We start from the raw sequence: 576,716 nt of genomic DNA on the forward strand, positions 1-576,716 counted from the left end.
GCCACCAGATCTCACATGAACTGAGAGAGCTCACTTATCACCAAGGGCATGGCCCAAGCCATTCATTGAGGGATCTGCCCCCATGATCTAAACACCTCCCACCAGGCATCATCTTCAACATTGGGAATTACAATTCACCATGAGATTTGGCAGGGATATACATTCCAACTATATCAACCGTTTTTGCTGTATCTCATAGGTTTTGGTATGTTGTGTTTCCATTGTCACTAGTTTCTAGAAATTTTTTGATTTCGTTCTTAATTTCTTTATTGACCCACTGGTCATTCAGGAGCATATTGTTTAATTTCCATGTGTTTAGATAGTTTCCAAAGTTCCTCAAGTTATTGATTTCTAATTTTATTTCACTGTGGTCAAAGAAGATACTTCATATGATTTCAGTTTTTTTGAATTTTTAAAGCCTTGTTTTGTGGCCTAACATATGGTCTATCCTTGAGAATGATCCATGTGCTGAGGAGAATAACCACTTTGCAGTCATTGGATGAAATGTTCTATGAATTTCTATTAGGTCCATTTGGTGTTGTGCAGATTAAGTCTTACGTTTCTTTGTTGATTTTCTGTTTGGATGATCTGTCCAATGCTGAAAGTGAGGTGTTAAAGTCTCCTGCTATTATTTTATCAGGGTCTATCTTTCTCTTTAGCTCTAATGCTATTTGCTTCATATATCTGGGTGTTTCAGTGTTTGGTGCATATGTATTTACAATTTTTATATCCTATTGCTTAATTGACCCCCTTATCATTATGTAATGACTTGCTTTGTCTCTTTTGATAGTTTTTGTCTTGATTTTATAGTTTTTATATTATTTTATCTGATAAAACCATAGCTACTGCTCTTTTTTGGTTTCCATTTATATGGAATATATATTTTTCATTCCTTTGTTTTCAGTCTATTTGTGTCTTTATAGGTAAAGTGTGTTTCTTGTAGGCAACAGATTGTTGGGTCTTGTTTCCTTATTCCTTCAGTCATTCTGTGTCTTTTGATTGAAAGTTTAGCCAATTTACATTCAACGTTATTATTGATAAGTACTATTGCCATTTTATTATGTGTTTTCTGGTTGTTTTATGCTTTCTTCCCTCCCTTCCTCCTTCCCTCTCTCCCTCCCTCTCTCCCTCCCTTTGAAAGTGGTTTCCTCTTATGGCATGTTTTAATTTCTTTTTTTTAATTTTTTCAGTATCTGTTTTATTTGATGTTACCATGAGGCTTGCAAATAACTTCTTATAACTCATTATTTTAAACCGATGATACCTTAACTCTGATTGCAAAAATGAACAAGCAAACAGAAAACTAAGAACTCTAAACTTTAACTTTATCTCACCTGCTTTTTAACTTTTTGTTGTTTCTATTTATATCTTATTATACTGTCTATGTCTTAAAAAGTTGTTGTACTTACTATTTTTGATAGGTTAGTCTTTTAGTCTTTCTACTTATTATATGAGTAGGTTATACACCACAAATACAATTATAACATGCTGTATTTGTGTGTGTACTTACTGTTACCAGTGAGTTTTATATCTTCAGATGATTTCTTATTCATTAACGTTCTTTTCTTTCAGATTGAAGAATTCCCTTTAGCATTTCTTGTAGAACAGGTGTGGTATTGATGAAATCCTTCAGCTGTTGTTTGTCTAGGAAAGACTTTATTTATCCTTCATGTTTCAAGGATATGTTCACTGAATATATTAAAGTATAAGAGTTTTTTTTTCTTCAGCACTTTAAATATGTCATGCCACTCTCTCGTGGCCTTTAAGGTTTCCACTGAGAAGTCTCCTGCCAGATGTATTTGAGCTCCTTTATATGCTACTTGTTTCTTTTCTCTTGCTGCTTTTTAGGATCTTTTCTTCATCCTTGACTTTCGGGTGTTTGATCATTAAATGTCTTGAGGTAGTTTCGTTTGGGTTAAATCTGATTTGTGTTCTATAAACTTATTGTACTTAAATATTGATACCTCTCTCTAGGTTTGGAAAGTTCTCTGTTATGATCTCTTTGCTTTTTTTTCCTCTGCCTAATCACTACAAGTTCCTCTTATTCTACATTTATCAGTTATTTTTTGTAGATGACTTAGACTTTTATATCTCCTCTGGGCTCCAAACTTGTGTATACTTACTGCATCCTTGAGGTCTCTTGGATGTTTCAAAGTTACCTAAAAAAGAACATGTCTAAAATTAATTTAGCATCTACCCCCACTCCTCCAACTGATCTTCTTCCAGACTTCCCTGCCTCAGGGAATGGGAGCATTATTCACTTTTGTGCACAGGAAAGTGAATCAGCTGTGATCTCTTGTGCTCAAATCTTTTATGTTCAAGTCCTGTTAAGGATAGCTCTTTAATATTTGTTTTCTCCATTTCCAGGACCACTACTGAGTTTATCTACTCCCATCTCCTACCTGTACCACTTTCTATGTCTGTCTTCTTGGCTCCATGACCTTGTAAACCAAAATGTATGTGAGACAAGTCTCAATCAATTTAGAGGTTTATTTTGCCAAGTTTAGGAACATGCCTGTGACACAGACTTAGGAGGTCCTGACAACATGTGCCCAAGGTGATGTGGCTACAACTGGGCTTTATACATTTTAGAGAGACCTAAGACATCAATCCATACATGTAACATTTATACTGGTTCCATGTGGAAAGGCAGGACAACTGAAAGCAGGAGCTTCCAGTTCACAGGCAGATTCAAATATTTTCTGATTGGTAATTGGTTGAGTTATTATCTAAACACCTGGAATCAGTAGAAAGGAATGTCTGGGTTATGATAAGGGGTTGTGGAGACCAAGGTTATTCATGCAGGTGAAGCTTCCAGGTAGCAGGCTTCAGAGAGAGTAGATTGTAAATGTTTCTTATCAGACTTAAAGAGTCTATTCTATCAGTCTTCAGGTCTGTGCTGATGTTAATGGTAATGAGGCATGTCTGACTCCTCCTTCCCATCATGGTCTGAGCTAGTTTTCCAAGTTAACTTTGGAACGCTCTTGGAAGAGAGGATGGCTCCTTTCAGATTGTTGTGGGGCTTATAATTTTATTTTTGGTCTATACCCTTAACTCTCCAGACTGCAGCCAGCATGATGTTTTTGAAATGAATATCTGATCACATCACCATCTCTACCTCCTGCTTAAAACCTAACAGTGATGTAGGGACCAGGACGCTTGGCCCCCTGAAGGTTTGCTGAAATTCACCAACATGAGACAGGTTGATTAATAGGAGAAAAAGCATACAGATTTATTTAATGTGCATACACAGGAGCCTTCAGAATGAAGACCCGGCCCCCCACTGGGATGCAGAGACTTATATACCATCTTGAGATTACAGAAAGAAGGTGAGCTCAGAGCATAACCAAAAACAGGTTATGGTGGTAAATCATGTAGTGGCAAGGCTGGTTATGGGAGGGGGCGAAGAGGAGGCTTGGCTAGAAAAGGTGGTCTTGTTATGCAGATGAAACCTCACAGGTAGCAGCTCTCAGAGGGAATATATGGTAAATGTTTCTTTTGGATCTTTAGAAGTGTCAGACTCAGTTAATCTGTCCTAGATCTGGACAAGGGAAGGCCTGGCTGCGTTAATGGAGATTCTCTACAGATGCAAATTTCCCCCACAATAGATGGTTTTGAAGGGCCACTTCAGATTATTCTCCCTGTGGCAGCCATCTCAAAATATGTACAAAAATTATATTATGGGGTATAGTTTGATTTCCTTCAGTAACTTCTGATTACTTAAGGGATAAAGGTAAACCACTGCTCAGCCTGTGAGGCCGACCTAGCCTGCCTTCCTCTAGGGTTTCCCACACCATGCTTTCTCCACACTGGCCGGATGTCAGTCCCTTGCGCTGGCCCCACTCCCTTTCACCACCAAAGCTTTGCACAAGTTGTCCCCCAGATACTCTTTTCTTTCTTCTTTGTCTAGTTAACTCCTACTCATCCTTCTAATCTCAGCTCAAGGCTCACCTCGTCTTAGAAGACTTTCCTGAGCTCCCTATCTCCACTAAATTTCCATCACACCCTCTCGTAGTACCCTTATTTCTCCTTTTTAATACTTCTCATAGCTGAACTTTTATTTGTGCCCTTATTTGATTAATGTTTATCTACCTCTAGATTACAAACTTCAGAAGGTAGGAGGATTTATTTGATTCTCTGTTGCGTACTCAGCCCATAGCAAGATGCTTGGCGCATTGTGGGTGTTTCATATTTGTTGAATGAATGAATGAACAAATGCCATACTAAGATGTTTGCAATTTATCCCTTGGGCTTCATTGAAAGAATGTAAGCAGAAAATAGATTATTTAAGTTTAAACAAGAAAGCTCAGTGAACTGTTTTGAGACAAGATGGGCACAGGTTGGAAACAGACCCGTTTGACACCTGTCACAATAGCGCAGTTGAGAAAGAATGAGCACCCAGCCAAAGTAGTCCCAGTGAGGCTGAAGCGTAGAGTGGAAGTGATCATGATTAGAAGGTAGGACAGATAGAACTTAGTGACTCTGTGAGGTGGTGAAACTGCCTTTGCCAAGATTATAACACCCTTTCCCCAAATAAACCCCCTTCTTGGCTGGGAACTAGACTGCTTTTGTAGGACTAACAAATTTGCCACAAGATTAGAAATTATGGTTTAGGAGTCATGCAGCTAGAGGCCACAAAGTTCTAAACCTCCCCAGTTGTTCCTAGGGATAACATCACTATTGGAAAACCTAAGATTGGGGCTTGAGTTATTTTTTCAGGCCTTGCACTCAATAGATCAGCTAGTGTCACCCAGATCAATAAACCGACTCATCTGATCTTCTGGTCCCCACCCAGGAACTGACTCAGCTCAAGAGGGCAGCTTCGACTCCCTATGGTTTCGTCTCCAACCCGACCAATCAGCACTCCCCACTTCTCAAACCCCTACCCACCAAATTATCCTTAAAAACCCAAATCCCAGAATTTTCAAGGAGACTGGTTTGAGTAATAACAAAACTCCAGTTTCTGGTACAGCTGGGTCTGACTGAATTAAACTCTATTGTAATTGCCCTACCTTGATATCTTGATAAATCAGTTTGGTCTATGCAGCAGGCAAAAAGAACCTGTTGGGAGGTTTACAGTGGCTGCTGGGATGGAGGGAAGTACACCAATGAATCCAGGGTACGTAGAGACAGAACAGCTTTGTGGCAAGAGAGACTGCGCTCAGTTTGAGACTCGATGAATTTGAGGCTCCTAGGAGACACCCTGCGGAAGATGTCTAATGGGTAGTCTTACATTTTCAGCCTTTTTCACAGGTTTTTTCTCTGCCTAGTAATAAAGGCTAGGTTTATTCTTCTTTTAACCCTTTTTGCATTTAGAAAAAAAAGTGCAACTCGCTGCCAGCACTCATTTAATTTTATAATAAACATGCCCTTTGAGGCTGAAGCAAATTGGACTGATTTTTAAGGTGAAAACAAAACATAAAAATTGTTCTTGGAGTTATTGCTACACAGAACTGACATGAGAACTGCCTGAATCATCAGAAACACGTATTTCAGAAAAATCAGATTCGTCAAATGAATCTTTGGCCAACAACTGTTCGAGAATGATGTGAACAGCATGTGTAGATATGCTATGTTTTCTAGGATTTGACATTTTCAGTGATCGAGAATTACTATATTTTGTAAATGGAAATACCACTACTGGAAACAGAATGCTATAGATAGGATGATGTCTTTTGTTTCCAAAGTTGATATACCAGAGAGATGCAAAAATAATAATAAAGTGAGATTTCATGGCAAAGTTATCTCGTGGTAAATGCTGCAGCCACAAGTGCTGCCCGTGAATATTCTCAGGGAAAATGGGAAAAGGGCTAAAAGCAAAACATTTCTTGGAACCTTATTCCTTTACTCCTCTTCTTAACAAACTGTCTTTGAAAGGGCAGACAGCACATGCTCTGTCTGCATCTGTTTAACTCCTGTTCACTCCTCTACTCCCCATTCTCTTGGCATCGCTGAAACTGCCTTCAATAATGAGCCCAGAAGCCAAATCTAGTGCACCCCCAGAGACTGAATATACAAAAGGACAATATCCAGACCATATATAAAAATAGAACTTTGATCCACAACCTGCAGCAACATGCCCAGGAAATCAACCCCTTATTTACAAAAAAACAGTCTAGGAAGCCAGCTTGCTATATAAGTCAGACTTGCAGGAAGCCAGATAGCTATCTTTAGTGACAATCCAGTGAAATAACTTTTATACCTACTGGCCACAAATGGCCAGGACTTAATTAATGACTGAAATAATTGGCAATTGGCATCTTCCCAATTTTTTTCTCCTGCTCTCAACTTAGAGCCAACCAGAGAAAGCCAAACATGCTCCAACCAATCATACAGGATGCCCCACTTCTGATTAGCCTGCCTACAGCTTCCTCATGCCAAAAGTCACCAATCAGGGTGCACCCAAGCCTTCCATTTTTTCTACTCTAAGGCGTTTCCCATCCTCTGCCTGTCTCTGAGTCTCTGCCAAAACGCAAGTGATGGTGGCTGACTCCCTTACTACAGCAAACTCGGAAGAAATAGCCTTTGCCTTTCTCATTTAGTTGGTCTTCATTTATTCCCACAACCCTCCACTTCTTATCAAAATCACTCAGCTGCACTTAACACTACTAATCATGCCCTCCTTGAAATTGTCTCTTCCCTCAGCTCCTGAGACCCCAATTCTGATTCACTGTCATTTGTGTGTATGACATCTTCGTATCCTTCAGGGTCTCTTTCTCTGCCAGGGGCATCCAGGGTTCCTTCCTCAGCCTCCTTCTCTACTCACGTTCATGTCTCCTTGGGTAATGGCATCCACTCTTTCTCAACCACCACTGTTGCACTTATTCCCTAAATCACTGTGTCCAGCCCAGACTTGTTCCTACCGACTCTCTCCTCCCTGAGGCTCCACAAGCACCTAAACTCAACATACTCAAAGCCAATTCCCCCTACCCCAACACATACACACATATAAACATGGTGCACCCTTCCCTTCCCACCTCTGCTGGTCATACCATACCCACCATATCACCCAAGTAAAATTATTAATTTGTACTGATTGATTTGGCCTCTTAAATATTTCCTTGGTGCATTTCCTCTTCTTCATCTCTATTTCCACTGTCCACTTTAGGATGTCACTATCTCTTCCCAAAATATTACAAAAGTCTCCTAACTGGTTTTCAACTTGCCAGGCTTGTCTCCTTTCGAACAGCCTTCCATTTTCTTCACAGAGTCATCTTTTCAAAATATCCATCTGAGCATGTCATGCCTTGCCTACAACCCTCTTCATTATTTAGTATAACATACAAGTCCCCACGATGTTCTCCTCCGCCATGTTTCCTGTCATACAAGACTTTGAACTTGATGCTCTAAGCAGATACATCACACTGTTTAGACTCCTGAGGCTGTGCAAATTGTGAGCATGTCCCTTGGTGGTATCAAAGCACCAATGATATTCTCACTTGTATCCTCATTGGTGACCTGCGGTCTTAGCTTGGCGTCCCTAGAGAATGTTTATGGCCAGCCGCTTGATCTCTGTGAGGAGGTCTCTGCTCAGGTGGCTAGCTGCAAGGAGGACCACGTTGGACTGAATTAGTTATGATTTGCGAGCTTCCAAATTCTCTTTGTCAGAAGCCCTAGTTTATACTTGGCTTGCAGGTGTGGCTGAAACCAAATGAAGGACTATCTAGGGCTTCCCAAAAGAAGGGGAATTTCAAACTCTTGCCCTCAGAATTTTTCATCTTCTGCACAAATGGAGTCTCTGCTTATACTTACAGATGTGGTCCTTTCGCTCCCATGACCCCATTGATGTATCCATATCAACGGATAAGGGGTGCAGCAGGGTCTCTGCTCTCCAGAGGCGGGCGAAAGCCTTCCCAGCAGGCATTTACTGTCAGCCAAACCAGCAGGAAGAAAGAAAGTCAATATCAGAGGGCAACTGGCTGATTGTTAAAGCTGGGCCTCGTGTGGGAGAAAGATAATGGTCTGGTGATTTCACACGTAAACATTTTTAAGATGCCGATAGCCAGCAGGCAGCCTTTCACATCAGATATCTCTGAATGGCATCAGCATTTGGGGGAAGGCTGGGAGACAAGAAACTCCCCGCTTCAACTAGAAAATATCGTAACTTTTATTGAAGAAAGGAACGCCTCATTCTCCAAGTGCCAGACCGTGCCTTCCTGATTTACAGCAGGACTTTGGAGGCTGACTACTCAAATATAAAGTTACCGCAGCTGCCTCCCTGTTTGTGTGGAATGATGAAGTGGAAGGCAATAGAGGAGAGTAAATAGAGCTCTAGGAGGCCAGTGCTGGCCGGGAAGGAGGTCCCAAGTTACAGCCAACCATTAAGACTGACACTGTGGGATAGGGTGATGGTTATGAGGACAGAAGATGGCAGACGCCGAGGAACGGGGAGGCTGCCCACACTGGCGGGCTGGCTGCGGGGTGTGATGATGCTGGCTTACACCAACACACATATGCGCGCACACACACACCTGTGCACAGCACACACACATACATACACACCTACACACACAGACATACACACCTACACTCACCCACACCTACACACACACCTACACACACATACATACACACCTACACACACTCCTACTCATACACACCTATACACATACACACCTACATACATTCACACCTACACTTATACCCACAGCTACACACACACATACATACACACCCACACACACACCACATATACACACCTACACTCATACACACACTACACACACATACACACCTACACTCATACACACCTACATTCATACACACCTACACTCATACACACAGCTACACACACCTACACATACACCTACACACATACACACCTACTCGTACACACCTACACACACTACACGCCTACACACCTACACCAATACACACCTACACACACCCACACACATACACACCTACACTCATACACACCTATACACACCTGCACACCACACACATACACACCTATACACACTCCCTACATACTAGACATCTACACACACCTACACTCATACACACCTATACACACACTCCCTACACACATACACACCTACACACATACCCACACTCACACATACCTATACACATACACCCCTACACACACACATACACACATACCTACACCTACACTCATACATACCTACACACACTGCACACCTACACACACATATCTACACACACCTACACACATGCACACCTACACCCATACACACCTATACACACCTACACACACCTACACATACACACATACACACACCTACACATACACATCTATACACACCTACATACAACTCATACCTATACACATACACACACACCTACACACATACACACCTATAACACACATACATATCTACACACATACAAACCTGCACACATATATGCATACACACCTATATATACACACCTACACACCTACACATACACACCTACACACATACATACCTACACTCATACACACATACAACCCTACACACATAGACACCTATACCTACACACACACCTACACTCATACACACCTACACACACACATACACACCTACAGTCACCCACAACTACACATACACACCTACACTCACCCACAACTACACACACATACACACCTACACTCACCCATACCTACACACACATACATACACAACTACACTCATACACACCTATACACACATACACACCTACATACATTCACACCTACACTCATACCCACAGCTACACACACACATACATACACACCCACACACACACCACATATACACACCTACACTCATACACACACCTACACACACATACATACACACCTACATTCATACATACACACACCTACATTCATTCACACCTACACTCATACACAGCTACACACACCTACACACACTCTACACACCTACACACCTACACTAATACACACCTACACACACCCACACTCATACACACCTACACTCATACACACCTATACATACCCCCTACACACCTACACACCTATACACATACACATCACACACATACACACCTATACACAATCCTTACCTACACACCTACACACACCTACACTCATACGCACCCATACACACACCCCTACACACATACCTACACACACATACCTACACTCACACATACCTATGCACACATACACCCCTACACACACACATACCTATACCTGCACTCATACATACCTACACACCTACACACACACCTACACATGCACACCTACACCCATACACACCTATACACACATACACACCTACACACACCTACACATACACACCTATACACACCTACACACACCTACGCATACACACCTATACACACATAAACACCTACACACACCTACACATACACACCTATACACACATACACACCTACACACACTTACACATACACACCTATACACACATACACACCTACACATACACACCTATACACACCTACATGACTCACATACCTATACACAAACACACCTACACATACACACCTATACACACCTACATGACTCACATACCTATACACAAACACACCTACACACATACACACCTATAACATACATACCTACACACAAACCTGCACACATATATGCATACACACCTATATACACACCTACACACATACACACCTACACACATACATACACACCTACACTCATACACACCTATATACACATACTTTTACACACCTACACATGCACACATACACACTTACACACATACATACCTAGACTCATACATACACCCCTACACACCTATACACACGCCTACACACATACACACCTACACCTACACACACATACACTCATACACACCTATACACACACTCCTACACACCTGCACTCATACACACCTACTCATACATACACACCTACACTCATACACACCTATACGCACATATACCCCTACACGCCTACACACACACACATACACACACACATACATACACGTGTACTTTCAGGATAACAAGGTAGTGACTTTACTGGAAACTCTAGCAATGGCACCGTGAGCTGCTGCTGTGCGGTGGGAAATTTGGAAACACAGGAGTAGCTGCGGTGCAGGGTCTGAGCTCCAAAGCTTCTCCCAGGCATCCTTGGGAACTGCAGGACAGTGAACAGCAAATAGCCCGCCTGCCAGCTGTGCTCTGACTTCCTCCAGATGGTGTCTGGTCCTCTCATAGGGGCCTGTGGTCCCTCCTGCGAAAGTTCACTTTGAGGATCATCCCCAAATTCCAGACTTGAAGAGGCACAGAGGTGGCCGAGGCACAGAGGTGGCCAAGGCCAGAGTTTGCCCAGAGGCCAGTTTGGATTTAGGGCCACATTAAGGGGAGGTGAGACCATGAGTGCTTATGGTGGAGAAGCCACATGGATTTCAAGCAGTGGATGTGCCTCTGGGGAGGACAGCAGGTTAAGGCCAGGGACTGAACTTGGACTGCCAGTGGTTTACCTGGCTGTTTTTGCTAAAACACAACTGAGTGGAACTATGCGCTGGGAGGAGGCAGGTGCCAGCAGTTAGAGCCTGGCTTGGCCCCGTGAGACCCTGGCCTCTCTTTTGCCTGGAAAGTTCCTATCCATTAGAGCAAGCCCTGCTGACAGATTGGGGACAGAGCTGAGTTGGACAATCCTGAGTGTGACTAATGGGAGTGATCACTTAGGTGCAAGGGCAGCCACTGTCCCTGGACTCTGGTTTTAGGAGGGGCCATAGAAGCTCTGATCCACCGATCCTGAAGACAGCTAAAGCCCAACAGTGAACAGACATCTCTCTGGCAGCTGGATCATCCAGGGCCAGAGTTCTCGGCTGTCCCCACCCTTCTGAAGCCATCTGTGGGCATTGGGGAGACTCAGGTTACATAGGTGCTCCTTGTTTCTCTCCCCTTGCTGGGTTTTCATCAGGTTTTCTTCTGATGAAACATATTGAGAGAGGAATGCTCTGTTGTAAGAAGACTCTGAGAGGCGACAGGATTAAGCCACACAATACCTCTCAGCAAGATTTTTGCAGAAAAGCATATTGAAGTGTGGGCATTTCAGGAGAAGCCACAAAACCACAAGGCAGAAGTCCTTTGAGCAAATCAGCAGACAAATATGTTAGGATGAGGCTTCCCTTCCATCCTGAGCAGAACATTTTCAGTTTTCCAATTTAAGAAACCAAAGTGAACTGTTACCTTCCTCTATAAAGAAGAAACAATAGGAGCTTCTCATGAAGCAAAAAAAAAAAAAAAAAAAAAAAAAAAAGGCTTGCTCAGAAAGATAGCAGAGAACTTAGAAAATGTTATTTAAAAATGGAACACCTGAGACAGTAGGAAGAGAGGACACCATGTCAAGAGAAGAAATTGCAAACGTCTGGGTTGGTTTGGACTTGGATTTACTTGTTGAAAATGAAAGGATATTTCATATTCTGAACGATGAGCCAGCCACGCTGACAAGTTCACTGCTTAATCAGAGGAATCCAGCAAATTAATAGGTAATTCTGATGGAATAACAAAACCTGTCTCGGGTGGACCATAAATTATCGCCCTGCTGTAAGGGAAAGGTGACAATGTGGATTTGTCCAGGAAGAAGGAGGGAGAGAAATATTTTCAGGGTCAGTGGATTTCTCTCTCCTCTCTGTCTCTCTCGTCTCAGAACAACATAGGAGAGAACAAGGTTTTCCCCGTGAGTGGCGAGCTAATAAGCTTTGTGAGCAGGAGGTTCTATGCATTAGGAAAGGATTAACCCATGGCTAGCTCCTCTGTTTGCACAAGGAGGTGGCCCTCTGCTATTGCTGTGAAGGAGCAATTGGAATCCACAGTATTTCAGAAGGGCCTGAGGTCTCTAATGCTCCCTCAAGAGCCATCCTCCCAGCCCTGCTTCCTCCTTAGCTAGCTCTGGGACCTGGCATTCGGCACCGTTTCATTTTTACAGCTGCCTACCCCATCCTGAGCACATTTGCACAGCAAGGAGACGGGCCAGTTCCCTGGGCTCTACCCTGGCCTCGTTAGGGCTGACTTGAAGCCTCCATCTCGCCGATTCTGAGCGCCTCTGTGTTCTCTGTGTTTGCACCGATTGTTCCCATGGCTTGGAATATCTTCCTCCTCTTTCTCTTGGCTAATTCCTGCTAATCTCTCAGGCCCTCTCTTAGGGACACTTTCTTCAGAAAGCCTCTGATTGCCCATGGCAGTTAGATGACTTTTCAAAGTGATCCCACGTGTCTGTCTTGGGCGTTCCTCCTTCACGACCCTGGTCATGCTGGACGGCAACTCTCTACTTCTTTCTCACACAGGCCTGTGAGTGTGGGAGCGGCAGTGGTTAGGACTTTTGTTGTGTGGCCCCAGATCCAGCAGAGGGATCGGGGCATATGATAGGAACTTGCTGGAGGTGGGAGCAGAAGACTCGCCTACGTGACAGATGGTGGGGAGGGCGTTGCGGGGTGTGTCGGAGAGGGCTTCCCCAGGCTAAAATTCCTTTTAGTAGTACAGGTTCAGGGTATGTCCTTCCAGGTGGTGGAGAATAGGTTCTCCAAGAGGATTTTGAAAGTCCAGGAAAGAATGGACAATGATGTGTGAAAATTAGAAGATTCTTGGGAAAGGCTCCACCTCCTGCTTCCAACAAGAATGCACGGATGGAGCCATTGATGACATCTTATGATAATAATACACTTACCCTGTCACAGGGGGACTGTGCTCCTGGATGGAAAATGTGGAGGAGACCAAGACCCATGTCAAACTCATACCAAAATGTGTTCCACGATTCCCACATAGCATCTCCCAGGACCAGTTTTGAGGAACACACTTTGGGAGACATTGATATTTCCTTTCCTTTTAAACTTTACAAATGATACCTCAGTTTTAAGACTGTGGAAACTTCGGTCTCTTCAGCCTTTATTTCTTCCTTTCCTCCTTTGCTCTCTTCCTCCCTCCCTCCTTGGCTTCTCGCTCTTTCTTTCTCTTTCCTTCCTCCCTCTTTCTTTTTTTCTTCCTTTCCTTCCTTCTTTCTTTCTTTTTCTTTCTTTCTCTTTATTTCTCTTTTTCTTTCTCTTTCTTTCTTCTTTTTCTTTTCTTTCTTTCTTTTTATTTCTTCTTTCTTTTTCTTTCTTCTTTCTTTCTTTTTCTCTCCTTCCTTCCTTCCTTCCTTCCTTCCCCCTTCCTTCTTTCTCTTTCTTTCTTTTTCTTTCCTCTCTCTCTTTCTTTTTCCTTCTAGGGGTTTACTAAGGGTGACATTTGAATTGTTGTAATAGAGTGGGCCACAAGTGTATTTGCATGTGACTGATGGCTGGCTTGCAAGCAGCCTGCACGGTCTCCACATGCTGAGAGCCAGTCTCAGGCTGGTAGTGATGCTGTGCCCCTGACAAACTGGTGTTCTGTCATCTGTGAGTGATAAATCAGTCACCCCACCCTGTGAACATCCAGGGTAAAAGATTTCTCACTAGATGGAAGTTCTTAAGAACAGGAATTGTGCTAGTTTATCTCAGCCTCCACAGTACATCACCCGTCGTAGGTCCTTTTAACGCTTGCTGGGTTAATGGACATCGTGCAATATTAGTGCATGACAAGAGGTAAAATCTCACAGTAATTAAAGATGGCAGAGAGGACTCAGGAAAGCCTTCCAGCTCAGATCCCAGGAGTCAAGCCAAGAGTACCATGGGGTGCATGTACCATTGAACAGGCAGATGGTAGACACACATCCTCAAGTTAGAGACTGGAAGATGCCATACATGCAATGTCTTGCTACATGTGGGTGTGTACATCAGCTGAACCCTGGACTAAGAGTCTCAGAATAAATGGCAAACTTTCCAGCTTGAGATGTATTTTCTTGTCTTTAAAGTCTTCTGATCCATAGTGAAAATAAACATAGAGAATGAAGTTTCTCTTTTCTAGGCTCAAATGAAGGGCCTTCCATGTTGTTGGCACTCACTCAAGAAACATTTAAATGAATGATTTGGAAGTGCAGGCAAGCTGGCTGGGACATCTGTCACTGTGCTGATGGCCAGCATGGATTTGGTCGGTCCAGCTGGCTGGGTGTGGCTTCTTGTCTTCCCCTGGTGCTCCTCCTGGAGCTTGGTGGGGGGCGTGGGGGGTGGGGGGCAGGCTACCTTCTAAGGAAGAGCACAGCTTTTCTTCCATTTAGGAGATGTTATAAGAACATTTCCAGGATGCTCCTACACCTGTTTTGTATTTGTTACCCAGTTACTTCCATTTCCAGGTCTGCCTTCCCTGTACATGAGTGCCACCTTGCCCACTACCCATCCAAATGGCCAGGAGTTGTGGAAGGTCCTTCTTTCCCAATTCCCATATGTGGCAGTTTTATCATTTCCAATCCCAGACTTGTGCTTGAGGCTTTCACGCCAAGGCCCAGGTTTTCGATGGCAGGTTTTTGGCAGAGCTGCCAGCCTCGTAAAACAAGGTAATGGTCTTTAGGAAGTAATCACTTTAGCTATTGTTTCCCAGCAGTTGCCAGAGAGTCTAGAAAGGACCCAGTGACTTCACGACAGTACAGTACAGCAAAAGGGAGAACAGCAGCTGCAGCAGCAGCCTGTGGATGGCAGGGAAGGTGACTGCTAATTTTACAGGCACTTGGAGATATTCTGGCACCTTCATAGGACACCAGGGAACCTGCAGTCACTTTTGCTGGCTGACTTTTCAATCTCCTAGCATTGAAAAGCTCGACAGGAAAGAACTTAAATCCATTGTACAGTTTTGCAATTTTCTCTAAGGCCAATATTACACATGGAATGCCTAATGGGAAATTGCTACAAAAGTGGCAGCTAATTACAGGTTAGTGGATAAAACAACACCCTTCTCTGGAGAGCCTGTGCACGTAGGTTGAAGGATAAAATAGGGCTGAATGGTATTTGGTTTATTTGTATTTATCCAAGTCAGTGGCCCAGGCAGGAACGTAATATATGACAAGGGACATTTTTGAAATAGCTGTTTTTGAATTATGCTCATGAAATACACACTGTGCTATGGAGGACATGTGGGAAAGCTACACTCTGACCGCATGACTAATTTTTAAAGCCTTGCATAGAGAGAATTCCCCCTAAGAACACAGCTGGGCTATTCCTTCGTGAACTGAATGTGTCAATTGTGAATTGAACTAAGGTGAAATTTTACTCCAATATGGCAAATGAACTGAGGAGCGTACCCTTCAGCTAAGGTATTATGTAGTAGTTCATACACCAAGTACTATTATTTTATTAACTTTAAGAACATGTTTTACATAAAAACAGGCAACATCAAAAAAGCTCAGTTGATAAATGAACATAATATATCACAGATGATTTCATTCCACATTAACCTACATGTATCAGCTTAAACTGAAGGATTAGGGGGAAAAATTGGATCTCATTCCACCTTTAATTAAGGACACAAATTGTTTGAAAGTTATTTCATTAGGATTCTGAAAATCAAAGATTAACCTATGCCATCTGATCCATGCAGCAAGTGATAAATTCAGTATTTTCAAAAGAAATATTGAATTTTTTTCTTGAGTCAAATTGAAACCTTTCAGAAACTTGTTTAAATGCGCCAAGTCCCTACGCACCTTTTTAGTATGTATGAGCAAAATACTGTTGAATTTCACACTCAACTAATCCTTTAATAATTTTCTTTCAGCCAGAATGAAAAAGGCTAGTATTAATTTCCTAATAAAATTTTTTTTCAAAAGTTATCGAGGATATGACTATAACCTTGGACCAGTTTCAATTTCTTTTTATTTTTTCTGAGAATACACCAAAGATTAATGTCAATGGCAAGTGAGAAATTGTCCCTAGAGAACTATTCAAGGACTTTTTCTTACTACATTTGATTGGACTGGAGTGAACTGACATTATAGCATCTTTATCATCACCTTTAAAATTCTATTTTCTCTTAGTAGCAACAGTGAAGACTTTAGAACTATTACTTACTTTAAATTATTAAAGTATATCACAGACAAAATATTCAATTTTACATTAAAGCAACATTAAGGGTCTCAATTTCATTGAACAGAAACAAATGCTGAAGAAATTTACAGGTATGATTTAATTTTAGAGAGTGTTCTTTCTTTAGGGAACAAAATGAAACTAGATCTCTCATTTGTCTGTATGGGCAAGATATGGTAAACCTCATGATCAAAACACATGCCAGTTAGAAACTTGATCACAGAAATGATGCTCAGTGTTGAAACCCAACAATAAACAAACAAACAAAAACCCCCACTCTAACCAGAGGCATTTAAGCCTCTCCACTGAAGTTCCTGTTTCCCACCAGTTTACGACCCTTAATGTTACTGCATGTATGGTTGCATATTTGAGATGATTAAAAATAAAAGACTGGCTTAAAAGCACCTCCTCCTCTAGTGTGTAATTACATACAAACTAAAGATTCCTTCTGACGTCCTAGGAACCCCATTTGTTACCGTTTCATGTGTAAGCACCATTGAACCAATTTTTAAAGCACATTTGCAGTTATCAAATGTTTAGTGTGTCCTCAAGTTTCATTGATTTGTTTGCCTTTAAGCAAGAAAAGAGTAAAGTGTATTATTTTCCCCTGCTTCTTTTCATATCTGAATTGTCAAAAAATGTTAATTTTGGAAGTGCTTTTAATCACTATTTTCCCCAACAGACTAGAATGGCTCCATGAAATTTGACAATTAAGTAAGGAAATCTTTATCCCCAAAAGAAGCACGTATCTTACCCTCTAAACTGCATGCAAAGTAAGGGTCTGTGTGAGAGTATTTTCCCCAAACTCCTAATGGACATGGCAGACAATGTGTAGAAAAATCTGAGTTTTGAACTGACCAACTTCAAGTCTTTTAAAATCTTTGGGCAAAAAAAAATATCATGTAGCAGTTAAAAAAATTATTGACTTACAAATTATAGAAAAGATATGTTATCTACAATATATGCCAGGTGACCCATTAAATTTAAAAAATGTGTGCGAATGAGTAACTACATTAAAACTACCATCTTGGATCTTGGTGCTTTCCAAAATTCTGAAATCACTATTAAGGAGGGACCATACCAGATTTTTTTGTTGTTCTTTTCCTTGGAGAATGGGGAAGAAGTTGGAAAGAGAAGGAAGTAAACCTTCACTCTTTGGTACAGCCCTGTATAGCAAACTTCAGCCTGGGGCACATTTTTATGGTCAAATTAAAAACCTTTGAGAATAGGAGTTTATCATAGAAATGCTGACAGATCCTAACCCAGAGAAGGGCTAAGAGCAACACAGTAATATTAAGAAAGCTCTCCCTCAGCACGATTGAGCTTCAGCGCAAGGGATAGAGTTGTCTAGTGGACGCCCTTGGCCAGTAAACAACCATGATTTAATGTGCTTGAGACTTGGTCATATGGGAGCTCTGTGACCCTCTAAGCCAAATTTTCTTTTCTTTTTGTTTTCAACTGAAATATGCCTCAAAGGGTAAAGGATTGCAATTTTAGCCTTCATTCATGGATATATTGCTTTCTTTCAACAATATCTGATGGGCCTGTTAACTGCCACCCATGGGGAGCAGGTTGCAGGAAGGTCTCATTGAACACAAAACACCAAGTGTTTTCAGTAGTTTATTCACATTTTTTTTTCTCTGCTTATTTTAATATGCACCACGTGTAAGTTAGATGAGGGCTACGGTAAAAACATTTTTGATGACTGAAATCTTACTTTTCCTTCTAACGATCTGGAGCAAATCACATATTCATTGATCATGACGAATAAAATGATTTCTGCTACAATGTTGAGAAAAAATGTGTTCATTAATATGAACACATGTCTACAGAGATGATTTACACGATGCAAGTAATGAAAGAGTTCTTCCTTAACTAGTCTACTATCAAACTGAAAAGATGAATCTTAAAATTCCCTTGAAAATACCATATGATTGGTCATGTGTCAGTAAAAGAAAGACGGTCCCCATCACCAGGCCACCACCATAAGAGAGCTATATTAAATACTTGGGAAAAAATATGGAAACACCGGTGGTGATGATTAAATTGATAATTACATAGATACACTGCCATAATGATACATATTTGTTCTATGATAAGTGAAATCAAAAATAAGATCAATTTGGTTATAGAAATTCCTTAAAGAACACCACCACTTAATTATTTCAAACTTGAACTATCCCAAGAATGTCGAGAAAAAAATTAGAAAGCACTGGCTAAAAGCAAAGCAATCTGGATACACCAATGTAGTCAGCATGCCTTGTGCTTGTCTGTTAACCCTCTGAGTACATCTCTGACATTCAGGATCTTGGTAGCTTAATGTTAGAAAGATTGCATTCCATCTGATTACTCAAGATTTCTACTTGACTGGTCACATTCCACTGTTTATTCAGCATAGATCACTCAAATTCTACAGTGATGTGCTGGGATCCCCATGCTGAATGGGCCCTGCATTCTTCTGAGCTGCCCTTCTGCAGTGTGCTGAGAAACACCCCCTAGCTTCACACGGTCCAGAGTCCCCCTAGACGTCGATGGGAAAAGGCCTGAGCCATGCACCGCAGGCTCAGTACACTAGATGCTGTAGCAATATAGTTAATGCCCACAGAAAAAGCAGTAATTCAGAGAAAGAAAGGAAAATGACAGTCCACTGCAGGTAGGTCTCTGCCCATTGCATTCTTCACACTTTTAGAGTTGAGGCCAGGCTGTAGAGCTACTCCATAGCCTTGGAATAGTGCTTTGCTTTATATTTCTAGAGAAAGCAGTAATTTCCAACTAGTTCAGTGTTCCTCATTAATATGGAATCTACCTACACACCAACACTCTTTCTGGTGTTCTGTGCCCCCTACCCCCACCTCCCCCCCAAAAACAACTCAACTAATTTACTGATTTATGCTACTTTGTGATTTTGCGTGTTATCACTTCCGGATGCTCTAAAAGGGGGGGAAAAAAACCTCAATAAACGATATGCTTTTTACATGTCAGGACAACACAGACCACAGAGATGAACCTAAATGTAAAAGAGCAAAAAATTTTGGTGATGGTGTTGCAAAAGTAATGACATGTGATTTAAAAATCCATATTAATGTAGACCATAGTTTCAGGGTTGAAGAGTAAAAATGCAGCAAGTGAAGATCAATGTGCATTTGAAAATAAAGGACTATAGAAACGTTGTTCACAAATTTTAAGACTCTCAGGTATTAAAGTATATTCAAAACAGAGAACATAGGTACTGTTCAGCCACCAGATGCAAATTTCATGAGATATCCCTCTCTGGTTGTCTCGTGGATCCCAGAGCCCAGCAAACCTTGGGAATACATTTGAGTTGGGCACCTGCCTCTAAGACACCCCAGGAGAATCCTCTCTGAGCACTGTGGTGATGCACAGAACCTGTGAATCCCCATTCTAAAATGGAATCTGTTCCAGAAGAAACTCAGGCCTGGAGACACTGCACTAGGGAGATAGATTTGGTAACAAGAGTGAAAATACAGGTCTCAGACAGGACTTGGCCCAAAGACAGAAAAAACACTCTGACCTCCTGGACAGCTAAAGACAGTGGTATTTAAAAAAAATCATTTTAGGGGATGGAGGTTTTATCCTCAGGGGTATCATCTAGGTCTTTCATCCTGATCTTCCTAGGAGACTATATAGGTAACCTAAAGGTGCACATGGAATTGTCTTGCCAGTGGTTTATTCACTGAAAACTTATTGTTAGAACATTCTGGATTGTGTTCCCAGTGTGCTTTCTCCTCAGCCATCTTGCAAAGCAACTGCCTCCAGTCCCCTTGTGCCCCAGCTCTCCTATGTGTGGATTTCATACTAGATGTAGATTGCACAGTGATGACCACAGTGCGTGGAAAAGCAGGTGAGAAAAATCACAGGATCTTATTCCCTCTTTCTGTTTGAAATTCCAGCCCTGCAGAGCACCGGGCAATTTATTGCTCTTTTCCACCAGTTGTTTCTTTCCTGTAGATGTCTGACACTGAGTAGAGAGACCCTCACTCACCAAGCACAAGACAAGCTGTGGTGACTCCCTGAGAGTCTGCGCTGGCGCTAGCAGCAGCTGATATGGAAGCAGCATTTCTGGGGCGTCATCAGTACATCTTCATGTGGAGACAATTTGGGGGGCACCATCTATTTCCTGGGTCAAGCTCTTTGCCACAAACCCAATTCCCTCCACTTGGGATGCAGAACTCACTGCAACTGACAGTCATATCTCTAATGAAAAAAAAAATCTGTTTCTGAATAGGATTGTGAAGAAGAAAGAACCGTGCGTGTGTCGAAGTTATAAACCTGCCACGTTCTAAACCCACAGAAAAGGACAAACAAGATATCATTCTAAATGTCCTTCTTTTCTGGACATTTCAGCATCTAACAACACCCCTTGATCTGCAGTAAAATCAAGAAACATGTGTGTATACATCCAAAGGCCTGAAAAATTCCCAAACAAGAATTCTCAATAAAATTCTATGCACTCAGAGGGTTAACAAGTGCTATATTACATACTGCAGATCCTAGCTTGACTGATGAAAACATTCATTGCTTCTAAGTTTAAAAAAAAATTGCAAATTGGCCTTAACCCTTTGAGGACTCTATTAGCAGCAAATTACCATCTTCACAATCACCACGTGTCATCTTATTCAGTAAAGGGAAACCGCTACAAAGATACCTGAAAACACTTTCAGTTCTGCCATTCAAGCATTGAGCGCTAGATAGATCAGATGAAACTGTTTTACACAAATTTGGGGGAAAAAAATCTCAGAGTCTCAAAGGGTTAAGCTAGGACTTTGAGTAAAAGGGTCTTATTAAAAGGGCGAGTTAGGGGAGCGAACAGTCTCGGAGGAGCTTGGGGAGTAGTCTTCCGATTCCGAGTTGAGTTCGGGAGGAGCTGGCTGCGCCTTGTACCGGCTCCTCACATCCTGGTTGCGTCTTCGTCGGAAAACCTGCCTCTCCTTATCAAGAGCGGTGGTCTAGCAGGGGCATAAAATGAGAAAGAGGACAATTAGGGCGAGGGAAATGGCAAAACAAACTCTTTCTAGAACTTTCTGAGGTCAGAAAAAATACACTGGCCAAGTTCACCTGTCCATCATGGCACACTTTTTGTTGACAGTCACCACTCTCAGGGAGCCCTCTGCTCCCCACAAATCCAGGTCTTTAAGGGACCTGGTCATGACATCTGCAGGCACAGGCAGGATGGATGGTGTACTGGGTTTGACCCTTCCCCACTCCTCCCCAGACTTTTGCTAGCTGCACATTTATTTACCCTTGGTGGCTCCTAGGCTAGCCAGAGGACACTCCCACCTTCTCTGAAAAGGGGTGCCTGAGTCCTGTGTGTAAAAATGCTCCCTGGGCAACTTCAATTAACATGCAGCTCAGGGTAGCTGCATAATACAGATGAAAGGTGATGAAGTTGTCAGTCAGACATGGAAACGGAGCCACGGCTCATCCTGTTCTTTTAGCACCTCCTCACTCTAAATGATCTTATTATCTGTTGATGAGGGAGTGTGGCTGAATTTCTGGGAAGGATTGGTTTAATTTTAATGAAACCAATGCCTGAAATTGAACACTGCTTTGAATGCAATTAAACCAAGTGGAAACCTTCCCACGGATTTCACTTTACAAAGTTCATTTTCATCATAGTATTTGGTAATTTATGAAACTGAGATTCAATTTTGTAGGTATTCCAACTCCCAGTCTCTATGCCTCAATTTCCTGAGGAGACCTCCGATGATTCCCCGGATGTGTTATCTGCCTGTAGCTCTGGATGTTATCATGACATCAGAATGGGGGACAGCATGACTTCATCACAGATTTAATGGGTGTGGGGGAAAAATGGGGTCATTACAGAGAAACCTTACACAGAAAGCAGAAGAGTAGGTATGAGGTCTGAAGAAAAATATAGAACACATATAAAAGTTGAAGGCGTTCTTATTTGAAAATCCCCCTTAAAAAGGATGTAGCCTGGAGGTTATTCTGCTTTTAAGAGATTACTTTTCTTCTACAGGGATATATGCCACCATTTTTCCTCTTGAAAATTTACTGTTAGCTCCTTCAAAGAACAGAGATAAATTTACAGCCAGCCTGGTTCTGAGAACAAAGTGAAAACTAAGCCCCTCATACAATTGCAGTATAGCATTAGGGCAATCTTAGATCTAAAATAGGCCAATCAAAGTTCCAAAATGAAGTAATAAAGAGATAAAGAGAGGCAGTGTGTAGAACCAGTACAGTAAATGGCTTCGTTAGGCTGAACTGCTCTACTTCAGAAACTATCCACACACTGAATGAACAGGGTTACAAACCAATGAGGAAGATAAACTTCAATAATTCACTTCTTGTCTCACTAGATTGTTAATACAATGATTCAGTAACTGGTCTGTTGAAACGTCTACCTTTGATTCTTGTTGAATTTTTAAGGATCCTCATATAGTTCTTAGTCTTAAACCTATTGATTTTATGATATTTTCAGTATCATAAACCCAAATTCCTAACTTTATTTAAAACATTGTAAAGTTACGACACATGGTATTTTGCTTTCAAAGCAAACTGAAATGTTCTGTTTGTGTAGAGTTGAATGTTTGTAAAAAAAACAGACGTCTATTTAGTCTGTCTTACATAAAAAGCATTTTGTAGTTAATCCAAAAGTAATATAAACACCTCTTGGCCATAAAAAATCTTTCTATTTCTACCTCCTTGAGAAAGAAAAAAGTCATTGGCATTGGAATGAATTCTGACTTGTGAACAGAGGCAGTCAGATGTGGGGAAGAAAAGCACATCAGGTTTGTGGTCAGGGATTTTGCGTCCCACTCTGTCCATTGCTGACCATCCACCCAGGTTTCTCATCTTTTAAATAAGAAGCACCTTTCCACTCTCACAGAGTTGCTGTAGGTAGAAATGGATGTGCAAATGCTTTCTAAACAGCCAAGACTCCCAGAAATGTAAGGTGTTCTTTTGTTTACAATTTGATGTAAGACACTGTTTTAAAATCAAGTAACTGCAGGTCATAGAAAAGCAATGTGCACAAAGCTCACATTAGAATTTAACTCAGTACTTTCCCTCTTTCCTTCAGTTTCACTGGCACCTTCTTGATATTTACTTCATTTCCCCATTATCCACTCAATACTTCACACTCTTGGCTGCAGCCACTGAAATACACCATTCTCCACAAATACTGTAATTCAGTTTATGCAGAAGCTGGTGGCACTTAATATTGAGCCCATGCTTGGATGGTCCCCTCACGCTCACTTTCACCTTCATTTCTGCAAATCCTTGTAAGAACAATTATATTCTCTTCCTTACTTGTCCTGCCTAGAAAGCCCTTCCCCTGTCCCTGTTGAAGTAGTCAGTTCTGGCCACTCCTACAGATTTCCCTACTCAGCAGCTTTCTAAATGTTCACCTTTGTAGATAAGACCTCATGCACAAATGCTCCTGAGCTTTCAGGTGCATGGATCCCCAGGATCCTCATGACACGTATTCTTGGAAATATATCACGGTCATGGGCATGTGTCATGAGTGGTTCAAGGTTGTCTCTATTGGATTTGCAGACTCTTAAAGTTGAATGAGGGTTTATAAAGCATTTTTGTCCAATGTTCTGTCTTTACAGGCAGGGAAACTGAGACCTAGGCATGTGGAGAGACTTGCCCATGTGCATTGCTAACTAGGAACAGAACTCAGTCTTCTCCTGTGCAAAGCCCAAGCAGTTTCTTCCCATTTACTCTGAAGTTTATTGAAATGATAAATTAAAGTCACTGCACTCCCAGCAGCTCAACCCTTCTCTGTTCCCAGCCAGCATGAGCTAGGGAAAGACATTGGCCACAGGTAGTATCAAAGACCAAAAGACAGTGGCTTCTCCACATTGATGATCAGAGAAACTTCTCTTTGTAGAGCAGATAGGATCCACCATGTACACAATCCCGTGTACACATTCTGAATTTTGATGCTCATAAATTCCTAAGGAGACCTGAGTCTGATGACAGAGGTGCAGTTTTCCACCCCTCAGGTCCTCATAATATTCTCAAACCAGCATTGAGGATTCCCAACTGACCTGCTCTCAGAGATGTTCCAGAGGGTGTCTCTGACTACAGGTCTCTCCTTCTGGGCCCCCGCCCACTCTGCTTAGAGAAAGTATTTTAGGAACTTCTTCCTTCTCTGTTTCCATGACAGTCTAGTACCATTATCGTTGTTCATCCTGCCTGCACCATAATTGATCCTAATTAACTGTTTTCCCTACCACTTTGTAGACTCTTTGGAGGACCAAGGTCAAGCGTTGGACATCGTCTCTGTGTTTTCCACAGTTCACAGCACACAGTAGATATTCTACGAACTTTGTGGCATTTGAAAGATGGGAAAGTATAATGGAAGTGATCTGTTTCTCTCTCTTCAAAAACTTTGTGGCTTTTGAGATATGAGAAAGTACAATAGAGGTGATCTGCTTCTCTCTGGAGCACCCACCTTCCGGTCCATTCTGCACACAGCTGTCAGGTCAATTTCTACAAGGTCCAATTTATTTACAGCTCCTCATAAAGCCCAATTCCTTGTCCCAGCCTTTGCAATGTGCTTCCAATAAAAACTTCCAGGGTGTATACCTATTATTACTCAAAATGATCCTATGGCATCAGTAGACTCATTGTCTTCCTTTACTGGACACTTGATTTTCAAGCACAGCATCTGTTTACTCTGCCTATGGTTAACTATACCTTAATTTCCCTTTGCATACCTCCTCACTCCCACATTCCATGATCCTGATGAAGTTGACCCTACTCCTATCTCTGGGAGTAGGGTTGGGGTGGGCTTGTGACTCAGGAGTAAGCCTGAGTTTACTGCATTCCCCAATACCCATGAATGGCCCAAGATGGGCACCCGACCCCATCAATAGGACATGGTAAGACTTTTGCTGGAACTTCACATTTATAATGAATCCCAATTTTGAGAGACTGGCAGGCCTGGAGCTGCTTCTCCCATCCTGGGAACCATGTGAAGTCCAACACTAAAGCCAACACAGGGAGGCAGGGTTGGAGGATGTCAAGAAACCAAGCATTAACTGAGTGCTGGATCCATCCATCACTGAACTCAGACTCAACCTGTGAATCTTTCAGGCTATGTAAAAGAATACATTTCCTTTTTCACTTAAGCCAGTTTGGTTTTGGTTTTCTTCACTTGCCATAAAAACAGTCCAAACTGATGTATCTCTGAATGTACTTTAATCATTCTCACATCTACCTCTTGGTTCAAGGTACTCGCCAACATGAAATTACCTCTCTTTCTCTCTCTGCCCACTCAAATTTATTTATTTATTTATTTTTATTTTCTCGGAGTCTCACTCTTGTTGCCCAGGCTGGAGTGCAGTGGCACAATCTTGGCTCACTGCAACCGCCACCTCCCGGGTTCACAGGCACCCACCACCACACCTGGCTAATTTTTGTATTTTCAGTATAGACAGGGGTTCACCATGTTGGCCTGGCTGGTCTCGAACTCCTGACCTCAGGTGATCCACCTGCCTCGGCCTCCCAAAGTGCTGGGATTACAGGTGTGAGCCACTGCGCCCGGCCAATTTATTTATTCTTGAAGACTTGATCAAATTTTACCACCTGTACCATATATTTTCTTCCTAAACTCCTTAGGCAAGAATTGTTTTGACCAAACTTTTGGGAATTAATTGCACACTGACCTTCTATTATTTTTCTTTGCATATTCCCCAAATACCTTGCCAACTACTCTATGGTAGAATTTGAAACTTCTTTGCATTTTCCAGATGATTAGTAGACTGTGGCACACATATTAAGTGTGTATTAAACATTTCTTAGTGAATACGGCATTATTTTAGGGGACTATATACTTTCTGAATAATAACAATAGCAAAAAATAGAATTCAAAGCAACTCCAACACAAAAAAGAAGTAAAAAGTATTAAGAGTCAATATTTAAGACTATAACTTATGCTTCAAATATGACCAAATTCTTATGTCAGATAAAGTTAAAATTCTCTTATGAATTCACTCATCCTACAAGCATTTATTGTGGTCTAATTTCTTATCATACTAAACACTGTCATGTATGATGTTTAGAAGTTTGTGGCTACAAAATTAACTTGACTCTAAAATATATGCAGTTCATCTTTTCCAATTGAATTCTGTAGCCCATATATGCAGTTTGGGACAGATGAAGTTACCAAGGAAATAGCACTGTAGGCTAATATATAATTTTTACAAGGTATACTCATAAAACATGTAATCCAATTGAAAATTTCTTCCCCGCCCCTGAAAAAAAAAAAAGCATTTGAAACATAATTTGTTCCTCTGAAATCCTGCATCACAACTTCAGAGTGTGAGCCCTTTCAACCATTTCTAAAAGGCAGCTTTACTATTTTTTTAGGCAGGGGAGTCCTCAAGAGTCAACTTGATTTTGTGTGTGTGTGTATGGCTAGCTTTACTCTTTATCAATCACAAAAAAATCCCCAGACATCAAGCAAATAGGGTCTCTTCAGAACGCCTATTTTTGTAAATTAAGTATGTCCTCAGGTATAGGCTTGAGGCTCCATGAACACTTAAGAGTTCCTAACAGATTTATTATTTTATTAGTTATTTTGTTCACAGTTTGTAGCTTTGTTGGAACCTACATGAATAGGCTTGCAGTAGAATTCCCAAGTGTTTCCTTAGTAAGTTACCACTTCACTAAGAGATCCTAAGAGACTCTGAAGAGTGCATTATCACATTTTGGTGCTAATTATCACAGGTTAGAGGTAAGCAAGAAATCTCTTGAGATTCTGGAGTTGACCAGTGGTAACCAAGGATGCAGCTCTAACCTAGTTACTTCAGATATGTGCACAATAGTGACTGCCATGCTGGGTACTGGGTGAGAGCTGAGTAATGATGGCTTGGGGGAAGCTGGTAAAGAGAGAACACATGGTTGATTAAATAAAATGGTATAGAGAAATGGACTAATATAAACCTGCCCTATCCAGAAGAAACACCGCATATTCCTACCACAATCTGTAAGCCCTGGCTTATCACAAAGCCCTTAGCAGATGCTAGATCAAGTGTGAAAGCAGAGGAACGGTAAAATAATGCCAGCTATCTCAGCAACTCAGGTGGCTGCACATGTGGTAGCTGAAAATCTTAGGGAAATCCATCCCCATCGTGTTGGTGCCTGCCGTAACACCAGGCATACATAAATAAAAGACAGTGCTTGCCTATTATCAGATTTATTCCCATAAAGGATACATCTACTGAATTTGGCCTGTGGCCTCTTCTGTTACAATGAAATGACAGTATCCTCCACATGTGCTCAGATAGTTTAAATCCTTCGTTCTGACATTAAATTGGGAAAATCAGTATAAAGACATATGAACTACCCATCTGGTATGTCTAACGTTAAAGGAAAAACATAGCATAGAGGAGGAAGGTCAGGAATAATCAAGAACATGAATTGAAGCATTAGCTTAGGTTTTGCCGGTCTGAGTCACCCCACGTCTCTATGCTTGTCTTGTCTGGTAGCTTAAGTTTAATCCCCTTGGAAGCAGCAGTAGGTGGAAGTCAGGAGAATTAGCTTTTTGTCCTAGTTCAGCTAATTATGTGACCTTGGACATGTTTTCTAACCACATCGAGCCCCAATTTCCAGGTCCATAGACTGAAAGGGGGTTATTGTGCATAATCCCTAGGGAAACTTTCACCTATGAAATTCTATGAATATTCTTAATATCACCATCAATCTACTTAATGGGTTATGTTTTTCTCTTAGCAAACAATAGGCCTTACAGTCTATGGACCAAACATGTTTCTGTTCCGCAATGCTTGCAGGATTCACAAGAGATGTACTCACTTTCATTGTGAGGCAATGGTTTCTGTCATGGCAGTAATTATTGGATTTAAGTAACTGCATTTTTCAGAGGCAAACATTGACTGCTTTTCCTTTTTTGCTTTTCTTAATTTATTGCTAGCCATCACATATAGTCTTCATTTCATTAATAAAAGAACATTATTGTGCATTTTGCCTTTTAGCCCATCCATTATTCATGCTACCTAGGAGACTGAACTGGGGATGCAGCTGCTGGGACATTAATCTCAGGAACCCTTTCTTTTGCTTACCCTTACTCTGTGGGGACTACATTACGATTTGCTTGTCAGTTTGGAAATGTTTTGCTTGCTAGTAAAATTAAACTGACAAATCGATTGAAATATCCACCCTCCTCATTTTATTGGGCTTACTCTCAGGCTTATTGCAGTTCTGTTTTGTTTTGCTTTCATATCCTTTTGAGGTCTTGCCAGAAATGACACAGTATCTGAAGACAGGGCATGGCTTTTCTTAAAGATGACCATCAAAATGGCAAAAGGAGGCCTTCTTGGGATGCAACTGAGTAGCCTTCCAAGCTGCTTACTTTCTTGGCAAGACTATCTTAAATATTATTCCCCATTTTCCTGGGAGAGCTGACCTTATGCTTCTGCACTACTAATCTTAAACATAGGCTTCTCCTGCTGACCTGGTTCTTAATAGAGTCTTAAATTGGCCTAGCTCTGCAGTGGGTTTCTGATGGCCTCCCATCAGACAGTTAAAATTACAGCCAATTGGTGGCGGTTGAGCTCAGGACAAAATTTGTGTGCTTCCTCTGCCCGACAGCCCCTGATTTTCTTATAGGAGCCCAACCTCAGCGGAATTGCCATGTTTGTTCTCCATCATATCAGTAAACTAAACATGAACCAAAAGCACAGTCTGCCTTAAGAAAATCTATGAAAATTTAGTGCCTACAAAGCAAGTAAGTCAGGGATAGTTCCTTTAATTGCAGAAACCATTTTAACCTTGCCAAAAAGCTTAGTCCTGGATTGCTAAAAGTGGGATGTTATTTTAGAGCATCTCATATGTGATTTGATTGCCCAAACTTTGATGTATCCCAAATTCTTCAAAAACATGTCTATCCTGAAAAAATCAGTGAAAAAATGGTCCCTTCTTCGGAGAGTTCAATCATTTATTTGTTAACTTAACAAATATTTATTGAAGGCCTCTTCTACTAGGCAGTGGAGACATAGTTTTTAACAAGCCCTAATCCTGTTCTTGTGGAATTTGCATTTGTACAGATGGTGCCTTTTAATTTAGACATATTTTCCCCCTAGAAAGGGTGTTGGAAAACTCTTCTGGAGAGGGCCAGATAGTTAATACTTTAAGTTGTGCAAGCCACATGTTTCTCTGACTCAACTACTCAACTCTGCTGCTGTAGGGCAAAGGCAGCCATAGACAGTTTGTAAATGAATGTGTGTGACTGTGTTCCAATAAAACTTTATTTACAAAAAAAGGAAGTGGGCTAGATTTGGCCCATTGGCCATAGTTTGCCAAGCCCTGTCCTAGAGGATCACATTTTAAACTTATACTTCATCAGAATTTTTGGCTATAGCTACTTCAGGTAAAACATAATGCCGCAAATGCTCACAAGAAATATAAACATATACATTACTGAGCGGTTTACTCTAATCAGAGCATTAAAACAGTTTATGATTCTACTTTAGTAACAAATGCCTCTCTCTGGAGAGACATCAGTTTTCTCAGGAAAATCTGTGGAGTGGGTGATTTGCTCTTGGAAGTGAGGGAAACAGAAAGCAAATTTTTTTTTTTTTAGTTTCTTCTTTGGGCTGGGGTGTGTGAAAGCACTTTTGCACAAGCAGCTAATTTAATTCTCACCACAAATTTGGAAGGTGGATAACACTCTTCACCTTTTCGTAGGTGTGGAAAATCAGACAGAGAATGTAACTCGCCCAAGGTTACTGCAGGAAATGGGGCGGACTAGATCCAAACCCAGGGCTTCTTGACTCCAAAGCCACACTCTCTCTGTACACTGGGCTGCCAATCTTTAATTAAGTTAATTGAATCTCAATCTCCATGACTTTTTTTTGAGACGGAGATTCGCTCTTGCTGCCCAGGCTGGAGTGCAGTGGTGTGATCTCGGCTCATTGCATTTCCGCCTCCCGGGCCCAAATGATTCTCCTGCCTCAGCCTCCTGAGTTGCTGGGATTACAGGTGCCCACCACCATGCCCAGCTAATTTTTTGTATTTTTAGTAGAGACGGGGTTTCACCATGTTGGCCAGGCTAGTCTTGAACTCCTGACCTTAGGTGATCCACCCAACTCGGCCTCCCAAAGTGTTGGGATTACAGGTGTGAGCCACCGCGCCCAGCCTCCAAGACTGTTTAATTTCTAAAAGTGTCATGTGTCTGACATATATTTGAGAATTGTTTATTTCAGCCTATGAATACTTACACCCTTTCTTAGCAAAAGGTGTGTTGATACTTATAATTACGTTCTTTATGTATGATTTCCTGTGCATTTATACCTCATAAAGCCTCTATCCTCTCAATGAACCTCACTAAGGAGCATTCACAAAGTATGGCAGGAATGAATATGTAGAAAAGAGCATAGATGTTTACTTTTAAGTCAAAATGAGGGAAAGAGATTCTGAGGCAAGGGCAGAATAAATATGATACTACACAATTTTCAGTCAATCTAGAATCATCAGGAATCTTAGGAAAATGTTAAAATCTCTCTTCAGTTTACACTCAATGATTAAGACTTGGAATGCCATGACATTTTCTCATTTTTAGTAATAAGTAAGCTAAATTTTAAAAAGACTTATATGTCATTGGAATCCTCTCTTAAGGGGCCTCTGAAAACAAAATAAAAGAAAATAAAACCTCAGTGAGCAACCTGTTTGAGTTGGGAAATGTAATGCAGATGTTTCACCATTCCCATGTTCTTTCCAATGACCCTTGGTGACCTTCACGCCACAACAGGCATAGTATCACTCATCTTTTGAGCCTATGGCCTAATAGCTCATGCTTGGGTACAAGGTACAACTGCAAGACCAATCCTAACTACTTTCCTGAGACTTCTCTCTAATCACAGTTTGAGTGGTTTTGAAGTTTAAATCTATGACTTTTCGATGTGTTAAACTGAATCCCCCAAATTCTGTGTTACAGAGGGAGCCTCTGGAGTGGGTGGAGCATCTGCCCTGGCTGCCAACCATGCTCTGGCTGTCCCCGGGGACAGCGTTCTCACTCTGCAGAGCAAAGCCAGGACAACTAGCCACCGAGCAACCTGCAATGCATTGCAACTTGCTGTGTACATTTGGCTGCTTCTGGCCGAGGCGGGCCCTACATCCCTTCTCACACCACACGGAGGTTCCTCCCTGGCTTCCAGGGGAACAGTTTTCTCAAACCTGCACGGAGCAAGATGCGTTTAACTGACCCCATTCCTTTTAACAACCGAGCATGACAGCGCGGCCATCACCGCTCTGCCTCATTACTCACTGTTTCAGGACGGTGCTTGAATCCAATATGCACATTTTAGTCACATCTTGCCTGAGAACTCAACCACCCTTTTGTCCTAGCTCACCTCCCCATTTTATCTTATTTCTCATGTTTAGCTTATGTCTTGTTTTGATATTTGTTTTATTTAATCGGGTTACCCAGTTCTAGCTGTTGCCCTGTTCTGTGTGCTGAAGGTGCAGGATTCTTCTCCATGTGTTACAGGGCATAGCACTTGCCATGGTGACAGCTTCACTTGGGAAGGTAGAAATGTGTGTGACAGCGTCCCCTTTGAATAAGGATGCATTTCCAGGAAGGGGAAAATATAACGGGATGCAAATGTTCTCCAGTGGCTTGCAGCAGGGGGAAATGGTGGCTTCTTAGGTCAGGAGAGTGTGCAATAGCCCAGTGAGCTCACACCTGGGGCAGCGTCCTCCCTGGACTCTGGGTGACAGGAGCAAAGTCTCCTGGATGCGTGGGTCAAGTGAAGGATGCTGCTCCCTTGGAAGCAGCTCTCTGGTATGAGGCTGGAGAATGGAGAGAAAGGGGAAAACAAATCCCCACTATTTGTCTACAATCACCAAAAAGCCAGTTAAGAGAGACAGACCAATTCTGGGCACCCTGAGGAGATGGTTTTCCCAGCCTGTGCCCTCATGTGATCTGCTTTACAAAAAGCAAGCGCGACTCCCAAGTGTTCGGCTTACAGCAGTAAAAACAGCCATGAGCGCTTTAAACACAACAATTGGGAGCAGGGATGCTCGCCTGTAATGATTGTTTGTGTTAGAAAGTTGGCTGCCACCATGGTTAGACAAATGCTCCCACTTCTGCGGAGATAAAAGGCAAGCACTCGCAATCAGTAAGGAGAGCGTGTACGTTCTGGGGCTAAATGGCATTATAAAACTTCCTAATTAAGCATATATGCCGATGAGTTTTTAGCATCATTTCTCCAATTTAGCTTTACATACTGGGTGCACTGTTCAGTACAGCACTAACTATAAACATTGTTGTTACTGCCCCAGCTGGAAAACAGAGCACTTTATGTGCGCAAGAAAAAAGAGATTATCTCCCATCTGCTCCTGCCCATTATTCAGGGATGTGTCATTTTGTCTGCTGATGGGAACCATCACTAGGATTTTAGTTAAATGGCCTTTTTATAGTTGGCTACGTTTATTAATTATTGTGTTTACTTGGGGTTTAGTTCCCATCCTTAATCCTACAAATTTAGTAATTTAATTTTCCAGAGGTTTTTGAAATTAGATGACTTTATATGTGTAATTTTTATAACACAAATATGCACAACTATAATTAGATATACTTGATGCCTATTTTTAATTGTATATTAACTTTACACATATATATCTGGTTAATATTCCTGACATTAGGAGACATATAATTTAAAAAGGATGGAGCATGGTGTGATTCGATTTCTATAGAGTACAAAACCAGCCAAAGCTAATTAATGTGGCTGGACTCTAGGGTCAGTGTTTACCCTCGAGGTGAAGTGACCCCTCCTGGAAGGGAGCCCCTGGGGTGCTAGGAATGTTCTGTGCCTGATCTGGGTGCTGCCTACAGGGGCATGTTCAGTTTGTGAAAATTTATAGAGATGTGCATTCCTGATAGGTGCACTCTTCTGGAAGTATATATTCTTTCAGGTAAAAGTAAAAGATGGATGAATCCTCTTCTGTGTTACAAAGTCAAAAAAGAAGGGTCTGCACAAAGGCAGATTATGATTAACTCACCCTTCTCCCTCCAAAATAAGGTCAAAAATTAAGTTCTTTCTACATCCATAAGGCCAATTATGTAGGTAAATTAAATAAATGAATGTGCAACTCCTACATGCATTATAAATGGAGAAGACACAAATAGCCTTCTATGTCAAAATGACCTTAGAAAATTTTATTGAGCTTTGGGTGTTTTCTTGCTTTAAACAGATTTGGAAATGATCATGATTTTAGTATATCTGAATCATTTGTCAAGGTATGCCCCTTTCTGCTTTCCTATGTACTATGTTTTGAGTGTCTGATTATAGAAAAATAACCAGGAGTAACAATTGGGGCTAAAATCATATATATATATTATATATATATATACACACACATACACATTATGTATAACATATATACTTTATATGTGCATATATACACACATACATATATATTTTAATTTTTTGGTAAAACTTTGCAGTCTAACCATGAAACAACATCAGGCAGCTACTGTCTTACTACAGATAGGCTCCACAGTTTGGAAAAAACAAATGCCAAAACCAGTGGAATTTTTTTTTTTTCAAATACTAAGATGTGGAGTGTTACCTGGAGATCACTTCAGAAACATTAAGATGGCGAAAACAGCCTCCCTAGAATTTCTCAGAGTTCATTTCTCAAACCATCAAAAACCATCCTGCTTGTGGATAACTTAAAGAGACACAAACAATGCCCCTTGAAGGAAATGCCAGGGCAGTTGACTGGAATAGAAAACGATTGGATAGAATTCTTAACCCAGTTTTAAAAAAATCGATACCTCCCATAATCCCTTTTGCTTGAGCAGATAAGCCAGCTAAATAATCTGACAGTTACAAGATATTGAAAAATAAATTCATGCAATAGCTAATACATAGAGGGATTTCCAGGGGGAAGAGGGAACAATAAAACAAAAACAAAACAAAAAGGTGGAGAATTTGAAAACACAAGCTTACCAACACACACAATGCATTCTATAGCCCATTGTACTTTGAGGCGCTTCTACTACTAAGGTGTAAATGCATTGTTATCCATCTAATCAGGTCAAGGTTGGGCTTGATGACTTTAAAATGACAGTATATACTTCTATAGAACACACACTAGCGTGCTATTGTTCTTCCATTTGTTAAGGGACAGAAGAGCACTGGAAATCATTGTTTTAATTAGCAACGTCAGGAAAATGCTTTGGCATTAGCACTAAATATACTGTCCTTTTAACCATAAGGAAAATTGATACTGAGCATGTGCAATGGAAAGAAAGCTGGCAAATGTCAGTGTGAATAATGGGTGAAAAAAAGGAATGAGGGGGTGTGGCATCTCAATCAAGATTAAAATGAAACTGATAAAGCAGCATATGGACTGGATAACAAATCAAAAGCATGTTTATCCACCGAAGGAACTGGTTAATGGAGACTGCCAGCACGTTGCCATGGAAACACTGACTGTTGAGCTGCACCATCTCATACCTTATCCAATACATTCCTGGTTGCTGGTAGTAGTCCAAAGACCCTGATCTCTTGATGGTAAACCCGTGGTCCAGCTGAGCAGAGAGAAATGGGGCAACTCAGTGGATCAGCATTGTGCTAAAGAATTAAGACTCCAGACCAAGCTGTTCTTCATTGATTCTATATGTATATATAGTTACGATGCCTCTTCTGCAGGGTAACTAGCTAATATCCTAAGTCTGCATACTGACAACAAAAAGGCAGGAAGTGACACCTCATGACTATTTTGGAGGCCAATTTGCTCAAATAGATCTAGTTCTTCAAACAAGTTTTTGAATGACCATTTTAATCATGTCCTCTCAATTTCAAAAGATATAAACACCTCTTCATATGCCATAGAATAGAAAATGCTTCACAATTCAATAAAGTACTGAAATGAGCATTAGCCACTTAAGAGAAAGCAGATTGGACCCCATAGAGTATTACCGCATAAGGCTTAAATTTGAGGGCTTCATAACTATGAAATGAAAGAGGAAAAGAATCAGGTTTTGAAACCTCATCAATTACAGCATTTAAATTTCTGAGTTAATCTTCAAAAGCAGAGCTACTCTTAAAGGTGAATCTTTTCTTTTCTTTTCCTTTTTATAAAAGGTATATGATCTAATTAAAGGTGAATCTTAATTACATTTCTAAACTAAGAAGATAGAGTATAAAACAGTCAATAAATTTTCTCTATGAAAATATGGAAAGTGAAATAAAACAAAAAATAGTTTTCTTTGTATAATAAAAATGCATATGAACAGTTAAGTGCTTTTGATTAACACAAAGTACAATAAATAGAAGACAGGAGAAGTTCTCAAAGTTGTTCATCCTGGAATAAGATGTTAGCTTTTGGGTACCTGGGGATAAAAGATTCAATCCCCCAAACCTGAAGGACACTAATCATGCTGTGTACCCGCTTCCCCATTCTGCCCACGAGAGGATGCGACTTGGACACCTTTCTTCAGAGGGGCTCATGTGTTCTTTCAAGTGCGTTACTGGTATGATGCTGATGACAGTTTCTGCTTCTAAATTCACAAAGGCATTTCAAAAACATGCCAGGGCACCAGGCATTTAAACTAAAAACTGCTTGGAGGATTTTGTGCTCTGATTATAAACTAGGCTATCCAAGTGTGCATAAAATGCAATGTGAAGTTTTAATCTTTTTAAAAATGTGTGTTTCATTTTATTGAGAAAAAAATCAAAGTATACTGGCTCTCAGGAAGATGAAGGTGTATGCTTGGCCACAAAGACAGCTACTTAGTAATTAGCTTTCTATTGCCATCTACAGGCAAAGTGTCATATAACAGGTCTCATTTTAGAACTAAGCTTCCCAGTGTCACAATTATATGCATGCTGATTAGTATGGATTTGTTCAATTAGACTGAAACGCTCTATTTGCATGAGCAAAATGCAAAAGAAGAACTTTAAAGCATTAGGAAAATTATTGGTTAAAATAATAAACAGTGTTAAATGAGGAAAAATAAATTGGAACTGACATCTTAGTCATCGGTTCTTCATCAAGCTGAGCAAATCTAATAATGCCTCTCTCTCTTCCCTCAGCTCTCAAAAAGTTCACCGTTAAAATGTCATCTCTAATTCATTTCATGTCTATAAATTGCATTTTAATAACCTTTTGTTTCCCTTTCTCTCTCTCTTTTTTTTTTCAAATCCCCCAACTACTGAGAAAGGCAGCAGAGGGACAATGGCGTCTCTCTGAGAGGCACAGAATGCTGCAATTCTAAGGAATGCAATGCCTTCCACCTAATCCCATGGCTTGACCTAATGTCAGAGCACCTTTCCTCCTTCAGGAGGGTGTGTGATCCCTGTGAACCTCCAGCTGGTAATTACTGTCCTAGCCAACTCGAGGCCCTCTTGCGACCTTAATATAAAGTTGTCATTTGTCCTTTCTTTGGTCCTAATAATGTACAGACTGTGAAGCAGAAGAAAAAAATGACAACATGAACAAAAAACACTACAATTCAGAACATGAGTACATGTTAAACTACTCTCATATCATAAATTACACCTGTGAGAGAGGCTGCCGGTTATGACAGTATGCTTTTTTCTTTTGTCATTCTAAGAAAGAAAGAGTGTCACAGATTCTCTGATGAGCATTGGTGATCTCCAGCAGGTAGTTAGGTTTCTAACTAAGGAATGAGAAGTACTAGTTAAAAATTAATTATTTAATTGTTGATTCCCCAACTGCCACCAAACCACAAACTAACACTATGTCCTAAATAATAATTTTTAAAACATTCTAAAGGGTGTATGTAATTCTAAAAAATTAGTCCCATGGTAAAGGCGGTTTAAAATACATTATTTTATAGCCTCTGGGGAGAGCGTATATACCTAGGAAAATTCTGTTTGAATGAAATTTATGCTGAAACCAGTTTTTGTAAATCTATCAAAGAGAAGTCATCACTGTATTATATCAATTCCTGAACTTTTAATGATGTGAGCAAATTAATCATTATATTAAATTATTAAATTATCAAATAGTCTTTATAGAATATACCATTTATAAAAAATTTTTCTTCTACCTCCCACTTATTTTGCTTCATAGCAGAATAATCTTTCTTGGCAGTCATACTTTGGAATATTATTTAATGCCAGGGTTTCTTTTTCTTGTGATAGTCCCCTGATAGTCAGCCTTTGCATTTTAAGAATGAAAAAATGGTTATGCAATATAATTGGATGTATCCAGTGCTATTCTGAAAGTATCACAATGAAGGTGGCCAAAATAGCCAGTTTCTAATTCCCAGCCCCACCCTTTGGTTACTGACCTCAGCCAGGTTCTTCTAGAAGGTAGAGATATTTATGAGGGAAAAGCATTCTGGAGAAGGTGCCTCATGTACATAGTATGGTAGACCAGTTTCTCTTAAAACAATCTCTGAAATCTACATTGATATTCTCTTTTATGCTTGAAATATTAATGCTGATAGTTAACATATGAATTGTGCTATAGATCTGACAGGCATTTTTTAAGATACAGTTTTCTGAAACCAGCCAATTATTTTGAATCTGAATTAAGTTGATAATTATTAAAAAAAAAAAAACCTCTGCAGCAGTAAAGATTAAACAAGCATGCAACCAATGCATAACTCAGCATTACACAGCCCACTTTACAATTTGTAAGTATATTACCAGTTTGTGCAGTTTCCATGGAAACCGTGTTAGTGATGAATTGAGAAACTTGCATTCAAAATTGCATTCAAAGTGGTCCAATCATGACATTTAGGAAAAAAAAAAGTGGATCTTTGATCTTCAAATACTAATGAGTGTTTTAAGATCCAGCTAGATGAGGTTTTAATGAATTCATATGGATAACGCTTCAGAATTTATCCAACTTTGATTAAAATAGGATTTCCCCTCAAATATGTGGTGTTTGTCAATTGGAAAATTGCCCTGACGTTCCTGCCCTTAGTCATTGTAAGACTCCTAGAATACTGTGAACAAACAAATATTGAGCAACCAAGGCAAACTTAACCAAAGACTGATTAAAATAAAAGACCAGGAAAAAAAAAGAAAACAAAAGCAAAATGACAGAGGTGGAAAGGCACTCTCTCTAGCAGCTGTAAGCCCTTAGCAGGAGAAAAACAGTCCCTTTCATGGACAAGCATGCTGGCAGTCCATTCCAAAAGAAAACTGTGGAATCAAATGTTTGGAATAGACATATATCTTGAACGAACAATGGAAACAGAGTATAGAATGTCTGGTTTAGTAGAGAATCACTATGATATTGTTGCTTTCAAAACTTACTGACTGAATATCAGCTCAGAACAAAGAACACTGACCATCTATGGAAGATGTAAAGGTTAATTTACTTCTACATTGAATTTTCTCAGAAAGAATTAAAGATAGAGGGCAAGAACAACTTGAAATTTTAAAACTTCAGCGGCACTGAGGAACATCTGGAAGAGTAGGCATTCCCTTTCACTTTACACATGTGCCAGTTGCTCACACGCATGTAAATCACTATTGAAAGGGTTCAATCGAGAAACACGAAATGCAAACAGTACGAGGGTGTGTATGCATGCATTCGTACCATTTGCAAATTCTGGAACCTCATATCAAATACTCAGTAACCCAGATCTGGGATTGGTGGCATCAAACAGATCACTTGTTTATCTTCAGTTTTTTTTTAGAGCTCTCGCGCAACCAAAAAAGAAAAAAAGGAAAGAAACTAAAAACACCCAGAGAAGTGGTTAAATATTCAGTACTGCTCATGAGTGAGAGGTGCTGTTTAATAGCATAAATACTTTTGAAAAAGTCCACATCATAGTGTCTTAAATTCTTTGTTTGGAGAAGAAAAACAGCTCAAGTGATTTTCAGATTGAATATGCTATTAAAATTTACACACTCTGAAAAAAAGAGGAATTTATTAAAAACTCAAGTAATTGGAACTTGAATATATTTACTCCAGAATATGACACCAGGAAGTATGAGGTTTCATTATTCCTCGGCCCAATTTAATCTTTGCCTAGAGCTGCGATCAAATTGCATGTAGTGTATGTCTGCATGTATAGAACAGAAAAGAAAGGCCTTGTGCAGACGCATCAATAAAATAGTAAATGTTAAAAGACTTTCAACTTTAAGAACAGAAATTTCTAAGGAGCAAGACATCGTGACTTCGTTGGGTGTTCACAGTAATTCAATTTCACTGAAAATCTCACTGCGTAGCTTTCTGCTATGCTTTGACTTTAATTTAGGTCTAGTATCAAGATCTATAGTGTTCCAAGCTCTCCCTGCAATGTCGTCTCTCTCAGCTTGCCTTTCCTTTCTAGGTCCTAGCAAAAGGACACTATGAACTCTTTTTCTTAGAGCCAAGAAGTTTGCATTGGCACAGAGTCCAGCATGGGGGAGGTTTTCGGTTTTAAATAAATAAATCATAAAATTAATATATACTGCAAGACACCCTGGAGGTGTTGGATAATGATGTGATGCCCAGGGAAATGATCTGCAGAAACACATAATATATATAAGTCCCATACCTCCTCTAGTGCATTAAGTGGCTGAGCTGTCTAAAGAAATGACCCATTCTGCTGTCTCTGACTGGAGAATCTCCTGAGTAATGCCTGTCTCTTAGGTGGGTTGCTTTAAAAAAAGTTATAGGTGGATATTTCAGATGCTTACTGCTATGACAGAAACTCCAGCTGCTGTGCTATTCGGCTTGGGGCCTGTGTTGAAATGCTTCTTTATCTTTCCAGCTACTGACAGCTGATGTTCATTTTCTGGGAGGCCATCATCCTGGAGAAAAAGAAATAAAGAGAAGAGAAAAAGAAAGAAAATGAGATAAATGAAAAATGAAGGCTAAATCTTCTAGTCACAGGCAGTGATCTTAGAATTCATAAGATGTCAGAAATAAACCAACCAATGTCTACTCATTAAACACTATTGTTGGAAGTACTGCTCCAAGGTCTCATTCATTTCCACATCTGCTCTAAAATTAATTTGCTTTGTGTCATCTGACCCTCAGAGATTTGTCTCTAAATTAAAAAAAAAAATTTCTGTTTTTGGTTTCTAATAAAATCTATTCCAACCACGGCTCTAGGAACATGTCAAAAAGCAAGTTAATCTAGATGACCAGAAAAAAAATTCAATGTGAACATCTTCTTTTTAATTTTTTTTTCCTCTTAACCCATCATTTAGACCCAAAGCCAAGGGTCTTGGATGGCAAGCTTGGGCTTCTGCATGGCCCATAAATAAACTCAGGCTGTTCCACAGTTACTCATTTGGCCATTCTAAAATTCCAGGCAGCCTTCCAGGCAGAAAGATCTTCCTTAAATTTTAAGTCTTTCTTGCTGCCTTCAAATCATCTGTTATTATGACATAGTTTATATTGGAGCTTATTTTAACCAAGGTCTCTATTCTCTGCTGGAGCCATCTATGACTGAGGCTGGACACATGGTTCTCTTGTACTAAATACTGTTAGAATCACAATAACCAGGGTCATAAGTATGTGCCACCACTTACTAGAGTTCATGATGAAAAGGCTGCAGGATCCTTCAAGGCAGAGACTGTGTTTTGCTCACTATAGAATCTCCAGGTCTTAGCATAGTGCCTTGGCACATATTAGATGCTCAATTGTGGAATAAATGAATGAACAGATAATAGAGTGTTTGTAACTCACTGCTAAAAAGAAACTCCTGGCAATCACTTCGATGCCATTCATTATTTTTCTTTTCTTCTTCCTCTCCATCATTTTGCAGGTAATTTCTTGGTTCCACCCAGGAAAATAAGTCTGCTGTTTCTCAAGCATAATGTGCTGGCTCCTTTTGCACGAGCTGGTCCCTCCACATGGCATTTGCTTTTTCTTTCAGCATTTGGGCATTCACTTATTCAATGGACATTAACTGCATGCCTACATGGACCAGGTACTACAGTACGTGGGGGAGAAACGATGGCGAGCAAAGACAGGCATGGGCCCTGCTCTCCTAGACCCTCTGCTCCATTTCTTTTCTTCGTAACTTGGGTCTAACGGGCCTGTTCCAAGGCATTTATCCCCAAGTTAAGCACAGTCCATTCTAATGGCTTTACTGGAAACCCCCAGTGCTTTTTCATTATATCAATTTGCACTATTTCTATTTTTTTGGTGTTAGAAACAAAGTGAAATTCCAGTAGAGTGGGGATGCTACTTGGGGAGGGAACAGAAGCAGGGCCACATGAAGTGCCGACCTTGTCAAGGGCTATGTTAGGAATAGCAGAGTGTGGGAGGAAGATGTGATCTCTGTCCACCAGAACCTTGCAGGCTAATTGGGAGACAAAACATGCACACACTATGTAAAATCATGAAACAGGCCAACAAGATTAAAAGGAGCTGTTACAAGGCTGCATGGCTGGATGGCTCAGCTAGATTCACCAAAGAAGTTCAGAGGAGAAAGGGCATATTTTCTGGTGTGAACAGTTACAGCTGACGTCATGAGGGATATGGGACTTGACCTGGCCCTTAATGATGGAGAGTGTGTTGACAGGCAGAGAGGAGGTGTGGTGATATTTGGTGTGCGGTGTGTGCAAGTGGGAAGCCACAAAGTCATCTCTGCCAAACAAGAAGTCAAACAGTTTGTCTCTAGTTAAGAGTTTATGTGCCATGGTAATGGCAGAGAAAGCTGAAAAAACAGAAGACTGGCCATAAATGAATACCCAAAAGATCCCAGAATTGAAGCCTTCATCTCCATTAGGAATAGAGCTTTTTAATAAGAGGACTGTAAGTTTAAGAAATGTGAAGGACTACCTTCCCTTTACTGTGGTATTTTTATAGTACATTATCCAGCTCTTGGTTCACTCTACAAGTGAAAGAGAAATCAGATGATAATTACAAAGAATTAGGATTATGCGTCCAGAGTTCTAAACACAAGGGTGAATTGAATGGTGTATATAAAAAATGTTTTTATTAATATGGTGAATGAGGCCAAATGCGGTGGCTCACATCTGTAATCTCAGCACTTTGGGAGGCCGAGGCAGGTGGATCACCTGAGGTCGGGAGTACGAGACCAGCCTGACCAACATGGAGAAACCCTGACTCTACTAAAAATACAAAATTAGCTGGGCATGGTGGCGCATGCCTGTAGTCCCAGCTCCAGCTACTCAGGAGGCTGAGACGGGAGAATAGCTTGAGCCCGGAGGCGGAATTTGCAGTGAGCTGAGACTGCGCCATTGCACTCCAGCCTGGGCAACAAAAGCAAAACTCCATCTCAAAAAAAAAAAAAAAAAAACCAACAACAAAAAACCAACAACAACTGGTGAATGAAACAAAAGGCCCCTGGAATTTAAGTTGGACAATAGCGTTTGGGAACTAAGTTAGAATTTTTGACAGTTTTTCCACATTTGACAAGGGATAAAATGATACTGAAAGTCTTCTGAATATTAGTATCATGTCTTGGCAGAGTGTCGGGTTCTGCCAGAATGAAAGGGGCCACCTTGGGTGCTCTACTGGCCTCACCAACAAGATTACACAAGTACTTCTTACCATCTCTTTGTAGAGTTCCAGGCTACCTCGGGCAAAATGATCAAATGAGCTTTCAATGATGAGATACTTTGAAAAACATGATTGTGGAGAAGGTTGAGGAAAGGTTTTTCTTTTTAGGATGAAAGAAACTTGAGCATAATTGTGGTCTTAGGATAAGAAGCTAGTGAAAAGGGAGAGTTGAAAGATACGAGAAAGGGCAGGGTAGGGACGGAGGGTAGAAGTGAAGTGGTTTGCCTTGGGGAGGTATAGGTTTACCTCTTTCTCTGAGGCAAAGATGAAACAAAGAGGGAACGAGCAGAGGTGCGGGGGAGGGAAGTTAGAAGAGCACGGCAGGGCGAGGAAGGTGACACAAGTGTTAACTGCTGTTTACATGTATGATCTCTTTCCTCCTCAAACTTCAGTCCATTTATTAGTCCCATTTTGAACATGGGCAAAATGAGGCTCAGCAAGGTGAATTCATTTGCTCCACGTCACATAGCTAGAAAGTGGTTGAGTCAGCATTGAACCAGGCCTGAAACTCTGTTCTTTTTCCCACACCAGGTTGCATCAATTGAGGATGCTCACTAGCATGGCATCAGCTACAAAAGGGCTGCTTAACTGATAAATGGAAATACTCAGTGAATCATCTTTTCCATGATGAAAGTGGCACAGTGGTGAGGCGGAAGGAGAATTGAATTAGGGGCTGAACAAACCAGAGAATATTTGGACACGACTTAATGGAGCCTGGGAATCATCTGGTGGTCAATAAAAGAGACGCTGAGCATTTCAGGGACCCAGTGGAACACAGTTAGAAATTCTCTGTCAAGTGGAGACTGGGTGTCCACTAATCTGGGATGTGTCAACGTGACCTATTAGGGCCGGGACTCTAGGATCCTATGTGCAGCAAGCAGTGCAGCAAGGCCTGGCTGACACTGGGCAGCATAGAGTTGCACGGAGCCAACAGGGTTGCCGTATGATCGGCACAGGCTGTGTTTACCAGCCTAGGTGTAAATATGGGGAAAGATAGCTGGGTTTTCGTAAGAGCAGCCCCTAATTAACTTACTGAGAAAGATTCAGCTCTTGCTGAATAACCCCACCTTCTTTTCACTCCCCACCATTGGCATCTTTTCAGAAACTTGCCTTCACCTGGCTTTCCCTCCACTGCCAGTTCTTGAGCTAGGAGTTTGCTCTCCAGCCACCTCACAATGGATTTCCTTATCATTTCCCAGCCCTGTCCTGGTCCTAATCTCCTGTCAAGGTTCCTAGCAACTCTTTCAGATACTGGGGCCTGGAGGTGAAGGCCTCCAGCTTTAAATTCCAGTGAAGGTTTGAGCTTCCCTTGGGTTATTAGTTCACATTGAAGCAATGCAAGTAGCGAAACAAGTTGTCAGAGAGGCTTTTGACTTCATAAATCTTAAAACGTTCTAGGATTTTTTTCCAATGAAATAAGGTGTCTCAGCTGGAGTAGGTAAAACACATACATGTAAACACACACACACACACACCCCATGACAATGAAAAAGTCTGCAGTGTTTTTATATAAATTTTGAAGGTTTTCAGCATAATTGGATAAAAAGACTTAAACAATTGGCTTTGCAGGGCTCTAATCTGTACCTGCGCCATACAGATGGATGATAGAGATTTAGCTAACTTACTGTCATGCATCAATAAAATAAATAGGGACGTTAAAAACATAAATTTATATATATACATCTTTATCACCATTATTCAGAATAGATTATGTGCCAAAAATGTGCTACGAATTTTCTAAACGTGACAAATCTGGCAGTATTTTACAAATAGTTACGGTATTATTACCATACGTTCTGGTTTGGTGGTAGTTTCTGAAGTTCGACACAGGCTGGTTGTGGTTTGAGGTTAGTAGTTTTTGATTTAGAAATTCCCATCCACCACTTGGCAGAGCATTGCAACTGACACGAACAAAATTAGTTTGCAAAATGGAAAATGAACTCTCACCACTGTCCATAGGAGACCTGGCCTCCTGGTCTCCATTTCTCTAGGGGTTACTGGGGAAGAGCTGTGGGGAGGCTTGTGGGGGAACGGATGTGAAGTCACTCTGTAGTGTAGAATTCCTCGCTTTCCTCTGGGAAACCATTTCAGGCGTCATGCTTTAAAAAATTCTCATCCCCTTGCGGATTTTTGGTTTTGAATCATGGATCTGGTTTGCAGTCTATTCATTGCCAGACTCCATTATTAATATCTGTAAACTCAGGAGAAGCATGGCAGTCTTGAGCAGTTTACTGCTAAAATATTCCCACGTAGTTTAAAACCATTCCAAGGTTATTAAAGGACTCTTCAATAGCAGTTCCGCTGCACCTCCCAGTGTGCTTGACTCCTGTTAACCATCCCCACCTGCACGGCACCCCCAGTCCCCTTGACTCTCTTCAGCATGGCCCTATGATTCTCTGTCTACAATTCACACTGCACTTTGGGAGAAAATGTAAGGCAAGTTGAGATTTATCTTAGAGCAAGGACAGGATAAAATGCCCATATGGAAACTGCAATTCCATGTCATCGTTTAAAATTTGTGAATATCAATAAGTGGTTTTATATATTATTGCAGTGTCATTGGGCTTCACTTAATTGCTAACAAATTCTACCAGCACAATAAGATGAATGTTTACATTTTTGTGTGTGTGGGTAGGGCTGAGTTTTATTAGTCAACATGGAATATCTTGGGAGATTATCCAGGCTTCTATTTTTTCTTCTTTCCCTTGTTCTTTTTTTCTTTTTGGATATCTGGACTTAGCAGAATCTTTTCAAAAGAGTATGTAGGTGGGATATAGGAGGTAAACTAAAGTGTAAAGGCCAGGAAGGTGATAGAAAGTCTTGAATTGGCTAAATAACTGTATTTGATTTATTTAAACCAGTCTGTTCTGCTAGTACCAAAGTTCTTGAACTTCATTTCATGTTATAATCATCTGTGAGCTTTTAAAAGTCCTGATGCCAGGAAGCCAGTGCAAACCAATTAAATCAGAATGTCTGGGGGCAAAACCCAGGCATCAGACCTGTATTAGAGGCTCCAGTGGGCTTCAGGCTTGAGCCTCAGTTGTTTTTTTTTTGTTTTCTTGAGACAGAGTTTTGCTCTTGTTGCCCAGGTTAGAGTGCAATGGCACGATCTTGGCTCACCGCAACCTCTGCCTCCCGGGTTCAAGCGATTCTCCTGCCTCAGCCTCCCAAGTAGCTGGGATTACAGGCATGTGCCACCATGCGTGGCTAATTTTATATTTCTAGTGGAGACAAGGTTTCTCCATGTTGGCCAGGCTGGTCTTGAACTCCCGACCTCAGGTTATCTGCCCGCCTCGGCCTCCCAAAGTGCTGGGATTACAGGCATGAACCACTGCACCTGGCCCTCAGTTTTTTTTTAATCTATTAAATTGGCAAAATAATTTGATGTAAAACATAGATTCATAAAATTATAGCATCCTAGAGTATCAGAAGAATAACTCGGGATAAGGTAGATGAGCATTTTGAAAATAAAAATGGAATGACAGCAATATATTTAAAATATCACAATGATGATAATTTGATCCTAATTATATATAAGAATTTTTTTCTGGAAATGTCAATTCTGTTTATGAACTTATCATGAACCTACATTTTCTATCAATAAACCGTCATTTGTGGGGAAAGTGACTCAACCCCCTTTCTAATTCCTGGAAAGGTCAAGATATATTATTGCCTATTTTATTCTTATATTATAATAAATGTGCCTAAATCATATTGTTCTCCACTAGATGGGTAATAGGGTAAGGAAACATAGTTGGGATAATTTTGTTGGTATTTTGTAACTACATTAAACAAAGTAGCTGTGATGCTGGAGAAAGTAACAGAGCTGGTGATACACATATTATCTATCTGGATCTGTGACACACAAACAGGATCATGTTGGGGGATGACAGTCTTTCTTCCTTAATCAAGCTTCTCATTCACCAACATTAATCACAATTTGCATTTCATGAGCACATAGCAATGGATGAAACAGTTGTCATCTGGCTCAGACTCAAATTCACCAAATATTTGCTAAGTACCTACAAGGTGCTAGGACTTAAGATTGCCCTCTCAGACTCTTCAACTATATGATCCTTTTCCCATCCTTATAGCAAGTGGAGAGGAGAATCCTATTTTCTCCATTTCACAGATAGGAAAACAGGTTTAAAGGAGAGAAAAGACTTGCCCAAGGTCACACAGGTGAGTAAGCTGATGCTCCTCCCATGGGTCTACATTCCTCTTCCAGACGTGGCTGCTTACTGACGATGGCTTTGTTCATGTGGCTCATTGGAACCATCCATAGAGAGGCCTCGCTCATGACTCTTTCAACAACAGAGCAAAGGGCAAGAATACGGCAGAGCATGGTGGGATTTGGACCCAGGACGTGTGAAAAATAAAGGTGAACTTAGAGGAAGCTCCTGGATGAGGTTAAAACAAGTGACTTTTGCGGAGTAGGTTTTCCTTTCTGCTGCCCTATGCTTTACTGTCTATTTTATATAAGTCTACCTTTCCTTTTTCTTTCTTTCTTTTTGTTTGTTTGTTTTTTGAGACAGAGTCTCCCTCCATCACCCAGGCTGGAGTGCAGTGGCTCAAACTTGGCTCACAGCAACCTCTGCCCCCAGGTTCGAGCCATCCTCATTCCTCAGCCTCCCCAGTAGCTGGGATTACAGGCACCCACCACCATGCTGGGCTAATTTTTTTTTTTTTTTTTTTAAGTAGAGGTGTGGCTTCACTACGTTGGCCAGGCTGGTCTTGAACTCCTGGCCTCAAATGATCCACCTGCCACGGCCTCCCAGAGTGCTGGGGTTACAGGCATGAACCACTGCACCCGGCCAAGACTGCCTTTTCAATTCCAAGTATGCCAAGTAAAAAAGTCATGGTATAAGCAATAGAGAAAATTAGAACTAATGAGAGCAGAGAAAGTGCTTTTTGACAACGTCCTTACGGTTCACATAATTATTAGTACTTTTCTTCCCCCTTCTCTCCTTTGTGGTAATCAGATATAATTTGATTGCCAAATGCAAAATGTCTTACTAAATGGATATTCTTTGAAATCCCTAATTTATTTATTTCATTTGCTTGGCCATTCATTTGTTGTACTTGGAGACATCAACAAATGCTAAATGCTGATTGTGAAAGCTTACTTTTAACAATTGATTATTTTCAGATGAAGAAAAAATCCGTTTTCTGATTTAGTTACTTCATAAAGATAATTTCAAAAGTTAAGCACTCACTTAATCGAGTCTTTAAAAAGCTTTTATTAAAACCATTTTTTTTTTCTAGGATGGTAAGTCTGTTTGAATTACAGAAAGGGTATTTTTTTTTTAGTTTTCGATCTCCTAGATGATTACTTAAATTCTCTCCCTGCTTTTAGAAAATGCCTGTAGGAAATCAGAGAGGAAAAACTGAAATGGACAGCAGAAGTCTAAGGTCCAGAGGGAGCAATGGAACATAATTATCAGCAAAGTGGGACCATGTGTAAAACTGTGCACAAAACCAGGTAGAAGAGGCAGAAAGTTACTGCTGAGACACGTATATATTGCCATAATGAGCAACCTGTTTTTTCACTGGTAACAGCCAGAAGCCTTCTTAATTTTGTTTCTTTACCACAGTTGAGTTGGGATATTATTAATATAGGGCCATTTGGTCTGGAATCAGGGGAAGATTCATGTCGTTCCCAACAGCATTCCAGACCCCTCATGTATATAAACAAATTTGCTCACATTTACAAAGTTATCTTCTAGCAAACATGCACATTCTGCTGGAACTGACTGTCAGATATCTTCTTCCCAGTCTTCTCCAGGATTGAGCTCTGGCACCTCCTTCTCTGGGCTCTGGGAAGTCTCCCCACAGAGCAGACTGGGGAAGCTGTTCTCACTACCCTGGAACTGTCTGGTTGTATCAGACTTTGTTCCTAGAAGGCAGGGCTGGCACACAGTGTCTCTCTGATAAAAATGTATTTAGAAATCTCTACATATAATTTTTCAAAAAAATTGCTCAGTTGTGGTGGTGCACACCTGGGGTCCCAGCTACTTGGGAGGCTGAGGCGGGAGGATTGCCTGAGCCCAGGAGGTCGAGGCTGCAGTGAGCCATGATTGAGCCACTGCATTCCAGCCTGGGTGACAGAGTGAGACCCTGTCTCAAAAAAAAAAAAAAAAAGTAAAATGATTATTTGTCACCTATGAATATCTTTCCTCTATGGCTCTTCAGGAGCCTTTTAAGGCCACATGTCAAATTCAGATTGTCTAGTTTCTTCTGTGTGGTCACCCTGTCTCAGTTTCTCCAGAGCTAATATGCAATTTGACAATTTATGGATGGTAAGCTTTTATTTTTTTTCTTTGAAATTTAAAGAAAAAATTTATTGAAGATCTGAAAAACAATTCCTAAAAGATCAACTTTTCCAGAAAACTAGCTACACAACGCATTACGTCTATCATGTTAAAACATGCATTAGACACAAATACAAAAACCATGAAAAAAGCCACCATTCTTCAACAATTTGAGCAAAGATAAAATGCCTAAATAACAACAAGGATGACTTGCAAAGGATGAGCTCTTTAAGCATCATTAAAAAAAAGTAGCACAAATGGATGAGTGTGTTCAGTTATATACACTGAATTGAACCTTTGGCACTAGGAATCAGAGCATTTTGTCATACAGCATTAACATGTGGATCAGTCAGAACCAACCACTGCCACCCAGAGAGCCTGCAGCTGGCTTGTGCCTCTTCCTCCCCGCACAGCTAAGAAAAAGGTACCATGACCTGGGTAAGTGAGTTTGGAAAGGTTGCTGACTTGTATTAGCAATCATTACAGTGATGACAATGTCCATATTGTACCTGCCTGTTTACAACATTACCATGTTTTCATGTGTAACAAAGGGTGGGGTAGATGTAATGTGATGCATGGGACTTTAAAACACCTGGGGTGAAAGTGAGGATATCTGGCTGCAAATTCTGGCTCAACTGCAAGCTTGGCTACTTTGAGAAAATCACCCTGCATAGCCTTAGTCTCCTCATCTGTAAAATGGGTACAATAATACCCATCCTGCTTATCTTGTAGGCTTGTTATGAGGCTCAAGTAAGATGCTTCCTAATCTTTTCAGCTTCATAGAAAAGGATAACTTTTGCTTAGCACCCTGGGGTGAATGCAGATGTTGTTGAGGCTGGAAGTGACCACTCCTGGATACTGGCTGTACAGCCCCCTGTCCCTAGGGCCATGGGGATTACTATTTTTGCATGTCTGTACACCAGTTAGAAAACTCTGCTATATGAGAAGCCTTAAAACAAACCTCAGTGCATAGCTCTACATGCTCATTTTCAAGTCTATTCTCCTGTTATTTGTATATAACCTCCCAGTGGAGTGTGAAGAATCACATTCAGACATGTAGAATGCTGGAATCTAGACCTATGGCCATCTAGTGGCACAACATGAATGAGATCCCAAGTTCTTGTCCCCCCATATGTAGTCACCTGACACATTGACTGTGCTTTCAATCATGCCTTGACCTCAAGCTTTTGTTGTTTTGGAAAACAAAACAAAACAAATCACTCGACTACTCACCAAGGTGGCAATTCAGAGAAATGGAACATTTTGTGGCCTTCAATGTACAGCCAGATGATTCAGTGCAGTAGGGAGGCTGGTAAAATTTATATCAATGAGCTGACAATTTTATGATTCTCCACCTCTATGACCACGTCCATATATATATTCAAGCCTATATCTGTCTTCTATTCTGGCAGTAGGAACTATTAGACTTAGTGATGGAGCTTCCCCATCTGTCAGTGGGGATTACCATAGAAACTAGATTACAAAGTTACAATGTTGTTGGGAAGAACACAATAAGTACAAACACAACACAGTTAAGGTATATAAGATGCTTAAAATACTTCTGGCAGACTCTAGAAGTTAAGCATTCTATCAGTATTAACTACAAGCATTATTATTATTACTATTATTTGAGACAGAGTCTTGCTCTGTCACCCAGGCTGGAGTGCAGTGGTGCAATCTCCACTCATTGCAGCCTCCGCCTCCTGGGTTCAAGTGATTCTACTGCCTCAGCCTCCCGAGTAGCTGGGATTACAGGCGCATACCACCATGCCTAGCTATTTTTTTTTTTTTTTTTAATAGAGACGGGGTTTAGCCATGTTGGCCAGGCTGGTCTCAAACTCCTAACCTCAAGTAATCTGCCCACCTTGGGCTCCCAAAGTACTGGGATTACAGGCATGAGTCACTGTGCCCAGCCTACTATTATTATTTTTTGAGATGGAGTCTCAATCTTTTGTCCAGATTGGAGTACAGTGGCACAATCTCAGCTCACTGCAGCCTCTGCCTCCCGGGTTCAAGTTATTCTCGTGCCTCAGCCTCCTGAGTAGCTGGGATTACAGGTGCGCACCACCACACCCAGCTAATTTTTGTATTTTTAGTAGAGATGGCGTTTCACCATGTTGACCAGGCTGGTCTCAAACTCCTGGCTTCAAGCGATCTGCCGGCCTCAGCCTCCCAAAGTGCTGGGATTACAGGCGTGAGGCACTGCGCCCAGCCAACTATGAGTATTATTAATCAAAACAAATTTCACCCATCGGTTGTAGAGAAACACAGAATTAAAAAATAATGACTCTGCTCTGGAGAATTCCTTCATAGTTAATGAAATATCATTAGACCCGTGTACTCAAAGAACAGCCACAGAGGCAGCATCGGGGAGATTTTAGAAATGCAGAGCCTCCAATCTACTGTGTTAGAATCTGCGTTTTAACAGGCTCTCCAGGTGATTTGTGAGCACATTCAAGTTTGAGAAGTGCTGAAATGGAGTAGCCCAAGGTTTATGTCGAAACCCTTAGGTCACTTGCACTTTGGGTAGGAATCATGCAAAAAGCAGGACTGACTCAGAAAGTCTGTTATGCCTTCTTGATGATTATTCAGCTCTAATCTGGACCGCAGAAAGCAGGTTGCGGGGTAGAAGATTGAGACCACTGGCACCTCACCAGTTAGAAGGCAGTCTCATCAGAATAAAATGTAATGGATACATCAGATGCCCTCGTGGAACAAGTATAAGATCCTGTAACTGTCCTGGCACATATGAGGGGGAGGAACAAAATGGAACACAACACTTTTTTCTTTTTTTTTTAGATGATGTCTCACTCTGTCATTCAGGTTGGAGTGCAGTGGCACGATCTTGGCTTACTACCACCTCTGGTTTCCAGGGTCAAGCAATCCTACCACCTCAGCCTCCTGAGTAGCTGGGACCACAGGCTTGTGCCACTATGCCCAGCTAATTTTTTGTATTTTTTGGTAGAGATGGGGTTTTGCCATGTTGCCCAAGCTGTCCTCGAACTCCTGAGCTCAGGCAATCCACCCACCTCGGCCTCCCAAAGGGCTGAGATTACAGGCGTGAGACACTGCGCCTGGCCCACAACACTTTCAAAAGGAGGCAATAACATTAGAAAATCTGCAACTGATTTTTAAAAGGAATGTTAGGAGAGAACAAAGGAAATGGTGCGAGTCACTTACATTAACCCAGGGATGCTCAAGTACTTGAACAGCAGAAAATCGCTGATCTACATCGACCAACAGCATCATGGTAATGAGCTCCTGTGAAGGGGAACGTTAGAGTCCATTTATCTGAATTTAAGGTGAAAAGCTGTATGTGTGCAAATGCAAGAGTTCTCTTTTAGTTTCGAAAAGCATTTGTAAAAGCTCTAAATCTTAAATACATCAACTCCACTTACCTGTGGCTATTTATCACCTTCAAAAGTTAAAAATGGTAAGCACTTGGAATTGTAAATACATAGCTTGTGGTTGAATAAAAATTAAATTAATATCAGAATCATTTTCATAAAAATGTTTGTAATAGAAAAGAAATTATACAAGTTAAGGAATTAATATTCCTTTCTTTGTCTAGCATTTTGCATGTTAAAGACAGATTTATTAATTAGTTTAATATAGAAGTCACATTTAAAAAAACACTTTACTTAAAATTTCACTTTAGCAGCTGAAAGGAAAAATGAAAATTTCCCCCTAATTTCAAGACGGCATACTTAGGTTTGAAAGAAAGGTATGAGGAAAGACATAGAATTGGGTCTTTCCCCAATTCTGGGTGGCAAGATAGAATTGATCCTTTAGTAGCTAAAGAATTCTAAAGAAACATGTTACAATTGCTTGAAAAATTTCCAGACAAATCAATACAAAGAAAAATAGAACTATTGAGAGGTAAACAATTTCATCATCCTGAAATTAATGGAACTTCCTCATGAGCTCAAATGGACTTGGACCAGGAATGCTCTACCTGGGTCTTAACGATGAGTATGCTATACAATTGTCCACTCTGGATTAGAAGTTCCCATGTCACAAAATGGTTAGATATGCATTATCCAGTTCCTTACATACACAGGCTTTATAGTACCACTCGGGAAGGGGGTGATTTAATTTCATTGAGGGAGAGAGTTCACTCAGCCTTCTTCATTCAGTTTCTAACTTGGATCAGAACTCGTGAAAGTATCTGCTGTGTGTGATGCCCTTTGCAGGTGCTATGGAGGTGTAGGAGATGGTCCTATTTGTCAGTAACTGTGAGCCCTCAGATCCTGCAGTGATGGCATGGGGAGCTGGACAGGTTCCTGAAGAGCCCCCGGCCCTGCAGCTGTATCGTCCCATCTCCTTTAGCCTGCGCCTTTCTCTGACACTCCCTTTCTGGCAGCTTCCTGGACAGTTGAAGAAAATGAGAGACTTGCACTCAATATGCATCATTTTCTACACAAAGTGGTCATGTCTGAGGGGTTGGCTTTTAAAGGGAACTCACATTCAGGACATGACAAAAGCAAAGGCATAAACATTGAGCAATCAAAAGATAATTATTTCTCAAGATAATTATTGAGAACATTTTTCTCAAATTTTTAAACATTTAAGTCAGCACTCGGAGACATAAATTTTAAAAAGAGCAATGAAAAGGTTTTCCTTTTTCTCCTCAAGGTCTACAAACATCTCAATGTAAGATTTTTATAGCCTTCTTAGAAGTTGATTTATCATAAATATTATTTAATGTGGTAAAATATACATAAAATTTACCACTTCAACCATTTTCAAGTGCACAGTTCACTGACATTCAGTGCATTCACATTGTTGTGCAACCATCACCTTCATCCATGTTAAGGACTGATCTTTTAGTTTCATGGGATAAAAACAATGAACCTTGTGTTTTCCTCCCCCTCTGCCTCTAAATCCTGGCTATTATTCAAGGTTCAACTTAAATCATAGCTTCCCCATAAAGTCTTTCTTGATGATTTCAACCTACGTTGAGGTTGAGTTTTCTTCCTTCTGATTAATTGATGGATTCATTCATATACTTGTTCATTTATTCAGTATACATTGAGCACCAGTATGCTGGTCATACTTTAGGCAGGGATAGTACAGCAATGGACAAAATAGATAAAAATCCCTGCCTTCGCAGAATTTGCATTCTAGTGGAGAGAGTCTGGAAATGAACTATATAAAGAAGACATGCCTACTTATTTATATCTATCTTTTTTTGGGTAGAGAGATAGGTAGTTAGATAGCACACCAGATGGACACACAGGTGTTAAGTGTTCTGGAGAAAAATAAAACAGACAAGTAGGATACAGCAAGCCAGGTAAGGTTTAAGAGATGCAATTGGAACCAGGATGGTCTGGGAAGGCTTCACTGGGAAATTAAGTCATTAAGTCAAGAGCTGAGAGAGGTGAAACCACAGGCCATATAGAAATCTGAGCTGGGCTCAAGCCTGGCGAGGGTGGGGCACAGCAAGAGGCTATAGCAATGTCACTGGAATGGCACCTGAGAGAGATGAAGGCAGCAGATGGAGACACTTGATAAGTACTTGTTGGGATGTCTGGGAACAGATGACTTGATGACTGTGAAATCTTGGAAAACCTAGCAATTACAACTAAAATGTGTACAGAAATCATACTTATGATGTCATTAGTTTCTTTGCACACAATGATTTGGAAAAATAATTCCGTTAAGACACACAGAATATAGGGAAGAGGAAGGCACTGGACACCTACCTTTGCAGAATCGGAAACATTATCCCAGTATGGAGAAGGAAAGTCCACCTGCCCCATCAAAATCTGATCAAAAAGCACCTCCTGGTCATCACCACTTCTGTTTAGGTGAACGACAACAAGGAAAAACAGCACTAAGATATCAACTCAGTGTACATCTTTTCAGTCTTAGGCACTGGAGCCCTTCCTTTCCCCCCATAAATGTGTAAAAATGTGTATTTTTAATCGATTGAAAAATGTCAATGTGGATCTGTTTTGGTAAATTAAGAAAGAGTTTTTGGGCCGGGTGCGGCGGCTCACACCTGTATTCCCAGCATTTCAGGAGACTGAGGCAGGTAGATCACTTGAAGTCAGGAGTTCAATACCAGCTTGGCCAACATGGTGAAACCCCCATCTCTACTAAAAATACAAAAAGTAACTGGTGTGGCGGCGCACGCCTGTGATCCCAGCTATTCAGGAAGCTGAGGCAGGAGAACTGCTTGAACTTGGGAGGCAGAGGTTGCAGTGAGCTGAGACTGTGCCACTGCACTCCAGACTGAGCAAAAGAGAGACTCTGTCTCAAAACCAGAAAGAAAAAAAAAAAAAGAAAGAATGAGTTTTTAATGATATGGGGAAGAAATATGGAAGGCATATAAATTAGCATGCATGACATAACAGGGAAAAAATAACAGGGATTGCAAGTAAAGTTCTTGTGCTCTTTTCCTGCTGCAGGCTCCTTTGTGCAAGAAGGGCTAATGGATCACTCAGAGAGTAGAGAAATGCTTTGTCGGCGCTGAATAAAAGATTGTTGCCCATACCCACGGAATGGAGGGAAACCACACAGCAGGATATAAGTGATTACACCTGCTGCCCAGATGTCCACCTTGAGGCCGTATCTGGAAAAATAAGGGATGTTAGAGTTAGGAGGGTCAGGCTCGGACAAATTATGCAGCTTGGTAAAATCAATGACTTTCCTCCTCCAAGCCAAAAATAAAACCAAACAAAATAACAATCCCAACAACAAACGCTAAACTAAAACCCACCACCTAAACAGAGTTCAAAGAAAAAGTTTAAAAAATAATAATTTTAAAAAAGACCAAGGTGCAGGAATAAAAATCAAAGGAATGCATTGCTGGACTTATTTGTAAATATCAGTAAATGAAGGTTTTCAGCAAAAAGGTTTATTATAGTAATAACAATTCTGAGATAAGGATGGACCCTTGAGATAAACTCCCTCACTTTAGGAATAATAATTATTTCTAGAACGTTTTCCAATTTATAGAGCACTGACATACATGATCGTACTTTGTTTTCCTAGCAACTCTGTAGGTTGGACAAGACAAGTATTGCTTATTGTACAGAAGAGAGAAAACAGGTTCAGATGGGTGAGTAATTTTGCTTAAGATCACACAGTTAGTGTCAGAGCTGGTCCCCAATATGGTCTTCAAGACCCACCACTTCCTCCCAGCAGCAAGCAGAGCATGTCCCAGTAGAAAGTGTGTCTGTGCCCCAGGCAGCCCCACCTGAGGGAGGTCAGACAAGGCTATGGATGTGGGCTCCCACCTCATTCAAATTTGCCAAGTAGCAAAGTCCTCATTCCCTCACATCTCGCCTCAGGAATTTCCCTATTGGGATTCCCTTCTCATCTATTTGGTTTTTCTGCCCTTGTGGTCTATGGTACAAGCAAAAAACAAAACAAAACAAAACCTCGAAAAACTATCTCCAACTGGTCACAGGGGAGAGTGCCACCTAGATTCCCAGCTGTGGACTGAAACTGCTAATGAGAAGAAAAAGTAGGGCTGCCTCCCCTCAGTGCCCCACCCTGTTATTCCTTCTGCTTAAGGATGGCACCTCAGAGCCTGCCTATGGCCCTTGGTAAGAAATAGGGCTTCTTACCAAAGGAGTCTTTGACTCAGGCTGACCTGAGTTCAAATCCTGACTCAACCACTAAAACTAATCATGAGCTTGCATGGTATCTAACCCATTAGAGTTTCAATTTATTGAAGTGCAAAATGGGAATCAAACCATCGACTGGAAGAGTAAGAAGTAAAGGAGTTTCAGGCCTAGCATATTGTGGGGTCTTAGTAAGGAATAGGCTACCCCACCCTTCTCCCCACATTCATCTGATTCTGCACACAGAAACCAGGAAATTCCCAATGGTCCCTGATGCCTAAGGGTGTTTGTACTCCACGGAAAATCAATGGATCCCCAAGAGGTCCCAAATGGGACCTGGACTGGAGGATAAGGGCAGCAGAGAGAAATAACTGCAGGAGACTGTAATCACCGCACACGGCAGTGTCTGTTTCTTTTATCTCCAAATGAGAGTTAATTACCATCGCTGTGTGTTTCTGTTAGTCTGAACATTTTTTACTCTGGGGTTAATAACTTCTGTTCTACCTTTAACAAAGACCAAATGGAAGCCTTAAGATTGCAGTAATTGACAAAACAGATTGGGAAAACAGAGAAAATGGCTCCCACTGTAAATGTTAAAGAATAAAATACAATTTTAAAAAGAGTGGAAGAAACCTGATAGCTAATTATGTCTGGATAGGGCACAGCAGTACTATTTTTCCTATTCTCGAAGCGGGCTAGTTCTTTTGCAAGCATAGCACTTAAACATAAGAGAAGCATTTACCCAGTCTCTGCAATGATTTCTGGAGCCACGTATGTTGGGGTGCCACAGACTGTGTACAGGGGGCCGTCTACAATGGTGGCCAGTCCAAAGTCACCCAGCTTCAGTGATTTGCTGCCATCTTGGTGCTCATACACCTAAAACAAAGGTAAAAATCACAATTGTCTGAAAACCAAGAGCTCAAAAGCCCTTTCTTGAAGAAATGAGGAACACTGTGTTTAAATTTAATGTATAGGAGGTAAAAAATAAATTAGGCAATTATGCAAGAATGGATATACATACAAAATAGCTTACTTCCTTTAGATTACTGCAAAACTGGAATCATGGTGAACACCTAACAAATGGAAATTGATTAAATAAATTATAGTACATTCATACAACGAGAGGTTACATGACCTTAAAATGGCGATACAGGTTTATAGTTATTGAATTATGTTTGGGAAATGAGCAGAGCAATTTTCAGATTGGTTTTTATAAAATGTCCATTAAAGAAAAAAAGTACATACAAAAAAAAAAGAAAAAGTCTGAAAGAACACAGTGCCGATGTATCTGTCTCTTGGTGGTAGGATTACAGGTTTTCTTAATCCTTTTGTTTATCTGTCTTTGATGTTGTCTATAATTAAAACTGATTTGCATAATAAAATGAAGTATAGAAAGTCCCTAGTGCAGTGTCTCCGATTTATGAAAATAATCTCTTTGTTTCAATATATTAAGAAAACTTGCCGGGAGCTGTGGCTCACGCCTGTAATCCCAGCACTTTGGGAGGCCAAGGCAGGTGGATCACCTGAGGTCAGGGGTTCAAGACCAGCCTGGCCAATATGGTGAAACCCTGTCTCTACTAAAAATACAAAAAGTAGCTGGGCGTGGTGGCGGGCACCTGTAATCTCAGCTACTCAGGAGGCTGAGGCAAGAGAATCACTTGAACCCGGGAGGTGGAGGTTGCAGTGAGCTGAGATCAAGCCATTGCACTCCAGCCTGGGCAACAAGAGCGAAAATCTGTCTGAAAAAAAAAAAGAAAGAAACTTTAAAAATGCAATTCTTTAGTAACTAAATACAAAAAAACTATACTTATAGTAAAATACTTTATTTTCAGTGCCTCGTATTTTCAACATGATCTATTTACATTTCTTAATAATTGAAAGAGATATTAACATTTCATTTCACCTGTGGCAATTTGGAAAGATTTATCAGGTGCAGAGTCAGCATCCTGTCCAGGTTTCCCTTATTAAGGCAGTAAAAATCTTCTCTCTTTCACCCAACAAATCAAGAAAAGGATGCATGTGACTGTAGGCAAGTATTTATACTCCTTTAATTCCAGCCACGATCAAAACAAATGGAGCTGCTCTAAAAAGTATCCCAAATAACTTATTTTATTTCAAAGAAAAGATGAAAGGGCGTTCAGAATCCTAATTGAGTCCCCTCTGTTGGAATGAATAAGATTAAGAAAAGAAAACCACAGTAAAAGGCTAGTAATTCCAGCAAGGGCAATCTTCACGAATGCCTCAAGGAAGCAGCTAAGTTTTCCATGTACATCAAAATACTTGATCCAGCAAGCCGAGGCTTGCATATTCTCCTGTTCTCACTCTGTGATCATCTGTTACTTGCTGCAGTAGTTTGAATCTTTTGCACAGCAAGGCACATCTCCACACATCAGGGGCACCGCTACTGTTCACACGTCACGTCTGCCTTCCTTTGGAAAAAGTAGATTAACTTTGCGTTTCACTGCAACACAAAATGCAGATGTTTGGCCAGCTAAGCTGCAATATCAGCAATGATCACCTGGATCCAACAGTTTTGGCAGAAGCAGGCAGTCAGATCCACCTATCTGAAAGACTGCATCTTTTCTGAGCAGAAAATATTCTTTTACGTTTTCTCCACACTCATAGCATGGAGTCTTATTCCCAGGAGCTGTTGATCAGGATCAAGTTTGGGCTGCCCTCTGGCAGGTATCCGAAGATTTGTGAGGTCACCTGTGATTGGGTTGTTAGGGCAAAAACAGCCATATGTCCCTCACAGATGTGGCTTTGCCCAGCTGTCATCTGGGACGGACATTTTCTTCCTAACTTAATGAAGCAGCTGTCCAGCCTTGGTCACTTAGAGTTAAGTTAAAAACTTTGAGGCATCACAGCTGCAAAACACAACATCGGCCCCAGCCTAACTGTTCTTAGGCAAAAGAAAACCCTAAGTTGTAGTCTTACCACGTCAGCCATTCTGGTCATCCAAATGACAAGCAAATGTTTTTCATGAAAAGAAATCTGAGATGGAAACATCTAGTAGATGGTCTCGTTGATTTCCGAGGCAGAGCAGAATTGTTTACTTCCTTAATTCCATTTTGTTAACAATAACCTTTCTAAAATGCAAAATAATCTCCTGCTTTGATGTTCTGCTAGGTCCAAACATTCATTCTGTGTGCTTTGTGAGGTGATGCAGATTGTAATTTATTCAACCCACTTGATGCAGGAATTTTGTAGCTTTTTTCTTAAACACAGTATCTACACCACCTAACTGTACTCAAAAGTTTGACAAAAGCAGATGTTGGTGGATTCAGTCATAAGTCCCATTTTAGTTCTAAATATGACCTTGTAATTCTCCTATATGTAGGAAAAGTTTTCTTTTCGAACATCTACATTTTAATAGAAATTCCATCTAACATATAGCCATAGACCAATTATATTTAATATGAATGAAAAATATAGTTCAAAGTTTCAATAACTAAGAAAAAATCACTAAAAATCTTCCTTAAAATAAAGAAAATGAGTACTAATACAAAATGATTATTAAAAGTAATAATAAGTCTACGAAAATGAAAACCATTGAAATACATAGAACCATAATTGTGATGTTCTTTTTATTCCCTGTACAATGGTCTTTTAATCACTTGCACAGTGCCCCGCCCCGCTTTTTTTTTTTTTTTTTTTGCTTTAAAAACCACACAGTAGGATTTTTGTGAACATAAAGAGGTTCAAGGGACACTCAGGAGAGAAAATAAGAGCTTAAAGACAAAGGCCAATTCCATGTAATTGAAACCATATCTAGACACAAGTACATTTGAAATGCTGCAAAAAAAAAATGTTTTTGCAGGTGAATAAATGTCCAGTCCTCTAGTTTGGAATTCTGTTTAACTCACTGTCAGGCAGGGCAGGAAACAAGGTCACTCTGTTTTTTTTCTCTGTCAACACTTTGGGAGGAGGATGGAGAAGAATATACTTCAGTGTTTCTTCTCCAGTGGGAGAGCCCTTCCCTCAGTGGTTTAAGAAGCCCTCTCTCAACGGGGACTCTTCATTAGCACCTGCTACGGCCTGAGCTACGTGCACCCTTATCTCTTACTGAGCCAGTTACACAGGGGCATGACTGAGGCCATGTGAAAATATAATTAAACGTTTGTTAAAAATTCACAGATTGCTAAATACACCCATTTAAAGCCTGCACGCGCGCACACACGCACACACACACAGCCTCACAAAACCATCTCCAGAAAGTATTATTCCAAATGGCAGCCATAAATCCACTTTGAACTAAATTTTTAATTAAAAGTTAGAAATCAGAAAGGCTTCTAACAAGTTCACATTGAAAATGCCAAATCCTTGGCTTAGACTGCTCTCTGGATTGACTTGTTACTTGGCGTTCCTCCTTATTCTGACCATCTTTCAGAAAGGGCATGAGCAGGCTGCAAGCGCAGGCTTGGACAGGCTGGTCCAGCTAGTGGAGCTGTGGTGTAAGAACTTTTTGCCATAACTGTATTTTAAAGCCTCTATAAAATGTGACCCACACGTGAAGTGGGAGTACATTAATTGTCAGTCAAGGAGTATTCACAACATGAGGTATGATTTAATGTTCATCCCTGGTCCTTTAAGTACTATAGATGTTCCCCCACATTTTAAACACTGAGGGGCTATTAAAGGGACAGGGATTAGTGCAAATTACCCAGTATGTAGTGCTTTCACTGTTTTAACTAAGCAATAAAACTGTGTAATTGTACAACACTAATTGAATGCAGCTACACATAATTGTGGGCTGCCATATGTATCATATTACCATAAAGACTGTCAGTATTTTGTAAGCTACTCTTGGGATCATTGCAGATGGCTACAGTCGGAGAAGTTGTTCTCTAGGGTTTATTATATGGCTATAAAGACATCCTATGATTTGACAGACTAAATGTGTTAAATGGCAACAATTATGAAAAAGGTTCCAATTAAAACCTGAAGGCATATCCAACCAAGAACAGATATAACGAAAGGTCAGGTATGTAGATTTTGGGGCACACTGGTATTTTGCACAGGATTGTTTTTGAAAGGAGGGTTTTATTTTTGTTTCTTTTTTGTTTATTTGGGGTTTTGCATTAGCTACAACTTACTGAACAGTAGATCTTTAGGCATATGCTTGATTTCCCTTGGATGGGAAACTGAGACCATTTGGAAAAATTATTTGAAAAAATAAAACATTTAATATATAGTCATAAAATGCAGCTGGTGGCCATAAAATAATATGAAAATTCACAGATAACCTGAACCCAGTCAAAAGGTTTCTGAGATTCCCATAATATGGCACTAAAAGCTGACTAATGTAACAGATGTGTTGGAACAAACGTAATTCTCAGTGTTTCTACGAATCCAAGGGTAACCCTGATGAAACGTTGGCTAATGAATTATTAGTAACCACTGAAAACTATTTCACAGAGGAGCTCAGTAGGAACTAAAAATTATTTCACCAAATAGAATTGAACAAAAGTGGCATGAAATTGACAAAGCCATGAAAAAACGTCAATTTACTTTTTAACATATACGGTATCCCTTTAAAAAGACATTGATTTTCCTCTTGCTACGGTATATGGCCTTTATGATGCTTTCTGAGGAAAATGGCTTAAATTTAAATCTTTAATCTTTAAGAAATGAAATATAACAACATTTAAGCAGGGAGTTATTTTATAGAATGCATTTTATGGCCCATGTACTTTTGAATTAAATCTCCTGGAAAAACATAATAAAAAAATTTATACCTACATGTAAAATATTTATGAAATCAAAAATTAAATGAAATAATAAAAATAATGAATGTTGTGCAGATGTTAGAAAGGAGTAAGTCAGAAGAGAGGTAATTAAACGAAAAAGTAAAATTGCTCTTCAATATTACACTGGAGATATCTGGGAAGATGGAGAAGTGAACGGAAACTCCAGGAAACCTGATTCTCACCCTCAATTTAAAATAGTCATGAAACTATCTTAAAAGGAGTTCTATGCAGCTGCAGCGAGATACACAAAACATGCACATTCCGGATTCTGTTAGGAATTATACATCCCAGGATTTTGCCAAAACTGTGGGAACTCAATGCCACTGCAATTTTAAAAAACGTTATTACATTTCTGTCACACAATTATTATCCAATATGTCATAGTAGGAAAATGATCACTATAGACGAAAAGGAACTAAACTCACCCATAATCTTGACACTCAGAAATAAACACTGTTCATATTTTGGGACATGGACTTCCAGAGCTTTCTTTCTCTCCTTCCTATCCTTCTTTTTCCATTGAACAACATATCCTGAATGTTTTTCCGAAGTGAATCGCATATATCTATACAATTACTCTCAGTGGCTGCAGGATATTCCATATGGCACCATATTAGTAATCCCAACAGTTACTATTACCACTGTCATTTATTGTACACACAGGACATACCAGGCATTGTGATGAAGACTTCATGTGCATTTTGGCCCATTTGATCTTCATACCAGCCCTATTAATTTAGCACTCTTACTCATATTTTGCAGATGAGAAAATTGAGATTCGAAGATGTAAAGTAATTTACCCAGTGTTACACAGCAAATAAGTGGCAGGGCCAGAACTTAAACTCAGATATGTCTGAGTCCAAGAGTCTAACCAGGATGTCCTGCCACTACTGGTGGTCTAACCACCATTGTGCCACTATTTAATTCATCAGTGCCCTGAGATAACTTATCTCCATATATACCGTTTGGGTTTTTTTTCCTCATACTGCAAAACCCTGATGTGAACATCCCTCTGGATAGCTACATATCCAGTTTCTTCCTCTTAGGTTACATTTCTAGAAGTAGAATTACTTGGTCACAAGGCACACATGTTATTGAAGGTTTTGGTTATATATTACCAAATTGCCTCTCTGACAGGTTCCACCAAGTGACTCTCCCACCAACACATATGAGATAACTGTTATCCTCTTAACTTTGCCATCATTGTATGTTATTTTTAATTTTTGCTAGTCTGATAAGGCTGTGCCATTTTAGAAAGAAATGAGTGTCATCTCTTAATGACAGCAGAAAGGAGCAGTGAATTAGACAAACACAGACCCACCAAGGTGACACAAGGTGAAAATCAATGTCTTCTTAAAGGGATACCTTTTCCTTCCTGTCCTCATCTCCCTGATGAAATCACAGGTCTTTGAACAAGAGGCCCAGTAAACACTTAGTACAGTAACTGGCCAATTACGGTACTAAATAATGCTTTGGGAAAATGTTGCGTCTTCTATTTTCCCTCAACTTCCATGCAAATTCAGAGAGTAGAATTTTTTTTCTAAACACCCCCAAAAAAAGGATCGTTCAGTTTCTGCCCGGACACTCACAATGACTACAAGCTACCAGTAATAAAGGACATTTAAATTTCAAAGAAATTAGATTATTAAAAAGTTTTTCTAAAGTTAACCCTAAATCTCTTGCCCACTAATATCTTCTCTTTAATTTTAGTTCCATGCTGTCATATACAGTACAAGAAAGTTATCCCGTCCTCCATGTGGCAGCCTTTCCTATATTTGATGAGAATCACCATGCCCCAAGTGGTACATCCCTTCTCTGGGTCAACCCCAGGCCCAGACAGAATGTGTTCAGAGTATTACCATAAGGGGTACCATGGTAAGCCACACCAAGGACTCTCCTGACTCTTTCAGGGAAAGAAGTCTAAGGGCATATGAATATTTTTAGCAGGCTTGTCATACTGAGACTCACACTGAACGAACAGCCTTCTCCAGGTCAACTAATAGCCTTTTGACCTGCAGTCAGGCCAAGTATTCCATTACTGTTTCTGAAATTGACAATAACACAACTACACCAAAACTAACTTAGTCTCTAGGGATTTATGTTTATCTCTTGTTTAATTTCTTCTTACCAGTTTTGGACCTTTATAGAGCCAAAAATATTTTTGGATTTCACTTCTGTCATTGGTATAATTCATCTTCATTTGAAGTCACTGGTAATGATGAATAGGGCAGGATTGGGGCCAGACTCACAGAAGATCACTGGCTCCCTTCCTTTGGGTAACCTCCAATCCATTAGTCAATACACTCTGAGGGCTCAAGTTCTGTGTTTTTGTCCATGACCTCTAGACCCATTCTCTCTGTGGCACTCATCTTGTCCACCAGTGCAGTTAGCTATCCTATCACCAAATGGATTTATTTGGAGAATTAAGAGTCATGGGATTAAGGTGAAGGAAATATGTTATCTTGTGAGCATGGAATTGAAAACTAGGAAGAGCTGGAGCACAACCTGTCATCGTCATTTGGGTGGAACAGGACTAGCTTATTGCTAGATATAATCCACTGCGTGAAAACAAGGACCATGAGTTGCACGTGTCATTTTGATGGGCAGCTGGGAGCAGGCACAAACACTTGAACACAGAGTTTCTAGCCAAGGAGAGGCAGTTTTTCTCCTGCAGGGTCTTGGGGACTTTGGGAGGGAAAAGATTTTTGAATGTTTATATTTGAAGAAAACGACTATGTTTGTTTCTGGAATCTAATAAAAACTAGTGATGTGAGTTATAGTTTGGTTAGTAAAGATTTACTTTTCATAAGGAGGAGGCATCTGTGTACACATTTTTGAAAGACCTGCCCAGGTCCTTGAAAGAAACACAAGCTGCTACTGATGGTTTTTATTGCTAAGGGTACAAGCTTGCCATCTAGTGGTGACTTGTGTAAACTGAAGGTATTAATTTTTTTTTTTTTAATTAAGCAAAAAGTTCCTTTAGTCATGAACCATCATGGCATGCATACACACATACATATACACATACACACATACACGCATACATACACAGTGGTCCCATGCCTAAGCCCATCTGGAGAAGCATCATACTTTCTCCCACTGCTCAGTGAAGTTTACACTGAGGCCAGTGTGAGAACTCCGTCTAACAGGCCAGTTGGGAATGTTTTGGGCTTGCCAGGCGGCTCTGTCCTCTGTTCATAGAAGTATCACTCATTCACTCACTCACTCCACTCATCCACTCTGACGTCCACCTGTCCATACAATTATTAAGTACCAGGCATGACAACCAGTAAAGCAACAAGAACCATGTAAAATCATGGGCATGATCAATTTGGGGGGAAAAACTTTAGTTAAATACAACAATAAATTTATAAGGGGTATTTTTTATTGGGTCAATGCCCAGTTTTCACCTAAAATGTGGCTGAAAACATCCCTGTAAGTCAAATCATATTTTCTCATCAAAATACTTTAACCCAACCAAACACTAGAGTTAAATAAATCATTCATACAATCAATATAGATCCTTAAGACCAGGCTACATTTTTATGCTGTTCTATAAGAATTAAAAATAAAAAACGCTAAAAGTTCTACATACACAATTATACTGTGTACAATGAAATCTATAGCTGAATTAGATATGTATTAAAAATACTTTGCTAGTTATAACAAATATTAATCTAACACTTAGCTAACAAAAATCTTGTTGTCAGTCTTACAATTTAGAAGGGTTTTATAAGCCTTTTAATAACGTAGTAAAACAAAGTATGCTGTGAGGTCTTTTTATGTATTTGATAAGTTTCCCTATAATAAGTAAATGGATTCCAAATCTTTATATTAACTTTATTATAACATTTTCAAAAAATAGTCTATAGCTTTACATTTTGCCATGAGGTGGCAAATCCATGCACAGGTGAATAGTAAAATTTCTAAAGCAATATAAAAAAAAAAGGGTTAAAAAGTGATTTTCACTACATATATTATCGTTAGGCAGTTTTATTTTAAGGAATACTTTAATTTCATTTTTAATTACAAAGAAAGGGGAAATTTTCAAAAGAAAATTAATAGTTATGTTATCTTCATCAAATCCCCTTAAAGATAAAGGCTTGAAGGAGGTACCTTCCTCAAGGTCATAAGACCAGGCAGTGGAAGAGTGAACCGCTTGGTTTTGAACTTTTGTCCATCTGACTATAAATCCTGGGTGTGTGAGGGTCTACCTTCTGTGATGGTTCTCTTATTTCCACAACTCTCAATAGAATGTGAAATCAACAGTGGTCTCATGTGCAATTAGTGACATCATCCTAGTTTTGTTAAACCAGGACAGAATAAGTTGTGTTAAGTTTTGCTAAACTTATTTGAACTATTTTATCCTATAATAGACTTATCCCTGCAAAATTCACCAACCCCTAATCCCTACCATCAGAAATCACTGTAAAGGAGAATAAAATCTCGTTAGTTTTTCATATAGATATTTTAAAACCACATTATAAATGACTGCAATTGTTTCTCCATATAGTTCAGCTTCTTAAATTAGAAGAGAAGGGAAAAAGAAAGGAGAGAACATTTTTTTTCTTTTGTGGTAATTTAAAGTAAAATATATTTGAATGAGCATAATACATTAGAAGTATCACGTAAACTGTAATTTTAGTAAAAGTGCACTCCAATGTAATCACTTATGGCATTTACAGAAAGAGATAACACTTCAGCGAGGAGTAAGTGAACAATGGGTACACAAAACTGAGCAGCAAAAGCAAAAAGGAAAGAAAATGAAACTTTAATTTTCAGTCGCTGAAGTTTGGGAGCTTAGAGAAGTTTTTAAACAAAGGCCCAGTTGTAAGTCTGTTCCCATGAGACAATCCTACATAATTCAAGACACAGGAAAAATGAGTGCAGATGAGAGAAAATTGCTGCAGTTGATGGAGGTAACTATGCAGAAGAATATGTTTAGGCTACTGTGAAGATGAGGAATTTAAGGTGCAATTAAGTCAGGGCTCAGTCACTTGACCTCAGCTGCCTTTTATTAGCCAGTAGCTACAAGATTACCAGCATAATTGCAATTAACTAATTGTGTGCATATTTGTTTCTTGAATGCTTATCTTTTCTGCTTCAGCGTCAACTTCATGAAGACATGTGTCTCTCTTGTTCCCTGGCACAGTACCTGACACATAGCAAGTACTCAGTTAACCTCTCCTTAATGCAGAGCTTACTGTAGTGTAGTAGTATGAGCTAAGGCTCTGGAAGTCAGAATTAGGTTGAGACCTTGGCTCTTCTACTTAAGAGCTGTGACAACCGTGGGCAGGTCATTTAACTTCTAGGTACCCATGTTCCTTACCTATGAAATGAAACAGTAATAGAACTTACCCAATGTGGTTGCTGTGAGGATGAAACGAGATAATGACTGTAAAGACGTTAGCACAGGGCCAAGTACATAGATGGTTCTCCATCATGGCGGATCTTACTAGCTTTTATTTGTGTCATGGGAGTTGGGTGGCTCATCTGCTTTTAGACTTGAGTGTGTATGCGGGTTACCTGGGGGAGGTGGCTGCCTTGTGGATTTCTGCAAGCTGTCATCAGTCACTGGATTCTGATTTGGTAGGGCTGCATCTAGGCCCAGAAATTTGCATTTTTAACAGGCATCTGGGAATAATTTTGATTCAGGGAGTCTTTAGACCACCCTGCAGAAACACTACTTTAGAAAGAGAATCCTCTTTTCCCAGATTTCTGAAGAGACGGGCAAAGTAACAGAACTCATATATTTATACATAATGCTCAGGGGTGGATAATGAAAGGAAGAACTAGCATCTTTGGGAAAAGATATATATATAAATATATGTATATATATATATATATATGCACAGTATATAGAAATGAAATATATTTCATTAAATTCCAGCCTGAAGAGCCAGCAACATTTATATTACTCCCATATTTCCCAGTGAAGCACCCCATACTTAGTCTCTACCTCCTCTTTTTTTCCTATGTATTCCCCTTAATAACTGGGTGAGGAAGGACCCCCATTTGCTTTTGTGGAGATCTCTCAAGGTTTCCCCAGAGATGTGGAGTAAATGAAAAGCAAACCAAATAGTGTAAAGTTGGGGGAAGGATGTCTCCGTTTTTAAAAATTAGTCTTTTTCAAAATTGTTTTTATGCTAAGGGGCTAGAGTCTTAAAAACCAATTATAATTTTTTTTTCTTTTAGGTTTTGGATCATATTATTGAGCTGTAAAGTTGGGAGACTCCAAAAAAGTCTAAAAGGGCTTCCTTTTTTTTTCCCCAAGTAAAAACTTCTTTTTACTTTTCTTTTCTTTCTTTTCTCTCTCTCTTTCTTTCAAGACAGGGTCTCACTCTGTCACCCAGACTGGAGTGCAGTAGTGTGATCACAGCTCACTGCAGCCTTGACCTCCTGGGCTCAAGAGATCCTCCAGCAACCTCAGCCTCCTGAGTAGCTGGGACTACAGGCACACACTACGATGTCCGGCTAATTAAAAAAAATTTTTTTTGTGTAGAGATGGGGGTCTCACTATGTTGCCCCAACTGGCAAGTAAAAACTTTCTAACATAAAAGTGCCTAAGATAAATGACATTTGTGTCTGTGTAACTTGTCGCTATCTTGTCCTAGCCCAAGGTGTTCAATACAGCCCTACCCTTCGCGAGTTCAATTCCCATTCTTGTGCCTGGTTTTTGTTTGCTAATAAATCAGGTGTTCTTAAGGGCGCATTAACTCATCTAGATCAACCTAAAAGGCTAGTTTCCAACTAGCTCCTGAAGGCTAACTGGAAATTAACCTTTCAGGTAAATTTTTAAAAAAAGAAAGAAAAGAAAAAAGAAATATTCATATTCCTTCATGAGTGCTTGGAACTCAGGATGCCCTGTAGGTGGAATTCCTCTTACCAGCAGGTTCTCTGGCTTGATATCACGGTGGACGATGTTCAGGCTATGCAGGTATTTGATGGCGCTGGCTAGGTTGTACAGCATCCCACTGGCGTCTCTCTCGGTGTATTTGTTAGTGGAAGTAATGGCATCAAAAAGGTCTCCCCCCTGAGAAGAGAACAGAAGCTGAAGCAGCACATTAACAGACGGGCCAGTGGGGCCACCTGCAGAGGCCATTGACAAACCCCAAAGGACAGGAAGAATGGATGTGGAATCTTTGGGTTCCTAAAGGCTTTTCCTGCTACTTTCCTTTCAAAGGCTCGAAGGCTGAATGGTGATTTCTCCACCCACTACAAAAACCAGTGGCATCTCCCCCAGAGCTCAAAGAAAGGGGCAGCGTGAGGATTCTCCACCACCAGACACATGGCCATTTCCACAGATCCCAGCTAGGGGACGAGGAGATGCAGCTAGATCTCCAGGGCAGAGGACTGTGACACGTGAAGATCCCAGTGGCATGTGCTACCTGCCTCACATTGACTGCCAGCCAGAGTTCAAATTTGTAATCCTTCACCTCCTCCAGTGAGGAACAGGTAATACTGCAAACTGCACACTGAAAATGTTCTACTGCCTAGTGAAATTATTAGGATGCACACACACACACACACACACACACACAATCCCCTTCATACACTAGATTTAGCTCTCTGAGAGTGGGCATAGTGTTTTCTTTTTCAATATTGTGCTCCTTTGTAAGGAACAGAGAAAAAGACCAGAAACTTCATTTCAAAGTTGAGTGAGAGAAGGAGGGAGGAAGGGGGGGAAATCTCAAAGAAAGTTTTCTAGGACTGTCATTCATCTGAACTTTTGTTTCCTTTGCTCCTTTTTAAATATATTGCTTTTTGGTAAAATGGAATGATTTTTAAGTTCCAACCTAAGTTCCATTTATTCAAAAATCCTTTCAGAGAATTGGGGTCTGATTTACTATCAATATGTGCATCATGCTTGCCTACAGTGTACCAAACCGCTATGCACAGTAACCAACTGTGATCATCTGTTACCTAATGCGCTAAGGAACTCAGTTTTCTTTTTAAAATAGCTAAAGCAAAAGATAGCCCCTGTAGGCTGATGATTTTCAAATCTGCCTCTCGGGCCTGGGCCCTCTGTGCCCCTGTACAGTCTCCACTCTGGAGACTTCTCTCACTGTCCCCCAAGCTGCAACGGTTCTCAAGCTAACCACACAAATTTTTTTTTTCAAAGCAAATAGTTTTTTCAACTTTCTGCTTCTCTCAAAGGTAAGGCTGCTACACACAGGTTTTCAGGTTGTCTCTGTGCCACTTGAGGAGGTGGGACAGTCACCGTGGTCTATGTGAACAGCACCCCTGGAGTTCCACCACAGGGCATGTGTGGCTGTATATGGAGACCCTGCAAAGATTCCACCAGTCCCAGTTATCTGGGCTCCTGGCATCTTGTAATGTCCTTTTTAATAAGAGATAAGGTCTTGCTTTGTCACCCAGGCTGGAGTGCAGTAGCACAATCATGGCTCACTGCAGCCTCAGACTCCTGGGCTCAAGTGATCCTCCTGTCTCAGCCTCCAGAGTAGCGGGAACCACAGGAGCAGGCCATCATGCTTGGCTAATTATTATTATTTTTTTTGTAGAGATGAGGCTTCGCTTTGTTGCCCAGGCTGGTCTCCAACTCCTGGCCTCAAGTGATCTTCCTGCCTTGGCCTCCCAAAATGCTGGGATTACATGCGTGAGCCACTGCGTCTGGCTCCTTTCTTCTTTGTCCTCAACAATGCAGTCAACAGGTCTTATCGGTCCTTTCTTGGACACGTTTTTCCTTCGCAGCCATCTGGGCCTTCCTACTCCGCCAAACGCTCCTGTTGCCTCATCCCTGGGTTGTTGTCATGTGGTCTCACAATCCGTTCTGCTTCCCTCCGTGAGCTCCTTATCCAAAGCATCCTGCACACCGACTGCTACCTTCCCACACATTATGTCGCTATTTTCTTTCTCTCTTCAAGAAATCACCATTCTTTTCCCACAGCCGAAAGGAGGAGGCTTTCTATATTCTGCCCCAACCTTCATTCCACCCTGTTTAATTTCCTGTCTTGCCACTACTTAACATAGTGACCCTCACACTCCAGGATATTTCTTCCCTAGCCATCCAAACAGGCCAAGATCTCTGTCCTCAAGCCTGTCCTCATGACAGCGCCCTTCCTGAAGTGTCCCATCCCCTCCCCTTCAGTTTTCTAACTCCCGTTGCTCTCTCAGGGCCCAGCTGCAGGCCCAGCTCCTCCACGAGGCCTGCCTTCCTCTGAACACATAGGCAGCCTGCGTGTGCACCGCCTCTGGAGGCAGAAGGCTAAAGTCCTGTGCCTGATGAGCATGGAATTTCATTCTCATTAACTGCCGATCCACTGCCGTCCGGAACATGAGCCTTGTTTGTCTGAGAGCTTCAGGCATTCTTTGGGACATCCCTGGGCCCTGAGGGTTTGAGAAGCATACCCCACCCACATGTCTCAGTGGAAAAGTCCTGGGAGTCTTTCAAGTCAAGCCTGGGGCTGGCCTTCACTTCCCTGGGAAGCTTCTCGAGCTGTCCTCAGGGCGTTCTGGGTGAGATTAAATCGAAGGGTATGGTCTTGCAGCACAATTGAGGGTCCCAGCGCTGGGCTACAGAGACCTTCTATGGCCTTTCTAGGGTATCTTGGTGATGTAGAGAGAATTCACAAAGGCAGTTAAGTGCAACGAGGACCTTACCATAGTCTCCTAACCAAGCACACGATTGACAGACTAAGATTTCTCACCAAATGCGTTCAGAGTGCCTAAGCCTTTGCCATCTTGAAATTTCATTTAGTCTCAGCACTCCAAAAATCAGCCAACAGTGGGGGTAAGTCAATAATAACGGGGGGTAATCAAATTCTAACAGCACATAGAAGGGCAACAGAATGGCTTGAAGTTGTTAGTTTAAAAATTAACATTGTTGTAAAAAGACTCCTTGGTACTGGGGAAAGTATAATTTACAATGTTGGTAAAAAGATAATTTAATAATAAAGCACCAACGGGAAAATCTTCATATTTTTTCTTTATTCAAATGAAATCGACTTTTCTTTTTTATTTTTTTTTGAGACAGAGTTTCGCTCTTTTTGCCCAGGCTAGAGTGCAATGGCGCGATCTTGGCTCACTGCAACCACCACCTCCCGGGTTCAAGCGATTCTCCTGCCTCAGCCTCCCAAGTAGCTGGGATTACAGGCGCCTGCCACCATGCCCGGCTAATTTTTTGTATTTTTAGTAGAGACGGGGTTTCACCATGTTGGCCAGGATGGTCTCAATCTCTTGACCTTGTGATCTGCTTTCCTCGGCCTCCCAAAATGGTGGGATTACAGGTGTGAGTCACTGCGCCTGGCCCATGAGACACTGCCCAGCCGACTTTTCTTTATTGGATTTTCAGTTTAACATTTTTACCTCCCTCAGCCTCAAACATGACAATACCCTTGTTACTAAAAAAAGGCTCCCATTCTTTGAAAGAAACAAGTCTGGCCGGGCACGGTGGCTCATGCCTGTAATCCCAGCACTTTGGGAGGCCGAGGTGGGCGGATCACCTGAGGTTGGGAGTTCGAGACCAGCCTGACCAACATGGAGAAATCCCATCTCTACTAAAAATACAAAATTAGCCGGGCGTGGTGGCACATGCCTGTAATCCCAGCTACTAGGGAGGCTGAGGCAGGAGAATTGCTTGAACCCAGGAGGCAGAGGTTGCCGTGAGCCGAGATCGTGCCATTGCATTCCAGCCTGGGCAGCAAGAGCAAAACTCCATCTCAAAAAAAAAAAAAAAAAAAGAAAGAAAGAAAGAAAGAAACAAGTCCTAATTTGAAGTAGACTAAAAATAAATTTCACCTATAAATACAAATAACCACTAAGTTAAAAAAAATGCCAATATGTCTAAGGTGAAGCAATTCTAAATAACAAAAACTTAAAGACCCTAGAATGAACATTTTTCATATCATCGCAGATTAGCTTACTAAATGCTTTCCTCGTCTTGAATTTTTAAAAGAGAAAACCTCACATTCAAGTCAGCAGTGTAGGGATTCCAAACATGCCCTGGGAGCCTGAGGCGCCCCCTGGCGGTGCTCACAGCTGATGCAGAAGGCGGTGCAACCAATTACAACATTCTCCAACTAAGGTAGACATTACTTACACGTTCAGTTTGATGAATATACTAGAAAAGACTTGAGAACACAACAGCTTCATGAAAATGAAGCATGCCATTTTTTAAAACTTCTACTTCCCGAAAATGTCAAATGTATGGAAGGAGAGAGAACAGGTAAGAGACCTTTCATCTCCATTCAACCGTCATCAACAATTGGCTATCCCGATAGTTTGTTTTCATAGAATAAGAAGGTAATATTATGTGACAGGATGAGATTACGACATTCACTGAAAGTCAGTACACTATTCACATCATTATTAGGACAGTGCTATTTTCCCATTATGTTGGTGACTAAAAGTTTAAAGCTTGTTTTTACAAGATGGCTGGTACCTTTGGATATAGTTCATGGAAAAGTGAATGATTTTCCATTACAACAACGACAATTGTATTGGTACCTAATGCTTTGTGTGTCACACAAACTGGTGGAAGCCATCTCTTCATCCCCACAATAACACCATTAAGCAGATATTATTAATATTCTCACTTTACATATGTTGAAAGTGAGACATAAAGAGGTAGACCCAAAGTCATGGGCCTCTTTGTGCCAAGGCTGGGACTTGAGCCCTTGTGTACCATTCTCCTGTGAACATTCCTAATCACTGGGCCAATGTACAGAAATGAGAACCTGAATACTGATGGGAGAAAATAAGGGAAAGAGCTCTAGAATATAGGCAAGTGCGGTGCCATCAATAAAGACTTACTTTCTTTCCAAAATACACACCTTTACTAATTCCATGACAAGATACAGTTCAGTTGGCACATCCATCTCCTCAATCAGAAGAACGATATTGGGATGCTTCACTCTTCTTAAAATAGACACTTCATTCTGGATCATGTGCTCCTGTCCAAAGGAAAAGTTATCTTCATCAGCTTCCATAAAACATGTGGAGGGCTAACTCAAATGAGTACAACTATACTATGTAAGGGTCAAGAGAGATGCATTTTGGTAAAATGTAATAAGCCTGTCTTATATTCTGATATTCAGATATAGCCTAGAATTGCCAATAGATATGGAGATCCTTACATAATGCTTGCAAATTCAGAACCAATCATGATAACTACAGTTTCATAGCAAAGAATGGGATGAAACTTAGATCACATTAAGAAGGGAAGAGAGTAAGCAAACAAAAAGATAAGGAAGTGAAGTCATATCTAATCATTCCAAATAACTTTTATCCCAGGGATATACATAAAGTTATATTCTAGTAAGTGTATAACATTCTATTCCACCAAAATTCAACCCTTAGGGTGAACTTGTATTTGTTTGGGAGTGATCTTTGTGTTTCTTTTGACCTCTTGAACACTCTTATCTCATAAGAACAAATTTTATACATACTTTGCCTCGACATTTGCTTTTCTTGATAATTTTCAGAGCATACTCTCTAGCAGTCGATCTGCGAAGAGAAAGTTCATGTTTTTAAAATGAAACTTAACTTCAAATCTATTGAATTATTTTGTCAGGGATCAATTTCCTACCCCATAGATCTTGCATCATGTTGTAAATATTTTGTGAAAGGATTTCCTTTCCTTTTTTAAAAAAAAACAAATAAATATGTAAACGTTGATGGACTGACCAAGTGTAAGGACAGTAAGTCTGCTGGCATAGAGAAATCTTGGGCTATTTATGTTGCCGTACTTGTAATAAAAACACTAGCACTGGCACTTTGTTCCTCGAATTGCCCACTTGTCCCTCTTCCAAGTGTACTTTCCTTCCTTTTCTTACTGTTGGAAAACTTTCTAATAAACTTCCACTCCTGCTCTCAAAACAAAACACTAGCATTGCTAGTGTGTCTTAGCTTCTCCTGCTGCCAGGTTACTCTTCCCTCCCCTTCCCTCCGAAGTGATGTAGCAGCAGCCTAAAGCAGAGATGAGTTTCCGCCCTTCCCCTTTCCTCAAGTCTCTCCTGAGGTTCTCTATCCACCCAGGGCACCTATGACAGTTTTCTGAATGTTCATGCAATTACACTGAAGACTCTAGAGAAAGCACTCCACGCTCTTTAGACCTCAGTTCAGTGTGAGAGCCTGTGTGAGTTCCGCTGGAGAACTCATAGATGATATGGTCAAGGTGTAAAGAAAGGGATAAAATCTATTTCAGAGCTCCCTGGGGACCCCTGGGCCCTTTTATGGGCTGTCTCATTTCTTTGAAAGAAAATGAAGGTGACAGTGGAAATCCACTCACTTCCCAAAGCCACATGGCAGCTTTAAAATTGGACTCTGAGTTCTCCAGGCCCCTGCTCCCTGCATAGCACAGTGAACGCCGCCCCTCCTCTGTGATAGGTGTAGGAGGAAGGATTTAGTCGTATCGCTACCTTTAAACAGCTTCCTGATTTGTGCTAACATTGCTAAGAAACTGTAGTGACAAACACAAGAACACGTCTATTATTAAAGGGCACAATGCATACTTCATAATCATAGTAAACCACGATTTCACAAGCATTGCTGTTTTATTTCTGGTGTGAAATCGGGAGAGCCTAGCTTTTTACCTATAGATAAAAGCCAATTTTGTGGATCCAATGGACACAAATAGTAATGAGGTTAATTAAGAACATGCTTTTAAAATAGGACTTTAAAATCTTCAGTATGGTGAATTAAGTGGGATTTCCTGGTTATATGGTTACAGCAAGAAAATGATTTGCCTCTAAGCGAATCAAGAGACCAGGCGTTAATGTGTTTTGAGGGCATTCTAGAAATTTTTCATGTCATTTACTCCTAAAAATGCTTCTTCCATGACACTTCCAGGCTTTTTCATGGTGCCGGCCTCAAAAAACAGTGAACACTGAATTATGATTCTATCTGCTGAATAAAATCACAAGATGATGACTTCGAAGCCTCTTTTCCTCACTAGAGGGCTTTGGGGTTCAGGTGGTAGAAGGTAAACCCTTTGCTTCGGGGCTCCCCTCCTGCAGATATGCGGCTGTCCAGAGGAATTCCCATAGCTGTCACTCAGGAAGGGAATGCACTAGAAGCCCAAGGATGCCCCTGCCACTGTCTCTGTTGATCTTTCAACAAAGACTCTGCCATGGCTGGGCAGAGAGGCCATGATGGGATGTGAGCCAGGCTGTGGCTAAATGCAGGGCTTGGTGTGCTAGATGTTCCCACATAAACACTAGACCACCAGCAAGACTGTGGGGTAGAGGAGGAGAAGGCACTGGAGTGTAAACCAAATATTTAACATTAGAAATTTAAAACGTGGGTTGGGGCAGTGGCTCATGCCTATAATCCCAGCACTTTGGGAGGCCAAGGTGGGCGGATCACTTGAGGTCAGGAGTTCGAGACCAGCCTGGTAAACATGGTGAAACCCTGACTCTACTAAAAAAAAAATACAAAAATTAGCCAGGCATGGTGTTGCGTGCCTGTAATCCCAGCTACTTGGGAGGCTGAGGCAGGAAGATTGCTTGAGCCCAGGAGGTAAAGGCTGCAGTGAGCCGAGATCATGCCACTGCACTCCAGCCTGGGCGACAGAGAAATTTAAAATGTAAGAGCAAACATAAATGAGAAAATGAGAAAGTGAAATGATTCACGTGTGAAGAGATTCTTCATTGTAGAAGCTCTATATCCTATAAGACCACAGGGTCCCTCTAAGTAGCTTCTTCTTAAGAGGCTCCTGTAGAGTTTGTCTACAAACTTGAAAATACTTAATCGAGGAAAACTAAAAGCTCAAGTGTTTCTGGATTCTGCTTTTCATAAATTACTAAAAAATTATGATAAAGCAAATCTCAGGTTGGAATACATGAGCAATTTCCTATCTGGCTTAACATGTCCCATTGGATGGCAGGGAATCTAGACCATTGCACTGCCTGCCTGGGTAACCATCAGCAATCCCAGGCAAGGCCAGAGAGCAAGAAGGGATGTTTGTGAGACTGAAAAATAAAAGCTGCCGTTCCCTTCACCACCTCCACAAAGGGGATGGATGGACAGGACCGTGCTGGTCAGAAGAGAAAGTGGTTTCTTAGCTTGGTGATTTCCCCATGTTTGCCATTTGATGCTCTTTTCCCTTGAAGGAGTAATTTTAAAGCACTCAATCCTCAGGGCTGGTGTAGAGCACAGGAGGGCTGAACCCCCTTTACAGCCAGCCAGACAAGAAGCAGGATCCCCAGTGAGCCAGAGGGTGTGTTGGCTCCCAGCAGGCCAAGGAAGCAGGTTCTGTCCTGAGCCTACAGCTGAGGGGAAGAGGGCAGCAAACCTAGGGCTTACTAGGAACAAAGACCTTGTGGATTTCCACTATACAACCTTTCGTAATAGGATTAAACCTTCCATTACATCTACTCATATTTCATAGTGGACAATGAGCTCCACAGAGGACCACCAAATTAATGTTGCATCTTTTCTTTTTTGATTCCCTGAGGGCCGAACTACAAAGCCACATAATAAAATCCATAATAAAAGCCACATAATAAAAATTAATTCCTAGAATCACAGGTTTATAGGAAAGTAGCTAGTCTAGAAAGTGTGCCTGAAAACAGGTGTTAGGAGACTAAATGTGTGTCATAAGAATAAGAATATAAGTGTCTGCTTTAAGTGAAAACACTTGGCAAGAAATCGAATCTTATATAATGAATTCGCCTTCCTGCATACCTCGAACTCTGAGGACTGCTGTGCCTGTGTAATTATTCAGCAGTGGGACGCAGGGCTCTTTGGTGGATTCAGAGGGGAACGAGACCTGATCCTTGTCTTTAAGGTGTCTATGTTTGAGTGTACTCAGAAGAATACTAGATGACCTGACTGATTACTGGTGAGGTGAATACAGGCCGTTTGCTTGCTTGTTTTTGAAATTATGTTCTTGACCTTTTACAGAACCCTCTTTACCACAACAAAACCAGCAGCAACAGAAAACTTTGTCTTCCTCCTTGACTAAGGGAAATCAATTTGTAAGGCTGCCTTCTTATTAAGTGTGACCCAAGGTTAGAACCCAAACTACTAGAGGGAAATTTTCAAATTTTACAAACTTTAATTAAATCCAACTTTTGGTGTTTGTGCTAAAAATGGTTTGGAGACAGCTGTCTTGTTCAACTGAGTGATTCCCAACTCAGGCCAGTCTTCTGCCCACTGCACCCCTCACCCAGGGAGTGTAGCAGAATGCTTGTCAAAAAAAGAAATGGGCCAGGCATGGTGGTTCACACCTGTCGTCCCAGCATTTTGAGAGGCCGAGGCAGGAGGATCACTTGAGATCAAGAGTTTGAGACCAGCCTGGGCCACATAGTGAGACCCATCTACAAAAAATAAAAACAAAAAAATTAGCAAGGCATGGTGGTGTGCACCTATACTCCTAGCTATTCAGGAGGCCAAGGCAGGAGAATGGATCACTTGAGCCCAGAACTTTGAGACTGCAATGAGCTATGATCTTGCCACTGCACTCCAGCCTGGGTGACACAGCAAGACCCTGTGTCAAAAAAAGGTGGTGGTGTGGAAATGGCTAGCAAAGATTGGGATGCTCTAAGCTAACATGGTTTCTCTTGTTGCTGTTGTTTGCTATGTTTTGAAGGATTTAGAAAAAGAGTATATGGAGAAGGAAAAGCAGCTCCCAAGCATTCCTCTCCCATAGCATTCATTGAATTTCATGGCAATCCTTGTTTGTGGGTAAAGTTCTCTGTATGGGGCTGTGTCTTGTCTCTCTCTGTAACCCCAGAAGTGCCCAGCATAAGCCTGAACTAGGAGGTGCTCTGCATATATTGTGGAAACTCCAGAGGATGGTGGCAGTTAGCACAATGACAGGAATACCACCCTCAACACTAGCAAAAAGGAGTTAGTAACACACCGTTTGTTTACCAAGTAATCCTAACAAAGCCCAATCTCAGCCTCCTCCATAAAGAGATAACTGCCAAGAGCAGAGAGCAGAGAACTGAGGCATTCCACAGTGTCTTGTCAGACAGCTCCCAAGTGGAATTTGATTTTGAATTTGACAAGGGCCCCATGGCTCTCAGGAGCCAGAGGCTCCTCAGGAAGGAAAGAAGGAAGAACAGTAATCCACTAGCCAAGAGCAGTGATCTAAGCTTTCAGCACAAGGCATCCTCCAAATTCCAGTTCTGATGGAAATGCTTTCAAACTATAGACACATGGTCGCTTTGTTGAGGTTATTGAGAATTTTGAAGATTTTCTAGGTGGAAGCAATGCATTTTGGTGACCCTAAGATCTCTGCTTGTTCTGCTGGATTTGAGCCTGCTTGTGTTCATTGCTAGAGCCAGCAGCTTGGGGCACACATCCTCAGGCTTATAGGTGCCGGTGGGAGAGACAGAAGCATCCGCAGCAAGGATTTTAATTCATCTCTGGTGCCTATATCACTAAGCAATGCCAGCAGTGCAGGTGGGGAAGACGACCAAGAGCCACCGGGGGCACCATCCCTGCTCATGACTATATCACCCCAACCCTTGGCTCGTGTAGTTATTAGTCCACACGGAGCCAGGAAAGTTAGGGATGAAAGGCATCTCACATCACGCCCTCTACTTATGCTCTGACCGCTCATTAGAGCTTTTCTGCTCTTTGAGTTTGCTATGGGGCCTCAAAATGCTCCACGAAACAGCTTCAAAGTAGAGCATGTCTCTTCCAGCTGGAGTCACAGTCCACTAACTTCCTTTAGTATGTCCCAGGTACCCCAGAGGCCACTCAAGAAGTTACTCCTGGAGCATGGGCAGAAATCTAAATGGACCTAGCTGCCAAAGACTATGCCGGAACAGGACCACAGAAAGACATCGTTATTGTGTCCATTGTTGTAGACAAATCTTGCCTGTGACAGGATATGATTAGCAGAGGAGAGGCATATTCACCCTTGGTAATACATATTCATCCTTCCAAACACAGCAGAATGTACCCGCAAGCAATGTGTGCCATTCACAACATTCTTAGCTCGCTTTTTATTTTCTTGGACCTCTGGAAAATATTAGAAGAATGTTTTCTGATACCTCTGGGGACAGAGGGCACATGCCATATGTCCTCGTTCAGCAGGAGCCGAATACTAACTTCATGGAGCAATCTGGTGTTTAGGTTCTGAAGTTTCATACAGTGAGACCCAAGATGTGAACTCACGCAAAACAAACACAATCCAAGTTAGAAAGAAACAAATTGATTCTGGATGGAGAAATGGGAAATTTCTATTGTGAGAAGGCCAGTCCTGTTGGACCAAGACACCAGCCCAATCCAAGAACTAGCTAGGAGAAACAGCACATGCCACCATGTCAGACTTAACAGATGATAGATGCTGGCAAATCACCAGACACCCCACAGCTCAGGGGCATGGCAATCTGCTAGAAATGGGGTTTTCTGCTACAGTAGAAATAAAGCCAAAAAAAGCCAGATTTACTATCAGTAAAAGCATCAATGAAATATAAAATTATATAAGCACACATTTATTTGCATGCACGCTTCTATCCATTACCATAGGAATGGCTTTCCCAAATTAATTAGTCTTATTTGTACAGGGCCAAAGGGAACGTGTGTGATTTTGGCTCAGCTAAGCCAGAGTCTTATGGGAGGCTCCTTATTAGTGGAGTAAAGTGGTTAAAAGTGTGGTTTTTGGAGCTGGGCTCGGACCTATGTCTTGCTAAGTACTTCTTACCTGACTGACCTTGGGCGCTTAACATGTCCATGTTTTCTATCTATAACGTGGAGACAACAATACTGATATTATGAAAGTATTGTGTTAATTAAATGAAATGTCATAAATTAAGGACTTTGTAGATAGTTTATGCTCAGCAAAATGAGGTTGCTCCTGCTTTGGGAGGTGTGAGGCCCAGGAATGCAATGGACATTTTCCATGTTTGGCACAAATGTGCCAAATGGCCAAGCTTCGTGGAGAGGTGGGGGAATGAGAGGGAGAGAGGAGAACGGTGGCCTGGCAGCATCAACTCACAGATTTTTCAAGCTCCCTATGACTCGTGCCCCTCCTGGATGCACAGTGGCTGCTCAGCTGGGTCTCTGTCCCTGTTGGGAATATCCTAGCCTTGCTGAAGTGTTGGAGTAGAACAAGGTTTGAGATCCTCTGCACAAAGGTCCATAAGGAGGACTCTGCTACCTGAGCTGGGGAAGCAGCTTCCAAAGAGCCGCAAGGGGTGCCAGGAGCACATAAGTGACTATTGGCCAAATGAAGAACCCTCATGAGATGTGGGGCCCTGTAGAGACTACCAGCTCTGATATGGCAGGAACCTGTGCTTCTAAATCAAAGCCTGTAGAGGAGGCAAGGTCTAGATCTTCCAGGCCAAAGCCTTCTCATCTGTCTTCTCTCCTCAGTCGTCCTCTCTGAGTGGAGCTTAGGAGTGTGATTCTCGGAGGATTAAGAATGGGCAGGGTGTCCAGCCCCACTGCGGGCAGAGAAAGGTGACAGGGAAGTGTGTACCCCCCAGTCCAGCCCCCAGAAAGCCAGAGGACACAGTCCCTCAAGGAATGAGGCAAGTTCCCCCAACTTTGCAGTATTCTGCCCACCAGCCCTGAGGAGAAGCTGCTGGCTGACCAGCTCCCCTAAAGCAAGCAGCTGCTCAGGAAAAGAAACCCAAATCTGATACCGAGTGGAGGGCTTGAGGCCCCCGTAGCTGGGTTGTAACTTTATCAGTTGTCACTTTTCCGTCTAGTAGCCACCAGCTAACGTCCTCCATTAGGTATCTAGAACCTCAGGATAAACCCTTCCCTTTGGGCCACAGAGTACCGGGTTCATTCATTTTAATACGTCTTAATGTGTTAAATACCACTTCTGTTGGGGTCAATACATATGCATTTTAAAGCTTTTCAAGATGATCGTGTATGTATTTCATCCTATGCTAGTATGCATTACAGACATATACTCTCACAAGAACTTTCTGACCTCTACAAAATGTCATAAAAAGTGTGTGAGAAAAACTATTCAATATGGTTTTTAACAACAATAAAAAGGCTTACCTGAAAGAGCTGGCAACGTCTCTCTGAGTACATTTAAAAAAATCAAAGTCTTTAATTTATAGATTGTCCCCAGGTATCACTACATTTTTCAAATCTGTTGTTAGATGGGTCTTTCTTTTGCAAAAAATTCTTTTGCATTTGGGGTTGAGACATTAACTTATTCCATATGTGCCACAGACTGGAAATAGAGACACAATCTTGGAAAACATAACGCCAAATGTAACCTTTAAGGTTTGATGCAAATGATATCCTTCTCACCTTTCTACACATTCCTTGACAACAGCAAAATTTCCATCTCCTATTGTTCTTCCGACTTTATATCGTTCTGTTATTGTAGCTGGAATCTGGAAGCCTTCCTCCGACACTTCTGAAAGAATCATTAATACTTTTTTATTGGTTGAAAAGGGAACACAGATGTTGCACAAGGAAACATTTAAAAGTATCATCTAATTGACTGGAATGGATTCAGAATCAATATGTCATTCTCTGTACAGTGAGGCAACTGCCTCCCCACCCTTGCTGACATTGTATATACTCAACAGTTTTTACTAAGACAAATGATAAAATAAAAAGAAACGTAAGGGGTCCACTCCCACCTATATAAGAGAAACTTGAGTTTTCTGATGCCGTAGGGATTCTCAGGAGGAAGCTTTGCTCCTTTTACTTCACGCCAATTTGATCAATAGTGTTTACTGAATACCCACTGTGTACAGAAAAATAGCATTCCCATGTATGGCGCAGGAGGCAACCGCAGTTCGCAAGGGACTCTGGGCTGCTTGACACTGTACAAGCATGAAAATTGCCTGCTGTTTGGACACTTAGTTTTACTACATCCTGAAATGGAAATCTCCGTAAAATTCCTCATGAACTAAGCACTGATGGCCACCCGTCCTCGGTATCAACGAGCAGACTTTAGACAAATGTTCTCACCAGCAATCTGCATAGCAGATGTTGAGTTAAAACTACACTATCTATTATGTCTGTGAATGGAACAGTTTTGTAGTTTCAATTATGTTAGTGCCACTAACACAACACATTTTCCCCCTGAAAATGCATTTTGAAATATTTTACAAATGCCTAATAATGCTTTAAATATCTAAGGCCATAAAACTAAATAAGCCACAGTTAGGTCACGTAAATATACTGAATAACCTTTAACATCTTAAGGGTGTAAAAAGTCTTTTATAGCTGGGCTCTAAAATGTACATGTTTTAAAGTGATAAATCCCAGCTCTCCCTCAGGCAACCTGAATGCAAAATGTGATGGAACCCCGGTGTGTTTTCTAAATGCACTCCTCTTCCGACCTTTCGTCATAAACTGAGACTAAACATCTCTCCTCAAAATAAAACTTTAGGTGGTGAATGGGCTTTCTTAGTAGTTTTTGTATTCATGCTTGCTCTGTATTGTTGGAGACTCATAATCATCAGATATCTGCATGAGGGCCTTTCTTCTCGATTTATGATGATGCTCAGTTGGCATCAATCTGAATTCTAGAGGGGATGAAATTTCTGGAAAGCGTTGAACAAATGTAGGACATTTGCTGCTGCTACTTTTGTCCTTGGCATTGGTACAGCCTCTTCACCCCTTTATAGGTGACATTTCCCTCTTACCCTGCTAGAAGCCATCTAGGTGGTCTCTAGAATAAAGTGAGGGCTGCAGCCAATCCCCCTAACCCCATCTCACCCCTCTAAAGAAGCCACAATTTTGCCTCTGTTTGAAGGACTCAGCCAGGGGAGTTTTGTCTACTGCAAAGCACCCAAATTTACAAAACAGCTCCCAGATGACACAATCTTAAGGCTCTTTACTATGTGGCTAAGAAAGGAACCCTCCTTGGCTGTTGGGTACAAGTGTGACCCTGCAGGTGGGAAATGGAAGAAGGTACTTCCATTCTGCCTTCTGGTGGGAGCATTCACTGAGACACCCATTCAAAGCACGTGGCTTGGGATTTTTTTTCCTTGACTATTCATAAAAGGTACCTTTCCTCACTTTTGGTTAAGAAGGCTAAGCCAGGCTGGGTGTGGTGGCTCATGCCTGTAATCCTAGCACTTTGGGAGGCCGAGGCAGTTGGATCACTTGAGACCAGGAGTTTGAGACCAGCCTGCCCAAGATGGAAAAATCCCATTTCTACTAAAAATACAAAAATTAGCTGGGCATGGTGGCAGACGCCTGTAATCCCAGCTACTCAGGAGGCTGAGGCAGGAGAATTGCTTGAACCTGGGAGGTGGAGGTTGCAGTGAGCTGAGATAGTGTCATTGCACTCTAGCCTGAGAGACAGAGCGAGACTCCATCTCAAAAAAAAAAAGAAAAGAAAAGAAAAGAAAAAAAAGGCTTAGCCAAAGGCTTAAATCAAGAACCATTTCATTTCATTCAAAGGATACAAAACACTTTGGAACAAATGAGACTTCTATGTGGCTGAATTTCATATTTCTGGAAATACAAAAAATTCTGAAGTTGCATTGTAGTCAGAAAATAATTATACTGTAAATCACATATTTCACTGAATATAATAAAAGCACTTCCCAAAGGGTACTTTTTTCGGAAAAAAAATTAAATCATATCATTTAAAACAAGTAAGAGAAGCAGATTCCTTAACAGTGGCTTGATGGTATCACTTTTATCTTTTCCAAATACTTCCCCACAGTTGATTTGAACCTGGTAACAGCCTTCAGGAAGGAAATAGGTGTGATTCACAATCTCCATTTCATAGGAGAGGAAGTAAGACGCAGAGAGTTGAAAATGCTTGTCCAAAACAATCCAGTGAGTTAGTGAAAAAGTCATTTCTGGAATCCTGATCATTTGACCACATCACAGAGACATTCTGCAGTGAATTACCTCAAGAATATTTTTGCAATTTCCACCAATTCTTTTTGTAAAACCATATTTCATGTATTGAGTTCACTTAATTTAGAGTACATCTGTGAGACTACAACAGTCAAAAGAATAAATTGTCTTTAAATTTGGCCTTTGTTCACTTAAAGTAACACTAAAAGTGAACAGAGTTTGGGAAAACAAAAGCAGCCACGATCCCAGCGATCCCCTCTTATTTCCAAAGCAGGCAATAGCTGGCCTTCTTAGGATACATATGCCCTCAGAGGATGGGAAATGTCTCCGAAATGGGCCAACTTCCCCTTCCCATTCTCACAGAGCAGATACCAATCCCTGGTGGGCACCATATTCAACCCTATCCCCTTGTGATTGACCCTCAGGAGCTGCTCAGCCTTGTCCATGTCATTCCGCTTGAGAAGCCACAGTTTCTTGGAGTAAATTTAGCCAACCCATCCTCTGCCTCCTCAGATACCAAGTCCCAAGCTCATCACCTTCTCCAGGGCCATCGTTCTCATCCATCGAGCTGCAGACTTTGGTGGACGCAAGTGACGTAGAGGAGCCGCCATGCTGAGAGCTCTGTAGGGGAACAGAAACCGGTAATTCAAAAACTGGGTCAGAATGCCTGAGTTTCCAGGGACCATGCCCAGCCCGGAATCTCAGGAGAAAACTTTGCCCATGCTAGGGAGGATTTGATCTTAACACTTGGAAAAAGACGCCTTCAGCATATTCAACTGGGGCCACATCTCCCTCTCTCCCTATTAACCAAGAATAGACTGTGATAACAGGATCAAGCTGGTTATTGTGAACTTGAATGTTCCGTGACTTCTTATTCCTTTTGCTCAAAATCGGGGTCCTTTAGCTCGCTGTTTGGGTTTGGCAGAGTTCAGGCATCTCACCTCACTCTTCCACAGACTATCGGCAAATGGCCCTCAAATGTGGCACTATACTGATCCCATCCACTATTTTTTCTATTTTTCTGACAGAAAACATTTCTCTTCAGTTTGTTTTTATAAAATATCCTTAAAAAAATTAAATGCTCCACCTTACCACAACTTTAGGAGAAAGGTTAAAGAGTGGGGTTGTCATTTCCATCTTGAGATCAAAACATAAGCACTGAGTAGGTTATTGGTTTGTTAAACGTTACATAATAAGTCTGAAGTAAAGACAACAATAAAAGCCTAGGCCTTGTAATTTTGTTTGATTTTTGACCCAAGATCCATGAAAGCAAACAGGGTAACAACTGTATGAGAGAGCTCAGAGGAAAAAACAGTACCAAATATTTAATATTATGATTGGCTATGGGGCAGTACTTTAACAATGAATGTTTCCATCTCTGCATCTATTTCCTGAGAAAACAATTTGCACATTTCAATGCTATTTCTAAATAGTGAACACAGCTTGTCCTAAAAGATCTTCCTTCTGTTTCCCTGGGTTTATCCACTTGGTTGGCCTGATGGGAGCAGGAGGCGGTGAGGGGGCGGGCGGCATTGGCTCATGGTGCCGGCTGTCTGTGGAGCAGAGAGAAGGGAAAGAGCATCTGTAGTTGAATTAATAATGAAGAGGTGGCGAGAAGCAAAGCTGACCTATTTTTCCTCTGCTTACCTGTTTCCCTTCAACCTCCTCCCCAACCCATTCAGCCTTAAAGTATGTACAAAGTAGGAGGAAAGAGGTTTGATGTAATTTCATTATGGTCTACAGTATCCTGCATAGGAGATTCAAAGATTTTAGTTTTCATTAAAAAGATTAATAGAGTTGGGGAAATGCTGCCTAAGTCACTGCAGAGCCATCTAAGTCAAACATCACAGAACGTTTTCCTGGGTGTGACTAAGATGAGCATGTCCCATTGGTCAGGTTCATCAAAGCTCACAGTTGACACCATTGGGATGAAAGTTAAAGTAATAGCAATAGTACACCTGCTTTTCTACAGAACAGGCTAAAAGTTGAGAGATGACCCTTGTATACCCCTGAATACTACACAGTTTGTGTAATGTGCCCATTATTTTCCAATACTATAAAAATCCCCCCTCAGTAAGCCTGGTGACTTGAGCTGTTTTTCTATCTTTTGTAACCAGCAGCACACATTTGTCATATGTCAGGCTACAAAAACGGATTGAGATTGTCACCTTGACACAGAGTTTTTCTTAGTGTGACACTATGTACCCATAACCCACACTGTGGAAGGGACTATAAATGTAGGAGCTTCTAAGCCACCCTCTGCTGACTTTTATGGATGGACATCTTTTTGTGAAAACCTTGTGTTTATAATATTGCAGTATGAGGCTGACACAAGGCAGATTTATTATGTCAATAACCGAAGAAAATAAACATAACCACATTTGAGGGGAAGGTGTGTGTTTTCCAGAACAGTGAGATCCTTCATCCTCTGGGTCATTGTTTTTGCTGCAGACATAATGGTGTTCCAAACAGAAAAGCACTAAGTAAATGTCTACAATGTAGACCTTCTCTTCTGGGCTTTCTGGACCTTGAATTTCTTCCAGCAGCAGCACAAATGGTATTTCATAATGGAGACACATGGTGTGGTTTAGGCTAGCAGGTGCTGCCTTGTCACGTGGCGTTTTAAATTTAGAATACAAAGACACATTCTTTCACCAAATTAATAGAGCAGTAGCATGTTTCCTAGCAAAGATGTTCACAATTTAGACACTCAGTCCCAAAAGCTTGTTCTTTTAGTAAGAACATCAGGTACTCGATACAGAGCTCTGACCCATAGTACATGAAAACATCTTTTAAACTGTAACATTCTATAAACTTGTGGGCTTTCACTCAACCGCCTTATCAACTAATGAATTGGATTTAACAGTGCCACCAAATGGCTGATCCCTGAATGCTTGTCACAATGCCAGCTGGGTTTTCTCTGCTTTCTGAACAAAAATCTCTCAAGGATTTTAGGCTCTGGTGGAAAAAAAAAAAGGAAAAAAAAGTAGGGTTAAGACAAGTTTGCTTATGTTTATAACTGCTTATTTTCAATGTTACAACTGTATTTTTGTGTTTCTGAAAATGTATCCCAAGTCATTTCAAATTTTCTGCTGCTTGAGAGTAACAGATGATGGGCAGTCAAGAGAAAAACGTACTTACGGTCATACAGAGTTCTCTGAAAATGGAAAGCTTTCATTTTATTTATTATGCTCAAAGACAGTAAAATAAATGTATTAAACTTCTAATAGTATTATCTCTTTTTTCCCAAAGAAGTAAGATAGTTAATACTAAATACTTTTCCAAGATGGTGACCATCCGCTGATTCAAAGAGTTTGGGGGACTGGGATGGACCTTAAATATTACCTATTCTGCCCCACTTCCATTCAGAGACCAAATGCCCCCTACAGAAATCCCAGTGGGTGGTCAGATGGCCTCTGTCCAAATACTTCTAGTACTGAACATACTACTTCCTGAGGCAGCCCTTCATCATTAATGGGAGGCAAAATAAAGGAAGTTCTCCTGCTAAAAATACAAAAAAAAAATTAGCCAGGCATGGTGGCGGGTGTCTGTAGTCCCAGCTAATCGGGAGGCTGAGGCAGGAGAATGGCGTGAATCCAGGAGGCGGAGCTTGCAGTGAGCCGAGATCGCGCCACTGCACTCCAGCCTGGGCGACTGAGTGAGACTCCATCTCAAAAAAAAAAAAAAAAAAAAAAAAAAAGAAGTTCTTCTGTAAGTTATGTTGAAATTATGTCCCTCCATGTTTGCCATTTATTGGTCCTATCTCTGATTTCTAGAGTTGCCCAGTACAGGTCTAATCCACTTTTCACATGACAGTGCTTTTAGGTGTTTGAAAATAGCTACTGGTCTCCGTCTGTGTCTTCCAAGCACTTTGGGAGGCTGAGGCAGGAGGCTTGCTTGAGCCCACAAATTCAAGACCACCCTGGGCAACATAGTGAAACCCTGTCTCTCCAAAAACAAAAAAAAAACCTGGTGCTTGAAAGTGAATGCAATATTCTGGGTGTGCTCTGACTAGCACAAAGCAGAGAAGGATAGGGTTTTCTTTCTCATGAATAGAATATTAATTCACTTCAAGATCTTACTGGCTTATGTGGATGAGGCCATAGCATTTCACCTTTACAATGAGCCCACAGCTATGTCATGTCTCCCTGGTGTGTGTTTGAAAGGTTGTCCTGGGCCAAGTCCAGGACTTCACACTTCCTCACGTTAAATGTCATCTTTATTACATTAATATCCTTCCAGTCTGTTATCTTTTAGATTCTGATCTGGTCTCCTAATGTTTTTGCTCTGTCTACCAGTTGAAGCCATTTCAGTAATCAGGATGGCTCTTTGGGTAATCCACCAATTCTTCACTAAACCACCTAAATAGACTAACTTAGACCCTGCTGGAACATTTCTATTATTATCCTTAAGTCCAACGAAAGGATTTCGAACATAGTAAAGGCAAAATGTGTAAGTGCTTGCTCTTTAGAATTAACTTAATGAGATTAACCAGCCTTTGTTTACAACCAACGGATGCTGAAAAGCCCACCTATATTTTTTCATTGCTTGTAAATGGAATCAATTTACCTTTTTGGTTTTTCTGAGCAGATAAACCATTTTATAGTCCACATGCCAACAAGATTTTATGTTTGCTTCAATTCGCTAATTCCAAGGCATCTGGGTGTACAGTACAAAACGTACAGTTATTTTAGAATTTAGGGCAATTAGCTGCTCTGAGAGATATTGTGACATTTGAAATGTTATCACCCCCAAGCAGATTTAATGGGAACCATTTGGGCAGGTTGCTGGCACCTGGATGCTTTTATGGCACACCTTCATAAAAGCACTGCCCTAAGTAAGAACACATCCTAAGTGTAGCTATTGAGCTTGGGATCATATAACAGATGGAGAACATATCACACTTTTTGAAGTAAGTGAGAAAGCTGACATAACAACCCTAACCACATTTTATCAAGATGTATCTGATGACTGTGTAGTGGAAAAGAGTTCACTTTAAATGGTGTGAGTTACTCTTGCCATTTGTATTAATGTTGTCACTCAGCTGGGGTCCATGCTGCATAAAGGTTTTGAAAATATCCAATTAAGAGAATTGATCTAATCAAGGTAGAAAAATCTCACCACACAACTTTAGCTTTGGCTGGATAATTGCACCATTTCCACTTCACATTTTATCTTGGCATACAATTATTACCTTACTGAGTTGATATTGATTTGAAAAATGGTTAAAAATAATTTAGAAATCAAGTTATCACTGTCATATGATTTCTGAATCAATCTTATAAAGGAAACACAAGCAATACATTTTTAACAAACTCAAACAGTTGTCTTGGTGATCTTGACTTTAGATCCACAGAAGCTCTAAAGATAATCTCTAACAAAATTAAATAATAATCTTGGTGTAGAGAGCTTGAAACCCACAGAATTCTATATGATACAGAAAAGCCAGACATTTATTTATTTCCCAACTGGGTATAGAACAATAAGTTGAAGGCATCACTCTGCAATTACTAATAAGGCTCCACTATTTGAAACAAGGCACAAAGGAACTGCTTTTTCCAAATTCCTTTGTCTGCAATCTTCATAGTAGTACATTCAGCCTAAATAAAGTTTATGGCACAGATAAGCATGAGCATAAGTAAGAATGAATACTGAAAAATGTAAAATGTTATCATAAAGATTTGGATAATTTTTTCAAAAGACTAGAAAACTGTTACTCATGAAGTTGGTTTACTGAAAGGAGGAGAAAACGCGAATGGAAACAGTGGTGTTATGGCTATGTTAGTGAAACCACGAGAGCCAAGATTTCAAAGACAAATGCACTTAGTTACAACTAGATCTGTACTGTTTGTTGTATTGGGTAGTTTTTCTGGCCTCAATTGTCCAATCACTATACTCATGCAAGCCAAGATCTATAAATTGATAATCTGAACCATTTGTCCCAAGGAGACTTGTGTCATTGGGTAGTCACAAGCCTCCTCTCATGAGTTACACCCTTCATGAAATCGTAGTTTGGAAGCAGCCCAGGAAGTCATCCACTGTATTTCCTCTGGATAGAATAATTCCCTCCATGATTTACTCCTCAAATGGGATTCCCAACCTGTAATGAAGGGAGCTCACTAGTCTTCTAGGCACCTGCTACATTTTATGTTAAACTCTGGTTATATTAAGAAACTGCAACTACAATTTGAAATTTTTATAAATTTGGAAACATTCCTTCCAATGATTATTGCTATGGACTTGGATTATATTTTGCTGTGATCATTGCTGTGGACATTTATCATGGAAATAATAAAGAGAACCAATTAAAGTTAATGTAATTCGAAGATTAAAGTAAAACTAGTAAAAATGTTAGATTTAAAACCAGAATTTGGAACTTAAATGGTAATTGCAATATAAAATATTTTTTCGTCTGGGTACAGTGGCTCACACCTATAATCCCAGCACTTTGGGAGGCTGAGGTGGGTGGATCACTTGAGGTCAGGAGTTCGAGAACAGCCTGGCCAACATGGCGAAACCCTGTCTCTACTAAAAATACAAAAATTAGCTGCATGAGGTGGTACACACCTGTAATTCTAGCTACTCAGGAGGCTGGGGCACAAGAACCGCTTGAACCCAGAAGGCGGAGGTTGCAGTGAGCCAAGATCGCACCACTGCACTCCAGCCTCGGCAACAGAGCAAGACTCTGTCTCAGAAAAATATGTATATATTTTTTCTAGCTTGGTCAGCAGAATTTCCTATCCTCTTTAACATCCTTTTCTATCCTTTTGGAAATGAAATATATTATGATTTTTGTTCTGAGTTAGAGTCAAGTATTTTATTATCATTATTTTAATTAACTTTATTTTTAAAACTATATATTTATCCAGTGATTTTAAAAGAAATAGCTTGTATAAATACACACACAGACATGCTCACATACACATGCACATTTTTTCCCCTGCAAATTAGATCACCTTGGGAAAAATGCCTTCAAGCCTAGGACACCATTAGTGGTTTTAAAACTGCATGTTAATTTCTTCTCCTCAATGAGTTATCGATATGTCTGACAAATTCCTCCTTTAAGGCAACCCTGAAAGGAAGGTAGAGTCCTGATTTTAACGCAACTACCTGAAACAGAATTTTTCATCAAATAATCTTATTTTGTTATTACTGTCAGCATTTTATACTTTAGACGTTATGTGGTACCATTCTGCAGTCTCTCAAATATCACTCATTGATGCTAATTACAACAGAAGAATGCCATACACGTGATTGTGAAGGTCACCCTTATCCCACATGTGGTCATTTCAATTTCAGTGTCTACTTATCAAATTTTCTGAAAGAAACTCACTGAACAACATAGGCAGTTTTTCCTGTTTATTATATAGTTATTCTAAGGTGGTAAGTGTCACAAAGTTAACTTCAAGAGGAATAACATGGTCCAGTGTGAAACACAAGGTACAACATTTTACAATGAAACCACAGCACAAAGTAACTGAACTTTCAAAATTGGGTAGTTCAATGAAACATTTTGTCAACCCTTAGCTCTATAAAGCTCTGCTGATGGACTTAGTTGATGGATTTAAAAAATATATTGCTGTGTCAAATGTTTTAACACAAAATGTTTTTTTTTAAAGAGAATACACATCCAATCAACTGAAACTGTGAGCAGAAAGTATGTAACCTCTTTATAAAAACGTTATCCAAATTTACAACATTCATAATATATTTCAAAGTAAAGAGTTCTTAGAAAAAATAAACTCAATTCCTTGCTTACTGATGAGTATCAACTCCTCAAAAACACATCACAGAAAGTTAACTTTCATACTTCTTTGCCTATAACTTTTAGATATCTACTACCCTGGCTTCAAAAACATTTTGTGGCCATATATAATACAAACACTCAGGTATTACATGCATCATTTATACTATCTTGGAATTTATCCATAATCTACTAAAATGAACCACATTTTAAAGACATCATATGTCATGCACCCTTAAAAATTATAGTGAGGGCCTCTGATTTCCTCTTTTTTCCACATGCATAACAGGCACAAAATTACAAATATTTTTCAACTGACAGTACAACACGCTATATCAGGCAATTGGTATATTGAATTCAGTGTATCTCTATTTTTCACACTATGCCTCTGTGCAATATTTCAATCAAAGACAGTTGTCACTAACATGCACAAATAGAGATGCTAGCAAGGTTAATGCAAATATGCATAAATGAGCAAATGTATGCATATATAGTAAATTCATTCGATTAACATTTTCAAGTGTGTATATATTTATGTAGATATATACACACATACAGCAAGTATATTCAAAATTTGTCAACAGTTTAGAGTTTTGAAAGAACATACAGAATCGCCTTACAGGTTATCTGGCTTTGTTATTAAACTTACTTCATATCAAATATACTCTGGATTTTCTTCTATTTATGTTCCAACATTATACTTGACAATCTGCAACTGTATCAATGTTTCATTTTTTTAGAGTATAGTGATTGGCAACCACTACAAGCCATCCATACACACACAATAGAAAAAAATCATAGTATTCGATCTTGTTAATAATTGAAAACAAAGATATATCAATATAAACATTAATGTTACTTATATTTAATAGTTAACACAATATTGGATTTAGCTGAATTTCAATTTTTTTATAAATCAGTATATCTGAATATTTTGAACCATTTGCCATACCAGTTGAGCAAACTGCTTTTTAATTTAAACATGCCCCAACTAATATGTCACAGAGTAACACTTTATTACATGAAGATTTTATGTATAATTCCACAAGAGCCAGTAACTTATAAGGCTGTATCACAAATACTATACTTTACTGTTGATGGTTTATACACATACACAGATACTTACAGAAGCATACCCACATACACACCAAGCCTGGCAAATTTACATAAACACCCAAACACCTGTATAGATATATGGCCACATATGAAAAATTTAGCAGTCCAAGAATTAAAATATGTGGAATTTTCAGGAATATTATTCTATATATTCATTCACTTTCATTAAGAAATCTGACTTGCACACTTCATTGTTTTTAAGCAAAAAAAAGAAAGAAAGAAAGAAAGAAAGAAAGAAAGAAAAAGAGCCCAATCATGTATAGATCTTCAGGGCATGTGTTGGAAATTCCCCGGCTGGTTATGTAGGGTATATATATATATAGTACATCAGCGCTGGTTCAAATGGTTTTAGAAAATGTTTTTTGGGTTCTTAATATTTAGATGAGCCAATATATGCGCACAGGGATGTATACAGATGAGAGAACCTGACACTTCTTAAAATTCTATGGCAGTACAGAAACTGTCTAGATTTTTCCCCCTGCCTAGTTGATTAAACAAGACAAAAACACACCATGTGGCTTTCAGCACTATAGTCTTTTGAGTTCACACTGAACTTCATACTTTATATATTTTTAACTTTTGCACTTCTAAAATGCTGAAAGCAGGGAAATATTCCTAATATCTTTTTCTACAATGTCTACATCTAAGAAAAAAGTGAGTGCAAGTGAAAAAGTATCGAACTTTGAACTACAGCACGATGTCTTCAGAGCGCATTTAAGGATTATCATTAGGACAAAACTGCGTGGCTTTTGCTGAAGCATTCCCCGCTCAGTAGAACAATTTAAAAATTCATTGCCGAATTTTTTTTATAAAGAATTCTATAAGTAACTCAATCATAAGTGCCTATAAATCACCAATTCTGTTCCACCAATGAACTGAAAACTTCTGTGTTTGTTGCTAAGAAATTTTTATTTCTGCTTTAGTTTAATAGAATTATGTTTTGCATAAAAAGAGATCTCAAAGACTATAAATGGTGTGCTGTTTCAATCTCTGAGGGACTTTACTTTCAAAAAGTAAATGATATATATAGCCCCTGAACAGTCCTTTAATAGAAGTCATATGTTCAAGAGATTAAATGCTGTGGAAAGCACTTCCCTTGGAACTGCTTGAATGGAAAGTTGGCCATGATATCTATCGGCAATTAGTACAAGTCCAGTTTCTTTTTGCCCTGTCTAAACAAAGCCATGGGCTCTATATCAATTGGCAATATCTACCACTTAGAACAAATAGCATTTATTGGACCTTTCTAGCAGTAGTTGTCCATAAGATTGACAGTGCAGGGAAGTTAAAATTATTGGAATTTATTTTTGTTCTGGACCATCTGACCCCACCAGTTTTAAAGTAACTGTTCCACTGCTTTCTTTGTATTTTTGGCAGTTTAGTCAAATACATACTAATCTTTTATGGACCCAACTGTATTAAGTAATGCATTTTACAAAGACATAACTAAAACAGACACCAGCATAGGCAACCTCACAGATGTTTACTGTTTCAGCTAAAATAAAGCAGCCTTTTGATCTCAGCAGGAGTCTCTGGTCATTTCTATTGGAAACAGTTTTAAAACCTGAAGTCTGGAACAGGTATTATTATGAACTGTTCTTTCAAGATGGAATGTTTCAGTTTGCAGCTCTTGAATAACCTGCCAGAGAAGTGTCTTTCTCTCCAACAGACAGCATAATGAGGCACTAATTATTATAGGGCTAAGTTTTCAAATGCTGTTAGATTGCCTGGACGTTTTTTCTTCTTCCTCTTCTTTTGGTTGGAATATTTTATTCACTTGTAAAGTGAGATGGTAACATACGTAACTATAAACCAGATGGTAAAATTTGCTAGTTGAACAATTTATCAGGGAGATAAATCAATAACATTTAAAACAGCGTGTGACAACTGAATTTCTCTCCATCTTGAATAAAACATTTAAAAATTGTTTTCAAGTAAAATTTGAAAAAAAAAATCATGTAAAAGCCTCCAAATGGCATCAAACATTTTTAATTTATCACCTACTGAGATATGTCAAGCCTGGAGAATATCAAAACCATGCTTCACAAGTCTTAAACTGTTAGTGTTTGAACTAGTAAAAGTAAATGACCACTAGGATATGGCTTAAATACAATAGACCATACACATTAAATTAATTTTTAACATTCAGACTTTAAAATCATTATTTTATGTTTAAGCAAAGACGACTATAATTTTTAAAATAGAGGACTAGAAGAGCAGAATTAGTAGGTTAATGTTTAACAATGGGTTATAATCATAGACTTAATTGGTTTAACACAAAAGGAGTTTTGCATATGAAAATTTCCAAAACACCAGCAAGATTGAGAATTTTTCAGAGTGGAGATTTGGATACTCTGGGCCTGATTTATACAGCACCATTTAAGTGAATTTTGCTTTTCAAATGGATTTCTTGGAAAAAGTCCAGACACAATTTTTTTTAGGTCTGTATGGAAAAAAAAAAAATTCCCAGCTTTAGTTTTTACACATTTAAAAAATTATGTATATGATTGTAAGAAAAAATTATACAATCTATAGCAATGCCATTGGCCAAGTTCTTCATATTGGCATATAGCTTAAGCTAAATTTATACTGTTTCTAATAAAATAACTTTAAAAAATAAAATTTACTTGACAACAAAAACAAGGCAAGTTCCTAAAGCCTAACTTCAGAGTCTTTATGAGATGTGTCGTTGTCATAATTTTTCTTTTTCTCTCGGATGTACTAACCCACAAAACAGTAAGTAGCTTTTTCTACTGTCTAGGGAGAAAAAAAATCTACCCAAGTATTTTTATTATTTTGTAATAAAAGTACCTCTAAAAACCAAGCAATTCAAATTTTAAAAACAATATAACCTTTAGAAAAAATATGCCTGCTAGTGCCGTTTTAATATGCTTTACAGAAAGTACAGAAAAATTATATCTCTATGTCTACTTATAATTAAGAAGAAAACTCCATCTGCAGAAATTCTGGCTCTATATTGCCACATGGTTAGTGTGTTCTTGTACTCAATATTGGGTCCGTGTATGAAATTCATCTAGAGCCAGGCCCTGTACAAAAATCTCAGCATTTTGTGTTCAAACTCTCCCCAATCAAATCCATGTGGGAGATATTTTTAAAAATCTCTCAATTTCAAGGTTGAACATCACGAAAACAAAATGCATACATATTTACTTTTGGATGATTTGGTCTTTTATCATTTCAAGGTATGCAAAACTCTTTTGTGTATTTTGCTGTAAGACTTTTGCTTCAGAAATGTGAAACCTTCACCCAATCACAAACCATATACATTGCTCCATTGTTTCTTTTACACTGAGTCTCCTACTGAATCCAAGTCATCCGAAGAGAGGGGGCGGTACAGGTCCTGCAAGATGAAGGGCAGTATAGATTTGTTTACTCGGCTTTCTTGGGTGCCCTGTGGCTCTCGTGAGAGCAGCACTGAATGGGCATCCCCAGTTTCTACTATTATTAGACCTTTTCAAGTCACCAACTTGGATTAGGAGGAAAGATAATAATAGAGAAACCATCTAAATAAACAAAATGGTGCTGGTTTCGCCTTATTGGCAAGAAAATGCCTCTTGGTCTACTCATAATCTTTTGCCTTCCTTGATGCCCGTTGAGTTGCATGGCCCCTGAGGTCTGTAAAGGTCAACTCCACTACTATGTGACTAGGCAATTCTTCCTTGACCATTTCCTTCCCATTCTTGGTAGAAAAGGAACGTGCTTACCTCACAATAAAATAATTTATCAGGAGGCCCAAATGGCGTTCAGCAAATTCTGGTCCCAGAGCAGCAACTCAAATGTTGTAGTTGCATGTGGCATAAAACCCAAGAAAGCATTGCTTTCTCAAAATATTATGTTTGGATGACAGAAAGCGTGTAAAATTAACCCACCTCACCCCAAATCCCTTCCCAATGTTCTTTCCCTGTTCTCCAACCGACCACTCACTCATCACCTCCTCTCTCCTTTCCTACCTCCCCTTCCTGCTACTAGATCTCGGTTGGTAGCCAGGCAACCAGCTCAGATCTGCAGAGAGCGTCTAGAGTTGGCTTTTCTCCGGTTTTGTACCACCCACTCCTCACATCATCTGACTGATCAGATAATCTACAAAAGTCAGTGATGTGGGAGTATAATGGGGAGCTTCATTCAGCCTACATAACACAACACATTTCTTCCTGATGGATTAAGAAATGGGACCAAAAAAAGTTCATGAGTGGGAAAAGAGTCTCCAGGCTCTGCTTCTGTGACCAGTCAAATGCCTGTAGACAGCAACTTAAATAACTCTGCTTCGGAAAAATAGGTTACTTGGTACATTGCCACGAATATGCTTATGAAGAGAAATGTCTGGCATGCAGGTTTTCATTGTATAAGAGTATTCCAAAATGTCAAAAGAGGTAACATAAAAATGTGATTTTAACAGAAGAAAGAAAGCTGATCAAATTTTGTAATTAATATAAGTAAAAACTAGATTTTCCTATTTGTAAAGAAACCAGTCAAATGTCTCAACCTTCCTTTTGAGAAAACAGCTCATGTTCCTGTATTTTAAAATGGGGGCAAGGCGCGCGTGTGTGCATGTGTGTGTATGTGTGTGTGTGTGTGTGTGTGTGTGTGTGTTGGGGTGGGGGCAGTCAACTCATTTTCTTGGCCATGTTGCTAGGCAACACAGAAGGAAAAAATAGAAGTAGCTACTGTTTTCCAATCTGCAGTAAAAAGAGTTAATTTATTCTTTGAAGTGTCTTCTTTTAGCACATGCCATCTTTCACTTATTTCAGTATTTCCTGCATAGGAGTATAGCCAATCATTTGAGAAGACCATTAACCAAATTTGAAACAGGATCAGTTTTTAGGGATCTTCTAGGCCCATTTTAACTGGGAGGGATTATTTGATGCAGTTGCCTATATGCCAAGATGAAAGCTCCTCTGGCTAAAGCATCTGGGAATGCCTTCATGCACTGACACAGCACATGGATGGGGAGGTTCATTTATGGCCTAAATTCAAAAGCTTGGAAATGGAACCATCTTAGAATATACCCAGTGCCCTGCCTCACAACATGTGCTCAATAAATGTTTTCAGATGGTATAAACCCTTTGTCCTCCTAAAACAAATGGGATTGTTTTTTTCTCTCAAGTATGGTGTTTGCACTGATCGTTTAAATGGTAAAATGAAGAATCTATAAGAAAGCCATATCTTATAATCATTCCCCAAGTGCTGGAAATGTTAATTATATAAGCCAATAGCCACAGAGCTGAATGGAAATTTTCTGCCTCAGTTGGACAAAATCATACTGAAGTGGAAATACAGAAAGCAGAAGAAGCGAATTCTAGCCCCATTCTGCCAAGAAAGGGACATCTGAGCACAGCTTTACATCCCTAAGCTGGAGGTCTCCTCAATAAATAAGCAAGGAGAGGAGCTCCCATTTGCAGCGGGAATTCCCAATCACTCTTAATGTCAACAACTAAGCATAAACGACACCAATAAATCTTTAATCTGAGTTTAATTAGCTCAAAGAATAAAGACAGATTTCTATGCTAGGTGTACTCTCCAAAGCATACACTCTAAGAGACAGAATGTTCTCAGAAAGAGGGCCCTTCCTGCTCTGTATCCAATGGCGGTCCCTATAGATTGACGCCTCACTGGGTGATGTTCACAAGAAAAGAATGACCGACCAGCTCTTCCTTCACTCAAGGACAGGCCTTTAGGAGAGTAAATAAATTTGGCCAATTCTTGGAGTTGTTCACAAATGATTCCAACACCTTAAAATTCCAAATTAGACTGTGGCCAAGAAGAAACCATAGTGAAAACACTCAAATGGAGGTAGAATGGAATTATTGGGCTTTCTATCTGGAAAGAGGCTCCTTGTTTTGTTTTGTGTTTCCAATGGAGACCCAGAAAAGATAATAGGCTTATCTAAGATACCACGGCCATTTAGTGGACAAGCTGGCGTCAAATCCCAGGCTTCATCAAACGCTCAAAACAAGTTCCACCTGATGCCAGGTGAATCAGTGAAGAAAGATAACCAAACTTGATATTTGGTGCAACAGGCTCCAAAGGAGATGGGAACCAACTGAATCTCCCCGCCCCGCACTCTTAGACGTCTGGCAGCCTAAAGACACAACCTGTGCAGAAATCTTGAAGAGAGGGCCTTCCATCCTGGATGACACGTAATTTTGTGGAACTCAGAAGTTTTGTTTTAAAACACATAATAAAAGAAACTAAACTCAAGAATCTTGTGTTTGAGTGCAGTAGACTGCAAGGAGTTCTCGCTTATTAAAGTGTTCAGTGAGCACCATCATGAAACCTCCTAGGAGCGTACATTCCCCCCACCTTGCGTCTGAAATCAGGACCATAAAGGGCCTTCCGTTTTTGGCATTGTACCTCCCCCTTTGCCCCCTTCCCACTACTTTTATTTTTGCCTTGGTATTACTGGAAAAGACAAACAGTACAGGTTGTGACAGGATAAGAACAGTAGTCTCTCCATCCTGAAAGAAGCACTAACCCTCACCCTCTTCCTTAGGGTGGAGAAGCTAACAGTTTCCAGTAACTTTTTCACTGTGGTCTCCAAGCTCAGCCAAATTCTCCATAAATGCAAGTAGTGATGAAAAGGTGCTCAATGTGGGTTTCATCCACAAAAGCACGTGTCATAGGTTCCCATCCCCTACCTCATGGACCCTCTGCTGCTCTGGGGCCCCATCCATACCATAAGCAATTTTCCACCAGGGCCCTCCCCTCCATTCACAGCACTTCTTCTTTCCCTTAATGGTGATATCTAATCAAACTCATCACAACTAAGAAGGCTTACAAACTAGTGCTAATAAAGCCTGTGCATTCAGAACAGAAAGAGGAGAGTATGTAAAAGTGAAGTAGCAAAGGTGCATTCTTCTCAGAGTTAAGATTTGGACAAGGTTACAGAGAAGCTAAAAGCCCTGAGTTCTAGCTAAACCAAAGCAATAAGCAACCCCTCATTGGTCACCTCCTGTTCTAGCTTAGATATCGCCTAGAGACGAGCAGCACGATTTGCTGGCACCTGTACCTGTCTGCACCAAGGCTGAGACAGGTCTGAAACAAGCAGCTTGCTTATTTCCTTACCCTCTGCTTCCGCAGGCTTCCTGGGCTGGTGGGTGATGGGCTTGGCGACTTGCCTGAGCGCGGAGTAGAGAGCTGACTACCAGGGGTTCCATTAACTAGAAATACAAAGAATCACACACAGAGAAAAATGGCACGTTAAATAATTTTCATGACAAATCATCTTCTGCAAGAAATAAACAATTATATAGAGAGCCATCTACTAGAACTCTAGACACCCTTCCATATGTACACTGAGGAACAGCTTTGGGGAAGTAACCTTCAGAGAGTCACAGTTTTGTAAATCCTGTGTTTCATAGAGCAGCAGGTTACAGAATTATTTTTTAAGATGTACCTTTCACAACTTTCCTGATGAATGTATTAATGATGTCTTTAACTGTGCCAGCAGGGACTTTAGGAATGTATGGTCCTGAGACATTTTCAATGAGATTAATCCTTAACTCTTCAGTTTAGCTACCTAGTACTACCCAGCAGGAATAAATATAAGCACAGATCACCAGTGACATTCCAGTGACCTGATAAATAGATCACTGTATTTGTATAATTAATAACTCACTTCTAGAAAAATGTCCTGCATCCACCTGTGTCTTGTCCATCCCCCTAGGCTGATTGTGATGGACCTGCCTTGAACAGGACAGTCATTGGCCACAGACGCTGAGAAACTCCTCACAGTTTCTCTTTGCTGCCTTTGAAAAGAAAAACTGCTAACAAGTTCAAATCACTGGAATTCTACCCAGTTCTCAAGAGTTTTATGCACATTTTCACTAAACTGAACTAAAGCCACAGAACTCAAGTAAGCCATTCTTTTCTCTAAGTAACATCATCTCTAACAACAGATGAAACACTTAAAGACATGGTTTTATAAAGATGTATCAGGTCACCTCTATTTTACCTGTAAAAATGGCATTACAGCCCCACAGTCAGTGAAGTAGAATTAACCAGGAGACACATAGATTCTTGAGGGTGCAAAATAAATGCTTTCCACAAGGGAGAGCAGCAATGCATTTCACTTACCTTCTATGAGTTCTAACATGGACACAGTCTTAGTGTTGGACCTGAATACCAACGGCGGAATCCCGTCTCAGCACTAAGCCAAGCACCCGCGGAAATGGGAATCGGTTGGATGAGTTTAAGGATGGCTAAGGCTGCTCCCAGAGCAGGCTGAATGAGATGCAGGATTCATCAGCAGATGCCTTTTCTGCGTAAAGCTGACGTCTCCCAAGCAGCAGTGGGAGGTGCAGGTTCTGTCTTAGGCTACATCAAAGGTGTCAATTAAGCCTCTTGCCAACAGCAACCCCCATCCCGACACCACTCCCTTCCGGAAGCCCCAGTGCTGTCAGTACTTTGCACTGAATCATAATGAAGTGGCCCTGGGGGCAAGAGATCCAGTGACTCATCTGAAAATCGAAATGACAATAACTCTTCTAAAGCCTGGTGACTACCAGGTAATCAGGAAACCCTCACACAATTCAGTGGCAAGGTAGGATGTTTATTGATTTTTCGCACTTGATGTTTTCCCAAAAACTTACAACCCTGGAAAGTGGGAAGCTCCTTGTTTTGTCATCTCCTCCAAAGACCTTAAAAAATGTCACATACCCCATGCTGCATTAATTTGTAGTTTTGCTTTTGAAATGTATTTGGCAACTCCTAAAAATAGAAACCTAAAAAGCTATGAATTTTTGTTTGTTTGTTTGCAGAGAGAGTGAACTGGAAAGCTGAGAATGCTTTAATTTGCTTGCATGCCACCATCCTGTCTTTGCTGAGTGAACTTCACGCTCGGACCTCATCACATTAGACTTCCTCAGCCAGTAGCCTCTAAGGAAGGGGCTCAGAAATAGAAAAGGATTAAAGACAAGGGCAGAAGCAGAGCCTATAACTAGTAAGAAAGGGATGCCTTACTGGTTGGCTGGAGAACACATTTTGTGAATATAATATTTTCTTTACCCACCCGCATTCTACTGCACATCTTTATGTCATACGTAAAGGCTACATAGATTGGAGGGAAAAAATGAGCAAATAGGGAAGCAAACACAGTGTTAACACTTTTCACTTTGAGACTCTGATCTTATCCAGCTAATGGAAAATGAAGAAAAAGAGACAAAGGGCTCACAAGAAAACAGTCTCAGGAATACCTTGCTTTAAAAAGCAAAACAAAACAATAAAAGCCTGTAAGTATTTAGTAAGTATCCATTGTATGTGTATTTTTAAGGCATTTTTTGAAAGACATTTATTTTTATTGAAGGCATTTTTATGCACCAGTCAATGCACTTAGACCTTTTATATATGAACATATATGCATCTGTGTGCATCAGTATGTATATATATTACATCATTTAACTCACAGAATAACTCTATAAGATTGGCAGCATCATTTCCACCCATTTTACAGGTGAGGAAATTGAGGCTTACAGATGATGAGTCATTTCACAAGCAAATATGGAGCAGAGCCTAAAATCTAACCTAGGCAGTTCAAAACCTGCAGTCTTACTACTACCTTGCCTTACTGTGCCAGCCCTTTAACCTACAGGTAAACCAGAGAACTAAGCTAGAATTACAATAAAGTATTTTGAGAGGGGAAGTGAGGCAGGATAGTTAGTCAAGGAAGTGACCATGTTCTCGGGATGCAGCATTGGTGGTGACCTCACAGCCAACACAATAAGCCTTGGCATTCACATCATAAATGAGCTCATTTAAGCAAAGCTATCTTCAGGAGGGACTGTCCCTTCTCTAGGGCATGTGCATTTTGATTTTAATTGTCATCAAACTGACCCTTTGCTCATTTATAGTAAAAAACACACCCCTGGGTGGAGATTTAAGATGCTAATGAGACATGTGATATATGAACACAAACATACAGCTACAGTGCATGTGCACCCAGAGGACCACCCAGAACATGCTTACTAGCAACACCTCTTCCCAACTCCTTATGAATTATCATGTAAGACTCCCACAAAGGGGGTTTCTCTAGCAATAATCAACACTGCCTCACCCTTGCAAGCAGCCCACCCTGAACTCTCTCTCTCAGGGTATACTGTCTATTCTGCATCTAACTTTCAAAATACTCTTTTCCTTTTGCAGTGAATGACTCTCTGCCGCATCTCCTTTGCTGTGTGTCTTTTGTTTAAATTCTTTTAAACTAAGAAGACAAGAACCGAGGTATCACAACAGCCATTAACAGAAGTATTGGGTGTTGCAATTGGAATCCTAATAACCAACAGTGAGAGTTGGCCTACGCCCTTCACAGAGGGCAGTGGATACAGAAGTTAGCCTGGTGAAGCAAGGGGGGCACAATGAAGGAAAAGTGTCCTCAGCCCAGGGATCTCCTGTTTCAGGGCTGGATACGAGAAAGGAGGCCAGTGTGGTACACTGAAGAGACTTAAATAACTAAGTAAAGCAAGTATGTGGGGTTGGAGGCGGAGGAATGTCAGGAATGAGATGGAGGCAGGGGCCGCATAGTGAGTAGTGCTTTAAAATTCATGTTAGGGAGTTTGGTTTTTATCCAAAGGGCAATGAGAAGAAAAACAAAAACAAAAACAAAGATTTTAAGCAGGCGCCACAGGATCAGGCTTGCATTTGAAAATGCTCTCCAGCTCTTGCCCTGTCAAGAATGGATTAGAGGGAAACAATACTGGGTGCAAGGAGAATGTCAAGGTAGGAGAGAGTGGGGCACATTTAAGGGTCCTATGGTAGAGATGCTGACGTGGCTGATCTAGGGTAGTGTCATGGGGTGGAGGTAAACGGAAACGTTCCAGAGAAATGTAAGAGGTAAAAACTATAGAACCTGGTAATTGATTGGCTGTAGAAGATTAAGGCCAAAAGGGAGCATGTTTGCAAGGACAGAGAGTTTGGACACTTTGAACGGAAGCACCTTAGGTAACATCAGTTCTGCCATGTAAGTTGGTGCAATGTTTTCTGTTTTAGATGAAGAAACATGTTTAGTCAGGTAACTTGTCCAAAGACAAACAGCTGGAAGATGGCAGAGTTAAAGCTGGATTTCATTTAGGTCTTACTCAAAAAACTTTGCACTTTTCCCATGAGTGGCTGGTCCTGGCACCTCAGGGCATGTCCAGAACCCTCCTAGCATCTGCAGGGCTGAGGATGCCTAGGCTTCTCTCTCTACCACCGGGACACTCGGATCTGCCTCCTTTAGGCAAGGTTATTGCAATGGTAATTGTGGTTTTTGCCATTAAAAGTAAAGCAAAAACTGCAATTACTTTTGCACCAACCTAATAAAACCACTGGGCTCAGTGCTTCTATTTGCATCGCCATCTCTAGAAAAATGAAACTCAAGTGCCAGACAAGTCATTTACAATCAAATGCTTTTGGAACACAACTTGTCTGAACATTGGGAACAGCATGTACTCTTAGGGTCAGAGCTCTGTTCAGACTCTTCCTCTTGGCCATACAGAAGAGCATTAGCAACTTCTTAAAATGGTTCTTGACATCCAGAAAGCATTACACACCTTCTTGTTGAATCACTGCTGGGATAAATAATTTTCTTTCATAAATAAGTTTGACACATGTACTGAGTACACTTGGTTTTTACTCTGTAATGCCAGAAGTTTCTAAGTGCCATAACAAGGCTTTGTGACTTATTTAATAGAACTTATTAAAATTCAACTTAAAATGGCATTATTTTTTCAGAGGCCCTTATTACACAATTCTTTATCTTGAATGGGAACAATTAAACTAACACGGTTGTTGTTAAACAGCCAAGCAGGGCTGAACAATTAATTATTTCAATCTGAATCCACTAAACTCTGAATTAGTAAAGAACTCATTAGAACCGCTGCCTTTACCCAGTTCTGGTCTCCTTTGCTTTTATCTGTATAGGTACATTTTCTTATTTTAAAAAATAGGAAATGTCATCCTTTGCTGTGCTTGTTACCCTTGAATGAGAAGTGCTCAACTTCAAAATGGATCATTCACTGATACCATGATGACCAATTAACATCACTGGCCACCAAAGAGCTGTGGAAGAAATCTCACTGCAGAGCTGACTTCTATCCCTCCCGACGGTACATGACCCTCCTTTATTTCGACTCAGCTGTCACCTAAGCCTGTCAGGGATCCAACAGCATATACCGGTCACAGCGCATTGTTGAATAATACTCCTCAGGAAGTGTGCAGATCCACCTTTTCCTTCATCATTTCAGACAGGTGAACCAACTCTTCTTCACTAACTGGAGCCACGAGTCCAGGGCCCTAGATATCAACCTATCAGCACACGTAGTGTACACTTAGTACATGCTAGATTCTTATTGCTCCCTGTCCCCAAGATGCTTATGATTAAACATCAAAGTTACTTTAAAAAATCTAGAATTTGGAAATACTTGGCTTAATTTACAAATTCATTGCCCTTTTAAATGACTTTCCACGCATATGTAGGTTAACACTTCTTTTTGCAGTCGCGTTCCTAAAAGTCTCAGACACCAAGTGAAAGCTGAATGTTAGTAAGTGTCTCAAATTGGTTCTGAAGTTAGAGAAATCTCCAAGCGAGACTATCTAATTAAAAGATGTGCAACTTTTTGGACGTGAAATCCACCTTACTGTTTCCCTGTCTTCTTTTAGCACTTAAGGAGGCTCATTTATTTCTGGTGCTGCACTTGTCAAGATTTGGGGAGAGAATGTGTTTGCATATATGTGTGTGTCCTTGGGTTTGGGGGTGGCGATTCAGGCACGCTGCCAGGGAGATCTGGCTTCCTGCCTTAGACTCTCCTTTACTCCCTAATCATGGTGTAGGCTGTTCATTCCCTAAAATCTCTTTCTCAGCTTTTGTTCCTTGCTTGCCACATTATTGAGAAGGAAAAAAAATGCAGGGGGTGGGGGGTGCATAGGGAATCAGTTGAGACCAAGAGAAAAGAGACAACTACCTAACAGAGGGAAGAAGACGTACTTTTTCCCTAATTTTAGCTTCTTGGGTGCTCACCTCATAGGTGAGGTGGAGCTCTGATTTTCTCCATGTCTGTTTCCTCTTCTTGAACTGAGACAATGGGTCCAATTCAAAGAAACCATCTACTGAGAATAATGGGAAGGAGGGGCCCCAGGAACAGAGGAGAGGGAGACAGGGACACAGCTCTGTGAATTAATTTTTTAAATAAATACTTACAAAGGCTCCAAACCTCAGGAAATTTAGGCAACAGCTCCTAGTGTTTCTCAATTCATTCATGTGGTCAACATTTACCCAGTAGTTACCATGAACTCACAGTCACTGTAGAATGCACAAAGAACCCCTGCTCTCAGACTTTACAACTGAGCAAGGTGGTGCAACGTGTCATCTGTGAATCAGCTGCTGCAGTACTGCAGGGCTGGGGAAGACCCTGGACAGCGAGGTGATCCGGGAAAGTGGCAGAGGTCTGCAGGGCCAAATTGGGTGAGTGGGCTTTAGACAGCTGAAGAGACAGAGGAAGACATTCTAGCTAGGCCAAGTGAGAGGAATAAAGGGATGAGGTGGAAAAGCCCAAGCTGGGGACAATTTAAATTTGTTTCTAGGATGGAGCATGGGTCCAGAGAAGAAATGGGGGACATGAGTGGAAAGGAAGATGTCCTTCACTTGAGAACAAGTTCAGACTTTATTTGGCACACAACAGGTGATGGCAGCAGGTTGGACATTGGTGCCCAGGGCAGATGTAAGATAAAGTGGGAGGACACCAGCCAGCAATGGCATCACCATAGGGAGAATGGTGACCCACTGAGTGTGGACAGGGTGGAGAGAAAAGAGTTGGTGATGATTTGGGGTACAAGAAAAAAAATTTAATTAAACAATAAAAAAAGACCAACTAGAGTCCTGTGATGTAAAATTAGGAAATTTTTGGATCTGATCCCTATCAGCTGGGATCCAAGAACAGGCTATGGTCATGATAGGGGAATTGGGGACCACAAGCACCAAGGGTCAGGGTGGATGAGGGTCCTGGGGTTGATCCCTACCAACCAATCGCTGCAGGACAGCTCCCGCTAGAGTAAAGCCTGGAGCCAGCCTGGGAAAGGACCCACGGTGACCACCAAAAATCACACTCCCAGACCAGGTCCCCCTGCCATCTGGTATTGCCCATTCCTTCATAGGCCACAGTGGTGTCCTCACTGCTGAATCCTACGATCCCCATTCAGTTCTCATGCTACCTGACATCTCAACATCAAGCATTTCTGCCCCGTCCTTCATCTCAAAACTTTCTGCCCCTTTGACTTCTGTCCCTGTACTCTTACTGTTCTTCCCTGCTTCTGCTGATTGCTCTTAGAAATGCAGACTTCTGGCCAGGCACAGTGGCTCACGCCTGAAATCCCAGCACTTTGGGAGGCCGAGGCAGGTAGATCACGAGGTCAGAAGATCGAGACCACCCTGGATAACATAGTGAAACCCCGTCTCTACTAAAAAAAAAAAATACAAAAAATTAGCCAGGCGTGGTGGCGGGCACCTGTAGTCCCAGCTACTCGAAGGCTGAGGCGGGAGAATGGCATGAACCCAGGAGGCGGAGCTAGCAGTGAGCGGAGATTGCGCCCACCGCACTCCAGCCTGGGTGACAGAGCGAGACTCCGTCTCAAAAAAAAAAAAAAAAAAAAAAAAGAAATGCAGACTTCCCTCCCCCATGCATGGTTCCATTTTCATCTTTACAAATCTCTTGTTGAGGCAGCGGGGAGGTACCTTATGTTTCTATTATTCAAATCACTACAATATACCAGGGTCTCCCAAATATATATTGTTAGCGCAGATCTCCTGACTTAGAACAGTTATTTATTTCCAATTGCTTACAGACATTTCCAAATCGCCTCACACTCCACATGTCTAAAACGAAACTCATTCCTTACCTCTCCTCATCCAACAAACCTGCTTCCTATCTCTGATCCCTCTCTCTTCTTCTAGCCTCACATCCAGTTAAATTTCTGGTTTCATTTCCCTTTGAGGTCTCCCCCAGCTCTTTCGGTTCTGTCTTGACAATTTCATTCCAGGATGACTACAATGGCCTCATAGAGCCTTCCTGGCCCTTGGCCTTTCATGTGTAGCAATTTTTTCCACCGCCATGCCACTGTTTCCAAAACTCAACTGCGATCTTTCATGGCACTGTGAAAAATCCCCTTTCACTTCATAATACCTACAATCTACAGCACAAACATACTTCCACGACCCTGTGCAATTTGACCACAACCAACGGGGCTACCACCATCTTTCCAACTCTTTCTTAGAATTCTATCCTGCATTTTTATTGAACAAGCAACTATTCCCTAACTATGCCATATAGTTTAATGTCTTTGTGCCTTAGCTCACACTGGGAGGGAATGTCCTCCTGGCCCTTTTTTACATCCAAATTTATAAATCCTTTTCTCTTGGAAGAGCTTTCTGACCCTATTAATGAGATCTAACCTGTTTCCTCTAGGTCATCACAGCACTTATTACACTATTATAGTTACATGCATACAGTCAAGTACCACAAAACAATGTTTTGGTCAACAAGGGACCATATATCCGATGGTGGTCCCACAAGATTACAATTCTGTATTTTCACTGCACCTTTTCTATGTTTACACCTGTTGAGATGTGCAAATGCTTATCATTGCTTACAATTGCTAGGATATTCAGTACAATAACATACTGTATAGGTTTATAGCCTAGGAGCAATAGGCCATACCACATAGCCATGTGTGTAGCAGGCTATACCATCTAGGTTTGTGTATGTACACTCTAGGATGTTCACACAATGGCAAAATTGCCTAATAACACATTTCTTGGAACACATCCCCATCATCAAGCAACACATGGCTGTATATGTTTCTCTCCCTACTATAATATAAGCAACTTGAAGGCAAGGACTGTGGTTTAATCATCTTTGCACCCTTGGGACCTAATGCATGTCTGGAACACAGTAGATACTCAGGAAATATTTAATTAACCTGGGGCATTAACTGTGAGAAATTTATACAAGCAGTTGATGTAGGTTGCTGCCCCCAAGTAGACAGTAAGTCAAGATAATGGTTAAAGGCTTTGAAGAGTATCTTTGGAGGTTCTGCTGGGGTGAACACTAGGAAGAATTGGTGGGTGCAGAGAAAGGAGAAATGGAAGGAGGGATGAGCCTTACATGCAGCCAGAAATTCCAAAGACACAAGGGATGAATCACCAACCTCTCGATTTTCTTGATGCATTTTGTTCTCAACAATTTCCTTGGAGCTCCAAAGCAAAAAAGATTCTCCATAGACTGTATAAGGCTGAATTCTCTACACTAAAGGAAAAGACTGAACTCAAAATTAATAGCTGGCAATCTGCCTTTGAAGGTGTTTGATATAAATCAAAAGAATTTGACAAACTGGACTAGTAGTGAGCTGATTAGAATTCTCTTCACTTCCTCAGCTTTGATTCTTATCTGCATATGTTGCATAAAATATTTTTATAGAACTGTAAAAAAGTAAAATTTAAATAGCATGAATAAAAAGACTTCAGGATTTCTGGAGTAACATAGAAGTAAGTTTTAAGGCTGGGTGTTCAGAATGGTGCTTCGTCATGGTAGATGCTCATTAACTGAGCCATTTGGGTTTTCCTTCTTTCAAATGTTTGCCCTTGCATCTCCAGCACCCAACGTTGCCGGTCCACTATAGATTCTCAATGCATACTGAATGAATGAATGGTTGTTGCCATGAATGTTTCTACTCTATAAGCTTCTGAAGGGCAGGAAAGTACATTATCTCATATTGGAATTGAAAGGTGTGAGGCACTCATTGGGCCTCAGTTATGTCTGCTAAGGGTTCCACAGACAGAGATTCTAAATACAGGGTATCATTCTATGATAAAAAGTTGGCTATCTGGCCGGGCGCGGTGGCTCACGCCTGTAATCCCAGCACTTTGGGAGGCCGAGGCGGGCGGATCACGAGGTCAGGAGATCGAGACCATCCCGGCTAAAACGGTGAAACCCCGTCTCTACTAAAAATACAAAAAATTAGCCGGGCGTAGTGGCGGGCGCCTGTAGTCCCAGCTACTTGGGAGGCTGAGGCAGGAGAATGGCGTGAACCCGGGAGGCGGAGCTTGCAGTGAGCCGAGATCCCGCCACTGCACTCCAGCCTGGGCGACAGAGCGAGACTCCGTCTCAAAAAAAAAAAAAAAAAAAAAAAAAAGTTGGCTATCTAAATGGAAATAAAAACTGTAAAACAAACAAAAAAACTCCATTTTTCTTCTCTCTTTTTTTTTTTTTTTTGGAATGGGGTCTCACTCTGGCATCCAAGCTGGAGTGCAGTGGTGTGATCATGGCTGACTTTAGCCTCAAACTCCTAGGCTCAAGACTTCATGTCACCTCAGCCTCCCAAGTAGCTGGGACCACAGGTGTGCACCATTACACCCAGCTAGTTTTTAAATTTCTTGTAGACACAGGTCTTGGTATGTTGCCTAGGTTGGTCTCAAACTCCTGAGCTCAACCAGTCCTCCTGCCTAGGCCTCCCAAAGTGTTGGGATTAAAGGTATAAGCCACCATGCCTGGCCCCAGAGCTTTCCCAAATCCAAGAAAAGATCAAAATTTTGAAGTTTGTAAGTTTTAAGGAGGACTGCAGCTGTGAAACTTCAAGATAAACACAGTTTTCTTGTAAGATTAAGAAAACAATATAAAGCCAACTGAAATTTTATCAGTCTTTATTAAAACCAAAGTGATGCATATTTTATTCCTATTTTTAGAGTTATTTTATTATAATTTCCCTGTGTAGATAAAAAAAATTGCTTAAAAGAATTTTACTTTTGCCACTGCACTCCAACTTGGGTGACAGAGTGAGACCCTGTCTCAAAAATAAAATTAATGAATTTTACTTTTAACTTATACATTTTACTAGATCTGTGTTCCAAATATATACACATGTATGAAGAATCAAACCCATATGAAACTCCTTATTCCTTATGATGCTCTTACAGATTCTCATTTCTTTAAGAAGCAGCTAGAAGTCATTTTCCAATTTCTTAGTGATTCATCCTCCAGTGTCTCAGCACGCAATTTGTCTGGAGGCTCTTTACTCTTTTCATGTGTTATTAAGGCTTCTGGTTTCTCTTTGCTAGCTCTGTTTGCCTTCTTTCAGCCTTTTCTGTTATGGAGACTAATCATAATTCAACAGGTATGTGAATCATGTTATCTGTGAGGCCTTGACTCCTATGCTTCTTGAGAATAGGGGCTTTCTTTCATCTCTGCATCATTAGTGCCTAGCAAATGCCTGACACTAGTTGGTCTGTAACTGATAGTTCTGAAAGTGTAAATGAACACCTAACATTAATAAATCACTTTGAACCTCTTTTAGTGCTATGAAGAGAAATGGGTAAGGGACAAAGGGAAGACTTACAGAGGATTCCCATTCTTGTTCTAATGCTGACTTACAAGGGAGGTTTCTGTCCAGCAATACTATACATCAGGAAGTTGGGGTAAATCATTCACCTCCTGGAACGCTGGTGCCAAGGGACTAATACTTAGGCTTATGTTGCAAGGTGCTGTGATGCTGTGAATTGCAATCTCAAATTAGGCACTAGATTAATTGTTTCCTGGAGATCAAAACTCTAGTAAGTGGAGGTGAAGAAATAGGTATCAAGGACTGCCAGCCTTGTGTGTCTAGAGTACCAGAAGTCCCCGGTGCCAGCCCCGAGTTGCCATTCTGAACTCTGGGACTCAGAGCAAAGCAGTTATCCCAGCCCTGCCTCTGTGTCCTTATTTCTACAAACAGAGATAATAATAACTTGCCTTACTTGCCTGCTGTTAGGAAATTAATAGGAGGATCAAAAAAGATTGAAGAAATAAAAGCCGTATGTAAACTATAATGTTTCAGGTAAATATAAGTTAACCATGTTATATTCATAGCAGCATAGCCCGAAAATTGTGCAGATCTTAACTTTATAATACGCTCCAATTTCTGTATAATATAGGAAACTGAATACTGGAAGTAGAAATTTAAACACTGAAGTAGAAATCATTATAAACTTTGGGTTAATGTTTTGGGGGAAAACAAAGACTCTTTTTTTTTTTTTTTTTGAGACAGGGTCTCACTCAGTCATCCAGGCTGGAGTGCAGTTGTGCAATCTCGACTCACTGCAACCTCTGCCTCCCAGTGTCAAGCCATCCTGTATAGCTGGGACCACAGGAAACAAAGCAACCATCATTCCAGGCTAATTTTTGTATTTTTTTTTTTTTTTTTAGAGACCAGGTTTCACCAGCCTGCCTTGGCCTCCCAAAGTGCTGGGATTACAGGCATGAGCCACCACACCCAGTCTAAAGATGCTTTAACATTAAAAAATCAGGTGGTAGTTGGGTTTGGGGCAATACCAATGTTTATGGAGTATTTAAGTAAAATTCATGTTTGAGTCCATATGATTAATGAAAAACACTAAACAGGCTATTTTAAGAAAATGTGATGTAATCCATATAGAGACAATTCAACGTGCCTTTCCACTAGTTCCAAGAGCTATAGTTGAGTAGGGACAGGAGACCTGGGCCAGAGCAGTGGAGGGGCCCTGAGAGAGGGGTTTCCCTGACATCCAGCAGCTACACTTGCCTCTAGGAGAACTGGCAACACTGCCGAATTCCTTAACCTCTGGGCCCGGTTCCAGGGAAAGGAGGTGGTCCTGAGGTCACTGGCACAATCCACACATTTGTGACTGGGAGTTGACTGCCCTGTGAAACTCTCTAAATTGGTACCATCCAAAGGAAAGTGGTAACAAGTCACTTTTGGTAGCAAGTCAGAATCAAGAGATAGTCAGTGCATATAGTAATCTCTTATATAATCAGAAAATGATTGCATGTTATCTCTTCCAGGTCAAAATGCAGCAAGTTGAAAATTTTATATACACAAAAAGCTCACATTAAACAAAATATGATCAGTGTTATATAATTAACTTTGACCTAGAAGTTAAAGTGCTAATTTTTCAAGAACATATTAATTTTAGAATGAATTTGGACTCTACTTTCTTTATGAAAATGATACTACTTGGTATGACTTACCTATCACAAATTCCAAGTTAGTGCTGGTCAATTCAACCAGGTTTCAACTAGAGTTGAAAAGGACTTCAAGGAAAAAATAGAATGTGGAAATGCTTGTTTGGAGCAACCTGTTGATTTTGAGGCAATGTGTCCTACCCATTTTAAACTTCTAAAAGGAATAATTACAAATGTTGGCAGTGACATACAAGTACATTTAATATATTCGCCTATCTTCTTGAGTTTCCAAAATTACTTTTCAGAAATGAATATAAATTCTTACAATGCTGAATAGTGATTACATTACCAGTTAATTATAAAATGAAATTATTGCCTATATGCATAATTATATTTTTAAGATTAGACTCATCAGTCCATTCTTTAACATGTACGCAAGAATCTGATCCATTCCCCATCTTTATTGACTTAAAGGGAGAAGAAAGAAAGAAAGAAAGAAAGAGAGAGGGAGAGAGAGAGAGAAAGAGAGAAAGAAAGAAAAAGAAAGAAAGAAAGAAAGAAAGAAAGAAAGAAAGAAAGAAAGAAAGAAAGAAAGAGAAAAAGAAAGACCCTAAACCCTGGAGTATCTAGAGTATCTAACAACCTACAGCTCTTTTTTTTTTTTTTTTTTGAGATGGAGTCTTGCTCTGTTGCCCAGGCTGGAGTGCAGTGGCACCATCTCCGCTCACTGCAAGCTCCACCTCCCGGGTTCACGCCATTCTCCTGCCTCAGCCTCCCGAGTAGCTGGGACTACAGGCGCCTGCCACCACGCCCGGCTAATTTTTTGTATTTTTAGTAGAGACAGGTTTCACTGTGTTAGCCAGGATGGTCTCGATCTCCTGACCTCATGATCCGCCTGCCTCAGCCTCCCAAAGTGCTGGGATTACAGGCGTGAGCCACCGCACCTGGCCCAACCTACAGCTCTTAACAACAAAACTGCTAAAAACAATGACAATAAAAAGTTAAAAGCTGCAGTGCATATTGATTTTCTTGGAATATCTGTAATATAAAACACATAAGAATTTGGCTAATTACCCATTATTAGATGCATCTGCCCCACACTTGTTTTTTTATTCATCTTATATACTGAGAGGAAGAAGATAGGAAAGGTTAAGTAAAATTTAAGTCAAAGTTGGTTTGGATGGAGAACTAATTTTGTTTTTTAATATTGATGATTTTTAATAGTATTGATACTATTCATTAATTCATTAATATACTAATTGATACGGTTTCATTAATATAGGCTCTCATTCTCTTTCACATCCTTCTGTGATTGCATTAAGTAGCCAAAATTTTAGGGGCAATAAGCTGGCTAGGCTTATGACTTTGTTCTCCTTTATTGCTCCATGGGAGTTCACCCTATAGCCCAGATTTATTTATTTCTTTATTATTTGTTTTGAGACAGTGTCTTGCTCTGTCATCCAGGCTGGAGTGCAGTGGCGTGATTTCTGCTCACTGCAACCTCTGCCCCTCAAGGTTCAAGCGATTCTCCTGCCTCAGCCTCCTGAGTAGCTAGGATTACAGGCACCCACCACCATGCCTGGCTAATTTTTGTATTTTTAGTAGAGATGGGGTTTCACTACATTGGCCAGGCTGGTCTCAAACTCCTGACCTCAAGTGATCCACCCCCATCAACCTCCCAAAGTTCTGGGATTACAGGTATGAGCCACCAGGCCCGGGCCTATAGCCCAGATTTAATCAGAGAAAGTGAGAAATGTTTTTTAGTTAAGACTGAACATCCTCCACAGAGCTCAATATTAACCTGTCAGCTGGACAAGCTCAGTTCTTCCAGGGGAGTTTTCCATGCAGCAATTCCAGGATCACTCTGTCATTCTGTGGAGGTCCTCTTCTCTGTGTGTGGGTGGTATCTCCCTTGAAGGGAGAGACTTTCCCTGACATCCTGGGGAAGGGATCATCTTCAGAAAGAAATTCTCTTTTCTCCCAGGTGACTGACTCTCTGAGGCCAGGTCATTGCAAGGAGGGAGAAAAGGAAGTTGGCATCTGGTACTCTCCTTTGTTCATTGCTCTTTTGGTCTACACATCAAGGTATCTAAAAGGTCTGCTCTTGGATTGCAAGGACACTGATGGACATTGCTACTTGGAGGCAAACAGGGAGGTAGAAAGGAAGTCATCTCTGTCATGCCAGTAAATGAAGATGAACAAGTCATATCTTTCCCTCCAGATTATCCAGAGTCAAATGTTTTCTGCATTTACTTCCTTTCTGTTTTCCAAAACCCCCTGCTTCTCAAAGTGTGCATTGGAATCAGCTGGAGGGCTTGGGAAATTCCAATTTGCTGGGCTCTAGCTCCAGAGTTTCTGATTCAGTGGTTCTGGAGAGGGAGCTCAGGGCTTTGTAGTTCTAACAAGTGCTCAGGTGATGGTGATGCTGCTAGTTTGAGAACCACTGCCCTCACCTACTGTTTCTCAAAATGTGGACCACAGACTACCCGATCCTAATCACCTGGAGTACTTGCTGAAACACAGGTTTAGGTCCTTAGTCAGAATCTCAGGGTGTGGGGGTTCAGGATGACAAACTTTGCCAAGTTCCCAAGTGACTCTCATGAGCTCTAAGCTTTGAGTCTACTGTCTCATCCTTTAGCAATGCCTCATTTTAGGGCTCTATCCTATCTACATGAGCAGTGTCATACTAAGGGAGGAGTTCTCAGCTCACCTTTAAACTACAGAGGCAAACAAGATGCATCTCAAGTGCCAGCGATGCTCTGAAACGTATTTCCTGACTGGCTATGATGCAGGCCATGCTGTGGGAAGGAGGCATTGGCAGCCCATTGATGCCACCCTAGGTTGAGAGTCAGAGGGGAAGGTGGTCTTTGGAGATCTGTCTAGAGAATAGCAGTAATTGGTAAAACTCCAAGGGGAAGGAGACTCTTAGAGAATCAAGGAGGGCTGGGTGGTCTAGCTGGCCCCTGACCTATAATGATCCACCCTATTGAGAGTTCCTTCTTAGGCAGCCTCAGCCGAGAGCTCTTTTCACACTCCCCCTAGCCCATGCTGTTGAGTAAAAGAAGGCCCCCAAGTAGGCCCCAGAGGTCTTTATTCTTATTTATAAGAGCTTCTTGTCTTCATGAAATCAGGTAACAATCACTTTGACATTTGCATCGTTTAATAATTCCCAATACAATTTGTGTCATTTAATAAATAATTCCCTTTAATAACAATAGAGACCCTTCACCTGAGACAAACAAAGAAGACACTTTCTAACTGACTTCATGTCAGTTTTAAGACCAAAAAGGAGAAGGTAGGGTTGAGGTGCTCATCTTGTGCATACACAGCCTCTCCAACACCAGCACTAGAATCCACTGAGAGACAGGCTCAGGCCAAGGTCACTGCAGCAATCCCTGCTCCACCCTCTCAATCTCACTACCTTTAGCTCCAGAGCCATGAAAGGAAACTGAGGCCAGAGCCAAAAGTGTGTTTAATAAAGGTTCAGCGAATACAAATGGGAAACTCTTCATAGGCCAGTCTCAGGTAGAATAAATGCTTTAACAGAGACTTCCAGAATCTGAAAGATTAACTTTGGTGGTAGAAAGGATACAAGATGATAACGTTCTTCTATTTGTGGGCAAATCTGGGTTTCCTGAGTCCTCACTAAGTACATTTTTTGAAGCTCAATGCTTTTTCTTGCAGCCAATATGCTAGACTCCAGCAAATCTGTTCAACCGCTCTAAGATGTTCTAAAATTATAAACCGGAACCTACACTCGCTTAAAAACCTCACACTCTAGGCTTCACACACCCTCTGCTCATCCTGTGTCAGGAACAAGGCAATTTCTTCAAAATCCCCTCTGCTGCTTTACCTGAGCTGGTGGAGGCAGGGGACTTGCTACGCCTGGACGGTCCTGGGCTCTTGGTGGTGCTCCTGCGGGATGATGAAGCTATTTTGGTGTAAGAAGTGGACTTTACCACTCGACATTCTGGGGAAAGAACAAAAACCACACATCATTATGGGGTAATGGCACACACACACCAACTCAAAATGCACAATAAACCTGGAAGTAGAAATATATGACCATCCTCAGTCACATCTACTTCCCACCAGCTGGGTTCTTGTCTATGTCAATGAAACCAAGAAAACAAAGAGGAAGGACAGGGTGGGCTTCTTAGACATGGAAGTAAATAATACTTCAATCCCCCTAGGTTACACTCCTTACAATAATATTTTGGCTAGATTGGGAGTGATATAGGCTAATAAAGAGGTGTTTTGTTGGGTTTCTCTCTACTCACTCCTTGAGTTATCTGTATATGTGGGTCTCTTGGGATAAACTGTTGTTGCTTCCAAGGAAAATGTTAGAAGAAAGGTCAACCTCATAAACCAAGAAATGTGGTGGTGGAAGATTCCGCCCACCACAACAGGACCAAGTTTATTGCCATGGGTCCTCACGGAGATAGTTGTGGGTCTTTATGATATGTGGGAGATGACAGCATTTGCTTGGAAGAGGTAAAACTGGTGAAGAGGTGGTATTTCCCTGCTGCAAGGGCATCCTGCCAGCCTGTGCCACCACATGAAGCTGCCACAGATTTTATACTGTGTCTGTGAAATGGTTTGTGGCTTGAGGATAAGAAACAACTTCACTTTCATTAGATTTAAATTCTCAGTGTTCATGTCCATTATATTCAATGCTGAACATCTTAAATGGCAGAGAGTTTTCTATTTCTCTCTTAGTGAGCTCCCTTGACCAATTATGATGCTGTACAAACCCACATATCTTGTTCTTAAGAAACTGCTTCTAATAATTAACAAAAAAATATATGCTTGTAAGGATAATCAATGTTCACTGTAGATGGAAAAATATAAGGCATATTTTAAAACACCCCCAATAACCCATGATCAAATGATACTTTATTTTTGGAGGGGGGTATAGAAACTTCTAGAATTTTTGTCTATGCATTTATATATTTCAGCATTAGGATTTGTTCATATGTGTTGATCTGTTACCAACCCTTTTCACAATACAGTATCTTGTGAGCATTTTCACTCTGTTATTTAATGGCTGTTGAGCATCTGACTGCATGGAATACCATAATTTACTTAACCGAATTCCAACTATTGAATATCTAACTTGCTTTCAGTATTTCACTGTTATAAATAATTACTCAATGACACCTTTGTAAATGAGTGTGCAGTTATCCTATCACTCCCTTAGGACAGATTTAGTCCCTGGCACTTGACATTTAGTTTCTAGTAGCCAGAAACCAAGGGCACACTGTGGGTGCTCAAAAATATTTACCGACCCTTTTCTTTTTAAAAAATTATAAATTCAAAATTTAAAAAATAGCAATAGCTATTTGTTCTTTCCCCTTCAATATCACTACCTTTGTGATATTGTTCTTTCCCCTTCAATATCACTAACATTTTTAATAGTGTAAGGACCTTACCATAGCTTTTCTAAGCTTATATAAACACATATATACATAGCCAGGTTTTTGTTTGCTTTTTATAAAAATGGCAAGATAGCGACATATTTTATACATTTTCCATACTTATATATTATAATCATCTTTCTTGGTCAACCCATAGCAATCAAAACTGTTTTTCTAAACCCTGCATCATATTTTGTAATATGTTTATATCACAACTTATTCAATCATTCCCCTATTGATAGAAAGTCAGGTCACTCCTTATATTCTAATTTCTTCTTTATATTTTCCAACTTAAATAAAAAATTTTAGAGACAAGCCGGGCCAACATGGTGAAACCCTGCCTCTACTAAAAATACAAAAATTAGCCGGGTATGGTGGTGGGCGCCAGTAATCCCAGCTACTCGGGAGGCTAAGGCAGGAGAATCACTTGAATCTGGAAGGCAGAGGCTGCAGTGAGCCAAGATCCCAAAAACATAAATAAATAAAAATAAAAAAATTAAAATTAAAAAATTTGCTGAACAAAGTGGATTTGGTGAGTTCAAAGAGAACTTCTTAAAAGCTCTGAATGATGCCCTCCAGAAAGTCCAACAAATTGTACTTTTTTTTTTCCCCTCAAGACAGAGTCTCGCTCTTGTTGCCCAGGCTGGAGTGCAGTGGCGTGATCTCGGGTCACTGCAACCTCCACCTCCCGAGTTCAAGAGATTCTCCTGCCTCAGCCTCCCAAGTAGCTGGGACTACAGGGTGCCCACCACCATGCCTGGCTAATTTTTGTATTTTTAGTAGAGGTGGGGTTTCATCATGTTGGCCAGGCTGGTTTCAAACTCCTGACCTCAAATGATCCACCCACCTCAGCCTCCCAAAGTGCTGGGATTACAGGTGTGAGCCACCATGCCCGGCCTCAAATTGTACTTTTATAGACAATGAGTGGTCATTTGCTGGGTCCCTCACTGAGGTTAGGTATTACATTTTCAAAAAATCTTTGCCAATTTCTAAACAAATATTGGATTTCCTTTCTTGAAATCTGAATTGGTTTGATTGCCAGTAAAGTTGTACATTTTTCCCACACGCATATTAGCCATTTGGATTTCTTCTTTTGCAATTACTTATTTATGTCCTACTTTCTCTTATTGGTTTGTAAGAGTGCATTCTATATGAAAGTTTAACACTTAGTCTATCATGTTATAAATATTTATCATTGTAGGTAGTTGTTGAAATATGTTAGCTTTTCAAATGTGGTGAACCTTTTTAGTATAGTAGTTTTAAATTAAACTACTTTAACTTTTCCATTATATATTTTAAATCCCATTTTACGCTTTAGTAACAAAGAACTCATAATCATTCCAGATCTCATTCTGATGCCTGACTTCAAAATTTTTCTTCCCTATCCACGCAATTTCTAATTTTCTAAATTCAAAACATGTTTCTCTCTCTTATATATTCTGAATTGCTTTATATAAACATCGTTTCCTATTTTTTTCTAACATCTAAACTAACAAAGTAGTTTAAATTGTTTAGTAAGAAAAGATGTGAGTTTATATGAAATACAGATGTTATAAGACTACAAACAGGAGATAAGTCATGGAGGAGAGTGTGTCCTAGAGAGTCTCATGAATTGAAATGGGGGAAAAGAAGAGGGAATATTAAAAAAGAAGAGGAAGCAAATTCTGCCTTGTGATATTTCTTCTTCCTCCACTTGTTTTCATAGCCCAAAGCAAAGAGAAATGAATCAAGGCATTACAGAGCCTGCCCAGTCTTCCCCAACAGTTACTTGGGCCACTGTCACTGTTCTGGCCTGCCCAGTGACCCTGCAAGATATTTCTGTTTTTTAAAAAAAAGAAAAAAATCTATACATACAGGAATATTGACAAAAATTAAAAGATAGGAGTAACCAAGAAACAACATTAACAACGTCAGAAAATACAATAGGAAAACCAGGACCGTTCCCATGGGACAATAACGCCCAAGGTGTCCGTGGAGATTTTGATTCGCAAAACAGAGCTTTGGAACGTGCCAAGGAGATCTCAGATTAGCTCATGGCTCTGACCATGCAACTGACAACACATCCTGGAGTTTGTCCTAGCTTTGGCCTCTGCCTAGCCTTTTGGAAGTACACTAGCAACCAAACTGGAATGCCACAATGTCGCCGGCCCATTGGCATGCTTCCTCGTACATTTTTATCACGTGGCCACTACGTGCCAAGCATCGAGAGCTGCAGGCATGATGGAGAACAATACAAAGTTTTGGAACTCAAAACCTTTACCATCTGGTAATGGTGCATAGAGTCTTTTCACCAGTGAGGCCTCTTTTTGCTAATTTTTATTTCATGGACCTCATGTTTGAAAAATGTTAGTTTATGCAACACATTGTTGTTAAGTAACATTCAATTTTCTCATTTTAAATAAAAATCAAGATGATCATGAGGGCAGATGACCAGAACTTTTTGTCCCAGGTTATGAACATTCAGAGGTCACATAAATTTAAAACAATGATTTTAAAAGCTCAGCATCTAGTTAGCAAGAATGAATAGTTAAGATAGAAAGCTAACAGATGGTACACATTGTTCATAATATCCATCTGTGATCCACAATGTGAATTTAAAAGTTGGTTTTAGGGTTCATGGCATGCTGTTTGGCACAGGTGCCAGAGTTGCTAGCTGTGGCTATAACTACCAACCAGCAATCCAGGACACCATAATAGAACCAATCTTACCACACTCAGTTGACACTTTTCCAAGTACCAAAAAGAAACTTGGTATTTCTGTGAGGCAGCTCTTCTTATCAGAAGAAATGTAGGTATTTCATTAAGTTTTTGAAATATTGGAAAAACTTGTGGCCTCTTATCATGCTTCCAAAGCTTCCCTTGCTTCTCCTGAACTGAGTTCTCACCATATTATTAATCAGTCAGAATTATTCATTTATTAGTCCGTCTCCCCACTCCCATACTCCATTGGATACTAACTAGTCCCTGCCATATTAAAAAGCATGAAGTAGCTGCTCGATAAATATCGGCCCAAATTGCTGCTGATCCTGTTACTACTTGTGTGAACTCTTGGTATTCACTGAACTAACCCAAACTCTCATTGTACACCCAAGAAAACTGAGTCTCAGAGAGATGAAATGACTTGCATCAGAACCCAACTCTCTTGGGTTGGTGGCTTCCTCACTACCCCCAGTATCTGATGCTGTGGCCTAAGCAAGCTGTTCCATGGTGACGAAAGCCTGGGAAATGTCTATCGGTGTCCATGGTCAGGGGCAGACAAATGGGTGATGGTGCATCAGGGGAAGAACTGCAAGCAACTGTTCTCATATCAACATTAAATAAGAAATTCAAGATATGAAAGCTACCTGTCTATCAAATGTTTAGTATATCAGAAAAAAAGAGAAACAAACTGTCTTTCAGAAATGGAGTTATAATGAAGTAATAGCTTGGAGGATCATGGAGTCTGAAAGATAATTACAAATATTTCAACTCTTGGACCACTTGCCTTAAGGATAAGAGTGATACTTCATGAGTCATATTGTGGATTAGAATAATTCCAAAGGCTTGGGTTGAATAACAAAAACAGAAACAACAACAACAGATTTATAGTAACTACGTTTTCTAAAATGGGTCAACATAAATCCAGCTGAAGAATATTGCAGTGCCAAGCCGTAAATTATAAAAAACAAAAACAAAAACTCCAACCATCTTTCCAAATAAAGTTTAGATTTTCCATGTTTTAATTAATTTAAATAGGAATTGTATTTTATAATGGTGAAAATGCAGTGAGGAACAAATGCTGCATGGCTTCAGAGAGAATGCCAAAATCTACATCAGCTGATAACCACAATTTTGAAACATTGTGAATAATATGACCTAAATGGCCAGTAATGTAGAAAACCTTTTTGTTGACACAAAGGACATTTTCATAGCCTCAGGCAAGGAAGAAAGCAGTGCCTTCCATTCCCCCTCTCACATGGGGGCATTTGCCTTTGGGGGCCATCACTTCTTTACTCTGATGTTTCTTGGCACCCCTATATTTCACTGACCAATTCTCTAAGAGGACTGTATTTCCTTTGGTGGTGGAGAAACTGGATGACCCAGACTCTCCTTAAGAAAGATGACACCGAAGGACTGTAGGTAAGCCACTTGAAGGAAGCTAACAGATGGTAATTTCTCTTGCTCCTAAAGATTGCAGCCTACCCAAAGGACAGGAAATCAGACCAAACTCATGAACTGGTTCTCTGATGACTGAACCTCCCACAGCAGGCAAGCAAGTAAGCAACATTGAATTAAATCTCTGCTCTATTTAGTCCCTACATTCATCTGAGGTGAAAAGTATCATTCCCCACACGATCTATACAAATGTTTTGGGGATTTATAGAAGTTAAATGTTTCTCACCTTCACCCAGGACATGAACTCCTGAAATGGGCATTCTTTGATGGACAGATTTAGAGAGACAGCCCAGATGGTGATGTATAAGGAGGAGGTGGAACATATTCTTTGGCCACATTCCCGGTGGCAGGAGAACCTCCACTTAGAAAGATCCTCCCCCCACTCAGAAACAGTTGGTAGGTAGGCTGAAGTGTTATAGAAGGTGCTGAAGAATAGAAACGGTTGCAGAATTCCACCAAAGACACCAGTGGCTCACCTGAGCTCACATAGTGATCATGCATTCAAAGGGGCCTACTTAGACCTTCTGGAGAATCTTGAACAAGGCATAGGTGAAGTCCCTTGAGTGTCTAGACAGCCTTGGTGACATGCTGCATGTTGGCTAGGGAATACTCTTTGAACAAGAAATGGTTTTACTTTTCTAGTCTCTTTTTTGAAACCAACCAGCATAAAAGCACTCTTAGGCAGAGGCCTCTTAATATATCTCAACTCTAAATTCAGTTTTCTGAATTGTTCAGGAAATGGACAAGTTCATCTAGAAGAAACCATCATAAGCAGTAGATGCTTTGTGCTTTCTACCATACCCTGATTACAAAGGCAAGCTTCCTCTTAATTTGGCAAAGGTACAAAGCCTGTAAATGGAATAATATTCCTCTCTGTTGCTATATGCAAAAGAGAGTGAGGAAGCACATTCAGTTCCAGAGGCATTTTATAAAAATGGCACAAAGTCAATGACAAAAAGAACTTGCAATTCTGATTCTCCAATTCTCCAATAAGTTGCCCCTACATGTTCACTTCCCTCCCCTTGGGAGGCGCCCTCCTAGAATATCAAGGCTGTCAATGGTTAATGAGTCAACTCTCTCCTTAACTCAGGAATATTCTCTCCTCCTGTCTCCATTCCAACTAAGTGGTGGTCCAGCTTCCTTCTGAGCACCCCCAGTGCCTGGGAGATTCACCACCTCCTGCCTCATGGTTTTGAATCTCAGTCTCCATCCTCAGTCTCCAGCTTGTCTGCCTGGTTGAGCTGAACAAAGCCATCCTGGTATAATGGACAACTAAAATTTACTTTCTATAGAAATGTTATGATTTTCATACTTCGCAGCAGCATTACAGGAAAATCCACATGTAGGCTTCTTGAGGAAAGGATGGGCCTGCATCTAGTAAGAACTGAGGCCCATCTGGTTTCTTCTACTCCACCCGTTTTCTGAGTGAACCCTGACACCATGGTAAGACTCCCATCCTACTGCCTGTGGGGTTTGAAATAACTGCTGCTTCCCCAAGCTCCACACGCAGCACGTCTGGAATAAAAGCAATCAAGATCAAAACACTCTAAAATACAGCTTTTAAAAACAAAGCATTGCAGTGGGGGGGAAATGGGGATGGTTAATGGGTACAAAAAATAATTAGAAAAAATGAATAAGATCTAGTATTTGATAGCACAACAGGGTGACTACAATGAAGAATAATTTAATTGTATACTTAAAAATAACTAAAAGAGTATAATTGGAATAAATGTTTGAGGTGATGGATACCCCATTTACCCTGATGTGATTATTATGCATTATATGCCTGTATCAAAATATCTCATGTACTCCATAAATACATACACTTACTATGTAACCATAAAAATTACATTTTTTTTTTTTGAGATAGTCTTGTTCTGTCGCCCAGGCCAGAGTACAGTGGCACAATCTTGGCTCACTGCAACCTCTGCCTCCCAGGTTCAGGTGATTCTCCTGCCTCAGCCTCCTGAGCCACTGGGATTACAGGCACACACTGCCATGCCCAGCTGATTTTTGTATTATTAGTAGAGATGGGGTTTCACCATGTTGGCCAGGCTGGGCTCGAACTCCTGACCTTAGGTGATCTGCCCACCTTGGCCTCCCAAAGTGCTGGGATTATAGGCATGGCCACCACACCGGGCCAAAAATTAAAAAATATATAAAACACAAAAGTGAAAAAGAAGGCATGGGACAGACTGAATTGGAGACAAAGGCATCAGCTGGAGTAACTTAACTGGAGAGTAAAGTCCCGGAAACTAAGATTTTAAAAGTACCTTCTAAAAATACAGGGAGGTATGTTTAAACCAGCACTTCCACTGGTCCACCACAACTTCCAGAACACCCAGCTCAGTGCTCCAGATGGCGCCCACGTGTTCCTCCACCTGCACGGGGCTCTAGAGGCACTGCTGGGAGCAGAAACCTTATGTAACATCTGCAGAAGGCTTTATGGCACTGGGATTTTCTGTATTAACATCTCAAGAGTCACAGCTCAGATCTACTGTTCTGATAGTATGAATGATTCTCCTTTCCAAACCCTTTCCTTTTCCCTAACAGTCACATAAGAGAAAAGTTCATCTTTTCCTACATAACAGTGCAGAGGTCTGCAGGTGTCCTGAGGGATAGGCGGTTTAGCTCCGGGAGATTGCTTGGTAACCCAAGTTCCTACTATCTTATCTCTGTCAAACCTGAGTGTTCTCATCCACAAGGGTCCCAGTTGGTTTATGTTGCCTTGTCTGAGTTTCAACCCCGGGGGAAAGCAGAAAAAGAGGAAGGTTTGCAGACACCGGGCATGAAAAGCTGATCTGTTCCTTGTTCTACCAGAACTTAATTTCCTGAAATGAATACTGATCTTTCCTTTTTCCCACATGTCATTTGCACTTTTTTGTGCCAGTTGCTAGTGGTGTCCTTGGCCTCACCCACTAGATGCCAGTGCCACTAGATGCCAGTAGCTTCCCTAGTTATGTGACCAAAAACGTCCCCACACATTCCCAAATGTCCTCTGAGGGCATATTACCCCTGGTAGAGAACCACTGCCAATGTCTTCATTAGGCAATGTTTCCCAGAGGGGCCCTCAATTAACTCTTACATTCTTCCTCCACGCTGTTAATGAAACCGTCACCAACCACCTGCTTGAGTCTCTAAACAATGCATTCGTATACTCTTTCTGCAGGTCTGGCAGACATAAACTGAGTTTCGGGCTTTACACTGTAGTGTAGTTGATGCAACTGACAATGCTGAAGGTCTTCCAATAGTCTGTTAAAATTGGATTAGTACCCATTGCTTAACCATCCTGAGAATATGGGAACATGGGGTCTTGGTTTCTTAGCTGAGAGTCTGGAGGATAAAGAATGTCATGGGGCAGAGGTTAGAGAAAGAGACTTCCACATTGCTGTGTGCGAACCCGAGTGTTGCAGAAGGGCCACAAGCATGGCCCGTGATCAGGCTGCCCTCTAGGTAAGGTTCTTTCCCTTCCAGGTACCACTTGACCCCTACAATGACCCTTTGGAAACAACTCCAAAATGGTGTTCCTCACTATTTTGGATTGAATGCAAGTACGATGCAAGAGATTATGCTTTTCTTACCTATTGAGATGTGGGGATTTTCAACCTTAGTCATTAAGCCTGGCAGTATTGCCTCAAAAACACAAACATGTACCCCTTTTGCTGATTTGCAGTTGGGGTCTTATCTTTCTGAATCCTAAATGCAAGTGTAGTTGGTACATTTGCTTTCCCCATAAGAACCCAACCTCATTGGCATTAAAACGTGTCCCAGAAGGCATCTGTTTTTTCTCTGCCATGGGTTCCCAGCTGGGCTTTGCTCAGGGTCTGCTGCCTTTTCATTGGCCAGTGAAGCTTCACCAAATCTTGACCTTTTTGAAAGTAAAGCAGTTATTAAAATTGAGAAGCTCCACTTTGGCTGGCTCTGAGCTTCTTCTCATAAAAAACCCATGTGTCTTCAGTGAGAGATTTGAATAAATCAAAGATGCCAAGGGCCTGTTCTCCCACATGTCATATGTTCCACATTGTTCAGCCGAAATACAATGCCCTCTTAGTCTTTACTGATGTCTGATCACCTTGAGAGACTGAATATACAGATGAACAATGGCCAGACCATATAACAAAACACAACTCTGGCTCACGACCTGCAGCAACATGCCGGGGAAAAACCCCCTTTCTATGACAGCCTACCAGAAGGTAGCACACTCTAAGTCAGACTTGCAGAAAAATCAATAACAAATTACAATGGTCTAGCTCTAGTAACATTCCAGGAAGCCAAACAATAACCCTTGTAACAATTGACCTTAAATTAGCCAGGACTTAATAAGTGACAGCATCCCTAATTTTTGTTTGCACTTCCAACTTAGCACCAACTAGAAAGGGTGAAATGTGCGCCTCTAACCAATCCCGTAGAGTGCCCCACTTCTGGTTAGCTTGCCTACATCTTCCCCATACCAACTGCTTCCATCAGGGTGCAGGGAAAGCCTTCCCTTTTTTTCTTCTCTAAAGCACTCCTACTCCTCTGCCTGCCTTTGAGTCCCTGCCAAAATGCAGATGATGTTGGCTGACTCCTTGCTATAGCAAGCTCTGAATAAATAGCCTTAGTTTGTTCTCATTTGGTTGGTCTTCACTGATTTGCACAGCACACATGGCTCTCCCTTAGCTGACTGCAGCACTTGGCACTATGGCTCGGTACATTTCTCTTTCTGTTACTCATACATCCAGTTCCTTGTGGCCACATTTATTCCTTGTGACACCTTGGAGAGTGCCACCCTGTCTCCCTGCCAGTCTGTCCTCTGGCACTTGGATAGACACCATTTCTTGAGCTGACCATAAAACAAAGCAGCTAACTTCAGTTGAGGGGCATGTCGTGTGAAATAGGCCCACCTTTATCTTCTAGAATCATGATAACAGTTCACAAGGGAAAGAAGGTTGACTGTGGAAACAGCAGGTGAACATCTCCAATCTCATGCTAACGCTGGGCCTACACTCATTGGATGGACTCATGCGCATAATGGTGCACATCTGAATTTTGATTTCTCTTTATCTTTTTTCCAAAGTGTATGCTTTAGTTGCCATAACAAATTACAACAAACTTCATGGCTTAAAATGACCAAAATATATTTGCTCACAATTCTAGAGGCCAGAAGTCTGAAATCAAGGTGTTGGCAGGTCTGGAGTCTCTCCAAAAGCTCTAGAATGGAATCCGTTCCTTGTCGCTTATAGTTTCTGGTGACTCCAGGCATTCCTTAGCTTGTGGCCACATTACTCAAATCTCTGCCTCCATCTTTACATGGACTTCTCTGTGTGTCTGTGTTATTTCCTTGACCTCTTTCTTAGGTGGACATTTGTGATAGGATTTTGGTTCCCACCAGAATAACCCAAGATAATCCCCTCATCTCAAGACCCTTAACTTAATTAAACCTGTAGAGACCTTTTTCCAAATAAGGTCACATTTACACATTGAAACCTTTCAGTGACTACTATTTAGCCTGCTACAATATGTATGACATCACTTTGATACCAGCCTCTCTTGAGCATTTTTATCAGGAAATCTATTGTTGCTCCACTGCTTAGAACCCTTCTAGGACTCTTTGTTGCTCTTCGAGAATATCCTTAGAGTAGCCTGTAAGGCCCCTCCCTACTTCAGCTTTCTGTCTCCCTTTTCTTTGGGTGCATTATTTTAGTTTCTTAACTGCACTAAGTAACCTCCTGCCTCTGGGCATTGGAATATTTATTTCCCTGCAAAAGGAACAATTCCCCAATACTGCCACCTTGCCTGGTTAACGTTCTGTTCATACCTCCACACTCAACTTAAATTCATACATTTTGCAAATATTTACTGAGTCTCTGCTGTTTTACGTGCCGGGATACTGTAGTGTATCAGTTGACAGGGTCTCTGCTTTTGTGGAATTTATACTCCAGCGGAGGAAATGAGCCTTAAACAAACAAAAACAAGAACAAGAGCTGAGTTTATAAGAACTTTGCCAAGAATTAAAAGGGTGATGTGACAGCGAGTGGCTGAGTGAGTGGTTTCTCTATATTGGTGGTCAGAGAAGGTCTCTTGGTGTTGATGACGTTGAAGCTGAGCTCTGAACACAGGAAGAAGTCAGCCGTGGATACACTGAAGGAAACAGAGGAAAGCAGGCACCAGATTAAGTCAAGATTGAAACAACCAAGTGAGGGGCTTGGGTTTTACTCTAAGCAAGATGAGAAGTTAGGAGGGGTTTAAGCAAGGGCAGTTGTTGTAGTTTAGATATTTGACCTCCAAACCTCATGTTGAAATCTGATCCCCCATGTGGGAGGCGGGGCCTAATGGGAGGTGACTGGGTCATGGGAATGGATCCCTCGAGAATGTCTTGGTGCCATCCATGAGGTAATGAGTGTGTTCTCGCTCTGTTAGTTCCAGCAAGAGTTCTCCCAACATCTAGTTGTTAAAAAGAGCCTGGCACCTTCCCTTCTCCCTTGCCTCCTCTCTCCATGTGATCTCTGCACATACCAGCTCCCCTTCCCCTTCCACCATGAGTGGAAGTAGCTTGAGGCCCTCAGCAGATGCAAATGCTGGTGTCATGCTTCTTGTGTAGTCTGCAGAACTGTGATCCAAGTAAACTTTTTTCTTTATAAATTACCCAGCCTCAAGTATTCCTTTATAGCAACACAAATGGACTAAGACAGCAGTGGTATGGTCTGATTTGTGAGTCTAAAAGGGAACTCTGGCTGGCGTGTAGAGGAAACATTGCAAAGTGGTTATTCTGGGTGAGAAAGGATGGTGGCATGGCCTAGGATGGAGGTGATAGAAACGGATAGAAAACAATGACTTGGAGATGATGAGGAGATAGAGTTCGCAAAGCTTGAGGATGGATTGCATAGGGGCAGGTAGACATGCAATCCCAGCTCATATGCTCCTTGTGTATGTACTGACGAGTGAGTCCTGCTGACAGCCTTGCACAGTGCAGTGGCTTCATGTGCCAAAGTGCAGGAGAGACCAAGAGTCTAGAAAGGCCTACAGTCTTCCTCTAGGATAAAGGACAGACTTCCCAGCTCTTTAAAAATGCAGATTCCCTGCCCTTCCCTGAACCTACTATATTAGACTCATTGGAGGTAGAACCTGGGGCACTTAAAAAAATTAAAAACCCATGTGATCCCAATGGTGTGGATCCACAGACCAGACAGCTCTTGCCATTCTCCTGTGGATTGATAAGAAAATTACCAAGGGAAATCCAGAGGTTCAGGGTTTGAAGTAATTGTGCAATGTGCCACTTGGAAAAAAAAAAGACTAAACTAAAAGCATGAGGAGATAAATTAGCAAGACAAACTGGTCTTGAAAAAAACAGCAAATATCTGTCCTCCTTCAGTTTTTATCCCAACTCAAATTTGCAAAAACAACCAACTATTATCCTGAGACCCAGTTGAAAGCAGACTTTGAAAGTGGAACAAGAGTTCATATATATTGTCAGCTCATGACCACCTGGCTTTAATTAGCTACAAGACGGGGAGGATCTGAAAGCTAGATAAGAAACAAGAAATAGATAAATTACTCAAGAATGGAGAGCTAGAAAATGAATAAGAATTCCTCCAAGAGAAAAGAAAAGGGAACAAAAGGAACTAACAACAATAAAAAGAGCATAACAATGTGAACTGAAATAAAATTTGATCACTGTCTCCTTGGGTACGGCTCCTTTAAGCCTGACTTTATCCCAGTCATGCAGAAAAGCAAGGATAAGCATGCATTTCGGTTTGGTGGTCCAATACTCAACCTACTCTAGCACATGCCCCAGTGGGTTGAGGTCAAGTGGTCTGGAGGCGGCTCCCTGAGAAAGTGGAAATGGTTGGAGTTTCTGGGGACCACACAGAGATGATAGTCAAGAACTCCAGGTGTGTCATTCACAGAAGGTAAGGGTACTGTTTTGGATGATGATTCGTCATAGTTTAGATTATAATAGGGTCCATTCTTATTCCATTAAAACAAAGCCACAGCCTCTGTGCTGCCCAATACCTTGGGTCACTTTGGCTAGGGACATTCTCTAGCACCTTGCAAGATGAGCCTGCCTTGTTCAGGTCATCACCAGGTCAGCGAAAACAGGACCAGGCTCTTGGTAGAAGGAGGGGCTCCTATATAAAGGAAGCTTCCAGAAAGGCACATACCCTTGTCCAGGTGTTCTGTGAGGTGGGCATCAAGCTTGATCGGGAACAGAGATTGTCCACCAGGAATGAGGTATCTGTGTTTGGCTAGAAGTCAGCCAAGCCTTTTCCTGAGAAAGACCTCCAACCTGAATCCACTTTGGGTAAATGAGGTAAGACAAGACTTGGGAAGATTATTTCTCCAATCAAAATCATCTCAGAGCCTGCACTGTCATCTTAGGGACAACAAAAAAAAAATTCTCCCTTCAGACTATACTAGAACAAAAATAAATAAATAAACAAATAAAAATTCAAGTGGGAAACCAAGAACAAAAACTCTAACTGTAAGGCCGGGAACAAAACATTCAGATTGTTGTGTAAACAAAGTAATCAGAATGTCATAATAAATGACAGGCTGAAGCTCTGTGCTTATTTGAAAGGGGATCAAGTAATACTGAAGAAGAGTGATGTAAACATACTCCTGAGCAAAGTCTCACTGGGATAGAATTTAATCAAGAGGTTTTACTTTCAAGAAATAAGCACAATCACAGAGGCCAGGAAACTTAGCTGTTTCAGGGAATTGATGGGTAGCACAAATGTGTGTTTGGCAGAACACACACAAAAATCAGGCATTAAATTAGGCATACCCTAAAACCTTCAAATTCATATTTTTATATATAACTCAGGTTGCTGATTTGTCATCTAAAAATGAAAATGATCAGGGCCTTACCATGCAAAAGTAATGATAAAATAATGATTGTGTGGTCTGAAGAAATAAAACTTTGGGAATACTTTTGATTGCTTTTCAATAATAAATGATTACTATAGTGATGGTGATGTTCTGTACCTAAAATAATAGTACTGCCTAGAGGAGAGATGTAAAATTATAGTAGCAGAAGTTCTCTTAGACAGCAGGGAAAGCTGCTAGATAAAGGCTGAATAGGTTCCTTTTTTTTTTTTTTTTTTTTTTGAGACGGAGTCTCGCTCTGTCACCCAGGCTGGAGTGCAGTGGTGCAATCTCGGCTCACTGCAACCTCTGCCTCCCGGGTTCAAGCGATTCTCCTGCCTCAGCCTCCTGAGTAGCTGGGACTACAGGCACATGCCACCATGCCTGGCTAATTTTTTGTATTTTTAGTAGAGACGGGGTTTCACTGTGTTAGCCAGAATGGTCTTGATCTCCTGACCTCGTGATCTGCCCGCCTCAGCCTCCCAAAGTGCTGGGATTATAAGAGTAAGACACCATGCCCGGCGAATAGGTTCTTAAGAAAACTTTCATTTCTTTCCAAGGGGCTACTTAAAAATACGGCAGCCAATCGTGTTTCTGGGCAATGGTTTAGATACTGCTCTAAATATTGGCAGGCTTTAGAATTAATGACTTCTTGGGAGATTGCAGAAATATCTACCCTAAAGAAGCAAAGGATGTTAGAAAAAGCTCCCCCCGATGTTGCACAAGCAATGCCACTTTTCTAAAAGTGTTCGGAAGAGTGCCACATGTGAGATCCACCGGAGAAATTCAATTAAGTGCTGCATATGAATTAGTTTCTGGTGACTCAGTTATGCCTATGGGTTTCTAGGCTGCTCGTTGAAGAAAGCAGCATGAGAGAACTCAGGAAACAGGGATAAAATAAATTCTTTCCTTTTTATCATAACTCAGTACATGAACCAGACAACACCCACATGTTAGGACAGCTTTTGTGGAGTCTGTCAGTCGTTTTCCTGACATTTTCACTGCTCCAGAGAAAACAGAAAGTTAGGTTATTTCACTTAAAGATTAAATAGGATAAAACATTTAGAAAACCTGGAGACAAAAATCTCACAGGTTCAATATGACTAAAAGGTAAATTTCTAGAAACTACACTTGCTAGGAGCTTCAGTAGATTCTAAGCTTCCCCATGGCCACTCCTCTTTCAGTCATTCTCTACTCTGCTGAGAAAGCAACTGTGTTTTTAGCTGAATCCCAACTGCCCTAAATGTTAGCTTGGAATCCAACTGGAAAGACGAAATAGTTCTGCGTTGCTTATATTTTTGGCAAAATGAGACTCTGTCTTCATAGATAAATCCAGCTACCTACAGTTGTCAGTCACGTAAGTGATATACTTGCTAACGATGCTACATGTTAGTAAATTGCTTGGGGAAATTACAGGTGATCTAAGTGCCACAGGTGACCTGTTTGAGTGGGCAGGGAGGTGAGGTTAGAACACCTGAAAATGTCTGAATCAAGTAGAAATGGACACTCTTGGTGAACATCTCAGTGTTAGGCTGGACTTGCATATTTAAGCAGCTCCAGTGGGTCTTTAAGTACAAGGTGGAACCCCTTAAAGCCGTTCACAACCAGCCAACATATCTGCCATCATATAAGTGACCTGCTGTCCTGTTCTCTGGATTTCTGGCTGCGTGATCTGGTTGCTCACAATTCCCAAGGGAGGCTGCACTTGCTGCTCAGCCCTCTCCTGTCATCTGCCTTAGAGGAAGTTGCTTTCAAGGAAGAGACTGGGTGGGAAAGACTGATGAAGAAACGGGAATTTGGGAAATTCTATGGCCATTCGTATCATTTCAAAAACAAAACTTCTAGTTTCCTATTCTGTGAAAAACCAAAGGCAAACAATTATCTAGGAACTGATCTTGTGAGCATAATTTAATCACCTATGTCATGTAGCTAGATTGTTTTCTTAAGGACAGAGTTATACCAATAAAAATAGAAGCTTTCAAGCCAGACACTGTGGTATGCGCCTATAGTCTCAGCTACTCAGGAGACTGAGGTGGGAGGATCTCTTGTGCCCAGGAATTCAAGCTTGGACAGCATAGTAAGATCTTGTCTCAAAAAAAAAAAAAAAAAAAAAAAAAAAAAAAAGAAGGCTTCAGTGGAAAGCATGTTCACACATACATATGCAATGAAAATTTACGAATGAAAAAGTTCTCCTGGATTCCAACAATTTCTAAACAATTTCTTCTTTTTATATTCTTTCACATTCATCCAAAGTAAGGCAGACATTTTTTAAGAGTGAGTTAATTATCAAGGATAATTCTATGTGTCCTACTCTGAAAACTTCAGATTTCCTTTTCCCCACTTTTGCCAAAAAGTCTAGTATTTATTATCCTGTTTCTCATGTTCTCTAATTACTTGACTTTCCTTTTAATGAGAAGTATCCTTCCCACCAACTGTCTAATAAAATCCTTGGTTGTATTGTTTAATTTTAAAGCACCCTCTTCATGAACAATTTATCTATTTTCCCTCCTATTCCAAATGACAGACATTAAATTACATCTCTGGGTACATGTGATTAATCTTCAATTCCAAAGTGAAGAAAAGAAGAAAAGGTTAGAAACATCTAAACCCTCTTTTCTTTTTTATTAGGAGAAAGCAGACTTTGGGTTGAAAACTTGATTTATTTCCCTTAAACCTATTTGAAGATCACCTTTACAACAAGGGGTCAAATGTGGCTTGAAATGAATTCCCCATGCAGTACTTATGTAAGTCCCTGGGTACAGCATTTCAAGGCTAATAAATATTGTAGTTATACGAAGGCAGCCATCTAATATGACAGCATATAGGCTTTTGGAGGGATTGTGGTCTTTCAATGAAAAGGATCTGGTTAGAAGGGAGACATTACAGTTGACTTGTGGCCAAGACGCCTGAAATCAGATGATACTCTATTTGCATTTGGCCCTCAGCCATCAAACAAATCAGTCATTACTGCAATCCACAAGGCAGTTATCGTTGGCTAAGTAATTCACAAAATTATTTCAGTAGATAACTTGCTGTTGGTGGCTAGACTTATCATCTTCAAATATTTACCCCATTAATTGCAATGGTATGTAAACTGCAAGGTAAACTTGTATTTCTATGACAAACTTGGCCCTTTTATTTCCAAAACAAAGAGTAAAGTGTCAAGCCCTGTTTAAAGACACTCAATCTCACATGGCAGAATTTTTTTCCTTTCCAAAAATATTAGCAGAGATGTATTTATATAATTTTAAAAATATATGCTTTTGTGTTTAGAAAACAGATAATCTTGTTCTCTTCTTTCTCTCTGGAATATTCTGTACCTGATAAAAATTACAGAAACCTAAAACATCGTTTAGCTAAGAGAGAAGCTATTGAACACTATGGTCTCTTAGCAACAGCAGGATTCTCCTGAGGTCTGCTGGGCCTCACTGAGAAAATCATGTTCATACACAGAAAATATCAACCCTTCATGCATAATTTCCCTCTTTTTCTTTAAAAATAATCTATCAGAAAGGGTTTGTAATGGATTTATTATTTTTGTAAATACGTTATATGCCATTATAAAAATTCAAAATGTGCAAAAATATTAAAAGAAGGAAGCAATAAATCACCCTAAATTAGGAGTTAGGGGCTCTCCCTGCTGTGTCACACAGCAGTCTTCTGTGTCTTTCCTGGACAACCACTTTTTAAAGTGTAGGACCCAGACTTGTTTCTCTGTCTTTGTTTGGAGTCAGCTAATGATTTCTTAATTGTTTTTTCATTTTTGTTTTAATTCTTTAAATGACTATTTGTTAACTTTGTTAGAAATGTAGAAGACATTCTGTAATTCTGATTCATTCCATCATCGTTTTCTTTCCCCCCTTAAGATTTGGTGATACATCTTATTTTTAAAGAATGAACTTAGCTTTTGGGTCTCTGAGTCACCGCCCAATCCTCATTTATGACATTTATTTTGACAAACCTCTCCTATTACCTTGATTACTGCTTTCTCCCAAATATTTTCCTTCCAATTTATTTATGAAGGGAAATGAAGAGAAAATGCACTAACAGACTATCATAGCCATGTAATTAACAGTGACATATTTACTTGAAATGTATTGTAAAAGAACATATAGTGATGTGGAATGTTTATGAGTGAAAAAATGTAGATTATAAAACAGTATAGTGTGCACATTGTATGCAAAGAAACATTTTTAAAGGATATCCGAACAGATTTTAACAGTGTTTGTTTCCCTTAGATCAAGGCATTGCTTTTACTTTTTTTGCATTTCCAATTTTCTATAATATATGTGTTGTTTTTTAAATGTAAAAATGTTCTTGCATTTTAAAACATTTGAATATCTTAGAATTAATTTAAATAATATATAAGAGGATAAAGTAAAAACTCTCTCTCCCCCACTTCCTCTCACTCTTAGTTCAATACGCTATAGATAACAATTTCTTGGCTGGTCTGTCCTAAAAGGTCAGAGAATATATAAGCATTATAAAAATATGCATACCAGTATGTATATGTGTGTATGTGTTTTCCGGTATAAAAATGGGATACAAAACATAATATTGATAACTTTGATTTTATTTTTGCACTTAACAATCTATATTTGACAATTTACAATATTGGCCTATTTAGGTTGGCCTAATTCTTATTAATGACAGCATAGTATTCCATTAAATGGATATATAGTAATTTACTTAGCCAGATCTCTACTGATAGTTTTTACTTTTTTCCCTCTAGATTTTTGTGATTACAAATAAACTGCAGTAAACCTTATAAAATACTTTGGTATATTTGTGCACAAAATTTCTAGAGACAGAGTTGCTGGATCAATGAGGGCAGACTGACGTGTCTTTAAAATTTTGACAGATGGATGCTGTCTGGCACTATTCTTTCTCATCAACTTGGTATGAGACTGAGCTTCTCCACGCTTTGACAACACTTTCCTTACCTGTTTGAGAAAAAAATGGGATTTCCCTGTTGTATTAGTTTACTTTTCTTTACTACTTAGTAAATTGAAAACTTTTTCCATATATTTAATAAGCCATTTGGACTTTCTCTCTTGTAAATTGCCTGTTAATATCCCTCTGCTTTTTTTTCTGTTTTTTTTTTCACCTTTATTGATTAGCAAATATTCCAATCAATATATTATGAAATGTAGTCTTTTGTAGGACACATTTTGTACAAACAGCACTTTCCCTTTGTCTCCTAATTTTAATTTTTATAGTGTTTTGTCATATAGAATTGTTTTATATTCTGATTGGCCAATCTGTTCTTTTATATGCTCTGGGTATTAATTACTGTAAGGAGACTATCCAATATGATATTTAAACAAAAGGTCACAAAGTATTTTCAATGAATGTTCTCATTAGGTAGGTGGCATTATGGGTCCTGAAAATGACCAATAAGGCAGATGACTTAGGTAGACTGTATAGTGAAGTCTAGTCTCAAGGAATGGCATAAATGTTGAATTTTATAATTTTTTTAAAAAAAACAGTTGACAGAGAGCCAAGCTGGATTATCTATAATTTTTAAAACACTTTCAACCTTTCAAGTTACTATTTCCTTGTAAGAGTTATAACAAGTCATAGATGTTTTATCCCCAATTATAACATTACTTTTGTAAAACAAAATGACTATATTGTAAGTCTAGGTTTATAAATATAGGATGTTTCTTTTTCTCTTTGGATAAAAATGAATTATAGGACTGCTAATGGATATGGAGTTTATTTCTGGGGTGATGAAAATGTTCTAAAATTGATTGTGGTGACGACTGCACAATTCTGCGAATGTACTAAAAACCATCGAATCGTACACTTTAAGTGGGTGAATTGTATGGTATGTGAATCATATCTCAATAGAGCTGCTATAAAAAATAAATTGTGGTGTGTTTTGAGTAGAGTGATGTGCAAAGTAAAGTGCTGTGCTTTGTCACCACACTGTCATAGCATCGTCTGCACCGGCTAGGAAACGGCTTCATTAGGGAACTCTAGAAACATTTGGTTTTCAGTGGATTCATCGTCTGAGGCCCCCTTCCCTCTTTGTTTATTCTCAGCTGTCCTCTTTCCCTTCTCAAATTCTTTCACTCTCTCCTTTAGGGTAGAGATCAGGGCAGATGGAGGGGGGTTTTCCCCTTCCCTTCTATGTTTTTGTCATTCTTCTGATTCCTGGGATTATATAATCTTACCGCAATGCAGATGCTATATAACATAACATGCTACAGTGTGGATTTTAGCATATGGTAAATAGTCTTGAATGATTCAAGGCATTTATCTTGGTGGGTACCAGCTGAGTCATATCATAGGGCAGTTTTATGCTCTTGTGTGTCCTCACCTTGCTGAGGGGAATGTGACACACCGTGTTATGCAATCACTATTTCTTAGAGAGTCTGTTTCACCCTCTCTCCTTGAACACCTGCACTGATTATTCCTTGGTAGACTTTGCTTGCTTCATACATTTTAATCATTTAAGAGCTTTCACTAAAATATAACACAAAGAATAAAAGTATAGGCATTATTGCATTATTCCCAACAGCTTTTGATGACTGTTACCTTAATCACTACATTATTAACCCCCACTGTATGAGTCAAAGTCAAGGTAAGTCGCCTTTCTCTTTCCACAAATCCGAAATGAGTCACTGATGAGCAAAAGTCTGTAATTTAATTTAGTGGAATCATCTTTAACACACATAACTCAGGAAACACTGTCAATGTTTTCTATCCAATTTACTAATACATTTGTGAGGTGTTTCTCTACTTTAGACTTAGGAAAATGCGAATTAGATGTTAGTTTCCAGTAGAAAGTGATCAGATAATTAAACAAAATATATTGAGTATTTTAGAGGATCTCAGAAATGGTCCAGTATATAGTTTAATCCCTCAAGAAGTTCACAGTCAGCAAAGGATTTTAGTCCACGCCTTGCACTCTCCCATGATAAAGGGACAGTCACCTAACACAGGCTGTTTCCCCTTCAACCAGGTCTCACTTCCCTGTTCCCTTTATGTAACATTGTCTGGTAGCCCCTCCTGTTAAACACCTCTGGATCTTTACCTGTTCACTTGTATATTTCAGCATAAGGTAAATAGCCTTGGATGATTCTGGAAAACTTTTCTTGGCTGCAAGCATAAATGGAAAGCCCTTGGTATCCCAGAGGAAGAAAGAGGCATCGCTGAAATATACCAAAAGATGGGCTCTGCTCTCCACATGACAGCACACAAACACAAATTGATTTGTTTTCAGCAGTGTTTTTTACACTTTGGCACCTTGCTTTCAGATAGTCAGTGGTGCCTGGACACATAGGCGGAGCCCTGTAGTAATTGTTCAATGAACGGTGAATGAAGAAATGAGACAAAACCAAAGACATCTACCCTATCTGAGTAGTTTCCTTTAAGGTTCTGAACTACTGGGTTCGGGGCAAGGAGTCCAGCAGAGGTGAAGGGGCAAGCAGCTTTCCCAGAAAGATTTGAAATATTCCTGCTGTTGGCTCACAACACCATTCTAAGTTTATTCATTAACTTATCCCCTTGGCAAATATTTTTTGAACATCCACTGTGTGACATACAAAAAAGAATAAAACCCCGTTTCTATCCTTAAAGAACAAAGGCAAGCCATATTAACAACTTTGACAAAGTCATCAATAGCTACCATTTATTGAGCACTTCCTGTGTGCCAGTCACTTACTACTGGTTGAGCATCCCTGACCTGAAAATCCAAAATCTGAAATGCTTCAAAATCCAAAACTTTTTGAGTGCTGACATGATGCCACAAGTGAAAGATTCTGCACCTGACCTCCTGTGACAGGTCACAGTCAAAATGCAGGTACATTGCACAGGTTATTCAGCGTCTCCAAGAGAGTCACTGCACAGTGTCCTACCTTTTAATCAAAACACAGCATGGTAAGTGGAGACTAAAGCCTGCACTGTCTGTTGTTGCTGCTGTTTAACAGCTGATCCAGGTATTCTGTGATGCTGCTGTGCTGCTTAGTTAATCTGCACACATTATTTTTTTCCTGTATTAATGGTGTATCATATTTTTTACTGTTAAGTACTTATGTGTGAATAAGTGCAGGAAAATGATTGCTTATTGGTAGCCTATAAATTCAGAGTCAGTAATGATGGTGATGCCAAATCACCACAGATCATCCACTGGGGTGGCTGAGATAGTGACACCTTTGCTTTCTGATGGTACAACATACATGAACTTTGTATCATGCATACAATTACTATAAAAATAATATAAAATCACCTTCAAGCTTATATGTATAAAGCGTACATGAAACATAAATGAATTTAATATTTAGACTTGGGTCCCATCGCTAAGATATCTCATGTATATGCAAATATTCCAAAATCAAACAAACAAACAAAAAAAAAACAACCAAACCCTTGTATCTGAAATACTTCTGGCCCCAAGCATTTTGGACAGGGATACTCAACGTGTACTTCCCCAACATGCATGACCTTACTATTTAATGCTAAGAGCTAAGCGCAAATGCAGCCCCATTTTAAAGATGAACTTAAGGCTTAGCACGGCAAGGAATTTATCCAGGGGCACACAGCTACACGGCATCTGCGCCAGAACTTGAACTTGGTGCAGTCTGACGCCAGAGCCCAAGCGTGTATTCCCAGGGTGTAACTGGCACCCTACCTAGGAAGGGCTCTCGCAGTGGAGAGGAGGGAGATTACTCCAGCCTGGGAACAGGTGGGAGGAAAGCTAATATGCACTGGGCACCTCGCTCTGCTACACAATCTTATCTTTGAGCAGTGCCTAGAGGCAGGGTGTAAGAGTGTCCTCAAGAAAAAGAGGAAGCAGCATGTGGAAAGACACAAGGCACAGAGGTGCCCAGGGAAGACAACGCCAGAAGGTGCTCAGCGGAGGGGTGGGAGTGAACAGCCCAGTGTGCCATGCTACACAGACACTTCAGCTCTTCCTTGTTGAGAGTCTTCTTCCCTCCTGAGCCCGCCATTAATGTGTAGGCACGAGGAGCAGAGAGGACCAAGAGAAGATGAACAAGAGCTCAGATTCTGGCAGCATTTCATCTCCAAACTCTCACTGACCATGACCTCTATTTTCAAATATTTGGCTGCTGTAATGATGATTAACAAAAGACTGACTCCAAACTGGGGCATGATTACAAAGATAATCATATTCAAGTAGACTTTGATGCACACTTTCCTTTTTCTTTTTGAGACAGGGTCTAGCTCTGTTGCCCAGGCTGGAATGCAGTTGTGTGATCATGGCTCACTGCAACCTCAAACTCCTTGACTCAAGTAATCCTCTAGCCTCCCCAGTAGCTGTGACTATAAGTGTGCAGCACCACATCCAGCTAAGTTTCAAAATTTTTTTGTAGAGGTGGAATGTTGCCATGTTGTTCAGGCTAGTCTCGAACGATCTCAAGCGATTCTCCCACCTTGGCCTCTTAAAGTGCTGGGAGAGGCCAAAGTGCTGGGATTATAGTCATGAGCCGCCACACCTGGTCACTGAATATGTATTTTTCTAACAGGAAAGGTAAAAAAAAAAAAAAATTAGATGAAAATTCACTGGATGGATTTTAAAGTTTCCTTTGGTCATTCAGAATTATTCTTATTATACCTTTAGAAATATGAACAATTGAATACCAGTAGCTGGATGCTTCATGGTTCTTGGGGGCAGCATTTACTTTTAGACTGGTCCCATTTAAATTACATGTAGGTATATTTTTCTACATTGTATCTATTTTAAAGTGCAATATGACATGATGCACACGCTAATCTTATTCCCACTTCTTGGACTGAGTAAATTGTCTTCTGTAAGTGATATCAGAAGTGGCTAATTATGTCTTTGCATTTATGGCATGTGGGTAGCTATCTCTATAAATTATTTTATGACAAGATTTTAGAGAGGAACACAAATAAAGCACCTATTTTATAAAAAAACTAACCATTTTACAGTCATCTTCTTTATAACTCAGTGTTCATATACTATAGCAAAAAAAAACAAAACAAAACAGTAATTGCCTATACTCTATACAGTTGAGAGTAAACGCTCTTTTAGTATAATGAATATATTTTTCAGTGAAAGTAAAATGAATAAATTTTTAATAGAAAAAACTATTACATCTACTACCAACAATATCAAATTTTTAAAAAATTCTACAAACGCCAGATTGATTTTTTTATGATTTTTTTTTTTGTAGTTCACATAAACCTAAAACTCTCTCTAACAAAAATTGCTATTTTTCTCCTCCAAACATTCTTAGAATAATACAAGTAAGGCGCTTTGTTTTGACATCATTATTCAGGAAAACTTCAAGGATGAGATGTTAAACGTATATATGCCCCAAAAGGAAAGTAATATTTTGAATATTTATTTTCAAACAAGGAAGAAAATTGGTAAGATTTGCTGTTAGAACACACAATTTTCAGAGAGACTTTGCTTAGACTGTATATAGAACAACAAAGAAAAGTAAAAGTAAGTGAGGTCTCTAAAATATGCTGTTAGGCCAGGCGTAGTGGCTCACACTTGTAATCCTAGCACTTTGGGAGGCCAAGGAGGGTGGATCACCTGAGGTCAGGAGTTCGAGACCAGCCTGACCAACATGGTGAAATCCTGTTACTACTAAAAATACAAAAATTAGACGGGTATGGTGCATGCGCCTGTAATCCCAGCTACTTGGGAGGCTGAAGCAGGAGAATCGCTTGAACTCGGAAGCCGGAGGTCGCAGTGAGCAAAGATTGCGCCATTGCACCCCAGCCGGGGCAACAAAAGCAAAATTCCACCTCAAAAAAAAAAAAAAAAAAAAAGTTAAAATATGCTGTTAGAACTTGATATATAGAAAAAAAAAAGTAAAGATTTTTTTTTCTTTGAAAGAAAACAGCAAAGTTCGTCTTATTGAGGCATCCAGTAAAGCTCCACAGAGAAATCATTCCCTCGTGTCTCTTCTGCACTCGGCCTTGGCAGGATAAGATGAAGAGGACGCAGTCCCTACCTCAGGTAAACCTTTAGAGGGGAGGGAGAGACAACTCCACCCTCAGATCATTCCAACATAAGGTGCTAAGTATGCTGGGGTAGAAGACAGAGGTGTGTGGAGGGGGCTCTAGATGCTCAGAAAACGGACATTTAACCCATCTTGAGGGTTGTGAGTGTGGAGGCTCATAGCACAGGGAACACTTGCGGTGCACCTTAGAGAATGTGCAGAGATAAACTAGGTGAAGAGAAGAGCAGGTGCCCCAGGCTACAGGACAGCATGGTCCAGGGCAGGAGAGGTCTAAGGCAGAACAGAGAGTGTGGGAAGGAGAACTGCCAGCCATTCTTCATTATCGGGCCATTGAATTAGAACAGAAGATGAATCAAGAGGATTCTGGAGTGGCAGATAAGGACCAGATGATGTAGGGTATTTGGGACCATTTAAAGAGGATGGGAGAAGGGTGGTAAGGAGGCTCCTTACTCAACAAAATATTTTAAAAGAATAAGTAAGACTTGATCTAAAACGATTTGCCTTTTAGAGAGAACACTGGGAGGCAATGTGGAGGATGGAGCTGAGGAGTGCAAGGTTGCAGGCAAGGAAACCAGACAGGGGCCTGTGCTGTGCTAGGGAAGTGAGGAGTGCCTGGACCTAGCCATGATAGCAAGAATGGAAGGCGGGAACCAGGTGTGAGGTAAGACTGGCTGGATCAGAGAGATCTGACTTTTTAGGAGCTCCATAAATAGCCAAGGGGTGAAGAAACCAATATGTAGAAGGAATTCTTGGACAACGTTGCTTGGGCTATGGCAAGTGGAGTCATGATAAGCCATATTCTTGGAGAACTTTTCCCATTAAAGGCTGTTTATCAAACCATAGGAAGAAAAATGAGAAACAGACATATTTCTAAAGTAGCACATCATTTGACTTTTATGATTAGTTGGGGGATTTTGTTGGTAGTGATGGTTGGGTAGAGGTCAAGTCTACCTTCTCATGTAAGCAAAGCATAAACATTTTAAATCATCCACTTATAAAAACAAAAGCAACTGAAAACAACAGCAAACTTGATTCAGGTAATCCAATGGAAGCAAACACACCTGATAAAGGAGAGTGTCACTGATAAAACTGTACTTGATAGTCGTACTTAGAGGGTTGCTGTATCTTAAACATTTTAATTTTTCATCTTAAACTCTGCGTTTATAAAAATTAAATTTCACTTGGAATTAAGAGGCCATCTCCATCAGCAACAGGATAAATTATTAATATTGTAGGTCTTCAAACATATATGAAAACATTAAATTATCTGGATTTAAAATATATGATCTAAAATAGCAGAGGGCATATGTGGCTGATTAGGTTAATCCCTTTCTTTTGAGTTTGGTTTTCTTTGATTCCCTCCCATTACTGCTTCCAAGAGTCTACTTTAAACACACACTTAAAGCCTAAGAAAGTCTAAATAAGTCCCAATTACAGGTACAAGATTATTTCCTGGAACTAAAAAATGTCAATGAATGTCTTATCCTAGAAGAGTAAGCAGTAAGACTTCTCTTCAATTGCCAGCTAAACACTTAAGTGTCCTAGCCCAGTCTTCCCGGAAAAGCTACAGGAAAGAAACCAAACATACTTCTCATTACCCCAAGTTCTTGGAAAGATATTTAATGAAGTCTTGCAAGTATGCATTTAAATGGAAATGTCTGAAAAACTTGCTTTTACTAATGAATGAGAGGAAACATCAGCAGTAAACATTTCTTATACTATAAAGATTTCATTTGTAAATAATGAGAATCAAAATTGGCTACGATCTCACCATTTAGGCATATTTGCAACAACATTGAAGGAAAAAAATTCAGTACCACCTGGTTGATTTAAAGGAAATTGTGAATTATCACTTTAAAATTCACCCAGGCATGAATGAGTAAAAAGCATATGGCAGCTCTTGGTTGGTGTGACCATGGCTGCCATTTTATGTGTCACAGTCTGGTTACAACTTTAAGTTTGTGTGCTCTTGAACATGGTGGGTTTTTTCTTTTTTTTTTCTTTTTGAGACAGGGTCCTGCTCTGTCGCCCAGGATGGAGTGCAGTGGCACGATCTCGGCTCACAGCAACCTTTGCCTCCTGGGCTCAAGCGATCCTCCTACCTCAGCCTCCCAAGTAACTGGAACTATAGGCAGGTGCCACCATGCCCAGCTAACTTTGTATTTCTTGTGGAGACAGAGTCTCACTATGTTGCCCAGGCTGGTCTCAAACTCCCGGGCTCAAGTGATCTGCCCTCTTCAGCCTCCCAAAGTGCTGGAATTACAGGCGTGAGCCACCACCCTTAGCATGTGTTTTGATTCCTTAAGTGATAAGCAGAAAATGATGCTCTGCTTATAGGGGGACAGCATGCAATGACTGACACTGAGGGATACCTCTGGGTTCCAGTTTATGCCCTATCTTTTCCCAAACAAGAACAATGATTTCAATTCCATATTATCAAAATGAAGATAAAAATGTGAGATGCTAGCGTCATTGATCCCAATCATCTCCTTATTCTTAATGTTCCCAAGCCCCAGGATAATAATATGAGAGAGAGAGCAGCTTGCATGTTTTTCATTTTAAGTATGTGTCAACGAGAAATACAAGTGTGTGTGTGTGTGTGTGTGTGTGTGTGTGAGAGAGAGAGAGAGAGAGAGAAAGAAGACAATTAAGTGTACATAAAGTGTACATTGTACTATACAAGGGAGGCTATCAGCCATGACACTGATTACAAGAACTAGAGAACTAACTAAGCAAGCAAGAAAAAAAGCCTTATAAAAATGTGATTTGGCCATGTGGAAAGAATACTAATCATGGTAATTTCTCAGGACTGCTTACCCTATCCATATGTCTAATTACAATGCAGCACAGTGATGAATATGTAAATCATTAAAAAAGTGTTAGATTAACTTGTGCACATTTTTACTACAACACTGTACAGTGTTAAATCTATCTTCATAATTTATCACTCATAAACTATGGTCATTGGCCCATAACTTACAACTTTGGAAGCTTATAAGAAATGACAAGGTGGGAAGGGAATTAAATGCATATTTAGAGTAATAATAATTTTGAAAAAATGGCACATATAAATGAAGACAAAAAGAACGCTATTGGTAAAAGATATGGCTTGCTATTCTATAATACACGCTGTTTCTAAATTAAATTTACTTTAGATGTATTCATGGGTTAAAAAATGAACATATATTTAACAATATAAATTAAAGAAACCAAATCTATGTACAGCTTTCTCTAAAATCATACCTACCTTATTAAATATATTTACTAAGTATTTTCTTCATTAATTAGCACAGAAACTGTAGAAGAATATGTTACAGGAATTAAGTCAAGTTAAAATAAATGAGAAAGAAGGAATTATTGAATATAGGTAATAGAAATACCTTGATAATTTGGGTAATACAACATATGGCCAAAAAACAAATGTAATCAGGGAGAGAGTATAAAGCTGATTTCTTTAGCTTTAAGAGGTTTAGGTTCAACTAAATAAACTTTTTTTTTTTTTTTTGAGACAGAGTCTCGCTCTGTTGCCCAGGCTGGAGTGCAGTGGCACCATCTTGGCTCACTGCAACCTCTGCCTCCCAGGTTCAAGCAATTCTTGTGCCTCAGCCTTCCAAGTAGCCGGGATTACAGGCGTGCACCACCACACCCAGCTAATTTTTTGTATTTTTAGTAGAGATAGGGTTTCACTATGTTGGCCAGGCTGATCTTGAACTTCTGGCCTCAAGTGATTCGCCAGCCTCAGCCTCCAAAAGTGTTGGGATTTGTACAGGCATGAGCCACCATGCTGGGCCTAAATAAACATTTTATAAAAACTACTCACCAAGTGCTCTGTCTGAGCATTGCGCAAGCTTACACTACTTTACAGCAGTGTTTCTCAACCTTTGCACTATTGGGCTAGATAATTCTTTGTTTCGGGGAGCTGTGCATTGAAGGATGTTTTTCCCCGGCTTCCCTGGCCTCTATCCACCAGATGCCAGTAGCATCACCTCCCACCCTCGGCTGTGATAACCAAAAATGTCTCCACACACTGCCAAATGTACCTTGGGGGACAAAATCCCCTCTGTTGAGAAGGGCCGGATTATAGAATGTGGAAATAAAAATTCCGTGCATGGAGTCATAACTGAAGGGCACTTGCAGAGGTCACTATTCTCAATAAGAACAGGGAACTTTATGATGAGAACTATTATGCCACAGGGAGAAATTAAACTCAGCGAAAGGAAAGACTCAACAAAGTATTTTTTTTTCTTAAGGCAGGTGTTGAGACAGTGAGAAAGAAACAAGAAATAAGGAAATGTTCTCTCTCACTTATAAAATTAAGAACAGAGGAAATAAAATTAATTCAGTAAACAGTAGATTACAAAAATATGCTTCAGTTCTATATTATGATTCAAATAGGGAGATAAAAACTGAAAGATAAAACAGAGGAGACATAAGTAGAAAATGACAGACTTGGCCAGGCATGGTGGCTTACGCCTGTAATCCCAGCACTTTGGGAGGCCAATGCAGGTGGATCACTTGAGGTCAGGAGTTCAAGACCAGCCTGGCCAACATGGTGAAATCCAATCTCTACTAAAAATACAAAAAAAATTAGCTGGGTATGGTGGCAGGTGCCTGTAGTCCCAGTTACTTGGGAGGCAGAGACAGGAGAATTGCTTGAACCCAGGAGATGGAGGTTGCAGCGAGCTGGGATTGTGCCACTGCACTCCAGCCTAGGTGACAGAGTGAGAGACTCTGTCTCAAAAAAAAAAAAAAAAAAAAAAAAAAGACAGACTATGAGGATGTGGAGGTGGGGTGGCCTTGCGGGGAGGAAATAGGGTAGAACTTTAGAAGACAGAGCCAGAGGTTTGGTAGTTAAAAGTGGGGATTCTCCTGGCACTCCCTTTGCGTGTTCTCTTACAGGCCTCCTCTCTTAGACCCTGGCCCAGCCTCCTCCACCAGGCTGTCCTCCATCCTTCTCCTCAGGCCCCACCAGCTGCTGCTTGCTACAGCATTCTCTTCAGGGAAGTCCTGAGGATGCTGCCAGAAGATACTGAACACCAAGGAGGGGACTCACTCACTGCCAACCACGACTTCCACAGAAAGCTTGGGAATTGGGGAATGGCATGATCAAAGCCTTGCTTTATTATGCAGAGCAAATTTTTTTTTTTTGAGGGAGCATTTGTGTGGAGAATAGTGAGGAAGGGAACTAAGTGATGAGAGCCTAAGTCAGAGCAATGGCAGAAGAAATTGAACATAATAGAACGGTTTATGTTTGGTACCACACTTTGAAGGGTAATGTATGTTATTTGTTCTTTATCATAGTCAACAACAAATCTAGATTTGCTTTATGCACAGGAAGTATTTAATATTAGTTAGGTTTAATTTGATTCAATGCATTTTAAGTTAACCAATGAGCCCTATTGAACTCATAAGGAAACTAAAGCCGAGTAAGGTTAACTGACTTGCCCACAGTTAAAGGGTTGGAAAGTTTTGGAGCCAAGGGTGAAACCCAGGTCTCCTTAATTCAAAATCCAAGGCTTCAATCATGACACCAGTTGCCACAAATCTGTGGCATATATGGTGATTCTATTTCTTTGCCACCACAGACATTGCTAATCGATTTCCTACGCAAGCTTGGATATGGCCTCAGAATCCTTCCAAACACAGGGCTCCAGAGACCCACCTCAAATCAACTTTTCTGTATCCTGGCAGGATAGCATGCTCTCTCTCCAAGATAAAGGAAGGAAAATGGTAGAGGTGATTTGCGGGCAGAAGCATTATCACTTGGCAGCTGTGGGCGTAGATTGTGAGAAAGAGAAAAGGGTAGGCATCAGGAATGATGAAGGATGTAAGCCTGGGGGATGAGGGGGATGGTGACACTAATTAACAGAATAATGGAACTGGAACAGAAGCAGAGCTGTAACATGGTGAATGTGGTCTTGAGGTGTTGTCCAGTTCTTAAGGCGGTGGGGGGTGCTGTGACAATGACAGGTGAAGGCTGCTGCTTATGGAAAGACACAGGCAGGGCCTCCTAACACTTCTAGCAATTTCAGCCCCCGAAACAGTGACAACTGTGGATCCTAAAGGCATATGTCCAAAAGATGCTGGCCAAACATTTCAGAAAAGATGAAATAAGGAGGTCTCAAAGTCCTGCTTTTCAAGACACTGCTAGGAATCTTTTTGCAAAGCAAGAAAATTCTTTTATCATTCAAACAATTAAATAATAATTAAAATAATTAAATATAAATAATTAAAATTAAAATTTTCATACACCAGGTTTCATTTCAGTGGGAAGAATGGGGCAGGGAAAGAAAATGGCTCTTCAGCAGCCTTCTCAGTGACAATTATAAACAATTTCTGTAAAACTTCACACCCTAAATGAAGCACCAAACCTGAAGTGCTTAATCAAAACAAGATGTTTTGATTGAAAGAAAGCTTTGATGAGTTGCTTCTATCAATTGCCCTTCAGCATAAGATTAGAAATGCAAAGGCTTCTATCATCCCCATGATGTTCTTTAAACTTCATTATGTCAGGCACACATGGCAAATTAAACAGAATGCTACAGAAAGTGTCTGGCCATAAGAGGAGGCAGAGGCACTGCTTACAGAAACCTTGCTAGACAACTAATTGAACAGTTTTCTAACCTCAGAACAGACGTGCTTTCTATTATTTAGCATTTAATATGCTTCCTCTCTCTCTCTCATTTCTTTTTACCTTTAGCTTGTTTCTTCCTATTTCATTGCCATCTACTTTATAAATGTCTTGATCAAATTATAAAGTTATAACATTATACAGATTCTATTTGGTCCCATATGGCTAATGTCAACCAGAGAGCCTTTAATATTTTCTAAGGAACAGGATATCATATTTAATGCCCTCAAAACTAATTTCAAGCTAAAAAATGTTGAAGGCTATACATACACACACACACACACACGAATGTTCTACAACAAGACTATCCACCCCCTCCAAAGTCAAGCTTTGATATATGCCCTAACAAAATAAAAAAAAAATTCAAATATGCTTTACAACAAACTACTAAAAACCACAGACCAACATAATTTCTTTAGAAGCATAAAGTCACTTGTGATCCATATGCCAAAAGCATAACAAAATGCAAAAAAAGCCCTTAAGTTCATTGATTGACCTAACAATATCAATTTTTCTCTACACTTCAGTGAATTATATACATGAAAGAATATTTCGATCTTAGGAATTCTTCATCTGGTTAGTTTTGTTTCCAGTGAAGCAAACATCAAACAGGGTCTTATATGTTTATGGATAGGTACAAATCCATGGAAAAGATTCCAATTACTTTTTTTTTTTTAAAGTTTAAAGCTGTGTGTTATGTGCAGAGGGGGTAGTACAAAGAGCTATGGATATTCTAAACCAAATATTAAAACAGCATTTCAAGCAGCTCAAAGTATCATACAACATTTTCAGTAGTAAGGAAATTTCACTCAGCAGCAATATTTTTAATAGAAAAACTTTTTTGTTTTTGAGACAGAGTCTGACTTTGTTGCCCAGGCTGGAGTGCAGTGGCTCGATCTTGGCCCACTGCAATCTCCGCCTCCTGGGTTCAAGCTATTCTCGTGCCTCAGCCGGGTGCCACCATGCCCGGCTAATTTTTGTATTTTTAGTAGAGACGGGGTTTCACCGTGTTGGCCAGGCTGGTCTCGAACTCCTCACCACAGGTGATCTGCTCGCCCCAACCTCCCAAAGTGCTGAGATTACAGGCATAAGCCACTGTGCCTGGCCTAATAGAAAAATCTTCTAAAGACTCTTTAACTGGGGACTTTATCAAACATTGCACTTGCTGCTCTGATAAGAAAGAAGGGAGATGGGGAAAGTGGTGGGTGCTGGATGGCATATAGCTCCTTGTCTATGTCCACCTCCTTCCCTTTTGCCTTTAGGAAAGAAGGGCTGGACAACGATGGAGAGTCCTTGGGAGAGCCAGAAAGATTTATCTGGGCTAGCTGGTACAGTGAAGACCAAGCAAAGTGGGAAGCTTTTTGGTTTCCCAAATTAGTCTCAATGCTTTGCTCGGGCACGGACAGCATGTACAGTAGGCAGCAATCTGCAAAATTGCAAAGGGGCATTTTGGCTTTTTGCCCTTCTACTGTGATTTCTGAAATCTAGTCACCTTTTCTAAGGTACCCTCTTCCCCATCTCTGCAACTCATTCTGTTATTTCCTCCATGACAGTTGTCACAACCTGAAACTATCTGTGCACTTAATTGTCTGTTTTCTTATTGTTTCCTACCCTAATAGATTGTCATTTCCACCAGGGCAGGAGCCTGGCCTGTGCTGTTCACCTCTCATCACCAGCACCTAGACTACTAATGCCTGGCACAGAGTTGGCCTCAATGAGAGGGTGTCAAAAGATAAACGAACCCTTGCTTGCGCCTGGCCTCCTGTCCTCAACTTATGTTACTGTGGCCTTATGTTGCCTTGTGGTTAGTCAAAGACCCCCATCAGTCTTACCCTCCAGCCAGCCATTGCCATTGGATAAACATTGTGTTTTCCACCCCCAGCTCCAGAGGTGGGCCTTGGTTGAGCTAAGCCAATCACAGTTTTCTTCTGGCACAGTGTAGAGGTAGACATGTGATATACTTTGAACTTTGTCTATTCAGAGAAATGCTCAGAATTTTGTTCAATGGTTGAGGAAAGAGAAGATCCCACCCTATCCCAGGAGCCAGGAGGCGCACAGCCCTGGGGGCTCTCAGTGGCCACCTCACTTCCACAAGGTCAAAGCCCATGAGGTCAAAGCTCACACACAGAAGATGACAAAGTCAAGAGATTTTCAAAGACAGCAAGCCACAACTCTGAGACTTCAAAATCCTCTGGCTCAAATCAACCCCGAGGGCCACCTCTGAATTTTCCACTTAGATGAGTTAATTTGTTCTCTTCCTTTTAAGACTGCCAGAGCCAGGCCAGGTGTGGTGGCTCACGCCTGTATTCCCAGCGCATTGGGAGGCCAAGGCGGGTGGATCACTTGAGATCAGGAGTTCGAGACCAGTCTGGCCAACATGGTGAAACCCTGCCTCTACTAAAAATCCAAAAAAAGTAGCCAGGTGTGGTGGTGTGGGACTGTGGGCTCCGTCTCAAAAAAAAAAAGACTGCCAGGGCGAGGATTTCCTAATTGATACTCATCCCATCTGAAGTCCCAGTCGCCCATTATATATCTCGGCAAACTTTCATTTAATTAACAGAATAAGCATGATCTTAATGAGATTTATCTCTTGTGGACAGTATTTTTACTTAAAAATGGAAACAAACTGATCCGAATTTGTGTTTCATTGTTAGAATGTTTTTGAAATGGATGTGGAATAGCATTGTTCTTTTCCTCCCTCAGCCACCCACATTGCTAGCTTCCAGGACCACTCTATCCTGTTCCAAATTACTGGAATAATCCAGACAGCAAAACAGATAGAAACAGCATTGCAACCACACAGCTTCCAGCTTCCTGCCTCATCTTTATATGGGAGACTCTCAAGAACAGAAAAAAGTTTTAAAAAGTTTCCTAAATTTAGGAAGTAGATGCTTTCTAATTTTCACTTTATGGTTGGCCAAGTATTTTCTTTTTTTTTTTTTTTAAATAAAGGAAAACAGAACTATAGCAAAGCCTAACAATGTCTGTTAAATGAATAGAAAATAGAATGAGAACAATTAATAAGAAATAAATTTAAAGAGCTATGAGATTTCTGAGGAGAGAATGGTTACTTCTGGTGTGAAGGGTTAGAAAGATTTCACAGAAATTGCATTTGTGCTAGATTTTGATGGATGGTAAAGAGCAACAGGCAACAGAGATGAAAGGAGGGAATGAAACCTTAAATTATGTCCAGGAAACTAGGAGTGGCCCAGTTAGACATGAACACAGGAGATGTGTTGGTTGGGGGAAGAAGTTACAGATAAAGTCTGGAAATGCAGTTTGAGAGCAGACTTGGAGAACTCTGAAACCCTCAAGTCAACTGGCTCAGGGGAAATCACTGAAGAGTTATTAGCAATACAATGACATGGCCAGGGTGAGTTGTAGGACACCTTGGTTTGGCAGTGGCCTGAAGCATGGTCCAGAAGTCACAGAGACCTAAATTGGGATACAGAGTGTGAAACTTGATTATGCAAATTGAGCCATTCTTATCATACCCAACTAAGCCAGAGTCGAGGGCCCGGAGTCAGGTGGTAAGCACTCAGGACACAGCATCTGCTCCAAGAATTGACTTTTCTGCAAGCCCAGCTGCTAAAATGGCAAGCTGTAACCTTAAAAACAGTGTCACCTAGTAGCTGCTGAAACGACCCGCCATGACTCCAAGACTGGTTTTTCCTACCACCATCACTGACACCCACTAATCAGAACTTGCCAGCTCCCAGAAGTTTCTCTAGTGCCAGTGAGCTTTCTTCCACAACAATATGTAACATTTCTTTTATTCATTTTCCTTTATTTATTTGAGACAGGGTCTCAGTCTATCACCCAGGCTGGAATGCAGTGCTGCAATCATGGCTCACTGCTCACTTGACCTCTCGGACTCAAGTGAGCCTCCCACCTCAGCCTCTGAAGCAGCTGGGACAACAGGTGTGCTCTGCCACACCTGGCTAATTTAAATTTTTTTTGTAGAGACAGGTTCTTGCTATGTTTTCCAGGCTGGTCTCGAACTCCTGGCCTCAAGTGATCCTCTCACCTTAGCCTTCCAAAGCGCTAGGATTACAGGCCTAAGCCACTGTCCCTGGCCCACATTTCTCTTTATAATAAAACTCCCAAGCTTCCCTTTTTCAGACATACCAAAGCCCACCTCAGTCTGTGTGTATGCCCCAAATTGCTATTCTGTGATTCCCAAATAAAACATTTAATTTAGAGATTTGTTTCTATGTTTTCTTTTGATTGCAACAGGAGCGTATGGGGAAAGGCAGGATAGGACAGCCTGCAGAGGCCATCCCAGGCCCCAAAGCCACCCCATTTCTCTGCATTACAGTTGGTGTCAGCAGAGCCCAAGCCAGGGATTAGGGGACACTATGGCTCAGAGGTTCAAGCTAAGCATGGGTTAAACAGTCTTGTGAACTATCCTCAGACCCTCACCACCATCTTCAATTTTACATCTATGAAAAAACTTTAAAAAAAAAAAAAAAGAGCCTAAAAACCAAAGTATAGAGTATAACAATTTACAAGTAGGAGCTTTCAGAATAAATGTAATTATTATTATATAAATTATCTTTAAGTTTAAAAATAACAGTTCTAAGAACATTTAATTTTTTTTCCTCCTTGTTCTGGGGTGGCTTTGCGATTTTAGTCTAGACGTATTCATACCCTTAAAAATGAGCTTTAGAGTTTAGGATCTTAAAATAGGACTGTGCTGACATAATACAACTCAAGAAGGAACAATGGTTGGGGTACAATTTGTTTCTCCTTTCTCCTGATGAGGTTTGAATTAGTTGGAGATGGAAAATTCAGAACAGATAAATTATAGAAGGAACTAAACTTTTAGTATACTAAAATGTATTAGTATAAAAGATCTATGACATTTTGAATAAGGCATAGATATTAGGAAACAAGTCTCAGCCAATACTATTCATCATTTCTCAATAGAAGATAAAAGCTTTCTCATCATCCAAAGAGGCAGGCCATTCAGTTATTCAAATTAAGTAGGAGAAAATGCTGGGTTAAGGACAAAGAAAAAGACCTGGATTATGCTAATTCTTAACTAGTTGATGATAGAGGCTCCTCCAGCCTTTCTTGTGCTATCCTTTGTTGGGGCATGATTTAGCTCCGAAAAGCTTCTCTAGTGCCAGTGAGCTTTCTTCCAAAACAGTATGTAACATTTCTTTTATTCATTTTACTTTATTTATTTGAAACAGGGTCTCAGTCTATCACCCAGCTCCTATTATGGATTTCAGGCAGAAAGGTAGTTTGTCATACAACTTTGTCCCAATGGAACTTTGCTCTTGTCGCCCAGGCTTCAGTGCAATGGCGTGATCTTGGCTCACTGCAACCTCTGACTCCTGGGTTCAAGCGATTCTCCTGCCTCAGCCTCCTGAGTAGCTGGAACTACTGGCGCCCACCATCATGCCCAGCAAATTTTTGTATTTTTAGTAGAGATGGGGTTTCACCATGTTGGCCAGGCTGGTCTTGAACTCCTGACCTCAAGTGATCCACCCACCTCGGTCTCCCAAAGTGTTAGGATTACAGGTGTGAGCCACCACATCTGGCCGATTCATACTTTTTTGAACAAGAAACCAAAAAGCTTTCTGCAATTTTTTAAAAAGATGTATCTCTACAAAGCAAGAAGAAAAAGAAAACATGTTTCCAGACGCTTTCATATCTCAGGAAGCAGAGACAGGCTCCTAATTAGATCTGAGCACGCTCAGTAGGTATGTTTGGACTGTGTCAGCACCACACAACATGTATTTTCAATAGCACCCGGGAGCGGCATTTTATGTTGCAGAAAAAGAAATGAGGTGGCTGTAGGTGGGGCCACATGGCTGCTGAGCCTCCTGGGGGCTCCTGGATACTCACATGTGTGAGTGCTCCCATTTCAACACTTACAACTTCCTCCTCTCCACCTTGTCTTTCTCCAAAGAGGGTGTGAGAAATGAATATTTGCACATAAAATGGAAGACGCTGTACATGTGACACACGCAAACATTAAAAATATGGGTCCTGGTGCCAGGCAGGCTTGCTGGCAATCCTGGCTCTCCACTGTATGACATTAAGCAACTTACTTTGCCTCTCTAAGACTTCCTCATCTGCTAGGTGGGATGATACTCACCTCATGGTTTTTGGGTGGGATTTATGAGATTTTGTATGCAATGAGAAATGGCCGGAACACTGTAAACCCTCAATAAACTCTGGTTATTAATTGCTGTGTGCATATGTGTGTGTGTGTGTGTGTGTGTGTGTGTGTGTGTGTGTGTGTATTTTTTTTTTCTACAAAGGAAAAAAAGTGCTTAATTTATGCATTCATAGGAAGTCATGTGGCAGGGTTTTTAAAGTCAAGGGTGAGGACAAAGGTGGAGTATTGACAGATTCAGGGGACAAGGAGGCATTTTCAACGAGAGCTAATCCTTTTTACTAGAAAGGGTGAAATGACACAGACCACCCTAGACTTTATTACTCCTTAAAAGAAAACAAAAATCTCCCCTGGGCATGAGACTTTGCCTCTCTCACCAAAAACAGGCTTGCTTCTACAGCTCCATCTTGAAAAGCTTCTAGCAGCCAGCACCTCCGTCCTCTGTTCTCGCCCTGCCTCACCTGTCATTTTGCTAAAGACACCCGCATCCATCCGCTTTGCTTCTCCTTTGTCTTCCCCCAGGTGCTATATCCTGAGGTTACTCAGGAGGGAACAGGAGAGCTACAAATCCAGACACGTGTTCTCCAGCTCCTCTAAGTTGAATTTATCAAGGAGACAAAACAGGACCCAGGATCACTACCTGCAACTCCCTTAATTGTAACCTACTTTCCGATAAAAATTACATGCTTTTGAAACCAGCAATAATAAACTGAAATGCACGAACAGTCAACACAATGACAAAATGTACTCTGCAGCGATTGAGGAGACATTGTTACATCTTTTAAAATCAATCTGTGATCTGCCTCTACAGGAGATGAATGAAAGTGCATAGAAGACAAAAGAATGTGATAATAACAGAGATAATACTCAGCCCCAGTACATCCAATCTTTTGTTGGGTCAATAACCATTTGAAAAGGAACTATGGATTTTGTGCCTAATAGAAATGAGAGGACAGCTCCAAGATAATTTGAATATTTCTTTCCCTTTTTTCCTTTTCCTTCCTATGCTGGAAATAAAAAGGTTGATGTCAACATATTTCTTAGAACATAGAGTTCCTTAAAACCGAACATGTCTGGGATGACCAAATCCCTTCCCAATCCCACAGGTTTCTCTTTGATAGACCTACAGTGAAAACTAGCAGCATCCTGACTTCCCAGGGGCCGCTGTGGCAGCACCTTCCTGGCAACAGAACATACAATGAACACACTAATGTGGTAATGAACTGACATCCAGAGAACAGACCAGAAATTGCTGGAGGCAGGAAGCGGGGAATTTGAGGTGGCAAAAAAGAAGAGCATCCTTCACACAAACCTGCTATCTCTATTCTTTGTGCAATTAATCATTTTAGAAACTAGCAAAAGACAATGATGCATAATTGGCCGATTGAGGGATGTGACACTAGAGAGATTTTTTCAAATCTTACTTCGTGAAAAGTCATCAGTGGTTTCAAATCTTAGAACACAGGTCTAAATAACTGTTAAATTTTGGCCAGGCATGGCGGCTGATGCCTGTAATCCCAGCACTTTGGGAGGCAGAGGTGGGCGGATCACAAGATCAGGAGATCGAGACCATCCTGGCTAACACGGTGAAACCCCATCTCTACTAAAAATACAAAAAAAAAAAAAAAAACTAGCCAGGCATGATGGTGGATGCCTGTAGTCCAAGCTACTTGGGAGGTTGAGGCAGGAGAATGGCGTGAACCCCGGAGGCAGAGCTTGCAGTGAGCAGAGGTTGCGCCACTGCACTCCAGCCTGGGTGACAGAGCGAGATTCCGTCAAAAAAAAAAAAAAAAGAACTGTTAAATTTTACCACCAACAACGACCTTTTCAGAGATAAACACTTGTACCATTGCTGCTCCAAGCAATGGCCCCACCTCTCCAGGGATATTTGTCTGCCCACCACCACAGGACACCCACGGGGCCACAGTGGCAGATCTCCTGTTAGAGAGAAGGTGGTGGGATTTCTGTGAGGTTTCCTTTAGTGCTGGAGCTCAGCTAGACATGTGGGGCCACATCACTCTGGTCTAGACCCTAGGATGTCTCTGCTGTTGTAGTATTTATGCCTTAAATAGGAGGAGGCGGACCTCTAGGACTAGTATTGCCTCTGCCACCCAGAACATTACAATTTCTCAATTTAAGCTGCCCTTTGTGTTTTGAAGTACAGCTGCTACTAGGATGTGGATCTGAACAATTTCTTGTTCTGGTTACTGAGGATAACCAGACAGTAAATGGTTTAGGACTTTAGTGGTCAGTCATCGCAAAGAGGCCATATACACCCTTTAACTTATACAGAGATCCAGAGAGCTGATTGGATAAAACAGCATCTGGCCCCAGCAGTGGGCTGATTGTTTTGTTGTTTAGAGAGCAGGGTGTCATAGTAAGGGCACATACTAGGAGTCCTGTGGCCAGGACCCTTGGCCCTTCCATCATAGCTGTGGGACCCTGGAGAGGTAGCTCATCTCTCCAACCATGCTTCCCAAGTGAGCAAATAAGGACCACTGTACCTTCCTTCGGGGTGGCTGTGAGAATTAAATGGAATATGTTTCATACAGCGCCTGCCCCACAGTAAAGCTCAATCAATCAATCACGGCCCTCCCTTTCTGAATCCTTCCTTGAATTCTTTGCATCCTCCTCATGGTCCTCAGCATAGAGTTTGGCATGCAGGGGGCTCTCAGGCAATGCTTGGCCAACTCCAAGTGATAGCGGCAGGAGGCACAGAAATTGTAGGCAGACAGGGGTAGGTCCGTGGCAAAATCCCATGTTTGAGCCAAAAAGCCACAGCACAAAATGAGAACTTCTATTCCTGTTTGCCCACTGTCTCCCAATTAGTTCTTTCTGAATAATGTCTTTTTACCAATCGAATGTTGTCTTTTTCAAAACTACCTATGGCCCACCCCACCCCCAGTCCTGTGCCTATAAAGACCCCAGACTCAGCTGGCAGAAGAGAGAAGCAGCTTGACTGGAGAAAGATGATTCGACTTCAGTGGGACAGCTAGACTTTGGAGGACAGACGGCTTAACTTCAGGGAAGAGCCAGCTAGTGACAACCGGACTTCAGGGAAGATTACCTGCCCAACCTGACCCCTCTCCAGCTCCCCTCTCTGCTGAGAGCAACTTCTATCACTAAGTAAAATTTTCTACCTCCACCATCCTTCAAGTATCTGTGTAACTAATTCTTCTTGGACACCAGACAAGAGTTCAGGACCCACTGAGTGCAAGTACCCAAAAAAAGCTATCACAGTGGCCCTTTGCCCTCACTGGCAGAGGGCAGCTGTCCCACACTATGAGGCAAGTCCACTGAGCTGATAACACACCACTGTCCACGGACAGCAGAGCTAAGATAGCATTGTAACACACCCTCTGGGGTCTTGGGGGTTGCAGAGAGCCCCACCTGGTCTGGCTGAGGGGCCTACAGAGAGTCTGCTCCTGCTGGCGCCCAGAGTAGCTGGCCGGATCCTGCCCTTGCTCACTCATATGCTCCTTCCTGCAAAAGGTTGAGCATGGTGGGCCAAAGAAATGGGGCACCTCCGTCGCAAGTCTGACAAGGGGTGAGAAAATTCCTGCATCACAAGGAGCTTCAAAGATATGTGACTTATTCCAGGGCAGTGTCTTGTACCATGCAGCTTGATGTGAAACGGTCCTGGAATACAGCCACGTGACTTTGATGATCGTCTGCCCAAAGGGCCTTGTGTTAGTTCAGTTTCAGCTGAAAATATTACCCAAGTGCAGTCCCAAAGCACTATTAATGCAGGGTCCCATGATACTGGCCTGGATACTTAAAAGATAAGGAAGATAATGGTATATTCTTTCACCAGCACCTACCTAAAATACATTTTCCCCTTAGCATACAATATTCATACCCAGTGCTCTTGACTTCACTTCTTAATGAATACTTTCCTGAAACCATGTCCAACCACAAATGCTCAAATGCAATTCTTTAACATTTGGCACTTCCATTATGCCTTTGGTAAAGAATTTAAATTTTTTGGTACATGTCTTTCTTCCTAACCACTTTCTCAAATAAATTATTTTTAATGGAAATACACAGAAAAGGCTATCTGCATATACCCTTGGCTATCAAAGTTTTAATTTTCCCACTAAATTACATTTTTTTTCTTAAAACTCTGACTATGCAGACTCCTCACAATGTTAGGCAGAAACAGAATAAACCGAATTCTTGTTATTCATTGTTCCTAAGTGTTTTTTCCCAGCAAAAAGTCTGATACTGGGTGTGTAAGTGTTTCAGAAATGTTGAAAAGAAACTAAGGCTCATGCTTCTAGACAAAACAGAAGTTACGGAAGCATAATATATAAAAAAAATTCAATGACTAGAACTTGGCAGTTTAAAACTAAACTTGCAAAGGGTAGGTAACCAAGTGCTGTCTACCTGAGCAGGGCACTGTCCAGGAAAGATGATTATTTTTTCTTAAATTCTAGCCTGCATTATTTTAATTCCAATTTGGTTATGTCAGTTAGTATAGGAAAGAGGTACGAATTTTTAGGAAATAAAAAGATATATTAGGGCTGGGCACGATGGCTCATGCCTGTAGTCCCAGCACTTTGGGAGGCCGAAACAGGAGGATCTCTTGAGCCCAGAAGTTAGAGACCACCCTGGGCAACATAGTGAGACACGCGTCTCTACAAAAAATACAAATATTAGCTGTGTATGGTGGCATGTGCCTATAGTCCCAGCTACTCGAGAGGCTGAGGTGGGAGGATCACTTGAGCTGGAGAGGTCGAGGCTGCAGTGAGCTGAGATTGTGCCACTGCACTCCAGCCTGGGCAACAGAGGGGAGACCTTATCTCAGAAAAAAAAAAAATATATATATATATATACATATATATATATATATATGTATATATATATATATATATATAAGCAAAATTATTGCTAATTGAAAAGAGAACTGAAACTAACCAAGGCCAGACACAGTGGCTCATGCCTGGAATCTCAGCACTTTGGAAGGCCAACGTGGGTAGATCACTTGAGGCCAGGAGTTCAAGACAAGCCTGGGCAAAATGGCAAGACCCTGTCTCTACTAAAAATACAAAAATTAGCCAGGTATGGTGGCACAGCCTATAGTCCCATCTGCTCAGGAGGCTGAGACACAATGATCCCTTGAGCTGGAGAGGTCAGGGCTGCAGTGAGCTGTGATCACACCACTGCACTCCAGCCTGGGTGGCAGAGTGAGATTCTATCTCAAAAAAAAAAAAAAAGAAACTAACCTAATATTTTCTGAGGCTGCCAAATTCTGGGCTGTTTATGAACCATCTCACGAAAAGACAGAAGTTTTTTTGAAGGCAAAGATCATAGCTTATTCATCATTCTATCCCTGGCAATTAGTTGAAGGCCTGGCAAACAGTAAAATCTCATAATTCAATCAAATATAAAGAGGAAGGAGATGACTTGAAGATGAGTAAAAGATCACTGGAGAGAGCCAATGATTTTAGGAATTGTTTTATGAGGCAATAAGGGGCAAATAAATACTGAAAAGAAACATTTATTGTTGCATTATGCTTTGAAATCTACTAAATGTATCCAAATTTCCCATGAGAAAGTTAACTGCTATTCAGAGAATTCTGAAACATAAAAATAAGTTAAGCTCAAGTATAATGCTATCATAGCAGGCATTTGAAGCAATTTGTTAATCCTTAGAACATATCACTATTTTGCAGATTGAAGAAATAAAAAATTATGTTTTTTCAGAGTCACAGAAACTCAATAGTTCTAGGTCAATACTATGAACCATGCTGAAGAGAATAACTTGGGTAGTAAGTGTTGTAACACGGAGGGGGTCCCTTTAAATCATAGCACCCTGATGTTACCAGCCGCAAAGGCTGTGTATCCCCAAACTATATTCCCTACTTTTGACTCCTGGAGTTACCTATTCAAAGATGAGTTTTAGGCTGGGTGTGGTGGCACACACCTGTAATCCCAGCACTTTGGGAGACCAAGGCAGGAGGATCGCTTGAGCTCAGGAGTTGGAGACCAGCCTGGGCAACATAGCAAGATCTCTTCTCTACTAAAAGAAAAACAAAAAACTAGCTATGTGTAGTGGTGGGTTCCTGTAGTCCCAGCTACTAAGGAGGCTGAGGTGGGAGAATAACTTGAGTCCAGAAGTTGAGGCTGCAGTGAGCTGTGATCACACCACTGCACTCCAGCCTGGGTGACCCTGAGACCCCACCTCAAAAACAAACAAACCAACAAAAACACAGAGCTGAATTTTCAGTCTGAATAATAATTTTTTTTAAAAGGCTAAGAGCTATGCAAAGGTAAGTAATCTAAACATTCAAAGAAATGTTGAGTTACTACTTTACTTATGTTTTGATTGATCACTAACCTGTGTAGGCTGCCACCAAATAAAAAGTGAGGCAGCTTTCTTTCAAAGCTCATTCAAATGTTCAAGCCTGACACATCCGTTTGCAAAGAAGAATAAGAGTAAGTATTTTAAAACAATTAAACAAATCAAGGAAATTTGATTTTAAGGATGGGAGTCAAAGGTGAGTCTCAGGTCAATGCAATCCTTACCCTAAATCTAACCTTCAGGCTCTGCGTGATGAGGCACTTACCTTCTGCAAAAAGGATCTTCAGGTCCCTGTTAGCATAGGCTTACACTAGATTTCCAAGATGCCAGGGAGCAAAACCCTAAGAATCCCATGGGCAAAAGAAACCAAAACACCCATAACAAATAAGCACCATAAATAACGTTTGCATTTGAACACAGAAACTGATCAGCTATATTCAGGACAGAAATAGCAAATGAGCATTTGAAAGGGATCTGGTGACCAGTAACTGCAACCCAGAGCCCTGTACATTATAGAAACACAAAGTGGATTAGCACCATCTGGGACTTCCAGGCAGTCCCTCTGACCCTCTAGGCAGCTCTCTTCCCCCTCTGCCTCTCCCTCCTCTGCCCTCTCCATCTTCCTTACAATTAGCCTTGGTTTCCTTCCCCCATGTAAGAAGCCCAGCCCTGCCTTCAACAGGAACATACAGCAGAGGCGCAACACATTTTAAACTTCCATCTTCTGATCCTGCCCTTCTCCTTTGTTCTTTTTATCTCTTTCTTTTCTTCACTTATATTTCCCTCTCTCTTTCTCCTCCTTCCTTTTTCTCTCCCTCTATGTCTCTGTAGATACCCTTTCCTTAGCAGGTCAAAACATGAAACTTTAATACACACACACAGATACACATGCATGCATACATATTACATATGTGATGGTGAATATCTATCTATCCCTATCTTTAAAAAATGCTCATGGGATTGTGACAAGGTTCAGGACATGCTGTCCTAACTACGGCACCTTGGAAGGTGAGGGCATTCAGGAGGCAGCATGTGCAGGAAGGCCTCTCAGACCTTCCACCTCCCTTCTCTCCTGCAGCAGGTCATAAAACCTAGAAAGGATTTTCTGACCTTCCAGTGAAGCTGATCATAAGACCCTCCCTCACTCAACAGGTGGCCTTCTTCTACCTCGAGGAAAATAGCATCATTATCGCTGAAGACACAGGGCCACAGAGAAGAATCTGAACAAACAGGCCTTGCTTAACCCCCCAGTTCATGACACTTAACTCATACCCTTTTTGCCCTATCACATTTCTCCATGACTGTCCACCCTTCATCAAATCTAGCACAAAAACACACAGGTTGAACTGTTTCTATGGGTCGTTGTTTCCTTATGAAAACTCTCGTGTCACACGAAGCTCATATTAAATAAATTTGTATGTTTTTCTCTTGTTAATCTGTCTCTTGTTATAGGGGCCTCAGCCATGAATCTACAATTGGAGAGGAAGAGGTATTTTTCCTCCCCTATAATTGCATATAACTAAAACAATAACGCTGGATGGAGGCAGGGTTTTGTTCGGTTTTGTTTGCTATTGTCGGGCCCTCAAATAGCATTTCCTGTGGTCAGTGATGCTTCGGGGGTTGCCAGGTTGTGGCACACCCGGCTCTCCAAAGGTGGGAGCTTTCAAGCAATCCCGTCCTACCTCTAAACACAGAACACCTGGCAGGGACTTAGGAGGTGGAGGACAAAGCCTCAAGGAGGAAGAAAAGAAAAAGAGAAAGCATGCCAAGCCTTGTGTGATCCAGTTTTCTTCTCGGCATGTTATAAATTAAACAACAACTGAAAACAAAAAGAAAATGAAAGCTTATAAACTGGATACCTACTGAATTCGAAACCCAGCTGCATGCCCCCCACCTACCATGCCTCAAGTACCATGGTAACGTGGCATTTTCAAAATCATTAGTTACCCTGGGAATATTTTAGGCAGAGCTCAGCAGAGCATTTCCTGTGGCGGGGGGCAGGGCGGGGAGGCCTCCAGTGGAGAGGCGTTCTCTAGCTGGGCTGGAGACTGCACAATTGGCCTGACACACATTTCAGAATTTGGGGAGAATTCCAGAGGTTCAGGCAGCCACGGGCAAGGGCAGAGAGCCGCCAGCTCATGCCCCTGAAAGCCAGACAGAAGAGAAAACAAATAGAGACCATGTCCAAACCCCACCATTAATCTGCTATTCTCTTCTCTAAACACTGTTACAGTCAAATGGCAATGCTTATTCTTAACAGGCATACTAAGATGTGATCATTTCAAGTGACAAGCAAAAAGAATGAATCCTTTCTACGTATCCTCATATGACTCATAAGGCATACACAAATTTTTATTTTTCTTTCTAAAATGCATTAGAGAGTAAATTTGGAATAAATGTACTCTTCCCACCAAATCCCGATACAATATGTTCTATAAATTGCATCAAAGTTTGTAATAAAAGGAACATATGTTTGTCAGAGGTGGTTGCAATAGGTAATACCCGGCAGACAGATCATCTGTGAGGTTGTGTGGATTCAAACCCGAAACGTGGAGGAGTGGGGAGTTATGTGGGGTAGAGTGTTTCAGCTTATGTGACCATGGAGAGTGTTCCAAACATTAATCACTAAAAGTTAACTGATTCCAATGTCATATGACACTTATTGCATAGTAGCTTCCATGGACTGGACTCTCTCACCACATTGAAGACAGAGTGGGATCATAAAACCAGCCCTGATTTTAAAGGGCTTAGATTCCAACTCTTATGGTCTTTGTTCGATCATTCAACTGTTCAACAAACATTTGTTGAGCAACTACTGGGTGCGAGGTACTGAAGACAGAGCAGTGAACCCCCAGGAAATCGCCTAGCCTTCCTAAGCCCATTATTGGCAAAGAAAAATGGGCACTAATCATGACTGGCCGTATCTACCTCACAGATAGTTGCACAGCTCAAATAAAGGGATTTATGAAAGCATCCTGAAAATGGGGAATGTCTATAACAACACAAGTGCTCCTATTTAATTAATTGTCTTATAATTTGTTAAAGGCCAAAAAGAAATCTTCCTTCTGAGTGTGTTTTTTTTTTTTTTTTTGGAAACGGAGTCTCACTCACTCTGTCTGCTGCCCAGGCTGGAGTGCAGTGGTGCAATCTCCCAGCTCACTGCAACCTCTGCTTCCCAGTTCAAGCAATTCTCCTGCCTCAGCCTTCTGGGTAGCTGTGGTTACAGGCATGCGCCACCATGCTTGGCTAACTTTTGTACTTTTAGTAGAGACAAGGTTGGCCAGGCTGGTCTCGAACTCCTGACCTCAAGTGATCCGCCTGCCTCAGCCTCCCAAAGTGCTGGGATTACAGCCATCAGCCACCACACTCGGCCCCCAAGAGTTTTAAAACAAGTTTTGGTACTAATTAAGTTTTTTAAAAGTGCATTTTTTTTTCATTCTGGAGCTAGCAGATTCCCATCTTTGGGAAGAACAAATATCTATTCCTTTGCCTCAGGAAGACTTCTTCAGGCTTGTAGCGTCTAAGGCAGTGTGTGGTGTGAATTCTATAGCATCTTCAACAAACCAAACCACACAAACCCTTGCATCCAGTGGTTTCAAACATTTTAAACAGGGGATTGTTTCTTAAATCTTATGCAGAGCCCAAATGTTTACACAGATGCCAGTGGGGCTGCTCCGGCTGAAGGAGAGGGTTTTTATTTTGGCTGCAAACTCTGAGGATCTTCTTGGAACCCCAGAGAACGCTGAACAGTTTGACCATAGCCCTCTCCCAGACTCCTCTCTTTTTCCAGAAGACACTACAGCATAATGGTTAGGCAGGCTGGATTTGCAACCTGGTTTCAACAATTAAAAGTTTACCTTGGCTGGGAGCGGTGGCTCATGCCTATAATTCCAGCACTTTAGGAGGCTGAGGCAGGAGGATTGCTTGAGGCCAGGAGTTTGAGATTAGCCTGGGCAACACAGTGAGACCCCACCCCTCTCAAAAAAAATTTTTTTTCATTAAAAAAAAGAAAAAAATGTTTACCTTCTTTAGACCTCATCTTCTTCCTCTGTACAATGAGGATAATGATAGTAGCACTCTTGCGGGGGGGTGGGGGGGTTGTGAGAATTATATAAATTCACCCATGTAAAGTGCTTACGACACAGCCGGCAAATAAAATAAATACATTAATCAGTAGCAATTTTCCCCTTCAAGTCCACCTTTATGCCACTGCCAGATTAATTTTCTTAAATTACTACATTCCATGTGTGATCCTCGTGTTTCAAACTTCACAATGTTCTTCCTCCACTATTATATACCAAATAAATGATAAATTCCTTCTCCTGATATAAATGTATATGGACATCTCTCTACTCGTATCTGCAACTATGTCCACATCTTCAACCTTCCATGAGACTTTCCAGCCTCATTCATCTGTCTCACCTTCCACTCCACAGACCTGCCCTTCACGTGTCCTTGCCTTGACACGTATGGAGCATAGCAATGCACATAGCATCACGGAAGGGACTAGCTGTGAAGTGTATGACAATATCCTAATTGGGTTTTCTAAGTAAATCAGTGAGGCAGAGTCTATAAAGGGAGAAGATAACGAGAAAGCTCAGTAGTGTGTTTCAAGTGTAAAATGAATAGCAAAACCAAAAGCTTGAACAGGCTAGGGCAGTTGGTAAGTGTATTCTCAAGGAGTTAGGCTTGAAGCAGGAATTGAAGGGAATATGAGCCAAGTGAAGGAAAATGCACGGGGGTTGTGGAGGAAACCAATGAGTGTTACGGATGGGGCCAATGAGAGACAAGGTTGAGACCATGGAGGACAAGAAGGGTGTTCTTGGTCCTACACACACTGGTTCATCGAAAGTTTTCTAAACCGGAGATTGAGGGCCATGAATCTGCAGGCTGGGTGCAGAAGGAACCGGGGTGGGAGGTGCCGGGAGGAGGGACACCTGCTCTGGGGTCATCTCTAAGCAGCATCCCCCATACATACACAGCTGCGTGTATCTCCTTCCCAATTGCTTCTCCCTGTCACCACCCGATGTGGCCCCCAGCAAGGAAATTGCCCGTGGTCCCTCACCTATTCCTCTCCTCACTCCCTGCATTCAGTAAGTCACCGTGGCCACTCATTCCTGCCATTCCATGTTTCCTAATTCTGTCCACTGCTCCCTGCCCCCCACGGCCAACAGCCCACAGCAGGCCACCAACACCTCCACAATGACTATTTTGAAGCGACCTAACTGGTTGCCCTGCATTTACCCCTGGGTCCCTCCAATCCATTCTCAGCTGCTTTCAAAGAGATCTTTTGAAAATGCAAGTCAGATCACGTCATACCCTGCTGGGACCACATCCTATTATTCCCAGGATATCCCAAATCCGTAAAATGGCTTTAGAAGGTTTACCACAGCCTGGCCCCAACCCTGTTTCCTACCACTTTTTCTCTCCCTCCTTCTACTCTAGCCACCTGGATTTCCCAGTTCCTCAGCTGGCTGGTATTCAAGTGTGTGTTCCCTGTACCTGAAAGCATTCTTCTCTCATCCCACCTGCCCGGCCACAACACCCCACTCTCACCCCTACATACCCATGGAGCATCAGACCCCACCTCGGGCACCAGCTAACATCTATCACTCCTTCAGGTTTCAGCAGAAATTCGACTTCCTCAGAGAAGACTTTCCTAAAACCCAAACCTTAGATCCACAATGCATGGTCTCACAGCCCCTTGTATGTCCTTTTTCATAGTACACATCATTCCTATAATTATTCCTTTAAGGTCCTGTCCCTATCTCACATGAGACCTTAAGGTTCCATGAGGCAAAGACCATGTCTGTCTTATGTAAATGGCAGCAGCACCCAGAAAGGTGTGTGGCCAAAGTGAAACAAATGAAAATTTGTTGACTGAATGAAGAGAGGAATGAAGAGCGCTAAAGAATCTCCCACAGTAACTCAGAGAATGAAAGAAGGACCTGGTGACATTTGGCAAGATATATTATGGGGCTGATGACTGTGGGAAGGGGCAGGTAAGGTGGGGAAAAGACCAGGTGACAGGGCAGAGATAAAGTTGCCACCCCAGGAGCTGGGAGGAAATGGTGTCAATGACACAGCTGGATGTCTGGACTAGAAACTGAGTTTTGGAATTTCATATGTTGGGTAGAAGTAAAAATAAATAGAGAAACATAGTGCCTACTACCTTAAGTGCTCCATACAGCCTCATTGATGAAGATAAGTTCTATCCAACAAAAACCTTACCAAGGCTAGAAACCCTGTCCTGACCTTGAAACATATAGGTAGGGCGGTTTTTGTTTACTTTTTAAAATCATCACTTGAGTTGAATCAGGGCTCACTTTCAATCTCTGCTATTTCTCTTAAGATCATTATGAGAAAGTGACTGAAAAAATAAATCAAATTTTTTAATGTAAATAATAGGTACTATAATTTCACAGCTTTGCACACAGTTTGTACCCAATAAACATTTCTTGGGGGTGATGGTAGCTTGTTTCAATTATCTTCTACCTATTACCTTCCCTTTCCCCATTACTCATGAATTCCTTGGGGAGAAGGACCACATATCACCCATGCCCTGCACACGGCATCAAGTTCAGAGCTACGCATGCAGCAGATGATCAATAAATATGTCTTGATTGCCTATTAGATACAGCATAGAGCATTGGCGGACAGTCAGACCCAGGTTCTGAATCTATTTCTTTGACTGTACAATGTAACTGAAAACCTCTATCTCTGAACAAGAATATTGTGAGGATTGTAGGCAATAGCACACAAAAAAAGCACTGCGCAAACTGCAAGAACACAAAACCTCACACTTGCCATTATTATTAATACAGCTTGGAATTTTAGCACTGGAAGGGAACGGATGGAGATGGAGATAGAAAGGCATTGTTATGTATTGGGCATAAATCCTGGTTGAAGACTAAGCCACACACCTGGCATGTGTTATTGTTTTCAATCCTCACAATAAACCTGTGAAGAAATGGGCTCCAAGCTATTGGACACTTTCCCAAAGTCACACAGCTTCAAGTGGCCCAAGTGGTGTTAAAACAGATGTTTGACTTCTAAGCCCCCTGCCATCCCTGGGCACCTGGAAGCCTGTCTCAGCGCACCCATCTGCTTTAGATCTGAAGAAGCAGAGGCCCGGAGAGCTGCCTCATGGGAACGATGCACCAGAAATGAAGATCCAATCCTGGTTACCTTTCCTTGTTCCTGAAAGTGACTTGGCTTCTCTATCAGAACTTTAAAGAATTGGAGTAACTGCTATGAATCAATTGGGAACTTAAGTAAAGTGAACAGGTCGACCAGCCAGTAAACTACCCAGGAAAAGAATGCAGGAACTCCAGCGGGAAAGACCCCTGGGTGGATCTCCCAGGGTTGTGCACTGAAATAAAGGATTGTGACCAGATGAAAGCAACTGATGGGGACTTTAGAGACGGGGGTCTCAGGACTCAGGTGAGATGCTAAGGGACCTGCTTGACAAGGTCACACTCCAGTTTGGTTTGGAGGAGAGCTTGACTTCCAACCCGGCTCTGGAGCACAGTCCAAGATGCCACTAGCTTCACTTTCTTTTTTTTTTTTACCACCTTTCCCCTGAGCTGTTGAAGGGCATCTGAGTCACTGGGAACACGGCCAGGGCTTGGTGGGCTGCCCTGGGCCTAGGGAACATTGTTAAGGAGGAGACAACCAATTCTGTGGGTGTCAGGAGGCTTAGGAGGGAGCAGTGGGGGGTAGAGAGGCTATGGGACAAATGATAATCTGGTGGCACTAAACATAAAGGACACACGCTGGCTCAGCCCCTGATTCACCAGTGAGTCACTGTCTGTGAGCAGAAAGTATGGCCCTGAGTTGTATTTCAGAATACCACTCAGGGAAAAATATTTCCCTGCTATCTATTTCTATATGCTGCAGTTCCTGTATTACTAAGCATTAACGTGTTAGACATAAGCCACACACCTGTCCGAGAAGGGTGACAATTTTGTGAAGAATGCCCTTGAAGGACAGAAGAAACCCTGGGGGTCTGTTAGCCCTTGCTGTCAAGAATAGGACAATAAATTCAGGGAATTTTGATGCTCACAAGACAGTAAGAAGCAGAACAAATGCACATGCTAAACTAGACCCCCTTCTAGCAAAAGGAGAGGTCATTAAGGACCAGAATAGTTCGAGGGATCATAAGGATCTGGGTATTTCAGCTGTGTTTCCAATTACCACGTCACCCACCATTTACTCAAGTATCACAGCCGAACTGCCTTTGACTCCCATCTCTCCCCAGTGCTCCCCAAAGTATACTTCTCCCTGACCTTTCCAACCTGTCCATGACTTCTTCCCTTTAAAGCCCCTTGATGTGTGCAGCTGCCTCATCTGGTTCAAGACCTCTATGTCTCTATGAACTGCTGAGTCTGATTAAAGTCCAGAGTTTCTGATGTGAGATAAGTGGGGGCAAATCTTTTTTTTTTTTAAATGGCTGTCTCAGAGCATCCAGCAGACCGTTACAAAGGCTTTCTTGTCACCGTCAAGACCAAGTCCTGGATCCATGGATGAGTCTTGAAATGGAAGGCTTAGGCCGGGCACAGTGGATCATGCCTGTAATCCCAGCACTTTCGGAGGCTGAGGCAGGCAGATCGCCTGAAGTCAGGGGTTTGAGATCAGTCTGTCCAACATGGTGAAACCCTGTCTCTACTAAAAATACAAAACAATTAGCTGGGCATGGTGGCACACACCTGTAGTCCCAGCTACTCAGGAGGCTGAGGCAGGAGAATCGCTTGAACCCAAGGTGAAGGTTGTAGTGAGCCGAGATCGTGCCACTGCACTCCAGCCTGGGTGACAGAGCAAGACCCTGTCTTAAAAAATAAAAATAAAAAAGAAATGGAAGGCTTAGTATTCTTAGTATTCTGCACATGAATATTTATTTTTCTGGAGTAGGGTCCATACCTCTCATTAAATTCCCATGAAGGAGCATATTCACCAGAAAACTAAAAATCAGTGGCTCTGACCAAAGTTCAGCTAACTATAGCCTGAAAGCCAAACCTGGCCCATTGCCTGTTCTTATGAATAATGCTTTATAAGAATACAGCTACCTGTACATGTTTACCTATCATCTATGGCTGCTTTCACATGAGAATAGTAGAGCTGAGTAGTTGCAACAGAGACCATATGGCCCAAGAAGGCTAAAATATGCACTATCTTGCTTTTTCCAGAAAAAGGCTGCTGACCTTAAATTTAGACAAGCTCTTTTTAGTACCATCCACTACAAGAGCACTTACTGGCTAATAATTCACCACCAAAATTCAAAGGTGAGCAAATGATTTTAGAATAAAAGTTTCCTGGCTCTGATACATTTGCAAACTTATAGACATCTACTACAGATTGGCCTGTCGTCTTTGGAAACCTATTGGGCAGAGGAGCGGCCAAAGGAGAAGCTAGTTAGAATTCTTCCAAGTCTACCTGCTACGGGCATCTTGGGTCAAGACTCCTTTGCAAACTGCTAGAGAAGAGGTAGTCAGGCAAGAGAATTGTCATCACTCTAAATAATTCAGAGTTTTGATGCTGGCTACAAACCAAACATGAGAAATTATATAATTAGCAGCAGCACATTTAAAAGACGATATAAAATATGCTAATGTTCTCACCACGTGAAGGCAAAGCTGCAGAAACGATGCCATATATTAGCTAGCCTAGGATCAGTCGAAATACAGAAAAATCTCTTAAGAGCATTTTAAAAATAATGATATCAATCAGTTTGATAGAATGCCTTTCTTGGGCTACAAAATAGGTTAACAAAAAGTCTTATTCCATTTTAATGTGTTTTAAGTTACTCATGTCCATTTTCAGTGCATTTTTTGATAAACAGCATATTATGTTAATTTTATTATCTTTGAGTCAAGAACTACCTTTTGTGTGTTTGGTTGTTGTTTTTATTTTTATTCTTATTTTGGATAGATCTCACCATTCTGACCTATTTGCTGGCTGATCAGTTTACATATACGGACTCTAATTATACACGTGCATACTCTTCATTCACTCTGCAGAGAACAAAGCAAGGAGATACCACAGAAAATATGACTACACATCCAAGATATGCAGTGTAATTCTGTTAGTGTTTCCCATGCTTGAAATCTCAAGACCTATATGCTTTACTTAAACCCGTAGTTTGCAGTTTGTATACAAAACTAGGTGTCCAGAGCTAGGGGTGAGAGTTACACATATTAACAGTCTCTTGGCCAGAAGGGAAGAAATATTTGCAAATGTAATCTTTTTTTTTTTTTTTCCTGAGACAGAGTCTCACTTTGTCGCCCAGGCTGGAGTGCAGTGGCACGATCTTGGCTCACTGCAATGTCTGCCGCCCAGGTTCAAGCGATTCTCCTGCCTCAGCCTCCTGGGCAACTGGGACTACAGGCATGTGCCACCATGCCCGGCTAATTTTTGCATGTTTAGTAGAGATGGGTTTCGCCATGTTGGCCAGGCTGGTCTCAAACTCCTGACCTCAAGTGATCCGCCCTCTTAGGCCTCCCAAAGTGCTGGGATTACAGGCGTAAGCCACCGTGCCCAGCTGCAAATGTAGTCTTATTGTCAGGGACCTCTCAGGAGTCTTATTCCACTCAACAGTGCGCCACATGCTGGAATTTCTAAGCTTTCTGCTTTGGATTGTCAAGCAGCCCTTGTACCATTTTCCAATCTGAGTTTGCTAAGCATTGCTGCTGACTGTGGATGGCCTCTTCCTGGGAGTTTCACCACAAGCTAGCATCCCCCACATTCACTAGCATATTGTTCAGATAAATGTTTGTTAAATAGTTCACACTAAAGATCTCAAATTTGCTCCATTTTAATCAAGAGATGACAGTTTCTTAGAACTGAAAAATAATATCACCAAGTAGTAATATTTGTCCATTATATTACAGCCTTGCAACATGGTTTTCACCTACATCATCTCTTTTGATCCTCATGACAATCTTTTGTGATTGGTACTACTTTTGTCTCTCTTTTACTGTGGACCTTAACTCAGAGAGGTTAAGTAATTTGTCCAGGGTCACACAGGTGAGAAGGGCAGGAGTTGGTGGGACCCATGACCCCCATCTCCAGAGCTGGTGCTCTTCCAAGGGCACATTTTAGGCTGATGCTGATGTACTGACTGAATGGTGCAACTTCACATAATGGAATGAGCCCTAGACTGGAAGTCAGCAGCTTTTGGAAGTCAGATGCTTCAGGCCTCAGCTGTGACACTAACCTGCTAGTTGACTTTGGGCCCTCACGTAATCCCTCTGGGCTTTGGCTTCCTCATATTGTGAAATGAAAGAACTGAACTAGAAATTCCTTAAGGTTCTTTCAACTCCAACAATTAGGAATTTTATGGAGCAAAAGTAATCCAGTTTCCAAATTATCTGTCTGAAGGAAATAATACATTGTGTGAAATATAAAGTCTACTCTACAAGCAAATGAAAGAGATTTTGCATTATACATATTTTTAGATGAATCATGCCATAAGTCCATCCTTCTCAATGGCTAAGAGCTAATTAACTAAAAGCTGGCTGTGTACACAGTTGTCAAAACATTTCTATGACCTTTATGCAGAAATCAGACTCTTGAGAAGGGAGTGATCAGCCTCCCTGTCCTGAGCTGGGAGCTAGTCATTTTGCCTTTCTCTGTTTGCAAAGATCCAAAGTCTCTGATAAGTTCATTGTTTTTGTTACACCGTTTGATTTCTCCTTATTATAAGTGTTCAGCATTATTCTCATTACAGAATTAGCGTGGATATCCTCCCCCAGATCTTGACAGCTTCCATGCTGTATAATAAAACATGTGTCTGGTTTTCTTCCCAGGTTCCTGGCAGGGAGCTTCTAAACCCTTGGAAATTCCCAAGTGATAACACTATGTTGGGTCCTTTGGATGACACCAAGTTTATGCTAATGAGATGACTCAGGATGGGGGCCAATCACACCAGAAAGGTCAACCATGTGATTAGAGGGTTAGGGCTTTGACTCATGTGATATCAGCCTGACCTCTGGAGACTCAGTTCCAATCACAGGGCCTATGACGTAATCACCCATGCCTACATAACCAAACCCTGGTAAAGACTCTGGACGCTAGCAGCTGAGTGAGCCTCCTGCTTGATGAACACATCAGTGTGCTGAGAGGGTGACGTGTCCTGATCCCACAAGGAGAGGACCTGCAAGCTCCACTTATGGGCCTCTCCCAGACCTTACCCCTGTCTGTCGCTTCAACTGGCTAGCCCTAGTCTGTAGGCTTTGTAATGAAACTGTAATCATAAAGATAGTGCTTTCCTGGGTTCTGTAAGTTGTTCTAGCAAACTATTGAATTCGAGGGAGCTGTGGGAATCCCTGAATTTGTAGCCAGTTGGTCAGAAGTGTGGGTGGCCTGGGGACTCCTAAATCTATGGCTGGTCCTGAAGCGTGGGCAGCCTTGGTGGGGATGGTGCCCTTAACCTATGAAGTCTGGGCCGACTCCTGGTAGTTGGTGTTGGAACTGCCCTCAGCACTGCGGCCTGCCTGCCACTACTGAGCTGTGCATGAGGACAGGTCAGGCACCCTCTCACCTCAGGCCCTCTGCACTAACTGCTCCCTCTGCCCGGGGATGATTCTTGCTTCTGGGTCCTGCATGGCTGGCTCCATTACCCCTCAAGTCTTTGCTCAAATGTCACTGCTTCCTGAAGTCTTGCCCCCTGCAGCCTCCCCACACCACCCACTCTCCATTTACTCCCTTTCTCCCTTCCCTATTTCATTCTTCTTCATGGCACTTACCTTCCGATACACTAAGTAATTTGCATATGAGATTTTGTATGTTAAATGCATTCCTCTGATAAGATGTAAGCTCTATGTGGGCAAGAATTTTTCTCTCTTTAGTTCACTGTGATATGCCTAGTGCTAAGAGCAGTGCCTGCCCATTGTAGATATTCACTCACTATTAGTTGAATCTTGCCAAATCTATACCTCTATGCATGTATACACATATAAGATCAGGCTCCTGCAATATAATAAATTGAATTCATGTTAATTGTCTATAAGCCCTTGTGGGTAGTATATTGAGCTATGCTAATTTTCATATTTGGGAACCCCATAGCATATGGTGACATTTTATATCTCACTTGAGCAAGAAGCAGCTCACTTTTCTATACACTTTATTTTTTGAGACAGAGTCTCACTCTGTCACCCAGACTGGAGTGCAGTGGCATGATCTCAGCTCACTGCAAGCTCCGCCTCCCAGGTTCATGCCATTCTCCTGCCTCAGCCTCCCAAGTAGCTGGGACTACAGGCGCCCACCACCACGCCTGGCTAATTTCTTGTATTTTTAGTAGAGATGGGGTTTCACCATGTTAACCAGGATGGTCTTGATCTCCTGACCCCGTGATCCACCTGCCTCGGCCTCCCAAAGTTCTAAACACTTTTTAAAAAGCTTATACTAATCTTCTAACTTCTAATGGTATTCTCAGGAAAATTCTGTTGAAAGGCTGTCAAGTGTGAAACAAACAAATAAAAAAAGGTATGAAAACATAAATTTGGCTATGTTAACTTTAAAGTTGAGGGGCAAATCTATAAAAGCAGATTTTTCTTTCTCCAGAGCTAATAAATTCAAAAGCTTTATAACCTCGGTTCTCAATAGTTGGGCAGGGAGCTCTGTGGTCAGATTTGTGGGATGTCCCCACTGCCATATTGTTAGGCTGTCCTTTAGTGGACAAAAGGCAATCACTGGCTCAGTTGGCCCTGGAGTGCTTTCATAACTAAACATAGAGGCTGATTTTTATCTTTGAGCAAGATGATGCTAGTTTCATCCTGCTCTGCTGGCAAAGATTTGCCTTTCCTCATTCCCCTACTCTAAGCAAACATGTATGGATTCTTCTTGTCCATTTGCTGGCACTTCCTGACAGCACTGCCACTTTTCTTCAGCTGTGTCCTCTGATTATTTGACTAGGAGTGATATGAACTTAGAGAACCACACTTCCTTTCATATCTGTTTTAGGTCTTCAGGAAAAGTGAGACTCATGATTTCACAGTGATTCAGCCTATTGAAAAATGAAGATGTCACCCACACAATCATTTTTTTTCTTTTTTTTTTTTTTACTAAAAGCTTATCTATGTGTTTATTTTCCAGAGGTGTTAAGAGAGAAAAACTTAGCTTCAGGTAGTGAAGAGCCATAGAGTATCAGTATCTTATTATATTTTAGTCATTTAGAACACTTACAAAAATAAAAAGCTATAAAGACAGCCTATATACACATGTATCAAATTATTACCCAATTTTGAAGCTAGATTTTAAAATCACCTTCACATCACATATACTATTTTCCACAGGGATTTTCACTTCATCTGCTTTCCTGAAGTAGATATTTAACTTTCCAGAACATTTTTGTTTAAACCCTGAAGTAGATATTTAACTTTCCAGAACGTTTTTGTTTAAACCCAAGAATACTTGACATGCAGTAGGCTCTTAACTAGTACATGTTTGGTGTGGGAAAACAAATGGGCATATTTCAAATAGGAACAAAAACATAAGTTCCTATGCCCTGTGGACCCACACTGAAAGGAAAGTCCTGAAGTTCCCTCCTGTACTCAGGGGTATGTGTGGGTCAGTGTAAGGGACAAAACAATCTGTTGTCTTCCTCTGTAGGACTTGTTAAAAAGAAATTAATTGGATTAGCCAGGCATGGTGGTGCACACTGGTAGTCCCAGCTACTCAAGAGACTGAGGCAGAAGAATCGTTTGAACCCAGGAGAGGAGGTTGCAGTGAGCTGAGATCATGTCACTGCACTCCAGCCTGGGTGATAGAGCAAGACTCCATCTCAAACAAACAAACAAACAAAAACAAACAAAAACAAAAAAAACAAAGCAAAAACAAAAGAAATTAATTGGGACCCCATTAGACTGAGATGATTCCAGCATCTTGGCTTCCTACATAAGCAAGCTGAAATACAACTCAGTGTGAAAGGTAAAATGAAACTTAAGCATAACCCATCAGAAACTGCTAACCAATCTTTAACCAGGGACTTTCCACTAGAATAACCTAAATAAGGATACTGCTCCACTTCAATGAGTCAAACATTTTCTTTGCCTTGAGTCAATGTTCACCTTATAAAAGCCTCTTCTCATGTCACTCTGTTGGAGGCCAAAGAGCTTTTGGTTTGGTGCTGCCCAATTCATGAATTGCTGTCTGTTTAAATAAACTCTTTAACATTTTAATGTGTTTACGTTTATCTTTTAACTGTTTGTTAACCAGCTGCAGACAATCACCCAGACAAAGCTAGGCATTGAATCTGAGGCTCCCTTACGTTGTTTCCCACAAGGAAATGTGAGTGTTAGCATACCTTTTCATTTGTTTTCATTTTATCAGAGTTTCCAGGCAGCTATGCTGTTGGTCTTTGGCTAGGCAGGCCTCTAGCAGCGTAACTCAGTTGGGAAAAACAAGGGCCTGGAAATCAGACCTCTTTTCAACTCTCTGCTATTATTTATCCTCAAGCAGAATTTGGATGCTTAAAGTTCTTAAATGGCCAGAATTAATGACTAAAATTAATAAGATGCTATCTGGCATGAATACAATTAAAGCACTACAAGGAGGTTCAAATATTCAATTAAACAAGTAGAAGCTGGCTTGACATCACGTCAGAAAGCCCCAGAGAGTTCAGCTGGCCAAAAGCTAACCATGAGCCTGCATGGTTTGGCAATTGTTAAAAGAAACCTTAATCATGCTTAGGCTGTATTTGGACAAGTTTGTTGCCTCTATCAAATAAGTTTATATTCTCAATGCTCTTTGAAGCCCCCAAGGAATACTATGTTCTGTTCTAGGTGCCATTTTAGGGAGGATATTGCTGATCAATATCTAGTATTGGATATCAAGAGAAGTGCAACCAGGATAGTGGGGTAGTCTTAAAAGAAACAGCTGAGGAAACTTTGTCTGGAAAAGAAGCTTTTGGGAAGTACCAGGCTATAGTCCTCAGCATCTGATGATTGACAGATGGAGTAGATTCCTTCTGCATCTAATAATTCAGCTAATATTTCCTGAGCTGTTACTACATTCATGGTACCCTGATATGTACTGTGGGATATATGTTTTAATGATACACAGGACCAATCTCAAGGCACTTACAATAAAGTAAGATAAAGTACAAAGTGTCCAGGATCCTCAGTTTTAATTCCAACTCTGTTACCCACTGGGTATGTAACTGTGATGGTTAATTTTATGTGTCAAATTGAATGCGCCACAGGGTGCCCAGATTAAACATTATTTTGGGGTGTGTCTGTGAGGATGCTTCTGGGTGAAATTAGCATTAGAATCAGTGGACTCCATAAGGTAGACTACCCTCTCCAACGTAGGTAGGCCTCATCCAATCCACGAAAGCCTGAACAGAACAAAAGGTAGATGAAGGAGAAATTTACCTTTTTCCTTCTGTCTCACTGCTTGAGCTGGAACATCTGATTTCATCTTCTCCTGACCTTGGACTGGGACTTTCATCATTGGCTCCTCCAGGTCTCAGGTCCTTATTCTCAGACTGAACTGTAACACTGGCTTTCCTGGGTCACCAGCTTATAAACCACAGGTTGTGGGACTTCTCAGCCTCCATAATAACACAAGCCATTTCCTTATAAGTATATCTTTCGTCTATTTCTGTGTGTGTATGTGTATTAGTCCATGTTCACACTGTTGATAAAGATATACGTGAGACTGGGCAATTTACAAAAGAAAGAGGTTTAATTGGACTTTACAGTTCCACATGGCTGGGGAAGCCTCACAATCATGGCAGAAGGCAAGGAGGAGCAAGTAACGTCTTATATGGATGGCAGCAGGCAAAGAGAGAGTGAGGAAGATGCAAAAGTGGAAATCCCCAACAAAAGCATCAGATCTCATGCAACTTATTCACTACCATGAGAACAGTATGTGGGAAAACTCCCCCATGACTCAACTACCAACCAGCAGGTCCCTCCCACAACATGTAGGAATTATGGGAGTACAATTGAAGATGAGATTTGGGTGGGGACACAGGGCCAAACCCTATCTTTCTGCACTTGGCCCCTGCCAAATCTCATGTCCTCACATTTCAAAACCAATCATGCCTTCCCAACAGTCCCCCAAAGTCTTAACTCATTTCAGCCTTAACTCAAAAGTCCACAGTCCAAAGTCTCATCTGAGACAAGGCAAGTCCCTTCTACCTATGAGCCTGTAAAATCAAAAGTAAGTTAGTTACTTCCTAGATACAATGGGGGTACGGGCACTGGGTAAATACAACAATTCCAAATGGGAGAAATTGGCCAAAACAGAGGGGCAAGAGGGCCTATGCAAGTCCAAAATCCAGTGGGACAGTCAAATCTTAAAGCTCCAAAATGATCTCCTTTGACTTCATGTCTCACATCCAGGCCATGCTGATGCAAGAGGTGGGTTCCCATGGTTTTCGGCAGCTCTGGCCCTGTGGCTTTGCAAGGTACAGCTTCCCTCCCAGCTGCTTTCACAGACTGGCATTGAGTGTCTGCGGCTTTTCCAGGTGCATGGTGCAAGCTGTCGGCAGATCTACCACCATTCTGGGGCCTGGAGGACGGTGGCCCTCTTCTCACAGCTCCACTAAGCAGTGCCACAGTAAGGACTCTGTGTGAGGGCTCTGACCCCACATTTCCCTTCTGCATTGCCCTAGCAGAGGTTCTCCATGAGAGCCCTGCTCCTGCAGTAAACTTGTGCCTGGGCATCCAGGCATTTCCATACACCCTCTGACATCTCGGCAGAAGTTCCCAAACCCCAATTCTTGACTTATGTGCACCCGCAGGCTCAACACCATGTGGAAGCTGCCAAGACTTGGGGCTTGCACCATCTGAAGCCACAGCCTGAGCTCTACATTACCCCTTTTAGCCATGGCTAGAGTGGCTGGGACACAGGGCACCAAGTCCCTAGGCTGCACACAGCTCAGGGACCCTGGGCCCAGGCCACAAAACCCCTTTTTCCTCCTAGGCCTCCAGGCTTGTGATGGGAGGGGCTGCTGTAAAGACCTCTGACATGCCCTGGAGACATTTTCCCCATTGTCTTGGGAATGAAAATTTGGCTGCTCGTTACTTATGCAAATTTCTGCAGCTGGCTTGAATTTCTCCTCAGAAAATGATAGTTCCTTTTCTATCACATTGTCAAGCTGCAAATTTTTCAAACTTTTATGCTCTGTTTCCCTTTTAAGTGCTTTTAACAGCCCCTGAGTCACCTCTTGAATGCTTTGATGCTTAGAAATTTCTTCTGCCAGATACCCTAAATCATCTCTCTCAAGTTCAAAGCTCTGTAAATCTCTAGGTCAGGGGGAAAATGCTGTCAGTCTCTGCTAAAACATAACAAGATTACCTTTGCTCCAGTTCATAAAAAGTTCCTCATCTACATCTGAGACCACCTCAGCCTGGACGTTATTGTCCATATCGCTATCACCAAACTTTCCCACATTTTCCTGTCTTCTGAGCTCTCCAAACTGTTCCAACCTCTGCCTGTTACCCAATTTCAAAGCTGCTTCCACATTTTTGGGTATCTTCTTAGCAGCACCCCACTCTACTGGTACCAATTTACTGTATTAGTCTGTTTTCATGTGCTGATGAAGATATACCCGAGACTGGGCAATTTACAAAAGAAAGAGGTTTAATTGGACTTACAGTTCCACATCGCTGGGGAAGCCTCACAATCATGGCAGAAGGCAAGGAGGAGCAAGTAATGTCTTACATGGAAGGCAGCAGGCAAAGAGAGAGTGAAGAAGACGCAAAAGCAGAAACCCCTGGTAAAACCATCAGATCTTATGAGACTTATTCATTGCCATGAGAGCAGTATTGGGGAAACTGCACCCACGATTCAATTATCTCTCACTGGGTCCCTCCCACAACATGTGGGAATTATGGGAGTGCAATTCAAGATGAGATTTGGGTGGGGACACAGAACCAAACCATATCAGTATGTCTGTGTGTGTGTCTGTGTTTGTGTATCCTATTGGTTCTGTTTCTGTTGAGAATCCTGATTAATACAGCGACCTTGGGCAGTTTCTCAACTTCTCCTAACATCGCTTTCATTATTGTAAAGCAACACTGCAGAGGTTTCCTGATAATTAAACGTGATTATTATTCACAAGCTAGATGCATTTTAAAAAAAAATCCCAGAACACACAGCAGAATGAACAACAATGGTATAATAAAGAGCAAAGAGCTGGAAAAAGAATGAGAAATCAGTAACTGATTGAAACCAAGTAGATGGAGAAAGGCTTTACAAGGATGGTGATGTTTGACTTGAACCTCAAAGGACAAGATGGAGTTTGGTGGGTGAGGAAGGAGAAGAGGAAAAAGAGCATTCCACATGAATGAGGCAATATGAGCAAAAGCAGATATTTCAAAAATAAATAGCTTTTGGGAGACCAACAAATAATACTGTGGTTGGAGGGCAGAGGAGGAATAAAGGGTGAGAACAGCTAGAAAGATATAACCCAGTCAGACTACAACTGCCCTAGAATAGCATGCCAAGGAGTCTGTAGGCAGTGGAGGGCTAGGTAAGTCAATTCAGGAGGATTAATCGGGTTCAAACATGGTGTGGAGAGATGAAAAACTGCAACAAGGATGGAAAGTTCAAGCATCTTCATGAGTCTAAATGGGAGATGATGAGGAACTGACCTAAGATAATGGCAGTAGCATTGGAAAGGAGGGGGACAGATGGGCTATGGGGAGTAAAAGTGAGGGGTGAGTAAAAGACGACTCCATGTTTTGCAACCTTGGTGTTGAGAATGCTGATGCCATGAGCTCATCCAGGAAACACAGAACAAGAAATGAAGCTGACCAGGTAGATGATGAGTTCAGTTGTGGGATGTGTTGAATTTCAGGTGGCTGTGGAATAGTCATAGGGAAGTTCATAAGAGAAAGTTGGAAATGTGGTTCTGGAGCTCCTGAGAGGAGTCAGGGTTAGAGATGTATACCTCAAAGGGGGTACATTTAAAGATTAAGGATATATTGTCAAACAAAGACAAACTTGGATTTGACCTCTGCCTTTAATACTATCTGTGTGGCCTTGAACAAATTATTTATCATCTCCAAGCCTTAATTTCCTTAATTGTAAATTTGGGAAAATTATACATCCTTCAAAGGCTTTGCTTATTGCATACCATCTGGTTGCCATTTGTCACCATCACTGTCTACCAGAACCATCATTGCTAAAGCCATTAAAGTAGATGAACTTGGCTAGGAATAGAGAGTAATTAAGTTTAAAAACATGAATGAATCTTAGGGAACAATTATTAAGGGATATATGACAGAAAAGCAAACCTGAAAGGAGCTTAAGAGTATTCAAAGGGGGACAGGCAAAAGACCAAGACAGCAAGACACTATGAAGGGTCAAGGGGAGAGAATTTCAAGGAGGGAATCATCAAAAATGTCAAATGCTACCAAGAAGTCAAGAAGGATAAAGAAGAAAAGAAAAATATAGAACACTGAATATAGTGCTTTGAAGATTATCCTTGCTTAGTGGAACTACTACATATGTTAGGCATAGAAGCCAGTTGCAAATGCAATAGGATTGAAAATGAACATTTCACCCAGACTCCAAGGAGATGTGTATCAGATACCAAAGTGAATTGTGAGACAGATCCTATTCCAGAAATGTCAAAGCAGATATAAACAGTTCTAGACCTTAGTCTTCTTACTCACTTTGAGGACATAAAAGGCTTAAGTTACTAGACAGAAAGCAGATCTATGAGAAGGATTCTTTAAGAGAGAGCCTTGCTGTGAATTCCATCATTCCAAAAGAGGGGCGATGCTCCCCTTCACCTCAATAGGGGTTTCACTGGAAGATTGTAAGTGCTTGATCAGTGTCCTCTGTGGACAGAGGCAAATAACAGACTGGTATTTATGTGTTTGACTTTCACCCGAGAGCCTCTGGCAGAAAACTGAAGGAGGCTTGGCTGTACTGGATGGCCTGTTGTTGGAGGTAAAGGTTGCATGAGTGTTCTGATGGATTTGAGGGCACAAGGTGGCGTGGAACTAATTTAAATTCTTCCCAAGAGGAGCATCTGAGGCCAATAGGGAGGGCTTTGGAAAACAGGGACTGAGAGAGACTCAGCCAAAGCTGGAAGAAACTGAATCAACCACATTAATAAAGAAGAGCAGAATGTTCCCAGTGAGAGTCCCTGAAGAACCCATTAAAACATCCAAAAGAAAAGTTAGCTTTTTTTTTTTTTTTTTTTTTTTTTGAGACGGAGTCTCTCTCTGTTGCCCAGGCTGGAATGCAGTGGCGCGATCTCCACTCACTGTAAGCTCTGCCTCCCAGGTTCACGCCATTCTCCTGCCTCAGCCTCCCAAGTAGCTGGGACTACAGGCACCCGCCACCATGTCCGGCTATTTTTTTTTTTGTATTTTTAGTAGATACGGGGTTTCATTGTGCTGGCCAGAATGGTCTCGATCTCCTGACCTCATGATCCGCCCGCCTCAGCCTCCCAAAGTGCTGGGATTGCAGGCGTGAGCCACCGCACCCGGTCCCAGAAAGTTAGCTTTAAAATCACAGTTCTTGGCCGAGAGAGTTTGAAGCCACCCTATAACAGAATAGTCAAGGAAGGACTTTCCACCTCTCCTTTCTCATCATCCTGCCCCACCCACCTCATCCCCATTCCAATCTTGGAGGGATCAAAACAGCGGGGAGGAGGGAGTGAGCAGGAGAGAAGTCATCAACCCTCCCCTTGTCCTGCAGAGTAGGGGACTCACCACATGCTACATTGGGATCTAGCTAGGTGTGGAAATGGAACTCCCATTTTGAATGACTATTATGTAGGACTAGATATGATGATGGCAATTTTTATCTAGAAGAGTCCACAGACTTTTTTACTATCTTAGGAGGGACCAGAAAAATCTTGGGATTGCTGAGGTGCCATCCAGTGCCAAGAAAGGAACTTCCAGCCTTACATAAACCTCAAAGGATGGGGGAAGACAATTTTTCTAAAAAAACTGATAAAACCCCATAATTCTTGTGTGTTCCATGTACCAGTTACCCAATGGTATAACAAATGATCAGGTTGAAGAAGTGGAGGCTTCAAGGACAGTCATTATTTATTATTATTTTTTAGCAATTTGGCAGAGAAAGAAAGGCAATGTGGTTTGGTGAGATGACAGAGATGACTGGAGGCTCTTTTAGGATAGGAGGAACCTGGGCCTGGCTGTGGGCTGAAAGAAGAGAGACTATAGATAGGGTAAAACAAAAAATCCACGAAACAGTAGGAACAGAACACTGACGAGGCAAGGTCACAAAGAGAAAGAGAAGACAAAGACAAGGGACTATCATTGATTTTTAGAAAAGAAAGGAGACTTCATTTTTTGGAAAGTTGAGGAAAACAGGAGAGAAGATGAGGAAAGATATACGTCATTTTGGTCTAGAAGGAAAAGAAATAACGGAGTTTACAGTGAGTGACTTTGACCATAGGGAAGGGGTAGGAGGGAAGCTCCCCTTAGAATGAGGGCAGTGGGTGGTATTTGTTACTCTGGAGACCAGAACTAGGAGGACTATGTGCAAGCTGGGGAGACATTAATTTGGGCTCAATAACTTGTCAAAAATGAGCACTAGGCCAGGTGCAGTGGCTCACACCTGTAATCCCAGCACTTTGGGAGGCCAAAGCGGGTGGATCACGAGGTCAGGAGATGGAGACCATCCTGGCTAACACGGTGAAACCCCATCTCTACTAAAAATTCAAAAAATTAACCAGGCATGATGGCACGTGCCTGTAGTCCCAGCTACTCGGGAGGCTGAGGCAGGAGAATCACTTGAACCCGGGAGGCAGAGGTTTCAGTGAGCCAAGATCGCGCCACTGCACTCCAGCCTTGGTGACAGAGTGAGACTCTGTCTCAAAAAAAAAAAGCCCTAGCGGACAGTGGAATTGGCCTTTTTCTAAATTTACACCCCATCATCAACAAAGGGTTCCAGTTGGGGATGGAGAAGCAACTGTTGGATGCTGTGGAGAGGGTTTCTGCATCAAAGGGGAGGGGAAGCTGATGACCTCCAAGACCTTTAGTGTCCAGGATTCACCTATAATTCTATATTTTGTAGGGTTTTCCACATCAAAAATTCATGTCACTGTTACTGAATACAATAAAAAGGAAGGCCTGTGAGGACCGGAAGAGAAAATGTAAAGAAAAGATTGCAGATGTTATACAATGCCTTGATTTTCTAAGTAGAAAATTATCTATTTGTAGCGAAGGAACTAGCTGGAGCTTGAGTTAGAGTCTGTCTCCAAGGTGCAGTACTCTATATGTATCCATAGTTTGGCTGTTGATTAAATTGGAACTATCACTATGTTCCGGGACATTTCATATTTATGCATGAGCTAAAAGGTAGCTATGATCGGGAACGTCTCCAGAAACCCTTGTGGCCTTTCCACTGCTTGGAGGCAAATGGGAACTAGCTGACGAGAGCAAAGCACGTTAGCCAATGTGCCCTGTATTCGGAACACAAAACAGACAAAAGCTCCCAAACCCTCTATTTCAGACATCAGGCTGAATTCTACAAATCAATGCAATCGGGAATGATCATACCAGATTTTATATCCTTTTCTCATAAGACAATGAAGAGCCACAAAAACTTAGAATTATTCAACAAGATAGCTATATTAGTTTTTCAGTTGTTTGGCTTTTGTTTATTTGTTTTTTGAGACAAAGTCTCGCTCTTTTGCCCAGGCAGGAGTGGCGCAATCTCTGCTCACTGCAGCCTCAACCTCTGGGGCTCAAGCGATCCTCCCACCTCAGCCTGCCAAGTAGCTGGAACTACAGGTGTGCTCCACCATGCCCAGTTAATTTTTTGTAGAGATGGGGTTTCACCATGTTGCCCAGGTTGGTCTTAAACTCCTGTGCTCAAGTGATCCACCTGCCTCAGCTCCCAAACTGTTGGGATCACAGGCATGAGCCACCATGCCCGGCCCTATACTGTTTCTTTAAAATAAAAACTGTATATTCCTAGAATTAACATCTATTGAAACGATAAAATATGCCAGCACCAACACATACCATCCATCTCAAAGAAATCTGCCCACAGATGCAATGTAAACAGGCCTTATAATCCAATTAAAATTTAGATTTACAAAGAGTTGTCTGTCTATTGCAAATCACTAGTCATTTTACCACAGTATGTTTCGTAAGAGATAAAAGCCACTAGAATAATATGCAATATTTAATATTCTGGGTCAAAGTTCAGCACCTAAGATCCCCTGACATCTTTACACATAAACAATATTAAACGTCTGTATGGATAGCCTGGCCAACAGGGCAATAACCCGTCTCTACTAAAAATATAAAAACTAGCCGGGCATGGTGGCATGTGCCTGTAGTCCCAGCTACTCGGGAGGATGAGGCAGGAGAATCGCTTGAACCTGGGAGGTGGAGGTTGCAGTGAGCCGAGATCACGCCACTGCACTCCAGCCTGGGTGACACAGCAAGAGTCTGTCTCAAAAAAAAAAAAAATAAGTTAGTATGAAGGGTCACATCTCCAGCCTGGGTGACACAGCAAGAGTCCGTCTCAAAAAAAAAAAAAAATAAGTTAGTATGAAGGGTCACATCTGACCTAAGTGTTACTGTCTGCAGGTACTTGAGCTTAGCACACTGCCTGGTACATAGTAAGTTAGCTTATTGAATAAATGACTGCATGAGTGAAAGAATGGATGGATTTTGTTAGCAGTAGCTCAAAAACTAGTTTGTGAGGAGGTGTGGTCTTTGTCCTGACTGTGAGCATCTTCCAGTGTTTCCATTAACCTTCTGGTTTCCTAGCATCACCAGCCTCAGGACAAAGCAGCAGGGCCATCAGGTCTCTTTAACCCAAATCAACATGGGCACGGAGAGAGGGAAGCATTTACCAAGGGCTGGGACTCCTGAACACTGTCACTTTTAGAAGTCTGATTGGTTCTTCTACAGGTGGTTTAGTTTAATCTTCTAGAGATTCCCTCCAGAGAAGAGTGGATATCTTCAAAGGAGCCTTAATTCCCTCTCACCTCCACCACAGCAACAAAAGTTAAGAGTGGAAGAAAGCAGTAGTAATCGCTTTCTGGTTCCAAAGAGCACCAAAAGCAGATCTTGATGTCATCTGCCTCCAATTAAGCCCCACAAATGAAGCTACATGGCTGAGTCCAGCTGCAATCCACTAGGAGGTATATTTCAGCTGAGGTGTCATTCCCCAGCATCGTTCACTGGGTAATAAGGAACACAGTTTCGAATGTGCTTTGACATTTATTGTCTCATTTGAGGTCCGTTACAACACAGGAAAAAAATGTGTTTCAGGGAATAGGAAGCAGGCTTGGAGATGTAGAGACCACACAGAAAGTAGGACATAGAGCCTGGATGAGACTGTGTCTTCTCAACACAATCCCACTATTCCAATACTGTTCCTACTATTCCATTAGGTTGGTGCAAAAGTAATCACTTTTTTTTGCCATTACTTTTAATGGCAGAAGCCGTGATTACTTTTGCAGCAACCTAATAGGTTCTAGCCCTATTTTCTTATCACCCAGAATTAGGGAAAGTGATCAGAACCCCATGGTGAATGGTACCTGATACAGCTTCTGTCTTATTTGGGACATGAGTCCCAGGAAAATGGTTAGAATAGAATATTTCTAGAAATATTTACCAAGCAGATCTTGGGTACCCAACACCATGGTGATCCATAAGAGAAGCTGAGGAAATGTCCATTCTAGAATCACATACCCAGGAAGAACAACACTGGACTACAGGCACGTCTGTCTGGTGCAGGGAGAAGCAGAACTGGTATTTCCTGGAGATCGGGCACTACACATGCACACACGTGCACAGGCACACATACACGTGCACGGGCATACACACACGCACACACACACGCACACGCACGCTGCGTCTCAAAAGTCTTCCTGCAGTTTTGAGCTTTAATGACTTCAGAATTATAAACACAGCAAACATACAAAAATCTGAAAGCTTGTTTACATTTCTTCTACAGTTACTTAGTTTTATGAATATTAAATAACACATTTTTAAATTTTAATGTTTTGTTTCAGTTCATATTTACCATCTTCAATCAGAGGGGCAAAAACATTTTCCAGTATAAAAATATGATACCCCTACAATCCACACACAAATGACCCATATCACATAACATCTCATACTAAGCCTGCAGTCAAGTAAAAGTAAATTTCACACGTGCTGCTGTGAAAACGACATTGCTCCTAAGTAAGCTTGCAAGGCTGGCTTTTTTCTTTCTATCTTTCTTTCACACCCTAGAGCTCTTCTTTTTGTTTATATGAATTAAAGTTTATCTTGTTAGATACAATCCACCCTGTTAGAACCTTTTCGGATCCTCATTCTACCTTTGACCACATCAGCTCTCCTCCCTGATGGTTCGAATCCACACGGCTTTAATGTTTTCTAAAGGACATTTTTTTTTTGTTTTTTGAGACGGAGTCTTGATCTGTTGCCTAGGCTGGAGTGCAGTGGTGTGATCTTGGCTCACTGCAACCTCCGCCTCCCGGGTTCAAGTGATTCTCCTGCCTCAGCCTCCCGAGTAGCTGGGACTACAGGTGCATGCCACCACACCCAGCTAATTTTTTGTATTTTTAGTAGAGATGGGGTTTCACTGTGTTAGCCAGGATGGTCTTGATCTCCTGACTTCGTGATTCTTCTGACCTCGTGATCCACCCGCCTTGGCCTCCCAAAGTGCTGGGATTACAGGCATGAGCCACTGCGCCTGGCCTCAAAAGGACACTTCTAACTATGCTAAACCATATCAAGTCCAAAGCAGAACCTTGTGGTGTGAAACCTGTTCACTCTCAGCAAACAAACACAATCCCTTCCTTCAGGGGCCTGATGGGACAATCCTAATAGAGATCTCCTCCGGCACATTTGACATCAGCCTATAAATCAGTACCTTTTGGACAGAGAAGATAAATCAATTAAAAATACAGCCACCTATACCATTTACTATATATTTTCATCTTAGTCCAAGGGACTTCAAGAGGGGCTCTGTCAAATGCACTGTTGAAATTCTCAGACTGTCTGACAGCATTCCTCTGATCCATGAGGTGAGAAACCCTAAGTGTGAAGGGTCAGATGAGGGGCAGCCACAGCTCTGTTGTTGATGTATTCTACTAACAAATATAATGCTATAACGGTAAGTATCTAAGGACAGATCCAAACAAATAAATAAACATTAGTTTACTTGTAATCCAAGTTCAAATAAAATTTGAACAGCTCCCACCAATGTCTTTTTTAGGTTGAATTTTGTTCCCCAAAAAGATATGTTCCAGTCCGAATCCTGGTACCTTTGAATGAATCTTATTTGGAGATAGAGTCTTTGTAGATGTCACCAAACTAAGATGAGGTCATACTGAATGTGAGTGGGTCCTAATCCAATAACTGGTGTCCTTATGAGAAGAGGGAAATTCTACTGACATACAGGGGAGAAGGTTACATGAAGATGGAGGTGGAGATTGGAGTGATGATGCTGCCACAAGCCAAGGATTGCTGGCAGCCATCAGAAACTTGGAAGAGATGAGGACGGATTCTTCCCTAGAGCCTTCAGAGGGAGCACAGCCCTGCCAGTACCTTGATTTTGGACTTCTTGCCTTCAGAACTGTGAGCCAACACATTTCTGTTGTTTTAAGTCACCCAGTTTGTGGTACTTTGTTATAGCAGCCCTAGGAAATTCATTCAGCATCTAAGCAAAACAATAGACATTGAAGGTAACGCCTATTAACATCAGAATCAAGAGCAGTTAGGAACTAGTTGATAAAAAAACAGAATAATCTGAGAAAAGATGAAAGAGAGGATGACAGGTATCTGGACTCCCGAGCACGCAGCAGGCCTGGCCAAGGTGAGGCTCCGGATGGCAGTGGAATGAATGGGTGAAGGAACAAGCCAAGCAGAGTGGGGGTACTGGCTTTGAGGCCAGCAGGTTGGACAAGAATTGATATCCAGCATCAGGCTCATCCCCAAGGAGTTCACTGTCCCTCCCAAGCATGGGGTGATCCTTTCTCAACAAAACCCTATCACTTTTAAATGGCTACGGATTACAAATTCGTCCATTTGTCATCAACATAGAAGCAAAACCATGTTGAGCTTCCTGTCTCCAATGTGACATTTTCCCTGCCTCTGTTTCATCATTCTAAATTAGACAGCAAGGGAAGGATCTGCTGGCCTCTCTGCTTGTCTCTATCTATAGTGCACTAGCCACCATCTCCAAGGTGCTAAGATTCTACTGACTGATGACGATATCGCTAAAATGGTTACATTCTGAACTAGAACAAGGAAGGTGTTATTTTCCGAATGTGCAAACTTAGGGGAGGAAGGAGTCTCCCTGGCAGTTTCCGATATTAATCTGGCTCCAATGTGGCCCCATGAAATACTCATCTACAATGGCAAATCTTCTCCAAGGATGGACCTTAAGAGACATCCTTAGGAGATTTCCTAGCAGTAATTAGAGGGATGTATTATTGCTAAATCCTGAACTCACTGGGAGCCAGGTTAATTTGGAAAGTTAAAATAAAAGTGCCGCCTTGTGGCAAAAGGCCACTTCTTGGCACCTTAAATGAAGCACAGCCCTGCGCAGGGCAAGAGTAGTAATTCTGAAGATGTCTGTACCCACCGCTGACACCCCTTTAAGGAAGCTACTATGGAAAAGGCCAAATGAAGCATCGATGTGCAAATACCACTTAGCAAGTACAGATAAGCTGGGCTAAATCATGCTCGGAGCACTTAAAAAAAGATTCAAATGTTAATACATTAGCGCTAGAACATGCTGTACAAGCAACAGGAAAATTGCAGTTGTCAATGTGTGAATTTAGTCTTGGGGTAAGTTCATCCAAGGAAGTAAAATCTCAATTTAGATCGTTTTTCTATTTGAGCCCCTTTCCTTCCATATCCATGTGTTTCTTTTGGAATGGGGGAGGACATCGTTACTCAGCAAATGTATTTCACACCAAGAAAGGGTTAGGGTATTATTCATCCAGGGAAGGGATGTGAAGTTCTCAGCTAAGTAGTTTGAAGTGGTCCTTCAGAAGGCCAAACCACAAAAGATGGAGAAGGTGTCCTGGGGTGTGTGTGTGTGTGTTTGCATGTGAGCCCTTGTGTGCATATCTCCGTATATAATCTGTGTGCATTCTTTTTTATTCTTTTATTTATTTATTTATTTGAGACAGAGTTTTGCTCTTGTTACCCAGGCTGGAGTGCAATGGTGCGATCTCGGTTCACCGCAACCTCCGCCTCCCAGGCTCAACCATTCTCCTGCCTAAGCCTCCTGAGTAGCTGGGATTACAGGCATGCACCACCATGCCTGGCTAATTTTGTATTTTTAGTAGAGACGGGGTTTCTCCATGTTGGTCAGGCTGGTCTCGAACTCCCAACCTCAGGTGATCTGCCCGCCTTGGCCTCCCAAAGTCCTGGGTTTACAGGCGTGAGCCACTGCACCCAGCCTGTGGGCATTGAGAAATAATTCTAAGGGGGAAATAGCAAGAGGAAAGGGGCAGTGCACCTACTCTATTATGGAATTTCTGGCATTTTCCTGTTGTACTTCTCAGAAAGTCTACCTGCTGGTCATAGCAGGTGCACAGGAGTAGCTGCGGCATCCTGGGTGGAGAGCGCATTGGCTGTTGCGGAGGGGAAGCCCAGCTGTGTGAGCTCACCCAGCCTGGCCAGCAGGGAGAAGGGGCCCCAAGTCCATCTGGGGCCTAGATAGAGACCCCAGAGTTTGGAAGCTGTGGCCAACTCTGCTTGCTGGTTTGAAAAAGACATGTATTCCAGGTCGAGTTTGACAGGCTGTTTTCTATATCAAAGCAACAAACAGACTTTCATTTCAGAATGCATCTGGTCTGCCAAACCATTCTATCACAAGCAGCTATTTTCTTTAAATGGAAAGTTAGGGCAGTTTATTTTTCTCAAAACCGTGCTGTCAACTCTTCTGTCTGACTCTTGACTTTCACCTGTTCTACACAATGGCAAAGCTGTTCTTAAAATGGTGGCGTGGGGGGGACCTTCCCTGAGGACACTATACTTGTGATATATTTACAAAAATCTGTGCCTCAAAGGGCACGTAGGTCAGAAATAAAGATGGAATGTATTTGAGTCAACTTATTTAGAGAAAAAGGGATGCCAAACCACTTGTCTAGTTATGGTCCTTGAACCAAAATAAATCTCTTCACATGACACATCTATTTATATTCTTATTGGGCATCTGAAGTTTTCATGAGAAAGGGGCAATTTTAAAAATTCTTATCCCTCCCTACACACTCTAAGTCATTTTTTTGGGGGACAGGGTCTTGCTCTATCGCCCAGACCAAGTACAGTGGCACAATCAGGGCTCACTGCACCCTTGACTTCCCTGGGCTTAGATGATCTGTCTATCTCAGCCTCCTGAACAGCTAGGACTGCAGGCGTGCACCACCATGCCCAGCTAATTTTTGTAGAAACAGGGTTTCGCCATGTTGCCCAGGCTAGTCTCAAACTCCTAAGCTCAAATGGTCTGCCCACCTTGGCCTCCCAAAGTGCTGGGGTTACAGGTGTGAGCCACCATGCCCATCCTCTAAGTCATTTTTAAATGAAAGAATTGTAGTTCCTAAATGCATACAACTGATAATATGTATATATGTGTATAATATAGATGCTATGCATTAACACACATCTGCAGTGTTGGAGTGAGACCACTCCTGTGTAGAACAGGTGAAAGTCAAGTCAAGTCAAGTGACCACATCACTTTTCCCATTATTGTTAATGCTCAAGTGTTGCTCAGCCACTATTTCAAAAGCTCACTGATTTGTTTTTCTGCATTCATCTAAGCAAAAAATTCATTATCATTTCAAAAAGCATTTCCAACTACGCAGAATTTGGGTTGTCAGTAAATATGCAATACTCCCATAATTAAATTAGAGTAACATTATCAAAGAAGGGCTACAATAATCTTTGTTTGGTAGAATAATCTTACCTGTGATAGTGCTAAGATTCTCAGATGATTAATAGTATCAAAAATATCATTCTTAAAGCCACAACATTTCACATTCATTTCCTAAGACATGTATTTCCCTCTTTATAACCATCCCCTCTTTATCTATTACAGAGTAGCACATTTAGTTTGTTAATGGAAGGAAGCTAACTTCTCTTTTCTGATACCTCACAGATGCTAATGCCACATGAATTCTACAGTATTTAAAGGAAAAAGGGAAAGCAAACCACTTGCCTGGTTAGGAATTAAAGGAAGCCACCTGAAAGCTGAGCCTAGAAACATCCTAAATTATTTTATGATGACAAATCCCTCAGCTAAAAACCGTGAAAAAAAAATTAAAAATGTAGAATTCCACACCATCATTTTCTACATAACATCAATTTAATTATTAAGTGGTTATAAATTAGACATTAGTTACTTATTCTTCTAAATGATTTAACTTTTCCAATTCTCATTTCATCTGTTTTCCATATTTAAAAAAAAAATCAAAGAAATCCAAGATATGGAAAAGACACGCTGGGTGAGGATCTGAAACTGATTTGGTAGCTTTGGAGTTGACATAATCTTGGCCTGGTGCAGCTCATTTTCGAAAGCTGCCTCAAATTTCCCCTGGTTTTGAACTTTTTTTTTCCTTACCACTTTCATCTAGCAAGAAATCATCCTGGTAACGGAACTTCTCCGGTCCACATGCAATAAAAATGTCATCATCACCAAAAAAGTCCTGAAGGCACATCACCTACAAGAGAAAAGCATGGCACTCAGCAAGGGTGGTAGAACAGCAATTACAACAATGCAACCCCACGAGCAGACATCTGCATAAAGCCCCTTCCCACCTAATGGAATCAACAGGGCAGCTTCCACAGAGGAATTTCAAAAGAGGGGTTCGAGCATCTGTTACTAGTAAGAAACATGTTCCATTTCAGTTCTGCAGGAAAACAGGATAAGGAAAATAGAACCAGTAACTGTCACATTTATTACTTGATATATCAACAGGCTCTGAGGTAAGAGCCCTTTGTTTCCATAATAGAGGAGGTGCAGTGCCCCTTTCCTCTTCGGAATGTAATACTCTTTGATAGCAACACAAGTCAGCATATGGTTTTAACAACAAATATGTTTAGTAATTGATGCTGTCATATACACACGATAATCACCAAAGAAAAATACTTCTCTCATGATATGAACATCACCTCCTTTAAACCCATTCTACCTCTAGTTGAAAGAAAAATGAAACTCTTTTAAAAATAATAATAAATAAATTAAGCTATTGCTTAGGCTTAGAGAGATTATGGTAAGTGTATGCCCACCACCCAAGCTCTGCCAAACTCTAAAACTCCCAGGCCACCCAACTTCTTCTTGCCATGCAAAAGGCAAGTTTTAAGGCAACCTTTTGATATTTACTCGACTTACTCTCCAATGAGAACTTTAAGAAAGCTAAATGTCATTTTTGCAAGTAAATGTGATCAAAATGAATAATTTTCAAGCATCTTGCTCTCTGTCTTTGGATAGACTATGTAATATTTTGTTCACATTATGTGTAATACCAACACTAGGAACACTGCTGATTTTTAACTATTTTCAATTTCCTTTGACCACTTGGACGAATCATAAGATGGCCAGTTGCAGGCACCCATTCAGAGCTGTATGAAATAGATGTTGTAATAGCATTTTCTCCTGGATATTTGAGGACCAGAGACAAGCCTCTCTGGAGTGCTCGATTGTTTGGCCCTGTGTTTGTAATGCGCTCCTCTCTGACTTGTCTGCAGTTTCCTCTGTGGGCACCTCTGGAGTTCTGCTTTTTTGTTAGTCCCTGGGAATGCTACTCGGACACATTACATGTGCTGTAAGACATGGAATAGTAAGTTGAGAGAACGCAGCATTATTTAGAGTCCCCAAATGCAATGATGTGTGGGCTTTAGACTGTCTTTCCAAATAATGTCTCATTTCTAAATAATCACTTGGCCGAAGTTTTTAAAATGGAATTTCTATAAGAGTTTGATAATCAACATTAAGCACGAATGAGGTACTATCCACGGTTGTCAGTGTTTAGTCTGCCCATGAAAGCTTAAAAACACAGGGGATTTAAGAGGGAGGCTGTAATCACTGAGGAAGATAAACTGAAGGGCTTCAAGAGAGATGTCAGAAGCTCTGATATTCTACTTGGTTTAAAAGCAGACCATTTGAATTCAGAACCCACCCTCCATTTCACTCCTCTCTCTGACTCCAACCCAATCCTGTTCATCTTTACCTTCATGACACCATAGCTTCTTCTAGCATCATCTCAATCAACCCCCTATGGCCATTTTCATTTTACATTTCATTTACAGAAAGTATTTACTGAATGCCTACCACGCTCCAATCAGCATCTGGCAGAAATGAAGAAGTCATGATCTCCACCCAAATGTGAACAATTAACCCAAAAGAGGAGTATCTCCTAAAGTGTGGATGATTAATACGTTTTGTGCAAAAGAGAGTTCTAAAGCCAAACAGATTTGGAAAATATTTGTTTCCAAATTCTCAAAACCCTTAATGTTCTAATGTACACCATGATGTCAAAGAAGAGATAGAAAAATCCAGTATTTCCCAAACTTATTTGATTCCAGAACTTTTTTCTCACACAGCATCATGCAGACAGATACTGTTCCTCAGAGTGCCCTTTGGAAGTGGGCTGACAGCCATAGGTGAAAAGATCTCTGGGAGCACAGGAAAGACAGAACAGTTATCCACTCTGCTCCTAGGCGGCCATGCTTCTGCAGCTGATAAATATTTCACTGCCAACTAATTTACTCACTCAGACATTTATGATGGGCCTACTCTACATCAAACATTCTGATGATGTATCTCCGATAGATGAAAAATATTGATTTTTAAAGGAAACACATTCCCACTCCCACCATTTGCATTTGAGAACATCTGATTGCTAACCACATCCTACTCATCGGTGTGTGCATATTTCACGCCACTTCTATGTGGAAAAATAACCATCATCAAAACTACAACAGGTTTTAAGCAGGTTGCTAGCCAATGCTCTTCCATCAGTTTACTGATGACCATTCTCCAAGTCTGAGACTTAAAGAACAGAACAAACAATGATCCATCTTGGGCAGTTTTTTTTTTTTTTTGGCAAGCGGGAAATGAAACGTGATGAAATTTTGATGTTCTTTCCAACACTGAGACTCCAAGAATATAAAAGGAATGCAATGATTGTTAGAGAAAAGTAACTGTCATCACCCAGCACAAAAAGGCAGGGGCAAGTCACCTCAGTGCCAAGCAACATGCATTCATTTACCTCTCACTTTTCAGTGATTGAAATGAGAGAATTTGTTGAACTAACAGAAACTCTGATGTTTTCCGTGCTTTCTGTTCGAAATCATGTAACCACTTTCCTGCTCACAACTTCCCATTGGAAAAGGTAGGTATGGTCAGTAGATCACATTCAACTTTATAAAACCGCTCCTTGCTAGAAGTCTTCTTAAAGAGTTGATAGCAAAGGAGACTTAAACACAAGGTTATAATAAAGATGAATTTAGGATAATCTGTGCACTTCAATGCACTTCAATTATCCACGCGCTCATGCATTATCATTGATACAGAGGTAGCTGTAATGTATTCCAACTAACAAGAAAGAATAACAGAGGGAGATTTATAACCCTCTTCTTTAGACAAATGTACATTGAGAATTTTCCTTGAGGCATTACTGTACATTCTGATATTAAGGAATTATAAAAAGGTGGAGGAATTGAAAACCAGTGTTTCGCACAATAATCTGATTTTATTTATCTATGCAGTGTTACTCCTTTTGAAACCTGGTGTCCTAAAGATTCAGTGTAGTTACCAGTTTTTTAAAAGATTCGTTTTATGGATGAAAAACATGCTTCTTGTTACAAAGGGATAGTGACAATTGGCCTCTCTGCCATGAATTCATTGCTCAGTAGGTGTCAGATGTTAGAAGCATTCATCATGATTAGATACAGGGCAGACGCAAAGGCAGAAGTATCAAGTTTGAGAAAAGAGAGATGTCCAACCTGTGGAGAAGCACCTTTCCAAGCTTTTCTGTTCCACCTCCATGCTCCTGTACCTCCCAGGAGAGTTGATGTTGTCAGAGCCTGCTCTTCTCTGTGGTTTCACTACGGTCAGAGATTCTGCCCCTGCAATAACTTTCAAACCCAGGCCTTTCTCCCACCCTCCTCTCCTTTACTCCCAGCACCAAGTCAGTCCAGGGCTCGTCCTCCTGCTTGTGGACCCTGGCATTTTACTCTAGTGGATTTTCTCAGCCCTACCGCCTTTCTGTTTAATCCATCCTGTTTAATTCTGTCAGTCTACTCTTCCTTCACAAATTTTCAATATCTCTCTCCATGGCTCAGAAAGCCATCCATGGCTTACTATCCTCAAGTTAAAGTTCATCTTTCTGAGCTTGGCATTCCAGATGCCTCAAAATCTGACCCCAACCTACCTTTCAAGCTTCCGGTTTTTTTAGTTGGGACATGGTGCCTGATACTTAAATAAGCATTTGTTGGATGGATGGACGATGGATGGATTAATGGATGGATGCATGGATGGATGGATGGATGGATGGATGGATGGATGGATGGATGGATGATATGGATAGATGGACGGATGGAAGAACTATGTCCTAACCTGAAAAATGTTTCAATTTATCTGCTTTACCTGTTTTTCTTGAAAAAGGGCTTGTTCTTTCCTATGTGTTTGTTTTTTCTATCTAGTATCCTTTCTTACTCTTTGCCTGTTCGAATCCCTCCTATAGCCTATTGCTCAGTTGCAGATTCAAGCCCTACCTTCTCTATCCACTCTAATCCAAAGTGACTCATCCCTGCTCTGAACCTCTACCCATTGATCAATACGTGTTTACTGAGTGCCCATTATTTGCCAGTCACTGGGCTAGGTCTTGAGAATATGGCTGCCCTTATCCATCACCTCTTCTTTTCTAGTATATGTTTACAGACTTATGATCCAAATAATTCCTGTTGCAAATCAGTAATTCAGCCGAGAGTGACTTACATTACCTTCTAGTGGTTTTGTCAAAAGCTGGAGACAGGTGATATCACTCCAGCTCTTGCTCTGCCACCATCACTGACTTGCGCAAATCAGGAAACCTCCATCAGCTATCTTGAAATGAGTCCTGTTTCTGTAGATCCTAGCTTCAGTCAGAGCAAAGGCAGTGTCTCGCGTTAGGTGCCATTTCTTTTGGCACCATGGAGATGTCTGCTTAAGCTGTTCCCTAAGAGCACAGCACTATCAACAGAGCCCAGCTTCTGAGTTAACCCAGCACTTCCACTTGGATGTTAATCTCTTTGTGTCTCGGTTTATCATATCAGTTGTTTCAAGATGAGTTAAGACGATGAATCCAAAGAGAATAAGTCCTCAATAAAGTTTAGCTTTTTTTATTAGCCCAAATGTATTTTTACTTCTAAATAAGTATAAATCGAGTGCATACGTAATATAAATGGAAAAAATGTTTAAAAAAGCAAACACACAGTATGTACCTCCTAAGTTTTATACCAACATGCTTCTTTTCTAAGTTGATTTGAAGAAAATGTAGCAAACGCGTGCCTATTCTTGCTTTGGGAATAAGGATTCTATCAGTATCATTACTTTGATGAAAGAAAGACACACTTTGAATTAGCATCAGAGAATGGGTGGAAAGCTGGTAGAAGCTGCTAACACAAAGGTGGGACACGGTTTATACCACTGACTTCCATTAGGCTTCCACAGAATGATGCTGCGAAAAGTCATTTGTAAGCATATTCACCTGATATAACAAATGTGCTAAGGACCACTGTCTTAACTCAGGGCCTCTTGAGATCTGTCACCAACTTCTAGTTTCGTGACAACCAGAGATTTTTATTCCTCTGAGAAAACTGCTCTCTGTTGAAATATCTCCACTGCAAAAGATACTGTATGTGTAATATATGCAATTCATAAGCCAGGTAATCTGTTTATAGTACATGACACTTAATATTCTGTTGACTAATTTTCAGTTTTTACTTAGTGCTTTGGTTATTATACGGAAATCTAACTCCAATGTTGAATTTTTTTTAACTCCAATGAAAAACAGTCCATTTATTGCATGAGACTCTATGTGATGGTGCTTAGCATTATGCCATACCCACAATACCTCAAAAAACATGGGTGATTATAATTGCCAGATGTGCTGGGAAAAGTCCTTGAACGAGGGTCAGGATACCTGGGTTCTGAGCCCATATTGGCCTATAACTGTTGCATGAACTTGGATGAGTGACTTAAATTCTCTTGCTTATCAGTTACTGCATTGGTTCTAATATGCTTTATCACAGTAATTATATGATAAAGATAAAATAAATATGAAAATACTCTTTTTGGTGTGATGTACCAACAGGAATAGTTCTGTATACATTACTACATTTCATCTTCAATATACATGATAACACTGAATCCTTTCAACTCTGAAAGAGACAAACTCTATTTGACAATAATTTATTGGTATTAGTATCCCCATTTTACAGATGAAAAATCCAGCCAGGTTAAACAGAAAATCAGTAGGAATTTGAACGGAGGTCACTTAGAACCCAAATGCAGGCTGTTAACTACCAAGCTGTAGGAAAATGAGTCTATCATGCACCCTCACATTTGCATATTATAAATTTCAGCTGATAAAATCATTATGATCAATAGTTACCACATATATTGTATATTAATAGTATATAATAAAAACGGTGTCTAATAAACCCCCCTTTTTAAAAGAAGGAAGTTCGAATTATTCCTTTGGCTCAAGGAAGACATATTCCTTTTTCTGACTCTCTTTATGTGAAATCTGAATTCATATCTTTTCCATTAACTTGTCATTACGCACAGTCGTCCCAAGAGACTAAGCTGCTTACGAGGAAACAAAACGCTACAGACAAATATGGACTTCCTCTCCTCTGAGCTTCCGGCCTGTGTTGCTCTGCAAGGGCAGAGATTCAAACAAAGGCAATAAAAGCATCTGCTGTTTACACATTTCCAAAGCAGGACCGTGGAATCCATTCCCCCTCACTGGAATAAGATCTCCATGGTGACGCTGACTTCAGGGAGCTGGGCCAGTTTCTCAGCAGGGCCTAGGCAAGGATATTTTCTTTACAAGAGCGCCCTCTTCAAACGAAACAGGGGATATCTCTGCAGCCCTGGATGCATTTGAAGCCACAGAAGTCATTGTGTCTTTATCAGGTGTTTTCCATTGTATCAGAGACACCAAAATATTTTGCTGTCATCCATTTAAATAATATATTTTAAGCAAGAGAATAAACCATCACAGAAGTAAAAACGAATAAATTCATTCCATCTATTGCAATTATCGAGTATGGCACATTATTTCTGTTTTAACTTTCTTTTTCTTTAAAATACTTCATTTGTAATTTCTTAAACTTCTTAATACCAGTTAAAGATGGCAGGCTTAAACGTTCTGTAGCTAACAGTTTAATGAGATGCTCTTTACCAAAAAGGAATGCTTACACTGCTTTTTTTTTAAAAAAAAATCTAGTTACCTATGTATCTAAGGTGCCAAGTCAACAACCTTCCTCTTTCTGCACAATTCGTAATGTGACCATTATAATTAGCTTTCAGTTAAAACTTGGCACATATGGGGCTCCTCGTCCTGCCAAAACTAAATTGAGAGGAGGTTCCTCTTCCAATTTCATTCCATACTTGGCTTCTTCTCTCCATTCTTAGCAATGAACATTTTTATGCCACATGATATTATAAGTCAACCACTGTGAATTTTTCTGTCCTATAATCATGTAATTCCATATGTTTCTGGTTCTAAAATATGTTTACAATCAGTTTTATAGCCAAATATTAGAAGCGTGTTACGTTATTGTCATAAAACACATTCTCCATCCCTTCTTTACATTTTTGTTTTCATTCTTTGATGATAAATTTATGAAAGTGATAATTTATTTTACTCTAGTTCTTATGGCTAGAAGCTTCTAATAAAAAATTCTTTAAAGAATCTCTGGATCTTGGCCAGAGGAAAATATGTGAATAAAAAATAAATTAGTTAAATAATAATAATTAACAGAAAGAAGAAAATAAAGATCCTCAAAGTACTCTTTACAAGTTTAAAACATGAAGCTCTAAGACTTTTTTTTAAAAAAAATGGATAATACTGTTGAAATTCAGAATAGGCTAGGAGATAACACTCAAACTAACAGGCTGATGCTTAAAGAAATAGAAAAAGGAAAAGTTCTCCTTTGAAATGGTAGCAATTTGATTCGCTGGGTCAATCAGAAAAAGTCAATTATGGAATTGAAAGTGTATTCCTTCCTTGGATGTGTTCTCAGCTGCTGTAGTTGACATGGACATCAGCTATTGCAGCCTTCTGTTGAACATACCCTCTGACCCAGGAATGCACCCTTTATGCATGGATCACCATCTTTCATGGACTCAGACACACCTAAGCAGACTGCAACCTATTCTAAATGATTCATCCTTTATTATCTATCCTGTTTTTTTTTTAATGCTAACATTTCATTCTCTTTTTAAAAATGTGTCTCTTAGTCCATTCAGGCTGCTATAACAAAAATATCCTAGACTGGGTGGCTTGTAAACAGCAGGCATTTGTGTCTCACAGCCCGGAGGCTGGAAGTTCAAGATCGAGGCACCAGATGATCTGGTGTCTGGTGAGGGCCTGCTTTCTCACTTTAGCCTCACGAGGTAGAAGGGACAAGGGACCTCTCTGGGGCCTCTAATAATAGCCCTGATTCTATTCATGAGGATGATGCCCTTGTAACCTAATGGCCTAATCACCTCCCAAAGGCCCGCCTCCTAATACTATCGCCTTGGAGGTTAGGATGTCAACATAGGAATTTGGGGGGATACAAACGTTCAGACTAGAGCAAAGTGTAAAATGACACCCTAGTAACAAATATTGACCAGGTGCCTTGGCTTGGCCACCTAATAGATGTGTGACTTTGGACAACTATTTAACATCTTCAAGCCTCAGTTTCCTCATATGTAAAATGGACCTACCAATGCTTACCCTGTAGGGTTTCATGCAGGTTCGATGAGATAATGTATGTAGAGTAATCAGTTCCATGCCTGGCTTACAGAGAACACCAGGGATGAGCAGCTACTGCTGTCAGTGCTGATACTAGTAAGGCATAGTAGGTAGGTCTCTGAGTGACCATCTGTCTGAGTGATTTGGGGCTATTATTTAAGAATAGAATACTAAACTTAAATATCTGGGAAAGAGAGGTATGAAGAATAGAGTTTACTTAGAAGGTTTCCAATCCTGGTCTTTTGCCAAGTTAATACCACATCAGTCCTATTCCTCTGGTTTCTCTCATTAAGACATCCTTTACTGTTGTCTACCTCCTTTTTAGAATAGCTCACCTACTTGCCCCTCTTTCACTTAAGGAATTAAAGGATAGTCCAAGAAAATAAAAACTGTGACACAGTAGTTTCTCTGGAGAGGATACAAATAAACTCTGGTCTGAACCCAGAAGCTAACCTAAATCAATTACCTTAAGATGAGTGTTCAAGATTAAGGGTGACCAAGCCCAGGAAATTGGCTTATCTGAGCCATCTGATTGAACTCATTATTTTCAGGGATAGGAAAAGATCAAACTTATATTCTATTGCTGAGAGGCAAACTTATATTCTATTGCACAAAAGATTCATGCAAGTAGGTAGTTAACATTGTGGCATGGTTTCTAATTAGGCAGAAACATCTTACTGTGATAATTGGAAAAAGAAGAAATAAAACTATGAAGAGAAACATGAAGCCACATAATACAGAATATTTTGGAGATCCTTAAGGGGTAAAATGTGGCACTGAACATATGGCTGGTTCTCTGCTTAATGCCTGGGGAGTGATATTGGACATAACGCTATCTTCAAGTCATTCTGAGAAACACTTCAAGTTCTCATCACCAATGCCAAGAGGTGTTCATAGCAGGAGTCATAAACACAGGACCAACCAGGGATAGGTAGGGAATATGGATGAGCGAAGGCTGGGGAAAAACAAAACAAAACAAAAAAAACATCATCAGTGGCAAACTGGATCATAAATGCCCTGTCCAAAGCAAGCAGCATCAGGCACTCTGCTCCCACATTACTTTCTCTAAAAAATTTTAATAGGAAGAATTGTTGTAAATTTAACATTTCCAATTAAAAAATAAAATCTGTGGTACTACGTAAACCCATACAAAATGCTCCTCTGGCCTGGATTCAGTCCATTCAAAAGCATTCATATAAAACTTTGCAAATAACTATACCTTCAAAAAAGATTTTCAAATGTTTATTCTTGTATCAGTTTATTGTATGTTCTTTGTTAGGGTGGTCACTATTTTGAAAAGTCAAGATGAAGAACAAAGAAATGATGCTCTGAGATTCTCCTACTAAGTGTTTATAAGCCTACAAAACACCATTAATAGAATAGGTTTGGGGCAAAATAAACTTGGAGCAAAGGGAAAGAGTCACTAATCAGCTAGTGTAAGGTGCTTTACAGGAATCTTGGCATGCAGATAAAGTTACAAAAGTCAGGCTTCAAACCCAGAGAACCAAACCCAACCCATAAAATCTGTGTCAGGCAACATCCTCAGATAGAGTCAGGATTTAAAAATGTGTTTAAAGCAACTCATTGTTCTCTTATAATTTTGTTGACTCTTACTCAACATGCACACAAATGCATTCTGGTGCTATGACTTTCCCTCTTGATGTTTTTTAGAAGGAGCCTGGGATGAGTGCTGAGACCTATGATGTGTGAGGCCCTAAGAGAGACTTGACACATGATGTTACATCAATTTCTCACAAGGACTCTTTGGTAAAATCAGATTATTAAAAAGTTTTGCAAGAAAATTATAAGTATCAAAAGTATTGGCATATATTTGAGAGCTAAAAACATAAAGATAAATCACTTTGCCTGGTATGTTCTTGTGCACTGGCTTGCTGCCTGAGATTGTGTAAAATAATATTCCCAAAGCCATGGAAGTATGCTTTTGCCAGGAACATTTGTAAAGGTCACTTAACGTTAAAGTATTGAGTCTGTTGCTTTAAATATTTTTATTTCTTGTTTGAATCTACTTCTCTGCATATATAACTTGAGATTAAAAGGCATTTTTTATACAGTGCAAATTAGTCTTCTTAAGTAAATGATGTTTTTCAAACAACAACAATCCCACAAAGCTGACATTTCCAAAATGATTATTAGCGTCACCACCACCACTGCTATAACCATCACCACTACCACTACTACCACTACTACAACCATTACCACCATCACTGCTATAACCACCACCACCACCACCATTATCACCATCACCATCACACACCACAACTACCACCACCACCACCATCACCACTATAACCACTAGCACCACCACCACTACTATAACCATCACCACCGCTATAACCACCATCACCACCACCACTACCACTACTATAACCACCACCACCACCACTATAACCATCACCACCATCACCACTATAACCACCACTACCACCACCACCATTATAACCATCACCACCACCACTATAACCACCATCATCACCACCACCACTACCACTACTATAACCATTACCACCATCACTGCCACTATAACCACTATAATAAACACCACTACCACCACCACCATTATAACAATCACCACCACTACTATGACTATCACTGCCGTCACCACTATAACCACCACTACCACCAGCACCACTACTATAACCATCACCACCACCATCATCACTATAACAACACCATCACCACTATAACCACTATCACCACCACTATAACCATCACCACCACTACCACCACCATCACCACTACTGTACCACCAACAGCAGTATAACTACCAATACCACCACCACCACCATTACTACCATTATCACCATCATTTCCATCAACACCACTATCTCCATAAGGGGAGCCCTTACAAAACTTTGGATTTTGTTCTAAATGAGCTGAGGACAGAGCCTTTTGTCTCTTGAGTGTTCTGTGCAGCATATTAGTCTGTGTTTTGCTCACAAAACACAGTGATATTCAGTACAAATGCAACCTAGAATTCTAAAATTATTTTAGGAATAAATTTACTTTTTTCACCCATACTTAAATGCAGCTACTAAAGACATTTACATGGCTTCCAAAATATTGGAGAAAGATGCTTGTTCTTCCAAAAATATATTTGAGAGCAAGTGAGCTCTTAAAATTATAAATGGAAACATTCTCTGGAATTGTTTGAATAATAATACTGTTTTTGCATAATTGTATTAAGATCTAAACACAGCTAATAAAAGGTTGAGAGAGATGGCAATAGTAAGATAAAAAAAAGTACAGTTCAAAATGAAAGCTTGGTTTCAAGACATTACGTTTTTACAAATAAATTCTGATGTGGGTACACAACTACGAATACAAACTTGATTCTTAATGGCCTCTTAAAAATTATATATGGTGATGAAAACACCTTAGGTCAATATTTCCTCTTTGTCTTCATTGTATACTATGTATATTAGAGCATCTACAATTAATTCTTTTCTATTTAAATCTAGAGTTGAGTGAGTAACATGGGGCTGGTTTCCATCTCCCCACAAAGCATGAACTAAGGCATAAAGCATCATGACTTCAAACACCTACAGAGACCTGGCAGGTAACATACACAGTGAAGTGGGCCAGGCATAATAAAACACCATGCAAACAGGGCGATCACTGGCCATTAACACAGGCAGACAGTAGGAAATTGATGGGGACTGCACTGACCTGGAACACCCCCCCACCTATAAATGGGGCAGCTCAACACTTGTCATGCAGGAAAGTAGGCCAGATTGATTAATTTTCTGTGAGAGAGTGAAATCAGATTTTCATTTGAAAGCCCCTGATTTTTAAAAAGTTGGTGATAAAATCGTGTTTTATAAAAAACATTGTGTATTCCAAATGAGACATGTCCATGTCCTGGATTCAACCCGTGGGCAGGCAGTTTGTAGTCTCCAGGGGAGAATTCCAGCAGCCATGGTTAACATGTGCAGAGCCAGTACTCTTGGCTGTTTCTATGATCTCAGGGGAGACTACCAGCTTCCGGACACTTCAGCTCCTGTAATTTCCAAAGGCAGGGTAGGGCACAATCAAGACCCACCACTCCTAGAAATTAGAGCTCATGAAAAAACCAATACAGCAAGTCGTGTGTGTGTGTGTGTGTGTGTGTGTGTGTGTGTGTGTGCACCTGTGTGTGCATGTTTATGTGCACATGTACATGAGTGCATCTACATGTGCTTACATTCCTGTCCTGGGAAAGGGTTGTGTTAGTCAACAGATTGTTTTCTGTGTCCTTCCTCTCTTCCCCAATGCTTGATCATCATGACTATCCCTTTCCTTTTCCTGGAGAGAGGAGGAGAGAAAAAAAGTGGAGAATCTATAACAGGAAATTTCAGAGCAAATGTTACCAGCTCAGCAGAGGTAAAACTAAACCCCTCCAATAAAGCCAAGAAGCTCCTTCTACTTCCCTTTCTCCCCCCTTAATCCATCCTCTGGCTGCAAGGGCAAATCATGGTTTCAAAAGCTACCAACTTCACCTTAAAAATGAATACTCTCTCTCTAAAAATAAAAATCCACCATGTGCAGTAATTTTCCTTCTGGCCACATCTTCTCTGCCCAAATGTTAAAAAACCACCAGGGCCATTTAAAACTATTAGAAATGTTAGCTTTAGTTGGAAGGAAGCAGAGTAAATAAAACTCAGCAATCTGGGGAAAAGGGGTTTAGGACATCAGAGTGAAAGGATAAAAATCAGATTATTTATTGTTTTATTTATTCATTTGTTTGTTTACTTTATTTTAAAGATGGGGTCTCTGTTGCCCAGGCTGGACTGCCTCAACCTCCTGGGCTCAAGTGATCCTCTGCCTCAGCCTCCCCAGGAGCTGGGACTACAGGCATTCACCACTACAGCTGGCTAATTTTTAAAATTTGTAGACATGGGGTCTCACTATGTTGCCCAGGCTGGTCTTGAACCCCTAGACTCAAGCCAGTCCTCCTGCCTCAGCCTCTCAAAGTGCTGGGATTACAGGCATAAGCCACCATGCCTGGCCAAAAAAAAATCAGAGCTTTCCACAAATAATTTCTAATGGTTGATTTTTATTTATTGGGTTTCTCACAAATCAGGAATGAGTTGACATGATTCTTTTTTTCTTCTACAAACTTGTCTCATATTACTGATGGCCTTCTCTTACGATGTCATGATTGGCTCTGAATGTCCCTAGTGGTCCAGTCCATTTATGTACAGAACATCTACCTAGCACAGGAAGATGCTTTTGTTGTTTGGATGAGAACGTGCTCATGTTTACATATTTTTCTATTCCAATTCACTTTAAACAATGCAGCAATATAGAACAGCATATAATAGAGGTTTTGAGTATAGGCTCTGGAGTCAGAGAAACTTAAGTTTAAAACTCAATTCCATGAATGGGAGACTTGAGTCACCTACTCAACACATTCCTTCACAGAGAGAAGGAGGATAATATTGCATCTACCTCCCAGGATGATTGAAAGAATTTGATGAGATAATGCATGGACATGTCAGGCCCAATGCAAGTGTTCAGAGAAAAGCAAATAATAGCAGTATAGCCCTTAAGTTAATGTTGGTGAAACATAAACTTCCAAGATTACTCTCAGAGTCAACTACCATGGAAGAGAGAGCAAAATAAATCAGTGGTTTCCAGTTTGTCCTTTCCTTGTACTGGTTTTACATTGAAAATTATTCTGGTCTAACAGCTGTTAGATTCAGACAACCATAAGGCATTCAAACTGCAATCAACATTGACCAAAGTGCATGAAAATTGTATTTTCTTTCCTTCTGTATATTATCCATTTTTCTTTTACATGTGAAGAATACAGTGCAATAACTAAATTAAGATGAACTTTCCCCTTGCATCCCCTGAAATAATATTCTTTTCAAGTACCTGACAAGTAGATGATTGAAAATTCCCTCAAGGCTGAAACATTTGTCCACGCCAATCATAACTTCCTTGATGCTAAAGGAAATGAGATCTAAGCATGAACTACCACAATCAACAGCAATTTAAAGGTTTAAAACCACAAAAAAGGCATAGTTATTCAACGCAAATCTCAAAATTAAAGTTCTCTCCTTGTTTCTGATTTAGACAAATTTCAACGTGTTATCCACAAGTTTTAAGTCTGACTTTAATATTAAGTGTAATCAGACATAAATAAGGTTAAAATCGTCATACATGATAGCCATAGTTATTGATGCATTTAAACAAAATCACCATAACAATGTAATTTCTGAAGCAATCAAGCCATAAACTTCTTTTTGAAATTATTTGTAGTGTTATACTGCCCTTCAGTGTCCAAACACATGTACTGTTAACAAAAATTTTTCAGCTCAAGAAGTGTCTATATGAAACTCTACAGCGAACAAAATAGTTATCTTATTTTTTGCAATATCTCAGTGAAGGGTGTTGCTGTGGGTTGAACTGTGCCCCCCAAAACTTATAGGTCAAAGTTTCAATTCCCAGTACCTCAGGATATGACCTTGTTTGGAAATAGGGTCATTGCAGATGTAATTAGTTAAGATGAGGTCATCCTGGAGTTGAGCAGGCCCCTAAATCAATATGACTGGTGGCCTTATAAGAAAAGGACACTTGGACAAAGACACAGGAAGAATGGCACGTGAATATAAAGGCAGAGGTTGGAAGATGCTTCCGTAAGCCACGGAACACCAAAGATTGCCAGCAAACACCAGAAGCTAGGGGAGAGGCCTGGGAATGATTCTCCCTAACAGCTTTCAGAAGAAACCAACCCTGCTGATACCTTTATCTTGGACCTCCAGTCCTCAGAAATGTGAAACAATACATTTTTGTGTTGAAGCCACTCAGATCATGGTTATTTATTACAGAAGTTTTAACAAATTAATACAGGTGTGGTTTTTTCATGCACACAGAAATATACAGAAATAAAAATTTTCTTACAAAACAACTGTTAAAAGGCTTCATTTTTCCATTGAGCTTAGTTAAGTTTCAGAGGGTTTTAGAGGAAAACTCTAAAGCATAGGAAATTCTGGTAACATACATATGTTCTGCCAACATGAAGAAGGGCAAACATATGGTCTTTATTCATTTTACATTTATGCCAGTTATTACTTATGCCACCATGACCAGTTCCTGATTGTATGAAAGAGTTGTTTGTACAGACCCTGGATTACCTGGACTCTCTTATGTTCTCTTTGTCTTTTCTGCTTTGTTCATTGTTAGTTGTTTACATTATATATTCAGAAGAGTGAACTAAGAATAGGAAAGCTTTTATAGGACACCTCCTTGACTTCTAAGATAGAAACAAGGAATCACGACAATGCCCCAAGAACAAGTGAATCATGGGCAGGACCTTGCACTGCAGCGAATCAGCAGAACTGGATTCTCCTCATCTTGACTCTGTAAATCACTCACAGTGTGAGCCTAGCATCTCTGAGTGCCGGTTTTGTCTTCTTTAAAATGATAAATTATACTAAATGAACAATGTCTCTTCTAGCTCTTTTGTTTCATGACTTACAAAGGAAACCTGCAAAGGGTGAACTGGGGAGGTGAATTTTCTTATGAGCCTACTACGCTTGAGACACTAAAAACCAAATGCATCAGGAGCTTGTACAGGTAGTATAGTGGGGAACAATGGAAATATTTTAATTCTACAATTTACTAGACACTCTTATTGAATGTTTTGGTAGGGTAGGAGACATAATAGGAAGCTTTGCTTGGCCATATTTTGTGAATGTGAAGACCGGGATTATCAAGAATTGGCTTATGCTGAGAGGTTAAAGGGTATGAAATTTTTCTGGCATTGTTCTGGTCAATGATAACTCAGAACTTCAATGTTCTAGGTGTTTCCAGAACCACGAAGTAGTTAAATTATTATCACGGATAACATGGTTAGACTTTGTATCCCCACCCAAATCTCATCTTGAATGGTAATCTTCAGGTGTTTAGGAAAGACCTTGTGGGAAATGATTGGATTATGGGGGTGGTTTCCCCCATGCTGTTCTCGTGATAGTGAGTGAATTCTCATGAGATCTGATGGTTTTATAGATGGTAGTTTTTCCTGCATTCTCACACATTTCTCTCTAATCTGCAGCCATGTAAGACATGCCTCTTTCCCTTCTGCCACAATTGTAAGTTTCCTGAGGCCTCCCCAGCAATGCAGAACTCTGAGTCAACTAAACCTCTTTATAAATTACCCAATTTTGAGTATGTCTTTACAGCAGTGTGAAAACAGACTAATACAATGGTAGTACAATAATTTGAGAAAAGCAATTTCTTTTTAGATAGAAAAATACTTCTAGAACCAGGAAATAGTAGTTAAATTATTACTACTGCATGAAGTTAAACTTGGAGAGGACTATCTTTTTCAGATTAAAACTACTTTAAAAATGCAATAAAATCCTCTTGTATCAAATTATAAGAAGATAAGTGGCAATAATCAAGAATTATTATGGCCCATTTTCTCTGCAGAACTTCTGGAAACTAATTAAATTTGTAAGATAAGGGGGTGTATAAAATTGCAGAATTAAAGACATTCAAAAGGAATATGCCGTGAAGTGCCAGGTTTGGAGAATTTGTAATATAGGATTGTGAAGGGGAAAAAAAGAAACAATTTTCACTAACAATGAAACCATAAGAATTCCAGGAGCATTTTGTAAAAGAGGAAATGAACATGCAAATTGCATGAATGCAGGATTTAAGATTTCATAGGCAGTGCTAGAGTTTTTAAACTTCCGTCTTCCTTTCCTACTTGGCAGGCTCACTTTGCTACCTAAAATTCTGCCTTCAGGAAGACATTAAATCAGCAAACCTAATTACACTGAGGCATGTGGCCGGAAATATTTGTTTTCATCTCATAAATTCAAATCTTTGTAAACCATTTGCTAGAACATACTTTTTATTTTGCTTGCATCCAAGTTTTCCTACACATACAAAAATCTGAGCATCAAAAAGAAACATTCTTGGAAGCTATGACTTCCACGGGTTCCGTAAATTGAAATCTATGGGCCAAATCTTTTTGTACAGCCCTTGAGCTAAGAATGGTTTTTACATTTTAAAATGGTTGGAAAAAAAAAAAAAAAAACTCAAGCGAAGAATCACATTTTGTGTCAGGTAAAAATGGTAGGAAATTCAAATTTCAGTGCCCATGAATAAAGTCTTAGGAACACAGCCATGCTCGCTTGTTTACATAACGTCTATGGCAGCTTTCCAGATACAAAGACAGAGTTGAGTAGTTGCAACAGAGATCATATGGTTCACAAAGCCTAAAATATTTACTCTCTGACCCTTTTCAGAAAACGTTTGCTGACCGCTGACTTAAGCCATAACTTAAGTTGCTCTAACATGAAATCTGCAAGTTCCTTTACATCATGCCCTAGAAGACACTGTTCTGAGATCACCAGTGCAGTTCTTTACTCCTTCTCTACCTAACAGTCTTCTGAACACTGGGCAGGTACCTCATGAATGTGTCATTCATGATGCCAATAATTTTAGAAATAAGTACAACACACATAGCCATCTTTCAGTAGAAAAAGAATATTCCTGTATATGTCAATAAATCTCTACTCTGTTTGATCAATGAGCCAGGCTGGGCATGCGTTGGCCATTTGTATTTATAGGACCAGTCAGTCCAAAGGACCGGCTCCACTGATTCTTTGACTCGAATTTAACTGAATTAACACGAGCATCTGGAGCTTTTGTACTGCGTGCATGTGCCCTAATTCCATCTGATAGTGCCATGCTCTTTGTTAGCCAGATGTTATTCACTTGGTTGTAAGCGATGTTTCCACATTTAAAAATATTTACTTTTTTAAGGATCTCAGTTTACCAGTTGCTGTGCAAAGGACAGAAAGAGAAAATTCTTGCTCAGGGAAACCTTGAAATGTCCTCCCACAAAGAAAAGATCATTAGAAAGCAGCTAAAGAATGGTTAAGAAACCACATTGCTCCTCTCCTCTTTTAGGAAGACTGACTGGAAGCCACTGAGAATCAACTATGCTTAATCCCTCTGCATCCAGACCCCTTCCACTCTTAGGGGTGGAGTAGAGCACTTGTATTCTCTCACTCTCTCTCTCTCTCTCAGCCGTTTTGTTTTGTGCTGTGCCCAATCTTAGAAATACTGTTCAGAGCCATATACAAATAAAAACAAGAACAATAAGAGACTGTAAGGGATCTGAACTTCTCATTCCAAAGAGAGGAGGGCCACAGGGAGAGTTCCTAGACATTTGAAACAAGATGTCAGGAGATCAGGAAATGCTGAGGAAAAACAGAAAGCTCAAGGTAAAGAGACAAACAAAACAAACACATGAAACAAGAAACATGAAAAAACTTTTTTGAAAATACAATTCATTTGAAAATGGAAATGGGTTGCCACCCATTAGGGTGGCCATTATTAACAAATAAACAGAAAATGGAAAATAACAAGCGTTGGCAAGGATGTGGGGAAACTGGAACTCTTGTGAAATTCTTGTGGGAATAAAAAATGATGCAGCCACTGTGGAAAACAGCATGCTGATTTCTCACAAAAAATTAAGTGTGGAATTCCCATACAATCCAGCAATTCCACTTCTGGGTATATGCCCAAAAGAACTGAAAGCAATATCTTGAATAGATATTTCTGCACCCATGTTAATAGTAGCACTACATACAATAGCTAAAAAGTAGAAACAATCCAAATATTCATTGATGGATGAATGGATAAACAAAATATGACATAACCATAAAAGAGATTATTCAGCCTTAAAAAGAATGAAAATTCTGGCCTCTCCCTCTCCCTCTCCCCCTCCCCCTCCCCCTCCCCCTCTCCCTCTCCCTCTTTGCACGGTCTCCCTCTGATGCTGAGCGGAGGCTGGACTGTACTGCCGCCATCTCGACTCACTGCAACCTCCCTGCCTGATTCTCCTGCCTCAGCCTGCCGAGTGCCTGGGATTGCAGGCGCGCACCGCCACGCCTGACTGGTTTTCGTATTTTTTGGTGGAGACGGGGTTTCGCCATGTTGGCCGGGCTGGTCTCCAGCTCCTGACCGCGAGTGATCTGCCAGCCTCGGCCTCCTGAGGTGCCGGGATTGCAGACGGAGTCTCGCTCACTCAGCGCTCAATGTTGCCCAGGCTGGAGTGCAGTGGCGTGATCTCCGCTCGCTACCACCTCCACCTCCCAGCCGCCTGCCTTGGCCTCCCAAAGTGCCGAGATTGCAGCCTCTGCCCGGCCGCCACCCCGTCTAGGAAGTGAGGAGCGTCTCTGCCTGGCCGCCCATCGTCTGGGATGTGAGGAGCCCTTCTGCCCGGCTGCCCAGTCTGGGAAGTGAGGAGCGCCTCTTCCTGGCCGTCATCCCGTCTAGGAAGTGAGGAGCGTCTCTGCCCGGCCGCCCATCGTCTGGGATGTGGGGAGCACCTCTGCCTCGCCGCCCCATCTGAGATGTGAAGAGCGCCTCTGCCCGGCCGCCACCCCGACTGGGAGGTGAGGAGCGTCTCTGACTGGCGGCCCCGTCTGAGAACTGAGGAGCCCCTCTGCCCGGCCGCCGCCCCGTCTGGGAGGTTGGGGGCGCCTCTGCCCGGCCGCCCCGTCTGGGAAGTGAGGAGCCCCTCTGCCCGGCCGCCACCCCATCTGGGAGGTGTACCCAACAGCTCATTGAGAACAGGCCATGATGACGATGGCGGTTTTGTCAAATAGAAAAGGGGGAAATGTGGGGAAAAGAAAGAGAGATCAGATTGTTACTGTGTCTGTGTAGAAAGAAGTAGACATAGGAGACTCCATTTTGTTCTGTACTAAGAAAAATTCTTCTGCCTTGGGATGCTGTTAATCTATAACCTTACCCTCAACCCCGTGCTCTCTGAAACATGTGCTGTGTCCACTAAGGGTTAAATGGATTAAGGGTGGTGCAAGATGTGCTTTGTTAAACAGATGCTTGAAGGCAGCATACTCGTTAAGAGTCATCACCACTCCCTAATCTCAAGTACCCAGGGACACAAACACTGCGGAAGGCGGCAGGGCCCTCTGCCTAGGAAAAACCAGAGACCTTTGTTCACATGTTTATCTGCTGACCTTCCCTCCATTATTGTCCTATGACCCTGCCAAATCCCCCTCTCCGAGAAACATCCAAGAATGATCAATAAATACTAAAAAAAATTTAAAAAAAAAAGTAAAAAATAAAAATACAAAAGTTAGCTGGGCGGTGGTACATTGCTGTGGTCCCAGCTACTCAGGAGGCTGAGGCAGGAGAATCACTTGAATCTGGGAGACGGAGGCTGCAGTGACCAGGATCACGCCACTGCATTCCAGCCTGGATGACAGAGCAAGACTCCGTCTCAAAAATAAATAAAGTAAAAATAAAATTTAAAAAAAAAAATGAATGAAAATTCTGACACATGCTACAAGATGGATGAATCCTGAGGTCATTATGCTAAGTGAAATGAGTCCATCACAAAAGACAAATATTGTATGATTTCACTTATATGAGGTACCTAGAATAGTGAAATTCATAGAGACAAGAGGTGGAATTACGGTTGCCAGGGGCTGGAGTGAGGAGGAATAGAGAGATAGTGTTTAATGAGTCTGCAGCTTCAGTTGAAGAAGATGAAAAAGTTCTGGAGATGGATGATGGTGGTGGTTGCACAACATTGTGGACATACTTAATGCCGCAAAACTCAACACAGCATGAGCAACAGCGGTGACCAGTGAGGGTCACCTGTTTGGGCTTTGGGCTCTCTACAGAGCACCTTCATCTGACACTTCCTCCAGCAGAATTCCCCTTAGCTTCCTTTTCCTGAACATCAGATGAAGTTGCTCCTACTTGCAATTACTACTGTCTACAAGTCTACGGCAGAAAGTCAAATTAGCACTAACAGCTTGCACACTGACAATACAACAATAGCATTATATTATAGCCCACCTGACTGTTGATCTATTGGAATTTCTCTGAAATTCAATTACAAGGGGCAGCTGCAATTATTCTCTCACAAAGGAGGGCTGCGAGATTGGGTACTGACACACCAAGTTTCTGATTTACAAGTAATTCTCTCAGCAGATCATAGATTCTCAGGCTTACTTTCTAAGAGAAAAAAAAAATGAAAGAACAAAACAAGAAGAAAAAACCTTACCCAGTCCCAGCATAGAGGACATTTCTACAAACAATGGCCTTTGAGCACAAACTGAAGAAAGAGTTTTTCTCAGGACTGTACCGACCTCCCAACCCATGGCATTCTCCCAAATACGTCCTAACCAATCAGCCAACCAACAAGGAAACAAAATGCTCATCTACAGTTCAAAACGAAGCACAACCTCTCCAGCAAATTTCCCTGGGTCTGGTGTAAAATGCTACATGTTAAAAGAAGATAAAAATCAGGGCAATTACCACCATATGTAACAAGGGTACAGTGTCTCAGGGAATTTTCACTTCTCCTGCAACTATAATGAGCATAGTTTTTGAACCAACAGTTAGGACATATAATGTGAGTGTCTGAAGTCCTGACTCCACTGGTATGTAATGGGTTGAATGGTGGCTGCCACAAAGATACATCCAAGTCCTAACCCCCAGTACCTGCAGATGTGACCTTATTTGGAAAAAGTTAAGGATCTTGAGGTAAGATCATCCTAGATTAATAGGTTGGCCCTAAATCCAGTGACAAATGTCCTTATAAGAGACAGAAGAGAAGATAGAGAGGAGAAAGCCATGTGAACATGGAGGTAGAGATTGAAGTGAGGTAGCCACAAGCCAAGGATACTTGGAGCCACCAGAAGCTGGAAGAGACAAGGAAGAATTCTCCTCTAGGGCCTTGGGAGGAAACACAACTCTACTGACACCTTGATTATGAACTTCTGGCCTCAAGAACTGGGAGATAATACATTTCTGTTGTTTTAAGCCAAGTTTGTGATACTTTATTAAGGCAGCCCTGGGAAACTTGTCCAGTGTGCTCACAAGAGATGGCATGTTTCCCTATCAGGGTTCCTCTTTCCCTAAGAAACGCTGGCCCTCCACCCAACACACACTGACTCAGTTGTCAAAGGGGCAAAATCAGTGGTGACTTGGTTGTTTGCTATGAGATAAATGCTTGTGTTCCCCCTAGAATGTGTATGTTGAATCCTAACCCCCGATGTAATAGTATTGAGAAGTGGCACCTTTGGGATGTGATTAGGCATGACAGTGAAGCCCTCATGAATGGGATTAGTGACCTTATAAAAGAGGCCCCAGAAGGCTGCCTTTCCCCTTCCACAGCAAGAAGATACTACCTGTGATCCAGGAAATGATTCCTCACCAAGATATCTTGATCTTGGACTTCCCAGCCTCCAGAACTGTGAGAAATAAATTTCTGTTTTTTATAAGCCACTCAGTCTATGGTATTTTGTTATAGCAGCCAAATGATCTATGACATTGTTTGAGGTCTCTCTCACAATCTAAAGGTCTCTTTCTCCTTTCTATTAAGGGACCGAGACCCTCACACTTTTTCTTTTCAAAGCTGCCTAGCTTTCCTAGGTTTTGCTAATCTTCCTAACAATTAAAGAATTGTTTTCCATTCGTGGCTCCATCCAGAAATTAGTTGTGAAAAGCAATATCAGAAGTGCCACTTCCCCACATTTGAGACCATTCACTTTGCTTTAATGTATCAGGCCTAATGATATTAGCATTTTTTGAATGGTAGGATTTTTCTAGCCAATCCCGCTTCTGATATTTTGCCAAAAGAATAAAAATGGTTAATCCTACTGTTTGAATGTTTGTCCCCTCCAAAACTCATGTTGAAATTTAATCACCAATGTATCAATATTGGGAGGTGGGGCCTCTAAGAGGTGATTAGGCCGTGATGGTTCAACCCTCATGGGTGTGTTTAATGCATTCATAAAAGGACTATTGGCGGTGGGCTCTCTTTCTCGGCTCTTTGCTCTTCTGCCATGTGAAGAATAGTGTTCCTCCTTCTGGAGGATGCAGCCTTTAAGGTGCCATCCTGGGAGTGGAAACTGGACCCTTACCAGACACCTAACCTGCAGCCACCTTGATCTTGGACTTCTCAACCTCCAGAACTATGATACACAAATTTCTATTCTTTATAAATTACTCAGCCTCGGGTATTCTGTTATAGCAGCATAAAATGAACTAAGACAATTAATTTCACAGATATCTTGTGGGGAGAATTGGTGAGGTCAAAAGCAGAAAGAGTAGCCTCATTTCAGTGCCCTAAATGTTAATCACCAGCCTCAGTTAGCACACGGGGCAGTGGCAGAACAGAGATGAGACTGGGCTACCTATGAACAGCCAGGGCCATGGAAGCAGCAAAGGGCCCATGGAGTAACAGAGAAACAAGCTACAAATTTGTTAGGGTAACATACTTGACAGGCAAGAGCAGATGCCCCAGGAATACACTCAGTTCTGTTAAAAAGAAAAGTGAGTTAAACCCAGCTCTTTAGCACTGTATAGCTCAAACAACCAACTGAAGTTATAAGATTTCCACTCTTCCACAAGTGACTGTGCTATGTCAGGGTAGTCTGTTATCAGGATACCATTTTCTTGAATAATTTTTGCCAATGAAGTAGGCAGAGAATGATTGATTGGCTTCAATGTAACTGAAGCACTGAAAAAGAAGAAAAGAATTAAAAGGGCTTTCTCTGGACCCCGCACAAGAGCTCTGCCATTTGGAACAACACATGCATGCTAGTTCCCATTTTAGGTTGAAGGACATGACACCGAAGCTAAGACTTAGAGCTTGATGACACTCCCCTGAGAAATGATGAGATACAAGAAGACAGGAAGATGCGTGCTTTCATCAAAAGTCCACAGTAGGCCAGGTGCAGTGGCTCACGCTTGTAATCCCAGCACTTTGGGAGGCTGAGGCGAGTGGATCACCTGAGGTCGGGAGTTCGAGACCAGCCTGGCCAACATGGTGAAAACCTGTCTCTACTGAAAATACAAAAATTAGCCAGGCATGGTGATGGATGCCTGTAATCTCAGCAATGTGGGAGACTGAAGCAGAAGAATCTCTTGAACCTGGGAGGCAGATGTTGCAGTGAGCCAAGATTGTGCCACTGCACTCCAGCCTGGGCAACAAGAGTGAAACTCCATCTCAAAAAAAAAAAAAAAATTCCATAGTAAAGGCACTCTCCCTGTTAATGCTGGGCCCTGGAGCTGCTAACGCACCTCTGGGATGAAATCCCATCCCTGGACCTCGGTTGTTTTTATTGTTGTTGTTGTTTGCACAAGGACAGGGAGCAAGTTACAAATAATTCCTGTCTTCTACCAGCTAATAATCCTATCTTGGACTTCCTTTCTACGTCTAGACTAAATCCTTCCAATTCTTCATTAACTGCACTCCCAGGAGCTTCTCCTTTTCCAACTGCTGACTTAAAATTCACACTCATTGATTGGTGACCACAGACTTGGATACCTATCCTTGTCCCACAGCTCAACCATTTCCGTGGCTCAGCACCAGCATACCTCCAACTGGTCCTATTTACCACCTAGACATTTCTCTCCTCCTCCTTCCTCTGAGGTCCTTTCTGTGGCTCTCAAACATCTTTCAGCAAGTTCTTTCCTCATGTAGATTCTTAATCAACCATTTGACAGGTAGCCTTTATTTTTTTTTTAAGATGGGGTGTCGCTATGCAATCATAGCTCACTGCAGCTTTGACCTCTTGGGCTCAAGCAATCCTCCTGCCTCAGCCTTGACATGAGATCTTGACTGCTTACTAAGTGCTCAGCTCATGTGTGTGTAGAGAAAGAGACATACAAACAGAGAAGCTCACTACCTCAGAGCTACACACATAGTATCCAATAACTATTTGCTTATCAATTTATGATAAATATTTAAGATGGGGAGTCTGATTACAAACATTCCTGAAAGCTCCGGAGGTATTCTGCATTGATATGTGGAGTCAACAGAGGTTGCCACACAGAGAGAAGTGACAAGGAGCAAGTGGCATGTTAGAGAGGTAGCAAGGAGATGGGGTGGGGGGCAGCACTGAGACAGAGTGGGAAGGAAGCATGATGAATACTGCAGTGAGGTGGACTCAAAAGATGGCTAGAGTGGAAAAACAAAGGACCTTTGAACCTAATTTGATGTAAGAAATGAGGAAAAGGGAGGCCCCATCCCATAGACCATCATGGCTCAAGCACACCCTGTATCCTGTATCCTGATGACACGCAGCCTCCTGGTGCAGTCCTGACCTTTCTCTCTCATCTCCTCTGTCCACTGCATCTCACCAGTCACAAAACTCCCAGTCCTCATGCTGTACAAATGCATTATTATTATTCCCACATCCCCATGCCTGCTCTTCCTCCTGTCCTTTGCTGACATCACTAATAACCCACTTGCCTGAGTCAGCACCCAGTACATTCTGGGGCCCACAGCAGAGGAGCTTCCACGAAGACAGAGAAAGAAAGATGGAGAAAGGAATGAGGATGGCAGGTGAGGGTGGGGCTAAGGGAGGAGAGGCAGAAGGAGGGGAGGTGGTCCATTAGATAAAGAACACACTGCGTTCTCCAGGTCACTTAGTGGGGGTCCAGTGGAACCCCCATGAAATCCTTTCAATGGCGAGGCACATGCAGAGGTCAGTGAGCTGAGGAGCAAAGGGGAGGAAAGAAAATACCACCCACTTGGAGGATCCCAGGCCTCCTGCTTATAGGCTTTTGCCCCTCCTGGGAAGACCTCCCCTTGCTCATGGCCCATCTAATTTTCAGGACTCAGAGCAGGGCCCTCTTCTGGGAAGCTCTCCCCTGCACCTCGCACCTCGGTCTATGCCTTGATTGGGCCAGATGTGCCTAAGTCCTCCTATAGGGCCCACTGGGCTCCTCTCTAACAAGGCATGCCACACACCTCATTATATTACAATGATCTGTTTTCTTCTCTGGTCTTGGGACTATGAATACACATCTTTAGATTCCAAATGCCTAGCCCAGTGCTGGCAAAAAGAAGGTGCTCAACAAATGAATGAATAAATGAATGAATGACAAAAAGAAGAGAACAGAATGTAGGCTTTTCCTTCAAAAGCTCCAATGAGAAAAGGCAAAAAAGAGAGAGCTCAGCTGCTGGAAGGACAGGCAGGGTCAAGGAACGGGGAACCTGATCCTGCAGACAGGTTAAGGATGGAGAAGATGGCAGAAAACTGAAGATGTGAGGAAGAGGGAGCAGGGGCTGGCTCATGGTCCTGGAGGAGGTCAGAGCACAGAGGAGTGAGGATGAACCTGGAGCAGGGACAGAGAAACCCCCCTTTCTGAGACTGGCAGGAAAGGGATGATGTCAGTGAGGTTTGGGGCAAAGGAGAGGGAAGAACATTCTGTAAGTTGAATAAGTTTATGCCCTGGTACCTCATTTTTCTGCAAAAAAATACAGGAGGAAGGGTCATTTACTAAGTAGCAAATAGACATATAAAAATAGAAATAGAAAATAAAACAAATAAAACAAAATGACAAAAGTTTAGAATAACTGCCCAGGAAAAAGTAACTAACATTCGTTGAGCATTTGTTATTTGCTAGAGATCACAGGCCTAATTGAGCCCCCCTCAGATTCATGTGTTGAATTCCTAACCCCGAGTACTTGAGAATGTGACTGCATTTGAAGAGAGGACCTTGACACAGATGATTACTTTAAAATGAGGTCAGTGGGGTGGGATGTAATCTGATCTTGCTACTGTCCTTACACAAAGAGGGAATTTGGTCACAGACAGATGCAGAGGGAAGACCGTGTAAGGACACAAGGGGAGGGTGTCCCACCTGCAAGCCTAGGAGAGAGGCTGATATGATTTAGCTCTATGTCCCCACCCAAGTCTCATGTCGAATTGTAATCCCCAATTTTGGAGGAGGGACATGGTGAGGTAATTGGATCTTGGGGGCGGATATCCCCCTTGCTGTTCTCGTGATAGTGAGTTCTCATGAGATCTGGTTGTTTGAAAGTGTGTAACGCTTCCCCTCTTGCTCTCTCTCTCCTGCTGGCCATGTAAAGTGTACCTGCTTCCCTTTCACCTTCTGCCATGGTTGTAAGTTTTCTGAGACCTCCCCAGAAGCAGAAGCTTGTACAGCTCACAGAATCATGAGCCAACTAAACCTCTTCATAAATTACCCAGTCTCAGGTATGTCTTTATAGAAGTGTAAGAACAAACTAATATAGAGGCCTCAGATGGAACCAACCCTGCCAACACCTTGATCTCAGACTTCTGACCTCTAGCCCTGTAAGAAAATAAATATTTGTTGTTTAAGCCACCCAGTATGTGGTACTTTGTTATGGAGGCCCTAGAAAATGAACATACCAGGAATGGTGCTAAGAACTTCAGCTCAATGATCTCATTTCAGTCAACAGCCCTTTGAGGCAGGTGCCATTTCCATGCTTAGTGTGCTGTGAAAAAAGTGAGGGCAGAGCTTGTGTAAGGTCCCCAAGGGCACAACACCTGTGCACAACTGTAAACACTACATGACCAAAGACTAGGTCAGGTCTTACACCAATCCATCCATGCTGCAGAAACAGCACCACTGAGCTGCCTAGATCCAGGAGCAGGAGGGCAGGTGCAGCCTGTGGTGTGGGCGAGGCAGAGGACACAGTGTGAGGGACCAGTAGGCTTGGGCAGGAAAAAACACTTATGACCTGTTCTGGAGAACCAGAGATGAGTCTCACCTTTGCCACTGAAAAGAAGAAAAGGGGGTCTGACCTGCATCAGGCTGGAGACCTCATTTCATGGCACCATCTAGCTGGTCACGGTGCCAACCTGGGGTGCCAGAAACACAAGGGCAACAAGGTGCAGGGAGGCGACACTGAGGGTCCACTCCCTGTTCCTGGACAAGTCCCCACCACACAGCCCACGAAGGACGCTATCCTCTTCCACCAGCTCCAAGGTGAGATCAAGGGGCTGGAGGCCACCCCACCCCCACCCCACTTGCTACCAGAGTTCTGGCAGCATGACTTTGTATAAAACGGCTCAGAAACTGGAGACAAAAGGAGGAGGCACGACTGTGCCCTGAGCACGGGGATGAGTTTTCCCTAGGAAATCTTGGGTTGGGGCATCATACAGATCTGCTCAGGCTTCCTCCCTTGATTCCTTCATGGCTCTGCCCTAACTCACCTGAAATCACCAGAAGGATCTCCTACCAGTGGAAACCTGATGTCTAATGACATCTGGGCCACGCTCCCTTGCCTTTTGTGTGCCAACTCAACAGGGTAGGGAGCCCTATCCACTCTGAAAGTGGCCATCTACTCGTGATTTGAAAACTTCCACAATGCACTACCAGCTGCAAAGCCAAAGCAAGCCTCCCTGTAATGTGTCAGGGGACCACATCCTCCGACCTATTTCCTCAATGGCAGTGGCCTCTGTGGCTTATCACTGGGCCACTAAGCAATGACACAGAGGGGAGCCAGTCCTCTAGGGAACTCCTCTAGTCTCCCACAGCATCAATTGTTTAGCAGATTGAGCTCACTGTTTTCCTCGGGGTTCCAAGCCAGCCCCAAAGGATGACATGCGGGTAGGGTTCTTTTTCAAAGCATTGTAGGGTGGGTTTGGAGGCAGGTTGGGAGGAGAAAGGAGGTCAGTCCTGACCAGTTCTGATCAGTCCAGGAAGGGCGTGGGCAAGTAAGGAAGGACAGCACAGGCACGTGATGCTACAGAGAGAGAGGTGACTTTGGAGCAGCTGCAGCCCAGATGGAAGCTCCTGGCCACACTGCCACCTCAGCATCTTGCCGAGGCTGGCACAGTGCTCACCGTCTCCTCCCTAACAGCCTCAGCAACACTTCTGGGCAGGGATGTTGGTGAACCCTTAGCAGATGATGCTTAAGCCTGTGAACTCGAGGCAGAATTCTGTGAGTGACCCTGAGAAAGGTCCTCCCAGCACTTCAGCTTCTCCGAGGTTTTTTTTTTTTTTTTTTTTTTTGAGACGGAGTCTCGCTCTGTCGCCCAGGCTGGAGTGCAGTGGCGGGATCTCGGCTCACTGCAAGCTCCGCCTCCCGGGTTCATTTCATTCTCCTGCCTCAGCCTCCCAAGTAGCTGGGACTACAGGCGCCCGCCACTGCGCCCGGCTAATTTTTTTTTTGTATTTTTAGTAGAGACGGGGTTTCACCGTTTTAGCCGGGATGGTCTCGATCTCTTGACCTCGTGATCCGCCCGCCTCGGCCTCCCAAAGTGCTGGGATTACAGGCGTGAGCCACCGCGCCCGGCCTTCTCCGAGGTTTTAAGTGAGGCATGCCTGGCTGGACGCTGCACTAAGTTACACTTTCAGTCACACAAATGAACAGACCACGGCATTAACAATCATCAGCACAGTGTCCTCAAAGAATTAACAAAGCCTCAGGAAGGATATAGAGAGCTTAAGCCTTAGTGGAATCTGGATTATATTATTTAAGGAATTAAATCAGAAATAATTCAAAAAGCTTCATTTGTGAAACTTGCATCCACTCCAGATGTTAAGAAATGACAAAAATAAAATGCTGTATTTTTCGTGTATGTGTGTGTGTATATATATACAGAGAGAGAAAGATAAATTCAAATTTTATCAACTGTTCCAAATATATAAGTTACTTCATGCATATCAGGAAGCTGAATACAGAACTATGAGCCTCATAAATGCCAGCTGATTATGTTCCCAACTCAGAGTGTCTGGGCAGATTGGGCAAGTTTTCCCCCTGAGCAATCTGCTGTCTGCATTTCTGCGCTCCTTCCTTGGGGTGGGCAGGAGGGAAGGGTATGTCAGCCACTCCCAGCTCACCCCAAATAAGTGGCCTGAGGGCAAGCAAAGGATTGGTGAGTCCAAGGACTCTTTCTGAGGAGGTATATTTTGGTGAATGACTATCACGAAGCCCTTTTGACTTAAGCACATGGTTCTCCATTGCCCCAATATTAGGTATTTGCTAATTAAAGTACAGAAATGCACACATTTAATACTGGTCATCAGGTGTATTCTGATGGGTCTAATGGGCTATTTTTTTTTTAATTCCACACAATACCTTGAATAATGAATGAGGAAATTACCTACAAGACCAGATCACAGCCAGAGATGAATGTTGGCAGTGACATGAAGAAGGCTGAGAACAAATGATTAGGTTTAGAAAATCCCAGCTCATCAACTCTGGTCTGCTCTTCAGTACCTAAGAATGGTGTCATACACCCAAGAACAGCTCCATGTTCAAGCACTAACTCCAGGCCCAGATGTTGTCTCGGTGGCATAGCAAATAATGGAAAGTTGCTCATTTCTTTCCCCATGAAGAAAGTCAAGGTTCGGAAGCCATCATAAGTTAATAGGACTAACGTTCTCTACACAGTGGGCACAATTACATTGTCAACAAGAGCTCTGTGAGTATTCAAATGTCAGCTTTCTTTACAGACTGGGTAGATAATAAGCAGAATGTCATTGTCCCTGAAAGAAATATTAAGGAAGTATTACTAACGATCCATTACAAATTGGTGTCAATTTCAAATATGTCACTGTGTTGACAGGATATAAATAATACATGAAGAAAACACTTGCACATTAAGAATCGATTTTCTGCTTTGTGCAATTTAGAGTTCCAGTTTTTTTTTTCTTTTCTTTTCTTTTTTTTTTTTTTTTTTTTTTTGACGGAGTCTCACTCTGTCACCCAGCTGGAGTGCAGTAGTACGATCTCGGCTCATTGCAACCTCTGCCTCTTGGGTTTAAGCTATTCTCCTGCCTCAGCCTCCCAAGTAGCTGGAATTACAGGCACGCGACATCACGCCCGGCTAATTTTTGTATTTTTAGTAGAGATGGAGTTTCACCATGTTGCCCAGGCTGGTCTCAAATTCCTGGGCTCAAGTGATCCACCCACCTTGGCCTCCCAAAGTGCTGGGATTACCGGCGTGAGCCACCGTGCCCGGTCTAGAATTCCAGTTTTTCATTCAATAAGTCTACAATGTAGTACTCTTATAATATTCTTTCCATTCTCACTCAATACTAGATTACAATTAAGAGAGGAAAACTCAGAAATCATACACAGCAGAATAATTTGCTATTTTACCAATGAAATAGAATTTGAACACTCTCAAACAACCAACATGTAATATCACAATTCGCCACTTGGTGTCACTAGACCTCCAGGAAACTCAAATTTACACTTACCCTGACAAGAGATTACGTTAGATTTCCACACCTTTTTTTCTGTAAGGCCCCATTTCACACAAAGATATTACAAAATGACAACGGCATGAATTATCGGAATGATGGAACTATCTTCTAAAAGGGTAGTAAACTCAGGTTAACTCCCAAACAGAATACACACCTATTACCTTACTAGTAAGAGTAATAACCACCAATTATTGAGCACCAGCCACAGTGCTAAGTGCTCTACCTATATTGTCTTATCTAATCCTGAAAACACGATCTTCCTTTAATGGTAGTTGTCTTTATTTTTAAAATGAGAAACCTGAGCTCTGCAGAGGTTAATAACTTGCCAAGCTGTTCCCAGTACCCAATCTCACATACAGATCTCTGCTAAGCCATGAGGCCACAAAACAGAAGCTATGTTTTTGGTCTGGAGAAATATTCTCCACCTGGAAGACAACCCTTACCCACAAAAAGGCAGTAGCCCAAGGGCTGTCAACGAAGTGCCAAGCGACTTTCCAATGACTATTAAAAGTAAAAGAATACAGCCCGGGATTCAGAAGACCCGGCCGGGGAAGGACTAATCAATGAGGTTTCATGGAAGACAAGGGATGTCAGCTGATCTCTGCATGGGGTTCAGAACTGAGACAGCCAGAAAGAGGACATGTGAATGGGGTGAGGCGCAGAAAGCTTCTAAACAGCCACTGCCATTGCTTGGCAAATGCATGACAGCCAATCCATAAACAATATTGTCCCAGAGCTATCCTTTCCCGTCAGATCCCAAAGGCCCACTCGTTTCTCACTGCTTTCCACTCCCAGTGCCAAAGTACTGACTCATAGCATTTTTGGCTAAAAGGGAAGGAACTGAATTTTCTTTTTTACTTTTAAAAAGATGCTGAGCTGGCTCCTCAGTCAAGTGCTGATGATTCACTGCGAACAAATCCCAGTGGCGAAAGGCCAATCACGGTCATTTACCTTATTCAAATCTTAACAGCTGGAGAGCAGTGAGTTTTTGCAATGTGGTACCCTGCAATAAGGGCTGAAAATGACCTTTGTCTCCGCAAAGGCAACCACATGCAGGCGGCCTGGTTCCTCTTCAACTGGACATGAAGGATTCTCTGAGCAGCTCTGGCACTAAGTCAGCTGGACCTGAGCACACTGGCTCTTCTGTGATTCTGGGAAAAACATATTACAACTCAAAGTGTGCTGTTGAAAATATAACAAAATCCCATCTACTTGGGACCAATAGGAGATACACTTTTATTTTTTGTTTCCATAGTAAAATACACATAACATAAAGATCTCCTGCCTTAAACCATTTTTGAGTGTACAGTTTAGCAGTGCTACGAACATTCACATTGTTGTCCAACCATCACCACCGCTGGTCTTCAAAATTCTTTTCATCTTGTGAAAATGAAACTCTGTATCCATTAAAAATGAACTCCCTGGCTGAGTGTGGTGGCTTACGTCTGTAATCCTAGCAATGTGGGAGGCCAAGGCGGGAGGATTGCTTGAGCTCAGGAGTTTGAGACCAGCCTGGCCAACATGGTGGAACCCATCTCTGCTAAAAATACAGAAATTAGCCAGGTGCAGTAGTACGCACCTGTGGTCCCAGCCACTCGGGAGGCTGAGGTGGGAGGATGGCTTGAGCCCAGGAGGTGGGGGTTGCAGTGAGCAGAGATCGACCACTGCACTCCAGCCTGACAGAGGGAGACCCTGTGTCAAACAAAACAAAACACGGACTCCGTGTTCCCCCCGGCAACTACTTTCTGTCTTTGTAATTTTGAATACTGTAGATCATGGTAGCAAAAGTAGAAGTAGCCCCTTCTACTTTCTGTCTTTTTAATTTTGAATACTATAGATCATGGTCCCCAGCCTTTTTGGCACCAGAGACCAGTTTCTTGGAAGAAAATTTTTCCATGGACGTGGGCTGGGTGCGGGGATGGTTTCGTGATGAAATCATTCCACCTCAGATCATCAGGCATTAGATTCTCCTAAGGAGTATGCAACCTAAATCCCTGGCATGCTCAAGCAGTAATGCTCACTCATCCTGCTGTCACCTCTTGCTGTGCAGCCCAGTACTTCTTCTTTTTTTTTAATGTAATTTTTTGTTTAAAGAAGGGGTCTTGCCATGTTACCCAGACTGGTCTTAAACTCCTGGGCTCAAGTGATCTGCCCACAATGGCCTCCCAAGGTGCTGGGATTACAGGTGTGAGCCACCATGCCCAGCCCTAGTCCTGAATATGAAGACACAAATAGGTTAAAAGTAAATGGATGGGGGAAAAAAATCCCATTCCAACACTAATCAAAAGAGAGCCAAAGAGGTAATAATAATATTAGACAAAGTAGATTTCAGAGAAAAGAATATTGCTAGGAACAAAGAGAGCCATTTCATAATGCTATAAGGTTTCATTAATCAAAAGAGTGCAGCCCAGTTCTTAACCAGGGGTTGGGGACCCCTGCTCTAGGTATCTCATAGAAGTGGAATAAAAAGTGTTTTGTTTTTTTTTTGTGACAGGCTTATATCGCTTAGCATAATGGCCTCAAAGTTCATTCATTTTGTAGCATGTGTCAGAATTTCCTTGCTTTTAAAAAATATATACTTTTTTTAAGGGAAATTTTAGTATCATAGCAAAACTGAGAGGAAGGGATGGAGATTTCCCATAGACCTCCTGTCCCCACACACAGACAGCCTCCCCCACTATCAACATCCAGCACCAGAGGGGACATTTGCTACAACTGATGAACCTACATTGCCACATCACTACCACCCAGAATCCATGGTTTACCTTAGGGTTCACTCTGTGTTGCACATTCTATGAACAAATTTATGACACAGATCCACCATTAGAGTATCATACAGAGTAGCTCCACTGCCCTTAAGAATCCTCTGTGCTCCATCCTTTTTAAAGCTGAATAATCATCCATTGTATTATATATCACATTTTATTTATCCATTCTTCTGTTGATGGACACTTGGGTTGCTCCCACCTTTTGGCTGTTGTGAATAATGCTGCCATGAACATGGGTATACAAATATGTCTTTGAGACCCTGCTTTCAATTCTTTTGGGTATAAACCCAGAAATGGAATTGCTAGATCAAGGTAATTCCATTTTTAATTTTTTAAGGAACTGTCACCCTCTTTTCCATGGTGGCTGCACCATTTTGCATTCCCATCAACAGTGTACAAGAGTTCCAAATTCTCCACATCCTTGCCAACACTTGTTATTTTCTGATTATTTTATGCTAGCCATCCTAGTGGGTGTGAGGTAGAACCCTTCATTCATGTATTTTTTTAAACTCTTCCCAAGGCTGAAATTCTATGAATTTTTGAGAGCTCTAATTATAAAATATTGCAGTAGTACCTGATGGTTATAGAAATGCATTGTTCATTTAAGATTTCACCACACCCACCCGGAGGGATCCTGGGCCAGAAAGGAAGAGAGTTAAGGTGAGGTCACAGCCCCCTGGGATAGGCACTTTTCACAAAGGAAAGAGGGAACAAGGCTGGGTCTGGTGGCACGTGCCTGTAATCCCCTTGCTTTGGGAGGCCGAGGCAGGAGGATCACTTGAGCCCAGGAGTTCGTGGCTGCACTGAACAGTGATTCACACCACTGTACTCCAGCCTGGACAACAGAGTGAGACCCTATTTCAAGAGAAAGAAAAGAAAAGAAAAGAAAGGGAGAGAGAGAGAGAGAGAGAGAGGGGGAGGGAGGGAGGGAGGGAGGGAGGGAGGGAGGGAGGGAGGGAGAAAGGGCAACCGATTCAAGTGAATTTCAACTTAGTGAAGTCAGGATACCTAAAGTTCCATTAATTTCTAAAACCAGAGTGGGCCCACAGTGAGATCACAATGTGAACATTAACAAAGCAAAACAAAAATTACTATAAATAACACAAGCGATGCTTCATTGTCAATCTTTGGATTTGGAATACAATTTTTCGAAAATCTAAAACCTGATTGTTAAGTTACGTCTGTTGCGGAACGTTACAAATGATTAGGAAGGTTCAAAGTCCATTGATTAGTGTGAATTGCTTTTTTTTTGTTTGTTTGTTTGAAAGGGTCTCATTCTGTCACCCAGGTTGGAGTGCAGTGGCATGGTCTTGGTTTATTGCAACCTCTACCTCCTGGGTTCAAGCCATTCTCCTGCCTCAGCTTCCCAAGTAGCTAGGATTACAAGCACCCGCCACCACACCTGGCTAATTTTTTTGAATTTTTAGTAGAGACAGGGTTTCACCATGTTGGTCAGGTTGGTCTCCAACTCCTGAGCTCAAGTGATCCTCCCGCCATGGCCTCTCAAAGTGTTGGGATTACAGGTGTGAGCCACTGCACCCGACCATGAATTGCTTTTTGGTCTGCTTTACCTATCAAGCTTCCTGTAGGGTCCAGAACTCTTTATTATTATTATTATTATTTTAGAGACAGGGTCTCACTGTTTTGCCCATGCTGGAGTGCAGTGGTACCATAACAGCTCACTGCAGTCTCAAATCCCTGGCCTCAAGTGATCCTCCTGCCTCAGCCTCCTAAAGCGCTGGGATTACAGGCATGAGCCAACCCAGAACTCTTCAGAAAATTCAAGAGATGGACAGGAAATCCCTTCCATAAGGCTTTCTTTTGTAAGGCTGGTGGAGCATGTTAATCTCTGGAAAGCACTTCTGTCTAGGAGCCAAGTTTGGCCAAACACCTGCTGGGCCTGCTCACCATGTCCTGGTCCTTCCATCACCAAGTGCATGAGTGGAATCAGGCTCAGTGGGGACTCCTGGGCCTGAATCCTTCCATCAGAAAGTTTTTTCTAGAATGAATAAGACCTACTATTTGATAGCACCACAGGGTGACTATAGTCAATAATAACCTAATTATACATTTTAAAATAACTAAAAGAATATAGTTGGATTGTTTGCAACACAAAGGATAATGCTTAAGGGAATGGATACCCCATTCTCCATGATGTAATCACTTCACATTGCATGCCTGTATCAAAACATCTTATGTACCCATAAATGCATACACCTACTGTGTACCCAAAGAAATTTTTTAAAAAAGTTTTTTCTTGGCATAAAAGAGAACTAGTGAATACAGGAGACAGCAACGAACTGCAATCTGGAAATCTGGGTTTGACTTGACCTCCTTGAACAGGAGACTGCACTGAATTGCAATCTGGAAATCTGGGTTTGACTTGACCTCCTTGAACAGGAGACTGCACTGAATTGCAATCTGGAAATCTGGGTTTGACTTGACCTCCTTGACTATGGGGAAACTGCTCAACCACTTTGAGCCTCCAGGCCTTCCACTATGAAATGGGGCCAACACCACTTACAGTGGTGCAGGTGAGCCTATGTGAAAACTGCTGACACACAGTAGGTTGTCAATAAGTGCTCAATCTGGAACCAGAGAACCACTGATTTTTACAACCAGAGCCTAAAAGGATAACCCCAGAAAGTTCCCTTTTGTTTGCTTGACCCCTAGGGTGGGTGTCTGTCTGTCAGCCGAGGATAGGACTTCAGTCAATGTTCACCAAGTCATCATTAATAAAACGGAATCCTCTGGGCATCCTTTCAAGGTCTCTGAAAAACAGTTGTGCCCTCTGTGAGAACTTGACGAGGCCTCATTTGCCTGACATGTAATTCACTCAGACCAAATGACATTGTTTGGAGACAACACTGGGTGCCTCCACCTTGGGCAGAGCCCAGAGGAGAAGTAATGGCTTCACATGCCCAGAAAACCCTGCAGTGGGTGAGGGAGCAATTCATCTCCTCTCCAGGATGGGGCTGTTGAGCTGGAGGCAGCAAACTATCAACTTTGGAGTTACAGAAAAACTCTGACACCCAAACTGCCTGAACCGTCTGCCTCTGCTCGCTAAAGTCTATTTCTCTACTTGGCAAATTTATGTGAGATAATTCTGCCACAATAAACCTTTCAAAGGGAGGGGCAATAATATTCTGCAGAGAGGAGAAATTTTCCATTTTTGTTTGCCCTTTTCCTTTTCCCATCTGTATTCCCCTTCTTCTTCAATTTTCTATCATTCCCCTGATCCAGGTATCACCTCTCTTCACTACCCCCCAGGCTTCTGTACCAGCGAATGTTCCCTCTGCCTATCTCCCCAACCCCTTCCCCGCTTGGCTTTTTCACACTCCGCACTCGACAGCAACCCTGTGCCCCCAGCGTGCGCATGCACACACACACACACACACACACACACTTGAGAGGCCTCCTGGTGTGGCAGTGCCCTGGTCCCAGCAGCACCATAATTGTGTCTCTGTGGTGCCTCCCGTCACCATGGAAACAAGCGTTTGCAGTCGCTACAGACAGACACAGCCATTACAGTGGCTGGTGCCTGTCAATCCACATGTGAGTGTGTGCGCTTAAAATAGAAGTTCTGTGAATAAAAACAGCAATTAGGGAAATCTGGAAATCTTTCTGATTATGGATGCATTTAGACCTGCTACCAGCTCACTTCCCTTCCACATCATCCTTCTCCACTGTTGTTTCTAACAGAGGTGTGGAAAGCCAATAAGCCCATTCTCCCTGGAAACAATGCCTCCTGTGAAGGGGATTAGCCATCCTTAGGGATCTACAGGGTATGAGGATCAACAATAGCAGGTGTGGCACTGGCAGGCCCTTTAGAAAATCTGACTCTGATGCCTGCTCTTTGAAAAACAAACAAACAAAAAAAAAAAATTGGAGTACTGAAAATGCAAAAGGGAAGAAGAGTATTCAGGAAATGATCAATGAAATGCAATTAATAAGAGGCTAAGATATAAATATTAGGACAGGAGACGAGGCTGTCATTGAAGGCAGGCTGCGGAGTCTGTTTATTTTGCAATTAGCAAAGGGTAAGTGACTGAAAGGTAATTGACAACTCTCTAGGCACTAGTAAAGGGTAACCTGATGTCATCTCATTTTTGATGTTACTGAAAGGAGAGGTCCTTGGCAGCCTTGGCCCTTGGGACTGAGGGATTTGGCAGCCTACAGGCTCAGGAGAGACTGGCTGGGGATGGGCTGCCCCTCCAGGCCCTTTTTCCTTTGCTTTCCAGAATCTTCCTCCCCTTTGGCCAGGTAGTAATGCCAACTAGCAGAACATGAAGGATCTATTCTAAGATTGATGCTTGTTCCCAAATTAAAGTGTATTCCAATGGAAGAAATAGATATTTTATCAGGAAGAAAGCCACATCCTCAGCACAGCAGTATTGATCCCCAGATTTAAGGAAAAGTAAAAAGTCCAAACAATCGTAATCAGAGAGTGGAGAAGATATTAAGAGTTCGTGAGGTGCAGTCCTCACTTAAAAGGCCGATGAAGGTCGGGCACGGTGGGTCATGCCTGTAATCCCAGCACTTTGGGAGGTCGAGGCAGGCAGATCACAAGGTCAGGAGTTCGAGACCAGCCTGACCAACATGGTAAAATCCCGTCTCTACTAAAAATACAAAAAGTAGCTGGATGTGGTGGTGCATGCCTGTAATCCCAGCTACTCAGGTGGCTGAGGCAGGAGAATCGTTTGAACCTGGGAGTCGGAGGTTGCAGTAAGCCGAGATCATGCCATTGCACTCCAGTCTGGGTGACAGAGTGGACTCCGTCTCAAAAAAAAAAAAAAAAAAAAAAAAAAAAGGCCAATGAAGCAGCATTATCCCTGGTTCACAGAGGAGGCAGGGGAGAACCAGGAGGTTGAGGATCTGGTCTCAAACCCACCCTAGCAAGCGAACTCCCAGTATAGTTTGTTTCCATTAAATCTTCTCATGGGTCTGTGTTTGACTTTCATTGCTATACCTTGGCTCGTACACATGCTTTTAATCAGATCTGAGTAGCCAGCTAAATAATGTGGGAAATCAAAAGCACATACTGAGGGGTATAGAAGTGATCACCTCTTTCACACACAAAAACCACAGCACTTTTCACAATCTGCCTGACATTAGCTCCTTGAGAGGGTTTCTTTTGTCGCTCACTCGCAGCTTTCTGCATCTCTGAGTGAATGGCTTTGGAGGTAGGGCAGGGGAGGGGTTGGAGAAACACAGAAACTGATGGGACCCTCATGGTCTTCTCAGGCAGATCCAAGATCCTTCCCTAAGCAGAGGCTGCATTTGTAAGTAGAGCTACACCTTAGTTTTTCAGGGGTGATGATGCGCGCAATGGGTATGAAGCACAGAACATGTGGTCAGGGAGGGAGATCAGCCCTAAAGAGAAAGGGGAAAGATGGTGAGGAGGAAAGTTTCCTCACTGCAAGAAAGCCTGGACGATCATGTAAAGGCATTTCTGTTTGCACTGAAAAGGTTTAATGCTCTTGTAAAAGCTCCATTTTCCTAATAATATTTTGTGTAGAAAAGTATTTAAATTACCTCCCCTTCCTGTTCTCTCATTAATTGAGCAGAGAAAGGGGTGGACAATAGAGACTGAGACTGGCTGAGAATTAAGTATCAGTGGCGGCTGGGAGCGGTGGCTCACGCCTGTAATCCCAGCACTTTGGGAGGCTGAGATGGGTGGATCACTTGAGCTCAGGAGTTGAAGGCCAGCCTGACCAACATGGTGAAACCCTGTCTCTACTAAAAAAAATACAAAAATTTGCCAGGCATAGTGGTGCACACCTGTAATCCCAGCTACTTAGGAGGCTGAGGCAGGAGAAGGCTTGAACCCTGACCCCCTTTTTAGAGGCAAGGGGGAGACTTCTGTAGACAGCCTTAGTGAAGAGAAATGCCTTAATTTTCTACTGAGAGCAGTGAGGCGCCAGCCACTGGGCTTCATCTTTTCACACGTATTGTCTCATTTCATATTTAAAACGACCCTTAGGGGGTGCTTGAGGGGAGGGATACCCCATTTTCTGTGATGTGATTATTACTTATTGCATGCCTGTATCAAAATATCTCACCTATCCCATAAAATACATACACCATTATGTACCACAACAATAAAAAAAATAAAATAAAATGACCCTGAGGGGCACCACTACCTGGTCTTTTCACGGATGAAATGGGAGGAGGCTGAGAGAAGACACCTAACCCGCCCTGAGTAACGCGGCCACAGTGGGGGAGCCAAGATAGAGTCCCAGTCTGTAACACTTGCTTCTTTTCCCTCGGACTTGAGGTAACCCAATACTATGTGCTCCAGAGGCCAGAAGCTTACAGTGTGAAGAGGTGCTTTCTTAACATATTATTGATGCCTGAACATTTCTAGAGCTTTTATGGCACAATCTCCTCCCTGCTCCCCACATCTGTCTCACTAGGGACAAGGAGCAGCCCATCCTCAGGGGTCCCCAGTCTCAGGCCAGCCTCCTGCGTGCTGTGCTGGTGAAGGCAGCCCCAGCCACCTGGCTAGATCTACTTCTGAGCCCCACTTTTGGACATTTCTTGTTCCTTATTTCCCTCTTTCCCCAGCACCTCCCAGTCCTGATGGGGCTGGAAGACCCAGCCCCACTGTTTCCTCCCTCCAACCCTGAGTGGCTGGAGTGCCACTGTTCTCAGCGCTGGGATGCGTCGGCCCCCGCCGCACCCACTGCCAGGCTGCAACATGAGATCTGATCCCCAATGTGACCTCAGCATGCTGACATCAGCCCCTGCAGCGGGGACCCCACGCCCAGGCTGTTGGCGACACCGCGGCCTGATGCATGTGCGAGGTGAGGGTGCCCGTTTTGTACCAGTGCTGTGCAGCCAGCTGCTCTCACCTCTTGCAACACCGGTGCCAGCCCTCCCCCTGTGATGCAAGAAGGCCACCTGGATGAGGTCTGAGCACTCACTCACTATGTGGCCCAGCCAGATGCCAAGTCATAGTGTTGGGGGAGGGAAAAAGTGTTAACTCAATTTTCCATTCAAATCTTACAGCTTAATATTTATTATACCATTTATGATCTATTTTTCTAAAAGTCCCAAAGAATGGTCTAACAGAGCTCCCCCACTGCATGCAGATGGCTTTCTCTGTATTCATTCTGTCTCAATCTGTGCTTCTTAAATCTATTTTTCAACAGCTGACCTGAAGTTAAAAAACTGGTGACTCCTCACTGTCTTCTGAAATACTAGTGTGTCTTGACAAATAGCAGTTTCCATGGAGATGACGAAGGAAAGTTGCCCATGTTGCAATGAGCTTCTGATTTTATCTTGAACTATTAGTTTAACCCACAGCTCATTCATTATTCATTTGCAGTAAGGAAATGGCTGCAGCCCAGAACGTTTCAGGAGACCTGAATCTTTGCGGCCGCCCAAAACAACTCACAGGGTATCATCAGCACACGCCATGAAGGACGCAAACTCCAGGATCTAAACAACCATTGGAAATTGCCTGCAGGTGCTCTCTCACCTGCAGGCCATCTTCAGCAATGTAAATGTAAATTTTCAGCAAACAATAAATAGAAACTTTACAAATTAGCCCATGATTTAGAAGATAATAGGGGTACAGAATCCATAACATATTCACTCTCTCCAACACCTACCGCATGCTCTGCTTTTCTGAATTGACTATCTCCCCTTTGACAGACTCCCTTAAGATACATGTGTAGTGGAACAGCTTGTAAATTTGCTTTTTGCAAAATATCTATACTTTGGAATTTCAAAACATGACTTTCTTCTTCTTATTATTATTTTTTCGAGACAGAGTTTTGCTCTTGTTGCCCAGGCTGGAGTGCAGTGACACGATGTCGACTCACTGCAACATCCGCCTCCTGGGTTCAAGTGATTCTCCTGCCTCAGCCTCCTGAGTATCTGGGATTACAGGTGCTCACCACCACACCCGGCTAATTTTTGTATTTTTAGTAGAGATGGGGTTTCACCATGTTGGCCAGGCTGATCTTGAACTCCTGACCTCAGGTGATCCACCCGCCTCGGCTTCCCAAAGTGCTGGGATTACAGGTGTATAATCCCATTACTGCACCTGACCATTATTATTTTTTAAGAGGCAGGGTCTTGCTTATAGCTCACTGTAGCCTCGAACTCCTAGAGTCAGGCAATCTTTCTGCCTTGGCCTCCTGAGTAGCTAGGACTACAGTGCACCATCATGCCTGGCTAATTGGCTTTTTTTTTTTTTTTTCCTTTAAGAGACAGGGGTCTGATTATGTCACCCAGGCTGGTCTTGAACTCCTGGTTTCAAGAGATGCTCCTGCTTCAGCCTCCTGAATTGCTGGGATTACAGGCATAAGCCACCACATCCAGCAAAACATCACCTTTATAAAGACTTTTCTTCACATTTTTCACCTTAGAAGAAAATATTTAATTTTAAAAAATAACTGATATGTGATAAACTAAGAGTTGGTAGGTGCCAGATATACCTTTTTGCTTTTTTAAAGAAAGCACAGCTGCTGGGGTAATCAGTCTTAATTACATTTTTTACATATGTCTACTAAAAATATGAAAATTATATCTGAAGGTGGCACACTCGTGATGAGAATGTAAAAAGCATAGAAAATATATTTGTGGTCCTAGGTCCTAGTTCCCAACAATGTCTTCCTATTTAAACCATGTGTTAATTGTCCCCAAGGATACAAAATTAGGTTGAATATCAGAGTACAAGTTGTACTAATACTAAATACCAAAATACAAATGAAAAGTAACTAAATTTTGTGTGTATTTAAGTCATAATTTTTAATACTACACTACGGCTTCTATTAATGCTAGACAAATTGCCAGCATCCTGCAAGAATCCTCCACCTTGCCCAGGCCTTTGAAGCACATCCTTTCTCCCAGAGGGGGCGCTCTTTGATGCTCCAGAACTTCAGTCCCAATTGGCTATTGCGCCTCTGATCTCTGCTTGAGTTCTCACTGTCTCTCTGTTCATCTTCAGTTACAAGGCTCCCAGGATACCTCTCCACCCCAGGTCATGCCTGGCCAATCCCAGCCTTCTCTGAACTTGCTCTGCAGTAGAGACAGTGGCTGTTGGTGTAATAAACACCTGTTCTCCACTTGGTTCATAGATACAGAGTGTAGGACTTCCAGCTGGGCTTAGAAATCTCTGGATCCCTCACAGCACCTATGTAGAGTTGTCTACACTCAGTGAACGCTCTAGATTAAGTCAGGGCAGATGGTTTCCAAGCTCATTTTGAACTCCAAGCAAGACTTAAAATGTTACTATTTTTGTTGGTTTTTAAACAGCCAACGTGGGGATTTTTTTTTAAGTGAGATATTTCTGAATATTCCCACCAAGTTATTTTGAATCTGATAAATTCTCTTGTACATAATGTCTACAAAGTAGGACTGGAGAATACAAAACTGACCATGGAGAGTCAGTGTTTCAAATTCCTGCTCTGGGTGATGACTGCCTCAGGCTTCCTGGTGGACCAGGTTCCTTACAAGGCAAGAGGACATACCCTCTCCTTGGTGATGGAGTTCAAAACATGCTACCCCAAAATATGGCACCTTGTCATTTGAGAAAAAGCAGAAATGGGATGGTCACTCTCATTTCACCCACCTCCCCTTCTCCCATGAAGCAGGTCATAAGACCCTCATGGGAGAGGTACCCTCTCTTTACCTAAAGAAAAGTGCCTAAGACACAGATGCCAAGAAGAACCTGAACAAACAGGCCTTGCTAAGTTCCCCCCACTTATTACCATTAGATCAGACCTTTATCCAATCATACGTCTCCATGACTGTTCACTCTTCAACAGACTTAGCATAGAAACACAGAAGTTTAACTATTTTTTTAGGTCTTCATTTCCTTATGAAGACTCCTGTGTCATTTAGATTAAAGGCCAGATGTGGTGGCTCACATCTGTAATCCCAGCACTTTGGGAGGCTGAGGCTGAGGATCACTTGAGCCCAGGAGTTCGAGACCAGCCTGAGCAACATAATGAGACCTCACCTTTATGAAAAATTTAAAAAATTAGCCAGGTGTGGTGGTGCATGGCTGTGCATGCCCAGTTACTTGAGAGGCTGAGCTGGGAGGATCACTTGAGCCTAAGAGGTCGAGGCTGCAGTGAGCTGTGATCATACCACTGCACTAGAACCTGGGCAACAGACAGACCTTATCTCAAACAAACAACAACAACAACTTGTATTAAGTAAATTTGCATGCTTTTCTCTCATTAAACTATCTCTTGTTATAGGGGCCTCAGCTGTGAACCTAGGATGGAAGAGGAAAAGATTCTTCTCTTCCCCCCATTAGCAAATCCAGGTCTGATTCCAGATCATTTTGTGAGCTTGAAACTGCCTACCCTGTTCTAACCTCATATGACAAGTTACTCATCTATTTGGGGGTAATGCTAGGAAGATCTTATACACGGCATTGATCAAGCTTTTTCTAATGCCTGGAAAGTGCCACATAAATCACCTAAAATGTCAAATAAAAGCCTAAATGACATATTTAATTATAAAAATTATGTTTTATGATTACCCTGGCTCAGTAGATTTTGGTTTAATTGCCTCTCTGAAAAGTCCCAAGCTAACTGATAATTAATGAACAAATTCTTTTTGATCTATAATGAAATCATAGATTATAGGGGTTCCCACACTCATGCCTTCTAGTTCGCACTTCTTCCTTCTGAAAATCTCAATTTTTAACAGGTTGACAGACGTTCAATTCTGTTTTGAAACGCAAAGTAGTCTGAATCCACTTCAGAGACAAATGATCCCCTCGGATGTGGGAAAACATGCAAGGATTTGCTTTTGCAAGCCATAGTCTCACAAAGATGAGGAGTTCCTGACAGTACATCCAGGCTCACGTTTCAAAATGGAGAATTACAATGCAACATGTTGACAGTACTAGGATGTGGCTGCCATTCCTTACTTTGTTTGCTTCCTTCAAAAGAAAGTGCTTTTTTTTTTTTTAATGTTGGGGGCTTAAAAGAGGAGTGAAAGGTGAAACAAAGGGTTATACAGACAAGTTTTGTGCATTTCTAACTTTGCACTGGAAATCTACTCCTGACTTACTGCAGTCATCTTGAAGCTTAAAATCCAAGATCACTGGCCTTGCTGATTTTCCTTCTATCAATGACCACAAATGCCCCAGTCTCAAAACCCCAGCATCATTGTTGACCAGTATGATCATATGTTCAATTTGCCTAGGAAAGTCCCAGTTTGTGCCTGTTTTCCCACTGTCCTGACCAGTGTAGCATTTGTCTTGGAAAATGTCCTAGGTTGGACAATACATTTTATGATCACTCTATTTCTCCTCTTTCCCCTGAAAATCCTGATCCTTTTTCCTTTGTGTGACCTGGTCATTCATTCCTTTATTTTAATTCTACCACCTTTATGAACTGCACTGATATACTACTCCCCCATCAGTGATCTCCAGTCTCTAATCGATTATACACATGAAGCTACTGCTCTGAAGCCCTGGATATCTTCTCCTTATTTAATGGATTAAATCCAAATTCAGGCATTCAAGATTTTCACATCCTGGTCCTTTTGCTGTTTCTGCAGCCTTGCCTGCAATGTCTCCCTGATGTAATATGTGGGTCCAGCACAATTGCTTGCTCAGCCTCCTACGCACTGTCATATGCATCTGCTTCTGTGATACAGTTGCTCAAGCTGCTCTGCTCTCTTTTATCTAAGACCTACTCTCCTTTCAAGACCAACTCAACTCTCACTTCCTCCCGAAAGCTTTCTCTGCTGTCCCTGCCTTCGATCAATCACCTCTCCTACATGACGCTCCAGCAACAAGTAACCTCAAAACTACTGACTGAACACTTAGCACAGCCTACCTTGCATTCTTCTTTGTCTCTTTCATGCCTCAGTTCTGTCTCTCCAGGTAGACCTTAAACTCATCAAGAGCAAGGATCTTTTCTTATAATTTTTCTTATAATTTTCTTTCCTCCAACAGCCACCAAAATCTGCTGACAGAAGGCAGGAGGCAGCATAAAATACAGGAAAAGCACTGGACGTAGCATGATTTGTCTTAGACTTGCCACTTACTATCTGTGAAACTTGGGGAAAGGTTTACCTCTCATCCTCAGTTTCCGCATCTACACATTGGGGGATGAGGATGAAACCAGTACCTGCCGTGCCTTCATTACCAAGTGGTTGTGAGAATCAGGTAAAGTGAGTGTGTTCTGAATTACAAAGATTTACATACATGAGGAATTAGTTAACATTTTTTTGATGATGGTAATAACATCATCAAAGACATCTAGCCACAACTTAATCAGAACTACCTATCATATGGTGCTTCAGAGAATTCAAATTCAATTCCTTTCTCTGAACACTCATGAGAAAAAAAAAAAAAAGCTAGGATAAGTATCAGCCTTGAGGCTCCCATATTTCATTTCCTCTCTTCAAAGCCAAAGTCTTTAAAGACCTGAGTGTGGAATATGAAAGGCAGGAGTGAGGGAAAGTGACCAGTTAACATCTCTAGTCCTTCCAGCGTTTCAGACTCTTTCAAGTACTTTTCTCTCATCTGCAAAACATCCTTTTGAGATACTGGAACCAATACTATGAGCCCTTTGAAAAAAAGAAAAGGGGAAAAGTAACATGCAGCTTCCAAAAAAAAAAAAAAATCTAACATTTAGCAGGAGTAGGTTGGGGCATGGTGATTTTGGAATCAGTCACACTTTACAATTCCAGCTTCAGGCTTGACTGAAGTGTTCCAGGTGGGCAGCTCTTCTAGAACTTTCCCTGTAGCAGAAGTCTGTTCACTGATGGATGTTTGTGGCAGGAGCCAAGCGAATTAGTCAGATAAAATATAAGCGTGAAAACAGGAAAGTGGTTCTCCTGAAGTTTCTTTTCTAGCTGTAAGCTTCCACACCACAGAATAGTCAATCACATTACAGCCCACAAGAAAAACCTGAAAGAATCATGTTCAGCTGACCTCAAACCACATATTCTTAGCTAATAAAACATCCTTGCATCAGGTCTCAAGAACACAAACTCAAAGCTAATATAAGATAGCAATTCTGCAAGACAGTTTGCCCCTGGTAATTATACTAAAAATAAAAAAAAGGCAGCCAACTGGTGAGGTTGTCTGTTCTTTTTAGAAAAGATATTTCATGTTCCCTCAAGCTTCATTATCAGTGATTGGCTTGGATGAATGGGCGGCTTCCAACAGCTTTTACCCAAGGCCAGGCTTGACAAATGTGGCATGATTTTGGCAGTGCTCGGGCTCTGATTCAGTCTTCAAATGTCTGGCATGGAACATGAACTTCTGAACCTGACCTAAAGCTATTATGGGCTTTAAATTTTCAAGCAATTGCATCATTAAGCAACCAGCATGCGATGGCATTACTATCTTATCCACTGCCTAAATACCACAATGCATTTAAAGGAAGTTGACATAAATCAGCAATGAAAGGCACAGATGACGGCAATAAGAAATGGCCCATCATTAAGGTTCATTCAAAAGCATACAGGTTGGAACTGCAGCACATTCAATTTTAAAATGCAGATATGACACAAATTCAGAAAGCTATGAAGAGCAATTTGTGAATTTTCACCAAATAGCATATGCTCTGAGAAATTTTTGTCTAAGTGTTCTCCAAGGTAGCTTTGTAGTGGTGGAGTTTCTTCCTTTTCTTTCTTAAACCTCTGCTCCAAGAAGAGACAAAGCATCCACATTCAATTATAAGAGTTTTCTTTTTCACCTCAAATTACCAATATTCCCTCATCTTTTCCAATATCATATTGTAAAGATACAATCCAAATGCCTGTGTCTACAAGGATTCAGTGGAGGAAATGACTTAACATTTGAGTGAACTAAGTTCACTTTATTACGAAATCTAATTCTATCCGTTTTCAATATACTAGTTAGTATGGGGCAATATTTTTAATGGGCCACACCAAAATATAATAAAAGGAATGTAAACAGATCAGAGGACAAAGACAAGGAAACCAATCTGGTAGTTTTATTAGCAAAACCAGAAAGAATAAGAACATTTTACTTTCATATAAATGTTCCTTTGTCTTCTTTCATTTTTACTGAGGCCAATTCAAATGTTGAGGAACAATCTGGGAGGCTCTTCAGTTTCAATGATGATTAACAGAAAATTACCATTCTGAATGGAAATTTCACCTCTTCCCAACTCATTAGAATACACTGGCTTTTCTGACTAAATCACAGGTGAGCAAATAATAGAAGACTGCTTATTTTTAGCAGCAGGCTGTGAGAGACAACCTCAAAAAAGATAAACTAACCCACGTACGTGAGATCACACGTTTTTACCATAAATCTTTGTTTCCTGGCTGTTCTTATAAATGCAAATCTAGCAGAAATGTTACAAACATAAGCAATAAGATTACAACAGTTTTCCTAAAATATCTTCTATATTAGGCTTTACTTAAGGCCAACAATATTTTCATCTATTTTAATTTTATTATTTCTTTTTTTTAATTTTTTGAGATGGAGTTTCATTCACTCTTGTTGCCCAGGCTGGAGTTAAATATTATGCAATCTCCGCCTCCCAGGTTCAAGTGATTCTCCTGCCTCAGCCTCCCAAGCATCTGGGATTACAGGTGCCCACCACCACGCCCAGTTAATTTTTGTATTTTTAGTAGAGACGGGGCTTCACCATGTTGGTCATGCTGGTTGCAAACTCCTGACCTCAGGGGATCTACCCGCCTCGGCCTCCCAAAATGCTAAGATTCTAGGCGTAAGCCACTGCACCCTGCCAACCTATTTTAGTTGTAAATAAAATCATCAGTGCTTTAAGAAGGAGAGATAGATTAAGGCCTCCCGTCTTCATCATTCGCTTCAGTGTGCTGGTATTGCAAACAGCACCATGTGCAATGCCCATTCCCACTTGAGGTGGTCAATTTTATGTGTCAACTTGGCTGGGCCACGGGGCCCAGGTATGTAGTCAAGCACTATTCTGCACATTTCTTTGAGGGTGTTTTTAGATGAGATTAACATTTAAATTGCTAAATTTGAGCAAAGCAGACTGCCCTCTGTAATGCAGGTGGGCCTCATCTATTGGTTGACAGCTTGAATAGAACAAAAGGCTGACCTCCACAAGCAGGAGGCCATTCTAGCAGATTTGAACTGCAACATCAGCTCTTCCTGAGTCTCCAGCTTGCCAGCCCTCCCTGAGTATTTTGAACTTGCCTGTCTCGATGTTCACGTGAGTTCCTTAAAACAAATCTCTTTCCATATATATATATACACACAACCTATTGGTTCTGTTTCTATGGAGAACCCTGATTAATACACCACTTATCTGAAGGGTATTATCCACTCTGTGCATCATCTTTTATACATGCTTTGCTTTCATCCATATGGACAGCATAACTTTATTTTTGCCCATTTAATACTGAGAGTGAGCATTCGACCTGTTGGCCACAAAGCTATAGCTATTTACTCAGAGCTTCTATTTTTAACACTCTGATTCCTGTGTTATTTATTTTACATGCAGTGAAGCCCTTTAAAGCCCCTTAACCACTTCCCTACATCTGCATGCAGGAACAGTCTCCTCCTGCTAGAAACAGAGTTTAATGATGTTTGAGTTGAAGGTAGGATGGAAAAAGCCAATTAGTTTCCAGAATGGCTCCTTTCTCTTGGGGCTACACCTTGTGGTTTGAAATTAAATCCAATATCAGCCTCATCCATACACAAATGCAAAGCCAAGGCTAGCCCACTTTGGATAATCTCGTGATCTTCTCCACTGAACATGAGCATGTATTGTCTGGATCAAGTTCTTTTTAATGATGAGGAAATATGAGATTTATTACTAATGAAGATAGGCCCCAATCCAACTAAAACCTAGGCAGATATGATTATCTTTAATTTCTTTTCTCATCTCTCATTTTAAGGGGAAAATCATCGTAGAGCAGAAATCTCAAAAACTTGCTTTGGAGGCAAAGAACATTTTCCCTCTCTTGGCTTTTTCCAGTGTGAATGGAACACGCATGGCTCTAATTTCACAGGTTAATTTCATTCTGACAATGGAAAACAGTTAAACAGCCAATCACATGTTTACATCTATCAATAGTTTTTAATACCGATGATCATGAGGTGGTGTTGGCCTGATTAGTTCAGTCCTAACCTAAAAATGACTGATTGCTAATGAAAACATTCTTTCTCATACAGAACATTCCAACTATGGTTGTAAGTCATGAAACTTGCAATGTAATAGTCTTTAAATCAGATATAAAAGAACTTCCCCCCAAACCAAAACTAAGCAAAAAACCAACCAAACAGCAAAGTATGCTTCTCATGGATTAACTACTGGCAATTGCTTTGTTCCATTATACAGAAATGTTTTGACTAACCAGAATGCATAGGTCCTGGGGTGTTTTGGGTAGCTTGGTGTAGCAATCTGAAGTTTAGCATTTTTGATTCCAGCTTATTACTGATATTTAATATAAAGCACAACCAGTCTACTTTCCCACTAAGTGTGGTCAGCAGTTTCCCATGTTCTGATTGCTGATCCAGACCATTGTTGGAGTGGCATCATCACTCGATCAATTCTTCTTTTGACATGCTGAGCTCCACTCCCACCTTCCTCAGTGGCTTTAGTTACTGACCCCCTTTTGAGTATTTTAGTGTCCCTTCAACTGCCCTAAAATTTTAACATAATTTTTTAAATTCTGAATAAAATTAAGAAGTATAAGAAAGTGTAGGAGTCTTAGAAGAAAAATTGACTCACAACGTCCTTAAGATAAAGTACAAAACTACGACACAATACACTCCTATTGTCAGAAAATGCTAAACATTTTGATAAATAATATCATTATTAAAATAAAAATGCCCTTCAATAGTTTTGAGTTTTATCATCCTAAAAAGAAAAATAGAGCCCTTTCATAATCCTCTCCATTCAATATCTCCTGCGAATGCAGAAACCTCACACCCACATTGATGGCTCTTCAGAGGCACCTCACAGCCATACGAATAGCTCTTCTGCCTCTTCGGGTCCCTGTTCTCCAGCCGATGCGTCTCTACCAATCTCCCTTCCCCTCCAATTAAGCCACTCAGAATCATCATACTTATGCCAAACTCTGGGGTCCAGAGTGGTCTTCTTGATCATTTCTAGGCAACCAAAATATTCTTCCCTCTCTCCTTATCCGTTAGTCTCTCCTTGCTTCCCTGACAGAAACTCACTATCATGCGCACTGCAGACTTTCAATAAATATTTGTCAAACATAAGATAATGGTATTGTGATTATGCTTTTCAAAAAAGTGCCCTAACCTTTTCAGAGCTACACCCTAAAATATTTCCAGGTGAGATGAGAACGTACAATGCAGAAAGAGTTTCAGTTAAAGCTGCAATTATTACAGATTTCGCTACAACAGATACTGAACATTTACTGCTTTTTATCACTGGGCAGTGAATCCAAAATATATGAGAATAAGATAATCACTAATTTCAATGGTGATAAAGGATTTTGATTTTTAGGTACAATTAAAAAATTTCCCAAATAGGCCAGGCATGGTGGCTCACGCCTGTAATCCCAGCACTTTGGGAGGCCACTGAAGGCAGATCACCTGAAGTCAGGAGTTCGAGACCAGCCTGGCCGACACGGTGAAACCCCTTCTCTACTAAAAATACAAAAATTAACTGAATGCAGTAGCATGCACCTGTAGTCCCAGCTACTCAGGAGGCTGAGGCTGGAGAATCACTTGAACCCAGGAGGCAGAGGTTGCAGTGAGCCGAGATCATGCCACTGCACTCCAGCCTGGGCAACAGAGCAAGAATCTGTCTCAAACAAAAAAAAAAAATTCCCAAATAAGTTTCTGCTCCCACAATTACACTTTTTCTGAATAGTCAATGGATATGACATTCACTCAGCACAGCTGCCAGCCTGCCTGTTCCAGAGCTGGGGTGAGCTGAATGGAATCCTCCTAAGTTTCCAAAAGTTTGGCACACTGTGTTTCTTGAGATTATAGTCAATGGTATGGGTGGCCTCACTCTTTTTTCCTTCTCTCTTTTTGTCTCTCTTCCTTCAAGGACAATTTGGAATAGAAAATCCCTGCTTCTTCCTCTCAGGACCAGCACAAAAACCCCTTCTACCTGGCTGAGCAAGGCCCTCCCTGCCATCAGGGAGACAGACTCTTTCTCCTGAGGCCTCCGACTTCCATTCTTCCTAATTTTGTTTTCTTGACACAAAGAGAGCTATTATGAGGCTGGAATTTAAAAATAGCAATATTAAACTAAATTCTATTCTCCTCATTACTGCTACCTGATGTCTTATTATGCCCTAGTACCAAACTCTTCTTGGAGGAAATTGGTAGGAGATCTGTTGGGAGATGGTCTGGAAGGATGATGCTTGCGGTCTGCTGACCTGCAGCTAGAGCTAATCCTAGACTGTTGCTTACAAGACTACTGACTTTTATACACAAATAGCAGCAATCATTGCTGAAATCTCCCAATCCACCCAAACAAGTCTTACATTCTAGGGAGCAAAACGTTTGCATCTGGGACAGTTATGCAGGAAGAGGGACTAATTACTTGATGTGGCTAAAATAGGAAGGAAAGTAAGTAACTGCAAGCTTTAAGTCAAGTGAGGCCTTTCCCCCACTTCACCCCTAACCTTGACTAGCATTCTTCTATTACATGGCCAGCCTGCCCTATTCCCTCAGTTCTTCCATGTAATCCTCAAGGCAAATCTTAAACCCCACACAATCTAAGAGGCTTATTAATGGCCGTTCCCCTCAGTGATGACTTCCTCTTTCTCACTGGGCACTTACTCTCTACTGTCATTTTTTCCCCCTGTGAGTTCTAGAGTTCCTATCATAACTTAAGGACGGAAACCAAGTCAGCTATCTTTGGATATCAACCTGCAAGAACACTCTCTGGCATGTCCCAGTTGATGGCAGTTCTAGGGGTGAGGATGAAGAAAGTCTAGGGGTCTGGCCACATCAGCAGCTACCAGGCATTGCAGGTGACAAGCTTCATCACCTAATGGCTTTGGATTTGCCATTCTCATTTGCAAGGCTGCATTAAGAGCGGGATACCATATTTTAATATCTAAAATAATATTATTAAATATTATATGAATTAGTATTATATACCATTTACATACCATTAAATACCATTACTAAAGTCATCGAAAGCAACCTAACTTCAAAGTATTTGAAAGATCATTTGAAATGCCTTATTGGGGAATTTAGACATCATAAATAAAATAAAGCCATCAAGAATAATCACAACCTGTTAACCATATGATGTTTTACAAGAAAACAAAAGCAAAATAAAAACCCTGAATATGTTCCAATGTATAAATGCAGGATCACGTATTATCTGATTTGATATTGCCAGTACTCAGCACATAGGTGACATTCAATAAATACATGTTGGTTAATTGAATGAGTAAATGTGAATTGTTTTCACAAACTTACATTTTTAATACATTAAGTATGTACTCTACACATTGCTATAAAAGTTGTATGCATAACTGATTTTTTTTTTTTTTTGAGACAGAGTTTCACTTTTGTTGCCCAGGCTGGGGTGTAATGACGTGGTCTCAACTCACCACAACATCCGCCTCCCAGGTTTAAGCAATTCTCCTGCCTTAGCCTCCCAAGTAGCTGGGATTAGAGGCATGAGCCACCAAGCCCAGCTAATTTTGTAATTTTAGTAGAGATGGGGTTTCTACATGTTGGTCAGGCTGGTCTTGATCTCCTGATCTCAGGTGATCCACCCACTTCGGCCTCCCAAAGTGCTGGGATTATAGGCGTGAGCCACCGCGCCTGGCCGCATAACTGATTCTTTAGGAGCAGTAACAAAACACAAGGTTGAAAGAAACATCCAACAGCAAAAAACAATGCTACCTTTTTGAACAGACAATAATTCTTTCAGCAACATCAAAGTAATAAAGTTTAATGGAAAGAACCAGCTGCCTATGGGTTCCAGAAGTCTCCTGGTTTGTGTGACCTCATGCAGGTCATTTCACTCTCCTGGACCTCAGTCTCCTCCTCTATAAAAGAGGAGGCTGAAGCCAGATGCCTTTTCAGGTCCCCTTCTTCCTGACCTTCCAAGGATGCTAGGACTCCTTTAGCATGGAACTCAACATCACACCCCTTGTCTGCCAGAAGACATCTCATTGACTTTGTGTTTTAAATGGAAAGGATGTGTGGCATGGAATATGATGTGCACCCTGCAAGTGATGAAGGAGACAAAAGAAGAACTGTGTGGTACCACAAGATAAAAAATGTAAGACTCATCACCCTGGAGAATCTCTAAACAAAGGTTTCCTTTTAGTTAAGTTTTTATTTGGTGGGTAATTTTTTTTTTCTTGGAAGATGAAAGATCAGAACCCACGGCCTGGATCTTACTGAATCCCTCTTAATTAACTGGGAATGAAAGCCCATCATTGTACAGATCAAGCTAATTGGAAGCTTTGCTTGGTTTCTTCTCAGTATCAAGTAGATGAAGCTTGGACGCACTGTTGCCTTTTTGTTGTTGTACAAAGAACTGTTTTTAGCTTGGATTATCTACCTTATCCCCTTTTAGGAGGATGATGAAGTTGGGTTAAAAAAAAAATCTCTCTTTAAAAACAACAACTCTACTCACAAGGCCAGGTAAAACATATGATAAAAAATAGCCAATTTTTATCCTGGGTGATGGCCAATTCAAGGCTTGGTGTAGGCAAGAATTGAAGCCTATATAAGCACAGGCTTTTTGGTCTTTTCAACATTTTTCTTTACTTTAAGCCAAGTGAGGTGACAAACATTTCCAAAACAAGTACAATACAGTTAATTCAATGTGCTGGTAACTTCCACATTTTAAAAGTGTTCTGAGTTTCAATTTAGTGTCATCCAATTTAAGTCAAAGGATTTCTTCAGCAAAACCTAGCAACCAATATTCGCTAGAATAATATGTGCTAGAGAATAAAATGAGCTTGAAATGTACTCTAAAATAACCCTTACAGCTAATTTTATCCTTCAACGTTAAATAACAACAGATTTTCTTGGAGGAATGGCAATCTTTTTTAGGGTTTAAAAAGTTATTGAAATGCTAATGCTACATTAAAATTTTGTTTCCACTGAGGCATTTTAAGCAATAAACAAATAAGAAAATTGAAGTATAGTTTTATATTGGGACACAGAGAGAAGCTCATACTTGCTGGGAGATCAAGAATTAGAAAACAAATATTGAGGCCAGTAGGAAAAGGCTGTCTCTGGCTCATCTGCAAATATATATGTGCATGTACACATGTATGTGTGTGAACATACATGTTCTTTTAGGTTGTTGCTTCTTTCAACCATCCACCATCCTTGTGACAACCACATGATTTGACTAATTGTTTTAAATCCTGTGGCAAATTAACTTAATAAATTATAAATTCCGAAGGAGCGACAGTTCTTAGGAAATCATAAAAGGCACCATTTCAACTCTAAGGAAAGCTATGGCTGCACCCTGAGGGCTGGGGAGGCCTTGTCAGGGCAGTCCCCTGCCCTGGTCTGTGCTCTTTCCCACTCTCCTCTCCATGTGACCAAAGCCAGTGGGTCTGGTCCAGGGATCCCAGGCAGATCTAGCAGTGTGTCCTCTTCTCAGCAATCTGCCCATACTTTCTAAACTATCTGATCTTATCTGAGACTGGAAAGCCAGTTGCATAAACTATTGAATGAGCATTTTGATGCCAAGCTGATTCCAATCAATCTCATGTGATTTTGGTGGGTGTGAGCTAAATTTTCCAGGCTCAGAATGTTTCTGGGACTAAACCTTGGTCTCCAAGGAGGAGAAACTGACCTTGAAGATTTTCATTCTGCCACAGACACTTATAACAAAGAATCACAGAACTAGTGCATGCGTGTGTGTGTGTGTGTCTGTGTGAAATCCACCCAATTTGCTATCCTTCATATTATTACTGGTTTGGAGAAACATGTGTCTTATACACTACTGGAGAAATATAAACTTTAGAAATCTTTGTGGAAAGCAATTTTACGACATATAACCAGAACCATAATAGCCTATTCAATTTAACTTCTTATAGGTTATCATAAGGATATATTTGAAGATACAAGAAATATTTGCTGAGACTAGGATTCATGGCAAGATTTGCTTATAAAGGCTGAAAATAAACTGGAAACAACATAAATAGGCAACAATAGGGTACTGCAACATAAGTTAGAGCTATACAAAATATACAGCCTATCAAAATTATATTAAAGAATATTGATTGAAAAACTACACAATATATGGATAAGTCAAAGGTTACAAAAGGCTACAAAACAACACAAAACAACTTGTACACTGTGACTTTATTTTCCTAAGAGATATACGGCCATCCTGAAAAGATTGGAAGGACTGAAAAGATATTTTATGGAAGTAGTTATGATTTTTAAAATTTAATTACCTGCATTTTCTGTTGCCAATTTTTCTAATAATGAGCACATATTGCTTTTGCAATTAAAAATTTAAGTTTTCTTATTAAAGAAAGAGCAATGAGTAAATAAAATTTTATATCTTTATGTTAACTTTACTGTAGAGTGTTTTGTTTGTTCTAAAATAATAATAGTCACTCTGAAAAGAAGCAAAATAAAACACAAAGATTAAATATAAAAAGTCATGGAATTGATAACAACAAAATAATACATTTATCTGATATTTTGCCTTAATATAGGCCTTTCCTTGATTATCAGAAGGGAATCAGCGTCAGCTTCCTTTTTGGAAAGCCACATCATTTTCTGAACTGTCTCTAATAATTCAGTATGTGATCACAAAATGATTCCACTGTGTCTGCATTTCCAGAGACTATCTAAAAATGGAGCTCCTAGCACATTTTACAAACAAACTTTAAAAATTACAAAAACAAAAAAGTAACATGCACTGGTTCTGGAATATTAGCTCAATGAAAGCAGGGGATTTTATCACTTACTGCAGAATCTCCATAGCCTAAAACAGGACCTGGCACATAGTGGGGGCTCAATAAATATTTGTTGAATAAATGAAAGGGTAAAGGGCTGGGGTGGGGGAAAAGAAATAGAATATAAAGTGAAAATACAACAAGAAAATTAATAAATTCATGTTATCTTAAGAAGAGAATACTCAGTGAGGCACAAAATTGCTCACAAGTTTTTTGTTGTTGTTGTTGTTGTTTTGTTTTGTTTCTTTTTTGATACAGTCTCGCTCTGTTGCCCAGGCTGGAGTGCAGTGGTGCAATCTCGGCCTCCGGGGTTCAAGCGATCCTCCCACCTCAGCTTCCCAAGTAGCTGGGACTACAGGAACACACCACCATGCCCAGATAATTTTTGCATTTTTTTCGTAGAAACAGGGTTTTGCCATGTTGTCCAGGCTGGTCTCAAACTCTTGGGCTCAAGCGATCTGCCTGCCTCGGCCTCCCAAAGTGCTGGGATTACAGGCGTGAGCCACCGCACCTGGCCTGTTCACAAGTTTTAAATAGTAATAGTTGCTACCACTTATTGTCTACTGTGTGTCAAATGCTTTATTTACTTTAAATGTACACAACAATCTGGCTAAGTATTAATATATTTACAAATAAAATTGTGGCACTGAAATTTTACATCATTAGCATGAAACTAATACAAAGAGACTGGTAAGCCCAACAGAGCTTTAATCAAATGCCACTGTATATGATTTTTGCCATTAAAAAAACTGCCAAAACTGCAGTCAAAAACCGCATTTACTTAGAGGTTTCTAAGTAAGGTAACTTTCACATGTGTCCTGAAACATAAATAAGAAGTTTGAGTGCTAGCTGATTTAATAGATTATAATTTAAAAGTGCTTGTAAGAGTGAGTATTTGGAAAGGGTAGCTGAATGTTTCTAATAAAAGGTATCTATTCTGAATGTAAAGAATAATAAATAAAATGTATATGCAAAAAGAAAAGACTTAACAAAAAACAATGATCACTCATTATCCCAACCCATTTTGGAGGTCAGCAAATGTTAACAATGTGATGATCACATATAAGGAAAATTTAGTAAATAATCTTGCATCTTGAAAGGCATATGTCAAACTATTACTAACTTCATTTTAAGGTCAAAGAGAAACAATAATAAAATCTAAAAAGATGGGAACATGCTTTCGAAGGATATCAAGTAACACTCCATAGGTATCTCTGGAAAACACTAGAAAAGGGTGCAGGGAAATATGCTATTCAACCACAAAAGCTGTAGCTGCTGCAGGCAAAGTGATAGCAAAGAGCAGAGATGGGCTAGCAGCATGGCGGCAAGCTTGTGTTGCTGGAGTTGGTAAAGAAAGTTGGGATTAGCAGCACTATTTCCAATAGCAAAGACTAGAAACCAACCGAAATGCCCATCAATGATAGACTGGACAAAGAAAATGTGGCACATATATGCCATGGAATACTATGCAGCCATAAAAAAGAATGAGTTCATGTCCTTTGCAGGGACATGGATGAAGCTGGAAACCATCATCCTCAGCAAACAAACACAGGAACAGAAAACCAAACACCACGTGTTCTCACTCAAAAGTGAGAGTTGAACAATGAGAACACATGGACACAGGGAGGGGAACATCACACACTGGGGCCTGCTGGAGGGTCGGGGGAAAGAGGATGGAGAGCATTAGGACAAATACCTAATGCATGCGGGGCTTAAAACCTAGATGACGGGTTGATGGGTGCAGCAAACCACCATAGTACACGTATACCTATGTAACAAACCTGCACATTCAGCACACGTATCCCAGAACTTAAAAGAAAAAAAGAAAGTTTGGATTACATAGAAACTTTTAGGGAAATCATGCACAAAGGAAAAGGAAGAAAATGTGAATGAAGACAAGCACCTTTTCCAGGCAGCCGTACCAAGGAGCTGGGAGACCCGCAAACCAGCGGGCAGACAGACACACAGTTTAGAGAAATGCTGTGAGAACCTCTGGTTTAAACTGGGAAGAGAAACAAGAAAGGACCACAAGAGCCACATCTACGTGTGAAACTATCAAATAAAGCATGAAACCTGATACACTGTACCATGACATTGCCAAATTTGTATGTATGTTTACATTTATATTTTAGCAATTCAAGGCCCTCTTGTGAAACAGTTTTTGCCTGCTGTACAAAACCTGCTTTGCCACTTTCCATGTTTAAAGACACCAGAGGCCAGTGCTTCCCAGGAGAGGGGAAAGGAGGGGGCGCAGCCCTGAAAGGAGAGGCCACGGGGGAGAAAAAATTACTTCATTTTGTTGTCTGAGAAACTGATTCGCAAGCTCTTGGGCAAAGAGCCTTCTATTTGGGGTGGCCTAGATCCAGAAGCAACTGTGGAGGACAGAGTATGAAGTTTGGATCTAGAGGACTCAGGTTTAGGGCAAAAGCTAGCTGACCCCAGTCAAGTAACTTACAGGTTCTTAGCTTAAGTTTCCCCATCTGTAAGGTGGACTATGATATTACTATGAGAATCAGATAAGAGAGTATGTATTTGGAAGACCGTCTTGATACCTTTAAGTATTTGGAAATATGAAAATGTCTGAATTGCTGTTTCCTGTGCTCAGATTCATAACATAATGCTTTCAAGTTCCATAAAGATTTATATCTTGATGAAAAGTTTACACAAAGAAATCAAGATCTTACCACTTAGGGAAAGTAAATGTGCATGCGAGGAGAGTGTGCCCAGAGGCCAGCAAGGCTCATTGGTCAACTCAGCAGCATGCATAAGCCCAACTATGTCATAGATTGACTGCTCACCACTCCTGCTGAGCCTCAAAGCAATTTTGAATAACTATATATCACAGACCTTCGGGAACAGCCTCAAACACCTGAAATCATGAAAATCAAATCCATGAATACCAATAGTGCCTTCTTACTGATAAAGCTTAGTAGAGATTTTTAATATTTCACAGTCAGAAGCTTCAGCCAAGACATGCAATTTGAGTGTTCTAGAATAGTGTTAGTAGGCTACAAGGCTGTATTAACACAAATGTGAATATAGAATCATACAGTCTTGAATTTGCAAAATCTTTGTCCAAGTCCTCTCTGTTCCCAGCAAAATCTCCGCCAAATTCCCTTGGAGAATCCTCAAAATATCTTGGGGTTGTGAGTAGAGATGAATATTGCATGCTGGAAAGCTCTAAATAGTCTTAAAGAAGAGCAACAAACAGGAAGGCAGATGAACTACACTAAGGGAACCGGAAGATATTCTATATTGTAAGAATATTGAATATATTCTATTCCCTAAAATAATATTTCCTTTAGGATCTTTTCCAAATCCATACTATTTGTGAGTAGAAAAACTCGTAAGGAGAGAAAGAGCAAAAGAAGAACATAAACATTGAAACATAAATCTATAAGCCATTGCTGTCTTCAAATAACTAACGAAACTGATTTGTTCTAAAGAGCATATCCATCTGATCACTTTTGGCATACAATAAAACTTAATGAAATATTTAATTATGTTATATTTAGTATATCTTGGATGATCTTTGACTTCTAAGAAGTTAGGGATCATTATTTTGTGTGTCGTATACAAACCGTGAATCATCCAGACTATAAAGGCAATCCTAAGGAGTAATTAATACAATTTTTAGTCTATAAAACTCCACATATATATTTAGGTTTCTTCTTATGAACAAAATATATTTCCAATTATACCTAATTGCAATGCCTATCATTTCCAATCACTTAACTACTAACAGGATGCTATTTTTAACACTGAACTTCTCTCTAAAATTTTTTTTTTTTTTTTTTTGGTCTCTACCATCTTTTTTTTTTCAGAGTCCACAGAGCTATTTTATTATTATTATTATTATTATTATTATTTTTTTAATTATACTTTAAGTTTTAGGGTACATGTGCACATTGTGCAGGTTAGTTACATATGTATACATGTGCCATGCTGGTGCGCTGCACCCACTAACTCGTCATCTAGCATTAGGTATATCTCCCAATGCTATCCCTCCCCCCTCCCCCCTCCCCACCACAGTCCCCAGAATGTGATATTCCCCTTCCTGTGTCCATGTGATCTCATTGTTCAATTCCCACCTATGAGTGAGAATATGCGGTGTTTGGTTTTTTGTTCTTGCGATAGTTTACTGAGAATGATGGTTTCCAATTTCATCCATGTCCCTACAAAGGACATGAACTCATCATTTTTTATGGCTGCGTAGTATTCCATGGTGTATATGTGCCACATTTTCTTAATCCAGTCTATCATTGTTGGACATTTGGGTTGGTTCCAAGTCTTTGCTATTGTGAATAATGCCGCAATAAACATACGTGTGCATGTGTCTTTATAGCAGCATGATTTCTAGTCATTTGGGTATATACCCAGTAATGGGATGGCTGGGTCAAATGGTATTTCTAGTTCTAGATCCCTGAGAAATCGCCACACTGACTTCCACAATGGTTGAACTAGTTTACAGTCTCACCAACAGTGTAAAAGTGTTCCTATTTCTCCACATCCTCTCCAGCACCTGTTGTTTCCTGACTTTTTAATGATTGCCATTCTAACTGGTGTGAGATGATATCTCATAGTGGTTTTGATTTGCATTTCTCTGATGGCCAGTGATGATGAGCATTTTTTCATGTGTTTTTTGGCTGCATAAATGTCTTCTTTTGAGAAGTGTCTGTTCATGTCCCTCGCCCACTTTTTGATGGGGTTGTTTGTTTTTTTCTTGTAAATTTGTTTGAGTTCATTGTAGATTCTGGATATTAGCCCTTTGTCAGATGAGTAGGTTGCGAAAATTTTCTCCCATGTTGTAGGTTGCCTGTTCACTCTGATGGTAGTTTCTTTTGCTGTGCAGAAGCTCTTTAGTTTAATTAGATCCCATTTGTCAATTTTGGCTTTGGTTGCCATTGCTTTTGGTGTTTTGGACATGAAGTCCTTGCCCACGCCTATGTCCTGAATGGTAATGCCTAGGTTTTCTTCTAGGGTTTTTATGGTTTTAGGTCTAACGTTTAAATCTTTAATCCATCTTGAATTGATTTTTGTACAAGGTGTAAGGAAGGGATCCAGTTTCAGCTTTCTACATATGGCTAGCCAGTTTTCCCAGCACCATTTATTAAATAGGGAATCCTTTCCCCATTGCTTGTTTTTCTCAGGTTTGTCAAAGATCAGATAGTTGTAGGTATGCGGCGTTATTTCTGAGGGCTCTGTTCTGTTCCATTGATCTATATCTCTGTTTTGGTACCAGTACCATGCTGTTTTGGTTACTGTAGCCTTGTAGTATAGTTTGAAGTCAGGTAGTGTGATGCCTCCAGCTGTGTTCTTTTGGCTTAGGATTGACTTGGCGATGCGGGCTCTTTTTTGGTTCCATATGAACTTTAAAGTAGTTTTTTCCAATTCTGTGAGGAAAGTCATTGGTAGCTTGATGGGGATGGCATTGAATCTGTAAATTATCTTGGGCAGTATGGCCATTTTCACGATATTGATTCTTCCTACCCATGAGCATGGAATGTTCTTCCATTTGTTTGTGTCCTCTTTTATTTCCTTGAGCAGTGGTTTGTAGTTCTCCTTGAAGAGGTCCTTCACATCCCTTGTAAGTTGGATTCCTAGGTATTTTATTCTCTTTGAAGCAATTGTGAATGGGAGTTCACTCATGATTTGGCTCTCTGTTTGTCTGTTGTTGGTGTATAGGAATGCTTGTGATTTTTGTACATTGATTTTGTATCCTGAGACTTTGCTGAAGTTGCTTATCAGCTTAAGGAGATTTTGGGCTGAGACAATGGGGTTTTCTAGATAAACAATCATGTCGTCTGCAAACAGGGACAATTTGACTTCCTCTTTTCCTAATTGAATACCCTTTATTTCCTTCTCCTGCCTGATTGCCCTGGCCAGAACTTCCAACACTATGTTGAATAGGAGCGGTGAGAGAGGTCATCCCTGTCTTGTGCCAGTTTTCAAAGGGAATGCTTCCAGTTTTTGCCCATTCAGTATGATATTGGCTGTGGGTTTGTCATAGATAGCTCTTATTATTTTGAAATACGTCCCATCAATACCTACTTTATTGAGAGTTTTTAGCATGAAGGGTTGTTGAATTTTGTCAAAGGCTTTTTCTGCATCTATTGAGATAATCATGTGGTTTTTGTCTTTGGCTCTGTTTATATGCTGGATTACATTTATTGATTTGCGTATATTGAACCAGCCTTGCATCCCAGGGATGAAGCCCACTTGATCATGGTGGATAAGCTTTTTGATGTGCTGCTGGATTCGGTTTGCCAGTATTTTATTGAGGATTTTTGCATCAATGTTCATCAAGGATATTGGTCTAAAATTCTCTTTTTTGGTTGTGTCTCTGCCCGGCTTTGGTATCAGAATGATGCTGGCCTCATAAAATGAGTTAGGGAGGATTCCCTCTTTTTCTATTGATTGGAATAGTTTCAGAAGGAATGGTACCAGTTCCTCCTTGTACCTCTGGTAGAATTCGGCTGTGAATCCATCTGGTCCTGGACTCTTTTTGGTTGGTAAACTATTGATTATTGCCACAATTTCAGCTCCTGTTATTGGTCTATTCAGAGATTCAACTTCTTCCTGGTTTAGTCTTGGGAGAGTGTATGTGTCGAGGAATGTATCCATTTCTTCTAGATTTTCTAGTTTATTTGCGTAGAGGTGTTTGTAGTATTCTCTGATGGTAGTTTGTATTTCTGTGGGATCGGTGGTGATATCCCCTTTATCATTTTTTATTGTGTCTATTTGATTCTTCTCTCTTTTTTTCTTTATTAATCTTGCTAGTGGTCTATCAATTTTGTTGATCCTTTCAAAAAACCAGCTCCTGGATTCATTGATTTTTTGAAGGGTTTTTTGTGTCTCTATTTCCTTCAGTTCTGCTCTGATTTTAGTTATTTCTTGCCTTCTGCTAGCTTTTGAATGTGTTTGCTCTTGCTTTTCTAGTTCTTTTAATTGTGATGTTAGGTTGTCAATTTTGGATCTTTCCTGCTTTCTCTTGTGGGCATTTAGTGCTATAAATTTCCCTCTACACACTGCTTTGAATGTGTCCCAGAGATTCTGGTATGTTGTGTCTTTGTTCTCGTTGGTTTCAAAGAACATCTTTATTTCTGCCTTCATTTCGTTATGTACCCAGTAGTCATTCAGGAGCAGGTTGTTCAGTTTCCATGTAGTTGAGCGGCTTTGAGTGAGATTCTTAATCCTGAGTTCTAGTTTGATTGCACTGTGGTCTGAGAGATAGTTTGTTATAATTTCTGTTCTTTTACATTTCCTGAGGAGAGCTTTACTTCCAACTATGTGGTCAGTTTTGGAATAGGTATGGTGTGGTGCTGAAAAAAATGTATATTCTGTTGATTTGGGGTGGAGAGTTCTGTAGATGTCTATTAGGTCCGCTTGGTGCAGAGCTGAGTTCAATTCCTGGGTATCCTTTTTGACTTTCTGTCTCGTTCATCTGTCTAATGTTGACAGTGGGGTGTTAAAGTCTCCCATTATTAATGTGTAGGAGTCTAAGTCTCTTTGTAGGTCACTCAGGTCTTGCTTTATGAATCTGGGTGCTCCTGTATTGGGTGCATATATATTTAGGATAGTTAGCTCCTCTTGTTGAATTGATCCCTTTACCATTATATAATGGCCTTCTTTGTCTCTTTTGATCTTTGTTGGTTTAAAGTCTGTTTTATCAGAGACTAGGATTGCAACCCCTGCCTTTTTTTGTTTTCCATTTGCTTGGTAGATCTTCCTCCATCCTTTTATTTTGAGCCTATGTGTGTCTCTGCACGTGAGATGGGTTTCCTGAATACAGCACACTGATGGGTCTTGACTCTTTATCCAATTTGCCAGTCTGTGTCTTTTAATTGGAGAATTTAGTCCATTTACATTTAAAGTTAATATTGTTATGTGTGAATTTGATCCTGTCATTATGATGTTAGCTGGTGATTTTGCTCGTTAGTTGATGCAGTTTCTTCCTAGTCTCGATGGTCTTTACATTTTGGCATGATTTTGCCACGGCTGTTACCGGTTGTTCCTTTCCATGTTTAGCGCTTCCTTCAGGAGCTCTTTTAGGGCAGGCCTGGTGGTGACAAAATCTCTCAGCATTTGCTTGTCTGTAAAGTATTTTATTTATCCTTCACTTATGAAGCTTAGTTTGGCTGGATATGAAATTCTGGGTTGAAAATTCTTTTCTTTAAGAATGTTGAATATTGGCCCCCACTCTCTTCTGGCTTGTAGGGTTTCTGCCGAGAGATCCGCTGTTAGTCTGATGGGTTTCCCTTTGAGGGTAACCCGACCTTTCTCTCTGGCTGCCCTTAACATTTTTTCCTTCATTTCAACTTTGGTGAATCTGACAATTATGTGTCTTGGAGTTGCTCTTCTCGAGGAGTATCTTTGTGGCGTTCTCTGTATTTCCTGAATCTGAACGTCGGCCTGCCTTGCTAGATTGGGGAAGTTCTCCTGGATAATATCCTGCACAGTGTTTTCCAACTTGGTTCCATTCTCCGCATCACTTTCAGGTACACCAATCAGACGTAGATTTGGTCTTTTCACATAGTCCCATATTTCTTGGAGGCTTTGCTCATTTCTTTTTATTCTTTTTTCTCTAAACTTCCCTTCTCACTTCATTTCATTCATTTCATCTTCCATTGCTGATACCCTTTCTTCCAGTTGATCGCATCGGCTCCTGAGGCTTCTGCATTCTTCACGTAGTTCTCGAGCCTTGGTTTTCAGCTCCATCAGCTCCTTTAAGCACTTCTCTGTATTGGTTATTCTAGTTATACATTCTTCTAAATTTTTTTCAAAGTTTTCAACTTCTTTGCCTTTGGTTTGAATGTCCTCCCGTAGCTCAGAGTAATTTGATCGTCTGAAGCCTTCCTCTCTCAGCTCATCAAAATCATTCTCCATCCAGCTTTGTTCCATTGCTGGTGAGGAACTGCGTTCCTTTGGAGGAGGAGAGGCGCTCTGCGTTTTAGAGTTTCCAGTTTTTCTGTTCTGTTTTTTCCCCATCTTTGTGGTTTTATCTACTTTTGGTCTTTGTTGATGGTGATGTACAGATGGGTTTTCGGTGTGGATGTCCTTTCTGTTTGTTAGTTTTCCTTCTAACAGACAGGACCCTCAGCTGCAGGTCTTTTGGAATACTCTGCTGTGTGAGGTGTCAGTGTGCCCCTGCTGGGGGGTGCCTCCCAGTTAGGCTGCTCGGGGGTCAGGGGTCAGGGACCCACTTGAGGAAGCAGTCTGCCCGTTCTCAGATCTCCAGCTGCGTGCTGGGAGAACCACTGCTCTCTTCAAAGCTGTCAGACAGGGACATTTAAGTCTGCAGAGGTTACTGCTGTCTTTTTGTTTGTCTGTGCCCTGCCCCCAGAGGTGGAGCCTACAGAGGCAGGCAGGCTTCCTTGAGCTGTGGTGGGCTCCACCCAGTTCGAGCTTCCTGGCTGCTTTGTTTACCTAAGCAAGCCTGGGCAATGGCGGGCGCCCCTCCCCCAGCCTCTCTGCCGCCTTGCAGTTTGATCTCAGACTGCTGTGCTAGCAATCAGCGAGATTCCGTGGGCTTAGGACCCTCCGAGCCAGGTGTGGGATATAATCTCGTGGTGCGCTGTTTTTTAAGCCGGTCTGAAAAGCACAATATTCGCCAGGTGCGTCCGTCACCCCTTTCTTTGACTCGGAAAGGGAACTCCCTGACCCCTTGTGCTTCCCAGGTGAGGCAATGCCTCGCCCTGCTTCGGCTCGCGCACGGTGCGCGCACCCACTGGCCTGCGCCCACTGTCTGGCACTCCCTTAGTGAGATGAACCCGGTACCTCAGATGGAAATGCAGAAATCACCCGTCTTCTGCGTCGCTCACGCTGGGAGCTGTAGACCGGAGCTGTTCCTATTCGGCCATCTTGGCTCCTCTACCCCTCTCTAAAATTTTATAGAGAGCTGAAGATCATATAAACAAAATGCATGTTTGAAAACGTGAACAGGCTTAATTCTTGCCATTGGAAATGCTGGCTTCTCTTCAATTCAGATGAAGCTTACTTTGCATTCTTCTTCAGAATTATATTTCAGAGAGCAACTTTTTTGTTGCCTTTAAAATTTTAAATTACAGCCGATAAAAACTGTTTTTTTTTACAGCCTTATTTTCTCATACCTAAAATGCTTACAACCTATGACTGTCACCTAACAACCTGTGAATGACTAACTAATCTAATACAGATGAAAGCCCAATCCTGATGAACTGTTTCCAGAAAAGTTTCTCATGGGAGAAATGTTATCAAACCATTTGCAATCTCTTGGAGTTGCTGGGAAAAATAACAACAGCAACAGGTAAGTCAGGTAAACTGATCACAATTCTCTATCTTTTTCTAGTCTGTAAAAAAATTAGTCTTACAATAAGAACAAACATGATTGAGAAAAATAATCAAATTATTCAGTATATTAGTGTGTTTAAGTGGTGTATATTTAAAAAGAAAATAGATGTTTAAACTTAAGCTATAGACTCATCAGAATTTCAAGTAAATCATATGTTTTTGACCTTGCCCTTTCCATTAACCACAGAAGAATGTTCCGTGCATAATTCAGTGGTGGCTTCTTCTCATCCTTCAGATCCTGGCTTAAACATCCTTTTCCCCTACCATGTTCTAATGTGCCATTATTAATTCTCTCTCCCTCTCTCTCTCTCTCTTTCTCTCTCTCTCTCTCTCTCTCTCTCCCTATCCGCCCCCCCACACAATTTTTGATGTGATTGCATCTGCTCCGTGGGAGCAGTGATTATGTCTCTTTCATTCACCAATATATTTCCAGCCCTTGGCATATAGCAGATATTCAATACATTAATGAGGATTAGTTACACCAACATCCTCCAAATTTCTTCAGGAAATATGAAGTGCCATCTCTCATCTGCAATGAGTTTGAACCTGTGTTTTCTGAAGCTTTCCTGTTTAGCTTGAGGGTTAGTGACTCCCCATGTGGGATCCTTCCTTATTGACAAGCCTCAGTGATGAAGAAGGAAGGGGGAATCACCCAAAGCTGTTTTGCAGTAAAACCTGGGTAAACTAGCTCTTTAGGAATGGAAACCCTCAAATGAGCCAGCTTTTTAATTTTTTCCAATGGGGGAGTTCTGGTGTCTGGCATAGAGCTTTGGAAACAGAAGGCATTTAATATTTATTATATTAAACTACCAATCTTACCATAAGTTATTGGACTAGATGGAACTTAAGTTTTCTTTCAGCCAGAGCTTCTATGATGCTGTGATGTCAACATGCCTAACAATGAGCCTGTCACAACCTATTTTCAATCTTGCCCCTCTCCTAAAGCAGCCCTTACCCTGTAAAAGGCATCAACATCCAGCCATTAGCCCATACTACCAATCTAGGGCTTACCTGGAATCCATTTCTTTCTTTCACCACCCACACCTGCCAACCAGTGATCATTCCCAAAGGACTTTATTTTGCATCTGTGCTTTTTAATCCAATTGCCTTCTCCATCTCTCTCACTGACTAGTTCAGGCCCTCATTGTATTTATTCAGACTAGAGATGAAAAACATCAATTTGTTAGAAGACTGTCCTCATGACCATATTTATTCTGTCACACTTCTGCAAATCCAAGCATAAACAGGTTTAGAAATTAGAACCAGTTAACCAGCAAATCACTCAGTGGCTAGGACATCGAATACTTTCATATATTTATTTGGGTAATAACTACTGAGCAACCAGAAGGCTAGTGCATGGACAATTTACTTCATTTAGATGGTCTTGCCAAGAAATACTGATATAAACAACCAGATCAATTATGCAGTAAAATTCACATTTCGTGTTCAAATGGCTAGAATCACTAGTCTGGGGGAACTGCTGCTTTATACATGTAACCCCAGGCACAGACTAATGGAAAGCAACACAAACTGCTACATGCTTACTCTACAGAATAGGTTTGCAAATTTAACCTACAGTACATTAAAATGCAGCATATCTCATATTTGTATTAGCCATATTTTAATACAAACTTTCTGTATTTCCTTTCTGCCATTATCCTTCCCAGTCATATGAGTGAACTATTAATGATCAACTAGTCAAGGGGTCACCATTAAAAGGAGCCCTAAATAGCACAATGATTCCATTCCCTCCCCCATCAAGAAGCCATCCCAACCCAGCAATTAAACCAAGCAAATCAGGCTAACGGAGCATACACATAATGGTAGAAGAGAAAAGCACAGCCAATAATTACCAAACAGTCACTTTCTTTTATCTGGATTTCCTCTTCCCTATCATTCATCTCACGAGAGAAGCATACAATAAGGACATGACCCCATGAGTTTTTATCATGGATCCTGCAACAACCTGAACACATTTTCTTTATCCTCGAACAATAGAAACATAATGCAAGCCACATATGTGATTTTAAATGTTCTAGTAGCCACATTAATAAACTAAAAAGAAATAAATGAAATTAATTTTGATAATGTATTTAATCTAATAATCTAAAATGTTATTTTAACATGCAATCAGTATAAAAATTATTGAAATATTTTATATTATTTTATGGCATGAAGTCTTTGACACGGTGTGCGTACTTCACATTTACAACACACCTCAAGTCAGACTACTCTCATTTTAAGTTACACATGGCTAGTGGCACGAAATCAGACAGAACAACTCCAAACAAAAACATCCAACCAAATGAGAAAGGTTGCTCGATTTGCCTTGCAGAAAAATATCAGCAACTGCATAATACCTTAAGAAGGTGAATACTAAGCAGTTTGATAAAATAACACATGAATCCCTGTGAAAGCAAAGATGTATTTTTTTGAAAGGTAATAACATTTTTAGAAATAATAAAAAAGGAAGGAGACAAGGATCATAGCAACTTTTAATACAGAATTGGAGTTACTGATCGTATCTCCAAACTGCGGGATCTGTTCGTGGAATAATTATTTTCACAGCCTCTCAGAAGGAAGTGATCATATCCTTAAATAACTGAAAAACAAAACTCCAAGGCTAGACACAGAAGAACAGAATGTCAAGAGCAAAATGTCATTTAGACTGATGAAGATAGAATGTAACACAACTGGGAAAGTCCATAACCTTTGGAATTAAATAAAATCCAGTGCAGGGGATAGTTTGATACCCAACATTCTGGGAAACCAGAATTCTCTTTTAACCAACACATCTATAAAAACGTATGACTCGATAGCTAATGTTGTAGTGAGTACTCTGGGGTATGGTATGATCCAAACATGACTTCAGAATCAATGAAAAACTAAATGGTGTTCAATATCATTTTACAGCAGATATTTAATTGCATTCTCAATCTCTGAAACTAGTCATTAATATGGTGTGTGTAGGGTAATGCTTCACCAACCACCACATGGAATTATCAGAGCCCCCTCTTTACCTATCATTGCCAGATCTCAAAATTTACTGTTTATCTAGTTTTCTGTTTGCCATACAAAAAGCAGCCGCATTTTATTTCTTACATCCCACAACTGCAACTCTCATCACACACTTACACACACATGCATGCACAGACTGCAAACTCTTTGCCATAAGAAAGGACTTCCAACACTGACCTCTGCCCAGCACCATCCTCCCGACTCATTAGAGCCATCTGTGGCGAGAAGATTCAGTTTCCCAAGCACATGAGGTCAGTTCTAGATGATGGCAATTTTTAACTCTATTTGCACTGCTAATAACATCACTCAGTTCTTCTACGGCCTTTATTTCCACTATGGCCAGGAAAGATTAACACACTTGCCTACCACTGAAAATGTTTTAAATTCTGTTATTCAACAGGAGAATCTCTTTTATTTGACCAAGGAACTTAATGTGTTAGAGTGGTTCCTCTGCTGTTGATTTCTCTACACTACACATTATGATTGTAAAATTGTAACCAATTGTCATGTGTACCCTATAGACTCAGTTTGTACACATCCCTATACACAAATCCAATTTTGTACATAACCTTTCTATTGATTCATTTTCTTTTTTCAATTAAATATAAACAAAAATCTTTTCTCTTAAGGGAGCAAATTTGATTTATGGCATAAAATTCATAAGTTAATTTTCTTGTGCAGTTTATAACTTGAAGTTAATAATTATTTTAAGCATTCCTAAAAATCAGTTTAAAATGTTTTTCTATGCATGTTTCAAAATCATTAATCATCTTTTAGTCATCCTCAAACTGAGTCTGACAAATGTAGCATAATTATTTTTTACATGGTTGCTCAATTGAACAAATTACATGAATCAAAATGTATGCTTCTTTTATACACAACCAGTGCCTATTAATTTTGATTTCAAATGTGTTAATTTACTGTGAACATTTTATAAGGCTACCTATAAAGATTTTCTCATGGATAATTATTTATGGAAGAATATAATTTTTAAATAAAAAATTAGCTATCCAAAAGTATAAAATGTTGGGCAAAATTTTAAAAGTGTATCCCTTTCTCATTCAAATGTTTCTTTCATCCATATTTACTTTGCTGTGATATAAATTATACACATTATAAGTGAACTTGCACAGACAATCTTCTGCAATTTAGTTTAGAACTTGGAATATTGTTGATAGCACTCTCTCTATGGCCCTTGATTGAATGCATTTTCTTTCACTAAAAATGCAGATAGCGCACATATCCAAATGAATATGTTACAAAATATTATAGACCCAATTGCTTGTTTCAGGATCTCAAATTTATCTTGAGGTATGTGTGGTAACTTTGCATCTAATTGGCATGCAAATTTATTCTTATTTTGCTTTTTCTAAGTATGCTACCAAAATGAGATGCATTTTTTCCATGATTAATGTCAAAGGCACTCTCTGAATTAATTTATTTCTGTCATTTTCTCCAACATTTTAATTAAGCTGTTCCTTAACCTTCTCATATTTGTTCTTTTAGTTATTATAGAAACTGATAAGATGGTTCCTGTGATTAAAAACAAACTATCCCGTATTCCCAAGATCCAAGCCTATGTAGAAAACAGAACTCAGTTTTCAAATAACTTGGCCACTGTTTCCTTAAGCTTTGGACCTTTCTACTGAACCTTTCTCCTTCTAGCCCCAAATGCCAGACCTGAAAAAGTGTAACTGATAGATTAACAGATAATTATTTATCCAGAGTCTTATCAAAAGTATTGTCAGCCTGTTTCTTCACTTACTACACAGCACAGTATATATACATCACTAATGTATGCATCAATGTGTTTAAGCTTACATAATAATGACCTCACTTCTTTGTTCACATCACCTCTTCTTCATATCCCTGAAGCTTCATGTACCTGAGAACACTTATCACGATTCTAAACATCATCACATTAACTATGTTTCATGTATAGATTAGAGGTGTACTATGCTAGAGATTTTCTTTTTCTGCTTATTTCTTCATATGCTTCTTATTCAATCCCTCCTAACTCTTGGCAATACAAAAATTGCAACTACAAAAGGAGCTAATGTAAGCAGTACTGAGTTTTAAAAGACAGCGAAAGGCACATTGTAATCTTCAGCATCCGATACATGGCTCATAGTATTACTCAATGCTATGGTTTATATATGGTTTGTTTAGCCTTGCAAAGTCTCAGGTTGAAATTCGATCTCCAATATTGAAGGTGGGGCCTAATGGAAAGTGTTTGGGTCATGGGGGTGGATTTTTCATGAATGGCTTTGTGCCATCCTCCCAGTAATGAGTGAGTTCTCGTTTTATTAGTTTCCATGATAAATGATTGTTAAATACCTCCCTCATCTTTCTCTGTTGCTCCCTCTCTTGCCATGTGATACATGGCTGTCCTCTGCCTTTTGCCACGATTGGACACAGTGTGAGGCCCTCCCTAGATGCAGATGCTGGTGCCATGCTTCTTGTACAGCCTGCACAACTGTGAACCAAATAAACTTCTTTTCTCTATAAGTTACCCACCCTCAAGTATTCTTTTGTAGTAATACAAATGGATTAAGATGATAAATGGTTATTGAATAGCTTTCATAAAGGATGAACACAATCCTTAGGTCATTGAGTTAAAAAAATATATGATAAAGAAGCACTTCTGGAATGGCTCCTCCATAGAAATAAAAACAATGGCAAAAAGTTATCAAAATAAACTTTTCTTAGAAGTCTGGAAATGAACCAAAGGCTTGCACCAATTTGAGGAGCATTTATTAAACAGCTGACTCTAAGGAAGAAGAGTCAGCTTTGTGGCATTTTTCTTCCCCTATTCCCATTTGTTTGTCTCCAGGTCAACTGGGATTATCCAGTCTGAAGAACGAAAAAAGAAAAAACAATGAAGAAAAATGAACAGTCCCTCAGTGACCTGCAAGATATCAGCAAGCATACAACTTAATAAGAGTCTAAAAAAGATTAAAATCTGACTTCTTGTTGGAAACGGTGGTGACCAGAAGGCAGCAGAATGACATATTTAAGGTGCTGAAAGAAAAAAAAAACTATCAACTAAATATTCTATATCCAGCTAAACTATCCTTCAAAAACAAAAACAAAGAAAAACCCCAAACAGAGAAAATCTGTCACTAGCAGTCATGCCTTACAGGAAACACTAGAGACTCTTTCAGGCTGAAATGAAAGGACACAAGACATTAACTTAATTCCACATAAAGAACTAAGGAGCACTGGCAAAGGTAACCAAGTACATAGGCAAATATATAAGTATGTAAATGTGAAATACAGTAAAAATATATTTTGGTTTGTAACACTTTTCTTCTATCTGATTCAAAGTGCAACTGCATAAAGCTACAATTATAACACCGCCTTCATGTATAAAGGTATAATTTGTGTGACAATAATAGCACAAAAGAGGAGGAAGGAGAAAGAGCTATATTGGAGCAAAGTCTTGGTATATAACTGAAATTACATTGGCATTATACCAAACTAGATTGTCTTATGATGATAATTGTATTCCTCGGGATAGCCACTATAAAAATAATAAAAAAAAAAAGTAAAAGAAACAATAAGAGGTTTAAAATTATGTACTAGAAAACACTTATTTAATTGAAAAAAAAAGTAGTAATGGAGTAAGATAACCAGAAAAGCCTTAAAATGTATAAAAACAAATAGCAAAATGGCAGAAAGAAATTCTAGTTTATCAGTAATTACATTAATTAATGGGCTAAGCACTCCAATTGCAAGCAGAATTGGCAGACTATTTCTTTAAAGTCATGATCCAAATACATGCTATCTACAAAATACATATTTTAGATTCAAAGATACAAGTAGTTTGGAAGTAAAAGAATGAGAAGACATAATATGCCAAAAGTAACCAAAAGAGAGCTGGAGTGGCTATGCTAACATCAGACAAAATAAATTTTAAGGCAAAAATTGTTCCTAGAGACAAAGAAGGACATTTTTTAACGACAAAGGGTCAATCCATCAAGAAGATACGGTAATTAAGAAATATATAGGCACCTAACACTAGAACCCAAAACTACCTGAAGGAAAAACTGACAGAATTGAAGGGACCTGTACACAATTCAACAATAATAGTTAGAGACCTCAATACTGTACTTTCAAATAATAGATAAAACAACTAGGCAGAAGATCAAAAAGAAAATGGAAGATTGGAACAACACTATAAAACAATAGAATGAATAGAACTATATAGTACAGCCCACCCAACAAAAGCAGAATACACATTCTTCTCAACAGAGACATAGAATATTCTCCAGGATAAACCATGTATTAAGCCATAAAATGATAGACCATGTATTAAGCCATAAAATAAACTTTGATAAATATAAAAGGGTGGAAATCATACAAAGTATGTTCTCTGATCACATTGGAATGAAATTAGAAATTAATAAAGGAAATTTGAGAAATTTATGAATATATGGAAATTAAACAATACACTCCTAAATAGCCAATGGATTAAAGAATAAACCACAATGGAAATTACAAAATAGTTCAAGATGAACGAAAATGAAAACACAACACAAGCTGATAAGATGCAGTTAATACTTAGGGACAAAATCATAGCTGTAAAACCTTTACTTAAAAAAAAGAAAGATCTCAAATCAATAATCTAACTTTCCACTTAAGGAAATTGGAAAACAAGCCAACTAAACCTAAAGTGAGTAGGAGGAAAGCAATAATAAAAATCAGAGTAGACATAAATAAAATACAGAATGTTTTTAATTGAGAAAAATCAATGAAAGCAAATTCATTCTTTAAAAACATCAACAAAATTAACAAACCTTTAGCTAGAAAAAAAAACTTATTGAGAAAAAAAGAGAGAAATCTCAAAATACTAAGATGAAGAGTAAAAGAGGGGTCATCACTTTTGACCTTGCAGAAATATAAAGGATTAAAAGGGAAAACTAACAGTAGTTGTAAATCAATAAGTTAGATAATCTGGACGAAATGCCCGAATTCCTAAAATATACAAACTACCAAAGAAGTAAAAAATCTAATTAGACCCTGTAATAAGTAAAGAGAATAAGTTAGTAATCAAAAAACATTCCACAAGGAAATCTCTGGACCATATGACTTCACTAATAAATTATATCAAACATGTAAAGAAAATGAACAACAATTCTTTATAAACTCTTCCAAAAAAGAGGAAATAAAACTTTCCAATTCATTCTTTGAGGCTAGTATTATCCTGGTACCAAAGCAAGACAAACACATCACAAGAAAAGAAAACTACAGGCAAATATCCCTTGTGAACATAGATACAACAATGCTGAACCGAATACTAGAAAACTGAGTTGAGCAGCATATAAAAAGGAGTGTATACCATTAGCAACAGGAATTATTTCCATGAATGCAGGATTGGTTTAATATCTGTATTAGTCAGGGTTCTCCAGAGAAACAGAATCAATAGGATAGATATCTGTAGGGAGAGATAGATAGATGTGCATAGATAGTTGGTTCAACAGACAGATACAGATATGCATATATAAAGATATTTATTGTAAGAAATTAGCTCATGTGATTACGGAGACTGGCACGTTCAAATCTGCAGTGTATGGGCTGGCAGGCAGAGACCCTAGAGAGCCAATGGTGCATGTCTATTCCAAAGGCTGGTAGCCTGAGACCCAGGAGAGCTGATGGTGCAGTTCCAGTCCAAAGACCAGCAGAAAGAGACCCAGTATAGCCAACAGTGCAGATGAAGTCAGAAGGCAGTCTGTTGGAGACCCTCTTGCTCAAGAAGGTGGGTCATTTGCTCTTTTCAGGTCTTAGGCCAATAGAATGAGGACTGCCCACTTTATGGAGGGCAGTCTGCTTATTCAAAGTTTCCCAATTAAAATGTTAATCTTATCCAAAACATCCTCCAAGTTGACATGGAAAGTTGGCCATCACAATATCCAAATATCAATCAATGTAATACCACATTGATAAAAAAGGAAAAAAACCCACTTGAGCATCTCAATATAAGTAGAAAAACCATCTGAGAAACTCTAACACCTTTCATAATAAATACAGTAAGAAAAACTGGAAATAGAATGAACTTTTCACAGTCTGATAAAACAGCATCCACAAAAACTCCACAGAGAATATCATACTTAATACAGAAATACTGAAAGCTTTCCCCCTAAGATTGGGAACACGATGAAGATGTCTGCTCTCCTCATTTCTTTCTTTCTTTCTTTTTTTTTTTTTTTTGGAGACAGTTTCTTGTTGCCCGGGCTGGAGTACAGTGGTGGGATCTCAGCTCACTGCAACCTCCGCCTTCTGGTTTCAAGTGGTTCTCCTGCCTCAGCCTCCCGAGTAGCTGGGATTACAGGCACCCACTATCACGCCTGGCTAATTTTTGTATTTTTAGTAGAGGCGGGGTTTCACCATGTTGGCAAGGCTGGTCTCAAACTCCTGACCTCGTGATCCACCCGCCTCTGCCTCCCAAAGTGCTGGGATTACAGGCATGAGCCACCGTGCCTGGCCTGCTCTCCTCATTTCTATTCAGTGTTGGATTGCAGGTTCTAGCCAGGTCAATTAGGCAAGAAAAGATAGAAAGGGCATCCAGATTGGAAAAGAAGAAATAAAACTCTCTATTTTCACATGACATGATCTTGTATCTGGAAAATCCTAAGGAATTCACAAAAAGTCTGTTAGAATAAACGAGTTCCTTTATAAAGTTCCAGGATTCAAAATCAATATACAAAAATCAACTGTATTTCTATAAACTAACGAGAAATCTAAAAATAAATTTAAGGAACAATTCCATTCACAATAGCATCAAAAAGAATTAAAGAGTTAGAAATAAATTTAACTAAAGAAGGATAAGACTTGCACAATGAAAACTATAAAACATTGTTGAAAGAAATTAAAGAAGTCCAAAATAAATGGGAAGACATCCTGTGTTCATGGATTTGAAGATGTAATACTGTTAGGATGGCAATAACCCCTTCCAAATTCTTCTACAGATTCAACATTATCCCCATTGAAAATCTCAGCTGCCTTTTTTTTTGTAGATATTACAAACTGATCTAAAATTCTTATGGAAATATAAGGAACTCAGAATAGCCAAAACAATCCCGAGAAAGAAGAATAAAGGTGGAGACACACTTCCCAATTTCAAAATTTCCTAAAAAGCTAAAGCAATCAAGACAGTATGATACAGACATAAGGACAGACATAAAGATCAATGGAATAAAATTGAGAAGCCAGAAATAAACCTATACATTTATGGTCAACTGATTTTCTTTTCTTTTCTTTCTTTTTTTTTTTTTTTTGAGGCAGAGTTTTGTTCTTGTTGCCCAGGCTGGAGTGCAATGGCACGATCTCGGCTCACTGCAACCTCTGCCTCCCAGGTTCAAGTGATTCTCCTGCCTCAGCCTCCTGAGTAGCTGGGATTACAGGCATGGGCCACTGTGCCTGGCTAATTTTTGTATTTTTAGTAGAGATAAGGTTTCTCCATGTTGGTCAGGCTGGTCTTGAACTCCTGACCTCAGGTGATCCACCCGCTTCGGCCTCCCAAAGTGTTGGAATTACAGGCATAAGCCACTGTGCCCAGCTGGTCAATTGATTTTCTATAAGGATGCCAAGGTAATTTAATGGAGAAGGAATATCCTATCCAACAAATGGTTCTAGGACAACCAGACACCCACATGTGAAAGAATGAAGGTATATTCCCAAGAAACTTGAAAACCTATGGCCACACAAAAACTTGTACATGAATGCTCATGGTTAGCATAATTCCTAATAGACAAAAGGTTGGAATAACCTTAATGTTCATCATTGATTAATTGATAAACAAAACGTGGTATATTTATTCAGTGGAATGTTACTCAGCCATAAAAAGGAATGAAGTACCACTGACAGGCTATAACATGAACGCATCATGAAAACACGATAAATTTTCAGGCAAAAGAATGCAAAACGAACCAAAGGCCACATATTGTATAGGCCCATTTATAGGCAATGTCCCTAATTAGCAAAGTGTAAGGCAATTTTGTGAAAATTCATGGTAAGAATGGTAAAGGGAATGGTATGGGAGAGAAAGATGGGACAGCTTTTACCACCATGATTAAGTACTTCAGATGTTATGAAGCAAAACTGAATTAAAATATAAAAAAAAATTTAGACGTGATTTAATCTGTTTCCAAAAGATCACTGTTACAGCAACACAGAGGTAAATTGCAAAGTGCTCTAACTGCAACAATTTACGTATCTAAGTCAGAGATAATTAGGACTTGATCTAGGATGGTCATGGTGGGGGGAGAGGAAAGACATGCACTGTGTTTTCACTAAACTTCCATCAATTCAGTTTGAGAGGTAAATTTGCCCAAAGTTAAGCACATTAAATGAAACAAACTGTCATGTTAGCTATACATTTATTCATATTACATATATGATTACAAATAAAAATGAAGCCTATGATTGTGCCTGTGAACCAGGTATTTTGAGAGCTTTGCTTCAATGATTTTAACATTGGGCAGGAAATGTGTTGATCTGGCATTATTAAAGTTAGAAATAACCTGACACTTGTCAGCTTTTTTAAAGAATATGCTAGAGCAGTGAATATTGAAAGATGGCCATGCAAAAATGTCTTCAACTATATTAAGAATTTTACACTTGCAAAGACTTTCTTCATAGATAATGCAAAAACAAACTACAACCCAACCCACAGCCAACTGTCAACAATTTGAGACAAATAAGATTTCACTATACACAACTACAGATTTATTAATAGAAAAAGCAAAGATCTAATCAATTCTTCATTAGCAGATCCATACTACATCTAAGACATTAACTTTCAAAACTGGATATATCTTTCAGGTAAATCATTTACTTTCTACCACTTAAATGATTATTTGAAATACATTTTATGGTGAATTTATTAAATGGAATCGACAAAAAATGTAAACCCCTTTTAATTATTGCTTTAGGGCTGTGGAGGACATTTGAAGTCACATTTAATAATAAGGTTGGATTATTTTTGGCAAACGTTTTTGCATTGCTTTGAGTGAATCTTTTGTTGACAATGGAGTGGTTTCCTTGGAAACATAACTGCTCAAAATTCAATACAAGCAGACACACTCTTAGTCAACAGCTTCTCAGGCATTCTTATAATGAACCAGTATAATGCAGTTGATGGTTGGCTTATAACATGAATATAATGTTGTAAAAATATATCAGCATCCCTCATTAATCCAAAACAAGGTATATTGATATAGAGAGCTACCCATCCTTGAGTTATAATCAAATCTACTTATTTAAAAAAACTTTAAAAGATATTAAAATTCTTTTATTGATTTTTTTCTAACTTCTCTGTTTCAAATACTAACAAATGATGGGGCTAATATCTAAGGATTCAAACTATTTTCACATGGAGAGATTTTCAATGTAGCATTATCCTCTATAGCCAGCAGTCCCCAACCTTTTTGGAACCGGGGACCAGTTTTGGGAAAGACAATTTTCCCACAGAAATGGGGGTGGGGTGATGGATGGTTTTGGGATGAAACTGTTCCGCCTCAGATCATCGGGCATTAGATTCTCATAAGGAGCACTCAACCTAGATCCCTCACATGTGCATTTCACAATAGGGTTCACACTCCTGTAAGAATCTAATGCTGCCGCTGATCTGGCATGAGGCGGAGCTCATGCAGTAATGCTTCCTTGCCCACTGCTCACCTCATGCTGTGCAGCCCAGCTCCTAACATGCCACCAGGCCTGGGGGTTGGGGACTGCTGCTCCATACCAACATTAAATGCAATAAAACTGGATATGCATTGCTAAGACATGATCTGGGAAATATTACAGAGCTTTGGTGAGTGAATAAATCGAATAGCTTCAACACATGCCTATTTGGAATGAACATGTCAACAACTGATCCTCCAAGATAATTACTGCAGCTCTGGGGTGCATACAGAAGAGATGAGTTAAGTATTTAAGGTGCCATGAATTTCTATATGTGAAGAAAAATATTTCTTTACCTAGTACATTAGCTGGGGCAATCAAATATCTATTTTCTTTTGTTTGTTTGTTTGTTTGTTTTTGAGACAAGGTCTTGCTCTGTCCCCCAGGCTGGAGTGTAGTGGCGTGAACTCAGCTCACTGTAACCTCCGCCTCCCATGCTCAAGTGACCCTCCCACCTCAGCCTCCCAAGTAGTGGGACTATAGGTGCATGGCACCACACCTGGCTAATTTTTGTACTTTTTGCACAGACAGGGTTTCCTGTTGCCCAGGCTGGTCTCTTAACACCTGGGCTCAAGTGCTCCTCCTGCCTTAGCCTCCCAAAGTGCTGTGATTGCAGGAGTGAGCCACCATGCCTGGCCTAAATACCTATATTCTGTTGTTTGTTGTGATTCATATTTGATTTTTAAGTTAATCAAGTTGATGTTTTAGAAGACTTGCTTTTCAGCTTTCCAGGTATTTTAAAATTACTATGAAATGTAATATGCATTTCTTGTGGACTTAACTACTGACTATAAAAAATAGCAGCTCAGTGTCTACTTGTAATGGATACACCACTTGTAGTTAAGATTTGATTTTTCTAAAATCCAACTGCATAGTGGAATTATAATTTGAGATTTGACTAAGTCCAAAACAGAGATTCTGTTATGATTTTCCAAACAGTAGAGACTTCAGGCTGGTCTTTTGAAATGCTCATCTGACCACATGGCTCATGGACTTCAATGTTCCACGTTTCCCTTTGCGCCTTCACAGGAGCCCTTCAGGGCTGGTGACCTCTCCAGCTTCATATGAGACTCCTGGTCACCCTGTTCCATACCCACTGAACTTCCTCGTTTCCTTTGCCTTGCTTCCTCCCGCCCTCCAGGCTGTTTCTTGGCCTGGGAAATGCTCATCTTATCTGCACCCAGGTGATGTCAGAGGCGTTTGAACCAGAGCAAATCTGTCTTGAATAGGGGCTGGGTAAAATAAGACTGAGGTCTACTGGGCTGCATTCCCAGTCACAGAATGAGACAGGAGATTAGCCCAAGATACAGGTCACAAAGACCTTACTGATAAAACAGACTGTGATGAAGAAACCTGCCAAAACCCACCAAAACCAAGATGGCAATGGAAGTGACCTCTGGTTGTCCTCACTGCTCATTATATGCTAATTATAATGCATTAGCATGTTAAGAGAAAATTCCATCAGTGCCATGACATTTTATAGATGACATGGCATCAGGAAGTTAGCCTGTATGATCTAAAAAGGAGAGAAACCCTCAGTTCCGGGAATTGCCCACCCCTTTCCCAGAAAATTCATGAATAATCCACACCTTGTTTAGCATGTAATCCAGAAATAACCATAAAAATAGCTGACCAGCAGCCCTTGGGGCTGCTCTGCCTATGCAGTAGCCATGCTTTTGTTTCTTTATTTCTCTAATAAACTTGCTTTCTCTTTATGGATTCACCTCGAATTCATTCTTGTGCGAGATTCAAGAACCCTCTCTTGAGGTCTGGATCGGGACTCTTTCCGGTAACAGTGACACCTACTCTTTCTTCAGTCCTCAGCTCAGGAATCACTTCCCTGACCTCCCTGGTCAGATTCAACTCTATTGCACACTCTCACGGCACCATATACATTTGCTTTGTAACATGAGTCATAGTGACATGACATGACACATGTGTTTGTGTGGTTATCCATTGGAAGTCTGTTTTTCTATCAGCGTCACAGCAGGAGAGACTGGGTCTGTCTTATTTTCCTTATTGCATTCCCCAGTGTCTTGCAGTGAACCAGACAATATTTGCTGAATGAATACACGTATCTCATAACGTTCCATTACCTTATAATTTGTATTAGCATGGTGCCAAGGTAAATTCAATGCACTTTTAATGTTAAATACTAGACTCTACTAAACAAAGCAATTGTGTATTACTTTTGAGATACAAGCAGAATCCCAGTGCTCTCAAAGAACCTGATTTTGAGACACAATCATAGCAAAGGAAAGGCTCAAGAGAGTCCGATGGACTATTAGGAGGCCCAGTTCTATTTGGGGTATTTTGGTTAAAGTTTATCTCCATTATGTATTAGAAACCAATGGAAAAACAAGATCTGTTCCACAGAATTTTCATTACAAATAACATTTTAAAATGTTCATGTGATATTTAGTGATACCTACATTCCATTTCTTATTGGATTTGAAGGTCTCTTCCATGCCAGATATTGTCATATGCTTATACAAATTGTTAAATTTCATGTAACCCCCACAATAACCCTGGGAAGCAAAAACAATTAACCTAATTTTACACACACGGTTCAGAAAGGTTAAGTAACTTGTCCAAGATAACACAGTGAGCACAGCATGGACCTAAGCCACTGACCCAGATCTACAAACGCAGAGGCCAGGAACTCATTAATGAGTTTTAGTTGCTTGAAAATAGAGCACGTCCAAGGGAGGCTTTACCCATTCAAAATCTTGCAAACGTTGAATGAAGCAGTGTTAAACAATCACCAGATTGTTTCATTATTGAGTATCTAATTCAGACCAAAAGAATGCACCTGTCTGAACCCCACTGTCACTCTGTAAGAGCTCATATTCAAACATTCAAGAGTGATTAGCTAACCAATGGTCTTTTGCTTTGTTTCTGTTTCCTCATTTCTTTTTTTTTGAGACGGAGTTTTGCTCTTGTTGCCCAGGCTGGAGTGCAGTGGCACGATCTTGGCTCACTGCAGCCTCTGCCTCCTGGGTTCAAGCAATTCTCCTGCCCCAGCCTCCCAAGTAGCTGGGATTGTAGGTGCCCGCCACCACACCTGGCTAATTTTTTTTTTTTTTTTTTTTTTTAGTAGAGATGGAATTTCATCACGTTGGCCAGGCTGGTCTCAAACTCCTGACCTCAGGTGATCTACCCACCTCAGCCTACCAAAGTGCTGGGATTACAGGCGTGAGCCACCATGCCTGACCCATTTCTTTTTAACACACTGAGTCTGGATAGTACTTGACCATTAGGGAACAGTATCTTCATTATTCAAATTTGGGGACAGTACATTACTAAAAATAAATATTATACTCAAAGCAAACTTTTTCAACAGAGAAAAGTTATCGATATAGGGCACAGAACAAATAGAATAAACGTTTCTCAGGTTTTTTGCCTGCAGCAGAGAGGCAGGTCCCAGGGAATCTCCCCAACTGATCAGCTCCCATCCCATTCACTCATTGCTGTGCTCTCACCAAGCCACACTTCCCACAATGCCGGCCCAGCACCTTGTTATTTCAGACCTCTGCGTCTTGGGAGGCATTGTTCCCTTAGCAACTCGAAGAAAGAACATTGCCCTGTGTTCTGCAGGTATAACTGATAAGCCACAGGACTTATTTCTAAACCATGTATAAGATGACACAAAACAGTCCTCACTCCTACGCTTTTCCCAGCACCACAGTGATTGCTCAGACTCCGTCTCTGGAGTTTCAGCCCTTCACAGCCTGGGCCCATTTCCTCAAAAACCCGAAATAGTGGTGAGTCATCATCCTTTGAATCTGGATTTGACTTTGGAAAATAGCCAAAATCAAATTAGCAAATAATGTGTGTGATCAAACTGGATAATTCCATTTAGGCTAAAAAGTTTTAAGCACAAAAGAGTGATTTTTCTTGTGAGGCTCATGGACTGGGTCCAATATCAACCACACACACACAAAAAAAGACGAGCTTCAAAAGTATTTTGCTTTTCTATAACACGGCTCCAAGTAGCTTGAACTCTGCAGTGGTAATGGTGTCAAAGGATTGGGGTTTATTTAGATATATATGTACACAAATTATATGTACGTACATATATATGTGTGTATGTGTTCGTACATATGTCATCAAATGCGATTTTAAAAGATCAGTCCTGTGATTTTATTGCCAGCAGGCCTTAAATTATTTCCTGGTAATACGTTTGACAATATAAAAAGGTTCCTTATTCTTATTAGATAATTAAGTACCATTTGTTAAGTTGTAAAGATGAATTTTGACATCCTCAGTATTATTTACAGTGACGTATTTGATGACTTCCTGGGAGGCTGCTGGTAAGTGGTTAGTGTAAAATGGAATAGCATGGTCTTCTGATCCCCTATGCGATTTGTTGTGGTTGTTGTTGAAACGCGTGGCTGTCATGTCAGCGCAGGAGGAACTGCTTTGCACGTGGCTTCTACACAGCTGGCTGCTGTTTGCATCTGACTGAACCTCCCACCCAGATCCCTGCTAGGCCCCACCTGATAGACGTGAGGTCTCAGCAGTGGAGGTCAGACTGGATGTGCAGCTCAACACTTTAGGTGGAAGGAGAAGAGAAAAAAGGGAAGGGGACAGGTCTGTGGGGCAGGCCCCTTTTAAACCATTCATTAATCTTTCTTTCACTCCCCTGGGTGGCTTAGAACCCCACAGTGGGTTGTCAACTGTAAATTAGGTATTATGTTTCTACAAATCAGTTTTTCTTTTTCTTTTTTCTTTTTCTTTTCTTTTTTTTTCTTTTTTCTTTTTTTTTGAGACGGATTCTTGCTCTGTCGCCTAGGCAGGAGTGCAATGGCATGATCTTGGCTCATTGCAACCTCTGCCTCCCGGGTTCAAGCAATTCTCCTGCCTCAGCCTCCCGAGTGGCTGGGACTACAGGCACCTGCCACCAGGCCCGGCTAATTTTTTGTATTTTTAGTAGAGACGGGGTTTCACCATGTTGGCCAGGCTGGTCTCGAACTCCTGACCTCAGGTGGATTCACCCACCTTGGCCTCCCAAAGTGTTGGGATTATAGGCGTGAGCCACTGCGCCCAGCCCAGTTTTTCTTTTACATCCAAGTAGCTATTGCTTTTGTAATCATAGTGAAATAAATTTGAGATTCATGCCATGCCATTCGGTTTGGCTCTTAGAACTGCTTTCTAACAACCCCCACCCCACCACCCGCCATCAGTTGTGCAGTTTTAAAGGATATAGGTCAAATGGACTCTGATTTGGCCTTTTTATGTTCCAATAGGGGACAGTCCATTTTTGCAATGATCCCTTGAGCCACATCAGGAAAGGAAAGTAGTGCTGGGGCTCTACTTAACTCAGCTCCTGCCCCGGGAGCGGCCGTCGATGCCCTGGCAGGACACTCTCTCTGCAAAGGTTCTTTTGGTGTCTTCTGCATTTTGCTCCTGCTCCACTTTCCTACTTCCTTTTATCGCAAATGCAGAGTGTAAACTTGGGTGTCTAAAAGTTCCTTGCATGGGAAAGAATCATTTTTAACATCGCTAAGAATAATTCCTTATAATACAAACAAACAAGCAAGCAAATATGAAACATCACCTTCTCTGTAAGGCAGTAGCTGGGACCTAGTAACAGGGGAACGTGGATGGGTGAGGAATGGTATTTCCCATAAACAACAGGACTGATATACAAAACACACTGTGCGCCAAACATATCATTCTGATGGAAGCAGGCAAACAGTAGCTGGAGATTTCTTTCTTGGCCTACACTCACGCTTTTAAAATATGAACCACTTAACGACATTTACATGCAGTTTGTGTTCAATCCAGAAGAAGCTTTTGTCAGTTTGAAATAATGTCCTACTAAAGTTTCACATTAAGTCAGATATGATGACCTTATTTTAATTTTGTTATTGCCCATGTAATTTTGGCCATCTGGGGAGGATCACTGGACAGGAAGTCAGAGGACATTTCTAGCTATCTGACTAAAACTTAATCCATAAAGTAGTGATAATACTTTCTGTGCATTTCATAAGGTAATAGGCAGATTAAAATCGCATAATATATAGGAGGCAGGCTGGCATAGGGTAAAGAACTTAGGCTTTGGAATCAAACAGTTTAAACCATTTATTCTTAATATTGGTGTGACTCAATATTGGTGTGACTCCCCACTCAATATTTTCTGAGTGGGGAGTAATAATACTTACCATATGGGACGGCTGTAGGGTTTTAGATAAAATATGTAAAGTGCCAACCTGAGTCTGTTACAGGACTGGCACTCAATGACTATGAGTACAGGTGCGGTAGCTCACGCCTGTAATCCCAGAACTTTGGGAGGCCAAGGTGGGCGGATTACCTGAGGCCAGGAGTTTGAGACCAACCTGACCAACATGGAGAAACCCCATCTCTACTAAAAATACAAAATTAGCCAGGCGTGGTGACGCATGCCTGTAATCCCAGCTACTAGGGAGGCTGAGGCAGGAGAATCACTTGAACCCGGGAGGTGGAGGTTGTGGTGAGCCGAAGTCGCACCATTGCGCTCCAGCCTGGGCAACAAAAGCAAAACCTTTATCATATATGAAGCATTTTGCAAACAAATATGAAGTATTTTGCACACTTCTGGAAAATAATATAAGCTTGATAGATAATGAGCAATGGGGCCATCCTTTAAATCTATAAGAAACACCATAGAAAAAGCAGGAGCCAGGAGGGAAGGTCTTTGTCCAGGCCTGGCCAGTAGCGAACTGGGTACTTAGTTCAAAACTAACTCAAAATTTTATCACTGAAGTCATGAATATAAAAAATTTTAAACAAATTAGTCTCCAGTCTAAAAAGAAGTATCGTGTATATTAATGCAATCATAAGGATTAAAAAGAAAACCGGAATTAAGGATAATAGAAACTTCGTGGTTGTTTTCTCCCAGAATAGAATCAATAGAAATTAAATTAGAATTTTAAAGTTATTATCAATTAAAATTAACATTTCAAGTTTGGTTTAATTATGACTAAGTCTGTACAATATATTTTTCCTGTATCTTTTGTTTTTATTTTGAAATCTCTAAAGTCATTTCTCTTCAATTTCCCCAGCTCTCCCTGTGATGATCTCCTAGAAGTGACGTGCATTCCTTTAATGTTAAATATTAAATGGACATGTTTGTCCCTTGGATTTACAAACTGCTTTAAATTAAAAAATTAGCCCAACAGTCAATTCTATTCCTGAAATTTTGAAGGACTTAAGTCATGATATCAATCACAAATATGAATAAGTAGGAAAACCATATGAATTTCAGGAAATTTTTACCCAGGCAAGTCCTCTCTTAGTGGTGAGCAGGTAAACTGACTCTTGAGGGGAAAATAAAAAGCTCTCACTCATCAGTTTCCAAGGTGTCAATATTCCCACCAGGACTGATTTCAGGCTACCAACAGTTTAACCACCAGCTCACGAAATTTCTATATATTTAACAAGAATCAGGGAAAATGGTTTCCAGCACACGCCGCCTCTTCCCATTTGAAAGAAAGGGTGTTGGTAAGGAGAAAGTTCAGGAAGGGAGCTCAGGGAATGAGCCAGTTATAAAAGCGGAAAGGCTTAGGTAGGCGGAAAGGTCACACGTGCAGCATATTACTAGCTGGGCATCAAACCACTGTGGCTTCCTCCTTTGCTGCAACCCCCTCTCCTCTATGACCATGAAAACACCAGCCAAATATCAAGGGGGTAGCACAAGACCCTCCCACCTCCAGTCAGTCCTGCCCACCAAATCACATCGCTGCCCATGGCTGCCCCTTTGTCTGCTATTGTGTCTCTCCCTCTGCGAATCAGCTAATTCTCTCCCTTTCACTTGCTCCCTGTCCATCTTCTCTCTTTCTCTCTTTGCCTCTCCCTGGCTCATTCACTCCTTTTCTTTCTATAGCATCTGTTTCATAATGTTTTGCAGTGATATTTGGAATAATCTTTTTATGTCTGCCTTGACCCTCCTAAGATTGAAAACTTAATTTGGAACCAAAACCTATGTCTTACTACCCACACTGAAACCACAAATGAAGCACTGGATAACTCATTTTTTAATTATCTTGTTCTTTGGCTCCCATCATTTTTTAAAGTTTATATTGCTATTAAGTAGTATTGGGGGGAAAGGGTCCAAATAATTTAAAGCTTGAATCTAATTATTTATTTAACATCCAGTCTGTGCTTATGTAATTTTTCTTTTGAAAACAGTGTCTCGCTCTGTTGCCCAAGCAGGAATGCAGTGGTACAATCTTAGCTCACTGCAGCGTCGAACTCCTGGGCTCAAGTGATCCACCTCCCTCAGCCTCCCGAGCAGCTGGGACCACAGGCAAAAGCCACCATGCTGGCTTGTGCTGATATAATTTTGTTGCAAAAGGAATTCAGGTTGTTACTTTTGTCACTGGCAAAAGTACGTACATACTTTTTTAGGTATCCTTACAATTCCTAGACAAGCACTGGTCAATTATAATCAACATAAGTTTTAGGGCAATTTGAATTATATACTACTTAAAAAAGGTATCAGAGAGATTAACCTCTGTTATCTCTCTTCTTGGCCACACTGTGATAGTTATAAAGATAACAACATTATCCAAATAGATAATATTTCCATGGATATTGAGCTAGGAGGAGGGACTAGACTCTGGAGGCAGGACTTGGACACTGGACCAAATTGAGGACTAGCTAAAACAGAGGCAGAAGCACCTACCAATAAAGGCTGGGGTGGAAGCACCTCCCCGTAAGACATGCCCATCAGTGTGCCATGTCAGTTTACCATTGCCATAACACCCATAAGTTACCACCCCTTTCCATGGAAACAACCTCACAACCTGGAAGTTTCTGCCTAAACTGCCTTTTAATTGGCATATAAAAAGTGGGTATAAATATGACTGCAGAACTGCCTCTGAGCTGCTCCTCTGGGCACACTGCCTAAGAGGTAGCCCTCTCCTCAAGGAGCAGCATCTCTGCTGCTGCTGTGCACTCTACCGCTTCAATAAACCCTGCTGTCCAACACCACCGGCTCGACCTCGAATTCTTTCCTGGGCAAAGCCAGGAATCCTTTGGGGCTAAGCCCCAGTTTGGGGGCTTGCCTGTCCTGTGTCAGTGTGGTATGTTTTTTCTTGGACTCCTTGAACGGCAAGTCGAATAAATACCTTGATGTTCTACATAACACTAGACCACCATTTACTACGGATTGTAATCACAATGACTCCTTATATTTTTATGTGCTTTTGAACCCAAAAGGATATATGTGTGTGTATGTGTAGGTATAAGATCATATACGGTATATATGATATATATAACATAGAAAGTCACATTTTATTTACATATTAAGTTATCAGATTTTATACATGTTAAACATTTATATACTATACATTTATAATTTTAATGAATAATACGTTAATTTTGAATGTAATTGTTGGTAAAGCTCTTTAGGAAGGTTAAAAACAGCATTATCTCTATCCTTAAAAAACTTTCTAAAAAATGAAAAATAGAACTATGATATGATCCAGCAATTCCTCTACTGGGTGTATATCCAAAAGAAAGGAAATCAATATATTGAAGAAATGTCTGCACTCCCATGTCTATTGCAGCGCTAGTCACAATAGCCAAGACATGGAATCAATCTAAGTTTCTATCAATGGATGAATGGATAGAAAAATGTGATATATATATCACACACACACACAGTGGAATATTATTCAGCCATAAAAAAGAATGAAATCCTGTCATCTGCAGCAACATGAATGGAACTGGAGGCCATTATGATAAGTGAAATAAACCAAATGCAGAAAGACAAATATCACCTGTTCTCTCTCATATGTGGAAGCTTTAAAAAAAAATGATCTCATGAAGATAGAGAATAGAACTGTGGTTACCAGAAGCCAGAAAGGGTAGGGGTTGAGGAGGATGAAAGAAGTTGATTGAAGGGTACAAGCACACAGTTAGATAGAATAAATAAGGCCTAGTGTTCCATAGAGCAGTAGGGTGAGTATAGTTAACAATAACATATTACATATTTAAAAATAGAAGAGAATTTTTCTAATGTTCCTAGCATAAAGAAAAGATATATATTTAAGGTGGTGGATATCCCGATTACCCTAATGTGACCTTTTTTCTCGTGGTTTTTGTTTTGTTTTGTTTTGTTTTGAGATGGAGTCTCCCTCTGTTGCCCAGGCTGGAGTGCAGTGGTGCGATCTCAGCTCACTGCAACCTCTGCCTCCTGGGTTCAAGCGATTCTCGTGCCTCAGTCTCCCAAGTACCTGGGATTACAGGTGTGCATCACCACACCCAGTTAATTTTTGTATTTTTAGTAGAGACGGAGTTTCACCATGTTGGCCAGGCTGGTCTCAAACTCCTGACCTCAGATGATCTGCCTGTCTCAACCTCCCAAAGTGCTGGGATTACAGGCATGAGCCACCATGCCCGGCCACCCTGATGTGATCTTTACACATTATATGAATTTATCTAATTATCACATGTATGTGATAATGTATCAATTAAAAAAAGAAAATTTAAAAAATAGAAAGAAAATCTAATCCCCTACTGTAAAAAAAGAACTTCCAAGGTTCCATGGGTATGGCTTATAATGTGTCAGAGACACATTAAGACTTTTAAGATACAGCTCACTGCAGCCTGAGTGGTAATAAAAGGAAGACTTTGTGAACAAAGAAAGCCTCTTGGAGGCGGTGACTGTGACATTTATTTTTCCTAGATATGTCCAGTAATTTATTGAATCCAAGAGAATAATGGAGAAGCAAGAGACCATCAACCTCATCTTTGGTAGCTTTCTCATTTTATGAACAAGGAAGCTGGGTCCCATAAAAGCTCAGTGACTTGTTACCTTGCTTGCTAAGCTGGTAACAGTTCCCAAAGATGGGTGTGAATGAAGAGGCAGGACAGGTCACTGTCCCCACCATGGGTCCATCCCTGCCCCTGAGGTTTGTTTTAAGGCCCGGAGATGGTTCGGTCTTCCAGAGTGCTTCCTGGTTACAGGAATGAGAGCCTCCCAGGGGCAGGGCAGAGAATCCTGGAGAACCAAATACAGTAACAAGAGCCTAGAGCTTAGCTTTGGTCAGGAAAGAGAAGTGAGAGATGGAATACTGAGGTACCTATGGGGCAGAACTTTAAGTCAAGATCCCAAAGGAGCAATGATATTCTTTGGCACATACCTGTTTTTGTTTTAATCAAATGCATAATCTCAGAGGCTTTTCCAGTACATGTTCCTAAGCAACTTATGCACAACTGATCTTTTAGAAGCAACATATTTGGTGATGCTATTCAGGTAGGTGGGTAGGTAGCTGGCATGTCTTCCATAAATGCCAGCATGATAATGAAAATGCTTAATATCTATTTAATTTTACTAAGCGCTATGACAAGCACAGCAAAGTTACCTCCTTTAATACTACAACAATTAGTGTTCATGCGTTAGACACTATTTTTCTTTTTCATTTTGCAGATAAGGAAACTGAGGTGTAAAGTTAAGAATGTGTTCAAATATCTAGGAGGTAGCAGATTCAAGACTTGAATGAAGTTTCTCTAATTCCACAGCCAAGGATCTTGAGCACTCATTTTAGAATGTAATCCCCTGTGTGTAAAATTTATGTCTAACATTTCATGATTCACAGCACCATGTCCTATGACTAAAGAAAGTATTTCACATGACTTAGTAGTCATTCGTCAGGCGCCTACCAATGAAGAATCCTATCAAATGTCCAGCTGGCATTTTGATCTGTCACTGTTGTAGAAGATGCAGTTTTCAAATTTAAAAGCAACTTAGAAAAGATATAAATATCTCATTTCAGGTAAGGAATGAGTAGGAAATGGATTCAGGAGCACAGAGAATCTCAACAACTGATAAGGCTTTAAAAGAAAACTCCAGAAATAACTCTTGGCCACCATGTATTTCTGAAGTGTGAAACTGCAACCCATTGCCAGATCCTCTGAACAAAATCTGTGAAAAATCAAAGGACATAATCTGGTAGGATTTCTTCTGCCATTGGAGCTATACTGAGCTGCAGGCAATTCTGGCTGAAATGTTTCACTCTTCCAAAAGGTAGCAGCTGGCCTCTGGTATAAAAAGCAAATTGGTGAATAAAATTCACACTCTTCAAAATGTGCGAACATCGGTGATTTTTTTTCAGCACCACTTTCTTCTAAAGCTAAACCAGAGAGGCAAACACTGACTTTTAAAAATTCCCTTTTTATTTAAATTTCTGTCAATTTTCTTGGTAAAATGTTTTGTTGAAAGTATTGCATAGACAGGGTTACTGTGCACACATGTACACACACACACACATACAAATACACTGCCCTTCTATCTTCCAAAACTAAGCGACAAGGTAAAAAAAAAAATCTTTGATCCAGCTAAACAAAGACCTAATTTAATCATGAAATTCTGAAAGTATGACTAAGAGACATAAATATGTTGCTGTATTTTTATGAATTTATTAGCAAAACACTTTTGAACGCAGTGTCTAATAAAGTATATTTTCCCTAAATTTAAAATGAAGATGGCCTTACTAAGTAGCAGATATTTATATAATACAGACAACTTTTCTTTTTAAATTTAAACTTAATTTTTTTTTTTTTTTAGATACAAGGTCTGGCTCTGTCACCCAGGTGGGAGTGCAGTGGCATGATCATAGCTCACTGCAACCTCAAACTCCTGAGTTCAAGTGACCTCCACATTAAAGGCATAAAAGTGAGACCTTAAACTGTAAAATTATTAGAAGAAAACATAGGAGAAATGCTTCTTGACATTGGTCTGGGCAATAAATGAACCAATATTAATGCATGGATTATTAACTGAAGTCCATATTTCATTCATATTTTCTTAGTTTTCACTTAAGTACTTTTTTCTGTTACAGGATCTCCTTTATGACACCACATTACATTTAGTCGTTGTTTTCTTAGGGTCCTTTTGGCTATTACAGTTTCTTAGGCTTTCTTTGTTTTTGATGACCTTGACAGTTTGAGGGATACTACTCAGAGATTTGCAGGGTATTCCTCCATAGGAATACCCTGCAAATCTCTGAGTAGTATCCCTCAAACTGTCAAGGTTTTCCTCATGGTAAAACTGAGATTATAGGATTTGGGGAGGAAGACTACAGGGGTAAAGCGGCATCCTTATAACACTAAGTGCATACTGTCAAGAGTTCATTCTATCAGCATGACTTATCACTATTGATGTTGACTCTATTCACCTGGCTGAGTAGTGTTGACAGGTTTTTCAACTGTGAAGTTAATCTTTTATTCTCCTTTCTATACTGTACTCTTTGGAATGAAGTCTCTATGTGCAACTCACATTTTAAGGAGTGGGGAGTTATGTTCCACTTCCTTCAGGGCAAAATATCTACCTAAATTGTTTGAAATTCTTGGAGATTTATCTCTCCTCCCCCACTTACTACCTATTCAATCTATTTATATCAGTATGAACCATGGATATTTACTTTATACTTTGGGTTATAATCCAAGGCTACTTTATTGAATGTGTTGGTCAAATTGTTCCAGTTTGGCCATTGTGAGCATTTTAAATCGGTTCCTGTGTCCTTTTGATGTATCTCCATCATTATGGGTTTGTTTTATTTTGTTTTTATTTTAGCACTTGCTTACTTTTTGGCACTATAAGATTCTTCAGGCTGATCAGTATATTTCCTTCCCTAGTCCTAGAATAAGTCATTTTTCCAAGGACCTCTGTTCCCTTTCATTGGAGAATGGTATTAAACACCAAAATCCAGGTATTATATGTGTTCATTGCTACTAGGCCCTCTCAGTTGATAGAGCAAAGAAATATACCAACCAATGTATATATACGTACTGAAAAATATTTCTATATGTAACCATCTGTGTCTATACTAAACTAAACCTGAGTTCATACTGATGTCTCCAACTCTAATCTACAACTTGCATCATTTTAGTCTCCTCCTTTGCTTATCTGTAACATTCCACTCCAACAGTGAGTACCTGGCTTCCACCATCGGGCATCCATTTACTTAACTGTCCAATTCCAGCATACATCTATAGTAGCATCAGAACTGTTAACCTGTACTCCTACGGGAAACAACTTTTTAAAATACAGGACAATAATTATGTACAGCTTTTTTTGCCTTCATCTTACAGATTTCACTCACTTCCGATGTTACTTTGTTCAGCACCTCCACCCCCTTGAGTGAGGTTGTTTCATACATTTGTAATACAGTTAGATTGTTTTTGTCTCATCCATTGTTCTCTAAAAAGAAAAAGGAAGCTGAATATATTAACCTGCTTCATTGTATTCTAAATGCCAGAATATTTAAAATAGAATTATATTTTAGTCTAGGTTTCCAAGTATTTTAAACACTCTGCTTGAATTCCATGGCTGTGGAGTTTATTCACGGTGCTTTTAATACACACTCTTGTACACATGCACACATACACAGTTACCTATACTTCAATCCACTCACTTTAATGAAATTTTATACATTCTAAATGCTGAAATATTTCAAATTTTAGCTTCTAGTAAGATAAATGATATCTTTAACAATTATGCATTAGTAAGAATACGAGAATACAAATTCATTCTCTCAAAAATGACTCTATCTATAAGGAATTTTTATTGTCTCTTCTTCTCTTGCCCCATATTTGGGGAAAATATTCCCTTGGCTACTCTGTTCCTCCCATTACTAGAACAATTCAAATTGGGGACAGGACAAATGGGGGCTGTGAACACAGTGTAAAGCCAGAGCTTTGCTTCAGTGGCTCAGGTCTTTACTCCAAAAGAAATGGTAACACACAAGGCAAGGATGGATCACACATGAGGGAATATTTGGCATCCTGTCCAGTTTTACATCCTGATTGAGGACAATTTGTGTGGGACTGACACAGGCCATTTCCACGCATATCCTAAATTTATTAAACATGGTTATTAAATTATGTCTGTCTGTATTTCTCACAATATACAGTATGGATAAAACTACTTTCTCATTTCCTTTTTCATTGCAACCTGATTTAAAACAGGGATGTTTGCTCACTAAATTGGTTGAGAAACTAGTGGCTAAATTTGAAACCACCACCTAAATTTAGACAGTCAAAATTGCCCACCAATGAAACATTCTCCACCTCCTATCCACAATACAACCATTGTTCTTCTATGTGTGTCCTTATTTTTGACCAAAGCTGTCAATTAAGGTAAGTCCCAACAATTCTCTAAAACATGGAGGAGAGAAAATGTTCAAATAACAATATTATGATCAGGGCTTCCAAAGGGTACAAACAGCTACAAAACCATAAAACACAGCTAAATGTGAAAGTCAACACTACCAAGCCAGAGGCTTTCAATGAATTCCCTCTTGAAAGAGGTCTCTAGTAGGCATCTAATGGAGCCACCAATATGGTTCTGACTCACACACTCTGCATCCCTGAAGAAAGGGATCATAACAGAAACTCAAGGCATTTATTTTAAAGGAAGTTAGAGCAAGAAATCAAAAGAATTTTTTGTCTGTTCTGTTCCATTTTAATAACTTTTCTTTCTAAATGAATTCTGGTGAGAAAACATTCAAACACATTTAAGGTGGTCTAATACCCAATTATTGAGAATTATTCACTTTCTTCTACATAAGCATATATTTGTTCACTCAAATTAAATCTGTGGCCCACTTAAAATCAGATGGAGTAACATCACTGCACTTAATATTTAGAGGGAAAAAAAGTTTGTTTTACATCCCACTTAACTGGAAAGCAGTTAAAATAAGAAAGCCATTAATTCTTTAAAAAAATTCTTGAACTTCCTTTTAGAAAATGTTAGAAAGTAAAGATACAGTCATTTACAGCATTTAAAATGGGAAAATAAAAGGTAAATTTGGGAAAGTGTAATTGACCATGAAAAAATGTTAATTTCCTCAGAGAGTTAAGACATTACATCCACAAAAAGAAAGAGAGTATTCTGAAAAATAAACACCAAAAAATAAAGAACTTTTAAAGCTCCTAGAAATTTAAAAAAAAAACTTTATTAAAAGGTAAAATTAATTTCTCAGTAAGTCAGAAAAAAATTAAGACATAGAAAATATGACAAACTTTAAAGATCAATATAGGAGGTTCAACATCTGACTTATACAAGTTTCAAAGAAGAGAAAACAAAGAGAAAGAAATTATCAATGAAATAATATAAGAAAAATTAACAGAACAAGGCAGTAAAGATTTAAAGTGCCTAAAGAGTGCCCAGTACACTAATGATAAAAGATTCTCACCAATACATATCATTCGCAAAATTATTTCACAATATCAGAGATAATGAATAGATCCTACGGGATGCCAGAAAGAAACAAATAAAAATAGGTAATATAGAAGTAAATATGAGGGAGAATAGCATCAGATTTTATAATTGCAACACTGGAAGCAACAAGACCTTTGAAATTCTGCTAAAAGTTCTTAAATTGTATAAAACATCATAAGTGAGAGTTGAATAAAAACAAATATTGCAGATGAACAAGTTCTCACAATTTTTATTTTACATGTATCCTTTGTTAGGAAACCATCAGAGAAACTCTTCCAAAAAATGAGATACATTCCCCAAAAACTAGAAAGTAGTAAAAGCCAAAAGGAGGTTCCCTCTTGATATAGTCTGGATATCTGTCCCCTCCAAATCTCATATTGAAATCTGATCCCCCATGTTGGAGAGGGGCCTAGTGGGCGGTGTTTGGGTGATAGGGGCAGATCCATCATGAATGGCTTGGTGCCCTCCCTGCAGTAATGAGTTCACATGCAATATGGTTGTTAAAAGGAGTCTGCAATTTCCTTCCCCTCTCTTGCTCTCTGTCTCTCTCCATATGACATGAAGGCTCCCCTTCACCTTCTGCCAAGAGTGGAAACTTCTTGTGGCCTCACCTGAAGCAGATGCTGCTGCCATGCCTCTTGTACAGCCTGCAAAATCATGAGCCAAATAAACCTCTTTTCCATATAAACTCCCCAGTCTCTGATATTGCTTTATAACAATGCAAAATGGACTAACACACTCATGAAAATGGTAAAGGGAAGTCCAGTTTTTATTTTTTCTTAAAACTGTACTGTGGAGATGATGACTGTACAGAAAGCAAAGCATTCAACCCTACCTAATGCATAGGGGAATGTAGGCTTCCAAAAGAATTTTCTGAAGGAAGTGTAATTGGTAGATCATCTGATACATTTAAGAATATGGAAATTAATATTGATTAATGTTTAACATATCTCAAGAAACAGATAGGTACATAGAAAACTCAGCAAAATTTTAAAAATGAGTCAACTAATAACTCCAAGCAAAAAGAGCAAATTTTGCAGCAAATGAAATAATAATAGTATACTACTTGACTCTGCAATAAAATGTAAACACTACTGACTACTAAAAATTCGTGATATGGATGCAGGAGGGTGACAGAGGGAAATTGAGAAAGATAACAAGTTTTTATCAAAAACGTTAAAAATCTAAACATGAAAAATCAAGAAATAACAAAATAAACATATTTTTTTAAGAAACGTGGAGGTAAATACCCAAGATATTTTTGAGAAAATGGAAGTCTAGGGAACAGGACTTTCAAGGAAAGATGGGACAGGTAAAGCCTCTGCTTTGTTATACATCTTTGGTACTATTTGATTTCTAAGTACATTATTTCTTACTTTGCTACAAATAAAAATAAATATATACCTTATAATAAAATCAAACTGACCTCAGAAGCAGTAATAATATTCTATTTCTTAATCTGAGTAGAAGGATTCATGACTTTTTTCAAAATTATACTGTGGAAATTTTCAAACATGCAATAAAGTTGAAAAAATGTTTATAGTGAACACCTGTATACCCAACACTCAGACCCTGCCATTAACATTTTACCATAGTCACCTCATCACATATCCAGCCATCTACCCATGCTCTATCTATTCAAAATCCATCTTCTATATATATATATATATAGAAGATATATATAATAATCGTCTAATATATATATGTCTATATATGTGTGTGTGTGTGTATATATATATATATATATATATATATATATATATATATATATATTTCAAGGTAAATTGCTAACATCAGTGAACTTTCCCCTAAGTACATTAGCAAATGTATAAATGTTTTAGAAGAAGCTTTTAAGAATCAAAAAAATCAAGCAAATTATTGAACAAATTAAAAATTGGAATATAATATAGTCTTCTCAGTCAAAATTTGACTTTGCATATTTGAGCTTTACAAATTTTGTCATCAGGTCGGGTGTGGTGGCTCACGCCTATAATCCCAGCACTTTAGGAGCCCAAGGCTGGCAGATCACTTGAGGTCAGGAGTTCAAGACCAGCCTGGCCAACGTGGTAAAACCCCATATCCACTAAAAACACAAAGATTAGCCAGGTGTGGTGGTGAACGCCTGTAGTCCCAGCTACATTAGGATGCTGAGGCAGGGGGATTGCTTGAACCTGGGAGGCAGAGGTTGCAGTGAGCTGAGATAGCGCCACTGTACCCCAGCCTCAGAGACAGAGCAAGACTCCAAGTCAAGAAAAAAAAAAAAAGTTCCTCAGAGCCAAGTTCAGTGCTCAATAAAGGGTCCCAGTAAAGGTATGTTGAAGTAAATCAACACTTTAACTTTCTTAGTACAGTTTAGGTTAATTCATGACCCAATTCTAGGAAAGAAGACTGGCTTCTATTTTGCAGTGTTGCTTTTTTAAACAAACCCTAAGTTTACAATTAAATGATAAGATTCAGGAAGAATATCTAAAAAAAAAACCTAAATGTTATTTTGGTAAAGAAAGTTATGAGAACTGGTTAGGATGAACCTTTACTTTCTTTTCTAATAAGAATTTCTCTCCTTGCTTAATAAGCTTGCAGAAGCAAACATACACTCTACTGTGGCTTAACATTTACTTAAGATTATATGACTAACTTAAATGTCACAATGCAAATTACTGAAGTAATTGAAATAGTACTTAATGGGTCTCTAATCATCCAACAGCATCTGAGTTAATACATAAACTAACACACACAGCTAAACAGCGCCTGAACAGTAACAATTTTATGACTGTGATTTAACAGACAATGTCACATATAACACATTCCTTAAAATACTTCCATGACTTGGTGATACTTTCTAGATCCATAAATCACATTCTCAAGAAAGCCAAAAAAGTAAACTGGTTGTTTGAAATTTCATTAACCCTTTGCTCTGAAATCTGATGGCTGTGCCAGCACAGAGCACAGGAGGAATAGGTAATAGCAAAGAAACTGAAGTGGGACATTCCACAAAGTGGCTGCATCCAATCTCTTCACAGATAAATCCAAGACTCAGAGCCCTCTGCGGAGTGTGTTATGACCCCATTCCTGTAAAGCTAATGATTTTTCATTTCCCATTTTTAGTAACTCTCGACTTAAAATATATGAAATAACTAACTTCAAGGAGAAGGACTGGGACTAATGAGACCAGAACAACAGAATGAAATTGAAATTTGAAACTCCAAAGCCATAGATACAGCACATAAAGGCCAGCACTGGTGGCCAAGTGAGTGAAGTCAGAACCAAGTTTGCATAAGTGAAAATCAGCTGTTTCCTGGGCAGCTGAACTTCATGACCTACATCACACTTCACTCTTTCTAAATAGTCTGGCATAAGAGGAACTCGAGCAACTCAATTGCAAGAAAACACATAAACCAATTAAAAAACGAGCAAAGCACTTGAAAAGACATTTTTCAAAAAGTGACATACAAATGGCCAACAGGTATACAAAAATATGCTCAACATCAGTAGTCATCATGAAAATGCAAATTAAAACTACAATGAGATATCTCACACCTGATAGAATGGCTACTATCAAAAAGACAAAAGATAACAAGATTTGGCGAGGATGTGGAGAAAAGGGAACCCCTTGTACACTGTTGGTGGGAATGTAAATTAGTACAGCCATTAATAGAAAACAGTATGGAGGTTCCTCAAAAAATTAAAGATGGAACCACCCTACTATCCAAGAATCCCATTTCTGTATATATCAAAGGATATGAATCAGTGTGTCAAAGAGATCTGCACTTTCATGTTCACTGCAGCATTATTCACAGTAGCCAAGGTATGGAAGCAATCTAAGTGTCAATCAATGGATAGATACATGGGTTAAAAACATAGTATATATATCTGCATGTACACAATGGAATCCTATTTAGCCTTAAAAAAAGAAGGAAATCCTGTCATTAGCAACAACATGGATGAACCTGGAGGACATTATGCTAAGTGAATAAGCCAGGCACAGAAAGACAAATACTGCATGATCTCAGTTACATGTGGAATCTATAGTAGTTGAACTCATAGAAATGGAGAGTAGAAAGGTGGTTACCAGAGATTGGAAGAGGGAATTGGGAATATGTTGGTTAAAAGATACAAAATTTCAGTTAGGACAGAAGTATAAATTCAAGAGATCTATTGTACATCATAGTGACTATAATGAGCAATAGTATATCAAATACCTGAGGGCTGGGTGTGGTGGCTCATGCCTGTAATCCCAGCACTGTGGGAGGCTGAGGCACGAGGATCACTTGACCCCAGGAGTTCTTGAGGCTGCAGTGAGCTAGGATCGCACCACTGAACTCCAGCGTGGGCGACAGAGTGAGACCTTGTCTCTAAAAAACCCCAAACCAATATATCGTATACTTGGAAACTGCTAGGAGAGTAAACTTTAAGTGTTCTCCCCACAAAAATATGATATGGGTGTAAAGTAATGCATATTTTAATTTGCCAGATTTAGTCATTCCACAATGTATGCATATATTAAAACATCATGTTGTATATCATAAGTATAATTTCTGATTTGTCAATTAAAAATTAAAAAGTAGTCTGTGAATGCCAAGCTGGAGCCAACTGATATATTTAGCATTGGATATATGCTAAAACTGGAAACCTTTCACTAGGGACAAAGCATTTCTGATAAAGTTCTTGATAATATTTTAAATGTTAGCCCAAGAAAGAAACAACTAAAACAGTATAAAAATATTCTTTTATATTGTTTAGGAAATCAATAACTATTATATATATTGACAGGCACCTAAAGACAATATTATTTTTCTTTACACAAAGTAATACTGTTTATATTTTCCTTTGCAAGTTTATGGAATGCAGATTACATTTAAACTTTCTGATCTCAAAATACACCGCTATTATAAAGAATGTATATTCTCAGTCTTGGGTTTCCCTCAGTGTGGTAAAGTCCTGAGTCCCTCTGAACCATTTGGCAGACTGTCTCACTCAACTGAATAATTTCCAGGTTATTTGTCACCTTAAAACAAATGAGGCTGTACATTCAATTCAGTGATGTCCAAGAATAACACACTAGAAACAGCACTAAATTGGAAAATAAGAGACTTTACTTTCAGCTTTACTAATAAGCTGTGTGCTCCTGGGAAAGTCAGCTTCTCTCTTTCCTTGACAGTGATGGTCAAGATCCTGCATAGTGTGCAAGTTTACGACTGCCATTATTCTTGAGCATTGGTAAGCTGGGGTCACAGCACCTGTGGGCAAATGCTGCAAAAGCCTCAGGACTCCGGATTCTGGCTCCTTCCACTCTGGAAATAGCTTTGGCTTTGGAAATCTATCCAGTAGCATTGCTGGGCTGGAAGTGGAGGGAGGCTGGGAGTGGTTTCACATGTAATTTCCTACCCATGATGATTTACCTTATCTCCTCATCTTATCTCATTCTGTTTCTTTTTTCTCCCTTTAAACTCTATCTCATGACTTCCATGCACTTTCCATCTTATTCTCCTTCACATCACTTTCCAAAGACAATAGAAAACCCAAGAAAATGAAACTAAGTATTGCAGAAAAAAGGAAGCCTTTGTTTTCTGGACCTCCTGATTATGAGATGCAGGATTGAAGAGCCTGTGTACTATTTTAGATTGTTTAGTACTGCACCTGACCATATCAAGTAAGTGTGGCTGCTTAAGAAACATGAGCATATTCTGATTTTTGCTAAGAATGTGTCAATCCATCCCCAAATTCTAATGACCTGAAAGAGTAAATGCATATCTGAAAGCCTCTAACATGTCTCTTTCAGGAGACATTTAATGCACTGTGGCAATCTGGTTGTTGCATAGATCCCTTCCATTAAAGTATTATTTTCTAAAATAAACTTTCCCATTCTTTGTCCATTTTATTTTCCAATATTCCAAGTCCTCTAAGACAGTTTCCTGGCTGTCCCATGTGGTCTAACAGAATCCTTTTCCAATTACTATTTTTAAAATTAGATAAAAATTCATGTTTTCTATCTTAATTATCTGTTACCCTTTTATATGATCTTTTGTTAAATGTCTCAAAAATTTTATCCCAAAGATGGCAATAAATCTGTTCCACTATTCAAGTTCATAATTTAATTTTCTTTGAAATCATATTTGCAGTTTTGCAAGTATTTTAAAAAATATGTATAAGTCCTTACCCTTATAAAATTGGCTATGGAAAGAGAGCAAAAGTAACAATAACAGTGGAGTTGTCAGAATAAAAATAAAATACAAAGACTCTAATATATTATGTTAAAATCATTCAATACAAATATGACTGAAAACCAGCAGAGTGCTGAAAAATATTTAACAACTGGCTTTTTGCTGAGGTGGGTGGAATCCCTGATTTGTAATGACTGCTGATTTCCCTGGTATAAATGCTCCCTCCATGACATCCATAGCTAATTTACAGCTACCAAGTGTTTAACAACTGGCTCAGAAAATTCTGGAAATTTTAACAGTCAGCTCAAGTGAGCTGGTACACGCCAGCTCCAGCACATAGTTGGAGCCTACTATGTTTAAAGCACTGTTAAACTTTCATTTTATAACTGAATAATACTTTAACATATAACTGCTATCATCATTAGAATCTTTGGGCCTATTAATAGTTGATGTTTAATAATATCTTTTACACAAATAGCTCTGGGGAGTGAGGAAAAATCATATTTCTTAGTCAACCTCAAATATCTTGATATACTAAAAAGTTAATTGAAGAAAGCCAACATGAGTTAAATAAGCAATCATTGAACAGAATTTTTAACACAGCCATAGTGTACTACTCTAGTGTGTGCTGATGGATGTTAAATTCTTGGTGGACTTGAACAATAACAATGATGTAGCTGAAATTAAATTCAACAGAGAGGGTCAGGGAGAATTGAGTGCCAACCAGCACCAGAAGATCACAAAATCCTAATTTGGTTTGCAACCTTTAAGAATCCCAATGCCAATTCCCTTATCCTGCCATAAAATCTACCCATTCAGGCAGTTGTGACATGTGAGGATTAGGCCCCATTATTTCATTCGTTTTTTAAATGTGCTTTCCCTTTATACCAAAGGATTAACTTAATCTCGTCCTTCATTATGCATGAGGTTCAAGTTCTCCTTCAAATTATAGGATTTGCACTAGTGCACACCATCTCCACCGGTGTCCCTTGTGATTAACCTGATTCAGTTCATTTCTCTATTTACTGAGTGTGAGCGTCTTCTCCATATCAGGAGCTGTGTCAGGATTCAAAGATGCTCAAGGACATCCCTTGCTCTCTGGTCATCAAGTGGACCAGTTCAGAAACCAGTCAGGAATGAGGAGTGCCAGTAGGTCATGTAAAAAACATGAAAAGTTAAACTTGGCCTGTAAGCCCAGTGACATGTCAACAAGCCATTCACAACAATGATACATCAGCCAATGAGAAGTGATGCTACAGAGGCTAAAACACATTTCACTCCACCCCAAACACTAAAGTGCTTAAGGGCCAAAGTACAACCCATTTCCTTTCGTATTATTTACTACAAAATAAATGAATAGATATTTAAGAAATTTTAAAAATGAGGAGAAGATAAAAGCACCATAATCAAAACATTTTTCTGATCTCCCCTTCTTAGACACTAATCCTTCCAGCTCATGTTTGCATAATCTTTAAGGATTCATTTTTTGCCTATCTGGTCATCAAGGTCCCTGGAGACTCTTCAGTGTTTCAACACATCATAATGAAAAGGACTGATGACTTCTCAACCACCAAACCTCACCAGCCATCTCACTTGAAAAAGTAGCCTCATAATCACTTTACTGCTCAACCATATTCACACTTTCAGATGCCAAAAGATTATTTTCCTTTATGTACAAGTCAATTTTTTTTTATTTCTTTAACAACACATAAGTACATTTGTCTTGCTTTATTCTTGCTGGTTTAGATTATAAAACCCTCTGTGTGGTCTTTTAATCCTTACCCTCATGTTCATGGGCACTCTCTTTTGTTAATAACCATGACAATTTTTTTGAAATTCACTCGTCTTTTCATTCTGTTCATTCAGTCACTAAATCTCATCTAACACATGGCACTGGTTTTCTCTCTGAAATTACCCTGATTTAAGCGAAGAATGGTAGCTTGTTTTACAGTAGTGAAAAATCAAAGTAAAGTTGAGAATGAACACTAAGGTACTATTCAGCCTCACCTTTCTTTGGACTAAAAGTACAATGCCCCTTTTTTTCTCAGTAGCAGCTTTCTGAACTTCAATACTTTCCTTATTATAGTGATAGCCATCTAGAAAGCTATGTTTACCGATTAATAAAAGAAGAACCTTAGAAGGGAATGAATCTGTTCAGAAAAAGGCCCTATGCTATGTAGAAGGGAAAAGATCTTTAATGAAAGTTAAATTACCTTCTTAGAATTAAAGGCTGCCATTCACAGGAAGCCTGAGCCCCCCAGGTGATTTGGAATACAACTCCACTTTCATCACTATCACTTTAGAGATGGCAAGTAATAGCTGCTACTTTATTTTAAAAATATCCCCCACCATTCAAACCTCTTTTTACTTGAGAAACTCAACTTATATCTCATCACGGAACTTGCTCTCATCACTGAGCTTATATGGTGCAATTAGTAATTGCCTTTTGAGATGTTTCCTTTTATCTGGGCACTGAATAACTCACTTTCTTGCTTGCTATGATAACAGAACTGTATTAGATGACGAGAAAATCATCTCACTACTCTTAGCAATGACAAGATCATTACCCTACAGAAATTCAAAGAAGAATTTGTTTTATAAGGAGCAAAGTAGAGAGGATATCATGTGAGAAAGAAAGGCAATATTCCTGGGTCACTCAGCAAGTCCAGGTAGCAAAGAGCCTCAAAATCTGAGTAATAAAAATATAGAAATGACCAACCTTAGGTTGATAATTCATTCATTCTGTGAAAATCCAAGGAGCTCTAAGACTCTAGGACAAACACTAGGAATAGGTAGTTAAATAAGACACGAATTTTGCTCATAAGGGGTTACATAGTCTCTTAGAAAGACAGACTTGTAAACAAACACTGAAAACATGAGAAGTAAAGGAGACGTATTCAAATTGCTGTGAAATTGAAAAGCCAAAAGAATCAAAGCTCAACCCAAAAGGATGAAAAGAAAACTGTACCTCTAGGCTTAGAAAGTACTGCTCCATGTCATTATGTGATGGATGGGTAAATGAGTGCATATGCACACAGAAGTCATAGAAGCTAGCCTGTAGGAGAGACGTCTATGAACCCCTAGACAAACCACACTCCCCACCCAAACACTCATTCTGTCCTTGAATCTGCTGCCAACCTTCTGCTAAGTAGTCTCTCAGCCTGAGTCCTATGACTGAGCTTCTTTGAGGATGGGGTGCTTACAATCTCTGAGGCAGTCACTACCTTGGGAAGTTCCATTTGTTTTCCCTTGTATTTAGCTGAAATCTCTTTTCCCTTAGCTTCAACCAATTGGCATCAGTTATTTCCTCCAAATTCTGTTAGAGAGTGCATTCCAATTACTAAAGATGCTAAGTAAACAAGTATTAAAAGGAATGCTATATTTAAGGCTGCCTGATCTTTCTACTTACTATGAAATGCAACACACATTGATTGAGTGCCTACTAAATGAAAGAACTGTGTGAGGTACTAGGCGGCCACTGGAATAAGAGAACAAATCTGCCTACAAGAAGCTCACAGTCTAGCGAGCGGGGCAGGTATGTACCTTCATAATAAGGGGCAGAACAGGATTATCATCACAGAGAAAGACAAGTCAAGTAGAACAAGGGCTCAGCGGATGCAGAGATCACTTTCTACTTAGTAAATCTGGAAATAGCCATGGAGAAAGGAAAATGCAAAATTAACAGAGTCAACCAATACTTATTTACCGTCTACTATGTGCTAGGTAGTGTTTGGGGGACTGAGGTTACAGCAGCACATCTAACATTTGAGGTCTTTACTTCCAAAGAGATTAGATTTTAGAGAAAGGAGACATAGACAAGTGTGACATATATTTCACAATGTGTGTGTATATAGTATCACGATATATATATATATAAATTATATGTATTATATATTGTGACATATATATGTCATAGGGTGATAATGATAAAGGGGACAGTGCTGCCGGGTGGGGGGCAGGTTTCTATTTCAGATAAGAGGAACACCTCATATGGGGACTTCTAAGCACAAACATTAAGGAAGTGAATAAGCAAGCTATGCAGATATCTAGGGGAAGAGATAGGTCTTGAAGATGAGATCTGGTGTTACCCAGGAGACTCTGGAATGAAAAGCACACACTGAGGCATAAAGAGAGGAAGCTACCTGACACAAAGGGAAACAGCATGTGCTGCAGTTTGGTGTAATGCAGGATTAGTGTAAAAGCCATGGAAGATAAAGGATAGAAAAGCAGAATTGGATAGCAATTCTCCATGACACTTCTACATGTCTGATGACAGCTTTTGTCTTAGATTATCTTTGCAAATTTGTGGGTCGAGCAAACAGCCTTGGAAGATAGAGACAATGTCTTTTTTCAGGGTAAAGGGCATATTTGTTTCATCACCAGGATAATGTCCTTGGCTGGGGCAAAGGCTTGGTAGCAACCCTTATAAGATAGGGGGCTTTCTAAGCTTGGAATTTCTCAGCAGTGACACATCATCAGTATATGCCCAGGAATCCCCGAGGCTACTCCACATCTCCAGCATGGGACTCATGGGGAAAACCAGTACAAACATGGAGCTCATGTTGCCTGCTGTGCTGTAATAAAGTCCTTCATTTCTGACCCAGGAGTTTTCTATCTTTTGCCAGTATCCATGAAAATGTGACAGTCTAACTTTTTAGCTTGCAAATAAAGTAAATCTCAGGACCTTCACAACATAGCTGGGCTATTATTATGCTAATAACTAAACACTGAGTTGAGAAACTTCCATTCTACTTGGGAGAGGGGTAGGGGAAGTACAGAGAAACAACCAACCAAACAAACAGACACTTGATAGAATGTCAGGTAGTCACAAATGAACAATAAAGTAAGATAAAAGGACAGAGTAATGGGGATGCTATTTTAGATATGGTGATCAGGAAAGGCCTCTATGAGGAGGTAAATGTGAGCAGAGACCTGAAAAATAAAATGAAGCAGCTGCTTGCTATGGTTATGTCTATTTAAGAGATAAGGAAACAGAAGCTAGGAGTGTGTATCTTGCTGAGGTCTTGTCCACACTAACGAGTTGTGCATTTGTCACAGCTTACACAACTAACAAGCTGGGGACTTGTTACACAACTAGTTACACAACTAACAAGTTGTATATTTGCCACTACATAAAAAGTAGTGCGGTGGGGATATGAACCATGGCATCATGAATCCTGCCACACTATGCGTTCTGTATATACTCATCTCTAAGGGGTAATGAGCACTCAAACTATGGAGAATGCAGTAGGAGTTATGAGAAGGAGCAGATCTGAAAAACAGCAAGAGACAGATTTCACAAAACTGGTCACTGGGTTCGCTGAAAAGGCAAATAAAGAGATTAGAGAGGACTCAGAGCCTTTAAGCATGGATGGCCAGAAGAACAGCCGTTCCCAGAAACCAGGGCTCAAGGATGAGGGGCTGAGAGGGAGGGAGAATGGGTAAATGGATAAATAATGACTTGATTTTCGACATACCAACCTGGACGCATTAGTAGAATAGCCTTTGAAACTTCCCCTCCGATTTGAGATTCATGGACTTTGCTCCTCTGCCCTCTGTTGTGACTTTTATTAATCTATAAACTCTAGTTCTACCCCAGCCCCTGGGCCCTATTAAAACACCGGCAAGAGAAAATGAACTGTCTCGTGCTGACTATTCCTAACCAGCTGGCTTTCTTTCAATAAACAGGGAGTGAACTCAGTGTCTATTCTCTCTTACTAAATTTTCCATTTTTCATTCCTTTTGGAGATTTCAGAAGAATAAGGGGAAACCTCCCCGCATTTTCCCCAGTGCTTCTTTTTGACGGGTTCCTGGAGAACACCACTGTACTGCTGTTCAATTTATTTTTCTTACTTATATTAAATATAACAAATTCAGACACCACACTGTCATAAATCCATGTCACATTTTATCCCTTTATGTTGACTGCAGGATTTTTAAAACTTCATTCTAACTTCTTTAAAGCTTGCCAGAGTGCACTGATGTTGAGGTCAGTAATAGGTCTTTTATTTCTATTTTTAAGCAGTTCTGATTTATTATAGGATTTTTAAAACAGTATTAAAAATATAAAAAGGCATAAACTTTTAAAAATTAACTGTTTATTAAAAATAAACTTTAAAAAATTAACCATATAATGATTGCCATTCTAACTGGTGTGAGATGATATCTCATAGTGGTTTTGATTAAAAAGTCAGGAAACAACAGGTGCTGGAGAGGATGTGGAGAAATAGGAACACTTTTACACTGTTGGTGGGACTGTAAACTAGTTCAACCATTGTGGAAGTCAGTGTGGCGATTCCTCAGGGATCTAGAACTAGAAATACCATTTGACCCAGCCATCCCATTACTGGGTATATACCCAAATGACTATAAATCATGCTGCTATAAAGACACATGCACACGTATGTTTATTGCGGCATTATTCACAATAGCAAAGACTTGGAACCAACCCAAATGTCCAACAATGATAGACTGGATTAAGAAAATGTGGCACATATACACCATGGAATACTATGCAGCCATAAAAAATGATGAGTTCATGTCCTTTGTAGGGACATGGATGAAATTGGAAACCATCATTCTCAGTAAACTATCGCAAGAACAAAAAACCAAACACCGCATATTCTCACTCATAGGTGGGAATTGAACAATGAGATCACATGGACACAGGAAGGGGAATATCACACTCTGGGGACTGTGGTGGGGAGGGGGGAGGGGGGAGGGATAGCGTTGGGAGATATACCTAATGCTAGATGATGAGTTAGTGGGTGCAGCGCACCAGCATGGCACATGTATACATATGTAACTAACCTGCACAATGTGCACATGTACCCTAAAACTTAAAGTATAATTTAAAAAAAAAAAAAAAAAAGAAAGAAATTCCAGAGCACACAAAAAAAAAAATTAACCATATAATGAAAATATATGTATATGTTAAATGTATGCATAACAATAAATATGTATGCATGTGTGTGTATATAATATATTCTCCGTGGTGGCAGGTACCTGTAGTCCCAGCTACTTGGGAGGCTGAGGCAGGAGAATGGGGTGAACCCAGGAGGCAGAGCTTGCAGTGAGCCGAGATCGTGCCACTGCACTCCAGCCTGGGCGACAGAGCAAGACTGTGACAAAAAAAAAAAAAATATATATATATATATATATACACACACACACATATATATTCTCCTTTTTTACACAAATGGCATTATATTATACAGACTTTGAAGATTAGAAGATACTGTTTTAAAACTACCACCAAGGACTCACCCTTAGGTAGGCATGCACATGTGAGTTTATATACACACACACACATACATATGAAATATAGTCAATATTTAAAATTTTATTATAGTGTAAAAGTAGTTATATCTCAGCATTTGATGATGATGATGATGACGATGAGGATGATGACTCTGTAAACCACATCAGTGATATGTTCTCCAGATGAATCCTGTCTTTTAGTAACAAATCAGAACCATGGATAGCAACACCAGTCGTCCCACCCCTTTTCCTTCCCTTCAAAATGATTTATTCTTTCAAAGGAGTAACTTCACCCCAATCTCTACTTTCCTGTCTTTAAAAAACCTGAAGGTATAAGTGAGGATTTAAGTGCCCCAGAGGGCTTAATCTTGAAAAATATTAGCGACTGTTACTTAAATCTATGTAACACCACATTTGGGAATGAGCACTATTTAAGGCAGACATCAATCAGTTATTCAATCAGGTTGATTAGCAAAAAATAAAAATTCCATTGTAAACCTCTTAGGGCAGAGAGATGAACTGCAAGTTTTGCTTGTTAATAATACCATTTAAAAGAGATCTGGGTCTTTGTTCAGGCCTTGTTTTGTGTGAGACACCCATGAAAAATTATTTGTAGTTTCAGCCTGTGCAGGGTTCAGTTGAGGTTCAGATTCAGGATATTAAATTTATGGAATAGATTAAAGCCATGCTCTGCAGCCAGCATGGCTTTTAGTTTGCAGAATGAAACATGGGGGTGTAGAGAGAGGGATTTCAAAGCTCTGTATTCAGGCTGAGCTTATCTTTTTTCCTATGACCACTATGCTTTAAGAAGAGTTTAGAAAGTCGGCCAGTCATGAATGCTTGTCTATTAAACATATGCTTCTGGGACAAAGACCACACAGAATGTGAGGATGCATACTATGACTTCTGCCCTCAAAATGCTTATATATTTTGGGGGGGATAAGACAAGTTGTATATAAACAGTCACTGTTTTTCATCTTTGCACATGGCCATATTCTGAACAATAACAGTAAATATCAAGAGAATAATTCATCAGTGCTCTAATAGGACATTCAGAGGAGAGAGGAAACCTGTGGGCTGCTGGTACTGAGAGACATAATGAAGCAGATGGGATTAGAACTGGGTTTTTAAAAAAGAGTGGAATTTTGACAAGCACACATTAAGGATCCATCTCTGTGAAGGAAAATCGAGTACAATTGCCATTCACTGGACAGAGTTGTCCTCCCTGTAACACTGGCCACAAGCGTCCAAGCCAGGACAGCATTCTGAGAGCCTGATGGACTGAGAAAGGGAACTTTTCCCAGAGTAACCAAGGGCTAGGCTGTGTGAGGAGCAAGAATGAATTTTAGTAGGGAATGAGAACCAGATATTAGTGCCAAGGGCAGGATCAAGACTCAGGACTGAGAGGGAGATCTAATTAGAAGGCAAATTAAGAAATGTGAAGCTAACATCAGAGGTAAGTCTGGAGTAAGGCACTTAGTGAGGAAGGATGAAGCAATTCTAGATATAGGCTGAGAACAAGGTGAGGATCTTAGAGGTCCACAGCTATAAGAAACATCTAAAATGGGATTGCGGCAGCCAGGAAAGATGTAAAGATATTATAAAATTAGACCCAGGATTTGCTATTTGAGGGGTTATCTGAAGGGAAAGAAGTAGAAAAAGTCGTTTCAAAGATTTGAGGCTCAGAAGAATGAAGACCCCCACTGATATGGAAGGCCACTGTGAGAACTCGATTGAGCATTTGATTTTGCTTATGTTGAATTTGGCATCCAGGCCAACATATAATTTAGTGGGGAGTATATGCTCAGTAGGGATTAATTCAGAGCTGGAACTCCCTGAATAGATCAGGAATGACATCCAATATCCCTTATTTTTCTCAGGAATAAGTTAGTAATGATCAGAATATCTACTGGATTTCTCAATTGACATTCGTGGCCAAAGAGAGTAGCTAAGGTAAATAAAATTGATTCTAATACTTTTCTTAAAAAATTCCACCTGCAAAACGCTACCTTTATAGGAAAAATACTGCTCTGTGGGTTGAGAATTGTTAGAATGACCTCTCCAAATCAGATGGCAAATCATGCTTTGCAAAGCTCATCATCACAGTGCTCCATCCATCATAGTGCTTTGGCCATACAGCTTCATTTACATTGAGAAACAAACAGAATTAGCGTCTGCGCCTCAGGAAAGTGCCATTGTGTATAAAAGTATTTTCTTTAAGTCAGATCAGGATAAAAGCTTTCTCTTTTCAATTCCCTACAGTACTGCTCCACTTTCTCATCCATTACCTCCTTCACATAGTAATATAAACACACACTTTACTGCTGCATGGAGAAATATTAATGCTAGAAACTTGGCATTTAAATAATACCTTTCTCCCAATAAGCCAAAAGCAGTTTATAAGGCACTATTCTATGAAATCATCACAGTGGGCCTGGAAATAAAATCAAGATCTTTGTCCCTCCAGAGACTATTTTCTCCACTAAACCCCACTGGCCAACTGCCAGCATCAGGGGAAAGAAATACAAGCACAAAAGAAAACCACTTACTTTGACTTGAGGGATTTGACTCTGGACCGTAGAGAGCTTGCACCATAGAAAGTGGGTAGCCAGAACTAATGGTGGGGTCTGACTGGTTTTCCAGTGTAATCCTTAACCCCAAATACCACAGGAAGTGCTTAAACAAATATGCTACAAGTAGTTGGAATAAAAGAAAACCCCTCTTGCTTATATTGTTCTAACCCAGCTATTCCCTTCTGATTTTCAGAATACCCTAAAGCCTGAAGGAGAATTTCTATTAGTATATCATGTTTTTCATAACAAAGATGACTTCACTTAAATCTCTTTTTTTTTTTTTTTTCTTTGAGACAGAGTTTTGCTCTTGTCACCCAGGCCGGAGTGCAGTGGTGCAATCTCAGCTCACTGCAACCTCCACCTCCTGAGTTCAAGAGATTCTTCTGCCTCAGCCTCCCAAGTAGCTGGGATTACAGGTGAACACCACCAAGCCCGGCTAATTTTGTATTTTTAGTAGAGATGGGGTTTCACCATGTTGGCCAGGCTGGTCTTGAACTCCTGACCTCAGGTGATCTGCCCACCTTGGCCTCCCAAGGTGCTGGGATTACAGGGGTGAGCCACCACACCCAGCCAAATTTTCATAATCTAAGTAGAATATCAATATTCAATTCACATGAGCTATCTATACATGAACATGTGTTTTTGGTCTAAATTCCATTTTCTTAGTATAACAAAATGCCTATTAATCAACAATTCATTCAATCATGTATTATCTACTCAGTACTACGTCACTCTTTCATAGCTGATTGTCTGTCTTTCAAATACCAACTTCCCATTCTCAGTGGTACAGTGGCCAGAAAGCATACTTTTTCCAATTATATCAGCCTCATGATCAGAACGATTAATGGAGTCTTCTGTGAGTATGCAAATAGATGTACAGATGTTTATCAAACACAGACATTCCGTATTATACTTGACTGATAAATACATAATCATTAATTTTGATTTACATGCTGTTGTGTGTCCTAGCGTGTGTGTTGACTGGCAGAGATTTTTAAAAATCTTGCTGCATCATACTTCAGTATGCACTCTGCAAGTGCATACAGCAGCAAAATAACCAACAAATAGTTAATAATGAATTAAATGAGTTAATAAAAAAAGATGTCTGGTTAAAAACCAGACTGCAACAAAACTTTCTCTCAAAAAATTTAGTAACATAAACTGCTAAAGATAAGATACCAATCAAAGAACTGTGCAGTTGTGGCCATAACTCAGACAACCAAGGATGCAGACAGGAAGACCCATAGAGTATTTATTCTGTGCCCCAACAGCCCCCAGAATGCCGTGTCTGCAGGAATGATCCATAGGCTGGAAGAAAAAGTGATCATTATGTCAGATGTGATGAATGCAACACCTGGTTAGGAACAATGTGTGCAAAACTGTACACAGCCATATGAGGATGGAAGCATATGGAACTGATCAGAACACAATCCTGGTCTCAGGTAAGGGGGATGGGGTCACACAGATCTTTTAAAAGACTCAGAGGAAGCATGTGGTGATGGCGATGATGGGGGAGTTGAGGGAGGAGTTGTGAAACCATGAGCCTGGATAGAATTCTTAAAACTGCAATCAGCCGGGCACAAAAACAGTGCATTTGGAGCAACAGGGAATGAAGTAACCCCACTCTGGCTTTCTTAAACTGAGAACTGGCATTTCTTCTCATCTATGGCCAATTTCGAGTTACAGCCTTGAAGTAAGCCCCAGCACATTCGAGAAGAAAAACATACCCCATTACACATGTATTTTTATGATAAGTAAAAATAAAGTATCTAAAGACAAATATTTACTCCCTTTTCTAAAATTAGAAGATTAGATAGGTAGCTGCTGTTCAAAGCACATAAGTGGTTTCACTTCTGATGGCTGAGAGGGCAATAAAACTGTAAGCAAAACATTTAAAAAGCCTCAATTCTCCACAAATTTCCATTTGGATTCTTTTGTTTTAGTTACTTTCTCTCCTTCTACCCAAAGAGTGACTCACAAATAATTCTAGCAGTATATACCAGTCCACATGACACTTAATAAAAATAATATATCTGGAAAAATGGCAAAAATAGTTTCTAGTTTAAATACTGCAACAGATAGGAGTGAAATGACGAAGTGTGAATATAATTTGGCTCAACTTAAATATAATTTGGCTCAACTTAGTGTTTGACAGAGAGCCCAACAAATCAATATTCCAAAACAACCAAACATTTAATAGCGTTACCTTGCATCTACTCAAAACTAAGTGGCAGCCAGAGATTTTCTGGCATTAAATCACAGCATGGTACATTTCAATATCCACCATCAATGTGTTGTTTTTCATAAAATACCACTGAAGTCACCACAACTCGTTGGAAACCCCAAAGTCCCATTTTTCAGACTTTTCATCTGTTAAGCACCTCTCTGAGAACCCTGTCTAAATTTGGAGTGCTCGTCAGGTACAATTCTGTTTGACTTCTGGTTGTGATTCACACTTCAGTTGAGCTTCCTGTCATTTTAAAATGTCACCCTTGTGGGTTTTTATATAAATAAATGTGGGTGTTCCCATTTTATAAATTTTATAAACAGGAACACCTACATTAATTTATATAGTGGCTTTGATGTTCAAGAAATACTGTATTTAACTCTGAGATGCTCAGGGTTTACAGACTGTTTTTGAACTTCACTCATCAATAATCTACATATAAAGAATCAAACACTCCTAAATCATCCCCCTTTGTCCAAGCCTCCTGAAGGCCATATGGATGTTGCCTGGTATCCCCTGGAATGTGCATCATGGGGGCAGGGACTTACTGTCTTGGTTTTTGCTTTATTGTCAGTGTTGAGAACCTAAGGTTCACAATCAAACACAAAACAGGTGGAGAACAACCCACCTGTTACCCTAGACAGAAAGGCACCTGGCTACTCGGCCTAAGCAGTTTCTGGTTTGAATCCCAGCTATCACTTAATATACCTCTTTAAAAGTTAAACCTGTTGATGGATCCTTAAAATGAAAATAATGACATCTTGCAGCAGAGCTTTTGTGAGAATTAGAGATAATTACATAAAGTGGCTGCCTGACATAAAGATATCCAAATAATCGCTATGAGGATGACGACTTGATAGTGATTAATAAATGCAAACTGTGATGTTTCAAATTAAAAAGCAAGAGAGAAGAGAACTGACCACGGATAGGCGTCATTGTGGAAACTTCTTCCAGACTAGACTGGATCTACCTTAAATAAACATTGAATATACAAGCCATCGTTCCAATTTGATAATCCAACTTGACAATATGTTCAGGTCACCATGATGTCTACTAATGTCAAAAGGTCGATAATCCTGACCCAAGTGTCATCTGCAAACTTAATGAGTATATTTCCTGAGATGACCATAATGCAAGGTCTTTGTGTATTTGTTTGCGGATGTCTGTATCTGATGTCCTTTGGTTGCTTGCATGTAACATGCTGCCAGTGGCCTCATGAGAACAGGACTTGTGTCTGTTTAATTCAACTTGCCTGGAGCCAATACAGCATCACGTGCATGTGGAAATGAACTGATTCTGATGTTGATCATGATTTTCATCATCTCAGCTATGATAAAGATTATTAACTTTTAGCAGAAATCTCCTCCAATGTCACCAGAATACCACAAAGTGCCTTTGGGTTTGCCTTTTAGATATGTTGGAAAAGTCTAGATGACCATTCTGGAGGTCCAGTTCTTCCTCTCCTATCCCAGGGTCCCAGGGATATTACAAGCGATGAAGACAACAATGCTGAAGAGCCAGAGAGAACGTGGGAACTTCTTCCCTCTGAATGTCTTCTCTGCCTCACAAGGAAGCTAGGCCACTAGATCATGGCTTCAGTTAGACTCTGACCATTTTCAAAATATATAAGAGAAAAAAATATGCACAGTTACTCTGCTTCTCAGTAACTTCAAGGCCTTGAGGCTCTTATTTTTGGAGTAAGTCTGGCATCAGTTACAGAAGAAAGGAGCAAAGAGACGTAAGAAGTATACAGGTATGCCCAATATTACAGAAGTGACCACACCTGCCAGACCACTCACCTTTTTGCTAGATGGGAATTAGGGAAATGGTCAGAATAGGAGAATTTGTTTCTTTTTACCTTTCTAAGAAAACGTGAAAAGAGCTGAACAGAATTGTTCTTTTATTGGACAATAATATTTGGTGTATTTTTCCTAGTAGCTAGTCAGGAATTCAACCTCCTTAAAATGCTTTGAAATAACAGCTTTATTAATTAGCATATACTCAGTTCCTAGTACTCAGCTTGGCACAGAGAATGCAGGCAATAAATATTTATTACATGAATAAATTAATGATGAGTTGGGATTGTCATAAGAAATCTCCACAATCCATTAAAACAGATTACTACATTTTTAAAACATGACCTGAAGGGTAGGTTTTGGCACTCTGACAACTGTAATTAGCCTATAATAATCAGGTAAAATGAGAAGTAATAAAGGTATGATAAACATCTCACACTAAAAGTAAGCGAACACTGGGAAGCGCCTCACAGTATTTGATGAATACTATTCACACGTGATGTTATTTTCTTGCTATGCACAAGATTTTTATTAGAGGCATTCATTGAATTTAACACATCAGGCAAAATGAAGCATCCACTAATCTGAGAAGTCACAAAGCTTTAGGCATCACTGAATACACTGCAGCAAATGTCCAGAAGGAAATATGTATGGTGAACTGTTCATCGTAAGTTTGCTCGTGTGCAACACAAATGCCATTTTCCTGCAGATAAGACAAAGGTCCATTTAACTTTAGTCCATAAGAAAGTAGGGGGTGGCGTGGGCGTGGCGGCTCATGCCTGTAATCCCAGTACTTTGGGAGGCTGAGGTTGGCGGATCACGAGGTCAGGAGATCGAGACCATCCTGGCCAACATGGTGAAACCCCATCTCTACTAAAAATACAAAAATTAGCTGGGCGTGGTGGCGTGTGCCTATAATCCCAGCTACTTGGAAGGCTGAGGCAGGAGAATATCTTGAACCAGGGGGTCAGAAGTTGCAGTGAGCTGAGATAGCGCCACTGCACTCCAGCCTGGCGACAGAGTGAGACTCCGTCTATTAAAAAAAAAAAAGAAAGAAAGTCAGGGGAAAAGCAGGAAATGGGTAACTTCATCTTTACCAGGAATAACAGGGTCTATTGTACAAAAAAAAAAAGAAGAAGAAGAAAGGTAATGAAACATGAAAGTTCAGTGCAAAAATCTTCATATTTATTCTATAATAAGGGTACCTATCTCCTATCATTAGCATTTTATTCTCAAGTAAAAACAGGTCACCATGCCATTACTTTGACCTCATTACCTTTTCTTAAACATGATTAAATAATGAAAGGCAATGGTACTAATAATTCAACCATATTCCTAAACAATGCTAGAAATGTTCTCCAAGCACTCTTCTGTAAAAAAATGCTTTCTTTGGAATTCTTGACTTTAAACGGACTGCAGATATTTGAGAATAGTTGAAGAAAATATGCAGTCTATGGAAAGCATGAACACAAAATGAATGGACTTCTCAGCTATCTGTGCCATCTAATGTCTAGGATTTCCCAGAGAAATGATCTGAATTGAAATCCCACCTCTACCACATACTATGTGATCTTAAATTACTTAACCTCTGAGTGCCTCCATTTATTCATCTATAAAATGGGCATAGAAACAGCACACATCTTACAGGGTTGTTGTGAAGAGTAAATGAGACATGATGTTAAACATGTGGGCACAGAATAAGGACTCTGTAAATGTTAGCTGGTATTCCAGTGACTTGGAATTTGGGTAATTCTTCCTATAGGATCAAAAGGAAAACTGGAAAGGAAGAATAATTCAGCAAGACAACTCTTCAAAGACTGATGTGGAGATCCAAGGCCTCTTAGCTTTTAAGAACCTATCTATATTTTCATATGATATATTTCAATATCCATCACAATCTCCAGCATCCCACCCCAAATGTAAGAAATATGTCTGACAAAAGAATTACTTTGATAGAGTAAATAGTAGAGGTTTAAACCCTCTTATCTCTAGAACTATAGGAATTGAACCTAACCCTGAGAATCCAAAATTCTCCATGCTACCTGTCACACCACATCCTAAAATAAGGTCAGCTAGAGACTAAAGGTGACTAAGCAAAGGAAAGACTCATCTGGCTAATTTGGCACATTGTTTTAAAATTGTCCAGAAATCTAAATAGCCAACAGTTAAATAATCATTAACATGATATTGTAAAATGGAAAAAATACTTATGCCATTATATTACAACAAAAGAATAGAGGATATAAAATTAAATATATAGTAGAGTATCTATGCACATTCTGAGTCATTTACACACAACGGCAATGGTAACAGCAATTGTAAAGCTCTTGGTGTAAAATTATGGCTGTTTTTTTTATTTTCTTCTTCATACCAAATGCTATATTTTCCACCTTCTAAAAACACACAATAAAAAATACAAGTCCCAGATATCAGAATAACAACAACTTCATCGTGTCTAATTTAAATAGCATTTTATAATATGCTAAGAGCTACAATATACTTAGTGTCATTTGCACCTCAAATAACCCTATGAAGTCTGTTGAGCACATAACGTTCCTGCAAGATCAGGCACCTGAGAGAAAGGGTCAAGTCACTTCCCATGTTTAGGCAGCCAGGAAGGAGGGAGGCTAGAAATCAACCCAGGGCTTCTCCACCTCTTCTCATGAGAGTGGTCTGGAACAGAACGGCCCTGGAATATTAGAATTCATGGGTAGAGCTGCCCCATTGGTCCTTGGCCACAACACTTCTTTCCTGGGCTGTAAAATGAGTCTAAATGACAGCATTTTCCCAAACAGATTTTGTTACAGTAAGAAACAAGATATTGTTTGAAGTAATCACTGGTACATTTCTCTCTATGGTTTTCATTCACTTAGAGGTGCTGTAATGAACTTAGCATGGCCCAAGTAAATCAGGCACATACATCGTCTTCCATCATAGTGGGGAGGTCTGGAAAGAACCTGTGCTACAGCTAAAGAAACTATCATCAGAGTGAACAGGCAACCTACAAAATGGGAGGAAATTTTCACAACCTACTCATCTGACGAAGGGCTAATATGCAGAATCTACAATGAACTCAAACAAATTTACAAGAAAAAAACAAACAACCCCATCAACAAGTGGGCGAAGGACATGAACAGACACTTCTCAAAAGAAGACATTTATGCAGCCAAAAAACACATGAAAAAATGCTCACCATCACTGGCCACCAGAGAAATGCAAATCAAAACCACAATGAGATACCATCTCACACCAGTTAGAATGGCAATCATTAAAAAGTCAGGAAACAACAGGTGCTGGAGAGGATGTGGAGAAATAGGAACACTTTTACACTGTTGGTGGGACTGTAAACTAGCTCAACCATTGTGGAAGTCAGTGTGGCGATTCCTCAGGGATCTACAACTAGAAATACCATTTGACCCAGCCATCCCATTACTGGGTATATACCCAAAGGACTATAAATCATGCTGCTATAAAGACACATGCACACGTATGTTTATTGCGGCATTATTCACAATAGCAAAGACTTGGAACCAACCCAAATGTCCAACAATGATAGACTGGATTAAGAAAATGTGGCACATATACACCATGGAATACTATGCAGCCATAAAAAATGATGAGTTCATGTCCTTTGTAGGGACATGGATGAAATTGGAAATCATCATTCTCAGTAAACTATCGCAAGGACAAAAAACCAACCACCACATGTTCTCACTCATAGGCGGGAACTGAACAATGAGAACACATGGACACAGGAAGGGGAACATCACACCCTGGGGACTGTTGTGGGGTGGGGGGAGGGGGGAGGGATAGCATTAGGAGATATACCTAATGCTAAATGACGAGTTAATGGGTGCAGCACACCAGCATGGCACATGTATACATATGTAACTAACCTGCACATTGTGCACATGTACCCTAAAACTTAAAGTATAATAATAATAAAATTAAAAAATAAAAATAAAAATAAAAGAACCTGTGCTAACAACAGGCCTCTTTTCCTTTCTTTTGCATCATAATTCAGAAACTAAGGCCTTAAGCAGCCCTGGGTAGAGTGGATCTTGGTGCCACACCTCAGCTCTACCTCCTTGAGGACAATCATGCTGCCACTGAAATGCCAGGGTTCTTTCCACTAGGTTTCCAATCTGCTTCTTGGAGGTATTCCCTTCTCTCCTAGGAGCTGACACAGCAGGCAGCATTTCCTGCAACACCCTCCAAAATCACTATGCTAAATGAGAAGAGTCTGCTGCCCCCCACAGAACACTAATCTGCTTTGTTTTCAGCCAGATGTTTTATAGGGGACATCTGTGTTAGATGGAAAACAAAAAGTTACTGGTCTACATATTAGGGAGCAAAAAGGAATGATGTAAACGCACATGTATAAGTGTTCAAATTTTTCAAGTACAGAAAGAAAAAACTTAAGTATTAAGAACATAACCATGGACTATGACCACACCGATTAATATTTTAAAAATCCACAAGACATCTTTCCAGCATTTTATATTGTGATTCCTGAAAATTTACGGTTATCAAAAAACAGAGCCAAATTTGCTAAGCCTGTAAAGTCATTCTGTTCCTATTATTCTGGCAGTAAATGACCTGGCTGATTTCATGCTGGGCAACAAAGATAAATTTATCTGTATCTAGTTAAAATGCATTTGACACTGTACATAGTTTTGGCTAGCTACACTGTCTTGGTCTCAAGTTAAAAATAAGAGGCCATGTAAATCAATCCTAAACTCTTTACACAAAGCCACAGTAAAAAGAACTGCTTGGTATTCAGTGAATATAATCCTCTCTAAATAAATCTTAAACTCAGCTTTGGAGAACTTCTATGTAAAACTTGTATAATATAGCTTTTACAGGCCAAAAATTAAATCCTTAGATTTAACAAATTCTACTTTTAAACGTTTTCTTTGGCTGAATCTTGATAGAGAACAGTCTTTTTTTTTTTAACAAATTCTCATAATTCTTTTCCAAAAATTCTATATTTAATAACTAGTTAATCTGATCAACAAAGACAGCTTGAAAAATACTTCTCATGACCTAAGAAACAATAGGGCCTAAGACACACAACTCAAATTAAATGTGTTCTCCACAATAAACTTCTGGATTGCTTTAAGAAAATGCAGGGGGAAAATCCATAATTCATCTCACTAGTTTCAACACAGGGCATTTCAAATCCTCTTTCCAAGACCATGATGGGTGCTCCAAAGTACGTAGTCTTTCAAAACACACTGAACTGGTTTGGATGAGTTGAAAACTCCAGGTTACTGTGAAGGTAAGCCAAGACCAAGGAAAAATAAAATAAAATTTGTTACTGTTTTTAAATATAGCAGTCAGATAAAAGTTATAGCTTTACATTTAATAATATAATGTCACTTTAGCATAGTCTAACGCATTTTTCAGTGAATACAGTTTTCACATCACATTATAGCAATTTAATCTTAATAATCCCATGAGACACTTAGCAATAATTTCTATTTGTCAGATGAAGAAACCGAAGTTTTGTAGGAATTGATCACTGATGAAGAAAGAAACTAGGCACAAAGCTTTGTTGGAAAAGTACAGTCCAGAAAATAATGCTTGGAAAATATTATTCTGAACTCTATTAAACTAGAGAAAAAGGTTTCAAGGGCTCTGGATTCTTTTAAAACACAGTCCTCTTCCTGAATCCAAGCGATATTAAATTAAGTTTAAATTAAGCTAAGTAACTATGCCAACATGCAACAGAAATAAAGACAAGAAGTGAAAAAACCAAGAATACACCACTATTCATGGTTCTTCCTTCAATGAGAACATTTCTTAATTTGTTAAAATTGATTTTGTTTTTCACCCTGAGGCTCCACATATCAGGCCACTTGAAAGCAACAATGCTTGCTCATAAGGCAACTTTCAGTCACCAGGGTGGTGACAGGAAATGACCTGCTTCATCTCCCCTATATTCATGGTATGTTTCCTTCCCATCCCCTCCACCCATCAAATTAGACTCCTCTCCAGAAGTCAGGTCATCTTTCCCAGAGCCGCCACCTCTTCCCACCTGGATCCTTGCCTTCACTCAGGTTGTGTCACAACATCAGCCTTATTTTTGTGTTGCTTTGGAATTGCCTCTAAATGTCTCTTGTTTGGATGTCCCCCCATTACTCTCTGAGCAGTGATAGTACTCAACTTGTTAGGTGTACACCATAGTGAACCACAATGCATATAATCTAAACATTTTAACTGTCAGAACTTGGTGCTATACCTTAAAATTAACACTAGAGCAACAGCATCCATCAGCGATAGGATTGAACTAGAATGATCACATGTGCTCCAGCAGGATGCCTTGCCTTTAGTGCAATCAGCCAGTCAACAAAGAACTCTTTGAGGGCCAACTTTATGTCCGGTGAAGAGTGAGGTTAGAAATGAATTTTGATGCAAGAGGCTTGTGTTATGAAAAATAAAATAAAATCCTTAAGTCTCCAAGGAAGCTCAGAATATGACCATTCACATTTGTTGCATAATGCCTGAAAAGTTGAAAAAAAATATGGTTTTTTAAATCCAAAAACATCCTAAAGTGGCTGCAGTCCCAGTCCTGACCCAGAGGCAATAACAGCATCTTCCAAAGAAACCATTTGTTTCTTTTTAACAAGGACGTAATACGAGTTTCAAAACTTATCTCACGGGATGGTTCTGAGAATTACAAGCAACAAAGCCCATGAAAGTCTTTTGAAAAGGGCTGAGTACTCTATAAACGTAAACTAGTAGTAACAGTACTGGACTTCGCTATTCTACCTCTGTAAAGGGTGACCAAGAGGACTCAAAAGTGACCCAAGTCACCCCAGTTTTTGGTCAGAGAATTTCTATTAGGTTAGGTTAGATATTTATCAAACAAGGTCACACTAATTTCAAGTTTTTACCATTAGGTTGTTCTTACTTGCAAAGTTTCTGCAAGGATTGGCTGACCACATTCTCCTTCACTTTTGGTTTTTACCAGCTGTTATGTATCATTTTTTCCCATCTTTATTTATTTTTTTAACTTAATTTTTTTTCTTTTGAGATGGAGTGTCGCTCTTTGTTGCCCAGGCTGGAGTGCAATGGCGCAATCTCGGCTCACTGCAACCTCCGCCTCCTGGGTTCAAGCGATTCTCTTGCCTCAGCCTCCTGAGTAGCTGGGATTACAGGCAACTGCCACCACGTCCAGCTAATTTTTTGTATTTTTAGTAGAAACGGGGTTTCACTATGTTGGCCAGGATGGTCTCTCTAACTCCTGACCTCAGGCAATCCACCCACCTCAGCCTCCCAAAGCACTGGGATTACAGGCGTGAGCCACCGCGCCCGGCCCCCATCTTTATAAAGAGACCTAGGAGACATGGTGTTCTGGAAGAAAGAGAAAAAGATACTTGCTTGGCCTCCAAGCTAGGTCACTTGGAGCAAAATGAGTCAGTCTACAAGGAAATTTTTTTATATAATTGCATAATAGAATGCACATTTCTATTCTTCTGCTTGTAGCATTTTAACACTTCAGAATTTTTGACCAGAAATAATATGAACATATCTCGTTACACTGCCACTGGAGTGCTTCATTCTATTTGGAGCCCAAATTTCCCATGAAATTGAACACTTAAAACTCCAAAAATATACTAAGATTTCTCTTTTCTTAGTATATACATGTAATAGAAGAGATGTAATCTCTACAAAATACAACTTCATTTTAAATAAATAAAATTAACATTTGTGTGGCACTTTCTATGTGATTTTATAAATATCTCATTTAAGCCTCATTCTGTTAAGTATTATTATACTCACTTCAGATATGAGGAAACAAATTCAGCAATATTAAGTAATATGTACAGATAGTGAGAGATGAAATGGGGTAGAAACTCAAGTATGGCTAATTCCAAATCCCACATTCTTTCTACTATGCTATGTTACTCCATATCAAAGTATAAATTAGTGGCTATCATGAAAGCTAAACTTTACCAGGAAGTATGGGTGTTAGATGCTGGACTAGGCATTTTGAGTTATTTCATTTAAGTCTCATAATAACTCTAAAAGGCAAGAATGCTACTATCTAAATTTTACAAATTAGGCAACCAAGGCTAAGAAACACTAAAGAATTTTCCCAGTTCACACAGCTAACAAGGAGCAGAAGACAGACTCACACTCCAGTTTGATTGACATAAAGTGCATGGTCCTTACCACTAGACTATATTGCTTTTTGGTTGTAGGGAAAAATCTTACATTAATTAATTCAAACACAACAGAACTCGAATTTTGTTGTAAAAGCTGAGAGCTTGCAAATCAAAACTGGAAAAATATCAGTAAAGATATATTGATCGAGAGAGGCATGCCAAAGAAATTAAAATCTAAATTACTCCATATAGACCAAATTCTCGATTTTAATAATTCAAATATCAGATTGAAGCCATTCTTACTACCCTACTTCCTTCCCAGCTTCCTCTCCATTTCTTCCTGAAAGACTTGTCTATGTTTGCATCAATTTCTCCTCTAATTTGTTTTCCTAAACTAGCTCCCTCACCTATTTCCACCAAGCTGCCTCTGTCAAGATCATCAGACACCCCCAGGTTATTCTACTCAATCATCACATTTTCAGGACTCATCTTATCTGAGCCATTAGCAGTGTATGCACAAGTGTCCCTCTGTCCCAGATATGCTTTCAGGGCATGCCATTCTGCTGACTTGATTCCTATCTAACCAGTCACTCCTTTTCAGTTCTTTATACGGGTGCCCTTTCTTTTTCCCATCTCTTAATTTTGGAGCAACCTAAGGTCAGTCATTGAAACTCTTCCCTTCTCTAATGACACGTATTTCCTTGGTGAGCTCATCCGGTTTTATTGCTTTAAATATTATCTATATGCTAATGTCTTCCTGATTTATATCTTCAGGCCAGACTTCTTTCCTGAATTCCAGCGTTGTAGCCAACTGCCTATGCAGTAACTTCTCTGGTACAACTAACAAGAGATCTCAAACTTATCACATCTAAAACTGAGCACATCTCTTCTTCTACCCCCAGCCTCTAGAAAATCACTAACACATATTAAGTGATCAATAAAGCTGTTGGACTGAATAGATACAATCCAGCCAGATGCCAATGAGTCTCAAAAGAAGAGTCACAGCCATACACCCTGCAACCAGCAGCCCTACCTTGTTAAAAAGAGTCATCCAAATCCATTACAAAACCACAGTAGTTATTTTACTACAGTCATGAAAGTTGGAAGTTTCTATAGAACTGGAAATTATGTAATATAAGGTAATCACAAAGAATAATCATTTTCTGTTGTATCATAATATATAACATCAACAAGATCTCATTATAATTCATGCGCATTACTACATGGATTCTGGGATATCTCACCTCAAATCATCTAAGATATTACTCGCTTATCCAGAACAGCCTACGAGAAGCAAAGTTTAATTCTCTACTGTACCACTTACAGCTACTACTTTTTAAAACAGCTCTACTGAGGTATAACTTACATGCCATAAAATTCACTCATTTTAATCGTATAATTCAATGATTTTTAGTAAATACATACAATTGGCAACCACCACCACAATTCAGTTTTAGAACACTTTCATCACCTTGGAAAGAGTCCTCATGCCTGTTTGCAGTCATGCTATCCTCCTACGTCCAGCCCCAGACAACCACTAATCTATCTGTCTTTATGGATTTGCCTTTTTAGAAAACAGATACTATTTTTAAGGGCCTCTTATGGGATAGATACCTAAGTAAACATTTCACATAGGCTATCTCACTCCCATAACAACCATAAGGTATCATTATTTGCCCAATTCTAGAGATAACGAATATGAGGTTCAGAGAGGGTAAGACAAGAGTCTCACTTAACTATGTGGGTTTACAAAAACAAAAAACAAAAAACAAAAAAAAACTACCTCTAAAAGCAGGTATCTGAAGATATCTGACAGATAAAACAATGCCATGAATTTGCACAATGCTATCACCCAAAACAAACAAGGAAGATGAATGGTGTCCTGTTAGGGTTTAATTCCATCACCACCTGCTGTAACACAAATCAGCCCTCCAGACAGCCAAGGAGGATGGCTCTGTCTGGCTCACACCTGAACTATGGAAATGGAGCTTGCACATGTCCTTAACACTTATTTGAAAAATGAGGACCTTGCTACCTATGATCTCAAAGATTTGCACATCATTGACCTCCTCGTGCAGCATACATCCACAAAACAGACATGTGGACCATGACCACAGACAGATCCGCACCTGAATTACTATGCCTAAAAGCTTATAAAGTCATGTTCAAAAATCGGTATAACTCAAGTTAGGGATGTATTTCTATAAGAACTATAATATCTGTTGTATGCCAATACAGAAAATGTGGGTTACAGTTCTTTGTTTTTTGTTTTAATTGGATAACCATTTAGTTATGGTACATTTACATGTACTATAATCTCTAGTTCTTCAAACCAGTATATTAGAAAATGTACATCAGACACAGTCTGGTATCAGTGTCATGCTACCACACTGATTTGCAAGGATGAACAATTCTTAGCTTCTTTCATTATTGCTCACTGCTAAATTTAAGAAGGAAGACCTCCCATCTTAAAAACAGAGAAGACGGCCGGGCGTGGTGGCTCACGCCTGTAATCCCAGCACTTTGGGAGGCCGAGGCGGGCAGATCGCGAGGTCAGGAGATCGAGACCTTCCCGGCTAACACAGTGAAACCCCATCTCTACTAAAAATACAAAAAATTAGCAGGGCGAGGTAGTCCCAGCTACTCAGGAGGCTGAGGCAGGAGAATGGCGTGAACCCTGGGGGGCGGAGCCTGCAGTGAGCTCCAGCCTGGGCGACAGCGAGACTCCGTCTCAAAAAAAAAAAAAAAAAAAAAAAAAAAAAAAAAAAAAAAAAAAAAAAAACAGAGAAGACAATACAGTTTATTTGGGATCTTATTATTGCAGAAACAGATTATCCGTTGTTGAATAAATCATTGATAGCAAGTGACTGAAAAAATAGAGTTGAGGACAAAGATGCTCTAAAATGCTACACAATTCTCAGCTCCTATAGACACCTATAGCTTTGGTAACTGCCAGGAGAATAAAGATCAGGAAGAGCCATAGTAATCCTTCAGGCTGAAAATCAAGATGGAGGCCCCCCATAAGCGGGTCCTAAGAGTCCCACTGCCTGTTACTGCCAAGAATGAAGTCACTCAGTAGCAGACTCGCAGCTCCTTATGCTTTGTGCAGCCAAGGCTGCTCCTTAGCAACCAATGTCGACAACTGGGTTTCCAAGGAAACCAGAAAGCCCAATTTATAAAACTATGAAACAAAGCAACTGTAAAGGCAACACTAGACACAGAAGGTAACTCTATTCTTACCATTGCTACTGAATTTCTGCCAGTGAAGTGGTACAAATATTTTATTTCTAAATGTTTAAGGGGGGAAAAACCCAATCTTTAAAGTAGACCACATTACTCCCTGACCTCCACATCTTTCTGTAGCAGGATGGCAAATACATTTTTAGGATTCAAATGAGGGATAGCATCAAAAATTTGTGTCTCAAAAAAATTAGATGGGTTATTGAAGGTGAAGAATATTTTCAGAATCATCTGCGTGGTTTTAAATTCCTTCCAGATCACAAGGATAATTCTATTGACTCTGCTCATGTATAAAACAAGTAGATATATTTGCCAGGCTCTTTTCCATTAGTTCTGATACATAATTACTATGGCTTCCTGAATAACACACTTTTTATCACGCAGGGGGTAATAGAAGCACAGAGTTAGGGGAAAATATGAATGAGGATGAAATAAATAAGGCAGAGATATTACTTGTATGCGACATCTGAGTATTTTGGGAAATCGAGCATATGTCAGATGCCACCAACTGCCTTATAATTTAGGGCTCCCAGACAATTTAAAAAAGAGAAGTAAAGAACTATTTCTATGAAAAATTTCTCTCTATTGACTGCCTCTTAAGATAGATCATTACTTCTTTACTGGAGAGCCTAGGGTGAATTATTTAACCTATGAGCCTCAAATTCTTGTCTGCAAAATGTGCATGAAATGAAGAAGAGTTAAGTGAGATGATATGTATGATAGCTTAGCTACAGTGTAGCACTAAGAAATGCTAGTGTTGACCGGGCATGGTGGCTCACGCCTGTAAACCCAGCACTTTGGGAGGCCGAGGCAGGCAGATCACCTGAGGTCAGGAGTTTGAGACCATCCTGGCCAACATGGTGAAACCCCATCTCTGCTAAAAACACACACACAAAAAAATTAGCCGAACACAGTGGCACATGCCTGTAGTCCCAGCTACTCGGGAGGCTGAGGCTGGAGAATCACTTGAACCTGGGAGGCCGAGGATGCAGTGAGCTGAGACTGCACCACTGCACTCCAGCCTGGGCAACGGAAGCAGGCTCCGTCTCAAAAAAAATGCTAATTTTGTCTTCTTGATCCTTCCTTCAATATATCTTGCATTTCTTATTCTCATCATGCTTTAAAAAAATCTGCAAGATTATTTTTCTTAAGAGTCAAAAGAATGAATAGAAATCACTGCACAAAAAGTGTTTCACTGTGAGAAAATTATGTTAAAAAATGTATGAGGAGAAATACCAAATGAGGTAAGGTTACCCATTCAGCATGTTAATAATGTAAAAGATGCCCTATTTCTCCTGTCTCCTTGACTAGGTGGTCCTTGCACCAGGAATTTATGGGCACTTTCACAATTATCATGGATTTTATTTTTAAATATCATCTTCATTTTCCCAGTCTTCCTGACAGAATAAAAACTGTTCCTGAAAACTGCTGACCACTCAGTTCTCAAAAATAACTTGAGAATTAATGCAACTAGTCATTTGCTGAATTCCTGAAAAAGCTCTGATTGAGCTTGAGTTCTCCTTCCATCTCTGCTATTGTATGTCCTTCTGATCACTCCTGAGAACTCTCTCTCTACATATTTTAACAGCAGAAGAACTTTTCAAAACTTGTTTTCCCTGGCAGAATATAGTAAGACCCTAGTCCTTGTTTCAGTAGTGAAATTCTATTAATTCAATGATTTGTGGACTCCTTACGATCTGCACAGTGCCGTTCCTGATGCCAGGGAAGAAGAGAAGTTCCGATTGCACCCGCCACCTAGTACTGATGTGGGTAATATCTACCCATGGGCCCTGGCTCTGCCCTCTGAAGCAATGTAGACTGAGTCACCTCTGTCTTCTACATAACGCTTTCCCAAATGTTTGAAGATGGACATTCTGTCCAAAAAAGAATAATGGGCCAAAACTTAGATTATAGTTTCTTCTTTCACATATTTTAAAGAAATATCAAATGTATCATGTAACCTTTCTGACCTTACCTTCCTTGTCTATATAATAGATATGATAATGCCCCCAGTGGAAAGCTGGAGAGGAGGAGGGAGAGGAGAAAGAGAGGAGGAGGAGAAAATATAGGTAGAAGAATAGAGAAAGCTGTGCCACTTACTGAGCACTTACTATCAATACCTCCCCAAGCACTAATGCTTCTCAACTACCCAGTGGGGTAATCACTCTGTTCTGTCCCAATTTTACAAATGGATACACCAAGACTTGCCCAAGGTGACACTGCTATAAAGTCTTAACCACTATTTTATCTCCTTTCTGTATCCCATGCTCTGTATGCCAAAAATTACAACATATTTTGCAAACATAATTATTTTCCAGCCTAAACAATCACAGCTCCATCAACTACTCATTATGTTACCTTATGTCATTTGGATTCAAAAAGTTCTCAGAAATCTACTTGCCCCCCTTCTAGATGTCACCTGGTTTGCCAGCATCCCCCTGGAAATGGGTCACAGAGGCAGTTTGGCAATTTTTGTTAAGAGGGTATTAAATACCAAGTACTCTGCTAGAGCTGGAGACAGGAAAGATGAATAGACAGTCCTTGTTCTCAGGCAGCCAGAAGTCTATTAGCACTAAAGACTTGCAAGCAGAAAATATATATATAAAGAAAATTTCTATAATAAAGCACAAAGAAGATGTGATGGTAGGAACATGAAAGGAGAGCCAGATGCAGTCAACAGAGCAAACAGATTGATGACTTGGGGGAATGCAGTAAGACCACCACCTCCCAAGGGCCATACACGTTTCTACACATGTCCCTGTTCTGTGGTTGCTTTAACAAATCATAACACATGGCTAGCTTATTCTGTATCAAAACCTGCATTATTTTCCATGAATTCAGAATATAAACTATTGCCCTGGCCAATGCTGATGTCGGGGACATACATGGAGAATGTGCAATGTCATGAACATTAATATGACTTTGTGAGCTCTGATCCTTAACTTTGGTGTGTCATAATCATTGGATTTTCTCACTAACCAGTAATTTAGTAAGATAGTCCTCTGGACTGAATATCTGTGTCTTTCCAAAATTTGTATGTTAAAATCTAATACCCAATACGACGGTATTTGGAGATGGAGCCTTTGGAGTGATTAGGTTTAGATAAAATCATGAGGGTGGAGCCCCCATCATGGGATTAGTGCTCCTATAAGACAAGGAAGAGACCCCAGAGCTTCCACTCTACGCCATGTGAGGACAGAGCAAACCAAGAAGAGGGTCCTGAATAAGAACTGAATCTGCCAGCACCTTGATCTTGAACTTCCCAGCCTTGAGAACTATGAGAAACATATGTTTGCTGTTTAAGCCACCCAGTCTATACTATTCTAGAACAGCACCTCAAACAGACTAAGACAATAAGCATACCACTTACATCTTCTTCCAACACACAGACTAAAATGTGGCTCTAGATAATGCTCATGGAGTCAAAGTCTGGGGTGTGCTACTGAAGCCCCTCCAAGCCCTTGATGATCTGTTATCTGTAGCAGTTGGGTAGAGTTCTTCAACTGAGTAGAAATCTCCCACAATTCTTTCATTTCAGCTACCAGAAAGCCATAATATTGTAATGCATTATTATTTAAAGTGGTTTACAAATTGTAGATACTGAAACATTTTCAGGGTGTCCAGAGGGATGAGCTATCTCCAAATGAAGATGAAGTATCTGAGCACTGGAGCAAGTGGATGGTGAAACACCACCAGTTGCAGTCTAAGTGCAGATGAAAAGACAAAGTCAGATTAGCTCTTGGTAGACAGACTTTCAAATGGTCTTATTTTATGTGAATTTGAAATAGTGACATAAAACATTAAAAGGTTGTCACTTTACACTTCCAATTTTACGTAATGTGAATCATTTCCTACAAAAAAAATAGGTCTGATTTTTGTGAATTTTGCATTTTTACTAGGCTTTGGAAGGCAACTCCCCCTCTAAAATGTGACTCGCTGCACCGAGGGAAGGTTGTATGGAGAAGAGAAAACCGAGGGGGATGGTGGACAGATACTCAGAAAAGGAGCTCTGCAGTCAGGGAGAGAAAATCAACCAATGAGCAGGACATGGCATCAAAACACTTTACATTAAAGAAGCTGTGTGTCTCAATGGTGCAGAAAAGCCCCTGTGGCTACATGGCTAGAGATGAGACCATGTCAGGGCGGTTGTGGAAATGCCTAGAATGTTACTCTGCAAGGTCACAGTAGATCATAGAAAGAGGAAAACAACAGATATGCTGGCCATGTGCAAATGGAGGCTGATCCAGCAGCTCAAAACTAAAGTTACTGCAAGGGATAACAAAGATGAAAAGAAACTTGTGCATGAGGATATAGAAGCCTTGAGAATTTAATGAGCTGGGCAAGTAGAGAAAAGGAACATTAAGAAAACCTCTGCTGGACACGGTAGCTCATGCCTATAATCCCAAAACTTTGGGAGGCTGAGGCGGGAGGATCGCCTCAGGTCAGGAGTTTGAGACCAGCCTGGCCAACATGGTGAAACCCTGTCTCTATTTAAAATACAAAAAAATTAGCCGGGCATGGTGGCGGGCACATGTAATCCCAGCTACTTGGGAGGCTGAGGCAGGAGAATTGCTTAAACCCGGGAGACGGAGGGTGCAGTGAGCCAAGTTCGCGCCATTGCACTCCAGCCTGGGGGACAAAAGCGAGACTCCATCTTAAAAAGAAAAAGATAACCTCAAGTTCTGAAGACTAGAGTACTTAGTACCAACAGCATTATCAGGAATATTCTGTTTCTTAGAGCAAGGAAAACGAATTGCTACAATTTAAAAAAAAATTGTTTCAAGCATTGAAAGAATGCTCCATCAATAGCGGAAGATATCCAAAAGGCAAGCAATGAAGGGATCATTAAGAGCTATTGACTTGTGATGCTGCACATAGAAGTAGTAGCTGTACCTTACCCAATGCTTGGGGAGCCAAATATGTTAGATTCTGAATTTTTCAGACTTTAGAAAAATGGTGCAGCACATACATCACACATTACTTATCCTTACCAATGACATCTGGGCAGTGGCCTTTGATCAGCATATTAACAATTCTGCAGTGACATACACACATGTTCACATTAGGTGGGATCAATGATGACTATAAAAGCTTCATATTATTTGGGTCAGGTTTTGCCAACAAAGGAGTTATGGAAAAAAAAATGTCTGTTTCTACAGCTTTTGGAGATTGGGAATAGCACTGAGCTGGTATTTGAGGTAACTGAGAGTTAATGAAGAAGGAAGGTGAGAAAGGAGAGCAAGGCCTAGCTTGTGCGGATAACCAGTGTTCGGGTGGAGGGCATAAGAAAGGAAAGCCGAAAGGTGAGACAAAGAGGCAGCAAGAAAACCAAGAGAACACGATATCATGCAGGATCAAAGGAGAGAGAAAAGCAAGCTGGAAATACCTGTGAAATCAAAACATCAAAATATAGGAATTAGGGACTCAATAAAGCTTCTGGTCCATGTCGGGTTATCTTACATAGGTCAAGGATATTACACATATTCAAGGGAAATATTCGTCAAGGTCAACAGCATTTTGAATCTGATCTGTCAGTTTCCTTCAGTGGGCTGAAATTGAATTACTACCTTGCTCCAGGTAGTGCTCCATATTGTACTTCAGTCTACTTCCATCTTGGTCCCGAAATATTCTATGTAAAAATAATTTATTGATTCTTGCATTATTTCAATATGTAGCCTGCCTTTGATTTTGAGTTTTACTTAACCTAGGACAATGATCTACAATATAATGTTTCCAGTCAGATTTCCACAGTTATTTTTGCAACACACACGGCTTCTGCTTTCACTCTCTGTGATGAGGAATCCCTTTCTGTTATTGGGAAGAAAGAGTTTAGACTTTACATCAGTGGTTCTCAACCAGGGGTTGAGGGGTAATTTTGCCTCCCAGAGGACATTTGGCAATGCCTAAGAAACATTTTAATTGTCACAACTGGGGGAAGGGAGTAGGGCATTCTGTCATCTAGTGGGTGGTGCTAGATGCTGCTAAACATTCTGCCTTGCACAGGACAGGCCCCAACAGTACAGACTTATCTGTCCTAAAATGTCAATAGTGCAGGTTCAGAAACTCCGCTTTCAATAATTACAGACTTCGGTGTTTGGTAGAAGTTTTGCATTATTCATATCACAAAATAAGCATTTCAATGCATATAAAAATTCAGCATAACATTAATTAAATGGTTAAAATGAAAGCAACTTTTAAAAGAAAAAAATTAGAATTAAATAATTATTAACATAATGAAGCTAAGAATTCAATTTGACTCAAGTATATTTCCCTCAAAATTATTCCTTTCCTAACATCTCATTAAATACTGTCTAATATCATGAAGGCTGACAAAAACAATGTGAAGTTTGAAGACAGAATCTCATCACTTAGTGCATCACTAAGTAACTTTTTGGCCAAGTTATAAAAAATCTAATGAAGCAGAAAAAAAAATTCAAAGTCACATATATAAAAAAAATTAAGTATGCTGAAATCTACTTAAAAAGACCACTCATAGTTCAAAAGAATAGAGGGCCAATTAGATGGCTTTGAAATGCAAATTTTCATTGTTCCATTTTAAAAGTCATGCCTAAGGTGGCCTTAAAAAGCAGTTATTTCCAAGAAATGGCATTCTTGGAAAGTTTCATTGTTCGGGAATTCTAACCTGTGTCACGTAGAAAGGACTGGAAACTGTCATCTCTACCTCCTGCACTCAACCCCAGCACACATGCGCATGAAGGTCTCACAACTTATAAAGGATTGCATCAAACCATTGCTTGAATATGCTCTCTAACTTCTTCTGGGAAAAATAACATTTATTCAACTTAAGTAGAAAAATTGTGGAGATAAAACAGAGCGACCGATTTACACAGCCATTCTTTAGAGAAAGTTTTGTTTTCCTTTAACATTTCAATTGCTATAGTCAAGGGGAGTAAGTAACAACAACGCTATAAGACCACAATGCTTTGAAGAGAACTTTAGCATCCTGCAAACCAAGGCATTGGATATGCACTATCTAATGAGGGTGGAGAGGCCAGCAATCCACCCCCTCCAGATAACCTTATCTCCAGCCTTGCTATTTTAGCAATTATGGCTGACCCTTGAAAAACACAGGTTTGAACTGTGCAAGTCAACTTATACGCAGATTTTTTTCAATAGAAATTATGAGTGTGCCTGCCTCTCCTGCCTCCCCTTTCACCTCCTCCACCTCTTCTGACTCTGCCATCTGTGAGACAGCAAGACCAACACCTCCTCTTCCTCCTCCTCCTCAGCCTACTCAAGGTGAAGGCAGTGAGGATAAAGACCTTTATGGTGATCCACTTCCACTTAACGAATAGGAGTTATATTTTATCTTAATAATATTTTCTTTTCCCTAGCTTACTTTATTATAAGAATACAGTATATAACATGAAATATGTGTTATGTTAATTGACTGCTTATGTTATCGGTAAGGCTTCTGGTCAACAGTAGGCTATTAGTAATTAAGTTTTGGAAGTGTCTAAAGTTATACATATATTTTTAACTGTGTGGGAGGTTGATTCCTCTAATCCCATGTTGTTCAAGGGTGAACTGTACTTGATATGTCATTTGTCATTTAAATTCTCAACAAAGAGTTGGATGGATGAGTCATTTCCCCCAGACTGACGGCATCATGAAGGCCTGAAGGTGTCACCAACTCCTCTCCTCCAACATCAGCTGAAAAGATACAGTCCTCACTTAGACCACCCTCAGAGAGCACAGTTTGTAAAACTTATGAAAATGGAAGTTGTAGAAAGCACTAGAAGTTGCTAAAATACTTTCATATGAAAAAGACTCAAATCCACCCACTGGATTAGACAAAAACCTGAGCTGAATGAGCCCCAGCTATCTACCTAGAACTTTATCTTCATTCCTCATTTGTCTTCCTTGCTCCCGGTGGAGAGAAGGGGATATACAAAGAGATGGCTGCAGTTAGAAAAAGGCAATAGTTGCCTCAGAAACCCAGCTCCTGGTGAGTCAAAGTTATGGTTACAGGGAATGGGCTCTGTCCACAAAAGTTGCTTCTTTAAATATCTTCTGTGCATAAGAATCTGAAATCTCATTTGAATTTGCCAAACACCTGTTCAGTATTAAGCAATGTACCCACCGATTCCAAACTGCTATTTAAAAAGTCCTTAGGGAATGGAGGGTCAAAGAGTATAAACAATCTATTCTTTATTGGGCTATAAGAAAGCACCATATTAAAGTAGAAAAAGACCAGGTTATCTTGACAGATCAAGATGGTGGCCTGTAGCAAACTCTGGCCTTTGCCTCTGATCACAGCCTTTATGTTCTAGTGACCTCATAGGAAGTTCTCTAAAATACACTAAAAATGTCTAGTTTGTTTTTAACTGTATTACGTGTTCACGTCTCTGAAACTTCTCTTTCATCTCGATTACTCTGTTAGGTCCCTCCTCAGTTCAACTCCAGTTCCCACTTTGGTAGATCAGCCTGTCGAACAAATGGGATGGCATTCACTACACAATGATAATTAAAATTTAAATGGCTATAAGAAAACAAGTCCTCTACTGTTTATTGGTGCCCATACAATCATCAAAACATAGGTACTGTAAATCTTACAAATGTGACTCAAAAAGATTGAAAGTGGAATAGATTCTAAGAAACAAGCAATTGTATTATTCACATTCCAGCTGATCCATATCGCCAAATAACAAATAAATCATCCAAGGAATTCCTCCAGGAACAATCTTTTTCCTTGAGTTTTCCCATTCATTTTTTAAAAATTTCAACAAATATTTATGGAAGACCCACTTTGTGACATCCACTGTGGTGTAGGTGCTTAGTAGGGGCTTGCTACCCCTACCATTGGTCTTCCATTCTAAGCTAGGAAGAGAAAACTTTTTCTTTAAGAAACATTCTATTAAACACAGGATTAGTGATATATGAATATATATCCTCCAAGTCAACAGGTTCATTTCCTCCTGGATTTCTCTAAGTTACTTTGCTGTTGCTATTTTTATAACATAATTAGAATGTGCTAGAAAAATAATAGAAATCGGTCAAATTGATACTTTCCTTTCTCAAACAACTTTTTATCAAAAGGAAGAAAACTAAATGTATTTGTCCCTTGGCTATTAAAAATACATTGGAGCAAACAGACACTTAGGATTAGATTATCACAAAGGAAAAGTCAAATAATTCCTGAGGCATTCAAAAACATGCAGAAATGTCAGTAAACATCCTTGAATGATTTTTCCCCGCCCTGGCAGAATGAAAAGGTAAGGAAAAACACTAGATGCAAGAATCAGCAGACAGACAGTAGCTCGGTTTGTCTTCCATTTCCCTTATCCCCAGACAGTTCATGATTCTTGGTTTTAGAAACTGGACCACAGGGACGACAGCTGAGCGTCTGATTTTTCAAATGACTGACGTACAATCACCGGGCACACAAGGGTCAAACCTTGCAGCTATTTAAAAAACACTTATGTATAATCTGATAAAAAGAAATAGCTAAACAGAAAAGATATAAACAAATTTGAAGTTTGGGAAGTCTTGTTGAAGAATCACTAAACTGACAGCACAGAAGTGAAAAGAACTGAATTATAAAGGAGGGGGACAAAAGCCCAGATCTGGAAATAGTCATTCTATTTCAAGATTTGTCCTGAAGAACTGTACTTTACAAGAAGTTAATTACACTTGTGAAAGCTACAATCATTCTGCCATTATCTATACTCCCACTAAATCTCTATTAGAAAGACTACCAACAAGGGATCCGTATGTCACATTAAGAGAAACAGACAAAACCAAGCAAGTTTGTAAAAACTGATGAAAGAACAACAAACCAATGCAAATGGCCTTCGCTACTGGTTATATGGCACCCATTTTAGCTTTTTAACTTCCTAGGATAGACTTATATAAGTACTTTCCCATCAGAAATAAAATTGTTATACCATTTTCAAAAAATATCATGTGGTTATATAAATCAAGATGAGACTTTGAAAACAAAAGTACTCCATAAATATGTATACATTGTCTCTCAAGGAAAACAAATTTCTCATTACCACCATGTGGCCAAAGATAGATTACTAATAACAGATGTTTTAAGTATCCACTTTAGAAAATTTAGGTACTATAAATATGCCCAAGGAAACTCAAAGTTAGTATATTATTAAAATAATTATTTTTATCTCCAAATTATGTAAATCAAATACACTAATTTTTTCTCCCCAGAGAAGTTTGAAACAAATGCCTATATGCTCTGAAAGTTGTCTCTGGATTCTTTTAACTTTAATGTTTATATTTAAAATACATTTATGCTGTAAACAATTCAAATAATATAAAGCAAATGGACCCTTTGTAGATTCCAATCCCACTTTCTTTCTCAGAGGTAACATCTCCTATCAGTTTATTGTGTTTTTTTTCCAGACCTTTGTCTAAATGTATATAATCCAAAGGTTGGGTTTTTTTAGAATTATGAAAAAAGCTATACTGCACATATTCTGCAAATTGCTTTAGTAGAGATAAAAATTACTAACCTGAATACAGTTTGGAAGCCAGCTCTGTGCCACTGTCCCCAAAGACAAAAATGACCATCAATAACTAGCTTTAAAGCTTCAACCATGAGGTTCCCATGACTGCTCATGTTTGCAGTAATTTTCCCTAATTTTTTCTATCAGAAATCAAGCTTCTAAATTACCACACACTATTCTTTGTGACTGAGGAAATAGCTACCAACACCCTGAATGTTATCAAGCAAAATTATAGTTGGGGTAGACCGAGAGAATACCAGTCTGCCATTAAGCATAGCGAGCTCCCTGGGAGGGAAGGCTGGAGAGGATTTGAAAAGGGCAAAAAGAGAGACACATGGGCAGACCAAGAGACCCCCTGACTCCTGAAGCTCTCCCTTCACCTATCCTTGGATTCCCCTTTCTTGGCATTCTGGCAACTTTGAATAAACAGTCAGGAACCCCCAGACAAATATTTCATTGCATATTGCTTATTTTCAATTAGTTACCCAATAATAAAATAGATTACTTCTGTGAAGAAATCTTTAAAGAAAAGTCTCTCCACAAACCAAATCTTGTGGCACTCACCACAGGGTTAGACACTTTTAATAAAAATTATTATTAATCTGCATGAGATATAAAAGGTTCATCCTTCCTTGGCTACATTTAGACCCTCTCTCTCATTTTCTTCCTTCCCCCATCCAACTCAGCAGCCAGGGTCACTGTTTACCCATCTGACATCACTGTTTGCCAGCTATTAGCATTATTTAATTAGCTCCTTCGACAAACCAAGTCAATGTCAGGAGCTGTTTCTGTGACTTAAAACACAACCTACACCAGCCCTCTGGAGTCTGCTCTGTACCACCAGGGGTCCCCTGGGCTCCAGAACACCTCAGCTGAACTCAGGTGTCAGGACAAAGCACACAGGAGAGAGAATCAGTCCCAAGAGAAGTCAGCCTCAGACAACATTACTGGCTGGCACTACAGCTGGAAATAAAATGTTTCCTCAACAGCTTTTTTTTTTTTTTTTTAATATTTTAAGTTCTGGGATACATGCGCAGAACGTGCCAGTTTGTTACATAGGTATACATGTGCCATGGTGGTTTGCTGCACCCATCAACCCGTCATCTAGGTTTTAAGCCCCACATGCATTAGGTATTTGTCCTAATGCTCTCCCTCCCCTCGCCCCTGCCCCTAAAAGGCCCTGGTGTGTGATGTTCCCCTCCCTGTGTCCATGTATTCTCATTGTTCAACTCCCACTTATGAGTGAGAACATGCGGTGTTTGGTTTTCTGCTCTTGTGTTAGTTTGCTGAGAATGATGGTTTCCAGCTTCATCTAGGTCCCTGCAAAGGACATGAACTCACTCTTTTTTATGGCTGCACAGTATTCCATGGTGTATATGTGCCACATTTTCTTTATCTAGTCTATCATTGATGGGAATTTGGGTTGGTTCCAAGTCTTTGCTATTGCGAATAGTGCTGCAATAAACATACGTGTGCATGCATCTTTATAGTAGAATGATTTATAATCCTTTGGGTATACACCCAGTAATGGGATTGCTGAGTCAAATGGTATTTCTGGTTCTAGACCCTTGAGGAATCGCCACACTGTCTTCCACAATGGTTGAAGTAATTTACACTCCCATTAACAGTGTAAAAGCTATTTCTCCACATCCTCTCCAGCATCTGTTGTTTCCTGACTTTTTAATGATCGATCGCCATTCCAACTGGCATGGGATGGTATCTCATTGTGGTTTTGATCTGCATTTCTCTAATGACCAGTGATGATGAGCTTTTTTTCATGTTTGCTGGCTGCATGAATGTCTTCTTTTGAGAAGTGCCCGGACAGCTGTTTAAACACTCTACATGATAGAGACTGTTTACATGTCTACACAGGTGGACTGCAAAGTACACAACAAAACAGGGCATTTATCTTCAAGCACAGGTATTGCTAAAAGGAAAAATAAACCCTTGCAAAGGAGTCTGTGATCTTTTCGCTTATGTTGTAATTAACAAAGAGTTAGGAGATAGTGTTAGGTATTCGTTTGGTAATCAATTTCTGAGTATCTCTTAGAGTCAAGCATTGTGGAGCACAGAAACATGAAATGACCCATCCTGTGACTGTGAGAAATTTGCAGCCTAGTGGCAGTTTGGACGTGCAAAGATGTGATTGGAAAACAGGCCATGTGGATTGCTGGCATGCAGGAAATGCTCTGAGGATATCCATACCTTTTTCCCACCAAGAAGACTCCTGGAGGCTTCTCCCTCCTCTCCACTCTCTTCTAACAAGGGACAGGTTTGATTGGGAGTGGGCAAAGGTCAGTTGGATTCCCAATACTAGAAACACCTATCCTGCTGTGGATACACTATTCTCCCAAGCCAAGGATAAGACTAAGACCCCTGGGAAACAAGGGGAAGGCAGGGAAGGTGGTCAGAGACGAAGAGGGCAAGAGGCACAAAACCTGTGGCTTTGTTTTTACCAAAAATGTTAAGGAAGTCTTGGGTAGCACTAGAGTGCCCATGAGCATAGGATGCTCTGGCTGGGTCTAAACAACAATGTTTTTTAAAACCATGATGTGGGAAAATGGCCAAGTTACATGTGGTTTTCCTGTTTCTTCATCATTGAAGACTAAAATCCACCTGTGGAAACCGATCTCTCCTGTATAGTGGGAAAATACTTTACATCCTAGTGGTTATGCAAAGGTTAAGTGACTGCTGGATTCTGGAATAGCAGGTTGATGACTAGGAGGAGTGAGCTGTCCACATAATAATTAAAGTGTGTTTCAGATGAGGTGTGGCTGGTGCTGCAGACCATATCCTTTGAGGAAAACTCCCTCTGCAGCTGAAGAGGAGGCACTGAGGGCTGAGTCCAGTGAGGGATGAGAAGGGCACTCCCATTGTGAGCAGGTGAGCTGCCCGCTTTCAGTGCCAGAGAAGAAGCTGGCTTCTGTACTTCAGGAGCAGCCTCATGTAGGGTCCAGTCTTAAGGCTGTTCTCTCATTCTTCCTTTATGTAAAAGCCTTCTGGAAAGCTTAAATGTTAGGATTTGGCCTCAGCTATGCTGTGGGAAATGAAAGGACAGGCTCTTTTCTGTATTGAGAAAGAAGTGGCATAGGGTAGAGAACTACATCCTGGGAAAGCAGGTTGTAAGATGGCAAATGTGCCCTACAGGACAGCAGGCAGCCTCGTGCCCCAGAACACCAGTGGAGTGGCAGTGCCAGCCAGTGGGTCTGCGAGACGTGCCGGGGTTCCCGATGTACCTTGAGATTCCAGGGAGGGTGGAACCTTAACATTAGTGGTAGAAAAAGATCTATCTCTCTTGACAAACCAAAATACTTTATTCTACTGCAAATAGTCCCCATGACAACCACATTTCCATTTATGTCTTAGCTCATAATAACCCAAGAACACTCACTATTCTTAGCCTACCTTTGTAGCACAACCATTTCTTCAGACATTTCACTCCTTCCCACCACTAATCTCTGTTTCAATGGTCCTCTGGATTCTAAACTTTTCTGAATACTTTTTTAAAAAACAGATGAAATACCAATAACCAATAAAAGAAACAAAATTTTATTCTATCTTTTTTTTAAAAAAATTCTCTCAATCTACTTATCATCATTGGTGCAATTTCTATATTCAAGTTGGAGGTGAAAAGTCTGAAATTAGTTCAAAATGGCTTTTGCCAGACTCATTAAAATGCTTCGGAAGCGGTTTTAATTTTTTTTCTAGCGTCTTCAATGGGCCTGATTTCTGCCCCATTTCGAATCATTCTTCCTCTGTACAATGTCACATATCTGCGAATAAATATGTAAGCTCTCCTCTACTTGATGAGAAAACCTCACATTACAAACTGTTGGGCAACCCAGGAGAAACAGGCCAGATGGCCTAGAGACCTGCTGGCCTGCTAGGCCTGAACAGAAGCACAGGCTTTCCTCAATCTATGTGCTTTGTGCAGTTAATATAACTCTATTTTTGGAAACATAACCTTGGTTCCAAGTTCAGCCCATGTTTCTTTCCTGTGCAGCACTCAACTATTCCACTCTCTCATGACACTTCTCTGCAGGACCACCCTCGAACAGGAACTCCGGGTTGTCCATTGCAAAGTGTTCCCATTTATTTAAAGTTTCCCATCACTCTCTTCTTTCCACCTCCATTCTCTGGCAAAAGCATCTTCTTTTTTCTTTGCACCAAGAAATATACAACAGGCAGTTCTGGTCATTTACTTTCTCCAACTTCCTTTTATGTTTCTGAGTCACTGAATCTTGCCTCACACCAATAACATCTAGCTCTAATTTGATTTTTTTCCTCCAATATTTCAAATACAAAACAAGACAAAATCTTGTTTCCTTTGGTACAAGAGTGGCTCCAACAATAGCTAATGCGAAGTGTTGATGGCACTTTGATCTCCATTTGGCAGCATGAGGGAACCAAAGCTTTTTACTCTCCTGGTGACTAATCATTATTTCACATCAATTGGAGAGGATTAACAAATCTTAGTAATCCAGATGTGCGTTTGCAATTCCTATGGTCCCCAAGTGTGCCACATGCATTGTGGGAATAAGCATTAGGTTAATAACCTAGCACTATTTAAAAAATTTAATGCACTTTGCCTTCATAAACTACGACATGCCCTCCAATACATTATAAAGCAAGCCTTACTTTAGAGTGGGGTGACATAACAGTTGTAGGCTTATCGATGTGGAAAGGAAAGTTATTTGACATTTATTGTTCTGGCAAAGTATAAAGACAAAAAGAAAAATAGTTTTCTTTGGGTCTGGACATTCAGATCTTTCTGGATGAAAATTCTCAGAGCAGCAAATGTAAGGCCTACAGTCCGATAAGGACGCACATCCTCTATTCACAGGCATATTTTCAAAATACCCCCGAGGAGCCCTTCTTCTTAGAGGAGTCATTGAAAAGATCAGCTGGAGGGCATCCAGGCAGACAGAATGGGATGGCACAGACACTTAGTATTAGAAGCAACAAGCTGTTTGGAGAACTGGGACTTAGGGTGTACAGGGGAAAATGGCAAGAAGTGAGGCTGGAAAGGGAGAAGAGGCCAATATCTCCAAGGATTTTACACGCCACGCTGGGACAAAAGCTCTGTTCTTAGAAAGAGCTCTCTGGAGGTAGCACAGAACGTAGGTAGGAGAGGAAAGAGACAGGAAGCAAAGAGATCAGCTAGGGAACTTCTGCAAGGGTCCAGGCCCACCGTGAGAGCTTGAACGCATGCGTGGAGAAGGGTAACTGGATTCCCAAAACATTTCTGGGCAGATCGGAGGAGCCACTGAATGACTCACTGGATACGGGGGCGAATGCTCTCGTGAGGTCAGTGAAAGCTCAGAGAAACAGCAGGGGAGCACAATGAGGATCTCATGATCATGAGCTTGGTCTTGTGTCCCAGCCCCCACCCTACCCCACTCCACCCCATGCAACAGCCAGTCCCTCTCCTGCACTGTTGTCACATGGCTCAGTACAATCTCCTTGGGCACATAGCCCATGGCATTATAAACCACTGGTTAAAATGCTGGCTGCATAAACATCTTCTTTTGAGAAGTGTCTGTTCATGTCCTTCACCCGCTTTTTGATGGGGTTGTTCTTTTCCTGTAAATTTGTTTAAGTTCCTTGTAGATTCTGGATATTAGACCTTTGTCAGATGGGTAGATTGTAAAAATTTTCTCCCATTCTGTTGGTTGCGGGTTCACTCTGATGCTAGTTTCTTTTGCTGTGCAGAAGCTCTTTAGTTTCATTAGATCCCATTTGTCAATTCTGGCTTTTGTTGCAATTGCTTTTGGTGTTTTAGTCATGCAGGGCTTAAAACCTAGATGACAGGTTGATAGGTGCAGCAAACCATGATGGCACATGTATACTATGCAACAAACCTGCACGTTCTGCACATGTATCCCAGAACTTAAAGTAAAATAAAAAAATTTAAAAAATAATAAATTTTAAAAAATGCTCATCTTCTGGGCTGTACTCTGAGTGTCTCAGGGCAGGGACCATAACTCACCCATCTTCATATCCTCAATACTTGGCACGTAAGGGCTTGTTATGTGATGAATGACTTTCAACTTTTAATCTACATTTGGCCATCAAAATGGAAAATAACCCAAACTTCAGAGAAGTTGCTTCTTTCTTCTGTCTGCTTCTCTATACATTTATAAAGTTAGTCCAGAAAATTTATTTCAGTCATGACACCCCAGAGGTATAAATATATGTGATATATGAGTCAAGGTAGATAAAGAAAATAGCCACCATTCCTAGCGTGATATGTGTCATATGATAAAGCACTTGAAGTTGACAGTAAGAAGGCTGCTGTGTGTCTTGTTCATCTGGGTCCTCCCTCCCACTCCCAACGATAGCTATCCATTTCCCCCACTACTGGCATCATTTTCTAACTACTTTTTCACATTTATCTGTGTTCCTAGTTCCTATGCCCTGAGCACAACCCCTCCCCAAATCCAATACAGCTGTCATCATTCTGGACAAATTGTCTTGCTTTCCTAGCCCAGGGCAATGTTCTATGTTGTTTATTTTGCCTAGAATGTCCTCTCATCATCTTTTCTACTTGCCAATACCTTATAGTATTTTATTAAATGAATTATTTTATTTAATTACTTAGCAGCACGTGATACTGTTGTCAGACAGTCCTTATTTTATTTCATTACTTAGCAGCTATGATACTGTTGACCATATACAACTCCAAATCTGCTTTATTTTTCTGACCGGAAGACAACTAATGTCTAAGAGTTCTGGCTCTTGAGGTTTTTTTTTTATAGCTGTGTGATATCACACATATTATATAACCCTTCTAAATCTCAGTTTCCTCATCTGTAAAAGAGAAAAAAATAGTACTTACCTTCTAGAGTTGGTGTGAGGATTAAATTTTATCATGCATATGAAGTGCTTAACACAGTTCCTAGCACAACGGCAAATAGCTGAATAGCTGTTAGTTGTTATGCTTATTATATTATTTAACTTTTAATATAACTACTGTCTACCCTGCTGCCCAAGGCATGTCTCTTATCCGAGAGGCGTTTTCTTTTTTTTTTTTTTTTTTTTTGAGACAGAGTCTCACTCTGTCGCCCAGGCTGGAGTGCAGTGGCGGGATCTCGGCTCACTGCAAGCTCCGCCTCCCGGGTTCACGCCATTCTCCTGCCTCAGCCTCCCAAGTAGCTGGGACTACAGGCGCCCGCCACCACGCCCGGCTAATTTTTTGTATTTTTAGTAGAGACAGGGTTTCACCGTTTTAGCCGGGATGGTCTCGATCTCCTGACCTCGTGATCCGCCCGCCTCGGCCTCCCAAAGTGCTGGGATTACAGGCGTGAGCCACCGCGCCCGGCCGCGAGAGGCGTTTTCTTTCCTTTTCCTTTTCTTCACGTCTTCCTGTTCCTTCCCATATCCAATCAGTTACTAAATTCTATGAATTCTACCGTCTAAATATCCTTTGCATGTTAGGCAAGAGCCCAGGCTGCACAAAATAGGTATAATCTGAATTTTAGAAGCTTGAAAATAAGACAAGTCAAAAAAAAAGAAAAAAATGGCTTTGGAGAGGAAAGTATTGTTAACATCACTGATAATTAGGCCTTCCCGAATAAGAGACAAAAATAATAACAATACTTCAAAACTATTAACAGACTGCAGCTTGAAATCCTTACTTCTATGCCAAGCATCAGACTGTTCTTGAAATCCTTACTTCTACATCAAACCTTCATTATGTAACTGGTCCTATAATTGGAGGAAGGACTGCTCACATAGCTAACTTTGAAAATTGGCAGTGTACCATATTTGCAACAGATTGGCAAATTATTTAAGAAGTCGGTAGGAATAAGAAAGTGGGTATATTTTTCATTTTGATTGACAGAAGTCATCATGTGGGTAAAACCATCACTTCATTCAGTACTACCAGGTCTTGGATCTGTGAAAGGATATTTGCTACAGTGAATCTCCCAGCCAAGGGCTCCCATGGTGGCTACAAATCACCTACTTAAGTTTCCATATAGTAGACCATGACTTCCATGTTTTTAAATGAAAACAGCACCGTGTGATTAAAGTACCATATATTATATACATAAATTCTTTTAATGAACAAACATTTACCAAGCACCTGGTCAAAGCAAAGTACCATGCTAGAGACCCCTGAGGACCTCGATATTCCCAAAGTCATTGCTAGCACATTATCATTCAATCACCTGACTACAATCCATGTCCCTATGTTTCCAGTCCTTTTTTTTTCTTTCAGGAATTCCTTCACAGAACTATTTAGCCTCTCAAATACCCTAAGGAATTTTAGAATAATTTTGACATTTTTTAGTGATAGTTATTTAAAATAAAATATTTAAAATTAGAAATACATTAATAGAGCTTAGATAGTATTTGTGGAATATAAAGACAAAGTTTGTTCTTCCCAATCAACCTGTCTTACATATTTTCAGGTAATTTTAATTTATATGGCAAATATATGATTTAAGCACAAAAAATTATTATTATTATTTTGAGACGGGGTCTCACCATATTGTCCAGTATGGTATCAAACTCCTGGACTCCAGTGATCCTCCTGCCTCATCCTCCTTAGTAGATGGCACTACAGGCACCCAGCCAAAAATTTTTTTAATGACTAGACCTTATTTGGCATTAGAGTCAAGTCTATATTAAAATGTAGACAAATTAAAATATGTTACAGCATTTTTTAAAAATCTGCCTTTTTTGACCTGATATAAATTTTGCACCCCTCCACAAATCATCTTGTTTAGTCATAGTCAGACAGTTTTAATCTCAGTAAATAAAAGCTACATTGGATTCAATTATCATTGTATTTTCTTTTTATTATTATTTTCTTAAATGCTAGAAACACCTTAACGTGCTTTATAAAAGCTGGCATTATCGTCATTTATATTCTGCTCCTTGTTCACCTCCTATATTTAACCAATGGTTATGAATACAAAATTAACAACAGATAGTTAGAATAAAACCAATTTAAAGCAATTTAATGGTCAAAACCAGGAGCTATCAGCTGTTGGTGTTCTGTTGCGTTATTAAACCAACTCAGAAATGCGGACTCTTACTTGATCCCCACTAACTGCCAGTCATGGGTAGTTGCTATACACCCTGTGGCTGTAAAATCAATTCCTTTTTAAGGAAAAAGTTTCTAAGCAATAATTATACTTTACTTACAGTTTTTAAAGGGTATTAAGACAAATGTCGTTACTGCACCACATTCCTAAACCCCCTAGTGGCTCCAGAGCTATCAGCCGGGAAGCACTTTACATTTTGAAAATGTATTGCTCAGGACAAAATGATGAAGAGCCCTGGAGAGCATCTGCTGTGAAAGAAGAAACAATTTCGGGCCAGGAATATGATTTCCTGTAAGTGAAATAATCACATGAGAAGAAAAGTGAAATTATCTCACACTTACTGAAGGCTCAAGTGATGGGGAAAAGTTAAGATGGAAAAGAAAAATGAGGAGCAAAAAGGAAGCAGGAGTGAGGAAGCAGGTGTGAGGAAGGACCACATGTCTATGTCTTCCCTTATGCACAAGCACTAGACTTTTTGTTCCAGTAAAGAATTTCCAGCAAGTGACAGAAAGCAAACCCATGCCCAGTTGAACTGAACAATTTCTCTATGAACAGAAAATGTTTTGTCAAGAACCAGAAATTTCTTTTGATAATCAGTCATGAATGAACACAGGTGGCAGAATGTATCCTCTGATATCTCTCTATCTCTCTCTCTTTGTTTTTTTTTTTTGTTTTTTTTGTTTTGTTTTGTTTTGTTTTGTATTTTTTGAGACAGAATCTCACTCTGTCGCCCAGGCTAGAGTGCCGTGATGTGATCTTGGCTCACTGCAACTTCCGCTTCCCAGGTTCAAGTGATTCTCATGTCTCAGCCTCCTGAGTAGCTGGGACTATAGGCATGTGTTACCACATCCAGCTAATATTTTGCATTTTTAGTAGAGACGGGTTTCACTGTGGTGGTCAGGCTGGTCTCGAACTCCTGAGCTCAGGCAATCCGCCCGCCTCAACTTCCCAAAATGCTGGGAGTCCAGGTGTGAGCCACTGTGCCCGGCTCTCTCATATCTTTCTGGGCTCAAACTCCCAAATGTTTCCAAAAAACCACTACTTAATGCAAGAAAATTAAAGATGATCTAAAACAAGACTTGATTTATGTCACCGGATAAGTAAATATCATGGACATATAAATTCCACCACCCCTTCCCCCAAAATATGAGAGTCAAAGACTGAACACTGCTGAGAAACATAGTAGAAAAATTAAATGCTACCTCATCTGAGAAGCATAACTTTCTTGAGGATATGGCCATAGCAGTCATAAGATTCTCAAAGGGGAATGCAAGCCCCAAAATTTAAGAGCCATTGTTGTAGATAAAATAAGAAAAACTAAATTAAAGATAGAGGATTTTGTCTTAAATTCCTGGAATTAAAAGAATTTTTCCATTTCATTGATATTATTTTCTGTTGTCAGCTTTAGCTAAAGGAAATTACAATAAACCATATAATAAACAAACTAAATCACTATTTTATTTAATTTCAATTTAATAATAAGACCTATATAATAAAGCCCCCAAAAGAGAGGGTTAAAAACTATAAACAAGTTCCATTGGTTTTGAAAGGGTTTTTTGTATGTAATTTTCTTTAATGTAGCTAACCACCACCAAAACCCCTTTGGTTCTTTGGAGAGACAGATTACCAAGAAGGAGGTCAGAAAGGGAGAAAAATCTGGGAAGCAATCTCAGTTCCTCACTAACCTCAGAACTATGCCTAGATATAAGCCCAAGGCCTTTGAATCTCAGCCAGAGACCAGCTTTTCTTTCCCATCTTGTAAGAGGCTTCACAGGGGAGACCGGTCCTTGTTTTTGGTTTAGAGATGGCCTTGAACAAGAAAAAGAAGATAAGTATACACTGAATACACAATCTTTTCTGGAATCCAAAGGCCAGCAGCATCTTAACACTGAAGTACAAAGGCATTTTCAATGATGGTTCAGTGAACATAATCCCCCAGGTGCAGCTTTACTGTACGGCAGAATATTAAAATGCACAATTAAGTCTCTTTCCTTGAGAAGAAAGAAATAGGTAATCTTTTAAAAGTCCTCAAAGATCTTGAATAGCAAAGTGATGAAAGGACAAGTGGGAAACTCACCATGAAGAGGGAATGACAGAGATTATGAAATAATTGGATCTCATCCAAGGAACAGACAAAGCACATGGAAGCCATATTTTAACTATGAAATGCAAAAAGATATACACAGCTTGAAATATGTTAATATCATGTGAAACCTAATCAGCTTATAAATGGTATTTTGGACTGTAACAAAGCAAATGTCACCAAATGGGGCCCCAAGAAGGTAGGAGAGAAGAATAGACCCCAAGGAAGCATCCCTAGGGCTTAGAAGACAGTAATTATTCCATCCTGCCATGAACATGAAAGCTTTCTTCTCCTGGATACCTAAGTCTGGAGTGAGCTCAGAAATGCCGTATGTGCAAAGAGTGCAAAGATAATAAGTGGCTCACAGTGCTGAAACTGGCTACATAACCTCTGTAATAAGTTACTTATAAAACCTCAATAAAACCCAGAGCTAGTCAAACCGAGCTGGAGAGGATGGAGGCTACAGTTACAGGTTAAAGGCGATGAACTTAGTGAATCCATAATTACACAAATGACTTAGAAGGTAGAAAGGAGACTTTTCTATAAAAGCAGATAGAAAAATGAGGTCAACATTTAAAAGCTGATGTGACTAATAAGCAGATCAGTGGCTGCTGGGCTAGGGGTGGGAGCCCAGATTGACTGCAAATGCAGATGAAGGAACTTTCTTGGTCAAAGTGTCTAACACTGGAATGTGGTGATGGTTGCATGATTCTATGCATTTATTAAAATCATTAAATAATATACTTAAAATGGGTGCTTTTTGTAGTACGAAAATTATAGCTTAATAAAGCTGTAATCATTTTTTATTTTAAAGTTGACATGTTTTTAAATTTTGCGATATTCACACTCTATAAAATAGTTGTACTGTATATCTCTGTGATGTGTTAGTTACATTAAAAATGTTCTTTTTCCACTATTGGGAATATAAATTTTTATAATAATCTAAAGTAAGATTCTTAAGTTTTTAAAATTACTCTAAATGGATTATTTTCATAATCATTAACAATCCAAATAGGAATCAAAATAGCAAGAAACACTTAGAAGAAATTGAAAGAAGACATTTCAGTAGCTTTCTCAACATTTACTGTCTTTTGGCAACCCAGTCTAACCCTTTTAACAGGGTAGTATATTAATCTCAATGTGTTTAAAGACTGACAAATCACAGGAATTTGATAATTTCAGAAGAAAAGTATTTTTAAACTCCAGCAGGCACACCAATAAAGCTCAGCAATAAATTGTGAGCATTCTTACCAAAAAAAAAAAGATGCACATGAATTTTATATACTTAAAGTATTTGGAAAACACTATATAATGTCAGATATGACACTGTGGTTAAGAATGTCAGTCTGCCTTGACCAGGTACTAATCACTTGGGCCAGTTACTTTCCCCCTGATTCTGCATCTGTGAAAGGGAGATAACAATAGTATCTACTCCCATAATACTGTTAATGGGGTAAAAAATCGAAATTTTAGTTAGTGCCTGGCATACGGTAAACATTCAAGAAACACTAGCTGCTATTCTACATTTATTGATATTATCCCTGGGCTGGATTCAACATACAAGATGATTTTATTCTTTTCTACAAAGCCTCACCCCCAGGGACAGATCCGGTCCTTTACCTTCCTGGAATGCCAATTACTCAGCAATCTTCACGTAAACTGGAGAAAATGTTTCCAGCTGTTGTAACAGAAAATGTCTTCCAACTTTTGATTCATTACACAAGGTGTTATCACTCATTTTCTGGCACAGAGCTGGTGCACTATCCCAGAACTGATCTGACACACTTTCTTCAGCTGATGTCAAACCAAATTATAAGGCAAATAGGACAAACGAAAAGTCACATGAACAGAATCCATTTACAGTGGGGTCATTCACACTGGTCCTTCCAGGTGAGAGAAGCACTGAGAGAGAGAGATTTGCAATTATTTAAATACATAGCATAAAGCTTCACTTTTGTCTTCAAAAAAAAAGTAATTTTAAGACCTAGAAAACACAGTTGCCAATCCTCAAAATAGATCCACATTTCCTCTGGTTCTTCCTCTATTTCTCTTGTGCCCCAAAATGTAGGTATGTGGGTGTAAACATCTCCAAAGTCAAGTTCTCGTGCATTTTGATAATCTTGTAAAGTTTTGAAAGTAACTTCCCTCTCACGTTAACTGATGGTAGAAAATGAATGGGAACTTTACACACCTGATTCCCAATACATCTTAATGGGAAAGTGCAGGCTCATAAAACTGAGGGCTAGGACATTTAGTATTTATTTTAAGGGCTTCTAAAATATGCCACAAGCTTAGAGTACAGGGACTAATTTTAATGGAAATCTGTTTATTAGCATGCTGGTACACAAAAGTAGGCTTTTAATATTATTTGGATTTTTTTTTTTTTTTGAGAGAGTTTCGCTCTTGTTGCCCAGGCTGGAGTGCAATGGCGCGATCAAAGCTCACTGCAACCTCCGCCTCCTGGGTTCAAGCGATTCTCCTGCCTCAGCCTCCTGAGTAGCTGGTATTACAGGTGCGTGCCACCACACCTGGCTCATTTTTGTATTTTTAGTAGAGACGGGGTTTCACCACGTTGGCCAGGCTGGTCTCAAACTCCTGACCTCAGGCAATCAGCCTGCCTCGGCCTCCCAAAGTGCTGGGATTACAGGCATGAGCCACCGCGCCCAGCATTATTTGGATTCTTAATGTGCTAGAAGTGTTATTAATTCAACTATAAAATAAAACACATCTTTCAGTTATTTAAAGTACGAAGGCAATGTTACAGTGTTTCGGCAGTCACATTTTCAAACAGTACAAGGACATCCTCAAATAAGATTAACTGTATCAATCATCTCATACTCCCATGAACATACAAATGTGAAAATGCAAGTTTCTCTAGTAATGAAACTTGCAGTGAGTCTGAAAGGACTCTTCCCTTAGGATTCTGTTGTGAGGAGTTCTCCCAAGTCTTCCACTGCCCACTGAAAGAAAACTAAGGTATTCCCAATGCCTGGCACAGAATCCATGCTGAATCGATGTTTCCGGATCTAACAAGTCTACAAGGACTTGCACATTTTAAACATTAAAAGACATTTATGTTAAAAAGCTAAAGCACAATCATCTTAATAAAACCCAGGTGAAACTCTTGATCCAATTTGGCAAAACCAAAGACAACTCCGTGAATAGTCTGTTCACCTAACAGGCTTTGTAACAGGTCTTTGTTTTTTATGGTCACTGTCAATAATTGGCACTCTGTACAATACAATAATACATGAGATTAGATTTTCTCCAACTGAACGTATCCCAGAGGCATCATAGCATGATCTTCAGAAATTCTCCCTTTTCCTATAAACTGTTGCCAAATGCAGCAAGGATTTAATCAATGGATGTGTTTTTTTCTCAATACACAGTGGCTAAGTCTACCAATTTGACACACAATGTAAATAAAGAGAAAAGCAATTTTTGCTATATAAGAAAACGATTGGCCGGGCATGGTGGCTCACACCTGTAATCCCAGCACTTTGGGAGGCTGAGGCAGGAGGATTGCTTGAGTCCAGGTGTTCGAGGCCAGCCTGGACAACAGGGCAAAACCCTGTCTCTACAAAAAAAAAAAAAAAAAAAAAAAAAAAAAAAAAACCACACACACACAAAATTAGCCAGGCATGGTGGTGGACACCTGCAGTCCCAGCTACTTGGGAGGCTGTGGTCAGAGAATTGCTTGGGCCCAGGAGGTGGAGGCTGCAGTGAGCCAAGGTCACACCACTGTACTCTAGCCTGGGTGACAGAGTGAGATCTTGTCTCAAACAAACAAACAAAAATGATGATGTTACCAGGAAACAAAATACAATAAGCCTGCGCTATTCCTTTCACAGGAGACCAATTCCAGAAATGGCCTGAGAAATATGTCAGTAATTTTACTCTTCCCAGGGGCACTGTATCAACCAACGACAGAAACGAACCTTTTACTGGTTCTTTGTATACAGACCCCACTTATTTCTAGGGCTTATTATTTTTTCCCTAATTTAGAGCTATAACCTCAGAAATGGAATTGACCTTCCCATTCAAAAAAGGCCCTGTTAATGGGGTCGCTGGGCATTGTATGGCTTTTTGCAAAGCCCTGTCTGCCCTAAGTCATGGGCAGCCCCTGCCAGCTGCCAGCTGAATTAAATAGGCGACACCCCCTCAGTCTCTTAACCTCCCAGGCTGTGTTATAAGAAAATCACTCTAATTCTGATCACTAGGTGGTTCCTTCACACCAGTTTATCCCATCCATTGTTGTTTTCCATAGTCAAGTCTGCAGTACGTAAGACTGTTGGCCACTAAATCCTTGGGCATGTCTAGAAAATTATTATAGCTGGAAATTATTTTCAAAAGTTACCCCTCCATTCCTGCACACCTTAAAAACAGCCCACATCTTTCCGGGCATCGTCCATGTTGGGAATTGTCTCATGCGTAGGGACTCCATCTGATAATAGTTGAAGATCTAAAATCGGTTCTCAGGACCAGTTAATGACTTCCATTCATTCCCACAGAAGACACCCGGAAGCAGCACAGGGATCATATTCAGTTTGTGCAGCGTATTGAGGGGAGATACAGACAACTTCTAACAGCATGCACATGCACTTTGTGGCATTAATCTCTTCCTCGGGATCCGTGTTTCCACAGTGTTTGTTCAGCCTTCCTGACTCTTTAACCTACGTTTATTCTCCATACAGGAAGCCATTCACCCTCCACGTGAGGCAGCCCACTGAGGCTAGATTGCAGTGAGAACACATTTCACACTAATGCACTGGCTGCTTTCCAGAAAATTGCTGCTGGCAATCATATCTTGCCATCTGATGTCAACATTGGCATTGAGAGGATGCTAATAAAACTGCGAAATCAGCTAAAACTAATGTTTAATGCATCTACCACGCAACAACAGCCGGGGTTCGCCGTCTTTAGGGCTTTGAATTCTGATGTTCCATTCATACTCTTCAGTCTCCTGAGCAGCTCTTCTGAAACTTAAATGTGAATATACACAGCCTGAGAATCTTGTTGAAATCACATTCTGACTCAGTAGGTCTGTGTGGAGCCTGAGGGTCCGCATCTCTGCCTGCTCCCTGGTGGCCTTGCTGCTGCTGTCCCGGGACCACTCTTGGTACTGAGGTTTTTATTTATTTAATTTTTTTTTTCTTTTGAGACAGAGTCTCACTCTGTCGCCCAGGCTGGGCTGGAGTGCAATGGCACCATCTAGCCTCACTGCAACCTCCGCCTTCAAGTTTCAAGGGATTCTTCTGCCTCAGCCTCCCGAGTGGCTGGTATTACAGGCACCCACCACCACACCTAGCTAATTTTTGTATTTTATTAGAGATGGGGTTTCACCGTGTTGGCCAGGCTGGTCTCGAACTCCTGATCTCAAGTGATCTGCCTGCCTCAGCCTCCCAAAATTCTGGGATTACAGGCATGAGCCACCGCACCTGGCCGATAGTGAGGTTTTTAAGAATACTGATGAAGCATACACCTGTGCACACAGCACGACTCTTTACAACTTATTTCTGTTGTGTAAGCAGTTTCTAGCTCCCAGACTGTCACTCTGAAAAGGCATCAGAAGGAAAATGTCTAGTCTAATCTTTTTTTTTTTTTTTTTAAGCTAGTGCTTACCTTGAGTTATTTTCTTCCTGGAAGATTTTTTTTTTAATAAAAAAAATCAATTTTATGTTACTATCTGCCAAGGCAACTTTGGTTTATGGTCTTCCAAGTAGAGAAAAAGGGAATAGAAAGATCTCTTGTAGGGGCACTCCTAGCCCTGTAATCTACTTGTTAAAGGATGAGCCAAAAGTTAAAACTAAGAAATGTCATTTAACAAATTGTAAGCATCTAATGAGGGTAGTCGTGAATACAGAAATCAACAAAGCACTATCTTCTTTCTCCCAGATATTTTGGTCTCACACAGGTGTACAAACAGTTCTAAGGCAAAGCAGAAGTGATTATCCACAGAAAGAGAACTACCTTGTGTTTTTCCCTCAGGGAGGAACTCATAAAGATCATGGTGACTGTGCTCCCATTGACCTAAAAAGCCTGTTACCTGGCATGTACAAAACAAGACTGGACTTATGGAATCAGACACGTTTTGAAAAATGTGACTTTTTTTCTAAGAGGATTCTAGACAAAGCAGATGGAGTCTGAGATAATTTTAACCTCCAATAACTGATTACACTGAATAGCACCTCAAGAATTGCTACTTTACATGCTGTTTGCTTCTCGATCGACTTTGGAACATGATTACTATCAGCCGTAAGTCAGAAGATAGACAAAAGAGGCTCTACAGACAAGTCACAAGACAGGAAAGCACACTGGGAAACTTGGCTTCAGGGGATCTGACCCTGGACAATGAAATAACAAAGTTAGAGAGGGAATGGCTTGATACGTTTCCCACATAAATGTGCAGACTCATGTGAAGGTGCCAGCAAGGAGCCAAACTGCACACAGAGTGGGATCTGTGGGGTTTTGTTGTTGTTGTTATTGTTGTTTGTTTGTTTGTTTTTAAAGAAAAAGACAGGGCCAGGTGCAGTGGCTCACGCCTGTAATCCCAGCGCTTTGGGAGGCTGAAGCTGGCAGATCACTTGAGGTCAGGAGTTCGAGACCAGCCTGGCCAACATGGTGAAACCTTGTCTGTACTAAAAATACAAAAATTAGCTGGGTGTGGTGGCACGCGCCTGTAATCCCAGCTACTTGGGAGGCTGAGACAGGAGAAATCACTTGAGCCTGGGAGGTGGAGAGGTTGTACTGAGCTGAGACTGCACCACTGCATTCCAACCTGGGAGACAGAACAAGACACCTGTCTTAAAAAAAAAAAAAAAAAAAAGACAAAGGAAAAAAGACCGAAATATGAGCAAGGGTCATCTTCTCAATGCGACTATGGGTAATTTTAACTTATCTTAATATTTTCCCATTTCCTTCAAAATTCTTTACATTGATTATATATTAATCTTACAAAGGACAAGACCAATTAAAAAATAAATCTCCCATCTGTCCTTTTGTTTCTAAGGCATGTTGTTTACAATATAGTTCCTATTTAAAATTGGATTTTTAAAGTTCCATTTAATTTCTGAAACAGACTTCTTTCATTTAATTTAGTTTCAAGGATTTAAAAACTAATCAGGAAAATCTGGTGCAACATATTATAGTCTGCCACCACAGACACCCTTGAATACTGCAGGTTTGTGTCTCTGCAATAATTAGGCCAGATGCTTTTCATGTGCATCTCCTATTGGCCCACCACCAATTTTTATATCCATGGGACATATTGATCAGTTCTTCTCTTTATTCACTGGATGGCTAAGGCAATGTCAGGAAGGTTTACAGCAATTCTCCTGACTCAGACGGCGAGATGTTTCTAACAGAATATCTATTGTTCCCCCACAAAATGAAAGTGCTTTCAATAGCGAAAATGATCTAAAATTGGCAGATGCGTTCTTTTTATTTTCTATACTAGAGTCTTTCATGAAGAAGCCCTAGCTAGAAACAACCATCATGGTGCGGTGTGCATGGTAATGTAGTGTGTGGCCACGCTGCAGAGGGCACCATCATCATTTACAGCTACACATGACCACAGCCCAGGGTGACCAAGGCAGCTCCTATATGGCCATGACCCGTAAGGACCTTGCTGAATACTGGAGCCATATGCTAATGCCGAGTGGATAGACCACAGCAAACTGGTCAATCATCCAGCTACTTAGTCATTCAGTCATTTACCAGGTCAAGCTCTGGAGACTCAAAGGCCAATAGAACACCTTTCTTAGCCTCATCCTATAAAATCGAAAGGAGGAGACAGGCATTACAATAGACCAGCATAATGAAGATTTGCATGGCTACATACAATGTACAGTGAACAGGCTCCAAGAGAGTGAGTTGTCAATTTTATATGGGGAAGATAGGAAATATTTCATAGACAAGGCCACCTTTGAGCTGAATCTTGAGAAATGAGTAGGTTCTTGCTTTGCAGAGCTGGGGTTCAGTGAGATTACCTTCAATTATCAATGTAATCATCAATATAAATATATATAGCAACGAGTCCAATGCCAGGCACAGAGAAGGTATTCAACAAATGATACTAATAATAATATTACTTTCTCGGTGGGATGGATTGCCAATAGAAAGATGCCTTTAAGGAATGACCTGTACCATTGAAGAAGAAAGTGAATAAAATATCTGCATCGCATTCACAACTGACTGACAATAAATGGGATGATAAAAATACAGTTGTTAGTAGTTCAGGTACAGCAGATCAGTTGCAATGGAAACTATGCAAAATGACCAATTCTACATTCATGGTATTATACAACTACAAGGGTCTTACAGTTTTAAGAAAGCCTGGAATATGAGAACAGAAGGGAGAAGGACTGATATTTTTAGAGGACCTACCATGTGTCAAGCCAAGGCCTTTATATACATATTTTGTCAATTAATTATCACCCCAATATTATGAGGTATGCATTATTATGCCATCTTAAAGAAGAGGAAATTGAGATTCAGAGAGTTTAACTGATTTGCCAGAGGTCACACTACTAATGAGTATTCAAGTCAGGATTTGACTTTGTATTAGTTAAGTGTCTCATTTCGAATTCCATGCTCTTTTTATTATATCATGAAGCATTTCCATGTGAAAAGCCACATTTACAAAGGAAAATATGATTAGTCATTATAAAAGGATAATTTAAAATAGTGAGTCCCTTTGGCACATTAAAATATGATTTTTTTCCAAAAAAAATTTGTTAAGTGTCAGCTTTTCCATTATAACAACTACCAACAATTGGGTACCAATCACAGTGCTAAATTTGCCATGTGAATTGTTTCATTTAGTCCTCATGACAACTTATAGAGCAGGCATTATTATCATTATTATTATTCACAATATACAGATGATGAAACTGAGGATTATCAGGGTGTGAACTATTTCCAATAGGAGGATAAATTTCACTATGCCCAGAGTAGAGGACAGATTTGAACTCATCTATAATTCTATGGAACTAATGTTTTTCCTCTCTGTCATGTTATCATGTATATCTATGCTTAATTTATAGCATACATAAGCAAATTTCCTCATTATAAGTAAATTCAATATACAGAAATTTTAAACTTAACTAATCAGTAAGTTGGGTAGGCTAACTTAATTTTCCAGGCTTGGATGAAAAACCACAAGCTAGATTTTCCAGACTGAAATCTCAGTCCAGGCTCAGCTGAATTTTTTTGTTTGTTTGTTGCAGGGATAACTGACTGACCAGCTGACTTTAAAGTCCAAGTTCTTTCCATCATCCCAACATGCTCCTGCCAGACAGAAAAGGCTCACAGGCCGGGTCAGGGCTCCAGCTGTCATAGAAGCAAGAGAACTCACCACCAGAAGGCAATCACAAAGCCAGTAGACTTGTAAACGTCCCCCAAATGCTCTCAGCACACTATGGAAGGGCTTTAGAAAACCTATCTTCAGTACAGCAGTGGAACACTAAGAGAACTTAGAATTCATTTTACAGCGAGCTAGAATGCAATTTACAGAAAACTAACTTTTGCTAAAATGAATCTAAGCCTTAAAATATACATCACTGCAGGTACCCATAATTGATCACATCCTCAGAGGAGCTCAAAGTGAAAAAAAAAAGGACTTAAATCTTCCCAATTTGGAGGCACTAACATCTACATAAGGACAGGTATAGCTCATGAGTCCTAAATATTGACCAAGGATATGTGACCTAAAATAGTACATTCTATTCTGAACACTTTAATTCTGTAAGTGAAGTGTCATTACGATTCTTAAACTTCTTTTTCTTTGAAATCATCTATTTCCATCAATTCATAGCTCTAATAAATCATGAGGATGGTTTAACATGTGCTCTGAGCTTTTGTAGAGAATTTTAATTTGACATTTTAAAGTGTAAGCTAAATTACTTGTATCAACTGTTTTTTTACTCCAATCGCAAACAAAACTAAAAAGTATTACATTCCCTTTTGCTACATAGGTAGTGTAGCAAATCAATAGTACACATTCTTTATACCAAGAATGAAGGGTTTTAATATGCTTGCAGAAGTTAATTAGAACTGTCACAGAAAAGTTCTACTAATAAAAAAGGAAAAATACCACTGCTGCTAATAGCTACAGAAAACCTCCTTTCCCATTCCAAATAAATCCTATCAGATTCTAAATTTCTTACATTTTGTCTGGAAACCTCTAGTTTCCACATTTTCTATGCTTATCAACTCCTATAGCCAAGGTCAGATGCAATAATAATTTGTACCACTTTTTTAACTTGTAAGAGGAAGACATATCTTAAGCACTCTAAACCCAAGAGTCGACCAAATTATTTTTACTTCAGATTAGAATTAGATATTAAAGGCCAAAAAGAAGAAAATAAAGACCATTTTGTGATATCTGATTAATAGATTCCTATTAATCATCATTACCATTTCCTGTAATCAAGTAAACTCCTATATTAAACACCTAAAATAAATGGCGGCAATTATTGACTCATTTACAAGCATCTTTTGAGCTTTATAACAGGCAATGAGGATTCATGATCAAAAGATACAGAGAAGATGTAATGATGGATTAATTTATCAACAGCTACTGGGATGTCCTCAAAATGGCAGTTATGATGCTTTCTCATGGCTTACCATCGAAATCAGTTTATGGCTACCCATACTTCAGCTGAGTAATTCCTAATGTTTTCCATATTGGGAAAACAATAAATTGTTTGCTCACTCTAGCATGCTAGCAGTGGTAGATTTTTTTTTTTTTTTTTTTTTTTTTTGAGACGGGGTCTCACTCTGTCGCCCAGGCTGGAGTGCAGTGGCGCGATCTCGACTCACTAGCAGTGGTAGATTTTATAAAGTACATGGCCTATGTGAAATGTCTATAAGATAAAAATATAACATCTCTGGGTTTTTTTCTCTTCACTAAAGCATGCTGCAATGTTGTACAGATCTTTGATGTTGAAAAGTAGATAAGATAGGGATGTGCATTTATTTTCTACTTAAAGAGCAATCCAGTTTGTCATTGCTGTATTTCAGTGGGAAGGGGATCATTGGGAAGTGCCCTATCTATGTTCTTTATAGTATAAATCACCTACTTAGGCACTAGCTGTTCTATGTTTCTAAGGACGGATTCAAGAACCACAGATTTAGCAGCTCAAGAAAGCCAGATTTGCTTTTCCATAAAAGGAGTCAGGAGATATGCAAGGGTATCTTTGTAGCAAATCTGGTAACTTTTAGTCTTATTTTAAGCACTTAAAAAATAGTTATACTCCAAATGGCCTCTGGGAGTAACTGCTTGGCAGGTTAAGTGAATAACCCACAGCAAAGTTCCAACATCCAGAGCTTGGACTTGGGCAAGAGGAAGAGACTCTCAGACTCTAAGATCCTGCAGATCCTCCCCTTGGACATGGGTTCAGGGGACATGATTTTAACTGTTAGCTAGAAAATGTCCCTTTTTCTTCTTTGGAGGTCTTTAACCAAGGCCCAGATTTAAAAAAAAAAAAAATGCATCACTGAAATTAAGGCATGGTAAGTGCTTCCTTGAACTGCCAGCCATGCCAGCAAAAGGACTGATGACCTGGTGAGCAGTCACCCTGAAAGTTGCAAGGAAGAGGAGGAAGGTCGGGGCAACCATTTGCTGAAGCTTCAGTGCCCCTGAATAAAGAATGGAGTTGAAATCATTAGAAAGGGTTTGCTCACACATAGGCTGCTTATGAACCACAACGGTCATCTTGGCCAATTGCAGCTTCCTGCAAAATCTTTTCTAGATTGTGCAGCATTTCCAAAACGTTTATTTCCTTATCTCAGTCTAAAAACATCAAAAAAAGTACTGTTCAATGAACTCTTTGCTTAGGGCTAACACAAACCCGAGAGGCAACTGAGCAAGGAGTGGTGGTAGAAACAAGTGAGAACAGCATGTGGTCTGTGCCCTCCGGTGTCCGTCTCCTCTGGGTAAGATATTAAACAGCAGGCTCCGGCTTTCATGGTTCCATTGTCCAAAATCCCAGCGTCAACAGTTTTCATGCCATGGATACATCTGTAGGCTGCCCCAAGGCAATCTACAAAACCATCTTCCTCTCTACGCATTTACTCAAAGCACTCAAGCAATTCATTTTTTAAACAATTCTATTTCCTCAACCCAAAAACATGAAATTCTTTACTGGGCACTGGAATTCCCATATTGTTTATGGAGTTGATGTGAGGGTTCAGTTAAACTATTTTTTAAAAAGGTGGGACAAGTAATCTTAGGGTGGCATCTTGTTGGCAGCATATGGACCCCGATGCCACCACAGGCAGGCCAAGATGGTAGCAGTGCAGGTGCCACCCCACTATGGCCAAGCGTTATTCCACAGGACAGCGTGGAGGAAACTGATTTATTCTCAGAGGCTTATCAAGCCTCAGTCTCTGCCAGGGTTGTCAAAAATTCTACTCTAACAAACTGCTTATGGGACAGATTTCTCTTTTGAGCCAAAAAGATTCTAAAGACTCCTGGGGTCCATGAGGAAGCATCTTTGTTCTCACTGGGAACCCAACGAATAAGTCTTTATGTTCTTTCCACTTTATCATCCAATTCCTCTGCAGCTTTTCACTGATCCTGCTATGAAGAGAACATGCCAACACTAGGGGAAATGCCACAGCAGCAAACTGAACGCTTGACAAAACAACAGTTGAGTACAACAGTCAGCAGAATGACTGCAGGGAAAAAAAGGACAGAGCAGAAATGTTTCAGATGATATTCTTTGGACAAATTACTCCCTTGACAATTCTTTCTCAATACATTTACATCAGTTTGGTGCCTTAACATAATCTAAAGTGGTACAGTGGTTACCAGCACAAGCTCTGGAGCAAGACCAGTTTAAATCGTAGCTGTGTGGTCTTGTGCATGTTTTTAACGAGTTCTGTGCCTTAGTGTTCTAATCTGTTAAATGGGGATAATAAGCAAGTTGTTATGAGGATTAAGCATGCTAATACATGCAAAGCACTTTGAACAATGCTCAATAAAGCTATCATCATTATAGTTCAAAATTGCTATTGCATGTATCATCATAGTTGACCCACAGCACTCTATAAAACACAGGTAATCATTTTATCTGTGTTTCACTGATGAGGATAATGAAGCTCAGTTAAGTGTTTTGCTAAAAACATAAGGAATCTACGGCTGAGCCAAGACTTGAATCCTGGTTTTTTGACATTAAACCTCGGATTCCGTCCCATGACTTTGGATTATTTACATGTAAACCACAGTAAACTAGCCATTATCAAATATTAATTCTAGACAAATTCAGTAAGGAAGAAAACAACTGAGAACATCATACCTATTGTAGGGATTTATTCCTGAAATAAACAAAATTAAATAATCAGCTGATGGCAAATTTTAGCTAAAGTCATTAAAGCCGATTTTTAGATTCAGAGTAGCATTTTGGAACTCCCAAAATTCTGAAGTGCAGCAGGGAGAGGGAACATTTATCCATATGTATTCTTTGCTCTAATGAGACACTTTATAAAAATATTTATTTGAATAGGTAAATATTTATGAAAATAGATGAACTCCCATCTTGAGAAAATTCAATATATGAAAATTCAGAACTACAAGATGTTTGAATAACTCATTAGAAATGGAGCCAGTGAAGGGCTTACAAAATGTGTAAAGGTGAAGTTTGCCATCTTATTGCTACTATAATTCACAAGCCAGCATGAACTTTCTGGTCATTGATAGATTTACGACATTTAGGCTACAGACTCTTAAATATAGAAGACTAAGTCTCATTCATTAGAGAATCTCATCCATTAGAATCCTTATCCGCATATTACTTAGGGCAAGGGTTATAAGCCAAGCAAAAGATGGTAAATACAAATGAACAACTGGCACATATTCCTTCTTTCCTAATGAATTTTATAATTTAGAGCATCTGAATGGATCCCTAAGGGAAGTATTCTTTCATGACTAATACTCTTTCTAGGATTAGCATCTATTTCTAATTCAGAAAGTTTGAATGCGCTAGCCTTTAAGAACTTGGAGGAGTCTTCTATTTAATAAGATCAATCTTTTAATTCATGGATCATTTTAATTTTAATATTTACTATACATACAAATCATTCAAATTATCCCTCAAAAAAAATTTTTTAAAAAAGCATTTTGATAGCACCACATTAAAAACTAAACTTCCAGCAAAGATAGTGTGCTCAAAAGTATAATCTGGTAAACTCTGAATGACTAGCAAATCATGCTGTACATATAATCAATTTTTTTTTTTTTTTTTTTTTGAGACGGAATCTTGTTCTGTCACCCAGGCTGGAGTGCAGTGGTGCGATCTCGGCTCACTGCAAGCTCCGCCTCCCGGGTTCACGCCATTCTCCTGCCTCAGCCCCCTGAGTAGCTGGGACTACAGGCGCCCACCACCACACCCAGGTAATTTTTTTTTTTTATTTTGAGTAGAGACGGGGTTTCACCCTGTTAGCCAGGATGGTCTCGATCTCCTGACCTCGTGATCCGCCTGCCTCGGCCTCCCAAAGTGCTGGGATTACAGGCGTGAGCCACCGTGCCCGGCCCTAATCAATGTTTTTTAATTCAACTCACCATCAAGGTTCTGTCAAACCTGTACAAAAATAGTCCACCCAAGACAATAAAAGGTGATGCTTCCTTTGGGTTCATCTGACCAACTCACATTAAAATGACCACCCATCCAAGTCAACTGATGTTCATTCTGTAGCTGAAAAACCTCCCTTTCATTTTAACACTGAAAAATACAAGATGCGTACTATTCTAGAAATATGCCTTTAAAGCTATCCAGATGGAAATATGTCATTTCTTAGATACATATTTTAAAATCTATAAAATGTAAGTAAATCTCACTAGCGAACACTACAAAGACTTAAAATCATAAAATATTTAGGTCAAAGAAATAAGTTAGAATTTTCCCTACTGGTCAGAGTTTACTTTCACACCTCAGTCATTCATTCTTCAGGCTATAAGATCTATGAGAAAACTGAAAACAGATGACAGAAAAGAATCATTATGTTAAGCAAATAATAAATGAACAAGTAGAAATCACTGAGTAATTATTTAATCTTCAAAGATATGCATTTTTTTCTTACTTTATTCCTATGAATAATCCTGCTCAACTCAAACTTCTGACTGTTCTAGGGCCAGCAAGTACATATTTGTTGATCAAGTGACCCAGGCCCTTTAACAACTTGAGCAAAATGTATGCTTTAGCCACGTACACCCTCCGACTCCCTGGTTCTTGCCTTAAAGTCAAAGTCACATCACAATATGTCTCTTACCTGTTTCCCATCCAACGTGTACAGGCGTTTCACCACTCCCGAGTCCAGCTTGATGGCATCGGTGATATCGGTGAGGACCTGCTCAAAGGAATGAGCCGTTTTCTTGTTCAGCAGAATCCTGACAGCTTTCCGTGGCTTCACGCCACTTCTGATGATGGTGACCAGCTTGGGCCGAATGAAATCCTTATTCTCTCGCACCTCTGAAGGGCTTCCTTTGGCAGTGGCCAGTGAAGACACTGCCCGAGAAGCCGAGGTGGTCTTGACGTTCACCGACCAGTTGGGGTTCACATTCTTGGTGTACTCCAGTTTCTTGAAGGGCTCTATGGAGCCACATACATAACTCTCTCCTAAGGAAGAGAGAAATATATTTAAATTTATACTAAAATATGCCCATTTCTTTTTTCCTACTTATCCTCTCTTTTGCCTTTTCTGCTTAGGGGCAAGAGCTAGCCCTGACTTTTCAAACAATGGAAGTGTGATTAATAATTAGGGAAAAAGAAAGATTTCTGATTGCTAATCTGGCACTGTCAGCAACAGATCCACATCCTGGAAAAACAAAACAAAACATTATTCCTCCATTTCCTCATCTTAAGGTCGGTGATAGAAATGCTGATCTACTTGAAAAGACCTTAGAGAAGTGTGAAAGTGAATTTAAAATAGAAAATATTCTTTGGGAATTAGAGATACTTAAATCTGCAGAAAATTTCAAAATTGGAAGTACCTCCATTTGCTACCTGAGATAATTTAAACACTAAGAATGAATCAGAATACAGCATCTTAAAATAGTCATATAATTTACGAATTTGATGAGAGTTGATGCTAAAGATTTTGTAAAGCCCAGTAAAGTTCCAAAAGCAAGCAAATAATCACCCTTCCTTTCTCTCATCTATATAGTGCCAATCACAGTGATCCACACATACTATAAGGTCAATTCATACTTGTTCATAAGTAAGAGGTTTTAGAAGTGTTCAACATACAAACTACAGCTTCAAAAATGGGCTCTAAAATAAATATAAGTAAATGTTTATTAAAAGTGACTCCTTAGCAGGAAATCTTTTAATGAAAATAATCAGACTATTAAGTAGATGTAGATCACACACACAAAAAAGAAAAACATGAACCAAGAGACAACAAATTGTAAAATGACGAATTCTAAATACATATTTCATAAAGTTAGGTCAAAGCCTTTTGAAATTAAAGATTTTGTAATGGCTTTTTTTCTGTGTTAATAAGTTTTTGTAACTAGGAATAGGTAAAAATGCTGAAAGACCTTCATAATTGTAGGTAAAATGACCGAGGCCTAATCTAACACAGCCCATTGACTTTTATCTAAGTCCTTGTATTATTTTTAAATTCACAGTGCAAGCATCCAAGGCCAAAGAATAAGTAGTCACATAAAAATAACTGAAGCAGGCCTTCAAAAGTTAAAAAGAGCAGTTATACATGTTACTGAACACTTGTTTTGCAGATGTTCTTAAAATATTCTCTAATGTGTATACATACACATTATGCCTCACTAGAAGTTGTATGAATAGTGCAAGTTTAACCAACCCCATTTCTATTCACCTGGCAGATCATGACTTGTCTCAGCTATGCCTTCCTCAGGATTTAAGTAAATATCAAAAACTTATATGTATTTTTGATATTTTCTTAAATCCTGAGAAAGGCATATTTGGGTACTATAGAAACAGCAGTGTTTTGGGAGTTTTCATGGAGTGATGACCTGCACATGATAGTGGGAAGAGAGAACTGGAAATTCGGGCTCAAGACCTGGCCTCTCCAAGCATGTGACTTTGGACAAGTCCCTCAGATTTCTGGGTGGTAGTTTATTTATCTATAAAACAAAACCTCATTAGGTTTTTCTGAAGATCAAATTAGAAGATAGAGATCAAAGTGATCTCAAATACAAACCTGCTATGTGAGTGAAAATGACCTGAGGCTACATACCCTAATCGTGCAGTAAGCCTGAAAGAAAAATTCAAAAACAAAATTACTAGAAATCGGTAAGCAGGTCTTATATTGAACAGTTACCAGTGGACACCACGTTGGGTCCATGTCAATGTGAGAATGCCCTAACACTCCCCAGTGAGACACACAGCATGTAACTGAGCTGGCAAAGCTAGCCTCTGTCAGAATTCTGTGCTAACTGAAGATATGCAATTGTCTGATTATTTATAAGTTTCTATACTAAGCTAATAACTAAAAGCAAAACAAAGATACAGAGAGCAGTTTACATTTCAACAAAAACTTTAAAAATATATTAAATTAGAAGAGGGAGCAGTTTTAAAGAACATAGCAACATGGAGTGAGTTTGTTAAAAGAGAAAATAAACACTTTTTAAAAATATCTTCTTAGATAAAGCACCCTGAAAATGTTTAAAAGCATAAGAAAGTTCTCCAGTTACACTGAGAAGGCGTTGCTGGTTTGGTTCAAGCAACAATGATCAGAAGAAATATGTGTTTAATCTGAGCTGTAAATGTGAGGCTCCTCTGCTGGATAATCAGATTTAAAGACTGGAATGAGAATCTTAGAGAAGGATGTGAGACTCCAGTAACAGATGATACTGTGCTAACAGGAAAGCAACAGCTAAAGGAAGGAGAAGGAGCTGCCACCAAATCCAAGATCACACACCACAGTCATTTAGAGTCTGTGACACTATTCAGGAATTCAGGAAAGGCCCAGATGGATTTCCTTATGCTAATAAATTTCCATTGATTTCCTTATGCTAATACATTTCCATTTTATCATGAAAAGAAATTTCCATTAAATCTTTTTAAATCTATGTATTAACTATTTTTACAGTAATCATAACACTGAACTTCTCTCTGCCACAAGAGATGTGGTTCCCGCCTTAATGCAGTTAAATTAAAGTTGGTTGTATTTTCTGATTTTGTAAAAAATAGCTTTTCAATTCATGGGCTAATTATCATCGATTATTATAAATTAACAAACGTGATTGTTCTGAATGGGAAGAATACATAGTTTTGATTTGGTCAAGTAGCTCTAGATATCCAGTGTTCAATCTCTTCCTTAGTGTGACTGAGAGTTAAGAGATAAGTTATAATCTTGTTAAAATAATCATTTTTAGAGTGCATTCAAGTATTGACATGAGGTATGTGTGTTAAGTGCCATTTAAAAATAACAAGACAGGGCCAATCATGGTGGCTCACATATGTAGTCCCAGCTACTTGGGGGGCTGAGGTGGGAGAATCACTTGAGCCTGGGTGGATGAGGCTGCAGTGAGCCATGATTGTGCTACTGCACTCCAGCCTGGGCAACAAAGCGAGATCCCATCTCTCTTTATTTAAAAAACAAACGAAAAAACAAACAAAATAACAAGATAAAGTAAGCTTACAATTACTGTAGTATACTTCCTCTTACATACACTAAGCCACCCCACACCCCGAAGTCTTTTGGTATAACTTCTACTGCAACAATGAAATAAAAGTGAATTTATCTTAAACAAACAAACAAACAAATAAAAAAACACAAGGTATTTTTGAGCAAAACAGCCCAAAATTTGCTTTGGAAGCTTTGCATTACTTCCTATAGGTGAACTTGAACAAGGATGGCATGATTGCAAAGCTCTTAGCGGTGGTACTAGAAATTGCAAACATCATGATTTTCTGGTTGGTTATCATACAACCAGTTTTTCTTGTTTGTTTGTTTGTTTTTTCAGTTTGTTCAAGCCCTAAGGATTCTATGATAAGTCTGATTCTTCACTTGAAATGTAATACTCTGGGTGTCTAAGACACTCCAACAAATAGCAAGATGCTGAAGCAGCATCTGGCTGAATTTTGTTGTGGCATTTAATGAAGGCCAAAAACTAATCTTTGTTTTTAAGTAGAGAGAGAGATAAAGAAAATGACAGTTTTTTTAAAAGTAAGGAAATAAGCATGAAATTATGTTTGGATCCAACTAATACTAAAATGTCAGAATATGGTAATTTCTTTCCTGAAAGATTTTAGTATTTTCAGAAAGTTGGAGGATGAAATAATATCTAAGTAAGCATACTAGATTATTTTTAAGATACTGAAGAGTTCCTGTGTAAAAAATCACCTATGTATTTTTATTTTTATGTTTCATTTTTTATGTTTTTGAGACAGAGTCTCACTCTGTCACCCAGGCTGGAGTGCAGTGGTGTGATCTCAGCTCACTGCAACCTCTGCCTCCTGAGTCCAAGCAATTCTCCTGCCTCAGCCTCCTGAGTAGCTGGGATTACAGGCATGCACCACCACACCCAGTGAATTTTTATATTTTTAGTAGAGACAGGATTTCATCATGTTGGCCCTCCTGGCCTCAAACTCCTGCCCTCAAGTGATCCGCCCACCTCAGCCTCCCAAAGTGCTGGGATTATAGGCGTGAGCCACCGCGACTGGCCTGTATTTTTAAATGATCATACTGGCCATTATTCTTCAAAGCATAACAATACATTTCCTCTAATAAGATTTATTATTTTAAAAATCTGTGAAGTTAATTCTACTTTGCCATTCGCTTCCATTATGAAATTAGAATATTTCCACTTAAAATGGTTCCCTGGGCACTACTGAAAACTGACAATGTGGTACCTGTTCCCTGGGTGACTGGGCCTGCAGTGTGTCAGCTATAAAAGTGTTCCTCCACGAGACTCTATATTGGGGGATTCTACAAATTTGCCTCTTATTGTGGGAGTTTTTTCATTGGCTAAGAGTAAATTCCAGTTCTGATACTACTTAACTTCAGTCTGAAAATGACCTCATCTCCATCCTTCACATTACTAGAGCTGGTTGTTACCTCCTCTAGGCTTCCTTTAAGATCAATATGTGGCATAGTCAAAAGCATCCTTAAGTGAAGGATATCCGTAATATATTTCATTTTTCCAGAGGATAAACTTTCTGATTAAAAACTCTGGCAATTAAATTTCATTATTGTGAGTTATGGCAAAATCTAGGAAAAACTCAAATATGTATTGAAACCTCTGCAACTGAACTGAATTAAATTACATGAAATATTGTTTACAGAATAGAATATCGTAAAGTACCTTCTGGATATTACATTTTATGAGGCAACTCAGATACGCACAGCAACATTTCATAATCTACCTGGAAGTCACTGGCTTAGGATGATTTTCATTGAGCTATTAAAGGCAAGAAAAAATATTTCCCAAAGGTGCTTATGGGTCATTCTTTTGCAGAAGTCTTCCGTAACACAATAGAACATAAAAGTAAGCTTATAGAAAATGAACTTGAATGTGTATGTCAGACCTGTGGACATGTCACCTTCTCAAATCCAAAGCAACAGAAAAACAACATTAAGGAAAAAAAAAATGAGAGATCTAAACTTTTTGAAATTGAAAAGTAGAGACTCTTTTACTTATTTCTTATTATAATAAGCATGGCTTATTATAATTTACAAAAATACAGGGTACAAAAATAGATGGCAAAGGATAAAAACAAAACAAAGAATATATGGAAAACACATGGAGGGTGCTTAAATAGTAAGCCAAGAAATGCAAGTTAAAGCAGATTTAAGATGTACTCTTGTACCTATTATAATTGCAACAAAAGAATAATCAAAATAAAGTGGTATTGAGGTTGCAGCAACAAAATAATACAAGGTGCTAAAATATATGACAAAGGATAAACACACAATAAAGTATAAATAGAAAACACCATTACAGACATTAAAATGGTAATAATCATTTTAAAAAGTAACATGGAAAACTACTTGGAGCCACGAAAATGTTTATACCCATAATCTCATTGCTAAAAAATTTTGCATAATAACAAAACAACAAATAACAAAACTGTGACAAGCACACACAACATTAACAATGAAACCTAAAAATTAAAAACAACCTCCTAAATCCTGAGTCATAGGTGCAAGACCTAACTTAGCCACTCTGGGAAGGGAAAGAAACCTAAGTCAGGAGACTATCTTCAAATAGGTTAGAAAGCAAGATGTGTCTATGAAAAGATTCCACCACAAGGCAGTAAGTAATAATTGCTAAGTAAGTGGTCTAGGCCATCCTAATTCAGAGGAGAAAGAAGTCACTTCCCACTTCCCACTGGGCTATCTATGAAAGGGAAATGGAATTCACACTGGCCTTGGAAGCAAGGGTAAGATTACCATTGACAAAAAAGAGAGGGGAGAACATTCCAGATAAAAATAAAATAATAATATGCTCTGTTGCACAGTACAGAAAGGGATATTCTCTGATATATTAAAACATTTTCTCAAAAAAAAATGAAATAAAAATGATTCCATAGACAGACGAGTTAGATAAAACCACATCAGGCAACAAGGTCAGAGTTTTACACATGATCAGCCCTGGGTGATAAACAGGTTGCACTGGCTGCAGTGTGAATGAGGGGCTGAAGTGAACATGGGGAGAGAGAAGTCCAGATATCACCTAGAAAGTCATCACAGCCGACCAGGAGAGGAGGTGAACTGAATGTTACGTATCCACACTAGGGACAGAGGAGTGGATGTTACGAGGAGTACTTAGCAGATACAACCAGCCAGAATTGGCAATTGACTGGATGTGGGTTCCGAGGGAATATGAGGCAACAAAAACACTGAAGTGATGACACTGAAAATTCTCTTTGGGCCTACTTCCCATACACCACAATAGATACAATTAGAAGGGGAACAGGTTTGGATTAGGCAGTAAAGAAGGAAATTAAGTTGACTTTGCACATATTAAATTTGAAGTTCCTAGAAGCCAATCAGTTGGAGATTTCCAGCAAGCAGAAATAGGAATGGAGAAGAGAAAACAAGTTGGAGAAATGTCTTAGCAGAATCAACCGAATTTGATGATAGCCTGGATTTGAGAGATTAAGAGAGAGAGACGTTAAGGGTGATGTTAAGTTATGTGATGTCTTAGTCCTTTGGCTGCTATAACAAAAGACCATCAACTGGAGGCTTATAAACAACACACATTTATTTCTCACTGTTCTGGAGGCTGGGAAGTCCAAGATCAAGACACCAGCAGATTTAGTGTTTGGTGAGGGCCCCACTTCCTCACAGATGGTGCCTTTTCATTGTATCTTCACAGGGTTGAAGGGGCAAGGCAATTTTTGGAGGCCTCTTTCATGAAGCAATGAATCCCATTCATAAAAGCTCCAGCCTCATAAACTAATCACCTACCAAAAGCCCTACCCCTTAATACCTTTACATGTGAATTTTGAGGGGGTCCCAAACATTAGGACCCTAGCAGGTGGTAACACTATTTAATAAGAGCTGGAACATGAGAGAAAGAATGAATTCTGGAAAATGGAAAAGAATGAGTCCACAATTATACATGTTGAGCTTTAAAGAACTAAGGAAGAGAAACAGTTCTATATATCCAGGTAGTTGGAGTGCAGAAGAAAGATCTGATTTAGGAGTAATAGGCCTTAAAAGAGTGGTTAAAATAATGTCAGTTGATGAGATCACAGTGGATGATCCAAAGACAGGAAAATGGAGGACAGTAATGTTTAGAAATTTGGAAAGTAAAGAGGGAAAAGAAAATCACCATTAGAACACTATAGTAATAACTGCTATAGGCAAGATCCACCAATAAATGCCAAAATTCATGGGCAAAAGCTTAAGGAGAAACAAGATATTTACACAGCATCAAAGTTTCTTCCCGAAATATTAGTTACAAAGGGGAAAATTATAACTTTAGAGTGAATATACCTGACAGACACTGCCTTCACCAAATGATCACAGGTAACCAACAAGACATATCAACATCATGTACCCCCTGAAATGATGTACTGAGGACAAAACATGACTTCTGTGCATAACATCAATCTAATCATCAGACAAACCCAAACTGTGGGACATTCTACAAGATAACTGACTGGTATTCTTCAAACTGTCAAGGTCATTAAAGATAAGAAAAGACTGAAGAACCGTCATAGCTTCAAGGAGAAGCAGACACAACAACTAAATGCAATGTGTGATTCTGGAATGAAAAAAGGATATCAGTGGGGAAACGAAGGAAAGCCAAATGAGGCCTGTAGTTCAACTACTGTATTGTACCAAAGTTAACTTCTTAGTTTTGTTCATTGCACCATGATTGTGTGTGCTGTTCCATTACAGGAAGATGGGTGAAGGGTAAACAGGAACTTCCTATCTCTGTGATACTTGTATAAGTCCAAATTAATCTGAAAATATAATGTTAAAGAAATGAAGCAAATAGCCTGGGGGAAGAAAAGGTTAAACTGAATCCCTGTCTCACATATTATAACAATATGACTTCCATTAAAATATTTTTTAAGTGAAAACATAAACATACCACAAGAAAATGAGGAAAAATGGCTTTATGATCTCAGTGTACAAAGGACCCAAGAGGCATGAAAATCAAGCTATAAATAAAGAATAACACATTTGATTATATAATTGTTTTGTACATCTACACGGCAAAAAACACAATAAATGAAGTCACTAAAGAGAAATCTGGAAAAAATAGAGTCATGTGCCACAATATTTGGTTATAAGATTATAACACCATATTTTTATTGTACCTTTTCTATGTCTAGAGATGTTTAGATACACAAATACCATTGTGTTATAATTGTCTACAGTATTTAGTACAGTAACAAGCTGTACAGGTTTGTAGCCTAGGAACAATAGGCTATACCATATAGCCTAGGTGTGGAGGAGGCTACACCATCTATGTTTGTGTAAGTACACTCTATGATGTTCCCACAATGGCAAAATTGCCTAACAACACATTTCTCAGAACATATCCACACTATTAAATGACACATGACTGCCCTCTCAATCATTATTACAAAGAGTTAATATATTTAAAAGAAAAAAAATTCTACAAGTTAATAAAAACCCTAACCTGATAGGAAAATGATCATAAATGATGGAGAGGCAATGCACAGAAAATGAAATACAAATGCCCTTTAAACACATGAAAAGATGAAAATTATGTGAAAATTATATGAAAAACTGTATGAGAAGACATACAGTTTTCTTTTCTTAATGGGTTAGTTAATGGGAAACATCTGATTTCAAAACATCTTGTTGAGGATAGAGAAACGGCCACTTTCATACATAAGTGGTTGGAGTGTAAACTGAATCCACTTTTATGAAGGGGAATTTTGCAAATAGTGCTTAAAACTTTAATGCTTGTACCTCTCTACCCAACAATATTACTTCTAGGAATTTATCCTAAAGATATTCTCCTACATGACTGGAAAACATCTATCCAAGGATAGTCATCACACAACTGTCTGTAATAACAAATAATTGAACACAACCTAAAAGCATATTGATAAAAGACTGGTTAAATTAATGATGGTAACTTTGTATAAAGGAGTACTATGAAGTCAGTAAAAGAACACAGTAGTTTTGGATGTACCAGTATGGAAAGGTCTTCAGGATATATTGTTAAGTACACAAAGCAAGGTGCAGAACTGTTGGCATAAAAAGTTACCTTCTGGGCAAATTACAGTACTGCCCCACTTTATCCATGGTTTCAGTTACCTGCAGTCAACTGAGGTCCAAAAATATTACATGAAAAAATCCAGAAAGAGACAATTCAGGAGTTTTAAACTGCATGCAGTTCTGAGTAGTGTGATGAACTCTCACGCCATCTTGCTTCTTCCATCTCTATCACAAGAAGGGCAAGTACAGTACAAAAGGATGTTTTGAGAGAGACGCCACATTCACATAACTTTTATTATAGTATATTGTTATAATTGTTCCATTGTATTTGTTATTGTTGTTAATTTCTTGCCATGCCTAATTTATAAATTAAACTTTATCATATACCTTGCATCATATACATACCTTTATCATAGGTATGTATTCACAGGAAAAAAAGCACAGTATACACAGGGTTCAGTACTATTTGCAGTTTCAGGCAACCACTGGGTGTCATAGAACGTATTTCCTTCCAGGATAAGGGGGCATTGCTGTATATGTGTCCTTCACATGCACTGGTATCTCTGAGAGGACCCTCAAGAAACTAGTAGGCTGGGCACAGTGCCTCACGCCTGAAATCCCAGCATTTTGGGAGGCTGAGGTGGGTGGATGGCTTGAGCCCAGGAGTTTGAGACCAGCCTGGGAAACATGGCAAAACCCTGTTTTTTGTTTTTGCTTTTGTTTTTAAAGAAAGAAAAAAGAAAAGAAAAAGAAACTAGTAAAGTGGTCCCCTCTGAGGAATTTTAGGAAGAGCAAATTTTATATCTATTCAAAAATTAATTTTAAAAAATTCATTATAGCAAGGAGAGGCATAGAGAAAGCCAGTGAAATAGGGAAATAAAGTAGAGGATGCTCTATTAGGGAATAGGAAAAGATGGGTAACCCAGAGGCTGTGGTAGGAAAGAGATTCCCTAACTGTGGGGTGAAGCATGGGTTTAATCCTGAGAGGGGGATTATGATAGAAACTTGGAAAAAGCCCTTATGCAAACTGCAGCTCCAGAGTCAGGCAACGTCCATACAGGGTTAGTGAAAAGCCAAGGCATACATGAGAACCAAAGAAGAAGAGGGACTCATCTCTAATAGCGCAGATCTGATGAACAAATTCACTTACTTGTATCCAGAAGATTACATATCTACAGAGTTTTTATCTTAATGTTTAAAGAAAATGTTCTGGCCCTCTCACATGTACATTTTCATAAGATGTTAAAAGAAGGACAAATCAGTCAATCCATCAATGCTCCAGGTTTACATTACATCTTTCTCCTAAGAGTTCAAAGGCTTTAAATGTGACACCTTTATTTATCATCACAACATTTACCTACCTACAGTAGAATATAGATGGTGCAAAATTGGGGGAAATGAGGCCAAGTCTCAAGATGAATCACTTGCGGAAATAGGCCTGCAATTCAACTTTCCTTATTAAGCATCATGATTTTTTTAAAAAAACATATTAAGGCCATTTTGAAAGCAAACAAGAGTGTCACCTTTGGAATGCTCTTAAGTGTATGTGTGTGAATATGTGTGTATATACATACATATGTGCATAGGTGACACACATACAATCATAGACACACACATTCACACTGACTATATGATTTTGGCTCAGCTAAATACATACAGCTAGCTCTACCAACATGCTTAAACCACACTTAGGCATAATAATCCATAGATAAAAACAAAACAGTGACAGTGACCACAAGACTGTCATAGATAAAGAAATTCACAAATATTGTAATTCAGAATTTTTAGTCTGAGAGCAAGTGAGAAAGAGCAAGAAAATAACTATAAGTCCAATACACTTGCCACTGCACCCACTAAAAGGATTTAATTTAAAACTCAAACATCATCATATTGGAAGGGGAAATGAAAAGCTAATAACATGCACTGACGTTTACATAAAATTAGTATGTAAAGTCAGAGATATGAGCCTAATGATGAATATGAACCAACGGTTTGCATTTTAACAGACTAAGCAAAAAATGTAATTGACAAAGAGGCGAATCTAAATGAATTTCCAGCTATTTAAACACTAAGTGCAGCTGCATGCTAATTGTCAGTGTTATGAATTAGAAAAAAAATCTGTTTAAATGAAAATTCAAAAAATAAATGCAGCCAACATGGTGAACTCACACACTGTACCAAAGTTACCATTCATTCAATCAGATAATTTTTTTTTCCCAAAAAAGTCATTTTTAAACATCAGAATATTCAGTCGGCAGTTACTTCACATTGATTGAGGGGAAAAACTCAATATAGTAGTTGAATTCATAGCACACAGCATCTTAGAGGTAGTTATGAGCTCAAGCTTTGGCACTAGCCTTCCTGGGTTCAAATCCTAACTCTACCATTTCTTTCTTTGTGAGTTTGAGCAGATCATTTAACCACACTGTACCTTCCTTTTCTCACCTTAATATAAGGATAACAGTTCCCACCTCCTAGGATCATTGTGAGAATTAAATGTATTCATATATGCAGGGATTTGGCCAGTGCCTGGCACATGCTCAATAACTGAGAGCTATCATTATTACCTTCAGTCAAGACATCAGTCCCTCAGAGAAAGCATTATTTTGCAGTAAAAGACAAAGAAGATGGTGACAAGCATGCCATAATTTTGCTGGTCCCTAGATGTGAAGGGAGTACTGTCATCTACCACCTCCCAGACCCTCTCCTTGGTGGATGGGAGTCATTGGAGTATCTTCGGCCACTTCTAAGTAAAGATCATTTCTGGGTGGGAAACTGATTGAAGTACCCCAACCCCCATAGATGCTACACAAGTGACTCTGGAACAGAGTGAGGTGTCAACCCATGGCTGTCTTAGGATGTGCTTTGAGATCTTGCCATATTTTTCCCTACAGTACTACCGGCCCTCAGAGGGACGGCTTGTTGACTGGTCATGCACCTGACTTTGCGTATAACTTTTATCCAGATCCCCTAGACTATACCACCAAATGTTTCATTTAACCTTGGATTTCCAAAGGTCATGCAAAGGACAGGGCACAGAAATTAAAGCTGAAACAGTAAAATTTCATGTTAATTCTTCTCCTTTAATTTACTGGAAGTTCCACCCTCTGAATAGAAGGAAAAAGGCCAAGTCCACAGGCATGTTGGCAGCATGTCAAGTCACCGAAAAGGGATGTGAATTCCCACAAAATAAACACAGGCTCCTCTGCACGCTCTCAAGGCCAGTCACACTGTGATCAGGCTGGCATTTCTGCCAAGGGATGAAGGGAAGCAAAAAGGGAGAAGTCCCCAGCCTTGAATCACATACATACACTGGTTACAAAGCAGGACAAGAGGGCTCTGTCAGTGTGCGGTCAGGGGAGAGCAGCCCCCAACTCCAACGGGGCTGCAACGGGTGCTTCCTGCTACCTGCACAAGAGAGGGAGGGATTATATGGCATCCCTCCTGGACCCAGTTGAGTTACACGGCCTGAGCAAATAGTTCTGGAGTAAAAATGAACTCAAGGTGAAATCAAGCTCTTCCAACACTCCATCCAACCTCCCTTTCCCAGATTCTTTTGTGCCATCTACTTCTTCATCATCAGGGCCTTGAGATCTCAATTTCAGAAAAATCAACCCTCCAAAAAGGATCTGCTAGCTTTTTTTGCACCTTGGTATACATTTAATCCCAGTCTTTTTTCTCCAACTCATTTTAATTGGCGATGATTTCTAAGGCAATGACAGGCTTTATGCCCTGTTCAAACAGGGTCAGTCCTGAGGCAAGTGTAGCCCAGAGTCGGTGACCTTCTCTGCTTGCATAAGATACCAGGCTGCATCCGTGGACGCAAACAGTCCTATTTCCACATTAAATGTCTAAAACAGATAATGACTATTAACCTAAATTGGACTTAAAAAATTAAACTGAACAGATTAGTCCCTGCATATCCTCAAAAATCAGAGAAAGACAATAATCCTTTAAACTCAAAAGGAAGCATCGCAGTGGAACGAGCTGTCAGAAAACCTGTTTTGGTCCAGGGTCATCACTATCTTACCACGTAACCACCGACATGTCATTTGAATTTTCTGGTCCTTAGACTCCAAAGATAAAATTAATGGGTTTGATAGCTATCTAAGGTTCCTTTCAACTCTAAAATTTCATGATCCATTTGTCATTTTCAATTCAAGTACTTTCGGATATCGTGATAGCAAAAGTTTAATTTGCATTTAGAAACGAATATAAACTATGAGATTGAAGAGATAAAATGGACTTTTAAAATTAATGCAGCATGGGTATGAGAAAGAAAATAGAGAATGCTGTAGAATTAGGGACTTTTTCCCTTAGCACATTATTATAAGCTACCTGACAATACCATTAATTTTTTTTCCTTTTTACTCTACACAATAGCACATTCGTATGTCTGAAACTATAAGGATCACAGCCATAAGGCTGAATGTCAACTGTCAGAGGGCAAATGCGAATCGGCTACAACACTGGAAATCTGAGCCTGGAACCTGTAGGGTCACGTGGGGGTTATCTCACAGCGCTCACCTTCCACCAGTTGGTCCAGGCTGGAAATCTTCTTGAGCCCATCAATGGTGTAGATTGTTCTCACTCCCTGGGGCAAATTCACGTTATCCGACAGAGTTCGGGTCAAATCAGCCAGCAGGGCCTCAAAAGATCGGAACCGGTCTGGGGAGATGGCATACACAATCCCTTTGAAGTATCGATCTCCGTTTCGATAGAAACGAACTTTCTTGGCCTTCTTCTCGGAGCTGAGCGTCTGCAGCGTGCGGGTGCGGTAGAAGCTGCAGTGGGCGCTGTGCGTCGGGCTCGGCAGGCCGTTCACCCGCGACCCTCGGCTGTATCTCTGCGCCTTATCCCGCTCGTCGAAGTGCTCCAGCTCCATGTCTCTGCCGAAGGACATGATGGACTTCAAGTAGGACCTACGAGCCCCAGAAACAAAAGCAGACACACATATTGATGTAGGTTATATATATATATATATTTTTTTGTTTTTGTTTTTTTTATGTTAGGGACAGGGTCCTGCTCTGTCACCGGGCTGCAGTGAGATGGCACTCACTGAAGTACTCACTGAAGCCTCACACTCCTGGGCTCAAATGATCCTCCTGCATCAATCTCCCAGAGTATCCGGGACTACTACAGGTTACAGGTGCCTGCACCACGCCTGGTTAATTTCCTTCATTTTTTGTTCATTTGCTTGTTTTTAGTAGTAGTGATGAGGGTCTTGTTTTATTGTCCTGGCTGGTCTTGAATCCCTGGCCTCAAGTGATCCTCCCCCGCCCCCCAACCCCTTTGGCCTCCCAAAGTTTGGGGATGATGTTATTTTGAGATCATGATTTCAAAGGGTCTGCTTCAGAACAGCTGGGTGGAAATATTGCTTTAACTGATGACACATTTAATATGAGTTATCAAGTGGGACAGAAAGAGAAAGGGATGTGAATTCCCACAAAATAAACACAGGCTCCTCTGCACGCTGTCAGCAGAAGAGGCCGATCCCAGTGGAAACAGCTTATTAATCAGCCACAAATTTGTTAGAAGCAGCTCCTAGGTTGCCCATGGTTCATCAGGCTTCAAACAGATATTATTCCCAATAGACACAACAACTTTCCAAAGTATTGTCCTTCCTTACAAAAGAAGAAACTGAGGCACAGAAAAATTTCCCCTAAATTGCTCCAAGTAATACAGTTGAGAAATGCTTGTACCAGCAACTCTGTTCCAGGTTTCCCTGACTCCAAAGCCCACTGCTCCTTGCAGGGCAGAGGGCTAATCCTGGTAGCAGGAAGAAAATAAGCTCTCATATCATCATACAGTGAAAGAGAAGTAGCTATGGTGGGCTGGGACAGAAAGAGAGGGCAGGCAGCATAACAGTCAGATTGTAAAAGTTTTACATAATGTTTGTGTGCCCCATGGCCAGATGGAGAGCAAATTAAATCAATCTGTAGGTTGGACCAACTTAAAGAAGATTTTCCAACATATTCACACATTCAATATTTTTAAAAGCAAATTCACTATACTTCATTTACTTATATTTAGTACTTCAGAAAAGTTGAGTTTAAAAAAAGAAGAAAAAGGAAGAGAAGGAGGAGAAGGAAGAGGAACAACAAGAAAGGAAAAAATGTTTGGAAGTACATTTCTTGGTTCTTCCTTTCATTAAGACTATCTTTGTGATTGAAGAAATTGAGGCTTAAAGATGTCGATTTACACTTGACCCCATGCTAGCTGTGTAAGCTTGAAAAATCTACTTGCTCAGCATCTTTAAGCCTTGATTTCCTCAACCACAAAATGGGAATGAGAACAGTACCTACCTCACAGTCAGTATTAACTATTAAATAAATTCATGCACATGAAGTTCTTATCATAGTGTCTGACATGTGATAAGTACTAATTTTTTTATTAATAAAATCTGTTTTTGTGTTCCTGGCCCTGACACATAAAGAGCTAGCAGGAATAGAATCTTTCCTTTCTGGCAAGAGAGGCCCCTGCTTTCTTCCTGATCTCCATCTCATGACCTTTTGAAAGGTACATCTGTACCCCCTGGTCCCCACAGCAAGCTGACTGGAGGACCAGTTCATCCTTGCTGAGGGGTTGGTTGATAAAGGTTTGTGGAGCCTTGCAGGGGAATCTGTGGTTTAACAAGACAATCTAGAAAGTGGAAAGACCAAAGCATTCAAAGGAAAGACACTTTAATGACAAAATTTCAGGCATGTTGAAATAGAATATCAGGAAAATGGAAAATTTGGAGCAAGAACCTTACAAGCACTCCCCAAGTCCCACCATATTAGATGGACATCACCTTTCTGAAGGTCAGTGAACACTCACCAATGCACCACTGTCTCCCCAACCTTTCTTTGGCCCTCAGTAAACTGACCTCTGATCCATTCAGAGTGGCTAAAATTTCACACCTGAAAGCATGACTAGAGATTTGGTACTCCAGAAATGAAGTGAAAGAAAGCAATATTTACTGAAGGTCTAGGAGGTACCTGACACTATTACTCATCAACCAGTTGTATAATATGCTAAAAATTCTCTTCTAAACCTCATATTAATCCAACAAGGTAGGTAATATTATTAATATTCAGGTGAATATGGAATTTATCCAGGGTCCCAAAATTATAACTGAGGGGTTGAGATTTGAACCCAGATTTACTGTAACTCCAAAGCTGGTGTTTTCCATCCCTTGCTCCTTTGAAACTGGTTCCTCTTCAGCATGAGAAGCAGGATTTTGTAAGCCCTCACTCCTAACTAGCTCAGTGACCTTGGACAGGCCACATAACTGATCCAGACCTCGTCTGCACACAGAGGAAGCAGTGGTCAGCAGGCCTCTGATGTTGGTGATTCTATCTACCTGCTTATGGGTCTATTGCTGACCCCACTGAAGGTCTGGGGAGGGAGAAATGAAGTGTGATTTAAACCTGGAGTGTTAATGAGTTCAGTGTACTTTTTTCCCTCCAAATATGAAAACTATTTCTTGCCTCTTAATAACTCATAGTAGTCAGAATTTGCATTTTTCAAAAACAGTTATATATAGGCAGCTCTGAACTGGTTTCATTGATTTTGATGTTAGATAACTTTAAAACAATGATCCCTTGATATCCAGTCCTGTAGGCATTAGTTGTTAAACAGAACCAATTTTTGTCCAGGATATTGGTAACTGCTCTTACTTTTTAATTTATATGGTTTTAAAGTGAGCTCTCTTGTCTTCTAAAAGGGAGTGTGTCTTGGGGGTGGAGTGGAAGACACTCCCAGTACTCACACCAACTCACTAAGTTCTTCAACATTTTGTAAATTATAAAGGCCAAACTCACTTTTGAAGTTTGTGTTTTATTCTTAAAGGCAGTGATCATTCTCCCAACACTAGGAGTTTGGGGATTTCCTTCCAAATTGATATAAACTAAAAGAAAACAAGCAGGGCCATAGGGAAGGATGGCACAGTTCTGTTACCAGAAAGAGTGCACATCGAATTCTCAGTGACTGACAATTGGCAAAGGCCAAATAATTTGGCAATAGTTAGAATTCCCTGGGGGAACGGGCTTTTAGGACCAAGAATTCCCACACCAGATGAAAAAAGAAGAAAAGAACAATTTAAAATAGAAAAAAGGTTTACTTTGTTTCATTTTATTTGCATATTTCCTCAAACTGGATCACAGGTTCATCCAGGGCAGGGCTACACCTTTTACTTCCCTTCCCTGAATCTGTCCAAAAGTGGGCAATGGTGTCGACAAAAGAAACCATACTCAGAGTGAAATCATTTTCAAGGCTACAGCTACCTCTAAATGGAGCACACTCCACACCCTAGTGTGCTGGTAATTATTCGTGGCAACAAAATAGGTGTTCTTTCCCTCACCTTGGCTTAGTCATACATTTGAACCATGCATGAGCTTCTGAAGATCCACTGGCCTTCCACAGGTTTACACTTTCTGCACAGGAAGGCTGCGAGAACACACAGCTCAATGTTCAGAGACCATAGGTGGCCAAGGGCCTGAGTGCACATGTGCAGTGGCACCAGGATGGTAACCACAGCACCTCAGCCACAGCGACCACAGACACTGGAGGTAAGAAGGGCCACTGGCTCTCATCAGAGCTTTTCCTATAAATCCTGCCATTTCAAGAAACCAACATCCCTGATTGTTCTCGGTGGGATTTCTCACCATTTTGAGGAATCTATGTTCATCCTTCTCTAGATGAGCACATGGTTCTTGTTTCAGAAATTTACACACATATATACCAAGAAAAAAATGGCATAAATGCTACCACATCTAAATAGATGCTGGACCTGGAAGTCCCAAGGCATATTTTAACCGTGGGATTAGGATTCAGGTGGACTGGCATGAAATAAAACGCACACATACCTTCCAGGCCCGTGCACCACCACGGACGTAGACATCACAGGGTGTGTGCATATCTTTTATAATTTTCCTCTATATGACCTCTCTTAAAAAATCCCTTCTGACCTGCATCCATGTGACATTTCATACTTAAAACGCTGTCCTACTTTCCTTTCCCACTGAAAGGCAATATATTTAGGAACAGTCATAAAATGTATTCACGGAACAGCCTGCAGTGTGGTCGCTGAACGTGTGTGCACCGTGCCTGGACACACTCACAGGTGCAGCAGAGAGGGAGCCGGTTTGAATGAAACCTTTCATCTTCTCTCTCACCGACCAAGCATCTCCTTGCCAAATCCAGGAGCAATTCCGCGCAAACCTGGTTTTCAAAAGCAGCCTCTTTTGTGGGGCATTGCGGGGCTGTGCGTGCGCTCCCACTAGGAGGAAAAAATGCCATTTCCTCTCCGCAAGCTTTTAGCACTGCAGGTACTAATTTGAACATGAGGCAGCCTCGCTGTCCCTGAAGGAACTTGAGACCCTGCAAACGTACTTGCAACACCCACGCTGCAGCCACCACCACGCACGAATCGACCCCATCCACAAGCACACATCACTGGCCCGGGCACACGGAAAAGCACACACACAATAAGAGGCCGGGCCCGGCCACTCCTTCCTTGGTTCCCGCTCCGCAGCCAGTTCTGACAATGACAAGCACCTCTCCCAGCTCCTCCGCCCTGGCTCTCCATCTCCACTAACAACGCGAAAAGCCTGGGAGGGCCCGCTCGCCTGACTCCAGGTTTAAAGCCCCATGGCACCAAACAAAAGAGGCAGGTGCCAGCAGCCCCGGGGCCGCCCGCACGCAACGCCCCCGGGTCGGGCCAGGCTGGCCAGGGCAGGGCGGCCGCCTTTCGAGGAACTGCGGGCGGGGCGGCGGGGCCAAGCTGAGCGCCCGCCCTGCCCTCGGCGCCCCGCGGCTGCGGGCGGAGCGGGCTCTGCGGAGTCCCCCGGCCGCCCTCCCCGCAGCTCCCGTCCCCAGGGAAGGCAAACCACGCACCGGTCCGCGGAGAGACGCCGCCGGGGGTCTTTGTGGCCGCGCTGGGGGCCGCCTCCTGGTGCTGTCCTCGCCGGGCTGGGCGCGGCCGGGGCTGCGGGGCTGCAGGGCTGGGGGGCGGCGGCGGGGCCGGGCTGGGCGGCAGCAGCTGCTGGAGCGCGGCGCCTCGGTTGCGGCCACTAGTGCAGGGATGTGCCTCGGCCCGTCCTCATTGAAATGCGGCGCTTCGCACAGCCTCACTCCAGCCTCTCTCTCCAGAGGAGGGCGGCGGCGGCGGCGGCGGCGGGCGCGCTCCCTTTTCTTGTCTCACTCGCTCACACGCCCTCCCGTCTCCCTCCTCCTCCTCCTCCTCCGCGTGCGCGCCCCGTCGCCCCCGCCCTTCTTGGCAGGGCGCACCCACCACGGCTGCGCCCCAGGTCCTCCTCCCTCCCAGCGCCCTCTTCCCACCGCAGCAACCTCGGTGCATCTGGCTTGACTACACCCCTAAACCTCCCTAGTCCCCACAAGTAGTCTTTGGGAGATGGGGGCAGATCAGATGGTGGAAGAGAACGTGGACAGGGCTGAGTCTGAGCCAGGAAGTGTGCAAGGCACAGAGGTGATATGGCCGAGAGATGAGGCCCCCACCGTCGGGGGAGGGAAGGAGGTACCCACACTCATACCTTTTGATGTGACCTCACGGTCTGACACCTTTCCCAGGGTATGGAAGCCAGTGGATCACCTTCTCATCCTTTTTGCCCGGGATGCACCCACGCAGTGCCTCTTCGGATGACCAACCCTCCCAAGCTATGCACTCTGGTGCCCCCCACATTGGGAAGAGCTGGATCTGTTCATGGATCCCACCCATCATCTCCACTTAACCCCAAGACATGAGTCACTCTTGGAATAGTGACCTCTGCTTAGAGTCAAATATGTTCCAAAGGGCCCTTGAGAACTGAAGGGCCAGGTTTCACTGCTGGACACTTTGTGGCTGCCAAGGCTGGGTCTGCGGTGGAAAGCCCCATGAGCTCATGCGAGCCTCTCCTCCCAGAGGGGGAATGTTCTCCTAGCCCAGGCTGTTCACAGCTTCCTCCAGTCTTTGCACAAAAGTCCAGGGAGTGGGAGCAGCTCCCAGATTTCGGTGAAATCTTAGACTGGCTCAGTACGCAGCCTGAATTTTGATCCAGTTAATCTGACTTTCAATCCTGTCGTCCACAACCTGTGTTTGTCCCAAATACACATGAGTATACAAAATACACATAAGTATTTTTCTCTCTTCCTGAGCCTACACCTTTCAATGGAACATTAAAATTTTATTTTTCTCTTGCCCATTGATCCCAGTTATGTGTTTGACTACTTATTATTAAAAAGTTCTATTCTGAAATACTTTCCAAGTATGATGTAAATGTTAAATAATTACCATTTGTTTTAAAACACAGCTCAAATGAGATCCATGCTACATATTCCACAAGTGATGCGATATTTATTTTTGAACTATTTAATAGCCCAGAGATGAGAGTACAGTGAACTCACCAAATTAACTAAATGCAAAGTAGTAAGCCTATTCTTTCACATTCTGAGGCAAAATGAGAGCCATAGGGGTAAATTAAGAGAAAGGAAGAAGCCAAGTACATCTTCTGGAGAACAGAAATCAGAGCTTCTTTTTATCTTGCCAATGACAAATGCCAAGTGATTTCTTCCAAAATGCTAAGCCAAGAAATAAATTTCATCTCTTAACCCCTATGGATATTCTACTAGGGTCATTTCTTAAGAGCTTTAAGTAACTCACCATCATCTTACCTCTTCCTAGCTGTTGTACCTAGCACACACAGATAATGTGTTCAGAGAATCACCTTGGTGTTTGACTCTCTCAGTAGCAAAGTGCTCTCACTAGAAATAGTTGGGCATCATTAGCTCTTTAAGGAAACCAGGGGGCAACTGATAATTAAGTAGATGAAGACATTAAATAGTATACATTGGCCCTACAGTATGGTCATATCATTTAGTCCAGGACAGCAGGCTGGTACTAAAGTTCATTCCAGGGCAGCTTAAGCATTTGGCAAATCTAATTTATATTCAACAATAATTCCTTATTGAAATGAAATCTAACTAGAAAACTCCTAATTCAAGTAATTTTCAAAAACGAATGCTACTTCCTTTATATTACTAAGATATTGATCAAAGAAGTGAATGGAACTAATACATCCTTTCCCCCAGGATCATCTGAAAGTATTGGAGATCTCATTCTAGCTCCCAAAAGCAAATGCTATTTAAGCTGTACCCCAACTACCGCCCCAAGCAGACACAGCTCTATATCCTACAGGTTGAAAATGACTAGGCCTCAACTCTCTCAGTGGCTCCCATTAATTTAGTGCTTGCTTTTTGCCATGCTGGGGGCTTTCATACATTTTCTTACTTCATTCTCATAAGAACCATGCAAGGTAGGCATTGGCATTATTATCCTCATCTTACAGATGAAGGAATTTAGACATAGAGAGGTTACATCATTTGCCCACAGTCATGTAGCTTAAAAATGTCAAGCCCAACTTCAATATTTAAAATCGGTATGTTTTAAAATTCAAGTCAGTTTTTCAATTGCTAAGGCCATATGCTTATAAAGCAATACCAAATTCTAGTGCAAAGTGTAATCTTTTTTGGAAAATGCAGTCTTTTAATCAAAGAGCTTATTACTTCATAACAGAGAGTTAACTCCTTGCTATCATGAACACTGCTTCTTTTAGTGATGGATCCCCTCAAATGTGTCTTTGGACTAAACTTCTCATGAGGACATTTGCACTTTAACCTCTGGCAACGAAGAGGATGGATAATCTTATCTAAGTGTGCTTGTCTTCCTGAATGTAAGGTTTTAGTGCAAACCAGGAAAGAGACAGAGAACCATTATTCTTCGGAATAATACTTTATAATTCACCATGTATCTTTTTTCAGGTTCTTTTCATTGGCTTCTTCATAAACAATATGCTTAATCATGTAGATGCGAGTAGAACTGTAGAATGAGAATATGAGCAGGAAGAGATACACTTCCTGTTTTTCCCTCTAGGAGGAAGAATTTGCTCTGGCTCATTCATAATCTCTCCTCTGTGGCTATGGGCATATAGTGCTCCTGGGTTGGGAGACTGTGTATATGTAGTGGCTGCCACAATTGTGAGAAGCAGCTTTACAGAACATAATCGTCAGTCTGATTTTCCTTTGTATTTCTTTTCTTCTGAAGGCTCTGTATGGCATTTCCTGATAGTTTGTCTAATTCCCTCTAATTACAGAGAACATACTTCTGGCTTCTACTAGAATCACAGAAACTCGGTGATGTCAGACCTTGGCAGAAGCCTATCAATTTTTACCCAGTGCATGAATTCCCTCCACAACAAGTTGTCTTCCAGCCTCCATTCTGTTGCGTCTGTGGCAAAAGTGAAGAGGAATAAGATTATCCCTTTGAGTGTTAGGATAGATCATGGAATTCTAGACACAGTAAATGAGATCTTTAAAAATAATTGTTTTAACTGGCTGTTTACCTTTGGTTTGGCCCTCCAAACATGCTGAGGTCCAAACTACATGAGATTCTGGACCTACACAGAGGAAGAAAGGCTCCTACTACTCTCATAGAACCTCTATAAACTAGCAGAGAGCTTCTGAAAGCTCTTTTCTTCGTTTCCTGCCTAAATGTAATTTGCTTTAGTAAAGGGGAACTCTGCACAGCCCACTCCCCTGCTGGACAGCTCCTCAAATTCAACTAAGATCCACTTCCCTGGAATTTTCCTGTGTACCCTGGGTCTACCCTTTAGACCTGTGGAGAACAAATCAAATGGTCCTGGCTTTTGCTTGACAGTCTCATTACTTTCTCCCAAATTTGACTCCTCATTAACTAGGAATCCTCAGCCCTTCAACTGCTTCTCATTTGACATCTTTGGAAATGCTCACAGCAGTGCAACTGTCAGTGTCTCCCTCCACATCTGCCTCCCGGAACTGGGCATGGCACAGCAGGGGTGGTCTGACTAGGGAAGCTCCATGACTTCATTGGCTGTTGACACGGTGCTTCCATTATAGGAAGCTAACGTCTAATCAATGTCTCTGACAGGCATGCCATGCTATTGACTCATCCAGTCAATAAAAATCTCCATGCTTTTCACATGTTTTGCTCTTAAGACCACTCATTCTGCATTTGTTTAATTAGATTTGGGGGACCTAAGTCCAGTGCCCACTTGGAATTTTCCTTTATTAACCTTGCGTATTGTTATTTGCTCCCCCATTGAAACCTGTTGAGTGAGATCCTTTTGGATCCTAATGAGGGCGCATTATACTTGAATGATCCCTCCAGCATCCTATCAGTCTGATTAACACTGCACCAACATCATCATCTCAGTTGTTGATAAAAGCTTTCAACAGAACATGGTCACAGCAGGCTCCATCACCTTACTGCCCACGGTCTCTCTCCAGGTTGATGGCTGATGGCCAATGACTCTCTCAACGTACTCAAGTAATTAGAGGTTAACATGTTCTCTCCAGAAAATAATTATCTAGAGATCCAGTGATAGGAAAATTCACATTTTTATATGAAGGATTATATCCTTGACTTCAATGCCATTTTGAGGTCATGAGTTTTACAGACCACATAATTTTTCATTCATTCATCCATTCATCTAATAAGTAATTTTTGAGTGTCTCCAATGTGCCAGGCACCATGCTAGGTAGAAGTAATACAATCATGAGATAGAGTTACAAATATCCTGTGCCCAGGCATTGGTAGCTTGTAGGGAGATTGGATTAAACCCATACTTACACAAACAATTATTTAAGTACCGTGAAGGAAAAGAACACAAATAACTTCAAGGAGAGTGTTTCTTCCCCGAGGAAGTAACATTTAAGCAGAGACCTGAAATTTGCCAGGCAACAAGGGGGAAGGGCATTATTCCAAGGAGAAGAAATAGCTGAGTGAAGACTTTGAGTGGGAAGCAGCTTGTTCAAGGAAGAAGAGGTGGGCAGAGTGGCTGGGGCACAGGCAGACAGAGTGGAGAGAGGCAGCTGCAAGAGTGGGCAGGGGACAGCACCCCACATCCTGAGGGCCTTATTAAGGAATGTGGACTTGTCCTAAAGAAAAGGAAAATCACTGAAGGATTTTAAGCAGAGAAGTGAATCTGAACTTAGTAAAGTATTCAAATCTGCAGAGTTCTTTAAGTCCATAGATTAAATATGGCATCTCCAAGTGAAAAATAAAATTATGTAAAATTACAGGTTATTCTTGATACAAGGATTTCAGAAAAATAAGAATGTATACTTACTTATACATTCTATCACTGCCCCAAGGAATGGAGTAATTACCCCAAAATTATGAAAATTTTACTTAAGGATCCTAAAATTAATCTCAAAAATAGTCACCTTTGCTAAAATACATCTTGTTTTTTGTTTTTTTTTGAAACAGGGTCTCACTCTGTCACCCATGCCATGAGTGCAGTGGCATGATCACGGCCCACTGCAGCCTCAGCCTCCCATGCTCGAGTGATCCTCCCACCTCAGCCTCCTGAGTAGCTGGGACTACAGACACTTGCCACCAAACCTGGCTAACTTTTTTATTTTCGGTAGAGATGAGGTCTTACTATATTGCTCAGTCTGGTCTGGAACTATTGGGCTCAAGTGATCCTCCTGCCTTGGCCTCTGAAAGTGTTGAGATTACAGGCATGAGCCACCATGCTAAGCCCTAAAATGCTTTCAAATAGAATTTTATTTAGCCACACTCTTTGTTCCAGAAATTTTTTAGAAACAAATAATTTACTTTTTATATTTATTAATGTATACTTATATTAAAATACTGTATGCTACTCTGTTAATTATATTTTATATAATTATATTTTCTGAGAACTCTCACTGATTCTATAGAATACAAATATTTAAGAAGTCACAATAGTTATGTAAGTCTTCTAAGCATGTAGCAGACCTCACCTGAAACACCTGGGATTTTTTAAATTAGGGGCTTAGACAATAGTGTTTGTCCTTTTATAAAATACGCCTGTAGACTGAATAATTTCATAAGTAAAGTCAAAGAGTCATTGGCAAGTTTTTAATGTATCCCAAGGAGTCTTTTAAAATTTAATTTAATTTGTAGAAGTGGATTTTTAAAGGTATCTTTTAAACAAAGAGAAAACGTACTACATTTCTGCTGTTGATAATCTTTTAAGTGAAAAAAATCAAAATATTTTTGGTACATATATATTCTAAACTTTTTCATGTATATGTATATATACCAAAAGTGTAGCTTTAAACAGAAAAATGTAGGATGCTAACAGATGTAATGTATTGTATTATAACTTCTTTCATTTAACAATTAACTCAAATGTACCATAAATCTAAATGCAAAAACTGACACAATAAAATTTCTAGAATAAAATATGGGAAAAACATCTTTGTGACCTTTGGCTATACAAAGGTTACTTAGAGAAGACCCAAAAACATGAAACATAAGTAAGAATTAGCTAAGATGGCTTTTATGAAATTAAAAAACTTTTGCTCTTCAAAAGACACTGTTAAGAAAATGAAAAGGCAAGCCACAAAGTAGCAAAAAAAATTTGCAAAATATATATCTGATAAAGATCTTGCATCCAGAATAAAGATCTCTTACAGCTCAACAGGGAACAGAACAAAAAAAGGGGTAGAAAGGCAAAAGATTTGCACAGACACATCACCAAAGAACACATAAGAATGCCCAACATCTTTAGTCTTTAGGGAAATGCAAACCCAAACCACAATGAGATGCCATTGCACACCCAACAGAATAACTAAAAATAAAAAGACTGATGATACCAAGTGTTGGGGAGGAGGTTGAGCAGCTAAAGCTCTTCATCATCCCTATTTGGAATATAAAATGATATGATTATTTTGAAAAATAATTTGCCAGTTTTTTTTGTACCTACTCTATGACCCATCAATCCCATACCGAGATATATACCCAAGAAAAAGAAAAATATGTTTACGGAGACTTGTATTTAAACTTTTTTACCAGTTTTATTCATATTAGGTAAAACAACAACTGAAATAAATATTTACTGGTGAATGGATAAACAAACTGTGGAATATGCATACAGCTATTTAAAAAGTGGAACGGCTGATACACACAACATGGGATCTCAAGGTATTATGTTCAGTGAAAAAAGACAGGCACAAATGACTACATGCTGCATAATTTCATTTATATGAAATTCCAGAAAAGGCAAGAAAACCAGATCAGTGGTCACAGGGCTAGAGGTGGGAAAAGATTGGTTACAAAGAAGCATAGGTAAAATATGTGGGATAATGAAACTTCTATATCATCATTGTGGTGATGGTTACATACAGGTACCTATTTGTCAAAATCTACCACATTGTACACTTAAAACAGGTCAATTTTATTGTATGTAAATTACAGCTCAATGAAACTGATAAAAATGTCCATACACCAAATGCAAAGTCAAAAAACAAATGATAGGCTGGAAAAAATATTTGAAATATATGTGACAGACAAAGATTACTCTTTCTAACTTACAAAAAGCCATAGAAATTTATAGGTAAACATCAAGCAATCTGATAGAAAAATGAATAAAGTGTATGCAGTTTTCCACTTTAGAGTTGATGCAAATGGGTATTAATCATATGGAAGGATGCTCAACCTTATTGAAAATTCAGGTTGAAGTAAACAAGGCAAACATGAGATGCATTTCCCCTCATCAGCCTGGCATCTATTAGAAAGACTGATAAAATATATTGTTAGCTAAAATATGGAGGAAAGGACACTCTTATACAACAGCTATAATTTTTTTGGAAAGCAAATCGCAAACAGCCTTTGATCCAGCAAGATCTATTCTACAAAAATAAAAGCACCAGTACAAATAAAATTGTGTCTAGAATGTTCATTGCTGATCTTTCCCTACCATCAATGGTAAAATTCTGGCAGGAAAACTACTGTTTATAAATAGAGAAATGGCTGAATAAATTGGAGCACATATATACATACTACAGAATAACATGCTTCTATTAATAACATACGACTTAGGCTACATATATTGACGTGGAGGAATATGATATGCTGTTATATGAAAAGGCAAGTGGCAGAAATATTTATAGTATCATCTCATTATTTGGTAATGAAGAGAAAGAAAGAGAATCTGTATTGTGTATCTGTTGGCATATAATTGTATGAGCTTACAGAGCTAAGGATAAACATGCATCCAAAAGTGTAAATATTGGCTGCTAAGGAGCCAATAGTGGGGGAGACAGATTGTTGCCGTTTTCTTTGTGTATCTCTATGTTAATGCCCTATCACATGAACACTTTCTGGTTTTGTAGTTTGAAAAGAAAATAGTTTGAAAAACTGCACAAAGAATGAAGCATATTCCCCTCCCACTGCCCCCCACCCAGTGCTCAGAACTTTCACAACACTAACCTAGTACGCATGGATGTGACACCAAACTCTGAAAAACTCTCCTACCCTTCTTAGTTCTAATAAAATGTGAGGCCAAATGATAGAATATATTGTTTTTATAAAAATCAGTGGGTGTGGTTCAAGTAACAAATACACACACAAAGGGAAAAAGAACTCAAATTGGCTTTACCCTGAGAGCACTGAGCTTTAGTTTTCATAGCCTCCCAATGCAGGAAGATTGGAGACAAAACCTAGAATATGCTTATCATGAAATGCTGAAAAGGAAACCCCATACACTGTCAGAGAAAGGGTGCCTATCTCAACATTTTGTTTTAGGTTAAGGAGGAAAATATTCCCTAAGAATTTAGGTATACACTCTGGGCCTCATGTAGGTTTGCAGCCTAAATTCATATACTCCTGGTGACCTAAAAAGCCTTGAAGCTCTCAATTCAGTTTAAAATGGTTTTCAGGCATTTAGGAAAAGTGAACAAAGTCCTCACTGAAGAAATACATCTTCAAGCCAAGTCTCAAAAAATTCCTACTAATATACTTCTAAAGATTATAGGCTAATGGTGAAGAAAAGAAAGGAGGAATGGGGGAGAGGAAGAAGTAGAAGGGGGAGGAGGAAACACTTAATAGATTAATAAAGAAAGCAACATGAGTATGAGCTAGAAAAAAGTAAAAAATAGAGTCAGAATTAAAATGACTTCTGATAATGGTATTATCAGACATGGGATATAAAAATATATGCATGTATGTAGTATGTTTAAAGTAATAGAAGAGAGGATAAAGATTTCAAGCCAAGAGCAAGGGATTTTTAAAAAGATCAATAATATTTGGAAAAAAGTATCAAAAAGAACTTGTAAAAATTAAAGAAAACAACTGAAATTAAAATTTAAACAATGGCTTTTTCAGCAGATTTGATATAGCCGAAGAAAGATTTAGTAAACTGGAAATTAGATTTAAAGAATGAATCCATAATGCAACACAGAGAGACAAAGAAATGAAAGATACTGAATAATAGTTAGGAGTCATAAATAACAAAGTAAAAAGTTCAAAAATATGTCTAGAGTCCCAGAAAAAGAAAGAGAGAGAAAATGGGTGACAGAATACTTGAAGAAGAAATGGCTGAGCATTCTTAAAGAACTGATGAGAAATATTAAGCCCCAGATTTATGAAGTCTAAGAAAATCAAAATTTTATCAAAAAATTTTAAAAATAAAATTGACATATATACTATTAGAGTGAAACTGAAGAGCACAAAACCTGAAGAATAAGATTTTTTTAAAAAAGGACCAATTATAGTTGGTGCTCATTATTCACAGATTCAATATTTGAAAATTTGCCTACTTGCTAAAATTTATTAGTAACCCCAAAATCCATTCTTGCAGCACTTTCATGGTTATTCAGGGAGATGCACAATGTGGCAAAATATCTGAGTTATCTCATACATACTTTCTAGCCAAGATCAAACAACACAACCCTCTGCCTTCTTTTATTAGCTCTTATACTATAAACATTTGTCTTTTTCACAGTCTATTTAGTGGCATATTTTTCGATTTCTGTGCTTTTTGTTGGTGATTTTGTGGTTTAAAATTCTCCTCAAGCATAGTGCTAAAATACTGTTAGTGGTCCTAAGAACAAGAAGACTATGATGTGTCTTTGGGGGAAAATACACATGTTACAGAAGCTGCATTCAGATATGAGTACAGTGCTGTGGTCTGCAAGTTCAATGTTAATTAATCAACAATATAGATTAAATAAGGTGTTTTTAAACAGAAACACATACAAAACAAGGTTATGTGTTGATAAGCTAATGAAAATGTTGTGACCACATGCTCATGGAACCTCACCTTTTATTTTCTCTAGGAGCAGTGGTTCAATATTTAATAATTCAGTGTTAACAGTGAGTTTCTAGAACACAATTACTGCAAATAATGAACCTAGGAGGAATAAAATGGAAACCAGAGAACAGTAGAATGATATCTTCAACATGCAAAAAGAAAATAATTATCAACATAGAATTATGTACCAAAGAAAATCATTCTCAAGAATAAGGGTGACAAAAAGATATTCTTCAGAGGAACTACAACTAAAAATGTTTACTTTCCATAAATTCTCACTAAAATTCTTTAAAATGTATTTCTAGAATAAGCAAATTTTAATTGATAAGTATAGGGTATATAATTTCCAAAATAATACAGAAAAATAATATAATTTTTAAAATTAATGTAAAATAAGATATGAAAGGAAAGTGAAAGAAACATAGAACAAGAGGAACAATTATAAAGCAGAAAATAAGATGCTGAAAATAACCCAAATATTTTAGTAATTACAAAAATATAACTATGCTAAAAACTCCATTTAAGAGGCCAAATTGCTAGACTGGAATTTTTAGATCTAGCTCTATGCTGTTGATAAGAGACACATCTAAAATATAACAAGACAATAACATTTAAAATATAAAGAAGGAAAAAAATAACATACAAATACTAACAAAGTTCAAATAAGTATATTAAGGTAAAAATTTCTAGGCTTACATAATGATAAAAAAGTCAATTGATCAAGAACATACAATCTATTTCTACCCACCAGCACAAAATAATATGACCTTAATAATATGAAGCAAGAATTGACAGAATTATAAAAAGAAAATAGAAAAAAATCAACAAATTTCCAAATATTGATTCATACAGTCAATATTCTTCCCTACAATGCAATTAAGTAGGAAATGAGTAATTTAAGGAAAAAAAATTAAATGTATATATTTAAAGTATTTGAAATATTCTTTTAGTTGTACATTGTTCAAAGGAGAAATCATAATGGCCTTTAGAAAATACTTTAGAAAACCAATGAACTAAGCATCTAACTTCAGAAGTTAGAAAGAAAACAACAGGCTGGGCACGGTAGCTCACATCTGTAATCCCAGCACTTTGGGAGGCTGAAGCAGGCGGATCATGAGGTCAGGAGATCGAGACCATCCTGGTTAACACGGTGGAACATCATCTCTGCTAAAAAATACAAAAAAATTAGCCGGACGTGGTGGTGGACGCCTGTAGTCCCAGCTACTCGGCAGGCTGAGGCAGGATAATGGAGTGAACCGGGAGGTGGAGCTTGCAGTGAGCCAAGACTGTGCCACTGCACTCCAGCCTGGGCGACAGAGTGAGACCCTGTCTCAAAAAAAAAAAAAAAAAAAAAAAACCCAGAATAAAGCCATAATAAGATTTATAAAAAGACAAATATAAGGGACTACTGGCAGAAAACATGCTATGATAGCTCTCAAGATTTCTGCATCCTTGAGCACACAACCAGCATAATCTCTTTCTGTTGACTGTGGATGCACCTGACTTAATTAGGTGAGCCCTTTAAAAGAGGGTTTAGAGGTCAGAGACAGAGGTCTGAGAAATTCAAAGGTTCAGCAGGTGCTCTTCTTCTGTCCTGGAGGTATGCAAATAGCCATGTTGTAAACTGCCTGCTGGGGCCACATGGCAAAGAATTGTGTTTAGCTGTAGAAGTTAAGGAGCCAACAAGCAAATGGGGAATTCAGCCATATAACTATAAGGAAATGAATTCTGCCAAAACCAGTGAGCTTGGAAGAAGAGCTCATGCCTTATCATAGCCCCAGCCCCACCTTGAGAAGAGCATACAGCTAACCATACCCAGACATAAAACAATAAATCAGTTTTGTTTCAGATAGTCAGTTTGCAGCCATTTGTCATACAGCAATAAAAAATTAATAGAGTTGATTTAATGTTTTAGAAAACAAATACACAATATAGAGAATCATCAAAGACAAAAGCTGGTTCCTTAAAAACTCAAATAAAATAGATCAAACTTTGGAAAGATAAAGTAAGAATAAAATAAAGAAGGTGAAAGTGAATAATATTAAGAATAAAAAAGTAGATCTAACTGTGCATGCTTCAGTTATTTGAAAGATAATAAGAGTTTATGACAACACATTTTAAAACTTAGATGAAATAGTCTTCAAAAATATAACTTACCAAAACTGACTTGAAAAGAAATATAGGATCAGAATTTAAATCTTCCCATAATGAAAACAACAGGCCCACAGAAAAAAAAAAACAGGTGAGTTCTGCCAAATATTGAAGGAACAAATAATTTCCATCCTGCAAAAATTATTCTTAAGTATAAGTAAAGAGAACATTCCCCTCAATTTATTTTAAGAGACTAGCAAAAGCATGATACCAAAATCTAACAAGAACAGTTTTTTTTTAAAAAGACCATTATAACTCAATCTCATCTACAAAAATAGATGCAAACATTGTCAAGACAAACTAGAGATATAAAAAATAAAACACATCTTGAGCTAGTAGAGTTTATCCAAGGAATGAAAGATTGGCTTAACAAAAGAAAATCAGCCGACGTTACTCATCACTAAAATAGCTTAAGGGAGAAAAATCATGTGATAATCTCAACAGATATAGAAAAGTATTAAATAAAAATTCACCATGCATTCATGATTAAAAAAATCTTGGCAATAGAAGGGAAGTCCTAAAATAGCAGCCCCCAGATCTACTGCAGTCATCCTGCTGACTGAAGAAATACTGAAGTATTTTCTTTAAATTAGGGAGATGATAAGGATGCTTATTGTTACACTGCTGTTCAAACATAGCAAGGAAAGATAAAGAAATAAAAAGTACAAGGATTAGAAAGTCATTCTTAGATAATATGACCATCTGAATAGAAAATTCAAATAAATTTAATGACAAATTGTTAGAATCAATGAGAAAAATCAGTAAGGTTGATATAAAATGAATATACAAATATTAGTTACATTTCTATATACCAGCAAAACAGCTAGAAAATATAATTTAAATGATATCACTTGTCATAGCACCAAAATACAAAGTATCAAGGAATATAAGCCTTTGAAAAGGTGTGTAAGATCTTCATGAAAAAATTATAAAATTATATTGAAACATATTAAAACAAACTTAAAATAGATGGTCAGATATACCATGTTCATGGATTGATTTAATCAAATAATAAAAATATAAATTTTCCTCAGATTGATCTATTGATTTAGTGTGATTGCAGTAAAAATGCCAACCATATTTTTGCTTGTGTTTTAATTTTTTGTGAAGTGTGACAAGCTTATTCTAAAATTTTTTTGGAAAGCAAGAAGCAAAGAATAAATAACCAAAACTCGATTGAAGAAAAGAACAAGATAGAGAGACTTGCCTTATCAGACAAGGTTATATTATTTAAGACATTGTAGTATTGGTGCAAGAATGAACAAATAGAAAAATGGAATAGAACAGACAGCCCAAGAACAGAACACCATGCATATGAAAAGTTGTTTTGTGACTGAGTGGGCACTGCAGACCAGAAGGGACAAGAAGGATTTTTTAAGTAAATGAATCAGTTACCTCACTGGGGAAAAATAAAATAAAATTAAGACCCTAGAGCATATCATACTCAAGAAGCAGTTCCAAGTGGATTAAAGACTTTCATGTGAACAGAAAAATAGTAAATAAATTTGTAGAAGAATATGTATTTTTTCAACGTTAGGATAAGAGAGTATTCCTTTAAAAGATACAGAAAATGCAAAGAATAAAGGAAAAGATGAATAACTCATACTACATTAAGAATTTATATTTACTGAAAGATATAAAGACAGTTAAAAGATAAGCCATAAACTATAAGTTGACACAATTTGCAACCCATATAATTGATAAAGGATTAATATACAATTTATAAACAGCCTCTATACTAAAAATTAAAACATCTCAGTAGAAAATAGGCAAAAATACCTGAACAGGCATTTTACAGAAGAATGAACATGGTCAACAAACGTGAACAAAAGCTCAATCCCCTTAGTAGTCACAGAAAGTCAAATTAAAATCACAAAATACCATTTTACACATACTACACTGGCAAACTGAAAATGTGTGACAATATATCATAGACTAGATAGCATGAGGAATTTTTTAATTAAAAAAATGAAAATGTGTGACAATGTAAAGTGTGACGAGATTGTGGAGAAACCAGAAATCTTATACAGTGCTGTAAGAGGTGTATGTTGGTATAATCACATTATAAAACTGTCAGGTATTATGTAGTAAAATTGAAAATAAGCAAATTCTATGTACCAGCATACCTACCTCTAAACAGATAGAAGGGAAATTGTTGCACATGTACTCCAAATGACAGGTAGAAGAGTGCTCCTGGAAGCCCTATCTATAGCAGAAAAAATATAAAAATATAAATAATCCAAGTGGACATCAACACAAAAGTAGATAAATCACATGTGATATATTTTTGTAATGGCAAACTATGCTGCAGTGAAAATGTATGAAATACAGTTACTTATATTTGTTTACATGATTCACACAAACCGTGTGTTGAGCACAAATGCAAAACAGTTTCCATTTGTTTAACTGCTATGTATTTAGTAAACTAGGATTAAGGTTTGAGTTAAATGTCAAGTATGCAGTAAATGTAAACTGTATAAACATACAGTATTGGAATGATACGTTTAAATACCTGTTTCCTGAATTAGACTGTGAAGTATTCTAGGATAGGCATTTATCTTCCTCAACTTTGTTTTCCCAGTATTTAGCACAGGCAATGTATATAATAGCCTGAGTTTTTCCCACAGCTGATCCTGAAACAAAGTCTTGGGTGCAAGTGGTTTATTTGGAGTAAGTCCAGGAAGCAGGAATGAGGTAGTAGGAAAGAGAAAGAAAAAAAGAAAGAAATCTAGTGCAATGATAAGTTGTCAAGGTGGTCACTACTACAGACAACTGTGCATTATCCCACTGGACCATCTGAGGATCCTTGTGAAACGCCTTCGGAAACATGTATCCATTAGTTCCCATCCCCTATTTCTCAAGGATGTCCAAGGCTTTAACTCTCTTTGAGACAGAATTGCACATGGCAGAGTGTAGAGCAGATTCCTTCTGGCAACCAAATTTCTGATTCAGAAAAGCTCTGGGACAGAAAGTGAGAGGTAATTGGTATGAAGCTCTAGGCCAGGTGCTGCCAGGCTATACCTACAGGAAGCTAGTCAAGGCCTTCTTATAAGTGACTGCCAAGGAAGTGGCTATATCATTACACAATGAAAAAGAAAGAGAACTAATATTGACTGAGGGTTTAGTATATGGCAGCCTAGGATTCATAACAAGGGTTATTTGACTCCAAAGCCCATGATCCTGTCCTACCTCCTCCCAAGGTCCTTCATTGACTGCTTCCTCCAGCACAAATATTCTGGAACATGGCGGTTTGCCATTCTTTATTATGACTATTACTAACTGTGTTTCTGGTGAGCATAGTTGAACATAGTTCCTCTGAATTTATTAATTATGAGTGACTTTTACTTACTGAGTTGTCTTTTGTCTTACCAGACACTTGTGCTTCGCAAATGTAAATTTGTATGCTTATTCTTTATTTGTGATAACCCATGAAATAGGTAGTAAGTATCCAGTTTTACAAATGAGGAAACCAAGGTTTATAGTTTAAGTCACTAGCTTTAGGTTACATGTCTACTTAGTGATAGTTTGTTTGTTTTTAACTTTGACGTACTTCCGCTTACTCAGAATGTTACTAGATTCATGGCAAATTCTCAGGAAATGCTTATCAAGTTGATAAGATCTACTGGAATAGTTTGTGCCTTTCTCAAGGAAGATACAGTTAATGATTTCTCCAGCTGTGCTTCATCATCTATACCCAAATGAACATTCTTTAAAAGTCCAAGACAAATATCATAAAGGGTGACTGGGAAATGCTGAAGAAATTTTAATTTAAAAACAAATGAGAATTGAAATATAGAAAACACTAGGCTTGTTTGGCATTCTAAAACCTTTTTTAACGGCAACTTTTAGTTGAGTCCCAAGTTTGTAGAACAATATAAGTACACTGCTCTAGGAAGAAAACCTCCAATTACTAGGAAAATGTCTTTCCTGTAAATCTCAACAAGGCCTGAACTACTTCAAGATGTGTGATTTGCTGACCATTCACTCTGCACTGTTGGCTGAGTCAACTCTTTACAGCTTCTCGCTAGAACCCTTTCAGGGTTATGTCACATTCTGCATCAATAACCACACCCCCACATAATCACATGATTCTGTGACCCATGTCATATCAGTGCATCAGGTTACTACCTCATAAGATGCATTAGATGTACAGATTTTTTTAAAAAACAAACCCAAGGAACTCTAGCCATCCAGTAAATAATAGGCCGTGAAGGTTTATTCTTCCATCGACAAAATTTCCCTCAACTAACAGGCATTGTGCTAGTTGTTGAGGTCACAAAGGCCAAAGACATGGCTCTGCTGTTAGGCAGACAGACACATTATCAAGTATGCTGACAATTACTGATGCTGTCATTTTAAAATGCACAGAGTACAGGGGGCATAGATGGAAGAATGATTAAGTTTCAGTGGTGAATTATAAAAAAAATTGTAAAGGAGATTACAAGGAAACTACTAGAAAGGAATCAGTACCAAATGACAAAGCATAGGTAGCCTGCCTGTGATTGTAATTTATGTCAGGTCTCCTAATCCACTGACCTCTACTAGCCAGAAGTGCAAGAGACTTGAGTGCTATTCACTACTCATTCCATCTCTGTATGCTCCAAACACTTCCTCTATTCCAACCAGCCTCACCCCTGTCTCTGCAATGTTGTCTTTCTCCCCAGGTCCCTTTTTGCTCCAGCATCTCCTCTGGCCTTCAATCTGTCTACATGATAATCTCACTAGAAATCAGACAATGATACTTCCATTCTTCAAAAGTCAACTTACAGCCTACTTTCTTGAGGAATCAATTTAAATCTCCTTAGAAAGGAGGCAAGTGGTCTTATATGAATTCAAGTGTAATAGCTACATGTTGACTGTAATGTGTCATGTTGGATGAGACGAGCCTTGAAGAGAACATCTCTCTTCCTCATCTTTGATATTATCATCCCAGAGCACCTAATACATAACCCTATAGTCTGGGACCTCTGTAAGCTCTCGGCAAATGCAACTTGTATTTAATCAAATTAAATGAAGAGCTTGTGCCTTAGTTCCTTCACCTATAAAATGAAAATAATAATTGTCTCTTCTCTTCCAAAGAACTGGTGAGTAAGCCACTCTATCCCTGGCACCTAAGATAGTAACAGCCATGTAATAGGACCTTAGTAAATATTTGCTGAATGAATAAGTGAAGAGGCTACATTCTAAGACATCTGAGATGAGGCATTGTATTTGAGGCTTTTAGAACTCAAAAAGTACCAGAGTTCTAACTAAAAATAGGCCTCATGGTACCTTCTTATCTTTTAATAAAACCTTCCTACAGTTTTTAAGATTCTACATTAACAGTATTACTCAGCAAGTAAAAACATTGAGAAACAGAGAAATGATTCTACCAGGATGAGAAGCATTAAAACAGAATATAATCTCAGGCCTTTTCCACTGGGAACATGTTCCCTTGCCTAAGAAAGACCAGGAATTTTGGAGGAGTAAGATTTATGTGCCCAGTAAAAATAGCTGTTTGCTAGATGTATGCTATTCTGCATATTAGAGGAGAAAAGTTAAAGGTACAGTGTATTTTTTTAAAATTTTGGTCCATATAGAATTCATACAGAAGATTATAGATATAGCTAAACAATCCTGAAAAATAATTTTAAAAACATATTTTCTCATTAGAAATTAGTCCATATTCAGACTCATCATAAATAAAACAGCAATTTTTTTGGTGCTACAACAAATAAATAAGTCAATGGAACTTTTAGAGTGTCCAGAAACAGTCTTGCTCATATATAGGGCCTTGATATATGATAAAGATGGTGCCAAAAATCCGTGGGGAAAGACACAGTCTTCAAAAAGTGGGTGAGAATAATTGTTCACCACATAGAAAAAATAAAATTAGATTCCTTCCTTCATGTCATACATAAAAATAAAATTCCAGATATATTAAAGAACCAAATATAAAATGCAAACTTTACAACTAGTTTTACCAAAAATGGGGGTAATATATTAAAGATTTTGAAGTTGAGGCTAGCTTAAGTTATAAAAAGTATAACTCATAATAGAAAAGTTTGACTTTTTTTAGATAAAAATTCATTTTTGCCTATGGCAAAGGGCATCATAGGCAAAGTTTAAAGGACAAATGAAGCCAAAGCAAGACTAAGCAAAAAGGAGGCATCTAGAGGCATCAGATTTACCAACTTCAAACTATACTATAAGGCCATAGTCACCAAAACAGCATGGTACTGGTATAAAAATAGGCATATAGATCAATGGAACAGAGTAGAGAAACCAGAAATAAAGCCAAATACTTATAGTCAACTGAACTTCAACAAAGCAAACAAAAACATAAAGTGGGGAAAGCACACCCTATTCAACAAATGGTGCTGGGATAATTGGCAAGCCACATGTAGAAGAATGAAACTGGATCCTCATCTCTCACCCTATACAAAAATCAACTCAAGATGGATCAAAGACCTAAATCTAAGACCCGAAACCTAAAAAATCTAGAAGATAACATCGGAAAAACCCTTCTAGACATTGGCTTAGGCAAAGACTTCATGACCAAGAACCCAAAAGCAAATGAAACAAACAAACAAAAAAAGATAAATAGATGGGAGTTAATTAAACTAAAAAGCTTCTGCACAGTAAAAGAAATAATCAGCAGAGTAAATAGATACCCCGCAGAGTGGAAGAAAAATCTTTGCAATCTATATTGGACAAAGGACTAATATCCAGAATCTACAAGAAACTCAAACAAATCAGCAAGAAAAAAACAAACAATCCCATCAAAAAGTGGGCTAAGGACATGAATAGACAATTCTCAAAAGAAGATATACAAGTGGCTAACAAACATATGGAAAAATGCTCAACATCACTAATTATCAGGGAAATGCATATCAAAACCACAATGCGATACCACCTCACTCCTGCAAGAACAGCCATAAAAATTAAAAAATAATAGATGTTGGTGTGGGTATGGTGAAAAGGGAACACTTTTTTACACTGTTGGTGAGAATGTAAGCTAGTACAACCACTATAGAAAACAGTGTGGAGACTCCTTAAAGAACTAAAAGTAGACCTACCATTTGATCCAGCAGTCTCACTCATGGGTACCTACCCAGAGGAAAAGTAGTCATTATATGAAAAAGATACTTGCACATGCATGTTTCTAGCAGCACAGTAAGCAATTGTAAAAATTTGGAACCAGCCCAAATGTCTATCAATCAATGAGTGGATAAAGAAAATGTGATATATATACACCATGGAATACTACACAGCCATAAAAATGAATGAAATAATGGCATTCAGAGCAACCTGGGTGGAACTGAAGACAATTATTCCAAATGGAGTAACTCAGAAATGGAAAAACCAAACATCCTATGTTCTCACTTGAAAGTAGGAGCTAGGCTATGAGGATACAAAGGCATAAGAATGATACAATGGACTTTGGGGACTCGGGGGAAAGGGTGAGGGGGGTTAGGGATAAAAGACAACACACTGGGTGCAGTGTACACTGTTTGAGTGATGGGTGCATGAAAATCTCAGAAACCATCATTAAAGAATTTATTCATGTAACCAAACACCATGTGTTCCTCAAAAATCTATTGGGAAAAAAAGGACAAATGAATGGAAAAAAATTTGCAGTGAAATGACACTTAAAGAATTAAAATATGTAAATATTCATAACAGTTCCAATAGAGAACATTCCAACAGAAAACTTCCCAATAGAAAAATTAGCAAGATAGAAATTGGCAATTCTCAGAAGAAATACAAATAGCTAATAAATATATAAAAATATATTTAACCTCAGTAGGTATAAGAAACTGAAAATGAAATAAAAACAAAAACCATTGACACCACTTACCTTATATTATCAGATTAATTTAAAAAATGAGTGTATTCTGCCAAATGTTGGCAAGAATGCAGAGAAATAGAAACTCACACACTGAAAGTGGGAGCATAAATGCCCTACAGCTTTACTTAGACAGAAACTTGGCAATTTTACCATATGTGGAGGGTTGCAAAAATGGCCATGATCCTTCACTTCTCCCATTTCCATACTCTTTGTAATGTGATTTTGCACATCCTTTTATCAAGAGGTGGAGTCCATTTCTTCTCCTCTTCTATCTATGCTGACCTTTTATTCTATTGCTTTTACCAATAGATTGCAGCAGAAGAGTCATTATGTCTCAAGAGCACTTTCACTCTTTCACTGGCTCTCTTGCTTCCAGCAACTGCCATGAGAACAAGCCTGCTGAAGAAAGAGAAACCACATGGAGCAGAGATAAGCTGTCCCTGTTAAGGCAATGCTAGACCAGCCAGCCAGTCTAGCAGCTGATCACAGGTGCATGAGCAAAAGTAACCATAAATTATCTGCCCCAGAACAAATGTTTCATGTTCAGGAATCTCATGTTCCTCAGAAGGACCATATGTGGACGTAAAAGGGATGCTCCATGGCAGCATCTCCTGGAACCCCATCCTAATACAGGGCTACAACTTACAACTCCCCAAGGAGTCTCCTGAACAACCCTGATGATATGGTCTGGCTGTGTCCCCACCCAAATCTCATCTTGAATTGTAGCTCCCATAATTCCCATGTGTTGTGAGAGGTATCCAGTGGGAGATAATCGAATCATGGAGGCGGTCTTTCCCGTGCTATTCTCATGACAGTGAATAAGCCTCATGAGATCTGATGGTTTTATAAAGGGGAGTTTCCCTGCACAAGTTCTCTCTCTTGCCTGCTGCCATGTAAGATTTGCTTTTCACCTTCTGCCATGATTATGAGGCCTCCCCAGTCACTTGGAACTATGAGTCCATTAAACTTCTTTTTCTTTATAATTTACCCAGTCTTGGATATGTCTTTATCGGCAGTGTGAAAATGGACTAATACACCTGACATGCATACCTAATTGTGAGGCCTGTTGGTATATTAGCAAATTAGGCAAAAAGCTGTTAAGTTTGTTTCATTTACTCAACTGTTTTGGCAGAATACACACATCAGGTCTGTTATTCCCAGAAGACAGGCCTTCCCTTGGAACATTAGTCTCTGAAGATTGATTCTTTCATGATGTTTCTGGAAAAATCTTGGTTGAATTCAAGAATCAATAGTCAAATAATTTCAACTGCTGAGATAAGAAGCTGGTGCACTAGATTTTTATGCATTTTCGAACTGTGGAAAAAGGAATATTTTCTAAAAACTGGAATTAAGTAAGGCAATTTTATATACATTTATTTCTAGAGATAAAAATTCAGATGTGGTTAACAAAAGGAGGTAGATTAAAAGTCTCAAGGGTACATTTTTTTTTCAAGCCAACAGCATCCTTAGGGCCTGAAAGCAGCAACTACTATTATGACATATTAAGAATTATATTAAATGCTTAGCATACATTATCTCACTTAACGTTTCAACAACCCTAAAATATAGCTATTATTTCCAATTTACAGATGATGATGCCGGGATATAAAAGAAATTAAAGTCACTTGTCTGTGGTCACAGAGCCAGTAATTAGTGAAGCCTTGCTTTAAACAGAAGTCTGACTCCAAAAACTCATTCTTCTAACCACCAAAATCTGCTGCAGTAAAACACACACACACACACACACACACACACACACACACACCATTACATAATGCTGTGAGGTTCACAGAATCTTTTGTCATACATTATTTGACTTGATTCCTACAAAACTCTTATTTATTTATTTATTTTTGAGACAAGATCTGGCTTTGTGGCCCAGGCTGGATTGCAGTGGCACCATCATGGCTCACTGCAGCCTCGACCTCCTGGGCTCAAGGGATCCTCACATCTCAGCCTCCTGAAGAGCTGACAGGAGCATACCACCATGCCTGGCTACATTTTTTTAAGTTTTTTGGAAAAACAGGGTCTCTCTGTGTTGACAGGGCTGGTCTGAAACTCATAGGCTTAAGTGGTTCTCCTGCCTCTGCCTCCCAAAGTGTTAGGATTACAGGTGTGAATCACTGTGCCTGGCACTATAAAATTCTTACAACTCCCATCTTACAGGTGAGCTTACTAAGACTCATACCAAGGAAGTGTCTATTTCCAAAGTCACAAAGTTTGTATGTAGTAGATCTGAGACAAAATGTCCCAAATCCATATCCTTTCCAGCAGGTCAAGCTGCTAGATGCTTTAGTTATCATAAGCAGATATTATGGAATATGATGAACTATAAGATAAATTATTCCTAGAGGAATAGAGAAATAGATGATGGATACAGGGATTTTTTCTGCTGAGGCTTGACTCAGACAAGCAGTTGTGGGGCCACTTTGCAAGAATCTCTTTGGAGCAAGCTCTGACTTCCTTCCGTCTGGTGGAGGAGGACCAGGACCAGGATCTGGGGTTCCTGAAATTAGCAAAATGAACAAACAAGGGAAGAAGATGGAGACCACTCCCAAGACCAATGGGGAAGGTAAAATATCTGACCCAGTCTATAAGCATTCTTCCCCTGGGGCCTGGCCTGGGCAAGTACCAAGGGCAGGGGCAGAGCCAGTGACAAGAAGGACTAAGCACATGAGGTAACAAAATAAAAAGCCTGCCCACAGTGACTGTAAGCTGCCTCTTGTGCCCCAGCTGGAGTGACTTAGGGGGAACTGCAATGCCATATGTCAAATCAAGATGGTAGAAATGTTACCCAAATTGATACCTGGCAAATTGATCAAAATTAATTTTCCCTTACATTAAAGAAGAAATAGTGATAGAATTGCTACTGATATTAGTCTGAGAAACTGCCTCAATTTTTGGAGGCTGATGGACACTCAGAAAGTGATTTAAATGTAAACAACTTGTTCAATGCCTTATTTTACAATTGAGGAAGTGTGTTAGTGGTAACACACTTGGGAGGCTGAGGTGGGAGGATCACTTGAAGTCAGGAGTTTGAGACTAGCCTGGACAGTATAGTGAGACTGTCCTCTCTACTTAAAAAAAAAAAAAAAAAAAAAAATTGGCCAGGCATGGTGGCATGCGCCTGTAGTCCCAGCTACTTGGGAGGTTGAAGTGGGAGAATCACTTGAGCTGGAGAGATTGAGGCTGCAGTGAGCCGTGATTGTGCCACTGCACTCCAGCCTGGGTGACAGAGTGACACTGTCTACAAAAGCAAACAAAACAAAACCCTAGTGAGAATGTCTCTCCAGTCTGGCTATCATCACCCATGACAGTCATATTTATGTCATTGTCTCCTTGATCAGGAAAGGGAAAAGAACTATGCCATGGGAGCAGAGACAGCTCTTCCCTGGGAGCAGTGCTTTACTGAGCTGCAACGCTCTCCCCAGCCCAGGGGCAGGAGTTGAACATATCACTTGAATCACTTCTGGTTTCTAGATGCAAAAGCAGTCCCTGAAAGGAATTTCCAGGCGCTGGCTCACAGGCTGCGTGTAAACGCCCGGTCACGCCTCCCGCGTGGAGGATGGAGACGATTACTAATCACCAGCCACCTCCGAGTGACAGCAGAGGCAGGGGAGGCTCGGGGCCCAGCTGTCAGGCGCAAGGGCAGAGGTCAGCGCGGGGTCTCCCCGGAGCAGGAGTGAGCGGCGAGTGACAGGTGCAGCCGCGCCATCCCCAAGCATCCCGGAACCTGGCCCGGAGGCTGCTGTGGGATCCACAGCCCTGCGCGCTGGGGAGGCGCTGCAATGACCCTGCGGCGGCGCCTTCCCCCGGCGTCCCCAAATAGAAACAGCACTAGTGCCCTCTCTCCGACCCCACCAGGGCCGCTGCCGGGCTCCTCCTTACTCAGACCAGGCTCTACCGACTCCGCAACAGCTGCTCACCACGCTTGAGATGCAAAAGGTCTGTGTGAATACAATAAGGGGATGCATATTTTCAGGCCAGAATTCACACCCGAGCATGATTTTCACCGCGTGATTGACTTAGGTGAATTTAAAATACCCCGAGCCTCATAAATAAATTGCGCTGGGGCTTTAAATTGGCAAAATGAGTTACTGACTTCCCTGACTCTACTTAACATTGCACCTACCTATGTTTTGAGGAAGTGGAGGGGAGTCTTTCATGACTGTCTTAGACTCCAAGTCATTAGGTCTATTAGTTTGCTTTTTTCTTTTCTCGTCAATACAATTGACTTGGTCTTGGACTTCCCCAGGCAACTTTCTGTAATTAAGGGTCTCTGGAACTAACTAATAAAGTACAATCAGTGCCGATGTGAGAAACAATAGTTACAAGAACATATACCATGTTTAAAAATAGATTTAAATACTCAAAGTCCCCAAATTATTCATTCTTTAAAACAAGTGAAAGAGTTTGTAAGAGAAAATCAACCATGCGCTGAGGATAATACACAAAAAATTTGACCTTAACAAATTTCTGAGATAATAAACTCTCTATTTTAGGTCATTAAAAAAAATCTCGAAATTTTGCAGAGTTTGACATTGCCAATTTGCTCACAGTCATTGACTGCTGAAACAGATGCCAATGATCAAGTTGCCCATAAAAAAGAATAAAGCTTCTTTCATAATGAGGCCTATGATGAACTGATTAAATAAGTTAGCCAAGCAAATTCCTGGAAGAAAATACTTCATGCAGAGAGAATTGCGAGTGCAAAGCCCTGAGGTAGGGTTGTTCAAGTAAAACCCAGGTGACCATTGTCAATGAGCTGAGTGACAGAGGGGAAGAGCTGTTGGAGATGATGTTGTTGGACAGGTTGCAAGGACTGAGGTCCTAAAAGGTCTCATAGACTCATAGTAAAGACTGCTTTTCTGTGAATGAGATGAGAGGTCATTGGAGGTTTGCAAAGAAATGGCATAATCTGATTTAAACATTAAAAAGACCGTTCTGTCTACTACGTGAAACAGATTGAGCAAGGGAAGGTGAAAGCAGTAAGACTAGTTAGGAGGCCATTACCTGGGTGAGAGATATTGGTGGCCTGGACCAGGATGAGTACTGTCCTTCACTGGAGTGAAGTGGTCAGGTACTGATGACGTTTTGAAACTCAGAAAGTCAAGATTTGCTGATCAATCAAATGGAGAGTATGAGAGAGAGAGAGAGGAGACAATGACTCAAAGATTTCTGGCTTGGTGACGAATGGGTTTGCCATTTGCTAAAAGAAAGGGAGAGGAATGGTGGGAAAGGGAATCAACAGTTCAGTTTTTGTCTTGTGTGGTGACCCCATAGCCTTCTCTTTAACCCAGTGGCTTTCACCCAATATTGTAATTGGCCCCCAAGCTGCCTGACTGCTTTCTCCTTTGACTTGAAACAGATCCCACTCCGAAATCTCCCCTTTATAAACATTTTGGGTCTTCTTCATATTGTCTGTTATTCAGGAAAAAATTGCCAAACATGATTTTCAGAAGTTGATATCATAAAAACATTGTGATTATCCTTTTGTGTCTTGGACATCAGCCATTGAGAATCACTGCTCCCACCTGAGCATTTCATTTCTGTTTCTATGCAGGTTCTGATCCACTAAATAGAAAGGAAAAGACCTTTACACTCCCTTTAGCAAGAAATCTTCTGCTCCTGCAGGAAGGTCCACCTGAAAACAGAGGGCCCATAACACTCGTTGGGAAGCACCAACAGACATCCCAGACTCTCCTCATCCCATTTCCTAGTAGCTCCCTGGCACCACTGTTTGATGACAGCTTGTTGAAATGGATGCCTGTTGAAATGGTGAAGGTGAACAGTGTGAGATGTCAAAAGAAACATATGACTAACAATAAAGATAAGCTCACAAATTATGTATTTTTTTCCCAAGTGAATTGGAGCTAGCTAAAATGTACCCCTCTATTTTTGTCATTCTCCCTTGTGTTCAAGAGAGAGAACAGGGAGGAATTGCTGCTTGTGTGTTGGGAATTTCACAGAATCTTGGGCATCCCCACAAGAGTGATCGTTCATGTAAGTGGCATCCACTTTTGTGAATCAGCAAAAAAAAAAAAAAAAAAGAAAAAAGAAAAAGAAAAAGATTGAAGGCTGCTGGCTTAGCTACCTAAGGACAGCAGTGTGGAAGGACTCAGAGGAAATGGAGGACGTTGCTCCTGCTTTTGCAAAGCTTGCAATTTTATGATCTTATTAAAATAAAGCTTATTGTTTTAATTTTATCCAGATGTATAGACAGAGGCCAATTTATTGGGAGCATTTCCTCTATCTGTGGGGTGCTGAGTTTATAGACTTACATTAGTCTTTTCCAGTGATCACCCCCTCTTGTAACCTTCCTTCCTCCTGCCTCATCTCACACACAAGAGCAGTGGCTATCATCAAAGTTATTGATTTATGCCTCAAGCAGGCAGGAAGTCAAACAAAGCAGCCTGAGAAAGCAGCAGAGGCAGCTGCTTACCCAAGAGGATTTGTGGGGAGGAATCTCCTGGCATAAAACTTATTTGCTCCCACTGGCCTCAGATGAGAACAGTATCAACGACAATAATAATAGCAGCTAATGCATAATAAATGGTTACCATGTGCCAGGCCCATTCTCTCATTTCATTTTCCCACAGCCTTGCTAGGCAGCTTCTGTTAACTCCTCATTTTCACAGATTAGGAAACTGAGGCAAGAGGGGTCAGGGAGACTGCTCATGGTCACCTACTAGTAGGTGATGCAGCTCGCACTTCAACGGAGGTTTGTCTGACTCTAAAGCTCTTGCACTACTGGCTTCACACCCAGCCTGGCTTCAAACTCTCTTTTGAATCACTTTTTTTTTTTTTGGTCAGAACATACAGGCAAAGAAATTATCTTCAGAAGGTTGGTAGGAAAAATAAACACTCTGCACGGCTGGTGTAGGCACAGCAATATGCAGGTTTTTGGTTGCCTTGACAAGGCTATATTAAAGACAAAAGGCTGTTGGAGTGGGTTTAACAAAGAATTTGAGAGAGGAGTTGGAGACCAGTATGAACTATTTTGAAAACTTTTGCTCCAAAGGGGAACATTCTTTCAAAGGTGATAGAAGCGAAAAATAAAGTAAGCTAAAACAAGATTCCCAGATAAATGCATTGGCAATAGATCTTAACTGGTAAATAAATGAGACTATATTCAATACAACGCTAATCTTTTGATGTTGATATCGTATGAGGCAGCCAGACTTTTCCACTGGGGTAAGGGCACGTGGGATGGGGCCACTCCCCTAGATAAATTATAGAATTGAATAGAGCCGTGGTCCAGCATTATTTGCCATGCTCTTAGATTTAACATACACCAACTTTCAGTCCCATTTTTTGCCCAGAGTGCTGTGAAAACCAACAAGGAATCAAATATGTGGATCTGAGCAAAAATGTTAAAACTTTCGTTTCAAAAAGCTGGGAATTCTTAAGATCAAGACAAATGTGCAGTCATGGATGAAAAATCAACCACACATAATCTCAGCTTTCAACTGAGTCATGTAAAAATACTTGTCACGAAGAAAACACACCTTTGTGATGATGCAAGTGTTAAGAATAACAAGAAAGAATGTAAATAGTAAAGGAAAATCTTGCAGCAGGGTAGGGCATCCCTGTATTTCCAATTATTTATATCCAGGCAACCCATACTTTTCGCCCTGCCTACCAGTCTGCTTTTGATGAGTCGTTACCACCCTGTCATTCCCCCAAGGCCTGAAATTATTTCGGTTTTCTGGCCTTGAAAATGCTTTCTGTGTTTGATGAAGTATTACTTTGAAGACCCAAGGTTTCCAAATATTGAAGCTTCTGTTTATTCTCAGCCATATATTATTCTATTTTAATTTTGAAAATTACAGTTGTTTGCAAAGGCTATTTTTGTTGAGGAGGTGTTAATTATTTTCTGGGCCTAAATTGTGATAGCTGGCCTAGTTATTGCAGGTCCAACAGTGAACTCGGTTTATTATTGCTTTGATTTAGCTCCACTGAGGGACTGACCTAAAATGTCTTTTCTTTCTAAAGCCAGAGAATTTAATACTGTGATTGGATTGTTGTAATGGCTTCCTAACCAGTCTCCCTGCTTTCTTCTTCAACCTCACCTCCCAACCCACATTCTGTTCTCAAGGTAGCAGCTAAGTGAACTTTCAGTGCAAAGATCATACCATGTCATTCCTCTGTTAAAAACCTCCCAAGGGCTTCACTCCACAAAAATGAAAAAGTCCTTATGTTGTGCGATCTGGTCCCTGCTATGTGTAATAACTTGAACAAACCTCACAAACATCACACTGGGCAAAAGAAAATATGCACAGAGAAATACATACAGTAATTCCAGCTACTCGGGAGGCTGAGGCAGGAGAATCACTTAAACCTGGGAGGCAGAGGTTGCAGTGAGCTGAGATCGCACCACCGCACTCCAGGCTGGGTAACAACAGCAAAACTCCATCAAAAAAAAAAAAAAGAAAGAAAGAAAGAAAAGAAAGAAAGAGAGAGAAAGAAAGAAAGAAAAAAGGAAGGAAGGAAGAAAGAAAGAAAGAAAAAGAAAGAAAGAAAGAAAAGCAAGAAAGATTCCAAAGCAATTTTTCAAAATAGGTAAAATAATGTGTTGTTTTAAAAGGAATAATAGTAATGGTCTTTGGGAAAGAGGGAGCAGTGGTAGTCGGAAGAAAGAACTAGGTTTCTGGGGTGTGGACAGTGTTCCATCTCTTGACCTGGGTATTGGCACAGGGTGTGTTCACTTTGTGATAATCCATTGAGCTGCATACCTGCGATTTGTGCACCTTCCAGTAGGCTAATCGCAGTTAAGTGAAAACTCTCATGAGAGAGAATGGGAGGTGAGGAAGTGAAGAAAGTAGGCACAACACTATCCTTTCAAAAAGTTTTGCTCCAAAGGAGAACAGAGAAATCAAGCAGTAACTGGAGGGAAGTGAGGTGGAGTCGAAAGGGATTTTTTGGTTTTGTTTGTTTAGGTGGGAGATATTAAATCATGTTTATTGTGTGATGGAATTGACCTTGGATAAAATGACGATCCAGTGTTCAAGAGAGACAAGGGACAATTGCTCAAGGAATGTCTGTGAGTAGTTAAGAGTGGCTGAGACCCAAGCTGGAAGTGGAGAGGCTGGCCTAGCAAGGAGAAGGGTACAAATGATTTTGATGATGATTGAATTCCAGAGGTGAGTATGTGTTCAGGGTGGCTGGGAAATTGGGTTCCAACAGGAGCTGTCCAACAATAGGGTGGTGGGAGAGACATGAGAAGCTTTGACTTCTGATGACGAGCGACCTAGGCATGGAAAGAGTGATGAGGCTAGTTCCCATGGCCTTTTGGAAGGTGTGCAGTCATTTCTAATTATAGCCTCTTCAGGTACTGGATTTGGCTTATAATGATGGGGCAGGTCATGTCGTGATGGGGGAAGAAAAATCAATGGCTCTCCTTGTGGCCCTCAGGTCACCTCTAGAGAAGGAGGAGGTCCTGAACTCATAATGAATTCAGGAAGATTCATAATGAATTCAGGTAGATAAGAAATTGTGGAATTGAGAGTATGTACATTTACAATCTTGATGTTGCCAAATAATTGATGCAAATTTAAATTCCTGTCCACATAAGAGTTTCCCCTCAACCCCTGTTAAAGTTCATAATCTTTGTCATATCTAGTCTGTGAAAAATAGCTCATTGCTTTATCAATTCCTATTGTGAATATCTTTTCACCTATTTATTTTCCTTGTGTTTCTTCTTCATGAAATGCTGTTGATGGCCTTTGCCCGTTTTTCTCCCTGGTTGCTTGTATGTTCCTTATTCATTTGAAGAGCCCTTTGCATATTAGGGAAACAAGCCATTTGCCAGTCATATTAATGGAAAATATAGGGGGAGGAGTGTTTAATCATATGGGTCTGGGTTTCATTGTCATTCTATTTATTTATTTATTTATTTTTTGAGATGGAGTCTTGCTCTGTCACCCAGGTTGGAGTGCAGTGGCACGATTTCTGCTCACTGCAAGCTCTGCCTCCTGGGTTCAGGCCATTCTCCTGCCTCAGCCTCCCGAGTAGCTGGGACCCCAGGCACCCACTACCACACCTGGCTAATTTTTTGTATTTTTTAAGTAGAGACTGGGTTTCACCATGTTAGCCAGGATGGTCTCGATCTCCTGACCTTGTGATCTGCCCGCCTCAGCCTCACAAAGTGCTGGGATGACAGGCATGAGCCACTGTGCCCGGCCCATTGTCATTCTTTAGAAAAAGCCATCATGCCACTTTTATAAAAATATACATTTTCTTTAATGATTTTACAGTATTTGGGGGGGGGGGTGTGATGTAGGAATGCAGCTTTACTTCCTTTTTTTTTTTTTTTTTTTTCAATTTCAAGTTGCTTCCCCATTTCTGTTTCTGGAATAATCTGCTTTTCGCAAACATTCTTGAAATGCTAACTTTATCCTACCCAGTTTGAAAAGTACTTACAATTCAACTCAAGAAGAGGGCTCATCTGGATCCTGTCACACTCCATCAGTCTGAAGACCTTTCCTTTTTCTTTCTCAGCACATCGAGCACTTCACACTTACTTCATAGTTCTGAACTCTGCATCTGGGGCTACATTCATCTAAGTCTCTTTGTCTCTGAATTTTAATACAAAAGGTATGTACATTTACAATCGCGATGGATGTTGCCAAATAATTGATGCAAATTTAATCCCTACCCACATATATGATAGTTTTCCCTCAATCCCTCACCAACAGTGTATAAAAGTTTATAATCTTTGTTATATCTAGTTGGTGAGAAATGACTCCATTGGTTTTTCATTATTATAAACATCTGTTCATATATTTCTTTGTAGAAAATTACATTAAGGTCCTACCTGTGCTATTGACTGGAAATAGGCAAGTGATCAGCAAATAATTAATTACAGTCCCCTTTCTGTTATTAAAATAGAAATTTATCACTTTATGAAGACTTTGTAACTCCCTGGAAATGGTTATCTTTGCCAGTACAGACGCATGTTATATTCTTCCTTAAAGTGCTCACACATCCTCTCCCTGTGTCGTACCCTTTCTCTCTGTGCAAGTACTATATCCCCTAGTATATGATTGATGTATTCAGCAAACTGGTCAGAAGTAAGAATTCTCTCCAAGTCGTTAAAACAAAGTATGTGCTTCATTTGTTGTCTGGAATGGTTGTATGAATGGGATTCTCAACGGCTAACAGTGCTGGACAGATGAGGTCTTGCTGGAGTTACTAGTTTACCTGTTCTCTCCGTAGCCTTGTATGATCACATTTTTCTTTTCTACAAAGGAGAAAGAATACTCCCACGGCCACACCCCCTCCATACCCACCATTCCAAGTATGCCACTCACTAACTGCTACATCTACTTTTACCCCCACCTTACCCTTACATCTCATCCCTCTATCTACTTTGAGATCAACAATTTTTTAACCACACAGGTGAAGCCCTGCATCCACTGATCCACTTTCCAGGGCCCATGACCCTCCTCACTTGTAAAGCCAAGATCCCCCGGGTCTTCCAGATCATGACTCCCTTGCATACTTATTCAACTCCCTAGCCATTATCTTCTCTGTCAGACGCACTTGGTGAAACCCCAGTTAAATTTCTGCTTATACAACAGCAGCAGCCAGGCAGTCAAATTTGTCTGGAGAAAATCCCAGCAGCCCCTAGGAACCAAAACCCCTCCTTGTTTAGGATGCTACAGAGCCAGGAAGAGTGGTATGAAGTGACATTAAGAACCATTTTTCTTCCTCTGTGCAGATCGTGTATTGGGGAGTAGGTAGGCTGCAGAGAGGGAAGGTGGCAAGATAAGAAGAGCAGCTACCATTGGGCAAGGGGCTACCAAATGCCAGGAAGTTTTATAAACATGAGCTTTAATCCTCAGAGCCTGAATAAGTAAATAAATTTCATTACTCCCATTTTACAGAAGAGGAAACAGGCGCAAAAAGGCAAATAATTTACCCAAATATATGCAGCTAATGGGTCGTGAACTAGGCTCTATTCACAACATTGACTTCTAATCTCGTGCTTTCTTCATGACACTCAGCTGTCTCTTCTAGGTGAGGTAATCGGTGCCCTGGCCTGAGCGGTGAGCAAGTAGTGTCTGGCCTAGCATCAGGCACTGAGGGTGTAGAAGCAGAGCTCTATTCATTACAGAGGCAAGGACCTGATAATTGTGAAGAGCAGTTGTAGGGACATGCTGCGGGAGGCCTGGACTGGGCATAGGAGCACAATCACCAATGACTTTGCCGTGCGTTTGTTCAAGTGGGAGCAGAGTATCCAAGTGTAGACAGTGAAAAATAATTTTCAGCTGGAAACCTGCCATGACTGGCTTGGCTTTGCCAATGGGATCTGATTAGTATTCTTGAGCTTTCATTAGCATTTGAAGGAAATACCCAAATGACACAAAGCTGGTTCTAGCAGCTGAAATTTAACGTTTTAACCCAATTTCTCTAATGCAGTTAACCTGTGATAAAATGCTGCTTAAGCGCCTCCTTTTCATAAACCATTTTGGACCTCAACAAGCAAACCAGTTATACAAGCACCTTTGCACTCACCTCTGCCAAGCCAGGTCAGCGGACGTGCCTCCTTGTAGCGTGAATTACATCATTTGCTGCTGGGGTAGAGAACTGGGAGTACTTTTCCCAGCCTTGGCTGGACCGGTGCCAAGGTTATTAAGTGCAAATCCCTTAACATGATCTCCCTGTAACTGCCTCTTGTGCTGACACAAGCCTGCCCTGGGGAGCAGCATTTTAGTGCATCCTTTGTTGCAGGTTTTCCATTTTAGGGAGAATTGATAGTGAGACTAAGTATAAACACATCCTCTGCCAGTCAAATTCTGCGGCTAGGGTTTTTGAAAAGGATCTGGGAAGTCTTGTGGCCAGCAATAATATTTATATTGAAACTCATAGCTCTTGCATCGCAGGGTGAGGGCAATGATGGTCAAGAAAGGAATTCCCTTCCCCATATACGATGCTTCTCACATGACTCAAGAAAGCAAGGGAGTATTACTTTGAGCTCAGAGTAAATCCTGCACTAGTTTCTCAGTTGCATAAGATTAAAATAAAGAACCCAAGACAATGTTTTCATATTCAAATTTTTCCAAATACTATTTTCTACTTCTAAAGGAAAAAAAAAGTAGCTCAATTGGTATTTTGTCTTTCTCCCTTTCTCTTAACTCTATCAAAGGCTTAGGGGCATTTTCATCCAGCTCCTGACTCTCTAACCCTATAAAAAAAATTAGAACTTCCTATTGTACTGAAGAAAAGAAAAAGCCTATAATGTCTCCTTTAGAAAGATATTTAACATCTTTATTTTACCAGTTAAATTTCACATAGTTCAACTATAATTCTCTGTTCAATTATAAAAATCAGTGTTCCAACCCCATTGGCCTTCTTTTTGATTACAGTAAATAAAATCTAAAAATATTAAAGAAATAAGTAACTACCCCAGGGATGTGAGTGCTGTAGGTTTTTCACCCCTTCCTTAATGTTCTATAAACAAGAGTCAGCAGCATTAGAATACCACAACGTGAGAGAACCAGTATTAGCCCAAAGCACTAGGGAAAGAAATCAGTGAGTTTATTCTTGTTTTTGTGTGCCTATGCTAATATACACATAGCTATAGGAAAGATTTTCTACTTTTCAATAGTTTCCAGTTCAAAATTGAGTCTTATTTCAGGACTATGTGGAAAATAATCTACAGGATGCTTGCAATATTGAGATCTGTTATTGAGGGTTTAAAACAGCATGGAGTCTTAGAAGTCCTAAGCAGAGAATTTTTAAACGTTTGGCTATTATTTTGAAGGACAAAAAGAAATAGCTTGATGCAGATTGAAAGGAGGAAAAATTCAGTGTTTTATGAAATGTGCCACTCCCGACACCCTTACATACCCTTGATATTACCTGGGTAAGAAATAAGCATAAAGGAATATCCGTTTGCAAAGACTTCTTGGGATACATGTTCTTCTTAGAACAATCTGTGCATTTTAGAAGTCTATTACCCTGAAGTTTCTTCCAGTGGCACTTAAGCCCTCTCATTGTATAATCTTATGTCTAGAAACCTTTGCTTTGAGCATAAATTAATATTTTTACAAGCATGATGAGTAAAATTCAACCACATACAAGATGTGTAATATAATCGTGTGTTTGTACATGTATCTTGTTGTTTTCAGAAAGAACATTATTCTAGGGTGTTTTTTAAAAAAATTTTTAAAATACAAAGATCAGAGGTTTCTCCATTTTCCATAGGAGTGTCATGTTTCCATGGTGATGAAAACAGCTCCTGATACCAGATTAATCAAGGTGATCTGTGGGCTTCCTGCTTCCTAGTTCCATGTAACAGGGAGATGCACAGAAGAAAAGGGGAAACCGGTAGCATGTCTGATAGGTGGGTAGAAAAATACCAGGAGGTTCAGGTTCAGGTCTTAAGACTTTGTTATGTCAATGCCATTCAATGACAGATCCTTTCCAATGTTTTTTTTTTTTTTTTTCAAAAGTGGCATTCTGTTTTTAACAATACCTTTAGAGTAACTTCACAAAATATGAAAGCTTTGATAAAAATTCAGAACCACCTCTTCATGCAGTTTCCATTGCCATCTAGATAAACCAAAATGAGTGAAACCCCACCTCACTTTTCTGGTTTTCACTCTTCTTGGGAATACCTACTCAAAATTCATGGGGTTCACTCCCGCCTTTGAGTTTCCCAACTGTACTACCTATTCATCCTTCTAACTTACCAAAGCAGTTTCGGGAACCCATCTCAGCAAACCCTTTCTTAATCATTGTGGGAGGAATGAATGAGTCTCTCCATCACTGCCTGCCTGGATTTAGGAGGGCGGTGCTCCTTGTGCTCCACTCCAGCCCTTAACATGCACTTGATCAGTGTGCTGTAAGTTAACAGGAGCTCTCACATTTGGCTGTGCATCGGAATCATCCTAATCATCCTACGCAGAGTATTGGGCCTCATTCCAGAGCTATGGAATCAGAATCTCTGGGAGAAAGTCCGAGAATGTACAGTTTTAATCAACGTATGAGTGCTTCTGAGGCCCTGCCAGGTTTGGAAATCAATGACATATGGTTTTAGTTTGTATCTATTCTGTCCCCTATGGGTATCTGCACTCTTTATGTGAATTGGGTGTGTTTAAGAGGAATAATCAAATACCAGCAAACACATTTTGTAGTGTTTAAATGCAGATTCCCAAGCACCAGGGAGCAAGGCTTACCAAATCTGACCCTGTAGGGGTATGGCCTGGGAATCTGCATTTTAACAAACCCCCCCATCCTCTCTTCCCGAAATGATTTCCTTGTATAGAGAAACAGTACCCCTTTGGGAACCAAACTGGAACAGGGCACACCACTTCAATGAATGAGGCAGGCTGGATGGGAAGGGACCAAAGGGAAGCTGATGCCCCATGTAGAGGGAGGCACTGCTCTGCCTGAGCAGTTCGTCACTATTTTTCCAGACTAGAAATAGAGCCAGTATTCTCTATGTTTTGAATTTTTCAGAAGCTAGAAATTCAGAGCAATTTAATTTCTTAACATTCAAAAACAGCCAATAAACAAACAGCTGCCACCGGCAACTTGTGCCCTCTGCCTTTGAGGGTTTTACCCATGTACCTTGAATCTCTGGTGATCTGCAACACCTTGTGTCATCAGGAGCCTGGCCAAGTGACCTCTTAAAATGTATCATACAGTATGACAGAATTGCAGCATCACAAGTTCCTATTGGGTCATCCAGGCCACTCCCAACATTTAATGTTTAATTCCCCCACTTTGGCATTCCCCTCCAGTGCTGACACCCCAAACCATGTCTCTCATCTATATCTATTGCCTGTGCTGCGATATCTGAATGTATTTTAGCTACTTCAACTGGGATATCATTTAAATACCTCAAATGCAACATGTCCCCATATAAAATTGTCATGTTCTAATGCCATGACTCCAAGTGTTCTTCTCCTTGCATTGTCTCAGTGAACATCAACACTGTCTCACTAGCTGCTGAAGCCAGAAGCCTGGGTGGCATCCTTAATTCTTTGCCCTTCCTCACAGCCCCTATATCAGATCATCTACTATGTTTCACTCATCCTGCTACCACCACCGTGAAACTTACAAGCTGTCACCTTTTCTAGGCAAGCTCTTTGCATCTTCTTCATTGTGAAAATAACACTGCAACTGTCTGTCCCATGACCAGCCAACTTGATTTTACAAGGAAAATCCTGCTCCTTTTCTACAAGGTAAAACCCAACTAACCTTTCTTCCTTGGCTAAGAGTTGAGCTCATTTGGAAGAGAATAATTTATTAAAAATGAAATTCTCACATTAGAAATGAATTTGGACACTTGCATGAAGTACAGGATTATGGGACCCAGCCTTGAAAAGTAGAGAGCTCTAACGATGGATCTGGTAGCCTCCTCTTTATGCTGAAAGGAAAATGGGACTGAGAGAGCAGCAAGTAGAGAGATGGCTCTAGGGGTCACACTTTTTAGGTCCTCTGTTGAAGAACTTCCAGTCACTGGCTTCTCTCATAGCCCACATGGAGATATAAAGAAACCCTGGTACAAAGCAAAAGCCCCAGCAACAATTAAGACCAGCTGGGAACATAGGCAGTAGTCCCAGTGTCCAAAATACCTCAACAGGTTCTTTTCTAATGTCAAAGCAATTATTCCTAAAGGAAAGAGAATGAAGAATCATGCACCTGTTTTTAATAATAAGAATAAAGCCTTAGTTGGAAACTTCTGTTCCTTTATAAAGTATGTCAAACATCTGCAGATTCCATCATTTTGGTATCCTCAAAGAAAAGTTGTACAATTTGATGTGAGAATTAGGCTATGCCTACAGTAATTTTTAAGCTTCTCAAAACTCTAGGAAATTAAATTCCCTACATAGTACTACTAAAAGAGAAAACATATATTTATTAAACAAAACAAAAATGGATTACAATGCTCAGGGTGAAAACTGAGTATTTTATTTAATAATAAAACTTACATATAAGAACAATTCAGTGAAATATAAAACAAACCTTTTTCCCCCTTATTTTCAACTGTCCTTTCTAATACCCATAGGGAGGAAGAGATGAAAAACAAAAAACCTGCTAGTCTGTAACTTAAGGTCCAGAAAGAAATATTTACCTATTAGCCATCGTTTCACTCAAGGGATTGTGAAATGCAAAAGCACACATCAATTTATTCATTAGTTGTCAAGTGAGGAGGTAAACCCCTCTTTCAGCATCTCTCTGCATATCTTAGTTTGGATGGTGAATGAAGAAGGAAACTCTCTAAAATGTCAAATAAGGAAAAGACCACCTAGAAATGAGTGACAGTAATTCACAGGGATACTAAAAATAAGAATCAAGTTGTAATATCTGTACTCAGTGACACAAGGTATCAACACACCTTCCCAATCTAATCATTTTATCGTGTCTACATGGATCTTCCTTATAGCATGCTTTTTTCATAAATTGTGGAATATTTTTTGAGAAAAGAGAGTGTAGGTCACTGAGGCCATTTGTTCTTGTAGCTCTCTGGCTGGCGGGGATCCAAGTGTGTATGAAGATGAGTGACAGTGTGTGGCCAGCTTTTTCGCTGCTGGTCTTTCTATCTGCAGAAGCTTTGAGTGCATTTATCAGAAGCCAAACCATGCCAACTCTTTTGATATTAGGTCTTTGGGTGGAGCTTTCAAAATCATTCTTTGTTCCACTTTTCCTAGATTGTCAAACTGCGCCCAGTAGGTGGTTGAGAGTGTGAATTTCAAACATGTGCTTTTAATACGCCCAAAACTGTTGCTGCAAAGAAGGGGGAAAAACCCACATTAATTGAATCCTCACCCACTCTTACTCATAATGTCATGATTGTATTTTCTATATCCTAAAACAATCTGAAATGATTTGCAAAACTATGTTAAATCCTCAGGTGAATAAGCTTACAGGTTTTTAAATATATATTCTTATTAAAAGTAATTATTTTCTCACAACAATTCAACAAAACCCACCCAGAGTAAGTATAGGTCAACAATTAAAAAATGATAATATTGTAATCTTTGCTTTCATTTACCCTAGCCTTCCTATTGGAATACTAATGATCATTAGCAACATTACGATATCTGTAGACACTACATATTTTAACATTTCTTCGCAATTCTCTTTAGAATATTTTTCTTACAAATATCTTTTGGAAGGTCACTATTATTCCCATTTTATAGATGTCATATGAAGATTGTAACAGTATCTACCGTCAAAGGATCACTTCAGGGATTCTCATAAGATCATGCACATTAAGTACACAGAGTATTTGGCACTATTAGTTATTGAGTGCTCAAAACATGTTAGCTATTGTTAATATGCAAAAGTATTAGCAACTATATTAAAGTTAACAGAAGTCCATTTTAAGTAGGCCAATTTAGTTTGAGTCTTCCTCTAGCACTAGACAGTTCTTCCAAACAATGCAGGTATGACTGTTTCATATGCTGACCCATCTGCCAGGACTGCTCTTGCCTACTCACTCCCGATTCCTCACCCCTCTACCTAGCTATTCCTTAGTGGCTAGAGATTGACATAGATGGTATTTCTCCAGGGGTGAGCAGTCACTAACCTTGCCCACATCTAGCTGATATATATAGTGGGGCACTCCTCCTACCCGCTTCAACCATATTGTAATTTCTGCTTCTTTGTCTGCATCCCCTTAACACTAAATCTGCATGAGGGCAGGGATCGTGTCTACCTTTGTATACCACATTCTTAGTACAATGACAAACTCAATGTCAGAACATAATGGGTGCTCAGTAAATATCTGCTGTATGAAGACACCTGGTATCTGAAATCAGCCTGGCTGGTGACTGAAAGAAAGCTTTTTGATTAGTGTAAGTGATGCTGCCCACCTAAGAGATAAGTAGCAGTTAGTTACGGGGCCAGTTGAGGATGAGGGTGCTAAAATGGGATGTGCCACTGTGGAAGCTCTGAGTAGAAGCAGAGGGGTGGGCAATCAGTGCTAGGGGAGATCAGATTCCACCTGGTCACCGTCAAACTAGCACAGTCCCATTCAGCTTCACTGGTTCTGGATATCGAGACACCAGCCCTGCAGCATGAGGAGCGAGAGCATGGGTTGACTGCACCTCCTTTTCACTCATCAGGGTAGAGAGACTCAGAATCAAGCTCTTAGGTCCCAGCCTTCCAACCAGAGTAGCAACAACAAATGCAGGTCAGGGGTTTCTGCTGGCTGGAGTGAAAGGGTCCAATCTGATCCATGGACCCCTGGAAACTTACCAGACAGTTGGGATGTGTAGTGCACGTCTGGCCCAACCCAGAAGTGCAGTGCCGAGGGAGAAGCTTTGAGACCGGGGGCATGGCTGAAGGTAAATGAATTGAAATGTTCTGATTTGTTACAGCAGTTGCATCGTAGGAAGGGGTGACTTTAGAATAATATCTGACAGTATGCAAGGAATTCAGAGACAGCGCTGCACTGGAAATGTGAGTTTTATATGGATCACCAATAGCATTCTCTGAGGCGGAGCTTGATGGAACTTTAATGAGAAAGAAAACAAATATGGGTCAGTATCCACAATTCTGTAATTCAGAACGACTGTTATTCGACATAAACTGCCCGCTATTTCATTTCCTCACATTACAAATCTGTACTACCTGCTACACCCGAATGCTGATGGAAAAACAAAGTGAACTTTCTAATTGTGACATTTAGTGCAATACACACACTATAAATTAGTGTTCATGTACATTAAAAGACAGGTTTTATAGAAGCAGAAGATCCCTGTGCCTTCTGATGTATGTGAATGTGCACGTCAATCAAAATTGACTCTCTCTGAAGCAAGGAAGAAGGTTGGAAAGAACAACTCCATTCAGCAGAATGGTTTATATCATCATATAGCTATATTCTACATGGTAACTAGAAGAAAAAAAATTGAATATATAATATTAACAATGTAATCTCAAATAATACCATCAATATTTATTTTCTACTGGACATTAATAATATTGAAAGTAAAATAATATAATGGTATGTCTACTTTAAATACAAATGTATCTGAAATGTTTGTGGAAAAATAATTTAAGCAACTGTATACAGAGATTTATGAAAAAGAACAGAAAAAGGCAAGCTGATAAGGTTAAAACATGTCTGTGTTACAGATCAGGCTCAGCACAGAAACCCTGGGACCTTGGGTGATCATTTAACTTCTCTAGCCTTCAACTTCCTGATGCGGGTAGTGAAAGCGAAATTTGGAAGACTTAACTGATTGCAACTTCTCTGATCCTCTTTCCAAAACAATTTGGCAACATGCATTAAGAGCCTATACATACATTCACGTTCTCTGTTCTCTAAGTCACCCATCACACTCTTCCAGGAACCCATTATACTCTTCCAGGAATCCAGTCCAAGGAAAAGTCCAAAATACAGAAAACTTCATATATGGGAAAATATTTCCTATCATATGATGTAAAAAATCACTCTCTCCCCAAACTGCAAATGCTAAATGTAGCGACTGGAAAATGGCTAAGAAAATTACTCTACCCTTGATAAATGATTAAAACTATTAAAATGGTGATGAGTGATGCATAACAACAAATATACATATGTATGACACAAAGTTAAGTAAAAAAATTCAAGAAACAAAATGGGATATCCAATGATTACTACTATAGAAAAATATATCTGGAAGAAGACTTGAAGGAAATACATTAAAAAATGAACACGGTGATTATCTTATCCAGGTTAGTAAAGGATCGGCACTGGTTTTCAAACGCAAAAATGTATTTACATCAAATAAAAATGGCAGTTTTGACTCCTTAACCTTCAAGGCCTCCTAGGGTTTGAACCTACCACAGGTCTATTCCTAGCATATCTCTGGCTTCCCAAGATTGGTCTCCTTAGGGGAGGCAGTGTCTTGAAATGCTGGGGCATAGAAAGGCCTGAACTCGCTGCCACGAAAATAATGTTTCAGAGTTTCTGCAGGACATAAATAGTATTGTATGTACAAAAAAATAACATTGACAGGCATATGCCTGTGGCCTGATCTCTATCTGATTTAATCTAAGCTGATTTAATCATTCCATGTCACATTCAGCCACTGCTACTTATGGCAATTTTTTTTTCTTCTCCTCTCTTCTCTCCTCTAAGTTGGGAGAAAAGTCTAAACTGACTAAAATAACACCCTGAGGCTTCTTTGGTGATATGAAGAATCAGGGCTGGGTTCTATCTGGGGGTCCCTGCTCTTTTGACTTTAGACACTATGCTGCATAACCTTCATTTGTTCCCATGGCTTCCGCCACATCCCCATCTGTGCATGGTTCCTCTACTACAGCACTTACAAGACTGTCTGGGCCATAATTTCTTTTGTGACCCTTTCTACCACTAAGTTGTGAGCTCCATAAGAACAAGAACTGCCTTTTATTCATCTTTGTGTCCCCATCTTTGAGGCAGGGACATTTAAGCTGAGAACTAGGGATGGACTTGGTACTAACTAGCGCAGGTGAGGGAGGAAGGACATTCCTGGTACAAGGGAGGTGCTTGGTGAGAGCAGAGCCTGTTGGAGGAAGTCAGAAGTGTCATCTAGGACTGAGAGGCTGAGGAGAGAGGCAGTCCTGTCATCTAGCGTCTAACATTTAGGTCAAGAGGTCCATACCTTCCTGGTTTCTAGACGGAGAGTAACTTTATCTTCAGGAATACTAAAAGTCACAAACTGCTAGCTGTGTTCTTTTCCTCTATTTTTTTCCATCTTGTTATTTCAGGTACACGGGCATGTCTAGGCTTATACGGCACATATAACAAAAATGCCTCCCAGCGGGAAAGCATTTGTTCCACAATGAATATTCACATAATGAGATTTCTTGAGCCCCTCCTGTATGTTGGTCATTGTTCTAGGTACTAGAAATACAGCAATGAATAAAACCAGCCAAAAAATTCCCTGCCTTCATGGAGGTGACATTCTAATGGAAGATAGGCAACAAACAAAACACACAAGTAAAGAATAGCAGAAGGCAGTGAGTGCTATCAAGACAAATACAGCAGAGAAAGTGGCTGAGAAGATCTCTTTGAGAGGTGACATGCAAGCAAAGGCATGAAGGAGGTAAATAAATATGTTAAATGCTCAGGACACAGTCAGTCCTGAAATTATACGAATACTTCCCCTCCCCTGAGATTCTATTCATATTATAAACAAAGTCACCAGTGTGCTTATCATCTATCAACAGAATGAGCTTTCTGGTAATTACGGTCAATTTTGAGCCCAGTTTCTGGCATAACACTATTTAAACAACTGTAGCCACCTTGTGTACCTGAGGCTGACAATACCAGAAGGACTCATCAGCTCTCCTGGATTCCCTGGTTATGGTGGTGAATGCACAGGAGCCTGGGGGTTTGCAGGGCAGGGCAGGTCCCCCTCTAAGTGGCACAGATGCTAGGAGAAGCTCACCTCTCACAGCTTCATCCAAGGAGCTCTCTGCATCAGGAGTGGAGCACCCATTCCAGCACGTATTAGTCAGGAATTGGAGCCCTCTCTCAGGGGAGTAAGTGCTCATCACACTGTTTTCCCTTGAAAGGACAGAAAAAATTATTTGCACATTTTTCAAGGAAAACAATGTGGACACTGCTGAGTTCAATTGCCCTTTTATCATTCAAGTTCTAAAAACACTGATAAAGCCTCAACTATGGATTATTTACATATGAGCAAAGACACATGACCCACGATAATTCCTTAGGATGTGCAGGAATGATGTGCTTTTTCTCCAGTTTCTCTTTGTTTACATATTCTGATCAATCTAGAGAAGAAAGTAATCATTTGGGAAGTCACATTTTGCACTAATGACCTGCTTTAAGCACCACTAATTGAAATAGGGCTGGACAGCTCCAGGGCCCGAGACCTCTCCACAATGGAGGAACACCAGAAGCCATCACGTCCCTGCTGGACCACCACCATCCCTACACTCACAAGGGAGAAAGCCCCATTTTAAGAACCTCAGAAATAATGAAAGGAGAAGCAAGGGTGAGTCACATGATGAAAAAACCATGGACCTGAGAATATTACCTGTGTTTATCACTGCAACGAAATGATACACATCGGCAATTAGAAAAGTTCGCTGACCCTTAATAAGCCCCTGCACTTTCACTGTGGATAGCAGTTTTTGTGTACATATTTAGCATCAACATGGGAGGAAAATAACTAGCAGACTTCAGATTCGCAAAAGCCCTTATCATACCGCTGTGCCATGACAGTGCCTGGGAGAGACAGCTCAATGGGTGTTTGTTGTTTCTTACAAAACCTCATGTTGCTCTGAAGTGCTTCTGTAATCTAAAAAACACAGAAATATATTTAGGTAGATACCGACATTTTTACATAGATACAAAGACACATACTTTCCAATGATAAAAAATTAAAAGAAGTAAAATTGTAGTATTAAAGCATGTCTATAAGGATAAAATTCAAAGCTTTGGGAGTCAAATACCTGGGCCATAACGGCTGGAGAGATTTTCTCCCGGATATATTTCACATAATCAACTGTTGCCTCAAGAACTGAAGCCGCATCATTCTTTCTCCCTTTTACATACGGCAAGAGAGTACGCAGCTGCTCACAGCAATATTTGATTCTTTCCCTGGACACAGAATTGCAATACATAAAGAATAATTAGTCTCATTGTCTTCATTGTACCCAAAGACAAACAACACTTCCTCCTGGGTATGTTTGTAAAGGAACCATCCCCTCCCTATATAGTCTCCATTTCAGAGAAAGGCTGTGTCCCCACAAGCCAGCAGCCCTCACAGCCCCTGAAATCACAGCTTCCTGGGGCACCCACGCATACTGCTACACAAAGAACCACTGCCCAAGTGCACTGTGTGTGCCGATGGCAGCCCCAGCTCTCTCACCTCAGGCCTGCTGCAGAGCGCAGGATGCCCAGTCACCGAGGAAAGCACCCTTCCCACCCCCTGCTGCCTACGGAAATGTGCAGACCACTCTGCCCTCCGAGCAGAGAATTGTACATGATATAAAAATCCTTTTGCGATTCACACTAGAAGCCTAGAAGGCAAAGAGCAGTCAGGACCTTCATGTCACTGGGACCTAGACCACATTTCCAACAACAGATCAGCTAGCATCTTGTACCACATGACTTCATGGCCTGAGCAAAAAGAAAATCAGAAGGCTGCTTCCTTTACATGAGGTAGGTACAGACAGAACGAGCAGACCAGGATGCAGGTATCAGAAAGAAACTAACCTGTCTTTCACAGCTCTGAAGGGGGATAGGAAATGTAGATCTAACTGACTTAAGCCCTTGGTGGCTTCATTTATCCATGTGTTCCTTTAATAAACATCTTTAAGCACCTGTTTTGTGCTGAATACTACCTTGACATCTACAGGGTTGAATGGTGGCTCTGCTATTACTAACTGGAACCTTAGGCAAGTTACTAAACCTCTGTAAACACCAGAATGGCAGAGAAATTATATTTAAAAACCTAGTTTGACATACGGCCAATGAATAACTCAAATATTCTACATCAGTGGTGTTCTCACTGAGCTCTGAGGAACTCTGGGGGCTCTGCGGGGGTGTCTCGGGAACTATTCTGGGAAGGGAAGGATAGAAGAGTCAACAATTTGACAACGTGTGTGAAGGGCTTTGAAACTTTTCACAGCCTTTGACATGGTTCTTCCACTTACAAGGATCCGTCCTGAGGAGTGAATCTAAAACACAGAGCACAGTATGTATACACAGAAACCCATTAGAGCAATATATTAGTAAAATATAGAAAACAACACATAACATAGGAGGATGCCTTAAGTAAGCTGCTGTACATTATTAGTTCAGTAGAATGTCACCTGGCAGTGGAAGTGAGATGTTATAAAGCTTATTGGGGAAAAGTAGGCCACAAAACAGCATATAAAATATAATCCAAGCCACTAAACAAAGTAGAAGTGAAGCCTAGGAAAAAAGACTGAAGGCAAAAACATCCAGTACAGTTATTTCTGGATGGCTGGATGATGGATCATTTTTATTCCCTTTATTTTCTACATTTTCCAAATATTTTTTGCTAGGCATATGTCACATTCAGAATTGAAACTATTGAAATGCTATTAAAATTTTCCAACATTAGAAAAATGTTCGAACATAGAGAAAATTTGAAAGAATTATACAGTGAACACCTATACACTTACCACTTAAGAGTCTACAGTTAACATTTACTGTACAGGTTGAGTATCCCTCCCCATAATGCCTGGGGAAGTGTTTAAGATTTCAGACTTTTTTGGATTTTGGAATATTTGCATAGACATAATAAGATAGCTTGGGGATGGGACCCAAGGTTTAATACAAAACTCATTTATGTTTTATAATATATATATATAGCCTGAAGGAAATTTTATACAATATTTGTACCTGAAACAAAGTTTGTACACACTGAACCATCAGAAAGAAAAGGTGCCACTATCTCATGTCAGTGCTGAAAAAGTTTGATTTTGGAACATTTCAGATTTCAGATTTTCAGATTAGAGATGCTCAACTAGTATCTGCTTTATTATATATGTGTCATCCCACTATTCATACATTAACATATTTACATATATTAAAGCAAGGTAAGTTGTAGACATAAGCACATTACACTCCTAAATGTATCAGTAGCTCAAATTACTTTATTTTCAGGTAAACACTACATAAAACAAAAATGCACAATGAGTCCCATTCTATGAGTTTGGACAAATACATACAACTGTATGTATTTGAAATATATATGTAACGAAAATCCTAATCACACATGAAAATCCATTATCACAAACCCAGAAAGGCCCTTGTTTCTTCCCAGTCAATACCATCCCCTAACCCCATAAAGCAACTACAATTCTAGTATTTTTTTTCCATACCACATCACTTTTGCCTGTCCTCAAATAGCATATAAATAAAATCTTACAGCATGTATTCTTTTGTAAAGCTTCTTTCACTCAGCTTTAATGTTTCTGGGATTTATCTATGGGGCTAACCATATCAGCAGTTTGCTCCTTTTCACTGAGCAACAGTATTCAAAAATATATAAATATGCCACAGCTTACTTATCCATTCTCTTATTGATGAACACTTGGGCTGTTACCAGTTTTGGGTTATTACAAATAAGGATGCTAGAACATTCTAGATGTCTTTTTATGAATGCATGGTTTTATTTCTCTTGGGTAATATCTAGGAATAGAAATGATGGGCCATTTTATAAGTTTATAAAAACAGGCAGAACTCTTACCACACCAAGGGAGTACCATTTTACACTTCCACCATCAATGTATCAGACCTCTTGTTCCAAATCTTTGATGATATTTAATATCATCAGTAGTTTTCATTTTAGCATTTTGGCCTTTCTGGGGCATACACAGTAGTATCCATTATGTTTTAATCTGCATTTCCCTGACAGCTAATGATGTTGAGCACTTTTTCCTGTGTCTTTTGGGCACTTGTATAGCTTCCTTTGTCAAGCGTCCATGCAGATATTTTACCTACATTTTAATTGAATTGCAGGTCTTTTTATTTTTTAGTTTTAGCAATTCTTTACATATCTTGGATACCAGGATTTGTCAGATATCTGTTTGGCAAATATTTTCTCCCAATCTGCGGCTTTCGTATTTATTTTCTTAAAACTTTTTGATAGCAAAAGTTTTAAATTTTGATAAATCCAATTTATTTACTCTCTCTCTCTCATGGTTATTGCTTTCTATGTCCTGTCTAAAGAACATCTGCGTACTCTCAGCTCATGAAGACATTCTATTTTCTTGTAGAACTGTAATGTCCAATACAGTAGTCAATAGACGTGAGTCTATTTAAATATAATAAATATAAATTAATATTACATATATTAAAAATTCTTTTCCTAAGTTGCAATAGCCACATTTCGAATACTCAATAACCACATGTTGCTAGTGGCTACTGTATGAGATGATGAAGATATAATTTTTAACACAGCAGAAGATTCAACTGAATAGTGTCATCCTAGAAGCTCTATAATTTTAGCTTTATAGTACAGCTCTGAGTATGCTCCATCTTGAAATAATTTTTTATATGGTGTGAAGTAAGGGGTCAAGGTTGATTCTCTTTCCAGATGGATATCTAGTTGTTCCAGCATCATTTATTAAAAAGATTTTCTGTCCCAAAATATTTGCTTTGGTGCTTTTGTTGAAAATCAAATGACTATAAATATGTGGATCCAGTGCTGGGCTATTGTGTTCCATTGATCTATTTGTCAACTTTTATGCCAGTTACCTACTGGTGATTGTAGCTTTAGGGTAAGTCTTGAAGTCAAGATAGTTTAAGTCCTTCTACTTTGTTGTACTTTTGCAAAATTGCTTTGGATATTCTAAGTCCTTTTCATACATTGTAAAATCATCTTGTCAATTTTTATGGAAAAAAACTTGCTGGGATTATGATTTGGATTCAAATAAAGTTATGTTTCAATTTGGTGAGAACTGAGATCTTAACAATAGTGAGTCTTTCAATTCATAATTATGGTATAATTCATGATTTAGTTTTTATTTAACTTTTCATAGTAACATTTTGAATGATCAATGTACAGATCATTTGTTTTTTTTTTTTTGCATATTTGTTCCTAAGTATCCTAAAGCTATTTTATTCTACTTTAAATGTCATAATATTTATATTTTCATTTTATAATTATTTGCTGTTAATATATAAAATACCATTGATTTTTGTACCTTATCTTCTGTAACCCTGTTATAGTCATTCTTTGGTTCCAGTAGCTGTTTTGTAAACGTCTTAGGACTTTGACTTTATACCCAATCATGCCATCTACATATAGTAAGCCAGTTTTCCTTCTTCCTTTCTAATGTGTATGTCTATTTCTTTATCTTGCCTAATTGCAATGGCTAGGATTATTTATTTGATAATGAACAGAAATGGTAAGAATGGGCACCCTTAGTTTGTTCCTGATCTTTTTAAGGAGCAGTCAACATGTTATCACTAAGTACAATGTTAGTTATAAGTTTTTTATAGATGCCTTTTAACAAATTGAGGAAGTTATCTTCCACATCTATTTGCTGAAAGATATTTGTTTTTTAATGATAATGGTATATTGAGCATTGTCAAATATTTTTTCAGAATTTGTTAATCACATGGTTTTTCTCCTTTATTCTGTTAATGTGGTGAATTTCATTGGTTTGCTTTGTTTTTGAGGCAGAGTCTCACTCTATCATCCAGGCTGGAGTGCAGTGGCACCATCTCAGCTCACTGCAACCTCTGCCTACTGGGCTCAAGTGATTCTCATGCCTCAGCCTCACGAGTAGCGGAGATTACAGGTGTGTGCCACCAAACCTGGCTAATTTTTTTATTTTTTTTTTGTAGAGGCGAGGTTTTGCCATGTTGGCCTGGTCGGTCTTGAACTCCTGGCCTCAAGTGATCCACCTGCCTCAGCCTCCCAAAATGCTGGAATTACAGGTATGAGCCACCATGCCAAGCCCAATTGGTTGATTTTTGAATGTCATACCAGTCTTGCTTTTCTAGGATGAACCCCTGATGTGGTCATATTATATCTTTATATATTTCTTGATTTAATTTGCTAAAATTATGTTAAGTGTTTTTGTTTTTATGTTCATGAGGGATACTGGTCTGTAATTTTCTTTATAAATAATGTCTTTGTCAGGCTTAGGGTTATGTTGTTCCCATGAAAGGGGTTAGGAAGTATTCCCTCCTCCCACTTCTGTAAGAACGTGTTTAAGATTAGTATTACTTCTTTAAATGCTTGCTGAAATTCATTGGTAAAACCACCTGAGTGTTTTCTCTTTGGTAAGGTTTTGATAACAAGTTCAATTTTGTTAAACATAGAGCTATTCCGACTTTCTGCTTCATCTGGTATCAGTTTTGATAAATTGTGATTTTCAAGAATTTATCCAGTACATCTAGGTTGTAGAATCTACTGGCATAAAATTGTTCAAAGTATACTCTTTTGTATTTAAATATTTAGAGTAGCTATCATGATCATCCCTCTTTCATTCATGATTGTGATATATTGTGTCTGTCTCCCAGCCTCCTCCCCCTTCACCACCCCACTTATTTGGGTTTATTTTGTTTTACTTTGTCTTGCTTCCTAAGATGGAACCTTATATTACTGATTTTTAGGCCTTTTGCCTTATCTAATATAAGCATTTAAAGCCACAGTGTTTTCCCTAAACTTTGTTGTAGTTTACTTAAAAACTTTGATATATTGCATTCTCTTTTTTTAAATTTAAAGTTCCAGGATACATGTGCAGTACATGCAGGTTTGTTACATAGCTAGACGTGTGCCATAGTGGTTTGCTGATATATTTTGTTCTCAATAGATTCACTTTGAAATATTTTCTAATTTTTCTTGTGATTTTTTTTTTTTGTTTTACCCATGGATTACTTAGAAGTTTTTTTTTTTTTAATTTCCATATATTTAAGACTTCCCTTTAAATCTTACTCTTACTGATTTCTAATTTAATTTCGTTGTGGTCAGGGAACACATCTTTATTAATTCAACTCTTTTGAATGTTTTGAAGCTTCTTATATCCCCACCGGTATGCAGTCTATCTAAGTGACTGTACCATGTGCCACTGAGAAGGAGTCTTCTGCTGCAGTTGTTGGGAGTGTTACTCTATAAATATTCATGAGATTGAGGTGGTTAGCGGTGTTCACATCTTCTAGAGCTTACTGATTTTCTGGTGTCCAGTTGTATAAATTGCTGAGAGAGGAGTGTTAAATCTCCAGCAATTGTTTTAAAATTATCTATTTGTCCATTTAATTCTGTAAATTTTTGATCCAAATATTTTGAAGTTCTTATCACATGCTATTTGTGATTTTAATATCATTCTGAAAAGTTGACGCTTGTATCATTATAAATTGCCCCTCTTTACCGCAGGTAATACTGTTTGTCTTCAAGTCTACTTTATTTGATATTAAAATAGCCTATCTGACTTTCTTATACTTCCTGTTTCCACAATGGATATATTTCTATTAATTTATTTTTTTATATTTAAAGCTTCTCTGTTACAGACAGTAGATAGCTGGGTCTTAGGTTTTGTTTGTTTTTATCTATTCTGAAAACTTCTGCCTATAAGTTGGATATAGTTGGATAAAGGTCTACCATACCTTTTTTTCCCTCTGTAGTCTCTTTTGCTTTTTTATTCTTCTGTTCCTCCTTTCCTTCCTTCATTTTAAAATATTTTTAAAAATCCAATTTTAATTTATCTTTTGGCTTCACAGCAATGCATTTTGCCTATCTCTTTAGGGTTGCTCTAGGGATTACAATATATATCTGAAGTTTTCATAGTCTAGAGTTAATACTTTATGACATCACATAAAATGTATAACTGCAGAAGTTATGCAAGTGCATTTATCCCACTCATTCTTCATGTAATAGTCATATGTACTATAGCTACATATGTTATAAACCCCATGATACATTGCTATAATTCTTGCTTATAACAGTTTTAAGTATTTTAAATAGTTTAAAATGAAAAATGTTTGTTTTTGCTCAGACATTTATCATTTCTGGTGCTATGTAGTCCTTCTAGTGATTCGAGTTTCCATTTGTTATTATTTCCCTTCCGCCTGAAGAATTTCCTTCAGCTTTCTTACTCTGCAGGTCCACTGGTGTCAAAATATCTAAGTTGTCTTTTATCTGAAAATGTCTTTATCTTACATGAAGATAAAGGGAAATAATATCTGATGGAAATATGATTTGCACAAACAAGTGAAGAGTCTAAGACATGATAAATATGGTGGCATACATTAAAGGGTAGTTTTCTAATTTATTAATGTTTTAAAAACCAATAGTATATATTTATTTGACAGGCCTAGAGCAGCTGTATACTGCTAAGATTTCTACTACAGAGGCAAGAAAAAAGTGTCCTTGTACTTTATGTCCCTTTGATTGTGGCAGCCAAGACTGAGTGGGGAAATGCAGGAGCAAAAGATGGTAATACAGGGAAATTCATGGGGAGAGAATTTTTGCAACTCAGACAAAATCTTGTATACAGTGAAGAGCCTGTTCTACTGCAAACAAGAATCTGAAATTTGGGTTAAAAAGATAAGAGTTAAGATTAAAGTCACTGAAAATTACTTATTTCTCCAACAAAGAGTCAGGGTCCATTTCCTCTCCTCTTGAATCTTCACTGGCCTGTGCCTGCTTTAATCAAAAGATATCTGGAGAGTGACTCTATGACAGTTCTGGGACCAGCATTTCAGAAGATGTAGCTTTCACACTGGTCTCATGGAATCCTAAGCCTTCATGTAAGAGGTCCTTCTAGCTTGCTGGAGATACCATGTGGAGAAGTGATGAGACCACAGGGAAGAACAGCCCATTTGAGCACAACCTGCAGCCACACCCACCAGAAGACCACATGTGTGGATGACGCTGCGCTGGAATCTCCAGACAGGCCAGTTTTGCTGGCTGAACATCACGGAGTGCCATGGTTAACACCACACTGAGAAGAATCACAGAGCCAAGCTCTGCCCAAACTGGTGACTCACAAAATCATGAGATATGATAAACAGTTTGTTGATTTCCACTACCAAGTTTCAGAGTAATCTGTTGTACAGTATTAGATAACTGGGCGACAGCTTACTGTTTAAGCAAAACAAATAACAATGCTGGGTTGATAACTGATGTGGCTTGGATGTTTTGTCCCCTCCAAATCTTATGGTGAAATGTGATGCCCAATGTTGGAGGTGGAACCTGGTGGGAGGTGTTAAATCATGGGGGCACTCTAGGGCTTAGCTTAGCGCCATCCCCTTGGTGATGAGTGAGTTCTCACTCAGTTCATGCAAGATCTGGTGGTTTAAAAGAGTTTGGGGCCTCTCCTTTCTCTCTCTCTTGCTCCTCCTCTTGCTATGTGACACATTGGCTCCACTTTGCCTCCTGCCATGATTGTAAGCTTCCTGAGGGCTCACCAGAAACAGAAGCTGCTATGCTTCCTGTACAGCCTGCAGAATCACGAGTCAATTAAACCTCTTTTCTTTATAAATTACTCAGTCTCTGGTATTTCTTTATAGCAACACAAGAATGGACTAACACAATAACATATGTAAAAGTAAAATGTATGACAACAATAAGAAAAAATGAAAGAAGGTAAATAGAAATATGCTGTTGTATTTTAAGGGCATAATATCAATTCAAGGTAGATTATGATAAGTTAAAGATGCATATCATAATCCCTAGAGCAACCAATAAAAAATAGTTACAGCTAAAAAGTCAATGAAAGAGATAAAAAGAAATGCTAAAGTATACCTGATAAATCCAAAGGAAGGCAGGTAATGAGAATAAAAGGAAAAAGAAAATAGATTAGACTAATGAACACAAATAGAAAAATTGTGAACCTAAAACCGCACTTAACAGTAAGTATATTATATGAAAACGAACAACAGAGATTGTCAGAATGAGTAAAAAATAACAACAAGATTCAACGACATGCTATTTACAAGGGACACTCTTTAAATATAAAGACATATACAGGTTAGAAAAAAACCATGCAAACACTAATCACAAGAAAGCTATATTAATATCAAAGTAGATTTTTTAAGACAGGGAGTACTAGCATAGAAAAATTAGCATTATCATTTCCTTAGGATAAGTGGGTCAATTCAGCAAGAAGACAGGCATCTAACAACAGAATCTCAAACTACATGAAGCAAAAACTCTCAGGAAGAAAGGGAAAAAGAGTTGTCACTGAAAAACTTAACCCTCAAAAAATCAGTAAGGGAGCAGAATATATGAAAAACACTATTGACTAATTCTACCTCATTAATATTTATAGAATACTACACCCCCCAAACAGAAGAATACAGTCTTTTCAAATGCATATAGAACATTCATCAAGGGAGAACATGCTTTGGGCCATAAAACAAGTTTCAGAAAATAACAAAGGACAGAAACTTTACAAAGCATGTTTTCAGATGACAGCATAATTAAATTATAAATCAATACCTAGAAAGTCTCCAAACATTCAAGTTAAGTTATACACTTCTAAACAGTGAAAAGACTTACTAGTGAAAAGAAAAAAATCACAAGGGATATGAGAAAATATTTTGAACTGAATGATAGTGGAAATATATCAAAGTTGATGAGATGCAGCTGAAGCAATGCTTAGAGAAAAACTTTTATAAAGGAAAAGTTTTAGCTTTAAGTGCTTATATTAGAAAAGAAGAAAAGGTTAAAATCAATGATGGAAGTTTCTACCTACAAAGACCTTTTTTTTTTTTTTTTTTTGAGACGGAGTCTTGCTCTTGCCCAGGCTGGAGTACAGTGGCGCTATCTCGGCTCACTGCAAGCTCCGCCTCCCGGGTTCACGCCATTCTCCTTCCTCAGCCTCCCGAGTAGCTGGGACTACAGGCGCCTGCCACCACACCCAGCTAACTTTTTGTATTTTAGTAGAGACAGGGTTTCACCGTGTTAGCTAGGATGGTCTCGATCTCCTGACCTCGTGATCCACCCGCCTTGGCCTCCCAAAGTGCTGGGATTACAGGCGTGAGCCACTGCACCCGCTCTACTTTTTAAATACTTCAAGTTCTGGGATACATGTGCAGAACGTGTAGGTTTGTTACATATGCATACATGTGCCATGGTGGTTTGCTCCACCCATCAACCCGTTATCTAGGTCTTTAAGCCCCGCATGCATTAGGTATTTGTCCTAATGCTCTCCCTCCCCTTTCCCCTCAACCCCCCGACAGGCCCTGGTGTGCAATATTCCCCTCCCTGTGTCCACGGGTTCTCATTGTTCAACTCCCACTTATGAGTGAGACCATGCGGTATTTGGTTTTCTATTCCTGTGTTAGTTTGCTGAGAATGCTGGTTTCCAGCTTCATCTACGTCCCTGCAAAGGACATGAACTCATTCTTTGTTATGGCTACATAGTATTGTGTGGTGTATATGTGCCACATTTTCAAAGACTTTTTTTTTAAAAAGCAAAGTATAGAGGCCGGGCACGATGGCTCATGCCTGTAATCCCAGCACTTTGGGAGGCCGAGGTGGGCGGATCACGAGGTCAGGAGTTTGAGATCAGCCTGGCCAACATGGTGAAACCCCATCTCTACTAAAAATACAAAAATTAGCCAGGTGTGGTGGTGGACACCTGTAATTCCAGCTGCTTGGGAGGCTGAGGCAGGAGAATTGCTTGAACCCGGGAGGCAGAAGTTGCAGCGAGCCAAGATTATACCACTGCACTCCAGCCTGGGTGACAGAGCAAGACTCTGTCTCAAAACAAACAAACACACAAACAAACAAAAAACCCACAAAGTATAGAAAGACAAAGAGCAGAAATCAATGAAATAAAAAAATGAGCTAATATAGAAAATCAATGAATCAAAATCTGCTTCACTGAAAAAAAATCGATAAAACTGACAAACCTTTTTTTGCTAGACTGATCAAGAAACAAGGCAGAAAACACAATTTATCAATACCGGGAATGAAAAAAGCCATCATCACAGACCTGTAGATGTTAAAACGATAATAAGATCATGTTGTTAAACAAATGTGACACTTAAGATTAAATGGACAAATTTCTTGAAAGACATAAATTAACCAAACTGACACAGAAAAAAACAGCCAAAAGGAAAAAATAGGGAATTTAGTCCTATAATAATTACAGAAATTGAATATGTAATTAAAATTTTCCCACGAAGAAAATTCCAAGCCTAGATGACTTCACCGTTGAATCCTATCAAACATAACATTTCTACACAAATTGTTTCAGAAAACAGAAGGTTTTCCATTTCATTTTATATGACCAGTATGAGATAAAGACATTGTAAGAAAACTGCAAACCAATATCTTTCATAAACACAGATGCAAAAATTGTTAACAAAATATTAGCAAATATAATCCAGCAATAAACAAAAATTATCTACACCTTAAGACAAAGTGAAGTTTTGCATTTAAAAAAATCAGTCATAATCACCACATTAACAAACAAGAGGAGAAATTATCATCTTACTAGATAGAGAAAAAAAGACTGACAAAATTTTACATCCATTCATGATAAAATCCTAAACTAAGACTAGAAGGAAACATTTTTTTAAGCTGATAAAAAAGCATGCACAAAAGGCCACAGCTTACATCATATGTGATGGTAAAAGACTTAACATTTTCCCTCTAAGATCTGAAACAAGGCACGGATGTCTACTTGGGGCTCTCCTCTGTATAAATGTGTCTCAAACAAACAAGGACTCACAGGGAAAGGTATCTGGGCCAGATACAACTTGGAACCCTCTGAGAACTGCCTGTTCTACCTTTCTTGAATCTTTAAGACTTGTCTAGTCCTGGAAAAGTCTTCATTTGTGGGACACTATGGCAAAGCTCAACATTTCCCTTCTTCTCAAGTGAATAGACACCCCCAAAATTATTACACCACCATCATGTCAGACTCATGGGTACACAAAAATGTGATGACATCATTTGGAGAATACACACTTTACAAGATAAAAACATGTTTATGTATTTATAAATATATAATGAATGGGATTTCACCAAGAATATAAGAATTAGCTAATTTTGATTAATATGTTCTAATAAGAATGCGAGTATCAGAGAAAAAAATTTCCCAAGTGCAAAAATATTGGCCAGAACCATCGTTTCCTTAACATTAGCAAACATCATGTTGCCCTACTGCTTAAAAACAAACAAAAACCCAAAACCATATGTAAAGCAGGTGAGTGGAAGAGGAGGAGGAAGAAAGGAAACAGACTAGAAGCAACGATTTCAGATTCACAGGCATGGTCAGAAGGGTTAAGAGGGAAAGACAAAAACTAATCAGGGATGGTGTTTACCTCCTGGGAGCTCCCAGGCAAATCTCTAAAGAGAAAGGGGGAGGTCCTTGTCACAGCTCTTCTTTTTGAGAAACAAAGATTTCTAGTCCTTCAAATAATGCCACAGATGTGAACAACCCCAAAGCATCTTTTCAGTCTACTAGATGAGTGGTTTTAGATTTTAGTTTTCATCAACCATTAAAATTTTAAAAAGAAAACTAACACGTAACTTTGGGGGACCAATAAAGGATTCCCACCATTAGATCTGGACATGAAAAATAATGAAAAAACAAGGAATAAATGTTTCCTCGCATCATTTCATTATAATCATTTGCTAATATCAACATTATTTTAACATCAAATAAAGTATGGAGAATACAATCTTAGGATATCAATTGTATAATATGTAGCTTTAAAAAATACTCAGTGCACTGTATTTTTCTCATTTGGCTTCAGATGAATGAGATCTATGGGACAGCACTGGCCAGCGGGCCCTAAGTCTTGACCTAGCAAGGCAGCAGTCATGGGAATGAAGCCCTTTAGAGCCAGAGTAGCCTATCCACCATCCCATCCCATCAAGCCCAAACCCCATCATCTTCCCACTAATCTTCAGCAGATGGAGGGGGACCATTCAGCAAAGAACTTGCTCAACTTCCTCCCTGATCGGGCCCCATCGAAAAATTCATGTGAATTCACATTGAGCCTAAACTCCTCCTCTCCATTTTCCATGGAAGAGACATTCTTCCACCCGGTTCTGGATTCCCTTGCCTTCTGCCTCCTCAGGGATGCTCACTCCATCACCAACACCTCCTCATCAGCTGCGGGGGATTAAAATTATTTGACCTTCCTCCCACTGACAGGTGGGGTCTATGTGCCTCCCCTTGGATCTGGGTAGACCCTGTGATGGCTCTGACCACTAGCATATGGTAGAAGTGGCCTGGGCCCAGGCCTGAAGAGACTGGCAGCGTCCCCTTCCTGTCTCTTGAAACACTCTCTCTAGGAGCCCTAAGCCACCATGAAAGAAGTCCAATGACACTAAAACTACTCTGCTGGAAAGGCTTCAGTTGACAGCCCCCGCTGAGCTCAGACTTCCAACCCATGCTGGCAAAAGTCCAGATACGCAATGTCTTGGACCCTCCTGACTGGACCATCCACCAGCTGAAAACTATGAGTACCTCAGTTAATGTCATGTAGGCAGAAGAATTGCTTGGCTGAGCCCTGCTCGAACTGCTAACCCATAAAAACATAGTTACAATAAAATGGTGGTTGTTTCAAGCCAGTAAATCTTGTTTTAATTTTTATGCAACCACAGATAACTAGAATATGAGGATCTTCAAAACTTCTTTCTCTCTCTCAGCTGCTTCTTTTGTAACATAAGCATATTAAAGTCTGGCCTCTTATCAAAATCTCGTACTTTACCCTCAGTCCCTTTGTAAATACTTCACACCTTCATTTCATCTGTGTTCCTGTCTTTCTTTCTGCAATGGTGCTTCTTCTCTAACCATACCAATGAAATTATTTTTGCCAAGATCAATGACATCTAGGTCTGGCTCAATACAAATAGTCAGTTACCAGCTCTTAACCTTACTTGATCTCTCTGCATCACATGATACTCCTGAGCACCTGTTCCTTTAGGAAATTCCTCTCCCCTGGTCTGCTCAATACCACTGCCTCTTGGTATTCTTCTTATCTCCTTAGTAACTCTTTGTGTTCCCCATGGATTCCTTCTCTGCTGCCTGTACCTTAAATACTGAGAATCTTTCTAAGGTTCTTTTCTCCACTAGTCCCTTCTCTACGTGCTTCCCACAATCATCCTATATCCATCCCTATGTCCACTGCTTCAAAGAAATGCTGTGTCCTCATTCCTCTGAGCCTGTATTTCTAAGCCTAGACCTTTCTCTAGAATCAAAGGGCCAACTCTGCACTCCAAGAGGTATTCAAACCTAGAAGTATTCAAGCTCAACAAGAGTAAAAATAAAAATATATTTACCTCACACTGCCATTCTACTGTCCTTCTTCGTCAGTGGATGGTGTCACCATCCACTTGGGAGTTACACCTCACTTATCCTTAGCCATGCTCATGCTGATTCTTCCTAGTTAATACATCTAGAATTGGCTTATTCCTCTCTATCTCATTGCTAACACCATAGCTCAGGAAATTATCATTTCTTATTATAGACTACTTCTGGCCTCCGGATGCAATTCACTGTGTTACATCCTATTAGAGTGTTCATTCTAAGGTATAAATCTCATCATAACACTCCTTTGCTAAAATCCTTTAGCAACTGCCCAACAGACTAGGTTATAATTTGAATTTCATAGCATGAAATACCCAGCCCCTACTTACTACCTCTCATCTTTTGCCTCTTCCCCCTTGTGACCTGATGGCCAACCATATGGACATACATGCAGTTCCATAAATTCACTGGACTCTCTAAGACTGCCAGCCTCTGTACCTATTATTCCCTCCATATAAAATACCCTTCCCTGATTTCCAAACCAAATTAATTGCAACGTGTGGAAAGCTCAATTTAGCTACTGCCATCTCAAGAAAACTTTTACTGTCCCCTTACTCTGTCTTAGAAAACTTTCCTAGTGTCCTTATTTTGTGTTCTCATCATGACATGTATTAAAAAGCATAATTTTCTACTTAATAGCCTATTTAAAAGTCTGTCTGAGCACTAGACTCAGAACACCTTTGAAGGCAGGGACTTACTTTTTATATCAGTTCTCCAATCCTTCTTTGGCATGCACTGCAGACTCAGAAACATTTATTGAATGACTACAAGGCTGAATGAGTGAGTGGCATCTATTTGTTTGCTAAGTTTACTAGTTTCACTTATACTTTTAATAATACTACAAAAAATTATAAAATTCATTAATTTCTCCCTACAAAAGAATAATGCTTAAAAAGTGCTATATTAAAATTCACCTTCTTAGTTTTTCCTTGCTTGAATGAAGAAGAGAGATCTTTTTGTTTTTCTCGAACTCTGACAACGAAGCATTTAATTCAAGCCCATTGCCATTCCTTAAAGATTCAGAGCTAGAAACAAGAGAAAATCACACCATACATTAAAGGGGAAAATTGTCGGGCAAAATTAAATAATACGCACCAATACACTAAACAAAGGATGCTTCTCTAAGTCTCTTGCTTCATACAAAGGGGCAATAAGTGTCAAAACACCATATCTTAGACATTTGGTGCAGAATGTTTATTTCAAAATTTCAAAAGAATATATTATCAAAATCATCCTAAATTCAATGACTGATCAAAATTCTAAAATAAATTGTTAACAATACATACAAGCAGGATTAAAACATTCTGACCTTATCAATTATGACTACACCATATTATATGACTATGCACCCTTCAGAAGGAAAGGTACATTACAGGAAAAAAGCATAAAGGATTAGAAGGACAAGATACACCCTAGGCCAACCCAACCAGCAAAGCGCAGGTTCCCTCCATTTTAAAATTTGTCATTTAATGGACATTTTCTGGCTCTACTATTTTTGCAGAACTTCTTCAGGCATTCTGATTGATTTAAAAATACATTAATCTAAGAAACTTGCAAACTAATCCTATTTCCTCTATCCTAAGAGATATAACTTGATTTGAAAATTTTATTTACAGTGGTAGGATACTGAGGGAAGACAGAAGGATTCAAGATGAGTAGAGATCAAAAAGCACATGCATACTATGTAGTCATAAAAACTTTTTTAAAAAGAAAAGCAGTTGCAAGTAATATAAGAAAATTAAGACCTTCCAAAACCTTTCCCAACCCCATATCCTAGATAAGGGTTAATACGGCAAGCCTCTTTAAGATTAAAATGTTAAATAAGACCAAGAAAGCTGTTGATATCTCTGCGTTACCAAAGTCAGCTTTGGTTTAACCACACTTACTGACTGCCAAGTCCCTTTCTTGTTCAAAACAGTAGATGGCCACATTCTACAAATTCTGGAAGTGACTAACTTAAAATTCTCACCATCATCAGTACGCATGCCCTCAGCAGTTATGTCCATTCTTTGTATCCCTAGGCTCTACTTAAAACCTCCTTGGAAATCAGCTTAAAGTGAAGGGAAGAAATTCACAAAAATTGAATTTTATAAGCATACTAGCATTGGAAGGAAGGGTCTGATCCCCAGTTCAACTGCCTACCCAATCCAGGTTTGAATGCCAGTTCTAATGTCTATGAGAGAGAGAGAGACAGAGAAACACAAGGAGACACAGAGACACACACTAAAACTTGCCTTGTATACCAAACAAGAAGATTCCAAAAGCTACATGAGGTACGTAAAAGATACTAAATCCTTTTTAAAGGGAGATTTTCAATAACTGGGTGGATAGGTTCATGAGTTCGAGAAAGACAATGGGAAGAAGCAGAGTAGTAGGTGTATAACAGGTGAGGCTGCTCTTGTCTGTTTAAATATTGGGGTTCCATGTAAAATTTTTGTTTGAGGAATTTCACTGTTTTTATGAAGTTTAAATACCACTGCGCTATTTAACTTTGCTTAGTGATAACATAGACTCTAATACTGATCATATTCCCCAATGATGGGGAACTCACTACCTTACAATTTGACCTGTTCCCCTGTGGTCAAGTCTAATTGTTTATGAAGTATTTCCTTATATTAAGTTGAATACTTCTGTAATGTGTACCCACAGTGCCAGCTCAGGATTCTTAAGTACAGCAAATGCTGCACCCCTCTTCCACAAAATAGCCACAATCAATAAGTTCTCTAAAAATATTGCTATTATGAAAAAGAACAAAAAACTAACCAGGCAAATAGATCAGTAGGAAAATATCCCAGGTGTTCGCTGTAGGACCTCTGCAGGGGCAATCCAAGTTCTTCAGGCCCAGTTGCGTTTTCAGTCTTAACTGAAAGTTTTGAGAGGGGAACTATTTATTTCTGAAGTCACTTAAGGAGATGACGCTAATCAAACACACAAGCCCCAATCCTTAATGCAGTTGTCTTTTACTCAATAGATTTTACAAAGCAGTATTTTTAAAACTGAAAGCAATTTATAGATTTCTGTGAAATATAAAACCACCTAGGTTAGAAAGCAAAAACTAAAATACTCTATATTATTTACCCCGGGATACCTTTAAGCCAGATTCTAGTCACTTAGTGACAGGTGTGCTTAAAACACATTCGACTGAGTTATTTATCAAGTTCCTATTTATAGGTAAATGTCAGGAGACAAAAAACACGCATGAGTCTTCAACAAGCAGCTGCACTGTCGAAATATAGCATCTGAAAAAAATTTTTTCCTTTTTTGCAGCTGCTCATCCTTAGAGCAAAGACGAGACAACTGGAAGCAGACATGGTCATGACCAACAGAGGGGCATGGGCAGGTGACGAGCAGCTGCTCTATTTCACTGAGAACCAAATAAGAAGAGGTTGCAAAAGCCCTCGGTCACCAAAGTTAGCCATTTCCAGGAAGAACCACAAGGGCTGGGAGCCACTGGAATGTCACAAACAGACTCACTCATCTGAATATTTAAAAAGAACATTAAAAAAGGACTGTTAAAGTAAATCTCATATAATCATTATCAGGAGAATCCAGAAAATGTCTTTCAGGCCCATTTTAAGAAAAAATCATCTTAATTTTGCCAGCTTTATTAAAGTATAATTGACAATTCGAAATTGTACATATTTAAGGTGTACAACTTGAGTTGATAATATACATATATATTGTGAAATAATCACCACAATCAAGTTAATTGACATATCTATCACGTCACATCGTTACCTTTTCTGGTGATGAGAACACGTAAGATCTACCCTCTCAGCAAATTTCAAGTAGACAATACAGTATTGTTAACTATAGTCACACTGTGTATATTAGACCCCCAGAATTTGTTCATCTTATATAACCAAAACCTTGTACCCCTTGACCAACAATAGTCCCAATTTAACATCATCTTAATTTTAAAAGATTTCTTATTTAGTATCCCAGGCCGAGAAAGACCAAAAATAGTCACTGACCAATAATGATTCCAGTAGAATTTAATTTCCGTAATTGGAGTCTGTCCTTTCACAAGCCAAATGAAAGCTAGTTTAATTAAAGTGTTTAGATACTGGTGATATGCTTAATATAATAGGCAAAGAGTTTAGAAATGTGAGGTCTAATTGAAGCATTGACATTAATCCTCTGCATCTAAAATCTGAAACAGAAAGGGCAACCACCCTATTAACTTTAAGAAGTAAAATAATTTCTATGCAAGTGTTTTGCAAAGAAGAAAGCACAATACAATTGTAGGTTAGGGCCCCTGGCTTTTAGATAATCACACAATGACACAGCACAGTTAATTCCATTTTAATGAGTAAGAAATTATGGTAGCTAGGCTACCAAAAAAGAAAGAAAAACAGTAACACAATGCTGCTTCAACCCCCCACCCAAAACCCTGTGCCTACCGCAGCACTGTATTTGCCCTTGGGCAACACATTCTAAACCTCTGAAGATGTAGTTTTTTTCTTTCCAGGTAAAGAATACATATTTCTCCCTTTATTTTATTTATGCTTGTTTTTGTCAGAATATATGAGCAGAGTTTTCAAAGATTTTAATTCAAATTTTGAAACCTTTGGAAATTTTTTACTCACCAGTGTTTGAGGGACATGTTGTCCAGTATTTTACCACATTACTCATTTTTTCCATTGTCAGTGGTTCAGTTAAAGCAATATCCATTCCATGCCCTGAAATACAACCTAAGAATCTTTATATTAAATATTGACCTTATAGTTTCTATTTAGAGAAAAAACAAATACTATATTTAGCAGGTACATACCTTTAAAATTTTCAGGGATTATAAAAACAAACAGTGAATGTGTATTTTTCTTTTTGCCAAATCTGAGAGAGGAAAGAAAATGTTAAAATGAAGCAAAATCATTATTCAAAAAATTGAGATTCAGGAGTTTAGCTTATTAGGAACTAACTACAGTGATTTTCTTCATTTCTTTAGAATTTAAAATAATATCATTAATATGGAAATTTAGTAAAAGTAGCATCTCAAATCAGTGAGGAAAGAGATGAATCACTTTTTCTTAAAAATGAAAAAAAAAAGCCTAAACTTTATCCAAATTTTTGGTCAGATCATCAGTTTACAAGAATTTTGTGGAAAGAAACATTTTAAAGAACATCATGGGAATGAAACAAGCAGAATCTAGAATGGGGGGAATTCTGTAAGACAAATGACTCCTTTTAAATATATATATAATTAAAGAACAAGACAAGAAAAAGGAAAGTTGAATCCTGATTTGTATAAACTCACAGTTTAAAAAAAATCATAAGGATAAGCAGGGAAATTTGAATGCTAATGGGATATTTGACAATACTAAGAAGTGATTACTAATTTTCAGGTATAATATGGGTTTTGTGGTTATTCTCTGAGTCCTCACCTTAGAGAGGTACCAATTAAAGTATTTATGGATGAAATAAAACAGTATTTTAGATTTGTCTTAAAATAATCCACTGGTGGGCAGGGGTGGGAAGGTAGGGAGAAACATGATGAGCCAGATGTGGGTAACCGCTGAGGCTACATTATGGGTGTATTATTATACTCTCTCCCCTTTTATTTCTTGAAATTTTTCAAATAAAACTTTTTTCTTAAAGTGGCATTATAGTTCACTAAACTCAGTACAGTAAGTCTGGAATTCGATAATTGGATGGATACTGAGCCTTGGCATTAGCCAAAATGAAATGATTTGCAGGGAGAATGTGACTGTGAAAGAGATTTTAAAGAGAACAGTTTAAAACTACCTAAGAAAAGCAAACTATTCTCAAATACTTTAAAACATCATTTATTAGCATGTGGTTACATATGGTTATTATTTATTTATTAAAATGAGAACTGGGATCACCCCCACTGTATAACATTGTTAGTTTATCTTACATATGCATTTGGAAGTAAGTATACATTCTATATTTCAAATTACATTATATATTAATATAAATTTATATATCTGAGTCATATATATTGAGAACCTCTTATGTGCCAGCTCTGTGCTAGGCTCTGGGGGATATCATGGTAAACAGACAGACAAGGTTCCTGCTCTCACACAGCTGGAGGTCTTGGGGCAAAAAGACATTAAACGAATCATTATAGATAATTTTATGGCTGAAAATGTGTCCAATGCCAGGAAGGAAAACCAAAAGGGCCAAGAGGAGTCCACGTCTGGGCACCAACCTGCCTCAGCAGCCTTGGGGAAGGCTTCCAGGCAGACAACCCTTGGTGCTGGCTAGACACAGAAAAGGCTGGGGAGAGGGGGAGGGCAGAAAGCAGATGTGCAGCACAGAACACTCTGGGCAAAAGGCACAGCATATGCAGGAGCCCTGGGGTGGTCGAGAACAGGTGAGTTTGAGAAGGTACAAGATGTCCAGGAAAGCTCTGGCACAGGGCATCTGAGGAAGAAAAGCATAAGTGGAGACCAAAGAGCGAGGGAGGGCTGGGCTCTGCTCACAGAAGGCCTGTTAGGCCACAGGAAAGGTTTGGTATTGAAGAAAAATGGGCAACGGAAAGCTATGAAGCTCAGGAGCAACCAACACAATTACATTTGCATTTTAGAAAGACCACTCTGCCTATGATGGGATGCGCTGATAGGGGTGACACAGGTGGACTGGAAAGACCCTAGGGCAGTGATCCAGGCAAGAGCTGATGGTAAGGAAAGCGGGCATACCCGTGAACCTTTGGTAAAGTTAAATATTTCAGAGTATTTACTAAATTAATTACTTCAGACTAGCAGGATTATTAAGAAAATGTGACACCACATTGACATCCATTCAGACTTGATTCTGTGCTATGAATTCTGGGGAGTTTAGGCTGAGAGAGAGGAAAGGAAAGAATATATGGTTTCTATGAGGAAATGAGAAACTCAGAATATTATCATCAAAATAGGCATATGCAGGAGGGAGGATAGAGTTTGCCTGGCCAACCAAATGTGGAGGTAAGAAAGGCACTTCCTACACTGGTGTAGGTGGTGTGGTGACACAGAGGGAATAGGGGGATCAGAATGATGCCTGCCAGGATGTCAGCATTTCATATATATATGAAAATAAATATATACATTTTAGACAGACAGAAAGATAGATAGATAGATAGATAGATAGATAATTTTTTTTTTTTTTTTGAGACAAGGTCTTGCTTTGTCACTCAGGCGGGAGTGCAGTGGCGTGGTCAAGGCTCACTACAGCCTCACCCTCCCAAGCTCAAGCGATCCTGTACCTCAGCCTCCCAGGTAGCTGGGACTACAGGTGTGTGCCATTACACTTGGCTATTTTTTTGTATTTTTAGTAGAGATGGGTTCTCACTATGTTGCCCAGGCTGGTCTCAAACTCCTGGCCTCAGGCAATCTTCCCGCTTCAACCTCCCAAAGTGCTGAGATTACAGGCAAGAGCCACTATGCCTAGCCTCGTATACATATTTTTAGGTGATGAGAAAGTGTGGATTATAACGGAGGTACAGACAACAGAATGAGGAAAGAGAGGTGAAAGGGAATAATGGACTGAGCAGATGGGACTGAAAGAAAATTATTGGGTAGTTTAAATGTTGAAATAAAAAATACTGCATAGTGGATTCAAAAAAGTAAATTATCCTAAGTTAAATACAGTTAAATGATTTTTTAAAAACAGGTTGTTTGCTTTTAGAAATCTTCCTATGTCCATTTTTGAAAACCCGACTTTTCAAAAATTTGAAAATTAATTTTACTGACACAAAAATATGTAAGATATGGATATATGGATTTATATGCCCTGATGACTTTCAAATTTCAAGCTTTACATCAGACAAAGGTGGGATTCTTGGACTTTTGTTATTAGCACAGAATCAATTACCAAACACACACTCCCCCTGCTATATAGGGAACTCCTGCAATCGATAAGAGTTCCCAGAATCCAATACTCTGGTCTTAAGCTCAGCTGTTCATTCACATTCCCTACAAATCAATAAGCTAAAAGAGTTTCTAGTTTCTAGGATCAACCAGAAAATGTTCTCTTTTTTTGTGAATGAATATTCCTTGAAACAAAACTAAGCAATGCAAAAACAAACCAAAATAAAAATCACTTTTATCCACACCAACTGATAGTACTTCCTCTTCTATATACCAAAATCAAACTGTAGGCTCTGAGACCTTCTCAATTAATGTCTCTTGTGTTTGCAATTTATTTGGGGACAATCCATTTTCCCTCATGTTTCACGATTACGCTGTTTAAATGTCATGATGTTTCCTGAGGCTACACCTCACTTTTGAGATTGGATACTGATATTCTGGGTTCCATTCCTATGCCTGCCTGCAGTGCCCTCTAGAACTGGAGCCAGCATCGCTCAACCTGCAGCAGTACCCACCCACTGTCTTGCCCCCATCCCCGGATCTGTCTCTGGTAGCTGAAAAAACAAAGATCATATACAAGTGTTTTGAGCTGAGTTGTACACTCTGCTGATCAAAGGGTCTCAGGAAAGCCCTGGCCTCTGAAATCTATCATCTAAGAGGGCCAAAGGGTGTTATAAGTCCCTATGAAGCCTGCGGAAATTTCTACCTTTACTTCTCTTAGAGCCATAAGGATTTCCAGGGACAAAAGCCAGTATCATCTTTGGGTTGTGGTTTTCTTGAGTACAGTTACCCACTATTCTGTCCGTGGGCTAAATGCGGCCAAACTAACCTGGTATGACCTACATGGGACTTGTAACAAATAATGTTCTTTGTTAATTACTTAATTAAGCTCTGATAGTTTATTCTGGCTAATAGTGAAGAGTGGTGTGCCCTGTTCCCACTCGGCTCTCCCACAGAGCTCCTGCTGCAACATTCACCATGTGACATGGTGCTAGAAGTTATAAAGACCTGGAGTTGTCTTCAGTTCCTATTCACTTCCTCCACCAATTCGTAGGACAAAGGTTTTAGTAAAGCTACTTAGATGTTTTGCTGTTACTGTGTTTATTGTCGAATATTCAGAGGAGTAGGTCATGTAAACTACCTAGTAAGATTTAATGAGTTACATTGTCAAGTCAAGGATGTCTTGGAGACATAAAAGGACAACTTGTTAGATCTCCGTGGCTCACAAGATTGGGTTTTCTTAGTGATCAGTTAGCTGGTCAGACAATTAAAGCTACATGGGGAAGAAATGAAATCAGATTCAAACTTGATTTGTTGACGGAGCAGATGGAGCCACATCCTGCGTTCCTTTTCTGTTGCTAAACTGCTCTGAGCTCATGAGAATCACAGAATTTTAACTGCGGAACCATTTCATTGAGAAGAAAACCGCAACTCCCCATATACTGACGAGTTTAAAACATATTTAAACTTTCTGTACCTGTCTTTGGAAGATAAGTATCAGGATGTGTCTGAATTATCAAGTATCTGCCCTTTGAGTATCCTCAATTGTGAAAACTTATCCAAGCCAAGAGTGAAATATCCCTGGAATTCTGGAGCTAAGCATACGAATCCTAAGATTATCTTAAAATATGTCACCACTAGGTAGTGTCTGAGTTCATCTGCTCAATAAAAATATACTCTTTCAATACATTCTTGAGATGAAAACAAATTAGGCAGTACTATCAGGAACGTTAACCTATAAGTGAGATGTGCCATAATTCTTGAGAAAGTCTGTAAAGTACTGATATTTTATGCATGATTAAAGTCAGTGAATGATTAGCACCTAGCTTAAAACATAGTTTTGTAAGATTAAATTTAAGAATCTTTTAAGGAAGCTGCTTTCATTTTATTCTAAAATAAATCTAATATTATAGCTAACAGGCTAAACTTCATTCTTATTTTCAATAAAAATCTATATGTCTTACAGATGTATAGATTTGTGATCATGTGCTCTAATACTGAACATATATATGGCCACTTTCATTCTATCATCAATTCCTCATTCATTGACAGGAGACATAAAGCACCCAGAGAAACAAGAGTAAGGTACGTAGTTGTACATTTTCCTAGACCTACATAGCTTTTGAAATATTACCAGACAACAACAAAGATCTAAAGAGAAAAATTTAAAATACAGCAGAAGAAAAGTAGAGCCAGGCTTTTCATTTTGGTTTAGTCATTAAATATTAGCCCAAACTCAAAAGATGTAGTGCTTTAGGATAGATGAAGGTTTAAACTCCTTACAAATGGGGCAGTACATGTACAAGACTCATTACCATAAGAAAAACTATAGGTTGAAAACTGGAAACATCCTCTACAGGGGTTTAAACAATTCATAAACTCATAACAATTCTGAGGGCAGGAAAGGCAACTTCAGAGACATTCATAGCCTCTGAGGACAGCACCATGAAAGCAAAGCTTACACACCCTCACACACACACACACACACATAACCAAACGACTCTGTCCCCTTGCAGAGAGGAGCAAAAAAGCTAGAAGGCATTGCCTGCCTAGGATGGCGCTTCTCCCACCCATCCATACAGGCATTCACTGGAGCTACAGCAAGGCAGATAACACCTGCTGGTAGTCAAGACCTTCACTGGGTGTTGGGAATAGTGCAACAGGAGACAAACAAGGAATACAAGTCCAGGTGTATTCCACAAATTATTTGTTTTCTTTCAAACAAATGATTTCTTTTAAGGCAAAATAACAGAACTACCGTTTGCATAGCTATACACTTGGTACCTTCATCTACTTTCTTTTCTCTGCTAAGAAATCTTAAGCTATGTTACTCAGGGCAATAAAAGCTGCTGAAGTGAGTATCAGACAAGAAATTCTCTCCTCTAACCTTCTAGGTTTTAATATCTGCAGCTAAACATAAAGCTGGTTCTTAAACAGAACTTCACTCTTATCTTGTTCAAAAGGTGGCTCTGATAGTGAGCAAATGCAAAGCTTTACTCCATTCAGAGAGGCATAGCTAGGGTCCTAATCTTGGAATGAAGAGAGAGACCAGCCATATTGAATTGTCTGGGGCTCTTTCAAAACCATATCTATGTTTGATATACACCCAGCTTGGCACATACTGAACCTCACAGGTGAAAAAGAGGTGGTTTCAATACAAAAGTCAATTAATTACAGACTTCTAGAAAGAAAATGAAGGGAAGAGTAGAGTTCTCATCTAGTTTTGTAAAAATGAGCCATGTGGTCTTAGGCAAGTCACTTCAGCCTCAGTTTTCTCATCTGTCAAGTAAGGACAATAAAATCCTGCTCCACCTGCCTCATGTAGCTGCTGTAAAAAATTTTAAAATATGATATAAATGAAGTATTATGATGAGTTCCCAGCCAAGGGAACTCCCTTTTTTTAAGGCTTGTAATAAAATAAGCATATTCTCAGAAGTAGGATAGTTTACAACAGGTTTTAGAAGTGGAATTCACTTTGAGGTAGATAGTTTGCCTGATGTGTCTAGAGTTCATATACCTTGTAGAAAGCCAAAAGAAATGCAGACCAGTTGTTCTAAGAAACCCCAAGAGTAGTATCTGTCTGTCTGTCTCTCTGTTTAATAAGTAACTTGATGGCTTGGGCTTCTCATTTCAACCTTTCTTTTCCCTTAACATACTTTGCTTGCCTGTTTATTCAGGGATCAAAATATTGTCTCTGAATTTTTTAGCCAAAAAAGAGGCTTATCTTGTAATGCAGAGAAGCTCTCATATGTTCCAATATAATTGACAATTCCACTTTATCTATTAAGTATTTCATGGAAGGAGAACAAATTTGCTCTGATCTAACCCTATCTAAATACATCCTAAGTGGCAGGGAAGAATCTAACTCTCCCACCACTGGGCTCCAATTTTCTAGAGCTGGAGTGGGTTAAAAAGAAGCAGAACTTGGCTAGGCATGGTGGCTCACCCCTGTAATCCCAGCACTTTGGGAGGCCTAGGTGGGTGGATCACGAGGTCAGGAGTTTGAGACCAGCCTGACCAATATGGTAAAACCCCACCTCTACTAAAAATACAAAAATTAGCCAGGCGTGGTGGCACCTGCCTGTCATCCCAGTTACTCAGGAGACTGAGGCAGGAGAATCACTTGAACCCGGGAGGTGCAGGTTGCAGTGAGCCGAGATGGCGCCACTGCACTCCAGCCTGGGCAACAGAACGAGACTCTGCCTCAAAAAAAAAAAAAAAAAAAAAAAGAAAAGAAAAGAAGCAGAACTTATGTGGAACTGCAAGACGAAACAAGAACACTGGAGGTGGTGGTTTCTGGACCCAGTGAATCCAGAAGGCCCCATGGCTCCAGGAGACACCTCAGTCCCCAGCTAACAGGACAGAGAGCTAAGAGTGCTCACTTCCTTATTAGTGTCTGCCACTACAATTAATGAACTCTGGAAAGATGTACCATTTTAATGATACAGTTATTAAAAAGGAGTATGTGTGGGAATAATGTAAGCATTGCATACTAAATAAATTTCTATGACAAATTGATTCTTACATTCTAATCCGTACCTATTTTCAAGTTAAAATAATTCCTTATAATAAAATACCACAAACTGGAAATAAAAACAACATGTACATAGACTCTCCCCATGAAAATATCCCTCATTTTTTTTTTTTAGAAATAGCATCTCACTCTGTCGTCCAGGTTAGAGTACAGTGACATGATCATAGTTCATTGCAGCCTTAAACTCCTGAACAATCCTCCCACCTCAGTCCTCCCAGTAACTGGAACTATAGGTGCATGTCACCATGCCCGGCTAATTTTTTAAAATTTTTTGTAGAGACAGAGGTCTCACTATGTTGCCCAGGCAGGTCTGGAACTCCCGGGTTAAAGCAATCATCCCACATCGGCCTCTCAAAGTGCCAGGATTACACGCATGAGCCAATCCCTGGCCCCTCAATTTGAAAAGTAAAATAGAAATATATCATCTTTTTAGGAGTTTTTAAAAAATGGGTTTTTAAAAAAATGATTCTAAAGATACAGCATCAAGGCTTTTGAAGTTTACCTAATTAACTTGATGGCTTCCAGCTCCTCGGCACTTAGTGAAGAAGGCACCTTCAAGAGAACCATGTTGAATATGCAATCATCCAAAAGCGCTGCTGCCTCCTTCGTGTCACTGATGGTGATGGTGACTTCTGCTATGTTTGCAAATAGTTTCTGTACAGTATCAGCCAGGTAGCCCACAGTGACATCTCCAACTAATAAGATGTCTATTTTTGCCTGAAAGAGAAGGAAGCAGAGGCGTCACATAATTATTGCCTAGGCATAGGGAAAATGTCATGTATGAGAGGATAAGATAAATAAAGCTCACAAATAACACAACAATTGACTCCATATCTAGTCTGACTGGCTAGATGGTCAACTATAAGCAGCTCAAGGACAGGAACTACTAATTTCACATCTTCAGTACCTAGACTAGTGATTAGATCTGAAGGTCACCCTGTTTTTAAACATTTTGCCTACCAATGCTATTCTACTTCAGTTTTTCTGCAAATTTCTCTCTCATCCTATTAAATGATAGAGTTCTTATGACTCAGTTTTCCAAAAGTCTTTCCTGCTGGAAAATCTGTTTATTGCTGAAAGGATCAAAGTCATGACTCTCCCACATGATTTATTTTGGTGAAACACACATTCCAGGGAACAGAGAAAGATTTAAATTCCTAAATCATAAGAAACACTGAAATAAAGTCCTTTCAATGGAATATATGTGCTATTCAAACCTCAATATTAGGAACCAAAAAGGCCATTTGCATTTGGAGATATTTTCAAGTATATTCAATTAGGAAAAAGAGCATTCCCAACTTCATGTTTTATTTCTGTATGTTTTATTCTCTACAGCTAATGAACTCAACCCACTGAAAATGCCAAAGAATGGGGATGCTTAAATTAATGGAAATAGAAGACAATTGGAAATGCCAGGCCATAGACATCTGTATGAGAAAACAGATTTGGGAGGTGATTAGAGTTGAAGCTAAGAGTGAGGGAAGGGGCTGGAAATACTTGTACAAAGAGAAAGGCAGCTTGGCAAAGAAGCAACTCCACAGGGCAGGATGCTGGTGTAAGTGGCCCCGTGGGGCTTCCTTCTCTTTTCAGCCTGGTTTCCTGAGGGTTGCAAGAAAGAACAGGTGAGGTGCAAGAAACTAGGCAATAGTAAAGTAAGCAAAGCTTTGGCACTTCCACCTGCTCACCTAATTTTCTTCCTTTTTTTTATAAAATAGTCAACCTTCCTTTACCATCTCTCATATCCTAATTCAATCCCTTCTCTGAAAGGAACTGCTGTCAAGAGTCTGGTGTCTATCCTTCCAGATGATTTTTGTGTCAAACATATAAGTACGATACACACATACATAGCTTTTCATAAATGGGCTGTTAGTATTTTTTGAAGTGAGTTGCTTTTTTCATTTAACAATATAGTTCAACAATTCCTCAAAATTTCTGATTCACTGGGAACATTCTCATTTTCCAGGCGGTTATAGATTTATTCTCATAAAAATACGTTTTCTATTATTTGTTGGGATCAGGGGTAAATGTGCTCATCTGTCATCTTGATCCAGTCTTCCTTATTTTCGATGATGACAATTGATTGAGACATTCTCCCAGTGTTGGGTTTTGATGTTATTACGGTGCCATGATGAATACATTTATAAATACATCTGTGTGCAAATAAGCATATATCCTCGAATCCAAACTAGAAAATCAGAAAGTAAACTTTTACTTGTTTTGCATACTCCAAAGGATACAAAAATTTATATCCCCGTAAGCAGTATATATGAGTACTCATTTCCCCAAACCCTTAATAAGACTGATTATTCTTAACCTTTAAAAAAATTTTGTATTGTGAGCAAAAAATCTTATCCTTTTTATTGGCATTTTTTGAATGAATGGAGTACCTTTTCATTTTAGTGGCAATTTGCATTTTATTATCACATATTTATCATGCATGCCCATTTACTCCCTTTGCTCACCTTCCTATTTGTGGTTTGTATTTTTCTTATTGCTTTGTGGGAGTTTATACAGTCTGGATATTAGTCAACCACTTTTTTTTCCAGTCTGTCACTCTGCCTTTAATTCTTTTTTTTTGTTTTTTTTTTTTTTTTTGAGGAGTCTCACTCTGTCGTCCAGGCTGGAGTGCAGTGGCGTGATCTCGGCTCACTGTAACCTCTGCCTCCTGGGTTCAAGAGATTCTCCTGCTTCAGCCTCCTGAGTAGCTGGGATTACAGGTGCCCACCACCATGCCTGGCTGATTTTTTTATTTTTAGTAGAGATGAGGTTTCACCATGTTGGCCAGGCTAGTCTCGAACTCCTGACCTCGGGTGATCCGCCCACCTTGGCCTCCCAAAGTGCTGGGATTACGGGTGTGAGCCACCGTGCCCAGCCCTTTAATTCTGATTATAAGGTCTCTTGTCACTAATAAATATTTAATATTTAGTAACAAATCTACTGTTTCCTTTATGGCTTTGGTGAATTTTATCTTGCTTTCAAAGCCATCTCCATTTATGTTAAAATATGCTTTGGTAGAGTATTCTAATACTTTTAAGGGTTTATTTTTGCATTTAGCTTTTTATCCCAGCTGGAGTTTATTTGGTGATGAATATGAGGTAGGTATCTGCTTTCAGTTTTCTTTTTTAAATGCAGAACTAATTGACCCAACAGGATTACTGAACAGACTAACCTTCTCTCAGTGTTTTCAAGAGCGAAGTTTTCACAATGCCAGGTAGGGGTGTGTGGGGGTGTGTGTGTGTTTCTGGACTTCATTCTGATCCACTGATCTATTTGCCTATTCCTGGTTAATACCACACTGCTTAATTACTAGCTCTTTATAGTGTGTTTTGATATTTGACAGAGCATGTTTCCCTGTTATTTTTCAATTCAGTTATTATATATTTTCCAACAATTTCTCTTCCAACAGAAATCGGCATCAGTTTGTCAAGGAACCTTGTTAAAGTTTTAATTATGGTGGCCTCTATTTTAACAGTTAATTAGAAAATATTGTTGCTATATTAAATCTCCGTATTTAGGAAGTATGCATCTTAGAGAATTTGGGTCTATTATGATCTTCAGTTTTATGGACTTTCATATCGATTTTGCATGTGTCCTAGCATGTATTCCCAGATATGTCCTACGTATTCCCAGATATTTCAACCTTTGGAGGTCACTGTGAAGGGGATCTCTTCTTACTCACTACATTTTCTGATTGATTATAGCTGACATATAGAAGCGCTATTGATTTCTGTATAAGGAACTTGCTTCAAGTAATGCACTTTATAGTACTCTCTGTTCAGTTCCAATACATTTCCATTGATTATTCTCAATTTCCTAGGTAGGCAATCCTACCGCCTTCAAAAAATTACACTTTTTTTCTCTATTTCCAGAACTTATGCCTTTTATTTGACTTTAAAGCATTGGCTAGAACATCCAAAACAAAGGTGAATAACAGGAGTGACAGTAGGTGTTCCTGTCTTGTTCCTGACTTTAGTGGGAATATTTCAAATCATTTTACTACTAAATATGATACTTACTGAAGATTTCTGATCAATATCCTTTATCAGTTAAAAAAGTTTCTATTTGGAAGCTAAGAATTTTACATCAGAAAAGGGTGTTGATATTTATTAAATGCTTTTTCAGTATAACATGATTTTTTTTTAATTCTTTGATCTGTTAGGCAGTGAATCATATTAATAGATTTCCTAATGTCAAGCCATCACAGTATTGCTGGGATAAACCTATTCATAATGTGTAATGAATTCAATGCCTTCACCTTTAGATTTTTGCATCTATGTTCATAAATGAATCTTGATATAATTTTGTTTTATTGTATTGCCTTATCTTGTTTAGGTATCAGGGTTATGCCAGCCTTGAAGAATAAAATATTGTTCTATGGTCTTGAATAGTTTATAAAACACAGAAATTATCTGCATCTTAAGTTTAGGTAAAACATGTCTAGAAAATCTGGTTCTGAAGACATTTATAGAGCTGGATCTTACATTTCATTTTATAGTTCCTTATTGATTAATGGTAAATTGAAGTTTCTCACCTTCTCTTAAATGAATTTTGTTCATATACATTTTACAAATCCATTTCATATGGAGTTTTTATATTGTTTAATGTTTTAATTTTAAAATATATATATAATACCTATTACTGGTGTTGAGTTCATTTTGCTTCTTAACTATAAATGTTTATTTTTTTCTTTTTCTGGTAATGCTTTATTGAGAATATAGAACTGTGTAGTCCAATACAGTAGCCACATGCGGCTATTTAAACTTATGTTAATTAAAATTAATTAAAGTTTGAAATTCAGTTCAGTTGCACTAGCCATATTTCACATTCTCAACATCCTCATGTGGTAAGTGTGGATTATCAGACGGTATAATTACACAACATTTTCATCATTGTGGAAAGTTCTATTGGGCAGCAAAGTAGAGGATCTAAATTTTCCTCCTAGTGGCATTTTGTTGTACCCCACACATTTTTATATATAGTGAGTTCATGTTCATTCATTGCTAATTAGTTTATAATTTCAGTTGATAGTTCCATTTTAATCTAAGACTTTTATTAAATACCTATATAAAGGTGTTTTTAATTTTCAAGGCAATAGTATGTTTGGTTTTTTATTTTTTTGACTATTTGTTAGTTGCTCATTTCTTATTTCAGTGCATTGTCAACAATGAATGTGTCCTGCATGACATCTACTTTTTAAAATTTGTTGACATTTTCTTCATAGCCTAATACACAGTTTTTGTTAATCGTCCATGGGTACTTGAAAACAATACCTGTTTTCTGTTGTGCATAAAGTTCTATATATCTTTTAGAACAAAATTGTTAATTCTTTCTTTGCTTATATTAGGTCTACTTGATCTTTCCGTTTATGAAAGAAGAGTATCAAAATCTCCTTAATTATGGTTTTGTCAATCCATCAATTTCTCTAATCATAGGTTATATTTATAATTATGGGTTAAGTACATAAAGGTTCATGATAATGATATTATATAAATATATAACTATAATATTTAACAACATATGTAATCTATGTTTACATAGTATGTTATTAGTGTATATATATAGATGATTCTATATAGCAAATACTACTATATAAAACATACCTCCTTGCCCTTTAATGTTTTTCACCTCAAATTTTATTTTTCTGATATACAGCTTAGTTCTTCATACCCCCTTATTTTAAACTTTTCTTTATCATCTTTTCTGTGACTTTTGTAAATAGCTTTTAATTGAATTTACAGTTTTTACAAGCTGATCTTTCAGTTTTTAATGTATGAATTTAAGTAATTACATTACTGACATTAACTAGTGTACATTAACTTCATTAATGTAATGTAATGAATTAGCTAATATCAATTAATTGTGAACATTTACAATTTAATGTGAAATGACCTTATTCCCTTTCATTTATTATTTCAGGCTTCCTATTTACTGTAATTTTTTTTTTCCATAGCTACTCTTAGGCTGATCAAATTTTCATTTTTCCATCCTGTTGTTCCTATAATGCTTTGGGAGTGAAATCCCTAATTTTTATACCTTAAGTGCTTAATTGTCTTTTTATTTGGAATTAATTTGACTTACAGAAGAGTTGCAGAGAGGGTATGGTGAGTTCTCATAAACATCTGACTCAGCTTCCCCAAATATTAACATCTTACAATCATAGTATGTTTATCAAAACTAAGAAATTGTGAGAAAGAAAACCCTAAGAAATTAATATTAGCATAGTACTATTAGCTAAACTACAGACTTTATTTGAATTTCACCAATTTTTCCACTGATAGCCTTTTTCTGTCCCAGGATCCCATCTGGATAATAGGTTGCACTTAGTCCTCGTGTCTCCTAGTTTCTTCTAATATGCAATGGTTTCTCAGTTTTTACTGGCTTTTGAGGAGTGCTGGTCAGGTATTTTGTAGAGTGTCCCACTACTTGGATTTGTCTGACGTTTTCTCATAATTAGACTGGAACTATAGATTTTGGGTAGAATACCATGGACATGAGCGCCCCCTTCTTATGGTGTCATATATCAATGAGAGATTTCCAGGGAGGTTCACCTTGGTCGCTTGGTTAAGATGGCGTCTGCAAGGTTTCTCCACTGTTAAGTCACTTGTTTATCCTTTCCACATTCTTGTTTTCAGAAGGCAGTCACTAAGTCTGGCCACACTCAATGGAAAGGGACTAAAGTACCACCTCTTGGAGGGAGGAATATCAAACAATTGTGGATGTACGTTAAAACCATCACAGTAATTAATAAATATGTTAGTGGAGATGGTTTGAGGCTTTGCAAATATCCCATTTCTCCTGAAAGTTATACCCTCTGTTCCTGCCCTTTATTTGTGGATCTTGCCTGTAGCAATTATTACTATGACATTCCATTGGTGATTTTCTATTTCCTTCCATCTACATTTATGATTTGGAAATCTTATGTAAGGAGGATATGTTCCTTTTCCCTCATTTACTTATTTAGTCAATTGTTTATTTAAATCAGTAAGGACATATTTATTTTATTCTTTGGGTTACAATCCAATACTATCATTTATTTTGTTACTCAAATTACTCCACTTTGGCCGCCAAAATTTCAGAAATACTTAATTATTAGTAAGTATACATAGCCATTTTCAATTAAGATGTAGAGTTAATCTAAATCTACAGCCTCTCTCCAAACAAGGCAGCATCCTTAACATGCCTCCCTCCACCCCATATACTTCCCAAACCATGACTATCTGGAATTTTAGTTCCAATCATTATTAAATATTTACATTTTTATTAACATTTACACTTAATTTTTTGTTTCTCTGAGTCTCACAGTTTCTTGTATCTCATATTTGCTTCTTTCTTGGATTCATTTTACTGAATTGCCGTACAGGCTCAGAAAATTATTTAAAGACCGTCTGATAGCATCAGAGTCCTACCAAGTCTGAAAACATCTTCACTGTGCTCTCACAATTCAGTGCAAGTTTTACCCAGCAAATACTTATAAGGTCAAAATCACTTTGTCTCTGAATTTTCCTTCTGGAATCCAAGTTGCTAATGAAAAGAATAAGCTGCTTCGTTCCTTTGGATGCTTTTCTCCTCTTTTTCCTCTGCATTCTGATAGTTTCTAGGCTGTGTTTAAGTATATATCTTATTCATCCTACTTGGCACACAGTAGCTCTGAAAATTTTCTTCTCTTATTTCTTTATTTCCTCCTTTCTGTTGTCTTTGTCTCTCCTTGTAAATCTTCTAAGAGATGCTGGATGTCTTAAATTGATCCTACATGCCTTGACTTCTCTCTCAGAGATTTCTTCATTTTTCAGATTACCAGCTTAGTCTTCACTCCTTCTAAGTATTTTTTTATATAATTTCAATCCATTTAATGTGAATTACTAATTTCTAAGATTTTTTGGGTAATTTTTCATAACCTGCTATTTTTAGGATGTGATATTCTCTCTACAGATACAAATTCAAATTTTAGAAGTTTTTTTTTTTTCTATTCCCTTATGTCCTAGTTTATTCAAGCTGCTATAACAAAAGACTATAAACTGAGTGGCTTATAAACAACAGAAATTTATTTCTCAGCTCAGAGGTTGGGAAGTCCAAGATCACAGCACTGGCAGATTAAATGTCTGGTGATGGCACAATTTCTAGTTCATAGATGGCAATTTATTTGTGTTCTCACATGGTGGAGAAGCAAGGGATCTTTCTTGGGCCTCTTTTATAAGGCACTAATCCCATTCACAAGGGCTCCTCCCTTATGACCTAATCACCTCCCAAAGACCCCACCTGCTAACGCCATCACCTTAGCAGTTAAGATTTCAACATATGAATTCGGTAGAGGGCACAAACATTCAGACTACAGCACCTTAAAAATCTGTCTCTTCAATCGTTCAGTGTGTGCATTCGTCTAGTTCTGTTAATGTCTGTCAATCCTTTGTTTCCAAACATAAATATGAATCAAGAACTAAGTGGGTGTGAACAGGCAGTTTCTCCTGCAGCTGAGGTGGTGTTTCCTCAGTGGGGGCCTCCTTTAATGGGACAACTGACTATGGGTTTGGTGAGAGTGAGCAGGATGAGTGAAAGCAAAGGCTGGAGAGCAGAAAGGCTGGCGCCAGCTAATTGTCAAAATCAAGGTGGGCTCTACTCTGAAGACCAAGTATGTTAGTTTATTTTCCTCCTGGAAAGAACTGCCTTTCCTTTCCTCTTTCAGTTACAGAGATCGGGAAATTACTCATACCAGGAGTCCTCATCTCATGTATAGTTCATTTTCTTTAGAGAATAGTTCCTGAGTTTTATCCTTAAGTTAAAGGCACCATTGCTCCTGCTTTAGTAGGAGTGAGCTGGGAGAGTCCACAGGGTAAATCCAGGGGGCCAACCTGGCCTGGGAGTTCTGTACCCAGCTAATTCAAACCAGGTGAGCACCCTTTGGGCTACTTTCATCTTTGTTTCTGTCAACATTGAGCCTGGACTATCACTAAAATTGTTTTATCACTGCATTTCTTCTCTTTGTGTCTTTTAAGCTGTGGATTTTCTACTTTTGTTTTAGGTGTAATTGGACCCCATTTGCTTTCTAAATGTCACATTTTACTGTGTATTTTTTTTTTTAACGTTCAGAGAGAAGTTGCTTTGTTCAAACCAAGATCCCATTAAGAACTATGCATTGCATTTGGTTGTTGTATCTCCTTGATCTTTTAATTTGGAATACCTGCCTTCTTATTTTTCCATGATATTTACTTGAAGGAATCATCACATTTTGAAAACATCTGCTCTGGAGTTTGGGGTAGATGGGGAGGTTGACCTGTGTGCTCAATCATCATGAGCCAATCTCCTTCACCTGCAGTACCCTACTCTAAACAGGATACCAATTTAAACTCCTTAGCATGGTGTTTCATAGCCTGCTACCAACCTACTTCAAACTTATTTCCTTCTACTTCCCTCAATACTCTATATTCCAAGAACACAGCACAACACTTTTAAATGAGCTTTGAAATATGTAATTTCTACAGTAGAGAGCGTTGGGGCCCTACTAGTGTGTTTCCTTTTCATTTTATAAACACTCCTCATTTCCAGCAGCACTTTAGGAGCAGCATGGGACTCTAAGCCTTTGTGATGCCTGTGAGCGCAGATTGTTTGCGAATCTCCACCATAGCATGTGATTTCTTCTATGCAAATATATTCTTTGTGAACCCAAAGCCAAACAATGAAACAGTCATTAACAAGTGATCACAACAGGAGCAATTATAGTTTTGTTTTTTAATTAACCTGATTAATTGAAGCGAATATGAATGCCCAAAAATAACCTATCTAATACGATCAGGGTGTATGGCCATATAATTGATCTTCCAAACTGAGGCTCTTTTGAGAATGAAAGGAGGTGCCATTAATAATTACACTAAAATAACACATATAAACTAGGGTGTCCTGGGATATAGTTTGTAAAACTTTCTATTAGTAAGGTTTATTTTTTCTTTTAAAATATCCTGCCACTTTATGTCTCTGCTTAAATATGCTTGATGTTTATTCTCTCCATAGATATTTATTGAGCCCTTACTATAGGGCAGACACAGGGCTGGGCGCTAGGAGCACAAGGTGAACAAACAAGACAAGGTCCTTGCCCTCATGGGGCTTACATTCTAATAGCCCTTTTCTCTGCTGATAAGAAAGCATGGCATTCAATCCTTGGAATATAGGAAGAATAGAGTATGACCAGTTCTACTAAGGGTGTTATCTTTTTTCAACAGCTTGATGCAGTGGGAAGGGAGCAAAGCCATTTGAGGCAGACAGACCACAGTCCTGTCACTTAGTTCAACTATTTACCAGTGGCTTTGAATAAGACACTTAAGTGACCCTCGTCTGAAGGATCAAAATGCTTACGTTGCAAGAATGTTATGAGAAGTGTTTGTATAGTGCCCTGCAGGTGGTAGTTATTGCCATGTTTTTGCAAGTAATACCGAACTGAGCACAAAGAACACAGAAAACGTCAAATCAACCTAGCAGGGGAAGGACCAGGGGAGAGAGGAAAATGTGTCCATGCTGGGCTCTGCACTGTTTGAATCACAGTGCTCAGGAAACAGGGCCTCCTGCAGAGCATAAGCTTTAAAATAATAGAAATCAACTGCCTAGCTTGAGCCTTTCCCTAGCTAGCACATGGCATTCTGACTGCACTATCCTCCCCTTAGAGGCTCAGTTCCAGTGTCCCCAGAATCTCTCGGCCTTTTGGGGGGAAAAAAAGTCAAGAAAGAGTTATGAAGGGCAGAACATGCATAGTGGGAAGTCGGGAGAAATCTGAGGGTAGGTAGGAAGATGATCTGGAAAGGGATGAGGAGAAACAAGCACCACTAACCCACCGTTCTGTGCAGGAGTCTGAAGTTTTTGCATAGCATCTTGCACCATGGCACAGAGCGGGTATGACATAAAGCAGCTCTGGAAAGAACTGATTTGCTCTTTTGCCAAATGCTTCTTTCTCTGCTTTACAAAATCAGTGCCATAGCACACTTGGAATGTTAATGGACAAATCAGAACACTGCTCAAGTCCACTATCCCAGTTCCATAACTCAAATTAACAGAATAGTTTATAATCAACATAAATCTGAATATTTATTTAGTTTAAAATATGTTGTTGACAATGTAATATGAACACAGGCGATAAAAAAGATCTATTGACAAAAAGAAAAAGGAATAAATGTTTCTAGTATATTCTGCTTGGAAAACTGCCTTTTAGTACATCTAAGATTTTCACCTGCAAGCAGTAATCTGAACCAGTGTTAGGCTTCGTTTGATGAAATATCTTTTTCTGTTTGAATTGCTTACTACACCTTTGTAAACGAAAGTAACATGTATTCACTGGGAAACACTAAAAAATTCAAAAAAGAAAATAAAGTGTAATTCCACCACTCAGGGTAAGCCCTATTAACACCTTGGTACATACCCTTTAAGTGTGGGTGGTTTTAATAACACGACATCATTGTCACCAAGACACTTCATCCACTGTTTCATTTCTGTGATCACAGTAACATGCAGGGCACTCTAGTCTCTACAATTTTTAAAACACTGGATTTCCATTTGCAATCTGTGGCAGGCTAAACCCTTAATTAGTAACAGCAGGTGCTGAAGTGCTTAAAGCAAATCACTCCTACATTTTAGTGAGTTGTTATTTATGTCACTCTTATCACCAGGAGCAGAGCAGCCCACAATCAGCAGCAGCTGCAGGGCTGAGGCTCTCATGGGGCAATTGCGGGCCTTCAGTTTCCTCAGGAGTCAAGGGATTTAAACAGCTCTATCTGGAGAAACTGAGCAAGCGGCTTTTCTCACAAAGGCACACAAAGGGGTCAGTTGGGGCTTCACACTCTCTTAAGGGGAGGAAACCACAATTATTTATGTTCTACTAGATAATCAGATATTTCATTCAGAATTCATTTTGTGCAGCTTTGCCTAATCCTGCACCATAAAATACTATTTTTCCTTAGAGTTTAAATAGGTTCCTCTATCTTGAAAAATTAAGAAAACCTGTTAAACGGGTCCACTTCAAAGTGATCCTAATTCCATTTCAGAAAGCTTGCTCTTAAGAAGAGATGAAATTAAGTTTGCAGAGCATTCTAAGAGGTAATAAGACTACACTCAGCACAAAAGATTGCTCTCTCCTATTTATCAAGATGCGGAAAATACTAAGATGAAAGCCCCCCTCCCCAGCTGGCCTTGCTTTCTGGCGTGGGGAGGTTTCGCCTACGCTTTCCTCCTAGTGGGGTAATCATCACCTTTCACTTTTATCGAAAACAGTTACAAAAGTGATTTTGTGCTTTGCTAAAGGGGCTGAAAAATAAGGTGCTTTCAAGAGAGGCCAGCGGGCTTTTTGATTTCCATGGAGGTGGCAAATGCGTGCAGAGCAGGTCCCGTTCCCACCACGGCTTTGGTTCCACACAAAGTTGCCTGTTTGGGGGGAAGCTCCACGAAGGACACTTTGGGATGCCACGCCAGTGCCCAAACTGAAAATAAGCATGCCCAGCTGTGCAGAGACGGGAATGCAGGAAAATAACGCGCCTAAATAAACTTTCTTATATTAAAAATAAAAATCATCGTTCACATTTTTGTCCAGCCACCAGCCCCAGAGTGCCTACTAAATTGTGTTTCTAGGTAGCTAACTTCACAAGTGGCCTTCTGCTCGAAAAATAAGTTGGGGAAACGTCAAGGGCTAAGATTTTTTTTTTTTTTTTTTAGTTGGAGAATTCACATTTATTGAGTAATTGATGTGATGCAATCTGCAATTTTTGGATTCAAGATAATTTTCACTGAACATTTCATCAGTTAATGGGTTTTCTTTATAACACGATTCAGTTCTCTTTCTTCCTTGGCCTCCTCTCCCGAGATAAATCAGCCCCGTCCCCCAACCTCAGGCCCCAAGGGCCTGGTGGCACCCGGGGGCACCCTCAGAAGCCGGGTCGGCGCTTCCCCAGCTCGGGGCGCCGGGGGAGAGTGGACTCGCGTCCTGGAAGGGGCCCTTCCTGCTATTCGCTCCCCACAGTTCCCCGACAATGAGAGCTCCCCAGGCCGGGCTTTGAGGGCCGAGGGGACCACCGACCTAGGGCCCGCCCGCGAGGTTATAAACGCAGCTGCCTCCCCTTCCACAGCCTCTTACCTGGCCCGAGATCTGGCAGTGCTCCTGGCAGATAATTGAGGAAGCCATGGCCGCTGCGCACGTGCTGGGTCCTGGGGCAGCCTCCCAGCAGGAGGAGCTCCACAGCCGCTGCGTCCCGGGCCCGCCCCCTGCACTAATGGCTCCTGGCCGCAGCTGAGGGCGAGCACGCCCCAGGCGCCCTTAAAGTGGCCCTGTCGCCAGTTCTGGCGCGTGGGGGAGCAGCAGGCCGCTCTGAGGGGTCAACGCGGAACCCGGGTCGGGGGCCTGCCCGCGGGGGCTACTCAAGCTGTCCTGGGGGCCCTTAGGAGACCGCGTCACTAGCTGACTGCGCACTCCAAGTCCCCTTCCCAGGGCAGCTCTCACGACACTAAGCCCCGCGTACTCACTCCCACTGCGCCGCCTGGGGAGGCGGGAGGCAAGGCGTCATCTCAAGATGGTCTAAAAATTTTAAGAAGTCTTTTCTTACGGGCAGTCTTTCCAGTTTAAATGTTAGGAATTAGCAAACACTTGGGTTTGTTTTGCTCTTTTCTAAACAAACATAAACAGAGGATAGGAAAGGCGAGTACTTCTATGGTGATTTCTTTCCAAACCACTAAGAAATTTAAAATGTTAGGCCGGGCGCGGTGGCTCACGCCTGTTAATCCTAGCACTTTGGGAGGCCAAGGCGGGTGGATCACTTGAGCTCAGGAGTTCGAGACCAGCCAAGCCAACATGGTGAAAACCCGTCTCTACTAAAAATACAAAAATTAGCCAGGCATGGTGATGGGAGCCTGTAATCCCAGCTATCTGGGAGGCTGAGGCACAAGAATCGCTTGAACCCGGAAGGCGGAGGTTGCAGTGAGCCAAGATCGCCCACTGCACTCCAGCCTGGGCGACGGGGCGTGATTTCGTCTCAAAAAAAAAAATTAAAAATATTAGAAACACTTCATTTTTGTGCCGTGATTTAACAAATACTGTCCCTATTTTCTCAACGGAAACAATGAGGCGATAAAATTTTCTCGTGACTGCTGCTATGTAAACTCCTCTACTCAACCTTCACTGAACATTTTACTGAGACCTATTGGGCGTCAGACCCGCGGAGGATCCTTCCTCGGATGTGTCTTGACTACTGTGCCATGATTTTTCACTGCTGTAAGTGTGGTGGTTATTGTGGATGACTGCAGACTCTGGATCTCACTAGAGCATATAACACAGAGGAGCTCTCCGGGGAACCATCTCTGCAGGCGGTCCCTGGGCAAGTCTCCTGGTTCCTGAGCAGCTGGTGCTGTGTCCTGGGGGTCCGATTTAGATCCCGGGGGCATGCAAAAATACAGCTGTGATACTCTACAGTTCTGATGGGAAGAAAAGGAGCAGATGAACTTCTGATGGGATCATTCTGCATTACTTTTGGAAGTGTACACGTCTTAATAGAGTGTAATAAATTTCACTTCTATTGCTTTTCCAATTAATCAGGAACTGACAGTATCCACATCAATATCTGTGCGGGAAGTGGTTTGCTCACCAATGTAAGACAGAGGTGAAGTCCTTCCCAGGCATTGGTGTAGGGTGTGAATTGAGGCAGCTTTGAGCATTTCGTCCTGAATGCGCAAGCACCAGATTTCCATTGCTCCAGAGGTCTAGACTAGCAAGTCTAACTCTAATAGACAAAGACAATGTTGAAAGAGAAACGGACTCATTTGCTTTTAAGTAAAAAAAAAAGCCCCTAAGATTATGTGAGAGGAAGTCATCACTACTGTGTTGAAGGAAGAAAAAAAAGATAATAAACTTCTCCTGTATCTAGAATATGAGTCCAAGCTTCCTAAGAACTAACTTAGATATTTTTGTTTCCAATCTCCTTTAAAAAAAAAAAAAAAAAAAAAAAAAAGGTCAGGTGTAGTGGTGGCTCGTGTCCATAATTCCAGCACTTTGGGAGGCCGAGGTGAGATCACTTGAGGTCACTAGTTCCTGAGAGCCAGGACACCCCTGTCTCTACAAAAACTAAAAAAAATTAGCCTGGCGTGGTGGCACACACTTGTGGTCCCAGCTACTCCAGAGGCTGTGGTGCGAGGATTGCCTGAGCTTGGGAGTTTGAGGCTGCAATGATCTGTGATTACACCACTGCTCTCCAGGCTGGGGAACAGAGGGAGACCCTGTCTCGCAAAAACAAACAAACAAACAAACAAAAAACTTTCTTTGTAAATGAACAGACATCTACTCTAAAACAACATCTCTTCCCAGGGAAGATTTTGCCCTCCAAGGGACATTTGGCAATGCCTGAAGACGTTTTTCATTATCATCACTGGTGGTGCACTAGCTTCTAGCCAGTAGAGTTCAGGGACGCTGCTAAACATCCTACAATGCCCAGGACAGCGCTCTACAACAGAGAATTATGTGGCCCAAAATGGCATTCGTGCTGAGGTTGAGAAACCCTACTATTAATATAACCCCTCCAAATTATAACATAGAGTGTAAGCCATTTAATTTCTTTGGCATCTTTCACATTCTTGAATCTTGTGTAGTGGAAAGGAAAAGATGACGTTTGGAGGAAAGGAAGAAATATTACACACACCAAAATGGCAAACTCAGTATTTCAAAGCCAGAACTGGTGTAAATTGTGTTGCTGGTTGCATGGGGAAAAGGAAAGGTCAGTTTTAATCGTGTCCTTTCCCTATTTGAAAACGTACAAGGGTTTCTCTGCTTATTACAATTAAGTCCCATTCCTCTGTGTGGCATTAGGGCCACATTACCTTGTCCCATTCTGGCTTTCTAGACTTACCTTCAAATCAAGTGACTAGATTAGTTTCTATTCCCTAATAGTGTCCTGAGGTCCCCCCAAGAGTCCCCAGTATAAGATTTGCACAAGCAGATAGAGTAACTTCTTTCTTTGGAATTGTAGTATTGATAGGATAAGTCATCTGAAGCCTAGAGGAGCCCCAAGCTGCCTTAAAGAATAGCACTTGCCATCACAACAGTGTAAGCACAGTTTATTGGTTTGGGAACTGCCCTGAATCTAGGTTCTGATCCTTCCCAGCTGCTAATTCACTTATTTGATTCTGAGCTCTGCCTGAAAAACATTTCCTGTCCCATTATCCCTGCATCAAAGAGGCTTCCACTTCTGCTGCGTGCATGCCTTCTTTCTGCCTCTCCCTCAGTCCTCCTAACCTGAAAGCACAGTTCTGACACCTGCGTTGTCTGAGGTTTAGCACACCTGCTTACCCCTGAATGTTATACTTGTGCTTGCTTGGGTTTCTCCCACACAACAGGCTGACTCACACTTTTGTTCTGTGGTTAGTCTGAGAAGACAACGAAAAATTTTCAAAGTAGTACTAATTCCATCTGCTAAAGATTTAATATTGATGTCCCCCCAAAATTCATATTTGAAATCTAGCCCCCAGGTAATAGTATTAAGAGGTGGGATCTTTGGAAGGTAATAGGTCATGGGGGAGGAGCCCTCATAAACTGGATTAGTGCCCTTGTAAAAGAAGCCCGCGAGAGATCCCTCACCCCTTCTACCACGTGAGGACACAGTGAGAAGATGCCATCTATGAACCAGGAAGTGGGCCTTCCCCAGATATTGAATCTGCTGCTGCCTTGATCTTGGACTTCACAGCCTCCAGAACTGTGAGAATAAATTTCTGTTGTTTGTAAGCCACCCAGTATGTATTTTGTTATAGCACTTTAAATAGACTAACACTGTCTCACACCTCTGCTCAACAATTATGACTTGATTTTAGCAGCATGGTAAGGCGGAGACTGTTTATTAGATTTCATATCCTAGTATTTAGTATACATACAGAAGGTGATAATAAATACATGTTTTTCCCAATGAGTTTAGAACCACTGCCCTTAGGTAGTAACACAGGTCAAAGAATAGTGCCAACTTCTAATGATGCCCTGCGTTAGATTGCAATAAGACTTGACAGTTTTCTCATCATTCAGTATGTTCACTTTTTAAAACCGGATTTAGTTCTACTAAATCTGCCTCATTTTAATCACAAGTCTTTGCTAGGAAATGTAGAGCTAAACCAAAGTAACACTATAACCATGGAGGAGGGACTGTGTCACACAAAGTCCACAGTGGGCCTGTGCGATCCCACATTGATTCATTTTGAGTGCATCCCCCCATGGTAGTCATTGGTTATAGCTCTATGGTCTGAGGAGATCACAAAGTTACAAATGAACTCTTTTACCTTTAGCCACAGTGACAGCCAACTGCAGCTGTATGAAGTCATGAGGAATTTCTTTAGCACAAAAATGTCAGGCCACCTTCAAGGAGAGAAGCTTCTTGTTTGTAAAGGTGAGGGATAAGCGGGAGTGGAAAAAATGTCATTCACACTTTACTCGTGAATATGTTCATGTATACTAATATGGTTTAAAAGTCAGCTGAGAGGCCTGGTATAGGTGGCTCACACTTGTAATCCAAACACTTTGGGAGTCCGAGCCAGGAGGAATGCTTGAGGCCAGGAGTTCAAGACTAGCCTGGGCAACACGGCAAAATATCATTTCTACCAAAAATTTTAAAAAAAAAAAATTAGGTGTGGTGGCACACACCTGAGAGGCTGAGCCCAGGAATTTGAGGCTGCAGTGAGCTATGATCATGCAACTGCACTCAATCCTGGGAAACAGAGCAAGACCTTGTCTCAAAAAAAAAAAAAAAAGTTATCTGAAGTAATTTTAATTTTTTTATTTTGAAAATTTCATACATACCCGAGTATATTTATTACATATGTATTATTTAAAGTATAATAATATGGATGTGTATGTACCTACCACTCAGCCTAACAGACACTATCAATAATTTTAAAATACCTTATGTGTGTCTCTCATTCACATTTCCCTGTCTCCCCAGATATAAATACTATTTTGTTATTTATTTAGTTTTACTTCTTTTCACTGCTGAAGCCAGAATGGATTGTGATGTGTGAGAGAAAGAAATCTTTGTGTTAAGCCTCTAAAGTCTGAGTTATTTTTTATAGTCATAATAGAGAGATTAATAACTTGAATTTAGGTGCTGCCTAAACAAAATACTAATATGTGTGGCATTAACTTAGCAGGTCTGCAGTGAGAGGCACAGAAAGAAATATGGGAGGTTGGAAGCCTGGGATCCCTGTTATGCCATAGCAGACCAAGTGCTTACTAAGACTGTAGGTCAAAGGAAGGATGTTGGGAAAACAACGAATAATAATGTGTTGATATGGTTTGGCTATGTCCCTACCCAAATCTCATCTTGAATTGTAGTTCCCATAATCCCCACATGTCTGGGAGGGACCTAGTGGGGAGTAAATGAATCATATTGGAGGTTACCCCCATGCTGCTGTTCTCATGATAAGAGTGAGTGAGTTCTCATAAGAACTGACAGTTATATAAGGGGCTTTTCCCACTTTTGCTTGGCACTTTTCTTTCTTGCTGCCATGTGAAGAAGGACGTGTTTGCTTCCCCTTCTGCCATGATTTTAAGTTTTCAGAGGCCTCCCCAGCCATGCTGGAACTGTGAGTCAATTAAACCTCTTTCCTTTATAAATTACCCAGTCTCAGGTATGTCTTTATTAGCAGCATGAGAATGGACTACTAAATGTGTACTAAATGTTACTGGCTGCCTTTGGTAAGAGAGAATAAATTGATGAGCTTGCAATATAGCTAACTAGTTTGTAAGGAGAAATAAAAGGGAATAGAGAGAGTCTAGGAAAGAATCTAGAAATTTGGGGCATTGAAGGGCATTAAAGAGTTGGAAAGGCCAACTATTTCTAGGTCCCAAAAAGAAAGAGATAAGGCTGAGAAAAGTCAAGCCACAAAAGGCCACTAATACTCAGCCTTGTGGCAAGGATCAGATTATGGATAGGTGTTAACTTCACATCACCTTAATCAATTAGTTAAATAACCTGCATGGTAGCTGCCATTAGGCAGAGAGAGGTATGGGCCAAAGAAACAAATCATGCTCTGAAATTATATTATACATAGAACTGGCTACTATTTTGATGGAATTTATATAAACTAGGACTAAAAAGCCTTTGAACTGTAAAATCAGCTTTAGACACCCAATTTTGTTCAAACAGATTATGAGCTCTGAAAGCTATGCATCCCCAATAGAGGGCATAACCTCATCATCCACTTCGAATGTGGGCAAGAAGATGAAAAAGGAAGAAACTCCCACGGACTGGAGCCAGTGGCTACTAAGAAAAAATGGACAAGAACATTCCTCCCAAGAGCAGAGTCAGAGCCCAAGAAAGGAACCGACCCCATTCCCAGTGAAGAGGGCTTTCACCATATCTTCCCAATGGGATTTTATAAATGCTGTGGATGAGTGATGCTGTGCGTTCTTCCTCATCTGAGCAAAGGTTATTATGGGCATCCTTCCATGCTCACACACTGACTGCTACATTCCACAGTTGTTTGGGCCCAGCAAGTATTTGCCTATCAGATTTTACAGTATTTGTACTAAGGCTTGAAAGAACAGCATCCTAGAAAGACATTGATGGAAATGCAAAAAGATTGTTTAGTTAAAAAAAATCATTGTTTTAGTTATGTTCAGCAGACTTGAAAATATACCAAGTTAGAATCAATTTTAAAATACCAATTGAGATTCAAGAACCTGATTCAGTGATGCAGCAGGCCAGGAGCCATCACCATCAATGAATAGCTCAATTTCTCTCTCATGTAGTTGCCAAGAAAGATATTATCTACTGAAGAAAACCTAAATACCTGTAAGTCTTACTAAAAATATTGTTTGATACAAGTGAGCATAGGCTGACTGCTTCAACCAGTAAAACCTAAATCTCAGTGTCTTAATACACACAGAAACATACAAAAGGATTTCCTTTTCTCTCACATAAAAACCAAATGAGGATTAACAAAGTGAGAGGAATGGATGTGCTACATGAAGTGATTCGGGGACCCAATTTTCTTCTACCTTGTGGATCTGCTATCCCTGAGGCCTTGGAATTTGCTTTTAGACCCTCTATATCCACCCATAACACAATTTTTTTTTAAAGAAAAAGCACAAACAAGAAGGATCACCTGGGACGTTTTAATGGGCTAGTCACAGAAACGACATGTATCACTTATGTCTAGGTTATATTGGCCTGAAGTCAGTCGCAGGGTCACACCTAAGTGCACACAGTGTTTCACACGCCTATCTCTAAACACAGTAGCATACATACCACACACTACCAAACAGTGTTTCATGCATATATCACTAAGCAAAGAAGTATGTGTGCATCATCACACACTGGCAAACAAAGTGTTTAACACATACACTTTGTTATGTATGTGTAGCCTAGTTCTGTGTCCCATAGAAAAAGCCTAGTTCTGTGTCCCATAGAAAAAGAAAACAGTTTGGTGAGTGCATAGCAACAGTTTTTGCCACAGTCCATCAATTTGATCACCAAATAAATAGCTTTTGCTCTTTCTTCCCAGAATATACTTACCTCCTTGCCAAGGTAAGACAAAGCCCCATCCAGTCATTTTATCCAGTGCAAATTTCATTGATTAAGGTGAGAAAAATATATTTAGGTGATAACATAAAAAAAAGTTACAGATGCATAGCAAAATGGATTTTTATATTAGATTTTAAAATATTTTCTTTGCTTTTATTTTAATGCTTTATCCTTTACTTCTGGCTTTGAGAGTAACAGGGGAAAGATTTAGCTTCTTACTGTGAAGAAACAGAAAATTAGTCAAAAATATATGAAACAACTGCAGATATTGACATGCACCTTAAGACTATGACCCCTGAGAGGAATGAAGTGAGGCCCATCCATCATTCTAGATTTCTACCTGCAGGCACAGACCTCAGAGCAGGGTAGGGGATCCCAAACAAAGCATGGTGGTTTCATGTAGTTGAGAAGACAGAGGCTGGAGTTCAGGGAGGCTGAAGTGGCTGAAGTTGCAGAGCAGAGTACCAGAGAGCTAACAGATATGTAAAAACAGAATTCCAGAAATCTGCATAGGAGCCCCTTGAGAGGTGGCTGGATATTAAGACATGTAAGCCTAGAGCAAAACTCTACGAGGTCAAGCAGAGTGCCACACAGGCCTGTGAGGCATCTGAGGTCCAACTAGCCAGTGTTGAGTGTCCCAGCTGATCACTCACAGAATTTTCTAGTGATCCCACAATAGCTATGCCTTAGAAATGGTGTTAAACTCTCTGTGGGGTGAAGCTCACTCTATACTTACCCTAACAAAGGCTTGAAAAGAAGAAACTGAACTGCAATTAATTTAACTGCCTATAAGAATAAATCTATAACCAACAATGTGAAATCATCAATGCCTGGCATCTAATATAAAATTAGTAGATATTACAAGAAGCAGAAAATGAAACCCGAAACCAGGAGAAAAATCAGTCACCAGAAACAGACTGAGAAATGAAAAAGATACTGTGTAAGTATGCTAAAAGTCATTATATGCCTATCCAATTACTTAAAGGAAAACATAAATACAGTGACAGAAGATATAAAAAAAGAACCAAAAGGAACAATATCAAGTGGTTTACAACAGGCTGTAATTAAAGTCCCAGGAGGACAGGAAAGGGCAGAAAAATAATACAAAAATGGCCCAAAATTTTCCACATTTGATGAAAACTACAGATATAAGCTCATTGAACACCATGCAATATAAACACAAAACCACCCTAATAAAACTGATTTTGTTAGTTATTAGCTAATGGCAAAACGTTTTTGAAAGCTCATATTTATAGTCTATATGTATACAACCTATATGGTATAATCAACATATATTTTATGGAGTTATTTTTGTCTCATGTTTTGTTGTGTGATAAATGAGCAGGGAATTACAGAATGTTAGTATCAGAAGGCACACTGACAGCAATCAAATACACACCTCCACCACTGCAGGAATCCTTCGTATACTATTCCTGAGGAATGGTCACCTAATCTCTGCTTAAGCAATTTCAACGATGATAAACTTACGACTGGGTAGTTCTCCAGATAGTAATATTTTCTGTATTTCTGTAGCTGAGTTGGCAAATTGCTTTAATAAAGTTAAATGAACTCTACAAATTCAAGATTTTTCTAATTCATAGTCAGATTAATTGAATGTTAACCTGTAAAAATAATGCCCTACTGTCAAATATATGATATGAGCTCATATTTATGTAGTGCTTTATTATCTTAAAGGTACTTTTTCATAATTCAATTATATGTAGTGATTTCAATACCAGTTTTCAATATTCTGGTATACTCTGCCCTTTTTAAATACCAAAATCCCAGCACTGTTGTTACAGTTTGGTTATTCTGATATTTAAAATCAACAATCTAAATTTTTTAAATATTAAATTAGTATCTATAACTCAATTACCTAATTTATGAACAAAATTAATACAATGTACATAGTATAGAAGTCTAGACAGGTCCTCACCTGTGCACACAGCAAAAAGCAATCAAATAGTGTTACTGATAAGCTTCTGTTGCAAGAATAATTCTTAGTTCCAAATAAGTAATTTCTTATCCAGTAGAATATGAAAATAATAGTACTAAAATTGATATAGGTAACTCTGCTTTGGAATCTCCTATACATGCTAAAACTAATTCAGATGAAGAAAAGGTAGGAATAATTTATTTGAAATCAATACTATATAGCTCTTTATAAATTTTTTAAAAATCCAGCCCCAGTCAAAAATCAAAAGGTGTTTTATAAATATCTCCACAAGGTCATTAAGTAAAAAAATTGGATTATTTAAATTTAAATAAGTCAAAGGAAAATATTGGGAATTAGCATGTAATGCTCTCATCATTATTGTTTTGACATCTTGGTTGGAAAATTCTCCCCAAAATAGCTATTTTCTATTCAACATAGTACTGGAAGTGCTAGCCAGAGCAATCAGACAAGAGAAAGAAAAAAAAAAGGCATCTACATATGAAAAGAATTCAAACTATCTCTCTTCAAGGATAATATGACCCTATACATAGAAAACCCTACAGACTCTGCCAAAAGGGTCCTGGAATTGATAAACAACTTCGGTAAAGTTTCAGGATACAAAATCAATGTACAAAAAATCAATAACATTTCTATACACCAACAACATTCAAGCTAAGAGCCAAATCGAGAATGCAATCCAATCTACAATAGCCACATACACAAAGACATACACAAAAACCCCTAGGAATATATCTAACCAAGGAGGTGAAAGATCTCTATAAGGAGAACTATAAAACACCACCAAAAGAAATCAGACAACATAAACAAATGGTAAAACATTCCATATTCATGGGGTGGAAGAATCAATATTGTTAAAATAGTCATACTGCCCAAAGCAATCTACAGATTCAATGCTATTCCTATCAAACTACTAACATCATTTTTCACAGAACTAGAAAAACTATTCTAAAATTCATGTGGAAGTAAAAAGGAGCCCGAATAGCCAGAGCAATCTTAATCAAAAAGGAAAAAGCCAGTGGCAACACATTACCAGACTTCAAACTATACTGTAAAGCTACAGTAATCAAAACAGCATGGTACTGGCACAAAAACAGACACAGAGACCAATGGAACAGAATAAAGAACCCAGGAAAAAAAAGCCACATACCTACAGCCATCTGATCTTCAACAGTCAACAAAAATAGGCAATAAGGAAAGGACTCCCTATTCAACAAATGGTGCTGGAATAGCTGGCTAGCCATATACAGAAGGATGAAACTGGACCCCTACCTTTCACCATATGCAAAAATTACCTCAAGATGAATTAAAGATTTAAATGTAAGCCCTCAAACTATAAGAATCCTAGAAGAAACCTAGGAAACACTTTTTTTTTTTTTGAGACAGGGTTTCATTCAGTTGCCTAGCCTTAAGTGTAGTGGCATGATCACAGCTCACTGCAGCCTTGACTTGCCAGGCTCAAGTGATCCTCCCACCTCAGCCTCCCAAGCAGCTGAGACCATAGGCATGCACCACCATGCCTGGCTAATTTTTTACTTTTTGTAGAGATGGCAGTCTCACTATGTTGCCCAGGCTGGTCTCAAACTCCTGGGCTCAAGCAATCCTCATGCCTTGGCCTTCCAAAGTGTTGGGATTACAGGCATGAACTACTAGGCCTGGCCCCTGGAAACACCATTCTGGATGTCGGCCTTGCAAAAGAATTTATGAGTAAGTCGCAAAAGCAATTGCAACCAAAACAAAAACTGACAAATGGGACCTAATTAAAGAGCTTATGCACAGCAAAAGAAACTAGCGATGGAGTAAACAGAAAACCTACAGAATGGGAGAAAATATCCATGAACTATGCATCTGACAAAGGTCTAATATCCAGAAACTGTAAGAAACTGAAACAACTCAGCAAGCAAAAAATAACCCCATTAAAAAAAATGGGCAAAAGACACGAACAGACACTTATCAAAAGAAGACATACAAGTGGCCAACAAACATGAAAAAAATGCTCTACATCACTAATCATCAGAGAAATGCAAATCAAAACCACCATAAGATGCCATCTAACACCAGTCTGAATGGCTATTATTGAAAAGTAAAAAAGCAACAGATGCTGGTGAGACTGTGGAGAAAAGGGAACACTTAGACACTGTTGGTGGGAATGTGAATTAGTTCAGCCACTGTGGAAAGCAGTCTGAAGATTTCTTAAAGAACTTAAAACTACCATTTGACCCAGCAATCTTATTACTGGGTATATATCCAAAAAAACACAAATCTTTCTACTAAAAAGACAGATGCACTTGCATGTTCATCGCAGCACTATTCACAATAGTAAAGATACAGAATCAGCCTAGGTGCCCATCAACAGTGGACTGAGTAAAGAAAATGTGCTACATATACACCAGCAGTTCCCAACCCTTTTGACACCAAGGGCTGGTTTCATGGAAAACAATTTTTCCACGGACTGTATTTTGGGGAGGGGATGGTTTTGGGATGAAACTGTTTCAGATTAATCATTAGTTAAATTCTCATCTGGCATTAGAGTCTCATAAGGAGTATGCAACCTAGATCCTCCACATGCACAATTCACAAGAGTTCGTGCTCCTATGAGGATTTAATGCTGCTGCTGATCTGACAGGAGGTGGAGTTCAGGTGGTAATGCTTGCTCACCTGCAGCTCACCTCCTGCTGGGCAGCCCAATTCCTAACAGGCCATGGATGGGTAACAGTCCACGGCCAGAGGCTGGGGACTCCTGATACACACCATGGAATACTACACAGTCATAAAAGAAATGAAATCATGTCCTTTGTAACAATATGGATGCAGCTGGAGGCCATTTTCCTATGCAAATTAACACAGAAGCAGGAAACCAAATACTGCATGTTCTCGCTTACAAGTGATAGCCAAACACTGGGTACTCATGGACATAAAGACAGCAACAATAGACACTGGGGACCACTAGAGGGTGGAGGAAGAAAGGAGAGCAAACATTGACAAATAACTTTCGGCTACTATGCTCAGTCCCTGGGTGATGGGATTATTTGTGCCCCAAATCTCAGCATTATACAATATACCACGATAGCAAACCTGCACAGGTACCTCTGAATCTAAAATAAAAATTGAAATAAATAACAACGAAGAAAAAATAAAATCCTTATCTCTCACTGTAAAAAAGTAAAAATAAAAAGACCAAGGTGAAGTCAGCTCGAGGAGAGTTGGAAGAAGTTTCATTCAGTTTGAGAGATGAAGCCACACTAAACCAGCAGAGTGGGTCCCAATCTTTTCTGTACAATTTCCTGGGGGAGGCTTAAAGAAATACATGTGAGATCACAATCCTGGGGGTGGTGCACATGTCTGAGTATTTTACTTTTAGCTCTTCAGGTGAGTCTGACACACAGCCAAGGTTGAGGACCCATGTAAGCAGGCGGGCCAGAGTGCTTTTTGTCCGAGGCATGTCCTATTCTCTGGTCCAGCCACACCTGCAGCACTGAAACCCAATGTCTCCAAGCAGCTGACCTTTAAAGGGTCCAATTCTTCTTTTAAGAGGAGGCTGTTTGAAGAGATGTGAATAGAACATGAATAAGGACAGCGAAGGTACAAATATGCTAATAAAGCAGATATTCCAACCAGTTTATTGTATTTTTACACACACACACACATATACACAAAAATAAATAAATAAATAAAAGCTCTATACCCAGTGATAGCACTAGTGATGATGCACTTTTGTATTTTTAGGATCATATTATTGAGAAAGATCAAATAATATTTCATTAACATTTATCTACTAATATTAAAATGTTAATGTATATTTAACATTTTTACAACAACTTTACTGAGGTATAAATCACAAAACATACAATTAACCCACTTAGAGTATACAATAGTTTTCATTAGTTTCACAGAGTTGTGCAACTGTCACTGCAATCAATTTTAGAACATTTTCATCCCTCCAAAAAAGAATCCTGTACCTATTAGCAGTCATTCTCCATCACCGACCTTCCCCCAACCCTCAGCAACTATTGATCTATTTTCTGTCTCTATGGATTTGCCTATTTGGGACATTTCATATAAATGGAATTATGCAATATATGGTCTTTTGTTATTCCATTATTTCACTTAGGATAATGTTTCCAAGGTTTACCCATGTTGCAGCATATATCAGCATTTCATTCCTTTCTACTGCCAAATAATATCCATTGTTGGAATATACTACATTTTATTTACCCAATCATCAGCTGATGAACATTTGAGTTGTTTCGACTTCTTGACTATTTGAATAATGGTGCCACAAACCTTCCTGTACATGTTTTTACGTGGACATGGGTTTCCATTTTTCTTGGGCATATACCGAAGAGACTTGCTGTGTCATATAGTAACTCTATGTTTAACCTTTTGAGGAACTGACAGTTTTCCAAAGTGGCTGTATCACTTTATATCCCCACCAGCAACATATGAGGGTTCCAGGTTTTTCACACTCATGTCAATACTCATGATCTGTCTTTTTTATTATGGCAATATTTGTTTTTAAAAATGGTATGTCTTGATATTTTGTAATACATTTAGATATCTTAAATTTTTTAATATATATTGTTTTACTGATGGTTTTGCTTTATGAATTCTGAACTTTCCAATGAAAGAAAACAACTACTGAAGTCAATACATATTTGAGTATCAAAGACCCTAAACTGTCATTTTTGCTGTGGTTATTGCAACAAATAATTGGATTTTTTTTTCTTTTTCTTTGAGACAGGGTCTTACTCTGTTGCCCACGCTGGAGTGCAGTGGCTCATTGCAGCCTCAACCTCCTGGCCTGGCTCAAGTGATCCTCCCACCTCAGCCTTCTGAGTACTAGGCTACAGGCACGTGTCACCACAACTGGTTAATTTTTGTATTTTTTGTAGAGATGGAGTTTTGCCATGTTGCTCAGGCTGGTCTGGAACTCCTGGGCTCAAGCAATTCACCCGCCTCACCCTCCCAAAGTGACAGGGGGTGTGAGCCACCATGTCCAGCCAGTAATTGCATTTTCTTTATGACAAAATTATTTTCAGAGCTTAGAACTGGATAAAACTTTTTCTCTACTTGTATATTCCTTCTACAAAGGAAAGCAGTCATTGCTTCTTTGCACTGACTGGTAGAAAGCTTAAAACTAAAACTTTTCTTGGTTGGAAATTCTTGCTAAATTTTAATTTTTATTTTCATCTTTTATCTTGTAGGTATTTTTTGATACCTCTATATTAGTAAAAGCTAATTCACATCCCTTCTAGTGGGAAAGAGACTATAAAGAAGTAAAGAAATAAATATGTGGTAAGTACCCTTGATCTGCACAGCAATCTCAAGGCAGTAATTATAAAGGATAAAACTGAGGATATGAGAAGTTATTTACCAAAGTCAGAAGCTTATAAGTGGCAAAACTGGTATTAGAATACAGATCTTGGAGTCCCTCATTTCAGTTCTTTATACTCTCTCAACATTCCATCATTCTGTTTAATACAGACATTTTATGGTATCTGAAAAGTATCCCAAAGTAGCTCCTGCAGAACCAACACTTAAATGTAATAGAGTCCCTGTGATAAGATGTTCAACTGATATTTTATCCCAGTGATTGAGATAACTTTAAATGTTCCTCAATAGTCCCCACAATAGCTTAGCTCTGTAAGGAAAAAATGTGTTTATTTTTCATTGATAATTATAATTATTATAATAATGTTTTTTTTTTTTTTTGAGACAGAGTCTTGCTCTGTCTCCCAAGCTGGAGTGCAGTGGCATGATCTCAGTTCACTGCAACCTCTGCCTCCCGGGTTCAAGTGATTCTCATGCCCCAGCCTCCTGAGTAGCTGGGACTATAGGCATGCACAACCACTCCAGGCTAACTGTATTTTTTGTATTTTTAGTAGAGACAAGTTTTGCCATGTTGGCCAGGCTGGTCTCAAACTCCTGGACTCAAGTGATCTGCCTGCCTTGGCCTCCCAAAGTACTAGGATTACAGGTGTGAGCCACCACACCTGGCCTATAATTATTATTTAAATTATTAATTTTCTACTAATGCTGAGAAAGATGGTATAAGACATAAAAATCTAATGTTTGTCTAATGATATGGGTCAAGGCACCTAATATTAATAGTTAGCTAAAGAATAGGGGAAAATATTTACAAATAATTCCAATGTAGAATGATTTATAGAAAGTTACTTTATATTTTTCCACATTACATTTTAAAGTTACTTAAAATATTTTTGGCTACATGAAATTTATATATTCTTCCTTAAGGAAAGAAAATAAACTTTTATAGAAGAAGTTACAGAAATGCACTTGGTATTCATTACTGGTGATACATAATAGAATTTAGGTTTAGTGCCAGATATAGGGTGAGAACACCATTAGCTGGAAACTATACTTACCTCTAGGTGATTTCTATAAATCTGAAGTCCAATGATTTCACTTATTAAAGTGGACAAATAAGTTATATGTTCCGGACCTAGGTGACAGTTACAAAAACTATCTAAAAGACAAAAACAGTCTAACCATGAATGAGAGGATTCAATACATTTTATAAATGCCTCAAAAGAACTCTTTTCTTATCCTCATTCTATCTCCACATCTGGACTTGAGTATTGTGAACAATTGCAGTTTGGTCTAAAGAATTAGTCCATCACTATGAATTACCACACATCACAAAATGACTTAAATCACCAGTGTTAAGTAAGTGGTAGGACCTTATGATTGAATAAATATTGGTTTTCTAGAATTGTAAAAACCTCAGAAAGTGTATAGTTTTGCTTCAATCATTTTACAGGTGTGGGAAATAAACATGAGGTGAAGGGACTTGCCCAAGATCTCCTAAGTTCATGGCAGAGTGGAGACTACAAACAAGTTTATTTAAGATTGAAGGTTGTTCTACGATACCATAATATTTCAAGTCAAAACTTAAAATGGACTTGATTTTCGGCTTTGTTTAAACCTGCAATTTAAAAAACTGAGCAAGATCCAGCCCAAAATGGCAAAAAGGTTTTATGAATACACACTTTTTGCTAACAGTCAACTAGAAACCAAATAGAATAGCAACGTTACTATCAGAGCAGATCATGGGTATATTATTGAAAGCAAGTGTAATGATGCCAGCCTTCAGATTCCCTAGGATATTTTAAAACTCTCAAGCACTTCTATTACATAGTTTAGGGTCACTGGAGAAAATTACTTTTATGCAGACAAAGGAACACACGTCTGGAAAAGGAACTAAAGAAAAATGTGGCAGTTCTTATCTATTTTATTCCCTGAAGAAATGTGCTGACCATTAACTTTATAACTTGAATATTATAAATGGAAAAAAAAAGGAAGAAATAGAAATCCATCCAGTTCTGGAATCATGGATGGAGTTCTGGAAGATGGTTTGGTCTTGTAATCTTTTTTACTGGTCCTCTCTTGGCACTCACTGTCTTCTGCTTAGCTGGATTATATCTTCCACTGAAATAAATAAGTGTTAATCATAATTTTTCAGTCACCATTATGTACAACAAAAACATTATAGGCCACACAGGAAGAAATGTATATTGCACCTTGTTCCCCCCAACAGACCTTCACACGGAAACCTTCCTGTGAATAGTTTCTGCTTACAGTGCAAATCTTAGGCAGCCTTCTGTTATAGCACATCATCTCCACCGCTACAGAGGCATACAGCTTAAGGGCAGGTAATTCAAAGGCTGGAAGCAGCATGTCAGGTGCCCTAATGTGGAAAGTTCTGTCTAATGAGGATAAGACAGATCCGTGAATTCCTTTTCTTAGATTTCCATGAGATCCTTTTTCCATTAATGACTTATGTGGCACTAAAAAGCCAACCTTCCTTACACTCTGACTTGAGAGAGTTAAAGGCCACTTCAATTTCCTAAAAACTTTCTTAGGGGGTGATGGCAGCAAAATGACAGAGTCATTTAAAGTCTTTCTCTATTAAGTCTAACATCTGGACTTCCTCAGGGAAAGTGTTTATTTGTTGCTTTTTTTCTTGTATAAGAGCCATGTTTTCTTGTCTCTTCTCATATATTGTAATTTTGTTTTGAAAACTGGATGTTTTAAAATATGTAACATGTAAGAACTTGTCATTTTCTCCTCATTAAAATGAAGGATAAAATTCTCTCCTCCATAAAAGTGATGACAAATTGGCAATATGGTTAGAAGCAACTTTATCAAAACCCTGGAAATTAACGAAAGTGTTGCAACAATCCTGGAGAATTTATAAAATAACAACAACAGCAACAAACGGCTGAAACTTCGAACACTGAGCTTTGTAGCATTTTAACTTGCCCTATGCCTATCCACTGTTCCCCTGACTTTCATCCCCAGCTCCATGGTAGCCTTGAAAACCAACAGCGCACAATTGCAGTGAAAACTCAGTAGCCTGGTGGACACCATAAGAGGTGGAATAGGGTTGGAGATCCTTTAACACCTATTTCATTCCAAGAGGAATTTCATTATTTAAACAGTCTGGTGATTACTTGAAAGACCACTTACAAAGCTATCTTTATTTGACCTGACATGGAGATGGTCCAGTGTAAATAGCCTTTTCCCTAGGGGCATTTGCTGGAACAATAAGAAACCACTGTTTAATTTCAGAGCTGCCAGAGGTAGTAGATAACAATTGAGGCAAAAAATAGGCTAACCAGGAAGCTTAAAAGGAAAAGCTGAGAGGCCAGGCTCAGTGGCTCTCACCTGTAATCCCAGCACTTTGGGAGGCTAAGGGAGGCAGGTGGATCACTTGAGGCCAGGAGTTTGAGACCAGCCTGGCCAGTATGATGAAACCCCACTTGTACTAAGAATACAAAAAAAGATGAGCCGAGATTGCGCCACTGCAGTCCGCAGTCCGGCCTGGGCGACAGAGCGAGACTCCGTCTCAAAAAAAAAAAAGAATACAAAAAAAGAAAAAAAAATTAGCCAGGCATGGTGCTGCATGCCTATAATCTCAGCTAGTTGGGAGGCTGAGACATGAGAATCACTTGAGCCTGAGGCAGAGGTTGCAGTGAGCCGAGATCAGCCTAGGCAACAGAGTGAGACTCTGTCTCTAAAAAAAAGGAAAAGCTGAGAAATGAGTGTTAATAAGCTCCATTATATTTCTTGGAATCTAGAAGCCCATACACATGTGTAACTGTGGGTATGCATAGGACTGTGTGCATACTCAGGAAAGGCCTGAAAAGGCCCTAAGCTCTTGCCTCTGGCTGACCTTGAGGCTCTGCACAAGCAGGAAGTAAAGAATAAGGTAGAGTTGTAATTTGCCTGGCCGACTGTTGAAGGCATGCTCCAACACACACACACAGAGCCCATCAGCAAAGGCTAGGAGATTTATTGATGCTAGGCATTTAAATAAATCTGTTCAATCATTAGCTGACCCCTAAGCTAACTCAGCAGAGACTTCAGTGTCCACCCCAACAAAGAATACAGATTTTACATAATTATTTTAGAAAAGTCACTAAACAAGCAGCAGCAAAAACAGTGACAACAACAAACCCTGGGGAGGGGAAAGAAACTAATATACAGAGTGGCCATGTTACATATTTTAAAACATCCAGTTTTCAAAACAAAATTACAATATATGAGAAGAGACAAGAAAACATGGCTCTTATACAAGAAAAAAAGCAACAAATAAACACTTTCCCTGAGGAAGTCCAGATGTTAGACTTAATAGAGAAAGACTTTAAATCTACTATTTTAAAGAACTAAAGGAAATCATATCTATAGAGGAAATTATGAGAATGATGTCTCACCAAATCAAGAATACTAATAAGAGATAGAAATTATTTAAAAAGAACCAAATAGGCATTCTGGAGTTGAAAAAGAATATAAATGCAATGAAGAATTCACTAGAAGAGCTCAACGGCAGATTGGAGCAGACACAAGAGTCAATGAAGTTAAAGATTTGTCAATTAAGATCGTCTGGTTTGAGCAAGAGATAACAAAGAATAAAGTGAAGGAAATTAAAATATTTTCCCCCAAAATATATTTCTTTGACATATTTTAAAATGTCAGTCTCTTGGCCAGCAGGCAGAAATGGCCTTACAAAGCTGTCTTAAGTGGGAAAGTTTGCATTAATGTGGAGAATCTCCACTAATGCAACTGTGCCACCTCTCCTTTCTATGCTTTTCCCCAGATCTAGGAGAGACTGAAAGTCTGACACATTTAAAAGTCTGAGAAGAAACATTTACCATCTATTCTCTCTGAGGGTGGCTTCATCTACATAAAAAGTCCACCTTTGTTCGCCAAACCTTTTCTCCCTGCTCCCAAAACCTTTTTTAAAATCAGAATCTAAGCCCCCACTCTTTCTGTAACCTCAAAATGGTATATAAGTTTCTATAACTCATTGGGAAGTTGGGTCTTCATTCTGAAGACTCCCATGTATACATATTAAATAAATCTGTGTGCCTTTTCTCCTATTAATAAATATGATTCATGTCTGTGATTTTTAGCAAACTTCAGGGGCGAAGAGCCTATGGCGGCCCCCACTAAAGAAAACTGAACAGTCTCAGAGACCTGTAAAACACTATCAACTATACCAACATATGTATAATGAGTGTCCCAGAAGGAGAGGGGAAAGAAAAGGACAGATAGAATATTTGAAAAATAATAGCTAAAAATTTCCCAAATTTCATTAAAAATATTGATCTACAAATTTAAGAAGCCTAACAAATTCCAAGATGAATATCCAGACACATCATAATAAAACTATCAAAAGCCAATACAAACAGGGAATCTTGAAAGCAGCTAGAATGAAGCAACTCACTCTGTAAAAGGGATCTTCAATAGGAGTAACAACTGATTTCTCATCAGAAACTATGAAGGCCTGAAGACAGGGAGATGAAATATTTAAAGTGCTATAAGGAAAAAGACTTTCAACTAAGAATTCTATATGCAACAAAACTATCCTTCTAAAATAAAAGAAAAATTAAACATTTCCAGATAAGCAAAAACAGAAGGAATTAATCATCAGCAAACCTGCCCTATAAAAAAATAGTAGAGACTTTTGTGTTGAAATAAAAGGACATTTGATAGAAGTGTAAATTCACATGAAGAAATAAAGAAAACTGGCAAAGATAACTACATAGGTAAACATAAAAATAGGATAAATGTAGTTTTTGTTTGTAATTCTTCTTTTTAAATCTCCTAACTGATTAAGAAAATAACTGCATGAGCAATAATTGTAAATCTGTTGATGGAAACAAAATGTATAAACTTGTAATTTGTATGACAATAACAGCACAAAGAAGGTGAAGGGAATGGAGCTACATAGGAAAGAACTTTTGGTACACTATTGAAATTAAGTTGTTTTGAACCTAAAGTAGATTGTTATAAATTAATATCTTAATTGTAATTCCCAGGCAACCACTGAGACCAAGACCAGATGGCTTCGCTGGTAAATTCTACCACATATTAAATCATACATATATAAAACCAATCCTTCACACGCACTTCATAAAAATGAAATAGGAGAGAACACCTTCCAACTTATTTTATGAGGCAAATATTACTCTTATTTTCTTCTTTCTGCTTATTTGGGGTTTAGTTTGCTCCTCTTTTTCAAGTTTCTTAAGGTAAAAGATTTGATTTTTTATTTGAAATGATTTATTTAAAAATATATTTACGGCCATAAATTTCTCTCTAAGCACTAAACCTGATAAAGAAAATCTATGAACAAAATTTACAGCTAACATTATATTTAATGTAAAAACCAAAAGCTTTCTCTCTAAGATAAGGAACAAGTTAAGGATGTTCACTATTACCACTTCTATTCAACATTGTATAGGAGGTTCCAGCCAGGGCAATTAGGCAAGAAAAATAGATAAAAGGCATCCAAATTAGAAGAAAAAAAAAAGAAGTAAAACAATCTCTATTTAGGTGACATGTTCTTATATATAGAAAATACTAAGGCATACACATTCACATACAGACACAGACACATACATGCATTTATGAGATCTAATAAGTTCCTCAGGGTTTCTGGATTTAAGATCAATATGCAAAAATCAACTGTATTTCTAGACACCAGCAATATACAGTCCTAAAATGAAATTTAAAACTTAATTCTGTTTCAAACTGCATCAAAAAGAATACAGTTTTAGGAATAAATTTAGCCAAAGAATTGCAAGATTTGTACACTAAAATCTATAAAATATCTATGAAAGAAATTAAAGAAGATCTAAATGAATAGAAAGAAATTCATGTTCTTGGATTAGAAGACTTAATATTGTTAAGATGGCAACACTACCCAAAGTGATCTACAGATTCAACATACTCTCTCCATCAAAACACCAGCTATATTTTGTGAAGAAATTGACAAGTGGATCCTAAATCCACATGGAAATAAAAGGGACTCTGAATAACCAAAACAATCTTGAAAAAGAACAATAAAATTGGAGTACTCGCACTTCTTGATTTTAAACTCACTAAAAAGTTAGTCATCCAGACAGTATGGTATTGGCATAAGGATAGAGTTATAGATCAATGAAACACAACTGGGAGTCTAAGAGTAAACCCATATGTTACGGTCAATTGTTTTTTTACAAGAGTGCCAAGAGCATTTAATTGGCAAAGGATAGTGTCTTCAACCTATGGTGTTAGGACAACTGAATAAATACAGGCAAAAGAGTGAAACTGGACGCCTACCTCACATCATATACAAAAATGAACTCAAAATGGGTGAAAAGGGAGCTAAAACTATAAAACTCTTAGAAGAAAACATAGGTTAGGCAATGACTTCTTATGTATGACACCTAACACACAAGCAAGCAAGAAAAAGTAGATGATGGTCTTTATCAAAATTGAGAACTTTTGTGTTTCTAAAGATATCATCAAGAAAATAAAAATACCATCCATAGAATGGGAAAAAATTATAAATCTTTTATCTGATAAGGTCTCATACTCAGAATATAAAATGCTCTCAATGCAATATAATAGAGACAAACAAACCAATTTAATAATAGGCAAAGGACTTGAATAGACATTTCTCCAAAGAAGATACAGTTGTCCCTCTACATCCAAGGGTGATTGGTTCCAGGACCCCCATGGATACCAAAATTCACAGATGCTCAAGTCCCTTACATAAAACGGTGTCATATTTCCACATAATGTACACACATAATCCAGTATACTTTAAATCATCTCTAGATTACTTAACATTAGATTACATTAACACAAAAGTAAATGCTATATAAATAGATGTTATACTTTGTTGGGTTTTTAAAAATTATTTATTATTATTGTATTATTATTATTATTATTTTCCCCAATTTTTTTTGATCCACAGTTGGTTGAATTCATGGATGCAGAATTTGTGGATATGGAAGGCTATCTGTATAGAAATGGCCAACAAGTACAAGAAAAGATTTCAACATCATTAGTCATTAGGAAAGTGCAAATCAAAACCACAGTAAGATATCACTTCACATCCACTAGGATGGTTAAATTTTTTTAAATAAAGGACAACATGTGTTGATAAGGATGTGGAGAAATTGGAACCCTGATACACAGCTAATGGGAATATAAAATGGTACAGCCACTATAGAAAATAGCTTGGCAGTTCCTCAAAAAGATAAACAAAATGGAATTAACCCAGCAATTCCACTTCTAGGCATGCACCAAAGAGAATTAAAAATATTTGCACACAAAACTTGTACAGGGATGTTCATAGTAGCATTATTCATAATAGTGAAGAGGTGTAAACATGTAAATGTTCATCAGCTGATGATTCGGTAAATAAAATGTGGCATATCCAAAAACTGGAATATTACTCTGTCACAGAAAGGAATAAGGAATTCGTATATGTTCCAACATGGATGAACCATGAAAATGTTATATTAAGCAGCAGAAGGTAAACACCCAAATTCACATATTGTATGCTCCCATTTACAGTTGGAAATGTGCCACATAACATTTCAGTCAGCAATGGACTGCATATATGACAGTATTCCTGTAAGATTATAATACTGTATTTGTACTGTACCTTTTCTATGTTTAGATACACAAATACTTACCATTGTGTTACAATTGTCAGAGTGTTCCCTACAGTAATATGCTGTACAGGTTTGTAACTTAGGAGCAAGAGGCTATACCATATAGCTAGGTGTGAAGTAGGATCTACCATCTAGGTTTTTGTAAGCGCACTCTGATGTTTGCACAATGACAAAATTGCCTTATGACACACTTCTCACAACATGTCCCCATCATTAAGGGACACATGACTGACTGTATATGAAATAACAAGACCAGAGAAAACCATAAAAACAGAAAGCAGATTAGTAATTGCCAGGAGTTTAGTGGAAGGGGGTTTGGGAACTAACTGCTCATTCATACAGGCTTTCTTTTTGGGGTGATGAAAATGTTCTGGAATCAGTTAGTGGTGATGCTTGCATGACCCCATGAATATACGAAAAATCACTGAGTTGTACACTTTATTATTTTTATTTTAAAAAAGTTTTTAAATGGGGTCTGGCTCTGTTGCCCAAGCTGCAATGCAGTGGCACGAACATAGCTCACGGCAGCCTTCAACTCCTGGGCTCAAGTGATTGTCCTGCCTTGGCCTTCCAAAGTGCTAAGGATACAGAGCTGTAGGCTAAAAGGATAATTTTTTTGGTATGTGAATAATATCTCAATTAAAAAATTTTTTTAAATGTGCTTTGGGAATAATCCATTTCCTGTTAAAATTTTCTTTAGTTTATTAATCATGTTTAAAAATGATTTCTTCTGGTGAAATATGGAATTAACCACAATCATTCAATTATTATGTCTAATTAATATAGCTCATTATAGATATTTATTATTTATAGTACTAAATGATTTTCTATTACACTAAGGATGTTTTGAGTAGCTTCCAAAATATGGCCCATTTCTAAAAGATCTAACTAACATGATGACACAAGTGTCTGAATAATAACTAACTAATGACACTAATGATGAAGCTGAGGTACTTCACTGGTAAAAGATATTTAATCACTGTCTTTTAGAGCAGTGTTTTCCAAACTGCAGAATGCAACTCATTAGTGGATTGATTTACTGAATTACAATAGCAATATAAAAATAACAGAAAAGGAAACAGAACAGAAGAGGAAAAAGAACATATATTAATAAAAAGAACAGAAAAGGGGCCAGGTGCAGTGATTCATGCCTGTAATCCCAGCACTTTAGGAGGCCAAGGTGGGAGATTGCTTGAGCCCAGGAGATTAATACCAGCCTGAAAAAACATGGCAAGACCCTGTCCATATTCTCTACAGAAAATCAAAAAATGAGCTGGACATGGTGGCTCATGCCTATAGTCCTAGCTACTCAGGAGGCTGAGGCAGGGGGATCTCTTGAGCCTGGGAGTTTAGGGTTAAAGTGAGCAATCATTGTACCACTGCACTGTAGCTGGGGCAACAGCACAAGACCTGTCTCTTTAAAAAAAAGAAAAAAAAAAAAACAGAAAAAGAAGTATCAATATGCATCACACATAGTAAGAGAAAATATTCTTTCATAAACTGTAAAATATGTGAATATATATGTGGGTATAGGGATCACAATATGGTGTCAGTCATGGTCAACACAGTTTGGAAACCATTCTATGCTCCTGAGTATTATGATTTTTAAATAAATAATAGTGGTTAAGCCTCCAGCAAGTTTATGTTATTAATAGCAAAACAGACACTTGCAGTTCCAAATTATTGTCATATGTATTTTTCTGTCCTCACAAATCAATACATTGTTACTCTGCTGATTCTTTATATTCAGTAAAGCACTATAGTAATGATAATAGTTAGTGTTTGTTGAATTAGGGATTTTTAAAAATAATCTCTAATTCTCATACCAATCATTCATTTTGGGTTTCATCTCTTCATCTTATGGGGGAGAAAATGGAATCTGAGAGTGGTTACTTATATAAAGTCACATTAAATAATAAGAAATGGAGGCAAAAATTGATTGGTCTATCTGCTCCAAAGTCAGTGCCGATTTTCATTTACACTTGTCCCCCCTTTATCCATGGTTTTACTTTCCAGTTTCAGTTTCCTGTGGTCAGCCATGGTCCCAAAATAGGTGATTATGGTACAATAAGCTATTTTGAGAGAGAGAGAGACACCACATTCATATAACTTTTATTACAGTATGCTGTTATAATTAAGTTGTATTATTAGTTACTGCTAATCTCTTCCTATGCCTAAATTGTAAATTTAATTTTATCATAGATATCTATGTATGTAAAAAAACTTAGCATACACAGGGTGCAGTACTATCCATGGTTTTGGTATCCACTGGTGGTCTTTGGAATGTATCTCTCTTGGGTAAGAGAGGACTACTGTACCACCTTGCTTCTCACTATTTTTTTAAACACTGTACTGTATTAGTTACACAGTATTTATACTGCTATTATGACTTAAGAATTTCCATAGTCTATCTGGACTATCTCTTGACTTTTCTCTTTTAATATAAAATTATTTAAAATAATTATAAAGTATACATATTCTTATATAAAACCTAAGAGGCATAAATATAAATCATCCACAATTTTACTAACCTATTTTGTACTATAATTTTTGTTTACTATTATAGGTAAGCGTTTTTCTATGTCAGCTATGTACTCTCCTAGAATGTAATTTTTGCAACTTCCTAATATCAACAGAGTTATTGACTTACTCTTTTAATGTTGGATATTTTGGTTGTGTTATCTCTACTGTAGCTGCTTTTTAAAAAAATCAGAATCAGAAGGATACGCCCCTAACAATCTGTCTCTTACCAAGTCCTAGTATCAATTTCCCTCAGGTTCTTTTGCTCCAGGGTACCAATGGCTCCTTAGTTATTTTCTTCCTTTAGGGCTTTTAGTCACTTTAAAACTGTTCATAAGCAGAAAAAAATGAGGTTTCACACTAAAGAAAAAAATAAACTTTAGTTTTCTATTTTTAGGAACTATTCCTGTGGTATCAGTTTTGAGCTCCTTGCTTTCGGGAATATGATTTTTCATAGTTAATACACACCATGGGCGACAGTCAATAAAGTTACCTATTGACTTGTCTAGACTTTTTTGGCAACTTACAAAACTTATACTAAAAAGACTGTTTCTCCTATTTAATCTTAAAGAGACTTTTGTCCAATTGATATATGTAAAGATCTCTAGAATACATCCTTCAACAGCAGTATAGATATCTTGTTCATTTGTGGTCATAATACATAGTATTATGTCTACACAGTAGGACTATAATAGCTAATATTAAATCTACATAGTCTATATAGTAGGACTATAATAGTTAATATTATATCAGGCACTATCCCTTTCTGCTAGATTTTTAAAAGAGAATTTCACATTCATATGGGTATTTTCTAATGTTCTGATTTGTTCTGAATGTTAGGAAAAATGGGTAAGTCAATATTTTAATATTAGTACATATGAGAATATCAACCAAAGCAAACATTAAAAGCCATGGAGACTTGATTAAAAGTTCACAAATCATAAATGTACCAATCCATAAATTATAATAAAGCAAATACTGATGTAACCACAACTTAGGTCAAGCACTAGAATATTATCATCATACTGGAAGATGCCATCATGTCACAATTATTATTCACTTCTTCCTTTCCATTGGTATTAATAATTACTAGCCTGTGTTCTGACATCACAGTTTACTTTTGTCTGTCTTTGAACTTTAAATGAATGGGATCACATTGTACATATTCTTTTATTTCTGACCTACTTCACTCAATACTGAGAATTATCCATAATGTTGTATGAGTTATAGTTTGTTTTTATTGCTGTTATTTTCATATATGTATATATAATTTTCATCCATTCCATTACTGATGGACATTTAAGCTGTATTCAGTTTTGAACTGTCAAGAATAAAGCTGCTATGAACATTCTTGTTCTTTTGGTGTAAATGTATGCACCATTCTATTTGATATATTACTGGAATTGTTGGGTTATAGAGAAGGTATATGATCAGCTAAATATAGAAAATAATGCTAAAATGTATTTGATATGGTTTGGCCCTTTGTCCCCAACCCAAATCTCATGTTGAATTGTAATCCCTGGTGCTGGGGGAGTGACCCAGTGGGAGATAATTTGATCCTGGGGGCGGACCTCCCCCTTAGTGTCCTGGTGATAGTGGGTTCTCACGAAATCTGGTTGTTTGAAAATGTGTAGCACTTCCCCATTCACTCTCTCTTCTGCTCTGCCATGTGAAGAAGGCACTTGCTTCCCCTTCGCCCTTCCACCATGGTTGTAAGTTTCCTGAGGCCTCCCCAAACATGTTTCCTACACAGCTTGCGGGACTGTGATTCAATTAAACTTCTTTTCTTCATAAATTATCCAGTCTCAGGTAGTTCTTTATAGCAGTGTGAAAACAAACTAATACAATATTCCAAAGTGGTTATATAAATGTATACTCCTACTAGCAATGTATGAGAATCCCCTATTCCTCCACATCCTTGACAACACTTGGAATCATCAATCTTCAAAATTTGTGGCTGTATCTTGTAATTTTAATTTGCATTCTGCTGATGAGTAATGGTGTTGAGTCTCTCTTCACATGTCCTTTGGCCATTTGGATATCCCATTCTGTGAGGTGCCTAATACCGTGACTTCCTTTAAAGACTCAAATTTGAGTCATCAACAAAAGGAGGATACTAACTTCCAGAGTTAAGCCAGTAAGAAAAACAATATTTTGAGGTAGTACCAATTATATATACCTAATTTGGATGATTAGAGAGATATTTCTATGTTTCTATTAGATGAGTGATTTGCATTGTTTATAGTTTCAGAGAGTGAACGGGTTTTTTTTTTCCATTTGACCATTTATTTAGTCATAAATTCATTCAAAAATTATTAAACACCAATTTATGCCAGGCACTCTATTCAACATTAAGTTTCATCAGAGATGGAAGTGATTGATCTGGGATCAAGCACAAGCAGTGCTGGAGGGCACAAAGCAGCTGAATGGGCAGGTATACCAGACCATGCCACCTACCTCGATGCACCAGCACCTTAAGCTCAGTTCAGACCTGTGGTGTGGAGGGCCTCACAGACAACCTGATCTCAGCCTGATTCATAGCTGCTGCTACATAAGGGGGTGGGGAGGAATGAGTTTGGCACCCAGGTGATCTACTTGGTTGTCCTTTGGTAGTAACTTGCCCAATTCTGACAGTAAGTGGACAAGTATCTTAGCCATGACTTGGAAAGGACATGATAAACAGAAGTTCAGATTCCCCAGGGATAAGAGTCTGGGTCATCCTGCCAGAGGAAGAAAAGGCCCATACTTGAGTCATGGATAAATCAGCTTGGTACATGGGACTGCAGCTGCGCTATAGCCCTACTCCCTCTGCCCAAACCTGGTTCCTAGCCTTCCCCCACAGGTGTTGATCCTAAGAACTCTCGCTAATAAACTTCCTGGCCAGGTGCAGTGGCTCATGCCTGTAATCTCAGCACTTTGGGAGGCCAAGGCGGGAGGATCTTTTGAGGTCAGGAGTTCGAGACCAGCCTGGCCAACATGGCGAAACCCTGTCTCTACTAAAAGTACAAAAATTAGCCAGGAATGGTGGCACACACCTGTAATCTCAGCTATTTGGGAGGCTGAGGCAGAATAATAATTTGAATCCAGGAGGCAGAATTTGCAGTGAGCAGAGAGATTGCACCACTGCACTTCAACCTGGGTGACAGAGCAAGACTCCATCTCAAAATAAATACATAAATACATAAGGCCAGGCACGGTGGCTCATGCCTGTAATCCCAGCACCTTGGAAGGCCAAGGCAGGCGGATCACCTGAGGTCGGAAGTTCGAGACCAGCCTGATCAACATGAAGAAACCCTGTCTCTACTAAAAATACAAAATTAGCCAAGCACAGTGGCATGTGTCTGTAATCCCAGCTACTCGGGAGGCTGAGACAGGAGAATCACTTGAACCCAGGAGGCAGAGGTTGCAGTGAGCCAAGATCGCGCCATGGCACTACAGCCTGGGCAACAAGAGCTAAACTCCATCTCAATAAATAAATAAATAAGTAAAATAAACTTCCTACATGCTGATTCCTATTTCAGAGTCTACTCCCTGAGAGATCCAACTCCCAGTAATATTCAATGGAAAACCAAACTGCCCTCGTAGACCTACATTCTGGTGACACACATATGTGTATGTGCTAACATATGATTAGAATAAAGAAGTTTAACTTTCATTTTCGAAATATTCCCCTCTTCACTATTTAAGCAAATTTGAATAACAGAGGTAATATATTTTTAGAACAGATATGAATTGGAAAATAAACCTGAACTGCAAGATATTAATAAAAATATTTAGGGTGGTTGTGCAGAAAAGTCAACATAGCAGGCTTTAGGCTACTGTCTTTGGAAAAGCCCACTTGCGAGGTTGGCCCTTGGCTGGTATCTGGAAACTTACTGGTAAACAGTTCCCTACACAGATATAAACCTTTTCCCAAATGAAAAGAATGATTCACTGTGCCTATGCTGTTTGTACAAACAATGTGGTTTATATTGAACACCTGTTTTCCTTCTGGGAGTCTGGAATTTTGGTGCATGCCAGGCAGAAGAAGCCTATGTGATCTGCTCCCAATAGAAACATTAGATGCTAAGTATCTAACGAGCTTCTCTGGTAGGTAAAACTTCATGTACTGTCATACCTGTTGTTGCAATTTTTTGCTGGAGGAATTAAGTATTTCTTATGTGACCCTAACTTGGAGAAAACTTTCGGAAGCTTGAGCCTAGTTTTCTGAGAATTCATCCCATGTGCCTTATGCCTTTGTTGATTTTGCTTTGTATTCCTTAGCTATAAATTCCCTGTGAGGTACATGGATTAGAGAAAGAAAGAAAAAAAGAAAGAAAGAGAGGAAGGAAAGAAGGAAGGAAGGAAGGAAGGAAGGGAGGAAGGAAATATATATTAGCCATAAGTACAAATATATGCCAATCCTTATGAATTCTTCTAGTGCATCATTGAATATGGCAGTGGTCTTGGGGACTCTGACAGTATAGAATTCTTCTAGTGAACCACTGAATATGGATGGGAGTGGTCTTGGGGACTCTGACACAGTGGCGTAATAGTTTTTCCAGGGAAGTCCTTTGTCAGAATTTATTTTAATACTTAAACTACATTATATTTCCAATAATGAAAATGTATAAAGATAATAAATAATAATTTAAAGAATTTGACTATTCAAGAAAGAATATACTTTATCTAGCCAAATATTGGACAAAATGTTGCTACCTCATTAATCTCCACCAAGGAAATTTGCTATACTTGAGTGGCTCTTACCTTGACCTATATATAAAAAGGATGCTGACTTATAGCTGATTCACATGTTGGCTTAATTTTTTATAGGGTTAAGTTATATATTAATGTTTTTCCCTACATGGGATAAAGTTACTCAGACAAGGATTACCTGAGTAATTCTTCTGTATTTAGTACAGGACCAGGGAAAATTGTGTGTAGACATAACCTTGTAAACTCACAAAACATTCCTGTGTTTTTGTTTTTTTTTTCTTAAGAGACAGTGTCTTGCTCTGCTGACCAGGCTGGATTGCAGTGGTGCAATCGTGGCTCACTGCAGCCTTGAACTCCTGGGCTCAGGTGATCCTCCTGTCTCAGCCTCCCAAGCAGCTGGGACTACAGTGCACACCATCACACCCAGTCAATTTTTCTAATTTTTTGTAGAGACAGTCTTGCCATGTTTCCCAAGTTGGTCTTGAACTTGAGGCCTCAAGCAATCCTCCCGCCTCAGCCTCCCAAAATGTTGTATGATAGGCATGAGCCACTGCACCAAGCCCTCTGTTCTTTATCTATCTTAAATTGGTTTTATTTACATAGAAAAAACAGTTTAAACTGCACTGTCACCTACGTTTATTTTGGTGTCCACTCCAGTGAACATATTTCCTGACTAAAAAGGGTAGGGCTGATGCTGTAATTATTCAGGCATACCTTGTCTTATTATGCTTCACTTTATTGTGCTTCAAAGATACTGCATTTTTTACAAATTGAAGATTTGTGGCACCCCTGTGTTAAGCAAGTCTATCAGCACTATTTTTCCAATGGCATATGTTCATTTCCTATCTGCATCATATTTTGGTAATTCTCACAATATTTCAAACTTTTAAATTATTACTATATCCGTTAATGGTGATCAGTGATCTTTGATGTTACTACTGTAATTGTTTTGGGGAGCCATAAACCAAGCCCATATAAAACAGCAAACTGTTTAATAAAGGTATGTATGTTCTGACTGCTCTACCAACCAGCCATTCCTGGGTCTCTCTCCCTCTCTTTGGGCTTCTCTATTCATTGAGACACAACACTATTGAAATTAGGCCAATTAATAACCCTACTATGGTGTTGAAGTAGAAGGAAGAGTTGCACATCTCTCACTTTAATTTGGCTAGAAATGATAAGCTTAGTCATTTAGTGAGGAAGGTATGTTGAAAGCTGAGACAGGCTGAAAGCTAGGCCTCTTGTGCCAAACAGTTAAGCCAAGGCATAAATGCAAAGGGAAGATTCTTAAAAGAAATTAAAAGCACCACTCTAGTGAACACACAAATGATAAGGAAGCAAAACAGCTTTCTTGCTGATATGGAAAAAGTGTGAGTGGTCTGGATAGAAGACCAAAGAAACCACAATATTCTCTTAAGCCAAAACCTAATCAAGAGTAAGACCCTAAATCCTTTCAATTCTATGAAGGCTGAGAGAAGTGAGAAAGCTGCAGAAGAAAAGCTGGAAGCCAGCAGAGGATGGTTCATGAGGTTTAAGGAAAGAAGCCCCCTTCATAACATAAAAATGCCAAGTGAAGCAGTAAGTGCTGATGTCACACCTGTTGCTGCAATTTTTTGCTGGAGGAATTAAATATGTCTTATGTGTTGCAGCAAGTTACCCAGAACTAGCTAAGATCACTGATGAAGGTGATTACACTAACCAACAGATTTTCAATGTACACAAAACAGCCTTCTGTTGGAAAAAGATGCAAGCTGAGAAAAGTGGGAAATTCTGGCCTTCTCCATTATTATCAAGCCTCTAAAGATTCTGGAGATACCCCTATCTCAGCCCCACAGTCCATGTGACTTTTAAAAAAATATATATGGAGGAAACTGTGAAAGCCATATCACCCAGACATTCCTAGCTAGAGAGGAGAAGACAATGCCTCGCTTCAAAGCATCAAAAAACAGGTTGACTTGTCTAATGCAGCCAGTGAGTTTATGTTGAAGCTAATGCTCAATTACCATTCTGAAAATCCTAGGAATTATGCTAAACCTACTCTTCCTGTACTCTATACATGAAACAACAAAGCCCAGATGACAGCACAAGAGTTTAGAGTTTACAGCATGGTTTATTGAATATTTTAAGCCCAGTGTTGAGACCTACTGCTCAGAAAATAAGATTCCTTTCAAAATATTACTACTTTTTGAGAATGTACCTGGTTACATCCAAGAACTCTGTGGGAGATACACAAGAAGATAAATGCTGTTTAAATGCCTGCTAACATAACATCTATTCTGCTGCCCATGGATCAAGGAGTAATTTTAGCTTTCAAGTCTTATTATTTAAGAAATACATTTCATAAGTTTATACCTGCCATAGATAGTGATTCCTCTGATGGGTCTGGAAGAAAACCTTCTGGAAAGGATTCATCATTCTAGATGCCACTAAGAACATTTGTGATTTATGGGAGGAGGTAGAAAAATGTCAACATTAAAAGAAGTTTGGAAGAAGTTGATTCCAACCCTCACAGATGACTATGAGGGGTGCAAGACTTCAGTGGAGGAAGTACTGTAGATGTTTTGGAAACAGCAAGAGAACTAGAATTAGAAGTAGAGCCTGAAGAGGTGACTGACTTGCTGCAATCTCATGATAAAATTTGAATGGATGAGGAGTTGCTTCTTACAGATGAGCAAAGAAAGTGGTCTCTTAGATGAAATCTGCTCCTGGTAAAGATGCTGTGATGTCATTTTTGAAATGACAGCAAAGGATTTAGAATATTCTATGGACTTGGTTGATAAATCAGCAGCAGAGTTTGAAAGGACTATGCCAATTTTGAAAGAATTTCTACTGTGGGTAAAATGCTATCAAACCACAACACATATGACAGAGACATCTTTCATAAAAGAGTCAATCGGTGCAGCAAACTTCGTTGTTGCCCTATTTTCAAAATTTGCCACAGGCACTTCAGCTTTCAGCAACCACCACCCTGATCCATCAGGAGCCATCAACATTGAGGCAAGACCCTCCACCAGCAAAAAGATTATAACTCACTGAAGGCTCAAATGATCAATAGCATTTTTCAGCATAAAATCTTTTAAAAGTAAGGTATTTACATTGTTTTTAGACATAATGCTATTGCATACTTAATAGACTACAGTAATGGTATAAAAAAAACTTTTATATATACTAAGAAACCCCAAAATTTGTGTAACTCACTTCATCGTGATACTTGCTTCATTACAGTGATCCGGAACCAAACCCATAATATCTCCAAGGTATGCCTGTGTTTATGTTGTTGTTAATGGTGTAGTTTTAAGTTCTCCTAGGTACATATTATTTTAGTTTAAAAAATAATATAATAATATATTATCGTGCTTGAGGACCAAAAATGTATCTGGGATCTAAAAAAAATGTGTATAAATAGTGGAACAGATCACAACTTCTTTAAGTTCTCTTACCATATGCAATTTTATATTGTTGCTATAAAACCTAGAAGTTCAGCTTCCAAAATATAGTGGACACCTGTTTTGTCAGTGGCATTTATGTGCAAATGTAACGAATTAGAAAGAAAATATATAGCTAGACTTACGTTTTCACTAGATTCTCTTGCATCCTAGGCAGTTGATCCACCTGTTGCCTTTTAGAAACTTGATGTAAACCAGAACCCTGAAATACAAAAATTTGAGTGTTTATCCCCTTGGTTCATAATTGATTTCAGAAATAAGAGAGACAGTCAATTCTCAATTAACTCTCCCATAACCAGGTTCTTTTGCAGCATGTGTAAGAGAAGCTGAGAAAAATGGGAAATTCTGGCCTTCTCCATTATTATCAAGCCTCTAAAGATTCTGGAAATCCCCCTATCTCAGCCCCACAGTCCATGTGACTTAAAAAAAAAATACAGAGGAAACTGTGAAAACCATATCACCTATGTGGTATAGATCATTAAAACTTCTTGTAGTAGACACTAAATATAGATAATGCAGGCACCCTGCCATTACAGTAGATAAGACAATAGAAGCTGTAGTATTTTGAGGCAGAAATAGAAAGACAAGATAATATTTTCATTTTTGCCTATCTTGAAATTCCTCCAGGATATAAAAGTGGAAATTTCTAGTGGTCAGTGTAAATGTAATCTGCAATTCAGAAACAATTGAGAATGATGATCTTAGAGATGGCAAATGAAGCCAAGAGTGAATGAGATCATTCATTGAGGGTACACAGAGAAGTAAGAGAATCAATAATACAAACTGAGAAAGCAACTTTTAAAGGATAGGACAATTACCAAAGATAGACAGGCCATCATTTAAACAATAAGAAAACCCAGGAAAAACTACTATCATAGAAGTCAAGTCAGGGAGGGTGGGGAGTATTCAAAGAAGTGAGCATGGTTGGCAGTGTAAAATGCCTCACAGATGCTTCGCCAAATTTGAAGAGGAGTTGCTGTATTTGGCTATTAAGAGATAAACTAGGCGAAAGCATGATGGCGGGGTCACAAGAGAAATGAAAAGAGATAGAGGACTAAAAAGCAATGGCAATGAGTATATTCATTTATTCATGAAGTTTGGCTGAGAAAAAGAAAGCTAAGGTGGTAGTTTTATGAGGACAGTTAATCGTAAAGTAAAAGTTTGTTTTTATTTTGTTTTGGTGGAAGAGTTGAGCATGTCACAAGCAAAGGATAAGCCAAAGGCAGTAAAAGAGAGATTAAAAATATGCGAAGGGATATTATTAAGTAAGTCCTAGAGACAGCAGATAAGACTGGGGAAGAGGTTTGGGATCATTTTCCTTTAAGACAGGAAGAACAGGATAGTAAATCTGAAAATAAAAAGGAGGAAAATTGGGTTTCACACCTGATAGATTCTCTTTTTGGGTGTGAGCTAAGATATTAGATCATTTGATATGAGTGACAGGTTTGGGTATATTGGAACAGAAAATAGAATTCATTCATTCATTCAGCTAATGTTACTGAGCATCTACTATATGCTGCCACTACATTAAGCACTCAGGTACAAAGACAAACGGGTTATGGTTCTATCGGGGAAACAGCAAAATAAATAGGTGATTACAATTAAGTGCCTTGATGGAGATGTGCACAGGTGCTTTGCAAGCATACAGGAGATGTAGCTAATTGAGGGTATGGGGGACTCCACATGGAAGAGCAGCCAATTAAGAACTAAGGAAAGAATATTCTAGGTAAAAGTAACAGTAAGGACCTTAGGTATAAAGCAGCAGATATATCCAGGAATAGCACATAGCATTTGGTCTAACGGCAGTCTAGGATATTAGCAGGGATATGGCTGCAGAGACAGGAACAGCCAAGTTGAAGAGGACCCTGCAGAGACCACACCAAAAGAGCTTTGCTGTGATCCTCTGGGTAATGCAAACTGAAGGTTTTTAACAGGAAAGAACACTATTGTATCTGTATTTCAGAATGATAGGCAGCAGAGAAGAAAAATGGGTGTGGCAGAGTTAGTTAAGACTTTGGTAACTATGCTGTTGACATTATATCTAAAGTACTAAATTTAAACCTAAGTACTACATTTAAACCTAGGCAGCCACATTTTTAAATGAACAATAACAGAATTGTCCAAAAAGGCAGCTGAAATACCTGGGCAGTCTGGAACCTATGTTATGAGGAATGGCTAATGTAACTTAATATTTTAGCTTAGAAAACAAAACAAAACAAAAACCTATGGGAAGACTGAGAGTCATTTACAAATCTTTGAAAAACTATCTTGCAGGAGTGTAGACTTGTTCTTATTCTTCAGAGGATGTAACTAAAACCAGTGGATTTTAAGGAAGTTTCAGGAAAAGAGAATAAGAGGCATCATATGATGTTTTAACAATTTTAACAATTAGAACTTCCCGATAATGAAACAGAAAAGCCTCAGATTCCTTATCTGTGAGCTAAAAGCATTATATTCCTCAATCTCTCAGAGCCATTGCTAAAATCCTATGTTTACAAAGATAGAAGCTAAAACTTAAGTTTATTATGTGCTGCAAAAAGCTCTAATCGGTCTTTCTGCCTGACTTTTAAGTAATGCAACGTACCTATGTGTTAAAAAGCAATGTCCGTATTGTACTTATGTTGTGCATATCAGAAGACTCCCAAGAGGGGGAAACTCAGTTTCATTCAAAACAGTGAATCAAGAGTGAGACAAAGCTACAGAGAGGACAGCAGCAGAAGGATAAACAGCACACTCAGCAAATAGCTCTAGTTATCTACCAATGAATCAATTATTTATGTATTCAGCATGGGAAGAACTGCAAATCATCCATTAACCTTTCCAATCACCGTAGTATCCACATGGTTAGAACTGTCCTTCACTATAAAGATTAACAATTCACTCTAGAGTGAAAATCTTTAACATTTATACTGGGGACAGTATTAACATCTTCCTGGGAAGCTGTTAAAATAGGCTTTTATCATATGTTCAGTGATCCTGCGGAGTCAGAGTAGGATTATTTCACATAAGTGAATTTTTCATATAAACTAAGGTAAATGAATGCTTTGGGGACAAAAGACTTTACTTTTAACCTTAAAAAAAATCCTCCAACAATGTTTTATATATCACCTTTTTCTTAATAACTTGGGCTTATGATTATGAGCATACATTTCTATTTTATGTTCAGTTCAGTAAATAATTTTGCATATTTGCTTTTTGCCACTCTTTGTGAAAGGGAATAGAAAGCATGAGTCACCCTGACTGACCTCAGGGAGGAACCTACAGCTGAGTGAAGCAAACAGATATATCAGCAATAAGGGACCAAGAGGAAGGCTAAGGCAAGTAGAAATTCTGGTGCCCCTGTCACAGAGAGGGGCTAGGAAAATCAGAAAAGAAACACAGGAAAGTGATATTCACCATTTACTGGAATTTAAAACCTATTATGTGTCAGAAACTTCAACCAGCACTTCGCACATATTATTTCTCTACATACTCACAAAACCCCTGCAAGATACTGATATTTCCTTTTCACAGGTGAGGAAGGAAATTAAGGCCCAGAAAGGTCACATGGTAGTAAGTGCAGAGCTGGGATTCAAATTCAGATTTGCAATGCCATTACAGTCTGGTCTTTTCATCATGTCATGGCCCCATAAAGAGGTAGTGTTTGTGCTAGACCTTGAAGGATGTGGAATTGGCATGTATGAGAAGGAGCACATTCCAAGCACATAGTCTGAGGAAAGGCATAAAGATGCCTGTGATCTAGGAGGAACCAGTGCCTTCAGCCCAGTATCAAGGAACATGAAGTTTGAGCTAATCATCCATTTACAGACAAGAGAATGCAAGAACTTATCCTATCTTGTCTCAATTTCTTACTTACCTTAGTCAACACTACAACACATACTTCCCTTTACCAACAATAGAACTGACTTTCTCAAAATTTTCTAAATGTCCCCCATTAGCTCTAATCCCCAAACCTAATGCCCTTCCTCTCAATCCTTTCATTATCCCTCTAGATATTCTGGATCAGTGACTAGCAGATTATTCTGCATGCCACTCCCATCCTCAAAATCCTCTACCTCCTTGTCTGACCTAGCTATGTCTTCAGGACTCCAACCCTCTTTTCGGCTCTTCCTCCCTTGACTGTCACTGTTGAACTTCTTCAGAGCAATATCCCAGACTATTTCTTCTTTTCCCACTGTATATTCTCCCCAAAGCATTTCATTCATTCAATGACTTCACTTTTTATATAATAATTTTGAAATTTTATATAATAATTTGAAATTAATAATTTTCAAATCTTTATTTGTTTCCTGAGAGTCATATATCCAACTGCTCTTTGGACACTTCCATTTGGATAACACACATTGAAAACTGAGTTTACATCCTAATCTTAAAACATATGCCAAAATAAGATTAATATTGATTAAATATTTAAACGTCAGATATTATGCTATACAAATACTAAAATATGTGGTGAATGCTATGAAACATTGAGATGGTCTTTTTAACTGTAACATTAGAAATCATAAATAAAAGATAGCTCTGACAACCTCAAAACAAAAACTCTACAATACCAACGATATCATAAATAAAACTGAAAGGCAAATGGATAGCTTGAAAATAGATGCAACACCTTTCATAATTTACTGATCACCTCTTTGTCCTGTATTTATAAGTACGCACTTCTACTAACAAAAGTTCCATCTCTCGAGATCTTACCATGCATAATTATAAAGTGAAGTGCCTTGAATTTCATGATAGCCCAGAGATAGCAGCTACCTGTTTGAATTCTAGTGATTAGTGGTGAAACTAAAAGGATAATTAAGGAAGCAAATACAAAAAATAACCTCTTAATTTGGAAAACTGTTATGTCCTTTTTACTTTTTTTTTTTTTTCTGAGATGGAGTCTTGCTCTATCAGCCAGGCTGGAGTGCAGTGGTGTGATCTTGGCTCACTGCAACCTCTGCCTTCTGGGTTCAAGCTATTCTCCTGCCTCACCTCTGAGTAGCTGGGACTACAGGCGCCCACCACCACGCCCAACTAATTTTTGTATTTCTAGTAGAGACAGGGTTTCGCTATGTTGACCAGGCTGGTCTCAAATGCCTGACCTCGTGATCCGACCACCTCAGCCTCCCAAAGTGCTGGGATTACAGGCTTAAGCCACAGTGCCCAGCCCTTTTTATTTTTTATACAAGTTGTATATTTTCCTGTCTACCCTCCATATTTAGAAACTTAACTCCAAAATCTGCTTCTCTCCCAAACCAAAAACAAAACCTAGAAAAGTGAAAAACATAATTTACAGTAAGAAGAAACACTTAGAATTTGGAAATAAAAAAGAGTTACCTGAGACATTTCAGCTAGGTATGTACGGCGTTCATTGTTGATCTTCTGGTAAGCCTGTGTGAAGATACAAAAGCAAAGGGTCCAACATATGAGAAGATTAGCAATACTAGCAAGACTAAGTTAAGGTGTATGTCTCTATAGTGTAGGAAATAGTTTTGTGTTAATTATAGAGTAGGTTTGTAGATAACATTAGAAATAATGGCAGTTTCAAAGGAATTGCTAAGTATAGAGTAAAAACAAACCTTTGATTCTTGTTCCAGTTTAAGTGCATAGTATTTCACTTGACTTTCAAGAGTCTTCTTTTCTTCTTCTAGCTGTTTAAGTAATGTGTTTAAGGATTCCTAAAAATATAAATAGTAAAATTTTATATGTACTCATGTTCTAAACAAAATAAGAAATGACCATCAATTTCTTCACTAGTAAATGCCTTGTATACCTAATATTTTGTGATTTCATAATTCTATGATATGTACTTTTTTTTTTTTTTTTTTTAGACAGAGTCTCACTCTGTCACCCAGGCTGGAGTGCAATGGCATGATCTTGGCTCACTGCAACCTCCGCCTCCCAGGTCTATGCGATTCCCCTGCCTCAGGCTCCCAAGTAGCTGGGATTACAGGCACCTGCAACCATGCCAGGCTAATTTTTTGTGTTTTTAGTAGAGACGTGGTTTCACTATGTTGGCCAGGCTGGTCTCAAACTCCTGACCTCAGGTGATCCACCCACCTCAGCCTCCCAAAGTGCTGGGATTACAGTCGTGAGCCACTGCACCGGGCTAATGTGTACTTTTTAAGTAATAGTAATAATCACAATATTTATTGAACCCTAACAATATGTCATGTATTGTACTAAGTGTTTTTCTTTTTTTCATATTAAACTATCTTTATTTGAAAAACGGTATCGTACAAACCTAACACTCTCTATCAAACTTCAATAAGGGCAATTTCCACATCGACTAATGAATAGTAGCTAAACTAACAAGAGATCAATCAAAAGTGCTTTCAAAGGAGCAGCACTGGCTGATGTTCTGCTGAGGCTGTGGGCATTCAGGACCTGGCTACAGGGAAAACAGAATCAAACCAGCTGGTGCTTTGGACCCAAGCCCTCACATCGTGACCTGCCTCCCTCCTGGGGGCCCTGGCACTTCCAGGTTCCTTTGGCACTTCCTGGCCCCTGTGGGGGCAGGAACTTGGCCTCACAGTTAGCTGGCTTCTGCCTGTTGTGGTCATTTTTTTTTCCAGAGTGCCCAGAGTGCTCTCTCAGTGGACATGGCGGTCATCCAGCTTTCCTGAGGTGTTTTCTCAAGGAAGAGGGTCTTGCTGTGAAAACTGGAAGTGTCTTTCTTCAATTCTTGGGCCAGTTCTAGGAACAACTTGTAGCAGTCTGATACAAGCAGTTCAAGTTTTCATGCACCTTGTGAAGTCTCTGGTCGGGGTCCAGGCAGTAGGTGTCCTCCTCCATGGACTGCTGCTGAGACCCCATCATGCGTTCTCCATGCAGTTCAGATAGAGTGGGGAGGGTCAGCTACAGCTTCGGGAACTCTCCCACAGGCTGTGCCCTTGCACCCTGCAGAAAGCCCTGCTCCCTGGTGTGGTGGCTCACACCTGTAATCCCAGCACTTTGAGAGGCCGAGGCGGGTAGATCACTTGAGCTAAGGAGTTCGACACCAGCCTGGCCAACATGGCGAACCCTGTCTGCACTAAAAATACAAAAATTAGCTGGCATGGTGGCGCATGCCTGTAATCCCAGCTACTCGGCAGGCTGAGGAAGGAGAATCGCTTGGAACCCAGGAGGCAGAGGTTGCAGTGAGCTGAGATTGTGCCACTGCACTCCAAGCTGAGTGACAGAGCAAGGCTCCATAAAAAAAAAAAAAAAAAAGAGGCCTGCTTGCCGATCAGACTTTGGACTTGTCCTGTGAGTTCTTTCCTTCTTTGGATTTCTTCCCATAATTGCATTCTGCTTCTCCAACATCCCCTCAGGAAATAAGAAGGATGCACCTAAGCTACCATTGTCATCCACAGTCTTCAGAGGAACTTGTGGCCAGGACGCTGAAGAGGACCCACTATGTCCTGCTTCCCCAATCCCCATTCACTGCCAAGTCCTCGTCCTCCACGTAGTCTCTTACCACCCTTGACCAGATGCAGGGCGCTCAGCACGGTGTGGGCCAGGGAGGTCAGTTGTCCCACTCCAATATTCATGTGGGCTGTTTCATTCCTGTCTTGGCCTGCTCCAGCCTTTCCTTCTCCTTCTTTGCCTGCAAGCGTTGCTTCCATCTTGCAATTTCTTGGCTGGGCAGCTGTGCAGGTTGCTGATGGTCAGTGCTGTCATTCAGATCATCTGCAGTTTGCCCTTGAAGATCTCCAGCATGCTGTGAAGTGTGAGGGACGTGATTTGCATCAGTCACTTAGGGAAGTTCAGGAGGCCTGTTTTTTCACGCTTTTCTCAGCTCACTGTTTTAGTTCGTTCTCATGCTGCTATGAAGAAATACCCGACACTAGGTAATTTATAAAGAAAAGAGGTTTAACTGACTCATGGTTCTGCATGGCTGGGGAGGCCTCAGGAAACTTATAATCATGGTGGAAGGCACCTCTTCACAGGACAGCAGGAGAGAAAATGAGAGCAAGCAGGTGAAATGCCAGACACTTATAAAGCCATCAGATCTTGTGAGAACTCACTATCACAAGAACAGCATGGAGGAAACAGCCCCCATAATCAATGACCTCCATCTGGTCTTGCCCTTGACATGTGGGAATATTACAATTCAAGATGACATTTGGGTGGGAACACAGAGCCAAACCATATCACTCAGTCACGTCTGAAGGGAAGGCCTACTCATTTCATTTAGAACCCCTCAAGCAGAGGTTTTTGAGTGATCAAGGACTGACCTCCAGCATGGGTGATATGAGGCCCCCACCGGCCTGGGGTGCTGGCCACATCTTGGCCCTGGCCTCTCTGTGGACCTCACCCTGGGCTGAACCCCTCTGGGCTGTCTCTTCCCTTCTTCTCACTGCATGTCATCTCCTGATCATAAAGGCCACCACAGCAGCACATGTCTGATCACCCAGAGTGTCCATAGGTTCCCTGGCACTAGTCCCAGGATTCTGCACATCACTAATTACTACTGCCCACAGGTGGGCCAGCAGCAGCTGGGTAGGCACTGTGTGGCAGGCAGAGGTGCTCTCTGGCTCCTGAGGGCTCTGCAGCTCTGCTTCCATTTGCTAGTGGCCTGTGGGCCACAGCTGACCACTAGTGTTCTGTCTTTAACACAAACAAGGGCCTAACGACCAGGTAGACCACCTATTGAGCTGGGGATAGGGGAGGTACCCGGTGTTATAGAAAACTGTGTTCTTGATTTGGCTGTACAAATAGAAAGTGACATTACTTATGCAATGCCTTGGGGGAGTGGAAAGAGCTCATGGCAGCCCCTAGCTCAGGCCATTTCAGGCCCCATCTAGCCCTACAGCACAGCTAGAAGGTCAAAGCAGGGCTATCTCATAGCCCTGTGTCCACACAATCCTCTCAGGGCACTGTGGTGGCCCATCCCTGGTGAGGTTCATTACCCTAATTTCAAGTTTCCTTCTGCTTCAGGGAAGCCTGGTCCTGCCTACAAAGAGTCTGTCTACCGGCTGGGCGTGGTGGCTCATGCCTGTAATCCCAGCACTTTGGGAGGCCGAGGCAGGCAGATCACGAGGTCAAGAGATCGAGACATCCTGGCCAATATGGTGAAACCCCGTCTGTACTAAAAACACAAAAATTAGCTGGGTGTGGTGGCAAACGCCTGTAGTCCCAGCTACTCGAGAGACTGAGGCAAGTGAGTCGCTTGAACGCGGGAGGCGGGGGTTGTAGTGAGCCAAGATCACACCACTGTACTCCACCCTGGCAACACAGCAAGACTCCAACTAAAAAAAAAGAAAAAAAGAAAAAATCTTTCTACCTTACTAGATTGAGCTCCTTGTAAAAGGGACTATGTTTTCTTCATCTCCATATCCCCAGTAGCTAGCCAGTGCCCAGTATACACTAAGGGCTCAGTCATTGTCTTATTTTGTTGTCTACTCTGACTTAGGACATGTCACTTCCCCTCTTGACCTCCATATTCAGATCTGTGAATGAGTAAGTGGGTAAAGTCCCTCTAGCTTTAAAAGCCCTCCAATATAGACAGAACTCAGAAACCAGAACCAGAAGCTGAGGAATGGCGAATGGAACATTTTCCCTGGTGTGATGGATGAGACCGCAGATCTGGCTACTAGGGTGATTTTTTTGCCACTTGAAAGCCTCTGCAGAATTTGACCCTAGTTTTCAAATCAGACTCTAGAATGATCTTCAGTGTTGGTGGTTTTGCTTTTGAGACTGTTATTGACACAACAGTTTCTGGAAATCTTTTTCAAGGAGAGTATGGGGGCTTCTTTGGCCAAATTGGGTGGGTGCAGGCTCCATCAGCTCAGCAGCTGCTGTCTGGGCCACAGCCTGTCTGCTGAGTCCTGCTCCCCTACAGAGGTTTTTGTCAGAGGCATTTGAAACAGAGCAACTCCATCTTGAATAGAGGCTAGGTAAAATAAGGCTGAGACCCACTGGGCTGCATTCCCAGGAAGTTAGACAATCTTAATCACAGGATGAAATAGGAGGTTGGCACAAGGTACAGGTCAATAAAAGGATGCAGTAAAGAAATGGGGCAAAACCCACCAAAACCCTAGATGGCAACAAAAGTAACCTCTGGTTATCCTCACTGCTCATTATATGCTAATTATAATGTATTAGCATACTAAAAGACACTTCTATCAGCACCATGACAGTTTACAAATGCCATGGCAACATCAGGAATTTACCTGTCTAAAAAGGGAAGGAACCCTCATTTCCAGGAGCTGCCCACCCCTTTCACGGAAAACTCATGAATAATCCACTCCTTTAGCATATAATCAAGAAATAAGCACAAAAATAGCCAACCAGCACCCCGGGGGCTGCTCTGCTGATGGAGTGGCCATTCTTTTATTCCTTTACTGTCTTAATAAACTTGCTTTCACTTTACACTACGGATTTGCCTCTAATTCTTTTTTGTGCAAGATCCAAGAACCCTCTCTTGCAGTCTGGATCGGGACCCCTTTCCATTAACAGTTTCTCCAGACATTACAGTGTGACTGGCCATGTCATCTGTCACAGGTGTGAAAACAATCAAAACCAAGAGCCTGAAGCTGCCGGGATGAGTGCCTGCAGAGGAATCCTGCTCCCTGCAGGCACATCTAGAATGTGTTCCTGTGCTGGGGCCCTGCTCTTTCCAAGAAGGCAGGCTCCAGGGACTCCCAGGATCCTGCTCCCTCGGATACCACAGTCTATGTAGGCAGCAGGACTAAAGTGATGAGAGCCGCCATGATAGTGAGGGCCGAGAGCAGGATGGCGGAATTAGAAGGCAGCGTCCTGACCCCTGGCGATGAGCTGAGTCAATTGGTCCCTGTCTCCCCCTCAGAGCCACCATCTTGTCGTGGCTTCCCTCAGGAACATTATGAGCTCTCCCCCAGGAAGCGCTTCTTGGTTTCCCATTGTTACCGGATGGAAAGTCTTGACTGCCAGTTGTCCAAGTTCTTGGTGTATTGAACAAAGACTTGAACAAAATGCTCAAACAAAGCAATGGACGACAGCGACATACATTTGTTGAAGCAAAAGGACACTCCACAGAGTGAAGCAGGCTTAAGTAAGTGGCTCAAGAGGTCTGAGTATGTTCCCTGGGGTTATTAACTAAAAGAACTTGATAACACCCTTTAGAGGTTTCCAATTGGTTACACACTATGCAAATGAAGACAGCCCACGACCAACCAGAGGCTGAAGACATGGCCTGCAATCAATCAGAGGCTGAAGTGGAGTTACACTCTATGCAAATGAAGGATAGGCTCACGACCAATCAGAGGCTGAAGTGAAGACTTGGCCCACGACCAATCAGAGGCTGAAGTGAAGACTTGGCTCGTGACCAAAGGTTGAAGTTTTCCTTTAGGTTTAATTCCAAGAAGTCAGAGGCAGGTTGGCCTTAGGCTCCCTGTCTCCAGACCCTATTCTCCTGCCTCATCTTCTCCAGACTCCCACCAGGTGGTGGCCTCTCTGGCCCTGCCAGGGACTGGGCGCAGGGAGGGGAGGGGTGGCTGACAGGCCTGCCTGAGGCAGGTGGGCAGTTTGTGGCCTTCGGGCATGGCCTGCTCCAATGGAGGTGCCTCCTTGGCCTGCCCCAGCTCAGTCCCTCTCCATGCCTCTGGGAGCCCTGGGCCTAAATGCTTTTCATAGATTATTTCATTTAATCCTTATTACAGTTGAAATGGCTAATATATTTCTATCTAACTGTTGAGAAGATTGCAGCTTATAGAGATTACATAACTGGCTCAAAGACACGCAGCTAATAATGGTAGAGCTGGAACGTGAACCCAGGTAAAATGACTCCAAAGGCAACAGAGGGTAAACAATTATTATATGTGTGTTCATTTTATTGTTACCATTGTAACAAAAGAGGTACAGGCAAAGACATTTAAAGAGGATGTCCTACTGTTAACTGTATACTCTCAGTCGATTTTTACTTCCTGGTGAAAACTAACTTAGAAATCTACAAAAACAGGATCAAACAGGCATCCAAATATAGGAAAAAGTGTATGGCACTTTTTTTATAAAAAGATGGAATGTAGTGAATTATCTTGATCCACATCAGTAATACCATATATATACATGATTATAAATTGTTAGAGAAATATACAATTAAAATGTATAATTGTTATCTTCCAATCTGAGTTACACTAGTTTCCTGGTATTAGTAAAACAAATGTATGGAAACCCTTATGTAAAAAACTCCAGCTACTTGTGATGAGGAGTATCTAGGTTAAGGTCTTACAACTGGTCTACTCTGTAATATCCTCACAATTCTCCTTTAGTGCCTATTCTACCACTCTACTTCTTCCACTTCTTTGGCTTGATAAATAATCTCCTTTTCGTGATCATATTGTTTTTCATTTTTTGTGTTAGTGCATCCCTCACAAACTCTAGAACTTTCTTTTCTGAATGCTACTTTTCATAAGAGCCTCCTACCCCCATCTGTTTTAGCTTTTCAGAGAGGACCTAGAAGTACACGGTTTCCTGGGTATCACATATAGAAATGTAGAAAAGCTTTCAAGAATCTAATAATCCTTCTACCTGGCCAACATTCACTGAGGGCAGAAATCTGTACTGACTTGATAACTGGGGATGAGGAAATCTGGGAAAGAGGTATGTGGATGGTCCTATAAAAGTGGGAACAAAGGGTGAAATCCCTGTATTGCGCAGTAATTTTCACCAGAGAGCACCCACTGTGTAAGAGGCATTAAACCAAGTGGACCAAAGGCTTAACCAGGAGATAGCATCTGGTTTCTGTTCTTGGTCACCCCAGTGGGTGGACAATGAGCTCATGAACAGTAACCACAGTGGCTGAGATGGCGACTTTGCATTGGCTCAACAGCATGGGTCCCTTCCCACCAAGACTAATCTAGTACTGCTGCTGCTCAATGTCTAGCCTGCCAATAAGAGACGACAACATAAGCCCCTGTTACTGTGCCATCCTTCAAGATCAATCAGCTGCTTGGTGGCAAGCTGATTATACAAGATGCCTTCCAACCTCAAAAGAGCAACAATTCATCCTGACAAGTGTTCCTGATAGTTTTACCTTTCCTACCACAGTGCCTCAGCCAGCAACATAATTTGGCAATCTATCAGTTCTGAGAAGGAAGTTTGTTTGTTTTTTCACTCAAAAGGGCTCCTTTAGGCCAAAAAAACAATCTTACTATCCTTTTCAGGTGGGACTGGCTGGACACTCAACTGGTTGATATCCAAGACTGGCAGCCTAGCATAATTAGGGGCTCAAAGCATATGAGTTGAAGGCAGAATGCTAGGCATAGAGCTAATTCATAGCAAAGAAAACCCACACTACCACTAGAAGATAACATGTGCCTGTTCCGTAGGAAAGCTGTATTCTTTATGATTAGACTTGCCTCCAGAGCCTGCCCTGTGATCACAGAACTGAACATTAGAAACATGCCACTGGGAACTTGCTGGTTGGAATTTACTGCAGTGCATTTGTGAGTTCAGGTAAATTCGTCAGTTGATTTTAGCCCAGTAGACCCAGATGCCAATTTACTCTAAATCTGCTTAGGTCTGGGTTGTTTAATCATCCCACACTTTTTAGTTTTCTCTTATACTCTGGGAAAACCATTAAGAGGTGCCCCTGTTGAGAGACTGTCACATGTCAGAAACTTTTTCAGGAAGTTCATATAGAGGAATAACTGTCTACCCCTCTAGTGCTGCCCAGAAATGCTTGGCCCCACCCAACTTGAATCTACCACCCAGAAATGACTTATGTTAACAATTAAACCTCCTCTGCCAACACTTCAGCACATAGTGTTCAGATTACCAAATACACAGCCCTTGGGGAGGTATGTGATCTCATCCTTAGACAAAAAGGAGATGGGTGGAAATAATTTTCTAAGGCCAGCCTGACCAATCTCACATAATGCTATTTGAACTGTACCAGCATGACTGTGCCAGTACCTGATCAATGATGAACACCTCCATCTCCTTCTGGGTGTGAAAGTACATTATATATTGATTTACTGCTAGATCTAGTCTCCTACTGGCCCTGTCCTGGTAGTCTTGGACTCCTCTAACATGTGCCACAAAGATTAGTTCTAATACCTAAATAAATAGAAGTACTACTAGCTTTGAACTATACCTAGGAATTCAAGTCATGCTTCAAATATGCTTTTAATTGTGGCTCAAGCCTTCAATCATGAAAACCTGAAGATCCCCTGCCCCAACTGAAAGGATAAAGGTGGCTGGAGGGGTGAAGATTGGTATATACTGGATAGCCCAGCATAGCATCTTTAAAGAATGATTTTTACCTAGGAAGTATGTTCTGGGCTCTGCTCTGTGCATAAAAGGGCCATCTAACTATAGGTCCAGAGCTAGTGGCCTTGCTTTCTTGAACTATGTCTCTGTGCCCAGCTCTGGATCAGTGATGGGGGTATCTCTTTTCTAAGAGATACTGTGGTTGGCCAGTCTATGTAAGGTCTCCACCTCTAGACTAATGAGCTCTGGGGACATATAAAGCAGTGAAAACTCTTTTGGTATAAAGCATATGACTGAAAGAAGGAGAAAATACAATTTGCAGAAGGAGGTGAGTTCTGTCCTAGAAGAAGCCAAAGGGAATGCTGGTCAAACCAAACCAAAATGCCCTCTACAAAGGAGATGTTAAAGCCCAGGGTTTGGCCATGGTATCTGGGTTGCTGAAAAGGAGTAGGAGAGGGAGGGATTAATAGAATTAAGCAGTTCGAGGAATTTCAAGGCTATAGTATGTGTTGAATTTACAATCAAGTTCCCCAAAACATTGGTACGAAAGTAGAGGAAAAAAAGGGTTAGAGGTCAGAGCAATAACATACTCATTTGGTTTAAAATTTAATCCCCAACTGATAACTGATCATTTTCAGTAACTCCAATTAGTTCTCACATTCTTGCAAATTAAAGGGAAAAAATCTTCAAGTCAAATTCTCTCAATTATATTGGTCATGATCTAGGTCACTAAATCTATTAAAAGAATCATTCAAAGAAAAATGGAAGCAGCTGATTTATATCTCCACAAAGCAAAACTGCAAAATATTTTAGAGCTCATACCTTCCTGAAACACAGCTACTTCTCTAAACACTTTATTCTCTCTTAGATACTTCTTAACAATTATTAGAATTTTAAAAATTATATTAAGAGAATAATTAGGTGAAACAGGACAAGTTCCAGTCTCTGAAAATAATTCTAGTGATAAAACAAGTCCCTCAGAAATGACACATCCTCACTATATATGTTTGACTAACATCCCTGTTAAAACATAATTGGGTGATATTTCTCAGGTAGGTATTATTGTTCTTCAAAAATTAATTACACACTAGTATCATGAATGGTTTCCAGTTCCCTTCCCCCAAATACAAATTTGCTCCAGAAGAAAATCAATAAAAGGTAAACATATGCAAGAAGCTAAACTGAATCATTTTATAGAAAATTAAAGCCCTATGAAATAAACTGCTCAATATGAAGAGCTTTTGAAGGGATAATCAGGGGGTGAGGGAGGTAGTTCAAAATTCTGCCACATGGACGCTTGCTCCAAGAATTCCAAGTTTAGGCTACCATAGTAACATAGATCAGTTACATAATTTGTTAAATACATTTATAGATGTAAAATGAATCCAACCCTTTTTAGTATAGTTTTAATGGAAAATGTATTCTAAGTTCTAAAAGAAGTTAGCTTACAAATAACTTTCTGAAACACAAATTATTTTGGCATTAAAGATAACCTGAATTAGATGGGATTCAAAACTTTAGAAATTCATACCCAAAAAAAGTACATTCAAAATAGCAGTTAAAAATACAGGCAATATATGATTAAAAGCCAAAATCTGAAACATACACAATAAATACTTCAGAAGTTTTTAAAAGAAGTTGATCAACATGGGCTACAGAGTCCCTAAAATGAGAAGGATTTAGATGGAAAAAGTGAGATGAAAGAGCTATATACTGGTCACAGGCTTGAATCAGAAATGATTATTTAATGAGAGTGATACAGCTGAAGCAAAATATTTGAGCAATAAATAAAAAAAAAAGTAGGATACCTAGGGAAGGACCTGGATAAAGAAAGCTTAACATGTTAGGCTCAGGAGTCTAAGAACTGGGAGCTATTCCAAGTTATTAAAGAAGAGATATGATGAAAATAGGGACTTAGGAATATTAGTCAAGTGGCAGTCTCTCTGACAGAGGATGTTTTCTGTTACTTTCAGGTGTGAATTTGCAATTCTAACTCTCGAGGCTTAAAAATTTTTAATATACCTGTACTTCCTTTGTGACTTAGACTATATCTTGCTGCTATTCCCAACCTGACTAGATTCCTTGTCTCGTAGCCTAATTTTACAATTCATTCATTTATTCAAAAACTAGCTATGAAGCACCTCTTATGTGTCAGGCATTGTGCTAGGGATAGCACACTAAAAATTACAAACCCAGACCCTGTCCTCATGAAGCTGAGAATCTAATAGGGGATTCAGAATGTGGTCTGTCTTGATGAATGTTACATGTGAGCTTGAGAAGAATCTGTGTTCTGGTGGTGTTGGATGGAATATTCAATAAATGTCAGTTAGATCAAGTTGATTGGTAGCACTGTTCAGGTCAACTGCCTGCTTGATTTATCAATCACTGACAGTGGGATGTTGAAGTCTCCAACTTTCATAATGGATTTGTCTATTCTTCCTCCAGTAATTTATCAAAATTACCATTTAGGTGCACCTACCAGTTTACAATTCTAGCAGCTCTCATTTTAGGTAAACAGATCTCAGTTGTGACCGTCCACTTTTGTCTGTTTATCCAGATTTCAGGGTAGGAGTTTGCCCTGCAAATTCAATTTTCTAATGGGTCCAAGAAAAGTCATTGATTTTCAGTTTGATCACCATTTTCTTGTTGTGACGACAAGATTGACAACTTTCAAGATATATACACGTTCTAGTTGAAACAAGGAGTCACAAACTGATCACCTTTTCTAACTGAAATGAAAAGAATGTATTCTCCAAATCAATGGCTGCACAGCCTGTAACTGAAACCTTATTAATCTACTCTGGCAGTGATATCACATCGGGCAAAGTAGCTGCAAATGAGGCTACTAATTGTTTAAGTCTGCAGTAGCCTACAGTTTTTCCCCATAAGACACCCAGTTTCTGCAGCCATTAGGCTGGCAAATTAAAGAGAGCTATGTTAGGCAGCAGTATATTTGCGTCTTTTAGGTCTTTAATTATGGCACTAATCGCTACTGTCTTCCCTGGGATAAGAGATGTTTTTGATTTACAATTTTGATCTGATGAAGGGAGCAGTTTCAGAAGTTTTTATTTGGTCTTTTCCCTACCATGATAGCTTTTACTTCAGAAATTAGAGACCCATAAGGGGGTAACTTTCAACTGTCAAGTATATCTATTTCAATTATGTACTTGGTGATGGAGATAGTTATCACTGCAGGGGTAGGGGAGTCTGTGGGCACATTGAGCCCACTGTGATTTGGAATTTGGTCATAGATTTCCACTCTAGGAATCAACGTTAACTCAGACCCTGTGCTCAATCATCCTTGAGAGATCTAGTTATTTCCGTTTCCTCAGTGTACAGTCACCTGTGTAAATGGCCAGAGGTCCGTTTTGGGAGGACTGTGGATACTGTCATAATATAAACTTTGACTAGTATTGCAGGGCCCTTCTTAGGAATCCAGCCACTTCTTTGGTCAGTAGTTTCTGGTTCTGGAAATTAGTTCAGGTCTGGGAAATGAGTAAAGAATTATGCTTTCCACTGGGCTGACTGTCTTCAGCCTCCTGCTCCTCTGTTCTTGCTTTTCTTTCTTTAATTAGAGATGCTGAACAGCACCATTCTTAATTGGCTTGGCAAGCAGGGGAGGAGGTGGGTGCAGCTCCTGAGGGGGAAACCAGTTGTCTTGTTGGGAAGAGGCCTCCGCAGCATCTTCCAGGACAGTGGGTACTCTTCTAGCCCTTATTAGGGAAGGGTGGGCCACCTCTGCACACCCAGAGGGTTCAGGTAGACTTGTAGACTCCAGATCCTTAGGGGCACCTATCCAGATGTCCTGTCAGAGTTTTCAGGATCCCTGGTCATCCCTATCAGGGCCCTGTCCTTCACATAACAGACCTACCTGGGCTGAGCATTCAGATGCCTCTGGAGCTCTGCAACTCTCACAATTAGGTCTTTAGCCTGTTGTTTTACCCTGTCCACCCTTCCACTACTGGTATAGAGGGCCTCTTATGAGGCTACCACCAAGGCTTTCTCGTTTCACATACTTGTTAACAGTTCTCAGCCTCTCATTATCCTTATGTAGGGTGTCAATACAACTTAGCAGCAAATGCTTGCATCATGGCTTCTTCCACAGTATTCTACTCCAACAGGACATTTTCCAAGATCATCATCAGTGCAATCTTTATGAAGTGAACTGCCACATTGGGCCAGGATCTATTGCTGTCACACCTACCAATCAGAACAGATCCTGCTACATGGTGAGTGAGCCAGTTACAAATTACCTCCTATTTTCTCGTATCACTATCCATACTCCTAGTTTTAGAACTGGTCTTCTGAGAAGCAGACACTAAGATGGGATTACATGTACAAGGATCATGTTATCAGATATGCCCATGTAAAAGGAAATAGAGAGGGAGCAGGAGGAGGCCAGGAGAGCAGTCTGACAGTAATGCAAGTCTTAGCCCTAGTAAAGGACAGTGAGAGAAGGTTGGCTGAAAGCAAAAGCATCCTAGGCTGTAATGTAGTCTAGGAAAAGTTTGGCAAAGCCAACCAAGAGTACTCACTTCTGCAGCACATATACTAAAATTAGAATGATACAGAGAAGATTAGCATAGTCCCTGTGCAAGAATGACACACAAATTCATGAAGAATTTCATATTTTTACAAGCCAGAAAAGATAAGAGTCCTATCTTCAGCCTCCTTAAACAGAATAACTCTCAGCCAATAATTTTGTATCCAGCAAAACTAAGTTTCATAAATGAAGGAGAAATAAAGTCATTTTCAGACAAACAAATGCTGAGGGAATTTGTCACTACCAAACCAGCACTATAAGAAATGCTAAAAGGAGTTCTAGACCTTGAAACAAAAGCCCAATATGTACCAAAACAGAACCTCTTGAAACCTTAAAACTCACAGGGACTATAAAACAATAACACAATGAAAAAAAACTATCTAGGTAACAATTAATATGATGAAGAGAACAGTGCCTCGTATCTCAATATTAACACTGAATGTAAATGGTCTAAATGCTCTGCTTAAAAAATACAGAATGAATTTAAAAAATCACAAACCAAATATCTGCTGTCTTCAAGAGACTCACCTAACATGGAAGGATTCATATAAACTCAAGGTAAAAGGGTGCAAAAAGATATTCCACGCAAATAGAAACCAAAAGTGAGAAGTAGTAGCTATTCTTATATCAGACAAAACAGACTTCAAAGCAATAACACATTAAAAAAAAGCAAAGATGGTCACTATATAATGACAAAAGGATCAATTCAACAAGAAGATATTTCAATTCTAAATTTATATGCACCTAACACTGGAGATCCCAGATTTATAAAACATTTTAAAATGTTTAAATTTTAAAAATTACTACTAGATCTAAGAAATGAGACAGCAACACAATAATGGTGAAAGACTTCAATACACCACTGACAGCACTAGACAGATCTTTCAGACAGAAAGTCAACAAACAATGAACTTAAATGACACTCCAGAACAAATGCACTTAACAGATATTTACAGAACATTCTTCCCAACAACTGCAGAGTATACATTCTTCTCATGAGCGCATGGAACATTCTCCAAGACAGACCATATGATAGGCCACAAAATAAATCTCAATAAATTTTTTAAAATTGAAATCATATCAAGTATATTCTCAGACAACAGAGGAATAAAACTAGAAATCAACTCCAAAAGGAACCCTCAGAACTATACAAATACATGCAAATTAAATAATCTGCTCCTGAATGATATCTGGGTTAACAATGAAATAAAGATGGAAATTTAGAAATTCTTTGAATTGAATGATAATAATGACACAAGCTATCAAAACCTCTAGTATACAGCAAAAGCAGTGCTAAGAGGAAAGTTAATAGCACTAAAGGCCTGTATCAAAAAAGGTGAAAGAGTACAAATTGACAACCTAACGTCATACCTCAAGGAGCTAGAGAAACAACAACAAACCAAACCCAAAGCTACAAGAAGAAAAGAAATAACAAGATCAGAGTAGAACTAAATGAAATTCAAACAAAAAAACCCCAAAAGATCAATGATACAAAAATCTGGCTCTTTGAAAAAATAAACAAAATAGAACATTAGTTAGATTAACCAAGAAAAGAAGAGAGAAGATCCAAATAAGCTCAATTAGAAATGATCCTGGAAACATTACAACCAACACCACAGAAATAACAAAAGATCATTCAAGCCAGGCATGGTGGCTCATGCCTGTAATCCCAGCACTTTGGGAGGCTGAAGTGGGCAGATCATTTGAGGTCAGGAGTTCAAGATCAGCCCGGCCAGTATGGTGAAACCCCATCTCTACTAAAAATACAAAAATTAGCTGGGTGTGGTGGTGAATGCCTATAATCCCAGCTACTCGGGAGGCTGAGGCAGGAGAATCACTTGAACCATCAGGTGGAGGTTGCAGTAAACTGAGATTGTGCCACTGCACTCCAGCCGGGGTGAGAGAGCAAGACTCCAACTCAAATAAAAAAAAAAAAATCATTTGAGGCTGCTATGAATACCTTTATGTGCAGAAACTAGAAAACCTAGAGGAAATGGATAAGTTCTTGGAAACATACAACCCTCCTAGGTTAAATCAGGAAGAAATGGAAACCCTCAACAGATCAATAATAAGCAATGAGATTGAATCAGTAATTTAAAAGTTGCCAACAACAATAAGAACACCCAGGACCAGATGGATTCACAGCTAAATTCTACCAGGCATTCAAAGAATTGGTATCAATCCTACTGAAACTATTTCAAAAGACTGAGAAAGAGGGAATCCTCCCTAAATCATTCTATGAAGCCAGTATCACCCTGATACTAATATCTGGAAAGGATACAACAAAAAAAGAAAACTACAGACCAATTTCCCTGATGAACATAGAGGCAGAAATCCTCAACAAAATACTAGCTAACTGAATCCAACAGCACATCAAAAAGATAAGGTACCTTGATCAAGTGGGATTCATTCCAGGGATGCAAGGATGATTTAATATATGCAAGTTAATAAATGTGATATATCACAAAAAACAGAATTAAAAACAAAAACCACATGATCATCTCAACAGATGCAGAAAAAGCACTGGACAAAATCCAGCATCACTTTGTGATAAAAACTCTCAACAAACTAGACATAGAAGGGACTTACTTCAAAATAATAAAAACCACACATGACAGACCCACAGCCAACATCATACTGAACGGGGAGAAGTTGAAAGCATTCTCCCTGAGAACAGGAACAAGACAAGGCTGCCGACATGCACCACTCCTATTGAATATAGTTCTGGAAGTCCTAGCCAGAGCATTCGGGCAAGAGAGAAATAAAGGGCATCCAAATTGGAAAAGAGGAATCCGAACTATTGCTGTTTTCAGACGACATGATCGTATACCTAGAAAATCCTAAAGACTCCTCCCAAAAGACTCCTAGATTTGATAAACAAATTGAGTAAAGTCTCAGGTTACAAAATCAATGTACACAAATCAGTAGCACTGTTGCACAACAAAATGACCAAGCTGAGAATCAAATCAAGAACTCAATCTCTTTTACAATAGCTGCAAAAACAAAACAACAACTAGGAATATACTTAAAGCAGGTGAAAGATCTCTACAAGGAGAACTACAAACCACTGCTGAAAGAAATCACCGATGAAACACACAAAAAAGGAAACAACATCCCATGCTCATGAATTGGAATAATCATTGTGAAAAGGACCATATTGCCCAAAGCAATGCATACATTCAATGCAATTCCCATCAAAATACCAACATCATTTTTCACGGAATTAGAAAAAAAAATCCTAAAATTCATATTGAACCAAAAAAGAGCCCAAATAGCCAAAGCAATCCTAATCAAAAAGAACAACTCTGGAGGCATCATATTACCAGACTTCAAATTATACTACAAGGATATAGTTACCAAAACAGCATGGTACTGGTATAAAAAACAGGCACATAGATTAATGGAACAGAATAGAGAACCCAGAAATAAAACCAAATACTTACAGCCAGCTGATCTTCGACAAAGCATACAAAAACATAACTTAGGGAATGGACCCTCTTTTTAATAAATGGTGCAGGGAAAACTAGCAATCCACATGTAGAAGAATAAAACTGGATCCCTATCTCTTACCTTCTATAAAAATCAACTCAAGATGGATCAAAGACTTACATATAAGATCTGAAAGTATAAAAATTCTAGAAGACAAGGTTGGAAAAATTCTCATAGACATTGGCCTAGGCAAAGAATTCATGACTAAGATGCAAAAAGCAAATGCAACAAAAACAAAAATAAATACATAAGACCTAATTAAACTAAAAAGCTTCTGCACAGCAAAAGACATAATAATCACAGCAAGCACACAACCCACAGAACGGGAGGAATTATTTGCAAACCACACATCTGATAAAGAATCTAGAATCTACAAGGAACTCAAACAAATCAGCAAGAAATAAACAATCTCATCAAAAAGTGGGCAAAGGACATGAATAGATATTTCTCAAATGAAGATATACAAATGGCCAACAAACATGGAAAAATGCTCAACATCACTAATCCTCAGGGAAATGTAAACTAAAACCACAAAGATGCTACCTTACTTCTGCAAGAATGGCTATTAAAAAGTCAAAAAAAAATAGATGTTGGCATGGATGTGGGGAAAAGGGAATGCTTATACACTGCTGATGGGAATGTAAATTAGTACAACCTCTATAGAAAACAGTACGGAGATTCCTTAAACAGCTAAAAGTAGATCTACCATGTGATCCAGCAATCACACTGCTGGATATCTACCCAAAGAAAAAGAAGTCATTATACAAAAAAGACACTTGCACACATATGTTTATAGGAGCACAATTCATAATTGCAAAGATGTGGAACCAACCTAAGTGCCCTTCAGCTAACAAGTAGATAAAGAAAATGTGGTTATATATACACCATGGAATACTACTCAGGCATTAAAAGGAATGAAATAATGTCTTTTGCAGTAACTTGGATGGAATAGAAGGGTAATATTCTAAGTGAAGTAACACAGGAGTAGAAAACCAAACACCGTATGTTCTGACTTATAAGTGGGAGCTTTACTGAGTATGCAGAAGCATACAGAGTGATATAATGAACTTTAGAGATGCAGAAGGGGGTGGCTGGGAGGGAAGGAAGGGATAAAAAAACTACACATTAGTGGCCGGGCATGGTGGCTCATACCTATAATCCCAGCACTTTGGGAGGCCAAAGCGGGCGGATCACGAGTTCAGGAGTTCGAGACCAACCTGACCAACATGGTGAAACCCTATCTCTACTAAAAATACAAAAAAATTAGCCTGGAGTGGCAGTGCATGTCTGTCATCCCAGCTACTCAGGAGGCTGAGGCAGAAGAATCGCTTGAACTCAGGAGGCGGAGGTTGCAGTGAGCCGAGATTGCACCACTGCACTCGCGCCCGGGTGACAGAGTGAGGCTCCGTCTCAAAAAAAAAAAAAACTAAAAAAATAAATAAATAAATAAAATAAAATAAAACTACACATTAGGGACAATGTACACTACTTGGGTGATGGGTGCACTAAAATCTGAGAATTCACCACTGTATAATTCATCCATGTGACAAAAAAAAAAAACCATTTGTACCCCAAAATGTATTGAAATAAAAAATTTTTGAAAAAAGACATCAGGGAACTTTAAGTTGAAGTCAGCTAACAATGGAGTCCCATGTTTCGCAGTAATGGGTCTGCTTTAGTAGCTCCACTGCACTTAATCATAGGCAGAGAATAGCCCTTAGGAAGTATAAACCTGATACAAAAGTAGTAACACATGTAAAAATTTTTTGAAGCCCAGCACCTAGGGTCCTCAATTAACCTTCCTGTCCTGGGAAGTCTGTGAGGTTCATTGTTGGGTCACCACACTAACTTTTCTATTTTTTTAAATTATTTTTTCTCTCATTTTTTCTTCCTATTTCTTCCCAATCAACACACTAACTTTTCTAAAGGGCATTTCAGGTTTTTTGCTGAAGAATCCTCCAATCTCCTACCCCATAAGGTTTAATCCTAGCTGCTGGTTTATGGAGTAGGGCAGGAGAAGAGAGCTGAGAGTTCCATTATTCAAACGGCATATTTTCATTTGATCCCATCATTCTTAGACCTCTATCTCACTCACATGTCTCTGTGTCTGAAACTCCAAAGTACAAGAGCTATTGCAGTTTAATTTCTCCAGAAAATAGACTCCTAACTGAAGGAGAGTATCCCAGCTGCGTGGGATGGCAGAGGGGTCCCAGTGACCAACTGTTCCATGTGTTCATCTTCAACTGTCTCCCAGTTTTCAGCTCCTTTCTCACCCCCACCTTCTTCCATACCTGCCAAGTTCTAAAGCACTAAGCAGGTCAGAAGAGTGAATGCATTATTTTCACTGATATTCTTCTCTGCAGGCACTCTGTTGTTGTTTCCTCAACTTCTATCAAGTCAATTTGTATTCTTCCAGCTATGAGCCTTCCAAAATTTGTTTAAATCACTCACCTGCTGAGATTTCTTCTTATCCATTAATTTCAATGATCAGCTATCATGTCTTGTCTAATAAATATCATATCCAAATGTAAAAGTAGGCCCCTGGGTGCCTATTCTTAACATTTTCTTCACAATTCAAACTCAACTTCACCTATTTTGGTGATTTATGATAAAAAATTATGATTTTACTTACACCAATTATACCCACAGTTTTCCAATTTTACATTTGTTATTGGATTTTGTCAGGTGGGAGTACTTTAGGAGTTTTATACATGGGAAGAATATGGGTTTGTGAGATAGGAGCATGTAAGAGTGAACACACCAAATGATGTAATAGTTATAAAAAAAATATCCTGAGGCCCCACACACATACTGCCTTACTTACTAGCTTCACAAGCAAAAAATGTTTTGACTAAAATGGGGAACATTCTAATTATGCACATTTGCATTTTTTAAAGCACAATAATACTACGCTTCAATAATATTTCTACTATTCTACAAGATTTAAAAATAATAATTTTATACTCAAAAACTGTGAATTCTAAAATAGATCACATTTGAGATTGCTAACAACCCACCCTGGTATTTGAGTTAGAAATTCCATCAATGTTTTTATTTAAAATTTTTTTGTAATGTACTAATTTCTAAAGCTTTATAAGCACCATGTGGAAAATGTATTAAGAAGCAGCTTCATAGCAGTTGTGGTCTTCGTGCCTTGTCCTTCGTTCTTTCTTCACTATTATCTTTAAGCTTTAACACCTTGGTTTCTTCCTCCAGCCTCTAACACATGACTTTGTCTCCCAGCTCTGTGCGTGTTCATTCTCTCCAGGCTCAACAGAGAGACACAAAGTATTTTCTCTTCTGCAGTTAGCCTCAGCATTGCCCCCACACACAGTTACAGCTGGTGTGGCCCAGAATTCCCAGAATAACCCACTTCATTCTCCTTCTCTATACCTGCTTCCTATGAGTTGTGTTTTAGGCATACTATGCTTTGAAATTATACTATAACTCAGGAAGTTAGGATGTTTCATTGTGGCAATCTCATGGGAATAAGGCCAGCATAAAAATAAATTATCCTGGGGAGACGACAAAAACACATTATAGATTTTGCAAAAACGACAGCAATCATGAAGTAACCTGGACCATTAACAAGAAGATATTTGTAATTATCCACTTATAAATATACATACCAGAGATCCTTGAAAAGTATAAAATTGTACTACAATAACTTTAAGGTTCCCTCTTATTTTACTGACTCCAAAATGAACTAGATATCTTTAAAACAGAAGAACAGACTCTCTCATTCCATCACTTCCAATTCACTGGACTGTTCATAACTTAATGTTCTTGATCTTCCCAAGGAGCTGCTTTTATCTGATTATATAAATCAATGGTAATATACTAGAAAACTGCAGCCTGGAAAGACAAAGCAACGCCACAGTTAAACTGAAAATTCTACTAGATATTAACAACAACGAAAATCATATACATAAAGCTAATTCTATTATCATAAAAGAGCTGTTTTGTTTTGTTTCTGACACTAATAACTTCTTAGCATTCCAAGCAATAACATATTTCACCTACGATCTTGTTTTAATTTGCTTTTTAAAGGTCATTTTCCAAGAGTAGATTGAAACAACAGGGTAAGAATAAGAAATTTCAAGATACTGTTTACACACCTGAAATAAAGTATACTTAGGTTTTTAAAAAAGTCCCTCACCTCTATCCAAAGCAGAGAGAAAATTCCATTAGCTGCATTTTTTTTTTTTTTTTTTTTGAGACAAAGTCTCCCTGTCGCCCAGGCTGGAGTGCAGTGGCGCGATCTCTGCTCACTGCAGGCTCCGCCTGCCAGGTTCACACCATTCTCCTGCCTCAGCCTCCCGAGCAGCTGGGACTACAGGCGCCCACCATCACGCCCGGCTAATTTTTTGTATTTTTAGTAGAGACGGGGTTTCACCGTGTTAGCCAGGATGGTCTCGATCTATGACCTCGTGATCCGCCCGCCTCGGCCTCCCAAAGTGCTGGGATTACAGGCGTGAGCCACCGCGCTCGGCCTGCATATTATTTTTAAACCAATGATTGCTAACAAACACACAAAAAAAAAGTAAAAAAAAAATCACTCCACTGAACGCTTACAAAAGAAAAAACAGGAGAATACAATGTAGTTAAGCACAGCTCCTATATATATAGTACTTTTCAATATAGGCAACTGCAACAATGAAAGAACACAGCCTTCTACATTCTTAAATACCAAATGCCCCCTTGTGGACAGCACTGTTACTAGATTTGCATATAAAATCTGTTTAAACTAACTTTTCTGTCTGTGATTTGAAGCTATGTACCTATCAATTGACCATTCTGATCTTGGAGAGAACACAAACCCAGTGAGGGCTGTCCACAGAACACCTCAGGAGGCAGTCTCAGAGATTATAGCATTTTAATAACCTCAATACTTTAAAAATATATACTTACACGTGTCAATAGTGCTCTAGTGTCACTAATTTTAATGACTGGTTATCAGGCATTAAAAACAACATTTCTAAGAATTTTCAAAAGGCATAAACTACCACAGTGAGCCCAGTGGGAGCATGACTAATTGGGTGTACAGTGAGGTAATGGGTCCCAGGAAGACCCAAATAGGGCTGGATGTCCATCAGGCAGCACAGCTAAAAGAAGAATCTGAATCATGGTAAAGAAATTAGTATCACAGTCAGGAAAATGGTGTGGGGCAACAGGATGAAGAAAAGATAAGTAGGTCAATGAGTAATAAGACTGGAAGTCAGAGAGTGGGACATGACATGGACCACAACAGAGAATAATAGAGGGGAGAGTCTTGCTTCTCTGAAGAGCCAGGTGTGTGATAAAAACAATGGCCCGATGGTTTAAAAGAACTAAGACTTAAAACCATCTCTTTCTTCAGGCTTCTCTTGCTTTTGTAATATGTTCTTCTCCTGTTTGTCCTATGGCAAGCTGAAACATATGTCTGAAGGGAATATAGACAAACAGGCAAAGATTAATATTTCAAAAAGCCAATTCATCAAAGGATTAATTTGCAGGGAGACCAATCTACCTACGATTCCAAATTTACTAAAAATTCGCTTTAAGGAAAATCATTCATATATGTGAACTTATAACCTGAAATATACTCTTTTTCTAAGAATATTTTCAATAATAATACTAAATGCTAAATGATTTCCGTAAGTTTTGGGTTTTCAACAAACATTTATTAAAATGTTACTAAATAAAATTATATTCATTAGAACATATTCAAGGATTTGGATTTCGGCAAATTGGCTTCCTGTGAATTGGTTTTCTACAAATTGATCAAGAGTCTTCCAGAGAATGTTTGAGATGAGATTAAGTATTTTCCTAAATAATGTTTCTCTGTTTCTACACCTTCTCCCCCATTCTTTTCACCACCAGCTAGTCTTGTTAGCTTTAGGAACAGGATCCATCTGACTGACTAAGCATATGCACTGGTGAGAGATTTCCCTGAAGGATCCAAGCTGCCTGGGTGTAGTGGAGGACAAGGGGGAGGGTACTGATAGGAAAACTAGAGAAAGAGAAAAATAGGGGTCATCACTTTTATGACTCTGAATGAGTCAAGGAATAGGACTTCCACTTTGCAATACAATTGACTACAGGGATATGGTGGGGCTTGTTGATAAGAGCCATTACAGTAACTTATCACAAGCAAGGCTGTATTCCACATCTTTCTCTGAGGGATATACATCCCCTATATCTGTTGATCTTAAGTTGTGCTCTGTAATAGAGCCTATTGTGAGGTCTGCCAAAAAAATACAAATGTCCAGGCCTTACTCCAGACCTACCAAATTTCTGGGGAAATCCTCAGAACGTATACTTTTAATATACATTAGTATACATACATAATGTATATAAAAGTATACATTAAGCAGCACTATTCACAATAGCAAAGACATGGAATCAACCCAAATGCCCATCAATGATAGATTGGATAAAGGAAATGTGGTACATATACACCATGGAATAATATGCAGCCACAAAAAGGAAAGAGATCATATCCTTTGCAGGGATATGGATGGAGCTGAAAGCCATTTCCCTCAGTAAACTAATGCAGGAACAGAAAACCAAACACCCCATGTTCTCACTTATAAGTGGGGCCTGAACATTGAGAACACATGGACACAGAGAGGGGAACAACACACACTGGGGCCTGTCAGGGGGTAGGGTGGGGGAGTGGAGAGCATTAGGAAAAATAGCTAATGCATGCTGGACTTAATACCTAGGTGATGGGTTGATAGGTGCAGCAAACCACCATGGCACATGTTTACCTATGTAACAAACCTGCACATCCTGCACATGTACCCCAGAACTTAAACATTAAAATTAAAAAAGAATATACCTTTAATATATATTAATATGGCTACAGGTCTTTGCTGAACATACCTGGAAATTCTTGGAAGGAATTTCAGGTAGGCACTAAGTCCCGTTTTGGTGAATGCACATGTTAGAGACTAGAAAATGTACACCCAACTAGCTCAAGGGAAGTAAAGGTTCTGCACTTTTTATTAAGAGGGTTAAATATCAGCTGGGTGAGGTGGCTCACGCCTGTAATGGGAGGCTGAGGCAGGCGGATCACCTGAGGTCAGGAGTTCAGCCTGGCCAACATGGCAAAACCCCATCTCCACTAAAAATACAAAAATTGGCTGAGCGTGGTGGCAGGCACCTGTAATCCCAGCTACTCGGGAGGCTGAGGCAGGAGAATCGCTTGAACCCGGGAAGCTGACGTTGCAGTGACCCGAGATCGTGCCATTGCACTCCAGCCTGGGCAACAGAGCAAGACTCCGTCTCAAAAAAAAAAAAAAAAAGATGTTAAATATCTAATGAATTCTATTATAGTTTTGAGAAGGTACCAAAAGATTCAGAAGATTCACAACTTATATAACAGCACAGCTTAATAAGTGAAAACAGATTGCACATCTTTGGGCCTTATGCTTATCCCTTCCAAGTTGATTGGGGTTAATTTCACAACAGACTTGTTTTAATAAAATAGTACTTTTCCTTTATCAAGGGAAAACAGAACAGGAACTAACAGAGCTTACTATGTCAGGCACTATGTTATTTGTTTTATCTATCTCTAATAATCTTCACAGTAACCCTGCATGAGAGTTTAATTAACTCAATTTCACAGATGAGGAAATTAAGCCTCAGAGAGATGAAATAACTTCCTCAGTGTCCCATAGTCTGAATTTGAGCCATGATGGTCTGATTCCAAAACCTACGTTTCGAGGGAAAATAGGTTATACTCAGTACATTTTCTCACCCCTACTCTTCCACTACACACCACATCACATTTTCTCCTATGTCCTAGCCTCTAATTGGCACTTCTTTCTTCGCTTTTGAATAATTTGCCTGAACTCTGGACAACGTGTTTTATCCTCTCCTACAGCAGAATTTTCTAGAACATTCTTTTCCTGAACATTCATAAAGCCTTCCCCTTCTTGACTTCTGTGATACCATTCTTCCAGTTGTCCCCCCATCCTTTCTCAATATTTTTCCTTCTCAATAATATTCCCTAAATTGCCTCCTAACACTTTAAATGTCAGCATTCCCCAGGGTTTCAACCTCAATTCTATTTTTCAGACTGCATATTTTTCCTGAGCAATCCCTTGTAGTTTCATGACTGCATGTGACACTTATGACTTGGTGATCTCTGTTTTCAGAGAAGCAACTTTCCATAATCCAAAACTATTTTCAGTTGCTTCCAAACCACTATCACCTGTGTAATACACACAAACAAAACTAAACTTACCATTTCCTAACATCCTAATTTCAATTTCTATTATCCTGTTCATTGTAATCCATGAAGTTATTCAAGCCAAAACTCTCAATTGTCATTAAATTCTCTTGCAGTCTTACCCAATATCTAAGTATTCATGAAATCCTCATTCCTAAATAGATCTTTAATCTGTCTCCTCTGCTCCATCCCCATATAATACTGCCCAAGCTAAAAAAAAACCCACCTTCCCTTACCTAGACTACGACAAAAGCATCCTAGCTGGTTTCTCTGATTCAATTCTAACCCACCCTGAGGAATCCTTTCTTCATGGTGGTTGGGGTGGGGGTGGGAGGATCTTTCAACCTCTATATAAAATATTTCAATAGCTTCTTATCATATACAAAAAAAATTCACACTCCCTACCATGAATACCAAACCCTTTATTATTTAGCCCCTGCATATTATTTCCAGCTTCATCGCTCATCATCCCTCTTATTTATTCCAGACATACTGAACTAACTGTAGAGCTGGGGTGTCTTTAGACAGACTGACCCAGAAATACTTTATAATAATTTGAAAATCTACCTATCTTATGATTTTAAAATTCCACTTCTAAGAACATGTATACTTGAAGCAGTGGTTCTCAAACTTTTTTATTAGAATTACCTGAAGAGTTAATAAAAATATAGAGGTGGCAAGTAGGTTGAAGGACAGGACTTGGCCTTTGTATTTTTATGAAGTGCCCTAGGTGATTCCATAACCTACCAAAGTTTATGGATCACTGCCTTAAAGCAGAGGCTGGCAAACTATAACCTAAAGATCAAATTCAGCTTCTGCCTGTTTTTGTAAACCAAGATTTTTTAGAATACAGCCCACCAATTAGGTGTTGTCTATGGCTCCCTTTATACTACAGCAGCAGGGTTGAATAGCTACAACAAAGATCAGAGATCATACAACTGCAATGCTGAAAATATTTACTATTTATCCATCTACAGAAAAGTTTGCTAAGCCTAGAGGAACACTTTGCACTGAAAGACACATATAAAGATATTCACTGTGGCAATGCTTGTCATAGTGAGATTTTGAAAAATTCATGATGTACGTAAATAGGCTAATTTACGTAATTCATGATGTACGTAAATATACTAAGGATATACACATATAATGAAATACTATACAACTGATAAAATTTACTAGATCTTTATTAACATGAATGGAATTAAATAATGAGTAAAAGAATGATATGCACAGTATGATACTTTTTATATGCATTTTTATACATACAACATGTAGAGAGATATTAAAAATAAACTGAAATAATATATACCAAATTCATGGTAGTCCTTGCCTATAAAAAGGAAACAAAAAGAAGACAGGGAGGAGAATAAAAGGGATCTCAACTCTATAAATTGTTTTCATTAAAACATTTAAAGTCAAAAAGGGACAAAGATCTGAAGATTTATAAATACTAGAATATGGAGTTGTTTGCCATAATACACTCTGTGGGTTTCAACTCAAAATTAAAACCAGAAACAACCTAAAATACCCAGTTATAGGGAAAAGTAATTGAACATTCACATTCCAACACAATGGAACATAATATATCATTGAAAAATGCACATGAAGAGAACATAACATATGAAATAATTGACTTAATTACCCCAATTAGCATAGGATTCAAAACTGTCCATGCGGTAAGGTTATAATTATATTTTAAACAACAATAAAAACTAGCTGTAATCCTTTTTCACTTTGTTTGTTGGCTGACTTATTTATTTGGTTGTTCTTTTTAATCAATATGTATGCATACAAAAATTACTAAAAACAGAACTGTCTACAGTGGATATGTTTGATTTTATGATATTCTTTTTCTATACCTTTTATTTTCCAAATAATATCAGCTGAATACATGTTGAACGAATATGTATGAATGAATTGAATGAATACATAAAATGAAATGCCTTCACTTTAAATGACTTTGTGTGTGGCAGATACAGCCAACTGTACGCTCACAATCCACTCTTCTCTTCTTCCTGTATATTCAGTAAAACACTATATTTCCTAGCCTGTCATGCACACGAAGGTGCCCATATGATACAGTTCTAACTCCCAATGAAATGTCAAGGGGAATTACTGGGTGCAGCATCTTAGAAAGCTCTTTGAAGGGGAGTAGACGTGACCGGCTTTCACCTTTACCATTTCTCCTTCACCTATGTCTTTTTTTGAATGATAACGTGAAGCAGCTGAGAAGGCGAAGCAGCCATCTTTAAACACGAGGACAAAAGCCACTCACAAATGGATGGCAGAGTAGAAACTTAGGGGAAGCCTGGATTCCTGAAGGCATTATACAGCCACTGCACCACCCCTGGACTGCAAACCTCATACTTTCTGTCACATGAGGAAAAAAAAGAAAAGAGAAAAAAAAAACTTTACTTGTTTAAACCTTTCTCTTACATTCTGCCAAATGCAACCCTTGATACATCATGCTAAAATAAAATTTTAATAAATTACCCCACTGAAAGACACTTAGAAGATAATATAACGTATCTTACCTTCAGAGGAGAAAAGTGAACCTCAAGAAAAAAAAAAGTTGGAGGCACCAACCTATTATCAGAACAAAGACTAAAGCTTCACTCTCACTTATGTGAATAATTTTTTCTAAAATATTAAAATCACACTGAACTTTACATTTCAAAATGGCTGAAACAGGCGGGGTGTGGTGACTTATACCTGTCATCCCAGCACTTTGGGAGGCGAGGCAGGTGGATTGCTTGAGCTCAGGAGTTCGAGACCAGCCTGGGACACACGGTGAAACCTCGTCTCTACTAAAAATACAATAATTAGCCAGGCATGGTGGCATGAGCCTGTAGTCCCAGCTATTCAGGAGGCTGAGGTGAGAGGACTGCTTGAGCTCAGCAGGCAAAGGCTGTAGTGAGCCAAGATTGAACCACTACACTCCAGCCTGGGTGACAGAGTGAGACCCTCCCTCAAAAAAAAAAGAAATGCTGAATGGTAAATTTTAAGTTATGTATATTTACCACAATAAAAGAGAGATAAAATTATATTAAAATGAAGTCCACTTTAATGATATAGTTTAAAGATAACATTTTATACATTTTTGTCAAATAACATATAAAATATTACACATATACTAGTCAACAACGAGTGCCCATCCTTTTGCTACTCATAAGCAAATCTGTAGTTTGAAATTATTCAAAATTAGTATTCAAACTAACACATCAATTTCATAAGTATGTCTGTACAGATTACTCCTAAACACTAAACAATCCACAACAAGGATAAAGAATCGGGAAATTTACAGATGGTATTTGAATTCATACTCTATCCCACAAAAGCAACTAATTTAAGCCCTTTTCCCTAATTGTCAATTTAACAGGAAGCCAAAAATATGTCTGCATTACACAATTATATGTCTGAATTTCACAAATATTATTCTTTATATCAAAGAATAAGACTTAGTTTTGTCCTTAGCTAAGAGGGTCTCTTGACTGGATATAGGATTGTTGGATCCCAATGCTTTTTGCTTAGTAATTGGACACTTCTATCGCTGACTCCTTGATTAGATTTCTAATCTCTGCTGCTCAGACACACCCCTCTTGGATTCATGAGTACCAAACACTCATGAAAGCACCTGTCCAGAGAATAGAGAGGACCAGTTCTGTTTATACTGAACTTTCATTCTCTTTCCTTTCTGCTTGGTCTGTGGTCCCACTCTTCGTTGTGCTAATATTTCTTCAGTCCTTTACTGTGGAGAAATATAATTCTCTGTCTCTGGATCTAAATTATTAAATCTCTTAGAGAACCACATTTTCTTCAAAAATAACACAAATACATCAAGGAAAATAAATGTATTTTTTCCAACATGAATATGTTCCAGAGTCTCAGGTAGTAGTTAGAAAACCAATTAAACGCTCCTTAGATATGCCCTAAGGTATTTTACTAAGTCATACCAGCACTTGTTGCTACTCTCCACAAGGGTGGTGATACCCACTCTGTTGAGCTAGGACTGAGCCTCAGTTATCAAGAAGCAGGTAGACAGAATATTTTATATCCAGTAGGTAGTAATAAAATTCTACCTGCAATTAAGAAAAGGCACTAAGCTTAACATAGCCCTAGCAACTATTTCTAAATGCCACAAGAGGGCGATATAACTCTATGACAGCACATGGGAAAACAATTTTTCGAGTTAGAAAAATTCCTGACTTTCCAAGATATGGAAATAAAGGCATGTCTGGGTTGAAAGTAACAAGCGTGCAAAAGGACTTATTTCTCCTCAATTCATTATTAGCAAAAACACAGTATTTGTCTATATCTTTCTCTGAAGGTTGGCGGTGATTCAAAAAGCAATATCTATACATGCTCTGCTCTTCAGGACACCTGTGAATATAGCTGGCAACTTAGTGCTCCACCTATAGCTACTCAAAAATTATTTGTTGTCCTTCAAACAGATCCCTTGAACAAAACAGTTTATTTGGACCTTGCGCTAGTCTTCAAACTTCTCTTTGAAATACGTCTGGAAAAAATAGACATAATTTCCTTCAATTATTCTTTGTGTTTAATCACATTTCTACTCACCACTGGCATTCGTTCATAGACACGAATAGAAGATAGTCTATCTACAATAAATCAAATATGAGCACTTAATGTTTTATCAGTTTTAACTCAAATTATAAAATGTACATATGATTGGTTTTGTACCTGAAGAGTTTCCATGGATTTTTTCCACTTTCTCCTTGAGATAAACAATTTGCTTTTCTAGTTCATCATTTAATTCAAGTTGTGTCTCATAACGGGTTTTCCATTCACTACCTGAGTAAAAACAGGGAGAAACAATCAAGATCACCCCACCACCTCTCATTTATTCATTAAAATAACATTATGAGCTTGATCTTACTCTATTACTATATTTGACTTTATTGGCAATACAGATCAACTAGAAGGAAATAGTTATTAAGTCTGTATTTCTGTTAGTAAGATTTTCCAGACTGCAAGAATTAGACTCACACTCAGGCTACCAAACAGCCAAACCTTATCACAACTACTGCAATTCCTCTTCTTCCCTACTTCCCACCTGCTTTTTTCTTTTACTTCTTGTGCATCCTTACAATGAATTCAATTAGAGGGAATATCAGGACATGTTTCTTTCCTTGGAACTTGAAATACCCATATATATAATATCCATATATTTCATATATGATATTTCATATACATATCCATAAATATATATATTTCAAGTTCCAAGGAAACTTGAAATACATATTTATATATTTATACATTTTATATATGTTTATGTGTATATAAAATATCCTAAACATTACTAACCTATCCAATGTCATGTTCATTTTTTTTCCTTTGAAAGCAATTCTGAAGTCTGCTGAATAACTATCACTTACGTGTCTGCCGTGTGTAAAGCACACAATGCTTCACATACATTAAGTAATTTAATCCTCATTTTAGAAATGTAGTCACCTATTTTACAAAGATGAGGAAACCAAGGCTCAAAGATGTCAATGTCAAATAACATTCTTAAGATGACAGAGCTAATAAATAAGGGAACCGGGTTTTTAATCCAGTTTTATCTGCCTTTGAAATCATATCCTCTTAACTCCTAAGCTGAAGGAACAATGTACATTTAGCTATCTTCTCAGGCATTTTCTCTTAACCTTAAGCAGTTTTCTTTCACTAAACCCTTTTAGCTATTAAAGTCAAAGCATTTTCCTTATGTCTGGGGAAAAAGAAGAATACAGCCTAAAATTAAAAGGTCTTTGTTCAGATTCAAAGCCCAAAGCTAACTTTTTCGAGTCTTTAAAGTCAGGCTTTGTAGAGGGCAAAAAGATGGCTTCTTTTTCAACTTTAAATGCTCTTCACAGGTCTGAAATAACTGCTGCTACATAACAGTTAGTGGAAGAGTTAAGGAGAAAGAGTATTAGCACATACCACTACCAACCTCCTCAGCCCTGACACAGGTCTCCCTTACACCCTCATCTCTATGCAAATGCGGTCTACCAAAGGGGATGGAACCCCCTCCCATACTGAAACTGAAAGTCATTAACCCAAAAGCTTTGGAAAGGTACAAGAAGAAAGGAGAAGCCCTGAAAGACTAAACATTTACCCAAAAGATACAGTAGAGCTCAACTGTATGGAATCATCTTTATAACTTGCTACCTAAAGTCTCCCTTTGTCATGGTATCCCCTTTCCTAACATGGTAACGGATTCTTCAGAGCAAGATGAGAATGGTTACCAAAAAATTAAAAATGCAATTTATTTTTGGCACATCTGAGTACAGTTTATAAATTTTGACACCATTTTATTTAAAAATATTATTGACTTTTAAGTCAATCATCAAATTTAATTATCAAATATAGACAAGCCAGCCAGGCACGGTGGCTCACACCTGTAATCCCACCATTTTGGGAGGCTGAGGCTGGTGGATCACTTGAGGTCAGGAGTTCAAGACTAGCCTGGCCAATGTGGTGAAACCCCGTCTCTACTAAAGAATACAAAAATTAGCCAGGCATGGTGGCAGGTGCCTGTAATCCCAGCTACTCAGGAGGCTGAGGCAGAAGAATTGCTTGAACCCGGGAGGCAGAGGTTGCAGTGAGCTGAGATTGTGCCACTGCACTCTAACCTGGGTGACATAGCTAGTCTGCATCTCAAAAAAATAAAAATTTTTCTCAAAAAAATAAAATAAGATAGATAGATAGATAGATAGATAGATAGATAGATACATAGATACATAGATACATAGATACATAGATAGATAGACCGACCTATTAGTATACAGTCGTAACCAAATGGAATCCGGCTGCTTGCCACTTACAGAGTCCAATTAATAAGAGCAAGGTCTGGCATAAAGTGGCTTTATTAACCCCAACATCAACATGGGACAACACAAAAGACCCAAGATAGACACCAAAACAAGACACACAGACCTTGTAACCAGCACAACTCCTGCATGCCTCCCATATTAAGTTTCCCTTTGAAAGCCCCCTGCCTTTTCCCTAGAAATTGGACATGGTTATTTTGGATGGGAATCTGGCCACTTGTCCATTATTAGTTTTGGTCAATGAAGTCACTTTCTCTCTACTGGACCTCGCTTTTGTTAATTGAACTATGCAATCAGCACTTACAATTGCTGGTTACAATTTTAGTGTCCCGTATGGTGAGTGCTGTATGCTCCAGGGCCTGAGCCTGCCAGTCTGGTTTCTATCAGATGGGGCATAGGGCCACCTGTGAATACTAGTTGCTGATGGCTAGCTGACCCATGGCTAGGATATTAGGGAATTTCCCAGCAGCTGCCAAGACTCTTTTGTCTTAGGGATCCTCTCTTTTCTTCCTGCTATGGTGTCTGCTACCTTCAATGCTTCACTGGTGCAAAGAAAGTGACCTCTGGAGAAGCTGAGAAACTATGGAACTAGGTGCATTAGTCAGAGTGTACCCAACCACCTTCTGCCTCTTTTGGGGTGTCGCTGGGGCTCTGCTTTATTTAGACTTGGCTGCCAGTGAAACTATATGAGCATTTTATGCATTGGTTTTGTTTGTATTTGCTGCACCCTTGGGCCTTTGCTCAGTTCTGACTCAGTTGCCTGGGGGAGCCATTTGAAACTGAAATGAGGGATTTCGGAGTCTACACAGCCCCTTAACCAGGGATTTGTTTGGATGCACACCACCTGTTTGTCCGTGTGTGAGATCTTTGTGCACCCTGATCTCTTTGTCTCTCTTTCTCTCTCTCTTTCCCCTTTTTTCCAACTTCATCATCCTGATTATCTCAGAAGCCATCTACAGCCCTACTCTTCTCAGCCAAAACCACCCTTCGCTCCCTCTGGCTGGAAACAGTTTACCTTGACTGGTGACTTGAGGAAATGGGAGGGATTCATCCCACACCCTTCAGTTCTAGGGTGCTGAGGCTCTCCCTAAGAGGAGATAAACAAGAGAGGTAGGGGTACTGTGCAGTGGCTGGAAGGCTCATAAACCTCCCTTCCTTCTTTTCTCTTTCCTCTTCCTGCCCATAAAACCTGACCTCCTTTCTCCTCTCCACTCCTTTCTTTTTCTCTTTTCCTGTTCAAACCAGGAAACCAGTACTGAAGAGAAAAAACAATTTTCAACATCCTGGCCCCTGATTTTGTCATCCTCTTTGGGACTGCAGCTGATTACATATGGTGCATTTTTGTGTACATTTTAAACTGACGGGCAAATTACAGCAAGAAAAATTTAGAGCTCAAATAGTTAACCTGAAGCTATAGAGTTAAGTAGAGTCTTCTAAAGCTATCTTCCCTCTTCCCCTCTTTTCTGCCTGCTTTAAATCTGCTGTTACTAAGCTGCTGGTGCTAGGACTCATTTATGATCTAACTAGAATGTAAACACTGGAAAGTTGTTTGAAACTGAAAATAAAAAATAACAAGGGTAAAAGCGGTTTAAAAAAACTGCCATAGAGACTCCTTTACCCAAAATTTTGGTTCACAAATTTCCTTGGATTACCTATTAGGGCAAATGAAGTTTGGCCATATGAACAGGTTCCAATTTTGTCAGAAAAAGAACTTGAAGCCAGCTATCTTTTGTAGGTCTGTGAGTTTGTAATGCTGTCTCATGGCTGGAGTTCCAAGGTAAAAGCTATTGGTTATTTCTTTGTGCATGTATGTATACATGTTTAGATATATTTATGTAATATTCATGTATTATGTTCTGCGTTGTGTCTAGCATGTTATCAAACTGGCTTATAAGTAAATGAGTACTCAAAAATTAAGTCCAAATGCTTTTCAAGTGCATGTGAATTTTTAATAAATAAAAGTGGTTTTAAAATTATTGATAAAAATAGAAAGGTCTTCAGAATTGTCCCCATACATTTTTGTCTAAGTGGTTTTATATTTGTATCAGTGTGTATACAAAGGTGTCAAGGGTTGACATAAAGGTTCTAAGACTTTAAACTCAACCAAAAACAGAATAATCTTTGTGTATTTTTTTTTGACAAATAAGACTAACTTGTTAGTTCAATGAAACAGCTAAATCTTCAGAGTCATCAGCAAATACATTTAATTTTAAGGTTCTTAATTAGGTGCTCACCATTTAGTGTTCAGATTTTAAAAATGGTTAATAGGGAAATAACTTTATTATTTATTTTTAATTTTTTTTTTTGAGATGGAGTCTCGCTCTGTCACCCAGGCTAGAGTGCAGTGGCGCAATCTTGGCTCACTGCAAGCTCCACCTCCCTGATTCACGCCATTCTTCTGCCTCAGCCTCCCGAGTAGCTGGGACTACAGGCGCCCATCACCATGCCTGGCTAATTTTTCTGTATTTTTTTAGTAGAGACAGGGTTTCACCATGTTAGCCACCAGGATGGTCTCGATCTTCTGACCTCATTATCCGCCCGCCGCAGCCTCCCAAAGTGCTGGGATTACAGGCGTGAGCCACCGTGCCCGACCCGGAAATAACTTTAAATAATGATTAGTTTTGTGTAATATCTCAGTTTTCAGAAGTAATCTAGATAAACTATTAAGAAATGGAAAAGGTGAATACATGTAAATGAGATAAATGCTTGTAAGTGGACTTTTTGTGTAAGTTAAAATCTTAAAATTATTTTGAATTAAATAATAGATGCTCCAATCCAATAGATAATAATTTGATTTCTGGGACATTTCCAATTAAGAAAAGATTATGATATGGGAAAACATATTTCTAAAATTGTAGAATGGTTTCATCCAGAAAATCCTAACATCTGATAAACAGTTCAGGATTTCTTGCTTCCTAAGTTTTCACTAAAATTTAAGGTTACTAAGAATTCTAATATATAATTCTGCAAGTTGTGTTCTCATTTTTTAAAAAAGAGTAATTTAAGTAATTCAAAGGTTATTTAAAAGTTATTTCTAAAAGAAGGTAAAAAAGAATCAGTGAGTAGGGGAGAGAGATATAAAGAAAGTTGTGGATACAAAAATGTATTTATAATAAAAAAGTTATAAAACAAGCAAATAATTTTACATGAGAAAGATTTTATATAGTAAATTCTTATCCTAAAATAAAATGGCTAGTTATTCAGAAAACAGAAAATTTTAGGACAAGTCAGAAAGTCCAAGCATGTAATAAATGGTCTATGTAAGTTATGATAAGGTTCATAAAAGGAAAATTACAAAAGCTATTTTATATATTAAGTTGGCTATAATTAGAAGGGAATTATTTTTAATAGTCTTTCTAAGATTGATCCCCTATCTTAAAACAAGGTTTTCTTAAGGTATTACTTTTCTCTTAATAAAATTACAAGAGATTTTTAAAATTTTAGAAACTGTTTCTTTTAAAAGCTTCTCAGAATCATATCTCAGAAGTTCAACTATTGCTGTCTCACTGCTTTCAGCTTTTTCTCCCCCTGAGAAGGTCTGAGATGACAGCTCTCTCCTTCAGCTTCTAAATTAGCTTCTGTAACTTTTTTCCTCTGGTTCCACTGTTGTGGCCTGATGCTAAAATGTTTTATCTTAAAGGTCTAGAAAAGCAATATTTTCCTTCAGTATAATTTGATTCTGTACTCTTGGCTTTCTTGATAGATGTAAATTTTTCAATGTAATCAAGAAACTTCTCATGCAGTTACTAAGAACTATGTATTCCTCTGCTATACTCATAACCCTGAACACATTCTTCCTATGTCTGATTAAATTCAAGAATATTTTTCATCAGGTTTAACTTCCAGGTTGTCTAAATAGGCTTCCTATAAGGAAAAGTAGTCACACTGCAGGTTTTTCTTTGCCTTTCTGGTAACTGGCGTAAGAAACAACATTTTACTTTTTATCAAAATAATTCATATGTTGTCTTCATTAGATTTTTAACTGCTTAGAAAAACTGAGACCTAAAAGGCTGAAAGTTGTTATATGCATGTAACCTTCTGTATTGCCTTTAAGTCTTTCAATAATCATTTTGGTTAAATTAGTAACTATTGGTTTACAATGACCTGTGGATCTGTTTTAATCAAATGTTTTGAGCCCTTTAACATTTTTAAGAAACATCTTCAAAATTGAAACAAAAATTAAGTCTCTGGCTTATTGCTGGTGTTTATCAAAGCTATAAAAGTTAATCACTGCAAGGTTATAGAATCTTTTTACAGCTTCCAGTCAAGTCATAGACTCCAGTGTCACCACCTCCAGCCCCTTAAAAAAAAGGTCCTTATCAGGTGTTATTAACTAATCCTTGTGCTATGAAGTTACAGGGCTTTGACTCCTGGGTACACATATCTCATCTAAAGAAGGCAGTGACTCCTGCCAGTATCTGACAGCAAATCTAAGTTAACCGAAGCCCCATTTTTAGATCTGGGCAAAGATGACAATCATAGTAAACTACTTTCATGAGACACAGGGACACGCCTGTACCACAAAAAAATTAAGATTCTCTTAATAATTTTGCCTCTATCTAAAATAATATAATTTATTCTGTGCCTAAATAAATAGATACTAAATAATTTAAATGTTTAAATTTAGTGCCTAAATTGACACTAAATAATTTAAATGTTTAGCTACCTATAAGTTTCCTTTCCTGTAACTGTCAGAACTAGGCAGGGCTTATTACCTTTTTGTTTGAAACACTGCTAATACTTTACATTTTTTTTTACCTCCAGAATTTGAAACTATTGAATCCCTCCAGGCCCAGGGGCTATCGCAGAAGTGTATCATTGTAAGGGCCAGATTTTGAGGGATAAAATTAATTAAGACCCTCCAAATCAAGGACAGACACACAGATGCCTAAACAGCTGAACAATATGCTTGTGTTTTGTACAGCTAATTGCTATAAGTCAAGATTACAGTATCTCAATGCAGAGAATTTATAGATAACTCAACTTTATAATCTTATTTTTTGAGTTTTGGTTTTTGGCTCTTATGTTGCCTAAAAGGGGTTTTAAAGATTACTGAATACCTGCTCACCTCCACTCCCATCTGGCCTAAAACGTTTAATTGGATTTAAGTCTTTGACTCTAAGTTCCTTGGCAATAGGGGTCCCACTGAGAGGCACGATGGACCAGGGGCAAGTAGCCACACCATCCCAGAACTTAAGTTAATAAAAGCTTAGCTATGGATACCACCTCTGCATACCTTGACCAAAAAAGGGGGAATATAAACTAAAAAAAAAAAAAATCCTAAGCCCCCTCAACAGACTGAATGTATCCACCTCTTGGCCAAAGGGAATCCCAAAGAAACCTGACAAACTAGTTCAGGCCATTATGAGAAGTGGAGGGTTGGACATGCCACACTATACCTTCCCCCAATTTGGAGTTTAGGCACAAATGACCAGCATTAACATTAAAATAGAGATCACATAAGACTGACAAGACAGACTCTGTAGCAATAAGATACACACTGTTATGTTTCACTTACTAACAAAGTCTCTCAGAAGCTCAGCAAACATGTGTTAATGCTGCAAAGCTTTCCCAAATTTATTTTATTCTAGAGTTTCCTGTATGAAATCTCTTATGTTAAATAAGTAAGAATTTGGACTAAACAGTTATGCCTTTATAGTTATAGTCTTCTGTTATCTCTTCATACAGGTCCTCATATTTCTGGTCAGGAATATTGTCAGATCTTTTATGGTTTCGGTTGGAATTGTGGGTGGGATCATTTAAAAACCCTATTTTCTAACTGGTTATTGCTGGCATTTGTTTTTTTAAATAAATATTTATTTCATGATTGTATCCAACTATTTTCTAATTCTTTATTAATATACTAATCTTTATAACTGTATCACTTCCTCTCTAATAGCTATAACTCATTTCTATTTCATATTTTATTGCTTAATTAGAACTTTCAAAAACTATATTGCATTTTAATAATGGCAGCAGGCAGCTTTGGTATTTTTTCCCCCAAGAATGGAAATGCCTCTACTATTTCATTGTTAAGTATTATGCTAGTTTGAGATAAATAGAAGTATTCTTTTCCTTGTTTTGAAAAACAAATGGAATTTTATTTTTAAAATTTTAGCATTTACTGAGGTGATTTAAAAAAATATATTGGATTTATTAATATATTACCTACTAGCCAAAGGTATTTGGGCATAGAAACCAGCCTATAAAAGACTCAAAGGAGAAATCCAGGATGAAGATGTAAACTTGTGTGTTGTCAATAAGTCTTCTTTTTTTTTTTTTTTTTGGATGGAGTCTCGTTCTTGTCATCCAGGCTGGAGTGCAATGGTGCAATCTTTGCTCACTGCAACCTCTACCTCCCGGTTCAATCGATTCTCCTGCCTCAGCCTCCAGAGTAGCTGGGATTACAGGCACCCACCACCACACCTGACTAATTTTTCTTTTGTTATTTTTAGTACAGACACAGTTTCACCATGTTGGCCAGGCTGGTCTCGAACTTCTGACCTCAGGTGATCTGCCTGCCTTGGCCTCCCAAAGTGCTGGGATTACAGGTGTGAACTGCCGCACCTGGCCTCCATTTTTCAATCTATAAAACGGAGGTAATGATATTATTTTCAAAGGGTAGTTGTGAGGTTTCAATTTTTTTAAAAAACGTACTTAAAGCCCTACACAAATACTAATTCTTCTTGCTTAAAAAAAAAGTCACCTGAACATTTTCTTTACCATTTTCTTATTACTAAACTTTGTTGTGAAATTCAAATTAAAACATAAAACCAAATTTTCTACATACAGTTTCCTATGAATCCTAAAAGGCTTCAAGAGGTGACTTTGAGAATATAAAGCTCTTTGGAGTTGGCTGTGTTTACCACCTGCCTAAAAACTAATCCAGTGACAAGCAAGATCAAACAATAAGCAGATGAGAAAGTAGAAATAAAAACTACTCTTTTGAAGGCTTTTGCTGTAAATGGGGCAGGGACAGGGGATGCTAGCTGAAGGGGAAAAGTGGGGCCAAAAGAAGCCTGTCATTTGTTGTTTAGATAAAATAAATTCAGCATGTTGGTCTGCTGTTGGGAATGATCCAGTAGAGCAGGGAAAACAGACAGTGTAGGGAAGAGAGGGCCATCACTACAGTGATATCCTTGAGTAGGTGCAAGTAGGTAGGATCTACTCCACAAAGGGAGGAGATAACCTGAGACAAGAATAAGGACAGATCATTCATAGAAACAAGAGGGAAGAGGATGTGCAAGGGTGCAGGTAGATGGGTAGCTCTGTTGGTAGAAACAGGTAGAAGTCCTCTTCTGATTGCTTCTCTTTTTTCTTTGAAAGAAGAGGGTAAGCTCATTACCTGAGAGTGTGATTGAGTGGAGAGGTGGTAGAGGTTTGAGAAGAAAGCAGAAAGGGTGAAAAAATTATCTGAACAGTGAATGTACCCCTATTTGTCACATGTGCGCATATTTCCAGTAATAAATTCCTTTTAAAACACCTTTAATATTGCCCCACTGCCTTCAGGATAAACGTAAATTCATTAGCATCATGCAATCTTCTTGATTTATCTCCTTCATAAACTTTAACCTCATCTCCTAATGCATTCTCATTATGACCTATGTTCCATTTTTATCAATTACTTAGCATATTCCCCAAATGGCTTTATGTTTAATGCTCCTGTGGCAGACTGTATTTTCCAAAGATGACTGCCAATAATATATCCCATCCCATGTGTTGCTCTGTAATGTGACCTTAAAAGCAGTCTACCTCTCCAGTCCCTTGAATCTGTGACTACTATGACCAACAGAATACAGTGGATATACCCCTGTGCCAGTTCTGGGAGTAGCCCTTGACTGGCCTGGCAGTCTCTACTTATGTCTTTTGGAATGCTTGCTCTTGGGATACATCCTCTTGGAACCTAACCACCATGCTGTGAGAAGAAAAAGGTACAAGAGGCATTTCTGACAGGCAGCCCTAGCTGAGCTTCCAGTCAAAAGCCAGTGTCAGATGTTAGCCATGTGAATGAGTCATCACGGAATGACCAGCTCACTTGAATCTTCAGTATACCTGATTGCAACCAGAGACCCCAATCAAGAACCATCCAGGTGAACCAACCCAGTTAATCCACAGAATTATAAGAGTTTGTTGTTTTAAGCTCCTAAATTATAGGGTGATTTGCTATGCAGCAAAAGACAAGCAGAAGTGTTTTGAGTGTGATGTGGTAGATGGAAGTTGTATTATCATTTACTGAAGGCATGGTAAATAGATGATCTAGGATCAAGTCATGGCTCTGCCACTACCTGGCTATATTACCTTAGAAGTTATTTGAATTCCTGAATTTCATTCTTCCATATATGGGGATAATAATAACTACCTCACCTGACACAGTCCCTGGCTTTAAAGGAGTAAATGTTTCTGCCCTTCACCTTAGGCCTTACTTTTGGCCCACTAAGGAAAGAACTTTCTCTCCTATCATTCTGACGTTTTCTCTTTATACCCACATACTAGCTCCTTCTTTTGAGAACTGCTACAACTTGTTGAGCCACATTTTACTACTGGGCATAGTTATTGCATGTGTACCTGTGAGCATGCCTTCTGTTTTTCCTGTAACTGGGTACATGAGGACGTTCCAGTTACCCTGCCAACGCAGCTACTTGATAAGTACACTGAGAGCCTGCCCCCAGAGACTGAGGTTATATCTAAGATATAGATATGGAGATAGAGGAAGCTACTTCAGCCTTGGGACAAAGTAGTATTCTGCAACCAAGCTTTAACAAAGCACTGGGTACTTATAGAAAGTGGCATTTTATTTCCCATATGGCCACTATTCCTTTTTGTTCATGGCTCCCCAATTGAGGAAGAGTATAAATGTAGCAGGACGAGCCACAGACAAAACCCCTCAGACACCAAGTTAAAGAAGGTAAGGCTTTATTCGGCCGGGAGCATCAGCAAGACTCACATCTCAAAAAAATGAGCTCCCCGAGTAAGCAATTCCTGTCCCTCTTAAGGGTTTAGAACTCTAAGGGGGTCTGCATGAGAGGGTTGAGATTGATTGAGCAAGCAGGGGGTACGTGACTGGGGGCTCCATGCACCAGTAATTAGAACAGAACAGAACAGGACAGGGATTTTCACAGTGCTTTTCCATACAATGTCTGTAATCTATAGATAACATAACCGATTAGGTTGGGGGTCAATCTTTAACTACCAGGCCCAGGGTGTGGTGCTGGGCTGTCTGCCTGTGGATTTCATTTCTGCCTTTTAGTTTTTATTTCTTCTTTCTCTGGAGGCAGAAATTGGGCATAAGACAATATGAGGGGTGGTCTCCTCCCTTATAAATGCCCACCCTGATAATCCTAATAAAGTCCTCCTGTTCTTTAGCATTCAGTTCAAACAATGCCTGTTCTGGAAAGCCTGTCTTTATTAACTCACCCGAATTCTGTTAGGTTTCCCTTCCCTAAGTTTTCATTTATCCTTACATAGAACTTATATGACTTCTCATATCCATAATCTGATTTGATACTTTCTCCCAATAGTCAATGAACCTCTTTAGAACAGGGAAAACAAAGGTCTTCCATTTAAAGTGTTGACATATGGCAGGGTCATATCTTGCATACATTACAAATTTTAAGGATATATGAGTGTGTAGGTACACAGCATCCTCCACACCAAACACACATTCTTCCAACAACAATAGCTAAAACCTAGATACGGATTTTAAACATATCCCAAACCTAGAAGTTAAGATATAAAGAGTGTAACTTGAGGTGAATAGAAAACTGGTGATATTTATTTAATAAAGAAATAATATATTGATGTCATGTAACAAAGTTTTTGCTAATTAATGAACATTTTGAACTTGAAAGGTAGAAAAATAATTAAATAGTAATAGGTTTGATATTCTGAAGTATCAGTTTTAAAGCCTCTATCATAAACTATCATTAATGTGGCCAAAAAGCAATACTGAAATGTTGGTACTATTATTCAATATATGGAATTTAATGCACCATAGATATCCTGGTAAAATGAACAATAATTATACAGGAGTCACAAATATAAGTATTTACTTATATACCTTCATTGTCAGTATTGAGTTTGGCTTCCAGTTCCGTAATCTTGTGTCTTAGTTCAAATATTGAGAGTTGCACTGCATCCCTGTTATTTAAAATATTTTTGTTGATTATAATTCAATTAAAAATAACATCAGAAAAATAATACATAGTAACCCACTACTACTTCAGGAACAATTTACTATGACACATTATTTACTGAAGGACTGGTTAAGAAATAAGACTCAGGCAAAGGAAGGCTTCCAATTAGTCAGTTCTAGGACTCAAATATGCACTAAAGCTCAAAGACCCCCAGGCAACCATTAGAAATCTTTTATTTATTTTTATTTATTTTTTTGAGACAGAATCTCGCTCTGTCGCCCAGGCTGGAGTGCAGTGGTGCAAACTCGGCTCACTGCAACCTCCGCCTCCCGGGTTCAAGCAATTCTCCTGCCTCAGCCTCCTGAATAGCTGGGATTACAGGCATGCGCCACCAAGCCCTGCTAATTTTTTTGTATTTTTAGAAGAGACAGGGTTTCACCATATTGGCCAGGCTGGTCTCGAACTCCTAACCTTGTGATCCGCCCAGCCTCGGCCTCCCAAAGTGCTGGGATTACAGGCGTGAGCCACCAGGCCCGGCCCTTGGAAATCCTTTATTTTTAACTTAAATATCATCCTAAAGAAGTTAGTTACCTGGTTTTTCAGAACCAAGCAAATTAGGCACTGCACATTATTACAGAAAGGCATACCTAGGGCAATACATAACAGCTGACAAACTGAAACAAAGAGAAAAAAACAAACACTAATTTAAAAGGTTAGCTATTTAGGGCATCAGTAAATAGAACATTATCATATGACAGGGCCATTTATTCAATAAATATTTTTGAGTGCCTATTATGTTCAAGGCATTGTATTAAATACGGAAGAATTCAGTGAACAGTGAACAGAAAAATAGCAATAGCGGCAGCAAAGTTCCACTGGATGCGTATCACAAGCCAATGCTAAGTTCTTTATAGTGCATTTCATTCCAACCTGGGAACAACAGCAGGAGGTATGAGATGACTATTTGTATACCAGTCTTAGAGCTGAGAAAACTGAGGATTAAAGAGGTTAATTAACTTGTCTAAGATTGCATAGTTACTGAGTGACAAGAGATGGAGTTTGTGTTTTTGCAGGACTGTCCTCAAGTACTTGCTCTTATTCTCTACTTCCTCAGAATACACAGAACCTGTCCTCAGAACGCGTGTAGTTTGGTAGCAAAACAAGAAATAGACAGGCAATTAAAATACTGTGACTGGAGCTACAATAGAGGAAAACCCAGAACCCTATCTAGGCACAAAGGAGAGTCCAATTCTCACGGGACTTGTGGATGGAGTTGGGAGTATGTCCAAAAAATACTTTAAATGTTTCAAAAATTTAACACGAAGTACGAATACTGTTTTTAAAAAGCATAAAGGAGGAGTAACAGTTTTACTAAATGTCATTTTATGAAGTTCCCCTTAAAGGGATGAAAGAAAAAAAAAACCCCGTATAACTAAATAAAATCTTTGGAATTTTAAGCAGAAAACCTGGATTTATGGAGACATCAAAACCAAACACAACTTTTGGCATTACAGTATATGGGCAAAATACACGCCATATGATTGGATCCTTAAGGGCAGCACATCCTACCCGGAAAGCTGCCTACTTAACAATACCAAAGGCTTACTCAAAGAGGCACGTGAATCTTTCGCATGGAATACTTTTGGAACCCAGACCGAAGTGCCCAGGGGTTAATCACGGCGCCGGTCTTACAGCACCCTCAGCGGCTTCAGCCCTGAGACTCTGCAGGTGAAGGCTCGGGGGGTGTGGACGGGACCCCACACCGCGCCGCCCGCCGACTCACTTCTTGCGGACTTCTTCCAGCAACTGCTGTTTCAGGCGGTTGGTGCTCACACCGTCGAAGTTGTAGTTTCTCTCTTCCTTCATAGTGTCAGGCCAGAGACCTCCCGCGTCTTTCCCCTCAGCACCTTAGAGCACAAGACATTAAGGGCCACCCAGAAGCCAGTACGGCACGAGGCGGTGAACCCCAACCGCCCCCCGGTCGCACCTCCCGCGCCTGCCCGCAGAGGCACGTGGTGACGTCATAAAGCGATGCCCGCAGGCGGCAGGGGGTGGGGCGAGGGCAGCCGGGGAGACTGGAGAAGCCTACTCTGTGCGGTGGAGCGACCCTGGATAACAGCTCCAGGGACACTCCTTGCTCAAGACGCTGGGGTTAGACGTGCTCCGGCTACACAGCGGAGTGTCAGGGGGCCAAGAATATCCCTCTCCTTTTTCTTCCCTCCTGCTGGCTTTGGTTGCTTTCCTAAACATTGCCCCGGACGGCAAAGTCGGCTTCACTCTTAGCCCTTGTTAGGGAAACGCTGGATCCAAGATTAGCTGCGCCCTTCTTTGCTTCAGTTGAACAAGCACCAGAGTCGCTGATTTGGCAGTGTCGGAGCGGGAGGAACTGGTCTTAAAAAGGTACCTCCTGAACTCGGGAAGACTGCTAACCCTCCAGATTATTGTTTTGCATCTGTGTGCTGTTCATGAACATACCTCAGAGCTGCTCACTGCAACTTGAAATTTCATTATATTTTTAATCACAAAGTTTGCATCCTACCCTTGATACATCTGTGTTTCCTTGACAAAAAGAGACAAACTCTGTAAAATATTTGAAGAGATTTATTCTGAGCCAAATGAGTGACCAATGGCGGGTGACAGCCCTCAGGAGATTCTGAGAACACGTGCCCAAGGTGGTCAGGGTACAGCTTAGTTCTATACATTTTAGGGAGACATGGGACATCAATCAAATGCATGTTAAGATATACACTGGTTCCATCGGGAAAGGCAGGGCAATTGGAAGGGGTGGGGGACGGGGTGGCTTCCAGGTCACAGCTAGATTCAAAGATTTTCTGATTGGCAATTGGTTGAAAAGTTACTGACTAAAGACTTAGGAATGTCTTTAGAGAATAAAGGGGTTGTGGAGACCAAGGTTTTAGTGAGAATGGGATAATTGGTGTGGAAAACACAATTTGGTGTCAGAAGTGTTGTGAATACATAGTTTTCCAATTGAGTTTCTGGATGAGATTAACATTTCAATTGGTAGACTGAGTATAGTACATTGTCTTCCCCAATGTGGGTGGGCCTCAGCCAATCGACCGAAGACAGAATAGAACAAAAAGGCTGACCTCCCAGGAGTAAGAGGGAGCTCCTACAGCCAAACAGCTTGAGCTGGAACACTTTTCCAGCCTTGGGCTCAGACTGGGACTGCACATCAGTTTGCTTGCATCTCCAGCTTGTCAACTGCAGATCCTGAGACTTCTCAGCCTTCATAATTGTACGGGCAAATTCCTTATAATAAATCTTTTATACACACACTCCCTATTGGTTCTGTTTCTGTGAATTACCCTAATATAGGAGGTATGCTTATCAAAATTTTGTCTAGCTGTTAAGTCTGAAAGGGCAACTCACAACCAAGTAAACAGAATAGAATGAAGTGAAAAGGACTAGATTATCTGTTGACAAATCCAAATATACAGAGGATTTCTTTTTTGAGACGGAGTCTCATCTGTCTCCCAGGCTGGAGTGCAGTGGCACAATCTCAGTTTACTGCAAACTCCACTCCTGTGTTAAAGCAATTCTCCTGCCTCAGCCTCCCAAAGTAGCTGGGACTACAGGCACGCACCACCATGCCTGGCTTAATTTTTTTGTGTATTTTTAGTAGAGATGGGGTTTCACCATATTGCTCAGGCTGGTCTTGAACTCCTGACCTCGTGATCCACCCACCTCTGCCTCCCAAAGTGCTGGGATTATAGGCATGAGCCACTGCACCCGACCCAGAGGATTTCTTAAAAAGATCTGTTAGCAGGATCTCACTGTGGGAAATTAGGAGCAAAGGCAAGCAGAAAACAGGTTTGTCAACAACTACAGAAACCACAGATTTGTGTTTCTGGCAGAGATAAAGGACCTGAATTTACCCTCCTGCCTGAAACAACTAAAAAACTAAGAGGAACAAAAAAAGAACATTGAACATCAGGCAATAAGGGAAAACGATCACCAAGAGATGAGACACAAATGAGGCAAGCTCCCAAATTGGCCTGGGCCTGCCAGGGTACAAAGCAGAAAGGGAGAAAACAGGCAGAGGCTGGTGGTTGCCCTAAGTTGAGGAAACGGAGTTTCTCTAAGAGTCTAGAGAGAACAAGGCAGCTAGACTTTGCAGGGCAGATATTGGAGGGGAGAGCTGCACAGGGTGTTCCCAGACCAAACTGAGGGTTGGGTTGCTATTTCTTGTGACCCAGTAAGAACATGTAGATGAACTGGGGAGGAAGAGAGTTTTTATTTCTGGAACCAGTTACAGGCAGAAGCCCTGGAAACTATAACCAGACCAACTCAAAATTACAGTTTTCCAGACCTTCTAAGCTATATGTCTATGTGTAAGTGTGCATTCATCTATAGACATTAAGTGGTTAACTTTTTATAATCTACAACTAAGGTCTTGAGTCCTGAAGACCTTCCTCTGGAGCCTCAGTAAACTTAATCTAAATGGGTCCAGGTGCTAGGGTGATTACCCCTGTCTCCTGCTAAATCAGGGAGGTTTGGGGATTCCTTCAGAACCCCAAAAAACTTGTTTAATCCTAAATGGGTCCAGCTAAGAATTCCTTCTTTTTTTTTTTTTTTTTTTTTGTCATGCTTTGAGACCTAGTTCTTGGTGGGTTTTTATTACATTCCAGCCTTTGTATAAGGGCTTTGGTTTTTTTAGCTTTTAGTATTTAACTTAGCCACTCAAGTCAGTACTGAAACAGTTGTTATGGAGGCCTGTGTTAATGAGACCTGGCCTGCCACAAGGTACACTCTGCAGCAGAATACTGATGAATGCACACACATGGTGGGGCAAGTACTCAGGCTGGGGAAAGAACCATCACAAAGGATTAGAGGGGAAATCCTTACAGTTTACAGAGGTAGGAATAATACCTGCTACCACCCACCAGAATGGAAAACCTCTGAATTCACAGGGCATCAGGTACACAAAGGATTTTGATTTAGGAGTCGGAAAAAACACTAGCCCTAACAAGTTGAAAAGAAAGATCCAAAAGTATCCAACTGGTTCTAAGTAACTTAATCCCCTCCCAAGACAAAACTCGAGAATATTTATAGGAACACAAAACATCCAGTACCCAATAAGGTAAAATTCACAATGTCCAACAATATCTTTAGTCTCGTTATGTTGCCCAGGCTGGTCTCAAACTCCTCGACTCGAGAGATCCACCCAACCTCAGCCTCCCAAAGTGTTGGGATTACAGGTGTGCACCTCTGCACCCAAGGTAACATTATTTTCTTAGGGTATGTTAGAACTCACCTGTAAGTCCATCTGGGGCTGATGTTTCTTTGTGGGAAGATTTTAAACTCCTTATGGAACTTGTTTAATCAGCCAAAATACTCCTAAAGAATTTGGTTGAGGGAATTGAGCCTCTTGCCCTAACAATCAGTAGGGCTTACTAATTTACAATGATGACAGTGTGGGACTGGCACAGGAACAAAAGAAATGACAGATGGAACAAACGTCTGAGCCCAGAAACACTCATACTCTATATATAGAGAAAGACCTGTGGGAAATTACTGAAGAAAAGAACTATTCAATAAATGGGGGTTAAATAACTGATTATCTACGGGGTGGGGGAGGAGGGGAGGAATTAGATACCTTACCTCTTGCACACATATACACAATTCTCAGTAAACACCTAAACATGAGAAGCAAAATTGTCAGCAGTGACAACACGCAAATTTTACAGCACAGGCAAATGAATGGCAAATGAACATGAAAAATTACTGATCTAAGGTCAGGAAAGGAGGTCAAGAAAACACAAATTAAAATTATGAGATACTTTTTTATATATGCTACATTAACAATAAAAACATTGCAAAGGGAAGTAATACTCAAGAGAATATCATCATTTTGGAAAATACCTGGCATTATTTTGCAAAACTTGACAAGCCAACAACTCCACTCTTACGCATAAAGTCTCTTGCATATGTGTACCAGGGGACAGTCAAGGATGTTTTGAGTGTACTGTTTCTACCAACAAAAACTAAAAACAAATGTCAACTGATAGGAAAATGAACACTTAAATTGTGGTATACTCACACAGAATACTATAGAGCAAGTAAACCATCCATGCATATAAGCGCAAGAATGAATTTTAAACATAAACTCAAAAAAGCAAGTTGAGTAAGACTTCACATTCAGACACTATATGTAGAAAGCTTCAAAAAATGAAACAGTATGTTTGGAGAACATACATGTGTGATTAAAAAATGGCAAGGAACAATAAAAAATGACATGGGGAAAGAGGTAAGAAAATAGGAAGAACATACATATAGGTAATTGGCAGCTTTCCATGTCTTTAGGTGTGATGAGTTTTTAAGTGTTGTTATTCATCATACCTTACAAGTAATATATAATTTTATCTATATATCAATCATTACACAATATAAAAAAAATCTTTAGAAGATGCCTATCTCCTAATGAGTCAGTGAATGGTGGGAAAAGTCCATTTTCTATAGACTAAGGCAGCACACTTTTTCTGCAAAGGGCCAGAGAGTGAATAAGTTAGGCTTGTGGACCATATACTCTCTGATGCAACTATTCAACTCTCACGTTGAACTAGACAGCAGCCATAGCCAATATGTAAACAAATGGGTACAGCTATGCTCCAATAAAACGTTATTTATGAAAACAGGTGGACATCTGGATTTAGCCCATGGAGGATATTTGCTGACCTCTGGTCAAAGCTAACTGTTTAAAGTTTATGTTCCATTATTTGCCATTCCATTTCTTTTTAAATTTTTATGGGTACATGGTAGGTGTATATATTTATGGGATACATGAGATATTTTGATACAGGTATGCGATTTATAATAATTACATCAGGGTGTATCTACTGCTTCAAGCATTCATTTGTGTTACAAACGTCCCAATTACACTCTTTTATTTTTAAATGTATAAAGTTATTGTTGACTGTAGTCACCCTGTTGGGCTATCAAATACTACAACAAATTCGTTCTAACTATATTTTCGTACCCATTAATCAACCTCACTTCCCTCCCCATCCCTTCAATGCCTCCCAGCCTCTGGTAACCATCATTCTACTCTCTATCTCCTTAAGTTTGATTATTGTAATTTTTAGCTCCCACAAATGAGAATATATGAAGTGCCATTCCATTTCTTAAACAAAGCATAGACTGTCTGTAAGCTATTTACCACTTCACTTTTATTTCCATTTTAACAACTAGTACATTATCCTTGGCCTTAGGAAAAGCCTCCATCAGTTCTATGTGTTCCCAAAATATAAGCTCATGTGATAACGAGGTCAGGCAATTCAGTTTTTTAATTCATAAAGTGCATTCTTCAGACAGCTTCAAATAATGTCTAATTAAGTAGCCACTAGAAGATCAGAAATTATTAGAATGGACTACAGCTATGAAAACTAATACCAATCTCTTAAATTCAATAAACAAAAATTAAATACCATTAGGTATTTAGTTACATAGTTTTTTAGCCTATGTAAGTAAATAGGGCTGTGAATAGTCTGCCTTCTGCCAAAGTGGAAACCATAATGCCTATCCACCATGGATTACGTCTAAGGTTTTCATATTCTTTACCCTGATTATGAATAGAACCTTTCCTTTTTAATAACTTGTCTTTTAATATAAATTCCAATGACCGAATCCCAGAATAAAAATGTTTACCATTAGTAAACTCAATTGTTTATATATATTTTTTTTACAAGTTTTAACCTTTTGGAAAAACAGAAGCAGATATGATAAAATAATTTCTTGAAGTACTTTTTTAATCCAATTAAGCTGATAATAATCACTTCGAATTTTAATACAATACAATCATGTTCCCAAATTTCCTAGGCTCATAACAATACAGTCTCAATACAAAAGACGTAATAATCTATTTTTATTTATTTTAAATCAAAGAGACCATTCCATTTCCTAACAAACAGGTAAGTTACAAAAGTAGTCCATTTTACTTTTCATCAGTCTTTCCCTGTTTTGAACAAGTTTTTTTGAGAATTCTTAGTTTTAGTTTTTGTTTAGCTTACACACTGAAAATTTTGAGAAGCATCTAAAAAAATCCACAATTAGTGCAAAAAGAGGGGACAATACTTTAAGTCATTCCTTCTATAAAAAGAATTAAGGTTACTAAATGCCAATTTTTAAGCAAATATATAGTTTCCTATTTGCCTTCTGAAAGACAGCAGATATAAAAATAGTTCAATATTAGGTTTAACAAGGTTTGAACAACACATGTACTATCAGCTTTATTTTACCTGCAAAAATATTTTAGCTACACTTGGAAAAAAATAAACTTGAGAATATAACTTCACATTTCTAAGGCCAGATGCAAGAATACTTATTCTTTTCCTTTTAAATAGAAGACATGCCATAAAATTTATGAAAGTTAATTTGTAGGAATGAATACATTTAAAAAATACTGGTTAATCTGTGAGGAATTCCACATTTGCCTATTTAACAAAATTTCATCCATTTCATAAGGCTTTGGTATAAGTGATTCCCAGCACTTCATCATTTATCTTTCTTCTTTGCCTCCTTTACTTCCTTCGTCTGCTCATCCTTCTCCCCTCTCACGTTGACATTTGCTGCTCCTTCTTGATTTTCCCTCTGAGAATTATCAACTATCTGATAGTCCTCAAGGAGAGTGTGTCCTGTTTGTGTTGCAGTTTTCTTCACCATTGCTTTGATACCAATGTTGTTAATATTGTAGGCAGTTACGCCAACATTGACCGCAGAATCCACCGCATGGTGGGTAGCTTCTCCTGCATTATATCCGTATCTTTAAAAGAAAGATTAGAGGACATACAATGAAACAATAAATATAAAATAAGGTCTTCTGAATTAGTATTAAATAAGTCAAATGATTACTGTGTTACCCCTGAAAGCAAAATTAAAGCTTAGGTTTCAATTTAATTAATAACTTAAAACACAGTAGAGAATGAAATCACACTCTGTGACAAAGCAGTATTTTCTCCTTTAGTAAAAACAGTGTGTGAAAATAAACTCAGACTAGCTGAGAATGATGTAATAAAGACTGTCAAGTAAAAATAAAAGTGTAAATTATAATACAGGTCATTAATCAGTCATTATTTCTTTTTTTAATCCTCCCTTTCTAGAAATATGAGGGAAAATATTCACAGAAGCAACTAATCTAGAGTCACGTAAGTAGTTTCAAGTTCTACCTTAACCAGACTTTGGCTATGTCTTTTAATTATGGGAATTTGAGTTAATCTTTAAACAGAGATTCTATGGCATTCTCCCCTGCATCCCACTCTACTGCACACTCACTGGCCTCCTTGCTGTTCCTTGAGCCCACCAAGCACTCAAAGGCCTTAGGACCTTTGTACTGGCTGCTCTCTGCTTGGACTTCCCATAGCTCTCTGCCTCACCTTCTTCAAGTTGGCTCAACTATAATCTCATTATCTAACCTGTTTAAATTGCCTTTTTCCACATGCCCACCTCCACCTCTTGACAATCGATTCCCCTTTACACTGCTTTTTTTCTCCCATTACTTACCACTTTCTACATACTATAGAACTTATTAATTATCACTGTTCATGTCTTGCTTCTCTCACTAGAATGTAAACCCTATTGGAGAGGAGAATCTTACCTTTGTCCTTTAACATATCCTAAACATTGAGAATAGTACCTGATATTCAATGAATATTCACTGAATGAATGAAATCAGTAATTCCTGCCCTATCTGCCTCAGAGTTTTTTGAGCATCAAATGCATAGCAAGTGCTTGGGAAATTATAAAGCATATACAAAAGAAGTTATTATTGATAATAATAATATCTGCATTTAATACTATTTCTATGATAAAATACAATTTGAGGTCCTATACAGGCACACCAAAACACATTTCCCTACTGTTTTGTTTTACTCTTTACCCCATTTTGGTAACAGGCTTTTAAAGCTTTTCTTGTCCACAGATTTCCCCCAAATAGAGGACTGTTTAAACAACAAACAAAACAAAGAGGCAAAAGTTTACATTTTCTCCAGGACACAGTGAAGTTTCCTAGATGCTTTATGACCTATATCTGGACATCTTATATAACACTAGATCTGCCTTTTGAATTAACAAGTCCTCTATTACTAAATAGCCTGGCCTAGAACAGTGGTTTGTGATCCCACCGGCTTGTTTGTGCTTGGCTTTTTTAACCCCAGTGTGAAATAATCTTATAGTGCCCCTAAAGGATGATTCTATTCTGTCCTTTGCCTAATGTTAATAATTATATTAGAGCTAGCACACAGCAGAGCCTAGTCTGTCAAACCTTCCAAGTCTGTACTACTCTTAATTGGGGGCCTTCTCACCAGTCAACAGACAGAAAAACTTCCTACAACTGCTTCGGACAGTCCCTGTTATGCAACCCCTCAGCATTCCACAGGATTTGCTGATAGTGCAGGAGATGCACCATTGCTGATGGTGCCTTCTCATTGTCAACCAAGCCCCAGTAACAAATACTACTGTCAGGTGGTAATGGCTGTGTCTATACAAAAAGAAAGGTATCAGCAGTTTCAGCACTGAAAAACAGTGACCGTAACTCTTGGTGGAGCCGGTTTCCCTGAGGGCTTATTTTTCCAGAACCATGTGAGCTACAATGAAGTGACACCATAACTCAACATAACTCACAACATAACTCACAGTCATGTTTTCAAGCATAGGAAATCCTCCATATTCACAAACTTCCACTTCTGAGAATTTGGAATGTTCCCTATTCCACTGATACAGTTTGATACCTCCAGCTGCACTCATATTTCTGTATGTAACACAGTTCTAAAAACTACATTGTCTTTAATAACGTACTAAAAATGAATTTGTTTTGCACCTTGTTAATTTTGTCTGTTTTTCTATGCTATCTCCAATGTCAGTAACAATTCCTATTAATTTGGGAAAAAAAAACAGAATATTCAGAAAACTAGATTCTAATGCCAACTATGCCAGTAACTAGCCATATGACCTTGGTCAAGTTTCTACCTCTTTACATATCATCAACTTTCTCTTCTTTATCTCAAAAAAACGATGTATATGTGTGAAAGCAGTTTTAAAATTCTAAAATACTAAACATGTATTTTTAAATATACTATAAAACAGCTTTTCATCAGTTGTATTTATTTTTTAATATATCCTCAACTATCACTCCTGCTTTCCAATATGCCTTAGAACTAGTTTTCCTAATAGGCATATGTTCTTTTCTTCATAAATAACTGTTTAGTCCTTTTCTTCAGATTCAAACTATACTGCTATAAACTCCTAGAAAGCATATGTCTGGGAGGAAGTTAAATTTATTTTTGATCTCTTATTTTTAAACAAATTTACTTTAATTAGAGCTCATTAAGTCGGATTTTATATACTAACACTACCAATTGAAAAATAATAAAAAATGAATGTGAAGTAGGCCTAAATAAGTCAACGAGATTCAAAACTACAATTGAACCAGATTTTTCTGAAATTTCTCCAATGTGTTCAGTTATACAAAACTGGTTTTGGGTAATATGACACCTGTCATTGAAGTTACCCCTTCATCCAGTGCAAATTTAGGAGGAATTTTAATTAAATTTCACTAAACAAACCAATAAATCAGCTACACTTAACTATAGCATAGTACCAAAAACCATAAAACAGTAAATTTTCTACAGGAAAAAAAGTCTATTATTAAGCTTATGTTCCACAAATATATATTCAAAGAAAATATTGCTGGGGAAAATAAAAATAGATCTAACTATCAAAGCTATATTATTATTCTTTAAACACTTTAAAGTGGAATAAAAGAAGCTTAAAGGTGAAACTTAAGCTTCATATGTAGAATGATGAATTATTGAATAGGTACTATACCGCAATTAAGTGTAGCAGGTTTAAAGTTACTTATTGTTTTTCATTATTCCTGTATGTCTTCACATCCCCAAATATAAGACAAAAGTATTAATGTAACTGACAAAAATAAACTGAATCTTAATGAATATTTTTTATGCATTTAGCTAAAAATTTTAAGAGTATAGTTATTTAATCCTTTGTACTGGCTTATCCACCTGAAATCAGATAAGGAAGTTTATATAATACATTTGGTTTTCTCCCAAGCATAAAATTAAAGGACATTTAAAATAACTATTTTGGAGAGCAATCGCTTATCACAGGCAATTAAGAACACAAATTTCCCTTATTATACTACCATCAGTTCGATTTGAGTACTCCACAAATGGTCATTCTATCAAATACTTTTTGATAGTAAACTTAAATACAGAAGAGTGTAAATAAACCTAAGTGTATGTAAACAAATAAGAACAAAATTAAACAAAGGTACAACAAGCTTTTCCATTTCTTCAGTTCTATCACTAAGTTATTACTGGTTCAATACTTTTAGTTTCTTCTCTTAAAAGACATTTTCTACTTTGGGCCAGATTAGCTCCAAAGGTGAGAAACAGTATTACTTAGATAAAATCTTTTATTCCCTACTGCCTCTCCCATCCTTCTAAATTTCTAATAGCAGAAACTAAATTACTGCTAAGACTGAATCATCCTCATAGTTAGAAATACAAAGCTACTTAACTAAATTCTCACTTACCTGGTTTTTATTTAAATTCCATGAATCTTTGGAAGAAAGGATAAAAAGAATAGCAATAATACAATAGAAATAAATGAGCTGAGAATCACTGTTAAAAATATGCTATTTATCATATTAAGTTCTCATTAAGGACCAGAAGTACAAAATCTACATTAAAATCCAGTATTTCCTAGTTATGTGAATCCCAAACTTTTAATAAGCTAATTGTAGTTAGGTAAGTTTTTTTTTTTTTTTTTCATTAGAGTAGGCCATAAAACCCAACAAAGCACTTCCTATTTTCTAATATGATAATCTAAAAATAATTCACTTTTGGCCTGAAAGGCATTTCTGAATTTCTCCTGTTCTTGCTACAAATAAAGAACTATTTTTCTAATTATGACTGATCCAAAGTAACCTCAGGGTCATAAAACAATGAATGAATATTAGAGTTCAGGCCACAGGTGACAAGAAGTGAGTTGGAAGACTTGAGTTTCATATTTCTATCAGAAGAATTTGAGATCTATTGTATGTTTTATCTCTCAACTCTTGGTAAAACTGATACTCTGGCCAGGTGTGGTGGCTCACGCCTGTAATCCCAGAACTTTGGGAGGCCGAGGTGGGCAGATCACGAAATCAGGTGATCAAGACCATCCTGGCTAACACAGTGAAACCCTGTCTGTACTGAACATACAAAAAATTAGCCGGTCATGGTGGCGGACACCTGTAGTCCCAGCTACTAGGGAGGCTGAGGCAGGAGAATGGTGTGAACCTGGGAGGCGGAGGTTGCAGTGAGCCAAGATTGCGCCACTGCACTCCAGCCTGGGTGACAGAGTGAAACTCCGTCTCAAAAAAAAAAAAAAAACTGACACTCCAAAATGATATGCCACATTGCTTTGATTTGATTCAAAGGTATGTATGTCCCAGAATGTAAACTAGTTCAGCCACTTTTGGGAGATATCTCAAAAAACTTAAAATGGAATTACCATTTGATACCCAAAAGAAAATAAACTGTTCTATCAAAAAGACACATGCACTCACTCACATGTTCACTGCACTATTCATAACAGCAAAGACATGGGATCAACCTAGGTACCCATCAACAGTGGACTGCACAAAGAAAACATGCTAATATATACACCATGGAATACTACACAGCCCTAAAAAAATGAAATCATATCCTTTGCAGCAACATGGATGCAGCTGGAGGCCATTATTCTAAGCGAATTAATGCAGGAACAGAAAACCACATGTTCTCACTTATAAATGGGAAATAAACACTGGATACTCATGGACATAAAGATGACAACAATAGACACTGGGGATTACTAGGCCGGGGAGGGAGGAGGGGAGTGTGAGCTAAAAGACCATCTATTGGGTACTATGCTTACTACCTGAGTGATGGGATCATTTGTACCCCAAACCTCAGCATCACACAACAAATTCTATGTAACAAGCCTGCACATGTACCCTTTAATCTATAATAATAGTTGAAATTATAAAAAAAGTAAAAATAAAGCAATTCCTACTTCCTATCTTAAAACAAACAAACAAATGTATTCATGCCCCAGACGGAGCAGATCGAACCAATTAAGGATGGAAATTAAATTAGCACTGTAGAGCACAGGTTCTGATGACAGAAACACTTGGTTTATATCCCAGCTCTACTATTCACTAGGAGAGTAATCTTTAACAAGGTATTTAACTTTACATTTCGGTTTCCTCATCTGCAAAATGGAGATAACAGTGTTGAAAATTAATTAATACGTAGGAAAAGCAATGATCACAGTGCCTAATACAAAAGTATGAACTCAACTAAATGCTGTCAATAAGTGGATAATTAACATAAATAACCACGAGTTGTGAATACTATCAATATTGCTCTTCTTTTTTCTTTCTAAATAAATAGTAAGATCCAAACTAATTCAAGGCTAAGAAAGCAACTCAGGTCCTTCATACTAGATTTATTTTTTAGACCTTGATTCTTCTAGTATTGTATAAAGAAAGTAGAGTCAGGTAGAAAGAATAAGGAGCTAAAAGCAGAAGACCCTGCTTTACTCTCACCTTCAATACCACTTGTATAAATTTGTTATATAGTTGTTGCTTCAGCATTTATTTTTAGGCCTGACATAAGTTGCTTGAAACCTAGTTGTATCCCACCACCTTTGGCCTAGTTAAAACTTCTCTCTCCCCCATGCGGTTGTCTGCAATACAGTATACTTGTTTCTCATCTCACTGACTCAAAACCCAACACACCCCCACAGCTGCTGACCACGAGAAAATCCAATGGTCAACACTAGAGTCATGTAAAACTAGAGCCATGTAAATGTTCCCCTGTTCACACTTGTTTTCTTTAAACTAGTCAATCCACAGGCCCCACTGGAAAGCCAAAGGAAGAACACCCATAGACTTTCGTGAAGGCAGTCACACAAATCACCTCTCCCTTGCTCGTGCTCCCTTGTTCACCCACCCTCGCCCCACCCACTGGTTGAGCACTCTGCTATCTCCAGACTTCCTGTTGGCCCTCATGCATACCGCTCTTCTCTCAAGGGTCTGTGAGTAATAAAAAGTTTCTGTTATTTCGTGTGTTTGGTTGTGCTGCCTTCTCTGTGTGTCACCTGACCAACACACCCAAACCTTGCTCTCCTCCTAGTCAGGGTCTCCTAGAGAGTAGCTATCTTAGTAGGAATAAACTGGACACAGGTCAGAAAAGAGCCACAAGGGCATCTGCCATAAACAAGTTCCCTGAGAGAGGGACACCTGGTCATGGGTGTGCCAGGATAAAGAAGTATCCTGTGAAACGCACACTGAAAACATTCACGAGATTTTTTCCTCTTGAGCCACAACACAGCAGGATTAGAATTTATAGCCACTCTCCAGAGACAGACCTTAAGGCCAAATAAGAAAGCAATCATAACACTAATCAGGTGAGTTTGTGCAAATCATTCATTTCTGTTTGTCCATTTCTTAATATATGAAATTGAAGATATACCATCTACCCATTCCAATACAAATGTACAGTGGTAATCAGAGTCAAGTAAGATGTGACATAATTTTTAACAGTCTGTATACCGAGTGGGCTAATATTAACATGGGGTATAAGAGTTTAATTATAATTCAAGTTTTTTCAGGCAGATATCACCCATCAAAAACATGTAGTCAGTTAATAAGGTATACAGAAATTCCAGGCTTTTAAAAAAAATAACCTTATTCTTCACAGTAATGATGAACAAATGTTTATAATGATTAGTAACATAAAGCAAAGTGACAAGAATTCTGTTATTATACTAGAAATACTATTCTTCTCCCTATTTAAGAAAAGCAGTGAGTGAAAAAAATTATTTTATCAGATACTTAATAAAAATATCTTGACCGTCATGGGTTTTTACAAATGCTACAAGAGATTTAGTCCGCCAGGCATGGTGGCTTACGCCTGTAATCCCAGCACTTTGGGAGGCTGAGGCAGGCAGATCACCTGAGGTCAGGAGTTCGAGACCAGCCTGGCTAATGTGGTGAAACCCCATTTCTACTAAAAAAAAAAAATTAGCCGGGCATGGTGGCGTGTGCCTGCAATCCCAGCTACTCGGGAGGCTGAGGCAGGAGAAATGCCTGAACCTGGGAGGTGGAGGTTGCAGTGACCTAAGATCGCGCCATTGCACTCCAGCTTGGGCAACAAGAGAAACTCCCTCTCAGAAAAACAACAACAACAACAAAACAGAGATTTAGTCATTAAAATAAAATTCAACTTACTTGTATCTGACAGTTTGTACAGTTTCTGCTGAAACATTGTTAACGATGCATTTAGCTGCACATTCCAATCCTTGCCAGACAGTTGAAAATCCTGTAAAAATAATATTTAAAACGATGTAAATCTAGTCCAAAGCAAACGGACCTTCATAGTTAAAATTCTGGGCCCTTTGTTACCTTGAACACTACTTGCTGCTACAACCATAGCACCATCCAGAGGAGATTTCCCATCTTTGTCTTTTTTAAGAGATTCTGGAACAAGTTTGCTTCCATGCTTCTTGACATGTGGAGCTAGTTCTTTTCCAACGCAATTTGCTACAGTGCAAACTCCATCAACTAATATGACCATAAAAAAAGAAAACTTAGGAAAAATATATTATTCCCTTGATTTTTACCACTCATCTTGCAACATTCTTAAATGAACATCTAAATTGTTTTACTATATAATGTTACAATTTCTTCTTAAGGATATGAAGCTTAGAGAGGAGGTCTCACTATGTTGCCCAGGCTGGCCTTGACTTGTACTCCTGGGCTCAAGTGATCCTCCTGCCTCTGCCTCCTGAGTAGCTGGGACTACAGGCATGAAGCATAGACTGGTTATTTTTTAAATGAAAGCTTTTGTTTGCTTTAAAGCTGTGCTTGCAGAGCCTACTGATGTTTATAACCTTGCCTCTCAGATATACATGCTCTTGCACTTCTGCTTGAGAAAACCAGCCACCTTTTCTATCTGACTGTTGCAATGCAAGATTGGTTGGTACTTTTAGCTTATTCCAGCTTAGCGTATTCATATTTTTCTACTGATAAATATCTCAGTTATCTCGGTGAATAAAAGTAAACAATCTAAAATCTGATTCAAAAAATACTAAATACCAAAAAAGATAATTTTACTAAATTTAATGGTAATCCATTAAGGTCCTATCTACCCACCTCAAAACACCAAATTTCAGTGCTGTGATTCTCTAAGAGCAAGGATTTAGAAGTACATTGCTTGGGAAGGTTGGCACCAGAATCACTAAGTCAGTTTTTCTCAAACAACAGATCCCTCCCTCTTGACCCTCAACTGCTAAGCAGTAAACTGCTCTCCTTGAAAGAATGTGTCATATCCCTTAGAAGGACTCAAGGATTCACATCCAGTCATGCTGCATAATGATGGTTTGGTCATTTCAGACATTTCATGGTCCCATAAGATTATAATGGAGCTGATTAAGTCCCACTGCCTAGTAACACCACAGCCGCCATAACATCATAGTGCAATTACTTTGTTTTTAAAATAAATTTAGTGTGGCCCAAGTGTACAGTGTTAAAAAGTCTACAATAGTGTATAGTAATGTCCTAGGCCTTCACATTCACTCACCACTCACTCAGTGACTCACTCAGAGCAACTTCCAGTCCTGCAAGTGACACTTCTGGTAAGTGCTCTCTACAGTTTTTATGCCATTTTTTATCTTTTATATACTGCATTCTTGCTGCACCTTTTCTATGTTTAGATGTGTTTAAATGCACAAATACTTACCATTGTGTTACAATTTCCTATAGTATTCAGTACAGTCACATGGTGTATAGGTTTGTACTTAGGAGCAATAGGCTATATCATATAGCCTAGGTGTGGAGTGGCAACGTTTAGGTTTGTGTGAGTACATGCTATGATGTTCACACAATGATGAAATCACCTAATGACACATTTCTTAGAACTTACCTCCTGCGTTAAACAATACATGACTTTACATTCAGAACTCTTTTTCAAAGATACACACATTCTCCTCTCCAACACATCAGAACAACCCTTTAACCAGTTTCTCAAACTTTAATGTGCAAATAAGAATCACCTAGGGATCTTGTGAAAATGCAGATTCTGAATCAGTAGGTGTGTCTGTCCCTAAAATTCTGCATTTCTAAGGATTCCAGATAGGACGATGTGATGTTGCTGGTCCGCAGGTCTCACTATGAATAACAAAGAGAAACTGCTTTGTCCTAATTCTTTATTCTTGAGATTAAACCATCTAAATGAACATGCAGATTAACCCTGGATTAAGACATTATTTTAAATATAACTTTAAAAAGTAAAGTTATCTAGAATTACTTTACCCAGGAACTGACTGACTTTTGCTGCTCCTCCTGTAGCTTGCTTCGCTATATAAAGTCCCTTGGTGACAGCTGGACTAACTTCCACGGGTTTTTCTTCTGGTTGAATCCGCTCTCGGAGTTTAGAAGCACCTTTCTGGATTGCCTTACCAGTAATCTCAGCACCTTTGACTAAACCCCAACTCACCCAGGAAGCACCTTTTTAAAAGAAAATTTAAAATTGCACAATATTAGGGCTAATTATGCTTTTGAACACTTTAATAAATAACATCAACCAGAAAAAAATAAAAGGAGTTTGATATTCAGATGCTAAATGTGCCATGTCATAAACTTTCAAGCTAACTTTATACCTGCAGTTTTCTTCCTGAATACTTAGTGACACAGTTCTGCGTTACTCTATGCTGCCACTACCTAGTACCTAGAAGGCCTGAGATTTAGTGGCAGCTGATAATTTCTGAAGATGACCACAAACAGTATCTCTATATGTTACTTACCACAGTATATTACTGTTAGGTATTAATTTTTAGTTTTGGTGCCATTAAGATAGAATTTGGCCAAAGAACCCAGATATTCTTGTTCTTTTTGCCTTAGGCCAGGCATCTCTTTTCCCCATGAAATCTTGAGGGAGAAAGACAGAAACATCACAAAATGGAAACCAAAGAAACTGCCTCTCAAACACCAAGGCAGAACTCTTACTTTCTTTAGGCTAAAAGCTTTAGTCAGGGGGTCCTGTTCCTTCCTGAATCCTAAACCCAAACTCTTGGATCTCAGCACCGTTTAGCTTGCTACACATACCTGAATGACAAAAACATGAGAACACTCAAATGCATGAGTAGAGAAAATCTAAAAGAAGAAGAGTGAGGCCCAGATAATTTGGCCATTTCTCATGACAGTGGGCCCTAGCCCTTTGCTTTGCTTTGCTTATGTTCTCGCAGCTTGAATGACAGAAGTGCTCACCAGAGGAACAGAGGGATGGAAGGGCCTTCTCTAGTGAGGACAAAAGGTCCTCAGCCAGTGGAAATGTGGGGAAAGGAGTGGGAGAGGGATGGGAAAAGAAAAAACATGTAAGAACAGTGTCCCCTAAGATGGAAGAAGTATTACCCTACTCTGCAGAGACTTTCAATTTAAAATATTTCTTTTTTGGCTAACACTTAACAATGAGCTTTCAAAGCTGAACATATGAAATACTTAATTATGTTCTCTCAAGGTCTGTGGCATGGTTTTACATGATTACTCCAGCCCATGAATAAGCATCCAGCAATCATGTGAAAACCACAGCAGTTTATTTTAAAATGTTAACAATGAAAAGTGACATGTAATAAATAATTAGAAATTTTATGTTTCTCTTCCTGTTTTAGTCAACATCTCTACCTCCAGCTCCAATCCTACCCCCACTGTCCTACCTGACAATCAACTTCTGGGGAAGTGCAGGATTCAAACCCAAGCAAACAGGCTTCCATAAACAACAAAAGGCTTGAAGATGCCCATTTAAAAAAATTATCTTTTTAGATTAACTTATAGGTTGAAAAGTTTTAAGAAGAAACCAGCTGAACATGAAGACTGAGAAATCATAAAATAAATGACAGTGAAACAAAGGAGACTATAATCCTATAATGAAATTATAAGAAATAACAGGGATGAAGTCAAATGATGACTGAGAAAAATAAATGGAAATGAGATAAAAAGTCACAGCACTAATAAAGAGAAATATTAGATGCAAATAATCACATATCACCATGGAAGTATACAGTATACATAAATATGTTAAAACTGTAAACACTGCAACAGAAGATAAGGAAATGCAATATTTCATCGGTAGCTATGTAGATATTTTAAATGGCATGTACAATGCCAGATATAGATTGATTCTGTTCATGTTTGCCTCCTATGCACTGTATTAATGCTGCCATATGGCAGACCATGAACGTTTGCTGAATAAATGAGACATTGGCAGATATTAAAATTCCCTAACTCAAACCTAACTACTACAGCTTGTGGGACACTGTCCACTTTTACTGAACTAAAGAAAGCTACCATTTACAGTTGTTATTAAAAACAGAAGTCACTGACCAGGTGCAGTGGCTCACGCCTGTAATCACAGTGTCAGGCCTCTGAGCCCAAGCCAAGCCATCGCATCCCCTGTGACTTGCACATATACGCCCAGATGGCCTGAAGTAACTGAAGAATCACAAAAGTGAATATGCCCTGCCCCACCTTAACTGATGACATTCTACCACAAAAGAAGTGTAAATGGCCACTCCTTGCCTTAAGTGATGACATTACCTTGTGAAAGTCCTTTTCCTGGCTCATCCTGGCTCAAAAAGCACCCCCACTGAGCACCTTGCGACCCCCACTCCTACCTGACAGAGAACAAACCCCCTTTGACTGTAATTTTCCTTTACCTACCCAAATCCTATAAAACGGCCCCACCCTTATCTCCCTTTGCTGACTCTTTTCAGACTCAGCCTGCCTGCACCCAGGTGAAATAAACAGCCTTGTTGCTCACACAAAGCCTGTTTGGTGGTCTCTTCACACAGACGCGCATGAAATTTGGTGCCGTGACTCGGATCAGGGGACCTCCCTTAGGAGATCAATCCCCTGTCATGTTCTTTGCTCCGTGAGAAAGATCCACCTACAACCTCAGGTCCTAAGACCGACCAGCCCAAGAAACATCTCACCAATTTCAAATCCGGTAAGCGGCCTCTTTTTACTCTCTTCTCCAACCTCCCTCACTATCCCTCGACCTCTTTCTCCTTTCAATCTTGGTGCCACACTTCAATCTCTCCCTTCTCTTAATTTCAATTCCTTTCATTTTCTGGGAGAGACAAAGGAGACACGTTTTATCCGTGGACCCAAAACTCCGGTGCCAGTCACAGACTGGGAAGGCAGCCTTCCCTTGACCTTTAATCATTGCAGGGATGCCTCTCTGATTATTCACCCACGTTTCAAAGGTGTTAGACCACGCAGGGATGCCTGCCTTGGTCCTTCACCCTTAGCGGCAAGTCCCGCTTTTCTGGGGAAGGGGCAAGTACCCCAACCCCTCCTCTCCTTGTCTCTACCCCTTCTCTGCTTTTCTGGGGGAGGGGCAAGTACCCCTCAACCCCTTCTCCTTCACTCTTAGCAGCAAGTCCTGCTTTTCTAGAGGAGGGGCAAGTACCCCAACCTCGTATCTCTGTGCCCCAATCCCTTATTTCCGTGCCCCAACCTCTTATATCTCTGTGCCCCAATCCCTTATTTCTGTGCCCTAACTTAACTCTGCGCCCCAATCCTTTATTTCCGTGCCCCGACCCCTTATTTCCGTGCCCCACCCCTTATTTCCATGCCCTGACCCCTTATTTCTGCACCCCATCCCTTATTTCCACGCCCTGACCTCTTATCTCTGCGCCCCAACCCCTTTTCTGGAAGGTAAGAACCCCGAACCCCTTCCCTCCGTTTCTCTGCTCTCTCTTTTCTCTAGGCTTGCTTCCTTCACTATAGGCAACCTTCCACCCTCCATTCCTCCTTCTACTCCCTTGGCCTGTGTTCTCAAAAACTTAAAACCTCTTCAACTCACACCTTACCTAAAACCTAAATGTCTTATTTTCTTCTGCAATGCCACTTGACCCCAATACAAACTCTACAGTAGTTCCAAATAGCCAGAAAATGGCACTTTGAATTTTTCCATCCTACAAGATCTAAATAATTCTTGTTGTAAAATAGGCAAATGGTCTGAGGTGCCTGACGTCCAGGCATTCTTTTACACATCAGTCCCTTCCTAGTCTGTGCCCAGTGCAACTCGTCCCAAATCTTCCTTCTTTCCCTCCCGCCTGTCCCCTCAGTCCCAACACCAAGCGTCGCTGAGTCTTTCTAATCTTCCTTTTCTACAGACCCATCTGACCTCTCCCTTCCTCCCCAGGCTACTCCCTGCCAGGCCGAGCTAGGTCCCAATTCTTCCTCAGCCTCTGCTACTCCACCCTATAATCTTTTTATCACCTCCCCTCCTCACACCTGGTCTGGCTTACAGTTTAGTTCTGTGACTAGCCCTCCCCCTCCTGCCCAGCAATTTACTCTTAAAAAGGTGGCTGGAGCTAAAGCCATAGTCAAGGTTAATGCTCATTTTTCTTTATCCCAAATCAGATAGCGTTTAGGCTCTTTTTCATCAAATATAAAAATCCAGCCCAGTTCATGACTTGTTTGGCAACAACCCTGAGACACTTTACAGCCCTAGACCCTAAAAGGTCAAAAGGCCGTCTTATTCTCAAAATACATTTTATTACCCAATCTGCTCCTGACATTAAATATAACTCCAAAAATTAAATTCTGGCCCTCAAACCCCACAACAGGATTTAATTAACCTCGCCTTCAAGGTGTACAATAATAGAAAAAAGTTGCAATTCCTTGCCTCCACTGTGAGACAAACCCCAGCCCCATCTCCAGCACACAAGAACTTCCAAACGCCTGAACCGCAGTGGCCAGGCGTTCCTCCAGAACCTCCTCCCACAGGAGCTTGCTACACGTGCCGGAAATCTGGCCACTGGGCCAAGGAATGCCCGCAGCCCGGGATTCCTCCTAAGCCCCGTCCCATCTGTGTGGGACCCCACTGAAAATCGGACTGTTCAACTCACCTGGCAGCCACTCCCAGAGCCCCTGGAACTCTGGCCCAAGGCTCTCTGACTGACTCCTTCCCAGATCTTCTCGGCTTAGCGGCTGAAGACTGACACTGCCCGATCGCCTCGGAAGCCCCCTAGACCATCACGGACGCTGAGCTTCAGGTAACTCTAACAGTGGAAGGTAAGCCCGTCCCCTTCTTAATCAATACGGAGGCTACCCACTCCACATTACCCTCTTTTCAAGGGCCTGTTTCCCTTGCCTCCATAACTGTTGTGGGTATTGACGGCCAGGCTTCTAAACCTCTTAAAACTCCCCAACTCTGGTGCCAACTTAGACAATACTCTTTTAAGCACTCCTTTTTAGTTATCCCCACCTGCCCAGTTCCCTTATTAGGCTGAGACACTAACTAAATTATCTGCTTCCCTGACTATTCCTGGACTACAGCTGTATCTCATTGCCACCCTTCTTCCCAATCCAAAGCCTCCTTTGCGTCCCCCTCTTGTATCCCCCCACCTTAACCCACAAGTATAAGATACCTCTACTCCCTTCTTGGCAACCGATCATGCACCCCTTACCATCTCATTAAAACCTAATCACCCTTACCCCACTCAACGCCAATATCCCATCCCGCAGCATGCTTTAAAAAGATTAAAGCCTGTTATCACTCGCCTGCTACAGCATGGCCTTTTAAAGCCTATAAACTCTCCTTAAAATTCCCCCATTTTACCTGTCCTGAAACCAGACAAGCCTTACAAGTTAGTTCAGGATCTGCATCTTATCAACCAAATTGTTTTGCCTTTCCACCCCATGGTGCCAAACCCATATACTCTCATATCCTCAGTACCTGCCTCTACAACCCATTATTCTGTTCTAGATCTCAAACATGCTTTCTTTACTATCCCTTTGCACCCTTCATCCCAGCCTTTCTTCGCTTTCACTTGGACTGACCCTGACACCCATCAAGCTCAGCAAATTACCTAGGCTGTACTGCCACAAAGCTTCTCAGACAGCCCCCATTACTTCAATCAAGCCCAAATTTCTTCCTCATCTGTTACCTATCTCGGCATAATTCTCATAAAAACACACGTGCTCTCCCTGCCAATCTGTCTGACTGATCTCTCAAACCCAAGCACCTTCTACAAAACAACAACTCCTTTCCTTCCTAAGCACGGTTAGCGCAGTCAGAATTCTTACACAAGAGCCAGGACCACATCCTGTAGCCCTTCTGTCCAAACAACTTGACCTTACTGTTTTAGCCTAGCCCTCATGTCTGCGTGCAGCGGCTGCTGCTGCTTTAATACTTTTAGAGGCCCTCAAAATCACAAACTATGCTCAACTCACTCTCTACAGTTCTCATAACTTCCAAAATCCATTTTCTTCCTCATACCTGACGCATATACTTTCTGCTTCCCGGCGCCTTCAGCTGTACTCACTCTTTGTTGAGTCTCCCACAATTACCGTTGTTCCTGGCCCAGACTCCAATCCGGCCTCTCGCATTATTCTGGATACCACACCTGACCCCCATGACTGTATCTCTCTGATCCACCTGACATTCACCCCATTTCCCCAAATTTCCTTCTTTCCTGTTCCTTACCCTGATCACGCTTGATTTATTGATGGCAGTTCCACCAGGCCTAATCGCCACACACCAGCAAAGGCAGGCTATGCTATAGTACAAGCCACTAGCCTGCCTCTTAGAACCTCTCATTTCCTTTCCATCGTGGAAATCTATCCTCAAGGAAATAACTTCTCAGTGTTACATCTGCTATTCTACTACTCCTCAGGGATTATTCAGGCCCCCTCCCTTCCCTACACATCAAGCTCGAGGATTTGCTCCCACCCAAGACTGGCAAATTAGCTTTACTCAACATGCCCCGAGTCAGATAACTAAAATACCTCTTAGTCTAGGTAGACACTTTCACTGGATAGGTAGAGTCCTTTCCTACAGGGTCTGAGAAGGCCACTGCAGTCATTTCTTCCCTTCTGTCAGACATAATTCCTCAGTTTAGCCTTCCCACCTCAATACAGTCTGACAACAGACAAGCCTTTATTAGTCAAATCAGCCAGCAGTTTTTCAGGCTCTTAGTATTCAGTGAAACCTTTATATCCCTTACGGTCCTCCATCTTCAAGAAAAGTAGAATAGACTAAAGGTCTTTTAAAAACACACCTCACCAAGCTCAGCCACCAACTTAAAAAGGACTGGACAATACTTTTACCACTTTCCTTTCTCAGAATTCAGGCCTGTCCTCGGAATGCTACAGGGTACAGCCCATTTAAGCTCCCGTACAGACGCTCCTTATTAGGCCCCAGTCTCATTCGAGACACCAGACCAACTTAGACTGTGCCCCAGAAAACCTGTCATCCCTACTATCTTCTGTCTACTCATACTCCTATTCACCGTTCTCAACTACTCATACATGCCCTGCTCTTGTTTACACTGCCAGTTTACACTGTTTTTCCAAGCCATCACAGCTGATATCTCCTGGTGCTGTCCCCAAACTGCCACTCTTAACTCTTGAAGTAAATAAATAATCTTTGCTGGCAGGACTATGCTGAATCTCCTTAGGCGCTCTCTAATCAGATATCCTGAGTCGTCCCAATTCTTAGACCTTTTATACCTGTTTTTCTCCTTCTGTTATTCCATTTAGTTTCTCAATTCATCCAAAACCGTATCTAGGCCATCACCAATCATTCTACACGACAAATGTTTCTTCTAACAACCCCACAATATCACCCCTTACCACAAGACCTCCCTTCAGCTTAATCTCTCCCACTCTAGGTTCCCACGCCGCCCCTAATCCCGCTTGAAGCAGCCCTGAGAAACATCGCCCATTCTCTCTCCATATCACCCCCCAAAAATTTTTGCTGCCCCAACACTTCAACACTATTTTGTTTTATTTTTCTTATTAATATAAGAAGTCAGGAATGTCAGGCCTCTGAGCCCAAGCCAAGCCATCGCGTCCCCTGTGACTTGCACATATACGCCCAGATGGCCTGAAGTAACTGAAGAATCACAAAAGAAGTGAATATGCCCTGCCCCACCTTAACTGATGACATTCCACCACAAAAGAAGTGTAAATGGCCGGTCCTTGCCTTAAGTGATGACATTACCTTGTGAAAGTCCTTTTCCTGGCTCATCCTGGCTCAAAAAGCACCCCCACTGAGCACCTTGCGACCCCCACTCCTGCCCGCCAGAGAACAAACCCCCTTGGACTGTAATTTTCCTTTACCTACCCAAATCCTATAAAATGGCCCCACCCTTATCTCCCTTTGCTGATTCTCTTTTCGGACTCAGCCCACCTGCACCCAGGTGAAATAAACAGCCATGTTGCTCACACAAAGCCCGTTTGGTGGTCTCTTCACACGGACGTGCATGAAACTCAGCACTTTGGAAGGCCAAATTGGGCGGATCACCTGAGGTCAGAAGCTCGAGACCAGCCTGGCCAATATGGTGAAACTTTGTGTTTACTAAAAATACAAAAATTAGCTGGGTGTGGTGGTGTGCACCTGTAGTCCCAGCTACTCAGGAAGCTGAGGCAGGAGAGTCACTTAAACCCTGAAGGCAGAGTTTGCAGTGAGCTGAGATAGCGTCACTGCACTCCGACTTGGGTAACAGAGCGAGACTCTGTCTCAAAACAAAACAAAACAAAACACAAAAACACAGAAGTCCCAAATCACAGCTTTCTCTCCTGGTAAAAAGCTAGCTGAACCCTAAGATTATATAGAACCCAACTTTTCTGGTAAGTTTTAATAATTTTTATCATGAGAAATATGAGTTTAAAACACTGATCACTGATCTTTTTATTTTCAGCTTTTGATAGTCTTTATTTCTGGCTAAGAGAGGGGGAAAATTGGCAGAAAATTGGCTAGCACATGGCTACTACTGAATTTCCAATCATATGACATGTATCTTATGTTTGACGTAGTCCTCTAAAAACCTAGAAATGATTTGTCTTAGCACTTAACCACCCTATACCCATCAAAGTATAAATTGAATATATGATTGCTCTTTGATGTTTTGTTCATTCTATATAATTTATGCCAGAATAAAGGTCTTTGTGGATCTGACAGCTGGAAGACTGTACTAGGCCAATGGAGTCCCAGAAATAATCTACTGAAGAATAGGAGGACTTGTTTGTCTATTCTTTAACAGACTGAATTAACCAAAATGGAAAAGTTTTTGCTAGGGCCTAGAAGCACAAAATGGTAGCAAAAAATGCATAATCTTGGAGAAATCTTAGGGAGGCATCATAGTTGCCTCCGTTCTGCTCACTCTCAACCCTAGGATGATATGTTGGAATAGGTAGGCAGAAAGTGATCATTCCGTCTCACTCCATGTCAACTGTTTGCCTAGCATTCCAGAGTCCATCTGTAAATTAAATTGGGAAAGACTAGGGAGTTGAGAGGGGACATTCAAATACCCTTGATGATGTTTTGCTATCTCACAACCACTAAAGTGTTTCAGAATGGTTGAAGGTAGATTGCTCCAAAGGTGGGCTCCATCAGTTTATTGTCAGCAACCCTCTACCTCCTTCCAAATTAGCTTACTAGGCTCTACTCGATTGATACTGCATAGCCGCTGCCTTCTTAAAGTGTTAAGTCTAGGTTTCTCAAGCCTATACAGGTAAACTTTCAGCATGGTTGTTTTACTTTTTTTACCTTTTACATTAGGAGAACCTCAGACTAGCTTTTAGTGATCTTTACTTATTCTTTGACAGTGGACAGGCACCAATTATGGGCTAAGATGAATGAGCTCAATTTATATCCCTGGTTACTCATTTTGTACATAGACTGAATCAGTCAGGTAACAATAGTCTCTTGATAGATCAGATAATTTTCCCTGGAGTAAATCTTTATTAATTTTCTGCCCCCCTTTGTTTTACTTGTACCATAAACATTTGACGAACTACTCGTTCTACCTATTAAAAAGCTCATAAAGAGACATATACGCTGATAGGCAGTTAAATAGTTTACAGTTACCAACTATGAGGACATTACTAGAACCCCAGCCCTGAAGGTATAGAATAAAAAGGAAAAGAGGTACTGGCACGAAGAAACTGAGGTCTTAAGTAATAAAGAAGTCCTCTGAGTGTTACCAGAACACAGTTTTTGCTTGTTTTAAAATTATGCACTGCTGAAAGTTCTTTTGAAATCTACAAAGAGACCTCTTCCCAGGATTAACTGGCTGTACTGCTTCCGGTAGCACCATGGTGTGCTATCTATAGTACCTAGGAGGCCTGAGATTTAGTGGCAGCTGATGAAAAAATTTCTGAAGATGACCACAAACAGTGCCTGCTATTCTGAATGTTAATCTTTCCACAAGATCTTGACATTCTTCCCAGAGGGAAGTGGGGTCTATGTCACATTCCTTGCATCTGGGCTGGCTTGTTGTTTGCTTTTAACAACAAATTTCCAAATGATGTTGGAAATTTCCAAGAGTATGTCAGAAATGGTAATGCAGCTTCTGTCTGTTTGCTGGATGATTCACATTTGAAGCCCCAAGTCACTAGGTAGAAGCCAGACTAGCCTAAGGCCACCATGCTAGGTGGAAGTCCAGCCACAAGAGGCCATGTGTAGGCACTCTATTTGGCAGTCCTAGACTTTGACCTCTCCCAGCCTAGATGCCAGAGGTGTCAGTAATGATTCCAGTCTTCAGCTTATTGTCAAGTCACTAGCTAGCCTTTGAGTCTTCCCAGATGAAGCCCTTAGATACCATGAAAGAGATATAAGCCACTCCTGCTGTGACCTTTCCAAATACCTGGCCCACTGAATTCCACAGAAACAAATGTTTGTTGTTTTGTGCCTTTGGGTTTGGGGCAGTTTGTTACATAGCAGTAGTAAATGGAACAAACTTGTAACAGTATTTTCACTTGCGTGCATGTGAAGAGACCACCAAACAGGCTTTGTGTGAGCAACAAGGCTGTTTATTTCACCTGGGTGCAAGCGGGCTGAGACCGAAAAGAGAGTCAGCGAAGGGAGATAAGGGTGGGGCCGTTTTATAGGATTTGGGTAGATAAAGGAAAATTACAGTCAAAGGGGATTTGTTCTCTGGCAGGCAGGAGTGGGGGTCGCAAGGTGCTCAGTGGGGGAGCTTTTTGAGCCAGGATGAGCCAGGAAAAGGACTTTCACAAGGTAATGTCATCACTTAAGGCAAGGACCAGCCATTTTCACTTCTTTTGTGGTGGAATGTCATCAGTTAAGGCAGAGGAGGGCATTTTCACTTCTTTTGTGATTCTTCAGTTACTTCAGGCCATCTGGGCATATACGTCAAGTCACCGCGGATGTGATGGCTTGGCTTGGGCTCAGAGGCCTGACAAGTATAAATTCCAAAAACTTGGGAAAACGACCTTTGAATTTAGTGTGTTGGGGTAACAAGCAAGTTTTCTGAATGATGGCCTCCTAATAATAATGCTTAGCAGCCTATAAAGTTGGGGGGTAGGGTAGTAAAAGTGAAAAGATTTTTCATTGCAGTTTCTTTGTAAATCTCTTTCAAGTCAATTTTAACTATCGCAACTACATTTTAAAATTTGGCTCTATCTTTTTTTCTTGTCTCAAGCATAGTTCTTTGGCACTAGGAAAAGTATTTTATTAGTTCCTAGCAAGCTAATTATTTTAGCTTGTTGGTTTTTTATGTTGAAGATTTCCTCTGCTTTAGACATCTTTTAAAATGGATTTTAGTGGACATGGAAATCTGAATTGACAGTCGTTTAAATGAGTCAAGACCCATTTAATGGGGTTATGAATTTGACACACTGAATGGTGACTGGCAATATTTTTTAAAAAACAAAATAAAAGGTATAAATCAGAGAGTTACTACAGCTAAAAAGCTATGTGAAATGTTAACCAATTAAAGTAGAAAGATGTGTCACTAATGATCATTCTGGCTTCAGAATAATTGATCTGAAGCCCTTTATAACCATAATTAAACAGCAGAGACTACTTCTCAAAGAGCTTGGCTATAACCCTCAGATGTTCTCATGTCTGCATTGCTGTATAGTTTATACAGTGCTGCTTTGCTTCCAAAGATGGATGAACATGGTCTCATTTTTTGGGTGGGTATCTGAGTCCATTTGTGCTGCTATAACAAAATATCATAAACTAGTAGCTTATTAACAACAAAAATTTATTTCTCACAATTCTAGAGGCTGGGAAGTACAAGACTAAGGTGCTGGTACATTTGGTCTCTGGTGAGGGGCCCACTTCCTGGTTCATAGAATGACACCTTCTTACTGCTTCCTCACATAGTGAAAGGGACAAGGCAGCTCTTTGGGATCTCTTTTATAAGGGACTAATCCCATTGATGAGGGCTCCTCCCTCATGACCTAATCACCTTCCAAAGGCCCCACCTCCTAAAACCATCACCTCAGGGGTTAGGATTTCAATATATGAATTTTGAAGGGACACATTCAGACCACAGCTGAGGGACAGGGGTAGGGGGAGGTTAAGAGGGAGCTTCAAAGGGGAAACGAACATAACTAATTTTAGATTCAGAACTATTAAGAATTTGAAGATTCCTGAAGCTTTTCACTATCCATTTTCCCAATAGTAGAACAGAATAATAGGCCAGGAAGAATTTATACTTATATGACAATATCTGATGTTTCAAAAGACTAGTTCCTTCTACATTTATTTCTAAATTGATCATTTAAAACCAAAATACAAAATATTATCTTTCTCAGTATTCCCTAATAAACAATATCTTTATTTGGTTCCAAAGGCTTAATGTCATACAGGGAAAAAAATTAACATTACTGTAATACCTGACAAAATGTTGTGAGCCACTTTTTCACTCCATTCAGGTAATTCTTTTGGCTTTTCTTCTGGAACTGGCTCACATGGTACAATGTGACTCAGGTTAACTTCTTCACTTGAAGTATCTTTAGCCTAAACAGTAAAAATGTTTCAAAATGTGAAGAGTTAGTACTAAGAGGGGGAAAACTGTAAGCATTATATAACAAATATGAAGCCAACAAATACTAGATAAAATTAATGAAAAATATCTCCAGCCAACCTAGTTACCAGTATGGTCTTATAAAGTACAATACCAGAACTGCCATGAAGTTGAAAACTGTTCTGGTCCATATAAATCTTGACTGGTAAGATTTAAATACCAATATAAGTCCAATATGGCATTTAACAAATCATTTAAATTGACTTTTTTCTTTTCTGGACTAGACTGATTTCCTTCAAACAGATATCATCCCTAGATATTAGTGTGCACATGGTACTCAGTAAGATTAAAAGATTTTTGTTAAATGACTCAATCAGTAAGCAAAGATGAATTCATAAACTGGTTTTGACAGAGATCAAACAAATGTCTAATTTGAAACAAGAAGGAATATATAAACACAGAATAATCTGCTATTCCATTTAAGAGGAAATGGAGAACATATATCTATACTTTGCTAACTGAACAGCTGTGATGAGAGCCTGGGCCAACACCCAAACTCTTAAAGCTAAATGAACTCATTCTAAGAAATAAGATGCAGGCTAACTCAGACCTCATAGTATTAATATAATAAAATAACTTGAAAATCAAAGTGGCCAGTAACACAAAGAATGTCACATAAAATATAAAAACAACATTAAACAAAACAACTTCTACATGGGATAAAAGTCACCCATAAGTAAAATCTAAAGCTTTTCACTGCATATACTTTTTAATATCATTTGATTTTTTTAGAACAAGAAATTAAATTTTAAAACACAAAGTTCTAAATGATATGGAAGAATTTCCAAATATACTGTTAAGTAAAAAAGCAAGGAACAAAACATTATGTTTTACATGCCACCATTTATGTTAAATATTATATATGTCTCTGTGTGTGTGTATTTAACTACGCATAAAATATATCTAGAAGGACAACAGAAGTTAATAATTATGTGTCTGAGGGCAGGCATGCTGGCTCATGCCTGTAATCCCAGCACTTTGGGAGGCCAAGGTGGGTGGATCACCTGAAGTCAGGAGTTCGAGATTAGCCTGGCCAACATGGTGAAACTGAAACCCCATCTCTACTAAAAATACAAACATTAGCCGGGCATGGTGGCAGGCACCTGTAATCCCAGCTGCTCGGGAGGTTGAGACACGAGAATTGCTTGAACCCGGGAGGCGGAGGTTGCAGTCAGCTGAGATCGCACCACTGCACTCCAGCCTGGGCGACAGAGTGAGACTCCATCTGCAGGGGTGAGGAGACAGGGGAAGATTATGTGTCTGGACACATAATTATGTGGACAGGAATAGGGCCCAGACTTATTTTTTACCATATACTCTTTTGTACCCTTCAACTTTGGTTTCTTGTGATTAATTTTAAAACAACATTTTTAAGTAAAATATATATCTTGGAACCATTTTGGACTTCCAGTATCCTCATATAGCTGGTCTAAGATGTTCAACATAAACCACAGTGACACTTTGCAAATAAATGTAGAATATTCACGTGATATTCATCAATTCCAAAGATAATTATTGAGCATTTACCATGTGGAATATAGCAATGAACAATACTAAACTGCCTATGATACTCAAGACAATGCTGTTTTATTCATATACTTGCTTATATTACCACTTCTGCCTAGAATCCCCTTAAATTTGCTATTCATAAGGCCAACTCTTCTTTATCCTTCAAGACTCATTTTAGTTATAATGTCCTGTAGGAGGGGGCTCCTCACTGCTTCCCATACCACTCATCCACCCACACTTATCTGTTAGGCTAGGCTGCATCTTCTATCTAATAGCCACATTGGATAGAAATGATCTCTTTGCTAATCTGTTCTTTCCATTAGACAGTAAATTCATTGAGACAAGAAATTTAAACTTTTTCCACTATGTAGACCTAACATTCTAGCTCTCAATAAATATTTCCTGAACTCTAATCCAAATTTACCAGTTAGAATATATTACATACTCAGAGCCTATGAAATGAAAGAAGAAACCACTCAGTATATTTTTTTAAATCAAATCTCTGTCCTGTTGCCCATCCATAAAAAAACAGGAAACTGAATAAAAATGGCAGTGTAAGAAAAAAAAAGACAGTAGCATATCTAGCCCCCAAGCTCTTAGTGAATATAGGAAGGCAGAGAATAACACAAAACAAATAAGAAAGTATGTGCATCACTAATGCAAATATAAAAATATCTTGGCCAGGTATGGTGGCTCATGTCTGTAATGCTGGCTACTCGTGGAGCGTGAGGCAGGAGGATCACATGAGCCTGGGAGGTCAAGGCTGCAGTGAGCCATGTTTGCACCACTGCACTCCAGCCTGGGTGACAAGGCAGGATCCTGTCTCAAAAAAAATAAAATCTCTCAAACAGTTGGGAAAAAAATCTATCCCCCAAACACAGAGTATCTTTTAAAATAGTTTAAGTAACACACACTTTAAAAGGGAAATACTACAACTGATTCTAATTGTTTTTGCCAGTGATCACTTTGTTGACTAATGCACAAGTTGCTTTGCTTTAGTATATGGGAATATGATCATATAAATACATGAAACTGGAGAAAGGTACCATTAGAAGACAACACACACACTTATTACTCTTTTATTTACCCTTTTTCCACGTTTTCCTTTATGACGTACATCCTTATTGCCTTGGTCCAACTGTTTCACATCAGTGCCAGAGGCTTCTTTTAGTTGGTCAGAGGAGGGTCTAGTTCTTCCAGGGATTTGGAATTCATTTTCTTCTTCTGCTCTGTTCCAGTTGGCCTAGAGAATAAAGGTTTAAGCTTAACTCTAATCAGAATTTTTCTTAGATGGCTTTCTGCCAGCTATATT

General features: G+C 39.6%; 5 protein-coding genes, 2 long non-coding RNA genes and 2 pseudogenes across 38 annotated transcripts in view, besides 26 other annotated features; 2 read left to right on the top strand and 7 right to left on the bottom strand.

Moving 5' to 3' along the window:
* Positions 1–15,781: 15,781 nt before the first annotated feature.
* On the bottom strand, positions 15,782–379,069 carry DCLK1 (doublecortin like kinase 1). Of its 9 annotated transcripts, NM_004734.5 has the most exons (18): positions 378,244–378,512; positions 372,892–373,286; positions 358,999–359,345; positions 194,488–194,587; positions 118,354–118,470; positions 101,629–101,723; positions 86,222–86,306; positions 83,163–83,271; positions 75,380–75,437; positions 74,765–74,884; positions 69,859–70,005; positions 57,965–58,098; positions 56,148–56,225; positions 55,354–55,450; positions 52,829–52,909; positions 40,496–40,609; positions 35,342–35,415; positions 15,782–21,829 (listed from the first exon to the last, which is right to left on the bottom strand). In NM_004734.5, exons 2-18 carry the CDS (start codon positions 373,265–373,267, stop codon positions 21,772–21,774), a joined length of 2,190 nt encoding a protein of 729 aa, NP_004725.1. In that variant the 5' UTR covers positions 373,268–373,286; positions 378,244–378,512; the 3' UTR covers positions 15,782–21,771. The 9 variants fall into 9 exon arrangements, with proteins under 9 accessions (NP_004725.1, NP_001317001.1, NP_001317000.1 ...); NM_001330072.2 differs by lacking the exons at positions 35,342–35,415; positions 378,244–378,512 and adding an exon at positions 378,900–379,069; NM_001330071.2 differs by lacking the exon at positions 35,342–35,415.
* Positions 36,855–37,356: an enhancer, noted in NCBI's record as "NANOG hESC enhancer chr13:36363862-36364363 (GRCh37/hg19 assembly coordinates)". NCBI's record gives its function as "activates a minimal SCP1, AML or CMV promoter by ChIP-STARR-seq in naive H9 embryonic stem cells {active_cell/tissue: H9 hESC(naive)}" and the evidence as "EXISTENCE:reporter gene assay evidence [ECO:0000049][PMID:30033119]".
* Positions 102,125–102,998: an enhancer, noted in NCBI's record as "OCT4-NANOG-H3K27ac hESC enhancer chr13:36429132-36430005 (GRCh37/hg19 assembly coordinates)". NCBI's record gives its function as "activates a minimal SCP1, AML or CMV promoter by ChIP-STARR-seq in naive H9 embryonic stem cells {active_cell/tissue: H9 hESC(naive)}" and the evidence as "EXISTENCE:reporter gene assay evidence [ECO:0000049][PMID:30033119]".
* Positions 102,125–103,871: a biological region, named in NCBI's record as "P300/CBP strongly-dependent group 1 enhancer GRCh37_chr13:36429462-36430661".
* Positions 102,455–103,654: an enhancer, noted in NCBI's record as "P300/CBP strongly-dependent group 1 enhancer chr13:36429462-36430661 (GRCh37/hg19 assembly coordinates)". NCBI's record gives its function as "activates an origin of replication core promoter dependent on BRD2, BRD4, P300/CBP, MED14 and CDK7 cofactors, with strong dependence on P300/CBP, by STARR-seq in HCT116 cells {active_cell/tissue: HCT116}" and the evidence as "EXISTENCE:reporter gene assay evidence [ECO:0000049][PMID:35650434]".
* Positions 102,999–103,871: an enhancer, noted in NCBI's record as "OCT4-NANOG-H3K27ac hESC enhancer chr13:36430006-36430878 (GRCh37/hg19 assembly coordinates)". NCBI's record gives its function as "activates a minimal SCP1, AML or CMV promoter by ChIP-STARR-seq in naive and primed H9 embryonic stem cells {active_cell/tissue: H9 hESC(naive and primed)}" and the evidence as "EXISTENCE:reporter gene assay evidence [ECO:0000049][PMID:30033119]".
* Positions 104,606–105,145: an enhancer, noted in NCBI's record as "NANOG-H3K27ac-H3K4me1 hESC enhancer chr13:36431613-36432152 (GRCh37/hg19 assembly coordinates)". NCBI's record gives its function as "activates a minimal SCP1, AML or CMV promoter by ChIP-STARR-seq in naive H9 embryonic stem cells {active_cell/tissue: H9 hESC(naive)}" and the evidence as "EXISTENCE:reporter gene assay evidence [ECO:0000049][PMID:30033119]".
* On the top strand, positions 105,195–150,540 carry LOC105370163 (uncharacterized). Of its 2 annotated transcripts, none has more exons than XR_941855.3 (3): positions 105,195–105,276; positions 143,757–143,879; positions 148,783–150,540. It is a non-coding gene; the product is annotated as an uncharacterized LOC105370163 (long non-coding RNA). The 2 variants fall into 2 exon arrangements; XR_001749821.2 differs by lacking the exon at positions 148,783–150,540 and adding an exon at positions 144,392–144,737.
* Positions 105,688–106,227: an enhancer, noted in NCBI's record as "H3K27ac hESC enhancer chr13:36432695-36433234 (GRCh37/hg19 assembly coordinates)". NCBI's record gives its function as "activates a minimal SCP1, AML or CMV promoter by ChIP-STARR-seq in primed H9 embryonic stem cells {active_cell/tissue: H9 hESC(primed)}" and the evidence as "EXISTENCE:reporter gene assay evidence [ECO:0000049][PMID:30033119]".
* Positions 139,402–140,601: an enhancer, noted in NCBI's record as "P300/CBP strongly-dependent group 1 enhancer chr13:36466409-36467608 (GRCh37/hg19 assembly coordinates)". NCBI's record gives its function as "activates an origin of replication core promoter dependent on BRD2, BRD4, P300/CBP, MED14 and CDK7 cofactors, with strong dependence on P300/CBP, by STARR-seq in HCT116 cells {active_cell/tissue: HCT116}" and the evidence as "EXISTENCE:reporter gene assay evidence [ECO:0000049][PMID:35650434]".
* Positions 163,878–164,620: an enhancer, noted in NCBI's record as "H3K27ac-H3K4me1 hESC enhancer chr13:36490885-36491627 (GRCh37/hg19 assembly coordinates)". NCBI's record gives its function as "activates a minimal SCP1, AML or CMV promoter by ChIP-STARR-seq in naive H9 embryonic stem cells {active_cell/tissue: H9 hESC(naive)}" and the evidence as "EXISTENCE:reporter gene assay evidence [ECO:0000049][PMID:30033119]".
* Positions 169,588–170,580: an enhancer, noted in NCBI's record as "H3K27ac hESC enhancer chr13:36496595-36497587 (GRCh37/hg19 assembly coordinates)". NCBI's record gives its function as "activates a minimal SCP1, AML or CMV promoter by ChIP-STARR-seq in primed H9 embryonic stem cells {active_cell/tissue: H9 hESC(primed)}" and the evidence as "EXISTENCE:reporter gene assay evidence [ECO:0000049][PMID:30033119]".
* Positions 200,777–200,906: an enhancer, noted in NCBI's record as "active region_7587". NCBI's record gives its function as "activates an Ori minimal core promoter by ATAC-STARR-seq in GM12878 lymphoblastoid cells {active_cell/tissue: GM12878}" and the evidence as "EXISTENCE:reporter gene assay evidence [ECO:0000049][PMID:35858748]".
* Positions 200,937–201,046: an enhancer, noted in NCBI's record as "active region_7588". NCBI's record gives its function as "activates an Ori minimal core promoter by ATAC-STARR-seq in GM12878 lymphoblastoid cells {active_cell/tissue: GM12878}" and the evidence as "EXISTENCE:reporter gene assay evidence [ECO:0000049][PMID:35858748]".
* Positions 240,612–241,113: an enhancer, noted in NCBI's record as "NANOG hESC enhancer chr13:36567619-36568120 (GRCh37/hg19 assembly coordinates)". NCBI's record gives its function as "activates a minimal SCP1, AML or CMV promoter by ChIP-STARR-seq in primed H9 embryonic stem cells {active_cell/tissue: H9 hESC(primed)}" and the evidence as "EXISTENCE:reporter gene assay evidence [ECO:0000049][PMID:30033119]".
* Positions 260,819–262,018: an enhancer, noted in NCBI's record as "MED14-independent group 3 enhancer chr13:36587826-36589025 (GRCh37/hg19 assembly coordinates)". NCBI's record gives its function as "activates an origin of replication core promoter dependent on BRD2, BRD4, P300/CBP and CDK7 cofactors, and independent of MED14, by STARR-seq in HCT116 cells {active_cell/tissue: HCT116}" and the evidence as "EXISTENCE:reporter gene assay evidence [ECO:0000049][PMID:35650434]".
* NMTRQ-TTG10-1 (nuclear-encoded mitochondrial tRNA-Gln (TTG) 10-1) lies at positions 312,740–312,811 on the bottom strand (annotated as a pseudogene).
* Positions 401,598–402,162: an enhancer, noted in NCBI's record as "H3K27ac-H3K4me1 hESC enhancer chr13:36728605-36729169 (GRCh37/hg19 assembly coordinates)". NCBI's record gives its function as "activates a minimal SCP1, AML or CMV promoter by ChIP-STARR-seq in primed H9 embryonic stem cells {active_cell/tissue: H9 hESC(primed)}" and the evidence as "EXISTENCE:reporter gene assay evidence [ECO:0000049][PMID:30033119]".
* Positions 404,043–411,016, bottom strand: LOC107984604 (uncharacterized). The gene is made up of 3 exons (XR_001749822.1): positions 410,962–411,016; positions 408,865–409,019; positions 404,043–404,209 (listed from the first exon to the last, which is right to left on the bottom strand). It is a non-coding gene; the product is annotated as an uncharacterized LOC107984604 (long non-coding RNA).
* Positions 415,347–461,686, bottom strand: SOHLH2 (spermatogenesis and oogenesis specific basic helix-loop-helix 2). Of its 2 annotated transcripts, NM_017826.3 has the most exons (11): positions 461,609–461,686; positions 449,009–449,223; positions 440,936–440,997; positions 440,751–440,855; positions 438,925–439,024; positions 437,076–437,186; positions 421,852–421,999; positions 421,606–421,697; positions 420,822–420,940; positions 417,661–417,917; positions 415,347–416,184 (listed from the first exon to the last, which is right to left on the bottom strand). In NM_017826.3, the coding sequence occupies exons 1-11, from the start codon at positions 461,654–461,656 to the stop codon at positions 416,164–416,166; spliced, it is 1,278 nt and encodes a 425-aa protein (NP_060296.2). In that variant the 5' UTR covers positions 461,657–461,686; the 3' UTR covers positions 415,347–416,163. The 2 variants fall into 2 exon arrangements, with proteins under 2 accessions (NP_060296.2, NP_001269076.1); NM_001282147.2 differs by lacking the exons at positions 415,347–416,184; positions 417,661–417,917; positions 420,822–420,940; positions 421,606–421,697; positions 421,852–421,999 and adding an exon at positions 429,134–430,327.
* On the bottom strand, positions 415,347–544,944 carry CCDC169-SOHLH2 (CCDC169-SOHLH2 readthrough). Its single transcript, NM_001198910.2, has 16 exons — positions 544,767–544,944; positions 530,722–530,832; positions 501,175–501,273; positions 500,933–500,986; positions 495,736–495,812; positions 474,478–474,511; positions 449,009–449,223; positions 440,936–440,997; positions 440,751–440,855; positions 438,925–439,024; positions 437,076–437,186; positions 421,852–421,999; positions 421,606–421,697; positions 420,822–420,940; positions 417,661–417,917; positions 415,347–416,184 (listed from the first exon to the last, which is right to left on the bottom strand). The coding sequence occupies exons 2-16, from the start codon at positions 530,734–530,736 to the stop codon at positions 416,164–416,166; spliced, it is 1,509 nt and encodes a 502-aa protein (NP_001185839.1). The 5' UTR covers positions 530,737–530,832; positions 544,767–544,944; the 3' UTR covers positions 415,347–416,163.
* Positions 458,448–458,648: a silencer, noted in NCBI's record as "peak2068 fragment used in MPRA reporter construct". NCBI's record gives its function as "represses an SCP1 promoter by STARR-seq MPRAs in K562 erythroleukemia cells {active_cell/tissue: K562}" and the evidence as "EXISTENCE:reporter gene assay evidence [ECO:0000049][PMID:32103011]".
* On the bottom strand, positions 469,134–544,944 carry CCDC169 (coiled-coil domain containing 169). 7 transcript variants are annotated; one of them, NM_001198908.2, is made up of 8 exons: positions 544,767–544,944; positions 542,908–542,987; positions 530,722–530,832; positions 530,599–530,639; positions 501,175–501,273; positions 500,933–500,986; positions 495,736–495,812; positions 469,134–474,511 (listed from the first exon to the last, which is right to left on the bottom strand). In NM_001198908.2, the coding sequence occupies exons 1-8, from the start codon at positions 544,847–544,849 to the stop codon at positions 474,331–474,333; spliced, it is 726 nt and encodes a 241-aa protein (NP_001185837.1). In that variant the 5' UTR covers positions 544,850–544,944; the 3' UTR covers positions 469,134–474,330. The 7 variants fall into 7 exon arrangements, with proteins under 7 accessions (NP_001185837.1, NP_001138455.1, NP_001138454.1 ...); NM_001144981.3 differs by lacking the exon at positions 469,134–474,511 and adding an exon at positions 477,905–478,422; NM_001144983.3 differs by lacking the exon at positions 542,908–542,987 and having other exon boundaries at positions 530,599–530,635.
* Positions 514,298–514,404, top strand: RNU6-71P (RNA, U6 small nuclear 71, pseudogene; annotated as a pseudogene).
* Positions 523,622–523,916: a silencer, noted in NCBI's record as "tiled region #14903; HepG2 Repressive non-DNase unmatched - State 24:Quies". NCBI's record gives its function as "represses a minimal TATA promoter and a strong SV40 promoter by Sharpr-MPRA in HepG2 cells {active_cell/tissue: HepG2}" and the evidence as "EXISTENCE:reporter gene assay evidence [ECO:0000049][PMID:27701403]".
* Positions 544,571–545,532: an enhancer, noted in NCBI's record as "H3K27ac hESC enhancer chr13:36871578-36872539 (GRCh37/hg19 assembly coordinates)". NCBI's record gives its function as "activates a minimal SCP1, AML or CMV promoter by ChIP-STARR-seq in naive H9 embryonic stem cells {active_cell/tissue: H9 hESC(naive)}" and the evidence as "EXISTENCE:reporter gene assay evidence [ECO:0000049][PMID:30033119]".
* Positions 545,533–546,495: an enhancer, noted in NCBI's record as "OCT4-NANOG-H3K27ac hESC enhancer chr13:36872540-36873502 (GRCh37/hg19 assembly coordinates)". NCBI's record gives its function as "activates a minimal SCP1, AML or CMV promoter by ChIP-STARR-seq in naive H9 embryonic stem cells {active_cell/tissue: H9 hESC(naive)}" and the evidence as "EXISTENCE:reporter gene assay evidence [ECO:0000049][PMID:30033119]".
* Positions 548,768–576,716, bottom strand: part of SPART (spartin) — a 68,543-nt gene continuing 40,594 nt past the window's right edge. For 15 of the 16 annotated variants that reach the window (NM_001142294.2, NM_001142295.2, XM_005266314.4 and 12 more), the window contains 6 exons: positions 576,492–576,647; positions 573,705–573,828; positions 561,357–561,551; positions 559,449–559,607; positions 559,275–559,365; positions 548,768–551,762 (listed from right to left, as the gene is read on the bottom strand). In NM_001142294.2, coding sequence (NP_001135766.1) covers positions 551,495–551,762; positions 559,275–559,365; positions 559,449–559,607; positions 561,357–561,551; positions 573,705–573,828; positions 576,492–576,647 — 993 coding nt within the window. In that variant the 3' untranslated portion in view covers positions 548,768–551,494. Of the gene's footprint in view, positions 551,763–559,274; positions 559,366–559,448; positions 559,608–561,097; positions 561,213–561,356; positions 561,552–573,704; positions 573,829–576,491; positions 576,648–576,716 lie in introns of those variants that run through there. The other variant, XR_007063671.1, reaches the window with a different exon arrangement.
* Positions 560,591–561,355: an enhancer, noted in NCBI's record as "NANOG hESC enhancer chr13:36887598-36888362 (GRCh37/hg19 assembly coordinates)". NCBI's record gives its function as "activates a minimal SCP1, AML or CMV promoter by ChIP-STARR-seq in primed H9 embryonic stem cells {active_cell/tissue: H9 hESC(primed)}" and the evidence as "EXISTENCE:reporter gene assay evidence [ECO:0000049][PMID:30033119]".
* Positions 563,193–564,027: an enhancer, noted in NCBI's record as "OCT4-NANOG-H3K27ac hESC enhancer chr13:36890200-36891034 (GRCh37/hg19 assembly coordinates)". NCBI's record gives its function as "activates a minimal SCP1, AML or CMV promoter by ChIP-STARR-seq in naive H9 embryonic stem cells {active_cell/tissue: H9 hESC(naive)}" and the evidence as "EXISTENCE:reporter gene assay evidence [ECO:0000049][PMID:30033119]".
* Positions 564,028–564,861: an enhancer, noted in NCBI's record as "H3K27ac hESC enhancer chr13:36891035-36891868 (GRCh37/hg19 assembly coordinates)". NCBI's record gives its function as "activates a minimal SCP1, AML or CMV promoter by ChIP-STARR-seq in primed H9 embryonic stem cells {active_cell/tissue: H9 hESC(primed)}" and the evidence as "EXISTENCE:reporter gene assay evidence [ECO:0000049][PMID:30033119]".
* Positions 567,054–567,757: an enhancer, noted in NCBI's record as "H3K27ac hESC enhancer chr13:36894061-36894764 (GRCh37/hg19 assembly coordinates)". NCBI's record gives its function as "activates a minimal SCP1, AML or CMV promoter by ChIP-STARR-seq in naive H9 embryonic stem cells {active_cell/tissue: H9 hESC(naive)}" and the evidence as "EXISTENCE:reporter gene assay evidence [ECO:0000049][PMID:30033119]".
* Positions 568,460–569,162: an enhancer, noted in NCBI's record as "OCT4-NANOG-H3K27ac hESC enhancer chr13:36895467-36896169 (GRCh37/hg19 assembly coordinates)". NCBI's record gives its function as "activates a minimal SCP1, AML or CMV promoter by ChIP-STARR-seq in naive and primed H9 embryonic stem cells {active_cell/tissue: H9 hESC(naive and primed)}" and the evidence as "EXISTENCE:reporter gene assay evidence [ECO:0000049][PMID:30033119]".
* Positions 569,163–569,864: an enhancer, noted in NCBI's record as "OCT4-NANOG-H3K27ac hESC enhancer chr13:36896170-36896871 (GRCh37/hg19 assembly coordinates)". NCBI's record gives its function as "activates a minimal SCP1, AML or CMV promoter by ChIP-STARR-seq in primed H9 embryonic stem cells {active_cell/tissue: H9 hESC(primed)}" and the evidence as "EXISTENCE:reporter gene assay evidence [ECO:0000049][PMID:30033119]".
* Positions 571,402–571,696: an enhancer, noted in NCBI's record as "tiled region #3304; HepG2 Activating DNase matched - State 9:DNaseU". NCBI's record gives its function as "activates a minimal TATA promoter and a strong SV40 promoter by Sharpr-MPRA in HepG2 cells {active_cell/tissue: HepG2}" and the evidence as "EXISTENCE:reporter gene assay evidence [ECO:0000049][PMID:27701403]".

The sequence above is a fragment of the Homo sapiens genome, chromosome 13 (assembly GCF_000001405.40).
Source record: "Homo sapiens chromosome 13, GRCh38.p14 Primary Assembly".
Classification (NCBI taxonomy): Eukaryota; Metazoa; Chordata; class Mammalia; order Primates; family Hominidae; genus Homo; species Homo sapiens.

What these genes read in the sequence shown, in the direction of transcription:
- CCDC169 (NM_001198908.2), bottom strand. Translation starts at nt 544,849, where the DNA reads ATGAAGGAAGAGAGAAACTACAACTTCGACGGTGTGAGCACCAACCGC. An exon ending in AACTGGAACAAGAATCAAAG is followed by an intron (nt 500,987 to 501,174) that starts GTTTGTTTTTAC and finishes ATCTTCACACAG; the next exon opens with GCTTACCAGAAGATCAACAA. An exon ending in ACCTAGCTGAAATGTCTCAG is followed by an intron (nt 495,813 to 500,932) that starts GTAACTCTTTTT and finishes TTTGTATTTCAG; the next exon opens with GGTTCTGGTTTACATCAAGT.
- CCDC169-SOHLH2 (NM_001198910.2), bottom strand. An exon ending in CTTGGATGAAGCTGTGAGAG is followed by an intron (nt 417,918 to 420,821) that starts GTGAGCTTCTCC and finishes TTCTCATTAAAG; the next exon opens with TTCCATCAAGCTCCGCCTCA. An exon ending in CTACACATCCCAACTGTCTG is followed by an intron (nt 416,185 to 417,660) that starts GTAAGTTTCCAG and finishes CCTTCTTTGCAG; the next exon opens with CAACAGTTTTGGGCGTATTA.
- DCLK1 (NM_001330072.2), bottom strand. Translation starts at nt 373,267, where the DNA reads ATGTCCTTCGGCAGAGACATGGAGCTGGAGCACTTCGACGAGCGGGAT. An exon ending in GTCAAGGAATGTGTAGAAAG is followed by an intron (nt 75,438 to 83,162) that starts GTGAGAAGGATA and finishes TTCTCTTCGCAG; the next exon opens with ATCGACTGCTAGAGAGTATG. An exon ending in TTGAGCATCCCTGGGTTAAT is followed by an intron (nt 40,610 to 52,828) that starts GTAAGTGACTCG and finishes CTTTTTCTCCAG; the next exon opens with GATGATGGCCTCCCAGAAAA.
- SOHLH2 (NM_017826.3), bottom strand. Translation starts at nt 461,656, where the DNA reads ATGGCTTCCTCAATTATCTGCCAGGAGCACTGCCAGATCTCGGGCCAG. An exon ending in GGCACTGTCATGGCACAGCG is followed by an intron (nt 420,941 to 421,605) that starts GTATGATAAGGG and finishes TGTCCTTTCAAG; the next exon opens with GGAAAACAGTGTGATGAGCA. An exon ending in CTACACATCCCAACTGTCTG is followed by an intron (nt 416,185 to 417,660) that starts GTAAGTTTCCAG and finishes CCTTCTTTGCAG; the next exon opens with CAACAGTTTTGGGCGTATTA.